The 560,658-nt window shown below is 57.2% G+C and overlaps 7 protein-coding genes and 5 long non-coding RNA genes across 31 annotated transcripts; 8 read left to right on the top strand and 4 right to left on the bottom strand.

The window, feature by feature from the left end:
- The first annotated feature begins 189,621 nt into the window (after positions 1 to 189,621).
- PPP2R2D (protein phosphatase 2 regulatory subunit Bdelta) lies at positions 189,622 to 220,123 on the top strand. Its single transcript, XM_074373365.1, is given in 3 exon segments — positions 189,622 to 189,915; positions 219,508 to 219,627; positions 219,629 to 220,123. Coding segments are annotated over 3 exon segments (429 nt in total). The 5' UTR covers positions 189,622 to 189,760; the 3' UTR covers positions 219,783 to 220,123.
- LOC105067096 (uncharacterized) lies at positions 189,922 to 198,108 on the top strand. 2 transcript variants are annotated; one of them, XR_006724050.2, is made up of 2 exons: positions 189,922 to 190,384; positions 196,776 to 198,108. It is a non-coding gene; the product is annotated as an uncharacterized LOC105067096 (long non-coding RNA). The 2 variants fall into 2 exon arrangements; XR_012510035.1 differs by having other exon boundaries at positions 189,922 to 190,413.
- LOC141579054 (uncharacterized) lies at positions 209,069 to 218,411 on the top strand. Its single transcript, XR_012510037.1, has 2 exons — positions 209,069 to 209,099; positions 209,492 to 218,411. It is a non-coding gene; the product is annotated as an uncharacterized LOC141579054 (long non-coding RNA).
- A 4,918-nt stretch (positions 220,124 to 225,041) lies between the features above and the next one.
- Positions 225,042 to 235,875, bottom strand: BNIP3 (BCL2 interacting protein 3). The gene is made up of 6 exons (XM_074373364.1): positions 235,669 to 235,875; positions 229,043 to 229,193; positions 228,614 to 228,698; positions 227,528 to 227,634; positions 227,306 to 227,455; positions 225,042 to 226,044 (listed from the first exon to the last, which is right to left on the bottom strand). The coding sequence occupies exons 1-6, from the start codon at positions 235,712 to 235,714 to the stop codon at positions 225,999 to 226,001; spliced, it is 585 nt and encodes a 194-aa protein (XP_074229465.1). The 5' UTR covers positions 235,715 to 235,875; the 3' UTR covers positions 225,042 to 225,998.
- Positions 235,876 to 254,296: 18,421 nt separating this feature from the next.
- JAKMIP3 (Janus kinase and microtubule interacting protein 3) lies at positions 254,297 to 362,582 on the top strand. 9 transcript variants are annotated; one of them, XM_074373347.1, is made up of 24 exons: positions 262,007 to 262,142; positions 264,881 to 264,939; positions 301,250 to 301,470; positions 309,814 to 310,311; positions 318,742 to 318,957; positions 320,408 to 320,527; positions 321,027 to 321,173; positions 321,970 to 322,101; positions 323,052 to 323,087; positions 323,889 to 323,948; positions 326,096 to 326,227; positions 327,219 to 327,347; positions 328,206 to 328,289; positions 329,693 to 329,755; positions 331,024 to 331,122; positions 332,072 to 332,170; positions 332,333 to 332,392; positions 335,388 to 335,453; positions 336,280 to 336,348; positions 336,430 to 336,507; positions 340,233 to 340,436; positions 341,687 to 341,752; positions 344,386 to 345,372; positions 360,035 to 362,582. In XM_074373347.1, exons 3-23 carry the CDS (start codon positions 301,336 to 301,338, stop codon positions 344,542 to 344,544), a joined length of 2,652 nt encoding a protein of 883 aa, XP_074229448.1. In that variant the 5' UTR covers positions 262,007 to 262,142; positions 264,881 to 264,939; positions 301,250 to 301,335; the 3' UTR covers positions 344,545 to 345,372; positions 360,035 to 362,582. The 9 variants fall into 9 exon arrangements, with proteins under 9 accessions (XP_074229451.1, XP_074229449.1, XP_074229450.1 ...); XM_074373350.1 differs by lacking the exons at positions 262,007 to 262,142; positions 264,881 to 264,939 and adding an exon at positions 254,297 to 254,426 and having other exon boundaries at positions 326,099 to 326,227; positions 332,333 to 332,386; XM_074373348.1 differs by lacking the exons at positions 262,007 to 262,142; positions 264,881 to 264,939 and adding an exon at positions 254,297 to 254,426 and having other exon boundaries at positions 326,099 to 326,227.
- Positions 254,426 to 258,178, bottom strand: LOC141579052 (uncharacterized). The gene is made up of 3 exons (XR_012510033.1): positions 257,529 to 258,178; positions 255,585 to 255,748; positions 254,426 to 255,048 (listed from the first exon to the last, which is right to left on the bottom strand). It is a non-coding gene; the product is annotated as an uncharacterized LOC141579052 (long non-coding RNA).
- A 2,301-nt stretch (positions 362,583 to 364,883) lies between the features above and the next one.
- DPYSL4 (dihydropyrimidinase like 4) lies at positions 364,884 to 379,842 on the top strand. Its single transcript, XM_074373362.1, has 14 exons — positions 364,884 to 365,110; positions 368,673 to 368,761; positions 369,315 to 369,499; positions 371,325 to 371,489; positions 372,388 to 372,449; positions 372,540 to 372,620; positions 373,860 to 373,928; positions 374,238 to 374,358; positions 374,746 to 374,902; positions 375,157 to 375,298; positions 375,972 to 376,142; positions 376,397 to 376,576; positions 378,143 to 378,308; positions 378,988 to 379,842. Exons 1-14 carry the CDS (start codon positions 365,072 to 365,074, stop codon positions 379,077 to 379,079), a joined length of 1,719 nt encoding a protein of 572 aa, XP_074229463.1. The 5' UTR covers positions 364,884 to 365,071; the 3' UTR covers positions 379,080 to 379,842.
- Positions 379,843 to 381,325: 1,483 nt separating this feature from the next.
- Positions 381,326 to 470,698, bottom strand: STK32C (serine/threonine kinase 32C). Of its 8 annotated transcripts, none has more exons than XM_074373358.1 (13): positions 467,356 to 470,698; positions 467,031 to 467,061; positions 415,583 to 415,638; positions 392,632 to 392,783; positions 390,150 to 390,323; positions 389,139 to 389,176; positions 388,959 to 389,048; positions 388,498 to 388,601; positions 387,915 to 388,031; positions 386,609 to 386,734; positions 386,384 to 386,515; positions 382,958 to 383,025; positions 381,326 to 381,990 (listed from the first exon to the last, which is right to left on the bottom strand). In XM_074373358.1, the coding sequence occupies exons 1-13, from the start codon at positions 467,398 to 467,400 to the stop codon at positions 381,858 to 381,860; spliced, it is 1,266 nt and encodes a 421-aa protein (XP_074229459.1). In that variant the 5' UTR covers positions 467,401 to 470,698; the 3' UTR covers positions 381,326 to 381,857. The 8 variants fall into 8 exon arrangements, 7 of the variants coding, with proteins under 7 accessions (XP_074229459.1, XP_074229457.1, XP_074229456.1 ...); XM_074373356.1 differs by lacking the exons at positions 467,031 to 467,061; positions 467,356 to 470,698 and adding exons at positions 430,879 to 430,971; positions 457,013 to 457,440 and having other exon boundaries at positions 387,915 to 387,983; XM_074373355.1 differs by lacking the exons at positions 467,031 to 467,061; positions 467,356 to 470,698 and adding exons at positions 430,879 to 430,971; positions 457,013 to 457,435.
- On the bottom strand, positions 426,116 to 428,658 carry LOC141579051 (uncharacterized). Its single transcript, XR_012510027.1, has 2 exons — positions 426,712 to 428,658; positions 426,116 to 426,489 (listed from the first exon to the last, which is right to left on the bottom strand). It is a non-coding gene; the product is annotated as an uncharacterized LOC141579051 (long non-coding RNA).
- A 147-nt stretch (positions 470,699 to 470,845) lies between the features above and the next one.
- LRRC27 (leucine rich repeat containing 27) lies at positions 470,846 to 502,251 on the top strand. Its single transcript, XM_074373363.1, is given in 12 exon segments — positions 470,846 to 470,992; positions 471,715 to 471,854; positions 472,179 to 472,448; positions 474,804 to 474,934; positions 478,221 to 478,279; positions 484,418 to 484,570; positions 486,730 to 487,102; positions 488,098 to 488,244; positions 490,829 to 490,925; positions 495,303 to 495,419; positions 501,950 to 502,065; positions 502,067 to 502,251. Coding segments are annotated over 10 exon segments (1,428 nt in total). The 5' UTR covers positions 470,846 to 470,992; positions 471,715 to 471,854; positions 472,179 to 472,241; the 3' UTR covers positions 502,095 to 502,251.
- A 12,025-nt stretch (positions 502,252 to 514,276) lies between these two features.
- Positions 514,277 to 539,934, top strand: PWWP2B (PWWP domain containing 2B). Of its 3 annotated transcripts, none has more exons than XM_074373343.1 (3): positions 514,277 to 514,470; positions 523,752 to 525,409; positions 539,275 to 539,934. In XM_074373343.1, exons 1-2 carry the CDS (start codon positions 514,292 to 514,294, stop codon positions 525,391 to 525,393), a joined length of 1,821 nt encoding a protein of 606 aa, XP_074229444.1. In that variant the 5' UTR covers positions 514,277 to 514,291; the 3' UTR covers positions 525,394 to 525,409; positions 539,275 to 539,934. The 3 variants fall into 3 exon arrangements, with proteins under 3 accessions (XP_074229444.1, XP_074229446.1, XP_074229445.1); XM_074373345.1 differs by having other exon boundaries at positions 523,752 to 525,106; positions 539,275 to 539,932; XM_074373344.1 differs by lacking the exon at positions 514,277 to 514,470 and adding an exon at positions 514,544 to 515,067 and having other exon boundaries at positions 539,275 to 539,931.
- A 6,067-nt stretch (positions 539,935 to 546,001) lies between these two features.
- Positions 546,002 to 550,044, top strand: LOC141579050 (uncharacterized). Of its 2 annotated transcripts, none has more exons than XR_012510024.1 (2): positions 546,002 to 547,179; positions 547,904 to 550,044. It is a non-coding gene; the product is annotated as an uncharacterized LOC141579050 (long non-coding RNA). The 2 variants fall into 2 exon arrangements; XR_012510025.1 differs by having other exon boundaries at positions 547,794 to 550,044.
- The last annotated feature ends 10,614 nt before the right edge of the window (positions 550,045 to 560,658 follow it).

Below are 560,658 nucleotides of genomic sequence, written 5' to 3'. Positions count from 1 at the left end.
AGCACGGGAATGGGGTTTTCCTGTACGTTTTGAAGGAGCTTGTCCTTTAAACCGTCTGGGGTTTGAAGGGGCTAAGCTGCAGACGACGTGTATTAATGACACTATGGAGAGTGTGACGACCTCTCACGTGCACGTCGCACAACGCGGCGGCCGTTTGACGCGCCTGTTCCATTTACCCCTCATCCCCGGAGTCAGCGGGTGTGCACTGTGCACAGGTGCACAGGCTGACGTACTTAAAGCCTCATCACAGACGCCGCGTCATCTCACTCGGTATCGACCAGAGAGGAACGGATGGAGCACTCAAACCAGGTAGGTTAAGAGGAGTGTAATAAAAGGCGTGCAGGATTTAAGGAAGCCACGGGGTCACTGAAGCGGGGGGCTGTCCCTGCCCCAGAGAACCCCAAGGAGGAGTGAGTTGGGAGGGTCACTTGGCAGACTCAGAAGGTCCAGGAGAGGGAAGTAGCCAGACTAACACACCCAGCTGGGAGCAACCTGGGGCTTCCGTACTCACACTCACTCTTGTCCTGTCTTTGCAACTGTCTACAAGGCTCTTCCATTGGCCAGATCCAACGGGCGCCCAGAGTGCGCGGGAGCCCGGGGAGGCGGTCCGCACGGGGCCTCCCGGGGTCCAGGGCTGGGCAGGGGAGGGGGGAGGGGGCAGGGGGCTTGCAGAGGAGCAAAGGAAAGATGAGACGAGATGAGATGAAAGGTGGTGGTCTTAAGGGTTCCAGGAAGCATCCTAAAGGCGGCCGAAGACGGGACACTTGTGTTGACTGTAACCCGCCGATTACATAAAAAGCCGGGTGTGACTAATGACACCCAGAAAAGGGAGGAGGAAGAGACGGAGAGCAAAACTCGTTGGGCACGACTGCCAGGAGCTAAGGTGCCAAATACGACTCTGAAAAATGGAAACGTGAAAAGAAATAGCAAAGCGTTTACCCTGCCTTCCTGACTCGGACTGTGTCTCACAGTCCCGACAGCTCTCGCGGGCGAGGAAATGCTGCCCTCACAGAGGAACCCAGCTGATCAGGGAGGAAGAGGTGATGGAACCAGAAGGTTCCCATTTCACAGCCTCTAATGAGATGCGGTTCCAGGTAACGGCACCATCACTGGAGGGCAAAACCACCAGGAGACACAGCGACGGAGAACGTCACAGAGAGCAGCCCGCTGCGGTGACCTGGCCGCTGGTCAGTCTCCATGTTAGTAAAGGCGAAACAGCCGAGGGTTTGGAAAGAGAGAGGCAGCGACAGCGTTATTCTTAATCTCGTCACATAAAAGCAGTCACGTCGACTAGATGACACCAAAACCCCATGGAAAACGTTTGCAGAAAAGTGAGAAATCCTCTAGAACTCGCACATCCAGGTGGGCGAAGCCAAGCCGCTGACAGCCATGAGGCCGGCAGGCGTGGCACCGGTGTGACAGGACGCAGAGGGCACGAGAGGCACCGGGCACACCTGGGGGCCGGAGACCCAAGACGGCTGGTGAGTCTGCCCTCGGTGGACTCCAGCCGGAGGGAAGACGCTGAGGCACGGGGGGCCGCTCTCCAGTAGCGGGGAGCACCGGGGAGATGAGAGAGGAGGAGAGGGCGCAGGAGGCTGGGGCGGGAAGGGGGCCGGGAAGACCCCAGAAGCAGCCGCCATATCCCCGGACCGCACATGGAAACAAGCGGGGACGGAGCTGCGTGCGGCTAGCACGCCTCCTTCTGAGAACTCGGGAAGACCAGCTCCCCAGAGACGCGAGACACAGTGGTCCCTGGACGGATGGGTGGATGAGCCAAATGTGCCATCCACGCAAAGGAGCATTATCAGCCTTAAGCAGGAAGGAAGTTCTGACACAGGCTACAACGCGGATGAAAGGACATTACGCTGAGCGGATAAGCCAGACCCCAAAAGACAGACACTGTGTGATTCCACTTACACCAGGCCCCCAGAGCCATCAAACTCATAAAGACAGAAGTCGAGCCGGGGGTGTCGGGGGCCACAGGGGAGGGGAATGGGGAGTGTTTGCTGTCTAACGAGCACAGAGCTCCAGTTTTGCACAACGAGGAAGCTCTAGAGGTGGGCTGCGCGGCAACGCGAATGTCCTTCCCACTGCGGAGAGGCACATTTAAAAACGGGTTTGATGGTGAACCTTATATATTTAACCACAATTAAAAATTTAAGGTTTTTAAGTGAGACATCAAATTGCCACTTAAAGTTATTACAAAAATATAGTTAAGGCACAGAATAAAATCTATATGGACAATAAAACATGCCAGAAACTCAGGCTCAAATAATAGATTGAAAGTATTATTTTGTATTGTTTCAAAATGAGGTGCAAGGATGATATGAAATATGAAAGAAAAGCAAAAATCCTAATTCAAAAAATTCAGAAATGAGTGACAGAACTGAGGGGGAAAATCAGAAATGTGAAAGTCATTCCAGAAGCGAAACTTAAGCCAGAAGAAACGCTACTAGAATGAAGACAAGAGCTAGTGCCCTAAGAAAAATAGAAAATAGGGTTGAAGGGCTTTTCATCCAGAAAGGAATTAAGGAAAAAAGGAAGGTGATTCAGGAAAAAACTGAGGAATACTGGAGACAGGCAAAGACAACCCTACGTGTGGACATGAGTCCTGAAAAAGAAAATCAACGCAGGGAACAAAATAAATACCCAAAACTGTATTTCAAGAAAACCTTCCTTATTTACAAAAGCTACTTTTAAAACTACTACTGTATTGAAAGTGCACTGGGTGCCTGCGGATACAGAATAACCAACACCAAGGTACGTGCTTTTACATTAACAAACTTTAAAAAAAAATCTAGGTAAACAGTAAGATATTATAAGAGAAATAAAAATAAGTTATCATTATGCTTTTTTATCACAAAACTTCATGCCAGAAAGAGCGGAATATTAGATTTAATGTGTTTAAGAGGGAAAACATAAATCACGTATTTTATATCCAGCAAAACTGACTTTCAGAGCATAAAAGTATAAAAAGGCCAAGTGTCGTCAACACCCGAGAGCTCAGAGCCGCAGGTCCCAGGAGCCGCCCTGAGGACCGCAGCCAGAGGATGAGCGCTAAACGACGACCACAGAGGCTGTGGCTGCAGGCGGGAGCAGACGCCGCAGATGTCTCCCTGCAGGACAGCCTGAGGGCGGCAGAGGAGCAAACAGTGCACCGCTGTTAGAGCTGGCGGGCGGACACGGTGCCCCCGTCTACACTGAGGACAGAAGCAGGAGACAACCCACATGGCAAAAGAGAGTCCAGTCTGTCTTTGTCACTCACATCGGCGCTGGTGGGTGTAGCAGAGTTGCTGGTGAGTGTAGATGGGTTGCGACGGATCCACACGACATACGGCACTGGTGTTCTGAAACTATGTGTGTAACTTGGGATAAAATAATTGAGTCATTTTGTGAAATCCTCTCATTCCGTCGTCCTGGGTGCCCTTGAGTGCTGGAGCTGAAGGAAGGGGGTCGGGACGTAACGCAGAAGAGGTTCAAGGAGCGCCTGTCATCCAGAGCGAAGTGAAGAAACCGCCTGGGCCCCCAGGCCTCCCCCAGCCGTGCCCCCAGCAGTGAGTGTCCCGCGTGCCCTGAGGACAGTCTCGGGACACTTTTCCACTTAAAGAAATGGGGCTTCCTGGAGAAACCGCTGGTCTGGGTGTGAGGCGGGGAGTGTATACGGCCTGGGGCATCTTGCCACACCAGTGACAAAGCCATCAGTGTCACAGGTGTGTTACAGGGACTCAGGAGCTGACGTGAGGGGTTCCTATCAGCCCAACATGGGGACAATCCGAGTTTCAGAAAGGATGCTGATTTCAATTGATTGAAATCTATTAATTAAATACAAGTCGACAGTAAGAAGAGTCAGAGGACATGATGCTCAGGGAACAGCAGGGCCCAGCTCGGCACCCTGAAGACTGGTGGGGAGGACCCAGCACGCCCACACGTCTCCTCCGGGCACCGCGCCACGGGGCAACCAGATCAGGGTCAAGGGAAGTGTCTCTTTACACGAGCATTTCAATCCAAGAACGGAAACCACGAGATAATGAGACCAACCGATTTGCAACCCAGGATGAATTAATGACTGGCGGCAGCAGCTGCCAGCACCACCGGGAGGAGCGAGCAGATGCCATGTGCCTTCTGATGAAGAAGGAGACTCCAGCTTGAATCTTAACAGAGCGCCCCCCACCCCCCGCCCCAGCTCAGGCGTCTGTGCCCAAGTGCCCGCAAGCAGGGCCGGCGCGCGGGAGAGGGTGTTACCGCATCGTGACCGCACACAGCAGGAGCCACACTGGGAGCCTGTGGGGCCAGAGCCCTGAGTCCGGCAACAGACACGCTGTGCAGGAAGGAAAGGGCGGGAGAGGAACCTGCAGAGTGAGAGAGACGGGAAACTAGAAAGAGAGCGGGCAAGACCAAGCTGTGGCGTCCAGGCCCGCGCTCGAGGGCCGGCCCTGCGGGAAGGCGAGGCCGCGGTGATGACGGGTCAGGATCACGCCTGCCCCTCAGGGGCGGGGCCGGGGCAGGACCACGGAGGGACCTCTGGGCGGGCTGGCAAGGTTCTGCAGGACAGGGTTTGCCTTAGAACCCCGTATTCGGGCCGTGTACGTGTTCTGTGCAGTTTTCTGTCATTTGGGTTTTTTTAATTGAAGTCTAGTTGATTTACAATGTTGTGTGAGTTTCTGGTGCACAGCGAAGTGATTCAGTTCTACATAAAGATCTATTCTTTTTCAGATTCTGTTTCATCAGCGGCTATTACAGGACACTGAGCACAGCCCCCTGTGCTGCACAGTCGGAGCTGGCTGTTGATCTGTTTTACGTGTAGCGCTGTGTGTCTGCTAATCCCAGACCCCGAGCCCATCCCGCCCCTCCCCCCCCCGGCTGAACATAAACGTGTTTCCTGTGTCCGCAAGTCTGTTTCTGCTTTGTAAGTAGGTTCCTTTGTGTCATATTTCTTGACTCCACGTATAATTGATATCACGTATTTCACAGTGAAAAGGGGTGAAGCCCCGTGAACTCAGAGAGGACAAGGACTGCCCCCTGGGTCCCTCCCACCAGCGGAGAAGGGCTGGATTACAGGACACAGAAAACCCAACACAAGTCTGCAGTGGCCCCTAGACTAAAATACATCTTTGCTTTTTGAACCCTTTCCTGCAGAAGACTTACACATACCTATTCACTTAAATATTTAAGGTTAAACCTCTTAATTCTGCACGTAGACGGTTTTTAACACCAGTTAAAACCTAAGAACCGTAGACTGAATTACACAGAGTGCCCAAAACGACCACGGTGTGGGGACAGGCGTCTTCCTAGAACCTCAGGCGCAAGTTCCCCTGTGTGCACGGAGCTGGGAGGCTGGTCCCGCACTGCCACCTGCCCTGCCCAGGACGCTGTGCCCCGTGAGCCCAGCACCCTGGCCCCCACCCAGCTGGTGCCCGGACCTCCCCTTTTCTCAGAAGATGAAGGGAGATGGATGATTCAAGAGGAAGTTTTCTGAAAAGAAAGGTGAGTTTTCCTCCAAATCTGTGCTGTAGGGTTCCTGCAATGTGTTCAGTAACATTCATCAAAACTCCGTCTCTGCACAGTGAGAAGTACTGTCGTGGCTGCAATCGGAGGACGGGCAGGCAGGAGAGGCCAGTTCTGCTGCGTAACAGCAAAGCCCACGGGTTCTGGGAATTCCTCCCAGAAAGGGCCCCTGCCTGCACAGCGTGTGGGACCTGTGAGGGCAGAGTCCGGGGGAGTGGAGGGGGGCAGAGACAGACGGACACCCGCAGCAGGGCGGCTGGAGTCCGCCCAGCCGGGGGTGAAGAAACGCAGCTGGGACAGACGCCTGTTCTCCTCTGGTGCTTGTAACCCGCCCTGCGAAGGATGATGAGGTCTGGGTCCCGCAGTGGCTGGTTCCATGAGGATGTCACGCCAGGACTCTCGGGATTCCCGCGCGGGACTGGGGGTGGATGTCACCAGTGAGGCCGTGGGTGGGGCCACGGAGTGACATCCGAAGCCCCCACACTGGCCGCTGCGTGGTGATCGCCACCTCCCTGAAGGGCAGAGGAGAGAGGAGAAAGATGGCCGGAAAGGAGGCAAAGACAGGACGCGGTCATTTCCGCTCCTCACACAGACAGGGAGATCGGATTCAAACAAACTCTGGTGTTTTGCGCTCACAACAGCATGGGGGGTGGGGCATTTAGGGGTGAGAAAGGCAACTATCCCAACCGGATAGCACGCCGGGGGGCTGAGACCCCCTTAGACGCCAGCGCCTCCCGCGCTCTGCCGGCGAGGAGCCCCGCAGCCCCAGCGACGCCAGAGCTAGAGGGAGGGGCCGGAGGATTTAGTTTTAATTTTAGGACGTGATGAAACGCCCTGTTAGGTCTGTCTTTCGATAAACTGCTAGGCCCACGTTTGAATACCTCCATTCTGATGACATAATGGCCCTCCCTCCGTCGGGAAAATACTTGTGAGTCTGGATTCTGTAAAATTTAATCCACAGGCTTAATGGGGAAAGGTTCAAAAGGAAATTCTGCTTGTTAAAGGAGCTTTAGCTCTCTGCCCTGGAATCTGTCTTCGCACTGTTGTGAGCACCGTGTCGCTAAATCGCTTCTCTGGCTTGCTCGCTGTTCTTTGTTTTTCAAACCCAGCGTGGAGCGCTGTCAGTGCGAGCCTCTCCGAGGCTCAGCAGAGTGCTGCTGCACCTTCTCCCGCTCGTCTTTCTCCCTCCTGCTCAGCTGAACATCAGCCTGCATCGTTGACATTCCGAAGCCTCGAGGTAGCACGGAGTCGAGGACTCGGGGGTCCGTCTGCCCCTCCACTCTGCCCCGTCCTGTCCCGTGACAACACCGGCCCTGAAGGTCTCCCAGCAGGGAGACATCAGCGCAAACAAGCACAAAGGCCAGGAAGGGACCCGCTGTCCCCGAGCGGGGCCCTGGGAGGAAGGGGGCCAGCAGGCCAGAGTCCCCTCCGCAGAACAGCAACATCAGCATGAGGAGCGCGGTCCTCCCACCCCGGCCGCCCCGAAGCCTGTCCTGTGCTTATGCTGAGTCCCAGGGGTCATCTCAAGAGGAGAGTGACCACGGGCGTGCAGTCTGTGGCTCCCATTTAACCAGCGAACAACTTCCCAGTCTGGTTTTTAAATTCCCACCCCCGTGACCTCACACAAATAAGAACAACAGGAAAGCTCCCCGTGTGCCTTCGCTGATGGGAAGGGCGGGGGGGCTCCGGAGAGCGGGGTGGATTGCGGGCCCTGGTGTCTGGGCCCCGCCACAGCCACGCTGCCAGCACCCAGTGGAAGCCGTCCCACTGAGCCCTGAAACTGTGGTGCAGATCTGAAACTGCAGAGGGGGTTGGTGATGAATTAAAAGGGACCAGGGGCCCACAGAGGCCCCCCAAAGGGACGTGTGTCTGCTCTTTTGTCACTATTTTAATCTAATCTCTGAATCCCCCAAAATACGTATATGTAAATATACATATGATCAGAAATGGGAGAAGTTGTTGCCAAAAGCGGCTGCTGATAATAGAAATTAAGCCCCACCCTTGGACACTGAAGGCAGACAAGGGTCCCGTGTCCTTCCTTTCCTCCTGGTTTGCACCCCGGGGTTTCTCTGGAGCTTCCCTGGTGGGGCAGGCCGCCAGCTGAGCTCACAGGGCCACTGAACCCCCGCCCACAGTGTCCCGGGGGCTCACCCAGCCCTGCGTGCCCAAAGCCCCACCAGCACGCTCCCTTTTAGCTCGCGTGTGGCGCCAACCTCTAGCAGCCCCGGCCGGATACACTTGAAGACAAAGACAGTGGAAACCAGTGACGGGAGGTGGGAACTCTGACCGCACGTCCCAGGAGGGACACAGTCGCCACCAAGGGTGCGGATGAAAGATACGGCAGCCGTATCCGCACACAAAGGACGCTGTGGCCATCAGGTCACCAGCCGTCACCACCGCCCCCAACAGTGTGCGGAGGGGACTCAGGATGGAGACCAGCAGGCAGCCCGGCCCCTGCTGCCACCCCCCAGTGGTGCCCCGAGGGGACGCAGGACGGGAAAGCACAGGACACTGGCCCCGGCAGCTCAGGTGCAGATCAGAGGAAGGATTTCATTAGCCCAGACCTTAGCGCCTTCCCATACATACAAAAGAGCTAAATTCCTTAACTTGGGACGTCTGGGTTTCTTTCATTAACAGCCGTCTTTTGATGTTCCGACTGCCTGGTCTTTGTGGTAAAAACCCCCACGTGTCCTGGCTCCTCCCGGCCTCTCCGGAGCCGTCCCTCAGAGAGATCAGAGAGGCTGCCTCCTGGCTTGAATCCTCAGAAAGTCCGAGGAATGAAACATAACTCTCAGCTTGCAGGTTGTGCACATCTTTTTAAGTCGACAAGGGAAATCAGGGCCGTCCATCCGGTCGTCTCACCCCCGCACAAGCCCCCTGGCTGTGAACTTTTGTGACGATGGATGAACCAACAGAGCCCACAATTCGCTGTGAAATGCGCTGGATTAAGACATAATAATGACAACCAGCGATAACGCTCGCTGCTTCAGCGCATGACTGGAGTCTCAAAGAGTAAACAAGCTTGATTAAAAATGAATGAATCGGAAGGTGGTCAAGGTGAGCGGGGGGCCTGCCATCGGGGGGCAGGGTCCTGTGTGTGGTCCCTGCTGATGGGGGTTTGGACAAACGAAGCTGGGCCATCGCCTTAGAGGAAAAAGCAAAAAGAATGGAGAGGTGACTTCTTCAGTGGCCGGAGGCCCAGCGTCCCCCCGGCCACAGCCATGCTGGCTGGCCGGAAACACCACAGGGGACGTGCGCCCCCTCTGACCCACACACGGGGCGAGGACCATCTTCCCAGACACCTAGACTTCAGGCACCGCCCTTCTTCCTGCCAGGAGCGCAGACCAATCCTACGTCCCGTGAGTGCAGTCGGCGTCTGTGCTGGGAACGGGAGCGAGGGGGGCTCAGGGCTCAGAGCCTTGGACAGGGTGGACGAAACAATGTCAGGGTGGAGCTCGAAAGGAAAGGAGGCCTCGTGTCCGAGCCGAGAGTTTGCACGGAGAAGCAAGTGATCCGGGGCAACTTATGGGGAAGACCGGGACCCCACGCACAATCGCAGCTGAGGTGAGGGAGGGTCTGCCAGCCCCCCTGCTCCACACCCCACCACCCGCTCGCCCTCACCCACCCCCAGCTTCAAGGGGAACTGATGGTCCTGCCTGAGACGAACAGATGCACCAGGAGGCCCCCACCCCCAGACTCAGAGGCTGTGTGACCCTGCACGCTGACCAACCCTCTCTAGGCCTCAGTTTCCTGAAATGGAGACGTCACCCCATCTCACCTGAAGGCAGAGTAAGGACCGCGAGCGTGATGGGCTCATCTCAGCACGTGTCCCACAGCAGACTCTCGAAACCGGTCATTCTCCTCCGTCTCTTCAGAAAGGAGGGCCGCAGGTCCCGGCACAGACAGGGTTGGAACAGGGCCCTTGGCTTTCAGAAGACACCGGAGTGCTGGGAACGTGGCTGAGATGCCCAGCGCTGTCTGCACGTCCGTCTGCGCCCGGCCCCGGCACTTCCTCCTGGGGGGACAGCGCCTGGGTGACAGACACACGGACAGTGACACCTGAACGTACAGCTGCTTGATCGGAACGTTCCGGCCCACAGGACACAGCCGTTCCTTCCGCCCAGACTCAGCAACCTTGAGAGGACACGGCCGCAGGCCCTGCAGGGAGGGACGGCCAAGGCCGCAGGGAGACAGGCCCACACAGAGGGGGACAGCCACCAACAGGCGCAGGCCAGCAGGGTCCCCCCCGCGATGGCATTTCCCAAACCACAGATGGGAGCCACAGCCCCTGCACACGACTGTGTCCCCAACCAGGGTCTCCAGCTCGGGGCCATCGGGGGCCAAGGCCACGTTACAGAACCAAAGCTTCCTCAAGCGGCTGTGCTGAGTCAAGACCAAAAGGCGGGCCTTTGAGGAGTGCGGCTTTGGCCGGCTGGGCCGCCCCCGCCTTCACAGAGCGGGTCAGCACCCAGGGGCACCTGCACCCGACAGCAGTGTTCCACATTCAGGCAGGAGGAGCGTGCGTGCGGCCAGAGGACAGCTCCTGAGCCAGCCGCCGCTCACCGAAGCTGCCCCCCGGGCCACTGGCACAGCGGAGGGTCCGCAGGGCAGCGTTCAACCAGAGCCCTGCCCAGGGCAGCCTGGGAGCAGCGGGAACTGGATCAGAGCAGAGCGGCCAGCCCACCGTGTGGGAGACGGGGAGGTCACAGAGGCAACACGCAAAGGAAACGGAAGATGCGCTGAGCGGGTGCGGGACGAGAAGCCAGGGCGTGAGCCTGGTGGGTAAGAGGGCCCAGCCCAGCACCGAACAGAACAGAAAAAGCCCATGACGGGCCAGCGGGCAGCACTTTGCGGCACGGGAGGGGGGCCTCCGTAAGCAGCCCGGGGCCCACAGTCCGCCGGGTCAGCGCGGGACACGCCTTGGAACCTCAGGATGGATGGCCGAGCCGCCCCGTCCCCGGCGCCGTGGTCCAGGCCGGGAGCCCAGGGTGCATGCGTGCGGCCAGAGGGCAGCTCCGCGCGGCCCCAGAAGGACAGCAGTGCCGGGAACGTCACTAGAGCAGGGCCAGGTGTGAGTCCACTAGGAGTCACAAGGGATTGAGAGGCTTCCGGCCGCCCGTAAACACTGGGAGCAGGTTTGCACAAAGAAATAAAGATTCGATTTTCCTGAACCCCCGTTCCTATTCAGAGTCCCAAAGGGAAGAATTCACACCGATCACAGAAGGGATTTATCAACCAGAAAGTTCAATCTTGTTTCCTGCCAAGCCTAGTCATTTATAAAATAGCTGGTTATTAGGTTTTCCAAGACAGAGTCTCACCAGCTACCTGAATTTTCAGAATCCAAAAGCAGAGGGGGACTGGCTAGGACATCGGGGAGTGAAGTCCCAGGTGGCGTTTGCTTATGGACACCCACCCGGCAGAGGCCCGCGGTGAGCTGTGCAGCATTCAAAGCGGCTGAAGAAAGGGCCAGAGGACAGGACGAGGACAGATGGAGGAGGGAGCTGGCTGAGGTCAGGGCGCCCTACACCCCTCAGGAGGCTCGGTGGCCCCGTCACTCCATCTTCCAGCAGAGACACCCAGACCCTGAGCTGACGGGAAAGCAGAGCAGGGACCACACCTGCCTTCCAGGTGTGCACAGCCTGGCAGGGCCGAGAGCAGGAGGGGAGAGGGCCTTGCAGATGTGGGGACGCTGATGGGGGCGGGGCTCGGAGCCTGCTGCAGCCCCGAGGCACTGCCTCCTCGGGGGGCACAGAGGAAGACCGCAGAGCGCCGTGACCCGCACTCCCCGCCCCCCGTGCAAACACCACAGAGACGCCCCTCCTTCAGGTAAAACAGCCTCCACGGCGGGGATTCAGCGCATCAGAGACACCAACCTAGACACAGCCAGGACCACCCGGACGTCATCTCAGCTTCCTCGAACCCTGGACAGATGAGACCGACGGCGCGGGTAAGCAGGGGTAAAGCCCCCGCGGAGCTGCTCCGGTTTGCTGGTCCAGTTCCCTCCACGTCTTGCGTCTGACAGGACGCCGTCACCTTGGTCCCTGTCCTGCTCTGCCCCGCCCACTGCAGGGGGACCAGAGGGGCTGGGGACCTGGGAGCGGACGCCGCAGGCCTGGCGGGACTCTGCTCAGGTTCTGCCCGGAGCCTGCGTGGAGGGTCCGCACTCAATGCGCAGGTGTGGGGTGCACTGCGCTAGGGCCTCTGGGCCTCAGGAGAGAACACCAAGGGAGAAGGACGCCCCAGGGCACTGCCTGCTCGTGGTCTTCTCGGGTGGGGGCTGCGCTCTCTGGGGTTTAAAGGAGAGCCCCCAAGATTCAGGGGGGACAAGGAGAGAAGGGAGGTGCTTCTCCCTCCCCAGATAAGATGGAGGAGCAGCCCCCCCCAGCCCCCCTGGGCAGTGGGGGGGCTGAGCCTCCCCGTGTTTCAGGGGCCCCTCCACCTGCCGTCCTGGGCCCAGTCTCCAGAGACCCCCGGTGAGGACCGGGATCAAGGCCAGGGCCTCCTTGCCTCCAGCACTCGGCCCAAGTCTAGATGGATGCTTCTCAGAACACTAAGAAGAAAGACACAAAAAGTGACCCGAACATTGGGCTGTAGGGACACCTTTGCAGGACTGTGTCCTGCCCCGTGCGTGCGTGGCTCTCTGCCCCATGTTAAACCGTCCCCTCTCTGTCGAAGGGAGTCAGGGGTTGCAGGTGTTTGTAATGTCCTGCAATGAAAAAGAATATAAGAAGGAAAATATACATATATCTGAGTCACTGTGCTGCACACCAGAAACTAGCACAACATTGTAACCCGACTATACTCCAATTAAATTAAAAATTTTAAATAAACCAGAGGAAACTCTAATCTGAAAAGACACCTGCACCCCAATGTTCACAGCAGCACTATTTACAAGAGCCAAGACGTGGAAGCACCTAAACGTCCATAACAGACGACTGGATAAAGAAGCTGTGGTGTATACATACAATGGAATATTACTCAGCCATAAACATAATAAAATAATGTCATTCACAACAACATGGATGGACCTGGAGATCATCATTCTAAGATAAGTAAGCCAGATAGAGAAAAATACTATATGATATCACTCATGCGGATTCTAAAAATAAAACTACAAATGAACTTGTTTACAAAACAGAGACAGACTCACACACATAGACAACAAACTTTCGGTTACCGGGGGGAAGGATGGAGGAGGGTGAACAGGATTTCGGGATTTGCAGATACACACTACTACTGATGAAACAGATAAACAACAGAGTCCTACTGTGCAGCACAGGGAACTGTATCTGATATCCTGTAATAGTTATAATGAAAAAGAACGTGTAAAGGAATATACACGTGTGTGACCGAGTTGCTGTGCTGTGCGCCAGAAACCAACACAATGTTGTAACCCAACCACACTTCAATAAAGAAAAAGGAACTGCAGATGTTTTATGAAGCAGTTTAACTGTTCCTGTGGACACTTCGGCATCAGGTTAGTGTTTGAACCCGTGTTACTGACAGTGGCCGAGCTAACAGGTGCTCGCACTGAATGCCTGTCCAGGAGACACTCGGCCCGCTGACGTCCGCTGCTGCTGCTGCTGGCCACCACTCCTCAAAGCAGTGCTTTGTCCGTGTGTGTGCAAGTAAAGCCCAAATGTAACTTCTAATGTAAACAAGGTGCAATTCCAAAGTATGAACTGGGGAAACAGAGCTGCTTTTAAGGGAAATCCCACGTGGCCATTTACGTCACTCATAAAGACCTAACCACGTAGATGTCGAAGCTCGCTGACAAGCTCAGCTCGCAGCTGCTGGCTATTGAACATGATGCATTCAAAGCGAGATGCACACTCTAAGGCTTAAGCAGACAGCCCGCATGCTGGTCCGTCACCTTTGTGACTGCAGCTGGACGGTGTCAAAGCCCTTTCTCCCTCGCGCTGCCAAGCTGGGTGTGCTGTGCACTGTGCTCACGGGGACTAGCCCTTGGCGTGGCTGTTACGTATCTCCCTGGATGAGATGCAGTCGAGTCTCACCGTAACAGTCCTCTCTGCTCTGCCCTAGATTTCATCGAATGTCTGGTTAATTCAATTTGGCATAAATACAGTTAAGTTCTGTCTCCCCGGCCTTTCGAGACCAGGAAGCCGTTCCCATCTGTGCCCACCGGGAGTGAACGGTTGGGCACGGCCTCAGGGTTGAGCAGGGCCCGTTCGCTCCTCCATCAATGCCCTCAGCCCCGCCCTCTCCACCTGCAGGGCAGGTGCGCCCTGGCCTCCCACTGTCCACACCCGGGTCCGAACCACCGGGTGTCAGGGCCCGAGGCAGGGCAGGACGCGAGTCCATGTGTGGCCGCCCCACAGCTCCGCGCCCCCAGGCCCCAGTGAGGCTGCTCTGCGGGGACTCAACGGGGCAAACGGGCGAGGGGATGGAACACCCCACGGGCGTCTGCTCCAGGGGCCTTTACGGACAGGCCGGGCTCCTGCAGGTGGTGGCCCGTGTGTCCTCGGCCGCAGGCCCTCCGCGGGCAGCTTAGTGCCTCTTCCCTCACTACTGACTTCACTTCCTGAGTCTCCTCTCTTTCTCTTAGTCTAGCAGAAGGTGTCGATCCGTCTACCTTTTCCAGAAGTCAGCTCTTCGTCTTGCTCCCTCCCTGTTCTCCTGACCCCCGTGTCGCTTGCTCCTGCCCCGAGGTGGGTCTCGCTCCTCCGGTAGCTCCGGGCTTGCCTGTTCTGTTTCTCCCGCTTCCTCGAGGTGCAGAGCGAGCTTGCTTGCTTGTGGCCTCTGCTCCTCACGCAGGCGTTAATCCCCATACACCTTCCTCCTGGAGCCGCGCTTGCTTCGCCCTGTGCGTGTTGGTACGTTGTGTTTCTTTTGTTTGTTTGCTTGTTTGTTTTCAAGGTATTTTTTATTTCTCTTTTGACCTCCTTCTCGACCCTCTGGTCGCTCAGGACTGTGCTGTTGACCCACATGCTGGTGACTCTTCCTGTCTCCCCCCGATTGCTGGCAGCTTGTGTCGCAGCACGGTGGCCGGGGAAGGCGTGATGCGGGCCTCCCTACACTTGCTGAGGCCTGTTCTGTGACCTAACGCGCGATCCACGCCGGGGAACGCGCCGAGCGCGCTTGAGAAGCCCGTGTGCCCTGAGCTGCCGCGTGGCGCGCTCCGTCACGTCTGCGGGTCCGTCTGGCCCGCGCCCGCCGCGCCCTGGCGGCCGGTCCGTGCGGAAGGCCCGTCCGTCCCGGGGAGTGGGCGCTGGCGTCCTGCCGCTGCGCCGCTGGCCGTCTCCCCTCAGACCTGCTCGTGTTTGCTTAGTGCGCTGGGGGCCGTGGTACCGAGTGCTGGCACGTTCACAGCCGTCAGGTCTTCCGAGCGCTCCCCATTATCATCACGTGGTGACCATCCCTGTCTCTGGTTACCGGTTTTGACTGAGAGCCCACTCTGTCTGACACAAGCGTCGCCACCGCGGTTCTCCTCTGGTTTCCGTTTTAACAGGACACCTGTCTCCATCCTTCACGCTGAGCCTGTGGGTGTCCTTGCAGCTGAAGTGAGCCTCCCGCAGCGTGGAGCTGGTCTTGTCCACTCAGTCGCTCTACGCCAGAGACTGGAGAACTTAATCCATTCTCACTTCGAGTAACTATCGGCAGGCAAGGCCCGCAGACGCCATCTCGCCTGTCGTTTTCCGGGTGTGCTGCGGTCCCTTCGCCACTCCCCTCCTCTTTCGCTGTGTCTCCCTGTGAACCGGTGTTGTTCTGCGTGCTGTGCTCTGCTTCCTTCCTGCTTATCTTTCGTGTGTCTATTGCAGGTCTTTGCTTTATGGTCACCGTAAAAGTAGCCTTTGTCTTAAATGTTATATTGTCACGACATTTAGGTAACAGGTGTGTGACACTGATTTTTAAAAAGTGATGCCTTTTGGTTTCTTTACTAGATGAGATGTGAGATCAGTGAGCATTGTTCTGAGTGGAAAAACCACAGCACATGACTTTTTAGCTTGCTCATGTTAAACAGCTCTGCTGAGACACGATCGGTACGCCGTGGACCGCCCACGTCACAGTGCACAACTGGTAACACGCGCATACACCCATGAAGCCGTCGCTGCGATCACAATGAACAAGAACCATCGCCCCCAAAGCCCCCTCGTGCCCCTTTGCAGGCCCTCCCTCCCACCCCTCCCCACCGTCTCGGGTTAGTTGATAACAGATAAATGGAGTCAATCATGCAGAGCGTACTGCCTTGGGGCCCGAGGGGGGCTTGCCTTTTTCCAGTCAGCATAATCATTTTGAGATTCAGCCATGACATTGCAACTATCAACAGCTGGCTCCTTTCTGCACTAAGTAAAATTCCACTGTATAAACAGACCGCAACCCACGTCTCCCTGCCCCTGTAGACAGGTGTCTGCATCCTTTCCAGCTTTTGACGGTTTTCAGTAAAGCTACTGAGTATCTGGGTACAAGTCTTTGTAAGGACACACGCCTCCATTTTTCTTGGGTAAATACTGGAGTGGCTGAGCAGTAGGTGTAGCTTACGTTCTTAAGAAGCTGGGGGACGGCTCTCTACAGTGCCTCCGCTGGCTTACACTCCCGCCTACATGGGAGAGAGGTCTAAATGCACCACACCCTCACCAACACTGGGCGCAGTCAGCCTTCTCCGTCTTAGATGTCCCAGTACACACAGAAAGATGCCTCGTTGTCACTTAAACCTGCGTCTCTTCTCCTGCTTGTTTGCCGTCTGCACATCAGCTTTACGAAGAGCAGGGACAAGCACTTTCGTCCTTTTCTAGCTGGACTGTTTGTTTCCTTACTACCTTATTTTGAGTTTTAGGTACTCTGTGTACAAATCCCTTTCAAGCTGTGTGATTTTGGAAACATTTTCTCCAGGTGTGTAGCTTGTCCTTCATTCTCTCAATAGTGCATCTCGAAGAGCACGCGTCAGGTTTGCTGTGGTGCTACGTACCATTTTTTCTTTTATGGATTATCTTTTTGGCATCAAATCTTAGAAATCCTTGGCATAACCCAAAGTTATAAAGGTTTTGTCTCGTTTTGTTTTAGAGGTTTTACAGTTTTAGGTTTTACAGTAAGATTTTTGGTCCATTTTGAATTAATTTTTGTATCTGACGTGAGATATTGATTGAAGTTAATTTTTCTTTTTACGTATGGACATCCAACTTTTCCAGCATCCTTGGTAGGAAAGGCTCTCCTTTCTCTCTGAATTGCCTCTGGGACACCTGTCAACTGACCACATCATGCGTGAGTCTGTGTCTGGACTCTACTCCATTCCGTCAGCCTAAATGCCAGCACCACTCTGTTGTGGTTACCGTGGCTTTGAAATTACTTTTAAAGTCAGTTAGTTCTCCAAATTTATTCTTTTTCAAAGCTGTTTTATGAGTCTAGCTGCTTAGAATTTCCATGTAAATTTTAAATTTAAGTCATCAATTTAAACAGACCAAAAAAAAAAAAAAAAGAGGGCTGGAGTTTTTATTAGGATTACATGAATCAACAGATAAATTTTTAAAAGATTGACATTTTAACATATTGAGTCTTCTGATCCAAGGGCACAATGTATCTTTCAATTTATTTAGTTCTTCTTTAATATTTCTCAGCAAAGTTTTGTGATTACAGTGTATATGTATTACACATCTTTTGTGAGATTTATCTCTAAAAGTTTCATTTTTTGATGTTATTGTAAATGGCAATTTTTAAAATATCAATTTCCTAGTGTTGCTATGTAGAAATACAAGACATACAAAAAATATAGAAACACAGCCGATTTGCATATAGACCTTGTCTCCTATAATAAAGTCATTGATTGGTTTTAGAAAGTTTTACAGATTCCAAAGGGCTTTCTGCGTGGGACGTCATGTCATCAGAGAACGGACACGTTTATTCTGTTCTCTGCAAGCTGGCTGTGTCTTGTTTCCCTCTCCTGCCCTGCGGCAGAGCTTCTGCTTCCAGGTTTAACAGGAGCGATGGGGCGGGCGCGCTGAGGCGGGAGGCCCCCCGGTTTTTGCGTTGAGTGCGATGTCCCTGCGGGTGTCCGCGGACCCCCTTCACCAGGCTGACGGGCTTCCCGTGCCTTCTCTGCTTGCAGAGACTTTTATTAGGAGTAGCTGTCGGGTGTTCTGTGAGTTTGTCTGTCTTCCCCACCGGTACACCGGCTACACGATTTTGCGGTGTCATTGAGGAGATTGATTTCGGGTTCATAGCAGACAGCTTTGAGTGACCCTGGTCTGCTTCCTGTTCCGTCCTGCATGGGGGGCGGGTGCTGGGGCGACCTCACCTCACAGATGAGAAGACCCAGGTAAGCGGTTTCGCGGGCAGTTTCGGAGCCTGAACGCTGTGTGGCTGTCGTGCTGGTCTCCGCTCACTTCTTACTTTGAAGGCACGCCTCGCCCTTCTGCCAGGCACCGCCCTGCTCGGAGGCAAGTGAGACACGTACCTGCAGTGTCCTGTTTCGTGTGTCCTATTTTCACACGTAACGCTGAGCATGGCAGGAGTTTATCTGAGTGAACAGGGTGACATCAAGGTCTAACTTTTTTGATAAAAATTTAGCCATGTTCCCACACCCCATCGTGTGCGTGAGATGGAGTAGTTACAGTCTACACCGCTTTAATTACTGGCGCATGGAGTGTTTTGACCTCTGCTTGGTCACAGTGCTCCTTACTTCTCATCTTCTGAATCAATGTCTCAGCCACATTCACCCTAGATCGATCCCGGAACATGCATTTTGCACAGAATGGCGTATACTCATGTCACTCGCGCATTTTTCTCGGTTTTCCTTCTCAGGAGCCCAGCGTGTCTCCATCTGACTTAATATCTAAGTAAAGAGACGGCAGGTTTATGTCACCCACCCCCCTGGCTTTTCTCAGATACCCGGAACCATGTTTCCCCATTATCTCCATTGCGTTTCTAACTAGCAGGGAAATTATTCACTTTTATACTTTTATTATGCCACAATGTTATAATTTTTTATAACTTCTATGCATTTTTCAGGCAAATTCCCTGGGTTTTCCAGGAAGAAGTTAGAACATCTGCAAATGGTTTGACTTTAGATTTTCCTTCCAACACTTACATCTCTGGTCTTCTGTTTAACCTTGCTGACTGGCCGGAATTCCCAGACCAACAGGAGCAGAAGCCGATGCAACCATCCTTCCCAAAGGCCCCGCCTCTCCCCGCTGAAACACGAGGTGGTCACTTTAGACGATGGTGAGGGACTGTCTCCCACGAGACATAACCAGGGCTTTGGAGTTTGATTTTATCAGGGACTGTTTTAGCATTTCTTATACAAAACCTTCTATTTACACCATTGAGATAGTACGTTATTTTCTGAAGCTAACTTAGATACAAATTTGTACCTTAGGATAAAATGCTTCAAGTTATAATAGGATAGTTACAGGCTGTTTTATTTTGCTTCTGTTTGTTTTGTTTGGGGATTTCATATCAACTCCTTGATGGTTTGCAGTATTTTTCCAATGTTGACTTCATAACTGCTTTCATCTCCTTTAGTGAACCTGTGAGCTTTCCGTCTTTCTCTGTACGTGGGGTGGATTGTACAATGTGAATAATCGGCTCCCTGAGATTTTAAAAGATTTTCTTTGTTTATAACCTGAACCGAGAGCATTTTTAGAGTTGATTATGCAATAAATTTTTTAAATCAATTTTATCAATAGTTAATTTTTCAAGTTCTCTGTTTTTTATTATACTTTTGGGGAAAATTATCTTTCTCAGAAACGCTCCACACTTCTTAAATTTAATATCATTTCCTTCTGCAAAACATTCATGTTTCCTAAAAAAGGAAAATCCACTCAGACTCTGTCATCACATCTTCTCCCTCATTTCCAATTTTACCATCTTTCTTTTTCCTGTAATAAAATGTGTCTTTAAGTCATTTTAAAATATTGGATTTATTTAATTATTTCAAGTTTGAATTCATCTAAATTATTAATTTCTACCTTTATTTTTATTAATCTATTCCTCCCAATTTCTTAGACTCTTGAGTTCAATGCATACATCAAAGTGTACATCAAATATAAAATTATGATTTTTACCAAATTAAAAATATAAGAGCACAACAAGTAAAAACAATGTGATACAATCAAAGCAGTTCTTACAATAACATTTAAACTTGACTTTGAAAATCACAGTTTTATCCGTTTTTGTGCCCCTTCCTGTTGGTGCTTCATCGTCCAGAAATGCGATTCGGCTCCTTTGTGGTGACCCTGCCTCCTTCGTGTTCTACTGTCACTATTTTTTTTTAATTCAGTGAAACTTGGAAGCAAGGTATCCTTTCTGATCATGAGATTGAAAGTTTGGAAAATCTAATGATAATCGCCGCCCTCATTAGCATATTCCGGTAACAAACTTCTAGAATCCCAAGTGCCGTCAAGGTGCTCTGCACGCGCTCCCGTGTTTAACTGCCTTTGCACGTCAGCCCCTGAAGGCGGGCTTCTTCTCGCGCACGTCTTAAGTGAGAGAGGGAGACTCAGACCCCAGGTGACGCGTCTCAGGTCTTACTGTCGGGGCCCAGGGAGCTCAAGTCTGAGTCCAGCGACAGAGCTGTCTGTGGCGTCACGTTACAGGCCGTCTGAATTACGTCCGTTCAAGTTCCAAAGATGTTTATTTTTGTCACCTTCATTTCTCTACAACCCAATAGGGTTGTTTTTTTCTTTCATCTCCAGTTTATCTGAAGCATGTTCCTCTGTGTTTGCACCACACTCTGTGATTTGACGCAGACCACGTTGGCTGCGACGGCAGGTGCAGGTGGCCCGGGGGCACCCCACGCCTCCCTGAGTGCGCACCGCTGAAGGGGGTGGCTTCCTGGGCGTCTGCGGCCCGCGTTGGGAGCTGAAGCCACGAAGGCAGCTCCGCCACCCGCGGGTCCCCCTGGGAGCAGGCTCGGTGGCGTCCATCCACGGGGACGGCCCGCAGCCAGCCGGGCAGAGCTGACCAGCGCTCCGCAGTCACACACGGGGGGGCCCAGCTCCCCCGAGGGCCCCGCCGCCACGGCTCGTCTGTGTCCCCTGCAATGGTGAATTTTATGTGTCAGCCTGACTGGGCCTCCGGTGCCCGAAGACTTGGCTAGTATTCCTGAGAGTCTGCGTGAAGGCGTTTCTGGAAGTGACGAGACCGAATGACACCCGTGACCGTGCCCAGTGTGGGCGGGGCTCAGCCGCCTCCCCACCCCAGCGCGCGTGCGCCCAGGCGGTGCGGGAGGGGGACTCTCCGAGCTGGGACTGGGGCTGCTCCCCCTCCGGCCGACACTCACACCTCAGGCTTTCTGTCCTCAGAGGGGCACCACCAGCTGTCTCGGGGCTCCAGCTTGCAGACAGCTGACTGCGAGGCCTCCAGCCTCCATGATCACGTGAGCCGATGTCTTATAAGTCTCTTTAGACAGATTGATAGAGATAGAGAGCGAGATGGACAGAGAGATGGATAGATAGATGGACAGACGGATGGACAGACGGATAGACAGACAGACAGACAGGCACGCAGACATCCTCTCGGCTCTGCTCCCCTGGAGGTCCCTGACGCACACCCTGCACCCGCCTTGTCACCCCCGTTCTCCTTCTCCCCCAGCCTCACGTCGTTCAGCATCGTATCTCAGACCAGCCACTCACAGCCAAGCCCTTATCTCAGGCTCGGTTCGGGGGAGCACAGACTAAGACAACTCTAAGGGCAGGTAACCATTTACCAAAATGAAACGTGCCCCTTACCCTGCTTCATGTGGTCAGCCCTGACATCTTCTTTGTCTAACACCAGACTGCCCACACTATCCCCCAGAGAACAAAGACCTAAAACGCAAACAATTGCCTTTTAAAATCCTTATTCTCGAATTTTTTTCTCCTGTAACCTCGCTGAGTTGACTCAGTTTTGTAACCTCGCTGAGTTGACTCAGTTTTGTAACCTCGTGGTTGGAAAGGGCCCCCCAGGTTTATCCTGAGTGTTGAGGGGCTCATTCCAGCTCCAGACATCTCATTTGTGCTGCCTGCTCTCTGATGTTCTGTTTTTATTTTTTGATGGTTATACACAGATGTTCATTTTATTATATTCCTTTAAATTCTATGTATCACACATACACTGTTTTTTATATATATATATAGTGTAACTGACTACAGTGAAGACTACGAGTGAGATTTTTTTGGACCTCTTTTTCTCCTCAAAGCAAGACTTAATTTTTTTTACCATTAAAGTGTCATCAGTTGACAATGCCACGTCGAGCTCTGGTGTACAGCACCATGTCTGTCACACCCACACACACGTGTGTATTCCTTTTCACTGACTTTCCATTTTTACTTTGCATTTGCCGTCATCTCTTTTAATGCTTTCATAAGACCGAAGGGACAAGGAATCCCAGGTAGCGTGTGGACCTGCCCTGTCACACAGCAAGAATGGCTACAGAGTTCCCACATTCAGGCAGCGTGTTAGTGGTGACATTACAGCTGAACACGGAGGACCAGAGAGGGCTCCGTCTGTGAAAGGTGGCATATGGGTGCTGAAAGACATGGTGTCCTTCTGATTGTCTGCTTTTCTGGTGACATAAAAACAAATTCTGAGCAGAGTCTAGACACAAAACAGTGATGGAGGAGCATGAAGGCGAGTTTATCTAGGGAGGTTGACGGGGAATTCTGAGAGGAGAGTGGTCCGAACAATTGAATGCTTATTCCTAAGGTGTGGGGAGGGGAGGTCAGTGATGGTTAGTTGTATGTGCTAACTTGGCTAGGCCACAGGGTGCCCAGATATTTGGGCATTACACATTATTAACATCATTCTGGGTGTATCTGTGAGGCTATTTCTGGATGAAGTTAACATTCGACTGAACAGACTGAATGGACCAGACTGCCCTCCCCAGTGTGGTGGGCCTCACCCAATCAGTTGGTGGCCTGAATAGAACAAAAAGCTGACCGGCCAAAAACTGGAGAATACGTCCTCCTGCCTGACCGCCTTCCACCTGGGATGTTGGTCTTTCTCCTGCTTCGACTTGGACTGAAGCACTGGCTCTTCCTGGGTCCCAAGGCTGCTGGAATTCAGGCGGGAGCTCCCTCGCTGGCTCTCCTTCAGACCTTCAGACTGAGACAAAACTAAACCATGGGCCCCCTTGGGTCTTGAGTTTGCAGACTCACCTGGCAGATCTTGGTACTTGTCAGCCTCCCTAATCAGGGGAGCCAATTCATTATAAAATGTATCTGTACACATACACCCTATTGGTCTGCTTCTCTGGAGAACCCTGACTGACAGGGAAGAATCTACCATGGGAGACAGAAGGTTCCAGAAACAAGAGGCCACGGTGTACAGTGCTGATGTCAAGGTTGCTGAGGTGGACGGACTCACAGTGGAAGCAGCAGAGGCAGTGGTCTGGGCGACAGTTGGGGTATCAAGAGATGGAGGTGGTGGAACCATGTGACAGGTGCGTTAGCAGGAGGCAGAGGCGTCAAAGGAGCTAAGGCTCCGGCAGGAGACGGTCTGGAAGGTCCACCGGGAAGCAAGCAGGCCGGGAGCCCCCCTAGGCCTGCGTGATGTGAGCTGGGCCAGGACAACGGCCGCCACGGCCGGCCAGGGCTCAGCGAGAGCAGGCGGATGAAGAGGACCGTCAGAACCAGCCCAGCGGGTCCAAGGGAGTGTCCCCAGGGGAGTGTCCCCAGGAAGGCTTTCGGGGAGGTTGGGAGTCAGATCTGGGAGGGTCTCAGCAGAGCGAGCCAGTGGGCAGGGGCTGCCCCCAGCAGCAGGTGTGGGTGCAGGGACCCAGGCAGCTTCCGGCACAGCCACACACGCCAGGGAAGTTTATGCCCCCCCAAGAGTCGGTTAATGACCCATGCTCTAAGTTTCCAATCCTGTTAAGATTGAATGCCTACTAAACCGAGAGCTTAGCACTTTTCAATAGGATGGTAATAGCAGGTAACTGCGTGTTTATACACATATTTATGTAAGGAGCTTAGCAGCAGCATGTCTGTCAAAATCACAGCTTTGGAAAACAAAATTTATACCCTTAAAGCCGCTTTTACAATTCCGTTATCAACCTGCATACTTCTTTATTTCCTCCAGCCCGTTCTCATGCTGAACTTGAGAAATCACAGGTGTTTTAATAAAATTTAGTTTGAACCCCCTTGTATTTCATTATGTGAAGATAGGTTTCTAGCTGCCTGTCCTAATTAAAGGAATGACACTATTGAGTGGATGTCTTTTGAGCAAATCCAACGGTATTACCTGTGGCTGACCCCACACGGGTACAACCAAAATACGTCGTTCTGTACAAAAGTTGATAGTTCAAAGTCATTCAAATGCCAATTATGCACCTGTTTGGCTCATTTCTCGTAATTTGATGTAGCATTAGTTTTGCTGTTCTTCGTTTAGAACCTATTAAACCTGATAAAATTGAAATATGAGCTCTCTAGGTCGTAAATGAACAGAAGCTGCTCTCAGACAAATGAAACGCTCAGAACAGAAATATTTACTGCGCCTGAGTGAGAGGTTTTCCTAAAAGTGCTCAAGCTGGAGGCACTGCTCTTTGCAGCACAGCTCGCCCAGGGCTGCGAGGCGCTGTGTGTCCTGTGCGATCTGTGAGAGATGGTGGTTCTTTTTTGTTTGTTTGTTTTTAATTTGCATTATTTTTAATTGAATGTAGTCAGTTTACAATGTTGTGTCCATTTCTGGTGCTCAGCATCACGTGTCAGTCATACACGCACACACGTGTGTTCCTGTCCATGTTCTTTTTCATCATAAGTTACTACAAGACATGGAATACAGGTCCCCGTGCTGTGCAGAAGAAACCTGTTGTTCACCTACCTTATACATAGTAGTTAGTGTCTGCAAATCTTGACCTCCCAGTTTATCCCTTCCCACCCCTTTACCCTCTTAGTAACCATAAGTTTCTTCTCTATGAGTCTGTTTCTCTTTTGTAAATAAGTTCATTTACGTCTTTTTTTTAGATTTCACATATAAATGATATCATATGGTATTTTTTTTCTCTTTCTGGCTTACTTCACTTAGAATGATGATCTCCAGGTCCATCCATGTTGCTGCAAATGACATTATTTTATTATTTTTATGGCTGAGTAGTATTCCATTGTGTATATATACCACATCTTCTTTATCCAGTCATCTGCTGATGAACATTTAGGTTGCTTCCATGTCTGGCTATTGTAAATAGTGCTGCTATGAACATTGGGGTGCAGGTGTCTGTTCAAATTAGAGTTTTACCTGGATATATATGCCCAGAGGTGGGACTGCTGGATCATATGGTAAGTCTATTTTCAGTTTTTTAAGGAACCTTCATACCGTCCTCCATAGTGGCTGCGCCAAAATAACTCCCCCCAGCAGTGTGGGAGGGTTCCTTTTTCTCCACAGCCTCTCCAGCATTTATCGTTTGTGGACTTTTGAACGATGGCCATTCTGACTGGTGTGAGGTGACACCTCATTGTAGTTTTGATTTGCATTCTCTGGTAATTAGCGGTGATGAGCATCTTTTCAGGTGCCTAATGGCCATCTGGAGAAAAGTGGTGGTTCTTGACAGCAGGTGATACACAGAGTTTTCACCCCAAACTCTGCGAGGCTGCAATGCCCGGGGACCTCTCAGCATCGTCAGGGTGGAAGTAGAGTTTATCAGCGCCATCTGAGGGGCAGGAGGGAAACTGTTTAGTGAAGCTTCTCCCGCCCGGCGCACCCTGAGGCTTCTGGACCCTGAGCGCTGCCTCCTCTTTGCTCCTTTGGGGAAGTGGTGCATCTTCCTCAGAAAAGCTGCGAGGTGTGCTCCTAGGGGAGACCTTGTCTAAGAGTGGGGGTGGGGACAGGACGAGGAGGGCCTGCTGGAGAGAAGCAGAGAAGCAAGAAGCCGTCTTCATTCGCCAGCGCCCTCTTGTAGCCCCGCTGTGTGCAGAGGGTCCTGAAACCAGGAGCCAGGGGCTGCCCAGCGAGACCTCCAGCGCGGGGAAGGGGGGGACTTTGAGGGCCTGTGGGGAGCGCCAGCCCAGGCCTGGCACGCGGTGGAGAGGAGGTGCCCCCCACACGCCTGGAGCCCAGGGGCTAGTGGAGAGACAAGGTGTGGGGGTTCAGGAATGGGAGAGCCTGGGTTGGTCACATGGACAGCTTTCCCCCCAGGACTGATGCAGGGAGGAGGGGGAGGTGAAAACAGGAGATGGGCACATGGTGGGGCTGCCTGGTGGGCTGGACCCCGGGGACTGCCCTCCCAGAGTGGGGAGGAGGGACAAGGGAGCAATCCCCTCCTCGCCTCAGCCCCAATGACCAAGGCTTCCTAATTTTTCCAGGACTCTCCAGTGCCAGTACAGAAAGTCCTGGGTCCCTGGAACCCCTCAGTCACCAGGGAAGGGGGTCGCCTACCCGACCCCAGCTGGGAGCAGAGGGCAGGGGGCCAGGGAGGTGCTCAGCACCCGGGCCAGGGGGAGGGGGCAGAGGCGAAGTGGAGGCACCCCCTGAATTACTTTATGTTCCGAGGAAACATTCCAAACACACTGCCAAAAACAAAGATCAACATAACACACACACACACCACCCAGATGTACAGACTCAACACTGCGTCACCCTGTGTTCAGTCTGTGCATCACCCAATGACGCACTCTCTGCGTTGCTGAAGCTGCCCGTGTACCCGCCGTCCATTCCCAGAAGTAGCAGCTGCGCTGAAATCAGTGTCAGTCCTGACCTACCTGTTAGAGGCTTATAATAAGGAACATGTATTCAGAAGCCATAGAGTAGTTGTGGATTTTTTTAAACCCTATGTTTTGTAACATGTAGAACATTCAGAAACTTTTTCCTACTCAGGATTGTTTTGGAGAATTCAGCGTGTGGTAGACTTAGATCAGCATCATTCACTTTATCTGCAAGTCCACCGTGGGAAAGTAACGGGATGAACGCATCCTTTCCACGTTGTGGGTCACTTAACCGGCTCTTTGCCACAGCAAAAGTCCAGTACTCATGTCCGTGTGTATCCGCGCCGGAGGTGCTCCAAGAACTGCTACAGCGGGACCGACTGGCCATGCGGGCACCTGCAGCACGGGCCACACCCCCACGGGAATGAGGCCCGGGTACCATCGTGGCTTTCTCCTTTTCCAGAAGATGAATATAAAATGATATCTCAGTGTATTTCAGCCTGCTACCATTTAATTGCATCTTACATTTTATTTTGAAGTAATTTCAGACTTAAAGTTGGCAAATCACTGCAAAGAATTCATGTTCGTTTTCATTCAGATTCCCCAAAATGTTACATTTTATCACATCGGCTTCCTCACTCTGTGTCTCATGAATATTTTTTTCTCAACCATTTGAGAGTAAGTTTTTAAATAATGCTCTTTACCCACAAATGCCTCAGGACGGATTTCCTAAAACCAAAGGGTGTCACCTTACGTAGCCACAGCACAATTTCAAAGACAGGGCACCAATGCGGTCCAGGTGTCGGATCCACAGGTCGCATTCCAAATCTGCCAGGGGTCACACTGATGGCGTTTGTGGAGAAAGAAGACATGCCTGGAACGCGGTCCTGCACGTGCTGTGCGGCCTTCCTCTTAGTCCTTCTTCGTTCTTCGTAACCCTGATCGCTTCTTCCTGAAGTACGGCTGGTTTGCAGCATTGTGTTAGTTTCGGGTGTACAGCAGAGTGACTCGGTTATGCATATATGTATTCCTTTCCAGGCTCCCTTCCGTTGCAGGATGTCACAAGGCGTGACTATGGCTCCCTGCGCTGCGCAGTGGGGCCTCGTCATCTATTTTATACACAGTGGTGTGTGTCTGTTGACCCTAGACTCCTAATTTAAGCATTTGATTGTTTTTCTTGTTCACCAAATTTATTTTTGACCACTCAGAGCACCAGATTGTGACATCAGAAAGAAAGCGCCGGAAGTTTCTGCACATTAACGCCTGAACGAATGACCGCACGCACAGGACGCTCGCGGTCTCTGCTGAAGGCCGCCCGCGTCTCCGTGCGCTCAGAAACTCTTGCGCATTTTTCAGTTTCAGTTTTGAAAGTAACCTTGATGCCTCTGAAAAGCGCAGGCCATTTATCTCGTGAGATGAGCCTCGCTAGGTTTGGTTTGTCTACTGGATCTTCGTGATTCGACTCAGGTGACACATTTTTGTCAGAAACAGCACACGAGCGACGTGAGTCCTCGGCACATCACGTCAGGAGGCACGTGGCGCTGGCTCATCCCCTGGCGGGCGGCGTGACCTCTGCTCCCTTGAGAAGGGTGATGTCCGCCAGTCTCCTCCGCGGCCAAGTGGCTGCTTTCCCTCTGTGACCATGAGTGCTCTGTGGGGGCGCCGAGAGCGCTCTGTTCCTTCGCCCAGCTCTCACCCAGGACTTGTAACATCCGTTGGCTCCCTCTGCCTGAAGCGATCGCTGACGTGACGGATGATACATAACGATTTTCTAGGTCCGACACTTCTGAGTCCGTGGGATCCACGGGAAGGAAGGGAAGGAGCTTCTCTGCTCCCCTCGTGTGCGTGTGTACGTGTGAGTGTGAGAAAGATCTATGTGATTTCACGGATTTTCATCTTTTCTATAGCTTACAACCGATACTGTCATCATTTATTCTGACGCTCATGGTTCTGTATCTGGCCAGCGGGAGTCCCTCTGAGCCGCCTCGTGTGTCCCGCGCTGACCCCTATGTCCTTCTGACACATCAGGTTGCTCTGGGCACCTTCTTGCTTTCTGTCCCAGAACGATCCTCCAGGATCAGTGTGTTCCTGCCCAGCCCAGGTCTAACTGAGACAGTTCTCCAGAATCAGTCTTCCCAGCTGTTCTGGTGGAGAGTCATAGACACACACACACACACACACACACACACACACACACACACACACACACTCTCAATGCAGCTGTGACCACCCCACCTGCAGGCCATCCGACATGAATTCACACTGGCTCCTCCAGCTCATGTCCAGCCCCACAGGGCTCACTCCAGCTCCTTCCTGCTTCTCCAACCGTAAGAAAGCTTGCTTCCGTCATCCACAATGGAGTTATCTGTTTGCTCCGTTCCACAAAACACACTCAGTCCTCCTGGAATGGCCGCAAATACCAGTGGATTTGTTTCTAGGTTTTTTTGTCTTTAGCCTGAGGGTAAGATGTCAAAACACCGCATTCAAGGGTCACTTGGGGTGGGTCCCCCTCTTTGGGGCGGTTGAGTTGGAAAGCTGGGATCCCACTCGGACCACTTGTGGCTGTTTACTGACCCGTTTCAGTGGGTGAGTGGTGGCGTCACTGGTCTGTATTAATTAAGAACACGTGTTCATTCACCCTCGCCTGGTGAGTAAGGGTGACGAGCGGCTTCGTGTGCTTGCTGGCCATTTGTAACATGTGTCTTTTCAAGCTTTTTCCCCCGATTGTCATCAGTTTGTTTCAATTTTAACTCTTGTTGTAAGAATTATCTGAAGGTCCAGACAAGCTCTTTATCAGGCATGTTCCGAAATACTCTCCTGGTTTGTGGCTTCATTGTCCTCACCAGACTATTTTGAATAGAAGGGTTTTAATTTTAATGACGTCCAATGCAGCAGTTTCTCTTGCATTTCGGGTTTATGCTTTTTGTAGCCAGTATCAGAAATCTCTGCCTAACCCCAAAGTCACAGACATTTTTCCTATATTAAACCTGTAACTTCAACTTTATATGAAAATACAAAAACTTCAAGAAGTTTTCATTTACGTCTATGATCCATTTTGAGTTAAACGTTGCACGTGGAGTCAGGTAAGCACTGAGATTCCATTTTTATACGGATATTCAATTTTTCAAAAGTATTTGTTGAAAAGAATATTCTTTCCCAATTGAATTACCTTGACAGCTTTCTTGAAAATTATTTAGCCAGAGAGCGCGGCGCTGCTCCCAGCACTGGCGCTCTCCCCGTCCTGCTTTCTGCAGGTCGGTCCTTATGCTAATACCTCACGACACTGATGACTAAAGCTTGATGGTATGTTTTTATTTCTGCCGCTGTAACTCCTCGCATTTGTTCTTCTCCAGAATCACTTTGGCTCTTCTAGGTCCCTCCCATTCCCGGGTAAGTTTTAGAATCAGCTGAGCGACCCCATGCCAGGATGACAAGGCCTCCCCACCTGGGTGGTGGGGACTGCCTGCAGCCTGTGTTGACTCCAGGAGCTGCCTTCTGGGGGCTCCTTCTCCACCCTGGGGACTTGGTCCGTGAAGGGGCTGATCAGGACTGGGGCCGAGGCTCGGGGGTCCTGCCCCCATCTCCGAAGCTCTCCTTCCCTTGCAGGTCCTCTCTCCCTGCACTCTGACCGCAAGATCCAGCTGCCTCCACCTCCTTCAGCCCCCGCCCCTGTGTCCTCCAGCCACTGAGGCCACTGTGTCTCTCCAGACGCCCCCCCTGCCCTGCAGCTTGGAGGCCCAGCGGTCCCGCCCTGCACCACCTGCCGCCCAGTGTCTGGAGACAGGGGTCTCGCACAGGCTGTCCGGTTTCCCAGCTGCTACATGGGGAAGGTGACCCCCGGAGCCCCGTTCTCCCTGGGTGGAAGCAGGCTCCCGCCCACTGAGGTCTGACCTGGCACTTTCTAACGGCAAGTGGGATGGGATGGCTCTGTTCTCTTTCATCGTCTTTTCAGGTTTCGTCTGCTCTAAATTTTCTGTTTGCATCTTTACTCAATTGTGTATTCAGTTACTTCCATTTTCCTCATTAATTTGTGGAAGTCCATTATCTGTCTTAGTCTCAACCCTCTGTCAGCCACGTGCATCGCACACACCCTCCCCTGTTGTAACTGCGTTGTTGACTATGATTAAGGGCCTTTTTGTTTCTTTTGAAAAGTTTGCCTTTCTTTCCCTTTTGTGGATTTGTTCTGTTTCATTTTGCTCTGTTTTCGGGGAAGGTGGCAGAGAGGAATGCAGTGAGAGGCACTGATCTTGCCCTGGATTGTCTGTCATGATGTCATCAAGACGTGCCACCTTATGGCCACCCGAATTGTAATCATTTGCTGCACATTTAGAGCTTAATGACTTTTTTCATCTGTATTGAGTGAAATAAGATCCACTTTTGTCGGGGTAACCAACTGTCCCAGCCCCACTTATTAAATACCCCTTTCTTTCCTGCCCTGATTTTTTAATACCATGTTCTCATAAAAACATAGACCAGTTTCTTTGCAATAAAATGTGCTTCATCCATTAGTGTATTTGTTCTCATTCTGTTTATTCCTGTGGCTCCAGAATAAAACCTGACCCCCAGGAGGGCAAGAGAATCTATGCGAGTCTTCAGAACCGTCTTGGCCTTCTGCTCTTCCATGTCTTACAGTGCTCAGTGACAGGGAAGCAGTGACGGCCCAAACGAAAAGAAGACAACATTCCAGAGAAGTCTGAGAAAGGCTCAAGCGGAAACTGAGTAATGAAAAACAGCCACTGAAGGAAGCCACACTGAAGGAAGGAGGAACTGAGGCATAAGCCAGATACAGCTGAAGAAGGAGCACTGAGTGGGTCGGATGCAGCTGGGGGATGACGAAGGACGGCACGCAGAGAGAGGGGAGGCAGGAAAGCTGAAGTTAACAGACACCTGTCAGGGTAGGATGGGTGAGCCCCACCCAGCAGGCCTCCCAACAGGTGGACGAGAGACAGAACGCAGGGGGACTCGGCACCCGGCTGCGGGCAGAGCGTCTCATCACGTTCCGGTCATGGATTCTTCTTGTGTGAAGTGCTTCGTAATGAAAGAAACAAAGTCACAGCTTTCAGGAGACAGTCAACTCAAGTTACCTGCACCAGGTGTCGGCACCTCACCCGAGTCCGTGTCCCCTGTGAGTGCGTCCTCTCTCAGAGCCATTGAGGGCCCTGGGGTGGAGGGGGTTCTCAGCTCGCACAGCCCAGGAGGAGGGGAGGAGGTTCCCCGGCTGCCAGTGCCCTTTGAAACCCTTACCTCACTCTTCACCCCATCCTGCTCCTAGGGAGCCTAATCCCCCCTAGACTCTGGACACAAAGGTACGACACTCCCTGGAAGTGTGGGGAATTGCCCAGGGCCTGCACCTGGGGGCTGCACCTGGGGGGCCTGCACAGGTGGCTTGGCACTGGGCCAGGCCAGCTTCCCAATCCCACACCTGATGCCAGCTAGGTACTTAAGCTCTCCAAACATCTCCATCCTCCTTTAAAAATAGGAAAAGACCAGGATGAGTGACTGAAAAGAGGGGGAGGGGTGGGGAGAGGAAAGAAGGAGACGACGAACCCACAGGAGTAGCCGGCAGGGAGTCTAGCCCACAGCAAGCACTGGGCGTCTGCAGAAAGGAGCAAACGTGAAGAGAGTGAAGCCGCCCCCCAGGTCACGGCGGTGCCCTCCTGCTCTGCAGACTACTGGGCTGGGCCTTCTGCACAGACCGAACAGTTTTCCACATCTAAGTGAGCGGACTGTTCTATTTTTAAATCGAAACATAATTTTTAAGTATTGCTACACCCATAATTAAAACTTTAATGTACAGATAAAGTTTAGATTTTTTTCTTCTTTAAAGATGACAAAATCCGCTTTCTAATTGCAGAATCTGTGTGTCATGCCAACTCCACCCAGCCTCCGGGTCTGACTGTACAGTGCATCTCCCTGTGCCAAGCGGAGGCAGGGCCACCAGCGCGAGTACCCCTTTCCCTGCTGAGCACCATCGGTTGCCATGGGAACCGGCAGCGGCAGCCTGCACCAGCGGAGCTAGGCTCTCTCCATGGTGCCCACTGGATCCTAATCCCACCTCTTTCCTCTCCAAAGAGCTCTGCCTTGGGCACGAGGGCCTCCTGGGAGTGTGGGCAGCCCCTTCTTGGTTGCCACAACATGCCTCTGGGTCCCATGAGATGGGGGCAGGGGACAGTCTGGACTGTGGCTCAAGCCTTGGATTTGAGGGCAGCATCTGGGGCCCGAGCCAAGGGTCTGAGGATGGACCACGAGTCCTCCCCACTCCCTGCAGCCTCTGTTCCTCAGCTGTCTGCCCGCCGCACCAGCCATGAACCCTGCTGGAGAGGCCCCCCTTCTCCCAGACTCTGCCCATCCCTATTGGAATAAGATAGAATTTTCTTTTTGATTCTTGTAGTTGAAGGGCCAGATTTTGGAGTGTGACTTAATGACAAGAAGCACCGGTCAGGAGCCTTCAGGTACACAGAGATTTCAAGGAATTTCTTGTTTCACCAACATTTTCCTTTTTCGTGTGTTCTCCCTAAGGGAACCCCGCAGGGGCCAGGGGTCTGGGCGCTGTGAACCACTTGTGTGCGTGGCAAGGCTGCAAGCCTCCCGGGAAGGTGGGCCCTGACCCCACACGGACTGTGTGCTGTTCGTCTGCTCCTTGAGCCCCGGTGACTGGCCCACCTGGTGACAGCTCAGTGTGCACAGACACACACGCACACACAGACCCACTCGGCAGAGGTACAGCTCAAGTCCCCAAAAGGAACAAGAATGCGAACCACCAGCCCCAGGCCTCTGCGGTTCTGTAAATGCACCCAGAGAGCTCCCAGTTCTCCTGATGACGGAGAAGGGAGATCAGTGCGTTTCCCTGGAATGTGCCTGGACTCGTGACGCCAGCGGCACGGTCCCCCAGTTTACAGGGGAGGAGGGTCTGCCACGAGCCCACAGCCGCTCGGCCGGGAGGCAGCAAGGCAGAATCAAACCCACCGGCTCTGTCCCACCGGAGGGCCACGGGGGTCACCGCTCCTCCGCGTGGCCTCCCCCGAGCCCATGATTTGGCACAGGCAAGGGGGGCCCTGCATCTGGGACCCAGGGCCCCAGAACCGCTCAACGCCCAGGCTTCGCCTCACCCTGACTCCGGCCCCGGAAGCTGCGGCTTTTCTCCCACTCAGACTTGCCTTCTCATATCTGCCTTTGCAAAGATATGCTATTTCAGGAGTGTGTTTTTGTAGACTCATCCTGTACAAATAACAATTTCACGAGTCCATCAACAGCTCCCTCGCTCTTGAGAACAGAAAGCAGCACCTTGAGGGGGGCTGACAACCAACAGCGGAGCAGCTGCCCTGCGCCCCCGATCAGCACCAGGGCCTCCAACACCGCTGTGATTAAAGGGACGAGCGAAGGGGAGAAGCTTCCAGCTCCCTGCAGGTCAGGGTGTCAAACACTCCCCAGCAAAGGAGGCCAAAACTGGACTCGACTTGGCACAAGCATGGCGGGCAGCGCTGGGGCGGAGGGTGGGTTTACAGAGCCGCCTGCAGCAGCACCTGCGGGGATCGGTCACTCCCGACAGCGTCCGCTCCGCTGGTTCAAGTACCGGATGTCAGGCCGCTCACGTGTTGCGAGGACGGAGGAAACAGACTCAGGGTCAGAGCCAACTGGGAGCCGTGCCCAAGGCCACACGCAGAGTGGCCTGGGAGGAAACCCCACCGCCCCCACTGGCCCCAAAAGCCAGACTGGCTCTCCTGCCCCAGCATGGCTGCTGGCACCCTCAGTGCCCCTCAGGTCAGCAGCTGGACCTCACTGTCCTCAGGAGTGACCACAGCCGCCGCTGCCACCAGCAAAATCCAGACATCTCGGCGGCTACCTTGGCCACCAAATGATTTCTCCCCAGCAGAGCTCTCTGGTGGGTGCTTCTGGTGGGCAGAGGGATGTGGGTCTTGGCACTGCCTGTGGGGACCACCTTCAGCACAGAGAACCTCTTTGGAGGATGGGAGGCCACGGTCTGACAGATGGGCGCCAGCAACGTGGGAAGCGACCATCCTCTCTGCACAGGTGCGCTGCCCCGCGCCCCTCAGGTGACGGACTCACAAGAAGGCCCGGGCTTCAGCCCTGCCTCCTCTGCTCACCCCAGCCACAGCCAACCCAGCTCCCCAGAGGCTCTCTGTGCCTGTCCACCTGCTCAGTCCATCCAAAGTGCCCCCCGCCCCCATCCCACTGCTTCCCCAAGCCCCGTCCTCCACCTGGAGTCCCCAGATCACAGGAACCACAAAGTTCTCCCACGCAGGTGACTCGGGAGCACTCTGGCATCAGGGGAGGTGGAGCCTTACTCCCCACCCACTCCCACCCCTGCAGGACTCCTGGCTCCTGAGGGTTCCTCTCCACTGCCCACCGCACCTCCCACGGAGACACACCCAGACGAAGCATCGGGAAACACATGGGACAAAGCTGATGTCACACCAGCCAGTGGCGGCTGTGAGACCCTGGCGGGGTCTCCTCCTGTCCACGGTTTAGGACACCTGGGCTTCCCTCATCCAACCAGCACACCATCCAGCACTTGCCAGCCAGGCTCCCAGTGGGCGCACCGGGGTGATGTGGTGTCCTGAGGAGCAGGCACACTGTCACCTAGGCTCCCGGGCAGGGTGCCAGGACAGGGAGGCCCTACCAGCACCACAGCCAGACCCCAGGGACTTGGAAGGGACCATCCAGGAATAAATACCCAACACACTGTCCCCCCGCCTCCACCAGCCCACCTGGGCTCCCCATTGGCCAAACCCCGCTAGAGGCCAGAGGACAAGGAGGCCATGGACGCAGCCCGTGAGGCCCTGCCCCCTGGGCCCCAGCAGGGACAGCACGTGGAGGGGCGGGGAAGGCAGGCAGCTCGCAGGTGTCCCTCCGCGCTTGGGGCACAAGCCCCTGGGCCCCCTCCCCCGGGGGCTGGGACTCACTTCTTTAACTTGCTGTGTTGTTTTGGGTGTTCATACATGCTGTGGCATTCATTCTTTTTAATGGCTGGATAGTATCCAATTGTACGGCAAGACCACATTTCTTACACATTCGTGGTAGACATTCGGGCTGTTTCAACCTTTTACCCACTGCGGATAGTGTTGCCCTGTATATTTGCACACAGTGGTTGCCTGAGGGCCTATTTTGGGGTCTTCTGGATAGTGCCTGGGGTGGAATTGCTGAGTCACATGCTAATGCTCTGTTCAACTGTCTGAGGAAGCACCAATCTGTTTTCCAGGGTTCAAATGCCCACACAGTCTCACTGAGACTTCATTATTTTTCTTCTTTTTAATTGCCATCCGAGTTGCATCTTCCTGCAGCCTCACACTCCACCACCCTGATGACTAGTGATGCTGGGCCCGTGCAAGGGCGTGTCGGCCGTTCGCACATGCTCTCTGGAGAAATGTCTGTGCAAGTCCTTTGCCTGCTTTATAACTGGGCTGGGCGTTCCTGTTGTTGAATAGTAAATGTTCCTTACATGTTCTGGATACTAGACTTATAAAATGTACCAATAATTATTTCAGCTCTGTAGGTCATCTTGTCAGTGTCTTGGTGTGTCCCTTAGGGCACACAGATTGTTAGTGTGATGAAATCCAGCTCATCAATCGGCTCTTTGTTGCTTCTGTATTTGGTGTCATATGAAGAATCCATCGCCAAGTCCCAAGTCAGCATGGTTTACTCCTAGGTTTTCTTCTGAAAGTTTTATAGTTTTAACTTTTAAATTTAGTCTCTGATGCAGTTTGTGTTAGTTTCTGTGTGTGGTGTTAGGGAGCAGTCAAATGTCATTGCCCTGCAGATAGATACCCAGTCGTCCCAACATCGTTTGCTGAGGAAATGACTCCTTCTCCGTTTAGGTCCTGGTATCTCTCAAAACTAGTTTTCTACACATTTATGGGCTCACTTCTGGATTCTCAATTCTATTCCAGTGGTTTGTGTATCTATAATCGTAGTGGTACCACACTGTTTTAATTACTGTAGCTTTATGGTTAAGTTCTGAAATCAGGAAGTGTAAGTCCTCCGATTTTTTCTTCCTTTTTCAAGACATTTTTGGCCCTTTCAACTCCATATGAATTTTAAAATTGGCTCTTCCATTTCTGCCCAAAAAAAGACCATTGGGAGAGCGATGGGAATTGCATTGACTCTGTAGATATCATTGGGTAGTGCTGTCCTCTAAGCAATACTATGTCTCTTGACTCATGAACATGGGACTTCTTCACATTTATTTATATTATCTTTAATTAATTCCATCAATATTTTGTAGTTTACAAAATACAAAATACTGTATTTCCAATTTCAAAATATTGTAAAGGAGAAAGGAGTTTTCTCTTTTTGGTTAAGTTTATTCCCAAGGTTTTATTCTTTTTGATGCTATTGTAAATAGAATTGTATACTTAATTTGATCTTAATATAATTATAATGTCTTTCGTGTGGGTCTCTTGGAGTTTATCCTACTTGGAGATGGTTGAGTCTCTTGGATTTGTACATTCATGTCTTTCATCAAATTTAGAAATTCTGGGCCATAATTTTTTCAAAATAATCTGTCTGCCCTTTTATCTGCCTCTTCTCTTTCTGTAATGTGTGTATTGGTTAGCTTATGGTGCCCCATGAATCCTTAGGATCTGTCCGCTTTTTTTCTTTGTTTATTCTTTCTTCTCCTCAGACTCAGTAATTTCAGCTGTCCTGTCTCCAAGTTATCTGATTGTTTCTTCTGCGTGTGCAATCTGCTGCTGAGCCCCTCTAGTGATTTTTCATTTCAATTACTGTGTTTTTCAGCTCTCGAATTTCATTTCAGCTCTATACGTTCTTTCTATCACTTCTATCTCTATTGATATTTTCTGTTGAGATATAATTCTCCTAGTTTCTTTTAGTTCTTTGAGCATATTGAACACTTTATGCTAAAACTGACTTAAATTCTTTCTCCAGCCTAAGTCTAATGCCTGTGCTTTCCCAGAAACAGCTGTTGTTCATTTTTTTTCCTGAGAATACACCAGACTTTCTTGATTCTTTGCATTTCTTGGAATTTTTTCTTGAAAACTGGACATTTTGAATATTATGATTTGGTAACTCTGGAAATTGGATTATCCCCTCTCTTAACGATTAGTTGTTACTTCCTGTACATTGTGGTCACATGTTCATTTAGTACCTTTTCTAAACTATTGTTTGAAGACTAAATTCTCTGTCGTGTGTGATCCCTGAGTGTCTGTTCTTTTAGCTTGTGATCAGCTATTTTTTGACAGAGATTTCCTTGAATACCTGGAGAACTCCCCTCAAAAGAAAAGAAAAAAGGGAGGACAAAGAAAAATGAAAGGAAAAGAAAGGGAAAGGAATGGAAAAAAAATGAGAATAGAAAGGAAAAGAAGAGCAAAGAAGAGAAGAAAAGAGGGAGGTGAGCCGCCGCCCCCCCCCCCCCCCGCCCCGGCTCTGTGGAGCAGTGCTCCTTCCATCCCCAGCCGGTCCTCTGACAGCGCACTTAGCCGTCACATCCTGCTCGCACTGAGCCTAAAGATCAGCTGGCGGTGAAACTTCAGGGTCTTCTCAGGTCTTTTCTGAGTATACATCCTGCACTGGGCATACATGTGGCATCCTAGACTCTCCATTTCGTGAGGAGCTTTTCAAAACTCCTAATTGCCAAAGTAACTCTCTAGCTTTTCAAAACATCCAGGGTTCTGGCTTATCTGTGGTTTGGCCCAGGTGTTGGAAGTTCTTCATTTGACTCTCAATGTTTCCAAGGAATACTCTCCACTACCCACTCTTCCATGTTGAGATGGTTCCAAGTTAGGCAAAACAAAGACCCAGCCTGGCTCCTTCATGGAGCCCCCAGGCGTGTCAAAACAGCAAACACAATGCCTTGGGAACAAGAGCCACTCTGCTCCCTGCAGAGTCAGGGGCCCACACTGGCAATGTGGCCGCCATCGGCGAGGCTGGCGCTGCGCTGCGGGAGGCAGGTGAGGTGGTGCTGAATTTAAAGACCAACACGACCTCCTACTGTGTTTAATTCACCTTTTTCTTGCTTGAGCCTTCACTTAGTTGCCTAAACCTTGGACTATTTCCCAGAGTTCTGACAAAGTTCTTATTCCAACAGTTTTATCCTCACTTTCTTTTCTTTTTCTTTTTCTTTTCTTTTTTTTTTTTGTTGTTGTTTTTGTGGAGCGACTGCCCTTGGAACTCCCCACTTCACAATTATTTTTCCTGACCCACCTCCCCAGTTTTCTCCTCAACTACAAGCTGCTCTTTAAAACTTCTCTAACTGAGGTCCTAAGAAGAAGGGTCAGGTCATGTTTCCGGCCATGATGGTAAACCCTCACACTCAGTAACCCATTTCTCCCATCTTAGAGACCATGAGTTTGAGGCTTACCAGCGTCACTGTGGCCCAACACTGCAGAGCTACCGAGCAGCGGAGAGAGGGTTTAAAGGCAGATCAACCCTCTGGATCCAGACCCCACCCCTTGGGCACCGAGCTTCGTGATGCTGAAGTCTAGGAGCTGCCCAGGGCCCGCACTCTCCCTCCCTCCTGCTCCTCCCACTCAAGACCCTCCCTTCTGAAAGCTGGGGGCACAGGCACGCCCCAGAGCCAGGGCAGGGGGCCGCTCCACAGTTCTGATCAATCCAGGTGAGATAGGTTTTCTGCTGGTATTTGAAAACCTAAAACCCAGGGAGTTTGCTGTGCTACAGCACCAAGCCTGGACAATTTTTGAAATTTGAAGTGTTAATTCTTTGCAGCTTTTTTTTTTTTTTATTTTACTTGTGAAACATTATGTTTCTCTTAAGGAATCCAACAGTTGGTGTTTATCTTCCATCACTTATCACAAGTGTGATTTGAAAAACAAACCGATTTTTCAGCTGCTCAGTGATTAAAATGTTTGACAATTTATGTGTTCATGTTTGATTTGTGGTCCAGGAGGTGAGAAGTGCAATAAACCACACGTCCTTTCATGTTACCAAGCTGAGCGGACGTCCTCCGTGTCCTTCATAAAAAACACATCTCCTGGGGCGATTCAAGGTGCGGCTGGGACGGCCTCTAACTGAGTTAAGTTACAGCTCCTCTTAAGCCATTTAAACTGTGGTACTGAATTAGGAAGCCTGTGTTCCTAGGATAAAGTGTGTTCCGTTCTACGGTATTTCCTTGTTGTGCTCCCGAGGCCTGATCCGCACATGATGAGCAGGGAGAACTTGCAGTTTAGGCAGGAAGCATTTAGATAGGCCTGGGGGTGGGTGTGCAGAAATTCTCCACGGTTCTGATTCTTTTTCTCCTTGGTATTTGTGTTGTTTAAGAATCACAGGGTATCACGAAGTACAAGAAGAGGTGACTGACGGGGAGAGGTGAGCAGGGGTCCCCAGTCACGCACGTCTGGCCGCGGGTGGGCAGGAGCGGGCTCCGGAGGCGCGCGCTGCGCCCCGCCTCGGCAGGTGAGCCGTCCTGGACCTGAGGAAGCCTAGCTTGTCTGATGGAGCCTTCTGCGTCTCTTGCTCCCCTGCTGCGGCAAAGCCCAATCAGGGCGCAAACATTTCACCCAATCCGTGAAACCCGTGCTCCTAAATGCGCGATTCCTTACGGTGGGGCTCGCCGAGCGGCCTCCTTACCCGAGTGGGCCAGCGGTGCTGATGGCCCGTCCCGGGGGAAGGTCCAGTGTAGCCAAAGGACAGACCCTCAAGCCAAGCAGGGACACAGCTCCCAAGCAGGCGTCAGGAGTAAGAAAAAGGGGGTGGGAGGACACCACGGACCCCCCCCTCCACCACCACCGCGGGAGTGTCCAGGAGCTCAGAAAAGACACAGCAGGTAAACCTGAGGCTGAGTGTGGGAAGTCTGCACTCCTGAGCTGCCTGGGGAGTCCAAAGGCAGCACCGTTACCCAGGCGCCCAGGGGAACCTGCTGGCAGGAGCCCGGCGGCTGGGACTCCAGGGATGCTCGGGGGACTGAGAACTTCCAGCAACCTCCCTGCTCTTCTCGGGGGCTCGGCTGGACACCGTGCGTGCGGAAGCCCAGCCAGGGAAGCAGCACGGGACTGCCCGTGGACCGCCACTCCTGGATGCAGGACCCTTCGGACACGGGCACCCCCAGGCTTCCAGTTGCCATCCCAAGCTGAGGAGCACGGCTCACGGCGCTGGTATCTAGGGCCCCCCTTCTGCAACCAGCCTGCCGGCCCAGAGGGCAGGCTGTCAGGCGAGCCCAGGTCTCGGGGTCCGCCTCCCTGGTGCCACCTGCTCGTTCTCCTGTGGGTCTGCAGCCTAACCACGTGGGGGTGCTTGGCCGCATCTCATTGCAAAGTGGTGGCATCTCCATGGTCGCCAGCTGCAGGCTTTGAAGGACTCACGCATGGCCTCAGGCAGGATGAGTGACTTTCCTCAGGCCTCTGTCCCTGCTTCTAGAACCCACATCTCTGAGCTCGTTTGCAGGGTCGACTCGCGAGTTACTAAATCAGACTTTGACCTAGAGTTGTTCTCGGCAGTTTCTCAGGTCTGAGGAGCAGACAGATGCCGAGGACAACGCAAAGCAGAGGAGTGAGGGAGCGGGACCCGGGGCACCCTCTCTCCACGCCCCCAGGCCCGCGGTGGCATCAGAACCGTCCTCACGCAAAGGCTCACATCCCTGCCTGCGCACCCACCGTGGGAAGCAGCCTCACTAATGTGCGAACCTGGTACCCAACTATATTGCGATGAAGGAAAATAACGTCCCCCGCAGGCAGCTCCCCCATTATAGAGCCTTTATGCCCAAATCAGTTAAAGTTTACTTTCTAGTGATGTACGTTGCTTTCTCATGTGACGCTTCTGACTAGAAATATGTATCTCATTTTATTTTGTGTTATTCAATTGACCCAAACACAAAGGCATTTTTCTTAAATACTGAATGCTCATGTACTTTTTTAATTAAAGCTTAAAAAGCTCTTAATTAAAGTCATAAATCACAGGCAGCAATTTCTACCTTAATCGTCTCGGCGGCCTCGATGTTTCCCCTTCTGTTTGCACGGTGACCTGCGCGGCCATCGAGGGGTGAGCCTGACCGTCACACTGAATTGATTACAGGGAGCAACAGCAGTGGGTGGGTGGGGGCCCCCTCTCCCTGCTGCGCTTCTGCCACGGGCCGGGTGCGGGGTGGCTAACGGGAGGCGCGCAAGCTGTCACACCCGTCCCGCCCACCCTCACGACCTCCCTGGTCCCTCCGCTGCTGGGACAGGACGGCACTCCGGGTTGGCTCACTTCCAGGAAGGCGGGCCAGCTTTAGTGGAAGGTTTGCGTGTCAGAAAGACCTGACCATTGATCAATATTCCAGGCCGTCACAAGCGGCTCTCACTAATGCTCACTCCAAGCGGGTTTACTGGGGCGTAACTGGCATTCGGGATGTTGCCCGTGTTCGAAGTGCACCACTTGATATGTTTTGAAAAATGTGCATGTCCGTGACATCCTCCCCACAGTCAAGATAACGAACGTTCCCAGTCCTGCCTCCAGAGGAGCTCCTCTCTGCCAGCCCCTCCCTCCCACCCCGGGCAACCACGGACCGACAGATAAGCACACGGTGCCTGTCCACTGGCTTCCTTCCCTCAGAATGGCTGTTTGGGGCTCCTCCCTGTGGCTGCACGAGGTCACCTTCTCTGGTTCCTGGGGAGCAGCTCTGAGCAGATGCACCTCAGGGCTCTTCTCGCCTGCATGAGCTCTGAGTTGTTTCCAACCTGCAGACGTTACTAATAAAACTTCTATGAAAATTCACATCCAAGTTTTCATACGGACACATACCTTCTTTTTCAGGTAAATACCCAGGAGCGACTAGATCCTATAGTATGTCGGTGTCTAGCTTTTTAGCTGCCAAGCTGTTTGTCAAGGCAGTTGACCCATCTTCCATCCCCGCCACCTTTGTGTGAGAGTTCCAGTTCCTCCGCATCCTTGCCAACACTCAGGATGGTCAGTCTCTTCATTCTAGACAACTCAGCTGTGTGCAGTGGTACCTCATCATGGGTTTAACTGGCATTTCCCAAGTGACTGACGACACTGAGCATCCTTCTGGTGCGTGTTTACCATCTGTACATCTTCTTTGGTGAAGTGTCCAAATATCTTTGCCATTTTCTTAGCGGACTATTCATTTTCTTCTTTTTAAGTGTTTGGAATTCTTTCTATATCCTGCATACAACTGCTTTGTCAGAAATACAGCTACAAATAGTTTCTTCTAGTCTCTCCTTGTCTTTTTGATACCTTAATGGTATCTTTCAAAAAGTAGAAATTCCTGCTTTTGAGGAAGCTTAGTTTATCATTTTTTCTCTTATGGATCATGCTTTTGACACCATGTGTAAGAAATGTTTGCCTAACCCAAGGACACAAAACTATCTCCTGTATTTTTGTCTTTTGTAGTTTAACACCTAGGTCTGTGATTCACTTCGAGTTAAATTTTGCGTCTGGAAAAGCTTTTCTTTGAAGTTCTATCCTTGTTTGCTCTCTGTGTTTTGGAACACTGTTATTAGGCGCATACACTTTAGGACTGTTATATCTTCTTGATGAATTGGCCCTTTAACACTGTGCAATAAACTCTTTTATCCCTGGAAGTATTTCTCTCAGAAATCTACTTTGACAGCAACACAGTCACTCCAGCTTTACGACAATGAGCATTAGCATGATGTATGTGTTTCCACTGTCTTATTTTTTAACCTATTTGTGTCTTTATACTTGTGTATTTCTTGTAGGCAGTTTATAGTCGGTTCTTGCTTTTTTAAAATTCAATCTAACAACCTCTGCTTTCTGATAGGGACAGTTCAGCAACTTTCATTTAATACAATTATTAGTGTGCTTAAGTTTGAGTCTACATGTTCTGTGTGGTTTCCACCTGTCCCGTCTGTTCTTTGTTCATTTCTCTTCTTTTTTTCTTTCAGATTAAGTATCTGTTATGATTCCATTTTATCTCCTCTTTTAGATAAGTAACTGTAACTCTTCGTTTTGCTGTTTTAGTGATGGCTTTGGGGGTTGTAATATATATCCTTGTTTATGGCACTTTAGTTCAGGTGATACTAAAACAACTCACTTTGTAATATGAAAACCTTACAATCGTTTACTTCCATTTCTCTCCCTGGCCTTTCTTTCTATACATTTTGCTTCTGCATATGTTGCAAACTCCCAATAAATCACTCTTATTTTTGCTTTAAATAGTTGGTTATCTTTTTAAAATATTTAAGCAAAAAAACAAAATGTATTTTATAGGTATCCACATAGTCACCATTTTTGGTACTTTGTGTAAAAGCATATTTCCATCTGGTACCATTTTCTTTCTGCCTAAAGAACTTTCTTCGATGTTTCCTGTGGTGTGGTTCTGTTGGTGATGCTCTTCCAGAGGATTTTTCTCACGGGCATAATTTGATTACAAGCTAAACAGGAGTATATGCTAATATGAGAAAATGTAAGTTAAATTAGTTATAAATGAATAACAAACCAAAATGTGTGTAAACATTCAAATGACTATCTGAACAAATGTAATTTTGTTTTGTTTTTCTTAACTCATGTGACGTCCTTCAAAACATTTAGGGTAAAAATTCACAGGGATTCCAGAATACTTTTTCACTATTAAATTTTATTCATATAATGTTGACATCTCATAATTCATACTATAATTTTGACTCATGGGGTCTTAATTACTGTGTATGTGGTGTGTGTGTGTGTGTGTGAGAGAGAGAGAGAGAGTCAGTCATCAGGTCCTTCTATCACTGGAGTAAAGTTTTTAAATTTATGTTTCTAGAAATTAGAGTTCCCTGTTTATAGTAGTTTGAGCACAGAGAATAATTTGCAAAACATCAGTAAAGTTCTTTTCCTCCCCTCAAAAAATAAAAAAACACTTCTCATGTCTGACAGAGTCTCTGAAAGATATTTTCACTGGTGGATATTCTAGGCTATCACATTTCTCTTTCCTGGTACTTTAGCAGATTTGCTCCACTGCCTTCCAGCTTCTATTGTTTGTGGCGGGAAGTCTGCTGAGATTCTTGCATCGGTTCCTCTGTGCATCCGTATCATTTCCCCTCTGGCCGCCTTTAAGGTTTGCTATTTATCACTGCTTTTAAACAGTTTTATTGTGGCATACCTCGTGTAGTTTTATTCATCTTTCTTGTCCTTGGTGTTTGTTGAGGTCTTTGTATCTGTGAGTTTACAGTTTTCAACAAATCAGAAAATCTGTAATTTCTCTAACTTCTTTTGCCCCTCACATCTTCCCAGGATGCTAATGAGAAGCTTATCACATGTCATTCAAACACCTAGAAAGTGGACCCCACCTCCTCCGAGCCAACGCACAGAGACAGCCCCCCAGGGTGCCCACAGCTCCTCCACCCACCCTACCAGCAACGCTTCCTCCCAGACCACAGGGAGACTTACCCGCAGAAACACAAATCCTAATTTCAATGGATTTACGTGAAATAAATTTGTTCTTATTGGAAAATGCATCAGCGTGTTCAGAAACATGAATTGTTCGGATGATAACCTCCTTTGGTAAAGAGCTATAGAAACAGTTAGCAGCAAACTTGGGCAGCTGTGTTTCAAGACCAGACGGGGAGCTCCCTGCTTGTTCTCTTCAACGTGGAAAAGGGGTTTTGGAGCAAATGCTAGAGGCTGTACCTCTCAAGGTGAAGGGTTTCCCGGAGAACATCTCTCCATCCTTCACACCTGGTGGTGGAGAATCCAAGGCACTGAGAACCCATGAGAATTTCTCACTGGAAGGACTTCCAGACGGCAGGACCCACCCCCCACATGCAGCCACTGGGACCACGTGTGCACTTGCTCTCAGGGGGCTGTGGCCTCACTGCACGTCTGACAGTGATAGCGGAGTCTCCGGGAGGACCCACATGCACATCTCCAGCCCTCACCCCCTGCTCCTGGGACACGTGCTTCAGACAGCACCCCCAGACTGACCGCCCCGACCACCAGGGGCCCAGCCCCTCAGCCCGGGCACAGTGGGTAAGGCCTGAAGGAACCCGGGTCACAGTCTGGCCAGCGACTTACTTGTCGTGTGGCCATGGACCCCTTTCTCACAAATTTTGCAGGATAAACTGTGCATGTCCCACACATCCCACCGGAGGAGCCAATGGTTATGAATGAAGCACATCCACTGTGAAATGTTGTCCAGAGACAAGAGGCCGGCACCTTCCTCTCATGGGCTTTTGAAAGTCTCCCACTTGTGACGTGACGAGCCGTTTCCTGGGCGATGGCTGCGTTTCTGTCTCGTCATTTCTACTCCCTGTGCAGCGATTCCTTGTGTGGGTGGGCTGTGACGTCATCCAACCAGTCCCTGTGGCCGGGTGCTGAGGTGGGCTTTACTTCTTCACTGTTATGAATGAGGCCCAGACGAACAGCCTGTCCATCTCTCTGTTGCTCGAAGGCGGCATTGCTAGGTGTGAGGGCACTTACGGCTCCTGAGACGATTACTGACCTACCCTCCAAAACGTACCAGCCGACACTCCCGTCAGTGGTTCACACGAAGCCCCGTTTTCCGACACTGTCCCGGGTCCTGACTATTAGGACCGTTTGTCTGAGTCCAATAGGCAAACGGTCCTCATTCAGGTTCCTTTAGAGACGAGGGGGCTGGGGACTCCCGTGGGCTGTTCCGTGTGTCGCTTCTGAGCGATACGTAGCCAGACTCTGCCCGCAGCTCCAGCCTCTCCACACCCCCTTTGCTGGCACAGTCCACGGGTCTGTCGCTGCTGCGTTTCACTGAGAATCTGATAAGCGGAGACTCTGTACCAGTGGTCCTGACGCTTGGCAAAGGGGGTTGGATGTCCCCCGGGAGCAGGGGACACCAGGTTCACCTACTGTCTTGCGTGTGGTTTTAAGGGTCCAGGGCCCCTAGCTGGGCCCCCTGCCCAGGCCAGGAAGCAGATCTTCAAGTCCATCCCCTGACCTTGGTTGTTCAACCAGGAGGGGTTCTGCCCATGGCATCGTCTGGGTCAACCTCCAGCCTGGCGTTTTCTCTTTCATTCCCCGAAGACATAACAAGGGACCCCTTCAAAAGCCCAGGTACAACATGATTCCACTGCCCCAGCCCTCCCGGCCGGCAGCTCCAGCAGACAGACCCCATCAGCCCTACCAGGACCCCCGCCCATGTGTCCCGGGCTGTGTGACCTCAGAGCCCAGGGCACCCAGGAAGAAAGGTAGCTCCCAAGCCTGGACCAGAAACCCCAGGGCCAAACCGTGGTCCTTGGCCATGACTGGACCCAAACTGGGCACATCGTGAAGGAGAAACAGCTTTCCTGGAACTTGGATAACAAATCACCAGACGAAGGTCGGTTTCAGTGAGTGCTCGCCTTGATCACATTCCATAAGCTCCAGAAGGAGCTGGGCGGTGACGCACGGCTGGGAGACAGCGGAGAGATGTTCACGGCGCCCGTTTCTAGGGACCTGTCCTTCGTCTTCCACCAGCCTCTCGGGGCCTCCGCACCCAGCAGGGGGAGAGAAGGTCTACGTAAGTGTTAAGCCAGAGCAGACAGACCTTGTTTCCCCCGAGACCGACCCGCTCCCCGGCCCCACTCTACTGCTCAGCATCCACGCGGGTCAAGTCAGAATGGGCTGAAATGTCAGTTTTCAAAGAAGGCTATTAGCAGGTCAAACATAAAACTCCCGTCCGGAGTGCCGTGAGACGCAGACAGTGGAAGCCCTCTGGACGGCTCCCCGAGGAGGCCAACCAGGAAGCTGTGAGCCAGGCCGCCACGGGGACGCAGCCCTGCCTGCATTCGCTGCTGGAATCGTCAAAATCGACACCCACGTCTGCAGAGGGTGAGCCTGCAAATGTGCAGGTTTCCTCCAAAGGCCTAGATCCACCTGTGGAGGCCACGGAGGCTCACATCTTTGTGCAGACGAGAACCGTAAATTTCTAGAAACGCTGTCCTCATGGAGGAAAAACGTGCTCTCCAAAGTCAGGCAGACAAAGCATGAAACTTACACAAAACACCGGAACATACACAACATTCAAGCTTCCCGCCACCATTTTTTTGTTTCTCTCTCTCTCTTTTTTTAATTGAAGTACAGTCAGTTACAGTGTGTCAATTTCTGGTGTGCAGCACAGTGTCCCAGTCGTATAGACATGCATGTATTTGTTTTCAGATTCTTTTTCACTAAAGGTTATTACAAATACTGAATACAGCTCCCCGTGCTGTACAGAAGAAAATTGGTTTTTATCTATTTTTATATATAGTGGTTATCATTTGCAAATCTCAAACTCCCAAATTTATCCCTTCCCACCCTCTTTCCCCCGGTAATCATAAGATTGTTTATTGTGTCTGCAAGTCTGTTTCTGTTTTGTGGGTGAGTTCATTAGTGTCCTATTTTTTCTTTTCCTTTTTTCTTTTAAGATTTCACATATGAGTGATTTCATATGATATTTTTCTTTCTTTCTCTTTCTGGCTTACTTCACTTAAAATGACGATCTCCAAGTCCATCCATGTTGCTGCAAATGGCATTATTTTATTCTTTTTTCCCATCACTATTTATTAATAACAAGAATGAGATTTGCTGTTTTAAATTCAAAAGAACCACCACCACAGACCCACCATGTGGACAGGCACACAGGAGAGCTTTGCGGACATTTGGCCTCGGGCCCCAGGTACCCCACCCACACCCCCAGACGGGTGGGGCGGCTGCACCTGGACGGTGCTGGTCCCACCAGGGCCCTTTGACCTGCTCTCTCTAAGACCAGAGACTAGGTCCCCCATCGCCCAACTTCAGATCAAAAGTCAACGAGAAGATACGAGCAAGAAGGAAGATTTGTCACCATCCGTGGGCAGAAGCAACGTCTGATTCTTGCATTTTAGGGAATCAATGCTTGCTCGTTAAGCTTTGAAGTTGCAAAGGGCTAATAAGATATGCGAATTTTAACTAAAAATCTGTCAACTGGATAATTCCTGAAAATTACACTTGGGGAACAGAGGGCCGGTGACAAATGCACGGATGCCCTTTGGTTCATCTGGTGAACACGCAGCGAACACTTCTGTGTGTGACGTCACGGGGAACAGAACAGACAGGCCTCCGCTCTCTCTCAAGACTGTTCTAGAAAGTTCAGCCCTGATGGAGGCTTTAAATTGTAATCTGACTGCAGAGATATTTACAGCGTTAACAGAGTTGATTTCTCTCCAAAGAACGTGTTCTTTAAAAAGAATGTGTGTACAGATCGCGTGTTTGTAAATACAGGGAAGCACTGAAAAGCAAATAGAAACATTTCCCACTCCTACCACCAGAAAAGAGAAACACCCGCCGTTTACGGCCCCAGAATTACAAGCAGACGTAAGTACAGACGGAATCGCGCTCACACACAAACAGCAGCTTTTCCACAACCACAGGCGCACACGCCGCAAGCTGGCTGGAGATTCCCTGCAGTGGCAGTGAGGGCAGCAGTCGTGTGGCTGGCGACCAGTCGCGAGACACCGCGGGCTTTGTCCCGGGTGTCGGCTGTTGCCCTCCGTCCGGTCAGAGGTCGAAGGCTGAGGCTGAGGAGGGGGTCCGCCGGCACCGCGAGCGGCCCCAAGCGCTCTGGGCCGACCCCGCAACCACGACAGCCCTGCTCGCTCCTGACCTGAGCGGAACGCCCCTCGGCGACCTCAAGGAGGACAGGGCGCGGGGCCGCCTGTCCTGTCTCCTCCACGCGGGTGTCAGTAGGACTACAGGGGTGCATCTGGGGACCGCATTTTGTTCCTCAGGGAAACACATGACGTCAGGAGATGCGTTAAAGCTCAGCGCAGCCATCAGGCCACACGTGGCCCTCGCCCGCTGCAGTGAGGTCGGGTGTGCACTGAGGTTTGCACACTCACCTCTCACCCAAGGTCACAACTGCCTCAAGCTGCCTCTGAACGATGTTTGTAGGCACTCCTGTTCGAGAGAAAAGTCAGGGCCGTGTCCTCCCTGCCCACGGGACACAGGTCCGCCTCGTGATGGCCCCCCACCCCCTGGCTGGGTGCTCAGTCGGGGGAGGACGGGGAGCTGGCAGGCGCTTCGCGCATCCTGATCAGAGAGGTCCAGGGTGGTTGTTTTTCACTTGTTTGTGGTTTCAAAGTTCCAGGCACCAATCTGGACCCTGAGCTGGGGCCTCGGGACTGGTGTGAGCCTCCCATCCAGAGCATGCAGCCCCCGGGGAGGGGACACCAGAGGGTCTGCCAAGGACCAGGCCGCACGGCCCCACCTCTGCCCTTCTCCCGGCGGGAGCCCTTCCCAGGTGAAAACGCCGGGGCCTTTGCCAGAACTCACACTTGCCCCTCTTGGATGTGAGCGGAGGAAGCGGCTACCGCCCAGCGTGCTAAGTGCCCTGCGTCACCCTCACGTGGCAGAGCTGTGGCTCGACTGGCCTCCCGTCGGACGCTTTTCTAAACGCAGTTCCTCCCAGCAGGAGGCTCCCTCCCTTCTCCAGAGCCAGCCTCCAGAGCAGCCTTTTCCGGACCAGCTGAGCTCATTTCCTCCCACACAGCAGGCTCCCTGCGCTGGGCTGCGCTGGGCTGCTTACCCTGCTGGTGGGTCCCACGTCCCTTCCTCCGCCTCTGGGCCGTCCAGTCTCCTGCAGGTCTCATCCTGGGTGCCGCTTCTTCCAGGAAGCCTTCCTAGACAGCCAGTCGGCTCGGTGTCCGTGTTGTGTGCACTCAGAGCCAGCCCTCCCCTGCTGAAGACCCACAACCTCCGGCGGCACCCGCTACTCTCTGCCTGCCCCCTCCCCTCGAGCCCCGGCAGCGAGGTTCCAGCTGTGCGGGGCCACCGCTCTGGGTCCAGGCCCTGCCAGGGCGGACACTGAGGGAGGCTGCACTCACCGACTGTTTGTGAAAAAATTCCTCCACGCTCGCAGTGAAGTCCTCTCCCCTCCAGGCCCTGTCCCCGGGACATCAGCATCCTGTGGCCATCTGCCGCCCTGGCAGGACCCAAGGCAGCTAGGATCACGAGCAGAGGCACTGAGGTTTAGGGGTCCCCGTGAGTGCGCCTTCAGAGCGTCAGATGGGGAGGTCAGCTCTGCCACCGAACCCTAGAGCTCCAGCCTACCTGTGTCCGCCGCCAACACGCCACCTCCCAGACGTGATTTATGGTTCATTTCCATGAACCGCAGCCTGTCTTTTTGGTTTGGTTTGTTTCTGACATGGTGTGAAGGTGAGAAACCTCACTTAGGGTTGAGTAAGGTGGCAGCTGAAAGATGAAGCGTGACCAGAAACCCAACATGGAGTTGGTGTCACTGAGAGAGCCTGTCACATGCGGCCAGGAGGCCACTGAGGGAGGGGGGCCTACAGCCAGGAGGCCACTGAGGGAGGGGGGCCTATGCCCGGCTCAGCCCGGATGGAGTCTGACCTCTGACCACTCGTTGTCCTCATGAAGGCGCCCGAACGTCACCAGAAAATGAAGATACTCCCGGACCCTGCCCCGAAGTCCCTCGTCACCCCTTGAGGAAATGTTTTCTGAGTGTGTCGCGGGAGACCACAGCTCTCAGAGGGCGACTCTTAACAGCCTCGTGGATTTTGTCCTTATCAGCCCAACTCCTTCCCTTCCCTCAGACACTCTCGCTTTTCCTGAACCTGCGTCTTCTGCAGCATCACTCTTAAGACCCCAAACACTCTTTTCTTATGTGCAGCCTCCTGCGTTATTTTTTGTTTGACGGCAGGGCTGTGACTGTCGTTTCTGTGTCTCACGTGTCGCTTTTACAAGTTTAATTTCATAAGCAGGAGATACATACAGATATGTAAGCACAGTTACTCATACATTATAGCACGTGTGCACACATGTGCGCGTGTGTACATGTGCATGTCATGCATGTATGTATAGACATGCATGGGTGAGAGTGCAATTACGTGTGTGTCCACATCTGTGTATGGATACGTGTGTGCATGTGTATACATATGTATATGTGTTCGTGTATATGTCTGTGCAGTTACATGTGTACATGTGTTGTATTGTGCAATTGTATGTGTGTATATGTATGCGTGTGTGTGCACATGTGTGGACTGTGTGGGTACATGAGTGCATGCTTATACACATGTGTGTTGTGCATTTGTGTAAATGTATGTGTGCATCTGTGTAGTAAGATGTGTGTGCACATGAGTGTGTATATTGTATGATGTGTGTACAGGTGCATGTGTGTATGTAAATGTGCATGTGTGTGAAGGAGGGCACATGTGTGTACACACGTGTGTGCGGTTACATGTGTTTGTACACATGCAGGCGTGTGTTGTACATGCATGTGTATGTGCGTGTGTGTATACAGCTGTGTGTGCAGGTACATGCGTATGCACACATATACACATGTCTGAGTGTATACGTGCATGTGTGTGCACATATATACACGTGTGTGCATATGTACGTATGTGTATGTGTGGATACTTGTGTACTGTGAGTCCCCTGCTCTGAGGGACAAGTGCTCAGCCAGACCTGCCTGTGGCCTCGGCTCCCAGGACTCAGGGCTGGGGATCCCCACGCCCCCCCGGGAGCTCCCACTGGAAAGTAACAAGCTGTCTGAGTTAGAACAGTTTCCTGGGTTCACGTCGTGCTGTCCCACCTCTGATGCCCTTTAGAAATCAGATCAAAAGAGAAATTACGGAGCACTGAGCGGGGTGGGGGGGCGCACTCGGGCAGTCTTAGCCTCGCCAGGCAGTGAGGCCCACGGCGGGACCAATGCAGGAGCTGACTTCCGTCCAGCGGGAGAGCACGACGGGAACTCCGGGGGCTGCCACTTGCGGGGCTCTGTCTGATGAGCTGAGTTAAGTGTGGCGCCCTTGACCCTCTGGAATCTTCTCGGTCGATGCTCCAGCCCCAGGGACCAGGGGCCCCCCGTCACCTGCGCTGCTGCTGGTTCAGCCCAGCGTTGCCCGCACGGCCCGCCCCTGCTCGGACGATTTCACGCCTGGCCTCTTGGGTCCGCTAAGTGTGCGGTGCGTGCGTGAACGTCCGCCCGTGCTCCATCACGGAGCCGTGTGCACTGCATTTAGCTCATTACTGAGTCTTTTGGGTCATTTCTCTCTCTCCCCGTTTTGCATAAACTTGTTGGCATTTATATTCAGAATGTTAATATAATGTTAAGTAATGGTAAACCATAAATCAGCAGAATAACGCTCCACTGTGTGTCAAGTAGGCCAGATCTCAAATAATTGCCACTTGATATTACGCTGCAAAGAACACTGAAATATATTGGCAACATCTAAGTGAACGTTAATTATCAGTCGTTTATATGAGAAATCATTGAGGTTCTAATTTCCTCTGGACCACTTGTTAAGACCCAGAATATGGACTCAGATGGATGGGAGCCCCAGGGTTACCAACCGCCTGTGCAATAGTTAGCCAACGACAGCCGCCCCCGGCCACACTGAGAGAGCTCTGCCCCAGGTCTGCTTTCTCACGCTTCCTGGGGGAACGTTTGGCTGTTCTCCACTTTGTAATTGTTTTTCCTTACTGACACCGAGATTAACATGCCTCACAAGTGGAAAACGTCCTACTTTCCAGTGAGTCCCTGTCAATTTCCAGCATCACACGGCGTTCCCTCCACTCGCCGTTTGGGTCTTTCGTTACTCTCCTCTCTCAGAAGTTACCCAGTGTCTTCGTGGTTAATAAGGGCTTCCTGATCGCCCTTAATCACTTTGTTAGCTTCCGTTGCAAATTCGGGGTTGGTATTTACTTATCACTTTATGCAGGATTCATTCACCGGAGGGATCAATAAATCACACTCGTGGCCCCGTGGAGAAGGGAAGCGAGAGGAAAACAGCGAGCGTGGTCCTTCCCTTCAGCTCGGCCATGGGGTCTTCTGGGGGATCCTGCTCCCCACCACGAGGGCGAACAAAGTGAGGAGCCAGTGGGGTCCTGGCCGTCGGTCCACCCAGCGCGCCTTCGGGACTGACCTCACCTCCGCCTGAGTCCTGGTGCAGAAGGAGGTTGAAGCCAAACTGAGCTGCCGTCCCGCAGCCCCGCAGCCCCGCAGCCCCGCATACAGCCTGCCCGCTGGCCTCTCCACCCCGGCACCACTGCCTCGTCCACCCCCCGCACGGAGCCTGGACGAGCCCCACTCCCAGGAACAGCGCTGGTGATGAGCGGAGCAGGGGCTCAGGGCCACAGCTGCCCTGAAGCCATTTCACCCTCACCTTGTGCAGGAGGCACAGTGATGCTCCCGCTCTCAGGCAAGAAGACAGCACGGCTGGGACGTGGAGGAGCAGGGATTCCAGGTCCATCTGCCTCTCGGGCCTGCACAGGTCACCCCCGCAAGCCCCAGTGCCAGCTCCCCTCCGTCAGGGCACCCAGGGGCCACCTCAGCACCTCCCCCTGGCTTCACTGTTCCCCAGAGGCCAAGTGGCTGGTCCCACCGCCCTCCCTTCAAGACCCTCAGTGCCCACCCCACTCCCTGGGCCTCCTTCAGCTTCACAGGCCCCTAGAAACTTCTGCTCCAGCTGAGGCCATCATATGGAGCCTCAGACCTGGGGATACCTGACCAGCTGACCGTACAGGAAGAGGGCGTCCTGTCCAAGAGGAGTGTGCCCCTCTGAGCCAGCGGAGCCCACGGCGGGCAGAGGAAGGCAGCTTGTCCAAGGCACATCAAACTGATGGACTAGCAGATTTGCAGACCCCGATTTGACACAGCAGGGACCCCAATCCCCCTCCCCTATGTGCACACGGGACTCCGACTTCCCCATCGGAGCCCATGTCACATGCAGTGTGTTTTCTGGTTGGCACAACCACTCCCTGGGGACACTCTGAGACCCTTGCGCGCAGAGAACTGTGTACACATTATGTCTATAGTCTCAGCCCTTAGCAGAGAGACTGGCTCCACCAGAGAGGCTGGACCAATACTCACATGAATGAATGAATGAGCGAGGCAGGTGTGAGCGCCTTGGCGCCGCTGTGCGCCTGGTGCCTTCCAGCCCCCAGCAAGCCAGGCTTCTCTGGACCTCCTCAGCCTCAGGGGAGCTGGTGTACCCCCGGGGGTGTCAGGGAAAGAGATGCCGCCATGCCTCGCTCCTGCCCAAAACGACGTTCAGTGTTTGCTTTCACTCCTTGTTCATAGACATTTGCATTTTGATCACTTAAGACATCATGGAGACACAAAAGGAGAGCCCTGCCAGGTCGCCTCTTCTCCCCAAGCACAGGCATCAGCAAACCTGCACAGAAATGCTAACTCCACTGCCAGCAGGTGCTTCCTCCAGGCTTCATCCGCATCTCCTTCCTGACCCCTGACATCGATTTGCACTGGCCTGTTACCAAATTAGCCCCATAACTGTGCTGCCAGCTGGCGGTGGGCACAGGGGTGGGGCCAGCCTCGGCTTCCTTGTCTGAATCCCAGGAGCTGGGACCCCGACACGGAGGGAGAGGGAACGGCGGATGGGGCACCCTCCCAGGGCAGCAGCAAGCCGGGCATCACTCACGCTGGGCCCCCTGCCCGAGCCAGGGGTGCCACTCGCGGCCAGCGGGATGGAGCCGTCTCCCTGGCAACGTGTCCCAAGGCATCAGGGGCTCGTTCCAAACCTGGCTCTGAATCTGCTGCTTAGCAGAAGGCAAGCTCCCCACGGTTTTTATGGGGGGTACTTATCACATGTTCACAGACAACATAAACATAATTTTAAGTATCAAACATCTTTAATGTCTTTATTTCTCAGGAAGTGACAGTAAGCGCTCCTCTATTAACAGGCAGTTTCCTGTAAGGAGCAGATAAAGCGTCTATTCTTCCAGGTTCTCCGAGGAGAACCCTCCCTTCCTCGGCCCCCACCGCAGTCCTGGCCGCCCCTCCTTCCTTCCGAGCCGTTTCAAGTTCGGCCTCTCTCGAGATGCCATTCAAACTGAGCCAAATCCGAATCCTAGCTTTGAAAACAACGCCCACGGTTTCTCACGTTTCCTGATGGTTCCGTGGGCTCTAACTTCTCGGCTTTTTTAGTTCCAATGAAAACTGACTTTGTAAAGCCCTCTGGGAAGGCAGTTTTGCAGTGACCAGACTCCCGGAGGACAGGCCAGCAGAGGGACCGAGGGGAGGCACACCTAAGAGGCAGGCAGTGTCCCTGGAAATCAGCCCATAGCAAGGGGCTCAGCTCACTTTCACAGCTGGAGCCGATTGCCCAGAAGTGACCAGCACGGCAGAGGCCAAGGGCACCAGCTTCCTTGAGGACAGTCTACTCCGGCCACATCTCCGAAGTTCAGACTGGGCCTCTTCCCTCCGCTTGGGCCTTCCCACTGGGCAGACGGGTGCTGCCCACTAGTAACCCGCCCACTCCTCCGCCTCTTCCGCTCTGAGAAATGAACCAAGGCGCTCAGACTGCGACCCGCACTGCAGAGGATGTGCTGAAAGGAGGAACTTCAAACTTCAAACCACCTTCAAACTGGGCTCTCGAATGAAAGGGGAAAGGCTCAGGGATTCTGCGAGCTGCTGCCTGAAGAAACAGGCCACTTCCAGAAGCATAAGTGGGTCCCAGCAGCTCGCAGGGTTCGTGGGCACCCGCTTGCCTCTACTGCCCCCAGGCAAGGCCTGGGGTTCCCTAGATTCCTAGAAAACACTTCCCAGGAACGCAGTTTCCAGACAGAAGTTATGACCTGTGGAAAGGAATCACAGTCCTCCCCCTTTAAAGAGGACTGTGGACCCAAGGAAGCGAAGGGGGCCTCATCGGGCCCTCGGACGGGGTGAGCTGAGAGGTGCCTCCTACCAGCTGGCCAGCGGGACCAGACTTACAGAAACAAGTGCAGTGACGCCTGAGCTGCGGGGGCCCTGGCTGCCTCTGCCCCACCCCCGAGCGGCGCCCCGCGTCCCCGGGAGCGGGGCTGCGGTTGCTCAAGACCCACAGGCGGTGGGTGTTACAGGTGAAAAGTCTCAGATCCTGGAGTCAGACCGACGGAGGCTCCAGCCCCAGCTCAGCCTCTGTCAGCTGTGTCTTCGGGCTAAGGTCCATTACCTTATGCACAGCTGAGGCCAGAATTACCCAGTGCACCTTCTGCCCCCGAGTCAAGAGGGACTCGTGTGAACCCCTGGAGCACAGGAAGTGTCCAGTGAGCACCCACTGCCCACATGAACCCACTAGTCTTTCCACGACCCCCCGGGATCTGTGCAGGGGAGGACTCTGCGTTCCGGGCGGTGCAGGACGAGGTGGTCTGTGTCTGCACGATGGCCAGTGGAGGGCCGGAGACCTGACGGCCCTTCCAGGGACAGCACGGAGTGGGAGCCCCCCAGACAGCTCCTGGATGTGCAGACTGTGCTCAGAAAGCCTTGGGTGAGGGAGCAACCCAAGGGCCTCCAGGGAGGGGAGGAGGGTGGAGGGAGGGTTAGCGGGTGGTGACACATGCGGAGCACGAAGCGGCCCACGAAGACAACTCGCAGCCAGCCTTGCCCAGGAGCTGCTCTCTGCGCACCCGGAGCCCCTGCCCACGGACGCGCCGCGAGGGGAGGCCGGCTCGCCAGGCCCCGCTTCACTGAAGACGAGGGCACCGCCGTGGCGCGGCTTCTCCCTGACGCGGCAGGACGGCCACGCCGGGACCCCCTGCGGACTGACACCCAGTGCAACATCCAAAACCGACCACCTGCAAACAAAGGTGGTGGAAGGTGCTGCCCCGGCTTTGAAGCACTTCCAAAGCGTCTTTGCCGGCGCTTGTTTTCCCCCCGTTCATTTGTGGCCCTTTCTGCTGCCAAGTGGAGAAAACCAGTTCACCTTTTCTTTTAGTTTTAGAACATTTTCTTAACAGTCAACTTTTATCCCGCAAGTTGTGTCTTTTTTTTATGTTTCCTGACTTAAGCATAAGACCCGCCCCCCGTGTGCCCCCTGCGGACGGACGGGCTCCCCGGGGGAGCAGCGGGGCTTGGGCGCCTGTCGGGCCCGCACAGCTGCAGACACGGGCTCTAAAACCTGGGGGCCCCGCGGCCCCTCTGCCAGGCAGACCGCCTTCCTCGGAAGCGACGCCGAAACCTGCCTCTCTCCATCCTTCAGCAGGCGCTCCTGTTGCCAGTAGCCATAGCGGTGTCCAGGCTTTGGTCCCGTCCCAGGAAGACTTCAGAGACAGGAGCGGAGGTCAAGAGAGGGGAGTGGGGACTTACTCAGGGGCGGACAGCGCACCCCCAAGGGCAGCGCCGCCCCAGGTCCTCCGGCAAGCTGGTCACACAGGCTGTAAAAACGAGTGGCAGGGTGTTCCCGGGGAGGGAAGGGGCTGGGGTCGTGTCCCCTGATCTCTGGCCCAGCTCCACCTGCCTGAGGGGAGGAGGGATCTCCGTCCTTACTTGGTCTGGACGGGACGTCACAGTGTGGGTGCGTGGCGGGGCCTTCTAGGCTGCAAGGCTGATTCCATTGAAATGAGGGCAGAATGAGCAAAAGTTACACGTGGACACTGCAGAGTCCTGCCTCTTCCCACCTCTCTTTGTCGGCCTCCAGGCCACTTGTCACCCTAAAATGTGTGACCACTTATCAGCCCAGAGCTTCCTGCTTTTCTTTCTCTTCCCAGGGTACCCCTGGTGCTTGCATGATGCAGGGTTTCCTGTTTTTGGCCCCTGCCCCTTCTCTCTGCCCAGTTCCTGCCGTTTGACCCATGTCCCCCTTTCTCTGCTCATATCTAGCTGTCTGCCTGCTCTCACACTCCCTGCGATCTATTGGATATTTGCAGATATTTTCAATCACATACAAAACAGTGATGGGAAGGAGAAGGTGAAATTGGTAACGCTGTGGACCCCCAAGGGCCACCAGGACCCTGGGGATGCTGGGGACCAGGCCCCACCCTCCTGCCTCCGGGCCCCGGGTACCTGGTGCACATCAGCCACCAGCCCCACCCACAGTAGCCATGGGGGAGCCGGGACAGGCCTGGGAGCAAGCCCTCTGGGAGGCAGAGAGCCCTGGACCTGTGGGCACCAGGGCCAGGGTCACGAATGGAGCCACCGCAGCCCAAGGGCCGCCCCACCAGATGGCCGATGTCCCTTGCAGAAAACAAAGAACAAACAGTTCAAGCCTTTTTGAAAAGTGTGAAAATGCTAATGTCATAAGTGATCACAAATCCCCGACTGTCGCAGTAGTGAGGGCGGATAGAAACACAGCTTTACTCCACTTATAAAGCAGGAAGGAACATGCCGTTCGCAGCAAGAGATAAAGGAAGGCGTCCATGTGCACACCCAGGCCGCGCGGTCGGCTGCACGGCCAGCCCCCGAGGCCGGCGAACCTTCTGGAAGGCCATCTGCAGGAGCGTCCAGTGCTGGGTCCGCGTCCACCGGTTACCAGAGAAAGTCCCCTTGCGTCTTTCAACAACGCCTTTAACCTTCAAAGCTGCGCTGTGCTTGGAGCTCTGCAGCCCTAAGGGGACACGTCCTCTGTGTTTGAAATTGTTCTTTCTCACAGAATCAGATCAGGTTCAAATTTCCTATTTTACCAGAGCAAAGTCTTCTCATTCCCACTCCTAACTCCCGCGGACATGCTCACCTGAGGGCGGGCCAGCCGGGCCGGCAGCCCTCCGCCCAGCCCGGGGCCGGGGCCGGCCTCTTCCTCTTTCTGACCACAGCTTTAGCAACTTGATAACTAAACTTAATTACCACTAAAAATGACCAGAGGCAAGGTCTTATTTATGGCTGACCATAAATAATTGTGCACAGACAATAATTTTAAGGATAAAAAAGTGAAATCTGAAGTTTTTGTAAAAAGGAAGACAGAGTATCATTTCTTCAGCCAATATTTATTGAGAGCCTACTATGTGCTGGCTCGGGGCTGGGACACCCCACTAACAAGCCGGGGGCAGGTGGAGGTGCCATCCTCGTGGGAGACGGCAGGTGAGGGGACAACAGAGGAGTGGGGACAGCTCCCCAGGCAGGAGACACCTCGCAGACTGGTCCCAGGTCACGTTCCCCGTTCCCAGCTCTGACAAACCCCGGTGCGGGAGGAAGGAGACGTGTGGGGGAGGGGGAGGGGGAGGGGGGAAGCACCCCAGGGTCTCCTCCAGTCTTCCTGGGAGTCGGGAACAGGGCATGGGGACCAGACCTCGGCACTCACTGATCAGTCTTGGAAGCTGCCACCCCTACGATGACCCGCCGACTCCTCCAGCTGAGGGCCAGTCCAGAGATGACCTGGCTGGGCGCCTGCAGCCGCCAACACCCAACAGCACGACAGGAGCATGTCGGTCCTGGAGGGAGACGGGGCGGCTCGGATGCGCCAGCACAGACCTGCGTGGGACGAGGAAGCAGATTTGTAGCAGCTCTGTGCTCTGGCGGGGACCACAGCAACACCTAGAGTTTGCTCTTGAGAAAGAGTGGAGGACAAGGTGAACATTGTGGGGGGTGCGGAGGAGGTTTAGAGCTGGGGGAGAGAGGAGCAGGGCTGGGGCGGTGGGGGAGGGGAGCTACAGGGGGACGTCGTGGTCTCTGAGCGCACGGGGCGCATTCCGAGCGCTGCTTCCTTCCTCTCACTGTGCATGCTATCATCACCCCCTTACTACAGGTGAGGAGACAGAGGCTGTCGTCTAAACCAAGGTCACAAAACGAGGAGGTGAACCTGGGGGTCCCCAGGCTGCCGTCTCTGGGACCCAAACGCCCAGCCCCCTCCCCCCTGGGGTGGTGGGTTTGTGGGACGCCCCCCTCCCCCGTGCCTTCCACGTCCAGGAGAAGAGCGTTCCGGACATGGGCTCATTGCTGGCAATCAGAATAGCAGTTCCCTGGAATTAGCTTCTGTGACGGAAAAAAAGAGCATAATTTAAAACCAGACAGATCTACCCATGAATATTCAGCTCCCAGGCAGACAGCGAAGCCAGCCCCCAGATCAGGCTCTCTGCGGTGCGTTCGGAACGTTTCTCAAAACAGAGAGCTTGTGCGCTCGCCGGTCCAGATTTACAGGGATAATTGTGTTTCTGTAGCTTTTGTAGTTTCCTCCTGCAAAAACTTCCCTTTTTATGGGACTGTTCCTAGTGCTCTGAATGCTCTAAATATGCATGCCATCTGGAAGGTGTAATTTGCTGTTCAATTACTTTTCAGTCTCCTAAGAATTCTGCTTTTTTCCCCAATGGTTGTTGCTTCTTATGAAAAGTTGCTTCCCTTTTTTTAATCTATAGTTTTCTTTAAAGTGTCCCTGAAACCCATATTGTGTTTTGCCCTTGATTATTTTATCAAAATGATACTGTAATTTCTGTTGCGAAGGAGAGAAAATGACATATACCTGTAACTGGGGGCTGACGTGGGTCAGTATCTTAAACACACCATGTCAGCTTATGACAGCCCGGTCCTCCCAGTGACTACATCTATTTGTTCCCCACGAGCTGGGGCTATGCTGGGAACCAAACAGTTCACTGGGCAGGGGCCAGGGGTGAGAGTCCAGCGATCCCAGTGTGGCAAGAGCGGGGTCGTGGGCACAGGACGGGCGTCCCTGGCAGCAGGAGAAGTCCCGGGGGCTGTGCCTGACGCCTGGGCTCCACTCGGAGGGTTAAGAAGGAGCTGGCCAGACGTGGGAAACAGAACGGCTTCCTGGGCGAAAGGCATGACCCAGGCATGGGTCCCGGGACAGACGGGAGGAGCAATGCCCAGAAGCGTATGAGGAACACGGACCAAGCGATGGTTAGGTGACCTGTCCAGAGCAAGCGAAGAGGGGAAGAGGGAGGCAGCACAGGCATTAATTTGGGTGAGACTTGGACCGAGAGACAGCTAAGAGGATGCTCAGTGAGCTGGAAAGAGGGGGAACCTTTTTCTAATCACACAAAATCCGGGGGAGGAAGGACTTTCATTAGATCAGAGGGAAAGTGGACTTCAAATCCTTCCTGAATCCCACTTAAATGCATCGCCCTACATCAGCGGATTTTTCAGAGCCGAGTTCCAGGAGGGGCTGGGGGCTGGACCACTCTCCCACCAAAGCTGTGAAGCTGGGATCTGAGCCAGCAACACCTCACGTTCTCCTGAACTGGAAGTTTCTTCACGAAATGGCAAAATATGTTAAAGTTTTTGTTACTTTCTTTTGACTTGTAAGATGACAACGACTTGATGTTGTGCAAAGGCTTGTAATTAAGTCGCACAAGAGCCATGGCCCCGACTCTAATGAGGCGAGACACCGCGGCCACCCTGTTGCCATTACTCCTGAGGTCTCTTCTTCACTGGAGATGAAAAGGCCTCCAAAAATCCCTTTTGATCGAAAGGAACACAAAAGAGGGGAGATTCTTCAGAAATGCGCAGCACTGCTGTTCACTGTGCGAGACACGAAAAGATGGATAAAGAAAAATCGGTCTTCGGAGAAAGATGCCGGGAGACCAGGTGGGTTGGGGGCAGTGCGGCATGGGGTCGGGGCTTGTGTGGGTGGGGCCAGGAGGGAGGTGGGGCTGGCAGGGGTGTGGCTGGTGGGTGGGGTCATGAGGCAGGGTTTGGGGGCGGGTTGGGGTGGGGCCAGAAGGGAGGTGGGCTGAGGAGGGGCGGGGCTGGTGGGTGGGGTCACGCGGCAGGGCTGGGAAGGACGTGGGGCTGAGTGGGTGGGGCCAGAGAGGGAGGCGGGACCCCGGTGGGTAGGGTGGCCCAAGCAGGACACAGAGTGACCAGCACAGAAAAGGAGGCCGTGGGCACTCTGCTGTCCCTGAAGCAAAGCCCAGGATGCCACACTGAACTGTCCAGAGCACTGTAGGTCACTGCCCCGCTTTTGAGAGTCCTGGGAGAAATCAGATGCTGCTTGTCTTTTAATCCTGCTTTTCTCTCCCTCCCGAGCAAACGCCCAGGCCTGGAAGGACGCAGCCCTGCTTGGTCCTTAGTTTGCTGCTCTCTTTCCCTTCCCTTTCCCCTGCTCCTCTTCCTTCTCTCTCTCCTCCTTTCTCCCTCTCCCCCTCCTCCCTTCCCACCCAGCCAGCAGCCCTCTGGTGGACCACTGGCAAGTGCTCAGACAGGGGCACTAGTGGATGGGTGGGAAGTGCCCCCCTGCTGGCACCAGCCCTCCACTGTCTCCAGGGAGACCAAGCAGGAAGGACAGACGGCCCGGAGGAGCTAGGCACGAGGTGCATGTGTCAGGGTCCTGGGGCTGCTCTAACAAAGTGCCCCAAGCTGGGTGCCTCAAAGAACAGAACTGTGTTCTCTCACGTTCTGGACGCCGGGGGCCTGAAATCAAGGTGTGGGCAGGGTCACACCCCCCAGAGCTCTAGGGGAGGACACTTCCTCTAGCAGCTTCTGCAGGCTCCTGGCACTCCTTGGCCTGTGACCACATCACTCTCACCCCTGTCTCCGTCTTCACAGAGCCTCTCCTCTCTGTGTCCCTGTTTTCTCGTCCCCCAAGCCCCACAGGGCTCCGCACCAGCCTCATACAGGGCTCTGCCCTCAGCCTGGTGGTGAACCCCCACCCCCCCTTGCCCCCCACTGTGCCCATAGCTTGTGAAGGAGAGCACCCATCCAGGGCTGCCAGAGGGAAGCTGCGGGGCCTCAGCCGTGGGGAGGCCGCTGAGAGGGCCCTCGTCCCTCTGGGTGAGTTACTAGTTGTAGCTGACTTCACGTACTAGTTACTAGTTGTAGCTGACTAGTTGAGGCTGACTTCACTTCCAGCAAACAGTGGCCAGAGCCCTGCACCCCCACTGCTCAGCCTCACTGGTTATAACAAAATGGATGACAGCCCAAACCACATGAACCGATGGCATTGCAATTAATGTGAAAAAGGCAGCCATCTGCAAGCCAGGAAGAGGCAGAGCCCTCCAGGTCGGGAGTCTGTCCAGCTTCTCAGATAAGGTTCTCCTTCCAAACGGGTTAGAACGAGGGGAGAGAAGGAGAGACAGAGGTGTGCAGTCCAAGCTGCCAGCCCAGGGGCCGGAGTCCAGCTCCCAGGCGGCACCCAGCAGATGCTGGAAGAGAATCCCCGGGAGGCCGCCCAGCCCTCCGAGCTCGCCGCCCACACACTCTCCATTTAAAGGAGCGCAGGCTGGCAAATCCTCTGTGCTTATGTTTTCCTCTGTCACATGTCCCGGAAGTGGGTCCCAACACCTGTAGATACTCAAGGGCTTTCCTCGTTCGTGACATTTCAAAATGGACCCAAAAGCGATTATTTCACGCAGTAAATCCAGGCGCTAGGACAGCGTCAGGAGGGACTGGCCGCTCGCCTCCCTCTCCCTGTTGGGAGGGAGGCGGGGAGGAGGGGACAGGCACACTCGGAGGCCAGGTCCCCACGGAGCCCCGGGCCCTGGAAGGAGCCGGGCGCCCAGCTCACACAAGACAGCCACCAGCCGGGCGTGGGGCTGTCCCCGCTCAGGACTCAGGGACAGTGAACACAGAAGTCGGCCCCGCCACGGGGCGTCGCGGGCTTTTTCAGAGACTCGCTCACCTACCAGCCACGTGGTCCACATCATTTTTATAATTTCGGATAAAAATGACCGCAGTCATTGCAGATTTTTTTAAAACCCTTCTCCTGGAAAAGGTGATTTATACTATTTTTTTCTGTTCTTTCTTAAAGGCAAACGACCGTGCCTGCGGCTGTAGTCACGGAGTAAAGACCAAGAAGGTGGTCTCCCGAGTCCTGACTCTGGAGGCTGTGGGGGAGGCTGGTTCACCTCCTGCGCAGAGCGGGCTGTCACACAGCGGCGACGGGGGGCAAGACGGCAGTGCTTTCACGAGCGTCCCGAGACATGCGGAGTGCTCGACATCACCCTTCTGCCCACCTGTGAAAAGCCAGCTCTCGCTGCCGTTTGACACAGCGTGCTTGTGGATACTTTCCGGAAGCCGTGCCTATGGGGCAATGTGCTCTCTGCGCGACGCACCAGCCGTCCTGGGGGTGGGGGCACTGCAGGGGGCCGTGAGGAGGACAGACTGCTACTTTAAAGGCGGGGCAGGAGGTGGCCCGTGTGCAGGGGGTCCCACTGGATGGCGTTTTATCCTCGGAGGACTTCCACGATCCTGGGATGCGCCTGGGGTCTCTGCATTCGCCGGCTGGGACCCTAGCCCCCCGGGGGCACCTGTGGCCTGGGGCTCCTGAACTCTGTGTGAGGCTCCCCACCCAGCGGCGACTGTCCGCTCTGGTGTGGAGTCCGTTCAGTTCAGCTGAGGCTCCGTCTCTCCGCCAGCTCTGATCTGTAAGACTCTGACGCAAAACACAGATATTAAGTCATTAAAATGCAATAACCAACTTTCAAGAGTCATTTAGCTAATTCTGTGATTCAGGGACACTGGGGCAGCGGCCACGGGCCACTGTGAGCAAAAGCCAGCGCCCCTGTGGTGGCCCCATGTGCGTCCCTGTCCACCCCCAGCCGCGAGGGGCGGGGTGAGGAGGACGTGACTCAACGCAGGAGAATCAGGGCGTTTGTCGGGGACGCCGGCAGGCCCCGGGGCACGTGGGATCACGCCGAAGCACCAGCAGCCTCAGAGAGCAGGGCAGCTAGTGGGCGCTTCCTTCGTGTTCCAGCTGTTGCTCCGAATGTCAGAAAGAAGGCTCGCGGGGCTGCCCCAGGCTGGCCCCGGGCCGGGCGGCGCCGGCCCCTGGGGGGGCTGCTCTCAGGGCCTTCTCTCCAAGTGAAGACAGTGTGGTATTTTCACCTAAAGCGTAAGTGTGAACGTAGATTACTTCACGGAGACCGTTGTGCCAAGTGCGGAGCGGACCGGGGTGGGGGCTCTCTGGCCACCGGGCACGCGCACCTGTTCCTCGGCCCAGCCTGTCCCCGCTCGGCGCTGCCCTCAGCGAGCCGAGGCTCTTAACGACTCGGGCGGTGGCTGAATGTGTTTCCACAGGAAGCGCGACGTCCTGTCTCCTTTTTTGAGTCGGAGTGTGGGGGGAGGGGTCGTGTCTCCTGCGTCTCTGGTCCCCCTGCTCCTCACACGTCACTGGGAAGCTCATCCCAAGGCCTGGGGCGCCCTGGCGCCCCGAATCCCAGTAGGTGCACTCTCATCCTAACACATAAATGCCGTTTCCCCAAAGGGAAGGGTCTAATTCCAGACCCGAGTGAGGAGACTGAAAACACAGAAGGAAAGCGCCTGTGCTCTTCCAGAACACTCGGCCCTCCCGGTGCCCCGAATCGCTGGCTACGTGTCCTTGTCTTATTACGCTCCCCACCCCTGGGACCCGCCTGACCTTCTCCTGTCCCAGGAAAGCCAGGGAATGAGACGAGAGCCAGCAGTCGGGCACCACGGGCTCCGGTCTCTTGTCCTTCCCTGCACTCAGTGTCCCATCAGCACAGGCGACCATGGAGCTAGGTCTCTGACCCTCCCCCCCCCCCGCTCTGAGGGCTCCTGTCCAGTGACGTCAGTGTCCAGGATCACCGTCTCAGGGCACGTGAGTCAGGCATTTGGGTCCAGGCCCCCTATTCATCGCGGTGTGACCTGACATACCCTTGACAACCGAAGTGCTCGCCTGTGAGAAGGGCCACGTGAAAACAGGTGCAGATGACTGATGCGCAAGACCCATGCCGAGGCCGGCCCGCTGGCCGGTGCTGCTGAGTGGGGGTTGGAGGCTGGTGGGGGTTGGAGGCTGATGGGGGCCGAGAAGGGTTCATCCCAGGTCACCCCAGGTCACCCCAGAAGCAGACCCTGAGATAAGGATTTGAGGACAAGTGACTTATCCTGGGGATGGAGAAGCCCCGCCGGGCCCAGGGCCCCACCACGGCTGGGGGAGGCCGTTCTCCCAGTGCCAAACGGTCCTGCCAGCCTCCACCCAGGCTGCTTCTGGGATTGGCTCCCTGTCCTGTTATACCTTCTCACTGATTATTGCAATTATATGGAAATGCTATTTATTCTAAACAATCTGGTCAACTTGCTGAATCAGGGGGAGGAGTGGCTTTAATAAATTTTCGCTGATTTTTCATGAGTTTGTCCAGGAGTTCCATCGTATTGCCTGCAAACTTGCTGGTTTTCTCTGGCCCGACATGACTCATTTTTCTGTTTCCTGCCTTATCACATTGGCCATAACGTACATTTTTAAGATTAGTTTGATGAAAATATTACTGATTTTTGAGCAGCCACAGAGAGGATGGATCTGAGAAGAGAGAGGCTGTGTGACAGTCCAGGAGGGTCAGGCTCAGAGTCGGGTGACGGCCGGGGGTCGGGGGAGGGGCCCCATCTGAGCAGGGATGTAGACGACTCGGGCAGGCAGCAGAGACCCCTGCCGGCTCCAAGCCGGAAGCACAGCATCTCACTGGCTCTGACCCAGGAACGGGACCGCGTCCCAGTCGTGGTTAAACTGTGGTCCGTTCACTCACGTGAAAAATGTGAGAAATGACATTAATTAGAATTCCCATCTCACAGCCAGTTCTCTAGGAAGATGGACGCAAATCAAATTACCAGCTGTTTCCACTTCCTCCTGTAGCTCCACAGTCTGACTCTTAACCACTCTTCATCCACACACCCTTCAGATAATTGAATTACATGATGACTGGCACTGCGGTCGGCATGGCAACCCCACGTGTCCTCTGCATCACTTCTCACCAAAGCCTAGGACCCGCAGAGGCCTCCCCAGGAGAACACTCTCAATGGAGAAGATGCCCCTGCACCGTCCGGCATGGCAGCTCCGGTCAGGGTCGGCTCGTGGCCAGGGGACGAAGTAACCAAGTTGTTACTTTAACTTATTTAAGTATAAATGGCTACAGGTAGCTTGCGGCCCCCTCACTGCAGTGTGCAGACATGGGGGCGCCAGCCAGGCGCTGCTCACGGGTCAGCAGCCATGTGACCAGCTGGTTATCATTAGGAACACAGACTCTCGGGCTCCACCCCAGACCTAGTGAGTCAGAATCAGCATCTCAGTCGTCTCCCTGGGTGTAGACACTGAAGGTTGGGAAGCCCTGCTCTAGGCAAGCACCGGGCCTCCGTGGCCCTTCGGACCCTCAGTCCAGGACGCAGCACCAGCAGCTGTGCCCCTGCCCCGGCGTGTCTTCTGTCTTTATGCAGGTGATTACATTGGTTGTAAATGCCTCCCCTACCTCTCCTGCCTGGAGGACGCTAGAGCATCCTTCTCTCACCTTTACAGGTGTGGACGGGTGTGGACAGGTATGGACAGGTATGGACAGCCGCAGCCCTGCCCCTGGGGGTTGACCCAGCTGAGAACAAACCTGGAGTGGGGAGGGCTCTGCAGGGTCAGCCCCAGGTTGGGGTAAACTCACCAAGCGTGCAAATGTCCCCCTGAGGCTGGGATCTCATCAAAACGCTAACTCAGATCATGAAACGAGGTTCCATCTCCGCCCGTGGAACACGTGAGTTAAGCCATTCTGTTTCAAGTGACACATCGGTAAGGAGCACCTGCTCCAGACAGGAGAGCCCTGCCCTCGGCAGCACTCTGGGCCTCGGCGTCTCGCCAGGGAAGAGGGGACACAGCAGGCTTACGCGGCCTTGAACTTCACATGTGCTCCATGTCCCTTGCTGGAGGGACGTGAACTGTGCTGGGACAGCCCTGCTGTGTGATCACAGCCACACACGTGCTGATACAAGAGTCTGAGGCCCAATGTGCAAGCTTTGGTGCCCTTTCGAGGGGCTCCCTGCACGTCCTGCCTGGCCCGCCCCCCAGCACCAGCCCCAGGGGACATCTCCCCAGAAGTGCAGTGGGGGTCAGCCAGGCTGAGAATCCGCAGCGGCTCCCACACCCACCCACCTCGTGCAGGCCCTCGCCCGGGGGACAACCGGCCACCCCCTCAGCAGCACTCACTCAGGCTCAAAGATTGTCCTCACGCCACTCAGTGCCCATGGCCGAGGCAGGCCCCTCTGCTGTGTCCACCTCTGATTCTCCTCCAGGGACGGTTGCCTACACCACCATACATGTCCTCCAGCTCCACCCAGACCCCCACGCCTCGGCCACCGCGTCCCCCATTCTGCCGGTTTCCTCTTCGCTGGCCTCTTGGGAGCCCCCACAGAGAGTGGGGCTCAGCGGTGAGGAGCTCCGGGTCAGGTCGCGGTTTCACCAGTAAAGTGGCTGACGTGGCCCCTACTCTACAGAGGAGCAGCTGGACCCGCGTGTCCAGCGGGCTCAGCACAGGGACTGAGAGCTAGTCATTCATCCTTCGCCCTGCAGGTCCCACCGGAACTGCGGTCCTGCTGGGGAGTCTACGTCAATGTGGAAAAATAAAATAAAAGGAACAGAAAAATCAATGTGCTTAATGAGCGGTTAACTGAATGAACCCAAGTACACACACACACATTTCCTGAAAATATCCAATAAATAAATACTTCTTGTCAGAACTGTAAGAAATGCTCGGTTCATTGAAAACCAGCTGTGGCGACGTGGCCCAGCCTCCCAAGGAACACGCACTCCCCACCGTCCCCGCGAAGCCCCCGCACGTCCACACAAGCCAGGGGAGGCCGCACCGCCCCGAACAGCACGCCCTTTGAGCGGAGGCCCACGGGAGACGCTCCCAAAGCACACTTAAAGCTTGGTTTTTGGCAAATTGGGAGCGCTCAGTAGGTCTGCTGTGTTGGCGAACGTGTTTTTCAGCACTTTCTCTGTCGTCCTGGGTGTGTCCCCCCTGCTGACATGCTCAGCCACCAGCCCTCCTGTCCTTCCCGACCTTACCTGGTAAGCCCCAACCTCCAGTCCGTCCCCACCACTTCCTCGGGCCCCCAAAGTGCTGCCACCCACGGCCGGAGTCAGGCCCCCGCCGCTGAGCCTCGGCCGGGCCCTCCGGGCACTTCCGCACGCTGCCCAGGGGCCCCTCCGCAGCCCATCCCCGCTCCTGCCCGTCTGTTCACATTCTTCTGCTGTCTCCCCTGTCGCAGGGAGAGCGCCACAGAGGCCACCCTCAGGTCACCTCCATCCCCCGGCTGCTCGGCCGAGCGCCCCCTCAGTACCGACCTTGCCCCTCGTGCTGACTCGGGGACCACGCGCCCTCCCCCGGGGCGTCTCCCCTCGTCTGCGCGCGAGGCTCTCAGCGCTGCTGGGACTGAAGAACTGAAAGGAGCTCTGGTAGCTTCGCCTGCACGGCGGCATTTCCATGCACAGAGGATGTTTTTCCTCCTTCAGAAATAAAAACAGAACTCAAGGTCAGGCTGGTAAGTAATGAGCGTGTTTGGGCTCAAATGATTTTGAGCTGATGAACCTCGGGTGGAGCCAAGGCGTGCTTTCAGACCCGGACGCCTCAGCCCGGTCTGCGGGAGAGGCCCAGGAGAGGTGACCCTCAGACCCGGCGACACACACACCACACACACGTACACACACACACACACATACACACACACACACCACACACACCCCACACCCCACACACACAGCCCTTCCCGCCGTCAGGACTGGGAGCAGAGCCTGGGAGAACCTGGCCAACAAGAGGGCCCCCCGGGTCCGAGGGACGGGGCGCGAGCAGCCACCTCTGTGTCTGATCGTATCTGAGACCCCCTGCTGTCTCCACCCCACGAAGACTCACTTGAACTCCAAGCAGCCCCGTCTCACCTGGGCTGCGTTTCTCAGCCTTGGCCCCACAGTGCGGTCACCTGAGATCTGAAAACACCTGAGCTAAGGTGGGTCCTGCGGGGAGAACCGTGCCACCCTCAGCCGTCCTGATTTAATGGTCTGGAACAGGCCGAGTGTAGGGCTTGTAGGTCCCTTGGGTGGTTCTAATGTGCAGCTGGGGAGAAGCACTACGCTGGGGCTTGGGAGCTGGAGGAAAGCTCCCCTGCTGAGATCAGAAACCCAGCCCCGGCTCCGCCCTGGGCCTGTGCCCTGAGACCCCGACCCCTCCTCCACCACCGCTCCTCCGCCCCTGAGAGTCCAGCCTCCGAACTCCTCCCCACAGCCCACTCCGCCTGCAAGCCCCTTCCTCACTCCTCCTCCTTCTGGGCCCAGGCCCCGACCACCACGCAGTCGTCTTCCTGACCCCGTCGTTCTGCAAACACGGGGCGCTGATGCCCGTGGCCCTGCCCGGACTCAGGGCAGGCCAGGCGCCCGCACCGGCGGGGAGAGAGTCAGCACCCAGGCTGCGCCCCTCACAAGTCCCTGACACATTTTAGCACTCGGAGAAAACGAAGTCAATTTCTGCAAACACGAGTCTACCTACGTGTGATCACAGCCGCTGCCCTCAGGAGCACCCGGGGTCCTGCAGGGAACCCAGGCCTTCGGGCTGAGCTTTGTGTACGAGTCCCGAGTGGGCCGCCGACCTCCCAGCAGGACTTTGGCGCCCCTGAGGGTGTTGGCGCAGCTGTTTCCCAGCTGGGTGTTGGGCGCGGCGGCTGTTCGACTGGCTCTTTTAATCAGTTGTTCTCCTGACCTCCTGGCTGCAGGCGTCACGATTCCCACACCAGCTCTCACCTAGACCTTCTCTGCGTGACAGCTGCCACTTCGTCCTCCCCGAGGCCCAGCTGCAGGGGACCGTGTCGGGCACCTGCGCCCGCTCGGCGTCTCTCGCGACCACACTTCCCAACACAGCTCTGAAAAGTGGCATCCTTGTGCTGGAGATGTCACTTCGCTTGTGCAGGGTGGCGGGCTCTGCTGTAGGGTCTGGAATGACAGCAGGGCTCAGCAGGATCCCCGGAGGCCGGACTGTTGCAGCCGGCTTGGAAAGGCTTCCATCCAGATTCCAAAAATCATCCTAGGGGACAATCAGATCTCACTCGCCAACGACAGAAATTTTCGACCAGCTGTATTTCTGCCTTCAAAGTCATCGTCCGCTGCCCAAAGTCCCGGGGACGGTTAAGTGAGTGTCTGTGCGACAAGGGACTAATTTCCAAAATATACACTCAGCTCATACACCTTAATATCAAAAAAACAAGCAACCCAATCAGAAAATGGGCAGAAGACCTAAATAGACATCTCCCCAAAGAAGACAGACAGACAGATGGCCGACAAGTGCAGGACAAGATGCCTCAGTATCACTAATTATCAGGGAAATGCAAGTCAGAACCACAGTGAGGTGTCACCTCACACCAGCCAGAATGGCCATCATTCGAAAGTTCACAAATGACAAATGCTGGAGAGGGTGTGGGGAAAAGGGAGACTCCTGCACTGCTGGTGGGAATGCAGTTTGGTGCAGCCACTATGAGAACAGCATGGAGGTTCCTTAAGAAAATAAAAATAGACTTACCCCATGATCCAGCCATCCCATTGCAGGGCGTACATGTGGAGAAAAATATAATTCAAAAAGATACATGCCCCCCAGTGTCCACAGCAGCACTATTTACAAGAGCCCAGACATGGAAACAACCCAAACGTCATCGACAAATAACTGGATAAAGAAGCTGTAGTATATTTATACAACGGAATACTATTCAGCCTTAAATAGAATAAAACAATGCCATTTGCAGCAACATGGATGGTCCTGGAGATCATCATTCTAAGTGAAGTGAGCCAAAAACAGAAAGAAAAATACCATATGATGTCCCTTATATGTGGAATCTAAAAAAAAAGGACACAAACGAACTTATTTATGAAAACAGAAGCAGACTCACAGACATAGAAGACAAGCTTACGGCTACCGGGGTAAAGGGGGTGGGAAGGGATAAACTGGGAATTCAGAAACTTGCCCTCTCACGGACTGATGCAAATGCTAGCGAACGTGACGGCGGTGGTGGTTTCGTGGGCGTCTGCGTCTATCAAAACGCATCGCACTGTACGTCTGAAATATGTGCAGTTTGCTGCACAGGAACCACACCACAATAAAGGTGTGAAGAAAGAAGTGGGTGTCGGTGCCAGCCGGCGTGGCTGGACCCCGGGCCCGGGTCGCGGCGTGTTGTTGGCGGAGGGGACGTGGCCAGGCCAGCGTGGCCTTCCTGCGCTCGGGCACAGCCTCCTCAGGTCTGTCCTCCTCAAGGCTGCGAGGTCATCACCGCTCTGATCACAGGCCCTATCAGGCCCAGGCCCCCAGGAGACACTAGCAGGAGATAAAGCCGTTGCACACACCGTCCTGATGTGAATCTTAGCAAAGGCAAGTTTACCCGACGTGGAGAGAGAGCCAATAACGGGGAGAATCATCTGGGCGCGGAGCTGAGCAGGGCCCCCGCCCCCTGCCCCGACCCAGCCGTGCCACCACCGCCTGCCGGCACCCGTGGCTGCTTCTGTGGGGACAGAGTTGGGGATGGTTTCCAAGGAGAGAAGCAAATGCTGGCCGTTCCCCACCTGCTGCCACACACGCCCACCTGGGCGACGCTGAGCTGCATTAACCGGGACAAACCTTCCAGCTGAACTGTCCCGCGCTGGGGTCGAGCCTTGACTGTGGGTCTCCGGGCGGCGTGAGATGCTTGGCGCAGTCTCGGTGCGGCAAGGCTGCTTTCCAGACACAGGCTCACCGAGGCTCCCCGCCAGGACTGCTTCCCTTCCCCCAGGTCCGCCTTCCCGCGGGGGCGCCCGGTCCTGCTCTTCCCTAACCGGGCAAACCTGGGAGCGGCTCCAAACCTCTCCGGGGGACCCGCACGCCCGCCGGCGCCCTGCCCCGAGAAGAGCTTCACCAGCTCTGTGCGGAAGGCCCCCCCTACCGGGCGTGCACCCCTCCCCAGGCACCCAGCGGAGTGTCTGCGGCTTAACCCCCTACCCCCCCAGCCAACGACCAACCGGCAGGTGTGGAAACCCCAGCCCTGGCTGCCTGTGGCTTCCGCGCCCGGAGACGGGACAGGCTCCGAGGGGGATGTGACCTCCAGAGCCGACCGCAGGGTCAGGCCCAGCCCGGGCTGCGCTGAAGGGACACCCTTGCCTGCCTCCCACTACGGTTCCCGGGAGCACATCCTTAAGTAATTACAGGTCCCGGGACCCTGGGCTCAGAAGCCCACCTGAGGTGAGCACCATCCTGTGTCTGTGGGAGCAGGTATCACAGAGGCGTCTCTGGAAGCTGGAGTGGAGATGGCGCTTCCCCCAGGGTGCTTCCCGGGGACCCAGCTCTGCAGAGAGGACAAGGGGGACCACGTGCAGGGCCGCTGAGCTCCCCGCCTCACCCGGAGCTGGAGCGGGGTCAGCCTGTGGGGGCTGCGCTGTGTGGCCCAAAGGGTCAGAACTAAAAAGCCGCAATCCTTGGCCCGGGAGGAAGGGCCCGGGGACACCAGAGCAAGGTCCCACACAAGGGCCCCGGATCCTCCCCATTTGCTCAGACAACTGCTCGCCGGGGAGAAGAGAACACCGCACACAGCGCCTGAGTTCCTGCGGACGCACAGGGAGGAACATGGAGGCATTCGTGGTCCTCAAACTAGAAGGGGGCCTATGGGAGTTAGATGGCAAATGGGGTCCAACTCAGGCTGGATTTCCTTTTGTCCACTGGGCCCGCAAACCCACCCAGTGGTCGTGCCCCTGGCCCCAGACGAACGAAGGGGTTGACACACTTACAACAGGTGCGGAGCCCTCACTGGGCCTTGACTTCTGCACCTGGAGACGGGGTAAGCGTGGCCATGATGGGGAGGCCAAGTGGGAACCTCTGAAACCCCCCTGCCCCCGGACAAGGCAGTAAATTCAAATCCGAATCTCTCCCGGGCACGGTGTAGACGTTACTGTCACCCTAAGCATCTGAGGTGCTGGGTGGCCATCTGAGGAGGGGGCGGGTTGGCACCCACGTCGAGGGGGGGGGGTTCCTGGTGGAAGCTGGCCCGGCACAGAGTGGAGGTGGGAGCGCTCGGGGGGGACGAGGGCCGCCGGGGCCTCGGGTCAGCCCGGCTCTCCAGAAGCCTGCGGGCCCGCAGCCCTCCTTCTCTGCAAACCTGTGGAGACGATTGTTCCAGCCACACCTTCTGTTATGAATGTGGATTAACAGTAATGATAAACACAGTGGCTTTCTTAAATAAACTCGTGTGTTGAAACTCGCTGTGTGCTTTGGGGGTTGCGTACAGTTCACATGCCTCTCTCACCTCCACTGGCGTTTGGCTTTCTCATTAGCTTCTTAAGAAATGAGCATTTTGATTGAAAGCCCAGCACTGAGCTGCTTGTAAACAGTTCTCCTACAACAATCCTAGGGCTCCTCGTGGGGGCCCGACAGGCGCTTCCTCACGTTGCGCTTTCACAGAGAGAGGCGTCCACCCAGCCCGGCCGCGTCCCTGCGTCCCTGCGTCCCTGCCCCTCCCCCGGGACCACGCCCCGCAGCCAGGCCTCCGTGCCCCTCCCCGACTTCTCCCCCCTCCTTCCTCTCGGACCCCATCGTAACTCCTCCTTACAAGAGCCCCGCGATGGCGCTGGGCCGACCTGGAGGCGCCAGGACCACCTCCCCTTTCTAGTCTCCCTGGGGCGGAGGGGAACCCGGTGCTCTCCCCGAGCTAATTGCTTGGCAGCAGTTGCCCTCCCTTCCGTGTCTGCCGTAGAGCTTCTACTTCACAAGCCGCTGTCAGTAAGTTTTGGTTTAAAATGTATCTATTTCCTTGAGCCCTTTTTACCTTTTTTTAAGTTGCCTTCTTTTTTCTTGAGTCACAGTCAGTTTACAGCGTTGTGTCGGTTCCCGGCGCCCGGCACCATGTCTCGGTCGTGCATACTCCTGCCCACGTTCCTTCTCATATTCTTCTTCATTAAAGGTAACTGCAAGACACCGAACAGAGTTCCCTGTGCCATCAGAAGAAATTTGTTGATTATTTATTTTGTATGAAGTAGAAAACGTTTACCTTTCGACACAACGTTGTGAGTAGTGTTTCTCCAGCTTTGCTGAGACGTGACTGCCGCGCAACGCTGTGCAGGGTTAAGGTGTGCAGGGTCACGATGCGCCTGTAGGTTGTGGCCGATCACCACAGTGAGGGGAGCCTCACGTCCATCACCCCACAGGCTTGCTCTGCGCGTGTCTGACAAGAACGTTTAAGACATACTCTCTTAGCAACTTTCAAGTCCACAGCAGCCTTGTCAACGACAGCCACCACGCTGCACACAGATCCCCAGGACGTGTTCACCTGATTGCTGGGGCTTTGGACCCCAGCCCCCTGCCCCCAACCCCGGGTCATCACCATCCTCCTCTCTGCCTCTGTGAGTCTGGCGTTTTTAGATTCCACATGAGAGCTCACGGTATGCCTTTGCCTTTTCTCTGTCAGACTTACTTCACTGAGCGTTAACGCCTTCAGGATTCATCCATGTTGTTGCAAATGGCAAGATTTTCTTCTTTTTCACGGCAAATATCCATTATATGTGTATTTTAATATATTGTGTGTGTGTGTGTCACATCTTCTTGGTCCCTTCACCCATCAGTGGGCAGTTAGGCTGCTTCTGCGTCGTGGCTGCTGCGAGTGACACTGCAGGGAACGCGGGCGTGCAGACGTCTCTTCGTGCTGATTTCATCTCTCTTGGATAATCACCCAGAAGTAGGCTAGAACACATGAGAGTCTATTTTTAGATCTTTGAAGACTCCCCATGCAGGCTTCCATCCTGACAGCGCCGACTTACGCTCCTACCCGCAGAGCACGAGTGTTCCCTCGTCCCCACGTCCTCGCCAGGCCTCGTACCTCCTGTCTTTCTGATGATGGCCGTTCTAACAGGTGTGGGGTCCTGTCTCATCGTGGTTTTGATTCCTTTTCCTTGGTAACCAGTGATGTTGAGCATCTTTCCATGTACCTGTTGGCCATTTGTGCTGTCTTTAAAAAAAAATTCTGTACAAGTCATTTGCTCGTTTCCTAATTTAACTGTGTGGAGGTTTTGCTGCTGAGGGTGAGTATGTGTTCCCTGCACATTTTGAAAGTGACCCCTTACCAGACGTGAGGTCTGCAGCCCTCTGGCCCCCTCCACAGGCTGCCCGGCAGAGCTCTGCTTCCGCTGCAGGTCGCCCCGCTTGCTGGCCTCTGCTTCTGCTGCTGGCACTTTTAGGGTCATGTCCAAAAAGTCATTGCCAAGGCCGACGTCAAGGAGCTACAGTTTCTTCTAGGCATTCTGTGGCGTCAGTCCTTACATGTAAGTCATTAATCCGTTTTGAGCTAATTTTTCTGAGTGGCATAATACAAGGGTCCAGTTTCATCGTTTTGCATATTAATAGCCAGTGTTCCCCAACTCCAAGTGCCATTTATTGAAGAGACTGTCCTTTCTCCACTGTGTGCCCGTGGCTCTCTCGCCAAGTATTAGTCGGCCACGTACGTGCGGACTTACTTCTGGGCCCTTGGCTCTGTTCCGTTAGCCTGGTGTCTGTTTCTATGACAGGACTCCTGACTACTACAGCTCTGTAACACAGTTTGAAATCAGGAAGTGTGGAGCCTCCAGATTTGTTTTTCTTTCTCAGAACTACTCTGACTACACATGACCTTCTGTGGTTTCATGTGACTCTTAGGATTTCTTCCGTATCTGCGAGAAGTGCCGTTGGAATTCTGATGGGTGTTGCATTAACTCTGTTGATTACTCTGGGCAGTGTTGGCATTTTAACAATATTAATTCCTCTAATCCATGGACACAGGATAGCTTTCCATTTGTTTGTATCTTCTTAATTTCCTTCATCAAAGCCTTACAGTTTTAAATATATAAATCCTTCACCTCCTTGGTTAGATTCATTCCTACGTAGTTAGTTGTTTTTGATGATATTGCAAACGGGACTGATGTCTTCATGTGTTTTCAGATAGTTCACTGTTAGTGTGTAGACGTGCAACTGATTTTTGTACACTGATTCTGAATTCATTAGTTTTAACAGGTTTTTGAGTCCTCAGAGTTTCCTGTCCACAAAGCCACGTCACCCGCAGAGACAATTTCGCCTCTCCCTCTCCAGTTTAGACGTCTTCTAGTTCTTTCTCTTGCCCAGTCGCTCTGGCTAGGGGTTCTGCTACCATGCTGAATAGGAGTGGTGAGGGCAGGCACCCCTGCCTTGTCCTGACCTTAGAGGAACAGCCCTCAAGTTCACCCCTGAGTATGTCAGCTGTGAGCTTGTCCTACGTGGCTTATCCTATGTTTAGGTGTGTCCCTTCTAAACTCAGTTTGTTGAGAGTTTTTATCGTGAAAGAATGTTAAATTTTGTCAAATGCTTTTTCTGCATCTATTGAGATGACAATATGATTTTTATTTTTCATTTTGTTAATGTGGTGAGTCACATTAATAGATTTGAAAATATTGAAATATCTTTGCATCCCGGAGATTACTGCCCCTTGATCACGATGTCTGGTCTGTGCCATTGTGTTCAGTTTGCTGGTGTTTTGTTCAGAACCTGTGCGTCTGTATTCATCGGGGACGTTGGCCTGAAGTTTCCCTTTCTTTTAGTGTGTTTACCTGACGTTGGTTTCAGGATCATGCTGGCCTCACAAAATGAGTCTGGAAGTGTTCCCACTTCTTCAATTCTGAGGGAGAAGTTTGAGAAGCATTGGTATTAATCCTTCGTCAAATGTTTAGTCGGACTCAGTGAAACCATCCCGTCCTGGAATTTCCTTTGCTGAGAGTGCTCTGATTGCGAATTCAGTCACCTTCGTCATTGTTGATCTGTTCAGATTTTCTGTTTCTTCCTGACTCAGTCTAGTTAGGGCACATGTTTCAAGGACTTTATCCGTTCCTTCTAGGTTGTTCAGTTTGCCGGCACATAACCATTCACAGTCGTTTAGGATCCTTTGCGTTTCTGTGGCATCAGTTGTAACATCTCTTCTCATTTATAAATTTATTTATTTGAATCTTTATCTTTTTTCCGGGTTAGTCTAGCTAAAAGTTCGTCAATTTTGTTTGCATGTTTTAAAAACTGCTTCGTTTCATTGGTCTGTTCTGTTACATCGCTGCTCTCTATTTCATTCATTTCTGCCCTAGTCTTTATCAGCGCTTACCTTCCGCTAGCTTTGCGCTTAGTTTGGTCTTTTTTTCCTAGTTCCTTGAGGTGTCATTTTAGGTTGCTCATTTCAGATCTTTCTTTCTTCTCAGTGTAGGCATTGATCGCCATAACCTTCCCCTTCGAGCTGCTTGTGCCACGTCCCATAGGTTTCGGTGTGTAGAATTTCCATTTTCATTTGTCTCGAGGTATTTTTTATTCTCTTTTCCTTTCTTTTTTGACTGATCAGTTGTTCAGTTGTATGTTGCTTAATCTCAACTTCTTTGTGAAATTTCCGATTTTCTTCTTGTAATTAATATCTAGTTTCATACCTTTGTGGTCAGGAAAGATGTTTGATATGATTTCAACCTTCCTAAATTTAGAGACATGCTCTGTGCACTGACAAATGCCCTGTCCTGGACAGCGTCCTCTGCACACTTGGTTGCGCGTCTCCTGCCGCTGTCAGCTGGGTTTCCGTGCGCATCTGCTAGGTCTGTTTCGTCTGTGCTGTGATCTGCTGGTTCTTGATGGGTTTTCTGTCTGGAGGATCTACCCGTTGTTGAGCATGGGGCATTAAGAGCCCCCACTATGATTGTATTGCTGTTTATTTCCCCTTTTAGTTCTGTAAGTATTTGCTTTACGTATTAAGTTGCTCCTATGTTGGGCGCATAAATATTTACAACTGTTACATCTTCTTGATGAATTGACCCCTCTATCCTTATATAATGAACTTCTGTGTCTCTCGTGACTGTTTTTCACTTAAAAGTCTATTTTGCCTGACAGAAGTACAGTAAGCCTGCTTTCTTTGTTACCATTTTCTTGAAATATTTTTTCCATCCCTTCATTTTAACCCCATGGGTGTCCTTAAAGCTGACGTGAGTCTCTTGTAGGCAGCACAGCATTGGACCTTGCGTTTTATTTATTCAGCCACTCTGTTGTTTGATTGGAGAATTTAACCCATTTACACTGGAAGTGATAACTGATGGGCGGGGACTTCCTGTAGCCGTTTCCTTCACTGTGTTCTGGCAGCTCTGTAGGTTCTTTGTTCCCTCCTTCCTCTCCTGCTGTCTGTCTTTGTGAGCTGGTGACTCTTTGCGGTAACATGCTTTGATTCCTTTATTTTAATTTTTTTATGTGTGCTGCAAGTTTTCCCTTGTGTGTGTAAGGCCCACAAGACTTACATACAATATCGTACAGTCATAACAGCCTGCCCTCAGCTGAGAGCAACTCAGTTTCGATAGCGTGCAGAGACCCTATGCATTTACGTCTCCTCTCCTCGCACTTTAGGTCATGGATGGTACGGTTTACATCGTTTTTATACTGTGCGGCCAATGAAAATTTATTGCCGTTATAGTTATTTTTAATACTTTTGTTTTTTAACTTTTAAATAGGAATTGAAAACGCTCTATGCATCACCATGACAATATTAGAGAATCTGACCTTGAGTGTACATTCACCTTTACCAGCGAGTTTTGCATATTCATAATTTTTACATTGTCAATTAGCATCCTTTCCTTTCACTCTTTTTCCCGATGGAGAAACCACAGCTCCAGGAGGACCCTCTGGGGGCCCTGGGGGAGGGGTGGTGTGGTCAGAGTGAAGCCCCTCCCCTTGCCCTTCTAACGCATGCCGTCTCGGTTCTCCGGGGTCGAGGGGCTGCTTTAGCCTCACGCTCGGGTTCTGAGTTTCCACCAAGGAGTCTTGCCTGTGGATAGCGGCCAGCGGCCTTCTTGTGAGGGGGCTGATGTTGGGAACAACATTTTCCACCACGTTGCGGACCCCTATTTCAGATCTTAACATAGTCACATCTGCAAAGTCCCTTTTTCCACATAGGGTGACTTACTCACAGGTTTCAGGGGTTGGGCCATGGATATCTTTGGGGGGCCTTATTCAGCTGGCCACAGTCCCCCTTTCTGTCACTTCTTTCCATCAGGATGCCCACGCAGCCCCACATAGCCTGCTCTCAAAATGGTCCCCAGAAACCACTACAGGTACCTTGTTTTTTTAAAAGTACTGTGGCTTAATTTTTATAGTAAAATATTTCAAACACACAGGGAGTCGTGATGGTTAGCTTTAACAGGTCTCACGCCCTGCCTCATCAGCATCAGACTTTAAAGAAAACCTGACATCGGGGACACAGTGGGAACCCCAGCTGAGCCTCCTGCCTCTTCGTGGACTCATTTCTCCCTCCCTCTCTCCCTCTCTCACTCTCTCTCTCTCTGTCTCTCTCTCTGTGTGTCTCTCTCTCTCTCTGTCTCTCTCTCCCTCTTTCTCCCTCTGTCTCCCCTCCCACCCCTGGTGGTGCACCTCCCATGCATTTTGTGGGTAGCTTTCCCACAAACACTTTTGTAGTTTTACTTGTTATGTATGCGCCCCTAAGTAGCAGATAGAAATCTTCCGTGATCTCAAGCTTCAGGCAAATAGCACGGCCATACGACTTCCACTGACCGCGTCCCGTCTCAGCGCCGCTCCTGCAGCGCCCCCGCCGCCCGCACGCGGCCCGCCCTCGTTCGCTTGCCTTGACTCCCGCCGGGAGCGCCGCGTGGGAACGTCCCAGAAACGCCTTGTCCATGTTCTTATTCTGAGGCTTTTCCAGTTTTCCCTTGTCAGGAAAACCCTCCCTCAAACAGTCTTGCTTGTGCCTCCGGATTCACAGGTGAGACCCCCTCCAGGTGCTTCCTGAGGAGAGTGAGGCTGGGGGCGGGCCCCTCCTGCCCAATTCACCTCGGAAACGCGGGCGCCGGGTTGAAGCCCGCACTGCGGTTCTCCCCAGATGCCTTCATCTCCACGGGCTCCGTGGGAGGGAGATGCTATCGCGTTGCGGCTTCACTTTGCAATCCTTCCTCTGTCTCTGGGGGGCCTCGGCATTTGCTGACCGGCTGCTTGACCCTTCCCTGCCATGATTTTCTAGTTGTTCCTGTAGGCTGATTGTTCACAGTGCAGTCAGCACTCATTTATTTTTAGCTACGTGCCTCACGGCACAAGCACATCAACCTCTACGACGTCTTTGTTGAGCAGAAGGGCTGCTTGTAAGAGTGTTCGTTCCACTCGTTATGATCCAGGTTAGAGCCCAGCGATCAGAAGACGTGTCCAGATCCGCGCACCCGGGGAACGTGGCCCTTCCGACTACTCACTCCTCAGACAGACTCTGCCGCCCGCTTTCCACCTCCGCAAAGGGCTGCGGTAGCAGCAGCCCCTGCCGCTGGGGCTGCCGAGGGCAAACCGACTGGCGTTTGCCTGGTGCTTTCAGCAGCGTCCAGCACGACGGAGCCACTGAGTCAGAGCCTCTGGAGTTCATGGCCATTTTCATCAAAGTTTATGCCTTTTCTGCCCTATTTAAGAAACCCTTCCAGATCGCAAAGTCATAAAAACAGCATCCGTTGTTTTTATTTCCTGGAAGCTGTGAAGTCCTGCTCATCACATTTCAGCCTTTAAAGCGTCTCTAGCTTGGGTCCTGTCTCCCGACATCTGTATCTCCACGTGCCTACCCGGCTGCCCAGCCCGTCCTCCCCCAGCAAACCCAGCAGCGCCAGTTCCCCCACGTGACAAGGTCTGTCCCTGAGCTCTGCCCTCTGTCCATGCGTCTACAAGCCCTCATGTGTGCAGACACACACTTGTAATTATCAGGACACTAGAACGCGTCTTAGTACTTTGTACAGCCCATCTCCCACCTCACCCCCATTCTTCTTCAGGTCTGCCTTGGCTGTTGTTAGCTTTTCATCATTCAGATAAACTTTAGCTCTAGTCAGTGGTCAAGTGTCATTAAAAATATCACTTGGTGTTTGGTATTAATCGCATTGATCGTATAAATACAGCCGAGAACTATTGTCTTCATGTTGTGTCAGTAAACAAGACACATCTCTCTGTGTGTGCCTTCTTTTATGTCTTTCAATAGTATTTTAATATTCATGTTTCTTTACAATTTTCTGTTATAAGGGACAATGGTCGCCTTTCATTGGACCGATTCCTGGGAGCTCTGTGGGCTGTGCTGTGGTTGTGGTGGCAGCCTTTCTTCTGTTACTCGTCCTAGTTGCTTATTGTCAGTGGGCAGGAGTCTGTTGAGCTCTGGATGTTGATCCTGTGTCCGGGGACTTCGCTGGCCAATCCTCCCAGCTTTAATGTATGTAGAATCTCTTGACTGTTTCATCATGTCATCTTCTAATAACTGTAACTGAGCTCCTGACGCCCCAGTCTTACGAGTCACCTATTCTTCATGACTTTCTGCAGTGGCTAAGGTCACGAGCATGAGGCCAAACCAAACCAGAACACATTCTCGTTCTACTTCTGACTTTGATGGGAATGCTTCTGGAATTTCAACATCGAATGTGTTTTCCATATTTATCAGGTTAAGAAAATCCCATTTTATTCATAATCTGTTGAAACTTCTTAGCACAGATGAGTAACAATTTCTTCAAATGCCTTTCTGTAGCCATTGAATGGTATTCACTTTTCCCCCATTCTTTAACGTGTGAGTAACGTGGACAGACTCCCTGAGGAGGAGCTAGCTAACAACCCTACCTGGTCAAAGCGCGTCTCCGTCTACGTCCGCCGCTAGACGCGCTCTGCTGGGGCTTTGTGACTTCCAGTGTCTGTGTCTGCAGATGTGGCTGATGCACATCCTCTCCTTTATAATTGTGTTTCTCTACCTGTGTTTTCACCTTTAGGACAGATGAGAATGATGCCGTGAGTGGGGTGGCTTTCTCCCTTGTATTCTATGAAAAGTTTGTATAGGATAAAATTTATGCCTTGTTTTAGATTTTTGTTAAAAAAAAAAAAACTTCTGTAAACTTATGTAGTCTTGTATCATTTGGAGGAAGAGAGGGTTCTTTTAAATTTTAACATGAAAATGAGACCGCAAGTCTTCTAGCAAAGTCTGAAGTTACTAAGCGTTTTCCTTCCAGCCCTGACAAGACAGTGATCACGTCAAGAGCTCCCTACCATTGCTCTCTTCCACACGTAAGTTTTCTACTTATTTTTGTCCACAACTTTTTTCTGCAAAGGAAAACAATTTATTACCATTGTTATTATTATCTACTAGTTAATTAAAGTTCACCTGCATACTCTGCCAGGGTCTTTGTTCCCTATTATTCCTTGCATCTCCAGGCTTCCATGTGGCTTCGCTTTTCTTCCTGCTGAAACACACACTTTGGTAGTTCTTTCAACAAGGATCTGTAGGTAATCAAGTCCTTCAGTCTTTGCGTGGCCGAAAATGTCTTTTTTTTCCCCCTAGTTTTATGTAATTTTTTAATTTGATGCAGCTATCTTTAAAAGTCTCTAACTTTGTCTCTATGCATGAGTGACACATCACAGGGTATAGGATTCCAAGTCACTAGTTACTGACCCTTAGCTCATTGCTGGTAATATCCTCATTGTCGTCTAGCAGATGCTCTGCCCATGAGAGGAGAACCTGCTGCCCATCTGGTTCTGATTCTTACCCTGTTTGTTTCCTATTCCTTTTTAAAGTATTCTCTGTACCTTTGTGGGGGTTTTAATCAAAATTTTACCCAGATGCAACTGAGTATAATTTGGTTTGTCCTGCCCAACATTTAATGCACACTCTCAACATGAGAAATCATGTTTTTCTCAATTCTGGAAAACTGCCTTTTCTCATATCATTTCTCCTCTGTTCACTTCACCCCACTCTTCTGGAACCAGTGGTAACCACATGTTGGAAGCTCCGTGTCCCCGTCTCTACCCGAGCTGCTTTCTGGAGAATTCTACAGCACTGCCTTCCAATGTACTAATATGCCTTTGCCTGTGTCTTGCCTGGTCTTTATTCAGATCTTGAGTATTTTAATGTAAGTTAGTAATTTTTCAAGTTTCCAATTAGAATCAGTTCTAATTGCACTTTTTCTCCAGGGAGCTCATATACATTTGTTCAGTTTGTTCGGTGTCTTTCGTGATGAGTTTTCCTCGTGTGTTTGCCATTTTTATTTGGATTCATTTTCATTTTTGTTTCTATTTTTACTTCAATTTTCTTCCCCTCTCTCTTATTGTTTTTGTGCTCGCTCTCCAGTCTCACAGTGTCCTGAGCTGGAAACGGGTTTCAAGTCACAGTCTTAGGGTCTTAGGGCCTCCCTCTCGCAGGGATGCTGGGGACATTGCAGAATTGAGACAACTCCAGGGTGATTTGGCCCAGGGCCATGCTGCCTCCTTCCACCTCCCCAGACAAGACTCAGGGCAGCTGCAGGCTCGGGCAGCAGCACCCCGGCTCTCCCAGCACTGGTCACTGCCCTGTCCCTGGTGTAGACCTCAAGCCTGATCCTTCTCCTGCCTTTCTTGGGTCACAGGTCCCCTGCTACTCCTCCTCTGTTTGCTCCAGAGCCCAGCCAGGCATCCCCTTGGGTTTCTTCTTTATTTCTCAGTCACTGAAATGCTAATCTTCTTTTAATATGGTCATAAAATTTCATTTTCACTTTTCTCTGTTACCTTTTTCTTGTGACCTCCCCCTTATGTGTCTCAAAAGGGATGTGTCCTCTGAGGGTGGTCCTCCAGGGCCATCTGGCTAGTCACCCACAAGTGTGGGTCTGGGGAAGGGGGGGTGACATCGTGGGGAAGTCCCATGGCCTTCCTCACTCATCCTCAGGCAGCCCTACCTGTGGGAGGAGTCGTTGGGCAGCGCTCCTCCGAGCAGCGCTGTCTCTGTGCACGAGCTGTTCCCTGGGGCCTTCGCCCCCACCGCACGCTCCCTCAGCCCAGGCTGCTCACTTCTGAACGTCTTTCCCTGTGCCCCTGCCCGGGGGGGTGGGGGTGCATCCTGTCATGACGGAGGCCCCTCTGAGGATCTCATGGCCCCTGCCCAGAAAATAACCGTGCTGCAATACTGCTGCACGTACAGCAGAAGACTGACGTGCTTCGAAAACTTCCTCGGATCCCGGGGGAGGAGGCCACCCAAGGCCATCGGCTGCCCCTCGACACGTGCCCTGTTAAGCCAGAGCCACCCTAACCCTAAGCCTCCCCCTCCTCTGACCCAACAAGAGAACATGGAAAAAGGAGAAGCTCTGATGGAAGAGGGGCCACGGCAGGAAGCATTTCCGTCAGGACCAGACTCTTGGAGGGGCTTCCGTGTCGAAGGCGCACTCACCATGTTGAAAGGAGAACTTCCTGCCGAGGGCAGCCTGGCCCTTCCTGTGGCTATTGTGAAAAGTGACCACGGCCTGGTGGTGTAAGATGTCAACCATCGATTAGCTCACTCTTCTATAGGTGGAAGTCCCAAGCTGGACTCCCTGGATGCAGCCCATGGCGTCGGCAGAGCTGCGGTCCCTGCAGAGGCTCCCTCCCGTCCTCCAGCTTCTACAGGTGCCTGTAGCCCGTGGCCAGTGGTGCCATCTCTAAAGGCAGCGAGTCCTCCCGCAGCATCTCTGCAGCCCTTCCTGCCGGTTCCCTCTTCCCCTGTTCAGGACCCTTGTGTCACAGACGTGGGGCCCACCTGCCCCACGGTCCAGGACCAGCCTCCTACCTGCTGCTGGACAGCCTCACCCACCTGCCGTGGAACCGAACACACTCAGAGGCTCCCGCGGCCCAGACGTGGGGGCCTTTGGGGGCCGTGACCCTGCAGCCACAGGCACTGAGTTATTTCACAGTAGAAGGACATCGGGGAGGACGTGACCCCACAGCTACAAACTGTGCTCCACGAGACCCTAGGGACCGTGTGGACAGTCACGTCCCACAAGGAGCAGCACCGTCTTCCTGAGGATGCGGGCTGCACTGTCACCCGAGAAGCCGCGTCACATCTAACCTACGTGGGAGGAGGCACCAGGCAGGGGGCGGTGTCACCCCACCAGGCCCTCGAATGCCCGCCTGCTGGCCCTGCCCCTGACCATCCCCGGCCCCCGCTCGAGCCTGTCCCGGGAGACCACAGTCCCACACCGCACCGTGCTCGCCGCACCAGCGGCACTTGCCTTGTGAACGGACGTTTTTCTTCATTTTCTCCCCCATTTGTCTGTTTTAATGAGTTCCTCCATGAACGCAGGAGTTCACAGCCTCAGAATCTGACGTTGTCTCCAAATGAAATCGTCCTTGGCTGTCAGGTTAATGACACTGGAGAGGACACTGCCTGAGTGGGGCTTTGTGTACCCGAGGGCAACTGTGTCTCCCCCAATCTTTCAGACAAGTCTGCTGAGACCTTAGGGGTGATGGACGGGTGGCTGGGCAGAACAGAGGTCCTTTTTTGTCCCCTGTCACACAAAATGGAAAGCGTAGAGAGCACCACGAGGAGGTTTTTAGATCTTTCATGAATTATTTCCACGAGGAGTCAGAGCATTTTTCACCGTGGTCGTTTCGGGCTCAGTGAGGCGGGACTGGGCTGAGGGCTCCCTGGTTTTATGATTAAGAGGACAAGTTCTGCTGCCCAGCCACCCGGGCTCGGGGGGAGGGTCAGCCGTGTCCTCAGCCCTAAATCAGTCCAGTTAGGAAATAGGAGTGTGAAACCCGAGAAGACCCCGCAGGCCCTGGTGACGGACTGTCTCCCGCCAGACCCGAGGCTGGCGCGGTGCCACCTCCTCCACACGGAAGGGCCGGCGACCTTGCGGAGGGCGGCCCCCAACCCCTGAGACGGCGCTTGGCCCCGCAGTTCTGCCACCAGCCCTGAGGTGGGACTACGGCCGCCTGGGGCATCGCTGGGACCACACAGCCACCTGTCCCCTCTCCCTGACCTGGAGGAGACTCCCTGACCTGGCGCCCGCCTCCACCTGCGAACCTGCCCCACGGAGCTTTCCAGGGGCCAGTCTAACATGAAATGAGCTGGTGTCGGTCAAGTGCCCAGTTCAGGATAAGATCAGACGCTCAATAATTGTCCCATCCAGGCCCTAAGACCCTGGCGCTGCAACCAGCCCTGCCTGGCTGACAGCTGCGCGGGGGAAGCCGGGCAGTTCGACGCCTCCGAGGCCGCGGGAGGCACGTCTCGGGCGGCTCGGGTCCGGCGAAGGCAGGCTCAGCCCCTGCCCGTGCCTTCTGGCATATTTACCCAGTGCGCGCACAGCTTCCTGACCCGTCTGAACAGCCCAGGAGCAGACATCACAAAACGCAGGCCTCCCCCATCCAGCGTCCGGCCCTTCCCAGAGGCGGCCCCGGCCCGGGCGCCCCGTCAGGCAGAGGCGCGCGCACCCCTGGGCGTAAGTCAGAGCGACGGACCCCTGAGCGTGTCACAGTTTTGGGTCTTCATGTTTTTAGTGTTGGTTGTACTAACTGTGGTTTCTCAGTTCCGATGGCCTTGAGGCTCTGGCACTGGGGGTCTTGCAGACCCGGGAACAGCACCCCCAGCGCTAAGGGGATTGGGAGGGGCTCTGAGTGCAGCTCCCCTCCCCCGCTCCGTGTCCCCGTCAGGTCACAGCCACCGCCGCCGCCTCCTTGCCTCAGACGCTCCACACTCCCCCGCCCGTCACCCCAGGACCCGGCTCGGACGACTGGGCCCACCTGCATGTTCCAGAAACAACGCATTTACACTTTTCCTAAGAGTGTGATGCTCGGGGAAGACCACCTACCCCTCCCACCCAGGGACAGGACCGCCGTCCAGAGCCTCCTTCCCGCAGAAGTGACCAGGCTGCTGCCCCCAGGACGACAGGCTCTGAGTGCAGAGTCTCTGTCCTCGGGCCGTGTGCTCCCCGCACTGGGGCGCCACACCTCCTCTGTGTGCAGCCCACCTGTAGCCGCTGCCACCCACTGGGGTGACATGTCCGTCCCCACGTGGGGCACATTCTCCAAAGGAGCCGCCGCCAGCTCAGAGCACAGAGTGTGCACACACGCACCACATGCTACACACACACCAACCACACACACAGACACACACGCACCACAGATAAGTCAGGCAGAGCTGACCCTTAGGACTCGTCTCCTGGAGGACCTGTGCACTGATCACTCCTGTCGGGACTAATTGGAAGCTCTGGGGAGTCAGGGGAGGGGCAGATAGGGAGCCGGAGACCCCAGACAGGAAGACGTGGGGACCACTGACACATGAGGAAACGGGGGGAAATGCGGGGCATGTGTGTGCATGTGTGGTGTGCGTGGTGCACGTGTGTGGTGTGTGTGTGGCATGTGTGTGGCGTGATGTGTGCGTGGTGCATGTGGTGTGTGTGTGGCATGTGTGTGGCGTGTGTGTGGCATGTGCATGGTGTACATGTGCACATGAACACACATGAGGGGCCAGCTTCTCAGCATCCTCGCCGGCACTCGGTGCCGTCACTATTTCAGTTCAGAGCACATCGCACACCACAAACACAGACACACACACCACACTGCACACACTCACATGTGCACAGACTCGTAACATGTATGTAGGCATAGACCCTCACACACAGACTTACACAAATAGTACACACAGGTTCACAACACACACACAGTCACACACACGGTACCCAGGGAGCTCCCCCGTGGACCCGACGTGACACCCCCTTGGTGACGCCGTCACAGCCCCTCACTATCCTGTCCTTTTCAGACAAGTGCAGCAGAAAGTCGGGTTTTCACACGAGAAACAGCAGAACAAGTGGGAGTCCTCAGTCGCCCCAGGCCCGGGAGGTGCAGGCTTGTTGGCCGGCATCTGCCTCCGTCACCACGGCTCCACGGGAGGGTCTGACACGAGCAGGCGCGTTCTCACAGCCACCAACTAGCAAAGAAACCAGTGCATTTCTCTAATTTAATTACCCACCACCTGACGTTTGCGGCGCCCGCTAACAGTCCTTGTTTCTGAGATGAAATGTGCTCTTTGCTAATTGCTCGCAGTTCCAGAGAAGCGTCCAGAGAACGTTTCCCACCATTAAGGAAATGATGCTGTAAATGGTGAATGCGCTGTGTGTTTGTGCTTTAAGAAAACAGACCTTGGTACTGTTTGGGGAAATGAGTGAGAATTTACCGATCCCCAGCAGAAGCATCGTGGCATCTGGCTGTGCCAGGCGGAGTCCACGGGACCTGGGCGACAGGCTGCGTGCGCGGCTCCCAGCGGCTCCAAGCAGCCCGGGGGGCACAGACCCACCAGCCCCTCCCTGCCGGGGGCCCTGGGAGCGGGGCACCCACACTCTGAACCCCAATTCTGCCGAGTCTGCTATTTCAGTCCTGAGAGCACTGTTTGGGGGCTTACCCACCAGAAGCACCCCATCCCCATCATCAAGCTCCCCATGGTGTCTGTGGCTTGAAGGAGCCTTCAGGAGCCTGCCGATCTTCGGGAAAGCTGGGGACCCCAGTCCTGGCCTGAGGAAGAGCCGAGGCTACTGGCCAAGCACAGCGGTGGGCCCCAGGCCGGACCCTGCACTGTCCCTGTGCGACACCGGCAGACGCCCCTGCAGGGGTGTGGGGAGGGAGCCCCTGGCAGGGGGCGCTCTGCACGTGCCTCACTCAGCCCGGTTCTCCAGGCTCCGACTCGGGCCAGGCTCTGCGCGGTGCGGGGGACAGCAGAGCCGGACTGGGGACAGCCCAGAAGGCCGAGGAGCTGGACTGACCCTGGCCGGGACCCCCTCAGGGGGTCACCCAGGATCCCCCCGAGGCAGGAAAGCAGGCACCATGCGGGCAGAGCCCTGGGGGCCAGAGGTGGTTGGAGGCGCCCCATCCCAGGGGGACGGGGTCCCGGACAAGGACAGAGGCATCAGGTCCCGGCCTCACAAGCCCGAAGGGCCACGTGGACGAGAGGGTGACGGGCCGAGGCGGGGAGGAAATCCAGGTCCCCGCGGAGGCCAGACGTTACTGAGACGTGACCCGCGTGGAAGCTGCGGCAGAGGGGGAGCCCTGCCCTGGCCGTGAAGGCTCACCGGCAGAGGCCGGAACCGGGAAAGCTGAACGAGATTCCACCCGCCCAGCCAGCCCGCACGTGCTGGGGCCCTGCCGCGTGCCGCTCCCGGGACGCCTCCCCTGGTCTGCGGCTCAGAGTCCCAGGAGCAGAGGCCACGGGGTGGCCCTCTGTGCAGCCAGCAACGAGCGAACGCGAGCAAGGCCTCACCGATGGGACCCAGGCAGCTGCGAAAGGTCCCTGGGCCCGAACAGATGCCCAGGCCGCCGTGGCCCCGGGCAAGATGCCCAGAAGCAGTGAGAAGCCCAGTGACCCCCTCCCGTCATGGGGACCCGTCTGCTCCAGCAGCATCAACTTGCGTGTTTCTTTTATATGAATCTTGTTTTGAAACAAGTATCTCTTTTTGGACACGTCAGGCGTGGTCTCCCCGACATGGGCGGGATGCCGCAGGGACCACCAGCCAGGGTTGTTGGAACACCTGTGGGTCCTGCCCAGGAGAGGCCTCCGCCAGCTGGGGTTCCAGGAGGCTCTGGGCTCTAAAGCGGGTGCATTTGGTTCCCCACTGTCGGCTGTCACCACACAGTGCCAGTGTCCCCAGAGCAGGGGTGGGGCTCAGCAGGTCTGCTCTCGCAACGTCTCCCACGGTCCCCAGCACAGACCAGGGTTCCCTGGGGCCCACGGCAGCCCAGCTCATGGGCAAACTTCTGCCCCACCCACGGGGCTAGTCTCAGCCCCGGAGCCAGGGGCTTGCTGCTGGGGGCGCCCTGCGTCCTCTGTCCTGGGCGGTGCCCCTCCTGCTCCCCAGCCTTCCCGGCCGGATGCCACTGCAGTCTCAGAGCCTCTCCTTCTCGAGGGACTGACGGCCCCACCGACATCCGGCTACAGGTTCTTCTCACAGAGGTGCCTCTTCCCACAGATGACGTCACCATTTCTCTCTGGGAGCCGGCACATCTGTCTCCATGGTGGATGTTTCCAGCGTCCGTGGCAGGAAGGGCCCGGCGATCGCTGTCCTGAGCCACAGTCATCCTTCCCACACCTTGGCCTCTCTCCTCCCAGTGGTGCCTCCATCCCCATCTCTCAGGGTTTCTACGTCCACGTTGATGCCCATGAGGGCCTGGAGAGCCGGTGCCTGCATGCTGGGCCATCCTGAGAGCGGGCGGGAATGGCCAGGGGTCCCCGCAGGCCAGGCGCGGCCCCTCGGTGTCAGCTTTGTGTCCAGACTCTGCAGAAGCAGAAGCGTCTGTTGTCCAAAGAAAATCTGATTCATTCTACCAAATAAATACGTTTTGCTTTCTTGGGATGCATCCTTTTTCTATGTAAGAGAAAAGCAAATAAATGATATGTTTTCACCCCCAGATGTCCTGACAATGTCTAATTAAACCGCCACGTACGGGAGAAAGTGTTTTAAACATGTGTCCTTGTGACTCGGGGAGTGGTCGGTTGCCTCCGTGTTAGGGGACAAAGCTATGAATCCGGTATTTCAGCTGCTCACACGACGGCAGAGCCAGCCCCCCGGAAAACAGGGCGGACCCCGGGGCAGGGGACCCCGGTGGGTCCGAGAGGGGCCATGGCACGGTGACGGTGGGGCTGTGGCGCCCCCGCCCTGTGGGCACTGCCTCCCCACGGCCGAGGGGCCACCCCCAGCCCCGCAGGGACCAGAGCAGCTTGGGGACCACCAGGGGCTTGCAGAGAAGCCCCTGCTCCCGTCCGCCTAACCCCGAGTCAGAATCAGGGCCTGGGGCCAGTCTTCTGTTTTCCTGGTTTTGAATTTCACTGGTGGATCTGGTGTCCGGCAGCTTCAGAAAACCAGCTGAGGTGAGGTCAGACTTTTCCATAAGGACCAGACACTGACCATTTCAGGCGCAGCCAGCCACGCGGTCTCTGTCCCAAGGTGGCTGCAGCCCAGTGAGACTATTTACAAAACAGGCGGTGGCCTTGGGCTTAGCTCGCTGTCCGCAGCCCGAGGCACGGTCTGCGGAAGCTGCTTTAAAATGCAGGCGGGGGGCGGGGAGCAAAGGACGTGAGGCACAGATGCCCGTCCCCGCTGTCGAGGTAACAGTCTTAGCACAACCCTATAATCCTATTTTCACGGGCAAATATTCAACTACGTGACTTTAAAAACAAAACACATTTAGAAGTCAAACTCAAACAAAATACAACAGCGACAAAACTCAAATGAAAACTATAAACCCACTGTAGCAGAGGCACTGTCCTGCTGGCACTGCACGCGACGCGGGGCTCATCACAGCTCCACCGCGGTCCTCCCGCCACCCGCTCGGGGCAGGCACCTCCGCCAGCTCCCGGCGGCCCCTCGGCCAACACGTCAGGGACACGTCACCTGTGTGCGTGTTCTGGGCACAGGGGCTCGTGGTCATTGGAAGAGAGCAGAGCTCGGGCACCATGCTCACCTGGAGGAGACCAGCGCTTGCATGTGTGCGTGTGTGTGTGCATGTCTCTGTGTACGTGTGTGTGTAGTGTGTGTACGTGTGTGTTGTGTGTGCACCTGTGTGCTGTGCATGCACGTTTACATTAACGTCAGCGATGCTTTAATTTCCAGAGAACAGTGCCCCGCCCTGACTACCGCCCACGGCCCGACTGGGACACGCTAGAAGGCCCCTCCCTCAAGCCCGGACGGGGCAGACTGGCACCACTGGCCTGGGGCGTGGATGCTGGGCGTGGACGTGGAGCTGGTCCATTCCTGGGGGGGCGGGGGCTGGTGGGAAGGGCTGGGTGGGCCCGACAGGCAGGGGCTCTGGTCGGTCGGGGCGAGAGGCCGCAGGCACCAGCTAGGGGCCCACCAGCACGCAGCGGGTGACTCCTCTCAGGCCCGCCAGTCTGCGGTCGTGGGAGCAAAGCCACATTCTACTCTCGAAAAATAAAAACCGTCATAGATCAGAGCAGGCACAAGACCGCGTCACTCACTGTGACCCTGGTTTCCCACGCTAGCGTCATCGGCCGCTAAGCAGACACGCCCCTCCTCCTGGGACTTCAGAGAGAGAAGCGGGGACGGGACAGAGCATCGGGGCCCAGCCCTGAGGTCACAGCGGGGCTGCCCCATCTGCAGCCACCCCTGTGACCTTGTCCCGACACCATGAACCCTCTGCTGCTCACCCTCAAAGTGGGGACAGCACCACGCCACCCGGGCTGGTCACCCCGCCCGCCAGGACCCTCGTGCCCTGAGCACGTGGCACCCCGTGCACGAGGCTGAGATGGGGTCTGGAGCTTCTGATGTCACCTGACCCTTCAACTCCACAACTGTGGGTCCTCAGAGCAAGGGCCACCCCTGTCCTTCTCTCACCCCGAAACCAGCTCACAGCAGACGCTTGGAAAATATTGGGATGAAAGAGGGAAGGGGTTTCCGAGAAGCAGGATTTCCCACTTTGGTTCATGGTGTCTGGGCTGAGCTGCGGCCACACACTCAGGTCCAGCCCAGAGGGAACCCTGGTGGAGGAGCACTTGGGGACAGGGTGGGAGAAGGGGGGTCTGATGGAGGCTCAAACCCTCTGCTGTCGTGATGTGCATAAATCCCCCCTCCGCCCAGCAGAGGACCTGACTTGCGCTCGGCGCCCCCCTGGTCCTGGGGCCGCTAGGACACAGGCAGCTGGGCCATGGCAGAGGGGGCACCACTGCGGGGGGGGGCAGTAGAGGTGGGGGCAGACCTGGGCGGAGGGGGTCCCCAGGGGCCAGGCGGCCTCTCAGAGCAGCGCGCCCTCCTCCGGGCCGCGCAAGGCAGCAGGGAGTGAGGAGCTCCTGGAGCACGAGTGACCAGGGAGGGAGACTCGAGGACGGCGCCTGCGCTCACCCCGCGTGGCCTCCGCAAGGGAGTCCTCTCACGAACAAAAGAGCGGGGCTGGGCTCCAGACTGCTTTTATTGTCGGTTTAATCTGTCCCCCGATATCGATGTAAATATTTTATGTCCGTCGCCTAGAGCCTCAGTTATGACGATGACCACGGAAGCCCTGAGTGATGGGGGGACCCCCGCAGCCGTCGCCCTGGACCACTGGCCGCACAGGACGAGGGACAGTCCAGCAGGGGGGCTGTGAGCTCCGAGGGAGCAGCAGCTCAGCTGTCCTTCAGCAGGGTGGGGTTCAGCCTCCAGGGCGGCCCCCGGGAGGCGGGGCCTGGGGGGACGGGGGTCACACAGAGCGGGGCCTGCCCCTGCCCCTCAGGCACTGCCGCTGCCCCACCGACCTCACCCACCTCAGCACCCAGCACGGACTATTACAGAGAAATCTCAGACCCCAGCAGGTGGTCCCCAGAGACTCCCTCAGACGGCCCGTCACCACTGCAGACGCTCTAGCGACACCAGAAACTGTCCGAGAGGCGCCAGTTACTGCAGGAGAGAAGTTACGTCGACCGTGATTTGTCGGCGCGACGGTGATGCGCCAGGAAGACTCAGGAAAACCTCCGGGAACTCATAAAAGAGCTCTGTCAACTTGTTGAAAGCACGGCCGTGCAGATACCTCGACAGCTTCTCTCCGTGGCAGCCGCCATCCGGTGGGAGGGAAACCCCAGCGCCTCTCATTCTGGCCACAGAAAATGTGCATTTTTGACAGGATTGTTTCTGTCATCGAGAGATTTGTTGGTAAGAAAGTTAGAAACCTTCCCTGAGACGCAGGGAAGAAAAACATCAGAGGCCTGCCGTGCGTGGTGGGCGGACAAATGGCCCCCAAAGCCACCTCCGATCCCCAGCACCGGGGAGCGTGTGACCTTACACAGAAGGGACTTCGCCGGTGTGCTGAAGTGAAGGGTCTTGGGAGGGAAGCTGGTCCTGGGTTACGCGGGTGGGCCAAGGTCATCACAAGGGTCCTTGTGAGAGGGAGGTGGGAGATGAGAGTCAGAAAAGGGAAGTGAGGTGACCGAGAAGGGGTCAGAGAGCAGGAGGGCTGGGGAGACGGACACTGGGGGAGGGGCCACGAGCCCGGGAGCAGGGTCTCCTGGTGCCGGAAAAGGGGAGGAGCCAACGGGGGAGTCAGCCCCGCCCACCACCCCAGGCCTCTCCCTCCTGAGCTGTGCAATAATAAGTAAGTCTGTGTTATTTTGACGCACTAAGTGTGTGGTCATTTATTACAGTAGCAACCGGGGGAGAAAATCCATCATTTTTAAGGAAAAGAAGGAAATGGAAAAACAGATAAAATTGAATTCTTCCAAAAACTATTTCTAGGTCTACCCTATGTGATTCAAAATCCAAGCAGGTTTTTGTTTAATATGACATGATTCTAAAATAATCTTGACTAAATAGAAAAAGTCTGAGCAGATTTTGAAAATTAGAAGAGCACATGGCGGGGCAGGAGGGGCAGGGGTGTCTGGTCCCAGGAGCCTCCTGGGCGGGGCCGTGGGGGCTGGAGGCAGGGGCTGCAGGATGGTCCTTGCAGGCCTCAGAGGAGGACTCGTGAGGCTGCAGGACCCTGGGGTCAGGACTGGGGTCTGATGGAGTGGGGGTAGCAGCCGCCAGGGACGTGCAAGGGTCACGATGATGCTGGCGCCTCCACCTGCAGGTCTGGTGGTTGAGGCATTTGGAGCCCAGCTCAGGGTCAGCCAGGGGCTTGGAGGAGCCTGTGCTCACCCAGCGGGAGACGTCCAGGGGGCACAAGGCTCTGCGAGAGGGGAGGCCCTGGGTCTGCGGGACCTGTGGACACGACACGCCTTGGCCGTGAGTGGGTGGGTCCTGCTCCCCGCAGCCAGGAGAGGGGAGGGGGCCAGCCACCAGCGTGGGGTGTTGAGGGAGGATGATGGAGCCTCTGCGCCTCACCCTTCAGGTCTTTAAGCAGAAATAAAAGATGCCTCATTACTTTTTAAAAATTCAGTTGATGCTTTTATATTTAAACATTAACCAGGAAGGAGGCCGGATCACTGACATTAAGATGAGCTGTGCACCCCAAGCAGCGAAAGGTCAGAGCTCGCCCAGGACCCCTGGCCCCGTGTCTGCGTCCCCAGCGCCCCGCGCCCGCCCCCCTGGCCCCGTGTCTGCGTCCCCAGCGCCCCACGCCCGCCCCCCTGGCCCCGTGTCTGCGTCCCCAGCGCCCCGCGCCCGCCCCCCTGGCCCCGTGTCTGCGTCCCCAGCGCCCCGCGCCCGCCCCCTGCTCCTTCTCAGCTGCTTTCACCGTTTCGGGGCTTCTTGATCAAAACGTGGGACGATGGGTGAGAGGCACGAGGTTCTGGACTGGGCTTTGGCGTAGGTCACAGGCAGGAAGCGGCCAGGGAGGCAGCAGCACCTGGAAAGCAGCGGGCCTGCAGGTGTCCCCGGATGCTGCCGGATGCTCGGGCTTTGGAGGCTGCGCTTCAGGCCAAGCCCTGGCCCAGGAGACAAACGACCTCCCTCCCGGCACCTCCGGGACGCAGGGAGCCCCGGCACCCGCGCTGCATTGAGAGCCACGGAGGTGCAGTCACTGCCTGAGGTCCAGCCTGCAGGCGCCCGCGCAGGCTAGGACACAGCGGCCGGGCCAGCGCCTGCGACCCGGGCCACTGTGCCGCGCGGGAGGACCCCCCGGGCCCGCCTCCCGTGCGCGTCCCCGCTGCGCGCAGCCTGCCCTGAACAGGTACCTGACCTGCCGCACGCCCTCAGGCGTCAGGCTCGGCGACATCCGGCAGGACACGAGGTGTCTGCGGGGCTGGAGTGGGGGCAGCTGCAGCAGGGGGGCCCCCTGGTCCCTGCGTGGGGAGGGGTGCAGGGAAGCCGTCCCCGTTGTGAAGTAAGGTGTGGAGCCCCAGTCAGCCCGCACTCGTGGGCAAGGCCGTGGAGGAAATCTCGGCTCCTCTGTGAGGTGGGCGTGGGTGCCCCGGAGGGAGCAGGAGCAGCAGACAGAGCTGCCCGGGGTGGGGAAGGGGGATGAGCCCTGTGCTGACACGGACCAGGCTACAGCCAGGCTGAGGCCACAGGAGCAAAGAGGCCTCCCTAGCGGCAGGGTCACCCCTTCGACAGTGACCAAGTGGAGCCCTCCTGGTCCAGGGCTAGGAGAGAAAGCGGACCCTGGACCAGGACCTGGCCCCTCCCTACAGGCCTGGGCGGACACTCAGGAGCTCTGACCGCTCGTAGCCATGGCCTCACTGGAGCACGGAGGATGGCCCTTAGCTACCCTGGGGACCCCAGAAAGCGTCTCGAAGGAAGTGATCCTGGGCGTATCCCTGAGGGAGAAGCTTGAACGACCTCCCCTACCCACTGGTCCTCCCACAGCCACCCCATCCCACATCCACACCTCCATGTCCCCCATACACACATCCTAACCCCACACAGACGTCCCCCCACCATGCACACATACCCCCATGCACTGGTCCCCCCATGCACGCATCCCCCCCCATGCACACATCCCCCCCATGCACACATCCCCCCCATGCACTGGTCCCCCGTGCACACATCCCCCCCATGCACGCATCCCCCCCATGCACGCATCCCCCCCATGCACACATCCCCCCCCATGCACACATCCCCCCCCATGCACGCATCCCCCCCCATGCACACATCCCCCCCATGCACACATCCCCCCCATGCACTGGTCCCCCGTGCACACATCCCCCCCATGCACACATCCCCCCCATGCACGCATCCCCCCCATGCACTGGTCCCCCCCATGCACGCATCCCCCCCCATGCACGCATCCCCCCCATGCACACATCCCCCCCCATGCACACATCCCCCCCCATGCACGCATCCCCCCCCATGCACACATCCCCCCCATGCACACATCCCCCCCATGCACTGGTCCCCCCCATGCACGCATCCCCCCCCATGCACGCATCCCCCCCATGCACACATCCCCCCCCATGCACACATCCCCCCCCATGCACGCATCCCCCCCCATGCACACATCCCCCCCATGCACACATCCCCCCCATGCACTGGTCCCCCGTGCACACATCCCCCCCATGCACACATCCCCCCCATGCACGCATCCCCCCCATGCACACATCCCCCCCATGCACACATCCCCCCCCATGCACACATCCCCCCCATGCACGCATCCCCCCCATGCACACATCCCCCCCCATGCACGCATCCCCCACCACGCACTCTCGCTGCGCTGGCCCAGAGGTGGGATTCCCAGGCTGCCCCTCGGCTCCGCCCACCAGAGCCTTGGGCACTGGAGGCCCTCGAGGACCCCTTTCTCCTGCGTCCACACGCTGTCACACAGGCACAAGACTTGGCCAAGTGGCTTATGCCCCTGCCTCAGGATGCTCCCCTTCAATGCCGGAGGGGTGACACAGCCACCCCCAGGTGAGGACTGTTCTCTTCCTTGTGGGCGGGGGACACACACGGGGACCCATCAGGCCGTGACAGCTACTCACCTGAGCACCCGGGGATCAGCATCAAGGGCACTTTAGGAAAAAAAGCGTCTTAGGAATTTTTTCTCCCCTTCTGGTCTCACTTTTCCAAAGACTTAAGCCATCATGACTGCAGGCAGAAGAGTCATCAAAGATCGGGGGGCTTGCCTCCGAGCCCCCTTCCTCCCCGTGTGGCAAACATTGCACCCACCAGGAGCCCAGCCCACGGGGGCCCCACCGCTGCCCTGGCCCCCCCGCTCCAGCCGGCACCCGACAGCTGTGGGGAGCAGCCGAAGTCGCCTTTCCTGCCACTGCCAGTTTGTCTTCCAGTTTCCATGGAAACAGCTCTCTGAATGTGGGGTGGGGGCAAGAGTCTTTAAAATAGTGACAGTTGAAAAACTTTCACGGGCCTGAGTTTCCTGCGACAGGGTTTCCATGGAAACTCAAGCCAAAGACAGGCTAAGACGAGAAGGCGCTGGGTGTCCCCCCCAACAGGTAACTGCTCTCCGGGGGCAGGCAGGCCTCCACAGCCTCCCCCGAGGGGGATGTCCGCCCCTCCCGCACAAGGACGCAGGAGCACCCCTCCCAGATCACCGATGCTGGGGCCGTGTCCCCGGAGCTCACTGGGGGGGGAGGTGCCACGAGGGAGGAGAGGGCGGGCGGGGTGGCCGCTTCCCATCCTGAAGTAGGGCCCGAGACGCCAGCTCCTCCACCCAGGACCACAAGACCTGCACCCCAAGCTGCACACAGACAAGGGAGGGAAAGGAACTCTGGGGTGTGGGAGCCCTCCCCGATCTGCACCACACACACACACACACACACACACAATCACACACGCACACCCTGGCATCCACCCCCTCGCAGGCTGGCTCACTGGCGGACTGCGGTCCACTTCACCATCTCCGGGAGTCGCCGTGGGTAGGCCTGTGGCCTGGGGACGGGGAGGGGCTCTGGTCAAGGGGCAGATAAAGCCAGGCAGCTGAGGATGTAGACGCGGCCATGCCCGTCTCACAGTCCCACTTTGAGATGGACACTTGCTGCTGCCCCAAGACCCCAATCCAGAAGCCCATCCACTGAGGGGGCTGTGGCGTGGCCGGGCACCTGCAGAAACAGCCGGAAGGGAGCAGTCACAGCTCATGGCCTGAGGCTGCAGCCCCTGGGGCGCTTGCAGCTGAAGGTGGTGGTTCCCAGCGGGGAGCGGTCACTCCCGGGCTCCCCACGCCCTCCGGGGGTCCTGCCACGGGATCCGCACCGGGCCCTGCGGACCTGCCCTGGGCCAAAGCAAAACGTCCGAGGTTCTCCCTGCACCCTTCTGGTCTCTCCTCCATTAAACAAAACCCAGACGCCTGCGAAGTCTTTCTCCTTCTAACAGGGTCCCCGGACCTTAAAGTCGCGCCTCGATTTCAAAGCAGTTTAACACGTGGTGGTTTCTCTCCGAGTCCCTCCCTGAAAGTCACAGTCAAAGGAAACGCTACAACCCAGTGGCGGTGAACACGCTGCGGCGCCCAAGGGGTGTTTGGGGCCGTCGCTCCTCTGGGGCCAGGCCCCTGCCCTCCGGACTTGGGATGTGGGGCTTCCGGATGTGTCCCCATCCCCCCGGGACAGAGGAGGAGGCCGGGTCGGCCCTCCGCGCCCGCCCCGCCGGACACACAGGGCAGGAGCCCTTCTGCAGAGAGCATGCCCCGACCTCCCCCTTCCTCTACACTTTGAAGTGAGCACCAGTGCTTCGGCTCATCGATCCTCACTCAGACGCTTCACCTTGGGATTCCACGGAGCCCAGCCTCCGGGCTTCCAGCGCAAGCGCTGCCCGTGGGCGGTGTTATCGCTCCCTGGGCCGGGAACCTCGGGCCTGGCGGCAGGTGCTCGACTCTGAGAGCTGAGGCACAGGAGTGCCACTCTGTGCGGAGACGCCGGCCGGCTCCACTCCAGCTGCTGAGAGCCCCGGAGAAGGCGCCGCAGACCTCCTCATTCCGAGACATGAAATATGATTGTGAACTTAGAAGGAGCCTTCACACTTATCTTAAAGGGCAGGCAAATGTCACTGAGCAGCCGGGTTTGCTACTAACTGCGAGACGGAGACGATGCCCAGCCGGGCGGCTCGGAGACGCTCATCGCTCCCCTTCCACCTGCACACCTGGCACAGGTGCTCCCTGAGGGCAAAGGGGCAGACGGAAGTGGTCCCTGCGGCCTCGGCCAGAGGCGGGGGTGGCAGGGCAGGGCGGCGCGGGCGGTGTGGACACAGCAGGGCCGCGCTCTGAGCTCACTCCGGGTGCTGCTCGAAGGTCCTGGAGGACGTTGGCTGAGCCTCCAGGGACTGTGCTCCACCCAAAGCCCCAGGCGGCTCCGGCAGGCGTTGTCCCCCGTGGACCCCCTCAGCCCTCCCTTCCCCCAGACCTGAGGCTGGACTAGAGACAGGGGGCCAGCCCAACCCGGATCACCTGGGACAGTCCCAGGAACCCCCACCAGGGAGGGAGGGTGGTGGCCTCCAGCAGAGGAGATCACGGAAGTTGGAGCCCTTCCCAAGGAGAGGTGAAGAGGAGGCAGGAAGAGGGGCCCGCCGGGCCGTGCACCCAGCTCCATGGGTGCAGAGCCGGGCATCTCTGCAGCCCTGCCCATCTAAGTCTGAAGCCCCTACTCTTGACCTCTGAACTTAGCCCTGGCGAGAGGGAGGGGGGAGAGGAGGTCCTGGAGCTGTGGTCCAGGAGGAGGAAGGGCCTCCACCCCAGCTCAGGGTCCCCAGCCAGGAGGGAAATGGGGAGGAAGCATTCACCGAGCACCCCACCCCAGGATGAAGAGAAGGGCTGAGGGAGACCCCAGGAGGTGGTTTGGGGCACGGTTAACAGCCAGGGAAACTGAGGCACGAGTTCCCAGGGTGTCCCGGTGCATGGCTCGCCCAGGTCACACAGTCAGGAGCCGGGCCACGTCCCTTCTGTGGGGCTCACCCTCCAGCCCCGAGGGCTGCCAGGACACACAGGCAGACCCCTAAAGGGCCACCCAGCTACAGGCCCCAGCGGGGGGGGGGGGTGTCTCAGGGCTGAGGAATGGAGCCGAGAAGCCGCCCCACGGCCCCGCACAGTTAAACCTTCTCACAGCCGGGCTGCTGGCGGCGTTCAGTCCCTCCGGAGCTGAAGGCACAGCCTTTCTGAAGTTGCCTTACTCAGCGTGGCAAGTGTGTTCCTTCTCATCAGGAGGAAGGCCCACACGGCGGCCCCGAAGGCGCACTGATGTGGGGAGAAGGTCGGCCAGCGGACACAAAGGGCGCTGAAGCCGCGGTTCACCTGAACGCCGGCGCGGCCTGAGGGCCGGCGGGCGGGAGCGCGGCGCCGCCAAAGCCTCTCCTCCAGGCTGACGCCCCCGGAGAGGCCCGGGGGGCGGGGCCCTCGGCCCCTGGCGCGAGCCAGAAAACACGCCCGGAGACCTTCCTGATGCAGACGCGGCGTGTTTGCTGGAACCTTCCCCCACTCCCTCTCGTCTCGCCCTGGGCTTCCAGGGCAGACGGTCGACTTCCAGGACTGCGTGGTGAGCGCCCACACCTCCCTCATCATCCCACACCCAGCTGTCCCCGCCTTGTCAAAGCGCCGGCTGTGGACATCAGGCCTTCAGAAGGGAAGGCGCCCAGATACGGTCACTCCTGAGCACCCTGGGGCCCCACGTGGGATAAACCCCCCCTTCAGAGACCTGAGAGGGTCGTAGGCTTCTGACCAAACTTCCACATTTTCCTTAAGAGACAGGCCACCGTCCATCCTTGCCGCTCTCCAGACGACGGTGGGCGGAGCTGAGTGAGGGGGGCTCCCAGCGCACCTGCCCCCGCAGCCCCCAGCCCCCACAGCGCCAGGTGCGGCCACGCGCCCTCCCGCAGCGCTCCCCATTGTCTGGTCCCCAGCATTTACCACCTGCAAATGCAGCAGAATCGATGGTCGGGGGCTCAGGAGGGAGGAACTCGGCCTGGCGGTTGCGGCAGCTCAAAGACGTGCGCACACACACTCGCACACGCACACACGCACACATGCACACACCACCGTGCACAGACACACACACACGTATTTCCTTACAGACACACGTGGGCACGCACGGCCGTCCCAGGCTGGCTCCAGGCCAGGACCGCCACCCAGCGGGCAGGCCCCCGGCGGGAGGACGACTCTGCCGAGTCACCGCACTTACTCCTGCCGGAGGTTTGAGCACCTTCACCAGAGAGCAGGAGAAGACAGGCGCGCATGGCCCCCAGGGAAGGGGACTCTGTGGGATCAGGAATGAGGCCTTCACTGCCCAGGTGTGCTGGATAAGCCTGCAGGATGCCCATCCTTGGGACAGATGTGCGCTGACCTGCCGCGACGGGTCTGCGGGTCAGCGGGGAGGGAGGGAGGTGGCCCAGGCCTGGGAGTGTGTCAGGGAGGGAGGGAGGTGGCCCAGGCCTGGGAGTGTGTCATGGGAGGACCTGGAGTGTTGTGGGGTGTGCGGGGTGTGCGGGGTGTGCGTGCGGTCAGAGCGGACTGGGGGTGGGGGGTGGGTTGACACACAGGACTGCCTGCCATCGCCTTCTCCAGGTCAAAGGGCCAAGGGCTCGCCGGGGGGCCAGCTCCCCTCCTGCGTCAACAACCCCAGGATGGGGCTCTGCACCTCCGCCCCCTCCTTCCGACCCCTCTTTCGTCCATCTTTCATCAGCGCATCAGTACAAGACGGTAAGGTGTCCTCGTGACGGTTTCAACAGGTTCTCATGGTGACTCCAAGCTGCTGTCTGGGCTTTGACCTCTGCAAGCAGAGACAGAGGGGGGAGTGGGAGAAGGAAAATGGGGGAGGCCAGGGAGGGGGTCCCCTCTGCCTCTGGGGGGCAGGTGACAGCCCAGGAGAAGTGAGGGGGTCTCCTCACCTCACCTGCCTGGCGGCCAAGGCCTCTACCTTTGAGCTATGGGATTCTGGGGAGTCATGGGGGAGAGGGGCCACACGAGGCTGCTGGGTGGGGCCACCCAGAACGCCTGAGGGAACAGGAGTCTCTTCTCTGGGGCTGTCCTCCACGAGGAAGTCCCCTCCGGCCGATGGTAGAGACGGCAGACTCCTGCCTCTGGGTCCTCCCACCCCGCCCACTTCCCAGGCAGCGGCCCTTGGGGTCAGCTCCTGCCGCTGGAGACCACGCAGCAAGGCCCCTCCATTTCCCCCTTCACCTGGTCTCTGCTCTCCCACCCGAAGGACTCTGGCGGTCCGGTGAGCCCACGTCTCGCAGCATCAACAGCTGGAAATGCCCTTCCTGGGAGGGCGAAAGGGACTGCATCCTCCAAAGCTACTGCAGGACGACATAGAAGTAATAAATTTTATTCTCCCCATGTAACAAAGGAAAGAGGGAAAAGGAAGCCAGTCTCACATTAAATCAGGTAAACGTCTGTGTGTCTCACCACGGCACCAGGGACATCTCTGCCGAGACGTTGGAGGCGTGCTCAGCTTCCATGACTTTCCTCCTGTTTTTCATGTTACTCAGGACCTTCCCTTGGGTGTTATGTGTTGAAGATGGCTGTGCTAGTCAGGTTTCCCCAGGGAAACAGGATCTCCAGAGACACACGTAAGAGGGACTAGTTCACAGCACCAGGAGACCCAAGGGAGTCCCAAGTCTGCAAGCTGGAGGCCCAGGAGGGCGGGTGCTGTGATCCAGTCTGAGTCTGAAACCCCGAGAACCAGGAGTCCAACGTCCGAGGGCAGGGAAGACGGAAACACGCCCCACCTACCCCTCGGCCGGCGGACCACCAACCGTGGGCACTGCCCTGCGGACGCCCACGGGGAGCTGGCTCTCCAGCCCTTCGAGGGGGCCATGACCATCCCTTCCTTCTCACTGGCCGTGGCTTTCAGTTCCTTAATCATCCTTGGAAATTCATCCTAGTCCTGGGATGAAGCTGATATGATTTTGTTTTCAAATAGGTTCCATTCAACATGCACGTGATTACTGTGTCTCCCCCCCACTAATGCTGCTTAAAAGGACAGGGCCCAATATTCAGGTCTCTCTGAGAAGGGGGCGAGCAGAAGGTGCTGTGGGCCAAGGATGCCCCCTGCAAGGCAATACTGAGGTGAGTGCCCACCAGTAGCTCCCTCCTGCTAATGCCCCCGGGGCCGAGCTGTGCAGGGGAGCTGTGCACATGTAACCAGGGGCCGTGCAAGTGTAGTGAGCCCTGCACGTGCACTGAGCTTGCATATGCGGTGGGCTCTGCGTATGTGATGAGTTGTGCACGTGTGGTGAGCTCTGTGTACGTCAGGAGCTCTACACTGGTAAACAGACGGCGCAGCATGTGTAAATGAGCCCGGCCCGCGGCCACCTCCCTATGTTGGCGGCCATCACGGGGCCTCCCTCCACCGTCTGTCGGAATAAACATGTATTCAAGTTAAGGCGTTGGACTCTAGAGGCGGCCTCCATGATGCAGACGCGAAGCCTTTTGAGGGCGGTTGGAGACGAGTTTCAGGCTGCTGACGGCCTTCGAACGCGGGGTCCGCGAGGCGCACTCGGTCCTCCGAGCTCGCCACGCCGGGCAGCCCGCCCCGCACGCACTGGACGCGGGATGCCGGCGCCGCACGCCCCGGGAGACAGGCGGGCGGCGGGAGGAGGTGCCGGGCGGTCCAGAGCCTCTGCGGGCAGCTTCATCGTCAGGCTCAGAGAAGACAGGCCGGGGGTGCTTTAATATTAGTAAACCTGCTGCTGCAAGATCTAGAAGGAGGTGCTAGGGTGAGTTTCGTGATTAAAAATTGACTTCACCCAGGGCTGCGCGGGATTCCCACCGGGGTGCTGACCGAGGCGCCCCAGGCGAAGCCTCATGGCCTCCGGCTCCCCAGGAACCCGCTGCGCTGACCGGCAGTCAGCCGGGTCCTACGGGCAGGCTCGGCCACCTTCCTCTGCGAACACATCAACTTGCTGAAATGAATGATCTCTGGCTGTAAAACCCAAATCACTGTTTCACTCAAAGAAGCACTTACAATTTTGCCTTCCTGGTCGTGTTCACATTTAACATCGTCCTTAGCAGCCCCTCGGGGAACGCAACCCGCTGGGAGGCTGGCGCAGCCCAGAGGCCCTGCCGCCTGAGGACTCCAGGGCCGGGCTCCGGAGCCAGGCCAGCGCCAGGCATCTGTGCTAGAGCCCCGTCCTCCTGCTCCTCCCGGTACACGCTGACCGGGACGATTCCCGCCTTCGTGCAGGCCTGGGCTCTGCACGGCTTCGGGTATCAGTGTCTGGTTCACGTAAACACTCTGCTCTTTCCTTCCTTCAGGTGGGATTCATGGGAATCCCCTGTGCTGGGGGCTGGGCTGCGGGATGCAAGGCTCCATCCCACCCCCTGGAGCGCAGGGAGGGGGGGTCATGGTGGGACACACCCGGATCCCTGAGGAGGCTTGATTTGCAGAACTGGGGGAGCCAGGAAGAGGCTTTGGGGAGCAAGAGACCAGGAGCTGCCAGGCCGATGACAGACACAGTGTCCGATGGAAGCAACATAGATGTCCATCGGCAGATGACTGGATAAAGAAAATGGGGGTGGGGGGGAGGCGGGGTGTGTGTGTGTGTGTAATACTACTCAGCCATAAAAAATAAAATAATGCCATTTGCAGCAACCTGGATGGACCCAGAGATCATCACCGTAAGTGAAGTCAGACAGAAAAAGACAAATACCGTGTGCTGTTACTTACATGTGGAATCTAAAATACGACACAAATGAACTTACTTACAAAACGAAGACAGACTCACAGACATAGAAAACAAGCTTACAGTTACCAGGGGGTAAGCAGGTGGGAAGGGATAAACTGGGAGTTCGAGATTTGCAGATACAACTACTATACACAAAATAGATAAACAAGTTCATACCATACAGCACAGGAAACTATATTTGTTACCTTGTCGTCACCCATAATGAAAAAGGACATGACAATGAATGTATGTACGTACATGTATGGCTGAAACATGATGCTGCACAGCAGAAATTGACAACATTGTAAACTGACTACACTTCAATTAAAAAAAAGAAGAAAGTTGGTGAGAAAATACATCTTAAAAGTTCTCATCATAAGAAAAAAACACACCGCCATACAGCGATGCAGATGCTAGACTTCCTGCGGCGATCACCTCCCAACACGTACAAGTGCACAACATTTATACTGTTCACTTGAAACTAGTATGCTATGCGAATTATATTGCAATTAAGTTTTTTTAAAAAACAAAAACAAACAAACAAGAACTGAAGGGGGAGGGCACCTCGAGCCCTTTGCTTTTTTTTTAATTGAAGTAAAGGTGATTTACAACCTTGTGTCAGCCTCAGGTGTGCAGTGCAGTGGTTCAGGTACACGTGTACAGACATGCAATTGCACGGTGGAACAGAATGTGAGAAGGAACATATGTGTTATTGCACATAGATACACACATACTATGTGCGTATATATGTGGTGTATATTCCTTTTCATATTCTTTTCCATTATAGGCCGTTCGGAGGCACTGAGCACTGTTCGCTGGGCTGCACAGCAGGGCCTTGCTGTTTATCTGCTTTATGTGCCGTAGTGTGTACCAGCTAGTCCCGAACTCCTCACTTACCCCTCCCCACCCTCTGCTGTCTGACGTGGGCAGCGCCTCTGCCGCCCGGGCAGGCCCGCGTGTCTCAGAAAGGCTGTTTCTGGGCAGTGACCTTAGTGTGAAATTACAATGTGACCCCAAATCAGCGGTCACGGGCACTGCAGTCCACTGTCCTTCGTTCCTCAGGGCCCTCGGGAGACACAGAACAGACCCCAAGACAGACACCTCTGTCGGGTGTGTTGCTGAAGTATCCCCAAAAGTGATGGCCAGTCTGGACCTTGTGAGGCCCCAGAGCAGGGCCTTCCCCTGGGCCGGAGCACTGGCACCATCCAAGACAGATCCTGGTGACCAGAGGCCAGAGCAGGAGCGTGGGTTCTTGCTGCCTGGGTGGTGGGCATCCCCACAAGCAGGGAAATGGTGCCTGGCAGAAATCCAGGGCTACAGAGACACAGAGAGAAGCTGGTGCTGTGTCTTCCTCACCCCCGGCGCACACGAGGCAGGAGAGCTACTGGTGCAGGGGAGGAAAACGTCCCCCCACCCACTTATGTTCTGTCCCTGAGGCCTGCGAATTAAATGGGCAAAAGCTAGACTAACAGGAGGAACAGTTTCCACATTTTTCCAATGTTAATAGTTTTAATTTTATGTGCACAGAAAAGAAGTGAAAACCCAAAGAAGCAGTTAAACTTGGGCTTATAAACCATTTTAACCTACGGCTATAAATCATGAATTGTGTTGACAACAGAAAGGGGTTTGGGCTCCTGAGGCAGCAAGTGGGGGGCTGGGAACCCGAGAAACGGATGGCAGGGAGGCTACTCAGGAAGGTCTGTGCGCAGGCGCACCTGGGTGCCGTCTCCGTCTCCGGCGACAAGGGCTGTTCTGGCCTGTGGGGCCAGGGAGGACTCCTTTCCAAGGGGAATTTATGCCCTGCTTTGGGGCAGAAAGGGGGAGGGCAGAGGCCCCTCTTTTGACTCCCTTTTCTTAGTAGTTTTCAGCTCAAAGTACTCCTCCTGCCAAAGTGGTCTTAGAGCTGAGGGTGCCCCAGAGCCCCGTGCCATGGGACATCTAGGCTGGCAGGACCCAGTGACCCCCGTGTGGGGCCCCATTCTGCCCACCCGCTAAGCAGGGGGACACTCATCCGCTCGTGGTCCTACTCTAAGTCCTGTCTCCTGCCACCACGCTGCCTCCAGCACCTCCGGGGAGGGTCCCTGCCTCAGGGGCAGGGGCAGGGGGATGCCCACGCTGCATCACGGCCCGGTGGATGGTGCACAGGACGGCCCCCCACAGAATCCTCTGTCCCGAGATGTCCTGCAGGGTTGATGCTGAGAAACACCGCTCTGCCTGGAAGCGCAGATGAATTGCTGCTCCTACTTCCCTTAGAAACACTCATGTGCATTTCTCTCGAAGGCAAAGTGTTTCTTTTAACCCCGAGGAATGTCCACTCACCCACGTGAGTGCACACGCACACACACGCCTGCACACACAGACTTTCACTTCGGTACAGACGTGGCTCTCTCCACACCTAACCCTGCTCCCCGCGTGTTTCGGCCCCTGAACCTGTCGGGCGGGCAGGCTCCTTCCCCCGATCCACCACATCCACCCACTCGGCTTCGTGCCACCCCGGACACGACCTCAGCTCCATCCGGGCAGCACTTTGGGGAAGGCACCAGTGTCACACAGAGCCTCCCCCCAGGAGGACGGGCGAGCTCAACTGTCACATCTGAGATGTAATTCAAAGAAGATTAAAACAGTAGGAAAGACAGCCAGCCACGTTGGGCTCTGGCCGGGAAGCACCGCCCTCCTGGTTTTCTGAGGGAGCTCGCATGTGTGGCCCAGACGTCCAACTCTGTGCGTCGGGGGATTTAAAGTTACAAAGCTTACTGGGGGTTTGAGAGAAGGTCCAGGAGCACCTCCAGAACCAAGGAGCCTAGGCTTCCGGCAGAAGCAGTGAATGGGGCGGGTGCAGGGTGCAGCATAGTTAAACCAGCTTTCTGCCGATGAAACATGAATATTTGAATAACTTCCCTTGAGAAAATGTCGCCATCTCCTCTTTAGGTTCAGGGTCAGAGTGGGTTCTTTCCTGGGGATGGTTGGGCTGGAGGAGCCTGGCTGTAGCTGTTGATTCCCGCCCCGGCCCCGCCCCGCCCGACCCCCCGCCTCCCCGCACCTCTGCCAGGTGCGTTAGAAACAAAGTGAACTGGGGTCAGGCTCAAAGGTGCTCCGAATGCCACATGGAGCTCTGGTTTATATTTTCACTTGAGTGACAAGGAAATGAGGCCACGTTTGCAGTTCAATTTGCTTTGAACTTCCATCACTCAGAGGAGGGAGTACACACATGCCCCCCCCAGGACCACAGTGCCCCCACCTGCCCCAGGGACCCCCACAGCAGCCCCGCACCCACAGCCAGACACTTGCGGGCCGGTGGCCTGGTCAACGGCTGGAGATCGGAGGTGGAGGGGGACCCAAGGAGGGAGCAGCGAGGGTTTCCCCAGGAGGGGACACAGCCACACCCCAGCCTCCCTGCCCCTGCTGCCTCAGTGTGGGGGCTGTGGGAAGGCGGGGCCTGGGAGACAGAAGGCACTTCTCAGGCCCCATGAGTGAGCACACAGGTGCGTGCCAAGCCCCAGTCCAGGCAGAAGGCAGGGCGAGTGCCAACAAACAAACTCGCAGTGGTTGTGCTAATCCTTCAGTTAAAGGCAGGTGCCCCCCAAGCCCTCAATGCTCACCACCCAGGCCCTGGCGGCCTCTCCACCCCCCTCCTCACCAGGGCCCTCTCCAGGGACACGCAGGGCAGGACATGGCACAGAGAGCAATGTTCCCAGGAGCAGCCCTTGACTGTCAGTGGATGGGAAAGGGGGACCAGTCCACAGCCCCTTCCCTCCATGGGCCTTTGGGGATGCCCTCTGCCCTCGACCTCCGCGCCATTGAGCTCAGCCCCCCCAGTACCCGCTCACCTTACTAGCTCCCTGCTGGTCCGCCTCACCTCCGAGCCAGGCGCTCCCGAGATCCCCCTCCCCAGCAAACACACCCCCTGCTCAGGGGGCCGCCTACGGGCGGCAAGGCCACGGCACCCCAGCGGGGGGGGGGGCGCCTGGCGGGAGAGGACCCACCACATCGTTGCTGGCCTGAGGGCAGTGGTGCCCACGGGACAGTGTCCACCCCTGAAGTAGCTGTGGGGCTGGATGCCATATAAACCCCACGCCCGGCCCTCCAGCCCAGAGCCTGCGTGAGCAGAGAGGGGTTCAAACGCCTTTCAAAGGCATTTAAAATCACCACCTTCACAGAACCAAAGAGGGGAGGGCGCACCATACAGCGGGCAGGATGGGTAGGCTCTGCCGGGGCCTGCCAGCGCGGCCAGCACTCAGAAACACGAGGGCGTGGGGCTTGTGTGGCGTCCTTACCACCATGCAGGGAAATTCTTCAAAAGAGAATAAAATGAAGAAATGCAAAGTGTAATACTGCCCTGTTTAAAAATGGGTAAGGAGGAAGGAAGGGGACCCGTGCCATCTCCTGGGTGCATCATCAGGAGGAGGCCAGCACCTGCAGCGGGTGGAGGGCGGCGCTGGAAGAGCATGGCCCCTCAGGGGACAGACGTGGAGCTAGGGTGGTGGCCTGTCTGCAGCACAGAGTTCTGATCCAGGAGTGAGCTGCCTGCTCCTGGCCGTGCGGACGGGGTAAGAGCAAGGGTTCGGGGAAACGAGACGGGGTGGCAGGTAGGAGGAGAGAGAGCACCCCGGAGGGAGGCTGGTGGTCCCTGGGCAGAGCTCGGCCAGGACCCTGTGAGCAAATTGCAGACCCTCCTCCAAGGACCCAGCTGCCCGTCCTCTCGCACACAGTCGGGTCGGCTCCTGGGTGACCGCTGACACGGGGCGCGGGGCCCCGTCCAGGGCAGCCCCTCTGCTCAGCAGTTAAGTGAGCGCCCCCGCAGCATCCTTTTAAGGACGACAGCGCCGGAAAAGGATGTTTTCAGCAGGAAGGCTTTACTGAGACTTCCGCGCTCGGATTTCCTTCAGGACAGTCAGATGCACTATTTTAGAATTATCATTTTGGTGCCATCATTCATATCATTTGGATTGTAACTATAAAGCAAAAAGAAGAAAGAAGGAAATTCATAACAGGACTTGCAGGAGACCAAAAATAACAGGAGAACACACACCCGCTCAGTCTGCGGCAGAGACGAGAGCCGGCTGATAGGATTTCCTCTGCATTTTATTTACTGATTTGTCTCAAAAGCAAAGTCATAAACACAGAAAATAACTGACATTATGCCCTTAGAGAGGGAAGGAGAATTACCACCAGAGCAGAGACCCCCCACCACACACCTGCCCGCAGGAGTGGCGGGGGCGGAGCGAGAGCGCACCTACCTGCTGCTCAGGGGGTTCCGTTCCAGGTGGCAGGTCTCTTCATCTGGGGCACGCGAGGGCGGGACAGCCACAGGCCCCCCAGCCCTGACCCCCTCTGATTCTACGACAGCCGCTCCAGCCGCAAACTCCGCAGGTGGGACCTGAGGGAGGACCGGACGGGGCGGGGGAGGGGCGGGGGTGGGAGAGGGACCAGGCGTGGGGGGCGAACAGGACCCCAGATGAGCGGAGCTTTTACTCAGCATGCTGGAGCGGCGAGCCTCACTGCCACTGGAGTTTGGCAGAGACCCAAAGGCGGACAGAGGAGTGGGGGACCCCCTGCTCCTAGCAGGCCGCCTTTCCTGCATCAGGCACAAGTGGCTTCCAACTGTGGACACGTGGCTGCAGGGGGCACGGGAAGGGCTGCTGTCAGACAGTGGAGAGAAGCTGGCCATCCCCGAGGGGCAGACAGCTGCGCCCGCGGTCCCGTCCCAGCCCCTCTCCTGGAGCTGGGAAGCCAGGCCGGGCGAGAGCGTCCAAGGCACCACGGCCGCCCGGCCCAGCCCTGGGAGCCTGGGCCAGCTGCCGGGTGACCAGCTCCATCCGGGGGAGGGTGAGATCTCCAGGGTCCTCGCTGGCCAGCAAAGCCCCCTACGGGTCTGCTGCAGGCGCCTTGCTTTGAACCTGACATTCCCACTTGTTCTCTTCCCGGGGCCGCTCATCCAGACCAACCCCAGGAGACCGGCCTCTGCCCCTCGGAGAAACGAGCCTGCTGTGCCGTTCTCGTCCGAGGACTCGGGAGGGTCTGCCTGGGGACAAGACAGCACCATTGCTCCCTGTCTCTTGGGTCTGCCAAGCCAGCACACCCTGTGTTTACTTTTCATCCGTCACAGCAGGACGCCAGCACAGCTATTTCTGGAACTGGAAACGGCAGCTGCCCCTTTTCCAAATGGTTGGCGCACCCACCCATTCTCCCTGTGTGGAGAAAACACTACGGTCTTTTCTCAGCGCTCACCCTGCTCAGCCTTTGGACGGAATGGTAATGTTCACATCTTCCTTTCTTCCCAAAACCTCCTGAACTTGGTGTCCCTGTGCCCACCTGGGCCTCCTCCGGACATCAGTTCTTTGTCCTCCTCCCGAGGCCAGAATCAGGCGAACGGCCCTCGGACAGTGACGGTGTGCGTGTACTGGGCGGGGCAGGAGAGGAAGGGAGTGCTCCACGGCGGCAGCTCCTGAGGACTTCAGCTCCTCGCTGTGTGCATCGTTCCCCTGGTGTCTGTTCCAGTCGGGGTTCTCAGAGAAGCCGAGCCGACAGGAGACATGGAGGGATCTGTCATGAGGAATTGGCTCATGCGACTACGGAGGCTGAAGAGCCCCAGGGTCTGTGGTTGGCAAGCTCTGAGGGCAGCTCCAGTCCAAAGCAGGCAGGCTCACGACCCAGGAAGAGCCCCTGCTTCCGCTCCAGTCCTACTGCAGGAGAGAACGGCATCCCAGCACAAGGCCAGCAGGCAGGCAGGAGAAAACTCCATCTTACTCGTGGGAGCGTCAGCCTTTTCGTTCTATTCAGGCCCTCAACTGACTGGACGAGGCCCACCATTGGGGAGGGCCACCTGCTTTACTTCATCTACAGATTCAAAGGTCAGTCTCACCCAGAATCACTCTCACACACACTCCCAGGAAAATGCTTGACCACCTGTCAGGGCTCCGGTGGCCCAGTCACATTGACACAGGAGATTCACCCTCACAGTGTCCCAGCTTAGGGTAATCAGCGCAAGCTTCTAGATTGTCCACAGCCGCCCGCTCTGGCCCGACCTCCTTCAGGCTGTGACAGATTCAAGAAATAAACTTTGTGTCTTGAGCCCCCTAGAGTCTGCCGCTTCATCCATCTGACTGATGAAGTAGCCTGTGTCCCCCACAGGACGCCAGCTGCCTCTGGCCCCAATGTGGCTACCTCCAGACCCCCTCACCTGGGCGGCCCTGCTTCCACAGGCAGGTTGGATGACTCCTGCCTGGTTGTTGGGGGACCTCCTTCAACTGCAGCAGTGAAGAAGCAACCCCCCCCCCCCACTCCCGCCAGCCTCACCAGTGCGGTCCTCTCTGGGTGGGGCCTCGGTCAGGCCATGCCCTCCACCTGGGCAGGGCCTCAGCCTGGGCGAGGCCCGCTGCTCCTCCAGGCTGGACCCTCGCCATCATCCCTGGCTGTCCCGGCCAGCACCCAGTAAACTGCTCCCCTCGGGTTCACTCAGCACCAGTTCCTCCAATTCACTGGGCGAGGATCTGGGCCGGCCCACTCCCCATGTGCTCCACGTGTAAATTGTTCTGTTCTCACAGACACTCAAGGACACAATCTCCACGCGAACCCATTTACAGAAACAGCACCTGAGCCCTGGAGAGACTGGGCCGTGTCACACCCCGCGTGCGTGTGGCCCTGCATCCTGCCCCAGTTTCCTCGTCGCTCTGCTGTCCTGACTCCACCGTGGCCCCGGCTGGACCGGCTTCCTGATGTGTCACTCCCTCCACACTCTGCTCTGCTCCTTTCCTGTGGCACCTCCCGTCCCACAGAATTCAGCAGAGATCACGCCCAAGATCACAGAGAAGGCGGGTGACAACTGAAGTCGCTGGCTCCTGCTGGCCACTGTTCAAAACGAATGTTGGCATAAACAAGGCTACAACCTAATATCTATTGACGACTTATCTTGTTTCGTCCTCTCAACAGCCCACAAGGCAGGCACTCTTACAACTGCCGTTTAACAGAGTAAAGAAAAAACAAGATGCAGAAGTAACTGCCCCGAAGCCACCGGCTGACCAGGGGCAGAAGCAGCTCTAGCGCGGCGGGTGCGCCTCCAGGGCACCACGTGCTGGCTCCCGGGCAGCTGCGTGGGAGGGTCAGCGGGGCGGGCGACCGGCCCCTGCGACCCCCGGGGACACAGCCGCGGTCCCTGCTCCACACCCGCCTTGCCACGTCCACGGCCCGCGCTCGGCGGCTGCAGCTCCTCGGCCTGCTCAGCAGTCGGGCAGGGGGTTTAGCAGCCCCTCTCACGTGGGATCTCCACTTCCCAAAGGTCACTGACTGTGAGCCCCTCCCGCCTCCCCAGGGGGCTCACAGCTAAGGATAAACTCTGATCAAGAGGCGCTGTATTTAGAAGGAGTTGTCCGTCCGCACGGCTCCGCCGGGGCCCGCCGGGGCCCAGCCCGCCCAGCTCCGGGCCGCTCTGCCCGCCGGCCGGCTTCTGTGTTTACTCTGGATTCCAGTCACAAACCTTTATCCAGCTCCTCCTGCCTACGTGGTCCCCGGTGGGAACTAATGGCTACATATGTGCACTTGACGAGGAAGCGTGTCTGTAAGTGGCAGTAAATGTGGCTTTTAAGGCCAAAGTTTCAATGCTTTAAGAACTCAGTGCTTCAATGCATTAAGTGTGTTCTTTCAAAAGAATAAGATTGTTTCCCATCTGAAAACTGGCCGACTTGCATGTATCTGAGTGTCTCAGATAACCAATCACAAAGCAGCTGGTTATCTACAAGGTGACTCTGTAACCTCTGTTCTGAGGGTCTTGGTGGTTCTGGTTGCGCCCTCGTCTGCCGGGAACGTGGTGATCTGGGAGCAGCAACACCCACGCGGTCCTCGGGGACGGGGCTCCGCTTCGTCCTGGGCCCTGCCCAAAAGCTCTGGCCAATTCAGTGGAAAAAACTGGCCAGGCCCACAGCTGACGGAAGTGACATCCATCAGTGGCACTGCACGGGTCACAGTTTACTAACTCCATTCTCTTTTTCTCAAGTTTATTCACCACTCAAGAGACCACATTGGTCATTAAATGTGCTGCCAACAGGGGTCACATGTTCCAAAAAGTGATGTTTACGCCCTTGACGGCTGCTGGCGGAATCAAGGAACACACACTCTTCCCATTTATTTAGAGGAAAATAGTAAAATGTGTGAATTTATTCAACGCTAACTCTTCCAGCAAGAAGTATAATCTAAGGTTGTTGGTCAGGCACACTTTTGAGAATCCAATAAAATCTGGGAGTTTCTCCAAGGGAAACATACACATATGTGCCTTCAAAAACGTTCTCACGTGACTTGGAAGGAGCGTGATGCAGAATGAAAAATACTTGTGTTAAAGAAAATATCTAGACATTGATCTCACCAGAAAACTGCAAATCCTTTCAATTTTGCCCTTTGCCCTGATGACAACAAAAAAAGAACTGGTAGTTTTGATCCCCTGTGAGTTTTCTAAGTCACACCAAATGCATCTTTATTCTATTCTGTTGTTAATAAGTAACAGTATACATTCTGGAGAAACAGATATATATGCAGAGAGTGAGAATAAGTAAACACGTAAGTGTTTGTATGTTGTGTGCATTTATCCATGTAAAAACGTGTTTTATATAGTTACTGAGCACAACAGTTAATTTAATTCCATGCAGTGGTTACTGACCTCATGGTGGACTGGGTCACCAGGCAGGGGCAGGATGCTCAGAGAACTGCAATCCAGTTTCTGTCCACAAGAGACGCACAGCCTGGCGAGGAAAAGGGACATGTATGTGACGACTACAATGTAATGTGATGAGTGTTTATGCAAAAACGGCTGGGGGAGCGGAAGACGGAATCATTCTTTCTGTCTGGTTTGAGGAGGCAGAAATGAGGAAAAGAGAGGAAAGTTTCCACGGAAGCCAGAGAAAGAGGAGGCGGGGACCCCGTCTGGGGTGAGGGGCCGTCGTTCCGAGCAGAGGGACTGCACCAGGGAAACCTCGGTGGCACCTGAGTCCTTTGTGGCCTGAGCAAGTGGCAGGGGTGGGGGAAGGGGCGGGGGCGAACAGGCGAAGGGGGCTGAGCGGTACAGACTACCAGTCATAAACTAAAGCAGTCACAGGGATGCGATGCACAGCACAGAGGGCGCAGTCAACGCTATAGTAACTCTGGTGTGTAATGTATAAAAATTTCAAATCGCTGTGTCGAACACCGAAAACATACACTAACTATGCTTCAATTTAAAAAAATAGTTGATCTAAAAAAAAGACTGAACCGCCTTGCCCGGAGTGTGGCTTGTGTGGGCCACAGTCACCCATCTCGCCACCTGGTATCATTAGATTCCTAGGAGCATCCCAGTTTTTCTACTTTTAAAATGCTGTGATTAATACCATTTTTTACAATTTTCCAAACAAGTCTACGTGGGAAGAGCGTTCACAGGCACAAGCACAGCATTCCTTGTCCTACGACAATTTATCCCAGAAAACGGCCGTCACGCTGGCTGTGGAACTGCTCACAGCCAGTCCTGGAGGGCGGAAAGCCCCTTGAAGTAGCTCGGAAGTGTTCAGATCCAGGTAATTTCACAATCAAATAAAACTTAATTTTTCGTTCATATGATAAAAAGTATTATATCAGATTTCTCATTTCTTGGAAAATCAGACAGAACTTAATAACAAATACCATGATGATCTGCAAAGACCGAGCCGTGATTAGAGTATCAGGAGGCAGTCCCTCCTCACACTGTTTCCTTCATTAGCTAATGCCGCAGCGTATTTGAATGTTTCCGAAGCTATTTGTGTACACTCACAACAGGCTACCCTGACATTAGCTGAAATGTGATTTTTCTAATATTACATTAGAAATACTTTTAAGATTAAATTACATCTTCATATTTTCCCTATGATTATTAGACAGTCTTGATTTATTACCATAAAGTCTCTGGTTTAGAAACTGAGAATGCGTCTCGTTTTCCTTGGAGAGACTTTTCAATTCCAGTCACAAATAGAGGGAGGTTCCCTTGGAAGCCAAGACCTGCTCGGTGGAATGTGGTTCTGGGCAACCTTGGGCCCCAACTGCTCACAGTGATGGGAAGAAAGTCCGCCCAGAGGTGCCGCCGGAGGCCCCTGCTCCTGGGGTGGTCAGAGCAGGAGCAGGGGCGGCCCTGGGGAACCTCAAGGAGGGTGAGGACAGGTGGCGCTGGGCTCCCACCTGGGGAAGAGGACCTGCCAGCCAGGATGGAACCACAGCTGACCAGCCTTCCAAGCCCACCCGGGACGAGCGCACGGACCTGCCCAGAGCAGAGCCCACACTCACACTCGCATTAGGACAACGCACAGGTTTCACGCAGGCACCGGCCACGAGGTGCGGGAGGCCACCCAACTCAGCAGGGCAGGGCCCGCATCACCGCAGGAGGGCGCCACCGAGCTAGGGCCGGTCAGCTCCAGAGGGCCCGGGGGGGAGTCGGGGCATGGATCCCACCCTCGCGGCCCTCCCCCCGCCCCGCCTGGGTCCTCCGGCCAGACGGCGACGGGCCCGCAGGTGCTGCCCGCACGGGTGAGCATCCAGGCCTGAGGGGAGTGACCCGCGGGGACCACGGAGCGCGGGATGCAGCGGTAACTGCATCCCCGCGGGGAGACGAGGAGGCTCCACCTGGGGAGGCCCGCGCGCAGGTACCCGACGCAGCGGGCGCGCTCCCACGGCACCAGCCGCCAGCACACGGGAGGACTTCCATTTACCTTCGGGAGCAAAATAGAAGCTTCCACAGGAGCGGGGCACCGGGGCTGCTGCAGGGAGCGCTTAGAGAGGCAGCCGAGCAGGCACCTCGGGGGGCCGAGCTGGGCCGGGACTGGACGCTGAGCGAGGCCGGGCCCCTCAGGGGGGCTGTGTCAGCGGGTTAGGGACACGCGAGGATGTGCGGAGGGGCAGGCAGCGTGCGAAGGGGCCCAACCTGCTGTGCTGGGTCCTGGGGACCTGGGGGGCGGGGGATGATAGCAGGAAGACGTGCGGGATTTCCTGAAAGCTGCCTCCCACCCCCAGAGGCGGGGATCAGCAAGGCTGTGCGCTGCAGGCCGCGCCGGATGGACGCGGGCTCAGTTCTGTGCCTTTACCTGTTGGACTCCTGCAACCAAGAGGGCAGGCGGTGAAGTCCACCTCGCTGCCCCCGCAGAGGCCTAGTGAGGAAGCACTTATGTTTAACCTCCTCGTCTGACGGTGCCTTCACATGGCTCTCGGATGCCATCTGTGGACCAGCAGCCCCTGACATGGCAGGGTGGCTGTTGGGACCTTCACCCCAGAGCCCAGGAGAAGCCTGCCCCACAGGAAGGACTGGACACCATGTCCCAAGAGGCCTTCTCTGCAGAGGACTCTGAGGACCACTCCCGCCTCCTCTTCCAGACAAACCACACGGCAGCCTTGTGGCCTGCGGCTCCTCGGTGGACAGGAGCAATTTCCGTGGTTTTGCCGACACCTCACAAAGCCTTTGCAGGTGCTCGAGGCCCTGTGGAAGCCCCAGTTGTGGCTCACGTCTGTGTCCAGCTCAGAGCTTTACCGTCCCAGGGCATCCCTTTCCTGTGGGAGGACATGGCTGAGCCCAGAGCCCAGCAGACAGGAGGCAGAGCAGCCTTGCAGGATGCAGGGGCCGGCGGGCCTGCAGGTCCCCCAGCCACGCAGTCCTCTGGAGTCTCTTTGAAGCAGACACGTCCCCAGCAGTCTACCAGCTCAAAGCAAAAATGTGTGCCCAACAAGACGCTTTCCCCTCCCTAAAGACTGAAAAGTATTTTAGGAATTAAAATGCAGTAAATTCAAATTACAGCCTATCCAAATTATGATACTAAAAAGGAAATGTAATATTCATACTCAGCTTGTCATCTTAATTAATTTGTCTGTATTATTTCAGGAGTTCTAAAAAAAAACAGAGTTGTCATCAAACGAAAACAGCAGTGTAAATAAAGCAATTCAATTAATTCACTATTCATCTAGGCAGATTCATGGGAAGAAAAACTTTCCAATGGAAGAAAAAGTGGGTTAGACAAAACACTCCAGGAAGAAGATGTTTGAGAACCATTGCTTAAAAATGTGTGACTTTTTAAAGTTACACACCATATTATCCAATCTGAAATTTTATCAGCATTTTTTTCCTGGGATGATTGTACTGATAAACTTTATTGTTTAGAGCAATTTGTCACAGCGAAATTGAGTGGAAGGGACATAAATTTCCTGTATTGACCCCCTCCCCCACACACATGCACAGCCTCCTCCACCATCAAACCCCCACCAGAATGGTACCTTAGTTACAACTGGTGTATCTACACTGACAGGTCATAACCACCCCAAATCCACAGTTTATGTAAGGTTGACTCTCGGTGTGGTACATTCTGTGGGCAATGACGCATACCCATCGTTACAGATCCCCGCAGAGCATTACCACTGCCAGGAGAGCCCCCTGAGCTCTGTCCGTCTCCTCCGGCACCCTGGCAGCCTCTGATGGCCTTCCTGCCTCCAGAGCTTCGCCTTTTCCAGGATGTCATATAGTGGGAATCGTACCTAAGCAGTCTTTTCAGATTGGTTTCTTTCCCTTAGCAATATGAATTTAGATTTCTCCATATCTTTTTGTGGCTTGGTAGCCATTTATTTGTAACATTGAATGTATTCCATTGAATATTATTAGTATTATTAATCCATTTATCACTGTACCTAAGGTCATTTAGGTTTTCTCTTATGCTGCCTTCTAGGAGTTTCAGAGTTTTGCATTTTGCATTTGTACCTATGATCCATTTTGAGTTAATTTTTGTGACAGGTATACGGTCTGGGTCTACCATATGCCGAAAAGGCTGTCTTGGCACTATTGTCTTGCCTTTTCTCCTTTGTCAAAGATCCGTCCACTCTATTTATGGGGGCCTATTTCTGGACTCACTCTTCTGTTCCACTGATTTATTTGTCCATCCTTTTGCCAACACCACACTGTCTTGATTACTTTAGCTGTGGCTGTATAGTAAGTCTTGAAGAGTTGAGTAGTGTCGGTCCTGCCGCTTTGTTCATCTGCAGGGTTGTGTTGGCTATTCTAATTGTTGTGCTTCTACATATAAACTTCAGAACCAGTTTGTTGATATCTACAAAATGACTTGCTGGAATTGTCAATGAGGTTGCACTCATTCTATAGATCACTTTAGGAAGAATTGACATCATATCAATATTAAGTCTTCCTATTCATGAACATGGAATATCTCTCCATTTATTTGGTTCTTCCATGACACCTTTCATCTCAGTTTTGTAGTTTCCCTCATGTACATCTTGTGCATATTTGGTTAAATTTATACCTAAGTATTTCATTTGAGAGGATGCTAATGTAAATGATTACGTATTTTTAATTTCAAATTCCATTCGGTCATTGACAGTAGACAGAAAAGTGACTGATTTTTGCACATTAACTTTGTATCCTGACACCTTGCTACAACTGCTTATTAGTTTTGAGAGTTGTGCTTTCTTTTGTTTTCAGCTTTTTCAGATTTTCTATCCAGACAATCATCTCATCTACAGACAAAGACAGTTTCATTTCTTGCTTCCCAATCTGTATACGTTTATTTCCTTTTCTTGTCTTATTGCATTAGCCAGGACTTCCAGTACAATGTTGCAAAGCAGTGGTCAGAGGGGACATCCTTGCCTTAGTTCTGATCAGCGTACTTTTGAGCAAGAATTTTCTCTTAATATGTTTCCTTTTTCAAAATTAACTTGTTTTAAGTAGTTCTGTTGAGTGATGGTATAATTTCATAAATGTCTCTACGTGTAACCTGTGCATCACATGGTGAACATCCAAAGCTGGTTTTGTTCTGGAAGAAATGAGCAAATTTTGTTTTAAAGATTTTGGAGCCTCCCATAGGTCCCCCACCAGGACTTCCACTGGGAAACTGGAGCCAGGATTTCAGTTTCACCACAAAGGATCACACCAGCTCTGGAGCCTGAGTGTCCCCAGTCCAGGTCTCAGCCCTCCCTGTGTCCTCACCCCACGTGGAGTCTCAGGGCCGCATGACAAGGCCACGCAGCTCCTCAGGGGGTGCTGACTCCAGTCGGACACATCCCTCCTAGCTGAGGGCACTGTCCCGCCCACACGCCCTCAGCTCAGGCCCCCGGTTGGCTGCAGCAGAGTAATGAGAACGCCTCTCCGAGGGGCCGGCCTCCCTGCGCTGGACCTGGAAGCTCTGTGTGCCCAGCAGCTCTTCAGGCAAACAGCATGAGTGCTTCCGGCCTCACCCATATCCTCACTGGTCTCAAAACACCCAAAGACGGGGTCGTCAGGTCCCCATTTCACAGAGGCACTTCAGAGTCTTGAAATAAGAAGTAAACATGTGCTTAAAGAGCAGCTTCTGCCTAACAAAAACATCCAGGAGATAGAAAGGGAGAGACTGGGCCCTCCTCCCCCATCACTTCTTTCTTCTCCCAGAGACTCCCGAACACAAAAGTGCCAGTCGGATCATGTGCTGCGTACCACGTACCTACCTCGGGTGGGTGGAGATGCTCAGCACTGTTTGCCATGAGGGAAACGCAAACTAAAACCACAGTGAGATACTCTGCGCCCACTAGAATGGCGCCAACGTAAAAGCTGGAGGACACGAAATGCTGGCGAGAACAGGGGGCCACTGGCGCTCTCCCACGCTGCTGGGGAAGTGCAGAATGATGTGGCCACTGCAGAAAATTGCTCGCCAGGTGCGATGTTAAACACACCCTGCAGCCCGGCAACCCCATTCCTGCTATTTACCTAAAAGAAGTGAAACGTGTATCTCCGCGCAGACACGCTCATGGGTCTTCATAAAATCTTTCTTCGTGATGATTCAAAACCAGAATCAACCTGGATTCTCATCAGCTGACGAATGGCCAAATAAACTGCGGTATATCCACACAGGGGAACAGTTCTCAACAATGGAAAAGAATGAGCTCCTGATACAGGAAACAACATGGATTTATCGCAAAAACATTAAGCTAAGAGGGAGAAGCCAGACACAAAAGACCACATACTGTGTGAGTCCGTTTACAAGAAAGTCTAAAAAAGGCAACATTCCAAGAGCTGGAGGAGTTGGCTGCGGAGGAGAACAAGGACCTCTGTGGGGCGATGGAGCTGGTTGACAGCGTGCCTGTGGTCGTGGCTACATGACTGTATGGTCATCAGAACCCACTGAAGTGTACACTTTAATTCAGTGAGTGTTATTCATGTGAATTTTACCATAATAAGGATGATTTAAAGACACTTCTCATACCACTCCCAGCTGAAAACCCCATGGCAGTCCCCCATTGCCCAGGACACAAAGTCAAGGTCCTGCGTGACCTGGTCTATGACTGTCTCCCCAACCTCATCTCAAGATGCTACCTCCCCTCCTTCCTCCCCACATCCCAAACCCTCTACTGTAGCTGTCGTAAACCCTCTCAAGTCCTCACAGCCATGCCGTGTCCCACTTCAGTGTCCCCGTCTACCATCGCCCTTGCCTGGATTCCCACCTCTCGTCTTCCATCCGCCAGTAAAGTGTCCTGTTCTCCAAGACCCAGGCAGAAGCACTTTCAAAGACCACTAAGTCGAGTTTATGCAGGGAGTGAGACTTGGGTGCCTGGTCACTCCCATGCCAGTCAGCACTGTCCCAGAGATCCTGCCAAGGCAGTTATGTTCATTTTTTTAAATTAGGTATACAGATTGCAAAAAGTAAGATAATTATTAGCAGATCTTTGTAACTGCTTACAAAAAAGATAAAAGAAAATGTATAATTAGAACTAATAAGAAGGTCTGGCGAGGCCACTGCTTACAAGCTCAACACACAAAGAGGGAAGCAGCGTTGTGCCTCAGTGACAGCTAATTAGGAAATGCGATTTATAAAAGATCCATTCACAGGAGCAAAAGGGGGGGGGGAGAAAAAAGTAACCGTAACTGCACTTCCCTAAAACCAAATCTAACATAAGATGCCGCAGGTATTTGTGAAGAAAGTGATAACAAACTATTACTCAGGGACAGGTTTTTAAAAACGTGCATGAGTAGCGAGACATACAACTTTGATGAATGGTGATGAGCGGGAAACTAAACTTCATAAAGACGTCGATTCTCTCCAAATTAGTCCGTGAACTCAAAGCAATTCCAATCAAAATCCCAAAGGACTTTTTTTGGTGGAACTAAAATTTATATAAAAGCATAAAGTTCCAAGAGTAGTCAAGACAATTCTAGGCGGAAGAGCACTGAGGAAGGACGGTCGTTACGAGACGATCAAGGCCTGTCACGGAGCAGCAGTAATTCCGGTGTGCGTGGCAGAGGCGCGGCGCGGACCGCGCGGTCAGCAGAGCAGCAGAGACGCAGCTCAGAAAGGGCCCCCAGGCCTGCGCACGCGCAGCGCGCGGACGGACCGCGGAGGGAGCACTGCAGGTCCAGACAGGAAGGAGGACCCCGCAGCGCTCAGCAAGCAGTTCCGGAAGCCTGGACTCTCCGTACTGGGAGGATCGTAAGCGCCTCCCTCTCGACCAGGACGGGTGCGAATCCCAAACGTCTCGGAGGCCTGACAGCGAAAAGCCAGTGAGGAAGAAGGCACAAGACTGTTCTAACGAATCTCAAAGAAAGGAGGAACGCACGAACCAGGAAGGAAAAGACCCCTTAAAGTGAACAAAAGAAAAGGTAACACCTCCGCCCAGCAGGAGACGCCCTCGCGGAGCAACGGCAACGGCGGCGCAGACGAGGCGGAACGCACCTGCAGGTCGCACGCCGCGCGCGCACCCGGTGTCTAGGACGTGCGATGCTTTCCTTCGAAGCAGCGAGCAGAAGGAAGAAGAGCCCACGGGGCCAAGTGCGCAGAGGCTCTGACGCCTCCATTCGTGCGGACGCGACTGAACATAACGGGAAACGCCAACCAAGCCCGCTTCACCCCGCCCCGGGCTGCCCTCCCAGGAGCTCTGACCCCCGGCCACGGAGGCCACCTGCCGAGGCTGCCGAGCTGGGCTTCGCGCCTGTGTCTGGACACGCTCGCGGGGCGCGGGGCCCGCGGCCCGCAGGGCAGGAGCAGAGACGTGGGACAGGCCTGGGGGACAGGAGACCCCGGCGCTGGCGCGGCCGGCCCCGCGCTCTGTCTGGGCGGGTCCCGGGGGACATTCAGGAACCGGGGTTGCCGCCGCCGGGACAGAGCCCGGGGCCGGCCCCCCACGGGGAAGCCCCCGGCCCCCCGCGCCCCCGGGGCCGGCTCACGGGCGGCCCCCACTCCGGCGTCGCCCGGGCTGGGAAGCTCCGAGCCGGCCCCGCACACGCAGACGGGCTCCGAGCAGCGGCAGCGTCGCCCCGAAGAGGAGAAGTGGATGCTTGGAGGGAACAGGGAGGCCGATCTACCATCTAATTTCTCTTATTAGGGAGAAATCAGTTACTTCAATTACATGTTTTAATCACTTTTATCTTCCTCCTGAAAAGAGCAATAATGGGAAAGAGTTGAAGAACACGGCCACTCGTGCGGATTTTAAAACAGACCCAAACTGCACTCCAGCGGTTAAGCATCTGTGCCAGGGAAGGAGGTTCCGCTCACGGCTGCGTGTGCAGCAGTGTCGGGGCGGGGGCCACGTCTCGGGGGGGGGGGGGATGTTTTCACAGAGGGCTTAGATTTTACCTAAAATGCTCTATTGCTTGGGGAAAAGTCACAGTCTGAAAGACAGCACGCCATGTCAACCTTTGGAGCTAAAGGTACATTGACATTTCCTGTTTCATCTGTAATTTTCTGTAAGTTTTTTTATTTTAAAAATGCAAAAAAAAAAAGGTACTGAATTATTTACAGATGAAATGATGTGACATCTCAAATTTGCATTAAAATACTGCAGGGAAAAAATGGAGTAGAAACAGATGAAACACTGTGGGCAAAACACAAGTTCTCTGTTTCAACAAAACAAACCTCCCCAGAACCTAGTGGCCGAGAGACCAGCATTTACTGTCCGGGGGTTTCTGCGAGTCAGGAATTCAGAAGCAGCTCAGTGGGTGTTTCTGGCTCAGGTCCTCCTGGCCGGGCTGCGTCCTCTGCAGGCTGGCGGCCTCAGCTCCTGCCTCGGGGGCCTCCGCACAGGCCAGCAGCCGGGCCCCCAAGTCCCCCGGGACCCGAGAGAGAGGGCGAGGGGGAAGCTGCAGAGGTTCCCTTCCCTCGACCCCAAAAGGAGGAAGACGTAGAGGCCTGGAAAGGAGGCCCCAGTTCCAGCCAGACCCCGGGATTCCAGCCCCAGGGGCTGAGACCCCACTGTTTCTAGCAGACACCTGGCTTCCCGGGCCCTTCGTGAGCCAGGACTTGAACTCTGAATGATCTCTTTATCCTGGAGGGACTTCACTGGTTTATTCTAATCAGCTAGTTTGAGAGAGGGGAAAAAAAAAAAAAAAAAAAACCACGATGCAAAATCACTATTCTTGCAAAATGGGAGCAGGAACAAGCTCTACAAAGTTAGAAATTAAATGACTGTTCTCTTTCTGAGACATATGTTAAGCTAGCAGCTCGTTAATCTTCTTTCTGCTCTAAGCCTGTAACAACCTGGCTACTAAATCTTTAAGTCCCTGAATCATGACTCTTTCATAATCCCCAGCGCCAGGGCCGGGAGAGATGTTCATCTTTCTTCCAAGAGAAGCAGGTGCAGACGAGGCAGAACGGAGCATGGCTGAACACGGCGGCTTTGACGGGGGTCCGGGGACAGGTGCGCCACAGGGGCCGTGGCCTGAGGCCAGAGTGGAACCTCAGACCAGCACCAGCACCGGACCTGGTGAACAGAAATGGTAAAAGAGAAAAAGGCACAGAGGAGGGTTTAATACAATACTGACTCGCTCATTTGAGGGCTACCAGGTGGTAAAAGTCCATTGCAGGAAGCCCTGCGGACTCGGGAACGCCCGCAGAAGAAAACTGAAGCCCTCCCCACCAGAGCTGCCAGAGGAGGCGGGTGGCGGCTCACTGGCCTGTGCTCCCGGTTAAACTCTGGACCGCAGGCCGAAGCCGGGCCCACCTGGTACTGTCTGATCTTCCCTGAAGTATCAGAGCGCACTGCCGCGGCGGAACCCTGCCTCGCCGCTCTCAGCGCCGCCTCTGACACTTAGGAGCCACACACCGTGTCCCCCTCCCCCGGGGACATCCTGACAGGGGCCTCCTGCTGTTTCTGCTTCCTGTTCCCTGCAGCACCGGCTCTGTGCCTTTTCCCGTTATCCCACAGCTGATGAATAAACGCTGAAAAGGAGGACTGCTGCTTCAGGCGTGATCCACGCCTCCACCTGGTCTCTGCGCCCCGCTGTCCCGCGTGGAGTCTCAGCCTGGCTTTCCCACCCCCAGACCGAGGCAGCTGGTCTACCAACAACCACACCACCGCTTACCAGCTCCAGTATTCAGCATTTAAATGGCTTCCACTTTTCAACGCTATCAATAGTCTTTAAATTATCATCCTATGCAAAAATTACGTCTAACGGTTTCTGTGGGGCCCCCTCTGGAGGCGAACCTGCTGGCCTGGAGGGCCTGCCCTTTTCGAAGCTCTCGATACTGAGAGAGGACCCCTGGAGGCTGCGCTGCGCCTGGGCCTTGTCCCGCCCACCCTGGGCTCCAGTCTTTGTCATTGTCACCCTTGCAGGTGAACCTTGCTGTTGCTTTTTTTTCATTTGTTTGCCTGGTTGCTAATGAAGTCGGCGTTTGAGGATTTGGGTTTCTTTGCTTTGGGCGGTTAGTGGCTGGGGGAATGGAACCCACCACCACAGTCAGATTCGCAGTTTCCCCCTCCGTCACCCACTCCCTTCCCCGTTATCTCAGCCCCATCACCTCTGACAATCAAGGAACAGCCATTCCCAAGGCTACCATTTCCCAAACTGTCCACCTCCCAGCCACGTGCGGACGCCCAAGGTGAAGCTTGGAGAAGGGAGGGCGTGGCCCAGCCACGCAGCCCGGGGGAGTGGGGGGTGACAACCCAGCCACCGCGATGCTCCCTGTCACCCTGCACGGCTCAGATGTACTATTATTGTTGCTGTTGTTGTGAATAAAGGGCAAGCTCCTGGAAAATTGGCTGTCTTATCCACTCAGCAGTCAGTAAGGCGAGGACACCAGGTGCCTGTGAGTTGCAGCCAGAATTCCCAGGGTGCTGCTTCCCTAAGTGGTGAGTCCTGAGAGTCTGACTTACCGCCCCCCAAGCCGTCAGAAAGCCCGGGGTGGAGGGCTGTTGACAGAGGCTTGAGTGTTTCAGAGAGAAATGAAAGTCGATACAATTGCCCTGTGATCTTTATTTATATTCTCGGAACCAGCTTCAAATGGAAATGCAGATAATGAGAAGACGCTGATGAAATTGCCCATATGAATATTCATCAAATCACCTGGACTTCCACATAATTTTGTTCTTTCTCCGGCGCTGTCTCTGAATAACAAAGCGTCCTACCTTCTCCAAAGAGGGGAGCTCAGCGCTGATTAGAAGACACAGAGGAAAACTGACTTTGAATTTCTGGTAGAAAAAAACAGTCGTTGGTAAACAGTGCCATCCGTCTCAGGGTCTAATGTGATCCTTGAGTTTGGTTCCACCTTCAAGATCTAACCTGGTGTCATGGCTGCACTGGGTAGGAGTGAGAAACCAGAGCCACCTCAGCCCTCCTCATCCAGGGGTCTGCACCCTCGGGGGTCAATCACCGAGGACCAGATGCAGTGGGAAGAAAATTCCAGGCACTTTCAAAAAGGCAAAACTTGAATTTGCCACTCAGGCCGGCTATTCACATGGCATCTGCATTGTATTTACAGCCATTTACATAGAATTTACACGCATTAGGTATTAGAGTGATGTAGAGAGGGTGTGAGGGGATGCAAGGATGTGTGTAGGTTATATGCAAACACTTCATTTCATGTAGGGGCTTGAGCACCCCGGGGTTCTGGTGTCTGTGGGCCTGGAACCAGTCCCCCCAGATTCCGAGGGACCGTTGTGTTTCACATGAAAGGACATGTATTTAACGAGTGTTGTGAGAATGTTATATTTTAAAGGATTATCATGTTAAACTACAGTGCTGGGGTTTCCTCGGATAAATGTCAAACCAGTGCCCCCGTTGGACCAAACACCTAATGGTGAAAATCCTGAAATTTTTTTAAGCTGAATATTTGAATGCATCTGGATTTTGATGGAATTTCCACGTCCAAGCAAATGTCTGATCTAACCCAGACCTCTGCTGTGGGGGTTTCTCATCGGTCACTGGGGAGAGTGGGGCTCTGACCAGGTACAGCCCCGGTAACCTGCCCGGGCCTCCCTGCCCAGCTCAGCCCGCGTCCTCGGCTCTGGAGCGGGCCCCACCGGTGGTGCCCACAGCTGCACCCCCACGGGCACAGACGCCTGAGTCAGGGCGCTCTGCCCCAGAGTCCGGGGTCTGCACGTGTGTGGTCCACATTTGTGACAACACTGCCCTCGACCAGACTCGAGTCAGCCTACCCTGAGCCCCCTCTCGGCCAGGCCAGTAAAGACGTGAACAAAAGCTCCCATGGTTTCTAACAGTCAAGTTCACCGGCCTGGAGACCTTGGCAGCCAAAACTGCCGCCAAGACAGAGAAATTTGTTATGGAATCCACCCATCTCCTGGACTCCGGGGGACAGGGGAACCCAGCTCTGCTAAGTGCCAGTCAGCAAGCCCAGACGCTGTCCCAGGGACCCACCCTTCACGCTCAGACCCAGGCACTCTGACGCCCGACGTAGTTCAGTCACTGCCACGTCTCTACATTTCTTTGTTTTTATGTTGCTATGTCATTTCCACACAGTAGTGATTATCGCTCTTAATTATGAATAGTTACATCCAACTTAATCAATACCTATAGAAGCAATACATTTAATTTATTAAATTTCTGGATGAAAGGATTGCCTTGAGTTAAATTTTCAGTTAGAACAGGCAACCGACCGTCTTCGACACCATGAGGCTGAAGCCCTGCAGCGGGCATCGTGCTTGCCCCCCACCCCTGTCTCCCGCCCGCTGACCTCTGCCCCCGCTGCCCGGCGAGTCCCCCTCTGTGCACGCACGTGGGGCACGTGTCAGGGCCGACAGCCCCACAACTGTCAGCCCACAGCCATGGCTCCCACCCCTCAGGGAGGAGCTCTGAGATGCACAGTCCACGTCGTCTCAGACCCCCCTTCCCCACGGGCCCTGGGGCCACACCGGTCACCTGGGTCACGCACCCTTGCCCACGATCCTCCCTGCCCACCCCCCACACCCGGCTCCCGTTTCCTGGCATCAGCACCCCCAGAACGCACTTGCCCCCTCCCTGTGGCAGAGCTGCCCCTTTTCCTTCCCCGCAGATGCTGTGAGCTGTGCTGGGTGCACATGCGCTCAGCCTGTGTGTGAAAGCAGAAGAGCCCTTCCGTGGGGCAGCAAGATTGTGACTTTTCTCAAAGTGACCTTGAAACAGAAAATGATGACGAAATCACAAACCGCTCTAAGCATTTCCCCCTCCAGAGGGTCCCACGTCCACCCCGCGGGTGAGGTCACACAGCACGTCAGCCACCCCCAGAGAGCGGGACACGGGACTGTGGTCAGAACAGGGGCACAAGGGGTCCTGGTGTCCTGCCTCTGGAATCGGTTCACAGAGAGATCCGGGAGTCCTGGTGGCAGACAGGCTGGGGGCACCTTCGTGGGGGTGTCCTCTGAGGCCCTGGGTGTGGGCGGGTCCCCAGGGAGAAGGGACGGGGGTGAGGAGGGCGGCATGCCAGTTGGGCAGCCTCGGGGGCGCTCTAGGCAGGAGCGGAGAGGAGGCCCCGGAAGGCGGGAGAGCCACTGACTGGTGTCAAAAGCAGGGTCCTTGGAGTCAGGAGCCTCCTCTCTGCTCCCCCGGCCCGCTGTGCGGCCCAGGTCTGCCCTGAACCCCCACTTCCCATCAAAGCACAGAGACAAAGCACAGAGGAAAGTAGTCTTTCCTCCAGCCACCATGATTCACGGGATGACAGGGTCCCAGCGCGGCGACCAGAGTGTGGCCATAACAGGTCGGTTACCATCTGCTGTGGGTCAGGTTCACCCCAGCAGACTGAGACGGTGTCCGGCGGGCAGGATGGCATTGGGGGCCCCTGGAAAGGGAAGGAAAAATGGGGTTAACAGAGGGAGCTGGAGCCGAGACGCAGCAAACCCCGGGGACCTCTGGAGCCGCAGTGGCTGTCGCACTGGCCGTGCCCCACACCCGTGTGCACCTGGGAAGGACGTGACCTCGGAGGTCCCTGCAAGCAGGCCCCTGCGTACCCCCGACCCTGTTGTCTGTGGGGATCCCCAGGCTCCATGCAGCAGGGGTTGGGGGAGGGAGGCTCAAAATGCACAGCGGAAGGAACACTCCCCCCGCATCCTCCACCCCGAAGGGGGCAGGAAAGCTGGAGCACCTCGGAGCCCAGGGAGGGGCTGCAGGGCGGGAAACACACATGTGCTGGGGGGAACGCGCTGCAAACACAGCAAAGTGCGGGGGTGGGGGGGGAGGCAGAGATGTGAGGACGGTCAGATGGATCGATGGTGCAACCCACCGGGAAGGAGTGGAGACAAAAGGCAGACGCAAGCCTGGCGCCCCGCCCTGCCGCTCCAGGCGCCCCGACGCCCCGGGGACTGCGGTCCCCGGAGGTTGCTCGTGGGTCCTGCCCGAGTGCCTGGAAGTGGCCTGGGTCTCCCTCTCTCTCCCCTCTCTCTCGTCAAGGCATCTTCGCTGAGACTGGTCCCGGCAGGACGCACCAGCGAGGGCCACAACTCATCTGAAGCTTGGCGCCCCTCCCCACCAGCTGGAGCCCCTCCTCTCCTCCCCGTGTCCTGGCTGTGCTAGATGGGCTGCAAGCAGTCTGGTTGGGGCGCAGGGGGGCAGGCGGGGCTCCTCCGCTGAGACCTGCTGGGCCTCCGTAAGCATGGCTCCCAAAGCCCAGCGGCTTGTTAAAAGGGAAGCGTAGAGAGTGCTTGTGAGTGTGGGGGTGTGCGTGTGTGTGCACACGTGTGTGACCGAGGGGGCGGGCAGGGGCAGGAGGCCAGGAGGCCCAGCTCAGGCGAGAGCAAGTTCCCCCTCCTCCGTCCACCTCGTCCTCAGCTGGCCCCCACCTGAGACGGCGACGTTCTCCACTCGTCTGCTGGACCGATGCAGGTTCCCCCGGAAACACCCTCACGAACGGACGCCCCAGAAGTGGCTGACCAGCTGTCTGGCCGACACCTAAAACGAGCCATCTCAGTGAGTGACGTAAGGGCGGGGGTCCTTGCAGGGGTCACAGGAGAATCAGAGCAGGTGGAAACGAGCCTGGAAGACGCCAGGCTGCCAGCTTGGAAGAGGAAGGGCCAGGAGCCAAGGAAGGCAGGGTCCTCCCCAGTGCCTCCAGAAGGAACCGGCCCTGCCCACACCTTCCCTTGGCCCACGGAGACTCAGAGCAGACTTCTGACCCCCAGGCCTCTAAGATAGTAAATTTCTGCTGTTTTAAGCCATTGAGTTCATGATAGTTTGTTACAGAGTAAAAGGCAGTCGCTGCCTCTCCAGCGTCATTTCAAAGCCCCCCTTGCCCGACAGTCATGAGCAGTGCTCGTCCGCTGCCGGGGCGGCGGGGCTCACCATGGCGGGGCATCCCGGTGTGATTTATCAGAGGACATTTTGCTGGCAGTTCACTGGATTTTTTTTCTAGCCAAAATTACGTCCCTGCTTAGCCTAAAGGAGCATTCTCCCACGCTGCCCTAAATTCTACAGAGGTGGGTTCATCCTAGTAAACCTCACGGTAATGGGCAGGTCTCAGGGATAAAAGCCATTTAAATTAAATTATTTATGCAGATACATGAAACCAAACGGAATTTCATGACCACGGCATTAGACCCTGGAGATGTGCTCAGCGTCCCCCGTGCAGGTCCAGCACTGCTGCCCAAGGGAAGGCAGGTCCCCTAGAGGGTCACACGGGCGCCCCAAACCAGCATCGCACACCGCCGGCCAGGCTAACGGGGCCCCCACCTGCAGTGAGTACAGCGACCTCAGGTGCTTCCAAAGTCAAACAAGAATCAGTATTTCTGACCTCTCTTCACTTGGTGAAACGCGACAGGTTTAGGGTAGTTACTTAGATAATCCAAAAACGGACAAAGTCTGAGACAGACCTGTCCTGGTCTCATCTCTAAATGTTTATTTCTCGGTTGAAAGTGGTGATACAAGCCAGACCTCCCAAAACATCCTCCGCGTCATCCTTGTCACCAGATTTAATGGCCCAGTGGGACCTCAGGGCAGCCTGAGACACTCCTCACACAGTGGTGGGGACCAGTAGAGGGTGACAGTGACATCGCAGGACTGTGGACGTCCTGCCACGTACACGCCCAGGCTGCAGTGAGCACCTCCTCTCTGCCAGAGATTTGGGGTGAAGGCACTACAGTCCTCGAGGCCTCCCCTGGAGGGGGAGCCTAGAGTCCTGGGCTGCGCAAACAGGAGACACACAGCCCCTCTCATCTCTCCCCCCTGCCCCCCAGAGGACAAAGTCACACACAAAGCAAGTGACGTCTGGGCTCATATATGAAGGACCAGCAGGCCTCAGTCTGGAGAATGTGGAGGCAGAGGGTCAAGAAGGTCCCTTGGGCCAGGTCTCCAGCATGTGCTGGCTGGGAGGCAATAGGGAAGGGCCGGGCACCCGGGGCAGAGGCACACAGCTGGGTCTGGGGAGCAGGGGCCGGGCTGCAGGGCTCCCATCAGGGCCCAACCACGTCTCCCCGACATGAAGTTGGCTCAACATAAGACAGCGAGTTCAGAGCTACACGGATTCAGACCTTCTCCACCTCTGCATCCAGCTGCACTCAGAGTGTAAACATCTGTTTCCCTTGAGGAGAGGAGAGAGCTCAGACCTCCTCCAAACCCAGCCAAGAGGGAAGTGCAGGTCTTGGACTGACTCAGAGTGAACACAGGCGACAGGCAGTTATCACTGTGCAGGGGCTGGGAAGAGGGGGGCAGGGGTGGCGCCCAGCAGGACAAGCTCTGGCCCGGGCTGGTGACCCCAGAGGAGAGCCCTAGGAGAGGGCCTGCTGGGAGCTCTGCCCCCCAGGTCCATGTGCGGGGAGGGAGCTGGAGAGGGTGGACCCCTCCTCTGACTCCTGCTGAATGCAGCGGGCAGCCAAAGGCCAGGTGCCCTCACCTGCAGCCCAGACCCCTCCCCCTCCCATGCTGAAGAGGGTGCCTGGACAGAATGTTTGCGTCCCCCCAGAATTCACATGTTGAGACTCCAGTGTGATGGTATCAGGAGCTGGGGCCTGTGGGAGTGACAAGGTCCTGGGGGTGGGGGGTGGCGGGCCGTGATGGATTAGTGCCCTTAGGAGAGGGCTCCCCGCCCCCTCGACCACGTGAGGACCCAGACAGAAGACAGCGTCTGTGGACCAGAGAGCAGGCTCTCACCAGACACAGAACCTGCCGGCGTCTTGACCGTGGACCTCCCAGCCCCCGGCACGACACGAAGCAAACAGGCTCGCAGGAGGATGCGATGGGCTTGTGTGAACAAGCCCCCAGGCCGGCAGGGACCCCAGACCCGAGCGTCGGGGGGAAGCAGCCTGGCCTCGATAGCAGGGCTGTTTGGGGCTTTATCTGCAGGTGCGGAGCGGAACGGGGACACGTAGGGAGGCCACGAGGTTTCCTGAATGTGCCCAAACACTGAGTCCTAATTCCACGGCTCGCTCCTCCTTCCCTAGACCGCCTCCCCAGGCAGACCCCACGCAGAGACCAAGTGCAAGTGTCCGTCCCGGCTGGCCCAGCCTCGGGGACCGCCGACCCGCCCTATTTGGCTGACTCAGAGCAAGTCTGGTGTGTGAGCCGTCCCTCAACGGTATAAACCCTTTCTGCACACCTTCTGAGAGGAAGATGATCATGGAACGTTAACGAGAACCAGAAATCAAAAGCAGACACTGGGTGTCGTGATTACTTTAGTTCAATTTTTTGCCAAATACTAGAAGGTATTTACTTGTTAATCCTGCGCTGGACATGGCTTCAAAGGTCAGGTAACGCTGTGCACAGGACCAGGTAGATCGCGTCCATGAAAAACTCCCACTGCCCCTTTCGGGTAAAGCAGCCCCTCTGGCCCAACCACGGATGACCCCCGAGTGTGCAGGGGCTCGCGCCGCGTGGCAGGGGCGTTCCCTTGAGACTCAGGAGGCAGGGACCGTGTGTCCCAGGACCTGGGGGTACTTCTCAGCAAATCCATTGAGCTGTGACTCTCTTGGGATTTTTGACCGTTTGAAGTTCACATCTTTTCAAATGTCCAAAAGTATAAATGTGTTTCCATAAAGAAGTTCTGTTCTCCAAATGGGAGAGGACGGTCACAAGAGCCTTCCCTAACAAAGCCACGGGCTCCGGTGACTCCCCCACTTCCACCTAAAAAGCCGTCGGGGTATTTTCCAAAATCAGCAGAGGCACATGAGTCGCACGGCAGAGCCTGCCGGCTCTCTGGGCAGCTCCTTAAGCCACAGCAGCTCAGCAGTCCGATCCTCTCCCCAGGTGACTGGCCCCTTAAAGAAGTAAAAACGGGCCTGATCCTGAAGCACACAGAAACTCTCGAGCTCCGGGAGCTGGGGCAGCAGCGTGTTCTAAGAGAACTTTCTCTGCTCATCCCCGAAGGGCCGGGTTGTGAGCCCAGCCACTCCAAATAAAAATGTCCACTGACTCACAGTGACCCTGGGGTCGAAGCTGGATGGCCTGGGGCTCGGGGCTCCCCCGACGTCTCTGCAAATGGGTCTCCGGGACCCGGAGCCCTAGCTCGGTGCCGTCCTGCTCCCCCCCGCACTGACCCCCTCGCCCTCCCAGGGCTCCAAGGAGCCCTCGCTCTCGCTAGGCCTGTCCCTGCTCCTGCTCGCTGAGCCCGCTGGGCGGGAAGCCCGTCTCCGAGGAACAAGGCGAAGGTGCGCTCCCCGCCGGCTCATCCCCGTGAGGGAAGGGCACCCCTGCTGTGCTGGCCTGAGACACAAGAGCTCTCAGGCCTCGGCTTCTGAGTGTGGGCTTCTCCCCAGGTCCAGTTTCCCTTCCGCAGACACACGTTGTTCTTCTGATAAGTAAAATTTTCTGTGGGTTCTTATCTGCACAACGTAAAGGATCTCCCACAGCTGTACCTGAATCCTGCCGGCTGTAGGAACGTGTTTTGGGTTTAAGCCATAACCAGGGCCAGAGAGGGGAAACGCATTCGGAGGAGCAACGATGGAGAAGCCAGGGCTGCCTCCGGCCTGGATTTACCTCCAGCACCTACTGCCCCTTGTGAATGTCCTGTGTGGGAACGTCACGGGTTGGTGACGTCCAGTCCCCTCCCACAGTGTGCGGGCAGCAGCTGGAAACTCAGGTGTGCCCCAAATATCACGTGACTGTATTTTCCCCACTTCAGATTTGATCTGACTCAGGACACCCCACTAGGCTGGTGGGGTAGTGGGTCTCGGTCATTATCGGGGACCCCCACCTGTACCCCAAAGGTGCCATAGTCAGAGTGTGAATGGCCAGGAAGCAGTGGCACTGGCCATGTTAGGCCAGCCTGACCCAGGGCCAGAACCCCCTCCTCGCACTCTCCAGGGTCTGAAGTTTCCAGGTGTCTGGGGAACAGGTGAGCAGCTTCAGGCCAGGTGAGCCAGATCCAAATGTAGGGCAACCATGGTGCGTGCGCTCTCTCTGGAGAACAGTTGAGCGGTTTCACTTAAAGTTAAGCAGGGACACACCCACCCCACAGCAATCCCACGCCGGGGTGTCCGCCCTGGAGGTGGGGACCAGCGCTCACACACCTCCACGTGACTGAGCACAGCAGCTGCATCCCTAAAGCGCAAGCCAGAAACAACCCAAGTCCTTCAGCAGGTGCGTGGGTAACAGTTCCATCGTTCTGGAACATGGCTCAGGACAGAAGGAGCGACCCCCCGCCACACACCCCCGCCAGTCAGTCTCAGCGATGGCGGCTGCGTGAGGATGCCAGCCTCCATCCCCCATCCCGCCCGGCAGGGCTCCCTGCAGACGGCCTCGGAAAGACACCGCAGCCCTGGAAACAGCCGTGGCTGCCCCGGGTCAGGCTCGGGGACAGTGCGACCGTGAAGGGACAGTCACCGTTCTGTACCCTGAGTCCCTACCTGTGCCAAGATGCACAGACCTGTCACCCAAGGAAGAAATGTCAACTTGATCGTGTGCTCATTTTAAGTATAAAGCATTTCTTAGGAAGAACAACTCAATGCAGAGGGTTAGTGAAAAGGACGGGAAATGCCCAAGACCCGAGGCTCCGAGGAACACGAGGACTATTATGGGATACGATTCTGTTCCCATAGCCCGTGACACCTGCGGACCCCTCACATCTCACCACCTCCCGCAGCCACACCTGCCGGCCTCCTCTGTGCTGGCACTGTCCCTCCGACCTCGTCCCCCAGTCCCTAGAGTCCCTCGGCCGGGCCCCCGAGGCCCCCTCAGTCTGACAGCCCCACCTCTGGGGGGCAGGCTTTTCTGACCGTGGTGGTGCCCCCCAGGACACGCCACCCACACCGGACACACTCCCGGGAACCTGCTTCCCTGCCAGCAGCCCTCCGCCACCTCCTGCGCCTGACGCGGCATCTCGTCCCGCGGGGCAAAGGCCCTACCGACCCCTACAACACCAGAGTCCCACGCTGGCATCACAGTCAGCTGTGGCCTCACAGTGCCAAGGTGGGGAGGCCTCTGCCGAGACCAGGCCTCTAAGAGAAGCCGCCGCCTCCAGCAGTGCTGGAACTGTTCTTGGAAATGGGAGCCACGAGACTCCTGAGACCCCGGCGGCCGAGTCTGCAGAGCCAATGCAGGCGGGCGGAGCGGCGGGGAGCAGGCGGTGCGCCCCCTGCAGCCTCTGCGCAGCCCTTCCAGCAATGGACAGAGGTGCAGACCCCAGGCCCGAGCCTCAGAGGCAGAAAGCACGCACAGGCGAAAAGAGCAGGCTGCAGGGTGATGGGGGAGACAGGCGTCCCCGGTGGGGAAGCCCCAGAAGTCCACACACTGAGCATGACCACACGCGCTGTTAAGGGTGAGCCCTAACATCAGAGTCAGAGCCTGGGCTCCCCCTGTGGGGAGAGGGCGGGCGGGGGTCCAAGGGAGCATCCAGGCCTGTCACCTTTTCTTTCCTAAGCTGAGTGGTGGGTCGTGGTGTTTGGGGTATTCGCCCCTATTTTTTATGTGCTTTAATATTTCATCAGGAAACAGAGCAGAGCACAGAACAATAAGTAACACTACCATCTAACAAAATGGATGCGCTTGTATCTGCGTGCGTCCAGACGATTCCAGGAAGGTCGTGGGAAGAGCTGCTTATGGCGCCCGGGGCTGGGCCGGGGCGGGAGCGAGGCTGGACCAGAGCACAGGGCTCGTCTCCTGCTGTTTGAACTGTGCAGATCCAGGCTACCATGTGCACATACTGTATTTTCAATTTACAGAAGATTAAACTATTTTAAAAGAACATTTTGAGAGAGAGAATGCCCTCATCCTCCCACCTGGCTCCTTCTCTCCGCAGTTCAGCCCCATCCGCCCCACCCCTCAGACTCCAGCTGGGGGTCCAGCCCCGCCATCCCTCCCCAGGTCACCACCTGGTCACCTGGGCCTGCTTGTTGCTCAGGCCAGTGGACATGTGTCCCACTCTTCTAACCAGACCCCCTGAAACATCGCCACCCGCCAGGGAGCCCTCGTGCCCGGGTTCTGCCGCTGTCCCGGCGTCTCTCCGCCCCCGTGATGGTGTCTCTTCTTTGGTTTTGTCCTGGGGACTCTGCATTAGAGGTTTATCCTTTCACAGCTCTGGAGGCTGTAGATGGTCATCTCCGTGTCCTCACGAGTCTGTCCTCGCCTTATAAGGACACCAGTCTTACTAGCTCAGGGCCACCCTAGTGACCCCATGTAACCATAGCCGCCTCTGTAAGACCTCCTCTCCAGTCACACCCTGAGGTCCTGGGGTCAGGGGTTCAACCTGAATTGGGGGGGAAGAGTTCAGCCATAAAACCACGAAAACTTCATCAATAGCCTTTTCTTTTCTTCCCCCAAAGTGCAGCCCGAGTGGTCCCCCCGCCTCCAGGTCCCCCCAGGGGCAAGCAGCCCCAGACCCAGCCTTCCCAGGACCTCCGCCTGGACGCCCAGCGGCGCCCAGCCACCCTCTCCCCGCGTGTGCAGCGTCTCCTCTGTGACCTGCCTGACCAGCGTCCCCCAGCAACCTGGGGTGACCCCCAACCCTGCACACCCCCCAGTGGCCCCCACTGGCCACTTCTCTCCTGTCACCCTGCGGCGTTATTACCCTCAGACCACGTGGCTTCCACAGGGAGCAGCCAGGAGGGCAGAAGCCACACGAGTTCCTCTAACAGAAAGAATGTAACTCAGAGGAACGGCGTGAGGGGCTCCCGAGGGCTGAGGGCAGAGACAGCATCTCTGTCTCAGGAAGCAGCTTCCATCCCCTCGGCAGGGTGGGGGCTGTTAGGACCCAGAGGCTCTGAGGTGGGTCCTGAGGAGCTGGCACCCAGGTAACTGAGGAAGGTCCCAGCAGGACTGCACTGCTGGGCTGAGGGGCTCCTGGGGCTGTTTCTGAAGGACCCACTGCTCTGCCAGGGAAGAGCCGCCTTCTGGAGTGATGCTGATGAGACAAGAAGCAGAGGGAAGGAAGGAGCGTCTCCCTCCCTCCCCCCACGCCAGCCTCCCCCCGCACCCCCAAGGACAGCGCCCATGTCCCAGCCCCAGCTCCACAGGCAGCGGCAGGTGACTCCACATCCACGGGCACCCTTGTGATCACACCGGGCTCGTAATAAACACCCGCCGAGCCGAAGGGCCAGGAGGGAACGAAGGTGTGGCCCCTCCCCTTCCCGGCCCGAGCTGACCCCCGCACTCACAGAGCACGGGCTCCCTGGGCCCCGCACTCCGGCTGGAGCAGACCCTGTGGGATGGGTCCCAGACACACAGCCACAAGTGCAGCCGAGGACCCCGTACGAGCTGCCCTCGGGCCCCCTTCACCCGCCCACCTGCAGCCACTGGGACCCCAGAGGGCGTGGTCAGGCTGACGACCCCCCCCACCACCTGCACCCCGGCCACTAACCCCAAGAATTTTAGCCAAGGAGAACAGGGGACTCGTTTCCATCCTTACCTTTGGAAAAGTTTGAGTTATGTATGGCTTGGGAATAACCATATTTCCTACATAAAATATTGATTTGTTTCTTTTAAAACAAATAAAATGCAGGCCAGCTGTGGTGCAGACAGCAGCCCCCGGGACACAGCGCCACCCCGGCCAGAATGCCCAGCGACTAACGACAAGTGGCAGACGATTCATTTACAAACACCATGTTTTATTTACTCACATAAGCTTCGTGCCCTGGAAAGCAGCAAAGCCAGCACCTTTCTCCATCCTGAGATGTTCCTGCAGGATAAACACCAGCCGCCAAAGACGCAGTCAGGATGACAGGGAGACGGTCCCTCCCTGAGGGCCCAGCCACCTGCCCCGCGCCCCCTGCGGCCCTAATGCTGCTCACTGCTCCTCTGATGCACCAGGCACGGTCCCCGCTTTGCGCCTGCAGGTCCCACTGCCTGGACCCCCTCCCCCCGCATCCACAGGGCCCCTCCCTCAGTTCCTTTGGACCCTCCTTATGTTGCCAGTTATTAGGTCTTGTCCCGACCCAGGAAGACTTCAGAGACAGGAGCGGAGGTCAAGAGAGGGGAGTGGGGACTTACTCAGGGGCGGACAGCGCACCCCCAAGGGCAGCGCCGCCCCAGCTCCTCCGGCAAGCTGGTCACACGGGCTGTAAGAACGAGTGGCAGGGTGTTCACGGGGAGGGAAGGGGCTGGGGTCGTGTCCCCTGATCTCCGGCCCAGCTCCACCTGCCTGAGGGGAGGCGGGATCTCCGTCCTTACTTGGTCTGGACGGGACGTCGCAGTGTGGGTGCGTGGTGGGGCCTTCTAGGCTGCAAGGCTGATTCCATTGAAATGAGGGCAGAATGAGCAAAAGTTACACGTGGACACTGCAGAGTCCTGCCTCTTCCCACCTCTCTTTGTCGGCCTCCAGGCCACTTGTCACCCTAAAATGTGTGACCACTTGTCAGCCCAGAGCTTCCTGCTTTTCTGTCTCTGCCCAGGGACCCCGGTCCTCACGTGATGTAGGGTTTCCTGTATCTGGCCCCTGCCCCTCCTTTCTGCCCAGTTCCTGCCATTTGGCCTGCTCCCCCTTCTCTGCTCACACCCAGCTGTCTGCCTGCTCTCACACCCACACCCCCGTGCCTCCTTGTCACCTTCACATCTGTCACAGGCCTTTCCAGCGGGTCCCTAGGTTTCCGCTGGATGTCAGTCGTCCCCACCTGTCGGTCAGTCCTCCGCACGGGAATCAACCAGGACGCCAAGCAGGAGCCTTTCAGGGACGGGCCTGTGGGGAAACGGAGACCTGACCCACGCGGGAGGCCTGACTGGGGTGAGGGGTCGCAGGAGGATGCGGGCTGGGGGAGGGGAGAGGCCTGAGTCCCCTGCAGCCTCGCGGGGGGGCCCCCGCCTGCCGCATCCCAGCGCCTAGAACTGCACAGGGTCTGTGCTCCCCACAGAGCGCCCACCGCGAGCTGGTCCCCCTGCTGCGAGGGGGGCGTCCCCTGGGCAGCCTGGGGCACACAGGTGGCAGGTCCCTGGTGAAGGCAGGATGACCAGGCCTCAGCCTTGTGTGCCCTGAGCTCTCTCGTCTCCACACTTCTTTCTCCAATGTCCACGTGATCTGGACGCACCTGCTGGGAAGACACTCCCTCCCTCCTGGCTCTGGGGCGCTGAGGGCTCAGCAGAGTGTGTGTCAGAGCGGCCGTCCATTTCCCATGCGGTTAGGGAGCGAGTGACTTGAACCCCGTTTGCCTGGGAGGCCTCTGGGGGGATGGAAGCTAATTGCCCAGCCAGCACAGGGGGGTCTGGGGAGGGCCTCCCTGGGGAGAGGCGAGCAGACCTCACTCTCTGCACCGCACCCCGTACCTGCTCCCAAATCGGGATTGACATGCTCACACGTCAGCATCCTGCAGACAGGAAGACACTTGAAGTGGACCTGGAGGCCGGCAGCCTTGACGGGAAGGAGGGGCTGTCTCTGCGTGGCTCTGCCTCCGCACCTCACCCCGCACCTGGGCCAGATGGTCAGGAAGGAATTAGGCCCTTTCACTAAACACATTCGTGAAGTATTTCCAAGAATCTCCTGGAGAAAGACAGTGGAACCACCACCTCCCTACGGAAATGCTTGTTTCCCCGGAAGTTACAAAGATGCCTCCTCCCGGGGGACACTGCACTCCCAGCCGGGCAGGGGCGGGTCCGGGAAATAACTTCCCAGAGGCAGCCACTCGCTGGGACTTGCATCTCCCAGCTTAGGGTGGAGCCATTCCGAGACAACTAGGAAGACGTTCAAATAAATGCCGCCAAGCCCCAGTGCCTGGCGGAGGGACACTTGCCTCACACCCTGGGGCTCCGGCCACGCAGCTCAGAAAGACACCAGGAGGGGAGCCGGCCTCACTCTGCGACGTCTCTCTGGACGGTGCCTCAGCCGACCTGGGCCCTGGGCCCTGGGCCTTTGGTCCCCACACTCCTGGATCTGCTCAGCCGCCCAGGACCCTTCTGAGATGAGAACGTGGTCGGGGGCTTTCAGAGAAGAGACGAGCAGGGCCAGGCGGCCCCAAGTGCTGGGCCCACACTTCTCTCAGCTGCAGGAGCTGGGCCCCCAGCCGGGGCTCGGGATGGCATCAAAACACAGGCAGCCAGGACCTTGGGGCCGCCAACCTCCCTGGCGACACTTCTCCCCTCGGCAAGCACGTCAGTGGAACTGTAACCCACGAGCCACCTGTTGTTAACGTGTGAGACGTGTAATTAGCAAGGCCGGCAAGCATCTGTGTCCCCACGGAGACTCAAGTTACTCTCTCCACCCCAGGTACAGGCAGAGCCCGAGCGGCCTAGAGTCGGGCGATGTGCGCCGGGGACACAGCAGGGCTGGCCCGTGCGCTGCCCCTGTCCTCTGAGAGTGCCCTCCTTTGCTGGGGGGACGTTGTGGCTGGGGCAGGGGCGCCACGGGACACCCACGGTCGGAGGCTGCCCCTGGCTGAGGAGCTGACACACAGGTCACGGGGTCCTGTTTTGGGCGCCAGCTTTGTGGACGGTCAAGATGGGAAGACGCTGTCTGTCCGGGGGCCCCACGGCCCGCGGGAGAGGTTAGCGCGGGAGGCCGACAGGCTTGCTCTGGGACCCGGGTTTCTCCTGCGGCTCTGAGAGCACATCTGCCCCCCTCACTCAGCTGCTTCGCCCCAGGACAGAGGAAGACCCCAGCACTCAGTGGGCAGAGCTCCGAGAATCAGGGCCTGGTGGGCCACGGAGCTACAAGAGCTGAAGCAAATCCGATCTGGTGACCCTTTTGGTTATTTGTTATTGTTTAAATTCAGTAAAATGCACTCTATTTGGGGCACGCTTCCGTAGGTTTTGATAAACGCACAATATCGTGCAACCAGCAACACGGCACTCAGAACTGTTCCGTCACCCCTCCACCGCCAGAATCCCCCTACCCTGCCTTTCCGGTCGGCCCCTTCTCCATCCCAGCCCCCGGCAAGCGCTCATCCGTTCTTGTCCCTACATTTCGCCTTTTCTGAACAGGATGTGAGGGAATCACGCACCGCGCAGCCTCGTGGGGCCTGGCTTCCCGCACTTAGAGTGACGCCTCGGAGAGCCCCTCCTGGCGCGTCCCCGCGGCCCACGCCGTCCTCCACGGAGGGGCCTCCGCTGTCCCGGGGCTCCGCCCTTGCCTGTCCCTCACCCGCAGGTGGAGGCCTGTGCTGTGCCCAGTTTGGAGCGGTTACTGGTAAAGTGACTTTTCACATTTGCAGAGAGGCATGTGCGTTAACAAAGTTGTGTTTCCGTTGGGTAAACAGCTGGTCGTGAGACAGCTGGATCATGTGGGAAGCGTGTTTAACTGCAGAGGGAACCTCCACGCTGCTTTCCAAGGGCGTCCGCCTTACCGTCTTGCGTCCCGCCCGCAGCTGCCGAGACTTCCCGGTGCTCCGCATGCTCGCCAGCCCTTGGTGTCGTCTGTTGCAGTGTGTCTGTCTGCTGGCCTCGCCGGCAGGCGTGAAGTGACACTCCAGTGTGGCTTTGATTGGCGTTTCCCTAATGACTGATGACGCCGATCATTTTTCCGTGTCCCCTTTTTGCCGTCTGTGTGTCCGCTTTGCTGTGGTATCTGTTCAAGTGTCTCGCCCATTTTTCAAGCTGGGTTTTTGTTTTCCTATTGTTGAGATTTAGTGCTCCTTGTGTGTTCTGAATACCTTCCCTTTCACAAATATGTGGTTTGCACTTTTCTTTTCATTCTCTGGGCAATTTATTTTGAAGAGCAAAATTCTTAATTTTGATGAAATTTAATTTCTTAATTTGTTACGGGTCATGCTTTTAGCAGCATATCTAAAACCCTTTCCTAACCTAAGTTTACAAACTCTCCCTTTCTTCCTGGGGAAGCCCTGTGCCTTAAACTTCACATTTAGGGTCTGGGATGCATTTGAGTTAATTTTTGTCTGTGGTGCAAAAACTGAGTTGGGATTCTGTTTTGGTTTTTTTTTTTTTTTTTTTTTTTGCATCTGAATAACCAGTTATTCAGCACCATTGACAGAAATACTCTTCTTTCTGTGTTCATACCTTTCGCACTTAGAGGGGCTGTTAGGACCGAATGAGACGTTGTGTGTGAATGTCCAGCACATGGCACACTTGAAGTAAGTGCTGATTGACAATAGCCTAGAAGCCCCTCGTTCTGCGGGTCCCAGAAGTTTGCGTGACCAGCAAACTCATCCCGGAAAAGACATCTCATCCCGGAGAATCTCCAGAAGCATCGCGTGTGGGGTGGGGCGAGGAGTCTGAGACGTGGGGCACGGTCCCTGGTGGGAACTTGGACACAGACAGCAATTCTGAAAACCTTCCCGCGGGGTGATTAAGGGGGGTTACGTGTAGTGCTTGACCCCCAAAATATACATATACACGCATGGCGCTTTGCAAACCTGAAATCTTACCGGTAGTACGCAGATGGCCGTATTTAGAGGCACTTCCCTTAGACAATGTTTATTAATAATTGATGGGGTGGTTACTTTTCACTTTGCCCACTGAGGACATTATTTGCTTTGTGTACAGCACAACTGATCTTGTACACAGAGCGTATTTAAACACAACTTGACAACTATGATGACTTATTTGATGTTATCCTTTGAAATTATATTTATCAAGCCATGTATCTTTGGCATTTGTAATAGCTTCCGCCGAACAAAACCACCGTGAGTCAGGCCCGCCTCCCAATGGGCATTTAATCTTGTCTCCTCCTGGGGGAGAAAGAATCAATTCAGAGGATCCCTCGACCACGGCGGCCCCTCCCCACGTGGCGGCCCCGGATCTCACCTGGGGTCGGGGCTCTTGGCGCCCCTGCCCGCGCTGCCGAGCATCACGCCCCTCTGGGTCTTCCTCCCGGGACCGCTGAGGAGCAGGAGTTAAGAGCGCTGTTCCAAGGAAATGGTGCGTCCAGGAGGACAACCAGCCTTTCTGAGGGCCAGGGAACTTAGACCTCAAACCACGTTTGGCCCCCCGTCCTCACTGGTGACTTCCCGGAAAGAGCCAAGCCCACAGGACAGCGGCTCTCAGCACAGGCTCCACTCAGCGTCGCCCCGGGACACTCTGCCCCAGCGGGGGCCCAGGCCTCCGGTGCTGCCCGAGCCGGGCCAGTCTGATGCACTATGGGGCTGAGAACCCCCCACTCTCAAAGGGACATTCCTACAAAGTCCTGCAGAAAGTTTCCTTCCTCAAACCCGGATCCAAGAAAGCCCGTCTTTGATAGACACACGAGACGCTGGCCCAGGAAAGGGGTTTGTTTAGGGGCACGGGCCCCCTGCAAGGCTCCGGTCCCGGGACGCGTGAGCCCGGGGTGTCCGTGTCCTGGCGGTCAGGTCCTCAGTCTTTCCTACTTTCCCTTGGAGGCGGTCACTCCCCGCTGTGCCAGGAACCCCAGTGTCCCTGCGGTGTCCCCGAGGTTCCCGGTTGGGGGGATCCAGGGCCCTCTCTTTCCAATGCCTCCCTCCCTGGCTGGCGTAGGAAACTGCTCTCACTGCACCCATCCCTGTGTGTCTCCTGGGCTCACCCCATTCCCAGTGAGGGACTCACCCCTTTTCCTGCATCCGCGTCTGCAGAGGGTCTTGGGGGCCCTGCAGGAGCTGCCCCCAGATGCTGGCTCCCGTGGTGGGACTCTCAGTGCAGCTGAATTCCTTTTTTCTCCCAACCCTCGTGGCGCCCTCACACCGCTCCCTCCACGGTCCCTCACAGGCCCCAGGGCTGACTGCAGATGCTCAGTGCCCCTCACTCACCGTGCAGACTAACTTAGCTGTGCTGACTCGGCACCTCCCCACTTTGCAAACCCAACAGTTCACCAGGCTCCAGGCTCAACCAGAGCCCTCCTGCTGCGGTTCTCACCTGCAGGCAGCTCGACGACCATCAGAGACTTGGAACCTCTCATCGTCCTCTCCCTGGAGAGCTGCCCCACCTGCCTCCACGTGTCCTGTGACGGTGCAGAGAAATAACCATCTACGGTCAATGCTGGAATCTATGCCATTGGCCCTTCTCACCAAACTGCCCCCAATGCCCTCAATGCCCCACGTTCCCCGACCCCCACAGAGATGTGGCTCTCCCTGACCCCTCTGCCACAGTCACCTCCAAACTCCACCCAGAACCCACTCACTTCCTCCAGCTCCACGGGCCCGCTGCAGCCCAGACCATCGGCACCACCCACGGCCTCTCCCCAGTCAGTCTGCTCTCAGCCCGGCAGCCAGAGCAATTTTCCAAAACACAGTTCCTATTGGGTCTCCAATAAGCTTCTCCTGCAACCACCACCTGAACCCCAGCTTCATGGTTTCTCTCGGTTCTTGGAGAGCACAACCTCTCCGCTGCCTCAGGGCCTTTGCACAAGTGGTCCTGCTGCCTGGCAGACCTTCCTCCGTCGTCATGCCCCCTGCCCTGCCCGTGGTCTCTCGTCCTTCAAGTCCCAGCTTAAGCATCTCCTTCTCCGAAAGGTCTTCCCTCCTCCCGACCAGAATCGCCTGGCGTTTTGTCTGCTTGTAGACTGTCAGCCCTGTGAGGGCAGGAGCCGGGTGGCAGCAGGCTCCAAACTTATCACCCAGTAGCTCCTGAAAACACACATTAGGTGAGCGCATGGATGGACACCACCACCCCTGTGAGTCAGAGCAGTTACATCGGATTTGTCTGTTTGCTTTTAGCTGAGAAAGCAATTTTCCCTTCCTCTGACTGACTGGTGTCTGTTGCCAGATAACTTATCTGGGTGAGGCTCATTGCAGCAGGAGAGACGTCCTGGGCTCCCGGGGCCTTTGCACGGCCGCCCTGTCGCCGGGGCACCTTCCCAGGTGGCGTCGGGGCCCGCGGCTCTGGGATGCAGCGGGGGCAGCAGCATCTCCGACGACCGCGCCGCGTGCTCGGCAGGACCAGGAAGTGGCAGGTTAGGATCGTGACTGCGGGGCCTTCACTAAACCCTGCGACCTCCTCCCAGAGGGAGCGGCCCGGTTCCTTGCTGTCCGTGAAATGCACGTTAACGCTGAGCCCAGCACCCGGGGCGAACAGCGCGTGAGTAACTCAGCGAGGCCGAGACGCCTGCAGCTTGGATGTGGCTTGAGCTGCACCAGCACAGTGAGAAGCAGTGTGACGGCGCTTTGGAATCAAGTCAGGGCGCGGCACGGCCTCGCCGGGAAAATCGAGGCTCTGAGACCCCTGCAGCTTCCATCAAGCCCCTTCAAAGCACCCACCCCCAGTACCGGCGCAGGGCCCGCGTCCGCGTGCGGGCTGCGGGCTCCGGGGGCTGCGGGGAGACGGCGCTCGGGGTACATGGAGGCCACCCAGCTGCCGGCAGACTAGCACGTCACGTGCACGTGTGTCCACCAGATGAAAACCAAAGCGCCGAAGCCGGCCAGTGACTGTTATGGGAAATCAATTTTAACATGAGCCCAAGCAATCCATCTAATGGTGGCTATTTTGAAGAACTTACCGGAAGAGCTTCCTTATTATTAAGTGGGGTCAAGAAATAATAACAGGCCTCTGCCTTCAGAGGTTCTAATCCAGACTGAGAAAATAGACATATTTCTGCTTTCCTCCAAGGCCTGATTGTTACCTGGCCCTTCCTGGCTAACGCGGACATCAGTCAAACTTTGGGCTTTCGCGGAAGCTACACGCAGCAGTTGCTCGCAAACATAAAACCTGGAGCCCCGCATAGAATCTGCTACGGGGAGACAGCTGCCTACGGCGAGGAGGGGCCCGCCCAGGGAGGGGGGACAGGCCGTGGTCAGGAGGTGAACCACGGGTCCACGCTGGTGCGCTGGCTCTGGGCCTGCTTCCGCACTCTGCTCCAGTGGTGACTAAATTTGCGGTCAACACCCACCAGGCACGGGAGCGTAGGCCTCAGTTTCCCTCACCTGCTTCCCCTCTGCTCTGCCAGGAGCCAGGGTCACCACACCAGTCCTGCAGGGGCCTCCCCTCTGGCTACGTAGCAGGTCTCAAACGCACACCCTTAAAAACGATGGGGGACCCCAGAGAGCTCCTGTGTGTGTAGCTTAGCTCCAGCCACGAACACCGTCGTACAAACTAAAGCTGAAAGGATTTCAAACATTTATCAATGGGCTCATCTAAACATAACAATTATAAACCCCCTGTGTGTTAATATGAATAACATTTTTATGGAAAAAAAAAATACTAGATTTTCCAGATCAAAAAATGTAGTGAGAAGGGCAACGTATGTCGTTGATCTCTTGACTGTGGCTGATGGAAGCAGCCTCTCACACCTGCTTGCCATCCAGTCTTTCACGCTGTGCTATTTTGTCTGTAAGTTTTGAAGAAAATGCAACCTCGCACAAGGAAGGGGGGGAGGGAGTGTGTAAAAGCCTTTCCCAGCGTTTGCAGTGTTCTCCTCTGACGCCGCAGCAGCCCGGACAGGCAGGCTCGCTGGAGCTCAGCCGCGGCGTCCGCGCCCGCGCCAGCAGCCGGCGCTCCGCATACCGGCTCCGCCGGCGCGCCCTGCAGCCCGCCCGGGCCCCCCGCGCTCTTGCTCTTGACGTCTCACGTCACGCACTGTCATTCAGAAGTGCTGGTTCAGTGACTTGTGCAGACCTTCCGAGTGTGGACACATCCCATTGTCCAACACCCGAAGCCACGTTGGCTCAGACCGCCTCTGATCCGCTAGAAGAGTTGTTAAGTACTGGGAAGCCGTCAGACTCACTGTGTCAGCCACCAGGTTCCCAACACTCTACTTTCTGCCCAAAAACCCAAATTTTACCATTAGCAACAAATACTGTCCATTGTTTTTTTCAAAGTGACAAGTTTACTGTGCTCGTTTGGGGAAAACACTTGCCAAGTATCGTCGGTCCTTCCTTCAAGTGTAAGTGATGTTTCATTAAAAAAAAAAAGGCCGCTAGTTCAGCGCGCACCTCGGACCTCAGCATGGCAGCAGACGCCCTGCTCGGGCCAGCAACAAGGTGTGTCCTCGAAGGCTGAGACGGCAAAAGGTGACCTTCCTTCTGCTCCATCGAGGGCGTTCTGAGAAGTCAGCTCTGTGTCGCTGTGCGTGTGACACCAAAGAACATGACCTCCGCCGGCACCCAGGGCCCTGCCCTGACCCCGCCAGGGCTCCGCATTTCCCCATCCGGGCAGCACCAGGACCATGAGGATGGGAAACTGCATCTCAGTGTGATTGTGAATGTAGTTTTACCTCTCAGGCCCCCAGAGGGGTCTTGGGGCCTCCGGCATCTGTGCCCACACGCACCCTGAAAAGAGCTGGTCTGGGGACACCCCCCTCCAGGCTGCCCCAGAGCTGGCCAGTGAGGAGGGCTCCTCGCTGCCACAGGCAGGAGGCCTAAGAGAGGCTGTCTATTCCAGTGACACAAACCGCCAGCTTTATAACTGCAAGTGAGGGTGCCCGGCACTGCCGAGCACCACATATCCCACCAGGGACAGTGGCACCTGCAGAGAGCAGAGGCTGTGGCCCTCGATGGCGGCCAGCACAGCTCTGTCCAGAGGCACTGGCATCAGCTGCTCAGCTCCCAGCATCCAGCTCCCCTCCGGCCCAAAGCTCTGGGTCTTTTTTAGATGGCACTTGATGCCACACAGTCCAACCTGATGGATTTTCTGTCTTCGTATTTCTTTGCCACAGACTTTTAATCTTGCTCCAAAACTTCACCTTCGGGTTGCCTCATAATGCTCCTCCTATCCTCCCGCTGACACCCAGGAGCCGCTGGGCTGCCTGCAGAGGTTTCCCGATGGTCCACAATGACCGCCTGCACTCACGCTGCATCTGAGAGCACCTGAGACCTTACACGGCCCCCAGCCCCCACGCAGGTAAGGAAGCAGAGGTGCAGACTAGAGAGCGCCAGCCCGCCCTCGCCGGCTCGGGGGGCGAGGACTGGGGACCACAACCCACACGTGCAGAAAGAACAGCACTTCCCTTCAGCCACAAGCAGCCTGGAGGGAGGAAAAGCCCTTCAACACGGACAAAACACTGTGCCCGACGTTACTCACACCGACCTTGGCTGCTCGACAGCGTGTCAGTGACGAGAGAGGCAGAAGGACCTAGGGGAGAGACTCCTTCTGTTTAAAGACACCCCACGACCAGTGAGGGGTTTCAGGTCCTTGGGTCCGCCCCCCACTCACCCCCGGGACTGGCTTCAGACTTTGCCCGGCCCAGAGCAGCAGTTAGAGCCAGTCTCCAGTCCCTGGTCCCCTTTCTCTCGCCCAGCCGCTCCCCAAACCTCGTGCATCTGAAGAACGCCCTGTAAAAGCGCAACCTCAGCTGAAGTCGGATAAAAAACGGGAGAGGTGGTGGAGGTGCCATCGCTAATCGGCTCTCACACTGTTATCTTGATAAACGAGCCTCCCTCCACAGCAGGGAAGCCCTGGGGGCCTCAGCCTTGGGCAGTGACTGCTCATTCACTCTTCTGGGCGGAAATGGCATTTGAATCACTGTTAAGACCCATTTTGCAACAGGATTCGCAAGCACCGTTAGATCGTTAGATCACTGCCAGCCAGCCCTCCCTGTCTTCCCCAGGAATCTGCACCGGTGTCTCCTCCTCCAGGGTCCGCTGTGGATAGCAGCAATCCCCTTCAGAAAGCAGAGCCGCTCAGCCCCAGTGAAGTGAGTTTACTGATAGCGGCCAGAAACACCCACAGGTGTGTGAGGCCAGCGGGCCCTCACTGCCCGAGGTGACCCGGGGGCAGGCAGGACCCGGCACATCCCCAGGGCGGGAGCAGGCATCTGCCTGCAACACTACCCATGGCGACATGGTTCTGACACAACAAGCAGTCCAGGCCGTAGGACCTAATGATCAGGACGTCCCTACCGCTCCCTGGTGGGGTTCCTTCAGCCCCTCGAGGGGAGCAGTGCTTCAGTCAGGACAGACTGATGATGGACAGATCTGGAGCGATGGGAGTGCAGGCTCCTCATCAGCATCCCAGAACTGCATGACACTGACCACCCCCAGACCAGCCCGCAGGACACACAGCCGCTGTGGGAACCTCACAGCTGGCCCCGAGCCGCCTCCTCCAAGTCAGAGGGAAGAGAGGAAAGGGGCAGAGCCAGCCTGGGGCTGGGCCACTGAGCCACGTCCCACCTCAGCAGCCACGAGAGGCCCACAGTCCTGATGTCAGCTGGCCCGGGACCAAACTGTGGGCCCCACTCTGTGTCAGCCGGCATCTGGGGGAGCCCCCATCCACAGCTCGGCCTGCAGGGCTCCCAGGCAGCCCACCTGGTGACTCAGATCCCCTAGTGAGGGGATTGCCCTCTGCAAGCAGACAGCACCACTGAGAGAGAATTTACAATGACACTGGGTGGCTGGACCTCCTGGGGCTGATTCCACCCTGGTTAGACGTCAGGAAGCCGCCTCTGTCCTTAACAAGGCCAGGGACCAGCATCTCGAGCCCGCCCATCATGCAGAAGAGGCCATTAGCACGACACTCCAAGTCATTCGGCAGCATTAGAAAAAGGATGTGAACAGGAATGGTGTCAGGGGGCTGAACAAGCCAGAAACCACGGCGCACCAAGAAGTCAGGCCACAGACATGGGCTGAGCATCAAACCTGTCTCAGCCCGCCACAGCATCCCCAGGGCAGGGATCAGCCTGGGCAGGCCCTGCTGACCCCAGGTGGGGCTGGGTGGGGCTGCTCCAGGAAGAAGCCCCCTGCTTCTGGCCACAAGTTCAGGGAAAGCTGGAGGCAAAGAACCCAGGCAATGACACTGGGCAGAGGTGCACGCACTTTGTCCACAGCGTTTGGTTGAAAGCAATTTTTTAAAAGAAATTTGGTCAAGTAAGGTTGGTAAATAAGCGAATTTTAAGAAGTGATGAAAAATGAGAAGCTTCTAACTGGTTAGAATGAAGCTAGCACACCACACCCATCTCTCCTGCTGATTGCAGGTAATAACACCAGGCAGAAAACAGAAGGCAACTCTCTGAGAACCCTAAAAAGTAAACAACAGCAGAAAGCTGGAGCAGGAGATCAGAAGTCAAAGGGTGATGGCACAGCAGCCAATTTCCTGGTTTACTTCCTCTCACCCTCCCCGGGGAGACTTGGGGCAGCCGGGGTCCCAGAAGCCCAGCAGGTGCTGCCAAGAGAACCCCACTGTCTGTGGTCAGAGAACCAGGCCAGCCTTTCTCTACTGGCCATCCCCCAGAGGCAAGCCCCTCCCATAAAGTGGCCCTCTTCCCACAGTGCAGCCTTGGACACCAGATCCTAGCCAAAGCAAAAAGAAAAGAAAAATAAAAAGGCATAGAATAGAAAGGAAGCAAAGAGCTGTCCCTATGCACAGGTAACATGATTGTCTATGTAGAATATGTGAAGGAATCTACGAAAGTTCTGGAACCAACACATGAGTTATGAAGCTCCTCACAGAATATATGGTCAACCTACAAAAATCAACTCTTTTTCTATATACTAGCAATGAATAATTAGAACATCAAAATTTTTAAATAGTGTCATTTACCATGGCTCTAAAAAATGGAATATGTAAGTATAAATCTAACAAAATAGGTGAAAGATCTACAGGCTAAAAACTATCAAATGCTGAAATAAGGCGTCAAAGACGTCATAAAGAAATGGAAAGACATACCATGTTCATGGATTGGAATGCTCAATTTACTTAAGATGTTATTTCTCCCCAAAATCATTTATAACTTTAACACAATCCCAAACAAATTCACAGCAGGAATTTTTACAGACACACAGATGCTTATTTTAACATTTATGTAGAAAGACAAAGGAAGCATGATGGACAAAATATTTTTGAAAAGAACAAAGCTGACAGACAGGTTGCTAGATTTTTACATACTCTAAACCTGCAATGGTTAAGACGGTGTAATACTGGTGACATGACAGACACACAGATCAATGAAACAGAATAGGGAGACCAGAAATAGACTCACACAGATATAGTCAATTGAGCTTTGCCGAATGTGCAAAGACACCTCAGTAGAGAAATTGATATCTTTTCAAGAAATGTTTCTGGAACAATTGGGCATCATATACAAAAAACAAAAATGACCTCAAGCCTATACCTTACACATTTTACAAAAATTAATTCATAATAGAACATCAGCTTGAATGTAATATGAAAAACTATAATATTCTAAAAAGAAAACATAGGAGAAAATCTAACTCTTTGGGCCAGGTGAAAAAGTCTTGAATGGTACAGTAAAAGCATGACCCAGAGGAAAACCTTGATAAATTAGACTTCATCAAAATTAAGAATATCTACTCTTTGAAAGACACCATTAGGCGAACAAAAAGACAAGTCACAGATGATAGGAAATATTTAAAATCCTGTATCTATTCACTTATAATGAAAAAGACTATGAAAAGGAATATATGTGTGTACGTGTATGGCTGAAACATGATGCTGTGCACCAGAAATGGACACAACGTTGTCAGCTGACTAGACGTCAATAAAAAAGAGAGACATCAAAATCAATCAATCAATCACATATCTGATAAAGGGCTTACAGCCAGAATATACAAATGACTGTCTAAACCATACGAAATCTAACAACCCAGCTTTCTCTCATGACAAAATTTGAACATACACTTTGCCTAAAAAGAAGTATGGGCGGAAATAAGCACACGGAGTATGATGGTTTTTCTTGCTCTCTTATTGGAAACTGCTCTCCCGCGGCCTTATGGGCAGCCACCTGGTCTGCAGTTGCCTGTCCCGGTGCAGCGTCCCTGTCACCCGGGTCCCCCAGGTGTGTCCCTGCACAGTGGGTCTGGGCAGAGAGCTCCTGGCAGCGGTCGTTAAGTGGAAGATTTACAGCAAGTCAAGCATGTGGTGCGCGAGCCGAGCCGACAAATGACTGGGATGGCCTTTTCCTCCTTGGCCTTTTCTCTGATGAGCTGGATTTATGAGCTTGGGTAACGCGCATCAGCGAGAAGGCCAAGTTTGTAAAGCACAGCTCCTTCGTCCAAGGACAGCGGCGGTCTGAACTCCTAGCTCTCCAGACGTCACACTCGTGCGTCCTGCCCAGAGCTCACGGTAGTCAGAGGCCCCCCGGTGACAGCCAACATAGATCCCCACGTTCTGTCCTGGTGCAGCTCTCACGACTGTGTGGGTCTCCATCCTGCTGTGGCCTGATGGCACAGGACGGCTTGCAGCAGGCCTGGGGACCTAAGTCATATTTAGCTTTGGCTGCCGGATCCCTGTGAAGCCAGCGGGCACTGGGACGCCAGGTCCCATCTGACCCTCCCTGGTGAATCAGCCACCAAGAGCACTGCTGCCCAGACCCGCAGGCATCAGCACGGGTTCTCAGCATTCAGGCGCACGTGCACACACACACACACACCGACACACACACACATACACCCACCCCCACACACACCCCCACACATACACACAGACACGCACACAAACACACACACACACACACACACAATCTGGACGCCCACAGGTGTGCGGGGCTGTCGCAGGCAGGGGAGGGGACTCGACCTCCACAGTGGGGACAGTCAAGCCATTAACCAGACCCAGACGCCATCTCAGGCTTGCGGGCATCAGCACTTCTCAGCCTGGCCAACCCCAAGGGCAGAACCATCCTTTGTGACACCACAGGTCCCAGCCAGCCAGCGGACAGGATGGGCTGCTGGGGGGTGGGGTGGGGGCAGGTGGGGAGGCAGAGCCCCCGGTGGGGCCAACACACACTCAGCCCCAGCTGCTCCTCAGGACTCTGGTGTTTAATCGTGGTCGTCGCGGTTTTCCTGAGCACCACCTCCCTGGCTGTTCGCAGAGCTGACGTGCAGCCGGTACTCAGCCCCTGCATTTGCTCTGACGTCTGGGCAGCCTGGCTGGGTCAGCGCCCAGTCACTTCGACTCACCTCCAGCTCTGCCGTGTGACTCCCTAGTCTCTCCTCCTGTTCTCCAGGCCAAGCTCCCTCCATCAGGGGACCCAGGTGAAAAGAACCCTGCGGGCTGTTGGGGACCAGCCGGCACGTATTGGCCTTGTTTCCTGTGGTCCATGCTGTGGACGTTCTCATCCTCATACAGGACTCTTGGCCTGCACACCCTGATACCTGGTGTCTGACACCGGGGTCCACAGCTTCTATAAACCCCTCAACAGTGTATCACCTGCGTAAAACCTCTAGGCTCCAGAGGAGAAAATGTTGACGCTGGCAAGAGAGAACTTGAGAACAGCCCCCCCAGTGGGTGGCACCATCTGCAGGGATGGAGCCCCGTTTCCCAGGAGCCCCTCCCTGCGCGCTTCCAGAGTGGAGGTGTGTGAAGTCATGAAAGGCAGAAGTGAAGCAGGTGGCCTCCAAGGCTGGGTCACGAGAGACGCTGCTTCTGCTGGCTCACGGAGCACTCGTGCCTGGCCTTGCACTGCCCCAGGCTGCCCTGCTGCACGGAAGCCAGGCCACCTGGACAGGCCATTTGTAGACACCCCATTCGCTGTCCCAGGTTTCTGGTCATTGAGACACATGAGTGACCAAGCCTCCAGAAGACCCCAGCGCCCAGCTCTGCAATCACCCCCAGCCTCCCAGTCTTCTCAGCTGAAGTCCAGACATTGAGGGTAGAGTCAAACCAGCACGCCCCCCCCAGTCGCTGTCCAAAGTCCTGAACTTCTGAATCCGTAAGCACAATAAAATGACTGCTACCTTCCGGGGTAACTTGTTCCACAGCAGCAGCACCAAAGCACTGCCTGTCTCAGCCACACTTGATTCTTCATTTGTCTCCAGGAAACTCAAAGCTTTAGGCAAGAGGGAGGCGTCCCAGAGACATAATCCCGAAAAACACCTTTTGTTTTCTTGTGCTAATGAGAAAATGCTTTCCTGGTCTAAGCCAGCCATTCCCTGGCCCTCTTCTTCCCTGTTCCAAAAAAGGAGCATTGACAGCACTTACCAGGCTCCGGAAGTCACCCTCTGCCCAGCCTGGCTAAGACCAGCAGGTGCGTGGCCTGGACCACCTGAGAAGGTGAAGGCCGTTAGGACTCTGACCAGTCACAGGCTGCTGGGTGACAGCAAAGCCCCGCTGGTGGTTTTTCTCGGGTCGCTGATCCTTTGCACCCTCCTGTCCTGTGGGCACCTGGGCTGGTTCCGCACTGACACACCCAGCCTGCTCCAGAGGTGACACCTGACTCAGCTCCGGGGCGGGGTGTGGTGTGCAGCACTTAGCAGAGCAGCCGCAGCTGGCATTCAATTCAGAGACCATGTGTTGCGATAAACACACCCAGATATGTTTCTCCAAGGGTGTCTGGCAGAATCTGGAGGCCACCTCCACACATCACTTTTCTAGCAAAAACATGGTCTTTATGTCTTCATTCTGGAAGAAGGAGATTGACTTCCTTAGTAATGGGAGTCCTGACGTCAGTGGTGCGTCACGCTGGCGTGAATGTTCGCTTTGGCTGTGCTGTTCAGTTGTGAGGGGTTTAACTGACAACTTGAGATTGAACACAGCGAAGCCGTGAAGCATCTGGGAAACGCGAGAAACGCATGTTTTTATAGCCTTAAGGCTACCAGCAATTTGACAAACATAAGATGTGGATAATTTAAATTTTTAAGCATTTAATTACTAGTAAATGGGGATGTTTTGTTTTATGTCGTGTAGCTTATTATTTCATAAGTTTTCATTTAAGCATCCGGGGACAGGAGCCAACTTTCTGTCTCCATGTCTCTCTCTTCCTCCCCGTTCTCCTGAGAGCAGTGCCTGCCGCGCCCCGGGGAAGTCTGGACGGGGTCCAGCGCGGGATTCCGCTCCCTGCTGCCTCCCACGTCTGGAAGAAGGCTGGCACACTCAGCGCGGCTCCCTCCCTCCCAAGCTCACAGAGCCGGACACCACGACCCGATGGGACTCCTTGGCCGCTGCCAACAGCCCAGAGAAGCAGCTCGGAGACCCAGAGGGAGAGACGGGGCCAGCCTGTCCTCAGGCCCCGACCTCACCCCAAGTCGATCCAGACATAAAGTCTAACGGCCACGTGAGGTTTTGCGTGTCCTTATACAGGTATCCACAGGCGCAGGCTTTAACAACACTGCCTGTGTGCGCAGGCACTATTCGAACTCTCCTTCAAAGCCCAGTGTCTTCCTTCCCGCCCTGCCCCGTCTCACTCCCTCCCTGCTGACCGCATCATGCACGCCCCGCCCCAGCAGCTCCCCTGCCTGCCCCCAGGTCGCCGTGTGGAAGGCACCATGCAGGTGCGTCTGTGCTTCCTCTTCAATCACAGGCGTAAACACGCAGCTGACAGCTACTTAGGCAAACGTTCACTTGGAAGGGGGTTGCCTTGTTTGCTCTGCAAAAATAAGAACACAATGTGCACCTTTCTCTGAGGCTTGCTCTTCTCTCCCAAGGTCTCCAAGACGCCCTGCTCAGCCTCACTCAGTATTTGGTACTAGTTGGCTGATCCTCTGGTCTGTGCCCCCTCTGCCCAGGCACTCGAGGTGCTCCTGGGGCTTTGACTCTGTGAACAGGCACCAGTCAGAATCCTGGAGCAGGAGCCCTTCTGGATTCACGTGTTTCTGTTGTATGAGGTAGACACTCGGTGACATTACTGAGCCAGAGGATACGTGTATTTTCAATGTTAACAGTAGATGCGAGATGAAGAATGATATGAGCGAGTGTGATGGGAGGGGCCACGTGCAAACGGCCACCATGGTGATGGGAGGGGCCGTGTGCAGTCACTGTGGCGAGGATGGCAGCCAAGGGCAGAGGGGAAGGCAGAGCCACCCCCACGCACTCGATTGCAGCTCCCCCCCACCTCTCCTTCTCTGGCTGTTGACCCTAAATTCTCACGTGCAAAGAGGACCGAGAGCTGAGGTTCTAAACTCAAGGAAATGTTAGTTTCCTGCACACACACACCACCCCGGGTGATTCCAGAGTCTGAATGGGTTTATGAGCCTTGGCCAAGCTACCCGAAGCTCCCAGCTCTGACTCTGGGAACCTGTCATGACTTCGCCACACTGCACACGGGAAGTCAGCCAAGGGGCTTCTCCTGCTGTGTCTGCACTAGACCAGCGCTCCCAGGCCTCGCTGGCCCAAGAGCCCCTGCTGGGCTGGCTCCCGAGGCCTCTGTGTCCTGGGCCCCACCCACGATGGCAGCCTGATGTCTTCAGGGTGGCGCCCAGAGCCGACCAGCTGCACCACCCCCAGAGCAGACACCCCGCTCCACCACCATGTGTCTACTGGGCGATGGATACTCTGGGCCAGACACTGGGCACAGACAGACCCATCCTGCGTCAGGATCTGGGAAGGTGACAATGATGAACACCCTGTGAGGGGGTGGAGGGATGGGCTGCCCAGGCAGGGGCAGGCCTCCCCAGGGAGGGGACAGACCATTTCAGCCAGCACGTGGGTCCACCGAACAGGAGAAGCCCTAGGTGGCTGGAGCTCAGAGGGGTGACTGAGGCCGGGGTCATGCGTGCAGGGTGGGCCTCGGTGGGAGGTGAGTGTGAGCTGGAAGTGGCAACCTCCCCAGCCTGCCAGGGACCCCAGGCCTAGAGCAGGTGGGAAAGCCCAGCACAACTTACCCTCTGTCACCAAGCACTGGGCGGCGGGGAGGCTGCCTGCAGCTCCTCCCAGGGCAGCGGGCACCAGGCCGTGACCACAGCGCCACCGCCCCCCAGACTCTCCCCGGTTCAGACCTGATGTGCATCACCCCAGACATGGACTGGCTGTTCCTTCAGTTTCTTTTTATTGAAGTTCAGTCAGTGTGCACCGTGTGTCAGCGTCTGGCGTGCGGCACGACACTTCAGTCATACACAAGCACGCATGCACTCCTCCTCCTATTCCGCGTCATCATGCGTTACTACACGACAGCTGGTTGCTTGCCGGAAGTGGCGGTAAACAGGGCAAGAGCGCAGATGCTGGGAACAAGGTCACGGTGCTGGTGGGAGGGGCCGCCCTCTTCTCTCGCCCAGGACCGCCTACGACTTCACACTGAAGAGCAGGTTCTGGTTGTTTACAGCAGCACTGCTCCTCCAAAGTCCCCAAGGAGTAGCGACGACAGCGCCTGAGCCCCAGGAAGGGGTCCCCAGGGCCGGGGCGGGGCAGGGGCAGGGCGGGTGGCTGGTGCAGACACTGTGTGGTGCCGGTTCCCAGCACCCGGAGCACGGCTGCTGGAGATGCTCATCAGGGGCCTGAAGAGAAAACGGAAAACCTCAAACACTCTTCAGTTCTGGGGGCGCCCCAGTCTGCACCCCAGCCTGCACCCTGAGCCTGCACCCCCAGCGTGTCTGGGGCCCCGGGCCTCACCCTTGTCTGTCCCAAGGAAACAACCCAGGAGCCAAAGGGAGCAGACAGGGTCTGAGCCCCTGCGCCTTCTCCAATAGCCCACAGCACTCGGGAGCTTTCCTGGGGTGCACGCTCCCCCCTCCCCACAGCCACCCCCAGGGGCTCCCCACCGCCCACAGTCACCTAAAACAAGTCATTGTGATCCTTTCTCAGTCTAGGTTGAACACTTATGCTGTCTGGTTTTTAAGGACTTGGCGTCTGCCAAGTGCGAACCGTTACCTAATCCCCTCAGATGTGCCTCCTGTGCTTCTGCAAATATTTGGCAGCATCCTGAGAACAGAGCAACTCCAAACTGAAACCAGCAGTGTGAAGGCAGGGAAATCGACGTGCAGTATTGACTCCACCCGGGTAACTGTTTCCCCCAAAGCAGACAAACACCAAAGGCGGTCCTTAGTTTGAGTTTTAGCCATCAGACGAAACCAACGGCTTTTCTGCGCTGTATAACTCACTTAGTTCCCACTGTAACAGACCCCACGTGAGGTAAAGCAGTGATGCTAAATAATTAACGCCCGCACTCCATGCAAAGCCACCAATGAAGATGTTGCCTCTTTAGCTGGACTAGAACTCACCAGATCTGAGGACGTCGGGGCAACAGGGCTGCCGGACACGCCCACACCCACCAGTCCAGCAGGAGGGGCAGGGATGGGCCTGTGAGCCCCTGGGTCCAGACAACCCTTCCACTGCAGCACCAGCCCCTCCCCCCAGAGATGCACGCTGCCCCCTTGCAGGGAAGCCGGGTGGAGACAGAGAACGGGAGGGGCGGGAGTGTGCTGGGGGAGACCCCTCCCCAGAACCAGCCACTTGGCTGCAGCAGGAGCAGGACCTGGGCAGCTCCAGAAAGCCAGAGGCAAGAGGCAGAGCCCCCAAGCCTGCCTGACTGCATCAGGCCCCTCCCTCCTCCCTAAAACACCCCTAAAACCAGGGGCCCTAAGATTGACGGTGTGCCTGCACCAGGCCCCTTACCTACCTGCTCCTTGAGATTTTAGAGGCCAGGGCCTCTCCGTCTCCCGGGAACAAAAGGATGCAGTGTCAGCAGTACATTCTCCAGTCCCGGGGGGCTAGCAGGTGGTTCCGGCTGCCCCTCGCCCTCTGTCGGAGTGGGGTGCGCACTGAAAACCAGGCTGTGGAGCTGACCCCCAGCACCTGAGGCCAAGGGACAACCGTCTCGTGACACCAGGGCTGAGCCAGCCTGAGGGGTGGGAGAGACGGAGCCACCCCCCTCAGCCCTGGGGGGCACCGGACGCGTCTCCACGGGTCCTGGCAGGAGCACATGGACCCCTTGCACTGAGCCCCCGCGCCTTCCTTCCCCATCTGTCTCCCAGGGACTCGGCAGTTTCCCAGGACCACTTTGGGAGGCAGGCCTATTTAAAGCACCAGACGCCAGCGCCAGCTTGAAGAAGCACATGCCACACAAATGCGCAAAACGGCAGGGGAGGTGCGACTAGGAGAAGACGGTGTGGGGGGAGGGGGAGGCGGCCACCCCTCCCGTTTCACAGCGAGTAGGGGAGCCGACCCAGGCGGCACCCTCTGTCCGCGGTCCCAGGCAGCAGCAGCAGCAGCGGTGAGCCAGGCAGCCATCCTTACTCCCGGAGCTCAGTGTGCCCAGGCTCACCCCGGGTCCGGCTGCACTGGAGGCCAGCACGACTCGCCTTGACAGAGCGTCTACTGTCCCACCGCTGCCCCACGCTGGCCCCTGTGAGGCTGCGCCCCCGGCAGCACTCGGGCCCCAGAGCATCTTCAGAGCTCACAAGGATGGACTGAGTTCCCAGGGAGGCCCAGAACCGGGGCTGGGGGTGTAGGTGGCCAGGCGGAGCTGACCCCTCTTTAACCTGACTCGGCTGGCTGTGATGGGGTCCACTCAAAGGAAGTCAGGTCGAGCCCTGCTGGAGGGGACCCCAGACGCCAGACCCTGAGCTGGGTGGTTCCAGACCACAGTGCCTCCCGGGCCCCACACCAGGGCCCGGCCACCCCTCACTGACACTCCTCTTCAGAGCAGCCCGTGGTCCCTCCAAGGTTCTGCCTCCCCTGCTATGGGCCCCCAGCCTCATTTCTGCCCCAGAGTCACTGCCCTGAGCAACTAGGACTTTTTGTTTCCTTCAGATCAAGGCCCTGAGCTCCAGACAACCTGATCAGCTAGAGTTTCACACTGAGCCAGAAGCCAGAGGTCACTGACCAGCCCGGTGCCCTTGACCCACATCAGTGCCCAGGGCCTCGGCCCGGCCGCCGTGCCCAGCAGAGGCTGTGGGAAGGACGTTTTCTCCGGGAGTGGGAGCTCGGTCTGCTCTGCATTTTGGTGTGATCGTCTTGCGAGTTCACCACTGAAACTGAGAGGGCCTCCTGTCAATGGGTCTCGGCCGTATCGGACACTGGCTGTGTCTGGCGGGGCCTTGACCCCCACGTGCCACCCTTGAACCGTGCTCCTGAGAACCAGCCACATGCCGCGCTAGGGAGTCACCTGCCCAGGGAGGCAGCCTGGAGCCGCCGCCCACCCCTCCTCTATTCCTCTGCAGCCCTCCCCCACAAGAGAGCAGCCCACCGGAGACCCCCAAGGAGCTCAGCCAGCTCCCGAGAGCCTCACTGCCATCTCCAGGTGCCCTGAGGTCGCCTGGGGGGGCCGGGAAAGAATTTCAGACCCTCCGGGCAGCTCAAAAGCGGTTCCCCGATAAGTGGTCCGAGAGGCTTGTGTGTCTGAGATGGTTCAGAAAGGCCAGACCACAGAGGAAAACAAATGCTTGACTTTAAACACTCGGTTTCTGGGAAAGAGCAGCCATCTTTCTTGGAAGCATTAGTACTGCCTGACCCCGTGAAACAGAAGCAGAGAGAACGCCATTCAGGAAGAGGCAGCTGCAGGACACACGCCCGGCGCACAAGGGCTTTGCTAAAGGAAAACCACGGATTTCATCCCAGTGAAGTGTCCTTGCCCTCAGGGCACCTGCCACAGCACAGCCCCTCAGGTGAGGAGGGGCTGTCCTCGGCAGAGCGCCCCTCGTCCCCTGGCCTGCGGGCTGCTGGCCCAGTCCCGAGGCCCAGGAGCCGCGGTAGCTGTCCCCGCCTGGAGGCAGGGGCCGAGCATCCAGGCCGGGCCCAGCTGGAGCCGCCCTCCTGGCCCAGGAGCCCCTCCATCAGGGGGCTCCCCACCCAGGACAGCGGACTCATGCCCACCCACCGCCCCAGTGAGAAGAGCCGCTCAGCCCAGCTCCACAGGGCCCCCCGGGGGTCCTGCCACGTCCTGCTGTGCCCCCCCTTTCTGCCCAGGGTGCAGCAGCCCTGCCCTCGACCATGGCTAAACGGCCTGTTCCCCGAGCAGCTGCAAAGACAAGGAGTGGCACCTTCAGCGCCGGGACCGAGGAAGACGGCGGGGAAGGGGGGACATGTCAAAAGTCTGGAAAATGTTCCTGACCTTACCCAGAACAACCCTGCTCCAGAGACTTCACCCTGAAGCGCTGATCGGGTGGGGGCTGGGATCCCTCTTCAGACAAGGGCAGGACGGCCGCTCTATCCAACAACCCCGCTGAAACGACAGAAGAGTTTTTCAACCTACACCCACAAGCTCAAAGCCAGCCGACGAGATCTCCAAAGGGAGACGGCGGAGTCCTGTGGGGGCCACGGGTGGCTGGGCAAAGCGGCAGAGCCTTGCCCCTGCTTAAGGTCAGGGGGCTGTCAGGGGCCGAGGTGGGGTGATCACAGACGTAGGAATTGGAGCCCAACCCCTTGAAAGTGGAGGTTTGTTCTGTCCAACTGCAGACCCCGCACTGGCCCACGCAGCAGGGGACGGGGTGCCTTTCCAGGGTGCACCAGCCATGGAGGGTCTGGCCTCCGGGCCCCTGAATGTGGGTGAGGGAGTGACAAGCTGGCCTGACGTGGGCGTCCGGCAGGGTTCTTACCCTGAGCTGTGAGGCGCACAGACCCTGCCCCCAGAACACTGTGTGAGGCTTGCACCCCGAGGCAGGAGGCTGAGGGAGCTGACGGCCCGTGAGAAAGGCCCCAGACCCTGGTACATGGGGGTCCCTCCACGAGCCAGCCCATCACCCCTGCTGTCCAGGGAGCCTGTCCCTCAGCAAGGCCTCCTCAGGGACCCCTCTGGTCCCTTGCTACTTGCCTCACCCTGTAATATGGATGGACCTCCAAAGACCAGCACGTACCTGAGACAATGTCTCTTAAATTAAAAGAAGTGGGGGGTGGGGGCAGAGAAAATGCAGGGCACTGAAGGAGACTTCCCACAAATAGAACTAACCCTGATGCTGATGACAAACAGAAGCCCGCCTGCGAGAAGCCCGAAGGGCCCTCTGGGGAGAAGCGGGGCGCGAGGGGTGGGCGTCTGCTGTCCTGCAGAGTCACCACAACCAAAACACCGGCACCTCGGCGCCCAGAAGTCCCCTCCCGCCGGCATTCCCCACGGCCTCCCCCCTCACCCAGGCCGCGGCACCGCTGGTCCGTCTTGGCTCCTCTGAGTTACCTTCTCCTGAGCGTCGTGTGAACAGAATCACAGCGCCTTTCACCCGGCGCCCCTCACTCGGGCGACTGCTTGGGCTCCATCCACGGCGTTGGTGGCTCTAGCCTGCCCCCTCCCGCCAAGTCACAGTCCACCCTACGGACGGCGCAGGCGGCTCGTCCGCTCGCCAGCTGGAGGGCATCTGGGCTGACCCTTGCTTTGGGCAGCGATGAGTAAGACCACTCTAACCTGGTGCCCCACGATGAGGAAGAACACAAGAAGAATACACCTGTGTGCATGTGCGGCACGGTGCTGAGATGAGAACTTGACACGCTGTAACTGACTGTACTTCAATAAAATTTTTTTTAATTATAAAAGTTAAGAAAAAAAGACCACTCTAGCTGATCACGGACAGGTTAAGTGAGCATGACTCCTTACTTCTCTTGAGTGTTTCTCTAGGAGCAGGATGACTGTGTTTTGTTGTAAATGCGTGTTTGACATCTTACAAGGCAACGCCACACAGTCTTCGGAAGGGTCTGTGCTGTCGCGATCCCCGCCAGCAGTGAAGGAGGGTTCCCGCGGCCCCACGCTCCCGCCCGCACCTGGCGTCGTCAGCGTCTTCTGCGTGCTTGCTTTTAGCCGTTCTGATGGCAGTGTGTCCTTGTGGCTGTAATTTGCATTTCCCTAATTTTGCTCATGAAGTTGAGCATCTTTTCATGTACTTACTTGCCATCTATGTTCATTCTTTAGCGAAGCACCTTCTGCGCATTTTTCAATCACATGGTTTGCTTTCTTGTTGTTGAGTTTGGGGACTTAGTTATGTATTCTGAATGCAAGCCTTTTTCAAATACATGATTTGCAAGGATTTTTCCCCCAGTTTGTGGCTTGCTTTTTCCTTTTCTTAACAGCATCTTTCACAGAGAAGTTTTTTTTATTGGTTTTTCCTTCTGTGGTTTGTAATTTTGACATCCCACCTAAGAAATTTTTACCAAACCCAAGGTTATAAAGATTTTCTCCTGCGTTTTCAACTGGAAAGTTCTTGGTTATTCCTGTAGGTATTTAAAGTTAAACCTGAGAGCTTGCTGGGATGAAGGGAGCAATGAAGGCAATAAAATGGGGAGGGGTAAATCAGCCGTTATCAAGTGGGGAAGAACTGGAAAACCCTGTAAACTTCCTAGATGGTTTAGCTCATGAATGTACTTGCAGGAGCATCAGGGAAAGGCAATTGAAGCCGAACACACGCAATCACTCCTGTGAGGCAAATATAGCCAGAAAATCAGAAAGCAAATGAATGAAGTTAGTAAGTTTCTTTAAGCCGCGGAAAGCCAGGGGGAGATACTGCAGTGTACTAACAAAGCAGCCCCGCCCGGACACCTGCCGTGAAGTGTTGGACACATTCTCAGTCTGCGACACTTCACAGGAAAGGAGCCTGGCGGGGTTTCTAACACAGGGACAGAGCAGAGGTGGGAAGCCTCCTCTTTTGACCACAGGAAACTTTCTCTCACGGGCGTTCGGCCACGACTGATCCACACTGGGGTGAGCAGCGACTTCACTGGTGCTCGTGAAACAAGTTCTGAGTCAGAGGCCAAAAAGTAAATAAATAAGTTTCTTTAAAGTTTAAATCTAAGAGGGAAAAAGGATCTCATTTGAGAAGCGCTGCCTAGAGAAAAGAAACCAGCCTCACGCGGTAATGAACGCAGGGATGTGCGCGCAGGGCAGAGGCACACCAGAGCAACTGATGACGCTTCAATTTAAAAAAAGAAACAGGGAATTACTTAAAAAAAATAGAACAAAAAAAGCGGGGCAGAGGGAGGAGAGAGCAATGAGAAAAGGAAAAACCCGGGGCAGAGAGGACGTGGAGGGAGGGTGAGTCGGGGCAGGAAGAGCAGCAGGAGCCTCGTGGGAACGAGGATGAGGACACGAGGGCCGGAGCCCGCTGCTCCTGCCAGACTTTGGGGAAACGGGTCCCTTCAACAGACTGAAAAGGACACCATTTTCCCGGCAATTTATTATGAATTATCTATGTGTAAAATATTCATTTTCCACGATGTTAACATTTGGGATACATATAAGGGGACGATTTCGGTTTTAGAAATTTATTTTGCAACCGGAACGCTCCCTGCCTTTCTGTACTAGCAGGCCGGGGCGGACTTCCCGGGGAAGCAGCATGCACCCCACGGCTGATGTGATTTCAGGTTCCTCGGTCCATAATGCCTGAAGGTTAGGCAGGAAACCACACCAGCGTCAGATATGAAACGAGTTTCCATGTCACCTCCAGCTCTGATTTAGGTAAGGGAAGTGCAGGGAACCCACGTCACCAGCACCTCTCTGCTCCAGCTTTGATCCAGAGCAGTTAACACCCAGACCAGAGCCCTGCCTGGTCTGCGGGAACCCAGCAGTCCACGTTGGGACACCGCCCCCTGCTGCCCACGGGGTGAACTGCAGGCCATCCCCAAGGCCCAGAAGGGGCTGGACCCCCGCCCCTTTCCACCAGGATGTACCACAGACCCTCAGGGCCCCACAACTACCCCGACGGCACCCTGTCCACCGGGGGTCCCACAGGAGCCCACTCCCACTGCCCAGGACCCCCGTCACCCACACACAGGACAGTGCAAGGCCAGGCCCTGGCTTCACCCTTGCCTCCTGGCCCCCCCTCCTGCTCTGGTCTCCCCAAAAGCAGGAGCCAATGATGGTTCCCTGTAAGGCGGCTGTGAGTGTAGAATGAATGAGTGAATGAATGAATAAATGAGCAAGTCAATAGAATCAAATGTGAAGCGAAGGCCCCACCCGGCGACCCCTCCCCCAGTACCCCTCACTGAAGGAGAGAGGAGCTTTAAATTCAAGCGAGATTTAAGAAACTGGTAACCACATCCATTGACCCATTTCTTGCACTTCTGAGAATGAAACCTAAAGAACCAAAGCTAAATGTTCCCAATGTTTCTGCATGAAAACATCCTTGATTGAAGTGTGAGGACCCGGCGACCACTGGGGGCAGCTCAGTGCACCCCGGGGGAGGGGCAATGTTAGGCTGTCATTAAAAAGGATAATCAAAAAGATTTTTTACATATGGGGAAAGTGTAATTCAAAGTTGTATCTGTAATCTAATGAAAATATATTAAAATTACGTATGAAAATAAACTAAGTGGATGATTTAGGAAGGCAGAGGGTCGAGTTTTTCCTCCTCTCTCCTGACTGCCCAGCTGCTGCACTAACCTATCTGCACGGACGTGTACTTGTGGGGGCTGATAAATAAATGTCTTTAAGATGCGTGGCCCCCAAGAAAGTCCCAGCCTCGACCGAGCCCTTGGCTACCAGGCCAGGGGGGCCTCACCCATTCAGGGAGGGGCAGACGGACAGTCCTAGTGTCCTCGAGACGCATTGAAGGTGGCTGTCACTGATACACACAGGACACCGCTGCGACCCTCGTGTCCAGAGGCTGAAAGGACCAGAGGCCGCATCCTGGCTCTGTGGGTGCAGGTCAGGAAGGCACGTGCTGTCAGGTCTGGGCCCCTGGGAGGACATGTCACCAGAGGGCCCGAAGCCCAGGGCAGCCGTCCACCCACCCGGCTCGGGCGCCCTGACTGGAACCGGGGTCACTACCTTAGTGACCCAGGACACTGCCATTCTGGCTCCTTTGCTCCTCCGCCCACCTGCCAGATGCAGGGCCCCCAGGGGTGGGTCCTCCGGCTGCAGAAGGAGCCTGGCCTTCCATCTCGAGTCTGTAAATGGGGCCAATATGGGGAGAGGAGTCACGCTCTGAACTGGCTTCTCTCTGAATCCATCGAAAAGCACCCACAGGTTTCCATCTTCATGCAAGTGTTAGCAGAAGACACTGATCAGATTCAGTCTTTTCAAAAGTAACTTCCCAACGGAAGTCCCACTGCTCGAAAGGCATTTGTGAAGCCTGGGCTCCCGCCGTCCCTTCCTCCAGAGCCACGCGGGCCACCTGGCCACTGGCTGACCGAGACCCTGAGAGAGAGGGCCTCCATCCTTTCCTCCTGGGAGGCGGGGCGGGGTGTGGCTTCTGGGCTGTGTCTTCCGTGGTGACTCTGTCCAGGGTGTTAGCGACATGGGAGGGGCCCAGGTGGAACCGCAGGGGATGGATGACCTGGGCGGACCAGCAGGATGACAAAGAGGGGTCAACCTCGAGGCCTCCTGGGCCACCCAACCTTAAGGCGGGGCCGGGCTGCCTCCGCCCCCCTGGACCTGCAAGGCCCTTCAAGGCCCCAGAGTCGCCGCCGAAGGCCAGGAGAGAGGGTCTCCCAGCGGAAACCTGCAGCCCAGCAGCTCCTCCGCAGCAGGAAGACCAGCTGGGGACAGAGAGGGAAACCGTGCCGGTGGGGGCTGCAGGGACGCCCCAGGGCCTGTCTACTGGGCAGGGGACCCGCCAGGGCACCTGCGCTACCAGCCTACCTCCCACACCCCAGAGCACACACAGCGCCCCCGAATCTACAGAGGTGGCTGTGAGGGTAAAACAAAGGAGAGGATGTGGAGCTTCTGCAGAGAGAAAGGACGTCCAGTGGTGATGGGGGCCTGCGGGCCGGGCCCTGGGCTGGGCCTGCAGGAGCAGCGGGGCCCCAGACGCCACATCCTCCCCACCGGGGTGGGGGGTCGAGGAAGGAAACGAGATGAGTAAGGGACACAGAGGACGACAGAAGTGCTGGGAGCCTCACAGAAAACCTCATCAAGGGAAAGGGACAGGTGGTGGGGAGGGAACTGGACGTCGCAACCCGACCGAGGTGGTCAGGACGGCCTCGTCAGGAAAATGAGATTTGAGCAAAGACTCTAAGGAGCTGAGGGAACCACCAGCCAGGAGCCTGGAGAACATTCCAGGCAGAGGGGAAAGCGGGTGCAAAGGCCCCGGGGCCCTGGGGCCCTGGGCCGTGTGGGTTTAGGAACAGCTGGGAAGTCAGTACGATGAGGGGAGGCGAGCAGAGGGGGAGGGTCGGGCTGGGCAGGGCCGCGGTGGCCACGGGAGGACTTTGGTCTTAGGCCAAATTTGAGATGGAAGACTTGGGTGGGTCTTGAGTGGAGGAGAGACCCGAACTGCCTGTCGTGACCAGGTGAGACGGCCCCAGGCATGGGGTGCACTTGCACACTGGTCACTTAGTGACCCCTGAAGTTTCCACCAGCCCAGCTGTGGGGCCAGAGCAGGAACACAGCAAAAGGGACAACTCAGGTCCCGGAGCAAAGCTGAGCGGACGTTGGGGAGGCGCCAGAGACCAGAGATGGTCAGAGCTCAGAGACAATGGAGCCCAGGGCAGGCCCGGAGGAGAGGCTGGGGTCCAGATACAGTTTGGGGCCGAGTGAGCTCAGGACCAGGCCCCAGGAGCCAGAGGGAGGGAGAAGCCGGCAAGACGGCTGGAGGAAAGCAGGACGGTGCTCCAGGCCTGACAGAGGGGAGACCGCGGCTCTCAGGGGCCCTCGGGGGCCAGGCAAGGCCCTGGGGCTCGTCTGACTTTCCTAGGGCCACGCTGCCGAGCCACCTCCCGCTCAGTGACTCACCGCAGCACAGACTTACTATCTCACAGCTCTGGGGAGCAGACATGGGTCTTGAGGGGCCAAAATCAAGGTCTCAGCAGGCCTGGTTCCTCCCGGAGGCTCCAGGGGGAATCTGTTCCCTCCCTTTCCCAGCTTCTAGGGGCGCCTGCATCCCGTGGCTCAAGGCCCCTCCTCCATCTTCACAGCCAGCGACGTCCAGTCCAGTCCTCCTCACCCGCCCTCTGTCTTCCTCCCCTTCCCGCTTCGGGCCCCCGCGATGACATGGGGCCCACCTGGGTCAACGAGGAAATACTGGCTGATCACCGGCCTCAGTGCCCCTGCAGTGGAGCCCACACCGTCACAGGTTTGGGGGGTAGTGGCGGCTGTCTCGAAGGCCCTCATTCTACCAGCCCCAGGGACACTCTCTGGCCGGGGCTGGGGCTGGGGGACAGATGAGGGCCCCTCCGGGTGCATCCGTGGGGCGGGGTGCAGACCCAGCACAGCTGGGAGCCACACACCACACAGGAGGGTGTGCAGAGGAGGCCCAGCGGGGCTTCCTGAGCAGTCGGTGCAGGTGGGTGAACCAGACCCCCAACCGGGCGGGCCAGTGGCGTGGGACACGGGTGTCGAGAACAGCTCAGGGGGCGCCTACCACGGAGGCAGCAGGTGGCGCTAACCCAAGACCACTGTTGGGCCAGGAAGAGGACCGGCCCAGAGTCCTGGCAAGGACAGGCAGCCAGGTGAGGGGCTGTGGATGTCGCGGTCCCTGTCGGGTTCTCAGGCAGAGGTCCTGGCCCTGCTGCTCGGTCTGTGCCCCCCTCCCCCTGGCCACTGCCCACTCCCAGAACAGGTGCCACAATCTCCAATGCAGCACAGAAAGGGTGTCGGTCTGGCCGCCACTTTGCCACCTGCAAACAGGAGTGAGGACAAACATTCCCCGCCTTCGATCCCCCGGCAAAGGACGCGCTGTTTACATGGATAGAACAAGCGGACAGTGGAGAAAGTCGTCTCTGCTACAAAACCCATCACCGTGCTCGGAGCCAGTTACAGGGTCTAAGTAGGTACTGGGCCCAGCCCTGCCCCCAGGACTGAACCAAACACCTGGCTGCAGCCGGCAGGGAGCTACCATACTCAGGGGGCTTTGTGATGGCCATCCGAGTCCGAGGAATAATGGCCAATAGCCACACCTGGCAGATTTAAAAGGGAGCTTCAGAAATGTGTCACCTTCGCGCAGCCACCACCAAGGGACAGCAGGAGGGGTGCCAGGAGCGGCGGCCTCAGCAGGGCAGCAAGGCTGCTCCCGGTGGCGTGGACAGAGGGAGGGGGCTGAGCGAGAACTCCAGGCTGCAGACAGAAGACACGGGGTGTCACTGACTCCAGGGCAGGGCAGTGGCCCTGCGGGTGCTACAAAATCAGCAAGTTCCAGCATTAAGAGCGTGGGGCTGGGGTAGGGCTCTCCAGAGAAGCAGGGCCAGCAGCAGAGCCAGCAGGATGCAGACGTATGTATGTAGAGATAAACGAGATGGATGCATGGATAGATGGACAGACGGATGGATGGATGGATGGATGGATAGATAGATAGATAGATAGATAGATAGATAGATAGATAGATAGACAGACAGACAGACAGATAGAGAAATTGCAAGGGACTAGCTCACGTAGCGATGGAGGCCGCCGCGGTCCTGCTCTGGTCCCACCCCTGGGCTGGGCTGCAGCCCTGAGCCCTCCGCAGCCCGGCTGGGCCCCCAGAGCAGACAGGGCAGCCGCGGGAGGCTGGCCACCGGCTCATGTGCATCGTCACAGACCTGAGCAAAGACGAGACTGTGGAAGAAGACGCATGCTCGCCCGGGCTTGTTCACCTCTGGTCACCTGCGAGGTGACCTTTTATTAACAAACTTGCTCTTTAAACTTCGCCAAAGTGAGACAAGCGTGAACTGGAGCCCGACCTGAGGGGCGCCCATCTCAGCCGTGTTCCTGAAGGCGCAGCCCGGGCTGCAGGCGCCACGTCGGGCGTCGTGGGCACGGACGTCCAGGACCGGACCGCCACCTCCATCGCCCAGCTCCTGCGTCCATCAGGCCACCACATCCTCTGCCCCCACCCAGCAGCGACAGGGGAACCTCCCGCCTCTCGGTGCCTCTGCAGGGAAGCCGGGGTCTTCCAGCCCCAGCTTCCCCAGACCAACCGCTCACCCCATCTGGTAGAAGGGCCAGCGGAAGGGCCAAAATTGGTCGCAAAATACAGCCCGAGAAACACTCCTATACGCGCGAGCTCAAGCACAGCACAAAACGAAGATCCCTTAGACACTTTAAGAAAAAAGAGCAGATGCTTTGGTGGAAAAAATAAGGCTCCTTGTGGCCAGGGACAATGACATAACAAACAGCCCCAGCGTTAAGTGTGTTTTCACTGGTTCCAGGCACTATTCTGGGCAAGGCGCAGGGATGAACGCAGCAGACTCTCCTCCCCGGGGCACGGGCTGACCTGTGACCATGATGTGATGGCTACGTATGGAAACACTTGTGGATATGTGTACACGTGTGGGTTAGTATTCACGTATACAGCTCCTCGATCTGCCAACTGAGGACCAGAAGCAACGACACCCCAGCAGCAGTGAGCACATCCAGCACCCAGACCTTGGTTTCCAATATCATCCTCCACTGAGCCAAGGCTGCTTGGAGAAATGGCTGATTCTAGGCTGTGTATTTCTGGACGGAGAGATACAAGGTGAGCTTGGAGGGCTTTGTAGTTCCAGGAAGTAAGAAAGTGTGCAAAATTAAAATTAAACAAATAAATAATACAAAAAAGAAAGAAAGGAAAGAAAGAAGGAAGGAAGGAAAGAAGAAAGAGAGAGAGAGAGAGAGGGAGGGAGGGAGGGAGTGAGGGAGAAGTGATGTAGGTCTGTCAAGGAACACAAGAGGCAACTGGAGAGCCCCCAGTGGCCAAAGCTGGAACAATATAAGCAACAAAATAAACAAACAAACAAAAAAAACCCCGTAGCATTGGATTACAACCCAAAATTCAAAGTAAATATCCAGAGTGCATATGTAATCAGATAAATAAATAAACAGAAGATATATAATCTCCCATGCAGAAAAATTCCAAATAATTCGTGTAGCTGGTCTCCCTCAGGAAAATGGGACGTGACTCCCAAAACTTGTTCTGCGAAGCCCCTGACTAGAACTCCCTAAAACCATCGAGGTCATCGGAAGCAAGGGAGTCCGAGAACCGTGTGTGCTGCAGCCAGCCAGTGCTGCCTGATTGTACACAGCATCCTGAGTAAGGTCCTGGAACAGGAGAAAGACATTATGGGAAAACTGCATCGAAATAAAGTCCTAATGAGTTGACATCAGGTCATGAAGTGTGACGAAAGCTCCTTGTTAGTAACAGAGCGAACGGGGTGTGTAGCGTAGGAGCCTCTGAGCTGTTAGCAGTTTTTCTCTAAACCTGAACTATTCTCCAATAAAAACCTTACTTAGAAATGACTTTAAAATGTTTTCTCCATGGAAGGTGATAAAAGAAATGTTCACATATTGAGATACAGGGAAGTCATTCTGGCTTGAATTTGATGCTAACACAGCCCATCTGTGGACTGTCAAACACACACTGTCCATCTGCTTTAATTATTAAAGAAAGGGCGCACTGACCAGAAGTAAAGAACACCCATGGTAAAAATTAAGATTAAATGCCTCTTCTCCCGGGACGCCGGCGGTGGGCCTCCCTTGATGATAAGACTCCCTTCCCGGGTGCCCAGGCCAAGGCCACGCTGACTCGCCGTGGGCGTGCTGGTTTGGGTCCTTTTTTTTTTTTTTCTGAAACCCTGAAGAAATGTACCCCTGATTTGTTTCACGTTCGTTGCTCTGACAAGACATAAAACTGAGAAACTGCTTCTCCGGAGCAGCTCCTCAGAGTAATTTAGGAAGCTGGCTTCCAGGCTCAGCCTCAGTTTGGCTCAAATAAAACTCTTTTCTGTTCTTATTACTGATTGTTGATTATTTTCGTCCACAAAGGCCACTGAAAATTCATGAAACATTAGCGCTGGAGTGGCCAGAGAGCCAACCAAGTTGGAAGAAATCTGATTATCAAATCCTGCTTTGTATACTTTTTAAAGTTGTGCATACACTAAGATAACTTTATTTGCATACATAACCAAAATTATGCATTATTAAATTGTGCATATATGTATGCACATGTAATAAAAATATTTCAAGACAAAAAACCTCTTGCGACTCTAAGATTATATCAAATGCCTATTTTAAAGTGGGAAGCTGTTTGTTGTTTCATGTTGTGTCATTTATTCCCACTCTGTCTTTCTCTCCTCCACCGCCACCCCTCCCCACCTCGGCTCCCGCCACACCCCAGGTAACCAGTCCCATCTCCGGGGTGAGGGGGCGTAGGCAAGGGGTGACAATATTTATTTTTAAATACTAGAATCGTATATTGGATTCCTGATTTTTCAAACCATCACACCAAAAAGTCCATCGGACTCATTTCCCCAGTAGACTGACGTGTATTTTAAGTGAAATTGACCACAGAGGTGGCATCTTGCAGCCCCAGCCGACTCAGCCCTGATCACCAGCCTGGGCTGCTCTGTGTGGCCAGCAGCCACTGTTCCACAGAGCCCGGTGTGTAAACCCAGCATCAGGAATCAGATTACTGGAAACTGCTTCCCCCTCTGCCGTGCACTGTGTGACATCAAGCAAGTTAATTAACCTCTCTGAGCTTCAGTTTCCTCGTCTGTAAAATAAGAGAGAACATAGGACTTAACTCGTAGGAGAGTCCCAAGGATTAAACAGCATCCCTGTTGAGCACAGTCTCCAATACAGAGCACTCCTCCATAAATGCTAGTTGCTGTGGGGGAGGGTGGCGCTCAGGGGTGGAGCGTGCGCTGAGTGTGCTTCAAGTCCTGGGTCAATCCTCTGTTCCTCCATCCAAAAGAAAAATTTTTTAGTGAATAAATAAATAAACCTAATCACCTCCCCCACCCCTGCAAAAGGAGAATAAATAAACAAGAGCTAGTTGCTGTGATGGTTGGATTCTCTTATCTTTACCTATGCAGATAGAGAGCTCCCTTTGATGATTCATGGAAAAAATTAATTGTTCTAAAAAGGTTTTCTAAATTATTTGTTGGTAGACATATTGTTTCCTACTACAGTGCCGGGTGTTTTCAACTAAGAACAAGGAACACAAACTAGTTAATAAATACGTGAAATAACTGTGAACACGTCTGTTCTTTCTGGAGATTAAGACACTAAGTCACGAGATGGAATAAAGAACAGAAAAGGACACTGAGAAGGCAGAGGCACCTGTGTGACAAAGGCCACCTCCAGGTGCCAAACTCCCAACACCCTGTCCAGCGGGGGTTGTTCTAGGCGAGAGGCGGGAACCCGCAGCCCAGAGAAGAGTCGGAGCCCAGGCAGCTGGACCAAGGCTGCTTCAACAGGGGTCACAGCCATCCGCCCAGTCTCCTGGCTGCCCTGCTTGCCGGCCAAAGACCTTCTGGGGCCGGTGTCTGCCCACAAGCAGGCAGCCTTGACCTTGTTTATGAAAAGCTCCTGTTAGCAGACACTCCCTGGCTGGAGTGTCCACTGGTGCTCAGGACAGGCCTCGAGGCCTAATAGCCAGGTGGTCATCAGAGGCTGAAGGCTCTGAAGGAGAGGCACCACTGCTGTCCCCAGACACCGAGTGGACGGAGCCCACGGGCCGGGCAGCCTGCAGCCAGTCTCCGAATCCTGCCCACACCTGCGAGGGGCCTGGAAACGCTGCCGCTTGATCCAATGTCACTCACGAGCCCCCAAGGAGCGCAGGCGACCGGAGCCTGAGAAGAGGCCACAGCTCTGACTCCCTCCGGGGGTGGCCTGGAGCAAAAGCTGCTCATCACACTGGGCCCGGGCGGGGCCAGGGGGCCTGGTGGGGGCCGCTCTCGGGGGCTGATGAGAGGCCCTCGGGCTCCAGGTCCTGGGCAGGTGTCTCGGCCGTGTCCCCCTCCCCCGGGCATCGGAAGGCTCACACAGAGTGTAGTCAATGCCAAGAGCTAAGTAAACGTTGGGGTTGTAATTATAACGATTCCTTATCAAATTAAACACCCGTGTCCATAACAGCAAAGCCCTGCTGGGCAGAGCAGGTCGGGACGTCCGTGCTCATTAAAAATTCCAAGTGGCTTTGCATCATTTTGCTGAACGTTGCATTAATTCTTGCCTTTTCTCTCCTCATTAAATTCTATTCCTGGAGCTCTTATTAGCTCCCCGGTCTCTCCCTGATTAAACAATGACCCAGGATCACTTGTTCCAGTGTCTCCCATTTTCACCACACCCCCAGCCCAAGGCTCCCCGACTTGGGACGCCTCCGTGTTTGCCGCTGGTGCCGCTGGGTCGGCAGCATCTCGCCATCAGCCCCATTTGTGTGCGTGGACTACACCTCTCACGGCACTTTTTAAAACTTGTGACTTTTGGTGGGGGAGAAAATTCATTTTTACAAATAACTAGGTTGGAATTTGATCTTCCTGAAGTAAGAGGAGACTAATGACACCCATTCCATCAGCGCAGGTCTCATCTTGAAGTTGGGGACATGACAGGGAGCTATTCTCTCTGACAGCAGCGAGGAAGCCCGTCCCCTGGCTTCTTCCTTTGAACTGGGCCGAGGCCACTTCATTACCTGTGGGTGAGCAGCCACACGACCTGTAACAGGGTGTCTGTCTTCCCACAGCCCCCAGCCATGATCCTGGGGTTCTCCCAGCGTGCACAGCAGTGGCTGGACCCTCACTGGAGGTGGAAATGCAGAGGCTCCCTGGCCTTCTGTAAAGAGAGGGATGAACTCTGTCTCCTCCTAGAGTATATCACCCAATACGGCAACCATCAGCCACATAAGCCATTACACTTAAATTTAAATTAATTAAAATTAAATAACACTTAAAATGCAGTTTTTCAGCCGCACTAGCCACATTTCAATAGCACTATGTGGCCAGTGGCCACGTTATTGGACAGTGCAGACCTAGAGCATTCCCTCTTCACACGAAGTTCTCTTCATCCTAGGGGTAAAACTCTGATTCTGACCTCTGGGCCGCACCCTCCCAGTCTGCGTATGAAGGTCACCTCAAGGATCAATTACTTCACATCTGCTCAGAGCCCCCAAGCACTGAGCAATTCCAGAAGCAAGAGGAGAAACTCCAGAGGGCTCCCGCTTCCTGCCTGCATGCTCAGTGGACGTTTCCCAAACATCCCCGTGTGTAAGCAGCAAATGAAGCCACAGCCGTGATGGCGTCCCGGGAAAACAGAGGGCAGCTTGAGAAGGGAGTGACACTGCCGGTCCCACTGCTGGGGCGTAATCTGGGATGACATAAACTCATATTTACTAATTAAAGTTTCAGCATTGTCCATTTAAGTCATGGAGTTGACTTTTCACCTCCTAAAGCCTTCATAATTGCTTCAATAACTATGCTAGAATTTTATCTCAGTTGAAATTGTCTTTTTTTGCATCCTATTAAAAATGTTAATAAGCTATATTGAAGACCTTACCTTGCAATTAAGTTGAACCAACTAAATAAATCAACACTGGTTCTTAGTCCCTGAATTACTGCTAATTTAATAAACATTTTAAAAGTCTGAGCAGATGAGCATTTGATTGCTGTCCAAAATAAGCATATTTGATCTATGGCGATAAACAAGTGGGGCATTACCCGAAAAGCCCTGTGTTGGGGTGGGGAGGTGGGGAGGGTGGGCTGGGCCCTGGGCTAGGCCCAGGGGAAGAGGGGGGTCGCAGGATGGGAAAGACAACAGGAGTGCACCTGACAGGACCAGGCTTCAGGGGTGTGCATCTCAGGTGTCTATTTTTTCTTTCTTATTTACGAGCACAGGAGCTCATCTGAGCGGCATTTTTAAAGAGCTGCCCTCCTGCCCTTTATCAGCAACGTCCCTGAGAGGTCTGTGTGGGTCAGCTCCGCAGGGGCCCCGGGGGGGGGGGGGGGCAGCTTGCCGGGTGCTGTCCATGGTCCTGCTCATTCTCAGCAGTACTGCTTCTCCCTTCCCCAGATAGGATGTGGAGATGGTCTGTAAGAGGTAAACATGAGCCTTAAGGCCAAAGTCCAGGTCAGTTCCCAGACAAAATTTTCAATGCTCTCAGATTGTCACATCTCAAAATAACACTGCCAGTTGGTTTAGACTGGATGAAACAGGGGACTTCCTCCAGGCTGGAGGGACGGGGACCGGCATGAGCAGGCCTGCCCAGCTCGGGGCCCACATCCACCACTTGCATGAGGCCAGGCTCTCAGACACTGAACCACTCACCTAAGGTCGCCCAGGGAAGTGGCAGGACCTGATGCCCACTCCAGGTAGGGCGACACCTCTCAGGCTCCTTGAACTTTCTCTAAATTCAGAGGCGAGTGAACAGCACACCATGGTTCTGGGGTGTGACCTGCCTGCCACAAGCAGAAAATATTGTACAAGTTTTATCCACTATTTTTTAACTTCAGTATTTCACCCTATCTGTGATACACTCATTCATCTCGACAAAGAAGCACCGCTAAGTGAGGTGCCATGGAGTAAGATGGCGCTCCAGGAAGACAACGTGGTTTTCACCCAGTGTGCTGCGTGCTCTGGGACACGGCGATGGAGGGAGCCGCCCAGCCTGAGAAGCTGAGACTGAAACTCTGCCACGCGGTGGAGAACGAGCCAAGGACAGCTTTTCTTCCCCAAACACTTGCCCTATTAAGGATGAGGCGGGGGCAACTCCCACATCAGAGCGTCTGTCCTCACCCGCACGGCCCACTGCTCACGGGCAAACTCCACTGCTGTCACATGCGCTGCTGGTGGGACAGCCCGGGACTCAGCCACCACCTCCGCCGACACTCGTGATGCAGTGTCCAGCCAATGGCAGTGATGGGCACCACTCCCAGCCGGTGTCCAGCCCTCAATACCTTGCAAATGAACCCAAACTCCTCGCATATTGTTATTCATATTATTTATGAAGCCTCGTTTTTCCAAATCAAGTGTTTTTTCCTCAACCCTGACATATTGATCTAAAATGACAAGCGCTGAAATGGGGACTCAAACTGAGATCCCGAGGACAGAGACGTGAGTCCTCGGGTCCAGCAGTAGAAGTTGCTGGAGCCTATTTGAAAACTGAGTGTTTAGAATATCAGATAACTGAGAGAAGTTAAGGAACGGTAGTAACATGTAATGAGCTACCACTGGTGTTTCTTAAAATCATCTTCATCATAGGAGCTCGGGTGAGACTGCAGAGCGCTGGCAGGTGTCACGTGTTCACAAGGTGGGACATCCCTCGCTGGTTCCACTGCAGGTGTTAAAGCCCCTCCCAGACCAAGTCTAACGCAGGGGAGAGCAGGTAGGCTGGTGGGGGCAGTTCCCCGCTCAGCCCCTGGGCCAGGTCCACTCAGGGCCTGCTCCCGTCCCCAGTGTTACATGACCACCTCCCACGCGCCAAGTCCTGGGGAGACTTCGAGGCTCCAGGCCCACAGGCAGGGCCTTACTTAGGGGTCCTCTGTCCCCACCAGGCAGAATTGGAGACGCAAAGGCCCACCTGGCCCTGTAGATGCTCATGGCCTGGAGGAAACCACCAGACTCTGTGCTTGGGCTCAGGGTATAATGGCCACTGCCTCACCTCTGGTTGTCCAAATAACGTCTTCTTGGAACCCCAGCAACTCCGCCTGGTGATCCTGGTGCCCTGCCCTCAAATCCAACCTGGGAGAGAGAACCCAGAAGGCAGGGTTTCTAAATCCACCTGCTATACATGAACATGCATATATTCATTGTCACATTTTTTTTGCTGTGAGCTACCACAAGGTCTTGTATCTATTTCCCTGTGCTATACAGTATAATCTTGTTTATCTATTCTGCATTTTGAAATCCCAGTCTGTCCCTTCCCACCCTCCGCCCCCTTGGCAACCACAAGTTTGTATTCTATGCCTGAGTCTGTTTCTGTTTTGTATTTATGGGTTTTTTTAGATCCCACATACGAGTGATCTCATATGGTATTTTTCTTTCTCTTTCTTTTTGTGCTCTACACTGAAATTTGACACAAAATCGTAGAATGACTATTACTCAATAAAAAAAAGTTTAAAAAAATCCACCTGCTGCTGCCCCATGCTGCCACCAGGTGTCACTGTGGCAACAAGGCCTCACGGTCCACTGTGGCCGGGAGCCCTCTGGGGCCCCTGGATGCCAGGTAGCCCAGGCCCTAGGGTTCCCAGTCCCCTCTGACCATCAGCCACTTTCCCACGGCACGACGTGTCATCACACTGCCTGGGCCAGCCTCTTCCTCTGCTGGCTGGGGCCTTCCCGCCTGGGGATCTAAGTGGGGGCCTCCCAAACACAGAGAAGGCGGCAGGCTGAGCCTCGTGACCTGAGCCCTGAGCTGCCACAGCCCTGCCTGCACATGGTGGTGGCCCTGCACCCAGGTCCAGGGCAGGGGGCTTGGTCAGCCTCGGGGATCCCCTGACCCCCCATTAGTGTGATCAGGAGGGCAGCTCGTGGGCATGACCTGGCCCAGAAAGGGTGGTGCCTCATCTCGCCCGCTGGAAGGGGGGTGCTCGTCCGAGGCCTCCCAGCTCCGGCAGGTGGCAGTGGTCGGCTCCACACAGGACGTTCCAGTGGCTGCTGGGAGCTCCATCCTGAGCAGGGCGAGGTGGGGCCCAGGCCCAGGACACGTGGAGGCTCCGACCCCCTCGCCAGGTGAGAGTGAGGGGCTGGCTCAGGACCTTGGACCCCGACCCAGGGCGCCCCCCCCAAAGGACACGCCTCCCCCGGCTGCTCCTCCCCGGTTCCTCCCAGGCTCCCTCCCTGTCCTAGGAAACAGCTTCAGTCCCCTCGGGTGCGAGCGATCTGAACGAAAAGGGAGCCTAGAACATGGTAGAGAGGGAGTCCCAGCCGGCGGTGCGGCCCAGGGCCAGAGGACAGGCAAGGGCCTCAGTGCCTCGTCCCTGAGACAGGGACGGTTATGCGATGATGAAGACGGACAAGGGGAGGATCCTGGAAAATACAACCAGGAAGTCCTGGCAACGCCAACAACACGCTGTCTTGTTTTGCATGTCCTCCTGTTTTCCACAAATTAGCAAAAGCCCAACAAACCAGACGAGGCGGGCTCCCCAGCCTTTAAATGAGGTGCAAGGGCGCCACCCTGTGGCAGTCCTCTCCCCAGGGGTCCGCGGTCACTTCTCAGGGCGGGCTTGACGTGATGCTTTCTGCCTCTTCCCTCTAACTGCATGCGTTCGATGGAGCTTGTGGTGCTAAGCGAAGGAAGCCGGGAAGAGGAAGAAAAATGCCACATGGTATCACTTATATGTAGGATCTAAAAAAATAAGACAAATGAACTTATTTACAAAACAGAAACAGACACACCAACATAGAGAACAGACTTACGGTTACCAGGGGGGAAACAGGGTGGCAAGGGATAAACTGGGAACTCAGGATTTTAAGATAAGCACGCTGTGTGTAAAACAGATAAACAACCAAGTCCTACTGCGCAGCGCAGGGAACTACATTCAGTCCCTCGAGATGGCCTGTAATGAAAACAGTATGAAAAGGAACGTATACACACGTAAAGCTGAAGCGTCGCGCTGTGCACCAGACAGTAACACAACATTGTAAACCGACTCTCCCGCAGTTAAAAAACAATGTAAAATAACTATTTATTTGGGAGCCCGGGACGTCCACACACCCCACCCAGCACGCACACCCCCACGTCCTGCCGGAAGGGCCTGAGGGAGCCAGGTGGCCAGCGGACAGCCTCCCAGCCGCCCCTGCCCTTCCTGCTGCTCCGGGGCCTGGACCTGCCCCGCCCTGGCCGCGGGCTGTCGTCAGAGGGTGTCTGCGGGTCTCCTCCCCAATGTTGTGCTCAGCACTCCCAGCGCAGATCCTGGAGGCCAGACGGGGAAAGGGGCTCGGCGGTGGGAGGGGCTCTCTTCTCCTGCGGAGGCGGGTGCCAAGACCCTCAGTCAGGCAGAGTGTCACGAATCCAAGTGACTTAGAGTTGGTCACATGCCCCACCCAAAAAGGATGTTTTGTTTCTTTGGGGGACAGGACAGGCCCAGGGACAGATGCCAGGCTTTATCCCCTGTCCCTGCTGTTGGCATGACCCCTGTCCTCTGAACCCCAAGTCACCTTCCCCCCGGTAGTGGTGGGCATCAGCAGGGAGCCTTCAGCAGAGGCTCCACCTGGGACCTTAATTAAGGACATTGTCCCCTTCCTGCCCAGGCCCAGGGTCAGTGAAGAGGACCCTCTCCCAGGGTGGCCTTGAGGACCCAGGAAATGAGGCGGCAAAGCCTGCAGGGAGGGGCTGGCTGGGGGAGCACGTTCCCCTCCTGGCCCCCTGGAGCAGGGGTGCTGGACCCCAGGCCCGAGGGTGGCACCCGAAGGGATTGAATTGGATCCCCTTCCTGTGGTCAGAGGAGATGGCACTCGCTGCTCCCCCCAGGGACCCCCCACCTTGCCCTGTGGCTGGGAGAGGGAGGGCACTGCAGACACCTCCCCCCACCTGGAGGGGGTTCAGCTGGGAGGGGAGACGAAGGAGCACCTTCACCTGCTCCGACTCAAGGTCCCTCGGCCCTGAGACCCCGGGGCAAGTACTTCCCCTCTAGCTGTGCCTCAGTTTCCTCACCTACAAAAGGGGTCAGAGGAGCCCAAATTAAGAAAACTTTGAAAGGAAATCAGACACATTTGTGGCCCCTGGTGTTTGTCTGACTCTAGAATGGTCTAGACTGTGCTCAAATTAACTTTCTATTGAATGTGCTTTGACATCACACGTGGCGCTTGCTGCTCACAGCAGGTTTGACGGCTGAACTTGCATGTGTGTTTGCCTCCTTGGTACACAGCCTGACCATATATGAGTTCATCCTCAACCCACGCCAGGGGCAGGGGTGGTTGGGAGCCTGGGTCAGGACCCCAAGCCACCGGGCTGGCGTCACAGGCCTCTGGCACTGCGCTCCATTTCTGCCGAGACCCTCTGTCAGTTTCTTTATGACAGCGTGCCTCTCCGTATGTCCCTGGAGTGGATGCGTGTGTCCATTCCCCGCCAGATCAGGCCCAGCTCCTTGAGGGTGGAGACCCCTCCCCACCCGTGGGCTCCAGTGCAGAGCTCGGGCTCAGGTCATGGCAGGGCTGAGCTGATGTTTGAAAATTCCCGCCACCGCCACAGAGTCACCCAGGGAGGGACCCGCCTCTGTCCTGCACGGTGGGCTGCTCGGGGGAGAGGAGGAGTCTGGGCTGGGGGGAAGAGCAGAGCTGGCACAGAGGCTGAGTGGCTCTGCAAGAAGGGCCTGGGAGAGGCGGGGTGGGGTGTGCGCAGCCCCAGGCGAGGCTGGCACTTTGCAGGGAGAGCAGACCAGCCAGGAAGCCCATGGTCCTCAGCAATCTGCTGCCTCCGAGGGAGGTGACACCCCACCACAGACACACACACGTACACACACACACACTCCCACTGTCACCCCAGCCCACCCTCTGAGGCTGGAAGGACACCACACAGGGGTGCCACCCCATCCACCCAGGAGCCCGGTCAGCACTCTGGACCCAACCGTCCCTGCCTTGTGAGCTTTGGCCACATGAGGCCATCAGCTCCTCCTTCTCTGGCCCCAGCTGGCCCAGGGGGTGTTGGCCCCCGAAGGTCCTGGTCAGGTCACCCGTGTCCCGACCCTCCCTGCAGCCCAGTCTCGTGATAGGAGCTCACCTGCACCCTCCTTAGTTTTTGTGACTTTTCAAATGGTTTTTCAAATACATCCTCATCTTCAAGGTGTCCAAGTTCCACACTGCATGTAACAGAAATGCAGCAAAGAAAAGGGGCTGACATACAAAAGGAATTTTTTTTTAACTTAAAATCTTCACTGCAGATGCTCAGAAAGCATCACGGAGGCCCATGCTGCACGGGAATCCTCTCTGTCTGCCTCCCCCCTGCCCAGGGCGCCTCTTTCCAAGCTTCACCCAGACTCGCACACTCCGCCGGGGTAGCTACGGTCCACCAGCTTCCTCCTCTGCATCCAGATCCGTCCGTTTCTCTGGGTGTTGATCCTTCCCACAGCTGACTCTGGTCAGTTCACAACAGGTCCCAGAGATACAGGACCAGGTCCTAATCCCTGGAACCTGTGACGTGAGCTTATTTGGAAAAAGGGATTTTGCAGGTGTGTTTAAGCTAAGGCTCTTGAGATGAGTCCATCCTGGCTTATCTGGGTGGGTCTTAAATGCCATTGCAAGTGTCATGTTGGGGAGAGGCCGAGGGAGACAGACGCACAGGGGTGGCTGTGGGGGACAGAGGCAGAGATGGAGGTGGGCAGCCCCTGGAGCTGGGAAAAGAGCAGATTTTCCCCTCCAGCCTCCAGAGGGAGCAGGGCCCTAGCGGCACGTGACTTTGTCCCAGTGGCACTGACTTTGGACTTCTGGCCTCCAGAGCCATGGCAGAACAGACCCCTCCCGCTGTAAGCCCCCAGGCTTGTGGTGGTCTGTTCTGGGGCCACAGGACACTCACACACCAACCTGCCTAATGTCTCTGGGCTCCTTCGTGTATTTTGGATACAAGTCCTTGCAGACATGTTCTCCCAGTCTGCAACTCGCTTTGTCTGTTCTCCTAACAGCGTTTTTTCACAGAGTAGAATTTTTCTTTATTCCAATGAAGCCTGACTTACACACCTTGCTTTCATGGATTGTGTCTCTGGTGCAGAATCTAGAGACTTGTCAGCAAACCAAGGTCTCCTGCCTCCTCTTCTACGTTATTTTCTGGGAGTTTTGCAGTTTCGTGTTTTGCATTAAGATCTGTGATCCACATCGAGTTCATTTTGTGAGAGTGTCAGGTCTGTGCTGAGACTCATCCTTTCGCATGTGGATGTGCAGGTGTCTGAGCAACATCAGGTGAAGACCGTCTCTGCTCCATGGTTTGACTGCTTTTGCTCCTCCGTCAAAGATCAGTCAGCTATGGCTGCGAGTCTAGTTCTGGGCTCTCCGGTCGTTTCCATGGACACATTTGTCTTTTCTCTCACCAGTGCTGCATGGTCCCGACTACTCCAGCTTTATATTCAGTCTTGAAGTCAAGTAGAATCAGTCCTCCAACTTTGTTCTCCTTCAGTGTCGCTCTGGCTGCTCTGGGTCCTTTTCCTCTACATATAAACTTTAGAATCAGTTTGTCGATGTCCACACAACAACTCAATGGGACTTTGAATGAGCTTACGTTGAATCTATAGATTAAGTTGGGAAGAACCGACATCTTGACAATACTGACTCTCCCTATCCATGAACATGGACTATCTCTCCATTTATTTAGGGCTTCTGGGGCTCCAGTCATCAGAGTTTTGTCATTTTCCTCATGTAGCTCTTGGATATATTTTTTAGATTTATACCTAAGTAGTTCCCCACCCCCCTCCGGTGCTAATGTAAGCAGTATTTGCTTGTCATCTCAAATCCCACTTGTCATTAATGGTTTACAAGAAGGCAACTGACTTCTGTATGTTAACTTTGTATCCTGCAACCTGGCTGTAATTGCTTAATACTTTATTTGCTTAATACTACCAGGAGTTTTTTGGTGGATCCTTTCAAGTTCTCTACATAGACAATCGTGCCGTCTGTGAACAAGGAGAGTTTTGTTTCTTCCTTCCCAATCTGTATCCCTTTATGTCCTTTTCTTGGCTTTCTGCGCTAGCTAGGACTTTCACAACAATGTTGAAAGGAGTGATGAGCGGAGCATTCTTGCTTGTTCCTAATCTCAGGGGGATATTTTCTTGTTTCTCACTATTGAATGTGACATTGGCTGTAAGGTCTTTGTAGATGGCCTTTATCAAGTTGGGGAAGTTCCACTGTATTGAATATACACTAAGTTATGATTAGAAGTTCCCACTTTTAGGGGGGAGGGTGTAGCTCAGTGGTAGAGCATGTGCTTAGCATGCATGAGGTCCTGGATTCAAGCCCCAATACCTCCATTTAAAAAAAAATAATAATAAATTTTTAAAAAGAAGTTCCCATCCTTTAAATTGATTTTTAAAGTTATTTTCCAGAATTCCTGGTGGAGGCAAGTTTTAGGAAGCATGTCTCCCCACGTTCCCTTACCTCTGCAGATGCCCCTTCCCTTAGACCTCTGCCTGGGGACCTGTCCTCACTCCAGTCCAACCCCAGCCCCCTCCCACGAGCCCCCTCCCATTCCCCACAGCCCGCCCTCCACCGCTGGCGCCTTTGCTCTCAGGGCCCCTCTCCAGCACCGCCTGCCACTTGAGCACTTTCTTCAGTCTGGAAAAGCTGTCAGGCCCCTGGAGAAGCACAGGTGGATTTAATCAAACCATCTTTTTTTAAAAGGAAAAGAAAACATTTCCTTTCTAAAGTAGATTTTAAAAATTACGCAGCGTGCTGGGCGTTGTAATGCCTCATCAGGCGCCGACACAAAGGGCTCTGAACTTGCTGCCGCCTGGCCGCGGGGCCCCCACCCACCCAACTCGCTGAGCCTCCCGCGTGGCCCCGCCCCGGGGTCCCGAGAGGCCCGTGACACACACGTCTGCACGGGCCACTCGGATGGGCCTCCCACTTGCAAGATGCTTTTGTGGGCACAGTGACCGGCCCCCTGGAGCATCCCTTCTGTCCCTGCGGCACCCTCCCGTGTCCCCTGCGCGGCCAGCAGAGGGCAGCAGCTGACGAGGAAAGGCGGGCAGGGCCGCCAGGGCCCTTCGGCAGGGCCTCCATCGTCTCTTCCACTCAGACAGTAAGGGCTGGGGGCCCAAACACCATCCCCCACCTCTCAAAAGCTCAGTGATAAAAATTGCTCACATTTAGACACAGGTGACAGTTTTCAGAGCCATGTGTCTTTCCTTGTGACCTCATAACCCCTCTCCGCTAAGGATGGGAGACCACCCTAGACAGGCGGGGGCCCCTCCGAGGGCCTGCACTGGAGGAGCAGAGCGAGGTGTGGAGCCCTGTGACCCACAGTCCCAGCGCCCCATCTCCACGTGCCCAGGAGGGACATGCGGTCACCAGCACCGGCTCTGGACCAAGCACACTGGTCACCACGCTCCCCGGTCACCACGCTCCCCAGACAGGGGCTGCCTGGGGCACACATTCACCCCAACCGTGCCTCCAGTTTTAAAGTATTTCCCCAGAATTGCCCTAACGGGGTCTGCACCCCCAAGTTCATGACCAGACACAGGGATGGTTTTTAGAGCTCAGACTGATCTCCTGTGAACGAGCACCACCCGGGCTTGTGGCAGGTGGGGAAGGACATGCCTTGTGCTTTGTGTCTTCAGGTGATTCTGGAACCTATTTGTCTGCACGTGTAGGCGTGGGACCTGGCAGCGTGCCCCTGAGAATGAGCCGCTCCGTGTGATGGGTGTTTTGTAGGTGGTGAGGGCACATGCATCCATGATAAAGGCTCATCAGAACCGTGTCCCGCATGGAAGGGAGATCTGAGCTGAGGACAGAGACAAGAGGAGGTGCCGGTTCTGGGGCACGGTTGGGGTGAGGGGTCCCTTTCTTCCTGGAGGGGCTCCCGCAGCTTCCCAGCGTCACCGGATCAATCAGGCTGACACCTTCTCCCACAGGAGAGAAGGCTCACATTGTCAAGGAGACTTTAAAGAACAAAGATCTCTCTCTCACTCAGTGCGCTGAACTTCTAAGTCACTGGGATAAATGGGGGGATATTTGACATTCATTGCACGTAATTCAAAATTCAAACCAGCTCCCAGGAAAGGAAAATTACAGGATATTCTGAACTGCGTGCCTTCAATCCTTTTGCTGACGTGAGGCTCTAAACCTCTTCAGATCCGCCTTCGTATGTATAATCCAGAGAACAAAACCGCGTCGTGGGACATCATGGAGCTTATGTTTTGATTTTTGAAAGGAAGTTATCCCCATCTGTGAATTATTTCTTAAAAAAAAAAAAACACTTAAAATGAGCAAGTATCTTTCTCACTTTTAAATATCCGGTTCGAAAATAAGAAACATCACATCGCTGGTGTTCCAGAACGCAGGGAACCACCAACGAATGTCAGGTGCCGGCGAGTATCAAATTTAGGGAAAAAGACTTTCCCCAGGGGTGTGTGAAGATTTCTTCCAGATCCTACTGCTCATGGATGTGTCTGGATGCCCACCACCTCGCCCTGTTGCTCCACAAATTCAAATGACAGAGAAGCCCCCGAGTATTTCCGTGCAGGACCACGGGGGTGGGTGGGGTCCCCTGCCGTCTCCGAGCCCGGGGGGCCCCCCGCATGTGGGCTGGATGGACGGGCTGATCCCTAGGGAGCAGGTGCCACGTCTGCCTCCTCCCTCTGCCCCAGGGATGAAAGGGAGAGAGCGGTTCGAGCTCCTGCCGGGGCACTGCCGGGGCTTGGGGGCGCCCCAGGTAGGTCAAGCTAAGGGAAGAGTTTTCTCCTGTGAACCCTTGCTTCAGGGGACCTGGAAGAGCTAAGGAACCTGAGGAAGAGAAGAGAGCCATTAATTCCGGCTGTGAGCAGGATGCTGCGGGGTGAGGCCGAGGGCACAGATGTGAACCCGCTCAGAGGAGAGGCCAGGAGCCCTCACTCGAACAAGTTTCTAAATCTAGTGTATTGCACTCTGACCAGCAGGGTACACCGATGACAATTCTGAGCCAGCTGCTGCAGCTGAACGTGAAAACAATCCACATTTAAATGGTATTCAGTCACTGAGTTCTAAATAAATCCAAGAAATTGTTTCTAAAAACTACAGGTCTGCAGGGAAGAACAACTAACAGGGCCTGTTCCTCTGTGATTTCTTCCAAACTTCCAAGACATAAAGTCCTCTTTGGGCTTGTTTGAAAAATTAGATATATGGTTAAGTCAGGCTTTTAAAGTATCAGTTTTATTGAGCTATAACTCATGGACAATAAAATGGAATTTCAGCGTTCAGTGGTTCGGTGTTGGATGAGTTTTGACAGCAGTATGCACTTGTGTAATCACTTCTCCGACAAGGTACAGAACAGTCCGTCACCCCAGAATGTTCTCTCTTGCTCTCTCCCAGTCAGTCCCCGCCCCGCCCCACAACCACCCCCCACCACCATCACTACAGGGTCCTTTAGCCTGTTTTAGAACTTCAGGGTTCTCCAGAGAAACAGAGCCAATTGAATGTATGTGTATATGTTAAGAGACTTATTTTAAGAAATTGGATCATGTGATTGTGGGAGCTGGCAAGTCTGAAATCCACATGGCAGGCCAGGAATTCGGGCAACAGCTGGAGTTACAGGTTGAGGCAGAATTCCTTCTCCGAGCAACTTCACTACTTGCTCACAAAGCTTTCACCTGATGGGGTGAGGTCCACGCACATGGTCAGGGGTCATCTCCTTCCCTTAAGGTCAACTGATCACAGATGTCAATTGAAACTGCAAAATACCTTCACAGCAACACCTAGATTCATCTGAGCTTTAATAACTGTACTGCACCCTAGTCAAGTTGACAAAGACACAATCTTCATGCACTTGGAATCACACAGTCACTCAAGTTGTTTGTATCAGCAAGTAGCAGTCTCTCGTATAAGGACAGGAGACTAGACCCCAGTACACATCAGGCATTTCACAGTTTTTCCATTAGATCTGAAAATAATAAAACAAGAAAATTGCCTTGCAATACCCAGAGACTTGTAAACACCAGTTCAAATCCAGAGTAACTCACTGAGATATTTCAAGTTCCCTAGCATCCCAAAATGGAATAGTTAAAAAATCTCTGGATACCAGTTGATGCCCAGTGGGACACAAGGAAAACAGCTCACTATTTTTAGGAATATGTTACTTTAGTGCTGTTTTAAAGTTTTAACTTAATGGTAGCTAATTAACCAAAGAACACAGTCTAAACTAAAACTAATTATTTTGCTGTCACTTCAAAAGACTTCTCTTTAACATAAATTAAAGCAATTGCACAGGAAAGTCTGAGGCCAACTCAGGGTTTCAATTGCTCGGGGAAAGACTAGCCAAATCTATCAGTAAAAAAGGGAAATTATAGCCCGACTACTCCGCTCCTCTTCAAAACAAGGGATTGTTGTTACTACCTCCATTCATCTCCTCTTACTCTTTTTTTAATGTAAATTTTATTTTTATCTATTTTTAATTCTATTCTTTTAATGGCAGTACTGAGAGGATTGATCCCAGGACCTTGTGTATGCTAAGCACGTGCTCTACCACTGAGCTATACCCTCCCCGCCCCTCCTACCTTCTCTTAAACTCTCTCAAAGCAGTTTGGCACTGGCCACTCCACGGTGACTGTTTCTGTCCAGGTCAGTAACGGTATCCCAACTGCTACAACCAAGCGGTCCATCCCCAACGCTCCTTGTGCAAAGTTTGAGAGCAGACCCCTCCCGCCTGTCTTCCGGGGCGGGGCTCGGGACTCCCTGTGCTCCTGGTTCTCCAGCCCACCTCCCACGTTGCCCCTCCTATGACTCCTTCCGGGCTGTGTCCAGGCGCTCTTCCCCATCCGTCCCGCCTCCGGTGGTGAGCTCATCCAGTCTCTTCTGGCTTGAAATGCCTCCAGATGCTGGCGCCTCTGAATCTACACTCCGAGGCCCGACTTGCCCATGTGCTCCAGACGTGTATGTGCACCTGCCTTAGCAACTGCTCCACGCTGTCACAACTAACCAATCAATCAGCGCGCACGCCAACCCCGCCCAGCCGTTCCGCCCGCGGCGGGCCCCACCTCGGGCGCAGAAACTCCCCGGTGCCAGGCGCTCAGACCACCAGAGCGCAGGAGTCCCTGAGTCCCTTCTTTTCCCAGGGCATCTCCAACCGTCAGTCCCAGGGCGCTCAGCCTTCCAGATGCGCATCTCTGAAACCCGACCGGTTCTCAAGCTCGCTGCCCAGGACCGCCACATCCATGACCACTCAGTCCTCATCCCTTTGTCTGGATGACCTCAGCTCCTTGCGGTCTATTCTCAGCAGAGCAGCCACAGTGGCCCCGTTAAGGGCCAAGTCAGCTGCGACCCTTCTCTGCTTATGACCCCACTGCTTCCTATCGCGCCTGGAGACCATCCCACTTCCTGGCACAGCTTCCTCCAGACGCCCCACGGCTTGCGCCCTCATCTTCTTGAGGTCTTTTTCAGTCGCCGTGTTCAAACTGCAACCGTCCCAATACACACTGCCTTTCCCTCCTTCCCTGCTTTCCTTCTCTACCCAACTCCATCTGACTTACGACATACTCCGCTTTATGCCTGATTTTTACTGAGATGTAAGCTCTGTGAGGGCAGGCATTTGCTCTGTTTACCCCGCACCTGCTGGGCCGTGAACAGCATGTGACACATAGCAGGAGCTGACGGAAAAATAGCACTCGTGGAGTGGACAAATGTTTCTGGTTTGAACCGATCGTCTTCCAGTGGTGTGATACGGTCACCATCAACTTCGCAATATCACTGAAAGAAGTTATGATTTCGGACACATAAATCCCACAAAGGAATAATCCCCTCGTTGGCCACAGAAACCACACCCTAGTATGAAAGGGTGCTGGGCCACATGTATTTCAACACTATTTCCCTAAGATTGTATACTGGGACTCAAGGAACCCCTGAACTAGCAATCTGGTCGACAACGGGAGTTCTGTGCAGGGATGCCTGAGCTCGGGGCCTGGAGCGGTGTGGGAGGAGAGTGATTTCCAGTGCGGCCACTGGCGGTGGGCGGGACGGAAGCTCTCAGGTGCGGCGCGCTCCAGCTGCGGCCGCGGCCGGGAAGCTCCGCCCTCCGGCCGCCCAGCGCGGTCTCCATTGGCTGCTCCCCCGAAGGACCGCGCTCCCATTGGCCGAAGACGCTGAAGGCGGGCCCGGCTCGGGAATGGGGCGAAGGCCGTCTCCCGCCAGCCAAAACTCCCCAGAAGGGCGGGCGGATGGCCCGCAGCAGCCGCGCTGCTGATCCTCAGGGGAGCACTAGGCTCCAGGCCCACAGCCGCCCTCCGTCCGCACGTCCCCCACCGGGACCATCTTTTCCAGGGGGCGGGGCGCGGCTTGGCTCGCGCAGGCGCAGTAGGCACGCCCCGGCGGCCCCAACCCTCGGCCGTGCGCCCGGCCCCGCCCAGCGGAGAGGAGCCTCCCAGCGGCCCCGCCCCCGCCCGCGGCCCGCGGAGGCGGAGAGAGATGACGTCATCAAGCGGGGCGACGGGCTTTCGGCGCCATTTTGAAAAGGGAAGAAGAGTCTGGTGGTGGCGGCGGCAGTGCGGCGGCTGCGTTCTTGCTCAGCCGCCGCCTCGGCGCCCGCCCGCGCCCGCCTGCCCGCCGGCCGGCCATGGCAGGTGAGGAGCAGAGGTCGGGCGGGGGCGCGGGCCTGACGCGCCCGGGGTGTCCGCGGGAGCCAGAGGCGGCGGCTGCCCCGCGGGCCCAGCGACTTGCAGTGGTGCTTCTCGCAGGTCAAGGCGGCCGTCGACGAGGACGTGGCCGAAGGTGAGGCCGCGCAGCAGGGCGCGGGGCGGGCCCTGGGGACTATGGAAGGAGCCCTGTCCGCGCAGGGAGGCGGCCCCGGGGCTGTGGAAGGAGCCCCGGTCACGCAGCCTGAGGCTCTCGGGGCTTCCGAGTGGAGTCTGGGCTCCCTCCTCCGCAGGCGGCTGCCTCCTGCGTTCAGTGGGACTACGGAGACGGCCGCAGGAACTGGGGACTCGGGAGGCACACAGCTGGGCTGCTGCGGACTGGCGGGAGTGGAGGGGGCTCGCACAGGCGCGCGTCGGGAGGCTCTGGTCACCTGGCGATGGGGGCAGCCTGCTGTGCCTGTTTCTTCTTTGAAAGCAGGGCCGGATCACTCGATCCTCTGAAGTTCTTCAGCTTCACGTCAGTTCTTCCTTCCTTCTCCAGTGATGTTTTTCAAAGTTCCTGCTCCAGATTTTACTCTTGAACTTCACGGCGTTGCTTGAAGTAGGTGGATGCTTCCCTTAGTCACAGTCTCAGGTGAGCCACGGCGCAGGCTTCAAGGGCGTCTCCTGCCCCAGCTTCCCACGGCGCCGCTGTCATCTCAAAGTCGGATCACTTGGAGGCTTTCCCTTACACACACGAAGGTGGACTCGGAAGTTTAATTAGAATCACATGTGGTTTTTGTTACTGTTCTGCCTCTTACTGAACATTGTGAACCTTTCCCCTTCTCTTGAAATTGTCTGTATGTGAAATACACCTTTCTTGCCCCCAATAACTAACAGCCTTTGGTCAGGTGTGTTACACCTTTCCTCCACCTGCCCCCTCCTTCACCCTGCACCTCTCCCTGGCAGTGTGACACCTGGAGATCCTTGGCCCTGAGAGTCGGACAGCGCCCAGGTTGTTAAGCAAGTAAAACTGTGCTTTAAGAAGTTTGTAAAGATGTTCATGATTTGAGGTTGAATTCTGTTTCTTTTATATTCAAGATCCTTTTTTTTTTTTTTTTTTAACTTCGCAGTGCCAAGTCGGTGACCATTCACCTTACTCAAAATTAATGTCAGGACTAAAGCAAAACCTGTTTATTTAGAGGAAGGGAGCTGTGAGAGCTTAATGCCTGTCTTAATTTCTGGTTTCTCTCTTTTTAGAAGAGACGTTTTGTTGACAAGCTGAATGACTTAAAATTTAAGTCCTACTGAAATGTATTTTAAGTGTGATGTTATGTTTTGAAAATGGTGTTCTTTTTTTTAAAAAAATCTTGGCAGAAATAGTCTATTCTCTAAACTGGAACTTTTTGCAATTTTAAACCCCTACTTTAAGTAAAAATATGAATATATCTGAGAGTTGGTATTTTAAGCTTTTTTGTAAGATGGCTTTGTGGTAGTTACCCGCATACTTTTGGATTGTTGTGTGTATTCCAGGCTTGCTGTCTTACCGCACGTAATGCTCTGGCTTTAGTAATCCACCTTACGACATTTGTTATGCCGTCATGTAGTTGTGGATAGTATTTGTTTGAGATGTGTCATTACCATGGACGCCTGCCATAAAGGAGGAGGAAGTAGTTGTTCACAGCTAGTGATTGTTAAGCAAGGATTAGAAAGAAACTGGTCATGAAGCTGGTTGTGCCCCGACTCCACCTTGATGAAGAAACGTGGATGAGAGGGAGCTAGGGGGTGGGTAGCTTGAGGCTGGTTCCCGTACCCGGATACTCGGATGTAGAGCTGAGGTCATGGTCCGAGTGTTTGTTTAGGTTTGTGGCTGGGGAGGTGTTTTGTTCTCGAAGGTTTGTGGTGGCCCAAGCTCTGCCTTGGAAAGCGCCCTGGTGACCCTGAGCTTTGGGCCACCTCTCTGGTTCCCGCCGCGATTGATCAGAAGGGGACTGGGATCGCGTGGGCCTCTCCGCTCCCGAGGAAGGGCAGCACATGGTGAGCGTGAGGGTGCGGGGGTGTGCGTGGGCTCCCCGGCTTTGAAGGGTGAGGCGTGAGTACGGTGGAAAGTGGCTTTTGATTTCCTTTTTGTTTTTAAAACTAATAGTTTTGGGAAACTCCTGAAGAAAGTATAGTAGTGTGTAAAATTTGATGATTCTTTTTTTTTAAACAGCAGGGTTTTGCTTGTGGGTCAGGCCAGCCATAGAGCTGCCGGGGAGTCCCATCTCCCTGCAGGTGGGCAGAGAGGTGGGCTCAGGAGATGACTCATTGTCCTCTGGTGACAAGATGTGTACGTGACAGTCACTGGTGACTTGCCCCTTTCTCCGCCCCTGCAGCAAGCTGTTGTGCTTGCTGTCATCACCCCTGAAGGTGGACTAGGTGAGCTTTTATGCCTAGATGAGCAGAAGTCAAAGTAGCCAAACCAGGCGGAGGCTTCCAGAAGGAAGTGAGAAAGGAGCTGTTAGCGTGTACCTCCAGACACTGAACGCTCTAGCGGCGACTACTCTTTGGAAGTTGCTAACCATTTGTGCAGATTTTTCATGTGTGATGTTTAGCCACCATCACTCAGCCCCTGCTCTCTTTCCGTGGACAGCTTTCACCATGTGAACCTCTTACATGACAGTCCTTTGCTTGTCTGTCTTCGGTGGAGTGTGATCTCTGTTTTAAGCTCGAAAGCTCGGTGTCCCGCCCCCAGCCCCACCACCTTGTAGAAGACCCAGCCTGGAGGTAAAGATGCCGACAGTTGTTGAGTGTTCCGGTGTTCCGGAGATTGCTTCAAGTTGTGCCCATTAATTCAGTCTTCAGATAACCCTCGGAGGGAGGAGCTCTTGTTCTTCCCAGTTTTAGATGCAGAAGCCAAGGTACACAAGGCAGGTAACTTGGCTGGCAGCCACTCTGCGGCAGAGCCAGGGTTTGAAGCGGGGCGGGAGTGCATCAGGGACCCTTTGTGGCCAGGCTGAAGAAGCCCCACCATGGCACGTGGCTGACCAGCCTTGGGCCTGCTCTGTCCTTGCAGAGCTCGGGAGAGGGCTCACCACCAGGAATTGTCGGACATTACCTCTGAAAGCAAGTGAAACTGAGATGTCTTTAAAGTAAGTGCCCGTCAAAACCGTGTAAGATTAGTAACAAGGGAGGAGGGTGTAGCTCAGGGGTAGAGCATGTGCTTAGCACGCACGAGGTCCTGGGTTCAATCCCCAGGACCCCCTCTAAAAATAAACAAGTAAATCTAATTACCTCCTCCAAAATTTTTTTTTAATTAAAAAAATTTTTTAAATTAGTAACAAGATTTAAGAATTGCCATTCTCAACGTATCTGAAGAGTAGATGACACAGAGATGGTAAGCACCTGGAACAGCCACGCGTGCAGACAAGCGATGTGATAGCCGCCTGCCGAGTTACTCTGACGGGAAGAGGCTGCCCTCCTGCAGGGAGGCTTTGGGTCCGCTGCTGCTGTTCACTCGTAGCCTTCCCTGGTTTCCTGGAGGCACGATGGGGAGGGGCCGGCCGGAGAGGGGGGTTGTCATGGACGGTTACCTGGTTTTGCATGCTCCTTTGTACGGGTTGATCAGAGCTGGTCCTTTTAGCTCAGGATATGTAGCTTCAAGTGTCTAGGCTTTTCCTTTGATGATTTTGTTTTCATCAGTTTTTTAGTCCAGGATCTAATCTTTTGCTTTGAATTAGACATTAATCTTTTTCTAACAAAAGAATGTTTAACAAAGCTGAAGGTTGATCTGCTTAACTCAAGCTTGAGTCTGGGGAGTTGTATAAATAATATGGTATCTGGGTAATGGTATGGCCAGCCTTTTTAGAAGAGTTTATGTAGATACCATGAAAGAACGAAACGTTTAAATCGGGACGATAAGAGAAATTCGGAGCACTTGGGCAGCAACAGCAGTCGTGTTTCATTGAAAATGAGACACGTGATTTCAGAGCTGTTAAAATGAGGGAAAATGTGCTCTTTGGAATCATTGAAATACCAAATTTGTGAATGCAAAGCTTTCCAGTCGTAGTCATTATTTTTAGAGTGCTGTGATAGATTTTTCTGTGTGTAGAGAATGGGCACCCTGTGTTCATCACTGACCTTTTCAGTAAGGCGCGGTGGGGCTCTGTGTCAGGCGTTTGGATTATTTCCGGTCTGATGCTTCCCTGCTAGTGTAGCATTCCCGCTTACTTCCTGTTTATCTCCGTGCTGCTGGAGAGAGCCTTCAGGAAGGCATCTTCTGGGGAGGGCTGTCAAACACGAAAACGATCTGGAGACATCCTTGCAGGTTAATTTAGAGGAGAGCTTCATGGGGAGATTCTGCCTTGAGGAAATCAGGTATGTGTGGTTTTCTGAAGATTAATGTGTTCAGTGTGCCTGCTGAGCCCAGATGCACTGTGGTGTCTCTGAAGTCAGACTGTCCACTGGAGAAGCTGGACTGATGTTACTTTATACTCAGATGATTTTTTTATTCCTTGATTTTAAAAAATCTGTTGTTTCATTGGGGAACTTGGGGTTCAGTTCGTGTCTGCTCTTTACCATTTGAAGGCCCTTTCTGAACCTCAGCTTGCTTATCTAGCAGTTACGTCATGAGATTTTCATTGAGATAAAGCAGTGCGGTCGGTGCTTTCGAACCTGTAAGGTGGTGGTGAAGTGTTCACGAATTCTCATGTGTTTTACAGTGTTTGGGCTTGGTTGTAGCTATATTTAAATACGAAAACGGCAGTTGCTTGTTTTTTCCTGACCTCCCCCCCGTCTCTCTGCTCACCCCAGATCCCTCGCGTAGGGCCTGACCTGTTGGTTTTTCCATGACTATTCAGCGATCTTTCCCATCCCCTGATCTTTGCTCACACTTCTTTCCCAACTTAGAACGCAGGTTTCCCCTGCTATCTGGAAGCAGAGCATTCCTACAGAACCTTTCTTTTGTGAGCTGAAAGGGTGGAAAGGGAAGAAGCAGTTACCTCAGGACACGTCATGCTAACAGACGCACAGCTGAGACGAAGCACAGGTGCTCACAGGCGCGGCTGAGAGCTCTGGTGCCTGGATGCTGAGACGGCTGCGTGCTGCCTGTGTAACGGATTCCTGCAAAACACACTGAAGGCTTTTTTCACATTTCGTCTGTTTGCTTGTTTTGGTTTTGGTTTTGGTTTTTGGTTTTTGCAAAGTGAAATCTTTGGATTTCTTCCGGTTAGCAGAAGCAGGTTACTGGTATAGGTCTTTTGTAAAAATGAAGTGGCGCAAAGCAAACTTTCAGAAAGTGGAGAATTCCTGTGTTTTAGTTTCCTGCCCACCTCCACACCTACTCATTGTCTAAATGCATCTCAGACCCCAAATTCCGCTTCCTTTCTGAACCGCTGCCCAGCTGCTCAACGTCCAGCCCGGCTTAGGGCTTGACCTTCCCCCCCCACAAGCACACCGTGGGGCCGGACGCTGCCCGCACCCGCTTGCTCTCCAGCCTCAGCATGTGGCTTAGGTTGTTGCTTCAACTTGTTGAGAATCAAGACATAGTAAGGTTTAGTGCAGATTCCATTTCAGCCCTCTTACTAGCTGTGTGTTGACGTGACAGGTTGCTTACCTTCTGTTCCTCGGCTGTAAAACAGGGTGCTGTTCCCTGTGACCATTACAGGGTTGTTAGGAAGACTCCAGATAACGCCTGGAAGCTTGGCCAGAATGCTCACAGTAACTGAAAACTGTTAAAGTGTTGGTGTCTTTTTTTTTTTTAATTAAAAAAATGTTTACATAATTTTTAAAGGTTACTTTCCATTTCCAGTTATTACAAAATAGTGTCTGGGTTCTCCGTGTTGTACGTACATCCTTGAGCCTGTCTTACACTCAGAGTTGTACCTCCCATTCCTCCACCCCTGTGTTCCCCTCCCCCTGATGGTAACCACTGGTTTGTTCTCTGTATCTGTGAGTCTGCTTTTTCGTTATGTTCACTAATTTGTTGTGTTCTTTAGATTCCACATGTAAGTGATATCTTACAGTATTTGTCTTTCTATGGTTTGCTTCATTTAGCATAATGCCCTTGAAGTCCACCCACGTTGCTGCAAATGGCAAACTTTTCGTTCTTTTTTATGGCTGAGTAGTACTGTGTTGTGTATATACACCATGTCTTCTTTATCCATTCATCTGTTCATAGACACTTAGGTTGTTTCCATGTCTTGGTTATTGTAAATAATGCTGCTGTGAACACTGAGGTACATGTATCTTCTCAAATTAGAGTTTGGGGGTTTCTTTGGATGTAGACCCAGTGGTGGAATTGCTGTGTCATATGTAGCTCTGTTTTCAGTGTTTGAGAACCCTGCATCCTGTCCTCCGCAGTGGCCGCATCAGTTCACATCCCCACCAGCCGTGTGTGAGCGTTTCCTTTTCTTCACATCCTCACCAGCATTTGTTATTTGTGGTCTTTTTGATGATGGCGAAATGCTGATGTCTTAAGAGACCCTCTTGCACATGGGAATCACTTACTCTTCTTCACCGTGTGGGCCCATGACTTGGTTAACAAACTGTAACAGAGCCCAGCCACTTGTTTCCTTTAAGAACAATTGTGCTCAGTAACTGCCCTGCAAGCTGGCGCCAGTGCATCCGCACTCCTGTCTCCTTGCGGCAAAAAGCAGAGACAATGCCTTGCTTGCATAGTTGAGGTTTTATACAGCACTCTGCTCGTGGCGACCCTGGCCCTCAGCCATAAACGCTGGGCATGCCTGCTGTTAGGCAGTCTGTCATCCCCCAGACAAGGAGCTGGCTGGGCTGGTGGTCTGCGCTAACATATCTGTAAGGATGTATCTTGCTCCCCTCTCCCCACGACTTCCCTAAAGATAAACATGTACTCATTGTGGCTTCTACAATCTCGATCCCACCCCCATCTTTCCCTAAATTCCTGCGTACCATCGCACAACTGTTAATGATTTTTTTCCTTTGATTGTACACAATAAACGTGGGGGCATTTGAGAGGCTCGTGGAGTTGACTCCCTCTCGCTTTCTTGACTTTTTCCACAGAGTCTCGAGTAATTCATTCCGTCTCAGTGGGACTTCTGCCGGCCAGAACCCACACATCGCTCCAGGGAGCCAGCTAAGGAAAGGGAAGAGTGTTACAGGGGCTGGCTCTCAGCTTAGTTCGTCTGAGTGTTGACAACAGTGTCCTGAAGGGCTGCTGGCACCGGATGTTGGAACAGAGAAACCCAGCACTGCCTCTCGAGACCCTCAGTTACACAGAGACCAGCAAGCATGTGGGCCATGGCAGCAGCTTGAGAGTGGCGCACGTGGACATGGAGGAGCACCCAGGATGCGGACGGCGGGGGGGAGAGTGTTCCAGATTGAGGGGCTTGGAGTGGAGATTGGAGAGAGCCTGGTGCATCCGGGAAACCAGTCCTGGTGTGCTTGTCTGGCAAAGAAGGGAGTGCCGTGGTGAGGGCAGACTGGCAGGCCAGAGGGAGGAACCAACGCCTTGAATTGTGGTTCGAAGTAAGTGTTCACACGTTTTAGGAGTCTAAGGAGAGGAGTGACATCGGCGCCGCAGTTTTTAGGAAGGTCCCTCTGGCCTTTGGAGAGTGGGGGATGGGGTGAGAGTGGAGGCAGAAGCGCCCGCTCCGAAGTCACTGCAGCAGTAAAGGCTGGGGATGCGAGCTTGCTGCACATCACAGGTTTCCGAACTCTTTGTAAAGGGCCGAGTAGTAATCCTGCAGACTTTTCTGTGCCGCATCTTCTGAAGTGTTGACTCTGCCTTGTATCAGGAAGGCAGCCGCAGACCCCAGGAGCATAAGGGCGAGGCGCTGGGCCAGGTGGTAGTTTGCCTGCCCCGTGCTAAGCCAGGGTCTCAAAGCCTTTTGGTTTTGTACTCTCCATAATTTTTAAGGCCCAGGGAGTTTTTGTTCGTGAGGGCTCTATCAGTACTCACTGTGATTGGAAATTAAAACAGAACAACTAAAAATGTTTGTTATTTCACTTTAATAATAAATCTACTATATGTTAACATAACGTTTTTAACGAAAAACACCTTTCTCCAACAAAAAGACTAAGTGGCATTGTTTTGCACTTTGCAGACCTAAGTGTAGGGCTTGAAGGAGACAGTTGGATTCTCAGACCTGCTTCTGCCTTCAGTCTGTTACGACTGTTTTATCAAAATACACAAAGAAAATTTCACCTCGTACTTACATGTAGTTAGAGAAGGGAGGGGCGATTTAATAGCCTTCTCATGCAATTATGGATGTTCTTCCTACAGCAGAATTGGGCACATGGTGGTTTCTTCAAGTTTCGTTGCACTTTGGAGTCTGAAACCATATTGCTGAATTTTCTACCCCTGTTGACATTAAAATCCGTAGTTCTGTCTTGCGCTCTGAGTGTGTCTCTTGCGTATGCAGGTGACTTGGCGGCATCACGCCTTGGGCACTGGGACGTACGTGTTGGCACACGGACTCACTCAGATCTTCTGAACGCCGATTCATTTCTTCACACGAGGTCAGGGAAGACCAGCGCTGATCTCATCAGAGAAGCCCTGGTGGAAAGCTGCCGAGGTAATAGCGGTAGGAAAGGCTCCCCCAGTCCTGGTCTCTCTTGAAAGCTTGAACTTCATCGTTGGCAGCAAATGCGCTCAGTCAACTGGTTTTCTGTGTAGTAAGGGCTCCGTGTGTTCATTTTTAAGAAAATTTTTGCAAATGTCAACATCTAAACGGCCGTAGTTGGTCAGTTGTTCTTTCAAATAAAAGTGGCATTCGTGAGGGAGGGTGTGCTGGGCTGCAGCGCAGGTGGCTGCGCAAGCCCGTCCTTGAGATGGCGGGGTCCCTGCGGGGGGTGGGGGTGTGCTGCGCCAGCCTCGCCGCGAGCACGTTGGGTGCACACGGAAGGCTTGGGACTGGGTAACAGTAATTCGTGTGGCTGTTCATTGAGGCTATTCCTAAGCAGAACTGGCGTTTTTTCCGTCTTGTCTCCCTGCACACACGTGGTATGAGCAGCAGGGCTGCAGGCGCGGTTTGAGCTACGGGCTTTGTGCTGAGACACCAGCAGTTTCAGCCCCCATTGCCTTTGCTCATCCACGCAGGTGGCAGCGCAGTGACAATGGCAGGTGAGATATTGGCAGGTGAAGTAGCGTTGACCTCGTGGACCTCTGAGTGGTTCTCTAGAGCCCCCAGGGGTCTACAGACCACAGTCAGAGAACTGCTTTAAGGCGCGCTGTTAGCAGCAAGAATGCAGAGCAGGGCAGATCTCAAGATGAACTGTCCCTTCTCATCTTTACTGGATTTCATTGTTTTTGTCTCAAAAAGCAAAAGGAGGGCGTTTATTATTTAAAGTAAGTCAAACGGTGAGACGTGAAGAGAGTGGCAGGGGAGCCCTCGCGCCCCACGGCCCTGGCGGAGCCCTCCCCAGGCAGCTGCTCCTAGCGGCTTGTGTGTGTTTTCTAGACCGTTTCCTATTTATTTATCTGTGTGTTTTTGCTTTAAAATTTAACTTGTGTATAAGCAGCGGTTTCTAAGTTCCTTGCACAGCGTGAGCACACTGAACACTGCTTTGCAGCTCGCTCACCCGCATCACCGTGCGGGATTGGAGGCGTGCGGTGGCCCAGCCTTCCGCTGAGCTGGGCGGCTGCTTGAGCCCAGCTGCCCCTCGCCTCGGGCCCTTGGGGGTACAAGTGCCACTGTTACTTTTGTTTACAAAGGAGAGCTTGAGTCTCAGGGAGAGGGAGTCCCTTGTCCAAGGACGCGGAGCTGGTGGTGCAGGCAGGTCTCCTGGCCGCGGGGCCCCTGCCCAGGCTGCTCTCCGCAGGGCCGCTGGACTCTGGTCTTGGGACTTCCCTCACCGTTGCCGGGATGTCAGATTCCCCCCGCCGTCCTTTCTCTTGGTTTGTTCTCATCTTGCCAAGTTGTATCTGCCAGTGGTTTCTTGCAAAAGGGTTTTTTGTGGTCATTCTTGCTCTTTAAACGTATGAAAACGTCTTTACTCCACCCTCAAGCTTGACTGAAGATTTGGCTGGGTACAGAATTTCAGGTTGAAAATTACTTTTCCTGCGTCTTACATGATGCCGTCTGAGTCCTTCTGCGTGTGTGTGACCTGTTTGTTCTCTCCCTTCTGCCCTCAGCCCCGTGGGTCAGAGCGCTGCGCTGGGGCGGGGCCTCTTCCTTAGGGGACTGGGTAACAGTAATTCGTATGGCCCTTGTGCCCAGACAGCCTGGACGCGCTCGTGTCCGTTCTGGGAGACGTGTCCTACCCTGTGATGGCTTTTCCCTTCCTTTTGTCTGTCGTCTTGCTGGAACCTGTTACCGGGGGATGGGCGGCCTGGGCCTGCCCTCTGATGATCCTGGCCCTCCTGTTGCCCGCCTCTTTGTTGTCTTCTTCTACCCTTTGGGAGAGGTCTTGAGGTTTTAAATTACCACTGTTACCCTGTGAATTTCGAAGAGCACTCCTTGTTTGTGCTTGCTGCTGTCCCTTAAGGGTGCCACGGGCGCCATAGCTTCCTGCCCCCGTGGCCGAGCTGAGTGTGCGCCACGCCCAGCACCCGCTCCGTGGGCTGCGGTGGGGCTCACTGGTCACCACCGCGGCGTGCTTGCTCAGGACAGCAGCTGGCAGCTGCGCAGGCCTCGGCCGACACTGGTGGCACCGTCACTCACTAGGGGTCAGCTCCCTGCAAACAGCAGGCGTCCTGTCTGTGACTTTGCTGGTGCGCTGCCCCCTTCCCTCCAGGTTCCTGCTCAGTGCCGGGTCTTCTCTCCTGGGCCTTTAGATCCTGAGCTGTTGGTTCTTGTTGAAGTTGGAGCCACGTTGGAGCAGAGAGGCAGTTCTGTGGGCAGGGGTCTTTCAGTGGAGGGCTTTCCTGTGGTGGGTCCTTTCCTTGGACCTCAAGTGTTTGACTCCTGAGGCCTTTTCTCCTGGCTCTGGGCATTTTGGAGAGGACCGCTTGTGGAAACATCCACTCCTAGCAGCCAGCGTTCAGGAAGCCATAGTGGAGGGGCAGCGTGTGCCCCGGCCTGACAGGACGGCGCCTGGCTTGGGGGCCCAGCAGTTCTGGGAACAGACTTCCTGCCATCCCCAGGCCCCACAGCTGGCACGGAGCTTGCCCAAGGCCGTCGGTGCGTTGAGATGTTGGCCCCGTGCACACCCAGACTGTCCCCGGTCAGTCCCCACCCTCCAGCCCCTTGCCGTCATCCACAGCGTCCACTGAAGCCTGCTCACACTTGCGGCCTTGTGGACAGATGCCCTTTCAGTCTCCTGACCCCTTAGCGAGCAGGAGGGGAAGGGAAGGAGTGGGCCCTGGGCGCCGTCCCACGCATGGCTGAGAGGCTGGGACGTTCCCGGGAGCTGCTAAGCATTCCTCACGGGCTTTCGAGGAGGATCTGAGTGGGCGGTGGTGAGCTCTGCATCAGCCAGGGACCAGCTTGCAGCAGAGTGCTTCATGGCGGGCGGTTCGCACCAGGAGAAGGCGTCTCGCTCCGGTGACACGGGCACCCGGTGCCAGCAGCACAGCTGGAGGGGTGGTCTGTGCTGTGCGTAGGGCACCAGGCACTTGGGCAGGACAGAGGGCAGAACTGGGTCACTCTCTGTCCTTGGTGCTTGTGAAACCCAGCTCAGTGTCCTCTGTCATCACCACGTTTATGCTCCGGCATCCACAGTACTGCCAGATGAAATTCATGCTGGTCGTTTTAATGCTCTTCGTCTTGTAGTTTTGTTGGTATTTAACTTGTATATTTTGATTTCAGAGCTCTTCTAAACTCTACAGAGGGCTTTCTAATTTTAGTTTCATACATACTTACATAGCTAATGAAAATAATTTCTCACCACTGGCACTCATAGAGTTTCTCTTTTAAAAGATTCACTCCATTTTAATTAAGTGTGAAAATCACTGACAGCTAGAATTCCATTAATTATATAATATTGTGCACCCCTTGGGTATAAATGACATAGATTTTTAGTCCCTTTTAGTCCAATACAGAATAGTTTCATTTAAGCAAATAGGTTATTTCAGGTAATTTAATTTAAAAAGTGACACTTGTAGCAAGAAGCCTAATCGTTTTCCCAAGGCTAACAGAAGACTAAGAGAAAAAGAAATCCCAGGCTGTAGAATTCAGCCCTTTTAAATGTCAATAAACAGTACCAGTGCAATAAGAACTTCATTTGCAGGAGGGATATCATATATTAACCAATAAATGTTTGTGCAGACCTTTGCGAATTGCGTTATATTATGGCCACTTTTCTGGGGAGTCCTTCAGGTGGTTACAACTTTTGGATCCATTTCTTATTAGTAGGTAAGTTGTTTATAGTAGCCATTTAGCAGTATTTGTCTTAACACTTCCGACCTCAATGGCACTGTGGCCTGCGCACCACAGAGAGGTCACTCGTTTGCCAGTAGGACCTGCCCTTTGAGCCGGGGCCCAGTGAGGATGGGTTTGTAATGATCCGTCCCTTCCTTGGAGCAGCGAGAGAGATTTTCTGCGGCAGCTGACAAAGGATGAGAGTCCGGTTGTGGTCAGAAAACCGGCTGCACCAGTCCTTTTGGAGACCAGAGCCGTGCCTTTGTTCGATCAGTGCTCAACGAAGCTGAGCTATTGAGAAAGCAGGTTTCCTCTGAAGTCTGTCGCGGGGTATTTGTCTCTGTCGTAAATCCAGCTCCGGTTCCCCTAACTGAAGTGTTAGCCTTAGGGCGACTGAGGACGTTTCCAGGCTTGGCTTTGTTCTTTGAGCCCTGTGGCCTCTGCCCCCAGCGAGCTGACGTCCGGATCTTTGTGCTGCTGGTGTTGCTGGTGTCAGGGATCTCGAGTGTCTGACCGGCAGTGTCCCACTAGGTAGCAGTGTCATTGTCAGTGACGGTGACGTTATCCGGACAGCGAGGTAGAACTTGTACTGTCTGTGATGTTATTTTGTACAGAAGCCAACCAGGTACCACACTGAATAAAACGTTTCTGCTGATTTTATGTAAGAATCGGGTTTGTTTTTAAAGGTCTTATCAGGCGTGCATTATAAAATGAGGCAGCAGTCTTCTTGAGCCAAGTTCTTTTGTTTTTTTTCCAAGATTAATTTCTGAGTTGCAGCCCCGTTTCCTTATCCCAGGACACCCCAGTCTAGGGGACTCCGAGTGCCGGCAGCTGGGCTTTAGCTTAGTGACCCATAAACCCACGTGGGCTCTCGGCTCCAGAACCAGCAGGCGGCTGCTTCATAATTACAAGTTTTCCATGAAAATTTTGCTCCATCCAGGGAGAAAATTTTATATGTGTTTATCTTTCTTTTGATCCTTTCTATCGATTTTTTTATGTTTATTGTAAATCCTCTCAAAAATCATAACCTGGTAAATTGCTTCTGTGTTTTGACAGCTGATGTCATCTCAGCTGTTGAATTTAATTACCCTGGAGGTCTTCTTGCAACAGGAGACAAGGGGCGGCAGAGTTGTTATCTTCCAGTGGGAACCGGAGGTTGGTGATGTGCAGCCCACAGCCAGGCGGGGCCATTCAGCTGGTCTGTCACTTAGGAGGAAGGAGCCCATTTCTCTCTCAGTCTCTGGTTAGGTTTGGAGTCTGTTATATACATTAACCATGTGGAACCTTCTGGGAGTTATCTCGGGTGAGCGGGAAGACCTGTGTTTCAGCTCACGGACATCCCAACAGCAAGCCTGCTCAGGTCCCCCAGGCCTCCTCTGTGGGGCGGGAGGAGAGTCCTGGCCCCACCCACAGGCGGGCACAGGTGGTGGTAAGGAGCAGGTGAAGGGTGCGGCCTGGTGGGTTCTGAGTTTACCTGCTTTCACCCTGTAGGGAGTGAAAGCGGCTGTGTGGAAGGCCCTGAGCAGCCTGCAGAGGTGCCGGCCTGCCCCGTGGCCCAGGGCTGCCTTGCGCAGCGGGGCGCAGGGGAGTCGGGATGTGTGCGGGGCCAGAAAGCCTCCCGCCCTTGCTCCGTAGTCAGGGGTGAGCGCCACCCACCCCCCAGCCCTGGAGGGAGCCCGCACCGTCGAGGACACTCCCTCACACACGCTGGTGTTCGGGTCCTGCCTGGGACAGGGGGAGGGGATAAACCCTTGTTTCTCAGTTATGCGTGGGAGGAGGGTGGGGACAGGGCCGGCCTTGCTGGTGAGCCTCCGTGTGTTTCAACGGCTGGGGGGGCAGGCCCAGGGCAGGAGTGCAGGTGCCAGGCCTGGCGCTTCTCTGAAGTGTGTGTCTTGCCGTCTCCCCGACGGACTCATAGGCAGGGTCCCTTGCCTTCCGGGCTGCACCCTGGCAGACCAGTGGGCAGCTGCTTTCTCACCTCCCAGTCCAAGTCTGCACTGCTGTGGTGAGGCTGGCGTAGGGCTCGTGGGCCCTGCTCCTCCTGCGGGGACGGGGCAGCAGATGCCGGCCCTGCCGCCGGGGGGCGCTCAGGGCCCCAGCACCTCAGTGTTACAGTAGGCCTGCTGCAGCTCATTGCGATTGTGTCCGTGTAAATTAACCTTTTTCTTCAATCCTGTTTTTTCTGATTTGGGGTGGTAAGAATTCTTCTGTGAATGTTACGTGTATTGTCATTAATCCTTCCAAAGCTCCACACTCTGACTTGTTTATAATTCTGCGGTCTCATCTTGGAGGTGTACTTTTGCACGGAGCTGCTTCATACACTTCGCCCTTTCCGTCAGAAGTGAGCGTGGGTGGTGGTGTTTGAGTGTGACTTTCAGCAGAAGGATTACTTAACAGGTATCTGAGCCAAAGCTGGCTTAATTGAGAGATCATTTTTAGCTCCTTAAAGTTTGCTATTTTAATGATGCCCTTACAGAAAATGAAATTTTTAGGGGGATGAGTATAGCTCAGAGGTGGAGCGCATGCTTGCCAGGTTCAGTCCCCAGTGCCTCCATTTAAAAAAAAAAGAAAGTGAAATTTGTCTTGTTTTTGTGGGTCATTGTTTAAAGCTAAAAAAAAATTGCTAGCCTCAAATATGAACTAGATTATTTTCAAGCCCAAGCATTCTGCCATGAGATGGTTGAGTGCTGTAGTTTTAAGAAGCTGTCATTAAGTGTTCTGTGAAGGTGTATTAAGTCAAGATTGTGACAGACGTGTACAATAGCAGGTCCCTAAAGTTGTTTAGATTTGATAAACCTAACCAACTGCAACTTAATAAACCCTGGGCAGCTTTTTCCTTCATCTTTTCCTTCATATTTTGGTTAATATAAAAAGAGCTTTTGTATTGCATCTGCCTTTAAAGTATGTTAGTGGTTGCTGTGTAATCCTCCTTATGGACTTGAAGTTTCCAGTGTGGACAAGTGTATAAACGTACTATCTTTTCATTCGTAATTGAGAGACAGCTGCTGGTGGCGCAGCAGCGCCAGGGGGGGCCTGGGCCACAGCGGTCTGTCCGCAGTGACGCAGAGGTCTCAGGGGTGTGGAGATTCGTGTTTGGGGCTCGAGGAAGTGGGGAGGGTTGCTGACAGGTGGAGCAGTGCCCTGCTTGGCTGGGGAAGTGCAGGGCATGAGGTGGAGAGGGAGCCATTGGAAGCTTCTGGCCAGGCTGGGGGTAGCGTGGGGGCAGAGTTAGCAGTGTGGTTTTGGGGCTTTTTTCCATGTTAGTGGCAGGGCCCTCTGTCCAGGGACCCCAGTGTGAGTCAGTCTGGGGCGAGCAGAGTCACAGATGTGGCTCTGTGCCCCTCCCTCAGAGCTCAGTTTTGCAGGGCCTATGCATCGGGACCCCCAGGGTCTGCAGCTCCCGCCCCTCTGCAGAATGCCTTCTCTCTGAATGGTGTGTCCAGTCACATCAGAGTGTCACAGAGGCCCGCACACCTGAACACAGCTGGGCTGCCCTGCCCCTTCCTCTGGGCGCTCAGCTCGGGTGGGTGGCCTCCGCAGCTTCGCTCTGCTGTGTCCCAGTGGGCCTTCCTCCTCTCACCTTTTCTGTTCCTACCACTCCCTGGACAGCATGAAGAACCCCACCGCCCACAAGTCCTTGGGAGCCGACTGAGGGCGTGGACAAGGGTGGGGGAGCAGTTGCTTTGGGTTGGGTCTGGGGTGGAGGGGGTTCCCAGGGAGGCTGCAGGGCTGAGGCTGCAACGCACTTCCCCCGTACGTTCGTGTCCTGGGCCTGATTGACGCCACAGAGTGTCCCTTTGCAGCATTTCAGTCTTGTTTTGTTCATCTGTGGGCTAGAAGCATCTGTCGGTATCTCGTGCTTTCTCACAGAGGGTGAGGGTGGTGCAGGGGAGAGTGGTCTGAGCGCTAACCACCGACAGAGCATGCGCACGGGGGGGGGGGGGGGCACGTGACCCTGGGCAGCGAAGTGCAGCAGAGACGTGTGGGTGGTTTGGGGGACTTTTCTCATCATAGGTGATCTTGATTCAGACGCATAAAGAGGTTATGTATCTAGGAATAAATGTGATTTGTCTAGCTCAATTTCTTCAACACACTCTGTAATGTGTTAAAAATGTACAATTTTAGATACTGGTTATAGAGCAAGAGTTAAAATCCTGGTCTTGATTTTTAATTATGGAATATTTCATAGAAAATGTCATTTTGGACATAGAGAAGATTTCAGAGATTAATATAGATACACTTATGAACCCACCACCCAGCTTTTTATTCCTTTATAAAAGAAAACCCTAATTGAAGACGACATAAACATGGAAAGGTATACTGTGCTCTTGGATTGAAAGAATTGATATTGTTAAAATGGCCATATTACCCAAGGCAATGTGCAGATAAATCCCAAACTGTCAGTGACATTTTTCATAGAGCTGGAACAAAACCATTTTTAATTTGTATGGAAACACAAAAGACCCCAAATGGCCAAAACAGTCTTGAGAAAGAAGAACAGAGCTGGAGGAATCATGCTCCCTGACTTCAGACTATACTACAAAGCTACAGTCGTCCACACAGTGTGGTGCTGGCACAGAAGCAGATACACAGGTCAGTGGAGCCCAATGAATAGTCCAGAAACAAACGCACGCACTTATGGTCAGTTAATTAATTAACAACAAAGGAGGCAAGAACACACAGTGGAGAAAAGACAGGCTCTTCAACAAGTCGTGCTGGGAAGCCTGGGCAGCCAACTAGTAAAAGAAGGACATGAAAACGTTCTCTAACACCACGTACAAACATAAACTCAAGATGGATTAAAGACCTAAATGGAAGATCAGATACTACAAAAATCCTACAGGAAAACAGGCAGAACACTCTTCAACATACATTTCAGCAATTTTTTTTTGAGCCAGCTCCTAGAGTAATGGAAATAAAAGCAAAAGTAAACAAATGGGACCTGATTGAACTTAAAAGCTTTTGCACAGCAAAGGAAACCATAAACAAAACGAAAAGACAACATACAGAATGGGAGAAAATATTTGCAAATCACATAACCGACAAGGGACTGTTTTCCAAAATACACAACAGCTTATGCAGCTTAATATCAAGAAAACAAACAACCCAATCAAAAAAAGGACAGAAGACCCAAACAGGCATTTCTCCAAAGAAGACAGTCAGATGGCCAACAGGCACATGAGAAGATGCTCAGTATCGCTAATTTTTAGAGACTGCAAATCAAAACTACAGTGAAGTTATCATCTCACACCAGTCAGAATGGCTGTCATTAAAAAGTCTTCAAACACATGCTGGAGAGGGTGTGGAGAAAAGGGGGCCCTCCTACACTCTGGTGGTGATGAAAATGGACGTAGCCACTGTAGTGAACAGTATAGCGGTTCCTTAAAAAACTAAAGCAGACTCACCATGTGACCAGCAATAACACTCCTGGGTGTGTATCTGGAGGGAACTCTGATTTGAAAAGACACGTGCGGGAGGGTATAGCTCCCTGCTGGAGTGCGTGCTTAACATGCACGGGGTCCTGGGTTCAGTCCCCAGTATCCCTGTTAAAAATAAGTAAATAAGCCTAATTACGCCCCAAAGAAAATTGAAAAGGAAAGACACATGCACCTCAGTGTTCACAGCAGCACTGTTTACAACAGCCAAGGCATGGAAGCAGCCTCAGCAGATGACTGGATAAAGAAGATGTGGTGTATTTATACAACGGAGTGCTGCTCAGCAGTAAATAAAATAATGCCATTTGCAGCAACATGGATGGACTTAAGAGATTATCATACTAAATGAAGTAAGATGGAGAAAGACAGATATATGATATCACTTTTATGTGGAATCTGAAAAAAAGAATGATACAAATTCTATTTGTAAACCCAAAACAGACTCATGGACATAGAAAACAAGCTATAGTTACCAAAGGGGAAGGGGCGGGGAGGCATAAATTAGGGGATGAGGATTAACAGACACACGTTACTATGTGTAAAATAGGTAAACCAGGACCTGCTGCAGAGCACCGGGAACTATATCTGAATATAGTTCTTGTAGTAACATAATGGAAAAGCATCTGGAGAGACTGTACGTATGTGGCTGAATAGCTCTGCTGTGCACCTGAAACTAACCTTGTAAGTCAATTACACTTCAATAAAAAATTTAAAAACAACAACCCTGGGCACACTGATGAAGCCCCCTGTGTGCTCTTCCCCCGTTTTATCTTTCCATGTCACTCCCAAGTCTTAATTCATTATCCCTCTACCTTCCCAGAGTTGGTCATTAGGTGGTTTCTGTTTTCACTACAGTGTAAGGGGGGGGGGGGTGAGTGTGTGTGGGGGTGTGTGTGTGTGCCCTTGAGAGGGCGCTTGCTGTGGGTGGGTATCTTGCTGCTCCTGCACGTGCTGCAGAGTTGCCCCCGCTGTTCAGTTCATCGTCACTGCTGTGTGGTGCTCGTTCGGGACTGCCGGTCAGCCCCCCTTGCTGGTGGTGCGAGCGTGTGTCGGCTGGCTGGCACAGCTGCTGGTGACGTGTGCGTCCCCATGGCTCGCTCCTGGAGAACGCTGGCCGGCCAGCACACTCTCCACAGGGCCGGCTTGCAGCCGTGCCCACCTCTGTGGGCCCTGCAGCCTCCCTCAGAGCCGCCCCACCACGCCCAGGTGGCGCAGAGGCGGCCAGGGCCAGTGCGCCCCCGCGGAGGAGCCCCGCCTGTCCCAGAGAGCAGGCGCCCAGCAGTGGGGGGGCGGGGCTGGGAGTCGGCTTCCTTCTTTGTTTCTTCCCAGTAAAGTAATTCTGAGTGTCCTCTGCTTGATAGTTTTTGGACTGAGGATTTTTGCTAACTTTTAAAATTGTGTGTGGTCATTTGATGCTCAAATTGGTACCAAATGTTTCTCTGCACTGCTTTGTTTATTAAAGCAGTTTCATGTTTCCTTGCAGAATAAAAGCCGCCCTCACTCTATGGGAGAATACAAAGTCTACAGTACCTGTCAAAGTCATAGACCAGAGTTTTACTGTTTGAAAAGTCTAGAAATTGAGGGAAAAATTAATAAAATTGGATGGTTACCGCAACAGAATGCTGCTCACTTTCTGCTCTCTGCAAATGGTAAGAGGTTTTTTTTTTTCCCCAGTGGCTGTTTGGTTTAGCATTTTATTTTTAACTTTCTGTGTGTAGATCCCTTCTTACTTTAACCCTTCCTGGAAGTTACTTCTGCTTTGAGCTTCGGGGTGGGGGAGGGTGAATGACTAGCTGGGTAGCAGGAGGTGGGTTGAAAGCTCAGCGCATGCACACGCACATCCTCGCAGCACTACGTTTCTGTGTTTCTTCGTCTTTACTGACTGCAGAAAACAGTATTTGTAACTGGAAACACTAACGTGCAGATACTCCTGGCCTGTGAACGGACGTGGAACCTCAGAGTTCTTAGCAGAACACTCAGCTGATAGTGGAGCATGATGTGGTTTTTCTTTTACTATGGAGAAGGAGGTTTCTGTTTTCAGATAAAACTATTAAATTATGGAAAATAAGTGAATGGGATAAAAGAGCAGAAGGTTACAGCTTGAAGGATGAAGATGGACGACTTCGAGACCCATTTAGAATTACAGCACTCCGGGTACGCGCCACGTTTTCTTTGCATTGTCGGTGCTTTTCATAAATTCATTAGTAATCACGCTCACGTCAGCTGTTTGTAGAATCTGTTAAGTTCAAATACTGTGAAACCTGCCTTCTGATCTGGGAGGTTATTTACATTTGATGTGTGCTTGTTAATGAAGCCTGAGTCCCCGGATTCTCACAAAAGAGAATGTCAGTCATGTTGCTGTCAGAAGACATGATGATACTAAAAAGACTCAGACTTAATTCCACAACAGGTCTTTCTAAATGTACCAACTGCCTTTATTCTAAAGGTTCAGAGTAGCACGTTGGCAGGGTTGAAGTCCAGACGGGACTCAGATCACTTCTCTGGAGGAAGTAGCATATGTTGGTTGAAAAAAAGGCAAGTTTGGATGTTTCGGGGTTCCTCGCCTGTCAGGCCAAGAGCATCGTCACTGCCTTTTTGAATTGTTAAATTCCTCACTCCCTTCTCGGTGCCCCGACGAATAGATGGGGTGAGCAGGTTTTATCCGTTCTAATACCTAGATTTTTTTCACATTTTAACACCAGTGAAACCCAGTAAAACTTAAAATCTAGTGTCTTGTAATTGGCCTAGTGTTGCTGTGGTGTCTTTAGTAAAATGAAATACGTGAAGGAGGTTGAACAAGCTTGCGCCCTGCCGGATGCGCCGCAGGGACACCAGGAGAGCTGCCCCGCCCGGGCAGGCCAGCCGCAGGTGACCTGCACCAGCGTCACTTCAGAGGTGCTCCCTGAACCAGCCACCTGGTTCACTTGAAAATGGTTGGCTGGTTGGTTGGTTTGTCAGTGCGGTTTAAAGACTTTGTTAAAGTATTGCTTCTCAAGTGAAGGCCGAGTTGGTGAACACATTCTGGGTTGGTAGCTGCGGTATTGCAGAGGGGGCACCACTGCAGAAAGCTCCCCCATCCCTCGCCCCGCTGCGGTGGCCCTCGAGCTCTCCCGTGCTGGGGGCACGCAGGGGCTGTGGTGGTGGGTGCCCAGGACGGGTCGCAGCCCAGCAGTGAAGGCAGTGCTGCCCACAGTTAGGAATTCCTAACAGTGGGATGGGCTGGGGCAGAGTCGCCATCAGACCTCGTGGGCCAGTCGTGTCCCCATATTCCTGGGAAGTTGAGGCCGAGAGAGCTGTGTAATTTGTTCACACCTGAACCCTAACTTGGACCCTGATGTTCTGGTCAGACGGTGGTGGTGTCCGTACGCCACGCTAATGCTTCCGCATCCATGAAGTAGTGGTAGTTTGCAGATAAACCACTGCAGGTGACAGTGACACTAGCTTTACAGTTACAGCATGTAAACTGCTCCATTGAACTGCAGGTGTGATAGAGCCATGGTGCCGGGGCCCGGTGGGCTGGTCTGAGTCCTCTGCCTCCCAGCCCGGCTCACCCTCCGCAGGAGCCCCGAGCTCCCAGCCAGGCCTGCTCCCCACGCCGGGTGCACACAGGCCCAGGCCGGGAGGCCTCTAGGTCTTCTATGCAAGGCCCCTTTCCTGCCTGCAGCCTCAACAGAGCTGGCCTAGAGGATGGCTGGAGCAAAGCCCGTGAGAGGCAGGGTGTCACCGTCGCCACAGGGCCATGGGCACGGCCACAGGCCGGCCTCTCTGCATGGACTCTGCTTTGTGAGTTCACGGACTACTTTGAACTTTAAGAGGAAGACAGTTTTTGAAGGGGAACAGAAACTTTGCTTTCCTCTTAAATTCTTTTAGTGCCAGAAAAGGGATTTAATTGTAAGAAGGGCTCTCTGTTGTCGATGTTACAGACAGAACGTGTTTTAATTAGAGACTCGATAGAGGGTGTGGCAGGCTGATCTAGTCCTGGCGGAACCAGCACTCCCCACTCCAGACGATGCAGTTAACTGCTTCGAAATGAGGGGAGTGTGTCATACATATTTCCCCAAGTTCATTTTTACAGAATTTCGGCCCGAGAAGACTGAAGAGATTTCCTCCCGCCCTTTCTAGATGCTCTTTCTTTTGGCTTTTAATTTAAAAAAATAACACTGTCACTAGTGTTTTGTTACAAGTGTGAATCTTCTGCCTTCCTTGCTGCCAGATGTCAGTGAGGTGGGCCTTTGTCCCTCCTTTCTCACATGTGACACTGCCACCCACGACGGTGTCCCCAGCTTTGGCCCCATGTGTGCGGGGCCAGCCCCCTCCTCTCGCCCTTCGCCGGGCTGGGCTCCTCTCCAGCCCGTACACTTCTGTGCGGATGTCCCATTCCTGACCACAGCGCTCACCACAGATAGGGTTTGGGGGCCTTTTTTAAAAAACCTTTTATTGCAGTGTAATATACAAACCAAAACACCCCACCTCTGCCGTGTAAGTGAAAAACTCCACCCTGTTCACAGGCTGAACAGTGCCCAATCAGCGAGGGCTCCTCGTGGCTCCCTGCCCCACCCTGGCCCCGAGCTCTCCTGCAGTCCCCGCACCCCCACCCCCACCCCGCCCTGCACACCCGGGGTGCTGGGGTGGCACTGAGGTGCAGGCCTCGCCGAGGGGTTGAGGAGCTCCTGCACCCAACTCTCACTCCGAGGCTGCAGGGAGAGAGGGAGGGCCTGAGTCTGTCCCCCAGGAAGGCTGGCCATGGCCACGTCACTAGGCATCAGGGTCCAATGGCCACTTGAGCTTTTCTTCAGCACCAGTGCAGCCCCCTTGGTCCGAGCAGCGGCTCAGGGCGGCCTGCCCCCCCCCCCCGCCCCCTCTGGTCTGCCTCCACAGCCCTGCTGAGCGCATGCTTGGGTGTCGCCTGCACATACTCTTCCTCAGCTGTGAATGTAGACTTGCTCCTTTTTGTTATCTTCTCTAAGTGTTCTTATTTTGTTCTACTGGGGTCTTTGTTTTGAATTCCTATTTCCTTCCGTTTTTAGGTCCCAATATTGAAGCCCATGGACCATATGGCAGAAGCAGTCCATGCCAAATTTTTGCAAATGCTCACATGTATTATACAAATTCCATTTCAGTAGTGATCATGAAACATCTTTCTGCAGATGACCTGAGAATTAATCTGTGGCACTTAGAAGCACAGACAGAAGCTTCAGTACCCTTCGGCCGCGTGTGTCGCAGGCCCTCCCTGGGGCCAGTCTTGGGGAGGCGCCCCCACCTCGCTCTCCCCATAGCCCAGAGTCTCCCCTCTGGGTGTGGCTCGCCGCGTGGTGGCCTAACGCGTCCATTCTTTGTGATTCACAGTGTTTTTCCCTAAAAACAGAAACTTGCACCTTTGGGAGTAGTTCTCTGGTAGTGGGAACAGCCTCAACTCCTGCCTCCCCAGTTGAGTCACAGGCATTTTTAAACCCAACCCAAGAAGTGACTGACTGTGTAAGAACTCAGTTTCAGAAGACAGGCTGTTTAGTCTCTTAGTTGGCCGGATGGTGCTGCTATTCGGAAGATGGAGATGTGACTAGCGCTGGCTCACTGGGCATTTGGGAGTCACTGGTCCCTCCAGGAAACGAGGGAGCCCCACGACAGCCTGCCTCCCGGGCGGCGCCCTCCAGGCCTGCGCTGAGGCTGACGCGGGGCTTTACTCACGTGACTCTCGGGGGTTCCGGTGCTAGCGTTTCACACGTAGCCTGTGTTACTGGTTGTCCTTCCACTGGTTCGGTGACTTACCTGACTTGGTCACTCGCTGTACGGAGAGGTGCGGAGGTCCTGTCCCACGGGCACCCGGAAGCGGCCGGGGTTGTCCCACCCGGGGCCAGATGCTGGAGGTCGCTATGCTCCCCACCCCGTACCCCTTCTCTCTTCAACTTTGCAGAAACCACAGCCCCTGCTTTCTCTTTATTTTCCTTAAACCCTTATATTTTTAATAATTCTTCTGCTAATATATGACAATTTTAAACAAAAATCAAATAATACAGAGGAAGGTTCTCTCCATAGTCCCACCTTCCGGGGACAGACGATGAGTGGTTGGATGCATCTTCCTCCAGGCTGTCTCTGTCTTTACAGACAGTGTATGTTTTTGCAGCCACTAGGATTGTCCTCTACGGGGGACGCAGTATCCCCGCGGTAGGAGGGTCAGGAGGCCCAGGTTCAGCTCGGCGGCCGTACCATCGGGTCGCTGGGCGTCTCCCAGCCTTTCTCTTCCTCTGTGAAGTTGCGGCACTAAAACGTGCCTCCTGGGTTACCGTGAAAGCCGAGGCTGCGGAGGTCTTGGCGGCTACCTGGAGCGTGGCCTGAGCCCCCGCCACCAGCCTCGTTCTTTCTTAAAACATTCTGTGCGTCTTTCTGTCAGCAGGAATGCAGATTCATCATCACTTGCAGGCTTCGTTTTCTTTCCACCCTTGGAGCTGAGGTCACTTCCAGCCCAGGACGTGGACAGGGTGCTGCAGCCGTGACTGTGTTCTCACATCTTCATGCGCTTGGTTAGCTGGGCGCGGCTGGGCGGGGGCTCCCCACAGTCGCTAAGAACTTGTTTTCAGCAGGACATCGGCTCTTTTAAAAAACAGCTTTCCAGTTCTATGAAACCAGGACAGTTCTTAATTTCTTTGCTTCTTGCTGAATTAGGGTATCTCCTATTAATTTGGTGTTCATTTTTGTGAAATCTTTTACCATCTGTTGTCATTTCTTCCTGTCGGAAGCTCACGTTTCTCTCAAGGTCTGTGAGGTCTGTTCGTGCGGTCACGCCTTCCCTGTTCTCCTGAGAGTTCTGCCCCGCCGCCGCGCTGCAGATGTCCTTCCTCGCGGAGGGGACGATAAAGCCCAGAAGCCGTCGCGTGCTCTCTTGCGTCTGTTGGCACTCTTTGAGGTGTCTTGGACCCACTCCCCTGGGCGAGGTGGGGGTCCCACCACCTGCGCCCTGACAGCCACCCCGTGTGTCTGGGGTGTTCTGACTCCTCAGAACGAGCTCTTGTGTCCGATGCTTACAAGAGCAGAATCTTGGAATCTGGCGGTCCTCGTGCGTGTCTCTGTGTATGTTGGTGTGGGGCTGCTGTGCGGCTGGGGACCTGCCTGTTTTTCTTACTTACATCTTTTGAAACGTGTTACCTTGCATTTTTCATTAAACACCAGTCTTTTCATTTAAGTCTTCATTAAATGCCAGCAGCAGCAGGATCGGCACTCGTGTATGTGGACGCAGCCCCGCCAGGCAGGCCAGGCACGTCGCTGAGTCTGGTCACCACACTGACGTAGACCCTCTTCGTGGCTGCGCCTCCTTCCCACCTGATCTGGTAAACCCACCGTGCGCACTGCCCCGTCTGCAAGCCTGAGCCTTAGCCCAGCACCCTAGACGTCATGGACATCACGCCGGCCGACATGGAGGAGCTGGCGGAGGTGGTCACGGTGGCCGTGTTCCACCCGCGCCGCTGCGGCGTGCTGGGCTACAGCAGCAGAGGGGGACTGGCAGGCTGTGCAACCGCTGTTCCGAGTGTAAGTGCCCAGCAGGCTTAAACGCCTCCTTTAGGCCGTGTGGCCTCCAACGCTAGACAGCGGTTCCCTGTGCTCTGCCTGGGCCCGCCAGCGCAGGCCCGGCCCCGGCTCCTGAGGCCCAGCGAGGCTCTGCCCAGTGCTGAACAGAGCGGGGCGCGAGGCCGAGCTGCCGTGACGGCACCTTTGCACCCTGCCACGCTGCACCAGGGCCTCTGCCGGGGCCGCGGGACACCCTTCGCCGTGACGTCTCGGTGGTGGAGTGGGCTCCGCGCACAGAGAGCTTGCGGGATGGAAGCCCCTTCCCTCAGGTGAAAGGCCAGCACTTTAATCTGCTGGGCCGCAAAGTCCCGCCCAGGCGAGGAACGGACTGGTTTGGTTCTTGCTTTCAGCCGCAGCGAGCAGGCCCCACTTTGTGGAAAACCGGTGGTCCGTGTGTCATGGACACGCATGTGCCGTGTGTGCTAGCAGCTTGGCCCCCGCGTCCCAACACTGAGAGGTGGCGCCGTCCTGGTGAGAGCACCGGACTTCGTGTCCCCACAGGAGGCCTGTCCGGTGCCTCCCGGCGCAGCGCGGGCGGCCCCAGCACTGCCGCCGCGAAGCGTGCTTGACGGCTGGCTCTCAGTGACCCCTCTGCCTTATTCTCTCTCTTTGAGGCTGAAGTGCGTTTTAAAGAAGTCTGTACTTCTAGTAGAATTCCTGCAAAGAAAAATGAGTCTTTTACAATGTTTGGCCTGTGTTTTCCAGGTAGCACTCTGGCGTAACCAGGTTTAGATTGCAGCGGTTGTTTTGTCAGCACATTTATTTGAGTAAATGCTCGGTATTGCCACCAGCTCGCTTAGAATTAACTTCAGATGCAGAGCCAGCAAACATAGGTTCCAACATTAAAAAAAAAATCAAAAGCAGCCGAAAATGAAAGGAGGTCCAGACCTCCTGGCCCAGAACTGACCGAGCCAAGAGCGCGGCAGAGCTGGGGCGCTGGTGTCGGTGCGTGGTGGGGGCCTCGGCGCAGGCGGAGGGCTGTCGAGTTACTGCTGCTTGTCCAAGGTATGCCAAGGGAGCATTTGGAATCTTCCCGGAAGTGGTAACTCGATTTTGTTAGCATCTGTCGTGACTGCTGAACAGCGAAGAAAACCCCTTCCCTGGCGGCTGTGACAGACGAGCTGTCCTGGTGGTTCAAACCTGGACCGTGGCGTTCCCAGCTGCGGGTCCCTGAGCAGCTCCTGGCCTCGTCGGCCCCGAGCGCAGCTGCATCCTCACACGATGCCCTTCACGTCCTTCTGGGGCAGGACCTGGCGCGGGTTTGGCAGCGACAGCATCAGGTCAGTGCCGGGGCCTCGCCAGAAAGCGGTCCGACAGTCGCAGGGAGCGGTCTGGTTCTGTCCAGGGCCTCATCCGTGGAGATGCTGGTTCCGAGCCGGGGCGAGACGGGGGCCTGAGCTTCAGAAAGAGTGGGATCGGGAGCAGTGTCAGGGCCAAGCCCTCTGGTGTCTCGGGTTGGGGGGCCTGAGTCCTACCTGGACTTGAAAATGATTTGTTCTCAGGTGTTTAAACAGAAGCTGAAAACGCTGTGTCTTCCAGTTTTTGAAGAGCCGGAAGACCCCAGCAGTAGGTCCTTCTCGGAAATTATCTCCTCCGTCTCCGACGTGAAGTTCAGCCACAGTGGTCGGTACGTGATGACCCAGGACTACCCGTCGGTGAAGGTGTGGGACCTCAGCATGGAGAGCCGGCCCGTGGAGACCCACCAGGGGAGGCCACGACGGGGCTGGCCCGCGCTGCGCCCACGACCGCCCCGACCCTCCTGTGCTCCCCGCCAGGGTGCACCAGCACCTCCTGCGCAGCGGCCGGCCGTGCTGCCTGCACAAGAACCACTGCGTCTTCGACACGTTCGGGGGCTGCCGGAGCGGCTGCGACAGGGGAGGCCGCCGGGGCTGCGGGGGGCTGTGGGCTGACGGTGGGCACATCCAGCGTCCGTCTGCCGTGACGGCTTTGAGGGGACAGGGGGACGTCTGGGCAGGTTTCTCAGCCCACTAGTGACCACCCTGTGTAAACGGCAGGCGCGGTGCGTGGTTCGCAGGGGCCACGTTTAAAATGCTTAGTGGATGATACGGTTTAATTTTTCATTATTTCCAAAATGAGTGACGAGGGAGGGAGTGGGGAAGCAACACGGACTGTGACGTGTGGAATGGCCACGTTCCCGTTTGCCTTTGCTGTCGGGGAGCAGTGGAGGGAGACGCCCTCAGCTGGCTGTCGCTCTTGGACGGAAGCGGAGGCGGCCGGCGGGAGCATGGCCCTGACGCCGGGTATTCCCCGTGCACGTTCCTCAGAGGTGCCACTGAGACCATGGTGCTGAGGGCTCTGTCTTCAGTGTCCCACGGAGAGCTCGTCCCCCGTCGGGGGAGGGGGGCTCTCGCATCGTCAGTTGGGTCCGCACAGCGTCGAGCCTGCCTGTCGTGTGGGCCACAGAGGCCTGGCCCCTGGCCGCGGGGTGGGGGAACGGACGTCCTGGCACAGACACCAGGAACGTCGGATGTGGCGCGTGCACCTCTTCACGCGCACAGCAGAGCTCACGGGCGCGTGAGGCCCGAGTGGGGGCCACAGGAGCCAGGAGGGGCCCTCGGGGCTGTGGGAAAGGCATCCGTCCAACGTCCACACAGAGCCCAAGGGAAGCTTGTCTTCTGGGACTTGGGTTGGGTGGATAAGTCGTCTGGGATAAGACACCAGAGCTTGCCTCCCTCGCCTGGAAGTCTGACTTAGGGCAGGTGTGCCAGGCAGGCAGCTCTGGGCACGCACAGGAGGAACCCTTTCAGGTCCAGGCCTCTCCCGTTCTCAAGCCGGCGTGCCACCCAAGTGTCTCCTGGATGCTGGCTGAGGACACGGAGCCCCTGTTGTAGACAGAGGACTGCACTCCTCGCGGCACAGCACAGCAGCACGTGCGCCACAGACACCCCATGGGGCGGGCACAAGGGCCAGGCAGGGGCCACTCGAGGGGGTTGGTGCCAGGGCCATGCAGGCTGGGCCGGCCGCAGCCACAGCCCTGAGACACGATGTGGCCCGGGTACAGCCAGAAGCTTTCTGGTGATGTTCACTTGTTGATTCACTCTTGCCGACGTCCCCTGCCCCCCTGCCCGGGACGGCACTGCCAAGCAGTTCCACTTTGTCCTGCTCTGGGTTGTATGAGCAGACGTGGACACGGCCACTTCCCTGCAAGTCCACTTCCCCTGTGTTTGGCAGTGTTCCCACCCGGGGAGCAGGGGACACCTGGCCAGGTGCTCAGGAAGCTTCTCACACTGTGTGGAGGAGCGGCCAGTGGGGACACCCCCTCCCTGGCACGTGTTGTCCGTCAGGAACTCTGAACTTGTAAAGTTGGTCGCTTTTATTTCTGTTGTGTATAGCCCTTGTGGTCAATGTTGATAATAAAATACTCCATCCTGGAAAAAAGACCTCTTACCAGTCTCTGTTCTGAATAACTGTTGCAGTTGAGTTTTGAAAGCACAGAGGTGAGCTGCAGGTCAGCACGTTTCTTCCTTGTCCTTTGATGGGCCTTGTGTTCCACGCGGAAGCTGGCTGGGACGCGCGCTGGTGGCAGGCAGCCGTCCAGACCCGGCAGCGGGCCTCGCGGGGTCCCCCGCGCAGTTCCCATTGAGACCGTGACGCCCGGAGCACCGCGAGTCATTTTTCTTTTCTGAGTTATCTTTTTTCCTGGCGTGAAGTTTTAGATGAGATTGGTCAGATCCTGAAGGATCTGCACACAGCCGGGATCAGCCCTGCACCGTGCACGGAGCCCCAGGCCTCTCGGGGTGGCTGCCCAAAGGTCAGCTTGGACGAGGCCCGACGACCGGGTGCCCCTGGGCCGGGGCGGGCGGCTGTGCAGGAGGGGCGCCAACTTCCCCACCTGGCGGCCGCCAAGAGAAAACCAGGCCGGCTGCGAAGCCACGGCTCAGACCCAACAGCGCCTGCCATCGGGTGGCCGTGCTTGGCGTCCTGTCCCGGGGCGTCGCGTGGGGCCGCGGCCAGACTCTGCCGTGGAACGGGCCCCGTTTCTCATGCTCACCCCAGGGTTTCAGGCCTTCTCTAACTTTTTATACACCTGCTACTTCACGTGAAGAAACTTTTATAAGTTAAAATAAGTTTTAAAAGCTGTGGTCAACTCAGAGTGAAGGTGGCGGCAGGTCTCACTGGCGTCTGTTGAACACAGTGCGTGGCGCCCGACTTGGGGTCCCGGACAGAGGGCAGGAGGTAAACAGACCACTGGCCGCGACCAGACAGGTGACCGCGTCCAGGCTTTTACCTTCTTTGAAAACACACTAATGGTAATGAAAAGTATAGATCCATTACTTTTCTGCTTTTTTATTCTGTGGTGTTTATTTTTATGGACATGATTATATACGAAATTCACTAGGAAATTCTCACTGCCTGTCTCTCCTGACCATTGTGGTTTTTCATTTATTTCTAAACCAATGTGCGGTGTGGTGTGCGGAGCTGGGGTAGGCAGGCCGCGGGCCTGGCGGCTGAGGCGTGTCTGCTTGTCCCGCGCAGCGCCATCGTGACCGGCTCCTACAACAGCTTCTTCAGGATGTTCAAGAGGAACATGCAGAGGGGCGTTCCGCTGGAAGCTTCCAGAGAGAACAGCAAGCCTCGGGCCAGCTTGAAACCTCGCAGTGTGTCCCCGTGGAAAGCGGAAGAAGGACAAGGTCAGCGTGTACAGCCTGGACTTCATGAGGAAGGTCCTGTACACAGCCTGGCACCCGGCGGAGAATGTCGCTGTGGCCGCCACCAGTAACCTGTACGTATTCCAGGACAAGGCCAGCTGAGGGCGGAGAGGCCGCGGGCTGTGCGCTCTGCCTCGGCGGGGCCAGCCCAGGTGTCGCTGCTCCAGCCAGGAGCCCCGCGGGCTGGTGGACAGGACTCCGGAAGGGCTGTTCCTCAAAACTGATGTTACTTATGTATTTAAGTCCGAGCTTTCCTTCCAGTTTATAGACCAGAAGTTAACATCCGAGGGAAAGGTTGTCAACTGCGGTATCTCTTAAGCTCTCTCCCCTCTGACTCGTGCGCCAGGCGGGCCCACCCCACATGCTGTGTCTGCTGTCGCACTGTCTGCTGCAGCCACTTCATACAACAACACACTGTAAAAAGTTTTAAAATTCCAAAATAAGTATCGTCTTTTTATTTGATTTAATTGCATATAATGAAATCATGCAGTCACACTTCGGAGATCTCCCGTCCTTCACTGACGAGCGGTGGGACATGCGGTGCTTCAAGCTCTGAACGTCCGCGTCCCCAAACGTCTGCCCCTCTGTTCCGTTTCCATAGAGATGGTCCCTCTGACACAGTAGGTCAGGTCTCGGACAAGCCTTAACTGCACCACCTCTGAGAAAGGAAACTGCAGGGGTTAGGACCAGAATCGCTGCTGGGAAATGATGTGGTTTACGGTTTGCCTCAAATTCACTGCGATTGAAAACATGTGCTTTCTTTTTAAACCTTTTTTAAAAGTCCTTGGGGTGGGAGGATAACACACTTTTTTAAAACTACTTAAGTTACATGCATACTGCGTTTCATGCTGCATCTCAAGCCAAGTTAAGTTCTTATGTGACGCCACCAGTACCTTGGTGGTGTATTTTGAAAGTGCGATCTTTGATATCGGAAGTCAGGAGTTGCCAGGACAGGAGAAGACAGAGGTGGCGACACTAGGTAGCTGACCAGAGCTTGCCGTCGTGGGCCCCTCCAGGGACGGGCCTCGCGGGCTCGCGGGCTGCTCTTGACGTGAAGCCACGCTTTGGTCACTGGTGACACAACACGCGCGACAGCACGTCTCGTCCTCTGCCCTGACTGACATCGGCGGGATGCCGCTTCAGTTCACGCTGAGTTGGAAATTGAGAGTCAAGAAGTAATTTATTTTAATTTCAATGTAATTCTTCTACTGTGTCGTCTGCGACACGAGTGACACCTGAGCCACAGAGCAGTTGCTTCAGCATCAGCCCGGGTCCTAGTGAAATGGGTCTGCATATACTGGTTCAGCCATTTTGACCAACAAGTTTAGTAATTTCAGATGTTTTGCTGGACGTGTGCTGTGTGTCTGGACAGCTTTCTTCACCATTGCTTTAGGGCGTGCTTCCCACCAAGCAGAAGAGCAGCCTCCCGGAGGGCCGGGGTCTCCCGGAGGGCCGGGGTCTCCCGGTGGGCCCCCCCCCCCCCGCAGTGCTGGGCTGACCGCCTCAGAGCTGCTTTGGAGAATCAGTGCTTTGACAAGCATCCCGGGATCTGCCCTGTCCTTTCCCAGGAGGCACTAAGGACTCCGTTCCAGCCTTTTCCTCCCCTGACGAGGTGCAAGTCCTGTGGTCCTCAGACTTAATGTTTATCTTCTTCATGAAAAAAACTCATTTTTCTTGTCCTTTTAAAACTTTACCCTTTTTCTCCCATTTTAAAGTTAGAGGAATGTCATCTGTTCCTGAAGGATCATTCTGTGAATTTTTGTTGCTCAGAATCCTGTGCTCCTGTTTGACTGGAAGCTGCTGTGCTCTCTGGGCCGATGACCTGGGTCACGTGAATAAGCTTCATTCGTGTGTGGATTTGGATGTGCACTTTTTTAAAGAAAAATGGAAGTTTCATAAGCCATTACAAGACAGAGCTCAAAGTCTGATTTTAAACTGGCCACAGGTCGTCCCGGGCATTTAACAGCAGGGTCCTGCCTGCCTTCTCAGGAGAGCTAAGGAGCCAGGAGCCGTCCCCAGGGCTGTCCCCGGGTCAGCCTGGTGTGTTCCAAGTCCCAGCCAGGCGGAGCAGAGGGCTGGCTCTGTGCTGCTACGGGGCTGTCTTAGGAGGAACTGTCTGCAAGTTCTGCTTGCAGGATGAGGAGGACGTCAGAGTCAGCACTTGGACTTCTCTGAACCAACCCCTGGCCCCCAGGCCGGCAGCCTGGGCCTCGCAGGGAGGGACAGCAGGGCCTGCTGGGTGTGAGGTGGGGCTCTGCCCTGGGTCGGACGGGGTTGCTGAGCTGAGCAGGGACGGCTGCTCCCGTCACAGGCTGGAGGGCCCAGGAGGTGGCGGGAGCTTTCACAAGAGCGGGTGTGAGAGGCAGGACTGATAAGGATGCAGCCCGGAGGATGGGGCCGCCTGCCCTCCCTCCCTGCAAAGGCCTGGCCCCCTGGACCGTACTTCCCAGGGTCCCTCCTGCTGGGGACTGGCTCCAGGGGAGCTGCTGGAGGGGGCTGAGCACCTCGCCCCATGGGCTTGTCCGTGCAGGGGGAGGGGAGACCAGTTTGGGGTCACCTACCCCCGCCTGCCCACCCACCCACCAAGGGCTCTCACAGGGACCGACGGGGTCAGACTGGTGTGGATGACAGCCGGTGACAGCCCTCCCCTGCGGGGCGTTTGCCGGACAGGCACTGGCCAGGGGTCCCCCCGACCAGCCGGGATGCTCACAGGGAGGCGCCCCGCCGCTCACCCGCCCCTCACCCCTTGGTGGCGACCCAGTGACACACAGGACGTGGAGGCTGCTTGGAGCTCAACCTTGACCTCAGAAACCACGGCACAGTGGGTGTTGCAGGAAAGGAAGGGCTGGAGACCTGGTGGGGTTCAGTTGTTCCTCCCTTCACACTGTGACCTGGGGTCCGGGCACGCGGCCTTCCTGAGCCCGGGGCAGGGCCAGAGTCACGTGGGCGGAGGGCGGCCTGTGAGTGTGGGCATTTCCAAGGGTTAGGCCCAGCCCGACTCCGCCTCTGCAGCCCTGGCCTGGGGTTCCACCCTGCCCTCCCCATGCCCCCAGGCCCCTCTGTCCTAAGAGCGGTCTTCACCCCCAGCCCCGCTGTCTGAAGACACTGGACTAGGGAAACTGATTCCTCCGAGTCTGTCTGTCCGGTGAGTGAGCGAGTCGAGGTGACTTGTTCGGCTCTCATCTTCCACTGGGCAGTTGGAGGGAAGGTCTGATAGGTTATGATTTTCAGTTTTTAGATCTCACCATCTGAGGTTGAATCCTGAACACCCTCCAGACATCTTTGACCTTCTCACAGGCTCTGCTCCCCGACCAGACCCTGGGGTGGGGACTGCGTCTGCAGGGTCCCAGGCCCCACCTGGCCTGCACACCCAGAGCTGAGTGCGGGCCTTGGGACGGCAGGCCCTCATCAGATTGCACCGTGTTTCTTTGGGGTGTATTCTGTGTCCTGAGACAGTTCCCTTGTTTGCCCCAAAGCTGATTTTCAGTAGTAAATTATCATTGTAAATCTTGGGGTATCTTTAGATTTTTACTTAAGTGTAGTTAATCTACAATGTTAGCTTCAGGCAGGTGTACGGCAAAGTGACTCAGTTACACATACACGTGGGCTTATTTTTTTTCAGATTCTTTTCCATTATGTTATTACAAGAAATTGAACATAGTTCCATAGTAGGTCCCTGTTTATCTATTTTGTATACAGTAACTTAGTGTGTCTAACTTAGAGTGTCTGTTAATCCCCAACCCCTGACTTATCCGTCCCCACCCTTTCCACTTTGGTAACTGTAGTTGTAGTTTGTTTTCCATGTCCGAGTCTTTTTTGGTTTGTAAATACTTTGTGTCATTTTTTTTTTTTAGATTCTGCATATAAATGATACCATGTATTTGTCTCTCTGACTTCACTCAATATGACAATCTCCAGGTCCATCTATGTTGCTGCAAATGGCGATATTTTCATTCTCTTTATGACTGAGTAGTACTCCATTGTATAAACACACCACATCCTCTTTATCCAGTCCTCTGTTGATGGCCCTTTGGGCTGCTTCCATGCCTCGGCCGCTGTACATAGTGCTGCTGTAAGCCTTCCTCCAGATGCACGCCCAGGAGTGGGACTGCTGGATCAGAGGAACCTCCATACTGTCCTCCATAGAGGCTAGAGGGGTATCTTTTAAAGATGTATGTTCCATAAAGGATGGGAAACATTAATTTTTCCAAGAAATAGCTCTCAGGGGAAAACCTGTTTTCCCACGTCTAAGTATCTGAATGCAGTGTAGCTCTGCAGCTCTTACTAGAAAGTTCTGAAATGTGCAGTATGGCCGACGTCACTGTGAGTGTAGGGTGGACAGCGTGACTTGGCGTCTGTCCCGAGGCGATCACAGCAAGTCTAGTTAGCATCCACCACCACACACGACGAGTTTTCTCTTGTGATGAGAACTTTTAAGATCTCTCTTAGCAGCTTTGGAACACGCAGCACAGTATCACCACCTCTCACCACCACGCCGTACGTTCCATCCCAGGACTCACGCGTTCCATGACCAGAAGTCTGTGCCTTTTTACCCCCTCACCTGCCCCAGACGACCACCGGTCTGTCCTCTGTGAGCTTGGTTGGGTCTGTGTTTTCAGATCCCACGTATAAGTGACATCATATTGTGTTTGTCTTTGACTGACTTCACAGCGTAACACCTGCAAGGCCCCCCCACCTTATCTAAAACGGCAAGACCGGTGTTCTTCACGGCTGAGTAATGCCGCGCTGCACACACGTCTTGATCCGCTCGCTCACCCGTGGACCTTAGGCTGCTTCCGTATCCTGGCTACTGTAAACAGTGCTGCTGTGAACACTGGGGTGCGTGTACGTTTTCAAATTTGTGTTTTCATTCTTTGGATAAATACTCAGAATTCAGAATAATTGGTTTTCCAGGGGAGAATGGGGCAGATTGACAGAAGAAACAGCTGAGAATTTCCCAAACGTGAGGAAGGACCTGTACGTCACTGTCCGTGACCCTGACAGAACACTGTCACCTCAGTGCAGAATGGCCTCCAAGACACGTTCTAATGAAGGCCAGAGACTCAGGCCATGGCCTCTGTCTTGGCCGCAGTCGCCGAGCAGTGGGGGACTCGCTGGCTCTCCAAGGGGATCTCACTGAGGACATCTGACCTTGCTGGGAGGTGCCAGGTGCAGCGGGGCCCGTGACAGCGGGCGGCACGCACACCTGCTGTGACGCAGACGGACCCTGGCGGCCTGCGTCGGGGGCTCCGGCTTCCTTCTCGTGGGTAAGTTACGTCAAGGATCTGGACGCCTTTAGTCAGCTGCCTCCAAACACAAGTGCCTATACTTCTAAAGGAATTGTTTAAATAGAAACCAAGATTTTAAAAATTAGAACGTTACGTTTATTTTAACAACCAAATTTAGTGTGGAAAAGTGAGACACACACACACAGTAGCATTTATACAGCATATCAAAGGGCAGCCTTTACAAACCATGCAATGGTGATGTGCCTGGTGTAACCAAAAAGCTTATATGATGTTTGGTTTTAAAACATATGTAAGTACAGTAACCAAATATTTGGCAAAGATTTATTTTTTTCCATTTCCAGCCTTTCAAAGTAGACACAGAGCAGCTTAGAATGAAGCCGATTCCATGAGCACACAAAAACTGACCACAAACAGGAAGACTGAACTCAGCAATCCAGAGACGAGGGGAAGGGGCGCTGGCCGTCCGGGCGGTTAGGTAACAGTCTCAGCTGAGGGCCCCGTGCTGCAGGGCCCAGCCGCCAGGGCGCTGCCCGGGCAGGCGTGTGTGCAGCCTGCGCTCCGCGCGTCTCTGGCAAAGAGCCACCAGCACAGCCAGAGCTGAGGGGCATCTGTGGCCGACAGCGCGTCCACGTGAGGGTTGTCTGCGGGAGCGAGTGAGGCCGCAGCGTTACTCGGGATGAACCTTCCTGGCAGCGGTGTTCCTTCCAAATAGTGTTTGACTTGATTAAGGTTGCAGATAATTTGTTAAAATACTACATACATTGTGACCGGGTATGTTAAGTTACCTACACGTAGATACTTGTAATACCCCAAGAAAGGTTCCCACCAGACGGTGACAGTAGACGGTAATCACTGACATGCTTAGTACTTGATCCCATAAGTGTGATTATGGGCGAGCAGGGACTTAGTGTCTTTATTTACTGAACGAGCAACGCAGCATTTACAGAAGAAATGACACAGTGGTGCAGCCACCCAGCGACAAAGACAGCGGCTTCTGGAAGCTATGCTGCGAACTCCAGCGTCTGACCCCCACCACACGAAGCAGCTGGATCCCGCGCCCAGCTCTTCCTCAGAAGGTGCTGGTGGACGTTGTCAGGCGCCTTCCGATGTAGATCCTTAACAGAAAAGGGCAGGGCGTTACTGCGGTCTGGCGGCTCGGGCGGGTGTGCACAGCCGGGACGGGGCAGCAGCCTGGGTCTTGCTTGTTGATGGCAGGAAGGGGACTGATTCGTACCTGTCAAAACTTTTGTGATGAATCCATCTGCAGGCCCTCATCAGTGTGTATTTAGTAACGTAATTTAGGAAATCCCAGCTGTGCGCTAACTGGGGTGCAAGGAGTGCCGGGACGCCAGCACCAAGGAGCTGCTAACCAAGCTGCGAAGCCTCTGCTCCCTGTGCTGCTCCCTCAACTGATCACGCTGCCCGAGAAAGTCACCCCGGGGCGGGTTTATCAGCACCAGCCTCACAAAGACCACAGCTGAATGGTGAAGCCCCTGCCCTGCTGCCCCCCAGGAGCCCACGTGGGGCTGGGGCGTCCCTCAGGGTGGGCGAGCGGGAGAGGGCGGGGGGGGGTTCCTCAGAGGAACGCAGGACAGTGGACTTTATCCTGACGGGGGTGAGGCAAGAAGGGCAGAGACTGGGTGGGAGCTGGCTGCAGAAATCCACGCTGAAATGAAGGCCTATAAACCAGGCAGGCCCACGGCACCCGACTGCCAGCTCTGCAGAAAGCTCCAGAAGTCAGCACCTCCACCTCCCGGGGTGAGGCCAGCAGAGTCTGACTCTGCAAGGGCTGAGCAGAACTGACTCGGCGGGCCGTGCCCCAAGAGGGAGACGGGACCCAGCGGGCGAGGGGCCGGGCTTCAGGACGGGGCATCACCTGAGACCCACATGCCTCCTTCTGCCCCTAGACTGAGCAGACGTCCCTGTGCCACGCTCATGGGGCCTGGGGGGTGACCGTGCGGGGACGCCAGCCCCAGCCGGCGGCACCAGCCTAAGTCGGAAGCCCGTCCTGACGATCTCACCGCCCGCCCAGTGGATGGGCTGCACCACAGAAGCCCACCCAGAGCGGGACCAGGGGCGCAGCCTCCCCCCGGGCGCTGGCCCCCAGCTGCACCTGTGTGTTCCGCACGGTTTCTCCTGCTGCTGAGTGAGCTCAGCCAAGGAGCTGCGGCGAGTGCCTGGGACCAGCCTCCTGCAGCCGAAAGGCGTGGTTCCCACCCGCACCTGCACACAAGCGTCCAGGCGCAGCAGCCAGCCAGGCCCCCGGGTCAAGAGACGGAAAACCAGTCTCCGCCGGCAGACGGCGTCCAGGCCCCGGGGTGTGTCTCCGAGACCCAGCTGGGCCCCAGATGCGCCGGCCGGCCGGGGGTCACTCACCCCAACCCGATGGCCAGCAGGTGGGACAGCAGGAGAGACGGAAGAAAGACTTTAAGAAACTCTGCGGAGAAGATGCCTCCTTTCTTCATGACGCTCGTGTTCCTCATGCTGAGCGTGGCCGAGCGCTTCGGGTGCTTGAAGAGGAACTCCCTGCGGGCGGAGAGACGCTCGTCAGCGGAGGGTCCGCGCCCCGGGGGCCCCGCCCCAGAGGAACAGACTCACTTGGGGGGGATGTTTTCTGGCCGACTTGACCAGTCCCAAATCCAGTCTGAGTTCTTCTTCAGGATGCTTTCGACTTCTCTCCTCCTCTCCATGTAATCCTCCTCGGACTGTGGCGCAGTGAATGGTGAGAGCAGGTTACCCTGTGGCATCCACACCAGAAAGTGCCTTCCCGCCCGGGCAGCAAGCTAAGCTCGGAGCTGGCCAGGTGGGGAGGGGGCTCAGCTCCCCAGCTTCCTGCCTCGACTCCACACACACCCCCGGGGAGAGAGTCCCCACTCGGACTCCGGGAGTCCCAGGAGCTGTGGTCACTGCCCCCAGGAAGCAACGCCGAGTAATTACAACACAGATGTCCAGAGATGCCGGCCACAGTGCCAGGCAGGACCATTTAAAATGGCCCAAAAAGGGATGTGGCTAAGTAAACAGAAGACTGCATTGCCAGCAGTTTGAAGGGGAAAAGAACCAAAACCTTATGTCAGCCTGTGATTAAACCTGTTACACACTCACTACAGGAACTGGAGAACTTGAACACTGGATCACGGGTGGTGGTCTCCCGCTCTGCCTTCTAAAGGTTCTGTACCTGGTCATCTAACTCTTCTCTAAAATCGGGGGAAAACCTGTTTGAAATGTTGCAAATACTCTAGACCATGGACCAAAACCAGCCAAACGCTGGGTGCACCAAAGCTGGACGTGGACCCTGGACATCTGGGTGCAGGCCAGCCACTCCGGGGCCTTCCCGTCGGGGGCCCCTGGGGTTCTGGAAGCGCTCCCTGGGAAAGCCTGAGCACCAAGCCTCCAGGTCACGTCAGGCTCTCCCGTGCACTGCCCACTGACAGGCCCGCCGCCCCGCTCCCAGCTCCCCCCCACCCCTGCTCCAGCCTGCCCTCCCTGTGTCCCTGGGGGGCGGGAGGCAGGAGGCCTGGCTACACATCCTAAACCAACCCGAGCCGGTGCCACGTCAGAGTCCCCTCAGTGCTGGGGGTGCCCCACCCCATACTCTACAAAAAGGTAGCAATCTCCACACTTGGACTCGATTACACTGAAAACTTCGTACAAACAGATCACAAACATGACACCTACACATCTTACCTGAGAGCTGTTTTTTTCTCCAAGACTGTGCGTGTCTGTTTCAGAAGCTCTGTTAATATCTTGTGGAGTCTGTGAGCGAGGTGGGCTTGGGAACGAATAAGAACAGAAAAAGAACATGTTAACCTTCTCTCCATCATGAGAAGCCACCCACCACCCCGGCAGGGAGCATCTTCGCGGTGAGACACACTCTCCCCTTCTGCCAGGGCCGGGCCGCACTGCCGCCCCAGCAGCCCCGTCTCAGCTGAGACGAGGCAGAAGCGGGGGGGCCAGGGCTCTTCCTCCCACCGGAGGGCAAAGGGCCCGCTGTGTAAGGGGGGCTGGTAACCCACTGGGGACCGTGGCCCGACCTGAGGTTGGCAGGCAGGCATTTCCAGCAGGGGCTGACCGCCCCGCCGTGTGTGGCCGTCAGCCCCTGTAGTCCACACCCACCTGTCACAGTGAGAGCTCTTGGAGCTGCTCCGTCCAGACTCATGCTGCGCGTCCAGCAGTATTTTTTCCATGTCGCCGTTATAAATAGAAACAGAGTCTGGAACGCTGCTCCCGTTCCCGTTCCCACCGAAGTGTAATTCCACCCAGGAGCCTGATGGTGACAAAAACAGCACAGAGCTGCAGCTTCCTACCCTCGCTGGAGTCTGGTCCTCACAAGAGCCATCTCCGGGGATCATGCCCTAGCAGCCTTCAGGCCCACCCGTGGCGCCTGCTGCCCGGGAGCCTCGACCGGACGCGGACCAGGGCAAGCCTGCGGGAGCCTGCGGCTCCTAGGTTCCGGCAAGATGCTCGGCCAGGAGGCCAAGTGGCCAGGGTGCCCTGCACTCAACTTTGACAAGAAAAGGGGCCTCGGCAAAGGGATTTAAAAATGAAAGAAAGGTTTCAACTCTCTTATCAACCTGTTTCCACATTCCAGCATCACATCTTGACCCTGAGGCCCCACAGAATTCAATTAAGACTCCCTCTCTGTATGTATTTACATCAGGAGCCAGATGAATGTACTCAGAACACGACAAAGGTGACTTCTGACTAAGTGCGATTAACCAGAGCAAACCATCCCTCAGGTGTTCCCCTGACCGAGGCTTCACCGCAAGTAGCCCCAGACCTCAGCTCTCCTCCTCGAGCTGAAAACTGGCAGTTTCATCTCCGAGACAGTCAGACTCCGCGCAGACATCGTAACTCCCGACAATGGTCTCAGCTCCACGGGCATCCGCTTCCCCAAACGCAGCCAGCGCCCAGAACCCTACAAGCCAGCATTTTAGGCCGAGCTTTGTCTCTTGCCAGCCCCACCACTTGGACCCGACAAACTCACCAAGTCAACAACAGCTGCCCGGGCGGGCTCTCCGCCCGGGGCTCTGGGAGCAGGAGTGACGGCGGGGCCCCCCATCCAGGGGACGCCTGAGGGCGGGTGCCCGGCAGAGTGCGGCAGTGTAGGGCCAGAGCTGGGGCAGCCCTGGGCACCTGCCAGCAGGGGAGGGGGCGCTGCTGCTTTTGCCTTTTGTCTGTTTTGGGGGCTGATAGGTCCTCTCAAAAGAGCTGGAAGATGAGAAGGATGTTGGCAGGTTCCTCCACTGTGATCTTTTACCAGACAGATGCACTGGAGGGACAGAGGGACAGATGTGAACCCTAACAGAGGTCCTGAAGTGCTGAAGATAGAAGGTTCTGTGAGGCTGGGGCGGAGCACCCACAGGCGTGGGAGCAGTGGAGGCCAGGCGGGGGGCCAGGAGCAACTCCTGGGGGGTTGGACTGGAGGGGCCACCATCCTTGTGGCCAAACAGTGCATCCTGTTGCCGCTGTACAGACTCCACTGGGTGGCTCTGCCGGGTTCTACCACTCAGGTGTGTGATGGCGTCCAGACCAGGCTGCTGTGTTTGTATAAACACCTTCAGCATCTCATGGTGTCCGTGGGCTCTCATTTCTGAGCACGCCCCTAGGAGTGGGACTCCCGGGCGAAGAAGTCCCAGGTGTACTTTCAGTGTCATTAAAACATCACTGCTTTCCGACGCAGCAGGACCAGGGAGTTTCTGTTGCCTCCCGCTTGGTTTCAGCCTTTAAATTTAGCCAGCCTGTGGGGTGTGGTGGCAGCTTACACGGTTTACTCTGCGTTTCTCATTTCTGATGAGGCTTAACATTTTTCCACACGCTTCCTGGCCATCTGGAGAGCATCCTTTCTGAATCTACTCCTTTTCTGCTGAGCAGTCCATCTTCTCCATGGAGCCCAACATTCAAGACACAAGCCTTTCTTCATCGGAGTATGTTGCAGGTAACTTCACTGGGGACTGCCTTTCCACTTGGTGTTTTCTGGGAACCCAGAAGGTCTTGATTTTAATTCAAATTCTCCAGCTCTTCCTTACCAGACGCCATGAGGACACCCTGCTGTACTGTTTCACTCATTCAGACACAGGTTTAGTGAACTGAATTTATTTAATCTGCACGTGTGATCTGAACCAGGGCAAGGGCAGGTCACCCCCTGCTAGGCATCGCTCTTTGGCAAGGCTGCCTCTGCTCCCCACTCTGCCCTATCCTGGCGGACATCGAGCTGGCCACGAGCACAGGTCTCTCTCTGGGCCTAGGACAGTTTTGCTACTTTGTGTCAGAGATCCACGCCTCTCCAGCGCACCTGTCTGGTAAAAGATCACGGTGGTGGAACCGCAGACGAGGGGCCCAGAGGCAGACCACACGCAGCCGACTAGAAACGCGTGCCCGAGGCGGGTGGCCCCCTCCTGCTGCTGCCGTCAGGTTGGCCGCAGGGCAGCAAGGGCCCCACCGCAGCTCCCCGCGGCTCCGGGCCGTGTCGGCTGGAGGAGCTGTGCCCGCTGGCACGCGGCAGCTGCCTGCAGCAGAACCAGCCCGAGTGGCAGGGAGAGCAGCAAAGCAAAGGTCCGGGAGTGAGACGTGAGCTGGGGTTTACCCGTTGCCAGGCTGCACTCAGCTGCTGCTCACAGAATGATCACACGTTTTCAAATGAATGCACTTTTCAGCCTCAAGTTCATGTTGGCCGGGCCCACACGAGGAAGGCAGGGTCTGTCTTGGAGCCCAGGACTCAGTGGACAAAGCCCAGGCCGCTCAGCCTCTGCCTGTCAGCAGACTCCGTTCCTGAGACGCTCATCTTCCCCAGCTGCACCAAGGCTGGGGCCACTCCAGCGGGGACGCGGGCCAGGCGAGCCCTGGAGCGCCGCCACAAAAGAGGCTCAAGTGTGCAAGTCCTTCACTAGCCCGCCTTCCTTCCCAGGTGGGGCCAGGTGACACTCAGCCAGCCAGCTCCGGCCCCGCGGCATGGACAGAACCGCAGGCCCTGCTCTGGGCCCGGCTCCCTCCTTCTAGGCTCTGGCCCGGCTGCCCAGGTCACTTTCACCTACGGGTCTGACACACGTGGTGTCTGAAGGCCAGTATCTTTCCTGACACCACTTCTGACATGAAATGGGGGCCAGGGGAGGTGGGGCGACACCAGTAACCAATTTTCCAACACCAACTGGCTGTCCAGCTGTTCAGTTTTGACACTACATGGGGCTAGTGTCAGATCCCAGGAGACTGGCCCTGATCAGATGAACTCAAACACCACGCCCAGGCTACTCTCGCCTCTGCCCGCAGCTTAGGAAATCAGAGGCCCCAGCAGCCCCGGCTCGCATCAGTAATTCACTGGAACAACTCACAGGAGATACTCTGCTTACGCGCACCCACTCTCAGAAAGAACTCAACTCAGCAACAGCCCGCTACAAGAGCTCACGGGCACGCTGGGGGGACGGGCACCATGCCCTCCCCCAGGGCTTCGGTGGGTTCAGCAACCGCGTTCAAACCCATCTCCAGCCTCCTCCCCCTCCAGGGGGTGGGTGAGGGGAGTGGGTGCAGACTGCCCACCCTCGTAACTGTCTCCTGTGTCTTTCCCGCTCCCAGCCCGCGGCTAACCAGGCCCCCCAGCCCGAGCCACCTCCTTAGCACAGACTCGAGTGTTTTCCAAGGGGGCTTCTTACAAAAGGGGCTCTTAATGAGTAACAAGCTGCCCCCTTCACTCAGGACATTCCAAGGGTTTTAGAGCTGAGCTCTGGGTCAGGAGCCAGGGACAAAGGTTAAATCAATATGTTGTGTTTATTTGGACATAGCGGACATGTAACATTACGTTCCAGCGTGTACGTTTAGTATACCACAAGGGCCAAGTGAGGAGTCTAGGGAGACAAACACACGAGCTCACAGAAAGTCCCAAGCATCCTTGAGGGAAACCCCATTCTGGTTGTCACGGCAGAAGCTGAGTCCAAAAGCTGTATTCCAAGAATGATTTACTAAAGGACAGGTTTTATTATTAACCTACAGCAGCTGGTCAGGGAGGCAGCTTCCTGGAAAATGAAGCCCAGGGGGGCTGTTGATCTGCTTCCCCCTGCACTGAAGACCCTCACCTTCTGAGCAGGAAGGACGGGGGTCAGGACGCCTCACACCCTTACAGCACCTCCCCAGGATCGCAAATAACCCAAATAACTGGTATAATTAGGCCTCAGAAAACAAAAACCAGGTGGTGAGTTGCCGACCCAGGCCAGCCTCACCCTGATGCAGGTCCCTGCCCACACCGCCCGGTAATTTACGCTAACAAGACACAGGGCCCGGGAGCAAGGCAGACAGACGGGTGGAAAGCCTGGGCCCCACCAATGTTGTTGTTTTACAGGAAAACTGACAAGCTTTAAACTTGAGTTAACCCATTTCTTACTCTCCATTTATTTTGTTCTAAAAAAAAATCTCCTGTGCTCGCCAGCTTTTCTAAGTCCCCACCTCCACTGTGAGACTCCAGGGACCAGCCCCAGCCCCAGCCCCAAGGCCCGCTCTGTCCCAGGGCAAATACTGCTCTCTCCAGCCTCAGCTGACAGAGCACCACCCTGTCTGGGGTAGCAGGCCTCAGCCCTGGCCATGTCACCTGTGGTGCCTGCCCCTGGTCTCCACCAGTCTCACTCACGGGTCTGAAAATCCAGACTGGGAATGTTGCGGTGGGACCCTGGGGCGTTCATTCGGAAAAGCTCTAAGGTGCTGCTGGCAGCTAGGGTTGGACCCTGCTAGGGGAGGGACAGGCTTCCCAACCAACGACCTATTAGTCACAGGACATCTCCGGAAAGCCTGGAGGAACTCCCACCCAAGCCAGAGGGCTTCCTCCCTGGGAGAGGGGGGCTGAAGACAACTGTTTTTAAAAGCTCCTCAAGTCAGGTGGGACAGGAGGTGTGACTGACAAGGGATTTTGAACAGAAAGTCAATCCGGTAGCGTTCAGGTTCCTGGAGCCTGACAGGAGCTTGGTAACCCTCTGCCACCTGTCTGATGCACCCGTCACTCAGGCTCCAAGAAGCCCACCAGCTCTCACCAGAAGCCCCAATTTCTCCTTAACTGCTGCTGCCTGCCTGCCTCATTTTCCCCTCACCCCTGAGCCTCACTGACCAGCTGTGACGCTTTGGGGCTCGCTGGGATCTAGTTGTCCGAAACCCCTTCTCAAGCTGCAGGATACAAGACCTGCCAGCTATCTTCCTCCTCGTGCACCTTGGGCCACGGTGGGCTGTCTGTGACAACCGCCATCTGACCGCTGCACGCGGCGTAAGCGCAGGCGGGGCTGCCTCAGGGTCACGGGCGGCGGCGCACTGCCCTGTCCCTCCCCAGAAGAGCGGGGAGGGCTTCTCCTGGAAGGCAGCCTCCCACCCGCCCCATGATGCTGACACAGTGGCACAGAACCATCTCCCCCCGCACACTAGCCCGGGCTGTTTATCTGCGGGAAGGAAGTCAACAGCTTTAACTAGAAGGGACGAGGGAGGTGGGGCGGAGCAAACAACAGCCGTGAACGCGAGAAAACTCTTGCTCCGAGGACCGCGCAGCGGAGCTCAGCTCCCAGGGTTCCGGTCCCCGGTTCCCCGGAGGTAAACAAGGGGTAATCAAATCAAAACAGAGGGGAGCACAAGGGCCACCTCAGCCACCAATCGGCAGGACTCACGTTTCTGGGGCAGACCGAGGCCCACGTGACTCGGGCGACTCCGCCCACCTGGGCCGGGGCCGATTGGTGCCCCGCAGCACGTACCCTGGAGAGAAGGGCCCCAAGCCTTGACAACTCAGCGTGTAACTGTCTTTTTATAGAGTAAACAAAACAGAAAAACAAATCTTTTAACTCATGAGCTGGCATTCCGCATTGCCAGTGACTCAGCAGTCTGGCTTGTCAATCAAGGAACGGAGGCGCAGGTCACTCAGCGCTCGCCCAGACGCAGACCTGAGCCACCAGATAAAACACTAAGCAGTCGGGTAACAGGAGTGACCGTCAGGCCGTTCACAAAGCAGCCCCTGTTAGAAAAGACGGACACTCAATCCTTTTATTTCAAAGAGTCGTCAATGTCGAGACCTAAAGAGAATTACAGGATTTTTAAAATTTTTTTTGCCTAGGAAAATCTTGTTTTAAGAAATAAGAAAAATTAGCAGCTCAAATTCAGATATTAGGGGGTTTTTTTATATTTATGAAACTTAAAAATTCACTCCCGCAGGCTTCACGGGTCCTCTCCAAAACTTACTTACGAGCTCCTGTTGCCCGCTGAGCTCTCGCTTCGGGGAAGACAAAGGTCGGCGCCGCCGGGCCGGAGGAGAGGTCCCGGGAGGCGGCCCCGCGGCGGGGCTCCAGGCCGCCCGCCGAGCCCCGGCTTCCGCGAGGGGCCGGGGGTCCGCACGCGGACGGCGGCGGCCGCGGGGTCCTGGGATTCCAGCCCGCACGTCAACCCGGAGCGCGGCTCTGGGACGAGGCTCCCGGACGAGAGACCGTGAACGTTCAAAGACGTTACCCGGCACAGACACGGAGTAACCCCCCAGAGCCCCTGTCCTCCCGACAGTCACCCGAACACGGCGCGGGCGCCTTAGCACCCAGCCCGCGAACCCGGCCCGCGCTCCAGCGTATGCCCGCCGGCACCCGCACCGGGCTGCACTGCTCAGACCAGACCCCGCACGGGCTCGGGTCGGGGTCCCGCAGCCGACCCGCCGACCACCCCGCGAGGTGGCTGCAGCCGCCAAGCCCTCGCCCCGCTCCGCGGCCTCCGGGGTTCCGCGCACCGCCCCCTCCCCCGCTCACCGTGCAGGCTCTCCTCCTGCAGCCCGGGGGTCTCGCTGCGGGACATGGTGTCGAGGTGGGGCCGGGGCGGCGGTCGGGGTCGGCGGGGGCTCCGAGGCGATCGGGACCCGGAGCCGCAGGAGACAAGGAGCGCGAGCGCCGGGCCAGCAGCTCCAGCCGTCAGCCCGCGGCCCGCACTGACTGACGCCGGCGGCCGACGCACGGCGGATAAGCGGCGGATAAGCGGCGGCGCCGCCCATTGGCCGCGGGGCGGGGCCTGCGAGGGCGCGGGGCGCGTGCGACGCGTGCGACGCGTGCGCGGGGCAGGGGACTGGTGGAGGCGATGCCTGCCAAGCGGAGCGCGCGTGCGCGGGGAGGGACATGGGGGGGGTGCGTGCGCAGGCGGGGCCAGGGCGGGGGCGGGGCGAGAGCCTGGGGAGGGGCGGAGGAGACGTGCAGGTGAGCTCGCGACGTGCGGGCATTGCCCAGAAAGTGCGCGGGCGGAAGGCGGGCCTGGCGGGTGACTCTTTGTCACTGTGATTCTACCTGGGGACTGACTGCTCTGCCTTGAACACAGTGAGGCTGCGGGCAGTCAGGCCAGGGCCAGGCCGCCGGGGACGTGACCAGCATCCTGCGGCCACCAGCCGGGCCACCCCTCCCCTGCAGGACCCGCCTGCTGGAAGGCAGGCTTGCGGGAGTCAGACCAGTGTCCAGAAAGTCTCTCAACAGCCTTGTAACATTTGGCCCCAAATGGCCAAGACCTGATCAATAACAGACAGCTGCCCCGATTTCTGTCCCTGCCTCCAACTCAGGACCACCCAGAGAAAGCCAAACATAACCAATGTCTGCGTCCCCTGACCGGTCCCCTGAGCAGCCCGTCACAAGGACGCTGCCCTTCTAGTTTCCGCCTCCATCCTCCTGGCCCGGCCTCCACGCGGCACACCTGAGCCCCCTTCCACTGGGAAGTCCCCCACTCCTCTGCCTGACTTTGGGTCTCCACCAAACGGCAGTGACGGTGGGGCTCCCACTTCAGCACGCCCTAAGAGCCACTGCTGTTCTCATTTGGGGTCCTTGCTTCCTTTCCGGATAAGGATGCTCCCAAGGAGGGCATTCATCTTAGCTTTCTCTCTGGATGCAGAAGTGCTGGCCTTTCTTTCCGTTTGACCGTCAGTCCTCATTCTTACTTATTCAACAGGCATTCATCCAACACCACACTTGTCCCAGCAGTGTTCTAGTTGGGAGACACAAATTGCAAAGCCCCCCAGGGAATATTCTCACCCCACACCTCCCAGGCCCCCTTACTGGGACAGCTGCCTTCCCTGAAGAAGCTGTCGGTGTGGAGTCTTCGGTCCATGAACGCCATGTGTCTATCCATCATCTTGGTGTTCTTTGATCTTTCTCAGCAGTGTCTTGTAGTTGTCAGGGTGCAGGGCTTGTACATCTTTTGTCAGATATATCCCTAAATAATTGTATTTTAATACCATTACAATTACTATCATTAAATATCACTTGATTGCTTATTAGTAATGTGTGGAAATATAATGGGGTTTTGTGTATTGACCATCCTGCAATTTGCTAAGCTCACCAAAACGAATAAATGTTATAAGTCCCGGGAAGTCTCTGTAGGCAATAACCTGAAATTGTTCACATGGAAATGTTTCTTTCTTTCTTTTTTTTTTTTTTTTTTTTTTGGATGTATTAGAAACACCTTTTATTTCAAGTAATTCACAAAGAAAAGTCTAGGTCCAAACATAAAGCAGAACATATTTCACAGAATAAAAAACTGAAATGAAAGTCTGTATAGCTAAGCTTTTCTTTCCTTTTATAAATATATTTTTATTGAAGTTTAGTCAGTTTACAGTGCTGTGTCAGTTTTTGGTGCACGGCACAGTGCTTATCATACATGAACATATACATAATCATTTTCATATTCTTTTTAACCACACGTTGCTGCTAGATATTGACTATAGTTCCCTGTGCCATGCAGTGTAAACTTGTTTATCTATTTTATATACATTACTTAATATCTGCAAATCTTGAACTCCCAATTTATTCCTTCCCACCCCTTTTCCCCCCTGGTAACCATACGTTTGTTTTCTATGTCTGTGAGTCTGTTTATGTCTTGTAAATAAGTTCATTTGTCTTTTTTTAGATTGTACATATGAGTGACATCATATGGTATTTTCTTTCTCTTTCTGGCTCACTGCACTGCACTTAGAATGACAACCTCCAGGGCCATCCACATTGCTGCTGTAGAAATGTTCTTGACTGCACCTGTTTTCCCTTCCCACGTGGAACCCCTACGACTCCCACCAGGTTCCATTACTCAGAAGACCCCATTCAAGGGAGAGACCTGAGGCCTAACCTTTTGACAGCATCACTATAAAGGAACTTGCCTTTGTGAAGGTTCCGGGGGTGGGGGTGCAGTCTGCCCAGGGGAAGTCCAAGGAGTCCCAAGTCAGGGTTGGGGGTCCAAGGAAAACAGAAGTGGGAAATGGGAAAGAAACCTGGGCGACTTGCAGGTCTGCTCCACTGCCCTGCCCCACTCTCAGCTTCCACGCCCTGAAAAAGCAGTCCAGGTTTTAAAGCAATAATCATGAAACTTTTTCGTTCCTGTTCCCTGAACACATTTTGAAAAACTCTTCCTTCCACATGTCAAGCAGACATCTAAGTTTTGCATCACCAATGCAAACAGTTGTAAAGGATGTTATTTCTGGCAAACTGTATTATCTTTTCAGCCAAACATTGTAACACTTTGAAATGCACACAGCGCGACTAAGCACCAAAGCGATCTGATACACTCATCGTCCAGTTAAAATGCGCGTTAATAGTTACCCTTCTTTAACAGGAAATTTTGTATCTTCATTTTTCTTCTTGAACCTGTATTTCAATCTCACTTTCTCCTTATAAATACACCATAACGTCACATCTTTTTGGTTTTGTAAGTCTGTTATTGACCATCCTATCACTTTTCTCTGGCAGAGGATGTGGATGCACGTTTAAATGTAATGACAGCATTTCCTCAGACCCAAGGCTCTTGCAACATTTTTTTCTGATGGGCTTGCCGTTCTGATGATCAGCATTTCCCAACTCAGCAAAATTACAAATCTCAAGTGTTGGTAATTAGTCACTGAGAGTGAGACAAGGCACAACCTCATTCAGTTTATAGCTTTCCTTCCTGCAGCTGCAGATCCTGGGGAGCCTTGGTCACAGAAGTAAACAGGCGAGAACAGAAAGCCCCGTGGGCCTGTGTGGCTGTTAGGAGCCCTTGCCGCTCAGTTCTCTGAAGCTGGGAGTTACAAGCCAAAAATTACATGGTGATCTTTCACCAAAACTTTAGAACGCCAAACCAGCTGACAGTTGACTAGGTGTCTCTTCAAGTTAAACTTGAAGAGTTAGAATTTCTCTGACTTAAGGAAGGATTTATCAGTTCCCAAAACATTCTCATTCTCAGCAAAACCCACCACATTCCAAATGGTGCCTTGGGCAAGCTTCCGGAGGTCTGCAGAGCCCAGAGCAAAGCCCCGCGGCATCCTGTGGGGAAGGGTGGGGGGAGGAGGTGGTGGGAGGGGCGTGAGAGAAACCACCCCTGGCAAGTCAGTCTTAGGGAGAAATCAACTTCCTTCCGACAACCCTGCCTCTCCCCTCCTGGAGAAGTCTTCCTGGGGTGCAGCTGGGGACCACTGTGCTGAGGTTGTTAACAGAAGTCCTCCTCGCCCTGGCACCGGGGGAGCAGGGAGGAGGCGGGCAGGGCAGGCCTCCCCCTCGGGCACCCTGATGAGGGTGGAAGACGAGGGAGCCGGGAGAGGAGAGCGCAGGACTGCTGAGGCTGCTTCCTCAGCTAGGAGAGCAGGCCCGCGAGGCGCTGTCTGGAATGTATAGAACCAGAAATAGATATTTCCCACGGTGTGGGGAGTCTAGCTCAGGGATAGAGCGCGTGCTTGGCATGCACGAGGTCCTGTGTTCAATCCCCAGTGCCTCCATTAAAAAAGCAAATAAATAAATAAACCTAATCACCTCCCCCCAAAAAAAACTTTTTTCAAGGTTAAAAATGGCTGCCTTTCAGGAGAGCTCCACGTCTCATTTTGTCACCTGAATTATTTTTATTTCAAAACATCCACCAAAGCCATAGGGATGAGGGGACATTGAGAGGACACAGAGCCAACTGGGGACGCCCCCGCCCCCTGCCAAGCTGCAGCCCTGGGAGCTGCCAGGACACGGTAGGGGTTCTCTTCAAGAATCAGATTCCCACGGGTCCATGTTAACATAAATACATGACTGAGTGAGTAATTCACCAAGGGAGAAGAGACAAATCTCCCACACAGAAAAATTCCAAGGACACCATGGGGGTGCTGTGCCCTCAGCAGGTGGGAGCGCAGCCCCCGAAGTGCGGGCCGTGCGGGCGGCTCCCCCCGAGAGCCCGGCGTGAACGGGGGAGAGGCATTGGCAGTGGAGACCCCTGGGCGACGCCCCCTCGGCCAGGGGCTCAAGTCCACACCAGCAGCGACAAGTTGCACTGAGAGCTCGCACCCTGTGGGAGTGACCTGAAGGGCCCTTCCTCCGCGGTCCTCCTGCTAAAGACACACAACCCAGTCCCACCACGAGAGACACCGGCCAAGGCCCAGCAGGGGGGCCTGCCACAGGACACCGTCCCACACCCTCCCCTCATCAAGTCACCAGAGTCACAGCAGGACTGAGAAACCGCTACAGCTGGGGGCCAAGGGAGCCCAGAGGCGGAGCGGAATGTGTGTCTGGGCCACCTCCTGGGACAGAAAGGGGACTCCAGGTGAAAACGAAGAAGACATTGTGGGTGAAAGATATTGCAGCCGTATGAGTAGACAAAGGATGCTGCGGCCCTCAGGTCATCAGCCGCAAGCCCGACCCTGGACAGAGAGCGGAGGGGACTCAGGACGGAGACAGGCAGGTAGCCCGGCCTCTGCAGCCACCCCAGCGGTGCCCCCGAGGGGACTCAGGACGGGAAAGCACAGGACACTGGCCCTGGACAGCTCAGGGGCATCTCAAAGAATAATTTCAGTGAGCCCAGACCTTTGCACTAGATTCCTTAACTTGAGATATGTTTTTATTTTTAATTAACAATCATCTTTTCATGTTCCAACTACCTGGTCTTTGTTGCCGAAACTCATGTATATCCTGGCTCCTCCCCGACCCTTCCAGAACAGTCTCTTGGAGCAATCTGAGAGGCCGCCTCCCTGGCTCGAGTCCTTAGAATGTCCCCCAGTAAAACACAACTCTCAACTTTTAGGCTGAGCTTTTTGCTTCAGTTGACAACAGGAGTAAAACACAGACTTTAATTAATCACAATACATCAGTTACACAGATCAGGGCACAGTAATGACCTGAAGGCCAGGGGAGGACATCCTATGAGTTCTCAAGTGATCAGAAGTCTCAGGTGTGGTTTCGCCGGGGGCAGGGCAGGGGGCGGGTGTCTGGGGGTGGGGGGGCCAGGGGTCGTTCCCCTTGTGCCCTGGGTGCCGCCTGTGGGGAGACAGTCAGATGAACGCCCAACACTGACTGCCGGGGCCAGGACCTTCGGGGAGGATCACCCTTCACCTTCTGGGACTCTAGACTTCTAGGACTTGGGCGACCTCGTGGAAATGCCACCTGGAACACTGTCTGTTTGCTGTCCTCTTCCAGGAAAACACCAGCTTTTCCGCGAGTTCCGGGCGATGTCTGCGCGCCAGGCTGCTTTTCGGAGCCGGCATGACGTAATCCTCGGAGCCGTAAACAGAGTGTGTCCGGCCAGTTCCAGCTCACATCCCCGGTGGTGGAGGAGCGGGACCCTTTCCAAGGAAAGGGTGCACTTTGATACGAGCCTCGCCCGCACTCGCCTGAACTGTTCAGAACTGGAAGGGGCTCCAAGAGTGGAGGCACGTTCCTGCCAGAGTCTGGGCGGCGGTGCCAGGAGGCTGGGCAGGGCTGTTTATTTGCCCTTTTTCCGTGACGCAATCTCTCAGCTGCTCCCCAGCTTGCTGTGTGCAATCACAGGCAAGGTGGCAAGGGACCCACGGGCAGAGCACACGGGGCCACGTGGTCCCACCCTGCTGCCGGCAGGGAGGCCGGCTGGCGGCCCAGACGGCAAGCTTGGGTCCAGGAGCTCAGCCCCAGGCCCCGACCCTGGGCCCACAGCACGTCTGGGACCCTGGGAAAGAGGCTGCCAGGGCTGGGCTGCCCTGTGGGAGCTGAGCTGCTGGCTCCAAATGCCCTGAGCAGCTGGGCTGTGAGCAGCCACAGGGCGGGGCCTCTGTGCGCATCACTAGCTAAGCCCCACCATCAAGGAGAGGACTTTGGGCAGTGCTCTGTCCTTAGGCAGCGGTGGGGGGAAAGGGCCCTTGGCTTGAGGGTCCTCATTTTACAAGGAGGAGCCTGAGGCTCTGGGAGGTCCAGTGATGAGCTGGGATTTGAAAACAGACCTTCCTGGCTCCAAGGCCTGGTGTCACCACATCTTGTTAACCTACAAAGACAGTGGGGGTCAGTGGGGGCGATGATGGGTCTGAAAAGCCAGGGAACCGCTTGCTGGGGAAGTTGAGGCTGCATCAGGGGCCAAAGGGCCAGAGCGGGATGGGCCTCAGAGCAGCGGGTGGGTCCGGCCACCAGGCAGTGGGAGCCCCTGGCTGCACCCAGGGCGGCAGAGCTCTCACCCAAAGCACTGAGTGCCCCAGGGCCTTGCCCTGCTGAGCCACACCCAGGCCCTACCTCCCGGGGAACTGTGGGGCTCTTTCTGGGACATGCCAGTGCTGGCAGGGGGTGGCCAGGTGGGGCTGTGCAGAGAAGGCTGTGATGACATTGCTCAGTGGAGGATGTGGAGCCCAGGTGGCAGTGCAAGGGTTGGCTCGGGTGACGGGGGCAGGGGCTGGGGTGCGGGGTGCTACTTGCCGGGTATGGAACACAGAGACGGAGCCCACTGAGCTGGGAGGGCCTGGGCGGGAGGCTTCCCTTGGGGCTGTGGGCGACGCGATGGCTGAAGCACACATCCAAGCGCAGGCTGGACGGAGACTTGGCTGGACAGGAAGACAGCGGCACGATGCTACTGGTGTAGGTTTGCCCAAAACACGTGGGGGACCAGAGACGGGACAGGGAAGGGTGCTGTGCCCAGGCACGCGCAGGCGGAGGGGGGAGGCTGGAGCCCCCCAGCCGCCCCCACCGCTGGCCAGAACTCAGCTTGAGGTAGGGCACTGAGGGCACTCTCACCCCCAGCCACAAACCAGCACCGGGCTTGGACCACCCACCCAACCACCGCAGCACTGCCGCCCGCCATCGGCCCTCGGGCTTTCCCATCTCACCCCGAGTGCCGTTTGCCCACAGGGAATGGAGTCAACCCTGGAGGCTGCTCCACCCACCTGCCCAGGGCTCCAGAAGCCTTTGCTCTGGGGGCCTGGCCCCTCCCTGCTGGCCTCTGGGACCAGCCACCAGCTTTGCCCCAAGGACTCACTCGGCTTTAAGCCACTTGCTGCCTTGCCCAGAGCCTCAGGTCTTTGGGGAGATCGTGGGCTGGTTTGGTTGCCCTTCCCTCAAGATACACTCTTCCCGTGGGCACAGCTCAGAGGGTTTTGGGAATTTCAAACCTGCCTGCACGGGACAAAGGAAGGGGAAATGCAGAGAGAGAGTGGAGTCTTTAGCCCCCGACCCCATTCTCACCTGTAATATGAAGACAATTGTAAGAATGCTGGCTTCACAGAGCCCTGGTGAGGATCAGAGACAGTGACACAGGTCCTTGCTGGGGACACGGTACCAGGTGGTGATGGCAACACAAGGGGGACTGAGGACCGCCTGCGACCAGCCCACCCTGGGCTATTAGATCTGACTCAGAGGGTCTGGACGCTGATGGTTTTAGAAAGACACGTACGAGCTGGACAGGCCCCCGCCCCTGCTGGACGCTCCTCCCGGCGCAGGATTACCCCGCATTGTGGCAGCTGGCCTTAGGTGTCCAGTAAGGTATCTGGTCACATATCTGAGCAGGTGTCTGGTAAGGAGTTAAGTACGCAGCTTCCTCTGTGTTTCAGATCTATAAGCTCACAGACCTTGGGGGAAGCCTGGCGCTGGGGACGTTGTCGTCACAGCTCCCAGGTGCTTCTCTGTGTCACTGCGCTAGGGCAGGCTTCACTGGTCCCGGTGTCCGAGTGCCTCACACACTGCGTGTTCCAAGAGGACAGCCCCCTTCCCAGGCCACAGCCTTCACCCCAGCAGCACGTGGGGACTCCCAGGCCCTCCCCTGCCGGCAAACCCGTCCCCACCTGGAGGCCCAGGAAGCACCTTGCTCTCTCGGATCACCAGTCACCGAGACTTTCAGGAGAAGCTGCCCTTTCCCACGCACGGCACCTGTAAAGTTCCACCTGGGCCGCAGGGAGGGAGGCGGCTCGGAAACTGAAGGTGGAGGAAAACCTTTCCCCCTTCTGACATTTCTCCCCTGGAGGAGTTCCTCCTGTAGCGTCCTGCCTCACGCCCTTTTCTGGGGGCGGGCATTGGGTTGTTGGCAGGTGCAGGGGCTTGTGGAAGCAGACACACCCTGCACGGCAGCCCTGCTCCGCCCGCGTCCACAAGACACAGGCTCTGGGCCCCAACAGCGGTGCGGGTGTGGGAGCCCCAGTCAGCGCGGCCCCGCCCCGGCAGGGTGGTCAGTCCTACCCACCTGCCTCTCAGCTTAGCAATCGCCAGTAACAAGTGCAACATTTTAGGGTCCCTCTGCCTTTGTTGTCTTTTTCTGTCCAATACCCTGGCAGGGACAAGGCGTTCTGTTTACGGGGACGCCTGAGATCCCAGACGCTCGCAGTTGCAATGAATGTGGAGGAACTACCTAAAGAGACACGGGTGGAGAGAAAGGAGCCCTCCTACACTGCTGGTGGGGGTCCCACTCCTGGGCATGTATCCAGAGGGGACTCTGATTTGAAAAGACACCTGCACCCCAGTGTTCACAGCAGCACTATTTACAACAGCCAAGACATGGAAGCAACGTAAGTGTCCATCAATAGATGACTGAATAAGGAAGTTGTGGTATATTTATGCAATGGAATACTACTCAGCCATTAAAAAGAATAAAATAATACCATTGGCAGCAACTGGGATGGACCCAGAGATGATTATATTAAGTGAAGTATGTCAGATGGAGAAAGACAAATATCATATGATGTCACTTATGTGTGGAATCTTAAAAAAAGACACATTTTATTTACAAACAAGAAATAGACTCACAGACATAGAAAACAAACTGGTTACCTGAGGTAAAGGGGTGGGGGAGGGATAGATTAGGAGTTTGGGATTAACAGATAAACATTATTATATATAAAATAGATATACAACAAAGACCTACCATATAGAACAAGGAACTATATTCAATTTCTTGTAATGAGTTGTTATGGAAAAGAAATCGAAATATATATGTATGTTTGTATATATGTAACTGAACCGCTTTGCTGTACATCTGAAACTAACATTGTAAATTGACTACACTTCAATTAAAAAAATAAGAATTAAAAAAAAAAACATAGAGACACTAAATGCAGATAAAGCCAGGTTTCCAGCAGGAGGTCCTGCCCCAGAGGTGGGGTCTTGCCCACAGGTGTGATCAGGCCTCACCGTCTCTTCTCACTCAACCCTCTCCTCCTGCCCGGCTCTCTGCTGCCCGGGCTCTGCCATCTCCCGCCGTGTCCCCCGGCTCTGTCTCCAGGCACTGTCCCTGGGCTATCCGGCCTTACAGCACTCAGCCTTGGCGCTCATTTGGCTCCTGTCCTCACCTGCATTTCAGGTGGGAGCCCGCATGTGCTCTCAGGTGGACTGTGGTCCACAAGGGACAGATTCCTTTCTTCCCTGTAAGGCTGGCTAATAAAACACGACTGATTCCTTTTTTAAAGGAGGTACTGGGGATTGGGACCAGGACCTCACGCGCCCTACCCCTGAGCTAGACCCATGCCCCCTTTTTTAAACTGAAGTGTGGTCGACTTACTATGCGCTAGTTTCTGGTGTACAGCATAGGGATTCAGTTATACACACATATATTCATTTTTAGACATGTTTATTATCTGATCCCATTTTTATTTTTAGTTCTTCTCATTCAAGAATACAAAGACTTAATTTTGAGGGGGTTAATTAGGTTTTTATTTACTTAATTAATTTTTAGAGGCAGTGCTGGGGACTGAACCCAGGACCTCGTACATGCTAAGCATGTGTTCTACCACTTGAGCTACATGCTCCCCGCCCCATATATATTCTTTTTCGGATTCTTTTTCATCGCCATTTACTACAAGCCATTGAATATAGTTCCCTGTGCTGCACAGTAGGACCTTGCTGTTTATCTGTTCTGCACATAGCAGTGTGCGTCTGTTAATCCCAAACTCCTAATCTTTCCCTCGCCTCTCCCACAATGGATGCTTTCTGACGATCCTTTAAAAAACACTTGTGTTTATGTATTTACACTGCGTGGAGTTGACGCACAGCGCTAGGTAAGTTGCAGGGGTGCCATGGTGACCCCCCACCGTGAAAGTTAGATGATCTTGACGCTCGAGTCTGCCCAGCACTGTGTGCTTAGTTGGCACTTTTGGATGCTGCTCCTGCTCATGAAATTTGGTGTCCCCCCCACCCTCGTGCTGCCCATTCAGTTGGATGCCCAGGAGGCTGTCGCACTGTTGTCCCGTGGTGGCCACCGTGGCTGCCTTTGCATGAGGACCGGGGTGAGGACTGCAGGGGAGCCCGCAGGGCAGTGCCGAGGAGCAACCACCACCCCCTCACTGAGCACCACCTTCCTGCTGCCCAGGGGGAGGAGGGGTGTGAGGGGAAGGAGCTGGGGGGAGGACAGCCAGTGCCCCCACTGCTGGGATAGCTTCTGGACGTCTTCTCAGGTCAGACCTGTGTGATTGGCCAAGCCCTGGCCAGGGCCTTTCCTGCTTGGTCACCATGGAAACGGGGATCCCAGTGCCCAGGGGTGGGCACTCCTTGCTCACTCTCGTGCCCTTGGAGATCATAAGGACCTTATAAGGTCGAAGCGTTGCTCAGGACCCGACACTGTCCCCCAGCCCGCTCCCGCCAGCTCCCCAGACCAGCGGTCTCCAAACCCGGCAGCCCAACCACATCGCCTGTGAGCCGTCCAAGGGTTCCGTTCCTGGTCCAGCCCAGGCCCACTGAGTCCTGGGACAGCATAAGGAAACAGCCTCTGAGATGAGATTCCTGGTGATTCTGAAAGACGCACTGACTTTCGGTCAAAATCAGCCTTCCTGTGTCACGCTCCTTCAAGCCTCACCCTGCTCTCCCGGCTGCATCTGCCTCCAGGGGCTTCCAGCATGTGACGCATCTCGGGGGTGATGGGGTGGGGGACAGAGGCACACCCAGGACACGCTGTGCGTGAAGTGCGGAGGTCACAGGAACACCACGTGGTCGCACTGGTGGCCCAAACAGTGACTCTGAGGGCTTCCAACCCAGAGTGAGCCAGGAAGGATGCACATCCTAGGGCCTCAGATGACACAGGAGGGCATGCCCACTCCAGCTCCTGGGGGAAGATGCCCACAGGTGAGCGAGGGGCGAGGGGCCTCCGACCCTCTCTCCTCCCCGGACAGTGAGGAACCCGCCTCGCTTGGCGCACTGGTGATAGCCACTGCAAGGGTAACTAAAGTTTGTCTTTCTGACAAATTCATTGATGTGCAGTATAGTAACTTCCTCCCTGACATCGCCCTTGAGGTGGGAGTGAGGAACGGTTCCTCCTTCTGAGAAGCTGGTCTGCATCCCTCAGCTCAAAGATGCCCCCTGCTGTCCAAGATGCAGAAACCTGCACCTGCCCAAGGTAGGCATCAGGCGCAAGAGTGTGGACAGCGTTTTATCCACGAGACCCACGGTGGAGAGAGCCGGGGTGGTCCTCAGCAGGAGGCTGCAGAAGCTACCCGCAGTCGGTTCACATCCCCGGAGGCTGTCCAGCAGCACAGGGACCAAATGCTGATGTGCGCAGTCGTTTGGGAGCCTCACGCTGAACGATCTCATTTGTGCGAAGTTCCGGGCTGAGCTGATCCACGGTGAACCGTGCCCGAAGGGCGGTGGCCTCTGGGAGTGTGGGCAGTGCCGGCCGGGAAGGGGCCCTGGGTGCTCTGGGGAGGCGATCGCATTCTGCCCCCTGAGAGGGGTTTGGGTCGCACAGGAGCAGCCCAGCGGCTAAAGGCTCCCCAGGGGATGGGTGTGATCCGTGTGCATCTTTAGAAGAGGCCTGGAGTGCGAAATGACCAACAGTCCAGAGCGGAAGTGGAAGAACAGGGGGGCAGGTGTTTGTTGTGGTCCTTGCGGGCGTTTGTCCTGCTCCGTGACAGGCACTGTTCTGGGCCCTGGGGAGACAGCACGCGCAGGAACAAACTACCTGTGCCCGCGTGAATTTTACAACCCGGTGGAGAGACACGTGGAAAAAGGCTCAGATGGACACATCTCAGGGGTGAGACTGTGCAATGGAGAGGACACAGCACTGTGAGGACAGGTGGGGATGGGCAGGGTCTCACCTGGGCTATCTCACCTGGCTGCGGGGGGAAGGCCGTCTGTGGGGGTGGCACATTCACAAGATTTGAAGGGGGAGCCAGGCAGCTGCCTTGGGGAGAAGTGTCCTCCAAAAGGGAACAGCCAATGCAGAGGCCCCGAGGGAGCCAGCTGGGTGTGACAGGTGGCCGGCAGGACCCAATGTGTCTGGAAGAGGGAAGAGGCGAGGAGACAGGCAGAGCAGGGGCAGGAGGTCCGACCAGGGTTGGGGGTGCTCTGGAGGCCAGAGGGATGCCAGCCGGTGGGGCCTGGGCAGAGGCATGGGGTGACCAGCTCACACTTTAGGGCTGACAGTGGGAGTGGGGCGCTCCTTAGGGAACGGCGAGAATCTGAGGTGGTGGCCTTGTCGCGGGGGGGAGAAGGAGGTAGAAAAGACACAGACTGCCAGATCTGAAGGTACAGTCGTTTTAAGATGAAGCCACCAGCATTCGCTGATGGATTAGACACAGCAGGTGAGAAGGGAAAGGAATTCAGCGGGATGGCAAGCTTGTGGTCTGCACGACAGACAGTCAGAATTCAGTAAGACTGCCGGAGAGCCAGGCCGGGGAGGCAGGGAGTCAGCCAGGGCCGGAGCTGGGGGTTCACGTGGCGCAGGCCCTGGGCGTTCGGGCCTGGGTGGAGGGACTGGTGAGGTGGCAAAGGCTGAGGAGACCCGGTGGTGACAGAGGTAAAGACTGAGGGACGCTGGGCGGGCAGGTGGCCGGGAGGGAAGCGGCCGTGCACAGCGCACCGGGTACTGAGGGGCTCAGACCGTGGGCGCAGGCAGCTTGGACCCAGGCGGGGAAGGGGAGGAGCCCAAAGTGCCCCGTCCTCCTGCAGCAGGACGCAGACGCCCGGAACTGCTCCAGGGCCCCACAGCAAGCTGCCGCTGCCCGAGAGCTGGGGCCCAGATCCAGGGGTGCCTGCAGCTCACACCTGTAATGGCTGTCACACACCTTCTCCAGGCCTGCGGGTGGTCCCGGGACGTGCAGTCCTGGGCCCCGACCTCTGCGCCGTTCCGCCCTGGGCCTCGGCTGTGCTCGCACGCGCTGGCCTTCCTGGGTGGCGCTGGCTGCCACAGCAGCTCACACTCAGCTCTCTGCGCTGTGCCCGGGGTGGGCATGCTCTGCTCCCAGACACCTGTGCGGCTCCCTCTTCCTTCCTGCTCTCTCAGATGTGACCATATCGGGTCAGCTGACCCCCCTGTAAGAAAGAGAAAGCCCCGCTCCCTGATGTGAACCCCAGGGGTTTCCTGACTGGCTCCGCCCTGCAGCAGTTCTTCTCCAGCGTGACTGCCCAGCTGACATCTTCAGCTGGTCTCCCTGTCTGTCTCTCCCTGTCGGACAAGCACTTGCCAGAGGTCTGAAAGACCAGACACCCAAGTGTTTTCGCTTAGAAAGGGGGCCTCGTGCGTGGGGCCACCAGGACCTCCAAAGCGGCTGATTCAATTTTTACTCAACCATGTTGATTACGGCAAATTACACTGAAAAGCAGACCCTCCAGAGCCACTGAAACCTGGTTCTGGGACAGACGCAGAACTTGCGCACAGCTTTCCACGCTGGCCCTGGTGGACGCCTTTGGTCCTGGCCCCTCCTCTTGGAGGCCCCTCCCGGATTTCTCCTGGAAACGCTCCCTGCTCTGGACCCAAGTGGTTCAGCTGCGTTCAGGTGTCCAGGACCAGTGGGGAGAGGGGTGGGCTTCGTGCTGCGTCCTTGAGCGGTGGGCATCCAGAGTTGTCGTTCCTGCCCCTGGGAGACCCCACTTGGACAGGAGCCGGGGGGACAGCAGAGCCGAGGGGGTGGGAGAGGGACAGCGTCCTGAGAGCTTGGATTTGGCCACAGTCCATCCTGCTCATTAGCCTGCTGCCAGCCTGTTTGCTTTTTAATCAGAACACGACTGAAAGCATCCAACCACACGGCTGCTTTTTCCAGCTGTTTGTGTCCCCAGGTCCAGGAGTCCAGGGCCCGTGGGAAATGGTGAGACCGGTGACCTCACATCATGAAAGCACAGCACCGCCTCCACATCCTGGTCAGCTCTGTCGCAGGTTCTCCTTGTCCCAGACGCTTCTCCCAGATGGCATTGTTCTCATTTTAAAAAGGCTGTGCTATATATTTATACAACGGAACACTACTCAGCCACAAAGAGGAACAAACCGATGCCATCTGCAGCAACATGGATGGACCTGGGGATCGTCATTCTAAGTGAACTGAGCCAGACAGAGAAAGAAAAATGCCATATGATGTTACTCATATGTGGAATCTAAAAAAAGAACAAAAGGAGACACTAATGAACTCATCTACAAAAGAGAAACAGACTCTCAGACTAGTAAACAATCCTATAGTTACCAGGGGAAAGCAGGTGGGAAGGGATAAATCTGGGAGTTTAAGATTTGCAAATGTTAAGCACTATATAGAGAAATAGATTAAAAATTTCTTCTGTATAACACAGGGACCTATATTCAATATCTCGTAATGACCTTTAATAAAAAGGAATATGAAAATGAATATATGTGTGTATATGCATGACTGGGACATTGCGCTGCACACCAGAAATTGACACATTGTAATTGACTGTACTTCAATTAAAAAATAAATAAAATAAAAAATTAAAGACACTGGCATTTAGGCTAACAGATTTCAGCAAGTTAATTCTTCACGACAAGAAATCAGTCCTTCCTACATTTAAGCCCTGGCCTGGGACTCAGGAGCGCCATGATGTACTCCATGCTGGAGGTCAGTCAGGGCTCCACATCTGGGAAATGAGGTGATGGGGCTACTTCTAAACTTCCCTCCATTCTGGCAATTCTCTGCTAATGTGGAAGGTTCTGGTTTTCCACTGGCATTCCAAATAACTGGCCTATTTAATGTAATATGGAAAAGACTATAGATCATCTAAGTACGGCTTAAATAATTATCGGTTAAATACCCACGTGGCCACCACCCAAGTCCGAAGAGAACGCGGGGGACCCAGAAGCCCTCTACAGGCTCCCCCCCGCTCCCCACGACCCCCCCAAAGGCAACCACTGTCCTGATTCTGAAAGTGCGCACTTCCCTGCTCTCCTCTACACTGTCATTCCCCTAGGTACCTGGACAACGCTTACTTTGGCTTAGTTTTGAATTTTGTGTGATGTATTATAAAAGGGGAAGGATTTATATGATCTGTGGAGAAACCAGAGTCTACGTAAGGTATCACATGAGTGAAGTAACATGATATGTATTGATTTGAGTCTTGATTTTAAAATTTTTGCTGCAGTACATTTCACAAGCAGGGAATGCGTGCATCCGTGTGCAGTGGGTCAGCTTTGACAAAGGCCGTCTCGCGTGTAACCCACGGTCCCAACGAGTTACAGGATGCCTCCATCATCTTGGGGATTCCCTCTTGGCCTTTCTTAGGTGCCGGGCCTGGTCCCCATCGCAGTGCGGGGATGCTCTGGGCTCCGTGCGGCTAAGCCCAGCACTCTCCGTCTCCGGAGTCTCCTCCTTGCCCAGCGGACGGTATCTGCCCATGTGCGAGCTCCTACCTTGCACTGCAGAGGCGGGCCCCACCGTGGGAGCACAGCGAGCTGGGCTTCTGTCCTGTGCGCGGACCAGGGCTGAGCGTCGCCGTTCACTGTTGTGACTAAAGCTGACATGAACATGCTTTGGAGAACAGACATTTTAAATGCTCTTGAGTAAATACTTAAAAATTGGGTCATGAGGTAGATACACATTTAACTTTTTAAGAAACTGGTGGAAACCTTTCCACTCTTGCCAACAATTGTGGCAAGTCCGGCATCCCCGCAGTCCTCTCCAAGCCATCGTCAGTGCTGTGGGATATGCTGCTGTCTGATGATATTTTTATTAACTTGTTTGCTCTTTTATTAGTATTGTTGTTATTGTTTTGTGTTTTTTGTTTCGGCTCATTAGATTTACTTCTTCCTTTACTTTTAGAGGAGGTACTGAGAACTGAACCCAGGACCTCATGATCGCTAAGCGTGGGCGCTGCCGTTTGAGCTATCCCCTCCCCTGCGCTGTTATTACTGGGTTGCACAATCCTTTGTCTTATCTACACGCCAGCTCCCTGTTAAACATGTGCACTGCAAACATTTTCTAATTGCTCTATCTTACCTATTTATTTTCTAACCAGTGTCTTTTGATGAGCAGAACTTTTTATTTTTTCTAAGATTTAAAAAAATTTTTTTGGATGGGGGAGGTAATCAGGTTTATTCCGTTATTTACTTTTGGAGGAGGTAGTGGGGATTGAACCCAGGACCTGGTGCATGCTAAGCACCGGCTCTGCCACTGAGCTGTACCCTCCTCCCTCCTCCACAAGTTTTTTGTTTTTTTTTTTTTTAACTTTCTTCCTAGCCGTTCTGAAAAGGGCCTGCAGCCACACTCCCCATACAGAGCCCCGGGGAGAGGAATATGTTCGACCTCAGGGCATCACTAACGCTGCCGCTGAGCCGACACTAGTCCTCAGGAGCGAGGACACGGAAACCAGCCCTGCCAGCGTCTGACCTCGGACCTCCAGCCTCCAGAACCGGGAGAAACTCAGTTTCAGTTGTTAAACAGCCCCGCCCCCACCTTTGGGATTTTTTTGTTACGGTGGCCGCCGCAGACCAATCCGAAGTTGCTCTCCTGCACACGCTAAACCTCCAAAGCTGCAGGAGCAGGTGGCTTCCCCGGGAGCACCCGCTCCCGGGCCCCAGCTCGCACCTTTGGTCTTACGGGAGGGGGAGGGGTCCCTAAAACAAGCTGATGGACAAATAAAACGTAGAGCCTGCTGTAACCATGCTAAGCTGGCACTGGCTGGAAAAAGACTGACGGCACCACAGCCCTACTCGACTGGCCCCGGTGGACGGTGGGGAAGGGACGTGTACCCAGTGTGCCATTTTCAAGCAATGGGCTTGGTTATCTGCTTTACTGGGAAGGAGAGTCGGCTGAGATATTTGTCTATACAGATAATCAGGGACGTAGAAGGCATGGGTTTGCAGGATTCGGGTTAAGGAGGTCTGGGGAAGATGTGCAGGGATGAAGAGGCCTTTTGGAATGGGGCCAGATGTGCAAATGTTTGCATTCCACATGCATCTCACCAAACGCTCCCGCTCCGTGCGACTCGCCTGACAGTCAGGTGGAAAAGACCACCCAGAGACTTACTGAGGGCCCTCTTCACTTTGACACTAACCCATCCACCATCGCCTCTGACCCAGAAACCAAGGCAGGGCGGCCGGGCCTGACATCCGTGGGGCCTCCGAGTCCTTCTCGCGCCCGTCAGGGCAGAGATGGGCGGAGAGGTAAAACCGCCTCACAAGGTGCCCAGGGTACCACTGGGAGAGCAAACCTGTGCTCTTAGGTACCTCCTTAGCCAGCTGGCTTTCCTGAGGCCAGAAAGCATGGGCCCAGGACAAGCTGCGAAAGTCCCCTCTCACTGTCACACTGAAGGGTCCACATTAGCTCTCTGGGCTCAGGACCCTGAGGTCTGCTGGTTTGCAAGTCCAGGTACCCCGGGAAGGCAAAAAGCCCACGGGGGAACGTTGTGCCCTGCACACGGGTTTCCATGGAGCAGTATTTGCTCCTCCTGCGCCGCATTCATGAGCCGGACCTCCTCTAGCGACTCTAAGGGGTGGGTGTGGGTATTCGTCCCACTTTGCGGATTAGCACTGAGACCTGGAGCCGGCAGCGGCGCTGGGCTGGGATCCTGGCGCCCCGCAGGCCCCGGAGGCGCGGCTTAACCGCGGATTTGTGGGTCTGAATCCGGAGCAAGGACATGATTTGCTCCACGCAAGGCTCCAAAAAGCACTTCTCTCTCCGCAGGGCGGAGAAAGGCAGCATTTGGAGATGGGAAGCCAGGAGTTAATGGTTAAAACACACACGTGCAGCACCTGCGTGCGTCTTCACGGCCGAAGTGCGGTGAGTCGTTCTCCCCAGGAACGTCCCTGGTGAACCCGCGCCCGCGCGCCGAGCAGCGCTGGCGGCCCCGAGGCGGCCCCTCTCCCCTCCCCCCTCCCCCGCACCCTCCCCGCCGCAGCCGGGTTATTTTCGGCAGCGCGGTTTCCTGGTTTTAATAGACCGCAAACCTGCTCCTTAAAAGCATAGGCGGGGCGGAGAAGGAAAAGACGAGGCGGGGAGGGGGTGTCGCGGAGCCGCGCGGCGGGGCGGGGAGTGCCGGGGGAGGGCCCGGGTTTGGGGCACCCGCGCGCCGTGACGCGCGCCCCCCGCCAGCCGCAGCGCCACTGCAATGGCTGAGCCGGGCCGTCGGACGCCGCCGCCCGGAGCCCCGGAGCCGCCCGCCCGCGGGGAGCCTCGGTGAGCAGCCCCGGCCGCCCCGGTCCCCGCGCGCCGCCGCAGCGCGGCCGGGCCTCTGCGCTGCGCCCGCGCCTGGCACCGTGCGTCCGGGGCCCGGGCGCCCTGCGCTGCGGGGCCGCGGGGTGGCCGGGTGGTGGCGGGGTGGCAGGGGCCGTTCGTTCCCACCCGCGGCCCGGGGGTGGCCCGTTAGGTTGCCTTGAGGTGGCCCCGCGGGTGGCCCGGAGGTGGCGGGGCGGCGGGGCGACGTCCCTCAGGCCGGGGTCTGTCAGCCGCGTCTCCCCTGCCGGCGGGCGGCGGGGGTCCTCTCTGCCTCCCCAGGCGTCCCCGGTGGTTCATCGGCCACCCCTCCGGACGGCGCTGGTTTCCCGGGAAGCGGTGGGCTTGGCGGCAGGCGCACAGGCCTGGGCGCGCGCGGGGACGCCGGCGCTGGGTGGGCGCGCAGGTGCTCGCGCCCGGGGACCGCGACTTGGCGTTTCCGCGTCGCCGACCGAGCTGCCCTCAGAAAGGCGCGGCCCTTGCGGTTTTTTGTTTTTTTTTTTTTGGTGTCCAGTTTTTTTTAATCTCCCGTGTTCCTGTTTCCGGGGGTGGTGGCGTAGCTGTCGGATGCTCAGAATAGGGGGACCTACAGAATGAAGGGTTTCATTGGGTGCCAAGAGGAGGCTCCGGCCTCCAGTTTTCCTAGAAAATCCCTTTGACCTCGTATCTCCGGAAAAGCGGAGGAGCGGTTGGGATTCTCAGCAGTTCTTCCCGCTCCGCATCTTGGGTTTGGATTCCTTATCCTTCCTGCAGTAAAAGCTTCCCTGTGGCCTGCTGTCTGCACATGTAAGGAACAGATACGGCAGGTGGAGGCTCTGACTTGCAGGAAAACAGCGCGAAATCGTAGGTGCCTTGGCTGCCACCGAGGGAGCAGGGAGCTGTTAGGTGCAGGGAGGACCCGCTGCGGGCCTGGGGTGGGGGGCCGCCCTGCCTTGAGTTGGGTGGAGGGAAAAGATTCCGGCAGTGTGTCTGGAGGGCCCAGGAGTAAAAGCGGGGCCAGGACCCTCCTAGCCCCTTCATGCTGTTTTGAGATTTTTTGATTGGGCCGGTGAATTAAGACTCACTTTGGCAACTACCCGCAATGATTTCCCCCACATTAATGGCAGACAGGGCCCTGCTTACCTCCTTGTAGGCTTCAGCATTAAGGAGCAACATTTTTCTGTTAAAGTGTTTCCAGGACCCATTAACAGAACGTTGACTGGCTTTCAGGAGGCAGGGGGTGGCATCACTGTCACCAAGTCTCAGGGTCTGGGGTTTTCAGTGCCACAAGTTTGCATTCACAATACCTGCAAGATTTAGGTTGTGAGCGATGGCATAACACTGAAAACCTGCTATGAAGAGGAGGAGAAAGGAAAGTGCTGATAAAAATGTCAGCCATGACACAGCGCCTGCTCTGTGCCGGCACCGTCCTGTTGCCCTGCCTGTGTTGAGGTGTGTAGCTGTCACCCTGAGAGCAGGCACAGGCTGCAGGAGGCCCAGAAGAGGCCTGAGGATAGAGGGGGTACCTCGGGAACCTGGCTTGGAACATGCCCTCGGCGTGCTGGCTGGAAGTGCAGCCTCACAGCCAGTCACCAGCAGTGAGAAGCCTGAGCCCAGGGGAGGGGACCGCCCTTGACTCAAGTCACGGAGGAGCGCTACCCCGTGTCTCTTAGGCATAGTCTAGGGACTGAGGGGACCTCACTGGGGCCTGCGCCCCGCACCAGGCTGCGTCTCCAGCTCTGCTGGCCCCACCCTGGAGTCTGCCTGCTCCTGGGCAAGGCGAAGTGCCTGGGCCCTTCCTCACCGGGGCTGGTCTGCCGTGAACTGGTCCCCAGTAGCTGTGCTGCGTCACAGTCCAGTGCGGAGTTGGGAGGCTGTGTCCTCGCACCCAGCAGGATTTCCTGCTGAAGGTGACTGGCCTGTGGCTGACCTCCGGGGAAGGGTCATGCCTCCCTGCTGATTTGCCCGTGGAAGAGGCTGCTTAAGTCAGTCACATCTGTGCACTCTGGGCAAGCGAGCTCGAGACCCCCACTCCCTCCCTGGCTCTGGGCTGCCAGGCTGTGGGTCCCCTAGAGCGATACCCAGCAGAGATCCTGCAGGCGAGGGTCCTTCCTTGCTGCCCTCCTCTGAGCCTCGGCCTCTGGCCCATGACTCACCCGAGCACTGGCCAACTCCAGCAGGATCTTGGGGGGGCCTCTGTGCAAGTCTCCCCAGTACACTGAGCCCTTGGGCTCCTTTGCGTCTGACTTTTGCTCCTCCCCTCCCTGATTATAAAATAAATTCTAAAATTATGGAAAAGTGATATCAAGACAGTCAGTACTACCCGAATGAATACCGGCACAGGTGACTCCTGTGCATGGACAGGTGCTGCTGGGGACTGGCTTCTGTCCCCCAAGTTCGTATGTTGAAGCCTTGGCCCCCAGTGTGTAGGTATTTGGAGGCGAGGTCTTTGGGAAGTCACTGGGGTTAGATGAGGTCGTGGGGTGGGGCCCCCAGCTGGGGTTAGTGCCCTTTGGAGAGACACCAGCCCGCTTACTCTGCCTGTGTCTCCTCCTGCCAGGCAGTGGGTTCTGAGATGCGTCCACGTGAACACTTCCCTCTTCTCTGCGGAGCCTTCCTGGTGGACGCGAGCCCATTTGTTGAGCCTTCTTCTACTGAAGCACACCTGGGCTTTCCTAACTTAGGCGCTTATAAACAAAGCTGTTAGGGATTTTTTTTTTAAGATTTATATTTAACTAATTTTAGACTTACAGAAAAGTTGCAAAAGTAGTACCAAGTTCTGTAGGCTCCCCTGATACCAACATCTTCCGTGATACCTTCACGTAGCGGTCACAGTCAGAACCAGGACCTTACTTAGCGCTGCTGCAGCGCTGTTCACACGACAACGGACCTTCCTCACACCCACAGGTTCCCCCGACAGGCCTGTCCTGCTCCAGGGCCCCACCCGGGACCCACGCCGCGGGGCCTCTTTGGTCTCCTCCAACCTGGGACCCTTCTTTGGTCTTCTTTGTCTTTTAAAACATTGATATTTCTTGAAACTACGTACTGATCAGTTATTTTGCAAAATGCCCCCCAGTTTGTGTTTACCTGCTCTTTTCTCCCAGTGGGAATGGGGTTATTCGTTTTTTGCCTGGCCTCGGCAGTCCTGTCTTCACGGGCCACGTCAGGAGGTGGCTGCGTCCACACGTCCCTTTGACAGCGATGTTGGGCCGTGTCGCTGGGTTTCTCCACGGTGAAGTGGCTGTCTTTCCATTCGCGGTCAGCAGGCACCTCGGGGAGACACTCTGAGCCCAGGCAAAGCCTGTTCCCCAAGCCCTCACCACCACAGGGTGTCCGGCACGTCTGGCGTCTCCGGTTATGACCGTGGTGTTTGCTGTCGGGACCCCCGTTTCCTTCTTTCCTTTCTGGTTGTGGGTTGGGAAGGAAAGCTGTGTCCCCGCCCAGCCATCTACTTGATGACTTGTTCATATCCGCAGGGACACACGGCCCCATTCTAGGTTGAAGGCCAGTGTCAACGGTGTTTTGTCCAGCAGACAGTTCCCAGTGCTGGCTGCAGGATCAACCTCAGGCTGGCTCCTGGGCTTTTTCAATAAGCCCATCTTATCTTTTTTCGTTCTTTTTTTTTTAAAGTTAAAATTGTTTTTTTTTTTTTTTTTTTTTACTTTCTGGAACGGCAAGATGTTCCAGACTTGCCTGGTTCCACTATCATTGGTTCACGGTTTCTGTCATTGAGGGGTTTTGTTCTGTTTTGTTTTGTGTTTTTAATGGTCTTCACTGTTTGCTTGCTTCTGTGTTGGTTTTAAACGTCTGATTCTTTTGACTGGAAGGTGACTTACCTTTTTGCCTGGGGGCCTTGAGGCTGTTTTGTTTCGCTCTGGCATCTTACGGTTCTGCTCGGAATGTTTCCTAGTTGTTGGCTCTGGGTTGGTCTGCCTGGGTGCACCTGTGGAAATGGGTAGATTCGGGTCCTTTCCTGTAGATGGGGAGCTCCGTGCATCAGCGCTGCAGGTGTCAGCTCCGTGCCGCTGCCCTGCTCTCCTGCAGGGATCTGGGGAGAGGAATGCTGTCTCGCCCTCTCTCCCTCTGAGCCCTTTCCTGTCTGTGCCACTCCCTTCTCCTGGCCCTCAGCCTGCGATGCCCCATGGTAGATACGCATTTGACTTTGTTCTTTCCCGAGCACCTTATACTCTGTTTTCTCATTTTGGGGATAATTTTGGTTTTCTTTTCTTTCTTTTTTTTTTTTTTGGAGTTGGAGCAAAAGAGTTTGCCTTTTCTCTTCTCCCCATTTTTGGTCCATTGTAGTGCTTGAATTTCCAGTTCAGGGTGGTCTTCCACACCCTCAGCTGACGGTCTGAGGGCGCTTAATCCCGTGCGGGTTTAGTTTTCCTCTGTTTCACAGGTGCTTTGCCCCCACCCTGCCACCACCCAGCACGGGGAGGACTTGGCGGGACATTGTTGTTTCTTTTGTGTGAAGTTTTGTTTCCAGATTTTCTCCAGTTGTCTCCTGTGGGCTTTTTTCCTGTTCGTATCGATGAGATTGGGGTCTTTCACGAGACTTCCAGTTTAACAGCCCCTTTCCTGTCGGCCTGGGGCGTCCAGACGTGTTAGTGAGGTGAGCATGTGCTCCGATGACGGTGTCCTGGTCTCGAAGACCCAGCGTGTCGCCTTCTTTTCTCTTCTTTCTCTGGTTGCCAGTGAGAGGTTCCCTCTCTTTTTTGCCTTTTTTCTCCCCAGAAGCTCTGTCTGGGAGACTGAACTTCCAAATCATGCTGTCTGTTCACACCCTCTGGCCTCTTGGTTCACCCAGCCCTTCATCCGTCTTCACGTCACACGCCCGCCACTCCCCCACCGCCGCGGCCCCCAGCTCTGCTGAGATGTAATCGACACCTAAAATCGCGTACGCATAACGTGTGCGATGTGCTGATTTGACGCATTTGTAAGCTGAAAATGACTCCCACCATAGGGTTAGCTGCTACCGCCATCCCATCACGTGTCCCCCGTATCTAAGTGTCTGTGGTTGGGACACTTAGACCCACACTCGTAGCAGCGCCTTGCCCGTGGCGGGGTCTGGGCCTCTAGTTCCGTGAGCCCCCTGCCCGCGGTCGGTGCGATGGCCCTTCCTGTGCTCGTGCACTGAGAGCGGCCTTCCGTCCGTGGCGGCCCACTGGCCCCGCCGCCCGTCCTCCCGTCCTCCCCATGCTGGGCCGGGGCTTGGGGGGCAGGAGGGACAGTGGTGCTGGGCATAGCTGATTTTTCTCCTCTTACTCACGGTCACCTCGAGGTTTTGGTTGCCACGCCTTCAAGTAGCGCCAGGGGTGTAGTCTGGTGAAGAATGTCTGATGTTGTGAAATTCTTTTGTATTATTTAAGGAGATTTGTGGGGGGACTCGATTCTTATAAAACAGCCTACGTTATCTTCCATGAGGAGCGTTCTTGTCCAGTCTTTCTGTGGGTGTGCGCCTCATTTCTGCAGGGAAGTCCCTAGGGGTGGGACTCCTGGGTCACAGGGCAGGTGTGTGTTTTATAAGAACCTGCCGACACCTCTCCCCAAACGGCCGCTCCATCTGGAGCGAAATTCCAGCTGCTCCACGTGCTTGCCATTCGGCGTTTGACCTTCTTCGGTCACCGGCGGCGGGGGACATCTCCCCGTGTACTGGTATGAGAGGCCCCCTCATGCGCGTGCTGCGCAGGCTGCAGCCTGCCCTTCCCCGGGCGCTCCAGGCCTCCCGGCGCGGAACGTGGTCTAAAGCCCCGCGCAGCTGAGTCCGAGGGGAGCCCTTGGCTACGGGGTAGGTTGTGGCCTCCTGGACGGTCGGGGGCAAAACTAGCAACAGTGTTGAGAGAAGATGTTTCATGACTTTATCTTGAACTTTTTAATTCGAATTTGAGACCATAGATAGTTATTTTTTAGCTTTGTTTTTCCGCCTCCTTTCTCTTAGGCTGAGATTCTCGGCTCCTAATGCCATGCAGGATTACTTCTTTGCTTTATTCTATCGCGTGCATGCTAGTTTCAAAATAACCATCTCCACGCGTGAGCCAGCGCGGCCCGAGGGGGAGCTCACGATGGCTTTGCGCTTCTTTCCGTCGGTCACTCACTAGGTGCGCTTGCATCGCTCGCTCTCACTCTTCAGGGTTTGCTTTGCTTTCATGTTCATTTAATTTTGCTTTGGCCCTGTGCTCAAACACGGAGGTCCATAAACCAAGGAGCCTTCGCGGCAGACAGCTTCACCCTTGCCTTTCTCACACTTTCCTCTCTCCTCTGTGGTAAGACTTCTTTCTTTCTTCTTTCTTTTTGAAGCCTGCGCTCTACCACTGAGCTGCCCCCGCCCCCCGGTAATATTTCTTACAGTAGTTTTTGGTTCATGTTTCCACTTGACAGTAATACAAGCAAGCACGTGTGTATTCCCACGTGTCCCCTCCCGTCTCAGGGAAGGGGTGGCCCGCGGTGACGCTGCTGTTCCCCTGGCCGCGTCCGCTGGGTACCAGGCCTCAGCACGCCTCCACACCCCCGCGCGGAGGGTGCCCACCGTCCTTTCCACGCTGCACACTGCTCCCTGCAGGGCGGCGTCTTCACTGAGTCAGCTAGCTCTCTGTCTACGAACATTTGGGTTGTTTCCAGCCTTTTGCTCCTAGAAATAGTTCCACTGTGACAACCCTTGTGCGTTCACGGTTTTCATAGACTTCCAAGCGTATCTTTGGCTAGATTCTTAGAAGTGGGATTTCTAGGCCAAAAGGAGAATGACTGTGTCGTTCTGCTCCGTGTTGCCAAAATCCCCGCCCCAGGAGCTGCACTCTTGTGTGCGCCCCACCAGCGACGTGGAGAGCCTGGCTCTCCAGCCTCCCCTCAGGCGATGCTGTCAAACTCCTGGGGCTTTGCCAGGGAGGGCTGAGGGCTGGAAATTTCAGTCTGGTTTTATATGCATTTCTCTCACCGTGAGTGAAGCTGAGCGTCTTTCCTTGCCTTTAAGGGCTGCTTTCGTTTCACTTCATGTGAACAGTTTGTTTGTATCTCTTCCCAGCTTTTCCCATTTTTCTCTGAGGTTGTTTGGCTACCTTTTCCTTAATTTTCAGAAGTTTCTTATATGTTGGCCCGTGACCGAGGGTGCAAGTTGTGCACATTTCCCCATTTTGTTGTCTGTTCGCTTATGGTGAGGTCTCCTTTCCTTGTTTCCCGGGCAAAATCACGTGTTCGTTCATCCTTTGACCAAGGTTGGCTTGTCCCGCCCCGCCCCACCCGGTGGGGGCGCCGCTGCACTCCGCGGCACCCACTTGCTGGTGGCTTCTGAGTGCCCTAGTTCTCAGCGCCCTCCCAAGCCCCTTCTCCCACCCTCACCGGCCCACACAGTCTCTTCAGGGCTCCTGGGCGTGGTTTGGGGATGGCACCCGTAGACTGCGGATGGCGCAAAGCCTGTGCTCTCCACCCTGCTTCGCGGGGTGCGGTGGCGATGCTGGGTGTCTGGAAGCCTGGCAGCCTCTGCAGGGACCTCTCGGAAGCCTTGCCCTCAGGATGTGCACCCTGATGACGCCGCCACCCCGTGGGAGCACGCTGCGTGAGCGACACCTGAGCTCCCAGCCCCCTGCTGAACCAGAGCCAGGCTCGGTGCAGGAGCCTGGCCGCAGCCCCTCCGGACACCACCTCGGGCGGGAAGGAGCCTCCCCGCTGAGCCTCGTGCAGGCTCCTGACCGCACAGCCCGGAGCCAAGTAAGTGGTGGTTCTAAGCCAGCAAGTGCCGGGGCGGTTTGCTGATGCAGCAGAGGCGACGGGAGAGAGGCAGCGCTTCACCGTCTTTCGGTGGAAGACGTTTCCGTTGGGCTTGTTTGCTTGTTTTTGCTTCTCTGCTCGCTCCGTTTGTGCTGAGAGGAAGTTTGGGGAGGTTCACGAATTATGACAGCGTCACGGCCGACTTGCCTGCAGCTCGGAAGTGCCTTCCTTAATTTCCGCTTCACATCTCCACTGATGTATTTGGGTTGAAATCTCTTTTATTTTGTGCTTTCTGTTTGTTCCACCTGTTTTTCTTCTTTCCTGCGTTGACTGAGGTGTTTTTCCCACTCTCTTCTATTTCAACGTTGTATATTCTGTTTTCTATTATTTGCATGATCGGTGTGAAAAAACAGCAGCAGAATTAACTTATCGCCGGCCGCAGTGCACGCTTGCCCCTCCCAGGTGACGCAGAGACTTGGGACTGGTCACCTCAGCTCGGCCCTCTCCTCACTGTTACCGTCTGGCATTTGTAACACCAATAGAAACTGTTGTTAGTTTCTTACCGTCTTTTTTATTTCCTCATATATTTAGCAGTTTCCGTCCTCTGGCCTCTCAGACCTCCGTTTGGAACCACTTTCCTCCTGCCCGAGGCAAGTCCTCCGGTTTCCTCTGTTCGCTGCTGGCATCCACTCTCTTGTCCCTGTTTGCTTGCTTGCTTGCTTTCTTTTGTCTGAAAAATTCTTTCAAGAATGAGGTGGGGGGAGGGTGTAGCTCAGTGATAGAGCAGGTGCTTAGCGTGCTGGAGGTCCTGGATTCAATCCCCAGTGCCTCCTGTAAAAAAAAAAAAACCTCATTTTCTCCCCCTGCCCTTCCTTGCTGAAATACAAATTAAATTATACAATAAATAAATAAAATATTTTTAAAAGAATGTAGGAGAAATGTATTTTTACTGGGGATGGAATTCCGGCGTGGCAGGTATTTTGAAGCACATTGAACACTTTATTCCATCATTTTATGGCTTCTGTCGTTCTGATGAGAAGTTGGTCATGGGTCTAACTGCCCTTCCTTTGACCACAAGCTTTTTTCCTCTGGCAGATTTTATTATTGTTTGTCTCCATTTCTTTTTTCCTCTCGTTTCATTGTGACGTGTCTGGCTTTTCACTGACTTCGACTCTTTGGATTGATGGCTGTCGTCCGTGCCGGAGAGTTCGCAGGCACGCCTGCAAATCTCGCGTCAGAGGTTTTCGTTTTCCCTCCACGGGGACGCCTCGCCCGGCCTCTGTGTCGCCCACCTCTCTGTGGCACGTTCTGCCGTTGCTGTGCCCCTCTGGGCCACGTCTGCTGAAGCACGCGCTGCCCAGCCCGCCGCCAGGCGCCCCCTGAGCGCTGACCCCGGTTACTGGGTCTGTTTCTCTGAAGCGCTGTCTGATTCAGGTTTGCGATCTCACGTCCCAGTATCTTCTACCCTGTGATACCATTTTCAAGCTTGTGACTTACTTCTTTAAAAAAAAAATAGAACGAGATCGTGCGTGGGGGGCAGAGGGGGAGGGGACTCTGCGCGCTCTGCTCAGCTGTGCTGTGAACCTGAAACTGCTCCAAAGAGGAGAGTCTGTTTAAGAAACAGGGAGGGCTGCCTGTGGCTGGTGTTTGCTGATTCTGTGTCTGAAGGTTGCTTTCCTGTTTTTGAACTTGCTCGCTTGCCTGGTTTCCTGGTTCCCCGGGTGTCATTAGCTGTACGTTAGTCACTGTCCTTGAACGTTTGTTCGTGGGCCTAAGGCCTTGGGTGAACGTACCCGTCTCGGGGGGGGTCGCGAGGGCTCCTGCCTGGCAGCGGGGCGCCCGGGGGGAGCACTCCAAGCACCCCCCCCCCACAGCCTGGAGGCCCTGGGGCTAGGCCGGTCACCTGCGTGCAGGGACCGTCTGTCGTCCCCGCTCCTCGGGGCTGGGCTTCCCTGCTGCTGCTGCCCCCACGCTGCCTTCCCTGCCGTCTGGGGAGCGAGGCGGGGGTGTGGGTGTGCGAGCACAGTTCTGAGTAGCCCCCGAGCTTAGCCTGGGGAGGGGAGGTGGCCCGTGGAACTCCCCACTCCAGCAAGTGCACTTCCTCCGCCTCCTCCGGGTGAGGTGCTGCCTCAGGGGAAAGCTGCCTTGGTCTTTCCACGATGCGCTGTCTCTCCACCCAGGTGGCCCCCAATCTGGCCTCTCAGGATCTCTGTTGCTTTTCGGTGGGCAGAGAGTTAGTTCTGATCTGACCAGCCCACCATTACCTGAGAAAGAGCTCTGAAGTCCTCCCTGCTTCCGTGGAGCACCGACAAGGGTTTGAGATGCTGGTTTCTGTCCTGCGTGGAGCAGTGAGAGCAGAAACTGGCTATTTCAAGTAGGACTGCGAGCTCGAGGCCACACTGCTGTGGCTCCAAGTCTGTTGTGTCGTGACCACAGGTGGACCAGGGGCTTTTTCTCTGTGAACTTGGAAGATGATGTGTACTGAGGTATCCGCCTCCTAAGACAGTGTCCAATCCAGGGCTAGCGCCGGCGTCAGGCACGGCTTGGAGAAGCTGGCAGACCAAGTGGGGTTCAGTTCACGTCAGGGACAGGCCTGGATGCCATGCTCCCTCTCCTGATGACTGCCCACCGAGACGTTTAGAAATGTGTGTGTGTGTGAAAGACACCAAGTGGCTTCTGCTGTGGACAAGCTCAGGGAGTAACTTCTGGGTTAACGTTTCTCGTACCTCCCATGACAGGGCGCAGACCGACACAGGAGGCCATTCAGAAGTTATGGAGCTGGGGGACAGAGCGGACGGTGAGCTGTGGGGCTTACGGGGGTGGGTGGGCCTGGAAGAGTCCAGACAGAGCCGCCCTGCGGGGCTGACACCCGAAGCTGGGCGAGAGTGAGGTAGAGGCAGGGCCTGATTCAAGGCGGTGTCACCTCAGCGCTGGGTGTGGTCAAAAGAGAGTTGAGAAGGGGCAGCACCATGGACAGCACTGCAGGCTACGACGAGGTCAGGTCTGGAAGGAAGGCTGAGGGAAAGCCGAGGGTAGGGCGCCTGCGTCAGCTGGCTGGTGCACCGCCGGCGGGTCTGAGCCGCACGAGCTGCCTGCCTCTGCTTTAATTAACGCCTTTTCTTGCCTCACTGTGTTTTTTTTCCCTCTAATTCCATCTGAACTTGGGACCCTGGTCAGCAGAAGACTAAGGAGCCACTCCTTTCTTCTCTCCCACCAGGGTCTGAGCCCACCGTGGTCCATTGGTGCCATCCAACACCAGGGCGTTGAGGGACTCAGCACCTGGCCTTCCCCCCTTGCGGTTCCCGGTCCTCAGGCGCCTCCCTCCTCAAGTCTTGTTTGAACACCCTCTGGTGGCATTGCACCTGCCTCAGTCCCTGAACTCTCCACAGCACGTGCACATAGCCCCACCTGAATTTTCGCTGGGCGCCGTCAGCTGCACTGGGACGGGTGGTACCCTGGCCTGTCGGTCCTCGGCCAGCATCACCTGCTGGTTTGCAGTCAGTCAGTACCTGTCTTTTCAAAAGCCTGGCTCAAGAGTCTGTGCCCAGTGTGGCCTCGTTCCTGGTGGGCGGCCCCGAGCCCAGGTTTGTGCTCTGAAGAGCAGGGTGCTAGAAGCAGGGCTCGCAGCGGGAGGGGTGACATGCCTGGCGGGGCCTGGTCTGTAGGAGCAGATCTGTACTCATCCCCAGCGTCCCTGCTCCTTGCTCACTGGTGTTCACGTCGAATTCATTTAATCACAACTGTGGATGGTCCTCCTGCCCTGTTCTGCAACCAGAGAAACCCTCTGAAATTTGAACGCCCCCCAAGAGGAGACCTCACAATCTGGAAAGGGGCCCATCTCCGGTGTCGGTGGTTCCTGGGGAGAGGGTGAGGGGTACGGTGGGGTCTCCCTGATGCTGGTGCCACTGTCTGGGTTCAGGGGACTCCTAGCACATCGCCAGGCTGAGCCCAAGGCGCGTGTGGAGATCGGCCGCACCGTGCCATGCGGGCACGCTCCCTGTAGCAAGGGAGAGGAGATCGTCTAAAAGACCTTGAGGGAACAGGACTCTTCTTTTAAGAGCAGCAGCGAGAGCCAAAACTGAGATTCTGCTGACTGCCCTTCCCCGTTAGCTGTTCCGGACGTGCCCTGCTTCCTTTGCCGTGTGTGGCTTTCGGAGGACTGACCTTGTGGTCGATACACGGCTGAGGCCAGCACCCGTGTTCATGCCCCAGGCTGGCCACCACCACTTGGCCACCTGAGAGCGGGTGTTCCACGTGGCTGTCCTAGAAGCAGCCAGCTCTCAGGGCTGGGCAGCGCCTCATGACAGTGCCCGTAGCTAAGCTCTGAATCGGGGGGGCAGCGTGTGTCTGACCTGGGTCTCAGCGCCTGTGGCCTTGTGGGGGTCCCCAGCCAGGGTGCAGTTGGGGGCCGGATGAGGGGACACCCCAGGGCACAAGGGCATCATGGAGCAGGTGGACGCAGGCTCGAGGCTCTCGGAGGCTCCTGTCGTGGAAGGAGAGGCTCTGGTTGAGCCTGGAAGGGTGCGGCGGGCGGGGGCTGCTGGGGGCTGCTGTCCCCTTTGGGGACACTTCCTCCAGTTTTCCACCTAATTTTGCATGAGAGCACTGGGCTGAGGACTCCACCTCCTAAGACAACGTCTTAGGCAGATGAGGCTTCAGGTGGCTGCCGTGTTCCCTGGTGGGTGGGATGGTGGCCCTTCCATGCCGAGGACCCCAGCCTCTCTGCGGCGAGAGCACGAGTCCTGGTGTTGAGCGGTCAGGACAGCTTCCCGCAGCGAGCCCTGGGCATCTAGGGCGAGGTCTCGCACGTGTTACTCTGTCCTGTGTGTTCTCGTGCTAAGTTTTGGCCTGTTGATGGTGTTTCAGGGTCCCTTGATGTCAGATAAATGTCCCTGGGTGCCCCCCTTCTGTGGCGCGCTCTGCCAAGTTGGGGACATAACTCCGTAGCGCGAGGAGATGGAGCCGTTAGTGCCAGCGGGACTCAGGCCCTGCAGGGGAGCAGCCCTCTGCAGGCCCTGCAGGGTTCCCGCCCTCCTGCGCCTCCGGGACGCACCTCGCTGGGCCGTGCTGGGGCTGAGCGGACAGACTGCGTGGACACAGCGAGCTGGCGGTCACTCCTCCCAGCCATCGCCTGTGTGTCCTTCTCGCCTCTTGTGGCCTCACACACGGCCATCTCTTCCTCTTCCCCGCACGGCAGGCGTGTGGGGCCCGGGGCTGGGCCCTTGTGGCGGGGACAAGGGCAGCTGTGTCCTGTGTTTTCAGCCCCGTGAGAGGGGCGTTCGCTCCAGTTCCAGCCTAGGACAAGTGTCCGCCTCATTCAGCCGGCCTGAATGTGCCTTTTGTTCGTGGAGGCTTGGGGTGAAGCACGCCGGTTAGCGTGGAGCACAGTGGTGCCGTGTTTGCACTGTGTCCAGGGCCGCAGTGCAGGGAGGGGGGTGTGGCCTCCCGGCAGGAGGGAGGACCACACTCGGGCGCTCCGGGCTGGGTCGGCTCTGCCAGTTCTCCCGTTCCGAGCCCCTTGTGTAGTTACACGCCGCCCCATGCTCTTCTCACAGTGACTGTCCCAGGGTGCCTCGGGGCTGCTCCATGGTGAGTGTGCTTCGTCCTCCCGTGAGGATGCGATTTGTACCAGCAACAGACAGGTGGGCGTGGGCTGAGGTCAGACCTGAGCCTGCGCTGGTGCTGTGGGCTGGGAAGGTGTTCAGGTGCAGGGCTGTTTCCACCTGATGAAGGATTTGTTTAGCACTTAGGGGTGGACGTGCAGACTGGGGGCCAGGGAGTTCATTTCTGATGTTGCGGTGGACGGGGCTCTGGAACCAGTTAACGTGTGCGGTCGTGTTACCTGCAGAGCAGGGACTGGCGTGCCCTGAGAGCAGTCTCGGGAGAGCGGGGGGCTGTGCCTTCCAGGGGAGCTCCTCGCACAGCTCGGGGTGACGCTCGGAGCCACAGACTCACCGGGTGGAGCTGCCGAGGTCCCCACTACATTCTCCGTCTGTGTTCCTTCTGCCACACAGGCTTTTACGCAGACGCACGTGTGGAAAGATTCATGAAATCAGCCACCTAAAGCCCCAGGGCGGTGATGCACAGGCTGTGGGAAAGGCACCCTGGTCCTGATGCAAGGCACGCTGGGAAACGGAGCTTCGGCTCCGGATTCCGCAGGTGAGCCCCCAAGCCAGCCCCAGAGGCGCCGTGGGGCCTCGCTGCTCTGGCTCACAGGGCGGCGTCCTGGTCCTCCCCGTGCTCGTCCCCCGTCCCCGGGCTCTTTGTGTACCAGCCGAACAGGGATGTCACTGGACCGGCTCGCGCTACGTGGGGGCTGCTTGCTGTCCACGCTTCTGGATGATGAGTGTCTCCATCCAAGCCCAAACAGCTGTCCACACTGCCGACAGGAGGGACCTGGCTTCTGTCTCAGGTGCCTTTCAGCTGCACTGCTGGTGCCAGAACATTCTTAGGTTTTGCTGAACTCCCCAGCAGGTGGGAGGAGATCCCATCTTCCCTAGTGAGCTTTCCTCTCGAAGCGTCTGGTGCTGCCAGAGCCCGCGGGGTAGAGGTCAGCTTCCCCGCCGGGAGCAAGTGTGTGGGTCCTTTGCCGGCTGGCCCAGGGCCTACCAGGAGCATCAACCCCCAGCCGCGGGAGTGCGTGTCCCCAGTCTTTGATGTGAGCCAAGACTGGCCATGAGTCTTATTCCTTCCTGGAGTGAGGCCGTTTTAGTGAGGGTGATGGTGTGAATGATCAGCTTGTCCAAGTCAGGAGGGACCCTGAAAACACCAATGTCCACGTGAACGTAAGTAGAGACAGTGCCATACGTGACAACCACGGCCACAGGCGACAGGCAAGCTGTCCTGGGAAGGAGGGCCGGGGGCTGCGGCCCTCTGTGTCTGGCCCCACCCCGGGCCAGGAGGGCAGCCCCTCAGGGTGTCTGACCTGCAGGATTGAACCAAAGCTGCCTGGTCTTCATTAAGCTGGAAGAGTGGCCTTAGGACGGACATGGCAGCCACAAGTTTGCTGCAGGACGGAGGCAGGTGGACAGTGGGATCGGGCCGCGGCCAGGTTCCCAGGCTTCACCGCGGCCCATCCGCTCTCACTGCCGTGCAGACCCACGGGCTCAGATTTCTGGGACAAAGCTGACTTTACACTGAGGAGAGTCAGAGGGGACTGAAATAGAGCAGCTACTAAAAAGGAAATGGAATTGCTGGCAAGATGGCCAAGGAAGATAGCCACACTGTCCTCCACCCTCTCCCTGGAACGCTGGATGGAAGGCACCGGAATTCTGCCTCCCTCATTTTACAGGGGAGGGTGGGCGAGAGAGAGAGAAAGGAAGGAGAAATTGATCTGGGAATTAGGGGAGAAAGCTGCCCCCGGAGCTATGCACTGGGGCTGCTGCTGCTGGGTGGGGCTGCTGTCCCGGGCAGAGCCCTGCATCTTCACGCCCGCGCTGGGACGGAGGAGGAGGCACACCTCTGCTGCGGGAACTGTGCCTCCGCCCCGGCGCAGCGCTCAGCCCCATCCCGAGTGGCCCCACTAGCCCTGAGAGGTGACCGGGGACTTGGTGTGTCTCTGCTCCCTCTGGGTGGGGAGAGCATTTTAGGGAGATTCTTAAGAGCCAAGTCTGTGCCTCTCCCAAGTTTGAGGCAAACTCCCCACCCGGAGGGGTGGAAAGACGGGTCCCAGTCCGTGACCCTGGGGTGGGGGTGGGGCAGAAGCAGACACTGCCCGCTCGGAAGGACAGGGAGAAAACGGGGCGATTGTTCTAACAGATACAGTAAAAGCGTTTGATAAGTGGCAACACCCACTCACATTTTTTTTTAAAGTGCACTTAGCAAGTTGGGACCACAGATCGATGCTTTACCCCAATAGAGGGAATGTACCAGTCAGTGTAATGCTGGACCATTAGAAGGGTTTCTCTCTGAGAAAGAAAACAAGAGAGAGATGCTAATATCATTGCTTCTCCTCAGCAGCATGTGGGCGCACCAGAAATTAACACAACGCTGTAAACCGACTATACTTCAACACAAAAAAAATTTGTAAGGAAAAAAAAAGTGTGTGAAAGTCCTGCTCTGCACAGGAACGTGGGAGAAGTCACGTGCAAATGCAGACTGGGAAGGAAAGGGCAAAACCGCCCTTCTCCAGAGAGGGTAGAGATGAACTATTAGAATGTATGAAATTTACGAAGACTCAGTTAAAAAAAAAAGAAAAGAAGCCAAATCTGAAGAATAACAAGGTGGAGGAGATGGCCTGTGGGACCAAGATTGACAAGAGACCAGCGTGAGGAGCAGACGGCCTGGAGCCCCATGGAAACGGGAGGCGGTGCGGCCAGGCTGGCACTGTCAGAGCAGCGGGAGGGGGCGTGCGTGCTCAGGGTCCCCACGGGAAGCCCCGCCCCTGTTGAAAAGACAATCTGTGAAATCTTTAGAACGAAACTTGGGGTGATGTCTTTTTTTTTTTTTAACTTAGTCTTTGTAAATTTTTTTTTTAATCGGAGCGCAGCCAGTTACAACGTGTAGGATGGGGTCTTAGTGCACTAGGGAAACATTTAAGATTCCATAGAGCAGAGGAAAAGATGGCTAGGATGATTGCATCTAAAGTTTCTGCAGGACGGAAGACAGCCTGGAACTGGGAAAGACCAGCCAGGACATCACCAGCAAAGGATTAATACCCAGAACACACAATGGGCTCCTTCAAAGCAACCAAGTGTTAGTGAACATGAGTCATGTGCCCGGCGCACAGTGAGGCCAAAAAATATCAAAACGTCGGAGTTTGGAGCAGAGCAAGGGGAACGGGTGGCTCGTGCCCCCAAAACCCTGAGCTTCCCAGAAGGCTTCAGCAGAGCCCAGGGTCTGCGGTCAGCTGTGCACAATTCTCTGGCTGATGGTGCTCAGTCCTAGGTGCCAGAAGGTCTGGGGGCCGCGTGCTCATGGCCACCAAGTAGCTAATTTCTTCCACTTGGTGGTGGTTTTTAGCATCTGAGAAACTCAGGAAACATGTGTGAAACACTGTTATCGGGGTCTTTCAGAGAGGGGCTACCGCAGAGGATCTGGGGAGGGTCTGTCCCGGGAAGGACCCATAGGGTCCTGCTCAGTTACAACCCCCCCCCTTTCCTCTGATACTGCTCAGTCTGGCGGAGAGCAGGTGATGGACAAGGAGGGGATAGTATTTTGGACAGAGAGGGTCATCATCATCTTGGCAGAGGAGCTCGCCTTCACTCCCCAATCCCGTTTCATCCTTTCCCAAATCTTTCAAGGGTTGGGGTGACAACCACTCTGGCTACTTCCTGCTGAAATAAGGCACAGTCCTGCCTTGGTTTGGGGGCTGGACACGGAGTTGGAAGTGCTCCCAAGTTCCAAGTTCTGGATCCAAGTCTTGTAGGATTACGATCTCGTCCCCTGAGGAGTTCAGGAGAATAAGCCGGAAAACCAGCCTAGACCTGGCACTTGGGGGTACCTGTAGCCAGGCGGCCAGTTGTCTGGTTTTACCTGAGGAGGTTTTAACTTTTGATGGGTTAACATACACATAACAGGAGCTATTGGCCACTTCACGTCTCCTTTTTTCTGCTAACGTCTGACCTAAAGCGATTGTATTGTCTGAAAATTCAGTAGTTACAAGAGGAGACCTTGAGGTCATAGGGTTGCAGCTGCCACCTGCCGGCAGACGCTGCTTTGAGAAGGGCTGGTGGCGTCCTGCGTATGACACAGCTCAGAAAATGCGCGCTCTCGATAGCACAGGAACGCGTGTGAAACCACGCCCACCGTGGCCGCCTGGTTTCCCTTGGGTGTCGAACCGCAGCCACCCCACTTCCACTTTCACGGGCACCCCTCCTCACGGCCAGAGCACATGCACAGTGCGCGTCCCAAAGGCCGCAGAACAGGCCGCTTTGGTCAGTAGAGTTCAAGTCAAACTATGCGTAAGCCAGAAGGGCTTCCCCACGCCTCAGTATGCCCAGATTTCCCCATCATTTCCCCTTCTGATTATAAAAACATTCAATAGGAAGCACTGATGCTCAAAATACCCGCCCCTCAGTGCTGCGGCGGCGGCGGCTGTGTCCCGGGGTTGGGGCCCGTCCCTCGGGGCCAGGCCTCCGTGGTGTTTGCCTCATCATCCGCCCGGGGGGAGCTAATCCGACGTCGTGAGCAGGCTGTGTGTCAGCGGGGGCGCCCCGCAGGCGGCGCGGTCCATCCCTTGCACCCGGGTGTCACACGGGCCTCGCTCGGGCGCATTCAGCAGCAGGCTTGGAGCAAGGCCGCCGCACACCGTGGCGGCCATCCTGTGGCAGCCCCACCGGGGAGCTCTCTTCCTGTGCTGCGCGTCGGGGGCAGTGTTGATGGGGAGACGAACACTTGGTCAACAGTTCAGTTAGAAAACCGATTAAAAGCCAGTCCTGCTGCAGAGAACTGAAAAATGATAGCCGCATCCATCAGGTCACTCAGTTCCGTCAGTCAGTCCCCCTCACCCACAGGTTCACGAAGGCGGAGTTTTCACTGGACTTCTTGACTCCCTTACCCAGCTAAACAGGATGATTTAAAAGAAACAAATTACGAATCTCCCCGAAGACGAAGCATCTGGGCCACACGCGAGCCCAGCTGTCCGCGGCTGACAGAGACCCAAGCGGGCAGGACAGAGGCCCTGTGACAGTGTTTCTGACAAAGAAGCTTAACCAAGGTGCTGTGCACTCAGCGTTCTCAGATGACAACCAGGGCTACAACTGATCGCATGATGCCAGGAGATACCTAAACCTCAGAAGCTCCGTGTCATTTCCAGGGTGTCCATACCAACAGTTACCCACGCTGCGCAAGCCGGGAGGCGTCCCTCGTCTGCCCACGCTTCCCCCCAGTGCAACACACCCACCGGCCCTAGTTCAGTATCTCCCCTGAGATGTCTCGGGGGCCCTCTGCAGCATCCCAAAGGTAGCTGACGTCAAAAGAACTCTAATTAGAATTTGATACGAAGTTTGTCAAAAATATCAGAAGTCACACAGTCTGTTACCAGAAGCCTCCTCAGAGAGGAGCCAGACCTAGTCCTGCACCCGCCTACTTTTAATAACAGACCCACTTCCCCGACCTCAGCCCTGCCACGCACAGAACCCCTTTTCAGGGCCCCCCTTCTACAAACGTTCTGTTTCCACATTACTTTGTCCCTTATTTTTTCCCGTCTAGAAACAGCCAGCTCTAGGACCCAAATCACTTTTCTCTTCACAAAGTGCAATTCCGTTCCTCATACTTTTTTTTTTTTAACTCAAAACACGTCTCCTACTTTCCTACTGTATACTGAAACGTTCCCCCATTATTTTTAATGGCTTCAATTACGTATTTTTTCTTTTTGTAATTACATATTTAAATAAGAATCCTCAATTCTTTTTAAAAAATGTTTCATTAATTACTGTATTATTTTATTTTGGTGGGAGATGGGAGGCAATTAGGTTTATTTATTTTTAGAGGAGGTGCTGGGGATTGAACCCAGGACCTCAGGCATGCTAAGCATGTGCTCTACTGCTTGAGCTACACCCTCCCCACCAGAGTCCTCAATTCTTAAAAACCTTAATTCCTAGTGAATGGTTCAGCATCTTATTTAGTTTGGGAACGCCCCGGCTATTCAGCTATTCAGTAGACTTCCGTCATTTAACTTAATTTAGCGCAACTGTAAAAATTCAAGTCACCAAACATCTGGAAAGACCATTTCCAAGTAGACATCCCTGAAACACGGGCCTCTCTAGAGCAGTCACCCAGAAGCTCCCGTCCTGCCTGCATTTGATGCACTCACAGGAATCTCATCACACCAAGCTGACTTCCTCCTTTCTGCTGACAAACCGCAACAGAAACAGCATGAACTTACCGACCAGTAAACCGGCGTGCAATAAAAGACACGTCTGTTTTGATTGCGCCAACAAGCTTCAGCTGGCTTTACTATCAGGTATTATTTCAATATTGAATGCTTCCCAGGTCACGTGAACCTGAAGTTTGTTCTAACTTCTTTTATACTAGGAAGTATTTAATTTGTAATCACTTCCTTTTAGGTCAGTTAAATAGAGCTCATTTACACGTCAATTTTTTACATAAAGACAGACAAAACCAGAGATCTCAGTTTTTCCACTTGAGTTTAAAAAGCCTCCTTTTTCCCCTTGAGAGCTCGGGCAGATCATCTGTATCTCAAAGGCCAATTTCTCCTCTAACTGCGTTTATGAACCCAACTTTCTTGGCTATTGGCAGGGATTTTTTTTTCCAGTTCCCAAATATCCATTTCAGTTTAAAGAAATAACAGTAATGGTTCTACTGGACAGCACAGGGAACTATATTCAATACCTTGTAATAGCTTATAATGAAAAAGAACATGGAAAGGAATGTATGTGTGTAACTGAACCACTATGGCGTACAGCAGAAACAGCGTTATAAACTGAGTGTATTTGAATAAAAAAAAACAGTAATGGGCAATAATATATGTATCATTCGCTTACATCGCATGCCTCACTTGCAGCAGAACCAGGGAGACAAAGCAGGATTTGGACTCAGATACTGAGACACACACACACACTCACACACATACACTCTCACACGCTTAGACACACATTCTCTTTCACACACTCTCACACAGACACCTTCACACACAGACACGCTCACACACACAGCCAAGGTAAAAGCCAGAGCGCCTGCAGGAGGCCCTCTGTGATGTAGCAGCAGAGCCGCCAGGGGCCACTGTTCTCCGGATCCCAGGGAGCAATGAGCCCACACACTGTTACAATAAATATCATTTTCTTTCATTTGTGGGAACACAGCTGAAGTTCTCCCAGTTCTGCAAAATATACCCTCTGGGAATTATGAGATAGAACAGAGCTCTGATCGTCCAACCAGTGTCATCAAATAGCAAGCAAACAACAATTCAAAACGGTCTCTCAGGGTCACAGTTCTCTAGCCCCAAAGGGAGGACTTCCGGCCAAGGCCCTGTCGGTGCACAAGGCCAGAACCCGACCCGATGCCCCATCAGAGCTGGAGCTGAACGAATGGCCAAGGCTAGGAAGGGAGAACTCCAGCCAGCGCCCCTGGAAGCGGTGCAGCAGGGGGGGTGCCCTGTGCCGCAGTGCACAAGCCCCGTCACTCACCCAAGGCGCCTCAGCCGGCCGACGCAAATCCTGAAGCACACATACATATGTTCCTTTTCACCAAAGGTTACTGGAAGATACTGAATATAGTCCCCTGTGCTCTACATAAGAAATTCTTAAAATTTATTTTTATATATAGTAGTTGATATTTGCAAATCTTGAACCCTCAAATTTATCGCTTCCCACCACCTTTCCCCTGGTAACCATAAGGTTGTTTACTGTGTCTTTGAGTCTGTTTCTGTTTTGTAGATGAGTTCATTAGTGTCGTCTGTTTTCTTTTTTTAGATTCCACATATGAGTGACATCATGTGGTATTTTTCTTTCTCCTTCTGGCTCACTTCACTTAGAATGACGATCTCCAGGTCCATCCATGTTGCTGCAAATGGCGTTATGTTGTTGGTTTTTATGGCTGAGTAGTATTCCATTGTATAAATATACCACGTCTTGTTTATCCAGTCATCTGTTGGTGGACATTTGGGCTGTTTCCATGTCTTGGCTATTGTATATAGTGCTGCTGTGAACATTGGGGTGCAGGTGTCTTTTTGAATTTGAGTTCCCTCTGGATACATGCCCAGGAGTGGGATTTGCTGGATCACATGGTGAGTAATAGGTGCTGTTTAAATAAACCAGCTTCTCTTGAAGTTTTGTGAATTGACTGGTTCTCAGTAATGCCGTCTGCCATCTTCAGTCACTGTGGGGTCTTTGGAGGGGACACGGTCCCCGTCTGAGTTCCGGGTGAGGACAGCGTGCAAGGGATATATTTGTTGCAGAGACAAAAAGCATACATAGGTTTGCGCATAGTTTGCAAGTGAAAGTAGATTTTTTTCTGATTCTAAAAATACTTACTCATCGTTAAAAAATATGCACAATTCCGAAAGCTAGAAAGTGGGAAGTCGGGTCACCCGAGAGTGCACCCCCGAGAGAGACAGCCACTTACACTTTGGTGCGTACACTTCCAGCCTCTTCTTTTCCTGTGGATGCAACACACACGTATATGTGCACACTTATTTTTTTCACATTTGTATTGTGTTAAAATACACATGACATTAAACTTACCATCTTACCCACTTTAAAGTGGACGGTTCAGTGGTATTAAGTACATTCACGCTGTTGTAGACCCGTCGCCACCGCCATCTGCACAGCTCTTTTCATCCCCCAGAACTAAAACTCCACACCTTTAAACAGTAACTCCCCACGCCCCTCCTCCCAGCCCTTGGAAACCCATCGCACTTCGTTTCTGTCTCTGTGATTTTGCCTGCTTGAGGGTCCTCGTGTGGGTGGAATTGTGTGATGACTGTCTTTTTGTGTTTGGATTATCTCACTGAGAACAGTGTCCATCGGGCTCACCCAGGCTGGGGTGTGATGCAGAACTTCCTTCCTCTTTAAGGTGGACTAGTATTTAAGGTGGACTAGTATTTGACGGTGGGTATAGATCACATTTCTTATCCTCCTGTCCGTCTGTGGGCACTTGGGTTGCTTCCTTCCTTTAGTTGTTGTGAATCACGCTGCTGCGAACACAGATACACGAATATCTCTTTGAGACCCTGCTTTCAATTCTGTTGGTTGTATACCCAGAAGTTGAACTGCTGGATCACATGGTAATTCTAGTTTTAATTTTTTGAGGAGCCGCCATGCTGTTTTCCAGTGGCTGGACCGTTTTACATTCCTGCCGAGAGTGGAGAAGGGTCCAGTTTCTCCACATCCTTGCCAACACTTGTTTTCTGATTTGCTTTTTTTATAGTAGTTATCCTAATGGATGTGGGCTGTATCTTATTGGTTTTGATTTGCATCTCCTAGGTAATTAGTGATGTTGAGCATCTTTTCATGTTCTTATTGGCTGTTTGTCCTCTTTGGAGAAATGTCTATGCAACTCCTTTGCCCATTTTAAAATTTGGTTTTTCTTGTTGAGTTTTAGGAGCTCTCTACATATTATAGATAATAATCAGATGTATGATTTGCAAATATGTTCTCCCATTCTGTGAGGTGCCTTTTTACTCTGTGAATAGTGTCTTTGATGCACAAAATTTTAAAAATTTTCCTGAAGTCCAGTTTGCCTATTTTTTCTTTTGTTACCTGTGCCTTTGGTGTCAAATCCAAGAAACCATTTCAAGTCAAATGTCGTGAAGCTTTTGTCCTGAGTTTTCTTCTAAAAGTTTCTGTTGTTTTAAGTCTTACATTTAGGTCCTTGATCCGTTTCGGGTGAATTTTTGTATGTGGTGTTCGGCCAGGGTCCAGCTTCATTCTTTGGCATGTGGATGTCCGGTTTTCCCAGCGCTGTTTATCGAAAGGACTATCCTTTCTCTATTGAATGGTCTTGGCGCCCTTGTCAAAAGTGATGTCACATGTATGTGAGGGTTTATTTCTGGGCTCTCTGTTCTATTCCATTGGTCTATGTGTCTGTCTTTAATGCACTTTTTATTTTTAAAAATAGAAGTGTGATCCTACTATGCCCACATTTTGCAGCTGGCTTTTAAGACACTTCACAGCACGTAGTTTGCACGTCTCCGTGTCAGTGAGGGAAGGCTCGCCGCGTGCCATGGCGCGGTGGTGCTCTGGTGTGTGTGCACCCCTCCTTTATGCAGATCATTTGTGGTTGGACATTTAGGATGCTTCCCACATTCACTGGTGTGTTCTGGGCGACAGTGACCTGATCGTCCTTGAATGAGTTAAAGTCCTGAGAGCTGTGCTGGGCACAGGGAACGCGGTGTAAACGTATCTGTTATAGAACATCTGTACAAACACCACGACGTGTCGTTTCCCCAGGACGCAGGCTTGGCATTCACATTTCTGGGTTCAGAAGGTCACCCCCTGCCGTCTGCCTCTCACCTGGACAGGAGCCACCCTGACATGGTGCCAGGCCTGCAGCTGGAACAGGCCCCAAAGAGTGGGAGCCCCGAGTCGCGCCCCTCGGCATGGTGGGGCGGTTTGGATCTCGGTCTCCAGAGCCACACCTCCTTCCCCCGACCCCGGGGTGGGTCTGGGCGCCGCCCTGCCAGCTGGTGACCGTGGGCAGACTCCCCGGCCTCCTGCCCCACAGTTTCCTCGCCTGGACGCCGTGCAGCCGCGGTACGTCCTGGGCAGGCGGGGCCCCGAGGGCCGGGCCATCTGTACCCCGGGCTGGTTTCCTTGATGCAGTCAGAGGCTGGGCTCTGAGTGCCTCCAGCGTGGACACCACGGGCCTGCCTTTGCCAAGGAGCCAGCCCTGAGCTCCCCGGAGGTCCGCTCCGGACCGGCTGGATGTGCGGAGGGCTCTCCTGTGCCGGCCGGCTGCACGGGCGGCGCTGCCTCACTTGGCTCGTTTCTGCTTCCACTCCTCAGAGTTTAGTGGATGCTAATCACTGCTGTCCCCTCTCCACTGAAATAAAGATGCCCTTGGAGTGGAAGCCCATTCACATCGTGGCCTCACAGCTGCACGGAGTCCAGAGCGGATCCTCTGAGGGAAAGAGGACTGGGATGCTGTCCTGCGGCACGGGACACCGGGGAGAGCCTTGTGGCCGGAGTCCTCCAACATCGCTGTCCTCCACTTGCCTCTTCACGGGAGGATGTGGCCAGACCAACCCAAGTCCAGGATCCCTCCTCCTGTGACAGAGGAGAGCGGCTTTCCCGACCCAGCTGCACGGCTGTGCCTCCGCCAGCAGGCAGAGCACCTGCATCCTTCCCCCCGCAGTCATCCATCCGTGCAGCCTCCGGGCTGAGCGCAGCGCCTGGTGCTCCAGAGAACGCCTGCCCATCTGGGTGTAGCCCTTACACGCTGGCTCCGAGAGCTTAGCAATCAGGCCACCGGCATCTGCTTAGAAACGGCCGGGGAGATGGTCCCTCCCCCTGGATGCAGTCACCGCGTGGTAAATTCCATCTGAAAGAGAACTGAGCGCTTTGCTGAGTCACAGAGCTCTGGGAGCCGACTGCACAAGCCGGGCCGGGTCTTGGGTGAGCGGAGACAGCTTGGCCGGGCCAGAGGAACGCGGGTGAGAGGAGCAGGGCTGGGCGACCCTGTGGGCCTAGATGCGTCTGTTCTGACTGCGGCAGAGGCTTGGCCGCCCTCGGGCTGGGCGGAGGGCTCCCCGCACAGGTTTATCCCGTGTGAACTGGCGTCTGTGTTTCGTGTGCACACGTATGGAGCTGGAAGGCTCACGGTGGGGGAAACATGTCCTCTCCAGTGTGCAAAGGATCTCGCACAGGAAGGAGCTCCATCTGCCCCTTTTGCGTCCATGCTCCTGTGTGCGTTTGCAGGCGGGTGGGGCCTGCTTGGCTCAGGGCTCCTCTGCTGACACCCGGTGTTTATCTGATTCGTATTCAGAGCCAAGCCTGCTCTCAAGGCAGCCGAGGGGTGGGGGGAGCCCGGCTGTGACCGCCCTCAGGGCGGGGTGTGGCGAGCCCCCTGCACATGGCCCAGAGGCGCCCAGATCCCTCTTTCTGGCTGAAGTGGGATGGGGCGGGGTGGGGCCCTGCGTTTTTCTAATGACAGGAGTGTTTATGGCTTCCTGCCCTTTGCTGGGATGGTGTCTTCTCTTTAAAACTTCTTCAAGAATCCCCGTGTGCTCCTTGACATCACTTCTCATGCAAGGAACTCAAGTGTTTGGGGGTCACACAGCTTTTGAGCTGATTTCCAACATTTTTCCTTGAAAGAAATGGGTGCTGAGACATCATGCCTCACTGTCTCCAGTTCAGAGGAAGTTGGAGGTTGACTGGGGCTGGCAGGGTTTGGTGGAGGCAACATCACAGGTAATTTGGCAAGGTGTAAATTATTCCGACACATATTAAGATGTAAATTGAGATGTAAGTGGCTGCAGATCTAAAGCTGTGGCCTTTGACTCTGTGCATTAAGTGTGGGAGAGAGAGCACAGAGCACAGCGCAGAGGAGGGCTGTTCATTCAACACCAGGATCCGCGTTGTAGCTTTGAGGGCGTTCCCCGTGGATCCAAGCCTTTGAACAGACCAGTAGTAAACGCTACCTGGTTCCTGAGGGAGCAGCGCAGCAGAAAAGCAGACGAGGCCGCGGCACGGCCTTGGTCTTTCTCCCCGGCATTGCCAGCGGAAGCTCAGCTGCGTCCAGGCTGCTCTGGGGGTCCAGGTGGGTAACCACCATCGCGCAGAGGGTGGCACTTTCATTCTTGAGGCTGAAGGGAGCGTGGCCACGTGTGTCTGTGTCTAAGCTTGCTTTCCCGATCCTGTGCTGATCTGGGCGCATACCTGATAAATCCAAGCGACGCACCGGATTGGTTCCTGTCACCCTGCAGACCCCCCGGGAAGACCCATCACTCTGAGACCCTGACTGACACCTTGGGGACAGCTGGGCGGCAGTCCAGCCCGGGAGCTGCGGGGAGGAGGAAGGGCCCCCGTCAGCCCCGGGATCTTGAGATAAGTGCGGGGGTCCTGCAGACCTTCTTGGAGGGCCGCTCTCGCCTGGGGGCTTCTGTGAACTGGGAATTGCGCTCAGGACAGACGCTACATCTTTGGTTTTCCTTGTTCTTCCGTTTCCAGACAGTCAAGCCAGAGGCGAAGTGGGTGGTGATGTTAATTTTCCATTCGGACCCGGAAACAGCCCTCTTTAGTACAGGGATTGAAGGAGTCCAGGACACGCGCCACAGCGAGTGTGCCTTTTTGAGAACGTCACCCCCAGTCTCCCTCCCCGGGCCCCGGGCGCGCACTTCCCGGCTCAGAGGCGCTGGCTGTGGGTCCCGCACCCCAAGGTGCTCCAGAGCCGCGGCCCCAGATGCTTCGCACTGCCCGCCCCCTCCCCTCGCAGGACGGCGCGTCCTTCCCGAAGGCCCCCGGTGCTGGGTTAGCGCCTGCTGTGCCCTGTGACACCTCGGGAAGTCACCTCAGAACATGTCCGTGGCTGTCACTTCCCAAGCGGCTCAGCTGACGAGGGGGCCACGGGAAAGCACCTCTGAGGCCTGGGGGACTGGGCTCAAAGCGAGGTGGCTCCCCGCCTGGTGCAGGGAAGGCCTTGTGCCGGGGGTCTGTCCCTCCCGGACGGAGGCTTGGACTCCAGGGCACAGCCCTGTGTCCCAGACCAAGAGACCTCGCACAGCCGTTAGCCTGTGTGCTTTGAGGCTGGGGTGTTTGACTGCACCCGTCAAAGGTCCACTCGTGGGTGGCAATGGCCCCAGGCCGTGTGGCGTCCTCCCTGCACTGTGACTGGCATTGTCTCTGAGCCGCTGCCTTTCTCGGGCTCCGCCTGCCTGCTGGCTGCTTGACCCAGTGTTACTCTGGGCCTGCAGGGTCTCTGGGTGGGCGCCCGCTGGTGGGGGCGGGCGGAGCAGCGGGGTGGGGGCCGACGGTCTTGGGGGCACGTCTTGTTGTCAAGCCCCAGGAACACTCTCCCCCAAGTCCACGGTGAAGCTGAGATCGAACGTCCTCCACGACGAGGGCGCTCAGAACAGGAGACGGTCGCACCCATCACGTCTAACTTAGGCCCCCAGACGAGTCTTCCAGGAGCTCGTCTTTCAGAAGCGGACGCTCATCAGGAAGAGCTGGGCTCTCCCTGAAGCTCCAGGGGCACTTGCCACGGTTTTGCACGTTGAGTCCAAGGTTCATCTGGGTGCAGGCCCCCTGGAGTGACCACTGGCGCCTGCATGTCAGCGTTTTATTAGAAAGTGAACTTGGCTTGTAGCCTGATTGGGGCGGGAAGAAGACAAAACCCAAGGCCAGAAGGACCTCTTGGCAGGGAGGGGTGGTGATGGTGGGGTGGCAGCGGGGAGCTCTGGGGGCTCCACCAAGCTCGTCGCTACCGCTTACCCACAGGGCAGGTGTTCACTGAGCCGCATGTGCAGGCGTCCCGGGGTCAGGCCCCACGGGGTGCACAGCGGTCCCAGCCCCAGGGGCTCTGACCACCCAAGTCTGCTGCCCGCCTCGTGCCGGAGAGGGCCCTGGGGGCCGGCAGCAGCGGTGGGCGCACTGGCAAGGCTCACTCCGCGCCCCGTGCGCGTGTCCCCCAGGACCGCCGGCCCTCTGAGAGTGCTTCTTCCCTCCTCGGCTGCTTTTCTGTTCTTCGAAATTGCTAATCACCAGGCGTCAGCTCTGCTCTGCGAGCTGGGTGCTCCTCTGGGCCTTTCGTTGTCACTCATCCATTCACTCATCCATTCTTGTTTTCCGTTCACCCAGAGGAGAGGGAGTCCAGCTCTGAAGCCTGCCTTAGTGCTCGCCTCTCCACATTGTCAGGGATGTCCGTTTAGTTTAAGAAGAGCTTAGTCTCCAGGGCTTTAGAAGGAGCCCCAGGGCCCCATGCAGACACCCGCCCGGGGCCACAGCAGCAATGCGGGAGAAAACTCAGAGAAGACGGAGGGACAGGCACAGCTCGGAGGCACGGGCGGGGCTTCCTCCTGGTCCGGCGTCCCCAGGTCCCCCACAGCCACCCCAGATCCAGCCCCGCAGCCGCTCAGGGACCCTTCCTGGGCACCGTGGGACAGGGATGGTCTTCAGATGTGCTCTCCTTATGGTAGTTTTTTTTAATTACATAAAACAAATACATTCTCATTATGGAAACTTGAAAAGTATCTAGAAAAGAAGAAGAGATGAAAATAATCACATTCTTCCAAGATAAATTACTGCCCACAAGATAAAACACTAAAATTTTGGAATATCTTCCTTTTCTTTTTTTTCAGTTTTTTTGCGCTGTTAGGATCATTCTGTCCAGTAAGTGTTGCTTCTCTCTCCTCCCCTGGTGTGAGACACTCATTCTCCTTTTTAGAATAAATTCTTCTTAAGCACATTTCATTGTGCAGAAACTCACTTAATTCATGAGCAGGTTGTTCCCAGGGTTGCACTATTATAGATAATATTGTATCGAACATTTCTGAGCATCAGGTTTTCTCTGTATTTACAATGACTTCTTTGGGGTAGAATCTGAGGTTTGAAATTCCTGGGGTAAAAGTTAGTGGCACTTTGAAGACTTGAAAATTCATATTATCACGCTGCTTTCAGAAGAGCCACGCCAGCCCGCCTGCCTCGTCGGTGGTCCCCAGACAGTCCCTTTAGCATGCTGCTTATGGCTTTGAAACCTCCTTTTCTGATGATTCAGTGCAGGAAGCGGCGACACATGCGCACTCCCGCCGAGCCGTCTCTGCGCTCAGGACAGTGCAGACGCCTCTCCTCTCTGCGGTCCTCCCCTCCTGCTCCTGCCTGACAGCCCACCGCGTCCCCGGCAGCCTTCCAGGACTGCGTGTAAATGGAACCCTGTGGTGCTTTTTGTATTTTGTTTAGGTCTTGCTTCCACCCAGCGTACTTGTTTTAAGGCTTATTGTCGCCTGCATCAGTCGTGAATCATTGAGATTATTCTTGCTGAGCAGTGTTCCGTTGCGTGGACGTACCCCAGGTTGGCCCGTGGACTTGGGGCTGCTTCCAGCTTTTCCCGGGACAGAGGAAGATGCTGTGAACTTTGCTCTGCAGCCCTCTGCCCAGACTCGTACTCTCACTTCCCTCGGGCGGATGCCTGGGCGGGGTCACAGGGTGGGTGTGTGTGAACCAACAAGGTGTTTTCCAAAGCGGCTGAGCCAGGCCGTGTCCCCAGCAGCCCCGCGAGGGAGGCCCTGTCCTCCCTGCCCCTCGCGGCGCTGGGTGCGGCCAGGCCCGCCTTTGGGCGGCTGTCCGGGGTGTGGAGGCAGCCCGGTGGCTTTATCGCGTCTCCCTGAAGACGGTGATGCTGACGGCCCTTCGTGTGCCTGTTTGCTGTCTGTGCACCCGCTTTGGTGACAGCCCTTTCAAGTCTTTGCTCGTCTTTAAATCGGGTTGTTTATCTTCTTCTTACTGAATTTTGAGACCTCTGAAGAACACGTGTATTCTGGATACAAGTCCTTTATCAGACGTGTGTCTCCGAGTGTTTCCTCCCGGTCTGTGGCTTGTCTTTTCATTTTCGTAACTGTGTCTTTCAAAGACAGATGTAACAGTTTTCTGGAGTCCAATTTGTCAGTGATTTTTATACGGGGCCTGTGCCTTTTCCCTCCTCTCCGATCACTTTTTTCTAATCCAAGGTCATGAAGGTGTGTGTCTGTGTTTGGATCTGGAAGCTCTGCAGTTTTGTTTCACATTAGCTCCCTGATTCATTTCTCCTAGGTTTCTAAATGCGGGTTGAGCTGTGGGTTGTTTTTTTTTCCTCTCTTTTGTTTGTTTGTTTTCTCATAGAGACGTGTAATTATTCTAGAACGATTTGTTCAAGACTATCTTTCCTCCATTGAATTTTCTTGGGCCCTTTGCCAAAAGTTAATTGGCCAGATGACATGAGGGTCTCTTTTTCTGTTTTGCTCCATTGATCTGTATGTATTTGTATCAATGCCACATTGTCTTGATGAGTGTAGCTTTGTTGGAAGCTGAGTCTGGGTAGTGATTTCCCATTCCAAATCTGTCATTTTCCAAAATTTCCTATTAGATCTTCCGAAACTGCAAATATAGGTCATTTGCTTTTTCCATATTCAATTTAGAAACAGCTTCTCAGTTGCTACAAAACAAAATCTACTGGGACTTTGAGGCTGCGTTTAATCTATGTTTCCGTTTGGGGAAAATTAGCCTCATGACAGTATTGAGTTTTGTGATCTGTGAACACGTTACGTCTCTCCATTGATTTAGATCTTTAATTTTCTCTCATGAATGTCTTGTGGCTTTAAGTGTATAAATATTGTAAGTATTTTGTAGGCTGTATTCCTGAGTATTTTGTATTACTTCGGTGCTGTGGTAGAATGGTGCTGTTCTGAAGTGAGATCGTTTGTTGCTAGTTTATAGGAATGTAATCGATGGATGTAATTGATTTTTCTCTTTTGAGTAACTTGATAAACTCACGTGTTCTCAGTAGATTCTTTGGGATTTTCTACATCATATGTGAATAACGATGTATTTTTAGTTTGCATTTGGCATGGCTTTTGGTTCTCTTTCTTGTTCGGTGTTGAACAGAAGTGGTGAGATGTTCAGCATTGTTTCCTATTTTAGGGGAAAAGAAGTCAGTCTTTCTCTGTCGTTAGCTGTAGATTTTTTTGTGGACTTCTTTGATCAGGTTGAGTAAGCAGCCCTTGCTTGGCTCACAGTTGGTTGAAAGTTTTTATTTTTTAACAGCTTTATTGCGGTATGATTCCTGTACAGTAACTACACGTATCTCAGAGGTACAGTTTGATGAATCATCTCAAAGGTTTTATAGTGAATGGATTTTGAATTTTGTCAAAAGCCATTTCGCACTCCCTGTGCATGTCCCAGCTGCCCACACTGTCACCCTCCCTGTGTGGGCTGGATCTGAGAGGCTGGTTTTGTTAAGGATTTTTGCGTCCGTCTTAAGGAGGGGTGTTCCTTTCGTGTACCACCTTTGTCTGGTTCCCGTGTCAGAGGAACGCTGGCCTCGGAAATGAGATGGGAAGTGTTCACGTCTATGCTTCTGGAATAGTTAACACAGAACCGTTCTCTCTCTTCCCTAAATGTTTTTAGAGTTCACCAGCACAGGCCCTGTGCCTTGGGTTTTCCTTTTCGGAGGTTTTTTTTTTTTTTTTTTTTTTTAACCACAATTTCAATTTTTTAATGGACAAAAGGCTACTCAAGTTCTGAGCGACTTTCGTTAGTTTGTGTCTTTCGAGGAGTCAGCTGCTCCGTTGCCGCTGTTCTTTCCGTGTCTGTGGGCTGCGTAGTGACGTCCCCTCTTTCATGCTTTTCGTTGTTTTTGTTTTTTGTGGCGGGGGGTAATTAGGTTTATTTGTTCGTTTGTTCATTAGCAGAGATGCTGGGGATCGAGCCCAGGGCCTCGTGCATGCTAAGCACGTGCCCCACCCCTGAGCTACGCCCCCCCCTCACTCTTCATCGTGGTGGCTTGCGGCTTCCCTCTCCCTCTGTCTCTCGCTCCTTCATCAGTCTTTCCAGAGGTTTGTCAGTACTACTGTTTTCACAAACTCTCCCATCGACTTCTGCTCTTGTTCGTCTGTCTTCAGTGCATTGCCTTCTACTCACATCCTTATTGCTCCTGTTCTGCTTACTTTGCATTTATTTTTATTTTTCTATGTGTTAAAAATGGAGAGTTAGACTAGGATTAGACTGCGATTGGAGCTGTTTCGTATTTTCTAACACAAGCGTTCGTTGTCATCATGCCCCCTCCCATTCCACTTCAGTTGTGTTCAACAAATTTTGATGTATAGTGCCTTTATGTACATACAGTTCAAAATATTTTTCTGATTTCCCTATAATTTCTTCTGGAGTGAATGGGTTATTTGAAAGTGTGTTTTTTACATTTCCAAATATTTAAATTTTTTCTTTTTCTCTTTTTATTATGTATTTCTAGTTCACTTTCTTTCTGGCTGGAGGACATTCTTTGCATCGTTTCAGTCATTCTAACTCTGCTGAGATTTGTTTTGCCGCCCAGTACAGAGTCTCCCTGGGTGGATGTTTTATGTGTGCGTGAAAGTCCGTGCGTTCTGCGGCTGTTGGGGGGTGGCCTGCGGACGGCAGGGCGGCCTACCTGGCCGAGGGCTTCCCTATCTTTACCTAGTGTTTTGTGCACTTATTTCATCTCTGAGAGGTGAGTGCTGAAGGCTCCACGTGTGAATATTCCTGTTTCTACTTTCATTTCTGACAGTTTCTGTTTGATGCGTGTTTGAAGCCCTGTTGTTTGATGCACGAACATTGAGGATTGCTACGTCTGCTTGGTTTACAGACTCCTTTATCGTCATACGGTGTCCCTCATCATCCCTTACAACGTTCCTTGCTCTGAAATTTATGTGATTGAACATTAATACAATCACGTCAGCTTTCTTTACATTAGAATTTGTATCATAGAGCTTTTCCATCCTTTTACTTTTGGCTGATCTGTCCCTTTATATTTAAGTGAGTTTCCTGTAGATTGCATAGAGTTGGTGCTTGCCTTTTAAACAAATCTCGTCTGGGAATGTCTGCCTTTCAACTGTGTTGTTTGGACCGTCCACAGTTAGTATTTAGGGAGATGGTCGGACGCAGCTGTAACTTTCTGCTCTTTGTTTCCCACTTGCGTTGTCTCCTCTTTGCTCCTCTCTTCTTGCCTTCTTTGGGGTTGAGTATTTTTTATGATCCTCTGTTACCTCTGCTATTGGCTTCTTTGTTATGCTTCTCTCTTAATTTTTGGCACTTTCTGTGGGGTTTTCAGCATCATCTTTAGCTTATCACAGTCCTTGATGTTTTGCCAACTCACATATATTTAATGACTCTGATTTTCTCCCTCCCATTTTTTGCTATTGTTTTCAGATATTTTACTTCTGTGTATATTACAAACCCTATGACACATTGTTACTCGTTTTGCTTCGAATAATCTGTTGTCTCTTAAAAGGATTAAAACTAGGAAAAGAGCCTTTTATGTGTACGTCCTTCTTACCATTTTGAACATCCTTCACTCCTTTGTGTGGATTCAGTTTTCCGACTGATGACTTTCTTCTGTCTGAACATCCTTTTAACGTGTTTTATGGTGCAGGTCTGCTGGCAACAAATACTTCCAACTTTTGTTTGTCTGAAAAATATGTATGTACCAATGGTAATAACTTTAGTAATATATAACACTATTCACAGAGTTCGGCAACTAACCACAAATTTAGAACCTTCCCAGCACCCCAAAAGAAACTGTATCTTTAGCAGGCACTTCCCACCCCCTTGTCCCCAGCCCCTGGCAATCACTAACCTCCTTCCTTTCTCTGTATGTTTGCCTCTTCTGGACATTTCATATAAATGGAATCATACATATGTGACCTTTGGTGTCTGAGCTCTTTGACTTAGCATTACGTTTTCAAGGCTCAACCACATGGTAACGTCTATCAGCACTTCATTCCTTTTTATTGCAGGGTGATATTCCATGGGCGGGCTGCACCACATTTGGTTTATCTGTTTGTCATTGATGGACATTTATCAGTAGCTTTTTGGCTGTTGTGCATAACGCTGCTGTGAACTTTGTGTGGACGTTTTCTTTTCATTTCTCTTGGGTGGATCTCTAGGAGCAGAGTTGCTGGATCGTGTAGTAACTCTGTCTAAAACTGTGTGAGCAGCTGCCAGACTGGTTCCCGAAGCAGCTGCTCTATTTGCCATCCCCACCAGCAGCAACAAGGGCTCAGATTTATCCGCATCCTCACCAGCACTGCTATTTCCTGTCCTGCTTTGTTTGCTTTTGTTTGGACAGTAGCCATCCTAATGGGTGTGAGGGGGTCAACTCCTTCATTTTTGAAAAATATTTTTGCTGAGTGTAGAATCCTGGCTTGACAGGTGTTTTGTGCTTGTATTGTCTTGTTTTCCAGCACTTTAAAGGTACCTTTCCCTCGTCTGCTAGCTTGCCTGGTTTCTGACGAGGCTTCCATAATTCCTATCTTTGTTCCTCTGAGTGTTATGCGTCCCCTCCTCAGCTTTCATTTCTTTCAAGGTTGTTTCATTAGTTTGACTGGGATTTGTCTGGATTTTATTTTTCTTGGTCGAGGATCTGTGAGCTCCCTGAGTCTCTGGTTTTCTTCTGTTTTATTAGTTTTGACCAATCCTCTGTCATTTTGTTTCGTTGCGTATCTCTCCTCCCTGTGTGCTCTGTGGCCCCAGCTGCTCGTGTGTTGGGCTGCTTGATGTTGCCTGGCAGTTTTAGAGTCTCTGTTTGGTTTTGTTTTTTCTTTTTATATTTCGTATTTGGTACTTTCCATTGGCCTGTCTTCAGGTTCCCTGAGTCTGTCCTCAGCGTTGTCAGTTCCCCTGATCAGCTGGTCAATAATGCTTCACCTCTGATACCGTGTTTATTATTCCTAATGTTTCCACTGAGCCTTTTCTATCGTTTCCGTTTCTCTGCTCTAATTCTCCATCTTTTCATCCATGTCATCCACCTTTTCCATTAAATGCTTAGATATGTTAGTCAGTTACTTGAACTTCCTGTCTGGTAGTTGCAACAACTTAGCATCTGTGACCTAGTGCTGTCGGCTGCTTTATTTGTTGACAGTGGGTTGTTCTCCTTGCTTTTTTCTGAGTCTCATGAGTTTTAACTGAACGTCAGACATTGTCTGTGGAAGAACAGTGGAGACTGGGGGAAAAACATCACGCCCAGAGAAGGGCACACCTCTCCCTGTGTTAGTGGGTGGGTTTGGGCCCGCCAGGCAGTGGTTGACGTGGGCCAGGCCTGCTGCTTCCGCCTTTACCCTCCACTGGGGGTGGCCTTATGCTGTGTGCAGAGTGGTGCCCAGGGGGCTGCGGGGGTTATTCTGTGTTCCTGCTCCAGCCTTAGCTTTTGACACTCTGCACACCTGCACCACAGAAGGGTTGTCCAGCACTAGACAGCTGTCGCTTGTTACCCAGTGCAGGGCGATCTTTCCCCTTTGGGGAAAGGGCGATCTCCATTCTTCTGATCCAGCCTAAGGGCTGTCAAGGCTTAGGTGCCTGAACTTGAGGAGGGTCTTCTGAGCATCCCCGAGCCTCGCCCGCAGCCAAGCCCTGCTTTGTGTCGGTGCAGGATCTTGAGCCCGAGGGGCCTCCTCTTGCTCCCCGGGGCAGGTGTTTTTGGCCTCCACACTTACCCTGGAGGCTGGGGTCTCTTCCTAGCTCCTGGGCAGGAGGGAAGGAGAGATTTTACTTTCACTCCTCTCCCCGTGGCCCTGGGGCCAGAGGGCCTGCTGCTCTTCTCCCAGTGGCCGAAGGCTTCTGCTTTGTGTGAAAGAGGGGCCCGGGAAGTGGGGTGTGCCTCGTGCCCGCCCGCCCCAGTGGCAGCCGGCTGCCTCCTGCCTCCTGCGCCACGGGGGTGTGGAGCCCCTCAGCTCCTGTCCAGTCCTCGGCTTTCTCATGTCTGGGCTCCAGGAGTCCACACGGCTGTGCGAGCCCACAGGCAGCCCTTAGACACACGTGGAAACTGGAGCTGATTTCTTCTCCCCACTTGCTCCTGGGCTCTGCCAGAGGTGAGCCAGCCCAGGTGCCCGTGTCCCTCTGGAGGGGCTTGTCACCGCTCGGTTCCCTTGGGACCTGACCCTTTAATGGGCCCAAGGAAAGACGTGATTCGGGTGATTATGTGGCCCTTTCTCACCTGCGGGGTGGTTTTTCTCCATCTCAAGCGGAGACTGTTTTCTTGTGTATTTTTTAAATCATTTTTTTTCCTTTTTTGTAAATGATCTCTTTTGATAGTTACCTATTTATCTTGGAGATCTTGGTGTTGTTATTGAGTTTCACAACCTCCTAATACAGTAAAGATGCTAACGTTTTTGTTGTATTTACTGCAGATGTTGTTTCAGCTTGTTTTTAGCTTCTTGATCGCATCGCGCTGGTAGTGAGGGGGTGCGAAGCTGCCGCGCCATGCGGCCCCCCGGTCCTTCCTCGTGCGAGCTCCTCTCATCTTCTTCAAGCCCAGAAAGTCGTCTCTCTCCAGAGATTTGAGCCGTGCTTGTTTCTGCTTCTCCCCAAGGGTTTTAATGCTTCGGTTTTCACCCTTAATTCTCTCTAATCCATTTAGGATTCTGTAAGGCAGTATCCTGTAGATTCATTTTTCTTTCACAATCAGCCAACTGATCACCCCAGGACTTAGGACTTAGGGATCACGCGCCCCTTGCTGTCGAAGACCGTGTGTTAGATTCTTACGTGTATCAGGGCCTATTTTTGAGTCGTGTAATCTAGTCGTGTGGCCGTCCATGAGATTTTTTTTCTGCTTAGTAAAATTACACGATTTAGACCAAAGAGATGACTTTGCTGTTAGAAAGCCACCTGCTATGTCTCTCCCAGGCGCGTTTCCCGCAGCTCTCCGGACGCCTGCTCGGAAGTGCCTGGTGGGATCGACGGGCTCGCCTCTCGCTGCTGGGCCTGAGCGGGACGTGACGTTTAACCGGAGCCACCACGCCACCGTGTGACCTGAGCTGCCTGTATTGACGTGCGCGTTGTCGGACCGTCCAGGCCATCGGGTCGGGCGTGCGAGGTGGCGTTTGGTCATCAGGAGGACGGGGAGCCCACGTGACCTCGGCACAGGGAAGTCACGGGAGGGAGTGGCCCGAATGCCGAGGGTCTCACCCAGCGACACCGCCTTCTCCTCCCCACTCACACGGCGGCCTCGGGGGCACGTCCCTGTGACCAGGTGGCCGAGGAAGAGCGGACTCAGGCCTGGTGTACAGGTGGTTGTGCACCGCGCGTGAAACGGACACCCCAGGCCTTCAGCCTTCGGGGAGTAGGGTCTGTGTTAATTGCCACCAAACAGAGGCCACAAACCTAGCAGCTGGCAGCAGCACAGACTTACCTTACAGCTGTTGGTGAAGTCAGAGTGTGGGCAGGTGCGGTCCTCTGGGGACCTGGGGGCCCGTTTCCTTGCCCACCTGGGTTGATGGTGGAGCTCAGCCCCTTGTGGTCAGAGGACCCGGGTCCCTGTCTTCTTGTGCTGTGACCTGAGGCCATCTGAGCTCTGAGAGGCCGTGTCGGTCCTTGGCTTAGGGCGGCCTTCTCCATCCTCAGGGCCAGCACTGGGGTCCGGTCTTCCTCAGGTCATGTCTCTCGATCTCAGCTGGGAAAGGGTGTCTGCCTTTAGGACTCACGGGATTAGACTGAGCCCCGGGGACAATCCGGGATAATCTCCTCTGAGAGTCTTTAGCCTTAATCACATTTGCAAAACCCCTGTTGTCATGTGAGGTGATGTGTTCACTGGTTCCGGGATGTGACCCACGTGTGGACCCCTGCCGCCTCCCACACGGTGTGTCCGCAGCTTAGCCTCGGACCCTCTGCCCCAGGTTGATACCGTTTGTGCTGCGGGGATGGAATAGTCATGTTTCTAGGAAATCTCACATTTAAAAAATAAATAGTCTTCGTGGATAAAAAGGAAGGTGGAACTTTCAAGTTTACAGGAACAGTGTCCGTTTTCTACAAAAATCTCACTCATGACAGCACTTCACCACTGTAGGTATTTTTTTAATTGGTAGATGCACAGTACACACTGGTAAACCGAGACAGACAGAAGCAACCTGAAGTTTATGGAGCAGGTTCTGAGCAGGTGAGCCCGTAGCAACGGCAAGAGGCTCCAGGACCTTCCAGGCAAACTGCAGGTCATGTGACAGCAGCCGGCGCGTGCGGACCAGCAGCAGCTCCTGAGCACTGGCCACGCACGCAACTGAAGCCACCGGTCCCCTGGGCCGTGCCCTGAACGCCCGTCTGTGTCGGAACGCTAGGGCCCCGGCAGCCCGCCCGCTGCGCACGGAGCATCACAGCTTTTGCACCTGAACTTCATATTTTCAAAACTCCTGCTGCGGGAGGGAACACCGTGAACTGGCTGTTGTTAGACGCTACCCTGAGCAAGTGTCCTTTTCCCCTAAAGGGACCTCTTAGGAGTAAGTTGCATCTGAGTCAGGGCAGAGTGGTCCCGTCTCTGCCGGCACTGGCAGGGCCAGTGCCCTCTGGGCTGCTGTCGGGACCGCTTTGTCCCATTGCTCAACGTCTTTTAGCTTTTTCATTTCTAAACTTCAGTCAGACACACCCCCACGCGTAAATGGACACACATGTACATTTTTCTCTTGCTGCCTCTGACAGAGGACACTCATCACCAGCCACTATAGCATCTCCCCTACGTTATGTTGCCAAACGCTAGTTCTGAGACGTGTTCCATGAACAGAGGGTCTTCTGAATTCCTCTTCCGGCTGTGATGGAGTAACTGGCACTGAGCTTGCTCTCCTACCATAAAAAAACCTCTAAACTGACAGGAGAGAGAGAGAGAGGGCAGTAGCTGTCTTCAGGCACTAACCGCCGGCTGGAGCAGAACTTGGGGGCCTGGAGACGGCAAGACACAGAGGGCGCCCGGCTGGCTCCCTGGCCTCTGGCTGGTTGCTTTTCCACTACAGCCGCGGGGCTGCAGGCCGGAGCCCGGGATCGGGCAGGGCCGTGTTGAGGGCCACGCAGGGGGCGCCGGAGGCTGGGTGAGGATGCGCCAGGGCCTGGCTGAGAGCGAGGCTGTGCTTCCGCAGGGAGGCTGGCAGGCCTGGCCCGGCTGCAGGATGACGTCGCCCGGATGGATCGGGGTGGCTCAGCAGCCCTGGTCCACAGGCGGAGGGTGGAGAGACTGCTCCGCGTCTCCATCTCACTGGGACCAACGCCAAGCCCGTCGCCCTGCCCACGACCCCTGGGCGGCCTCTGGTGGGGGTGCTCTCCACCCCCTCCCCGTTTCCCGTCGCACTGTCGGCCTTCTCCGCGCTGGCTTGCCAGACTCCTCGCCGTGCTCTGGACCCCATGCTCTGGAGGTGTGTTTAGACGTCTCTTCTGACCAGGGTTTGCCTTCCACCCCCTTTGTCTGATTCGTGCACGTTCTTACTAAAGCCCCATCCATCGGTTTCCTTTATGGGAAGTGTTTTTTGTGTCCTGTTAAGAAATCTTTGCATCTTCAGGGCCAGGAAGACCTACGAGGTTTTCCTCTATAGGGTTATCATTTCACCTGTCATGTCTGTATCTGCAGCCCGCTGGAAAGCGGCTGTTGGTCTGTGGTGGGAGGTAGGCGCCCAGGCAGACCCTGGACCTGTGAACATGCAGCGAGGCCAGCACCAGCCAGCCCCTTCCCCTGCCCTCGCGTGTCTCTCCGTCACAGACAGGTGGTGACACCTGTGTCGATCTGTCTAGCCTGTTCCTTTGACTACGGTCTGTCCACGTCTCAGTCCATGGCCCCTGCCCCTGCATCTTTATTTGAACCCTCAGAGGGAGCCTCCAGCTCCGTCTCCATCTCCAGCCGCCTCAGTTGTCCTTGGCCCGGCCCTGCCACGAGCTTAGGACCAGCTGTTGAGATCAGCAAGGCCTTCTGTTGGGGCTCAGAGTCCTGGGGAGCTGCGGCGGTGGTGGCGAGACCCTCCTTCATGGCGCGTCAGGCTGACAGGCGGGGGCCCCGCACACGGCGGGCGGACACGCGGGGGCTGCATCGCAGTCACGCGTGGGACGACACAGCCGGTGTCGGGCCGTCGGTAACCGCAGGCCTCCCCGCCCCCGCCCGCCCCAGGTGGGCAGTTCTGGGGCTCCAAACACAGGGAGCAGGGAAGGCTTTAACCCCCGCACTCTGACCCCCAGCCCCGCCAGCTCGTTCAGAGCTGTGTTCCTAATACGTTTAATCATTTGTCCGAACGTGTAATGTGTTTGGCTTTTGGAGCCGGTTATGGAGCCATAATAATTGCAGTGATGACTCAGCCTGGAAGACATGTTCATAACCTCAGCGCTGAAGGTCGCAGTAAAAAAGTTTAAATTTCCGTTTGTGTACGTTCTCTTGTGCTGTGAGGATGTGACACAGTGATCAGTTAAAGGCCTTCGAGCAAAAAAAAAAACACAAAGTATTCCATTAGGGGCCATATATCTACATTTTTCTCTTCTTTTTGAAAAGCTACCAAAATGTAAAGATTCTACTAAAGAAGAGGCTGTGGACATGTTTTAAAGTCGCTGTTCTATTTTAGGTCATCTTTGTTGCCGTGTTGCAGGTTCACTGACCTTTCCTTTTGCAGTGCACCACCCTGCTGTCCACACCGCCCGCTGCATTTCTTACCTCAGACGCTGTGTTTTCAGCTCCGTGTTACTGATTTGGACTTTAAATTTACTCCACATCTCTTCTTAACCTGCTGCTGTTTCCTTTACCTTCTTTTTCATTCTTTTTTTCCCCATCTTTTAAAATAAGTGTAGTTGACAATGTTGTGTCAGTTTCTGGTGCACAGTGTCATGTTCCAGCCATTCACACACATGCATGTGTTCCTTTTCATGTTCTTTTTCATGCTAGGTTACTACTGTGCTGGACAGTAGAAACTTTATCTATTTTATATACAGTACTCAGTATCTGCAAATCTTAAACTCCCAATTTATCCCTTCCCACCCCCTTTCCCCCTGGGTAACCAAAAGTTTGTTTTCTATATCTGTGAGTTTCTTTGTGTTTTGTAAATAAGTTCATATGTGTCTTTTTTTAAGATTCCATATATAAGCGCTATCATATGATATTTTTCTTTCTCTTTCTGGATTACTTCACTTAGAATGATGATCTCCAGGTCCATTCATGTTACTGCAAATAGCATGATTTCATTCTTTTTTATGGCTGAGTAGTATTCCGTTGTATAAATATACCACATCGTCTTTATCCAGTCATCTGTTGACGGACACTTAGGTTGCTTCCGTGTCTTTGCTGTTGTAAATAGTGCTGTTGTGAACATTGGGGTGCATGTATCTTTTTGAATTAGAGTTTCCTCTGGATACATGCCCAGGAGTGGGATTGCTGGATCATAGGGTAAGTCTATTTTTAGTTTTCTGAGGAATCTCCGTACTCCTGTACCTTTTTGATCACGTGGGTTTTCTCAGTCCTGGCTGTCTTAACGTCCTGGTCTACGAATTCTCGCATCTGCTTCACATCTGCATGTCTTTCTGCTGTTTCTCCCTCTCGTCAGGAGTCCTGTTCCCCCACTTCTCTATGTGCCTAGTGCCTAGTGATTTTTGATTGGACGCCAGACACAATGACTTTACATCATTGGAGCTGGGTGTTCTGTAGCCCTTTAGGTATTTTTGAGTGTCGTTCTGGGCACAGTTGAGTCTTTTGGGAAGAGTTTGATCCTTACGAGGCTTTCTTTTCAGCTTTCCGAGTCAGAAACAGGGCAGCTTTGGTCCAGGCTCATTAGGCTCACTCCTGGGTGGCGGGGGCGCCCTCTGGGGTCTCTCCCGGCTGCCTCGGATCACAGCCACGTTGTCCTGTCTGCGGTGGGGGGAGCAGGCCTGGAGCACATGCTCTTAGGAGGCAGCATTGTGTCCTTGGGGGACATGCTCCCGCTGGACCCCAGTCTCCTCATCGGAAGAACCCAGGTTTGGCTGGCGGTGCTGAGTCTCCTGCGCTGGAAATCTGGTGGTGACACGTCTCTGTTTGTAAGTGGCGGTTGGCTGGGTGCCTGGTTTGGTAGAAGCAGACCTGTGTCTAAACCCAGTCCTGTTATTTTCAAAACTTGCACTGCCGCCTGGAAAACATCTTCAGCACTCAGTGGTTCACGTGATGAAGTCATTGCCGCTGCCCCTTCCCGTGGCTCAGAAGACATGTCCAGGTGTTCGTGCGGCGTTAAGCCCCCTCCCTGGACTGAATCAGACAAACTCAGAGCCGCACAGAAAGTGGCTTCTGCAGAACATGTTTTCCCTGAGAGAGTCATTCACTCAAGGACGGGAGGTGGGGACCCTTTCCTCAAGCAGGTGGGCGGTTTTTACACTCATTTAATAGAATCTCTGTCTTTTATCCCGAGACGTGAGCTGGCAGATGTTAAATCCTGCTTGTGATTTAAATTATAACTGAAATAATAATGAAGACAAGTCTAAGGTTTTTCTTTCCTTTGATCAAAAAGGTGGGGCAGGACTTCTGCCTCCAGGAAGACAGAGTAGATGGACTTGTGCCCCCTCTTGCCAGGAGTGCAGTAAAAACTCTGGACATTGGGTCTAAAGCAAACAGAAGATGACTGGAAGGTGAGGTGAAGAAGGCAGCCCCGGGGGCCTCAGACCCAAGAAGACACAGCAGTGAGTTCTTTGAGTTTTCTTCTGGCCTCGTGCATCCCGGAGTCAGAGCTGAAGAAGCCAGCAAGTCAGGAACACCAACGGACACAGACAGAAACAGCCCCGAGAAAGCTGTTCTCTCTGGCCAAAGGGCAGGACGGCTGAGAACAGCCCAGCGGTGCGCGTTTTGCTGAAGAGGATGCACCCACGGCACACGAGCACGTGAGAAGACGTTACCGTTAGCGTTTGGGAAATGCAGATTAAACCCCAGTGAGGTACCGCCCATCAGAGAGGCCAAAATAAAAAGCAGCAGCCACACCAAGTGCTGGCAAGGATGCAAAGACACCAGCGCCCTCTTACGTCGGTGGCAGGAATGGAAAACGGGGCGGCCCCTCTGGAGAGCAGTTTGAAGTTTCTTAATTAACTAAACATTTGACTGTGTGTGACCCAGAAACTGCACTTCTAGGCATTTGTATCAGAGAAATGAAACCTTACGTTCACACAAAAACCTGTACGTGGGTGTTTGTAGCAGCATTATTTGTAATAACCCAAACCTGGAAACAACCCAGGTGTCCTTCCGTGGTCGGGCGGGGGTAAACAGCTGTGATGCACCGGTGCTGGGGAGCATTCCGCAGCGGTGAACGGGATCGAATGTGAGCTGGTCACGCGCCCCTCGGATGGACCTCCAGAATTACACTGAGTGAAAAGCTGATTCCAAAAGGGCACATCCTATACGATCTCATTTGTCTAACAGTCTTGAAGTGACAAAATTATACAAACAGAGCAGATTTGTGGTTGCCAGGAGTTGAGGAGGGTATAAAGGTGATGAGGGGGGCGGTTAAAAGGCAGCGGGGAACCCTCCTGGAGAGGGGGCTGTTCTGTCCCCCAACAGTTCCCAAGTCAGCGTCCTGGTTGGGATTCCACACTGGAGCTTCTCAAGATGCTTCCAGGGTGGGAAACTGCATTGGAGGAACCTGGGATCTCTTATTATTATTATTTCATCCGGTTGCACGTGAAGCTACAGTGCTCTCAGACTAAAAAGTTTATTTAAAAGTAAGTCATGGCACCTCCTGGAAAGCTGAGCGTTTTAACTCATTCGCCGGTGAGTCGGGACTGCAGCTGGAGTCACACGCCTCTCCTTTCAACGAAAGGAGAAACGCGTTGGTTTCGGTTGGGCAGACTCGCAGTGATAACGCACCGTGTCGTTTAGAGATAAAAAGCACGTGTGTGTTGGCATCGAGGCCGAGTTCTTGAGGACGACACCGAATCACTTTTTAAATTTTTAAAAAATACTTTGGGGGGGGTAATTAGGTTTATTTTATTTTTATTTTTATTGGGTTGGTTATTTAATGGAGGTACTGGGTATTGAACCCAGGACCTTGTGCCTGCTAAGCACGCACTCCACCCCGAGCTCTGTGCACCCCCGTCACTTTCTGAGGACCGCGGGTGTCGCTGTGAGAATGACAGTGTCCCCATCGGGACTTCTGTATTGCCCTTGGCCACGGTAGCCCGTCTCCAGTGGTTTCTAGACAGTGTCGGAGCGCGCCCGCCGCTCCCAGCAGGGAGTGCTTCTGAAGCCAGTGAGGTGCTCCTTTCTGTGAATTTGCCAAAAGGCAGCGTTTCAAAACCGAGATGTTCCTGAAGTCGGGTGCCGTCCAACTGGGAGACAGGAATAGGGGGTACGTATCTTAGCGCAACACTGGGCCCAGGCCGTGACTTCAAGGTCGGGGAGGAGCCCCCGGCCCGGCCCTCAGCCCGGCCCCCGGGCCCAGGCCCACTGCAGGGGCTCTGGCCGTTTCTCTTCTTCCCTGTGGGTCCAGACGATGCGTCGGCCCAAGGAATCTGGAACAAGGCTGCCTGAGTTGAAGGCTTGCCGAAGAGCCTCACTTTGGAGGGGGCGCTGTGTGTGGCCGCCTCTCTGGGCCTTTTGCTGACCCGAGCTGCTGTGCCCCCGTGGGGTCCGAGCGGGGACAGCAGAGGCCGCTCAGGGGTTTTCTCAGGGGCAGTGGCTCTGGGTGGGGGAGGAGGGGCTGCTGCTGCGTCTGCTCGGAGCTGGGGCTCTGCCTCCTGTTCTGACATCAGGACGAGAGACAGCGCCTGGGCGCTCGGGGCGCGGAACCGAGGGTGCCCGTGACGTTGCTCAGCTGCCGGGGTCCCATCCTGCAGGCACGGCGCTCTGTGGCCAGCGTGGCTGCCCTGAGGCTGCTCCTGTCCCCGGTCCCCACAAAGCTTCCACACGGCAGCCCAGTGTGCACCCCTCAGACTCTTCATCTCTGCCGCTGGCTTCTAGAAGACACGTCCTTCTCCTCGGCCCCACCTCAGCCCCGTCAGGCCTGCCCCCAGCCCCCGGCTCAGTGCAGCTCTCCTCCAGCGAGGGCGCCGCAGCCCAGGACGTGATCCAGGTTTGCCGCTCGGGGTCCAGAGTCCTGGGCACAAGCCAGTTGAAGCCCCTGGCACTGCCGAGGTGGGTGCTCTGCGGCCCTGGATGAGACCTCGCCACTCCCAATGCCTCTGTCTCTCCTGGGGCTGGCCTCTTCTGTCTCCAGGGTGACAGGAAGGATGGGGGCGCGTGTGAGAGACTGGACGTGATCCCTGCAGCTGGCGCTTTACCAGATGTGGGGGTGTGTGCGGCAAAGCCCGGGGTGCAGAGAAGCACATAAAGCAGACCGGGAGACCCCGGAGCATCCCTGACGGTCACTTACTTGATGCCTGACTCCCTCTAACGTTGGCAGTGGCGTCGGGGGCAGTGTGGTGGCTCCACCTACTGAAGCGCATCGTCCAAAGGCTCCAAGCTGCTGTGTTTACTCCAGTTGGGGTGGGGTGAGAAGTGGGGGTCCCCTGTGCCTCTCCCCATGTGGCAACCCGTCCAGCACCCCTGGAGGACGAGCACGGCCTGGGCAGGAGGAGGGGCCCCTGGACCCCCTGCCCAGGGTCTGGGCGCGCGGGACCCACCCTGGGCTCTCACTGGGCTCTGGGGAGAGTTACTCTGTTCACACTCATTTCCATGAATAACACACTTACCATGTTTGTCCCCAAACTGATGTTGGAGAAAACAATTCACTCTGCCTTCAGGGAGACGCCGGGCTAGTCTGAAGACTGTTGCTGCCTCGGAAGCTCTCAGAGCAGGGAGGCCAGTGCCAGGGTGGAGGCGGCTCAGCCCCCGGGGTCAGTGGTGGCAGGCAGGGTTCAGAACCAGCCAGAGCTGGCGCCATCCTTGTTCAGCCTGTGGGAGGGAGTCAGTGTGGACTGTGTTTGGACCGAGGCAGAAGCCGGTGGGCGGTGCAGAGGCCAGGCTGGGGGCGTGGTGGGGGCGGGGAAGGCCCACTCTGCTGCCGTGCAGTGTGGGACACCCCCCGGTGCCTCCCTCTACCTGACCCTGCCCTCAGTCACCTCTTAGACGGCTGGTGATGCCACCTGTCTATCCAGGAAAGGCCTGCAGAGTTTCATTTTAAAATAAGCAAAAAGTAACAAGGAAACATCGAGTAAATAATAGTTCTGGTGAAGCACAGCTGGCGAGTCGTGCAGGTGCTCAGGAGTTCACTGCCATCCATAGCGGGACCCTTGAGCAGGAGGGTGGGGCCAGGTGGCATCTTGGAAATGGTGGCTTGGGAGGCAGCTCTGGAGAACAGACTGGAGAGGATCACAAGGGGATGTAGGGAGGACCGTCAGGAGGCTGGGGCCCCACGTGGTCCAGGAGAGACGCCGTGAGACCGAGCCTGGGGACACTGCGGGGCAGGGGTGGGGCCAGGTCCCTGCTCACAGAGGCCAAGGGCTGGCATGGCCAAGCCCCTGACCCAGAGCTCCTGGCCAGGGGGTCCCAGTGGTCCTGCAGGGCCTCTCAGACCAGGCCATGAAGAGCCTCACTAGGTGGACAGGACCCGCCATCCAACTTGGGCACAGGATGTCTAAAGCCAGCAGGGAGGCCTTGGTGGATGGGACAGTCTTGAATCTCTTTGTGCAGGTGAGGAAATGGAGGCACGGGGCTTCCTAGGTAGTCAGTGGGGAGCAGGACTCAGCCCAGCCTCCGCCTTGTCATCCAGGCAAAGTCAGTGGACATGCCCACTTCCCACACTTGGTGCCGGGCACTGGGGCCTGTGAGGAACACAGGGCAGCCCCAGGCCTGGAGGCACGGGATTCAGGCATCACGGCGCTGGGTGGTAGATGAGCTTGGCCAGGGGGCCGGGGGCCGGCCCGTGGGGTGGTCTAGAGGGTGTGCTCGCCGCTGAGCCAGCTCAGGCACGCGGGCCAAGGGTGAAGCTCCTGGGCCCCATGGAGGCGTCCAGGGCCCCGCCTCAGCGTCTCCTGTGTCCAGGAAGCTTGAGTTTCATGCCCACCGCTGCAGTCAGGCTGCGTGGGATTCAAGCCTCAGAGTGGGGTCCCCGTGTTTTAGTCCAAAGGGGCAAAGAACAGACACTGAGTGCTGGTCACCTGGAGGTGGGGACATGGTCTTGTGCGGGGGTCCCCATCGGGGTGCTGTGTGGAGGGCGGACGGCCCTGCGGTCCGGAGCTGTGAGCTGCCGGCAGTGGGGCCAGTGGGCAGTGGGGCCGGCACCCTCACGCCCCTGCCCGCCCCACATGCGGCCTGAGCTCAGGCTGAGGCCAGCCGGGCGTTGCCTGCTCACCAGGTGTGTTTCCCTCCAGGTGAGTGAGGAAATGTGAGGTGGCACCGCCCCAGCTCAGCGTGCACAGCCCAGCCCAGACGAGCGGTCCCCCGGGCGCCCCTCACCATGTCCAAGAAGGGCGCGGGCGGCCGAAGCAAGGGGGACAAGGCGGAGGTCCTGGCCGCGCTGCAGGCTGCGAACGAAGAGCTACGGGCCAAGCTCACCGACATCCAGATCGAGCTGCAGCAGGAGAAGAGCAAGGTGGGCGCCTCTCCCCGACCCTGCCCCCTCCCCCTCCCCCACCCTGCCCCCAGGTCCCCTGCCCCTGCCTTCCCTATGCATCTCCCCGCCCTTCCCCCACCCTCCCCTCCCCAGCCCCCTGCCCTTCCCCCTCCTGCTCCCCAGCCCCCTCCCCCTCCCCCACCCCTCCCCTGCTCTCCTGCGGTGGGGGGGCCCTACACTCCCTCTCCCTCTCCCACCCCTGCCACTATGTCCTCTCCTCCCCCTCCAGTCCCCCCAACCCCCGCACAGCCACTAGGAGGTGCATGGGCTCTTGGGAAGAGGATGCAAGGAAGAGAGGATTTGGGGAGAGGGTGGCAGAGGGAGACGTGAAAGTGCAGGGCAGGCGTCTCCCCCAGAGGGTCCGAGAGGTCCTGGGCCGTGGACTGCGACTGTGACCCACCCCCAGCCTTGCGCTCCTGGGAGGCCTGGCGGGGGAGGGAAGCAGGGCACATGGGGCCACCTTCTTCCTCAGAGTTCCGCCTCCTCCTGGCTGAATCACAGGAAAAGTGATGTTTTGTGACGCACTATGCTTACGTGGAACTCAGGTTTCAGTGTCGGTGAAGACGTTGTTGGGACCCAGCCCCGTCCGTCCATTTGCACGTTGTCTGCGGCTCTCGCAGCACAGAATACTGACCACCTGGCCCTTCACAGAAAAAGCGGGCGGGCCCGTCCTGGTCACTTCCCTCCCGCCTTAGGTCCCCTGTTCTGTAAAAGGGACAGAAGCAGGGCCTCCAGCATGGATACTAGAAAGCGGCCATCATAGTGACCACGTGGCTGCTCCCGTGGCCGGGACGCCTCCGTGGGCCTGCTGGGGGCCCACGGGGAGGACCCGGGGAGTCGATGCCAGCGCCTGCTCTGTGCCAGGTGGTCAGAGTCAGCAAAGAAGCCCAAGGGGCCCGGACGCGCTGTGTGGCTGGAGCACAGGGTGAAGGCACAGCCTTCAGTGGCCTGGGATGGAGATCTGTCCCCAGACGAGATCGTCCGTCTGGCACACGCAGGGTGGCATCCGGCACTCCGAGCGTCTTGTGTGGACCGGACTGTAGATGCTTCATGGCCAGGCCTCCGACATCACCCAGCCCTCCCTCTCCCCCGTTCGCGGATGGAAGAGAAGACCTGGCTTGTTAAGAACTCAATGATAACGAAGCGTTTTGTTTTATTGGGCAAAAATATAACAGCAATTTATTTTTCAACACAGAGAAATACCATGAGGTGGAAACCACTAAGCAATAGTGCTTTGCCTAAATCTCCAGAATCTGCCCACTGACCGCAGATTCGCGTGCAGCCTCGTCCCAGCCCTTCCAGTCTGCGGCCGCCCAGGGGCGTGTGCCGGCCCCTCGCTGCTCAGCCGGCCACGCCTGGCCAGGTCGCAGCTCCTGGCCCTCCTGGTGCCAAGCAGGAGCCCTGGGGCTGGCTCTGCGGCCCTGGTATTTATGCAAGGTGTACCCACTATTTTTAGAAAAGATGATGTAACCTCTTGATACAGAATTCCGAAGGAAGAGAAGGAAAGGCCTGGCGCTGACCTCCTTTCTCCGAGTCCACGCCCCAGGCGCCTCCCAGAGGGGTTCGAGTCACAGTTCCGTGAACGCACCTGTGCAAGTCTCTTCTTAAAGCATCAGTGACACATGTGGTTCTGCCAGTCCCCTTTCCTTGTCACCTTCACCGAGCGCCGTGGGGACCGAGCTCCTGTGGACGCCTTCGTCCCCTCACACGGCAGCCCCGCGGAGAACATGCCTGTCTGCGTGTCCTGGACCTCACGTGCAAGCGCGTGTGACTGCGGGGTGTTGGCGATCACACCGGGGCCTGCTGAGAGTGCGGGCTGGGCTGGGGGTGTTTTAGCTGCTGCACGGCTGCCCGGAAGGTGGCTGCTTGGGGCATTGCTGCTCAGAGCCCCCTCCTCCCCGGCTGAGCCGCCAGGTTCCTCGGTCCCCATCACCACATCCCCCGGGGCGCGCGGGGAGCTGGGAGCAGCCCTCTGGTTTCCTTCGTGGTGCAGGGTGTACATGGTGTGGAAACGGCCCCGCCATGTTTCTTTTTTCTATTCTTCCTGCGTTTTCCTTTTTTCCCCTACAGTCAGTTCAGTAAATAAGAGGTGCCCGCATTAACCTAGGTGTCTTCCTGAGACGGTGTCTCCTGGCCGAGGCCGCGAGCAGGCTACATGCAGGACTCAGGAGATGTCCGGGGCTCTGCCCGCTCAGCCCAGAGGTGGACACTTCACCCCAAACGCATGGTCTGCCGCAACTCCAACTGACCCAGTGGCTCTGTGGGGGGCAGGCAGGAGTGTCCATCAGAAACACACCGGAACGTTCGGTGATGCCCCAGGGTCAGGCTGGCGTCTGTTTTGACCTGGCAGAGAGGCACGCTGGGCCCCACGGGACGCGACCCAGTTCTGGGCACATGTGAGTGGCGCAGGGCACCCTCGACCTTCTTAGAGCTTTACTGGATGTTCCGGAAACAACCTGGCCGTAACTGTCCCACTCACGTGTGTCAGAGCCCTGTGGGGGCACACAGCAGCCGGGCTCCACAGCCCACCGTGTGCGTGTGAATGTGCAAGGCACGCGTGTGAGGACAGGTGCACGTGTGTGTGTGTGGGGGGGGTGGGGGGCGTGGGGGTGTCTGGGTGATCACAGGACTAACGGGCCTGGCCCCGCATTCCTGGGGCCCCTGCAGTGCCTCCCAGCTCTCCAGAACCTCGTGTCAGACCCCAGGGGTGAGGCCACGGCGCTCTCCTCCTTGGCCTCACCTCAGACTCACCCGGAAAGCAAGAGGTTTAGAAAGAGTCCCAAGGCCCAGGCTGCCCCCCCCACCCCCGCCCGTGGCAACGCGTCAGCATGTTGAGGTGTGTGGGACGCGGGCACCCGTGTTTCTCAAAGCTTCCCCGGGTGCCGACGTGCAGCCAGGGTGAGAACCACTGGCCCGAAGGGTCTTTGCCCAGAAAAGTCACTCCCTTCATCAGAGATTGTGGGTCAGTTGCCGTAAGCAGTGTTTGGTGACAGCCTCGGGGTTTGGAGGAGAGGCTGTTGATACACATGCAGGATTGTGAGCAGACAGGGTTCCACGGGGAGGGTGTGCTGAGTGACAAGTCCCTCCTCCCTCCCTCCTCCCCTCCCCCACCCTCCCCCTCCCCCACCCTCGCCACTTTCCAAAGTGAATCGGCCTCAGTCCCCACCTCACCTGAAAGGGAAACAGACGCGTCGGTCTGCGCTCAGGGTGAGGGCGCGGGGTGCTGAGAGATAAGGGTGAAGACTGGTGGTGGTTTGCAGGGGTTTACCGTCTGAAGAGCAGGTTCCTGTGTTTCTTCTCACTTCCAGCCTCTGAGGAGGGCACGGTGGGCCCAAGGTCCAAGGCAGCGCTGGACTGAGGGTCCCTGAGTTCTGGGGAAGCCAGGCCTGCTGCTGGCTGGCTGGGAAGTGGGTGCTGGGGCCGGGCCGCCTTCAGAGGCCACCACCGGGTGGTGCGGACGGCCCCCGGGGCCTGTGGACGTGGTGGTGCGTCTTCCTGGCTCCTGGGCGGGGTCTCCAGGGCGGGGAACCCGCTGCTTTTCTTCCTCCCCTCCAGCTTTCAAGCCCAAAACCATCTGGCCCAGGGAGAGCTGCTCAGCTCCTGCAGCGGACAAGACAAAGGGTCAGCGGACGACCTCCTTCAGCCCTGGGGCGGCTCGGAGCATGCGGGGCACCTGGCAGGGCCCGGCTGGGTCCCAAAGGAGGTCAGACCTCCGTGCTCCGGCTCCTGGGACCTTCGAGCTGCTCCCTCCTCCTTCAGACGTGATCTCAGGAAGCCAGGTCACAGACACCAGCCTCCAACGTCCAGGCTGTCCAGGGTCTTGTAGGAACGGGACATGAGGCCACTGCTGTTCCTGTAGGGCTGGAAATGGGGCACTCTCAGTCCCCGGGGACTCACGTCCAAGACACCCACCTGCCCAGAGGGCATCCTGGCCACACCCCGAATCCAGAGTGGTCCATGCCCACCTCCAGGCACAGACGGCCCTCCTGCAGACCTGCTGTGCTGGGCCCTGAAGGAGAACCGCCTGTTTCTAAGTGTCTCAGTTCATGGAAGCTCACGTGTGACGAGCACACGGGCTTGAGGGATTTGAAGGTGATAAGTATACCCTGCCCCCCGTCAAGGACAGACCTTTCACTTCAGTAATGAATTGAAATGCAGGGGCTCGGATGGGGCTCCAAAGGCCTGGAGACCCATCCACTTGGCCTTGATGGATGTCCGGAGTCAGTTCCCGCGGTGTTGAACGGAAGCGAGTACAAGGCTCCGCGGTGGACAGCGCGTGGCCTCCCCAGCACACAGCCCGTTCCCAGGTGTGGGCCCCGCCAGCCAGCCACAGGCAGGCTCAGAGAAGAGGCTCCGGGTCTGCAGACCCACGGGGCAGGAGGAGGGGGGCCCTCTGGGGTGCCTGCTGCCATGCATCGTGGGTTCAGGCCTGGAGCGAGCCCGGCCCAGGCACAGAGGGAGCCGGGACGGGGTCCTGCCTGCGCCTCTCTCCCCGGCCGGCTGAGGGCCACGTGGAGGAGCCCTGCCCAGGGCAGGGCTGGGTGATCGTGCCCAGGTGGACAGGCCTGGAGCGGGAGGGGCCGCGCAGGGTGGGGAGGGTTCTCCAGGCAGAGATGAATCCGAAGCTGCAAAAAAGTGGCAAGTGTAAACTCGGGCCTTGTGCTGGGTCATGTGGGCTCTTCCGACCGGGCCCTTTTGCCCCCCACGCTAAAGGATGCTGAGGAAACGGCTGCCTGCCCACCTGCAGAGACTGGGAGGTGTACAGGAACAAACACCAGAACCAGGTATGGGATCAGCCAGGGGCTTCATGGTCCAGGACCTAATTAGGACCCTTCGGGACAGGTTCGTGGAAAACTAAAGTACCAGAATGAATGACAGGGAGACATCACGGTCAGATGTCACCAAGTTACTACAAGACAAGAGCCAGAAGCAGAAAAGGTCCTTACAGACAATGACAGACCTGCCCTAATGACGGAAATACACGGGGCTGGTTCAGGGGGAACCAAAGACATTCGTGAAACGACACGAGACAATAAGAAAGCCTAAATCAGAATTAGGACAACACAGACAAGGACTGCCAGGACACGTGGACAACGGAAATGAAGATATCTTAGGAACAAAAGCTGAACTAGAGAAACATAAGAGTGTATAGACCACAAGTAGCACATTGAGAAAATGGAAAGTGAAAATGAGGAAATAACTGAACACAAAAAAGGAAGAGAAAAGGGCCTGGGAGAAAATGAGAAATACTGAAAACAGGCAAGGATTACCCAATATATGGATGATAGAAGTCCCCGAGGAGGAAAACCACACAAGGAAACAGAACAAACACCAAAAACGGTAATTCAAGAAAACTATACTAAAACATTTTTGTTGTTGTTTAAAAAAGGAAAGAAACAGCGTATGGAAGGAGCTCAGCACGTGCCTGACATCAGGACCTAGGACAGCTCGCAGCAAACCGTATTTGGGTCACATCAAAGACACAGGAAATTCAGTCATCAGGGCAAAAGGAGCACATGGCCTCTCGGGGGAGGAAGGTCAGGTCGCCGTCAGGTAGCTGACAGCAGTGGCTTGATGCCAGAGGAAGTGGCCAATGTGAAGACGCTCAAGGGAAAAACGTAAGGGAGGGTTTTATATCCAGTAAAAACGAACTTTGAGCGTAAGAGGTGTGGACAGACTGGGGCTGACCTGCAGGAATGCAAGTCACAGGAGCACTTCCTAAGGGTCTCCTGAGGGTGGGCTTCAGATAGCCGGACGGCCGTTGGTCACCAGCGTGAGGGTGGCCGTGAGCCCTGAGCCTGCAGTGAATGAAACCTGAGTGATGGTGCGGCCCAGGGCCACCTACAGTCTGTGCTCAGAGGTGGCCTTGCAGGCACCTTCTGAGCAAGTCCAGGCGGGGAATTAAGAAATACTTTGGAGCTCCTTAGGAGAAAATTAAATGAGAGTACATAGGGAAGGAATGTAACGTGCAACGATCACGTGGGCCCACGCTGCAGACAGTGCAGCCAGGACAACCCAGACGCAAAACGCCAACCTTCTCCACATCACGATGATGGTGACGGTGTTAATGTCGCCCTGCTGTCAGCAAAGCCACTGTCTGTCCAGTGTGGACAGAATGGGCCTCATCGAAGTCCAGTGTGGATAACTGAGTGATTACGGGCTGGTCTAATTCGGGCGTCTCCTGTCTCCTGGGAACGAGGCTTCTCAGTGTGAATGGATGGAGAGACGGCGGAGGGCATACAGGAGAAGTGAGACTGGCTTCTAACTGGACATTGTAAATGTCAGTAGGAACTCAAAGTGACTTTATCAGATACAGGTTTTGTTCTATATATAAGACTTACCAGTATATCTAGCTCTGCCTTACAACCCTGACCAGCCCGGTGCATGAGTCCTGGGGCCCTGTGACCTTGAAGTTCTGTTTCCCTTTAACAGAGGTCAGGGCCACCGGAGAACCGTTTGGGGCAGGAAGTGAGCAAATGAGGCTGGAAGAGCCTGACAGAAGAGAGAGGCTCCTCGGGTCGAGTCGTGCTGAAGGATTCAGGGGCCACCTCCAAGAGGCTCCCACCTGCCACAGACGGGACCCTCTCGGCTTCAATAAGGATATGATTGGCAACGAACAGGAATCCACCAACTGGGTTTAAATCCACATATTCTTTTTTGGGGGGGGGTAGGAGGTAATTAGGGAGATTCACTTAAATGGAAGATGAATAAATATCTGTCTGCCCCGGGATCTCAACAAAAGTCCAGTTCTCCAAACAGCTGGACTGGTGCTCACTCTGCCACCTGGGCAGTGGGGATCGTCAGGGGCCCCGGCTATTAAAATTTCTCCAGTCATTGCCAGGTCCAAGACAGGAGAGGGTATAGCTCAGTGGTGGAGTGTGTGCTTAGCATGCACGAATTCTGGGTTCAATCCCCAGGGCCTCCATCATCAATCAACCAACCAACCAACCTAATTACTCTCCCCAAAAGCAAAACAAACAAAAAAGTAATAAAATAAAAATTGCAGGGTCTGAGCCGAGCCAAGGGAAGTCTCAGCACTGAATCCTACAGGACAATAGGACTGCTGGTCGGCAAGCACCATCTGTCCTAGTGGGGAAACAAAAGAGGATAAGGCTGCCACGGCCCCCTGCTCCCGGGGAAGCTTGCTCAGGCGGGGTGGGGGAAGACAGCACAGTCACAGAGAGAGAGGGAGACATGAGGCACTCTGGGGAGTGAGAATTGCTGAGAAGAAAGGGACATAAAGTAATGGCGTTGGTGCAGTGGGCACAGGAGGGCTGCTGGCCAGGACCATGGGAGGGCACACCTGGCAGAAGCTGGGCCTGGCTGGGCAGAGTGAGCAAGGGAGGAGGCAGCTGCAGGTCCAGGGGCCGTGGGGTCAGGGCTCACACAGCTCTGTGGGGAAAGGATGCACACCCGCAGGGCGTGGGGCCCCACGGAGCGGGGCTGGGACCTGTGCCTCGTGCTCCCATGAGGGTGTGCCCTGGGGGTGGCTTGAGGTCGTGGAGATGGTGCCCTCTTCCAGGGCCCGGGAGACAGTGATGCTTTTACTCTAAATGCACCAGGAGCCGGAGAAGCGGGTCACACAGGGACCGGGGAGATGAGCTCTGTGCTTCCGGAGCCCTCTGGGTGGAGAGTGGGTGGTGGGGAGGGAAGGCAGGAGGCGGAGCAGGCCTGGGGGGCCGGGGAGGTGGACAGACTCGGGGTGCACTCTGCAGGTGGGGCGGTGAGCTTGGGTGTGCTTGCCGTGGGGCGCCTCCTGATTGTCTGCCCCCACCCTCCATGTAGACCCAGGGCCAACCTGGATCCCAGCCATTCTTTCATTCCAGAAATAGATTTTGAGCAGGATTTCCTGCCACATGGAGGGGTGCGTGGTCATCCTGCTGAGGTCAAAGCTTTTGGATGAAAATAAACCATGCAGTAAAAGAAACCCTGAGTTTCCCCTGAGATCTAGATACCAGACATGTAGTCAGACAGCCCAGCTGCCTAGTAGACTGGTTTCTCCATTTGCCGAGCGTGTCACCGAAGGTAAGCCCGTCACCCGGCTCAAGGGGGCGGGGCCCAAGCCGGCTGCAGGGCAGAGCCCCCCACTCCCTGCTCCCCACGGGGCCGCGCCCTCTCCGTGGAGGGTGCACTTGGGAGGGAGGGTCTCCCCCTCCCACGCGCTGCAGATGCCCGGGGACAGTGTGTCTGCGGTCTTACTTCCCCGGCCAGCTGTGCTTCCAGGCGAAAAACACAAAACCCAGAAACCTTTCCAGAACTTGTAGGCGGGTTTCAGCAACGGCAGAGGGCGGCTCACAGACAACAGCTGTCGCTCGCCCGCAGGTCAGCCGCGTGGAGCGGGAGAAGAACCAGGAGCTGCGGCAGGTGCGGGAGCACGAGCAGCACAAGAACGCCGTCCTGCTCACGGAGCTCAAGAGCAAGCTGCACGAGGAGAAGATGAAGGAGCTGCAGGCCGTGCGGGAGACGCTGCTGCGGCAGCACGAGGCCGAGCTGCTGCGCGTCATCAAGATGAAGGACCACGAGAACCAGCGGCTGCAGGCGCTGCTGCACGCGCTGCGCGACGGCGCCCCCGAACGGCTGCGCACGGTGCTGCTGACCGAGGCCAAGGAGGAGGCCAAGAAGGGCTTCGAGGTGGAGAAGGTGAAGATGCAGCAGGAGATCTCCGAGCTGAAGGGGGCCAAGAGGCAGGTGGAGGAGGCGCTGACCATGGTCATCCAGGCGGACAAGATCAAGGCGGCGGAGATCCGGAGCGTGTACCACCTGCACCGGGAGGAGCTCTCCCGCATCAAGAAGGAGTGCGAGCGCGAGATCCGTCGGCTGGTACGTGCGCGGGGCGCGGGGCTGGGGGGAGGGCGGAGGCGCGGTGGGGGGGGTTGGGAGCGCTGGCGGCGGGGGCGGGGCGTCCCTTCGGCTTTGCTCCTCCTCAAGTTCGTCTGCAGAGCGCGCCTCACACCCCTACTGTTGCTTTGAGGACTCCAGAGAGGCCAGGCTGCTAAAAACAGCGGGATGTGGTTCAGAACTCCCCGCAGTCAGCGCCCCCAGGGCCGGCCAGGCCGCAGCGCCCCCCGTCCTCCCACCACGCTTCCCAGGTCCTTCCCATTTCCAGCTTGCCCAGATCCAGATACCTACAAGGGAGCCTGCTGCCCTAAAAGGGCCACCTTCTTCCAGCCCCAGGTCAAGCCCAAGCCAAGCAGGGGCCAGTGTCTGATGGTGGGAGGGGCCTCACTAGCAGGTCCTGGACCCAGAGAGGGGAGACCGGAGGCCCAGGGGCGACGGTCGCAGGGTCAGGCCGCCCTGACGGCCCGTGCTGTGCACTGTCTGGGAAAGCATCGCTCTTGCAGGTCAGGAAGTTCACCGGGTGCATCGACACGGCTCTAGAGGCTGGGTGCCCAGTGGCGGCGCGGGCAGACCCGATGCTCTCAGAGCCCCATCGCCGAGAGGGTGGAGGGAGTACTCAGGGGCTGTGAGGGACACACCCGATTCTCCTTGTTCCCTGCAGCCTAGACCTCCTCCGCCATTTGCGGAAATGGAGCCCCACGCCCCCGTCAGGTGCTTTGTCAGGACCCAGCTGACTTTGCTGCTGGCCACACCTGGGCCCCGGGGTGCCCCTCAGTGGGGAGCAGCCAGCTTTCCAACCAGCACGGCCACGCACCTGGCCCCCTCTCCCTGCGTCCTAGGCCTCTGGTTTCCAGAGACCACTGTGTTGACTTCCTAGAAGGGTCGCCGCCCTTCTGGACACCTGGCCCAGAGGGGAACTAGGAACAAATTTGTGAACAGATTCAGCTTTGCCACGGTGTGCACATGGGGACCCCCAAACATCCCCACCCTGAATGGTCCCCTCTCCCTTTCCAGGGTGCCCCTTGTTCCATTCTCCCCCATTCGCCTGGCCATCCATCCCTCAGCCACGTGCTGGTTCAGGTCAGTACCCGCTGCCCAGATCCACACAGCACTTCAGTGGTCCCGACTGGACTCAGTGTTCGTCATGGGGGCAGTGGCCTGAGTGCCTTAACCAGAGACTTACAACAGAACCAGCCGTCCCCTGCGGTTCCCCCTCAGCCCTGCCGTGGACTCCCCAGAGGCACCAGCTTGCAGCTCTTCTAGCTGATTCTTCTGGGTTTTATTCCAAATTCTCAAACACAGGCTCAGTCTTCTCCTGCTTGGTTTCTGTTGTAGTGCCTCCTCTGCTCCCCCCTCCGCCCCCTGCCCCCCTAGATCACCTTGGCCAGGTTTCTGCAGGAACACACAGCACACCCCACACGGGGAGCTGAGGAGGCTTCAGCGAAGGAGCAATTCACAAAGGTGTGAGCGGCTCTGTGGAGACCTCTAGGGAGTGGAGACCAAAGCGGGGGCCTAGCTGTGGCCCAAAGGTCGGGGACGGAGCAAGTGCTGCCCTGTGGGCAAGGGCCTCGGGCCAGGAGGGTGGCCGTGGGGGCAGCTCAGCCCAGCCAAGAAGCGGAGGGAGCGGACACCAAGACCTCCCCCGCCCCCCAGCTCTGGCTGTCCTGCTCCAGGGCCGGGAGGTGGGAGCACGAGGACCGGCCTCCTGGGCACAGAGCGGGGAGCATCTCAGGAGATCCCCGTGACTCCTTCTGGGTTAAACCACAGTTACTCTTTGCGTTACAATCGCTATGTAAACGTTCACGGTGACCCACCGTTACATTATCTTTCTCGTACACACTTTTACTTTCCTTAGAAGTAATTTTTCATTTGCTCAATGTTCTAAGTGCCTATCACTGACTCACTCCTGAATTTCCAAGGGAAGGAATCTCTTCTGGACACAGTCAGAACGTTAGGAATTCTGTCCGTTGAGGTTTTCTGAGACATCCTTCCGGAGCACTCTCTCCTCCTGTCTGCACCTGGACCGTTTTCTCCCAAAAGCTGCATCACCCTGATTTCTCCTCCATCCTCATCTGGGAAACACCTCTGCTCGCTCCTGTGTCAAAGCCCTTCCTCCCTCAGCTTCCTCTTTTTTTTAGGAATGTTTCCCATGTTGGTGAAACTCATTCTCTAACAGATTCCTGGAAACACAGAGATTGGGCAGTACATTTTGCGAGACCTTGTGTGGATGAAATCTGTATTCCGACCTCGCAATGGAAGTTTAACTGGGTATGGAATTAGAGGCTGGAGACATTTTTTGTCAAGAATTTGAGGGTATTTCTGAGTTCTCTTCCGACTCACAGCGCTGCTCTTACGAAGCTGGGTAACATTCCAGCTCCTGGTCCTTCATGTGGCGCTGTCTCCCTTCCCCGTCCTCCCCGGAAGTTGTGAGATATCCTCCTTGAGCGCAGAGCACCCCTGACGTTTCAGGGTGATGTGCCTGTCATCTGAGTGTTTGCTCAGCCAGCGCACCTACGGTCAGGAGCCCTTTCTGACCGGAAACTCGTGTCTCCCAGCTCTGGGACGCCTCATCCCACTGCTCCAGGCATTCTCTCCCCCTTTCCTTCTAGAACCTGTTAGTCAGATGCTGGGCTGTGGAACTGACACTCTGATTTTCTTATTTTTCTCTCCGACCCTGGTTTTTCATTCTTCTTTTTAGGAAAAGGCCTCAACTTTCTCTGCTAACTTTTCCGTTTAATTTTTTTATTTCCTCCTTTGTACATTTAATTCTCCAAGTGTTTGTTCCCTGAAATAAATTTTTTTGTCTTTTCCTTCTTGCTCATAGATGTAGTACCATCTCATTTCTCTGAGGATAATAATCATAATTAGTGTTTTTCCTTCTGTTTCTTTCATTGTCCATGTTACTTCAGAGTCCTTTTTTGCATTTTTTTTTCATTCTGGTTCCTGTCTCTCATGTTGGAGGATTTCCTTGAGCGACAGGGATTCCCCCCGCCCAACCGTATCCCGGCAGGGACACCGACCCGACGCCCTGGGTCTGTGTGTTTGGAGTGGGGGCTTTAAGGTGAACTGGAAGAAACTCTGCCATTTTTGGGTGGACGTTTTTCCTCTCACCATTTTTTTGGTCTTTGCCCACTGCGGAATTCAAACCAGGGTGCTGAGGCTAAAGAAAGACATTAAAGACATCAATTTGGAAAGGAAGAATTAGCACTGTCTTTTCGCAGGTGACATGACTTTGTATGTAGAAAGCCCTAAGGAGGTCCCCAAAATGAGCTATGGGATGAGTTCAGCAGGCTTTCAGGATATAGGATCACTATGCAAAACTCAGCTGTATTTTTATATACTAGCAGCAAACAATCCAACAGGAAATTTTTAAAATTCCACCCATAGTGGCATGAAAAAATAGAAACCTTAGGAGTGAATTTAACAAAAGACATGCAAAACATGCACACTGAAAACCAGCAAACATGGCTGAGGGAGACTGCAGGTGAGCTCGGTGGAGGGCTGGTCCGTGTTCGCGGATGAGAACTCAGCATGGTCGGGATGTCCGTTCTCCCCAGGGCACCCCAAAGAGCAGACACAGCCCCGGTCAAACCCCAGCAGCTCCTCTGCAGGCCTGGACAGGCTGATTCTAAAACTCACATAAAAATGCCACATCTTCCCCTGCCCTGTGGTACCTTTCTGTATTCTCAGCGATACCATTTTTTAGCCTAAAGCTTTCAGTTCTTGAGGAGTCCAACTTGTCCGTCTCTTCCTTTAGGGACGGTGCTTGTTGTGTCTTGTTTAAGAAGTCCTTTTACTCTGAAGCATGAAACTTTGTCATTTTGTCTTTCATGCACAGGTCTCTGCTCCACTGCCTCATGTGTGTGTGTGTGTGACGTACGGTAGAGGCCCAATTATATATACACGTGTATGTTTTAATTGAAGCATAGTCAGTTGCAACGTGTCAGTTTCTGGTGTGCAGCACCACGTCCCACTCATGCATATATACACATACGTCCTTTTTCATATTCTTTTTCATTAAAGGTAATTACAAGATACTCAATATAGTTCCCAGTTGTATTTTTTCCATATGGATACACAGTTGTTCAAGCAGCTCTTACTAAAAAGACCATCTCCCCCAACCCCAGTCGACGCTGCCTCCTCTGACTTCCATTAAGTATTCTTTTATGAGAGCCTTCTAATTTGTTCTGCCATCTGCCCCTCTTCAAGCCCATTCTGTATGAATTCCTCCAGCTTTATTTTAAGCCTGGATTCCTGGCGTAGTGAGTCCTCCCACTCCGTTCTTCTTCAAGGCTAACTTGACTCTTCTCAGCCCTTGAGGCTTCCACAGAAACCTCAGAATCATTTTTCCTAAATAAAAAAACAGTTGGGATTTTTGTTGGGATCATAACTAAACTGTTAAAGGATAGGTTTTAACAGAGGATATAATCACGGTTCTCATACACTGAATATGTGTCCACATTTTTATTTAAATCATTAGCGCATGAGAAACAAGTGAAATGTGACACCAATTCAAACCAGAATTGGATCTGAATAGATTCATGTGCCCTGTCTGGCAGAGGGCATTTGCAAGGCCGGGAGCAGAATTGTTTGTACGTCTGTGGACGGGAAGTGTCTGCACGGCTGGCAGTTTTCCCAGGTAAACATCAGAGGCGCAGGACAGTCTGGTCGAGGATGGAGGCACACAGCTCTGGGCAGCCAGACAGCCCTCAGGAACTAGGAGAGGGGCCAGACTCCTTTTTTTGCTTATTTCGGAGCCTTCCACAGTTTTTCCCTTTAGAATCCATGATCATTTGGGGAAATCTCCTTTAGTTACCATTCCATGTATATGTGTGTACATATACGCATATACTTCACGTGTATGTATGTGCGTATCACTGAAGATACACACACCTGAGAACAAGAAGACCAGTTTACTTGCCTTTCAAGACCGCCCTCCTCCAAGAGCCCCACTGCTCCCCGGCCCAGGGGGCGGGAATGGGCTCTGGGGTCCCATTCCACTCCCGCACCTCCCGCCCCTTCCACCAGGTGTCGCTGTGGAGGCGGGCCCGCAGGGGGCCGCCGCTCCGCCCTCCGTCCACTGTTGCCAGAGCCCAGCCGTAATTCAGAATCTATAAAGTTTTACTGGGATGTGATTGACACTCATCACTGTGTAAGTCTGAAGTGCACAGCGCTGCGGTTTGACTTCCACACGTGTGGAATCATTGCCTCCCTGAGCATCACTAGCTTCTGCCACCTCATGTAGATACAGCAGAAAGAAAACCCTAAAAAAGAATAAAAATTTTCCTTGCGGTAAGAAGTCTTAGGATCTACTCTCGTAACAGCTTCCACATGCGTCAGCATATATCCATGTTCCGCTTTTGCGCCATTTAAAGCGAGTAGTGAAAAACACACCAGAAGCCTCAGCCCGATGGCCGCACGCAGTGGGTGCCCTGGGAGCGCTGGGCAGTGAGAGCCAGCTCCCGCAGCCCGCCCACAGGCCCAGCAGCCCGGGCCTTTCTCCGCGGGGCGCCGCCCCCGTGGGGTGCCCTTGCTTAGCCCAGAGCCTCCTAAATCTTCTCATGATGCAGGGCTCTGGCCCCAAGCCCGACTGTGGATTCAGGGACGACACCCGGCCCAGTTGTGCCGGCAGGTCTGACGTGAACGCTGCTGTGGCTGACCCGGGAGAGGGCAGCCTTGGCCCAAGGTGGGAGCTCTGAGGCATCTTTGGATTAGGCGGGGGTGGCAAGAGGGAAGTGAAGGGTGGAGGAGAAGGTCGAGGCAGCCCCACGCAGCGGCCTGGGGGCAGGTCTGAGAAGGGGCCTGGCTCCGAGGGGAGGGGCCTGGGGAAGCAAAGTGCTCTGGTCACATGGGACCGCCCTGTGCCGGCCTGACTGTGTGTGGGCCGGGGGCCTCCCTGGTGAGGCCAGGCCCATTGTTGGGGCCCCGTGATTCTGCTGCACAGCGGGGGTGGGGGTGGGGGAGTGTGTCGGAGGGTGGAGGGTGGGGTGAGGGCGGGGCCGCTCCCGTGGAAGCAGGCAGACTCGGGTGAGGATTCTGACTCATGCTCCTGGTACTCAGGGAAGCCGTGGGAGGGATGAGCCCTGATTCTTGCTCTCTAAGGTGATTCTGTGGCTGCGAGGGACAGGTTGTAGCAGGCACAGGTGGACACAGGAGGCCAGTGGAAGCCACTGCAGCGGTCCCGGTGAGGGAAGGTGACCAGCAGTGACCAGCTCGTCCCAATTTACTCTGTGTCAGCTTTGAAAACCCCTGTCCTGGGCTCCGGGGGGGTAGGGGGTGTCACCTGGGTGTGGGTGTCGGGGTCGTGTGGGTGTGGGCACGGGTGGTGACGTAAGGCGGGGACGGAGTGCACCCCTGCTGTCTGCCGCGCTGCCCTCCAGGACCCCAAGCCCGCGGAGGGGATGGGGAGCCAGGACCCAGGGGCAGGAGCGCAGCTCTTCACAGCCTTGTGTTAACCCACCTTGCAGGGAGGGAGCCACGGGTGCAGGGTGCAGCCCCCAATTCCACGCTGCCCTCCAGGGTTTCGCTGGCCATCCTGTTACCCGTGTTTAAGTATGTGCCCCCTGTGAGGTGGGGGCTCACGCGCAGAGCATATTTCCATCTCATTCGGGGGTCCCTGTCCTGCACACGCACTTCCTTCACAAACGGGCCTTCTGAGCCGAAAGCAAGGGACTGGGAGGCGCAGGGACATGCCCTTGGCTGAGAACTTGCGACATCTTGGGGAAAGGGAGACGCTGTGCGCGGGACCTGGGGCTTCAGGAGGCCCCCCCGGGGCACCGCGCTGATCTTAGAGGGGGTTTCCTGTCTTCAGAAGTCAGAGCCTGCCCCCCGTGGGAGCGGCTGTCCGCGGATTTCCTCTGCGGGCGGGTCGCGGAGCCCCGCATCTGGGTGCCTCGGCTGGCTTGGCCACGAGACGTGACGCGCACGGTGGCTTCTCGGGGAGTCTGCTCTCTGGCCCAGACCATCTGCCTAAGCAGCAGGGTTAAGCGGGACTGTGTGGAAGCTCTTGTTTTCACATTTCCTGATGAAAGAAAAAGGATGTTTCTAGAGTGTCTGTGTGTAAACGTTAGACCGGAGAACGCAGCTGCTCGCTAACATGGCTGCATTTTCACCGGCCTTGGTTTCCGCTGACTGACTGGGTTGCCTCTTTCTGCCCCGGGCAACGGGGATGTAGCAGTGAAGGGTTTTATTCTGTTCAGTTCATTGCCAGCCTGGGAATTCTGTGATCTGGGCTAATTAGACATTAGACTCTGTTCCACACCGACTTCAGCAGATGGCTGATTTGTTAACTTCTTTGAACCTTCCACAGCAAGTGAAGCAGCAAGATGTCCTAGCCTGCTCTGCTGTTTGAAAATAGGTTTTAAACCAAGTCTTCTTGTAAATCTAGCGCCATCTGTAATGATGCCCACAGCGCCTGAGTCCGTCTGTCTGTCTGAAGGATGAGTGGCAGCGTGGGGTCCGTTCCGCCTCCCTCTCCGCCAAGGGCAGCGGGTGGCCTGCATCTTGGCCAAGGACGCACCTGGGGCAGCTGGATGCGGGGCCCAGGGGCAGGGGCAGTGGTCAGAGGGGTGAGCACTTTAGGGAGAGTGGGGCGGGCTGCGGACCCCTCAGGGCCACCAGCCCGGGCGGGTCAGATGCACTGGGCACTCCTGTCCTCCCGTCTGGAGCCCGCTTGTCCAGGGACCCTCCCCCCCCCCAACCCAAGTCTTAGCTCAAAGGGGGAGTAATGAGAACTGTGGCTTTGGCTGCAAACAGCTGGGCAGCAGCCCTGCTTTTTGTGCACACCTCGGAGCCAGAAGAGGTGCGTGCGGGGTGAGGGTGTTGGCCCCACGCGCTGTCCAGCCTTCCCAGGCCCGGCACCCGCCGAGCGGATGGAAAGGGCTTTCGGCCCCAGGGCTACCTCACACGCTGACACCTGCCTGTTCTAACACGAACCTCGAACCTCGCTCATCATACCCTCCCGTTGACGGGGCACAGGAAGCCTGGGGAGTCCCTGCTCTGCCTAATGTGCAGCACAAGGCGAGGGGTGGAGGTGGCCTCTCTGGACCCCGCCGGACACCGCCAGTCCTGGGGAGCCCCCGCAGGCCAGCGCAGGGGAGGGTGGTCCGGCCGGGTGTCCGGGGAGGCTGGGGTGGGGTGCAGTGTCCCGGAGGGAGTCCTCAGCTGGCCGGCTTGATCTGAGCCGCCTGAGCCAGAGGCCGGCCGCGACCGGACAGTCTCAGGGCGATGGGCTCGCAGCCCTCCGTCCGGGGGACTTGCTTTGCTTCCAGTCTCAGAGCCCGAGTCGTGGCAGGGCCGCCGCCCTTGGGTGCCCCCGGAGGCTGGTGCACAAGTGTCGCTGTGCCTGTTTCTATGGTAACCGCAGATCTGTGCCCTGCCTGCCTGTGTGACTGTGTTCTGTTCTCCTTGTAGATGGAGGAGATAAAATTTAAAGACAGAGCAGTCTTCGTGCTGGAGAGAGAGTTAGGGCTCCAAGCCGGGCATGCTCAGAGACTGCAGCTCCAAAAAGAGGCTCTAGATGAGCAGCTGTCCCAGGGCAGAGAGACGGGTCGGCACCCGGGCAGCCCCAGACGGGAGCTTCCTCAGGCCAGCGGTGCAGGAGACGCCTCCGACCACTCGGGAAGCCCTGTAAGCACCCCCGCCTTCTCCCAGCCAGCTGCCCGCGGCTCGCGGCCCTGCGGGCGGCTCCCCGGGGGGTCCAGAGCCCGGGCCCCCTGCCCTGGGGGTGCTGGCCACGTCTGCAGCCCGCCAGACAGACAGACCCTCGGCTTCCCTGGCTCGGCTGAGGAGGCCCAGAGACTCCTGTCTCCTTCCTGCCTTGCTAAGCTAGCACAGCACTGGCCTTCAGTCCGCCGCCTTCCTCGGGCCCCCGCGGCTTCAGGCTTCCTGCTGTGACACCTGCCGCTGCCGCCCGCAGGTGGCTGAGGGCCCCGTACGTGGCTGTGGGAGATGAACCTGTGCTGCCCATCGCCACCCGCACACGCGTGGGCATTGCCTCCAGACCAAGGAGGCCCCCTGCGCGCCCCTCTCCGGCTCTGGCCCTCCCGCAGTGATTTCTGCCGCTCACCCCACCAGTGGCCCGCCCACGGGCTTTTCCTGTGACCATGCCATTTCCTGCAGCGCCTCCAGCTGCCGTGACAGCGGGGGGGGCGTGACACTGCCCGTTTCCTCTTGGCTGCTCCTCATTCAGAGCCCTCTGCGGGGTTCTGGGAATCCGGGAGGGGATCTAAATTCCAGGGACCCTCCATGCGGTCCTGCCGGGGCTGCTCCCTCGCCTCTCCTGCACCTGCTGAATGAGGAACCGCTCCTCAGTCCCTCCCGGACACACCTCTGTTTGCTTTGAGGACAGAGCCATGTTTGAGCTGAGCCAGCCCTAGGACAGTGACATTTCAATAAAACACGACATTTGATAATCTTCTTATAAATGGCCTAACTGAATTAAAACCAGCCCCTGCTCTGGTGGTGCTCGATAGATTCCATTAACTCCAGAGAGATTCTGAAACAGGATCAAAATGTTTTCATTGGTTTCTTTTTGAATGGAGTTTCAGTGGCTCCCAAAGTGACCTCTTAGAAACTCAATTTAAGGGACCACTCTTCTTGGGAAACCAAGTTTCGAAAATCTTAAGTTGGACATCTTTTCCTGTGCTCAGATTGTAATGCTGGGAAAGCCACGCCCACACCTGCAGTGCAGGGCAGGCCCCTTCCTGGGAGCTGCAGCCGGCAGTGGCCCGCTGGCAGCCGCGTGCTGGTTTCCAGTGTTTTCTCGGCATCACTTGCACCTGGGGCACCTGCCACTGCGTGTCTCCACCCTCCACATCTGCACGTCCTCTCCCTTCACATCTGTACGCTTCTGGACATTTCTGCTCCTCTGTTCTGTCCCCGTCACGCAGTTTGCAGTGTCCCCAGTCCTTACGGCAGGAGTCGCTTGTCCCCAGGAGGGTCCACACCCACCCTCAGCCACTCGGAACCACTGGTGATCGTGACGCACAAGTGCTTTGGTTTCTGTGGTGTGTGGGGATTGGCAAAAGTCTTATGTCTGTGTCTCCGCACAGTTATTTGCAGTTGATTTTTGTTTTAGGAACAGCAGTTGGATGAAAAGGATGCTCGGCGCTTCCAGCTTAAGATCGCAGAGCTTAGCGCCATCATTCGGAAGCTGGAGGACCGCAATGCCTTGCTGTCAGAGGAGAGAAATGAGCTGGTGAGGGCGGAGGGGCTTCTGGGGCCTGGGGGCCACAGCTGCAGTGCAGGGGGAGCTGGGCGTCCCCTTCCAACATGCCCCGTGGAGAGGAGGAGTGATGGTGTCAAAGGTGTGCCTCTTGGCTGCTTCCAATAAAACTTTATGAACAAAATCAGCTTGGGGGCCAGCTGTGGGCCTCGGGCGCTGGTTGGCTGATCCCTGCTTTGTGTTACTGGGGCAAAATGTCCTCAGTTCTGCATGTCATCTGGGACGTGTGAAGACCTTGCTTCTCAGTGGCGCCATCACCATTAGTCATTACGGCCACGGAGGTTCCCCAGCGACCCTGTGCTGCCCCGGGTGTGAGCTTCCCTAGGTGCCCCCAAGGGTTGCCGGCCGGGCTAAGAGTGCCCGCCCCAGGCCGCTGCCCCTCGCGGCCCCTGAGGCTCTGCCTCCCTTGGGAGACTGCTGGATCTGTCACACTTTAACCCAATCACCCTGTGTCCTTAACTTTGTCTTTCAGTTAAAGCGTGTAAGAGAAGCTGAAAGTCAGTACAAGCCATTGCTGGATAAAAACAAACGCCTCAGTCGCAAAAATGAAGATCTGTCCCACACGCTACGTCGAATGGAAAACAAGTTAAAGTTTGTCACGCAGGAGAACATGGAGATGGTAGGGGCCACCGGCAGGTGCTCACGCGCTCCTGTAACCAGCTTCTCCCCGAGGTTTGCTAACCAGATCCGGCCTCTGGGCAGGGCCTTGCTCCAGCCTTTGGTCTCACGGGCAGGCAGGCGTTGTCAGCTGGAGCTCGCTGGGAGGGAAGGCCTGGGGTGAGGGTCTGGCGCTGGAGGGAAGGGGGTCGCCGGCACCTGCCCTGGGAGTGACCCTGTGGGTGCAGAACCCGCCAGGAGGTCCCAGAGCAAGTCAGCCCTGGACTGGTTGCCTGTCCAACACCCAGGGCTTGGATGCGCGGCCTTCCAACTCTGAAAACCTTCTGCAGTGAAGGGGAAGGAGTGAGCAGGTGGGCATGGGCGCAGGCCAGACCCCACCCGGGCTGGGAGGTTCCGCTCCAGCCGCAGCCACAAGGTGGGAGCGGGTGATTAGCTGGTTCCTCGTGCGTTCCTTCTGGCCCTGAGAGTTTAGCCAAAATCATTCAGCAGCGTGTGGGGAGGCGGGAAGCCCTTCCCTGCAGAAATCCTCTTCCTGTCCTGCTCGGCGTCTGGACGGGGCAGCTCACACAGGCTCGTCGAGGGGCTGCAGGCTTTGCGCTGTGTGCGCCCAGGCCGGGCTGCACAGCCGTGCCCCGAAGGGCCGGTCAGGGCACAGGCCTTGGTTTTGCCGGTGCCCAGCCTGTGCAGAGAGGCCCCTGGCCCACAGCCCAGGGGCGACCGGCACGAAGACCCCCAGCTGCCCCCTGCAGGTCGGACCACTTCACTCCTCTTGTCCTGTGGTCTGGTTGGTTTTTCAGAGACAAAGAGCTGGAATCATAAGGAGACCCAGTTCCTTAAACGATCTGGATCAAAGTCAGGACGAAAGAGAAGTTGACTTCTTGAAACTCCAGATCGTGGAGCAGCAGAACCTCATAGATGAACTCTCTAAGGTGACCCGGGCGGCGACTCTCGCCCGCCGGCCGCGCTTCCCCGCTCCCCGCCTGCTGCCCAGGGGTCCACCCTCAGCTCTGGCACCCACCTGGGGTCCGAGGGAGGTGGAGGGCCGGCAGCTGTCCCCCTGGGCCCTCCCCTGTGGTCGGGCTCCAGGTGGCCCTCTGGGAAACCCGCTTCTTCACTGCTCTGGCCCAGGGCCCCCGAGTCAGCCCGAACCGAGCAGCTGGCCACTCCCAGCCCTGGAGGCGGGATCCAAAGTCAAGGCGCTCCCGGGCTGCACTTTGCCCCAGGGAAGCTTCCAGTGGTCACGCGGCCGCCCTCGGATCTCCCCCTGTCCTTGCAGGGGCCCCCCCTTCCCTGGACGCTCGCCCACCTGGTCCAGCACCTGCAAAGGTCCTATTTCCAATCAGGACACAGTGCCAGGTTCTGGGCGTCGGGATAGGGGTCTACATCGCCCTCTCCTCCCCATGGCCCCCACACCACCCCCAGCACAGCTTTCCCAATGGTCCTTCCTCAGGCCCTCCTCCAATTACCTCATAAGGGCGCTTTCTGCTTCTTTTGGGGACCCCGACTGATTCCACCGTCAGATCAGTTCAGAACGAGCTGCCTTGGCCATCCTGTGCCCCTGGGGGTGGGGGCAGCAGGCAGGACAGCAGGGGCACTCTTGTCACCTGTGTGGCATGTGGAATGCATGAGGCACTAGGGAAAGGAAACACCCCACACTCACCCCAGGCTCCTGCAGGTTCGCGGGGCCCTCGGGGGGGGGGGATCAGCGGAGGGAGGGAGGAAGGACCGCCAGGGCCAAGTAAGACCCTCCCTCTCAGGGCAGGGGGCAGGGAAGCGAGGAGGTTCTGCTTTGGGAAGCGGGGAGGCCGCAGGCGGGCTCTGGGGCTCCCTGGACGAGGCCTGTGCTGTCTACTCGCCAACCTGCCTTCTCTGTTCCCAGACCCTGGAGACGGCCGGCTACGTGAAGAGCGTGTTAGTAAGTACCACTCAGCACCCTGCCCCACATCCGCACCCACTTTCCGGGGCCCTCCTGCCGGCCCTCCTGCGCCCCGGGTTCCTTCCAGTCCAGACAGAAGCGGCCAGCTGCACTCCGGGTGGATTTTGGGATCACAGTGCTGCCGCCCAGAGGCTTCGCTGTGGTGCCCGAGAATGCTCACCGGTTAGTTAGGGTCACGCAGATGCAAGGGGAGCGGTGAACGTGCCAGCTGGCCTTCGGTGGTGCCTGCAGGAGCCCGAGCCCGCTCTGCGGGTTGTTCCGAGCTGGCCCCACCCCCGCCCTGGGGCACTCACCCCGGGGGTTTCTCCGACCCCAGCGTGGACCCCGGCGGGGCCTGGCTGGTCCCCTCATGGTCCCACTGTGCAGCCCAGCTCCCTGGAGAGAACCGGCTCAGCGGTCTCCTCACACACTCGCGGGTCCATCTTTATCGTGTGGACGCCATTCTGCAGACGTCTGCTCCGACCTTCTCGAATTTCCATTTGTGTGTGCCACTCGACCCCTGCCCCCGCGGGACCCCGACCCCAGACTGCAGGACCCCTGGGCGTGGTGAGCTCAGGGCCACCCAGATGTGCCAGTGCTGCTTCCAGCCCAAACAGGAAGGAGGCGCCGCCCAGACCCCCAGAGCAAAGCGCCCTGAGCAGGCCCGATGACACAGGCGACAGGCCAGTCCCACGGTCACCCTCAGGCATTCAGATAACGGCGCGGGAGCAGTAACCTGTGTGTGTGAAGCTGACGGAGCTGTTCAACTACTCAGAAAATCTCTTCAACTGGTTCTTGCAGGAGCGTGACAAGCTTTTAAGATTCCGGAAACAAAGAAAGAAAATGGCGAAACTCCCCAAGGTACGTGAGAAAGCACTGATGTGCGGGAAACGTGTGTTTTTAAAGCCTGTCAACAGCAACGAACCTCTTCCTTCAGAAGGAAGAGAAAATGATTTCATTCTTTCTAAAAATTGTTATTGGAAAATAACCAAAACAGGACCCAAAGTTAGTATTCTTTGTGTCGTTTAATCTAAAAACCCGCCTTTGTTTCCTTTCGATTTCTAAGGGCAGTTAGGGATTCATGACAGGAGTGGGGCGTGGGGGAGGCACAGCTCACGCTTGGTGCGCATGAGATCCTGGGTTCAACCCCCAGGACCTCCACTCAAAAAAAAAGCTAATAATGAATAAATAAATAGACCTCATGGCCTCCCCCTCCAAAAAGAATTAAATTAAAAAATATGAGGCGTTAGCTGCAGACCCCTGGCCTCCCCAGCGTCCTGGCTGCTCCTGCGGGGCAGCGCCTCCCTGGCGCCCCCCGGGAATGTGAAGTCCTGGGGTGGTCTCTTTGCGACACAGCCCTTTTTGGTAAAGCGGTGTTTCTGTTCAAGGAGACCGGGGACCTAACTCGTGCCCTGCTTTGTGGGAAGCGTGTGGGGTTTCTGTCTGGTTTTGGTGGTCTTCACACAGGCTGGTCAGTATTCCTTAAGCACAGATACGGGCTTTTCTGGCCCCTGAGGCGGCCGTGGGAGGAGTGAGGCTGTCGGGCCTTGTTCTTCAGGATTACTGAGGTTATTAGAGATTGTCTGAGGCCCGACAGCCCCGTACTAAGAATGGGCCAGCGGATGGAGGAGCCCCAATGTCCGGGCGCTTCCCTGAGATGGGGGGAGGCAGAAGCCGGGAGAGTGGGGACAAGAGGCAGGAGCCGCCAGTGAGCAGGACGGGCTCGGGGTCCCAGGACCGGATGTTGGCCCAGGAGGCCTGGAGCCTCGGCCACGGTGCACTTCGGCCGGCCGCGGTGGCCGGTGAGCGTGGACAAGCTGGAACGCCAAGGGGCCCGACAGGGCTGCGGCAGGAGGAGGGCCAGGAGGCAGCCTGACCTCTGGGCCTGAAGCTCGGGGGGGAGTCGAGGAGACAGACGGGGGGGATGTGGAGAGAGCAGTGGTCAGGCACGGGTGACGGGGGAGGCTGGCCGGCTGGTGTGGCCGCGGCTGGGCAGTCCCTGACCAGAGGTGACAGGAGGGCTGGGTCTGCACTTGTTAAGTTTGCCCATTTTGTGGACGTTTCAGTGGAGAAGGCTGGAGAGGGGTTGGAGGTTCAGGGCAGCACGGTGGGGAGAGGCCAGGGCTCTGCTCGGCAGGCGGTCGGCACAAGTGCCCTCTGCGCTCCGGCAGGCTGTCACGGGGAGCAGGGGAAGCTGGGGGTGTGGGATGTCTGGGGAGGGGTCAGACAACCCTGGGTCCCCTCTGCTGTGCAGCCGGGCACTGGGATGGGGAACACCAGCTGCGGTCTGTGGGGCAGCAGGGGTTCCTGGGAAGCCCAGGGAGGAGTTTCGCTGGAAGGTTCTGGCTCAGGAACCAGCAGGGAGACCTGGAGGCAGACTCACGGAGTTGCCAGGGGAAGGGAGGGGCCCTGAGCATGACTGAGAGGAGGTGGCGGCCTGCGTCCTGTGCTATCGCTAAAACTAGGTGAGGAAACCTAAGGCTTTGGAAGGCAGCGGAGTGAGGGGAGACGGGGAGAGCGGCGGAGGGGGGCCAGGGGAGGAGCTGAGGAGGGGCCTGGGGTCGCCGGAGAAAGAGGGGAGCCTTGGAGGTGCCCCCCGGGCTGGCGGTGCCCCCAGGCAGGGCCTCTCAGACTAGCTGGTGAAGGACTTGCTTTTGCTTGTTTTTATTTTTATTCCAATCTGTCAAGGACTGACCCTTTCCTAAACACAACAAAATGAATTACTAGAAAAGAGTGAAGCGCTGCAGGCCGGGCCTGTGCTGCGCGTCCACCCCGAGCCTTCCCATCCCGTGCTGGACGGACCCTTGGGGCCTGCCCCAGGGAACGCAGGAAGTGCCCTCCCCCGCTCCGCCTCGCCCTCCCTCCGCAGACCTCCCGGCCAGCGCAGCGCCCGGGGGCGGCGAGGGTCCAGGGCCGGGACTGCAGGGAGCAGGGAGGCCCCTAGGGAGCCCGCAGGCCCGGCTGCAGGGCTGGGTGGGGCCCGGACTGACTCAGCCCCTCCTGCCCAGAAGCCGGTGCTCGTGGAGACCGCCTTTGGCTACGATGAAGAGGCCTCCCTGGAGTCTGACGGCTCGTCCATCTCTTACCAAACGGACAGGACGGACCAGACCCCGTGCACCCCCGACGACGACCTGGAGGAGGTGACTGCCCCAGCGGCCTCCGGGCCGGCATGGGGGCGGCGGGGTCATGCTCAGAGGTCTGCTCCCTGGGGGGGCACCTCGCCAGCTGTGACCCCGAGTCATCCACAGTTCTGCACTCTGAGAAACGCGCCCCCTGCTGGCTGCCTGTCTGTTGGTGCCCCCTTCCTCCTCACTCACCCTATCTACTTCACCCCCGCTGCGTGCCCTGTCCCCTCTGTAGAGCAGGACAGAGAGCTCTTGCCCCATCGAAGGGGAGTCCGAACCACCCAGTAGGGGGGCCGGCACCAATGCCAAGGGTGCAGCCAAGTGGTGCGTCTGGTTGGAGAGGTGGGTGTCCCACCCCTAGTCCCTGCTTCCAGAAGGACACTCGCCCAGCCTCTGTGGGTGGAGGATAAGGAGGGGCCGATGGTCCATGGCCCTGACCAGGCCCAGGGGCACGCAGAGGCTCTGGCAGGGCCTGTCTGGTGACCCAAGATGTGATAGCACCCCTGCTGCCAGGAAGGACAGGGCCGGGGAGCTGGGGCCAGGGCAGGGCTACTCCTTGGTCACTCCTGGACATGGCTTGCTCTCCTCTGAGCAGCAGCCCCCTCAGCTTCTCTGACAGCCAGCAGCCCCCCGCCTTCTCCCTGGGCAGCTGGTGTCGTCACAGCCAGGGGGAGGCCTTGGGGGTCCCTATGGGGGAAGGGGGCCTGACAAGTGAGGTGGGGTGGGGAGGAAGTGTGTCCACCCCCAGCTTTAAGCCTTTCACAGGGACCAGCTCACCTTCCCGACCCACGTGAGCAGAGTGCAGCCTCCAGAGAGCCTGGTCAGGGATGGAGGGTCCCCAGGTCAGGGCAGCCTGGCTGGCAGGTGGTCCCCAACAGAGACGCTGGCTTTGGCCACTGGCTTGTGAGACGCAGCCAGCTCGGCCTTTGACCCCGGGCTCAGGGCTCACCTCCGCGGCTCCCCAGGCCGGGGCCTGGCTCACGCTGTGTCTCGGCGCACCTTCCAGGGCATGGCCAAGGAGGAGACGGAGCTGAGGTTCCGGCAGCTGACCATGGAGTACCAGGCCCTGCAGCGGGCCTACGCCTTGCTGCAGGAGCAGGTCGGAGGGACGCTGGACGCAGAGCGAGAAGTTAAGGTCTAACTGACTTCCACGCCACGACGTTCCGGCTCCCGCTGGGCTCCCCCCGCTTGACCCCGGCCTTGGCAGGGACACGCGAGCCATGCGCCCTCGGCCCAGCCCTACTCTCCTGCCCTCAGCCGGCCGGGGATGCTCACCGGGGTGGCGGACGGGCACTGTTTGGGAAGGGGCTGCAGGTGGGCCGAGGGCCAGTGGGGGGAGCCCTGCCCTCCCCGAATTGGGGCACCCCCACACCCAGAGCCCTGCTGGCCCAAACACTCTCTTCCGTTTGCCCTGGGAGCTGTTACTGGGGGAGCAGGAGCACCTGCGGCTTCGACCCTGTGAGAGCAAATCAACTCCGGGAGGGCGGCTGGGACCCCCTAGAAGCCAGGTGGTGCTGGGTGGGGGGCTTCCATGCAGCAGGGTGCCAAGGCTGGTCTTCGAAACAAGGGACAGGCTCTGGGGACACGGTGAACGCAAAAGCGGGAAAGGAGATGCAGAGACGCCGTGCAGGGAGGGAAGGTGCCCACAGGCTGTGTGGCCAGGCCGCTCAGGGGCCTGGCTGCGAGCTGCGGTCACTGTCGGGAGACCAAAGCAAGCCCCTCTGGCGAGCACCCAGCAGCTCAGTCATCCTCGTTCATCCTGTGGACGACGGTTGTCCCTAATAATCTCTCCAAATGAACCTATAGGTTGTCCCTGTAGTCTAAGGAGGTCACATGTTTCAGCATTTTGGCTTTATCACAGAGCACTCCCTGCAGAGCAGCCACTTCTCCGCGGGCTGAACCAAAAGGCAGACAGCCCTCCGAAAGCCGCCATCAGAGCGGTGTGTCCCGGCTTTTAGAGAAAATTTGATGTATGTCTCCTCCCATCCTACAGACCCGTGAGCAGCTACAGGCAGACGTGCAGAGGGCGCAGACGCGGATAGAGGACCTGGAGAAGACGCTGGCAGAGCAGGGGCAGGTGAGCAGGCGGGGCCGCGCCCCCGGGAAGCTGGAGTTGGGGCCTGGCCCCGGGGTGGCCCAGTGCCCCAGGTGGGAGTGAATGCAGGTCAAACTATTCTCTGCACACTGAAGCCTACATCCTGGCTCCCTTCACTGTACAAACAGCACACCTCAGCAAAAGAATTAAAACCTGAAGGAATGTGTATTTAAAGGAATTCCTCAGCAAGCCTCCAACGGGGCAGGAACGCACCTGACTGTTCCTGTTCCCGGCCTCTCTGGGCTTGATCCAAGGTCCTGTCAGTCCTCCTAGCGCAAGGACAAGATTTCAGGTCTCAGGAGTTTGTCGGTCACTCTCCTCACATCCCCCTCCACCTCTGGGTTCCTCAAATCCTGGGGGAGGGCGTCCATCCATGGGGCCTGAGTACCCCCCCAACCTGCTGGACAGCACAGCTCCAGGTGAGCCCAGGACGCAGCTGGAGGACATCCGGGGTGTTGAGAGGGCCGGGTCGGAAAGTGCAGAGCAGAGCCACAGAGGTCCTGGTGTGCAGACTGCTAGGTGGACGGCTGGACAGACAGACAGGAGAAGCCCCGGATTCAGTGCTGAGGCACCTGCAGCCCGTTCACCTGGAACACACAGGACTGGCCTGCACCCCGCCCCCTCCGCCAAACCGCGGGGTCTGGCGCGGTGTGCACACGGCCTCCGCAGACCCGGACTCGGAGGGGAAATTCCGGGCCCGTCTGATGTTGCCACTGCGCTGTTCGTCCCGAGGAAGAAGAGCAGCCCAGGCGGCGGGGAAGCAGGACGAGGAAGAGGGAGCTGGTTCCTTTCATTGCAAAAACCAGTCTTTCAAACTGGGAAAGAACTTCCCAGATGACTTGCCTGAGAAGACACTTGGGACCAGTTTCAGTGTCTGAGACACCTTACTTTGTGACAGAATGCCAGTGGTGGAGGGACAACCAGGGCTTCGATCTGGAAGGGGGTGCCTGGGGACACTGGACTTCCACCAAGGCCTGACCCGGAGGCAGGCTCAGCGGGGCACCCACACACTTCCCACCAGAGCTCGAAGCCTGCCGCCATCCACGCATCCTGAGTGGGAAGTGGTCACCTGCCCCCTCCCCACCCGCCTGAGCCCCTGGCTGCGTGTTGGGGTCCCTGGACCTGTGACGTCCACACAGGCACCTGGCCTGGGCTGGCACGAGCCTGGGGGGCCGTCCACCTCTATCTGGGACCCTCCGAAAAAACGAGTGAAATCCTAGGTTTTCACTGCTGCGAGACGGAAGCCGCGACTCAGTGGTCCCTCTGGAAGCAGGGTGTGGAGTTCTTCCATCAAGTCCTCTGTTGCGCCGAATGGTGATTTGAATGTTGGCGTCGCATTTTACCCCGCAGTGCATTTATGTCTCCAATTCTGTCCCCTTTTCAAGGATATGAAGTGGATTGAAGAGAAGCAGGCGTTGTACCGGAGAAACCAAGAGCTCATCGAGAAGGTGCGCCCACCCTAGGCCGTCCCAGAGTCCGGCTGCTTCCTGAGAAAAGCAGGGGTTCCTCTGCACTCAGGGATGTGCGGGGCCCCTCGACGCGGGGTGTTGGGGCTTGGGCAGAGGCCCCCCACTGCCCCCAGCTGGGCCGTCTGTGCTTCTCATTCCTGGGGGATGGCTCAGGGGCACAGCCTTTCCAAAGAGGGGCCAGGCTGGCTGCAGCCCCCGCGCCTGCACAGACCAGCAGCTCCACTCCAGGCCCGGGGGCCAAGGGCTGGACCTGCCCCATCTGGAGCCGTCAGGCCCATACAGGGCCATGCTGGGGTGCTGTTCACTTCAGTGGTGAGCAACACCTGCACGCTTCCCTTGGGCCGCCACACAAATCTTAAATCAGCACAGCTGTCTCCGTGGTGCACACAAACACCCTTGCACACAAATGCTCATGTGCACACAAAACACTCCCTCCCACACTTAAATGCACACGCACACATGCCAATACTTGGGTGCACATATAAACGTTCACATGCACGATTAAACACTCACATGTGCACATAAACACATGTGCAGACTTAAATCCTCATGCACACATGCAAACTCTTGCATATGCCCTTGAACACATGCACACTTAAACCTTCCCAAGCACACACGAACACTTACACACTCACATGCCACTTAAATGCTCATCTGTACACATAACACAGGCACACATAAACTTATGGGCATGCTAAAATGCTCGTGTGTGCACATAAGCCCTTGTTCGCACACTTAAACACTCAAGTGCACACTTAAAGCCTGTGCATTTCTCTGGCACGGTGGCCACAGGGTCACATTCATGGCCTGTGGGTGCTTCCTAGGGGCCCAGCTATGCAGAGTGACACACAGCGCCGCAGGCAGACCCAGCCCCCAGCTGCATCAGACACAGTGTTCTCAGGCCCTGGACCAGCCTGGGTTCTAAGGAGCACTGTCCTGGCCGCTGCAAGGTCAGGGCAGCACGGTGACATGGTACTGCCTCTGCCCACCGTGGGCCCCTTGGCTTCCCCATCTTTGCTCAGACAGCTGGGCGGGCTCAGGGCTGCTTCCTCAGCTTCAGGGCTCCCTTCCCATAGCGCCTGCATCCCCCACCCGACCCAGTCTCACTAGGACGGCCCCATGCAGCTCAGACTGGAGTGAGGACTCTGAGCCAAGGACCTGGGCCAGGGAGTGGTCCGCATGGATGGCCAGCGGAAGCTGGGGAATTCACCTCGTGTGAGCTCCAGCGTCTTGCCCGTCTTTTACAGATTAAACAAGTGGAGACAGAAGAGGCTCGGTTAAAACACGAGGTCCAGGATGCAAAAGACCAAAACGAGCTGCTGGAGTTCCGGATCTTGGAGCTGGAGGTGGGCTGCGGGCGTGGACACAGGCATGGGCGCTGGTGCGGGTGTGAGTGGAGGGGGCAGAGTGCTGTTGCCCCAGAGCTGGTGCCGTCCTGGGCTGTGAGTCCAGCCCTGTCACTTGCCGGCATGGAAGAAAACAAATGCAAAACCGAAACGAAATGAACGAAACAGGAGTGCCTGCAAACAGCTCCCGGGCCTCCCTCTCCGTCCTGGTCCCTCAGGGCACCTGGTCACGAGGTGGTCATGACCCTCGATGGCAATAATGAACACCCTCTCCTATGACACTGCGACCCAGCTTGGCTTGGTGTGTTCTGGCACCAGCATTGCCACCTGTCTGGTTTCCTGGCGTCCTCGCATACCTAAAGTGTGTGAACTGGGGGCCCCCACTTGCCCGTGGAGGAAGCAGGTTGAGTCCAGATGGAGCTGCCCCTGGGGGCCCTCCTGTCCACCTCCCTGGGGTGGCAGAAAAGCTGCATGGCCACTCCACATACACGGAATGGCCACCCCCGGGGCTCCTGCATATGGTCCTGGATGAGGACGGTGCAGCCGCAGCCACTGTCCTCTGTCCTCAGGGCTCACTGAGGTCAGACACATGGGGGACACTGTTTCCTGAGCCTCCAGCCTCCTGGGACCCATGATGGAGGAGCACCTCGGCACTGGGGTGGGGGCTACTCAGCCTCTTGGCAGGCACGGGGCACGGAGCGGGGTCCCCAGGGCCCATCTGGGCTGGAAGCTCACTGCTCACGTCAGCATCAGCATAGGACCATCCACTGGGCAGGTCCAAGGAGGGTTCAGTCGCTGCTGGGGCAGCCGGGGCTCCGTTTTCACAAACACCATGTTGACCATGTTCCGTGTCCTCTGTGTGTTCACCGCGCTCCCCGGACGGCCCCAGCACGGCCCTCCCAGGGGGGAGGGGGCGCCCGCGTGCCCAGCCTTCCTCTCTCTGTCCTAGGAGAGGGAGAGGAAGTCGCCTGCCATCAACTTCCACCACACCCCCTTCGTGGAGGGGAAGAGCCCCCTCCAAGCGTACTGCGAGGCCGAAGGCGTGACAGTAAGCCCCTGCCCCGCCCCTCCGCCCGTGGCCCCGCCCCCCGTCCGGGGCCCCGCCTCTCCAACCGCGGACCCGCCCCCTCCACGCATGGTCCCGCCCCTCTGCCCGCGGCTCCGCCCGGCTGGCGCACCCTCCCAGCACGCCCTGTCTCCTTGCCTCTAGGACATCCTGGTCACGGAGCTGATGAAGAAGCTGGACATTCTGGGGGATAACGCCGTAAGTGTAGGTTGCTCTCCTGACTTGTGCATGCCTCCTCATGCCGACCACCCTCCGCGGTCCAGGGGCCCCTGTGAGTCCCACTGTGGTCTGGCCACCAGCCACCCTGCCCTACCTGCACCCTCCCGCTGCCACAGCTGCTAGGGGTGGGCCCCCTGGCGTTTGGGAGGAGTTCTGCTCTTTCTCACATTGCTCCTGTGCCGTCCTGGAGGCACAGGAGTTTGGAGCTTCTGTTCCCACACCCGATTCTTCAGCAGAGATGCTTCTGGCCCTGTGTTCTCAGTTTCTGGAATCCCTGCCAGTCTTTAAGCTCTTCCATACCTTTGGGAGGGGTGGGGCTGTGGGTCCTTAGAGGGTCTTAGACACCCCAGACTCAGCGGTTCCCACTTAGTTTTGGAGGAAGGACAGACTATAAATAATCCCCAAATCTCATTTATGGCAGTGTTCCAATTTCTACTGCAAACTCTTCAAAAGAATAGTAGTTACTGAGTGGCTGCACCCCTTCATGCCACCCTCCTTCTGTCTTGTCTATCTTTCCATCCGTCTATCCATCCATCCATTCACCCACCCGTCCTCTATCTGCATCCCCCATGCCCCATTCTCTCTCTGTCCGCCTCTGTCCATGCTCCGTTCACCCTCCATCCATCATCCTGTGTTTGTTGAGCCCCTGCCCGTTGAGGGGGGATCAACTATGCTGGAAGGTGGCCCCAGTCCACACCCCAGAACTTTTCCCCTCCAGTTATACTACCAAGTACATGGTCTGCGGGATGAGCTCCCCCTCCTGGTCACTGCTCTCAAGAGAGATCAAGGCACTAAGTCAGATCAGTGCGCTTTATGCAGTAGGTGGAGAATATAATGCATGCAGACACTCACACACTCACTCACTCACCACCCAGGTGCTCGTGCACGTCCTTGGGGCCAGCTGTTCTCCCAGCAGCCTCGAGGTGACAGGAATCCCTCCTCTCCTCGCCCGCCCTTTCCTTGGGAAGCAGTGAGGAGGGAGCACGAGGGGAGAGCGCCCTGCAGGGAGGCTCTCCTGGCTAGATCCCCGCGGTCAGACCCCTTGCTCCAGTTCAGTGGCCCTTAGCAGCTGCGCTGGTCCACAGCAGAGGAGGCTGTCGTCACGACACCCTGGGGTCTCCTGAGTATTGGCTTCCTTCATGAGCTCTTGGGCACCACATTAGTTAACTTTCAGTTCACAGCTGGAAAGACTGAGGCTCCGGAGGGCACCCGCCCAGGGCCCCAGAGTTGCCATCGTGGCTGGCTAGGAGGAGCCCAGGTCTGCCTCGTCCCGTTCAGGACCCCTCCCCAGCCCCATCACTGCCCACCCCAGAGCGCCGGTGGGAGGGCCCGCCCCGGAGCCATCACGCGGCCTCAGAGCCCCGGGACAGAGGCGGGTGGGGACCGGAGGGCACACTGCCAGTTTTATGCACAGGTGCCCTGTGGAGACCCTTGGCGGCTCCTGGAGGGTTGTTGGGGTGACCCTTCAGGTGTGATCACATGATCACTGCTGAACACACAGACACACGTCTAGCAGGTGACAGGGACAATCTGGCCGCATCACCTTCTCAGCCAGGACACACCGATGCTGTGGCCACTCTCTCCAGAGAAGGCTCTAGAGAAGGCTGCAGCTGCCCAGCTGGCCATGGGGCACCTGAACCCCAGACCTCATCTTCCTCAGGGGTCAGGGCCCTTGGAGTGGAGTACAGAGGCTGGTGGGGGGCAGGATGGACCCCCGTCCTTTCTGGTGAGCAGCGTGCTCACCACTGCTATCCTGGCCTGCAGAGGGTCACCCAGGGAAGGAGGAGGCAGCAGGGACTGCGAGGGTGGAGTAGGCAGCACGTGGCCAAGGCCACCGTCCCCTCTGGGAGGGAGTAGCGAGGGCCCAGCCGGCTGCTCACCAGGCGGGGCCGCGCAGGCCCTTCTGCCCGGTCCAACCACGTCCAGGTCTTCACTTCGCCACCCTGGAGCCCCTTGCTCAGCCTCCCCCACTCCCCACCCGACCCATCAGACCCAGCCCTGCCCTGGGAGGAGGGAGCCGATGGCCTGGCTAGTTCCCCCAGGAGGAAGAGGTGTGAGGGGCAGCCGCCCCATCACCGGACCAAGGCGGGGTGCAGCGTGCCTGAGGGCAGAGCTGGCCTCTGTGCCTGCAGGGCCGCCAGCCCCCACCCTGTGCTGACTGCTGCCGGAGTAGGGGACGATGAGAGACCCCTGCCCTTGGGGAGCTCAGACATCAGAGGGAGAGAGGCAGGCAGGGCTTTCTGAGCAGGTGACCTTGAATCGGAGAAGTTCTGGGGTGTGGGGGCCGCTCTCAGCTCAGAATTCCCAGCGGGCTCCTCACTGCCCCAATCTCTGCTGCCCCCACCCCCCTCCTGGCTGTCCCACAAGTTGGGACCCAACAGTGGGGACAGCCCAGCCCCCACCCTGGTGCTGACGCAGGTGGCACATCCTCTGAGGCTGCCCCCTGGCCCCAAAGCCAGAGTCATTCTGCCTAGAAGGACTGCCCAGGTGGGCTCTCTGGCAGGAGGCATGAATAAAACATGCAGAAAAAGGCGGAACAGCAGGGAAGGCAGTCATTTCATACTGTGAGCATTTGATCTTCGCTCCACATTCATAAGCTGTGTTTCAGTAGTTCAGGCTGCATGCAGAGCTGGCTTTAAATAAAGATCCTGACAGAGACAGAGAGGGGAAGCATGCCTGCTCCTTCTGCCACCCCACGGCCCTGCTCTGCGTCAGCAGACTTGGACCCTGGTCACCAGCAGCGAGGGGACAGGAGGGGGCAGATGGAGAGTTCACACCTCCCCCCACCCCGCCCCAGCCAGCAGGGCGAGAGCACAGAGGATCAAGGACTCCTGGGAGGGCCTTTAGTGAAAGCCACACTTAGCTGTGACCCTGCCCTCCTGCACCTGTCCCGTCAGCCCCACTTTTCACCCATCGTTCGGCCCCACCGCCCCCGAAGGCACTTCCCCTGACCGTACGTGTACTCTGCTTTTGGGTGCAGAATCTGACCAATGAGGAGCAAGTGGTCGTCATACAAGCCAGGACGGTCCTGACCTTGGCCGAAAAGGTAACAGGGACTGGATGCTCTCAGGGAAGGGAGGGCTGGGCTCCCTGCAGGTGTCCCTTTGTGGGAGGGGCCGCCGGGTCAGGGTGTCCCCCGATCCTGCCCGCCTTGGGAGGTCTGGCACACGCACAGGGCAGACAGCGCCCCACCCACCATACATGTTTGCAAGTGTCAGATTCAGCCAGACCTCTCCCCAAGGCCAGCTCTGCCTCGGTTCCCCCCGGAGGCTGGGAGCTGTGGTAGGTCTGTGAAACTTCAGCATTCTCTTTGACCTGCCAGGACCCTCCTCTGGGGGCTGCCAGGCCCACCTGGGCTCCCACCCTCCTCTGCTCCCAGTGCCGCCCGTCTGCTCCTGGTCCCTCCTTGGTAGCCAGAGCCTGCTTGGTAGGCCAGCTGTCAGCGCCTCCTCCCATGGGCCTCCACAGGACGTGGAGGGGGTGTTCCAGCGGAGTTCAGGGGTCGGGACTTCGGGAGAACAGGCCACCCTCCCTGCGTGGGGCAGAGGTCTCAGTGCATCTGCTCCCGCTGCACCGCACCTAGCATCCCTCCTCTCCCTGGGGAAGGGCGGGGACAGACTCCTTGGACACCAGGCGGGGGTGTGGGGTGGGGCCTGGACCTGGCCTGCATGCTGGCCCACGGGCCCATGACGCCGGCCCAGACCCACTCCCCGCGAGGGCTGCGCCCTCCCCTCCCGGAGGAAGGATGGGAAGGACCAGGAGGGCCAGACCTCCCTCAGGCTGTCCCCAGAGCTGGGAGAGGTGAGGTGGCTTTGGTGCCTGCATGGCGACCTGAGGGCTCACTGTCACCGGTATTTTCTGTTTGTGCCTAGTGGCTCCAGCAGATTGAAGAGACGGAGTCGGCCCTGCAGCGGAAGATGGTTGACCTGGAGAGCGAGAAGGTTGGTGCGCATCTGGCCACGCGGCCCTGCGTCACCAGGTCGGCTATGTGAGGCCCAGACGCAGGTCCTCTTGTGTTTCAGGAGCTGTTCAGTAAACAGAAGGGCTACCTGGATGAGGAGCTGGACTACAGGAAACAGTCCTTGGACCATGCTCACAAGGTAAGAGAAATAGGGCTGCCAGAACCCCCGCGGTGGGGGATTTGGGGTAGAAAAGGGAAAAGCTGTTCACACATCCAGGGTTGTGTCTCAGACCTCGCCTGGGAAGAGCCTGTGCCCAGTGCGACCAGCGGGGGTCACTCTCTGCATTTCTCCCTTTGGGGACCCCTCGCTTGGTGAGTTCCGAGGACACCTTGCTGCCCCGTCAGCAACCCTCGGCCCAGGAATGCAGGCACGTGCGCAGAACTCAAATGGGTGTTTGAAATGAGCTGAGAAAACAGGATTCATTGAAACGTTGCATTTACAAATGAAACAAACACAGCTGTGTCGGTCAGAACGCTGTCCCGCCAGGGACTCCTGCTTCTGCCCGTCTACACCGAGCCCAGCAAGTTGCACGAGTCCTTTGTACATCTGCTTGCCCCGTGGGAAACTGCTTCCCCACCTCCAACCTGGAGGGATGTCGGGCTTGGGGTGAACCCTGAGAGCTGAGAGTACCTAATCTCCATCCCTGGAAGTCAGTCCTCACTGAAGTTCGTTTGAGCCTCAAGCAGCCTTCCTGTTTCAAGGCGGTGACGCCAGATCCAGGATGCCTTTAAGCCCCCTGCCCCCCAGGTGAGCACGGGAGAGGCTCCCGGCTGGAGGGGTTCCTGCAGGGGCACAGCCCACACTTCCCTCCCAGCAGTGGGTCACATCTGGGAACCCGTGTCACCCAGCTGGACAGCCCTTCCTGGCTATGTGTGTCTCTGCCCCCGACTGTGGAGCGCGACGTGGCGCTGGGTCAGGGGAAGCTGTCCTGTGGCCCAGGCGGGCAGCCTGAGGTCAGTGACTGGGCCACCCGGTAAATAGAGTTAATCCCCACCCCCCAGAGATGTGGGGAGGATAAGCCTGTGTGCACTGCGGGCTTGTGCCGTGGCAGCTGGGACTGCCCAGCAGGGAGGTGGCAGCTTGATGTTTGCTGTCCCATCAGGGCCCCGCAAGGCCAGTAGGGGGCTCTGCTGGAGTTTATGGTGGGCTTCCTGGGGCTGGGGTGCTCCCTCTGCCAGGTGGCAGTGCTGGCTGCCTGACACCTGCAGGAACAACCACACAGGAGGTGGCCTTGGAAAGAGAGCTGAGTCAGCTCTGATGGGCCTTCCCAGAAATCTGTGCCCAGATCTATGTTTCCAGTCCTCTCAGGTGCCGGGTGGGGTGTCTGCTCGCAGTGCGCAGGGGCAGCTGCGCGGCTCCGAGCCCCCCATGCCTATGTCCTCTGTGCTCTGCTCCTGCATCCTCGCCTGGAGCAGGGCGGGGACAGCATCACCGCAGGACCCAGGCATTGCTCGGCTGACAGCCTCAGGAACGGGCATTTACGGTAGGACACCCATGCAGAAAAGATGGGTCCCTGCAGATGAGCTCAGAGAGATGGCTTTATGACACACACGGACACCCGAGCACACACACGCACCTGCACCACAGGACACATTGCCCTGCGAGGCAGCGGGGCTCCTGCGCACAGTGCCCTGGGATGCTGTCGGGGGCCCCCAGGTGGTGCTGGGTCCCCTCCCTGTGCAATGATGGTGATGACTGCCCCCCTCCGTGAGAGATGCCGTCGGGGGCCCCCTTCCCCCAATTCCGACAGGAAAGCTGCATGTTTGCTGTCCCACCGTGGTTTTCTTAACTCCATATTTAAACCTGCACTTCCTGCTGGACAATTAGCCATTTTTTCTGCCATTCACAAAACCTGGTGCAGGAGCAGGGCACCTACCGGCCTTGGGATGCCCTGGGAGTGGGGGGCAGGCCTGTGGGAACCTGCCGGGCTTCACACAGTCCCTGTCTGTGAGCACAAGAAGGACAGCTGGGTTTTGAAGGGGGGGGGGTCCCTGTGTGGCTGAGGGGCTGTCCAGGGCAGCTGTGAGCACAGGGACGAGGATGAAGGCTGGGGGGAGGCCGTGCGCACAGAGATGTCCTCCAGGTGGCCTGACGCTCACGCTCACGCGTAGGGAAGGTCCTGTCACCTCCATGTCCTGCTACCAGGCTTGGGGTGAAGCCACTGTGGTGTTAGCTCTAAGCCCCGCGCTTCGCTGCCTTTATTTTAAAGCTGAAGCTTATCTTTGCTCTAAGAAGCAGCAGCTGATGTGGCTGGCTCTGACAGCTGGGGACAGTTCATTCTGTGGTTGTCAAGAACAATAAAACACAAGTGAGTTCCGCAGCCCTCCTCCGCCTTTCCCTAAAAGATCTGCTCAGCCGGAGGGAGTCTCCATAGTCATTTTGCCTGAAGAGGAGGAAGCATTAGTTTCTGAAGAGGTTACATTTTTGATGGGAAGATGTGAAGAATTTGAATTTTTCAGATGGTGTCTATGAAATTTCCTGAGGAACAGCTTTAGACATACCCCAGGTCAAACGGCTCGGTTCTCAGGGGTGGAAAATGAGGTCTGTGCCGCGGCTGCTGGGTCACAGCACGGGGGCCGCGTTGCTTGTGTGGCTGGGGCCCGCGGTGCAGGGGCTTGGCACGCTGGAGCCCACGCAGTGCAGGGTGAGGACTACGGGCCGGAGCCCCCGCGGTGTCGGAGCCCCGCTCCCCCACCCTGCAGGGCCCTGTGCGCATTGTTCGGCCCAGCTGCCTCCTCAGAGACCCTCAGTTGGCTCACCCGCGGACCAGCTGACAAGAGCTCTGGCCTCGTGGAAGGGGTGGGGACTGGAGGGCTTCATGGCGGTGAAGCCCTTACTGGCACGGGCACCCACCGGGCGCCCCGGGCGTGGGCATCCTTAGGGTTATCACCTGGGAGGGTGAGGTGAAGAAGCTGGGAGGAGGGCAGAGGCCGGGCACATGGGGCCTCGAAGGGCAGGTGAGGCCTTATATGCAGGCATCAGGGAGAGAGACAGACAGACAGACAGAGGGAGAGAGATGAGGAGGGAGAAGCAGGGCAGGTGTGTGTCTCAGTCTGGAGGCCGGAAGTCTGGCATCAAGATGCTGGCAGGGTCCGCTCCCTGTGAGGCTCTCGGGGAGGGTCCTCCTGCCTCGTCCAGCTCCTCAGGGCCCAGGTGTCCCTGGGCCTATGGCCACATCCCCCCACCTCTGCCTCTGTTGTCATGTGGTCTCCCCCGTCTTCTTCTAAAGAGGAGAGTCAGTGGATCAGGGCCCTCTAATCCAGTCTGACCCCATATGCACCGGATGACATCTGCAGAGACCCTGTTCCCAAATAATCCACATTCACAGGCTTCAGGGCTTAGGACTTGAATGCACCTCTGGGGACACAAGTCACCCCTGCACAGGCGGCACTGGGGACCACAGAGCTGGCAGCCTGGCCCCTCTGTGGTTACTGCAGACATGCCCTGTGGGCACCACGCTTCCTCCTTTGCGACTCATAAGCCCAGGGTTTGATGAAGGTTGTGAGCAAAGGAAGCCGCCTTTGTTCTTTCCTCAAAGGACACCCACCTAGCCCGCCACCCATCTGGCCATCGTCCGCCTCTGGTCTCAAATTCTGCTGAGCGCGACATCCCCAATGCTAACGTGAAGCGAGAGTTCTGTCACTGCGGTGTCACTGCCCATTAAACATCGCGGGGGAGGGAGCGCTGTTGAAATAATTACCCTGGACCGTTTCACTCTTCAGAACATCATTTAGGCTGTACAGGAGGAAACAGTCCCCTCTGTGGGCTGCTTGGAGATGTTGGGACCCCGGGGCAGGGTGCCCCAGCCCCCCAGGCAGTCCTTGGGGAGAAGGTGAGGGCTAACGTGTCCCCTCCTGCTCCAGCACATCCTGGAGCTGGAAGCCATGCTGTACGACGCCCTGCAGCAGGAGGCCGGGGCCAAGGTGGCCGAGCTGCTGTCGGAGGAGGAGCGCGAGAAGCTCAGGGTGGCCGTGGAGCAGTGGAAGCGCCAGGTCATGAGTGAGCTGCGTGAGCGCGATGCCCAGATCCTGCGGGAGCGCATGGAGCTGCTGCAACTGGCGCAGCAGGTGCGGGGCCAGGGAGCGCAGGGGTGGGGCCAGGGAGCGCAGGGGCGGGGCCTAGAGGCGTCCCGCGGCCACGCCCTCTGGCGGCCACGCCCATGATGACCACACCTGAGGCCACGCCCCTAATTACCATACAGTCACGGTCACGCCCTCCAGTGGCTGTGCCTTCCAGTGACCATGCCCACGGTGGGCCCCCTGCCAGACTGCCTGTCCCTCCATACTGCCCAGGTCTCTGGGTGGCACATCCCCTCTCTTGGGACCCCTGACTGCCGGTCTCTTCCATGACCCCTCCCTCAATGGTAAGATGGCAGTGAAAGTGTCACCTGGGGAGCAGCAGCTCATGGGCCAGGGCACAGCCCCTGCCCTTCTCTTGGCCTATGGGCTCTTGGGGACCTCGGGCCAGTCTGGGCCATCCATTTCTAACTTGAGGGTCCTGGCAGACTGGACAGCCTCGGCGTGTAAGACATGCCTCTGCTCCACTGCGTGTGCTGGCATGGCCTGGAAGGAGCCCTTATGGCTGTGTCCCGTGTCCAGATAAACCAGTAAACCCAGGTTTACTGTGAACATCAGTGGGCTTGTGTCTGACCAGAGGACTGGTCAGCGACTAGGACCCTCGCTGCTGGATCCAGCGTGATTGGTGCGAGGACGGCCACCTGCGGCCCCCTCATTTCCCATCAGACAGGCTGTGATCAGAGCTCATCCACTCCCACGGTCCAGGCACAGGCATCCAAGTCCAGCGTGGACACGCCAGTGTGCGTCTGACTGGCTTGTAGACCGAAGTCGGACTAGGGTTTCCCAGCACAATGTGAGCCTTGCCGGGAAGGTCCTCCCGTGACCCGCCTCTTGTCGCGCTGCAGCAGTGCACCTGGGAAGGGTGGTGGCTCTAGTCCTTAGTGTTTCCCGGGGCTCCCAGCATCGTGGTTTATGATCTGAAGAGGCAGGAGAGGGGAGGGTATCGTTCCTGCTGCGGGAAGTGTGTCCCGTGCTCTTTTGTTGGAGAAAAGCTGTGACCCGGGGAAGCCTATGTCCACAGGGGGCGGAGGCAAGCTCACCGGCCTCTCTTCTGGGGCCCAGGCTCCCGGACGCCCCCGGGGGAGGGCAGCCCAAGGCCCCAGCCCCCTCGTGGTGCCCAGCGTGGCAGCTGCCCTGTGACTGTCCACCGAGTGCACGAGTGAAAATCGTGAAAGCCCTTTTACCGCTTGGTTTCCCAAATATTCTGATGATTGAAGATTTTCCTTCTTTGAACATTGCAGAGAATTAAAGAATTAGAAGAAAGAATAGAAGCTCAGAAGAGACAGATAAAGGAACTGGAGGAAAAGGTAAAACGCTTGCAGATTTCTGGGCTTTGTTCAGGGAGCTTACAGAGACAGAACAGGCAGCTCTCGGTGTCACAGCGCTAGGTCTGAGGTTGGGCTGTTGCTGGACAGAAGGAGGTTTCAGGGTGGTGTCTGCTCGGGACCAGGAGTGGGAGCCAGGGGTCTGGGAACAGCCCCTCCTGATGACCCAGCCGTGTGGCCCTGGGGGCCGTGCGTCTCCCAGCCCGTTTGCCCAGCTGTCGTGCCATGTGAGGACCCACAGCCCCGGCCCCTTCGGTGGGACGCTGGCTGTGCTGATGCGCACGATTCCTCCTTGCTCCCCGGAACATTGTCTAAGAATCAAGCTGCTGAGAGGCTGTATCCTCCTCTTGAGAACGGGTGTCACCCCGTGTGAGTCTCTCACTTCCTAGTCCGTAACGCAGCGGCTCCCAGGGTCAGGAAGCTGGGGTGCTGGGGTGCAGCTGGTTTGGGGCCATGCAGCTCGGGACCAGGGAGGACTGTCCGGCTCTTCCCCCGACCCCTGGCTCTGTGACTCCCAAATCGAGGTGCGCAGAACACGCGCAGTGGGAAGCCTGGCTCTTTCTGCGGCTGTGCTTAGCTGTGGAGCGGTTTTTCCCCCTGTGGTTTAGGGTGTTTCGGTGACGTCTAGCAGTCAGACTGCTTGTTCTCATCGTGGGATCTCCCTTGCCTGTGGGGCAGATCTCACAAAGGCCGGCTCCTCGCCGAGCCTCCCTGGCCTACCCCTCTCGGAGATGGCAGGAGGCTGGGGTCTGCACAGGACCCCCATGGGCTGCACATCCTCGGCCCTGCCTGGGAGGAGCCAGCAGAGGGCCACAGCCACAGGGGCTCTGTGCTTGCAGGACAGAGGGGCCGTCCCCACCGCAGCTCCTCCAGCCGGTCCTCCCCTGCCCTGCCCAGCCCACTCCTGGTGACAACACTGGCCCCTTCCCTGGGAACCTCACCACCATGTGCTGAGCAGTCTTGGCAGTGACTTGCAAATCCAGTGCTGGTGCCGGTGACAGGCCCCTAACCGTGCAAAGCAGGGAGGTGCCCGTGAACAAGGCCGTGGCTGCCCGGTGGACGCCAGGCCGTGGGCAGGAGCTGGGAAGGCCGGGGGCTCCAGCCCCGCCACGGTGCCGTCTCCCCCTGAATGAATGTCTGTTTCCTTTCGCATCTTGAAGCAGGAGCATTTGTTTGTATTAAATGCTGGGGTTGTTTTAATTGGGTGTTTACTGTCCGTCTCGCTGGAGGAGCTCTGTTTTTCCAGGCAGTTGTGCCACAGCCAGATTTTCTCTTGTGTCTAAATCGGCCGGGCCCCTCCCGACCCCCAGATGGGGCTCCAGGTGTGCAGTCTGTTCAGCGTGTTGGTTGTCCTTGGTCATTTATAAGGGGAATGGGACCAAGGCGTTGTCAGGCAGTCCTGGTGTTTGCCTGGCACTTGGCACGTCTTTCTGTGAGACTCTCACCCTCATTATAGCCAGTTAGCACCCTCACCAGCTGCTCTGGCCACGGGTCCAGATGCCGGTCCCCCTCCCACCCACCACCCCACCCAGAGGAGGAAACTGAGCCCCTGAAAGGCGAGATGACCAGCAGAGGCTCCCTCCCGACTGCTGGGCTCTGGGTGGTGTGAGGTCCCCCGAGCGAGGTCCCCTGGGAGGTGGCAGCACCGTCACTCTAGACCCAGGCGTCCTCACGGCGCCCGCGGGCAGCACGACCCTTAAGCCGCTGGACACCAGCACACAGGCTTTGCTCCCCACCCTGGCGGGCACCCCGCGTCGCCCTGTCTGCGATCACACGTTACTTCTTGCCAGAAGCGCTACAAACTCTTTTTTCTCTTTCTTTCCTTCTATGTTTCTGCCCTCCCTTTTCCTTTTCAGTTTCTATTTTTGTTCTTATTTTTCTCCTTAGCTTTCATTCTCTGGTCATAGCTCGCCTGGGTGCCCTGACGTGGTGAGTATCTTCTCTGTGTCCTGGGGACCAGCACGGCCCCGCATGGGCCCCGCACAGCCCGGGGAGCTGCCGCCTGCGGTTCCGTAAGCAGGAGGCACGTCCGGATAGCAACAGCCAGGGCTGCCAAAGGTCCTCACAAAGCCACTGCAGTGCCTGCCCTGGGGTCAGGGCCCAGAGGGGTCTGCCATCGTCAGAGGGGAAGGGGCGCTGGCCTTCCAGGAGAAGGGAGGAGGGCACAGGACCCCCTCCCACGGGACCTACCTGGGGAGAGATGTGCTTGCACAAAGCCAGCTCGTTTCTCTGCCCTGGGCACCTCGCAGGAGGCAGAGCTGCCGGTTTCGCGTCTCTCTGTCCTTTCCGTGGTAGCACGTGCAAGCTCGGGTCGCCCTGAGGTTCAGCAGAGATGCCCGCTTTCCCAATGAGCTGGGCTCGTTCACGATGTCACAATTGTGCTAAGCTGTGGCCTCATCCCCGTGGCTCTCAGAGCGAGGCCACAGGGGTAAGCTTGAGCACTGCGCCCTTCCCAGACAAGATGAGAGGACAGGTGGGGTGTGACCTCATCCTGCCATCTCCAGGGGCCTCCCCTCGGGAGCAGAGCCGTCCTTTCCCTGCGGCCTTGTCCCTCCAGCCTGTCCCTCTGGCCCAGTGGCCTCTCTGATGAGTGTCCCATGTCTCTGCTCTTCCAGCCCCCAGAGGAGCTGGACCCCTTTCCTCCAGCTGGACCGGAGAGCAGCGGGCGCCTGGGAGGCAGAACGAGACACTGTGTCTCATCCCTGAAGACCCAAGAGGATCTGGTCTCTGCGGACCCCCTCCCGTCGAGGAAGCGGGAGAAGGGGTGTCTTTGAGCCCCTCTGAGGGGGACTGTCCACTTTAATGAGCCAGGATTAGAGCTCGTTCTCTGACTGGGGCTCCTGTGGAGAGGCCTGGTCTGGCTGCCGGACCCTGGGGTCCTTCCTCGGGACGCAGCCTCCACCCCCAGCTGCAGGGACACACGCGTCCCCGGCTGAGCACGTGCAGCGAGCCCAGCAGGAGCCCGGCTCTGCCGCCTCCCTCGGTTCCCTTAACAACCGAAACGCATGTCTCAGAGGAAGTTTCTCAGAAACAGCGCAGGCACCTTACAAGATGACAGGATGAATCTGCCACTACCGTGGTGACCTCTGTTCAGGGAAGCACGGTTTCCATGTGTTGCTTCAGGTGGGCTATGGAGAGGTTTCGACTGGCTCACTGGGGCCCTGGGCCCTCACTGACCGAACCCCCTGCAGGCCTCCCTCGTCTATGCTGCCGCCACTTGTGGGAACAGAACCATGGCTGCCACAGTGCCATCACCCTCGGCCTCCCTTGCTGCCCAAGACATGAAGGCCAGAGACCTGCCCTGAGCCGGCTGAGGAGCAGAGGGACTGACCAAGCCTGGTAGGGGGAGGTGGGACAAGAGAGGGACAGACCCAGTGGAAAGGGACCTGACCTTGTTGGAGATCGCAGAGGCCAGAGGCCACCGCCGGCAGGGCAGCCCCAGGCACCACGGAGGCCCTGGGGCTGCGGGTGAGCCCAGCGTGACCGAAGCTGCCAGGTCCAGAGCTCCAGCCTTTGTTCTCAGGGGGCAGTGCCCGGCGAGACGTCTGTGCTTCGTGGTTCTGCGCGTGTGAGAAGGGGCCTGAAGCCCAGGCGGCGAGCAGGTGAGGCACGGCCACTGTTCCCGGGACAGGGCAGCTTCCGTCCCGCGCTGTCCGGGGCCCCGCGGGCACTGACACACCTCCCTCTGGTCCGTGGGATCCCACCTCCTCTGACTCTGGTCCAGGTCGGCCCCGTTTGAGACGTGGATTTAATTTGCTGGGACACTGGTCCCGCAGCGGGAGCCCGGAGTGTCTATCCAGGTGGGTGGGAGTGGGTGGGGCAGCTCACCTCCCACCACCACCTCTGGACCCAGGTCTGCTCCCTGGGGGAGGTCCGTGCTGGGCTCCTCACCATCCCTCGGGCTGACCCCGCGGTGGGTCTTCTCCACCCAGACCCAGGACACCCCGCCAAGGCCAGCCGAGGCCTCCAGAGGCGCCCATGAAAGGGTCACAGGTGCGCCCCTGAACTACGAGGGCAGCTGGGCAGGGAAGAACTTGTCGAAGGCGTCTGGCCGTTTCTGCCACCTTGGGCCCCAGCCCCCACATCCCCAGGTCTGCTGGCCTGCCCCCCTGTCCCCCGTCTTGCTGCTCCCAGAAACTCCAAAATAACGCGTCCCACTGTGTCTCTCGGACCCTGACTCCCAGCTCCGCGGGCCTCCCTGCCCCCCCAGGTGCATCACCTCTTCTCCCTGACCCCAGGGCCCGGAGGCCTCCCTGGGGCGGCCGGGCAGGGCAGGTCCCACGGCCAGGACGGAGGCCGGGGATCGGGCGCTCCGTCGCGAGCTGCTCTTTCTAAGCGGAATTTGCTCGGTGAGGGCGCTCACGTGGGACGCGGTCGGGCTCTGAGGGGTGAGCGGTGGTGTTTTCCGAGTCTGTAGGGTGTGAAGTTGGCCACGTCCACAAGGACTGTCTCGTGGGGGCTGCAGGGGGCTCCCCGGGAGATGCGCTGCCATGGAGAGAAGGGAGCGGAGCGGAGGCCAGAGCCTGGGAGGGGGACCACACCACTGTTCACAGGGGCCTCGCGCACTTTCCCCTTCCACGTGGCGGGTCTGGGCGCCTGTTCCTTGAAGGGGCTCTTCTTGAGGAATGGCATGTGGTTAACCCAGCGCGGGGCTCAGACGCGGCAGAGTCTGCTCCTGTGTGTGCGGGGGTGCGTGAGCACGGCCTTGGGCGAGAAAGATCTCCACAGGCTGGACCTGGAGGGAGCCAGTCCCCGCCCTGGTCCATATGTGGGCCCTCCAACCCCAACACACTCTTCGAGGCCTGGTGCCTGGACTCAGGGGCGCCTCCTGGAACCTGCATGGAGGTCCTTGGGCTGCACTGTGTTGTGTTGAGGAAAGTGCAGAAGACACCCCGCTGCCTCTCTGATGGGCAGGGACGGTCCACAGGCATGGCCTGGCCTCAAAGGGCACCTGCGGCCGGTGAGGGACAGTGAATGCTGTATGTCACCGTGGCAATGCTGGTATCAAAATGCACTGCCCAGAGTCCCTGAAGGGCCCCCAGGAGTTGGCACTGTCCCCGCAGCCTTCCCCCGATGAGCCAGCTCGTGGCTCCGTGTTCTGCCTGGCGTGCGCAGGGAGCAGCGGCCTGCCCGGGCTTGGCAGGCCGCTCCGTGCCCCAGAGCCGCAGGCAAGTCACACCTGTGGAGGGCAGCCAGGGCCAGGTAAGGGGCTGGGAGCAGGAGAGCGGGGCGGGAGGCACGCCCCCCCCCCCACACCACCTGGGCCACCTGCAGGGCCTGGATGCTGATGGACGCCCCCTTGAACAGAGCCATTTTGTGGGTCTGGAGCCCCAGAGATGACTCGGACCAGCTTCTGCTCCCGGGGTGCTCACGCTGGGGAGGCCGGGCTGGGGCTAGTGGGCATCACCATGCGGCGGGGACAGACCTGTGCTGCCCGGCCCAGCTCAGGGCTGACGGGGGCGGCGGCTGGCTCCCAGACCAAGCACCACAGCCTGGGTGCCGAGTCAGACACTCTCACAGAGCCCCACGGAGAAGCACATTTTCCCTCCACCGAGCGCGACCTCCAGGCATCGGGGAGAGAGCTCTCAAACACTGCCCAAAGTGGGACAGCATTGAGTGAGGCAGTTGGTGCCCGGCCGCCCTCACCCCAGGCAGAAGTAACAGCCCCGAAGGTCAGGGAGGGCGGCCCTGCGGCCCCCGCTCCCCGCCGGGGAGCTGCGGCCTCACTGGGCCACAGGACGCTTTGCGCTCGTTTGCTCAGTCAGGTGAGGAGAGGCGGAAAGCCGCTGCGGCCGCTTTGTGGGGACGCGGTGCTGGGGGCTGTCGGGCTGCGGCCAGAGGGCAGCTCATAGGAGACGGGCTGCTTTTGCCCCTTTCAGGGGCGTGTCCACTGCGCCCTGGTTTGTCAGTCTCCAGGGTGGGTGTGAGGCTGTCAGGAAAGAGCTGCCGTCTGGGGTCTTTTGTGTACCCTCCCTCCTCCCAGCCCAGGAGCACCGGCCGCATCCCCGTGGAGCACAGGGGCCCCCGCAGCCTGGGCAGCCGCACCGGGGCTGGGGCTTTCTCCTCCCCGGAGACGAGGGTGGGAGCGGCTGGTCCCCTCCACGTCTGGTGGCACAGGAAGTCACCAGCTTCCTAAGCAAGCACCTCCCCTCTCCCCATGAGCTTTTAAAGAGTTTTTGTTCTAAAATGGTTTCAGACTTAAAGAAAATCGCAGAGACAGCGTGAAGCTCCTGCGCACCTTGCGCCCGGCTTCGCCCGACGCCGTGTCTCGCACGGTCACAGTGCACTTTCATAGCTCTGCTTGTCACCCGCTCCACTCAGGCGGGCGTTTCTGCTCCGGGGCCCCACACGACGTTGAGTCCTTCTCCTGGTCCTTCCCCGTCGGCCACGTGTTCTCAGCTTTCCTCGCCACCCTGGCACTTGGCACCCTGGCAGGTGCTGGCCGGCTGTTTTGTGGGGCGCCCTTCAGTGTGGTTTGGCCGCTGCGCTGGCGCGGTGGTGCTGGGGTCGCGGGGTCTCGGGAGGCGCATGGGGCGGCGCGCCGTCTGAGTGTGTCCGATGGGCGCGGCCAGGCGTGCGCTGGCTTTCTGCCTCTGATGTGGACCTCGATCAGGGTTCTGCCGGGTTCTCCACGGGAAAGGTGCTGCTTGTCGCCAAGCAGTGGACTGGGAAGGGACACTTGGAGACCACGCAGACCCCTGAACCTCCTTAAGCTTTTGCCCGACGACGTCACCGGGCGTCGGTGGGTCTTCCCTGCGACGGTGGTCACTGCCCGCTCTCGTAGTGACTTCCCGCCTCACGTCCCTCCTGTGCTGTTAGGGGCTTTCTCTGGAGAAGGCCTGCCCCCCTTCTCTCGTTTCTTTTTTTCTCTCTCCAGCTATTTGTATCAGCGTGGACTCATGGATATTTAATTTAATCTGTGGGTTATAATCCAACACCATCTGTATTTTCCTGCCCGGATTTTTCCAGCTTAAGTCATCGAGCTTTCCGTGGGGTCGGCACCGCGTTCTCTGAGCCCCTTCTGTTCCTCTGGCCCTTCCTTGCCGTCCGTTCCTGCGGGGTGCTCAGGTGTCCTGCTTTCCCCGCCCCGAGCCTGAGAGCAGCCGCTTCTCCAGGGCTCTCTGGTTCCCTCTGCTGGAGAGTGGTGTCCAGGAACCAGCGTCTCTGGGCGCGGGGTGTGCTCACTGCTGCGGGGTGGAAGGTTTCCAGCCCCAGGGGCAGAGCCTGGAAGTGTTCCCCTGGGCGCTAATGCACTCACACCACTCTTCCTGGTGTGTTTCTGTGTCTAACCGTGTCCTCTGCCACCTCTCACCTGTCTGTCTGTCACCTGTCTACATATCACCCATCTGTCGTCTACCTTTGTTCTTATCTGTCATCTGTCATCCATCGTCTATCCACCCATCCATCCATCTATCCATCTGTCTGTTATCTGTGTGTCTATTATGAAAGCATGAGTTCATAAAGATGCGTCCAGTTTCAGGCTAACAATTCGAGACTCATTCCATTTCCTCGTCTGTGACTCCGTTCACGGGGACGTGGCTCTCGCCATGTAAATGGTGTTATTATTTGCGCAGTCCTGGTGTCCACACACAGGAGTTTCAGAAGAGCTAACCCGTACACCCTGAGGAGCCAGCTGCCCAGCTAGGGGACCATGGAGTGCAGTCCTTTGTCCTCAGCCTGATGGTCTCCGAGTGTAGTTCTCGGGGATGACCTAGGTCACGTTGTCCACCTGCGGTCACTCAGGTTTGTTCATTACAGCTGGGGTTCCATTCGGGCCTCCCCTACAGAGTGAATTTTTTAAATTTTTCACAGTAAAGTTCCTGTTTGTGGTGTGCAGTCTGTGGGTTTTGACACACGTGTCCACCACAGTCGTGGTCCAGGGCAGTGCCATCGCCCCCAACCCCCTCTGCCTTGCTCCACAGTCCCCTGTCCCCAGCCCCACCCTCCCCAACACTGGTTTGTTCCCTCCTTTAAGTTTTGCCATTTCCAAGTCTTGTAAGTGGAAAATACGGTAAGTGCGTTCAGTATGTAGCTTTGAGGTCTGGCTTTGTTCACGTTGTAGCAAAACGCGTGGAGGGCCCCCGGGGTCTTGTAGTTCGTCCGTTTGTGCCCAGTTGTTTCCGTTGTGTGGATGTACCACGCTATCCACGTGTGTCTGCTGCCTTCTCACTTGGGGCCACTGTGAGTCAAACTGCTGTAAACATTCATGCACAGGTGTTTGTGTCAATACAGGTTTCCATTTTTCAGATGAATACCTAGGATTGGTTAGCGTGTTTTATACAAAACTGTTGTCCTCGGTGGCTGTGTGTTTTGCATGCCCACCAGCAAAGTATGAGCGTTCTTGTTGCTCCGCGTCTTCACCCACACTCGACATCACCGGTCTTTTCTGCTTGGGGAGGGCGTCCAGTCTAATAGGGGCGCAGAGGCATAGTGTTTTGGTTTTAATCTGTATTCCTCTCATGCCTCATGACGTTGGGCGTCTGTTAATGTGCTGATTTTCAGCCCACATATCTTCCTTGGTGAAGTGTCTGTTCAAATTTTAAATTAGATTTTTGCTTTCTTGTTATTGAGTATTAAGACTTCTTCACGCATTCCAGGTACGTGCCTTGGTTAGATATATGATACCAAAGTATTGTCTCTAAGTCTTTCTTTATTTTGTCGTTTTATTCCTTCTCTGTCTCTCTCTCTCTTTTTATTTTTCAGTAAGATCTTTTTTGTTTAAAGGCTGCTTTTGTTGTGGGGGTAGGTAATTAGGTTTATTTGTTTGTTTCTAGAGAAGGTACTGAGGAATGAACCCAGGACCTCATGCATGCTAATCACGTGCTCTACCCCTGAGCTGTAGCCTCCCCTCTGTCTTTCTGTTCTCTTAAGAGTATCCTTTGAAGAGAATTTCTTAAGTTTTGATAAAGTCTAGTTCGTTAGAGACTTGAGAAAACTGCCTGACCGAAAGTCAGAAACATTTTCCCCACGTCTCCTCGGGTTGTGTGACTTCCCGTCTCACGTCCTTCTCCACGACCCATCAGGAGTTCATTTTGCAATCGCTGCACGTTTCACATTTTGGTCAAAGCACATTTTTTTTTTGACATGTAGTTGCCCCTCCCCGCCCCCCCACGGTAAAGAACTCTGTCTTTTTTATTTAAATGCCTTCTGTTTGGCTGGACCAAGTGCCCCCTCCTCAGCCAGGCCCACCCTGGCTGGGGTGCCCTCACTGTTTCCAAGTCACCTCACCCTGGGAGGCGGCGGAGATGCTGCTGTTCGCTGGTGTCCTCTGAGCTGGCTCCCGGCTGCCTGGTCCCCACTGGATCCCGGGGCTGGGGCTGGTCTCCAGGGACCCCGCCCGCCCCGCTTGGGGTCTGGAAGCTGAAGAGGTGGAAGATTAACTGTCAGCAGATCCAGATTTACAGCTCCTGGTGGAGCAGGCGCTGAGTGCGGATGAGCACCCCCAGTCCTCAGGAGCCTGGGCTGCGATGGCTTCCGCCGCGCCGAGACCCGGCGGCCAGAAGTGACGGCGGTGCGGTCGGTCGTCAGGCATGCGCTGCTCCCGCCCAGCATCCGTCTGAGTTAAGGGGCATCGTGCATATGTGGAGGAGGGACCTTCCTGTAAAAATGGTTGTCACCTTCTCCATCATAACCCAAGGAGATTTGCTTTATAATTTCTGTATGTTTTATGTTTAAGAAAGAGAACAAAAGGTGAGCCGTTATTATGTTCCTTGTAGAAGGTTCACCCGAGCGTGAAAACCAGCTGCTTGAGGCCCTTCTTCCCGGCTCGGGGACAGCTCTCCTGTCCATCCTGGGAGCGGGGACAGGTGGTGGCATCCCCCTCCCTCCGACGCGGGGCACCAAGGGGCCCTGTCAGGGCGGCGGCGTCAGCCTGGGCTCCAGCCCCAAGTGGGAGGAGGAGGGGCTCATGATGGGGTCAGATGGGTGCTTGGCTGATGGCAGGTGACAAGCCCAAGCCAGGGAGCCAGGATGGCCACACGGGCGTGGAGCCCCGCGGCCCCTGTTGCCCCCTCACGGCTCCTCATTCTTCATCTTTGTTCCCTGGGGGCACAGAATTGCGTTCATCTTGACACTGGCTCAGGCCACCCTCTTGCCACTGGGCTGGGAGCCGCCCACTTGGTTAATCTGCTTTTTGCAATGTCTCTGGACACGCTGGCTGCTAGCTGCTCAGCCCGTCCCACCGCCGCCCCTCCCCCAGGAGCCCGCTGCCTCTGGCCCGGGTGGCGGCCCTGCAGAGCTGTGTGGCGGACTCATGTGTCTAAAAGGGCTAATTGTCCCTGCTTTTAAGTCCCCATAAGAGGCGACGCGCCATGGGCCTTCTGCACGCACCCCCCGCACGTGGCGGCGCCGAGCCGAGCGCCGTCCTGCGACCTGCGCGTCTGCGCCTCCGTGCCCATGCCTGCTGCTCCGCGCCTCTGGTGGACGTGGGGCGTTTGCTTTTGTGACCGGCGCTTCGCGAACGTTCTCGTGACGTCCGTCAGTGCGCCGGGGCGGGGGTTTCTCCCTGGTTTCCGCATGGAGTCGGCTGAGGGCCGACGCTCAGCCTCCGGCGATGGGGTCAGCTCTTCCAGTTCTCGGCAGCTTTGGGACAATTTTTGCTCTATGTTTAGGATTCTGTCTTTACCTTATGGCAAAACTTTTTGTCTAATATGACTCTAGGAGGCTTGCACACAACCTCAGACAGAAGTGGGCTCACCGTCCCAGGCCCCGCTGTCTAGTCTGTCCTGTCCAGCCAGTAGCTCCTGAGCTGCAGCCAGCTGTCTATTGCCTATAATGTCACCATCTTGATGAAAGCAATAAAGGGTCCTTTTACTGGCATGGTCACGAGGCCACTGACACCAATGCCACTGTTGGAGAAGTCAGTGTCAGCAGACATGCTGGACACCCGCTTCCAGGGCTGTGTGAGCAGCTCCTGGCAGCCAAGTGAGGAGACAAGCAACCAATGGAAGGCAGGCAGGAAGTGTGAGCCCAGGTGTGCTCCCGTGCGCACGTCCGTGCGCTGGGCCATGGGTGTGCGGGTCTGGGCTGTGTGTGTGTGGCTGTGCATCTGGGTGCGTGTGTGCGGGTCTGGGCCGTGTGTGTGTGGCTGTGCATCTGGGTGCGTGTGTGCGGGTCTGGGCCATGTGTGTGTGGCTGTGCATCTGGGTGCGTGTGTGAGTGTGCATCTGGGTGCGTGCGTGCGGGTCTGGGCCGTGTATGTGTGGCTGTGCATCTGGGTGTGTGTGTGCGGGTCTGGGCCGTGTGTGTGTGGCTGTGCATCTGGGTGCGTGTGTGCGGGTCTGGGCCCTGTGTGTGTGGCTGTGCATCTGGGTGCGTGTGTGCGGGTCTGGGCCGTGTGTGTGTGGCTGTGCATCTGGGTGCGTGTGTGCGGGTCTGGGCCGTGTGTGTGTGGCTGTGCATCTGGGTGCGTGTGTGCGGGTCTGGGCCCTGTGTGTGTGGCTGTGCATCTGGGTGCGTGTGTGAGTGTGCATCTGGGTGCGTGCGTGCGGGTCTGGGCCATGTGTGTGTGGCTGTGCATCTGGGTGCGTGTGTGCGGGTCTGGGCCGTGTGTGTGTGGCTGTGCATCTGGGTGCGTGTGTGCGGATCTAGGCCGTGTGGTTGGGCACTTGTGACCAGGGGAAGTCCTGGGAGCCCGGGCAGTGGGCTCTGCGCCCACACCAGCCAGGGGACTTAGAGCACACGGACGAGGACAAGCCGCCCTCCTTTCTGGGAGGGACAGGGCTTAGCTGGCTTCTCCATGCCCTTCTGGCCGTGACTCTGATGGCATGGCCCTGACCGTGCTGACTTCTGGGATGAGGAGGATGTGGTGAGGCCCTGTATGCTCAGACAGCTGGAGGCAGGAAGCCCACTCCGTGCCGGCCGCAGCCGGTCCTCACACTGGTAACACAGGACAGAAGTTTCCCACCCTGCCCCCTCCTCTGGAATTGCCCCCGCCCTGGGCCCTGACCTCCAGGCATGGCCCCTCCCTGGCCTGGTCCTCCTGGTACCCAGGGCAGAAACACGTGGGGGCCGTGGGGGTGAAGACACGGCCCCACCCCAGCAGCGGCGTCTTCATCACCCTGTGCTGGCGCCCTGCGCCCTTCGGAGCCTCAGGGGCGCCAGTCCCCTCGTGTCCTGCCGAGAGCCCGGAGGCGAGCCCGTGGCCGGGTCAGCGAGGGCTCGGCCTTTGGTGGCCCTGGCCACGTGCCCTGTCTGTGCCTGCTATGTTAGTTTCAGGGGTACAGCGTAGTGCTTCAGCTGTACATGTGTTTCATGTATGTGTCAGTTTATATATGTCTATACTTTTTCAGATTCTTTTTTATTATAGGTTATTACAAGATATTGAATATAGTTCCCTGTGCTGTACAGTAGGTCCTTGTTGTTTATGTATTTTATATATAGTAGTTTGTATCTGCTAATCCCAGACTCCTAATTTATCCCTCCCCTAACTTACCCTTTGGTAACCATAGTTTGTTTTCTATGTCTGTGAGTCTGCTTCTGTTTTGTAAATAAGTTCATTTGTATCACTTTTTTTTTACTTCACATGAGTGATACCATATGATATCATTCTCTGGCTGACTTACTTCATTTTGTGTGATGATCTCCAGGTCCATCCATGTTGTTACAAATGGCATTATTTTATTCTTTTTCATGGCGTAGTAGTATTTATTCTTTTTCATGGAGTAGTATTCCATTGTATACATATACCACTTCTTCTTTATCCAATGTCTGAATTTTCTTTTTTTCTAACACTTTTTATTGATTTATAATCATTTTACAATGTTGTGTCAAATTCCAGTGTAGAGCACAATTTTTCAATTATACATGAACATATATATACTCATTGTTACATTTTTTTCTCTGTCAGCTACCACAAGATCTTGTATATATTTCCCTGTGCTATACAGTATAATCTTGTTTATCTATTCTGCATATGCCGGTCAGTATCTACAAGTTTCAAATGCCCAGTCTGTCCCTTCCCACCCCCTGCCCCCTTGGCAACCACACGTTTGTATTCTATGTCTATGAGTCTGTTTCTGTTTTGTATTCATATTCTTTTTTTTTTTTTTTTTAGATTCCACATATGAGTGATCTCATATGGTATTTTTTTCTTTCTCTTTCTGGCTTACTTCACTTAGAATGACATTCTCCAGGAGCATACATGTTGCTGCAAATGGCGTTATGTTGTCAGTTTTTATGGCTGAGTAGTATTCCATTGTATAAATATACCACCTCTTCTTTATCCAGTCATCTATTGATGGACATTTAGGCTGTTTCCATGTCTTGGCTATTGTAAATAGTGCAGCTATGAACATTGTGGTGCAGGTGTCATCCTGAAGTAGGGTTCCTTCTGGGTATATGGCCAGGAGCGGGATTCCTGGGTCATATGGTAAGTCTATTCCTAGTCTTTTTAGGAATCTCCATACTGTTTTCCACAGTGGCTGCACCAAACTGCATTCCCACCAACAGTGTAGGAGGATTCCCCTTTCTCCACAGCCTCTCCAGCATTTGTCATTTGTGGATTTTTGAATGATGGCCATTCTGACTGGTGTGAGGTGATACCTCATTGTAGTTTTGATTTGCATTTCTCTGATAATTAGTGATACTGAGCATTTTTTCATATGCCTTTTGATCATTTGTATGTCTTCCTTGGAGAATTGCTTGTTTAGGTCTTCTGCCCATTTTTGGATTGGGTTGTTTATTTTTTTCTTATTGAGTTGTATGAGCTGCTTATATATTCTGGAGATCAAGCCTTTGTCAGTTTCATTTGCAAAATTTTTTTCCCATTCCGTAGGTTTGTTTTACTTATGGTTTCCTTTGCTGTGCAGAAGCTTGTAAGTTTAATTAGGTCCCATTTGTTTATTCTTGCTTTTATTTCTTCCAGGAGAAACTTTTTGAGATGTATGTCAGATAATGTTTTGCCTATGTTTTCCTGTAGGAAGTTTATTGTATCCTGTCTTATGTTTAAGTCTTTGATCCATTTTGAGTTGATTTTTGTGTATGGTGTAAGGGAGTGTTCTAGCTTCACTGTTTTACATGCTGCTGTCCAGTTTTCCCAACACCATTTGCTGAAGAGACTGTCTTTATTCCATTGTATATTCTTGCCTCCTTTGTCGAAGATTAGTTGACCAAAAGTTTGTGGGTTCATTTCTGGGCTCTCTATTCTGTTCCATTGGTCTATATGTCTTGTTTTTGTACCAATACCATGCTGTCTTGATGACTGTAGCTCTGTAGTATTGTCTGAAGTCTGGGAGAGTTATTCCTCCAACCTCTTTCTTTCTCTTCAGTAATGCTTTGGCAATTCTAGGTCTTTGATGGTTCCATATGAATTTTATTATGATTTGTTCTAGTTCTGTGAAATATGTCCTGGGTAATTGGATAGGGATTGCATTAAATCTGTAGATTGCCTTGGGCAGTGTGACCATTTTAACAATATTGATTCTTCCAATCCAAGAGCATAGGATATCTTTCCATTTTTTAAAGTCTCCTTTAATTTCCTTCATCAATGGTTTATAGTTTTCTGTGTATAATTCTTTCACCTCCTTGGTTAGATTTATTCCCAGATATTTTATTACTTTGGGTGCTATTTTAAAGGGGATTGTTTCTTTACTTTCTTTTTCTGTTGATTTATCATTAGTGTAAAGGAATGCCACTGATTTTTGAACGTTAATTTTGTAACCTGCTACCTTGCTGAATTCTTCAATCAGCTCTAGTAGCTTTTGTGTGGACCTTTTAGGGTTTTCTATATATAATACCATGTCATCTGCATATAGTGACACTTTTACCTCTTCTTTTCCAATTTGGATCCCTTTTATTTCTCTCTCTTGTCTGATTGCTGTGGCCAGGACTTCCAGGACTATGTTGAATAGGAGTGGTGATGGTGGGCAGCCTTGTCTTGTCCCAGATTTTAGTGGGAAGCTTTTGAGTTTTTCACCGTTGAGTACTATGCTGGCTGTAGGTTTGTCATACATAGCTTTTATTATGTTGAGATGTGTTCCCTCTATACCCACTTTGGTGAGAGTTTTTATCATAAATGGGTGTTGAATTTTATCAAATGCTTTTTCTGCATCTATTGAGATGATCATGTGGTTTTTGTCCTTTCTCTTGTTGATGTGATGTATTACATTGATTGATTTGCATATGTTGAACCACCCTTGTGTCCCTGGGATGAACCCCGCTTGGTCATGATGTATAATCTTTTTTATGCACTGTTGGATTCTATTTGCTAATATTTTGGTGAGGATTTTGGTGTCTATGTTCATCAGTGATATTGGCCTATAATTCTCTTTTTTTGTAGTGTCTTTGCCTGATTTTGGTATCAGGGTGATGGTGGCTTCATAGAATGAGTTTGGGAGTGTTCCCTCCTTTTCAATCTTCTGGAAGAGTTTGAGAAGGACTGATATGAGTTCTTCTTTGTATGTTTGGCAGAATTCCCTGGTGAAGCCGTCCAGTCCTGGACTTTTATTTGTAGGGAGGTTTTTTTTATTGCTATTTCGATTTCATTTCTAGTGATCGGTTTGTTCAAGTGGTCAGTTTCTTCTTGATTCAGTCTTGGTGGACAGTATGTTTCCAGAAACTTGTCCATCTCCTCTAGGTTATCCAGTTTGGTTCCATATAGTTTTTCATAATATTCTTGTATGATATTCTGTATTTCTATTTTATTTGTTGTAATTTCTCCATTTTCCTTTCTTATTTTGCTAATTTGTGCTCTCTCTGTTTTCTTCTTTGTGGCATTATTATTTTTTTATTCTTTTTTTGTGGCATTATTTTATTCTTTTTCATGGCTGAGTAGTATTCCATTGTATACATATGCCACATCTTCTTTATCCAATGTCTGAATTTTCTTAAAGTGACCCCTGATCCACTCTGGGATTTTCAGGCCCTCCAAGCCCCCTCCCAGCAGTGTCCACAGCCTCTGTCAGGTTGGTTACTTGTGTTAGAGGTAGCTCAGGGGACTTGTCAGCCACAAGGTGGAAAAGACAGCTGTGCAGTCAGACAAGTCTAGGTTGGTCCTCCCTCTGCCTTCTCTTAGCCGTGTGGCACCAACAGGTGAATTGACATATGCCCACCTCGGCCCCCTCCTCTACAGGGGGTTGCCTCCTTCATGTGGGAGAGGTTAATCAGGTAATACATTTGTGGCAGGGTTCTGCAGAGAAACAGAACCAACGGGCTGGTGTGTGTCTGTCTGTCTGTCCCTCTGTCTTTCCATGTCTGTCCATGTAAAGATAGGGAGTGATGATAACAAATTGGCTTACACGTTTGTGGAAACAGCAATATCACAATCTGTGGTCTGCAGGCTGGAGACCCAGACCCAGCAGAGCCCATGTTTCTGTCCAAGTCTGAGAGCAGAAGGTTTCCCCTCTTACTCAGCCTTTTTGTTCTGTTCTGGCCTTCAACTAATTGGACAAGGCCCACCTGCACTGGGGAGGGCCATGTGCTTTACTCACCTGTCAACTCAAATGCTAATCTTATCTGGAAGTACCCTCACAGGCACACACAGGACAAGTCTGGGCAAACATGTCCCGGTCAAGTTGACCCATAAAATTAACCATCGCAGCATTCAGGGGCTCTGAGGGAACGTCCTCACGCACAACCAGCTCCACAGACACGGCTGCTGCCTTTATTACGTGCTCACCGGGCGGCCGCAGAGTCAAAGTCAGGAGGAGGAGGCCCTGGGCAGGCCCCCGTGCAAGCGTGGACAGCCTGGACTGAGTGGGCCATCCCCGCATCTGTGCGAGGGGCTAGGAGAAGTGCCTAGGAGGCGGCCCAGAGTCGGGGGCCTGGCGGAAGCCCTGTCACCATCTGTAGGGGTGATGGAAATACCCTGGGAGAGCTGAAAGGCGGGGGAAGCTGGGCTGCGCCTGGGCAAGACCATCTATTTCCTGATATATCCCCCCAAATTGGAGGTTTGGGGAAAAATGACCTTGGCCCCAGGCTAGTGTATCGTTGCCATTTGTTTCTGTTGGGTTTGAAAATGTTTGGCTGCACTGTCCCAGAATAATAGCCTGTATGTGGAAAGGTTCTGTTCTAGCCCGTTCTCTGTTGTCCTGTAAGCTGATCATGTGTGTGTTTGTGGGCATTATGTTGAGAGTCTGGGGCCAGGACGTAGGGGTGGTGTTTGGGGGCAGAGAGCAAAGATCTGGGCTGCAAGGCCTCACCCCGGCCCAGTGTCTGTGGGAGTGGGCTCTCGCCCACCTGGACCTCTGGCCAGCCCACCCTGCGTGACGACCCGGCTTTCCTTGTCTCGTGTGCGTTTCTGGAGACCCTGTGAGGCCCTGTGGGCTCCCCATGGCGCCCACCGTTTGCAGCTTCCGACCCCAGGAAGGAGCCAGTCTCCCTTGCCGGAGGCCTTCTGTTTCCCAACAGTGGGGTCCCCGTGGGAATTCCCAGCCCAAACACAGCCGGCGGGGGCTGTTCCTCGGGCTCTGTGTTGATGCCAGTCAGAACGCCGTTTCCTGATCCATATGCACGGGCGCATTTGCATGTGTTACCGTCGGGCGTCACCCAGGCGAGTTCTGCCTCTGCAGCGTTTCACGAGCGTCTGACGTCTTCATGCCTGTTGGGCTGGGCGCCAGCCTAAAAACACCCCTGCTGCCAGCTGGGCCGTGGTCCAGCCAGATGCCCTCTTGGCCTCTCATCCCTCCTCTGTCCGTCTGGGACTGTGGAACGAACCCACTTCATGACTTTCATTAACAACTTCTTCCTCCATTTACACTTTCTCACCAGCCTCAGCGAGGCCCAGTCTGTGGTTCTTGGTGTCCACCCCCATCAAAACATCACCCCATCACAGGGCGGTCATCCACCAGACTGCGCCCCGCTGGGCTTGGAGCGGGTCGGGGCCCTCCAGCTGCACCACCACCGGCCGTGAGCTCCCTCCCTGTCCTGCGTCCCTCCTCCCACACGATGTCCATCCTTGTCTCCATCAGCTCACCGCCCTCTCCCCTCTCAGACTGCGGGCTCCGGATGAGCTGAGCGTGATTATGTGTCCGGCTTGCTCACCGTGGAATCCCCAGTGAGGGCCTCCATACACACTCAGGTAGTGTCTGGCCCCTGACACACATTCAAATAAATATTTGCCACGTGAATGACCCAGCAAGTGGACAGATGTGCTCAGGGAGCACGGCTTGAGCCACTGTAACCCGGCTGTCCCCCTGCAGAGTCAGCACCCGCTCAGCACTCTGCCCCTGGGTGCTTCTCCAGACAGTGAGAACTGCCCACTGGCAGTCCTCACAAGCCTCGGACGGCTCACACTAACAGGAAGCGTCCGTCTTCACTCTTTTTCAGAGAGGAAGCAGCACATCGATGAAGCCCGTCTTGAGCGTGATTTCCGTCCCCGCCGAGCGCTGGTCCACAGCCCAGGAACGTCTCCCCGCGCTGGGACACAGCCTGGCTCAGGGGTGGAGGTGGTTCTTCTGTTGACCTTGCACCCTTGGTGATCTAAGGTTGTGCTCTCCGGGCTGAATTTGCAAGGGGTGTGTGTGCGTGTGAGTGTGTGCGTGCAGGCGTGAGTCTGGGTGTGTGCCTGCACGCGTGTGTACTCAATCGGAAGATGACGCAGAGCATTTAGCTCTTTTGAGGCACTTGGAACTTGGCCTGCTGGGTGGTGAGACGTGCAACCAGGTGAGAACGCAGCAGACAACACTGTCTAAAAGAAACGCAGGCTGCATGACCCAGTGGCCGGAGGGAGGCAGGACTGTGGTGTCTGGACGCGTTAGGTTCATTTTATACTCATGTCGGAAGAAATGTTCTGCTCTGGTGCAGATGACAGTGGCGGCCAGACCAGGCTTCACTCCCGAGGGTGAGTTGGGAGAAAGCTTATAGGATTAGGCAGATACGCTTTTCTCTGGTGGGTACGGGTTTTCTGCTGGGCAGTGCACTGTTAGTCAACACTTGCCCAACAAGGACGCATGCTTTCTGCTGTCATGAAAGCCACAGCTACCTACTCACTTGGACTAGATCGGGGCCAGTTCCCCACTTCTCCAGCTGAGCTTGATGTCAGGGTTTGGAGCTCGAGTTCGAAATCTTGTTTACTCCTTCCTGCACACTTTTGTCTTGTTCTAATGACTGCATCCTCTTGACACACTTGTGCTCACAACGAACGGCAAACAACGGTCTTGCATTAATAAAAGCCGCCACAGAGCTGTGGGTGAACTCCCAGGTCGGAGTCTGATGGACTGAATGATGCAGGCATCCAGAAACACTGTGTAGCTCCAAGCACTCATGGGGGCCTGCCCTCCTCTGCTGGAGCTCCCAGGCCCCGTGTGTACCTGCACAGGAGCAGCAGCTGGGCAGGCTGGCCGATTTGGATAAAAAAAATGTGCATTTGAAGCCCAGATTCACATCCCTCATGTTTACTTGGGTCATCATGGTTGTGCATGTTGTACATACGTCTGGAGTACTTCATACGCCTCCCCACACCCCCTAGGCACTCTTAACCACAGCTTTGCAATTTTTTAAAAAAGGAAAACTCTCCGGGAAAGAGAAGCATGTAAATATGTACCAAATGCTTATGAAGCTGCTGTTTATATGTAAAGAGGATGTGCACTGGAAGGGGAAATGGCTCCATGAGTGTTTTAAGCAGCAGTCCACGCACCACTCTGCACTGGGCCCTGCGCTCCCCCGAGCGTGCACTGGCTGCAACGCCACTGCTTCCCGGTAGACGTTACTGCTCTTGCCCACATTTCACGGGCCCCTTGTTTTCACCTGATTATAAAATCCAGCATTTCAGGACTCGGCTTTTACAAAGAAAGAAGAAACAGAGGCAAATAAGAGCATCGGTCACTGATTCCTGCTGGTCCAGTGAGCATCTGAGGAATTCAGCTGTTTTGGAATAACGTGCATTTTCTAAATCCTCGAGTGTACCTTTTATTCAAAACCAGTGGGCTGGATCGAGTTTGCCGCAAGCATTTGGGCACCTCTTACTCTGGCTCTTCAAACAGGGGAAGCGTGTGTGAATGCATCACTCCCTAATGGAGCAAGGGGAGGGACCCTGAAAGGTGGAAAGGCAGAACCAGACGTGGACATGTGCACAGCATTACCGTTACCACCATCATCACTGTGTGCACCGCACCCACACCACCACCAATGCTTTCATTTGTCTAAGCTAGAAATCCATGTAAACTGCAGCTTCCTTGCTGACATGGATGTGTGTGTACCTCGTTTCCATGGCTTAGAGCTCCAGTTGCTGAAGGACTGTGGCTCTTCCTTCAAGTGCTCTGCCCTCAAGGAACCTGTAGCCTTCAGGACACCCGAGTGCCTTACACGGCTCGTGAACACCAACGTTGGCAGCCGGAGGGAGGGTGCGCTGGGAGTGGAGGCATTGTGACATTAATCTACACTGACCATCGCTATGTCACTGAAACCTTCAGATGGCTTGTGTGTCTTAACACAGTGATGGATTTATGTTTAGGCTCAGGAAAATCAAGCTGTAAATAGGTGTATCAAATTATATATTTGTTTACTGTATATTTTTTAAAAGCTTTATTGTAAATTTATGCAAAACATACAAGGACTTGTTTTCTCACGGCACTGTGCCAGACAGTCTTTGTGTTCTCTGAGGCAGTTTCTTAATAACCACACTCTAAACATGTGACACTCTGTTCAGTGCTAAACAGTATTCAGAGGCCTGAAACAGGTTTGTATGGTGACCAGTTACAAACTTTTACACATATTTTTGTATTGTGATTCCTATGATATATACCAGAGAATTTTTACTCATTTGTAAATTATTGTACAGTTTTTAATAAAAAGTTGTTTTAAATCTTAGAATATTAAAAATGATTCTCCCCCTCACAAAATATTAAAGTTTGGACTTACAGGCTGTGTTAGCCACTTCTGTGTTCTGTGTCCACTCGCTGAATGACAGTTTCTTTTTTCACACCAGCAAGGGAACCTGGGCCTTCTGCACGCTGGGGAGGGGGAGCCAGGTGCCTCACATACAGCCTCATCAGGCTGGTGAGTCAGGGAAGGTCACCTGGGGAGCAGGCTCTGCAGTCAGAGGCACTGGCAGCACCTGGCTGAGGTCAGCCGCCAGGGAGGCCCATGCCCGTAGCTGTGTAGCAGGTGAGAATCAGGAAAGAAAAGTTTGGTGGCTGAGGACAGTGAGAGAACTTCTGCGAATGAATAACACTTGGCAACAGATTTCACTCGCAGTGACCCCACACAGGTGAGTAAAGGCTGTTTGATGGATCTCTTCAGGAAAGTGGAAACTGGAGGTAGGACTGGGACCAGGGGAGGAGAAGGTTGCTGACTTAGCTCTTGTGCCCAGCCAGGACCCCCACTGACTCCCATTGTCCCCACTTATGCTTTGAAATTCAGGCTGTACTAACAACGCAAAGGCTGGTTTTCCTTAAAATCTAATCTCTTCAGAGCAGGACAGAGTGATGGCATCGCCCTGTGACTCTGGGCGGGCTGAGGATCCTACCGTGTCTCGAGGGCCAAACCTTGAACTTGTTTTTGAGGGTGGTCAGGAGCAGCTCGCGCATTCCGCCTACCCCCTACCCCGCGCCCCTCTCTTTCAACTCTCAAACGTTTCAGACTCAGAACCTCCTTGCCTGATGTAGAATTGCCCACGGGCCTGGAAATGTGGCTTGAGTTCAGATAGACTGGTTCCTTCAACGCTTGCTCCCTGCCAGCACTTCAAGTTGAACAGGAGGTCGGAGCCCCCATCCGCCCCGAGGGCAAGCCGCGGCGCTGGGACAGGGAGCGCTGCCTCCGCCCAGACCCCGCGCGTTCAGCACTCGCTGCGTGGACAGCGCCGGCTCCGCGCGGATGCCCGGCGGGCCTGGGGTGGGGGGTGCGGGCGGTGGGGGGGGGATGCAGCCGGGTAGGGGAGGGAGTGCGAGGTCCAGGTCCGCCCGGCCACGCGCACCGCGCAGACCGCGCCACAGGAGGCTGCAGGACCGGCCGCGCCTCGTTTGCTCCCGCCATGGCAACACGGCAGCCCACGGAGGTTCTGCCCTCGTGCCTGCGGACGCGGGGCGCAGGCAGCCCCCGGGCCCGGCCCAAGCTCGGCGGAATCTTCCGCTGCGTGGAGGACGCTTTTGAGAACAAGACACTGCAGCTGGACGCGCTGGGAAGCGGCCGCAGGGGTCCGCGAGCAGGAGAGCCCTACAGCTGGCCACGCGGCGACCCGGAGGGACCCGGAGAGACAGACAGACACGGCCCAGAGGCTGCGGCAAGTCTCCCAGAGAGGTCCCGCGCGGCCCAGGCCCGCGGCCAACCGCAGGTAGTGGTCGCAGTGCAGAGGGGCCGGCATGGGGGCCAGTGAGAGGGGGATGCCGGCCTGGACTCCTCGAGACGCTGAATACCCACGACGGGAGGCCACTGGAGGCACGGACCAGGGGCTCGTACTCTTGCACAACCACCTAGCTCCTCCAAGGGGACGCAAGGGCCCGTGGCAGGGCCTTCCTCTCCCTGACTGGCCGAGTCTGGGCCTGAACTTCTCTATCCTGCACCGCCTTCCTCAGGCCCCGCCCTAAGGTCCTGCCTCTCTTGCCCCGGTTCTGCTTCTCTGGTCCGTCCCAGGCTTTGAGGAGCTGTCTCTTTCTCTGTGTCTCTCTGGGTCTCTTTCTGTCCCTTCTGTGTCTCTCCAACCTCCCTCTGTCCCTCACGTTTCCCGAAGCTGGCCCTGGAGCAGCCTCGCAATGAGGTGTCTCCACTGCTGGTCCCCGGCCAGCCTGGCGTTCCAATCCCTGCCCTGGGGAAGCCTCGAAGGAGCTAGACTTTGACCTGACACATCTTTCCAGACAGAGTCCAGCTTCCGGAGCGCATAAGCCTGGACTTGAGATTGGATTCAATCCCCGTGGCCTTTGGTGCCTCGGGTCACCAAGGGGCTGGTGGTGGATCCGCGGCTGGCCAGGGGCGAAGAGGGGCCTGGCAGGACGTTGCTGGACCTCTCCCACCCTCTTTCCTGGTTGCAAACTCCGCACATATACTGGTCATGACCTTTTGCAACCCTCTCCCCCTTCCCGTCCAGCAAGCGGTCGCGTCGCGGTCCTCGTGGGGCCAGGCCCTTGGCCGCTGGTCACACGTAGGGCTGGGGTAAGGGTACCATTGCAGAGCCCGGACGGGGCGGGGCTTGAAAACAGGAGCAGCTGCGGGTCGGGGGCGGGGCTGGGCCGGGGGCGGGGCCGGTAACGGAGCCGCGCGTCCCAGCGCGCTCCCACTCAGACGCCCGGCGCCCCCACGTACACGCCTGGGCTCTGCGCGTCCCCTGCGCGGCCCAGCTCCTGCACCCCCTACCGAGGACCCCCAGGCCCGCCCCGCCTGAGCCAGGCCGTGCGGGCCGACCGAGGCGGCGGCGCCGGCCGGAGGAGCAAGATGTCTTTTCAGGGCAAGAAGAGCATCCCCCGGATCACGGTGAGCTCCGCTCCCGGCAGCCGCTCCGCACCCCCTGCCCACTGCCTCCGGCCAGACCTGGCCTCCAGGCTGCGGGGAGGTCCCTCCCGGCCTCGCGCCTGCCCCCTGCCCACGAGGTCCAGCCCCCATGCTTGGCCCTGTCCCAGGGCTGTCCCTTTCCCCCGGCTCCTTCCCGCGCGCCCGCGAGCGCCGCGCTGCACCGCCTTACGGATCCCGCGCACAGGCCCAGGCCCAGGCCCTGCCGGCGTGGCCGGACCTCCTCTGCGCCAGGGGAGGGCGCGGAGCCCGGGGGTTGAGGGCGGGTGCGGGGAAGACCTGCTTGCTAAAGCACAGACGTGCCTCCCTCCCCGCGCTGGCCGGCCTCTCTGGGAGCTCTTCTTAAGGGTTGGCGGGCGCTGCGGCCCTTTGTTGGCACCGCCAGCCCAGCCTCCTCTGGCCTCGAGGCGCAGAGATGCCTTTCCCCGCGCAGCCCGCCGGCCATCCGCCCCCCAGACCGCGCCGCCGCCGCGCCGGGAGTTCTTTGTCCGAGACAAAGCAGCTCGGCCCCGAGCCCCTGGCGGCCCGAATCCCTCCGTGGAGCCGGGGTTCGGAGTTCCCCGGGGAGATGAGCGCTCATTAGCCGCTGAGCAGGCGCCTTGGCAGCCCTGCTCTCGGGCGGACCCCCTCCAACACCCACACGCACGGCTGGGGGAGGTCGACCGTCCGCCCTGCGCGGCCAGGAAACAAAGCTGGCCCCTCCAGGCAGCCCGGAGCCCGGCCGAGGGAGGGAAGCAAGAGCCTGGCGCTAACTGGACCGTGCCTGGGAGCCCGCGGATTCAAACCTAACTCTGCGCTTTGCCTCAGGGGGAGGGCGATGGGGTCCGTGGGATTTCTGGCCCACTTCCCTACACACGTAGGAAGAAAGGAGCCCCCTCCTCTGCGTACTGCAGGGGGTCATGCCTCAAGGCTGGCCCAGGGTCCACCCTCATAAAGGAAGCCCTCCAGGTGCGGGGGTTGGGGGGGAATGAATCCATCTCAGGTGGGTCAGACACAAGTTGGCTGGTTTAGAGGAACTTCCACCCCATCTCCACTGTATTTCCTTCTTAGTTCCAACACTCCCCTCCACCAGGCTCCCAGATTATGAATCCAGGTGTCTGAAAACTGGGGGTGGGGGGTGGGGCTTGAACAGGGGACCACAGTCTCTTCCTGCCCAAAGCCTTCTTATTCCTCTTTTTGGACTTTGAGCATGAGTTGGTCCACTGAGGGGGGGGGGTGGGGGGTGTCAAAGTGGGGACACTGTGGGGTGGAGGGGAGGAGGCAGGCAGGGTCTGGCTCAGAAGATGGGCAAGATGGATCACTGTGAGTGCCAGTCAGGGCTGGGCCTAGGGCCCAGCCAGCCCCAGGGGACTGGGGCTGTGGGGCTGTGCGGGATCCAGCGGGGAGGGGCCCAGGCCGCTGGGTCAGGCCTCCTTGTAGACCAGGAGTCAGCAGACTTGCACAGTGGCTCACACAGCGCGTATTTTCAGCTTTGTGGGCCGTACTGTTTCTGGTGCAACTGTTCAGCTCTGAGGGAGAGCAGTCCTAGGTGGCACGGAAGTGAAGGGGTGTGACTGCTCCAGTAGAATTTTAGCTATGGACATTGAAATGTGAACTTCATATAATTTTTATGAGTCTTGAAATATCCTTCTTTTGATATCTTTCAGCCAACATGATATGCAAGCTATTCTTGACTCCAGGCTGTACAGGGACTGGTCGAGGGCTGTGTTTGGCCTGTGGCACAGTTGGCCACCCTTTGGTAGACTGTGGGGTGATGGTTTTACCTTTAATCAATAGAAATCTGAGAATTCAGTCCAAAACGTTAGATGTTGATAAGAACAGAGAATGATGTCATAAGACTCATAAGCAGTGAATTATTTATCATCTCGTCAGCCTCTTCGAGTTCTGCTAAGTGCACTGCACAGTTTGATTTTCTTGGCATCAGGCTGATAGTGTGTGGCATGCCAGAGCCCCTGGCTAGATCCCTGGCCTGGCCTCAGGGTGGGCACCTGGGGGCCAGCCCCCCTGTGAAGTCAGCGGTCACTCCTGTCTGGTCGAGTCCCAGGGAGCGGTGAGGCTCAGGCAAGGTCACAGAAGGAGATGTCTGCAAGGCTGGGTTCTTGCCCACGTCCCTCTGCGTGTGGCTGTTCTGCTCCCTTTCCTGTTTCTCTCCATCTTTCTCCACTGGGGACAGACCATCGCCCCTGACGACCAGGCAGGTTTCTGCTACTGGCACCCACTCTGCCTCACTCCTCCCCTCCCAGACCATTAGAAGTGGGTTTATGGCTGCAGAGTGCAGGTCAGCAGCTGCCCGGGGCCGCAGCTCCCTGTGTGGAGGTGCCCCGCAGAGCTGGCCTCACTTGCTGATGCTTTGCTCACCCACTCAGTCTGCCTCCAGGCAGCACCAGAATCTGCAGTCACCCCAGTGTCTTCCTGGCCCTGCACCCCATGGCCTGTCCATCAGCCTGAACTGCCTGATGCCCAGCCTCTCTGGAGTCTGTCACATTGGCCCCATGGCCCTGGCCCCGGGCCCTCATCTCACCAGAGCTCCATCAGAAACCACTCTAGCGATGGCCCTGTTTCCATCCTAGAACAGTCTACTTGTTACACAGGCCAGTGTGATCTCTTTAACATCACACTATGCTTAAACCCCAGCTTAAGGCCCCCCCAGTGGCAGCCCATCATCTCCCCAAACCCAGCAAGTCCCAGCCCACATGCCTCCCCTCAGAAGTTTCGGGTCCCCAGTTTCCTCTCATGCCCTAAATCCGCCAGGCTCTTTCCTGCCTCAGGGCCTTTGCACGAACTGCTCCCTGGCCTGGAGTGCTGCATCAGCCCAGCATTAGCCCCTCAAACAGGCCCTTCTCTGCCTGTTAGGCATTTGTTCCTCATCTCCCATCACCCTGTCCGGTCACCCCATTTGTGCTCTTGTGTTTGTCACAGTCTCTGACAGCTAGTGTGTGCTTTCTCCTCACAGTCTGTCACCCTCCACTGGGATGTGGCCTCCCCGGGGTAGGACCCTGCCTCCCAGCACCATTTTAGGCCACAGAGATTCTGGTACAAACCCAGCCTAGCTGTCAGCCGGAGCTGCCTCAGTGTGGGCGGACAAGGAGGGCAGAGCCTCCAGGCCAGCAGGACGTGTAAGACGCTGTCCATCTTCCCCCTCGGCCTGAGCTTTGTGAATTGGGTGACACGCGTGAAGATGTGAACATGATCCATTTCACTGCTGCTCACACGGATGTGGGCTTGGCCTTGGCGAAGCGGGAAGCTTGCTGGTTCGTTGATCCCTGTGCCTTTGGCAAGCCCAGACTGCCTGACCCTTAGGTGCAGGGCGTGTGCAGGGCCTGTGGGCAGCCACCCCCGAGAGCCACTGCCCCAGGGCACCCTCTGCCCCTCTAGGGGTGGCAAACTGTGCAGGCCCTGTGCTGGATTTCACACACACAGTTGTGCCCGAATGTTTCAGTCCTGATTCCAGAATAAAGGTTGTACCAACAGTGCTGTTGGGTCACTCGGTGTGGAGGAAACTTACCCATCTCTCTGTTTCTGACAGAGTGACCGCCTTCTGATCCGAGGCGGGAGGATCGTCAATGATGACCAGTCCTTTCACGCAGATCTCTATGTGGAGGACGGTTTGATAAAGTAAGTTTCTGCCTCAGCTGTCTTCACAGGTCACATGCGTGCACACTGACCCCACACTCACCCAAGTTCACTTCCAGGTGAGATCCACGTGGGTGCTTGTTTTCTTTTCCAAAACCTCATTCCCTGGAAACAGCTCCCCCCAGCCGAGCCTGCAGTGAGGGCTGAGAGCGGGACAGTGGCTTCCTCGTTCGTTGTCACAGCCTCAGTACGACTGGGGCCACAGTAGGTGCTTAATACACACTGATGAACCACACCTGTTGGCTTCTCTACTTGTATCTGTCTAGCAGCTGCAGCCTCTGGTCAGTAAAGCAGCAAGTGGACACGTAAGTGGACACACAGGGCCAGGTCCCCGTGTTGACCGTCCCAAGCCGCTGAGAGGCTGTCTCGCTCGCCGACAGTCTCCAGGGGCCGGGCCACTCACGTCTTGGCCGTACATCCCTTTCCCTCAAGGACAGGAGCCCGAGTGCGAGCTGCCCAGTGCCGCAGCGTGGCCAGGGGGCCGTTCACGCTCGATCCGGGCTCCTCCTAACAGGGAACTCTCTGTTGCTTTCAGACAAATTGGAGAAAACCTCATCGTCCCTGGGGGCATCAAAACCATCGATGCCCACGGCCTGATGGTCCTGCCAGGTGGAGTCGATGTCCACACGAGGTTGCAGATGCCAGTCATGGGCATGACCCCAGCCGACGACTTCTGCCAGGGGACAAAGGCAGCCCTAGCAGGAGGGACCACCATGATACGTGAGTGTCTTCTGTGGGCGAGCATCCTCCCACACCCCGGTCCTCCGGCCCAGGTGTCGCAGGGAGAACCTTGCCCAATGGTGTCCGCGCAGATCTGTTTCCCTTTGCCACGCCTCGCTCCAGGGCTCCTTGAGTGTCTGCTCATTAGCCCTGTTCCTCATTCTGAGTCATGCTGCCTTGGCCAGCTCTGGAATGCTCCTGGGATTTCCACGGGAGAAGATGGATGTGTGCCCAGGAATTTATTATTTCCTGGGGAGCTAGCAGCTGGCCAAGGACTAGGTTTGGACAACCCAGGTGCCTCGGAGAAGTGCAGGGGTGTGTTGCCTGAAATGTCAGACACCTTTACCCCCGAACCTCATACATCTGAGGCTGATTTGCAGAAACTTCCTCCCCTGTCAAGAAGAGCTAAAGACAGAGCCTGTGTTTTGGGGAAAAGGATGACAAAAATACTGTTATCCTATCAACAACCCCAGAGGTACGGTTTTTTTGGTGCCGGCTCTGTGCCAGGCTCAAGCACGCCCTAACCTGCTTCTGCTCGAAAAACGCTGTGAACTCAGCAGAGAAGCCCCAGGGAACAGCCTACAAGGTGAATTCACTTGCCCACCAGGAACTTGCTCGTGGTCAGCTTGGGCCAGAACGAGCCACCAGCACGCAGCCCCTTCTCCCGCAGGCTTGAGTGCCATCAGCCCAGCAGTGCCAAGTACAGACACCTGGTCTGACGGACCAGTAGAGCCCTGGCTGCACCACAGCCCTGCTGCGTGACTTCAGACAACTCCACACACTCTCCGGAAGTGGCTGCCCTCCTTGGAGGCAGTGCACGTAGTTGCTTTGCTGTGCTCAGCACGTGGTGAATGCTGTCACTGCTGCCGCCGGGAAGGGCTGCTCTGGGGGCTCTGTGCTACTTCACAAGTGACATTTAGGCATTGCAAAATCACGGCCCAGTGTGGCTTACTGAACTATGAAGCGGGGGTGGGGGGCACAATAATGGTCCAGCTTTTAGTTTGACTAAGGAGATGCGTCATTTCAGGCCCTTGGTCCTGCCTATCACTGGTGGCCCAGGCCGAGCAGGACATATTTGTGGTTATGTCACCCACTCCTGCCAGTGCTGAGGCAAGTTGGGAGGTGTCATGTGAGGACAGACAGAGATGCTGCAGCCCCAGGCTGGAGCTGTGACCCCCCACAGGGCGGGGCCCTGGGTTAGCCATCTAAGCTGTGGGACGCAGGGGGGCCTGTGTGAGGGTATGCTGGAGGAAGGCATGGCATTTACCAGTAACCTCAGGATGGGTGTGCCTTCCCATCGGCCGCCCCACTCTGAATTCTTTCCCTGCACCTGGCAGAAGCCGCAGGTGGTGTTTGGACATTGGATGTGAGGTTGCCAGCAGAGTGGCAGGACAGTGCAGTGGCCACGTGCACCCCCAGTTTCCCCGGGGATTGGGTAGCACTGTTCAAGGGGTGTGCAGTCAGTGAGGCACGAGGGAAATCAGTCCGGAGCATCCTTTGGGCAGGGTCACAGGTCCAGCACCACGGTCAGCGGTGCCTCCCTTCCCCATCCAGCCAGGCCTGTGTTGGAGGTTAAGGCCCTTAACTGGCACTGTCTCTTTGGGGTGTTTCCATCAGGAAGTAAGGACCTCCTCTTTCCGCCCTTTGGCCACAAGTAAGGCAGGTCCACAGCAGCCCCAGCCCCACTCAAGGTGCGAAGCCTCTCCTCTGCTTTCCTCAAACACATTCCCTGGTCTCCTGGAATAGGAAACTGCTCTCCCCCGGAGGCCCAGGTGGTTCCCCGTGGCCGGGGTGGGGGTTCCGCTGACCATGCCGTCCCCCACAGTGGACCACGTGTTCCCCGACGCGGGCGTGAGCCTGCTGGCCGCCTACGAGCAGTGGCGGGAGCGCGCAGACAGCGGGGCCTGCTGCGACTACTCCCTGCATGTGGACCTTCCGCGCTGGCACGAGAGCATCAGGGAGGAGCTGGAGGCGCTGGTCAAGGACAAGGGTGAGCGGGGCTGCGGCGGAGTTGGGGCGGCTGCGGGGCCTGGGCCCCTCCGGCCTCGGGTGGGCTCTTGTCCATCTGACCCAGGGCAGGTGGCCGGGAACCGGGGGCAGTCGGGCAAGAGCAATTTGAGGGCCTAGTCTACCCCCAAGGGTCTAGACTGAGAGGTCACCTGTGTCCCGCGTCTGGGGTGTGTCCCGTGGCCGTTCTCCTTACAAGAGGACAGCGCAGTCACAGCCGCCACCGGGGCCCACTTGTTCCTCAGCCCTGGGTGAGGGAAAGGTGCTCTACGTCTCCCTAGCATCCGAAGACCCCTTAGAGGAGAATGGCTTAGCCTTGCTGACCCCATTGCTGCCTCTGCTGAAATAGGACTGTTTATAAACACGGCTTAATTTTTTTTCTAAATCAAAAGTTCTGAAGCTAAAACCACACCAGAGTTTATAGTGGACTTGATAGAAGTTAGATGGGTGTCATAACTGATCCCTGGTGATCAACTTCGAATGTGGTCGTAGCTTCCAGCCAGGAGGCGGAGGGAGGGTCAGGGCCTGCGTGGGCTGGGAGGCCAGGACGGGCACGTGCTGGCCGCGGGGTGTGGGGAGGGGCCTGAGGAGAGTCTGTTGGGGGTGTGAGGGGCTAATGATGGTGCGGGAGTCAGGGGCTGGGGGGGCGTTAGTGAGGGGCTGTGAGGGGTCTGACCTGCACTTCCCGCAGGGGAACAATTGGTTCTTGACCCCAGAGCACAGGAGCAAGGGGGCTGGGCCGATTCCATCCCCTGTTCCTGCTGGTCAGGAGTACGTGCGGCCGAGGCCCGAGGGCTGCCTACTGGCTGGTGAGAACCTCCCTGGTCCCAGGGAGGGCCACCACCCACCGCCCCTCTGAGACCCTCCTGCCTCCTCTCCAGGCGTGAACTCCTTCCTGGTCTTCATGGCGTACAAGGACAGGTACCAGTGCACAGACGGCCAGGTAAGGCTGGGTGCCTGGAGGGGGACAAGCAGGCATCTCGGGCTGCTGCCAGGAGACGTGGCCCCACGTGCCGGGCGCTTCTCTCCCCAGATGTACGAGATCTTCAGCGTCATCCGGGACCTGGGAGCTGTGGCCCAAGTGCATGCGGAGAATGGGGACATCGTGGAGGAGGTGCGGGCGATCATTCAGGCGTGAGCGCTGATCCCGAGAACCTGAGGGAGGGAGCCTTGAACCTGAGCCAGTAGATAGCTTCCCAGGTCAAAGGGCGTTAGGGAGCCCAGGGGCTTTGGCCGTAGTAGATTTTTCCGTGATTATCACACTTCTTATCATAAATGTCCCCAAACCAAAGTGCTGCTGCGTGGAGGATTCTGAGGCCAGGGTTCCCATGTCCTCCGCCCCCTGGGCTGAGGCCCCTCCACAGCTGTTCCTTCCGCCCATGCGCGCATGGGCTGGGTTGGTGGTCCTGTCCTCGGTCACAGCCCGCCCAACTCCCACCTTCCCTGCGGCCCAGAGCTGTGGGAGGGGCGCTCTCGGCCTCTGCCCTCACTCTTTGTTTTCCTGTCAGCTGCAGCGCCCACGGGTGCAGGCGAGGCGGGGCCCCGGGGAGGTTCCGGGGTTCCTGGGGGGTCACACACACACAGCACACCTCCCTGACATTCGAGACACACAGAGAGGCTTCCTGGAACAGGTCAGGCTCTGCCCCAACCCGCGATCAACAGGAAGGTGGAGACAGCCAGGGAGGGGCGCCTGGGGTTCCGGACACGGGCGCTGCCTGTGACTCCAGGGCCTGAGGCCGCGGAACGTCGAGGTCAAGCTCAGCGTACGGGACGGTGGGCAGAGTGCCGGGGGGGACACCCCACAGTGCTGGGGTGGTTCTGCTCCCACACTCTCCACACCGAAGCTCATTTCCACTAGAGGGGCTGAGGCTCAGGCCCTTGGGATGAGGGAGCCAGCGGAGGAAGCAGCCCCACCCCTAACTGCAGACCCCTGCGTCTCCCCAGACATGCAGCCACTGGGGAAACACAGGGCAGCGAGGCTGGGGGGTCTCGTCCCCTCCCTCAGGGACCTGCGGCCTTGGGCCAGGCCTTCCCTTCTGCAAGCCCCGTCCCCTCACCCATAATTTAGGGAGCTGGGGTCACTCCCCTTCCAGGTCACCCCTCTGCTCCATTCTGAGTTCTCTGTGGTTGGTGACTCTGGGGGCCTGGAAGTCAGGGCTTATCTTGGGGAACAGGACTCGTCACCTGAGAGGTCAGGGCCCAGGGCTCATCTTGGAGTTCAGGCCTCATGGAAGAGGTCAGGGGTCAGGACCCCTCTGGGGGAGCCGTGGTCCTGGGCCATGGACTTCGTGCCCAGGTGAGGCCCTCGGGCCCTGCTCCCCGGCTGGAACGAGGTACCCCGGTGTGTGTTTAGGAGCAGAAGCGGCTGCTGGAGCTCGGCGTCACCGGCCCCGAGGGCCACGTGCTCAGCCACCCCGAGGAGGTAGGCGTGACCTGCTCGGGGCGCTCCCCACGCCAGGGCTGGGAGCTGGCCCCTTGGCCCGGGCAGGGCTGTCATCCCGCTGCCCTCACCCGGGAGGCGTGAGTCAGAGCCCCCACCCCCGCCGTCACCCCGAGGCCTTTCTGCGAGGCTGGTCGACCCTGGGTCTGGTGCGGCAGCCGAATTCTGGGCACCGAGCCCCGGCTGAGGGCCTCTCCCGCCCCGGGTGCCCCCTCTGGGCACCCAGGGCCACACCCACCCCCTGTCAGGGGCCCCAGGGCCCTTGCGGAGCCTGAGCACCCTGGTCCCCAGGTGGAGGCTGAGGCCGTGTACCGCGCCGTCACCGTCGCCAAGCAGGCCAACTGTCCCCTGTACGTCACCAAGGTCATGAGCAAGAGCGCGGCCGACGTGGTGGCCCGAGCCAAGCGCAGAGGTGAGCATGGCAGGTGGGGTGCTGGGGTCAGCCCAGTCCTCAGCCTCCCAGGGCCCGGCTGGCTGGACCAAGGCCGTGTGCCCTCTGCCCCGGCGGCCCAGTAGGAGGCGGTGGTCAGTGAGAGAGTCCGCGCATGCAGGCATGTCCAGGCATGGTGGGCAGTCAGCTGGCGGTGTCTCCCTGCAGGCCCCTGCAGGGGTGTGAGGGCGCGGGTACAGGGGACCCACTGTGGGAGCCCCGGGCCGGGTATCCCGGAAGCAGGGGATGAGCCATCCAGGGCCGGGAAGCAGAGGGGCAGTTGGGGCGTGAGCAGCACCGTGCTGAGGCCTGGCCCTGCTGGGGTCCGGGCGCACATGGGCCGCGGTGCCTCTCACGGCCTCGCTGCAGGGGTGGTCGTGTTTGGGGAGCCCATCACCGCCAGCCTGGGCGCCGACGGTTCGCACTACTGGAGCAAGAACTGGGCCAAGGCCGCGGCCTTCGTCACATCGCCCCCTGTCAACCCGGACCCCACCACGGCAGAACACCTCACCTCCCTGCTGTCCAGGTAGGGAGCTGCCCCTGCGGCCCCGGTGCCCTGACCCCTGCCGCTGGCAGCTCCAGGCCTCTCCCATTCAGAGAATCCACACCGATGTCCTTGCCCTCCAGTGCCCTGCACTCAGGCCCCAGCGCTGCCCTCTCTGACAGCCTCTGGCCCCCATGGGCCGTGTGGCCCAGGTTGGGGGTAGAGTGGAGCCAACAGGGCCTTTGCCAGTCAGGAAGGACAGGCCCCTGGGCTCCTCTGACCCTGGCTCTCCTCAGCGGGGACCTGCAGGTGACGGGCAGTGCCCACTGCACCTTCACCACTGCCCAGAAGGCCGTCGGCAAGGACAACTTCACACTCATCCCCGAGGGCACCAACGGCATTGAAGAGCGCATGTCCATGGTCTGGGAGAAATGCGTGGTGGGTGCAGAAGTAGGGGCATGGGGTCCCCTCCACACTGGAATTCTGCCCGTTCATCAGAAAGGGAGGTCACTTGACCAGTGAATTCACTAACTAGAGCAGAGTTTGGAGTGGGTGGGCCCCAGGGTGTCGCCCCCTGCCCTCCATCCAGGGCTCCCCAGACATTGGGTTCTGGTCCCCCTGGAAAAGACCCCACAACGATGGGGTCCTAACATGGCCCTGGGGGAGCAGGGTCCCTGCCCCAGTAGAATTACACTCTGGGATGTCATGGTTTCCCCAGAAGGCCTGCCATTTCCTCAGATGTCCATCTCACTTGGAGGGCCCTACCTGGGGGCCTCTGTCTGCATACCCCCATCCTTGGCCCTGAGTCCTTCCCAAGGCCCTGACCCTGGTTCCTGGCCACCCCAGGGGGACTGTCATGTCCCTCAGGAACATGGACATCTTTGTGGAAATGTCCGCATTGACTTGCCTGCTTAGTGAGCAGCCTCGTGCCCAGGAAGGACCAGACCCGCAGGCGTCACTGAGATGGACCCGTCGACTCGCAGGCAGCGGGTTCTGATGCTGCCCGAGGCCTGGGGGACAGGGACCGCCTCCGCACCAGAGCCCCAAGACCAGCCCCACATGGGGTCACCCAGGCCCTCCCTCCCCTCACCCAGGCCTTCTTGCTTCCCAGGCCTCGGGTAAGATGGACGAGAATGAGTTCGTCGCCGTGACCAGTACTAATGCTGCCAAAATCTTTAACTTCTACCCACGGAAGGGGCGGGTGGCTGTGGGCTCCGATGCTGACCTGGTTATATGGAACCCCAGGGCCACGAAAATCATCTCTGCCAAGAACCACAACCTGGTGAGAGACGCAGGTTCCGTGCGGGGTCAGGCTGGGGTCTGGCTGGGAGCCACAGCGCTCCTGGGCAGGGGCAGCGGGGCGGGGAGGACGCCGGGCGAGGCCTACCCCGGCCAAGGGAAGGCTCCTCAGGAACCCGCGGGGCTCCCGAGAACACGGCTTCCTCCTGAATCCCGCCCAGCCTGCGGGGTCCGAGAACAGGAGGACGCGGGCCAGCCCCGGGGCGAGCTGAGGGCTGAGGGCTACTGTCTCCCCAGAACGTGGAGTACAACGTCTTTGAAGGTGTTGAGTGCCGGGGAGTCCCCACGGCGGTCATCAGCCAGGGCCGGGTGGTGATGGAGGACGGGGCCCTATTCGTCACCCCTGGGGCTGGCCGCTTCATCCCCCGGAAGACCTTCCCGGACTTTGTCTACAAGAGGATAAAGGCTCGCAACAGGGTAAGGCCTGAGCTGGGCAGGCGGGCGGGCGTGGAGCTCTCGGGTCTCCTCTGGGTCTGCCGACAGCCTCGGGCAGGAAAGCACAGTGGCCCCACTGCTCCCGGCCGCGTTACCAGGCAGCCCATGTGGCCGTAGACAGCATGGGAGCGAGGCACATAAAGACCCCTAGTAGCCCCTGCGCAGGCCGACGTCCACTAAACCTGGCGGAGGCCCCCCGGGAGAGCCCGCGAGCAGGCGCGCACCTTGATACAGTCAGCACTGAGGACATGCGCTTTGCACGTGACCTTGGAAGTGGGGAGCCCTTCTTCCCACGAGGGTTTGGCCAGCTGCCCGATGCCTCTGACAGGTGCCTGGGTGTCGCCCGGACCCCGTGCGGCACGGGTGGTGAGTCAGGCACGAGCACACTTGTGCTCACACGCAGTTACTGTGCACACCGGTTTGCTTTTCCCAGCCCTGTTTCCAGTTTTCTAGTGTATCTGAACTGGAGGTGACGAGGGGTGGCTTTCGGGACAGGCTGTGAGCGGGTCCTGGGGGCCAGGCATGCGTGGGTTTCTCCCTGGGAGAGTGGAGTCTGTTCTAACCAGCAGACCCCGCTGCTCCGGCTGGCAGGGCCCTCGTGGCTGCTTCCCCAGGTCTGACCTGGGAGTGCTCCAGGGTTTGAGCAGGGCGAGAGGCAGGGGCCAGGGCCGAGGGCTGGGCACCCCGACCGAGGGGAGAGGTCCAGGGCCCCCGTGGGCACTGGCCACAGGCAGCTCTGTGAGGTGGCCGACCAGCCCATGCGCAGCCACGGCACAGAGCAGGCAGAGGGGACCTGCTCCTCTTCACACACCCGGGGTGGTGGGGCCGGGTGCAGACCCAGGTCTTCAGACTCCACACCCCACACTCGCTCCTGCCTGTGCCCCCGCCCCGCTGTGACTCCCGGCCGAGGGCAGGATCAGGTCAGGACCCCAGGGCGGGCTCAGGCCTGAGGTCGTGAGTGTAAACCACGAATCCCCAGGGAGTGCCACATGGAAACAAGAATTTCTGAAGGTTTTACTTCAACCCTCGGACTGCTCATCTGTCATGGGGGGCAAACTCCCAGGAAACGGTGTCTGACTTTGGGGGCCATTCATGGAGAACAGGACCCGGGGCTTCCTGGGGACAGAGCGGGCCTGCGTGGGGGCCGTGTGGAGACCACAGAGCAGTGGGTGCTGAGGAGGCAGTGACTGTTGGGCCTGTTTTTGATTCCAGAATGAGGCCTCCTCTGCTGGGCCTCCCGTCTGAGCTGCTCCTCCTGCTCAGGGCTCTGCTGCCCAGCTTGGGGAGGGGGGGCGTGTGCGGGAAGATGTGCCCACACTCGCGCAGGGGGAGGGGTGTGTCCATGTGTGTAGGAGGGAGCGGGGAGGTCCGTGTCCACACGTGTAGGAGGGAGGCGGAGGGAGGTGTGTGTCTGTGCACTTGGGGGACGCCCACACTAGGCATCCAGCTGCGAGGGAAGCAGGCCAGGCCCTCTTCTTCCTGGGAGCCCCCATCCTCCGCTGACGGCCAACCCAGCACCCCCTCACGCCCAGCCCTCTCGGCCCACAGCTGGCAGAGATCCACGGAGTGCCCCGAGGCCTCTATGACGGGCCGGTCCACGAGGTGATGGTGCCCACGAAGCCGGGGGGCGGCGCCCAGGCCCGTGCAACCTGCCCCGGGAAGATCTCAGTCCCACCTGTTCGCAACCTGCACCAGTCGGGGTTCAGCCTGTCTGGTGAGTTGAACCTGGGGGTGCCCAGCCTCTGTGGGACTCAAGGACCCCACGGGAGTCCAGCCTCCCAGCCCTCACGGCCCCAGCCCCAGGACTGCGTGTGAGGCGCGTAAGGAAGGGGTCTGGGTCCTTGGGGGCTCTGGTGGGTGGGCTTTGTGTGCAGCCGCCAGGCTCGGGCCTCTGGTCAGTCTTGGCTGTGCTCCCAGCATGCTGAGGGGCACAGATTCTAAGGGAAGCACTGAGCCCCAGGGTCTCCCTGCAAACCAGAGCCAGACCCTCCTCCATCTCCCCAGCCCCTGGGTGGAGGCCAACCCACCCCCGATGTCCTGTCTCCTCCCTCTCAGGGATGTGACGGCGGTCCCTGCTCCCCTCCTGGGGACGTAGGGCCAGGGCCAGATCCTCTTTGAAATGCAGTGTTGTCTTAAAGGCTAGGGTAGCCCTGTGCCATCAGGGGGCCCATGCAGGGCAAGACCCCCAGGAGGGACGGACAGGACGCACCTGGCCTGTGCTCCTCTGGACAGGCTTCTTGGAGTTTCCACCTTGACCTCCAGTCTCTGGCCTCAGCCATGGCCGTCAGGGAGCGTGTGGGGAGTGGGGGCTCTGCAGTCCTGGGCTCAGGATGCGGCCAGCCTGTCTTTGTCCCCTCCCCGACCCGCCGCTTCCACCCCCGCCATTTCCCCAGGATCTCAGGCCGATGACCACATCGCCCGACGCACGGCTCAGAAGATCATGGCGCCGCCTGGCGGGCGTTCCAACATCACCTCGCTGTCCTAGGTGCCGCGGGCCGGCGCGTGGGTGCTGCCCTGGGGGCCAGGCCCCCTCCCCACCCCCGTCACTGTCCCTTCGTTGAACCTACTTTCAAAGGTGCTTGGCCTTGCCTTCCCCTCCCCAGAAACAGTCCTCCTGGGGTCCCAGTCCTGTTACAAGGAACCCCCACAGGAGAGGCTGAGTTGGGGGGTTTCACTGCCAGGGCGAGGGGACAGCTCAGGTGGCCCTGAGCCCAGGTGCTGGGGCTTCGGGATTTCCGGGGCGGCTGGGCCAGGCCGAAAGGCTGGGGGTGCAGTGCCCTCGTCCCCGACACGGGTCACTGCTCCTCAAAGCCCCCAGCTCTTCCTCCTGCTCCCAGACGGAGGAGCAGCCTGTCCCCGCCGTCCGCCCCGCGCAGGGAGGCGTGCCCCCCTCCCCGCCCCCACTGGAGCTGCCGTGACTTCAGGGACCCGCCAGGAACAGTGTAGGGCAGCTTCCGGCGGGACTTCCGCAGACTCGTCTGCACACTTCCCAGGACCAAACCTCTGCTTCCATAGGGCCCGTCTCCAGGGAACCTTAGGACCCTTTGGCTAAGATGCATTTCTTCACTATTAAGTATGCATTCCAGTAGTTTATTAGAGCAACAGTTTTGTGTGGTGAGGACACCTGGAGCCAGGAACCCGCATGCCACCCGCAGCCCAGCGGCCTCACCGGCGCTGTGCCTGAGTCCCACGTGAATCAGGTCGATTAAAGGCATCTGGGCTGGAAACCGCTGGCGTGTGGAGAGCCCTGACTTCTCTGCCCCTACGCCATCCCCCGGGGGTTCAAGCATGGGACCCTGGGGAACACCCTGCAGCCCCCAGACCTGTCTTCGTGCACCTTCGAAGCTGGACTTACAACCACAGGCAGGGCTGTGCTTGGCCTCCGGGCTGGGGCCGGGGCTGGGCTGGGTCTGAGCTGTGGGGAAGGGCCTTGCCTCTCAGTGAAGGGGGCCCAGGCCTGCAGATCAGAGACAGCCAGACATTCAGAGGGAGCGGACCAGCAGGGAGGCCCCCCACCCACATTCTGACCCAGCAGGCCGGGGGCAGCACAGGGCCTGGGGCGCTCCCACAGCCAGCGGGTGGCAGGGGAGGAGGTGGGGCCTGGGTCCTGCCCCCTTAAGGCAGAGTGGCCCAAGTTCTGATCCAGACCCCTGGACTGCGCTGCCCCAGAACCTTCCAGAAGATGGAGCTGCTGGCCTCAGCCCCGTTCTCAAAAGTGTGCCTGTTCTGTGCCCCAGGTGTGGGGCACTCCCAGGGTGCGGTCTTTGCCCCAAGAGCATGGGGAAGGGTCGAGGTCAGCACCCCCACCAGGTGTCCATTCCCAGTGGTGACTGGGGGGCGGTCCAAGCCGTGTCCTCTGGGGGAGCACAGACAGCCCCGCCTTTGCATCCAGGCCTCTCACGTGCTACGCTGGACCAGGGCAGCCCCCTGGAGAAGGTCTGTCCTGGGGCTCTGCCGCGTTCCTGGGGGCTCCCTCTGGCTCAGATGTGCTGGTCAGTGTCACCTCAGAGCCGGCTTCCTGGGGCTCCACTGAGGCCACTGCCCACTGCACCCACGTGCACCCCACTGGAAGACAGGACGGCTGGGAGCCACACCCACATCCCTGCCACTGACTCGGAGACAGCCATGCTGTCCCCAGGGTCTCAAAAACACACACTGGGATGTACATGTTTACACAGAGCCCCACGCCTCCCCCCACCCAGTTCCTGCCTCTGACGTCACCAGAGACCCAGAACATTCTCTGGGGGTCGTGCACCCACAGGGTGTCGTGCAGCTCTGGCTTCCCCGGTGCTACCTGGGCCCTGTGTCCCCCGAGTGGGCTTGCTGGGCGTGCTTCCGACTTTAACTCCCTGCGCCCAGGTGGGGGGCAGTGGACTGTTCAGCTCCGCCAGCTCTTCCTCCCTCAACACAACCCGGGCGTTTTACCAACACCTTGGCCCTGCCACCACCACCGCCACCGCCACTGCAGGTCCTGCCCCAGGTTCCCTGCCCAGCTCCGCCTCAACCCTTCAGTGGCCTTAGGGCTCCGGGGGCAGGAGACAGACAACCCCGCCAAGGCCAACAACCAGGCTCCAAGGCGCTGCCCTGGAAGGAGCCGCCCCGGCGCCCGCACAGACGTCCTCTGCGAAGCCGCAGGCACAGAGTGCACAAGCCCCCGACACCAAGCGGCCCTTGTGTGGGGACCCTTAGAGGCGGGAAGTGTAGAGAGCGCGGCAGAAATCACCAGAACAGTCTGGGTCTCTAGAAAACATTCTTCACACCCACGACCCTCCCCACTTCGAAGTACAAGAAGCCGGTGGACCCTGGGCCGCCCCACGGCTCCGGGCAGCAGGCTCACGACGGCGGGCAGCTGACAGCGGGGACGCGGGCCATGGACAGCTGACAGGTGGCCGGAGACCAGAGCGCCTGTCCCACCACGCGGCCCATGCAGGGGCCACCAGGAGAGTCCACGCAGGTGGCCACGTGCCCCCTCCACCGTGACAGGTGACTGGAGCGGCCTGTGGCGCCCACCCTCCTTGCCCACCGCTCTCAGCCGCACCAACAGCCGCTTGTCACCATGTGCCACTGAGAGCCAGGGGCAGGCTCAGCGGTCAGACTGCGCCAGTGAAAATTCGGCCAGGGCCTGTGTTTGGACGTGCCAGGCTCCTCGGCTGGGAAAGTCCACGCTGGGCCTCGCCCACTGCCCGCCGCCCGCCGTCCAGTCCCTCTGGAGGCCTTGAGTCTCCAACGTGACCTGAGTTACCTCCACGGGCTGGGGGGCTGCCTAGCCGCTCCCAGCTGAGGGGCAGATGGAGCCGCACACGGGCAGGGCGGGGCGCATCCCCTCGCCGCCTGCTGCCTCGCTGGGCTCGGGCGCAGGCCGGGTCTCACTCACGGGGTCCTGGCTCCTCTTCAGCCTGGTGGGGGGACACAGGGAGGGACTTCATGCAGCCTCACCGGCAGCCCCAGACACTGCTCTCTGGCCCAGGACCTGTCCCTTAGGACCACACGCCGGGCATCTCTGACTGAGCAGAAGCCCCTCCGGCCACACTGGCACGGCAGGGAGCTGAGAGCGAAAGGGGCCAGCCGAGGGTGTGCAGGCACATGGGCCGTTCAGCCCAGCACCCTCTGTCTGGCTATCTGTGGCCCTTGGGCTGGGAGCTGCGGGGCTGGTGAGTCTCAGTCCCTTTCCAGCCAGAAGCTACAAGGAGACCTAGTTTAAGTGCAGGTTCTATGGGTTGGCAATTCTGGAACAAAACTTTCCAAAGAGCTTGGCCAAGTCTTGTTATGACCCAGGCCTCTGACCTCTAGGATGGTGTCCAGTGTCCGCACATCTTGGTCACCAAGGCAAAACAGAGCACCTGCTCTCCTCCCAGGCCAGAGCTCAGAGTCACCTCCTCAGAGTCCCTCTGCGCCTCCCCCTGCCTCCCCTCCCCCGGGGCCCTACAGCACTGGGACTCCTCCCTCCACCATGGCATGTGTCTTAGCTATCTATGGCCTGTCACCTCCCTGCCGGCCAGCTGTGCGCTTTCTGCCCCACGATCCCTGGCACTCATAAAGGTTTGCTGAATGACTGAGTGAGGGATGAGAGTTGATGTGACTGCAGGGGCCGCCCAGGAGGTCAAGTGCCTCAGCGGGGCAGGCCACCAAGTGTCGCCCAGGAGACTCCAGCCATTGGCTGAAAGTGCCCAAGTTCAGAACAGAACGCTCCCAAGGAGCCCCTCCCCACAAGCCTGAACAGGGACCTCCCATGGCCGCCACTCCCCGGGGAGGGCAGGGGTCAGGGTCCCCGGCTCCGCCAATGCCACGTGGCTGCTGAGAAAATGCCAGCCCAACCCCCGAAATCCCCTGTGCCCTCGTTGCCGCCCCCACGCACACACTCACTTTTCTCTGTTAAAAATCACAAAGTCTTGCTGGATTGCATCAAGGCAGTCCTGAAGGTAGTCATTCTCCTGTTAGCCAGAAAGACACAGAAATGAGTGTAGTGGATGCCACCAGGTTCCCTCGCGTCCCTCAGGTGGGCTCCTGGGCATCCCTGGTCTGCTTCTCCGTGGCCTTCTGAGAAGCTTGCCTTTGGGCTCTTGGGGAACTCTGCCCTCAGGCAGCTGGAGCCCAAGGGAGTCTGCAGCTCCCGGTGACCTTAGCCTCCGACAGAAGAATGCCCTGGCTCAGAAGCCCGACCCCTGCCTCAGGGTGGATGCTGTCTGGGCCTCAATGTCTGCAGAACCAGGCTGGTCTGGAAGTCATACCTCCCACGGCTCCATCCCCTCCCCCCACCCCCTACTGGGTCCTCCCGGTCACTTGTCCTTGGTGCACAAATCCCATCTCAGGGTCTGCTTCCGGGAAGCTAAGGAGGTCGGTGGTGCCCTGGGTTCACGCTCCTGTTCTCTGTCATGACACGGTCAGAAAGAGACTTGCTCGCCCAGACATCCAGGTCACCCACCACGCTGACAGCAGGAAGTTAATTCGATCAATGAGCAGGAGGTGGCAAGTCCTCAGAGGCCCTGGTCAGACACTCCCCAGGGTGGGGAGAGAAATCCTACAAGGAGCCAAGAGCCTGCTCTACTGGAGCGTTGTCTAGGGGTCTGGCGATACGGGTCGTGCTGGGACCCCCCCCCCCCCCCGCCAATGCAAAGAGGAGCCATGTGACCCAGCACCTCCTTCCACAGAAGCAGCACAGGCTGCGGCAGGCTTATGTGGGTCTTTCCCCCTCTGATGACTGCCTGGCGCACCGGACATCACGAGGGCTTCCACTCGGGCTGGTGGGTCATGACTGTTCCCAGCCGTGGGTGGCTCTGAGGATGGGTCTGCCTGCCCCGTCTGTGGTTCCCTCCCGTCTCCTCGCACGGGTGCACAGCCTGTGCCAGGTGGCACCCCCGTGGAGACTTGAGGGGACCTCTCTGCAGATCTCCGGAGCCGTCTCTCCTCTCTGCTACCTGCCTGGCACCTTGTCCCCACCGCCGCGGAGTCCCCGTCAGGGCAGGGGTAACGGACCTGACTCATCAAGAAGGGGCGGGGCTTCTGCACCAAAACCGCCAGGTAGTCACGTGGCCGCCACCTTCCCTGGCTCAGTGTGGATGCTAGGTGCACACGTGCACAAGCTCCAGCCTGCAAAGGTCCCGCGACCAGAGGCTCAGGCCACTCAGGGGCAAGGGGCAAGGTCATGCTAGGAGGTGAGCCCCTGAGACATGGAGTCCAAAGGGGGTGCAGGACGAGGGTGAGGAGGCATGAGAGTGGGAACGGCCCTGGGGGGCTGCCAAGGGCAGGGCTGCGGCTCACCCCACTACCCTTTCTCACCAGGTTCTCCCAGGACGAGAGGGGGTCTGAGTGGACCATGTGAACCCTGAGACGCGCCCCACGGCCCCTCCTCTTTCTGAGCCCCATGGTGTGCTATTGGCAGGGGGCCCTAAACTGTGCCTGTGCGCCCCATGCAGCCCTGGGGCGCTTCCCTCTGACGGCACACCCCCGTGGCCCAGGGGAAAACGCCGTCCCTCTGGGCCCCTCGCTGACACCCGCTGGGTGCCGCGGCAGGAAGGCCCCGCTCCCTGAGGACGGAGCCCACACGCAGAGTGCCTGTTCTGGGTGCACCTCTGAGTAAACCCTCGCACATAACCCTCAGGGCAGACATTCCCGAGCCCCTGTCAGTGCTGACGCCCACAGCATCTGGCCGCAGATGTCACCCCAAGTGGGAAGTGACAAAGGACTTGGGCATGGAGACCAGGCTCCAGTCCCTAACTTTGTTGCAAACAACCTGCTGAGCAGTGATTCCCAAACCTGTCAAATTCCCTGGAAATGCACGGGGCCTGGAGAGTGGACCAATCACAAAATTACAGGCTGGAGGACTCACACTTCCTGACCCGGAAACTCACGAGCGCTCCCTAGTCACCAGGGCGGCGTGGACCAGCGGGTCAGGCGTTCACGTTCAGATCAGTGGGACAGTAAATAAACCCCTACGTTCATGGTCAATTAATTTCTGAAAATGACGCCGAGCAATTCAGTGGAGGAAATAAGAGTCCTTTCAACAAACAGCACCTGGACAACTGCATGTCCACGTGCAAAAGGATCAGGTTGGACCCCCACCTGACACCACCCACAAAACTAACTCACAGCAGGTCCTAGACCGAAACGTGGGAGAAAAACTGTCACTTAGAAGAACGCACAGGAGAGCACCTTTGTGATTTTAGGTTCGGCGGCGGTTTCTTAGAATTGACACCAAAAGCACGAATGAAGAGAGAAGGACAGACACATGGGACTCCATCGAAGCCAAGAACTTCTGCTGCAGGTGATGCCTTCTGGGAAGGAACAAGGGGCCACCAGAACAGAAGGAAACCTCTGCACATCGCCGAAGGCATTTATTTACACGCAGAACATGTAAACGAATAGCGCCTATCAGTCAACAATGAAAAAGACAAGCAGGGAACGTGCTTTCGGCTCTTCCACGTCAAGAACCGGGAAGCCGTCCCTCCCGGGAAAAAGCTGGACCAGCGGGAAACAGCTCCGCACCTGCAATGCCGCTGCTGGACACCAGGGGCCGCCAGCAGCAAACCGGCGGGAGGTGGGGAGGCTGAGCCAACACACCTGCTCCCTGAGAAGTCGAGGTTTCCAGGGGGAGACCCCAACCCCGGCCCCTCAGCGCAGTGAGGAGGGGCTGACGCACGTCTCTGCCTAGGACCGGTGCCTGGAGCGGCACAGGGCCCACCAGGTGTAGGAGACTGCAGCCCAGGGCGACCCCGAGGGCTCCGCCAGGTCCAGGGGCAGGGAGGCTGCCAAGCGTGCACAGCGTGACCCCCACCATCCACACCTGCATCCCCGGCAGCGTTGTGAGCACCAGCCGTACCCCGGGAACAGGTTCAGGCTGGATCCCCTGCTCCGTGGGCACCGACCCGCTCCAGAGAAGAAGGCGACACGGGGCAGGTCGGGGGTTGTGACAGGTTAAACTGTACCCCCCAAGGGGGTCCTAACCCTGCACCCTGGAACGGGGGTTGAAGTCCCTGCAGCTGCCACCAGTCCAATGAAGGGCAGATCATCCTGACTAGCGGTCCTGCCCGGTGTGACTGCGGTGCTTGTGGGAGGACCAGGCAGACACGTAACGCACGTGCCACGCACACGCACGCACACGCACGCATGCGCGCACACACGCACGCAGGAAGACGGCCCGTGACCACGGAGGCAGAGCCTGGCCCGACGGCCACACCAGAGCTGGGCGAGGCAGGAGGACCCTCCCCAGGCTGCCCTGGCCACGTCCCCCCACACGGAGGAGGGAGCGTGGGGCAGGGGGCCGGCAGGCGCGCGCAGCCGGCCCGCACTCACCGACTGGGAGCTGTCTCTGCTGCTGTCTCGCGACCTGTTCTTGGCCAGGCGCTTCTTCTTCTTATGCAGCGGCCTCGACTCCAGGATCATCTCCTCCAGCTCGAAGGTGGGGTCGCAGTGCAGGCGGCCTTTCTGTGGAGGACGGGGCGCTGAGCCCGGCCTGGGCCTGCCCGCCTGCCCTGTCCGCCCCGTCCGCCCCACCCGCCCACCCGGCTGCAGGCTTACGTTGGGCACGAAGCCAGGTTCCACCTTCTTTTCGCTGAGCTCGGCCCACAGCACGCTGGCCAGCGCCGGGGCCGCCTGCACGTCCCGCAGGCTGGACACGCGGTGCTTGGGGTCCACAGTGAGCAGCTGGAACAAAGCTCCTGTCAGCCGGTGCCCAGGCCCAGTCCTGCCCGGCACTCGGCCCAGAGAGGCTCCCCCCGGATCCACCAGCAGCCGGCAGCTGCAGCCTGGCTAACTGCTCTCCTGAACTGGCTCAGAGCAGAGACAGGACAGGACCAACGTCACAGCCCCAGGACCTGCACGCCTGGCCAGCATCACAGCAGCTGGGTCTCCCCACCCAGACTAGGGACGCCGTCCGAGGGTTCCTGGCTTGGCAGGCATGCAGCTCGTCCCCCTGCCCCACCTGGGTCTCTGGGGGCCGAGGTCCCACCTTATGAGCCACCAGGGCAGCTGTGGGCGCAGCTGCGTGGAGTGAAAGCTGTGTTAAGGCCCATCTCAGGGGTGGGGGGGCCGTACCGGCTTGGCTACGGCTCCAGGGCCAGAGGTCTGCAGCCAGCGGCCAGGAGACGGGAGCTGGGAGTGGGCCGGCCACGTGCGCCCAGCCCACCCTCCCACAGTGATCCTGACCCGGCTTCAATGCACCGGTGTGTCCGAGGTGCGGCTCTGCGAGTGGAGAGCTTCGCAGGCCAGCCAAGGAGCAGCCTCCAGCCCAGCCTGGGACACCAGCGGGAGGCACTCAGACCACGACACCACAGCCCCAGGTCCCTGCCAGGCTGGGGTCCCCTGGGCTGCTGCAGATGCGTGTTCAGGACCTGGGGTGTGCAGGGGGTTCTGGGATCCTCTCTGCTTGCTCCCAGTGGGTGGGCTGGCCAGGCCGCTGGCAACGGGCAGTGGCTTCCCACTTCCAACGACAGGAGAGGGGCAGAGGACACTACAGCAGAGCGGGCCCAGCCCCCGCCCCACACCCCCCTCCAGCACACACGATGTGGCCACCTGCCCCAGGGTTACCTCTCCGCACCTGAGTTTGGGCAACTTGAAATGGAACCAGGCTGTGAGGATTAAATTAGATCACGACACACCTGATTCCACTCACGCCAGCGCGCATGCAGGCCGAGCTACCATGAGGACAGAGCCAGGCTAGGCCGGGAGCCTGGCCGGAGAGGGATGCGAGACACAGAATGCAGGAACCAGGGGCCCTCCCCAGACCAGGGTCTCCACGCGGCCCACCCTCAGGACAGGATGCGCGGTCCAGCCCCCGTGACCGGCCAGCACGGCACTCCGGGCGGGGAGGCGGGAGGGAGCTCACCTTCCGCAGCAGGGCCACCATCTCCTTGGACCAGGTGGGGACATACTGGACACTCACAGTGCTGAACAGCTGCACCAGGGAGTCCACGGCGTTGCTCGAGTGGATGTCGTAGGGCCTCTGGGGCAGGGCAGGCAGTGCTGCCCTGGGTGCCTCCCCAGGGCCCCAGCCCTACACTCCCCACACCCAGGCAGGCACAGGGAAGAGCCGCGAAGGCAAAGCCTGCGCCGCAGCCAGAAAAACGGCCAGAAATGACCAGAGAGGCCGCCAGTCAGCTGGGAAGGGAGCCCAGCACCCCGGAGGTCTGGGCCCAGTGGGTCGTCTAGAGGGCAGAGGGGCCGCCTTCCTCAGGGCAGTGGCCAGGGCCTCAGAGGCCCCCACAAGGGGTGGGACAGCAGCTGGAGCCCAGGCAAGGCCACTCCAGGGACCCGCTCGCACAGGAACCTCCCAGGAAGCCTGAGGGGGCAGCCCTGCTGGACAGTCCTCTGCCCGGCCCCGCTCCGGCACATCCTCACTGACTGCGCAGACACCCCTGAGCACCCGGGGGCGGGAGCTGCCTCATCCCCCCGGCACAAGGGCCGCATACCCATCCACGCAGCAGCTCGTAGGCCATCACGCCCACCGACCACCAGTCCACCTCGAAGGAGTAGCCGGTACCACCGTTGACGAAAGACTGGAAGATCTCCGGAGCTTTCCAAAGGGGGAGAGAGCAGCTGAGCACCCCGACGGCAGGTCCAGGACCACAGGCCCGGCTGCCGCGGGCCCAGGGCTGCCCCCCCCAGGCCACGCCCGAGACCAGGCTGCCCCAGAGCCAGACTGGGAAGCCGCCCACTGCAGTCGGCCCGCCCCTCCCCCCAGCCGCCTGGTTCAGACCCAGGTCCCACAGCCCGCCGGGGGCGAGGGCTCTCTCGCTGTCCCACAAGTCACAGCCACCACTGGACTCTTCCGTACAGCTCAAGCACGGCTGCTCTTAACGGCCCGACCCGGTACCTTTAGGGAAGCAGCCCGACCCCTCCAGCCACAGGGCAGCGCGGGCGGTGGGCTCACCCATATAGGGCTTGGTCCCGGCCAGCGCGGTAGCCCTCTCGCCATCCTTTATGATGGTGGCAATGTTGAAGTCGGTCAGGTGCGCGTGTCCTGTGAGGAAGGAGGACGGTGTGTCTGTCCCACGGCTTGGGGACACGTCCTGCGGGCAGGGCCTCGCGGCACGGGAGTCTGTGGCCCCACCTTGCTCGTCCAGGAGAATGTTGTCGGGCTTCACGTCCCTGTAGGAAGAGCAGGAAGCGGGGGGATGAGTCCAGACATTCTGCAGGGATGCGGGGTCCCTCGAGGGCCCCCCAGCAGAGGCCGGGGAGGGGGCTGGGGCCTAACACCCCCGCCCCACCCCACCACCCCCGGCAGAGCTGGGCAACACCAGCCACTGTTACTGTTGGGGAGCTGCCTCCAGCCCACCTCCTGAGGCCAGACAGTGGGGAGAACACCCAGCACTGGACGCTGAAGGGTGCCAGAGGCCCCAGAGGACAACAGTCCCCCGCCCAGGTCCCCCAGGCCGGCCCCTCTCCCAGAGCCCCGGCTGCACAGAGCTGTTGCTTTGGGGTCTGAGGCTTCATCAGCCGGCCTCCAGCCGCGCCTTACTGCCTCGTGCTCCGTAAAGTCCGGTGCCTGAATCAGGACCAGAGAGCGGAGTCCCCGAGGCAGAGGCAGAAATTACGTCTATTTCGCTTTATAATATTCCACGTGAGTTTTTTTTTTTTGTTCTGTGAAGGCAGCCTTATCTTCCTAATTTCATCTGCCTTCGGGTAATGTTACAATCAGTTTGAATTCACCAGGGACGTGGCAGTGGGCAAAAGGGCACCTGCCCAGCGGTGGCCAGGACCCTGCAGTGGACCTGACCAGGTGAAGGCCACCCCGATGAAGGCCAACCGTCTCCGTGCCGGCCTCAGCTGGGGCTGCTCAGACACGACCCAACCTCAGGTGGACGTCACCTGTGCAGCTGGGGGGCTGGCCTGGGAACCAGGCACCGATGGCCCAGGTGCCACACCTGGGGGCAGGTCCGCAGTCAGGCGTGTGCAGGGAGCCCCCCATCAGGCGTGCGCAGGGAGGCCCCTCGTCAGGTGTGTGCAGGCAGGGCCCCCCCGTCAGGTGTGCGCAGGGAGGCCCCCCCCACTGTCAGGCATGTGCAGGGAGGCCCCCCCATCAGGCGTGCGCAGGGAGGCCCCCCGTCAGGTGTGTGCACACCTGTGGATGATGTGCTGACTGCGCAGGTAGTCAAGGGCCAGCGCCATCTCACAGATGTACAGCCTCACGGTGTCCTCGGAGAACTGGACGTTCTGCTGCAGGTGGTAACGCAGGTCTCCACCCAGGAGCAGGTCCACCACCATGAACATGTCCTCCTCGTCCTGGAAGGAGTACCTGTGGGCGCCGGGGGAGGGCCTGGCACGCGCACGGCAGGGGCCGGACGCACAGCTGCTGCCATGCCTGATAAGCGTCCTCCTCAAGGGCCCTAGCCCCAGTGCCACCCCTCAATGAGCACCCCAGAGCGGGGTCCTGCCCAAGATGCTGACTCCACCTCTGCTCAGGGGCTGCCCGGAGCCAGGACCCTTGGGAAGGACAGAGGGGCCGGTCCCGGCGGGAGGCACTCGGCTGAGGCAGAGACACCGGTGAGGGGCCAATGGAGAGTGGAACACAGCACCGTCTCTGGGCCATTTCCCTGCTGCTCTGGTTTCCTATTCTCTAAAAAAGGGGTTAAAATATCTAACTTCAAGGGTCATTAAAGAAGAAATTGAGACAGTGAGGCAAAATGCTCAGGCAGTGCTGGGCAAGGGGCCAGCTTCTAACAGCCAGCGGCTGTGGTGATGCTGATGGTGGTGATGGTGATAATGGTGGTAGTGGTGATGATGGTGGTGGTGATGGTGGTGATGGTGGTGATGATGGTGATAATAGTGGTGATGATGGTGGTGATGGTGGTGACAGTGGTGATGAGGTGATGGTGATGGTGATGGTGATGATAGTGGTGATGATGGTGGTGATGGTGGTGACGGTGGTGATGAGTTGATGGTGATGGTGGTGATGGTGATAATAGTGGTGATGATGGTGGTGATGGTGGTGACGGTGGTGATGAGTTGATGGTGATGGTGGTGATGGTGATAATAGTGGTGATGATGGTGGTGATGGTGGTGACGGTGGTGATGAGGTGATGGTGATGGTGGTGATGGTGGTGATGGTGATAATAGTGGTGATGATGGTGATGAGGTGATGGTGGTGGTGGTGGTGGTGATGTTGAGGACGGTGACGGGATGAACATGATAAAGAAGAAGATAGTAATGAAGATGACGATGAAGATGGTGGCAGTAACAAAGCAATGCTTTAAGGGTCCCCTTCCACTTTGTCATTTATTCTGTGAGCTCTCAGAGGTAGCTCTTACTGTTAATCAGCAGGCTCTTCTGAGAATAAAGCTACAAATAACTCATTTTTCATGTGCTGTTCCTCTCCCTGACCACCAAAAGCCACCCTGTCGTCATTCTCAGGGGCCAGTGGCCTGGGGAGGGCGGTACAAGCTGGGGCCCGCAGAGAGGCATGAAGATAGGACCACAGAGCAGAGAAACTTGGATGCCAGGCTCCAGGACAGGCCAGAGTCCTCGAGAGAAGTGGGCAAGAGCAGGTGTCCTCCCACCCCTGGAAGCAAGACGGCAGCGGCCCCACTGCCCAGCCCTGGGACGGCGGGAGACGCACCCCGGCGGGCCGGCCTGTGGGGGTGGGGATGCTGGCTGTGGCGGGAAGGGGAGGGGAGGAGAACTAACTATGACGGCGGCCCACAGCCCTGAGTCGGCCCCACGGGGACGCCCCGCCTGCGCAGCCACGTCGGAGCCTCTGCGGAGCCCACCCGGACTTCAGAGGAGGGGACTGAGGGAGGGAGGTTGGGGCACCGCCTGCAGCAGGGCAGGGAGATCCAGTCAGGAGCCTGTGCTCCTGATGACTAGGCCGCACAGCGGCCCAGGGAGAGGCCAGGAGGGCCAAGGCCCCCACGGAGGGGAACCCTGGGTCTTCCTCCTTCGTGAGATGCCCCAGCACCAGCACTGCGGCCGAGTGTCGACCACAGATGGCAGCCCGCTCCCCCGAGGCCGCAAGCTGGCCCTGCCGCACCGAGGTCACTCCATCCCACTGACCCACCTAGGGGCAGTCTCTGCCTTCCGGGGTCAAGAGGCTGCCCCACCCTGGCCGCCGGGTGGAGGGCCACGTTTAAAGGCTGCTTGGCGTGTGGACACCCCTATCTTTACAGCCATTGTCCCAGGCCACTGGGTGCAACCACGGGGTCCCGCCCCGCCCCCAGCCCCTCTGCCTGCCTGAGACCCAACGGCCATTAGGGCAGCGGGGACACCCCAGGATGCAAGGTGCACCCTGTGTGCAGAGGGCGGGCAGCGAGGAGCCCCAGGATAAGTGCCCTTTCCCCGTGCCCCTTCCTCCCGGCCTGGGCAGCACCGGGCTCCACCATGCCCCAGGGCCCTGGAGGCCTTGGTCAGCGACTTCTGCCTCCACCCAGGCTCCTGGGCAAGGCCACACCCCAGGGCACTGGATGGTGAGCGGCTGGAGAGCCGAGGGGACCAGCTCAGGGGACCAGCCCAGGGGCAGGAGAGGAGGGAGCAGGGGGCGCCCTGCAGCAGGAGGGGCCAGCCTATCCTACTCCAGTCCCGCAGCTCCGTGCCGCCCCGCACCAGCGCACCAGAGGTTCACCAGGAAGATGTGCTCGATCTCCTGCAGGATCTCCAGCTCCCGGAACACGTTGCGGACCTCGTCCCGCTCGATGCACTGCTGCTTGTTCATGTACTTCATGGCAAACATCTTCTCCGTGTCCCGCTTCTGCACGATGCACACCTAGGGGCAGCGGCGCGTCAGCACCGCCAATGGGATGGCACGGGGCTGGTGCAACACTCAAACGGCCGGTTTCACATCTGGGGCAGGACAAATCTCCTGCACACAGGCATCTTCCAAAGGAGATGGGACCAGCCTGAGAGCCGGGGTGGGGGAGTTCCTACGCCCCTCACCAGCCCAGACCTGGACGCCCCCTTCCCAGGGCTCCGGGCAGCTGGCTTGGAGGGTCGCTGGGGAGGGAACGAGAGGACCCCTGCAAGCACATGAATGAGAGCAGCTATTGTCACCAAGCATGGGCCATCGTCCCCACTGCAACGGGGCCACTCCCAGTGACAGCCTCTCTGCACAGCTCAAATCCCAACCCTCTGAGAGCAAACTGCAGTGTCGATTAGCAATGCTGACACTGTGAACACAGTGCTAATTGCTTGACAGAAGGATCAGGGCGAGGAGAGCAGTGAGGAAAACAGAGCAAGGCTGAGGCTCAGGCTGGGGTCCCTCCTGGCCAAGGAGCAGCTGTCAAAACCGGGACAGTGGTCTCCAAAGGGAACAGGGTTAATGCACAAAATACTGGGCTGCAGACCCAGGGCCGTGCCCTTCATCCCAGTGGGGAGACCCCTCCAGAATAGGTAACCCTGAGCTCTGAGTCCCCACCGTCTTCAGTCTCCAGATCTTCAAGGAGTGGGAGCTGGGGACCCAGAAGAAGTGGAAGATTCTGGAACTGGAAGTGGGCAGAAGACTGTCCCAGGTCCTCACCCAAAGGCAGGTGGCCTGGAACTGACCAGACATCTCAGCAGGCGCCAGAATCTTGGGCCAAACCTGCTGGAGCCAACCCTTTGGTGAAACCCGGTCCGTCGTGCAGTAATGTACCTTACAGACGAAGGTGGCTTTTGCAAAGTTGAAAAAACTATAGCAAACCTTCAGCCAACCTTAACACCCAACTCTCACAGACACGGGCAAGCAGGTGCAACAAAACATCACACAGACATTGGAGCGATGTCTGTGAAGGCTGTTAGTGGCGTATGGCAATTTGTGAAACGCCAGGCGGAAAGGCCAGGCTGCATTATTTAGCACAAACAGTGTGGAGATGAAAACCAACAGGGGCAGAAGCCAGACTCGGCCTCCGACAAACAGAGCAGCTAAGCCAGGGTGGGGGGGTGGCACATCGAGCCCCCTCCCTCACCTGTTCCTGCAGCGTCATCGTGAGGGCGTCTGGCAGCAGAGGCTGGAGGGTCACTCCAGCTCCAGACCCACCCGCGGACTTTTGCACACCCCACGTTCCCCAGGATGGTGATCTTCGCAGCACAGCTGTGGTTTCCAGGTAACTCCTGCTCAGCCCCGTGCTGCCCACGGGCCGCATCCAGACCCCAAGGGGAAAAGCTCGCAGGGGACGCCCCTAGGCACAGGGAGGGCATCTCCCACACCTGAGCTGTACCCCTCTGAGCCACCCGGCCCACCCCTGGAAACTACCTGGGGAACAAATGCCACCCGGGGCCACACAGGCCACCAAGACGCCCGTGGGGCCCTGTGTAAAACTGCCCCGGCCTGGGCTGCCGTCCGGGAAGACCCCAGCCCCCCAGGGACACGGTGGGGTGGGAGCTGAGACCTGCATCGCTCAAGCCTCCAACGACACCCTCCTCGTCTCAACGCTGTGAGTCGCGGCCCCTCCTCCTTCCCTGCGAGCACCAGCTGGCCGCAGCGCGCGTGCAGAGGGGAGCCCTCGGGACAGCACGGGCTTCACTCAGCTGTGCCTTCCTGAGTCTCCAGTCGCCCAGCCCGGCCTGAGCACATCGCCCAGAAGAGCAGCCCGATGGGGCGAAGACAGAGGCCTCAGTGCTGGTGGCCAGCAACCGCATCTGATGACGCAGTTACGCCAGCCAAAGCCAAGTCACCTGCTTGCCACGCAGCCCTCCACGTGCCTTCTTGGGTCTCGGAGCCGGTGTCAGGGTTGGGTGGGGGCACCAGAGTTCCCCTTCCCGCCAGCCAGAGCTCCAAAAGGCCAGGAAGCTGCTGGCAGGGCCCCAGAGGGACAGGGGGTCACCCACTGGGGCTCCTGGCCAAGGTCACGGGAGAAGAACCCATTTCTGCCCACAGAGGCACACACTCAGCCTGGCTGAGTCCCCTGGGAGCTCTGAAGGCCAGGGCCTGCCCCGGAGCTGGCCACCCAAACTCCCTGGTGATTCCGTCACGCGGCAGGCGAGAGCCACCCCAATCCCAGCTTCATGGAAAGGCCCCGGGGCCCTTTTAAGAGCAAGACTCCAGCCTCCCCTCCCACCCTTGGCCCGGAGCTGGGAGGCCTGGCTGACAGGTGCTGCCTTCGCAGGCTGCCAACCTGGGCATGCAAATGGCCTATCAGACAGACATCAGTCAGAAACACAAGCAAAATTCCGCCGCTGTTGAGATGAAGGTCCCCAAGTCCTTGCCAGAGAGCCCTGATGCAGAAACCTGAAGTCCCAGAGGAATATCAGAGCCTGTTCTGACTGATGGCCAGCCCCAGATCACAGAGACCCGGCCCCAATCACAGGGACCCAGCCCCCGGCCACAGGGACCCTCCCCCGATCACAGGGACCCGGCCCCGGATCACAGGGACCCTCCCCCGATCACAGGGACCCGGCCCCGGATCACAGGGACCCTCCTCCAACCACAGGGACCCGACCCCGATCACAGGCACCTGACCCCTGGATCACAGGGACACTCCCCCAATCACAGGGACCCTCCCCCGATCACAGGGACCCTCACCCAATCACAGGGACCTGGCCTCGAATCACAGGGACCCTCCCCCAATCACAGGGACCCGACCCCGATCACAGGCACCTGACCCCCGGATCACAGGGACACTTCCCCAATCACAGGGACCCTCCCCCGATCACAGGGACCCTCACCCAATCACAGGGACCTGGCCTCGAATCACAGGGACCCTCCCCCAATCACAGGGACCTGACCCCGATCACAGGGACCTGGCCCCGGATCACAGGGACCCTCCCCCGATCACAGGGACCCTCACCCAATCACAAGGACCCTCACCCAATCACAGGGACCCTCCCCCGATCACAGGGACCCTCACCCAATCACAGGGACCCGGCCCCGGATCACAGGGACCCAGCGCCGGCCAGAGCAACGCCACCCACTCTAGTAGACACTGCCCTTGGGGCGGATGGCCTAGAAAACAAAGATTCTGCGTTTTCTCCAAGTAACTTCCTGTGCTCCATGCTGTCTTATCAGTCTTTGATTACTTAGAAAAGCTGTGCCTTCTCAATATTAAAAGAACTAAGCTTTTTCCCCTAAAGTATGTGATTTCCTGTATTTGCCTTTAAAGTCTTTGTCACTTTGGTTCAATGGCTAAATACTGTTTCACGATGACCTGCAATCTTCCTTAACTGTGTTTCAACCTTTTGACATTTTTACAAATGTCCGAAAATCAAATTTGAAATAAAGTATTTTTTGACCCCGAACTAACTTTAGGATTTTCAAGAGGGCCCCTGGAGAATCTCAAAAGATTTGCAATTGTGCCTTTATATAAAAATAGAGAGATTAAACCAGTGAGGCTTATCTAACATGCTAAGTTACACAGAAAGCATTGCCAAATAAAAGCTGGTGATAAGCCTGCTCTAGCTTATACTGGTGTGGACACAGGCTACTTACAGGCCAGTGTTTCCAGAATTAGACAGAATGTCCAGAGATTCTTCAACGCCTCACTGTTCGTGCAATGTCACAACTCCAGTGATTATCATAAACGTTACGCGGCACAGAACCCAGCACCTTCGGTGTCAGCTGCGTCACTTCTGCAATGAACTCGTCAGATCTCTGACTGTGGCTGTTTTCAGCCATCGGTCATTTACAGACAGTTACTGTTCTGCGCTGACACCTTCCTGGACGCTTTTACAATCCACCATAGACAGCAGGGCCTCCTCTTCAAAAAGTTCACAGAAAGGACTCTGACGAGGACCCTAGAGCACAGGCGTCTGGACGATTTATAATCAGACCGCTGGCCTCGGTGAGACCTCCTACAGCCCTGACGGGACAAAGGATGGGTTCATCAAGCTACTAACCCAAGATCGAGCAAGAGAAGGACTACATAAGCTCAGGAAGGTGGTTACCATCTTCATGACTTCTGTTTGGAGCACTGCTGCTTCCTTAATGTTTTGTTTTTCAGGCTTAAGAATCTCTTTTGGTCTCTTTCTTAGGCTGTTGACGGCTTACAGCAACCTGGCAAATCACACCTTCGTAAACAGAATCAAGACGTTTATCTTTCCTCCCAACCTGATCCCTCCAAAACTTAGAAACCTTTATTAAATACTCTATTTTCATAAGTACAGGTTTTACACAAGGTCGGTAAGAATACGTTCTCCTTGTAACAGGGCATGATTTATAACAGGGGTCATGTTACCAAGACCCGACTGGAAGCTCACACTTCAAAATAACGAGATCAAGTGGCTCTCGGCATTTTCACCGTGAGAATCTTCGCTTCAACTGGCCTCGTCGCACAGCTAATCGGCCGTAAGACAATTCTGCCGTGCAAGATAAACTAGTGAAGATGAAGTAAAAGAGAGGCATGCAGAAGGACTTACTGAAACATGAGGATCAGTAACAAACATTTGTAAGGATTTCATTGTAAAAAATAAAAACACAAAAACACTCGAATGTGTTTAAAACGTGTGCAGACTCATGGTTACAGCTGCGCTGGGGCACATCTCAGAGAGAACACTGCTGCTTCCTCTCAGAGTCAGCCATCAAGGACTCAACGTCGGACATAAATTCCTCCTATATAAAAAAATCTGCTCTGAGTCTCTCTGGATTTTCCTGGAAGTGAAACACATGCTGGACGCTGCTGCTTCCTGTCGCTGTACGGGACGTACGTGCCTGGTAGTAGGCGCCTGGACGTCCCCGAAACGCTCCGTCCTGTGCCCGGTCCCTGTCCTTCTGCAAAGCGTCTAAGCGGGATCCCGGGCCAAGCACCAGAATCCTGTCTGCATCACGTTCTCCACCATCAAACAGCAAAAAGGTCTCACCGCTTCCAAGGAAGTTACACTCATCAGGAGTCACGGAACCACTTCCCTCAGGGGAGCGGGAGGAGCCGAGTCTTCCGTTGCCCCCAGCCTCTAAAACTGCACCAAACATTTGGGAAAGACGGTGTGAGGCACTGTATCTGACTTAGCTAAATAATCGATAATTAGTGCCGAGATGGCTGTGAGTTCGTTGCTGCCTCCTTTCCATTTGCTGTAGGTTGGGAAACTTCTGGTTTTGTTGGGTGGGAGGGGCGTCTGTGCTCAGAAAGGACCCGCCCACCGACATCACTGTCTAGTGTAGTTTGCAGTCTGGCTTCTGTGGCTTTGAAACTCAACTGTCAAACCGAACTGCCACACAGTTAGTTTATCTTTTATGGCCAATTAGATGTGCAGGGAAACTGTTCGGGACAAAGATGTTTACAGGTGAAAATACCAGATGCTCAAATCAGATTTGAGCAGAAACTAAGGTGGACTTTAGGGAGCAATGCTTGCAAGGCCCCATGAAGCTCAGCCTGGTGCCTGGCTTACGGGGTTAGTGACCTTAAAGGTGAGTAACGGGCACTTCTCAGCAGGCCCAGGGAGCTCAGGATTATCTTAGGGACCTTGAGAGGAGAGGAATTCACCCAAATTCATGGGTACTGGAGGCACAGTCTGGTGACAAGCTGCTGGCTTGGCTTCTGAGCTTTGAAAGGCTTTTAAAAGTCGAACGTGGAATTCCTGGTAAGAGTTCCAGCAAAGCAGACTTAGAAGAGCCTTCGCGGCCAACCTGCTGCCGCTGCACTTACGTCCGTGATCAGGGCAAGTCTAACAAGACGAGACTTACTTTGCAAACAAAGCAGCCGTCAGTTACCTTCAGTAGGAACGGGGGTGATTGCAGAGAGAGTCCCGTTTCAGCAAAAGCACAGCACACCCTGTGGGGGGTCGAGCTGCCACGGTTCGGCCAGTGATTAACACTCCCAGTGTCTCCCCCACCCTTTGGACTTGGCATCACCGAAAATGAAAACTGCTCTACAAGCCGAGGCTGGACTTCTCAGCATAAACATCAGAGAAACCACAGCACATCAGGAGTGGCCGCCTCTGCTGCGGGGCTGGCGGGCGCCGCGGACATTCCAGCCGCAGGCCTGGGGCCCGTCAGAACGGCCACGGCCCTCTTCCAGCATCACAGGGCGCACAGGCCCCCTGCCTGGAAGTGTCCCCAGCTGCCCACTCTCAGGGTGCAGGCCCTGCAGGGAGAGACCCCTCATTAATCACTGACCGCCCAGGCCACACAGAAGACTCCCTCACTCTGGTGGGGAGACCCCCCCCCCAAACGAGACTCGGCTGCTGAACTAAACTGACCTATTCTGACGACTAAGAACTTGGTTGGCAGCGACGTGAAGCAGCTCACAGCTCTGCTCTGGACAGGGAGGCAGCTGCGAAGGTGCCCGGGAGGGTGGGGAGAAGACGGCTCCACCCCGAAACCTGCCCTCGGGCCCACGACTGCTTCCAGCTAAAGAGACTCACGCAACAGCAGGGCCACAGGCACCCGGAACTCCGTTTTCTCCCGGAAGTAAGGAGTTGCCCCGTAGAGAAAATGTCTCCCCGCCACCAGGAGGAAACAGCACTCTCATCCTCACGGATGGGACGCTGAGGCCGAGAGACCTGTGCACAGCGACCTCGTTAAAGGAACTGTCGCCCTCGGCCTCACACAGCCCTGCCCCCAGCGCTGCCGCGTCGTCGGGTCTGGCCCCTCCCCTGGGTCTTCGTCTCCCACCAGGGCTCCCATTTCCCGGGAACACGTCAGACAGATGTGCAGGCCTTTCTCCTGCTCACCTGTCTTTCGTCGCTTTAATTGTCTGGAAACCCTGGGAGAGGAAAGGTGAAGTCCCGCCTCCCCCCAGCCTCCAGGAGGACCAGCCCTGGGGGCCTTCCAGGTAGGGCCGCAGCCTCTGGACTGGGGGTGGACACGCTTCTGCTGTTCCACGTCCCCCGGGCGTAGTGCTGGGGTATCTCGGCCGCCCCAGGACACGGATACCCTCCCCAGGCCTTTGCGCTGGCCTGGCTGTGAGACACCCTGTGTCCCCGCAGGGCCCGTGACAAGTCTGCTGGCATCTGCTGGCACCTGCCCCTCCTCCCTTCCCTAGTGTCCCCGCCAGGCCCGTGCCCTCTGAAAGCTCCTTCAGCAACGACAGACCCAGGCCAGGGGGCTGGCCGCACAGCCGCAGGCCAGCCTGAGAGCAGCCCTCAGAGGTGCGGCCGGTGGGCACACTCAGTGAGGAGTGGAGATGGTGCGGGGCTCCCCTCAGAGACAACGCAGCGGCTGCTCTCTGGTGGGGGCGGCCGACAAGGGCTGGCCCCCCAGCGGCCCAGCTGGAGATGCCCCCATCAGCAGGGGGAAAAGCTCTGGGGCTTGGGGCCTCCCTGTGCAGACGGACCTCGCGCCGCAGCTCCCGCGGGGCAGCAGGGACCGGGAAGCGGAAGCCCCCGGCCTCCACGAGGCAGCTGCGGGCTGACACAGGGCCCGTGAAACCATCAAACCATTTCCTCCGTTGGAATCCGGCTTCTGAGCCGCTTCCTCCCACAATCTTAAGATAAACGAAGAGGAAATGGAATTAGATCTCAGACACAACCCCTGCAGCCCCGGGGCCTCCGTGCGACACACCCCAGGCCGCAGGGGGACTGATGGGGGTGAGGGCCATTTTAGCTGAATGTTGTTCACATGTTTTGCAGATTTACTGATTCACCCCAAGCTCCTGTTCTTTCCAAGTAATTTTTGTTTCCCAGAAAGCAAATGCCAGCCTGCAGGCCCGAAAGCCTCTGACATCACAGTGGAACCACCTCCTGGTCCTGCCTGGGCTGCCCCTGGGCCCTCCAGGCACGGCTGATCTCCCAGCACAGCGGACGCCCTCCCTTCCACACAAAGGACACCCCTGAGCACTGCAGGCCCCCCCAGGGCACAGCGGACACCAGGGGAGCAGCCACACGGTGACCCCGCAGGCCCAGCACAAGGAAGCCCACACACCTGAGAGGCACGGCGTTGGCTACAGGCTGCGTTTAGCCCCCCTGAGGGGTTCTCACGCAGCCCTCCACCCACGACAGCCCAGCGCCCTCGCCTGGGGTGCACACACCGTGGGAGCACATGGCGCCCCCAGGACATTCGAGGGTGTTAATCACCACCATCTTCCTGGGCTGTCAGTTGTACTCAGATTTAGGGACACAGTGGGGATGCATCACTTTAATATTATAAAAACATAAGACGTTTACAGCACAGAACACAACATTCCCATAAGTCAGAGAAGACATGAGCCGCAAAGGAACCCTGGTCTGAAATAGGCCATTTCAGGCTGTCCTGACTGCAGCCCCAGGGCACCATCTGCAAACCTCCGGCAGGGACCTTCACTCCCTTGGCCCGGCTGGAGAGGAGCGTCCTGGCCCGCGTCACCCTGGCCGCTAAGGGACCAGGGTGAGTCCCCCGCTCCAGGTTTCAGACCCCAGCTCCGAGGCCTGGCCGTGCAGCCAGAATGCCAGGAAGGGTGGGGGGCAGGTGGACAGAGGATGGAAAGACCCTGAACACCTGTCACAGCCCAGGACTTGCCGCCCAGAAGGGAGGTGCTCAGGAGAGCCCAGTTCCTGGACAGCCCGGAGCTGGAAGGGCAGCCCCAGGCCATAGCAGTCTCAGCAGGGGTGCAGCAGCCACTCTGAGGCCATGAGGGGGCAGAAGGAGCCCCGCCCGCACCGCCATCGGGACCCACGTCTAGACCCCATGGGGCAGGGAGGGCAGGGGTCAGTCTCCCCAGGACGGGCGGGCAGCCCAAGGATCAGACTAGTGCAGGAAGACAGAGGCAGCCGACCTCTGCTTGCCTGAGGCCGCTCCCCGCCTGGCGGAGGACAAGCCCTCAGTCCTGGCCGCCCCCCGCATGCCTGCCTCCTCCCTCACCAGCTGTGTTTTAAGTCCAGTGTCCTCACCTCGAGTGTCACAGTCATTTGGTGACCTGCTCGTGTCTCCAACGGATCAGCCCCAGAGCTGGGAGTCTGTCTTGTTCCCAGATGTCTCCCCAGCGCCCAGGGCAGGCCTGGTACAGGGTAACGCATATTTCAGTAAATACGGGACGCAGAAGGCCTCATGCCATCCAGAGGAACCTCCCCTCCAGGCCAGGGGAAATGGTTTGGCCAGACCCCTGCCTCCAGAAGCTCAGGCGGCCCCTGGGCCAGGAACCCTGCGTGCAGGCACCGGCCTGGGGGGGTCAACACGCGTTTCCTCACCTAACCCTACAGCACCCCTGGGGGCAGGCCTTCTACTGCCCCCACCTTGCAAATGAGGGGTAGAACCAGAGTGCAGTGGGTCCCCCCGCAGCTTCCACCCCAGATTCGTGGCCAAAACTGGGAAGAAAGATGTAAAACCAGCTCCGCTTGCAGATGATTTGGGTTTGTTTCCGGATTCGACGGAATCAAAACAGGCAACGGAGAAACTGCTATAATCAGAGAAAAGTCAGTCAAACGGCAGGTTGTGAAATCAGCCTAGAAACGCCGACAGCCTCCAGACGCGCCCACAAAACCCAGTCTGAAGGTTTAATGGGAGAGAATGCTTCCATAAAAGCAAAACAGATAAAACACGTCAGCAAAAGCCACGTCAGGGAAACCTCCGGGAGGACAGGAGCAGACGTGAGCAGCCGGGCAGCCGGGCGTGGCCGGCGGGGGCTCAGCTCTGTCACCTGCGGACCCTCCGAAGTCGCCTCACCACCTCAACACGGCGCCAGCGAAAACCCCACCAGGGTTCTGTTCTGCTTTTACCTGGAGCTGACAAGTCAGCGGTACGAGTCATAGGAGAAGACAATAAGGCAAAAATAGCCACGAAAAAATCTAAAAGGAGAGCAGGCAGGACGCGAGCCCCAGCGGGCACACGGGTGTGTGACATAAGCCCCCGACAGAGCGCGGTCCTAGGGCAGGACAGACGCCGGGCCGACGGCCTGCAGACGAAACCCAGAAACAGACCCGACTGCGTGAGGAGACTCAGTACATGATAAAGGCGGCCCCTCAAATTTATGGGGAAAATAGACGTTTTATATAATAAGCGGGTTGGCATGACTGAATAGCTACATAAAAAATTAAACATATGATTCATTCGTGACACTACAAGCCCGGATAGATTCCAAATGCATCGTCGTTTTAACACGGACGCGGAAACACAAACGTGATGAAGCAAGCAGGATGGGGTCCTCCGCACCGGGGAGGGGGAGACATTCCTGGGGCCCCAAATCTAAAAGCAACAAGGAAAGAGACGGACAAACACGACTGGGTAAAAGCAAAAATGCTTTACAGGAGGAAACAAAAACACAAATAATAAACAGCAAAAAACATTTACAACTTAGAAATAAAAGGTCAATATCACTAATACATAATGAGGCATTAAAAATTAAAAAGACCATCAGCCCAACAGAAAAACGGGCAAAGGACGTGCAAACAGCCTTCTAACATGTAAAAAACATGCTCAGCCTCGCTTACCATAAAGGAAATGCGAAGGAAGGCTACCGGAGATGCCGTTTCTCGCCTGTGGGGCTGTCAGGGACCCAGTCCGGGCAGGTGCCCAGGGGGCGTGCGAGCCTGCAGGCGGCATCACACACGTGTCCGTCCTCCAACCGCGCAGCCCGTCCTAGGAGCCGACCCAAGGATACGCTGGCCCCCGCGTGAGGCAGGACAATCGCGGTCGGCCCACGACGGCCGAGCTGGGAAGCGGCCTCACGCTCACCAGGGACGCGTGTGGTCTCAGAACCATGGTCCCCTGACGTGTCCGCGTCCCAGCCCCTGGAACGTGCCACCTCATGGGGCAAAAGGGGCCCTGCAGCCGGGGCTGTGTGGAGGATGCTGGGATTATTCTGAGCGGCCCAGCGGGGACGGGGAAGTCGCAGGGTCTTTGGAGGAAACAGGAGGCAGGAGGGTCAGAGTCAGGGAGGAGGGGACAAAGGAGCAGAGGTCGGAGGGAGGCGTGGCCAGAAGCCAGGACATGGCGCCCATGGAAGCCAGAAAAGGCGGGTTCTCCCGAGGCTCCAGAAGGACCCGCCCTGCCGCACCGCGCCTCCGGCCCAGGGCTGACCTATCTTAGGACCTCTGACTCCACGACTGACACACCTGCTGCCGCTGCCACGGGGCTCAGTCACGCCTGCCCCGCGGCTGCACAGGCAGAGGCTGGGACTGGCTTCTGTGGGTAGAGCGTGCTCCCCAGAAACCCATCAAGTCTACAGCACAGCACGAGGCAGCGTGCGGGGCAGGCCGGCCGCCGCGCACTCAAGCAGCAGGTCGCATGAACACATCGGAAAGAAGGTGACGGACACATAGACCGACCTCTGTCACAGGGACGCTCTCAGGAGGGCGGCGGGGACGGGGCAGAAGGAACAGCAGTCGAGGGCGGACTCCCGAACGTGCCTCGCCTGACCGACCCTAGTGCGGCACCACGCGAGGGCCTGACGTGATCATTACATTCAACGTAGAAGGCAGTCTCTAAAAATTGGGAGCAAGGTAAAACGCGCAGTGGACCGCAGGAGGCCACGCCCAGAGGAACTACTTCAAGTGCCTTCAGACACCTTCAGAGGATGTTCCACGGGCGTCTCGGAGCCCCGCCCACCGGAGCCCCGCCCACCGGAGCCCCGCAGGGCGGCCAGTCCAGGAGCAGCCCCGCTGTGCTAGCTCTGTGTCGGCCCCCTGTCACCGGAAGGACCAGGGTGCCACGGAGAGACTGAGGCTTCATTTCCTGGAGGACAGAGCACTGTTGCCCCGGCAGGCGAGGAGGCCGTCCAGGACCGCAGGCCCGTGGGAGGGACTCAGGAGCCAGCAGTGGGGCCCGTCGAGTGCCAGTAGAGCACCGTGACTGCAGGGGACCCGACCCCAGCGGAGGGGTCACAGCGAAACCGCTCTGCAGTCTTCAGAGGACCTGGAGCCAACCCCGTCCTGTGAAAACTGGACAGAAGAGGGGAAGAGGCACCTCCTGTCTAGATGAGCTCCACCCCCAATGGGTTCTGTCGTAATCGGCAGAGAAAGTTTTTTTTTTTTTTTAATTATTTCAGCTGATTAGGGATGAAAAAGTGTCGGGGTGAGGACCCCCCCGGCACACCAGCTCTGTGGAAGTGAGGGCGGCGACAGTCACCAGTGGCCGCCAGCCTCGGAAGGGTGACCCAGACACAGGAGCCCCCAGGACGGAGCTCCTGCCGCCAAGCCCAACGGGGTGGGAGCTGGCCGGGCGAGATCACGGCCAGCTCACACAGCAGCCCGGGTGGGGGTCAAAGCTGCGGGGGGAGCTCAGGACCCAGAGGACCTGGACCCTCAGCAAAGCAGCTATGAGGAAACAGAGGCGGGGGGCCTAGGAGGGGCTCCGGCCAACACTGTCCGCCGTTCAATCGAATAATGATGATAAATGATCACAAAACGTCCACGGGGCCATCGGGAGGTGTCACATCAGGGACTGTTAAGCATTTGGGTGTGAAAGGTACTGTGGTTATGTGCGAGGAAAGAGCCCTTGTCTCTCGGGGGTGCGCACTGAAACGTTTAGGGGGAAAAATCGCCCAGCGCGTGGGCGGGAGGGTGACCAGAGCAGCTCCGACCCAGGACGGGTGACTCTGGGAGATGGTGTGTGGGTCAGTATTCTCCTTCCATTTGTGTGTATGTTTGATCAAAATTAAAAGTTAAAAAAAAAAGATGTGAAGCCTGGGGATGGGGTGTGGAACGGGCTTGGGGGGCTCAGTCGGTGGTACAGGGCGGACCCCGGGCCAGCTCCACGTGGCGGCAGAGCCCGTGGGGCAGCGTGGTCAGGGAAGGGATGCGGTGCACGGCCCAGCACTGTGGACGGCGCGGCCTGGAACACGGGCCCCTGTGATCCTGGGGAGGCGTGCAAAGTCACCAGGCTCCCCCAAGGGCGAATATAATGGGCAGCCAGACCCCCCGGTGGGGACGGGCCATTGGGGCTCTGTTACAAATGGAGCTGAGGCCCAGGTGAGCGGCCTGGAGCAATGGTACCACCACTCCCACCTTCTAGGGAGCCGCCTCCCCCGGGCGTGGTCTGGCCAAGGAGCTTCCTCCACACTTGGGACACACCAGGGGGCCGTCGGCTCACCCTCGTCCATCCACCCACTCGGTCTACCCAAGCCGTTCGGCTCAAGACCAGGTACCTTCTGGCCTTGGCTCCCGGGCAGCCGGGTCAAGGTGCCGACCCTCATCCGCCATCTGGACGAGAATGGGAAGTGGACGTGGACGTCCTCCTCCTGGGATCAGTCACGTGGGAAACGGCCAATTTAAGGCACAGAAGCAAAGCTCGGGTGACCGGAGGGGCCGGGAAGTGCACCCAGCGCTGGGCCACCTGGAAGCGGGCGACAAGTGGTCTCGGATGCTGCCCCGAGGGGAGGCTGCCAAACACAGATGCAGGTGGTGATGACCAGGAGAGGAGAGTGCTGGACACCTGCGGGTCCCGTCCCAGCTTCAGCCTCAGTGAGGGGGCCCGGAGCAGACCACCCCCGACGTGGTGTCAGCTCCCGTGGTGGCGAGAGGGAGGAGGCGGTACCACCCACCCTGTGGCCCCTGCCTCCCCGGCCACCCCCTCCAGCTGGGCCCTGACCTCCTGATTGTGACTCTGCTGCAGGCAGGGCCCCTCTGCTTCTCTGACCAGCACCTTGTCCGCTCCCCACCCGGCCTCCCTGGGGGCTCCGTCTGTTTCATCCTCAGCATTCATCCCTCCAGGCCACTGAGCCTGGCACAGCCGGGAGCCCTGGAGACCCCCGTCCCCGACCCAGACCCTCCTGGAGAACACAGAACTTCACAGCTGTCTCCCACAGGTGGACAAGGGCCCCTGCCCACCAATGTCCCACTGAAATGCTACGGGCTGACTTTCAAGACTGGTCCCGTGAAGACGGCAGGAGCCCGAAGCTTCTGTGGGTCGCAGACAGAGCCCTGGACCATCCTGGGGGCGAGAGCCACTCCCTGAGGTCCGGCAGCTCACTGACCAGTCAGCCAGGACAGAGGGGCCGCCACGATGCTCACACTCAGGGCTGAGTGGTCCCCTACCTGCCCCTGGGCCGTCCAGAGCAGGATGGCATACCGAGGCACCACCTCACTCCAGAGGGCGTGGCAAGAGCCAGGGCCATCTTCACCAGTCACTCCCGGAGACCCCGACCTACCAAGAAGGCCATCTGGCCACCTACTTAATGTGCGTGATGTCCGCACACAGTGGAGGGTCCCTAAGGAAAACCAGGGCTCTTGTCAGGTGTCCCTTCTGTTCATTCCTGCATGGCCCAAGGACACACCAGTCACAGAACGCAGCAAGCCACTCCCTCCAAGTGTCGACAGCACGTGAAAGTAAAATAATTCTTAAATTATTTTAAAACATCCCAAAGGCTGAGCCACTAAAATATCACCAGGCACTATATGACCCAGAGACTCCGCTGCGGGGTGTGCGCCCAGGAGGACTGAGCGCGGGCACTCGAGCAAGTCTGTGCACCGGGCTCACGCGGCGTGGCTCATACTCACCTAAAGGAGAACCAAGCCGGGTGAGCGGAGACGCAAATTGTGGTCCATCCACACAGTAAACTATTTATTCAGCCTCTAAAGGAAGGAAATGCTGACACAGGCTCCTGCACGGACAAACCTGGGTGGCACCGTGCTGAGTGAGGGAAGCCAGTCCCGAAGCAGCAAATATCGTGATTCCACTTTTATGAGATACGCAGATGAGTCAAATTTGTAGAGACAGAAGGTAGATCAGCGGTTACCAGGGACTGGGGGGTGGGGGTGGGGAGTTAGCGCTTCACGGGGACAGTGTCAGTTTGGGAAGATGAAAAAGTTCCGGAGACGGACGGAGGTGATGGTACACAGCAGCGTGAATGTAACTACTGCCACTGAACTGTAGGCTTAAAAGTGGTAAAGCTGGTAAATTTCGTGTTGTGTCTATTTTACTACAATTTTTTAAAAACGTTAACGTCAAGCCAACTTCTGTCCCAGCTAATGGAGTCAAGAAATGCCGCTGCTCAAGGGTCTGGAGGAGGGGGCCTGCGGGAGGGGGTCTTTGACAAATGGGGATAGCTCCACAACATCTAGGGGTCAGAGCGGGCAGGCGGCAGGCAGTCTGCTGGCCGTGGGAGGAGACGAGACTAGAGCAGAAGCCAGAGGCCGTGTGGCTGCGAGGGTGGCGTCTCAGGAAACTCAGACTGGTGCGCGCAGTGACCACAAGCAGCTGGGCCCGGGCCGCTGGGCTTCTGCAGATGCCGTCAAGTCTCATGGCCGCCGCCAGCGTGCCTTCAGCGATGCTTCCCGTGTCTCCCCGATGCCACCCGCACAGTCACAATCAAGGGTGTGCCAGGAATGCAGAGCCTGGGCCTGGCACCCAGGGCACAGCATGCCGTAGGTGCAGGTTTCTAAGATCCAGAGTCCAGACCTGGCGCCTGGACGTCTCAGGAGAAGGGGCTGTGAGCCGGTCAAGGAGCTGGTCGGTGATGGAAGGGCCAGAACGCAGCACTCACCACCAGTGGAAAACCAAAGATCACACGGAGCAGCGCACAGGCTGCAGGCAAGGCTGTCTCCAGCAGCCCCAGTGGAGGCTATTGGGGGCCAGACTCACATCCCAGAGCCCGACACCTCTGAGCTCTCAGCCACAGCCACTCTCCCTGCGGCGTTTCCGCCATAACGGATACACGGACCCCAGAACGGCTCCTCCTGTGCTAACTCAGCGAGATGGCACAGCAACGCTCTGGAGGGCTGATCACTTGCCATCCTTTGAGGCGTTGCCGTGGCAACCACAGCGCAGGCTCCTCACAGATGGGGGGGAGGGGAAGGGGAGGCCGGGAAGGAGGCGTCGCTCGGAAACAGGGTCCACGGGAAAGCGGCGAGGCCGAGAGCCCCCGGCACTGCACTCCTGCCGCTGCCACCACTCTCATCCCCTCCCACCGCACCTGCCCACCTGCCCCCCATCCAGGTCCACCTGAAGATCTGGGTCAGGAGGTTCCTGGGGGGCTCCTCCCCCAGTAACTGGAGAAACGCAGGCATGTGCCCGGGCTTGGGATGCTTCATCCCCTGAGGCTGGCCCGGGCCTTCCTCCCTCCCCAGGTAACCGCTCAGCTGGCCCTTCTGCAGGAGCAAGAGGCTGGGCGTAGGCACCTCACCCCGGGTGGGGCCAGAAAAGGGTCCCTGGGCCCCACAGCTGGGGAACAGCCCCACCCCACCCGTGCCCTGCCTCATAGCAAGTGTCCTGACTCGGACCCTGATGGGTGTCCTGATGGGCCTAGGTTAAGGGAGGGTGGCCAGGCCCACCCACCCGAACATGGACAGCAGGCACCACAGGGGCCCAGGGTGAGCTCCAGTGGCGTCTCCAGCCCAGCTCTTGTGCCAGCGAGGAGAAAGGAAGAAAGAGTGCTGCGGGGCAGGGGGCACGCCGGGCGTGGGGTGGAGCAGTCCCGGCTGGCGAGGGCAGAAACCCACCCAGCGGTTAAGACAGGCCAGGGGCCAGAGGGCTGGGGTGCAGGACGGGCCTGGATCCTGCCTGCTGTGCAGAGCACCGCGTCCAGGTCCCGGGCCTCTGGGACTCCACCCCGCCCCCAGAGACACACCTTTCCTGCTGCAGGGCTGTGGCCGGCACGTATCTCGACCTTGCCTCCCGATGCTCCCCTGGTCCGGCTGGCTGCCCACTGTGAGGGGCTCTCTAGACCCCGGTCAAGAGTGGAGACCTAGCCTCCGCCCCACAGCGGCGTCACAGGAGCCCGTTACCCTCAGCTCGGGGCACGCTGAACCCCAGACAGCTCTGGTGAACCCCAGAGTGGGTGCTGCACAGGCTGACAGAGCCAGGCCCCAGCCTCGGCTGCCTGCACCTGCTTCAGCCCTGCCTAGGCCCAGGCCGGCTATGTGAGCCGCAGCACGGTGCCTGCAGTGGAGGGGAGTGCGGTGGGCGGGGTGGGGGCAGAAGCCACCAAAGTCCAATAAACTGGGGAAAAAGTCGGAAAATAAAATCTCCTATTCACAGTTACAAAACAAGATAATACACAACAGCGTCACATAAAACAAACACAAGAACAATACGTAATAAACACGACAGAACGTGAACGCTCCTGGGTGGTAAGATACCAACTTCCCCCCCTTTCATCTTAAAATGTAATTCCTACCCAAATTTCAATGAGTTTCTTTTTGATCTTGACAAAATTTATTTGAAAGTTCAACTAGAGGAAAAAATTACGTGGGAGCAGCTGGTGCTTTGGAAGAGCAAAGCCGGGCGGCTGAGAAGGCCCGCGGGTCAGAGCGAAACAGAGTCCCTGAGACAGACGGCGGACGGACAGCCAAGCTTGCCCAACGAAAAATGTCAAATTCCAGACGGAGTGAAGTTTCTTCCCCAAAACAGAATCTTCTCTTTGTTCTGGTGTAAAAGTAGTGACACTCCCTGTAAACGAGTCCCAGGTGGACACTGACAGACGTGGGGCCTCCAGGGAGCTCAGGCAGGGCGCTCGGGGCCCGGGGACCAGAGGCCGAGCGAGGCCAGGCTGGCCGGAAACAGGGGTGGGCAGTGCTGGGGCACGGGCTGCACCGGAGCAGCTCCTGCGGGTTCTGCCCGACTTCGGCCCGCCCACCACCAGGTGGGGGTGGGGGAAGGAGCCGCAGAAGCTCTGACGGTGAAAACACGCCTTCCCCTGCCCCAGGAAACCAGAGCCCTGGAGAGAAGCCCACTCCTAGGAGGAGGGGTGCGGCCAGAAAGGGGTCAAGGGACACCACCCACCTGCACAGCCAACCAGGGCCCCGCCCCCGGTGTCACTGGGGCCCAGGAAGGTGCCACGGGCGCCCCTCAACTGGGCCTGCCTCGGAGAGGCCCTGGGAGCTGAGACCCCACACGGGGCCCAGACACCACTGATCCACAGGGCTGGGGGCTCCGAGCAAATGCCCGTCTACAGCGCCTGCTATGATCCTGCAGTATGTGCAGCCTGGAGCTGGAATTCAGCTTCCTGGACGCAAAACAGCCTGGTTGGCGGCTGGGGGGAGGCCCGCTGCACAGACACACCCAGCCTGGGTGCGGGCGGGCATCTGAGGGCTGCACCCTCCTCACTGCCCACGGGAAACAGACTGGCTTTCTCCAAATCCTGATTATTCCACCTAAACGACCTGCCTCGGAGTAAACTGTGGCCATATCGTCCAGCGAGACACAACTGGGGAGACCCAAGCTGGGGGCAGGGGGAGCTCACGCCTGCCACACCTGAAAAGCACCCCGATTCCCAGGAGCCCCTGAGTACCGGCCCCGTGCTGGGCGGCTGGAGCCCGGACGCAGCCTGAAGGGCCAGCCAGGCCCTTCCAGGTCCCTCCGCCAGCCCCAGGCAAGGGGGTAGGGCCTGGCCCAGAAGGCCTGGGTGTCAGGGGCTCGTGGCCATGCACGTGGACGGCCTGGAGGGCGGTTGGGTGCCCAGGAGGGGGACACATACCCCAGGGTGGCCCCAAGTAAGGGCCAAAGCAAGGTGGGCACAGCTCACACGTTGGGCCCCAGAGCGGGTGGCGAGGCCAGGAGCTGGATGAGTCAAAGGAGGGGGCAAGGTGGCCCTGTCCTCCTCCCAGGGCAGAAGGAGCCACTGTGGGGCCAGCATTCCCTGCCCACGGCCCCCATGTGGCCCCGGGGGTCAGCACAGACACCCAGTGTGGCCAGTGCCCGGTGTCCCGGAAAACCTGAGGTCTCCCCTCCAGCCCTGCCGGGACCACTGAGTTCTCTGAGAGCTGCGTCCACTCCAGCTCCGGGCTCAGGGCCGGGGGGCGGGGGGCTTAGAGCCAAGGACTGAAAGGCAGCAGGGGCCGTGGACGGGTGGGGTAGGGTGCCAACCCCAGGGGACCCCGGCTGGAAGGAGGGAGGAGGGGCGACTTGGAAGAAACTCCAAGGCGGCCTTTGTGGATGCAACAATGCAGGGCGGCACCCTGAGAGCAGGGTCCTTTCAAGGAAGTTTCTGCCTCTGGGGGCACAGGACGCTCACGGGGGGGCCCCTCATCCCTCACTCATGGGACCCTGCAGTCCCGTGGCTGGAACTGCCCTGGTGCTCATGAACCAAGCAGGGACTGAACCACCTACAGTTACAGAGGAACAGGCCTCTGGGAGCTTGGTTTTTAATGAGCCCAACCTGAACCTGGGGCAGAGGTGGGCAGGGCTCCACCCCAGCCCCGGTGGGTGTGGGGTGGGCAGGCTGTGTGCTGGAGCTGGCAGGGGGTGGTATGGGGCCTGCAACCTAGTCCACAAGGCTGGTGTCCCCAGTACGGACCCAGGGGCTGGTCTGAGGTTCCCCAGGGCAGCTTCAGGCCTGGCGCAGGGGGAGAGCTCCAGGCTTTCTGGGAAGCAGGCCAGGCCAGGCTGGGAGGCAGAGGAGGGGGAGGAGGGAGGAGGGGGAGCCGGGGAGGGAGGTGGGGGAGGAGAGGTAGGGCCAGGGGCCTCCACGCAGGCCAGCCCTGCTGACATCTCTGCTGGTTTCTTGCCAGGTGGCGATCACCTGCAGATGAAAAACCCATGTGCTCATAGGTTTCCATTCTCAGTAACCACTTCTTCACAATGGTGGTTTTCCAAAGCCCTGTTCGAGGCGGCAGCTAGCTAAGGTCAGCCATGCTCAGACCAGCTGTGCAGGGGCCCCAAAGGCAGAGGTCTGAGCCCAGCGCCCCCTCACCAGGGCCCTACCGCACGCACCCCCGCAAAAGAACGCTGCCTTCGAACCCCCTCCAGCTGCCGCCTCTGCTGGGAAAGACGCAGCTGCTCCAGCGACGCTCGGGGCAGGCAGGGACCATGGGGGCTGCCCCGCACACGGGGACCAGCACCGCGCCCCAGGGCCCCTGCCCGCCTTCTGCTGTGACAGGTCACTGCCAACCACTGCAGCCCCATTTACGGTGACTGGGGCAGGGCAGGAGCCAACCGGAGGGCTGCCCTGAGCCATCTCAGCCCAGGGCAGGAGGACCTGTCTCCCTGGCCAGGGAGGTCGGGGTCATCCGGAGCTGAGCTGGGAGAGAGAGCCCAGTGGGCAGAGACCACCAGTGCTGGCACGACACCAGCCCAGCTCAGCCACCCTGGGGACCAGCCACACTGCCCTTTCCCACCCTGGTGACATTAGCTCGTATCAGTCACCTCTTCCCAGCTCTCTTGAATTAACCGTCTGTCATTTGCAATCTGAGATTCCAGGACATACAACCCCTGGCGGAGGGCTGCCACACAGCACCACGGAGGCCCACAGTCCAACTACACCTGTGGGGCTCACTGACCTCCCCTGCATGGAGGCCCACAGCCAGGGGCTCACATCCGCACAGGCACGGCCGTGGGAAGCCTCCCAGCTCCCAGTGCTGCGTGGACACAGGCAGGGGGTGGGCGGGAACTGTCCCCCCAGCTTCACGGCCACCTGGTTTCTCTGCCCTGAGGACGGTCCCAGCCTCCTCCTGTGGTCAGGAGGCCATGACGTTCCCGAATGCCCAGGAACAAAGCCCAGTCCACACCCTATGCCAGTGGGGTCTGCACTCTCACTATCACGGGGGGTGGGCTGGACCTCCGCCACCAGCCCCCCTCTGCTGAAAAGGTCTGGAGATGACGCTGGTGACGGCTCCACGACACTGTGAACAAACTCAGTGCCACGGAGCCACGAGCCTAAAATGGTTAAGATGTTGACTTCGAAGTTATGTGTAATTCACCACCATAAAAAACTGGTTAAAAAATAAAACCTAAAACAAAACACTATCCAGTTTTGTACCCAAGGCCCAGACACAGCAAGTCTGCACAGTCCATTTCCAGGAGCAGCTGGGGACAGACCAGTCAAGTCAGACACACTGACTCCTGCGCCTCTGTCCACGGCGGGGGTGGGGGGACGTCGGGGGTGGGGGGCTGCTGAATGCTCACACCCGCTCGGCCCAGAGGAGTTTCACAGCAGTTCACAAAGCCAGCCTTCACCAGTGCCCCCGGCACGGCTGCGCCCGCGCACACCCTCTCAAGTGAGGCCACGTGCAAACAGCCGCCCACGCTGGGGCCGGCTCCAAACCCCCAGTCCCTCTCCTCGTGGGGTCAGTGCCCCAGCCCCCGGGAGCGGCTGGAGGACACGGGCCTGGCCTGTGGCGGGCTGCATCCTGCCCACATTCCAGACACACAGCGGGCAACCGTGGCCCAGAGACCCCTGGAGGCCTAATTAGGCGGCCTAATTAGGGAGCAGGAAGTAGCCCTCCAATTACACCACAACTTGCATCTTAAGACACAATCCTGGCAGGACGCCATGCCTCCTCCTGTCACCACTCTGCAGAGCCCCACTTCTGGGACCCTGCGGCCGGCTGGCTGTTGAAAACCAAGGGCTGGTCAGAGAAGCCAGAGTCCTGGGGCTGTGCAGACACCGTGGGGGAGGGGGGACCACCTGGCTGTGCAGAGGGGGCATGAGGGCTGTCCCCAGGAAGGGTGCGCGAGGCCCAGCCTGGGGGGCGGGGGGTGGGGACAGGGAACGGCCTCACGGCCCCATGCCCACCAGCCTCCTCCGCCCCGACGGTCTTTGCCCCGAGGGTCCCCAAGCTCCCTCCTCCTCCTGTTTTCAGCTATCTGGAGGACCCTGTGTCTCCCTGTACAAGCCATCCTCCCAAACCTGGTCTGGGCTGGTGTCTTCCACTGGGGGAGGAGGGGGCAGGTCCCCCTAAGCTCCACCTGCCCACCTCTCTCACCTCCCCACACCCTGGGGCTCGCCTGGGAGAAGCCAGGCGGCAGAGGCCATCCCAGCCCGCCTTCCGTGTCTGACGAACTTGCCAGCTAAGGACCTCGGCTTCTGGATCAACCACCTTTGCACAGCCGACAAAAGGCCCGGGCCCACTGGGTAGCTCCTGACTCAGAGGGATGTTAAAAACACTCTCTTCCTCATGCATAAGGCATTCCGATGGATGTGAGAAAAGGGGCTTATAATTACCCCAGGCTTGGTAACCTAAGGCAGCCGGCACTGAGATACAACGAACTGGAGGTGATTAATAGCATTCAGACTCCCGCGGAGCCTGCCCTGGCGGCGCAGCGATCCCTTTAAAAGGCTTACAGAGCTTAACAGTCACGGCGTCCAGCCGGCTGTGTGGGGCTGGGGAGGGTGCAAAGGCCTCACTCATCCGCCAAGGCCTCTGAGCTGAACAGACACTGTCCATTGAGGGCGACCCATTTACACCAGGCCCGTGCGGCAGGGTCCCGAGAGCTGATCTGACCCCTTGCAGAGCTCCCTAAGCCTCTGGGTTGTAATTGCCCCCCGTCTCTAGGCAGGACAAGGGGGCGATCAGCAAGTGGGATCCGGCCGAGAGAAACCAAAGCGAAGGCACAGTGCGCTCCGGGCAGGCCTGTTTGGAGGCCAAGGGTAGCATGGCCACCCCCTCCCTCCACCCTGCTCCCACATGGCCTGGAGGGACGGGCGCAGGTGAAGCCTGGCCTCTGGGCTTTAGCTGCAACTGTGGCATCCGAGTGTCCCTGTGGCTCCGGACACAGGGTGTCAGCCACACCACGGAGCGGCTTCTAAGACGCTCCACTTTCAGGTCTCGAGTTGGCTCCCGTCTCTAAGGAAAGAGACAGGGAAACGCTGCAAAAGGGCCTTCTGTATGGAGAGTGAGTGGGTGTCAGGGTCTCAGCCCCTGTAGAGCCCAGAGGCCGTGCCATCTGCACCCTCAGCTGAGCTCCGAGACCCCCAAGGCCCTGGACTGAGCCCCTGGCGGTGGTGAGCTCAGCTGACACCCGCCCTGATGCCCCCAGTAACCCCAGCCTGCTCAGCGGGAAGGACACCCACATCCTCCACCAACAGACCCGAGGTGGGGGGCGGGCTTTCCCTCACCGTGGTCCGGCTGGTCTGGTCCTGCCGGGGGCCTTACCTTGCCGAAGCTGCCCTTCCCAATGGCACGCAGGATCTGGAAGTGGTCCAAGTTCACTGCAGAGAAAACAGAGGGATGCCAGGTGAGGTGGTAGAAAGGCCCTGTGCCTGCCACAGCCCCCTGGCTGGAGCAGCCCCCGAGCACCCCCACGCTGCAGGGGCCCCCAATGCTGCAGGGAGCCCCCACTGCTGCAGGGAGCCCCCCACACTGCAGGGGCCCCCCACGCTGCAGGGCCCCCCACTGCTGCAGGGAGCCCCCCACGCTGCAGGGCCCCCCACTGCTGCAGGGAGCCCCCCACACTGCAGGGGCCCCCCACGCTGCAGGGCCCCCCACTGCTGCAGGGAGCTCCCACGCTGCAGGGAGCCTCCAATGCTATAAGGAGCCCCCCAACACTATGCAGAGCCCCCAGTGCTGCAGCCCTCTGCAACCCACCTCACCCCGGAGGAGGGCCGGCCGTGGTGCTGCTGCAGGCTGAGCTCCAGCCCGGGTACCAGAAGGGCCTGAGCCAAGGCAGAGGTGGGCCCCGCGCTCACGGCGGGGTGAGGCCAGGCCGCACAGCCCACAGGCGGGACGATGGAAGCAGAAGGGACGGGAGCAGCTCAGCTCAGCCCCAGACACCCAGCAGCCCTCAGTGAAAGTAGCCAGAACCCAGGGAGACCCGCAGATCAGCAGCCCAGAGCCTCCGAAGCAGCCACCCGTCCTGCACAGTCTGGGGACTGTGCCTGGGGGAGTCTCTGGACCGACTTGAGGGGAGCCTGCAACGGCCCAGGACTAACAATGGGGGAGGTCCGCAGCCCGTGGGAGCCCTCGAGGCCTTGTTTCTATCAACTTTCTCCACAGAATCAGACAGTGAGCGCCCCCCACGCTCCCGCGAGGAAAGAGACGCTGAAGATGGCAGCTTTTCTAATCGCTAACCCCTGACAGCCCGGCAGCAGGAGCCCCTGCGGAGCGCAGAGCGGTGTGGACGGCTTTCCAGGGCTCCGCCTACTCTCAAACCAACGCTTTCTCCTTACGCGAGACGGGGTTCACTGCGTCCACGTAGGCTTCTCCCCCACACACAGCTCAGCACCCCAGGTGGGGAGCCCGTTTCTGCCCAGGGCCCAGGCCAGTCTGGCCGAAGCCCCCCAGGTCTATGTGCCTCCAGGTCTGTGCCTCCCAAGTTTATGTGCCCCCCAGGTTCATGTGCCCCCCAAGTCTCTACTCCCAGGTCTGTACCCCCAGGTCTGTGTGCCCCCAAGTCTGTGCCCCCCAGGTCTATGTGCCCCCCAGGTCTATGCGCCCCAAGTCTATGCACGTCCCAGGTCTATGCGCCCCCCGGGTCTATGCGCCCCAGGTCTATGCCCCCCAGGTCTATGCGCCCCGGGTCTATGTGCCCCCCAGGTCTATGCGCCCCCCAGGTCTATGTGCCCCAGGTCTATGTGCCCCCCCGGGTCTATGTGCCCCAGGTCTATGTGCCCTACAGGTCTATGCCCCCCAGGTCTGTACCCCCAGGTCTACGCGCACCCAGGTCTATGCCCCCCAGGTCTATGCCCCCTAGGTCTATGCCCCCCAGGTCTCTACCCCCAGGTCTTGTGCCCCATAGGTTTATGTGCCCCCAGGTCTATGCGCCCCCCAGGTCTGTGTGCCCCCCAGGTCTATGCGCCCCCCAGGTGTATGTCCCCAAGGTCTATGTGCCCCTCAGGTCTATGCGCCCCAGGTCTATGTGCCCCAGGTCTATGCGCCCCCCAGGTCTATGTGACCCCCAGGTCTATGCGCCCCAGGTCTATGTGCCCCCCAGGTCTATGTGACCCCTAGGTCTATGCGCCCCAGGTCTATGTACCCCCCAGGTCTATGTGACCCCCAGGTCTATGCGCCCCAGGTCTATGTGACCCCCAGGTCTATGTGCCCCCCAGGTCTATGCGCCCCCCAGGTCTATGTGACCCCCAGGTCTATGCGCCCCAGGTCTATGCGCCCCAGGTCTATGTGACCCCCAGGTCTATGCGCCCCAGGTCTATGTGCCCCCCAGGTCTATGTGACCCCCAGGTCTATGCGCCCCAGGTCTATGTGCCCCCCAGGTCTATGTGACCCCCAGGTCTATGCGACCCCCGGGTCTATGCGCCCCAGGTCTATGCGCCCCCCAGGTCTATGTGCCCCAGGTCTATGTGCCCCAGGTCTATGTGCCCTACAGGTCTATGCCCCCCAGGTCTGTACCCCCAGGTCTATGCGCACCCAGGTCTATGCCCCCCAGGTCTCTACCCCCAGGTTTTGTGCCCCATAGGTTTATGTGCCTCCAGGTCTATGCGCCCCTTAGGTCTGTGCCCCCCAGGTCTATGTGCCCCCCAAGTCTATGCGCCCCCCAGGTGTATGTCCCCAAGGTCTATGTGCCCCTCAGGTCTATGCCCCCCAGGTCTGTACCCCCAGGTCTATGTGCCCCCCAGGTCTGTACCCCCAGGTCTATGTGCCCCCAAGGTCTATGCAACACCCAGGTCTATGTGCCCTACAGGTCTATGCCCCCCAGGTCTGTACCCCCAGGTCTGTGTGCCTCCAAGCCTGTGACCCTATCTCAGGGATGGAGCATGAGACACCCAGAGGTGACAAAGGTGCCCAGATTGGCATGGCAGGAAGACACTGCCCGGTGTGGGCGGAGGATGGGCCGTGTGCTGGCGACTCTGCGGGGTCCTTCTAAACCAGGTACTTTTCTACCTGCGCTAGTAGAGGTGGGCTGACCAGGTAACCAAGCACAAACTTTCACAACCAGAAAGGTGGATGGTGGCCCCAGTCCTTCTAGGGACAGTGTCCCTGGGAGCAGGCCAGCTTGGGGCAGGCCTCCTTCACAGGCACTGGTGTGACTTTGGGGTCAGAGGAGGCCCTTGGTGGCGGCGGGGAAAGGTGAGGCATCGGGGACACAGGGCTGGGGCTGCAGCGTGGCCTGGAGAGACAGGCTCTGCTGGGCGGCTCAGGGCCTGGGGACACCTGCCCGTCTGCTCAGTCTCCTCCTGGGTCTGGCCTGTTGCTGCCTGGAGGCCCAGGGCTCCTTCCTCACTCGGGTTCAGCGCAGCCCCGGCCACTCCCACACGTTGCCAAGGACGAGGGCTGAGCTCGCCCCACCTCAAGAGTGGCCCCTATGGGCCTGCAGAGGGCGTCCTGCTGTGCGTGGCCGGCTCAGTGCCTCGCTGCCAAACGCCCAGTCCAGTGGGCCCAGCGGGAGAAGTTAGCGCCTCCTGTCCCAGAGACAGCTTGCTGTGTTGCCCCTGCCCCACGGCTCCAGCGGCCAGCAGAATGTGGAGCCCCGAGCATGGGCACCGAGGCCATGAGTTAGCAAGACATTTAGCAAGAAAATCACCATGTTTTAGAGAAAAGCACAAATTTCAGACTTCAGTCTTTCCGGGAGAGGAAAGATGGCAATGACACTGCATTAAGTAAGAGGTCAGAAACACAAGGCGCCCACGTCCCTCCCCATGGAGGGAGCTTCTCACGGAGCGCTGACTGGATGGGGCCAAGGGAGCGACGCTGCAGGCCTGCAGGCTCCGGCAAGGGCAGCAGGTGAAGGGAGCCATGCGGAGAGCCCGGGCCTGGCCGCCCTTGTGGGCTCCCTGGCCTGCGGTCCACGCTGGGCAGCTCACAGAGCCGGGCCTGTGGTTTTGAGCACAACCCTCCCCACTTCCTGAGACACCAGCAGGGGCGGCTGCAAGATGGGACCCCAGACAGCAGATGGCGCACCGGGCAGTCAGGGACACCGCTTGGCGTAGACGCAGAGGGCATGGGGACCCCAGGTGTGGCTGCAGCATCTCGAGAGCAGTGGGGTGAGCCGCCAGGCCAGGGCTGGGCAGGTGGACATGGCTCCAGACCTGGGAAGCCACCACGGGCGAGAACCACCCCTGAGGGCAGTGGCCCCAGCCACGTGCCCCTGCTCAGAGTCCTGGCCAGCCCCAACCCCCTGGAGAGCCTCAAGTCCACCCAGCTAATTCTGCCCTCCGGCGACTGGGGGCTCCTCAAGGGACCCAGGACCACTGCCCAACCCGGACACCCAGGTCCAGTCTACCCCGCCCACCCGCTGGGGCTGGAAGCACATGGCTGTGCCAGAGACCCGCATACACCTTCCCCTGCATTCTGTGCCCCCAGGATTACAAAGCGCGTAGAAGGAGCAGATCAATCAGCCCGAGCAGTCCCGAGCTTCACGGCTCTGCCAGGAGCCTAAGTCCTCCACGAAGGAAACATGTCTGCACCGGGCCCTCGCCGCACAGCCACACAGGCACGGCCACAGACTCCTCCTGGTGGGTGTGGATAAATATTTTTTAAAAAGGGCTTTAAGACTATGCTTCCTGAATGCCTTTATTTTGCAGAGCTGACCATCAGAAGCTAGACCAGGTCATCTTAATTCCACCGCCGGACCATGACGGGAGGAAGGCTTAATTCTATTCCCCAAGGGTCGTGGCGCCAGTACCAACCCCCTGCACTACCCACGGCCTCAGGGGAGCCCGCCCAGGTCCCCTCTGCAGACGTGGGCTCGGCTCAGGGTCAGTGGCCTGAGCCCGGTGGTCACGGGCCAGTTTCCTTGACCATCTCAGCACTAAGCCCAAAGCCCAGGCGAAGCTCTGCTCCCCTCCAAGGAGGCTGCAGCCATGACCCCAGAGGGTTTCTCACCCAAACTCAGGGCTTCCCCTAAGCTGACCACCCAGGGAAAAGGCCAGGGGCACAGGCAGCACTCTGACGGCCTTGTTTCCAGGGGAACTAACAAATGGTCCCTGGCGTCCCGGTCCCTGTCTCTGTGCCGCCCGGACACAGAGGCCCCGGCACCAGCACACCCGGCCTGCACGGGTGGCTGCACAAGATGGGACGGGCCACAGGCTCACGGGGAAAGGGGGTGGAGGAGAAAGGGGCCGGTGTTCCCCACGCATCCGGGCGAAGGCAGGAGAGAAACCAAACGCTGGCTCTTGTGCCATGACCCCAAGATCCCAAGCAAAGAGGCTGGGTAACATTTGAACGCTCTTCCCCCAAAATAAAACGACAGTCTGCCCTTCGCATGCCTGCCCAGCCTCCTTTCCGAGGCGAGGACCGGGACACCCCCCACCCCGACCGTCGCCAGAGTCCAGCACTGGGGCAGCGCCCCGCGGGAGGGCCCGACCCAGCAAGCTCCCGGGAAAGCGCTGCTGGGATCTCAGGGCAGAAGGCGGTCCTCTCATCGGCCAGGGCTTCTCTCAAAACGGACAAAAATCTGCTCCGACGAGAAAAGCAAGCGAGAAGATGGGCCCTGGGGAGTAAAAATAGACGGTCTGCAGTCATGAGTCACCGGTCTCATGACCCATGAGGCGCGGGCGCCACAGGCCTGGAGGGGCAGCTGGGCTCCTGACGTCTCGGGGTCGGCGGGCAGAGAAGCCGCGTGGCCAGAGAGCAAGCCCTGGGCCAGGCTGGACCCAGAGCCCAGGCCGGGCCTGCCTCGGCCAGCGTCCCCATTTCGGGAGAGCCCCGTTCCCAAAGCTGTTGTGATTAACAAACGTCGCAAGTTGTGGAAATTCACTCAGAAGGTGCTTAAATTTCCTCATACATCCTATGACCCAGAAAACTCTCCAGGAAAATCGTTCAGTCTGACCAAGGCCCCCCAGAGCAGGGCGGCCCCAGAGCAGCTCCCATGCGCCCCGCAGGCCAGCACAGGACCGGCCTGTGGACACGGACACCTGCACGCGGGGAGCGGCCAGCAGACAGTCACCTCAGACGCAGCGGGGCCCTGACCGGGTGCCCCTGCTCGTCTGCAGGACCGAGACCCCACAGGCCAAGGGCCCCGCAGTCGTTATCGCCTTTAGTTCTCAGAACAGCTGGGTGATGAGGGCAGGTGTTCTGTCCGCAGGCGGGAAACAGCTGGGGAGGGGGTTCTGGGCACCCCCTCCCTCAAAGGGGCCTGCCCTTCCCTCCACCTGAGACACTCCCGCACCCACTCCCGCACTCACTCCCGCCTGGCCACCTGCACACCTTCGTGTCCTTCTCTGGGAAGCCTTCACAGGCCCCTCTGAGAGCTCACCACCCACCAGGGCCCCCCAGCCCGTCCGAGGGGCGCCCAGAGCAGCCCTGTGCCTCCCACCACTGCAGCCCTTCCCAGCTGTCCTTTCTGAGAAACAGACACTGCCAGGATGTGGCAGCAGCCAAGAGACAGAGCTGAAGCCTCTGGGGTCCCTGAGTTTGGAGCGATCTGGCCCCTGGTGCCTAGAGTACACCCGGAGCCCTGGCTGCGACCAGAGACCAGAAGCCAGCAGGTGCCGCGCCGGCCCACCCAGGCTGGACTCGGGGTGGGGCTGGGGGGCTCCGGGAGACCTCCCCACAGCCACGTCCAGAAAAAGCTTCCGCCCATAACTCACCCTCGGTGCTAGCACTGTTTATCCTGGCCCCTCTCCGGTCTAAAATAGTCTGGAATCGTGTTCCAGTGCTTCATATCCACATCCCCAGACGGCACCGGAACTTTCATAAATTAGTGATTAAGGCAACAGCCAGATCAATAAAGCATCTCTGGCCGGCTGGGCCCAGCTCCTCCAGGCCTGCAGGGAGGTTGCCAGGACGGAACAGGGAGCAGGGCGTTGCTCCGAGGCAGCGGCCCCTGCCACCTGCCAGGGTTGGGGCAGGGGCGCCTCCCCCGGGGCCACCCAGAGGGTCCTGCTGCCCAAGGCCCACGGCTGGCTGCCTCCCACCACCGGGGTGCTCAGCCCTGCCAGTACCACCAGCAGGACAGACCCCCACGCCATCTATGCCACAGCACATGTCAAAATTGAGTCCCTTCTCAAGGATGAACAATATTCCACGGTGCAGACAGACCACAGGTCGCGCATCCGTCCATCCACGGCTGACACTGCATTGTGTTCATGTCTCAGCTGCTGTGAGCACAGTGTGCCCATATTTTCTCAGGACCCTGCTTTCAGCTCCTTTGGATAAACACCCAGAAGCGGGTCTGTGGGATCAAATGACAGTTCAGTTTCTGAGGAACCGTCACACCGCTCCTCCGCGCCCTCACCAGCACATGTGGTTTTCTGGGTTTATCTGAGGCCGGCTCTGGGGGACCTGGGTGTCAGCAGGACCCGGGTGGCAGGGTGGGGGGCCACACACAGCCTGACTGGAAGGGGTGTGTGTGCACATTTGTGTGTGCGCACCTGTGTGTTTGCACGTTGACACACACACGCATGCACGGGCGTGTGCGGAAACAGACCGCTGGCCCAGGCCTGGCGGCCCCTCACCCACCTGAGGTCCAGGCTCCCAGAGACCCCCACACCCTGAGAGCCCAGAGAAGCCAGCAGTGGGGCCTGGGGCTGGGCCGCCTGCAGCTCTGCTTGGACCAGATGCCACTTTTACCCCCTTTTCCCCAAGCAGGGCCCAGACCACGGGCTGGGAGACCATCCTTACCCCATGTGGGCACCTCCTCTGCAGCCTCCCCAGACGCCCCGGCCAGGCGGGAGCACGACCCCATGCGTCCTGTCCTCTGCCGGGGGGGGGGGATGTGACTGACCATGGGGGCACGCACACAGGACAGCAGGGCTCCCCCTGCAGTTTGCCCGCAGAATGCCCACTGCAGACCTCCGGGACGGGGCTGCGGAGCAGGTGGCGTCAGTGGGGGAGGGAGATCCCCCTGGCCTTATGGGATCCATCAGCCTTCACGCAGCGACTGGTTAACTATTAACCCCGCCCCACCGCAGTCTTGGCCGTTGCCATGGTTTCCTGTTTCTGGACAAGGGTAGAGCCCAGGTCACCGAGGCCCAGAGCCACACACGTCACATCACAAATGGCATTAAGTTTAATTTAATAGAGAAAAAGTACAGGCAGAGATCGGCTCTCAGGAAAGAGAAGGTCACAAGGCTGGGGCTCCTGCGTCAGAGCTGCCCCCAGAGGGGTCTCCACAGAGGGCAGGTCCCCATGCTCCGCATCACTGATCCGGCCCCCAGCAGCTGACGGGACCTGGCCTGCTGAGCCGGACAGAGACACAGCAAAGGCCCACTGGAAAGGCCGGCCGGGGTCGGGGTGACAGCAGCTTCCGAACAGGCAGCCGGCTCAGTAGACAGATGTGTGTCAGCGAGATGGACCCCCTCTCTGCTCACGGCCCAGCCAGGGCCCCTCAGCCCGGCCCACTCCCATGCACCGCAGAACCAAGCCCCAGCCCCGCAGCACACGCACAGGCTCCCACACCACGACCCACGGGGGCCGAGCCTTCCCAGAGCAAGAGGTCCCACTTGCTGTCTGTGAGCACAGGGCACAACATGAGGGCCAGCGCGGACCCCTCTCAGGAAGCTGGGCCCCCAGCTGGCTGGTGCTGCTCCCCAGCCCTCCCCTGAGGGACCGTATCACTCCAGGCCCAGGTCCACTGAGGCTCAGGCTGACAGGCGCCATCAGGAGGAAGCTCTGCTCCGCACGCGGGCACCCAGCTGGGCAGTCTGCACACAGCTCTCCTGGCCAGGGTGGCCACAGGGCACCATTCATCCAGGGCCATTTTAGTCCGAGGACAGGACATGCGGGATCTGTCAACACGTGGGGAAGGAGGGAAGGGGAATGGGAGGAACAAGGCCTGTCAAAGTGCTCTGCACGCCACGGCAGCCCTCGTGGGCCCCCTGCGTGGCCAAGACCCAGAACCAGGGTGCTTAGAGGACAGGCTGAGCCCCTTCCCCTTCCAGACCCCCAGCTGCAGGGCCTTCCCTCTGGACCCCACCAGAAGGCTCAGGCTGGGCCCCTGTGCCCTCTGCCTGTAGGGGTGGGGACAGCGGTCAGGCTGGCTTCCGCCCCTCAGGGGACTCGTGCCCATACCCTGAGCCACGGTCACTGCATCCCCTGGGAGCCAGCAGCCAGCCCAGCATCCCCACGTCACTCCGAAAGCCCCGATGTGCGGCTAGCTTGCCCTGGACAACCCCCGGGGAAGTAACCTGCCCCCTCTCTGCCCTCCGCAGCCCGCACTGGCCCCACATCCGAGGCTGGAGCCGGGCTGCACAAAGTGGTTGCTGGTATTTCCTGCAGGTCCAGGCTTCGTCAAAAGGAAGTAGAAACAGGAGGGGCCCAGGGCTTCTGCAGGGGAATCGCACACAAGCTCCCTGCCTGGGTTCCCCAGCTGGTCCGATCCACACGGAGGTGCAGGCCGGTCCACACCACGCCTGCAGCACCCGGAGCCTCTGACATGGGAAAAAGGAAGCACGTACAGGGTCCCGGTGCCCAGTTCTGTTCCAGCAAATCAACCCCACGCAGGTGCAACCGACACCCCCACCCTGAGGCTGGAACACAGTGAGGCCCAGGAACACCCACCGTTCGGGCATGCATTTGTGGGAAAGGCTTTTAAAACTTAAGGGAATCGTGGCCCCCAGACCCGGCTGGTGGCTGCCTGGAGCAGAGCACAGCAGCGGGGTGGCTGGTCAAGTCCCAGCTCGGGCTGCACGAGTCCACGCCGAGATGAGACCGTTAACAGAGGGAGACATCACGGGCACACGGGGCCGAGGTGGTGCTGGACTCAGAGCCGGGTGTGGCTGCAGACGTGGGCGCGGGGGCCAGAGGAAGCAGGCGGGGTGAGGGAGGGAGGAGAGGGAGCAGGTACCCGGTTCGGGTAACTGGAAGTGCTCCTGTGACACTCGGACCCGAAGGGGTGACGTGAACTAGCCCGGAGGTGGAAAGGACTCCAGTGCCCATCAGCTCGGGATGGAGGCACGCGAGGTGGTCTGTCCACACCCGGGATATCACTCAGCCATCAAAGGGGTGCAGCGCCGACCCTCGTCGGGGGGCGGATGGACCTGGAGGGCGTCACACTGAGCGAGAGCAGCAGAACACCGACACCGCGGTGCTCAGGTCACGTGCTGGGCAGTCCAGCTCAGGAAGCAGAGACGGCGGCTGCCCGGGAGGGCGTGGCTGCTGCCCGTGTGGGATCCTCTGGGGCAGTGACAATGCCTTGGAACCAGACACCACACTGGAATGCACTTTAAAGTGGCGAATTTTACGTGAATCTCACCTCGATAAAAAAATTCATTTTATTTAACAAGTGACTCCCGAGCGAATCAGGTCTGTGCGGGACACACGCGGGTTTCCTACTCAAGGTGATCGCGCGGGGTGGAGGCGAGGGCAGGACAGTCATTAACCTTGTTCCTTCTGGATGGAAAAGGTAAGATTCACGTGTGCAGCCAAGGCAGCTTTGCTCTGACATTCACCGATGCTAAATTCACAAAAACCCAGCCTCATCCATCAAATCTCTATTTTATTTATATTCAGCCTAGTTTCAAAAAAGGACTGGAGGCAGCAACCCATTTCCTGGACCCATCTCTGCAGCAGAGCAGCGGGTTCTGTCTGGAAAGACGGGGGGTGTGTGGAGGGGGCCAACAGGACAGCCGACCTCCCCCCAGAAGGAGCCCGGCCCACGAAGCTGGCCCCCAGCCCTGCCTCCCACCGCGGCCCCAGCTCTCCGCGGCCCGCACACCCGGTCACGCCTTCCAGGCCCGTTTTGCTTCGTCAAGATGTAAAACATGTGCTCTCTAAAAGTCACTATTAAGGACGTGAAAAATAAACCTGGGTTGTGACCAGATTATGTAAGTAATAAAATGACAGAACACCCAGTTTAAAAACAGGCAGAGACATCGACAGACCGTTTACAGAGGAGGACATACACCAAGGCCAAGGGGCACCGGAAACCACGCGCGACGTCCTCAGACACCAGGCGAGGCACCACGGCCCCCACCTGGTGGCCGGTGAGGGGCGGACAGCACTGTGCCCGCTGGACGGGGAACAGTCCACCCAACACGTGCTGGTGGGAACAGAACATGTCGCTTTGGAAAACTCGTTGGCAGCCTCTTACAAAGCCACACACACCCCGACGGTGCCACCAGGCAGTCAGTCCCTACTCACCCCAGAGAAACCAGACGTCTACACAGGAATGTTCTTTGCAACCTTGTACCTAATAGCCACATCCTGCAACCAACCCAAACGTCCATCTGCAGGAGAGTGGACGAAGAGGCTGAGCTGTGCCCGTACAGAACAGGGCTCGGCGATTTTCTTCTAAGAAAGAACAAACTACTGATACGTAACAAGACGGATGGGTCCCCGAAACACTGCACTGAAGCCAGACTGAAAGGCGCACATAGTGTGGCTCTGATTACGGACGCTCAGGGCAGGCACGACTACTCCCTAGTGACAGGAACAGCGTCAGGGCTCACCTCTGGGCGCGGGGAGGGGCCCGCCTGGAACAGCGGGGGGCCTCCAGGCGGGTGGAGATGTTCCGTTTCTGGGCGGGGTCTTGGTTACATGGGTGGACACGTTTGTCAAAACTCATCAGCAATACGCACTTTAGCACAATTTTCGCTCAGTGAAAATACACAGAACACGTATTATGAGCATTTCGTGGAGGGGGACTTTGAGGCATCCAATCTGCTCTGTTGCAGGAGAGAGTTGTTCACCGCCTGAGAGCAGGAGTCTAAGGACCAGAGAGGTTCAGTGATCTGCCCTTGTCACAGGGCCAACAAGCGGGGCGTCCGGGTCAGAACCCAAGTCTCAGGGTGGGGGATGGTGCTGCAAAGGGGGGCGAGTTCACAGTGGGGCTGGGGAGCTGGCTAGAAGTGCTTCTGGGGGACAAGGGTGCCTGCAGTGGGCTCGGCTGACGGGAAGGGGCTCCAAGGAGCACAGGACATCGCCTGAGCTCACGGCACGTGAGCAGCCTGGGGGCCTGGGCTTCACGGGGAGAGAGGCTGTGGGCACAGGCCGGGGGCACCCGCTGTCTGCCAGGCACCAGTGAGCCCCGGGAGCGGGCGGCCGGGCAGGAGGCCCTATCCAGCCCCGCCACCGGGGAGCAGGCACAGCTGCCGTCCCGCCCTCACAGGAGCAGGCTGACTCTGAGACCGCTCGGCCAGCAGCATCCTGGGTGACCCCACGCAGCCCAGGGCTCAGCTCAGGACCAGCCTGGGCCCCGCGGGATCCCACAGGCTGTGCCCACCGAATGTCGCACACTTGGGGCTTCCCAGCCCAGCCCCAGGCCTCCCTGGTCCCCTTATCCCCAACGTGGCGTCTCTGGCCAGTGACTCACGCGCCCCGGGCTCAGTCTGGTCAGGGCAGACTAGGCGAACCAGGGGACCACGCCCCTCCAGAAGCGGAGCGCTCGGTGAGGGCGCTGGGCTCCTGTTGGGTCCCTTGTAACCTGGCCCAAATGGGAGGCGTTTGGCCAGGACAGAAGTCACTCTTCCTCTGGAGCTCAGTGACACACCTCAGACCACACCTGTGTGCGCGTGTGTCTGTGGTGTGCCTGCATAGCTGGGGGCACAGAGGTCCGGCACAAGGCCTCTTCGAGTGGCTGTGCTGAGCGCCAGCCCCAGGTCTGACAGACACATCCTGCCCGGAGCCTGCATGCTGCCCCGGGGTCCGGGCAACTTCCAGGCTGTGGGAAAAAGACGCAGCCGAGCCGCGTCCTCCCCTGGGGACCTCGGGCGTCCTCGGAGGCGCTGCGGGAGGGGCGGTGGTGCGGGGAAAAGCGTATTGAGGCGAGTATGGGGCCTCGAGGCCGTGTACCAGCCCCCTGCCCTGCCGGGAGCCGCCTCCTCCCGCGCCTCCTCCGGCCCCGGCTGCTGGGCCTCAGGCTGGCTGACGGGTGGGTTTACCCACTAAGGTGCAAAGGCCACTGGCTGAGCTGACAAGAGCGGACAGTCTCACTCCTGCCTGTCCGCTCACAAAGCAGCGGGACCGCAGGCGGCCGCCGTGCCCCCAGCACCTGGGAGCGCCCTGGCCCCCCACGCAGAGCCCCGCACCTTTACCTAAGCCTCACCGAGTCAGTCAGGCCCTCTAACGGCTTTCGAGCAAACAGGTGGGATTTTCGAAGGAGCATCTATGTTGGCTAAATGGCCTCACCCTGAGGGTGGCCTCCAATCAAAAGAGGAAGCTCTTTGCCCCAAAAGGTGCTCTGAGTCCCTGGCAGATCCAGGTTGGGGTGACTGCGGTGCTGCCGGGGGACTCAGACAAGTACCCCTGCAGCACCAAGCCCAGTCCTCAGCACCTAACAGGGGCTTGTTGGAAGACTGAATGAGTGAGTAAGCGAATGAATGAATGAGCAAATGGCTGAGCGAACGAGTGACTGAGCGAAAGAAGAATCGCAGAGCCGCCCCCCCCGCACTGGCCTCGGCCCCCTCCCAGGGCCCCCTCCGAGGGCCCTCCTCCCAGGGCCCCCCTCCCAGGTCTCCCCTCCAGGGCCCCCTCCCAGAGCCCTCCCCTCCCAGGGCCCCCTCCGAGGGCTCCCCTCCCAGAGCCCCCTTCCCAGGGCCCCCCTCCCAGAGCCCCTCCCCTCCCAGGGCCCCCTCCGAGGGCTCCCCTCCCAGGGCCCCCCTCCCAGGGCCCTCCTCCCAGGGCCCCCTCCCAGGGCTCCCCTCCCAGAGCCCCCTTCCCAGGGCCCCCCTCCCAGAGCCCCTCCCCTCCCAGAGCCCCCTTCCCAGGGCCCCCCTCCCAGAGCCCCTCCCCTCCCAGAGCCCCCTTCCCAGGGCCCCCCTCCCAGAGCCCCTCCCCTCCCAGGGCCCCCTCCGAGGGCTCCCCTCCCAGAGCCCCCCTCCCAGGTCTCCCCTCCAGGGCCCCCTCCCAGAGCCCCTCCCCTCCCAGGGCCCCCTCCGAGGGCTCCCCTCCCAGAGCCCCCTTCCCAGGGTCCCCCTCCCAGAGCCCCTCCCCTCCCAGGGCCCCCTCCGAGGGCTCCCCTCCCAGGGCCCCCCTCCCAGGGCCCTCCTCCCAGGGCCCCCTCCCAGGGCTCCCCTCCCAGAGCCCCCTTCCCAGGGCCCCCCTCCCAGAGCCCCTCCCCTCCCAGAGCCCCCTTCCCAGGGCCCCCCTCCCAGAGCCCCTCCCCTCCCAGGGCCCCCTCCGAGGGCTCCCCTCCCAGAGCCCCCTTCCCAGGGCCCCCCTCCCAGGTCTCCCCTCCAGGGCCCCCTCCCAGAGCCCCTCCCCTCCCAGGGCCCCCTCCGAGGGCTCCCCTCCCAGGGCCCCCCTCCTAGGGCCCTCCTCCCAGGGCCCCCTCCCAGGGCTCCCCTCCCAGAGCCCCCTTCCCAGGGCCCCCCTCCCAGAGCCCCTCCCCTCCCAGGGCCCCCTCCGAGGGCTCCCCTCCCAGAGCCCCCTTCCCAGGGCCCCCCTCCCAGGGCCCCCCTCCCAGGGCCCCCTCCCAGGGCTCCCCTCCCAGAGCCCCCTTCCCAGGGCCCCCCTCCCAGAGCCCCTCCCCTCCCAGAGCCCCCTTCCCAGGGCCCCCCTCCCAGAGCCCCTCCCCTCCCAGGGCCCCCTCCGAGGGCTCCCCTCCCAGAGCCCCCTTCCCAGGGCCCCCCTCCCAGGTCTCCCCTCCAGGGCCCCCTCCCAGAGCCCCTCCCCTCCCAGGGCCCCCTCCGAGGGCTCCCCTCCCAGGGCCCCCCTCCTAGGGCCCTCCTCCCAGGGCCCCCTCCCAGGGCTCCCCTCCCAGAGCCCCCTTCCCAGGGCCCCCCTCCCAGAGCCCCTCCCCTCCCAGGGCCCCCTCCGAGGGCTCCCCTCCCAGAGCCCCCTTCCCAGGGCCCCCCTCCCAGGGCCCCCCTCCCAGGGCCCCCTCCCAGGGCTCCTCTCCCAGGTGGCCCCTGCTGACCTGACAGTGTGCTTGGGCGACTTATTTTTTAAGATCCGTGGAATTTTGAAAATACGTAGGGAACCCAACCATCTGCAAGATGAATGGAGTGTTCAGGCTGGAGTTGAGGAGAGAGTTGCCCTGGGTCGGCCACCCTGGGGGCCTCCGTACAGGACAGGACAGGACGGGATGGGGCAGGACCAGACCTCGCCAGGGCGGCCAGAGGAGGGCAAAAGCGGGAGGCAGGTTTCTGCCCGGTGAGCTAAGACCTCACAGTTCCAGTGCCGGCTTCCCTAGAACTGCCTGGCCGCCCCCGCGAGCTGCCCATCCCAGGTGTGGCCACCTGAGACCACGACGCCGACCAGGCTGGAGCTCAGCGGAGGGGACGCCTCCCCTGGTGCGAGGGGCCAGAGCAGAGGGACTGGCGCACGTGGTGGGGGCCCTCCCTGCCTGGGGAGCAGCTGACAGCCAGCCCCAGTGCAGTGTGCCCTCATGCAAGGGCAGCTGGCGTCTTAGTCCCACGCTGGTCCCACGCTGCGTTTGGATAAACAGAAGAAATGCAGGGATTGTTAAGGAAAAGTTGCTATTTTAAATTCCACCTCACAGTAAGTGCGTGGTTTTATTTCAGACCTTCTCTTTAAAAAGAAATTTGCATATGTTTTTGATGGAAAGTGGATATTTAAGTTTCAATAAACCACATGGTTGCTTGTCTTGCAGGAGAGGGGTGGTGACAAAGCCTTTTAGCAGCCTGCGGCGGCCACACCACCTAGAGGACGCTTACCCGAGGCTGCAGACTTCATGGAGCCTGGCCACTGCCCTGGTCCAGATGAGGCCACCCCAAGCCCACAGGCACTGGCCCGCCTGCAGGATGAACCTGGGCAAACACAGAGCAGAGCGTCACGGCCAGAGCAGGAGCACGCCGGTCAGCACATGCGTTCTCCCCACCTCTGTGCCGTCGCTGGCCAGGACCAGCTGCCCTCCCACTCCCCAGAGGACCTCCCAGCCAGCGGGGGGCAGCTGCACCTCAGAGGAGGGCCATTTGAGGTGACAGCCACGGCAGGGGCCCTAAGAAATCAGCCCTGGGCCCCCAATTCCCGAGGACCCACCTCCACACAACAGGGCCCGGCTGATGCACAAACCACGCCGGCTTCCTAGAGGCGCGAGGGGAGCCCAGGCGCCAAGGGCGCTGTCCCGGGTGCTGTCCCAGCGCTGCCCAGCCGCGCCACCCTCCAGGGCCCACGGGGAAGAGTGCGGGGAGCAACCGTAACGGTGCGGTGGGTGTGGCAGGCGCGAGGGGCCTGCGGTCCACCCTTCGGGAGAGCACGGCCTGGCCTGGCTTTGGAGAAGTGGTCAATTTATCGGCATCCGAGCACGGGGAGGGGGGCCGACAGTTTACTCCAAAAGCCCATCAGAGTCTCAGATCCATCTATTCCGCCTCATTTCCTCCAACGACGTGATCTCACAGTGCCGGCAAACCGCCGAGTGGCCAGCGTCCAACACGGCCCCGAGCTGCTCACCCACACCCGGGACTCCAAGTCGGACGGGCTTCCTGTGCCTCCTCTGGGCTCAGTCTCCCCAGGAGACCCTCAGAGACCCCCCCATAAGAGATGCATCAGGCTCCAACCAAAGTCCCCCCAGGCCCGTCCGTCCCTCCCTGCTCCTCCCTCCTGCTTCCCTGCGAGGAGGCAGAGGTGCCCCCACTTGGGTGGGGAGAGGGGAGGTTACGGGGACGTCTGTGTGGGAAACGCAGGCTCCCCGGCCCTCTCTGGGCTGTGGCGTCTCTGTGGGTGGGAAGGAGCTTGTGTGCAGCCGAGAACACCCAGAACACCCGCGTCTGCTGCCCCCGCGCCTCGTCCTGTCTCACACAGACCCGCACCCCAAGTCTGGACGCCATTTTCTGATGGCTAATTTTTCCAATCCCCAAAAATATCAGAAGGTGGATGTATAGCTAGAAAACAGTACAGAGACTGCTGGGAAAACAACGCGCAAGGAAAGATGCAAGAAGCTGATTTTTAAAGAGAGTCACGAAACGCCGAAAAGCTGAGGTGTCTGAGGCCAGCAGGTGGCGTCGCCCACGGCCCGCAGACGGAGCCCTGCCCCAGGCCTTGGCACAGGACAGGGGTCCGGGCCTCTACCCTGAGCTGGTTGCGAGGCATTTAAATGGGGTCCCGGGTGCCGGTTAGATGCAGTCGGAGCCTTCCCCACACACACGCACACGACGTCTCTGACCCGGGCACAGCTGCCCGAGTGACCAGGCTGGTCCACAGCCCGATGGCTCACAGCAGACACCCCCAGGGATCGAGGACACAGCCGGCCCCCCCTCTCTAACCACCCTCTTCCGGATCAAGAGGCTGGATTACCATCCTGGCAAAGGGGTGTGTCTATTTCTGGCCAAACTTGAATAGAATTGAGCAAAGATATGATTTTCAGACAGAGCACGAGGCTTCTGTTCTCTTGGGGGCTTCCAAAAATAAAGAGTCGAAGAACCGAGCAGAGCCAGGAGTCTGCATCCTCGGGGACGTTCTAGTTTGTTGTTTCCAGGACAAAAACCCACATGGCGCGCAGAGGGGGTGGCCGGACTGCAAGACGGTCCCGGAGAGCTGCACGGAGAGGACCGGGCCCACCCTGCTTGCGCAGGCCTGGGCACAAAGCAGGCCGCAGCCCGCGCCCTTTCCCGCACAGGGAGGCGGCAGGCTGGGGCTCGCTAGGACCCAGACCCTCAGTAGTGTCGGCGTCCTGCCTCACCTGCGGCCCCAGCGGGCTTCTTCTCGTGAGGATACCCTGGGCCTGGAGAGCCGGCCCGACCCCCGCTGGCCTCCACTGGACGGAGGGCTGAGACCCTGAATCGCCTGCTGGCCCACATCCCCTCAGGACATCCCCCAAACACACACAGTGAATTCATAGGAGCTCTAGGGACGAGTGAGCGCATGTATCTGTAATTCTGGAGCAAGAGGTGCCCTTCTAAGGAGGAAGCAAAGCCCAGAAGCACAAAGGGAGACTACTTGTCAGATGGGTTGACCTTAATCCTATAAACATCAGAAGCTTCTGTGTAGAGAAAAAGTAGCCCAATTAAAAAAATCAGAACAGTGCAAACTGGGAGAAGGTATCTGCAATAAATACGACCAAACCAAGGGCAAATCTCCTTGAATCCCAGCAAACCCACACACAGCGAGGAAGCCAAGCCAACAGAAAAAGGCCGAGGCCCTGACGGGCCGGTCACTGTGACACTCGGGGGTCAGACCCAGGACGGTGTCCCCCTCACTCCACCAACGCAGCACGGAGACGCGCCCGGCCTCCGCCTGTGCTGGAGGCGGCGGGGAGGCTGGCTCACCCCAAGCCACTGCGGCGGCGAGTGGGGGCCCTGCCGAAGCGACAGCGACCAGCGTGGGGGCACTCGCTCTTTAAGGCCACAGTGCAGCTGCTGTGAATTCCATGTCAGTGACGCACGACGTTCATCGAGACCAACATGCAGTGACATTCACAACTTACACCTGCAGACCAGACAGCCCCAAGACAGCCCAGGGGCCCGTGACCGGGGTGGGAACACCCTCCAGTGAGCGGTAAACAGACTGCTGTGCAGACGCCACGTGGCGTGTTGTTCACTGTGTAGACTGCAGACAATGGGTGTTGTCAAGTGGAATACTGTGTAGACCTTAAAATCCAGGGGGACAAAAAGACGCCATGAAGCTTTTGTAAAAGCCCAGAATTCCCCGGACACGACAGTCTGTTCCTGTAAACCAGGACCTCCACGCTGGCGGCACACGCGTGTAGAGACGCACGCACACGCGTGTGACACAGCTTCACTGTCCATCCCCTAGTCCTCTGGGCGTTTGAGTATCTGAACCTGGAACGTGAATTACTTTTTTATCCCAGTAGAGATGATCTGCGTGTGAGATTATGGGCTATTTTTGGTTTTCTTCTTTATACTTCTCTATTTTATTTTTTTTAAAGCCTTTTAAATGAGATACAGAAACAGCCCCAGCTGTCCCTTACTTCACCAGACCACCCCTACTGGGCGAAAGAATCCACCTGCCAACTCGCGTCTTCGGGGACGCAGACCCGTGTTTCTCATGCTCGTATGAGTGACTTTTTTTTAAAAAGTTAAAAAAAAATTTTTTCCTTACATTTTTTTTTTGTTTGTGGGGTTTTTTTTTGGGGGGGGTGTGGTAATTAGGTTTATTTATTTATTTATTTGTTTATTTAATGGAGGTACTGCGGATTGAACCCAGGACCTCGAGCATGCTGAGCACGCTCTGCCACTGAGCTATACCTTGCCCTTACAAGAATGGCTTTTTTTAAATAAAAGAACAAAATATTCTCATACAGCCCCAAGGATATCCTCCTGGAACCTGACCTGGAAAGCACTGGAAACACTGTCTAAAGAAATTAAAATCTTACCCCAAGAAGAGGGCTTCTGGGGCAAAATGAGCAGATGGGAGGTTCTCGCCCTGCAGCAGCTGGTCAGGCGGCTTTCAAGGCCACCGTCCAGGGAAGCCCCTTCTCCCGGTGCTCGGGCCCTTAGGGTTGGCTCAGGGACCACGCAAGCCTCAGTCCCCAGCGGGAGAAGCTGGGCGGCTATCTCAGCCCGAGCAGGGACGGAGGGAGGGGGCCAGACATCCCCGTGAGGCCGGAGCCGCGGCCAGGCCATCGTCTGACCGCATCCTGCGGACCCAGCCGAGGCGAAGCCCCGGCCACACACGCGCAGCCGCACGCACTGGGCCGGCGGGGGAGGGGTGCTGGGCTGCACCCGCAGCCACGCTGTGCTCAGAGAGACACGTGGAGCCCAGCTCAGCGGGGCCTGTGGCCGCAGCAGCCGTGAGGGCCTCGCAGAACCACCCACCACTGCTCCCAAAAAAAAAGCAGATTCACGCCACCCCCTCCCCAGGCCACGTGTCCCTGGGACAGCCAACGCGCCAGCTGGGACCGAAAAGGCTCCCGTGTCACCTTCCCCAGGTGTCGGGCGCTGCCGCCCTCACGTGGGGAGCAACACCCCGAGACAGCCGCGCGACGAGGGGCCCACGGGCAGCAGTGCCCAGCCTGCCCTTGTGCCCGAGAGCCTTTGCTGCTTATTTAACTGACGGCCTCAGGCTGGGGGTGGGGGTGGTAATGTGCACGGAAGCCCCCACCTGAGGGAAAAAGAGTAAAGCCGATGACTGTTAGGAAGAGGCAGCAAAGGGCATTCTGATGGCGCAGCTGCCCTGTGACGAGACGAGGGGCCATCGGTTACATGTCCTGACCACCAACTGCCTCTCCTCGCTGGAACTCAGCCATGGAGGTGACTCTGCTGCTCCTGTTTTGTCACCAGAGGGAAGGGAGACAAGCCAGCGGGACCATATCCAGCCCCGAGCCCACCCCTCGGAGGCAGGCCCTGCCCCGAGCTCGCAGGGTCAAGGGAGCCCAGGCCCTTCGCTCCCCCACAAAGGGCCACCACCAGCACAGACCCCCACACAGGCGGCAGACCAGGCATGGCATCCAGGGGAGCGAATGGTGAGGCCTGGGCAGAGCGGGTGGGCGCCCTGCGGTGGGGGGCAGGGCCGGACTGGGCACCCGGGAGTCAGCCAAGGCCGTGGACCCAGAGTGACGCCCGCCCATGTCAGCATCTGCAGACCCTGCGAGGCAGCCCTGGGAAGGCCCTCCCCACCCCGCGCCGCACGGCTCAGGGATAAGCGCAGAGACGCGCAAAGGCTGGAGGCACTCGGAGGGGCCTGCAGGACATGGGCAGAGCAGACTGGCGCAAAGGGGCTACTAGAAAATAAGAAGTGTCACTGAGGCACAGAGGTTTTGAGGATCGAAGGCTGAGCAGCGTCCCAGGCAGGCTTTCCCAGCTGTGCCACCCAGCAGCCTGGACACCCCTCCCCTGGGGCTGAAATGGGCCAGAGACCCCCGGAAGGGAGGGCACTCATGGTGATGGGAGCTCCTGGCCCATGCTGAGGGAGGGTCTGGCCTCGGGAAGGGGCCACCCCTACCCCCCTGGGCACAGAGGAAGCAGGTGAGGAGCAGTTTGCTCCCTGGAAAAGCTGGGAGGGTCCGGCTGGCTTTCCGCATCGTGGCGTCTGCTGCAGAGCCGAGGCAGCTGGAGGAGTGGAGGGTGCAGACGGAGGCTGTCATGGAGATGACCCCGCGCGACAGCGAGGGGCTTGTGCAGTGACAGCACACGGTCTGGCTCCGCGGTGGTGGTGACAGTGTGGAAGCAACCAGCTGTCGCCTCCCACCTCTCCTCCCCAGGGCCCCAGATGGCGCCCACTTCTCCCAGACTGGTGCCCAGCAGGCCCTGCCCAGCCCCCACCACAGCCAGTGGCCAGGTGCCCAAAGGAGCAGAGGGTGCAGCACCCCGCAACCGTCAGCCGTGATGAGGGAGCCCACAGCGCCGACCAGTACCTGTCTGGCTACAGAAAACGCTCCTCTTTGTCACAGATTCTCCAAATCTGGGACTTGCCGTTGAGGACTTTTCGGGCATCTGCAGCCTCCAGCCCCACTGGCCAAACGAAGCGCAGCATCTCATGGGCCCAGGGGCATGGCGTTAAAGGGGCGACTTCACCAACCAGGCCCGAGACCACCCAGACCCGACACCTGTTGCCAGGAGGGTCTGCCAGGGGTGCCGGGCCGAAAGAGGAGGCTCAGATGTCAGCCTCAAGCCCAGGAGGTGGTGGCTGGAGGTGGGGCACACAGGACGGTGCAGGTGCTGGGCAGCGCAGCCACCCACGCAGACACCGCTGACCATGCGGGCCTTTCCATCCAGATAAACCACTCAGGGGCTGCAGCTCTGGGACCCCCCACCCCAAAGGCCCAGGGGAAACTCAGCGTAGATCCCCAGATTTAAGGGCTGGGTGCTCAGTGAACAGCTCCCCCCACAAGGGGCTTATGTTCTAACATGGGGACACTGACGATAAACAGTTAATAGGTGGGATAACAAATGGAAAAACAGAAAAACAGCACGACTGTAGACTTCAACATACAGTTACACTAAAGCAAATGGATTAACATTCCAATTACAAAGCAGTCATTTTCAGACTGGAGTTTAAAAAGCAAGCATCAGCCATGTGTTATTTATAAAGGAACCACATTCCACGGAAGGTACCGGCGAGAGGTGAAGGGTGGAGACCAACCAAAGAAAGTGGGGCAGCAGCCACGTTACTATCAAAGCAGGCCTGAGGCCAAGGAACATTACCAGGCGTTTCCTAAGGATAAAAGATTCAGATCGTCCCGGACACAGCAGCACCAAGCGTACATGCAGCCAAATACACGAGGCAAAGCCAACCGGACAAAAGGAAGAAACGGACTAACCAACAGGGCTGGAGATTTCACCATCCCTCTCTGTTACTGACAGACAGAAAAAAAAAGCAGAGAGAGAAAACACAACACTGGCAGGAGTGAAGCGAGGCATCACTACAGACATTAAAAGAAAAGTAACCTCCTTGTGCCAACAAACACAGCAACCTGGACGAAACGGACAAGCTCCATCCTCCAAGGACGGGTCACCAACACTAACACGAGAAGACACGGAAAATCTAAACACCCCATATCTATCAACAAAATCAAGTTTGTCACTAAAATCTCCCCACAGAGAAAACTCCAGGCTTAGACGGCGTCACTGGTGAAAGCCAGCAGCTGTGTAGTGGAGAAACAGCACCAACCCACATAAACTTCTTCAGAAAACGGAGGAGAGGGGACACTGCCAGTCCGTTTCACGGGGCTGGCCTACACCTGACGCCAAAACCAGACAAGGCCACTACAAGAAAAGAAAACCTAGACCAATATCCCTAACGAGCATCAATGCAGGAATCATGAAGTATTAGCACGCTGAGTCCAGCAGTATCTAAAGATGAACCGAAGGATGCAAGACTGGTGGACCGTCCAGAAGTCAGTCAGGGCGACTTACCACGCTGGCTAAATGAGGGCGGTCATCTTCCCAGGTACGGATAAAAGCATCTGACGAAATTCAACAACCATTAATGACTCAAAAACAAAAAAAAAACTCCGCACAGGAGGAAGAGGAGACGTCCTCAATCTGATAAGGCAATCTTTGAAAAAGCTCAGCTGACATTACACTTAATGGTGGAATATTGAACGCTTTCCCCCTAAGAGCAGGAAAAAGGCAAGGCTGTCTGCCCCCACGGCCTCTATTCAACATTGGGCTGGAGGTCCTAGACAGCATAAAAAAGCATAAAGTTGTAAAAAGGAAGAAGTAAACCTGTCTTTGCCCACAAATGACACAACAGTGGCGTAGAAAACCCTAGGAAGTCTACAATCAGAGACCAGAATAGGGTGATCAGCATGGTTTCAGGATACAGTCAATACACAGCAACTTATTTTTTAGACCCATAAACACGTAGGGATAAATGAAGTGTGTGCAGCCCCTGCGCACTGAAAATCATGAAGCCGTGCTGATAGAAATTAAAGACCAGAACGGCATGCCACTCCACGCTCCTGGACTGGAAAACTCAGAAGGTTAAGAGATCCGTTCTTTTTGAATTGATCAGTAGTCTCGTGTGACCCCAATCAGTGTCTCAGCCAGCTCATTCTAGGAACTGACAAACTGATTTTAAAATATATACAGGAAGGCAAAGAATCTAGAAGAGTCAAAACAATTCTGAAAAAGAAGAACAAAGTTGGAGGGCAAACACGTTTGCTTCCAAGACCGGCTATAAAACCAGGACAATCAATACAGTGTGGTTTTGGTGTAAAGTCAGACAGACAGGCCAACGGGACAGAAGAGAGTCCAGAAATAGACCCATGATCATAAGTTCAACTGACTTTCAGGAAAGATGCTAAAGGACTTCAGTGGGGGAAGGATGGTCATTTCAACAAGTGGTGCCGGATCAGACAGACATCATGTTGCGGAAGGAGGAGGAGGGATGGGGAGAGAACCTTGGCCCTTTCTATTTGTCAATACAAAAGTCAACGTGAAATGGAACATAAACAAAAATTAACAGCTGAAGCTATAAAAATTCTAGAAGAAAATAAAGAAAAAAAACCTTTGTGATCAAGAGTTAGGCAGATTTTCTAGAAAGTACACAAAACGAACAAGCCATAAAGGAAGGACTGAGTCACCAAAATTAAAAACTTCTCCTTTTCCAGAATCACCATTGAGAACTGAAAGGAATGACGAGACGTGGGGCACTGCCCCTCCTCCCGCGCGGCAGCTCTGGCACGTGATCAGATTGGCCAGAAAGGGGTACGGGAAAGGTCCTGGGGTGACAGAGATATTCCACACTTGAGTGCAGTGGTGGTGATCTGACTGTATACATTTGTCAAATCTCACTGAAACACATCTTTAGAATTGATTAATTTTATTTTATGTAAGTTATGCTTCAATAAAACTAATTTGAAAAATTAACTGTATTTCTATGTACCAGCAGTAAGAAAATCTAAGAACAAAACTGTAAAAATAATGCCACTTACCATAGCACCAAATAAACATAAAATACTGGGGGAGTAAATTTAATAAAAATGTACAAGACCTGCATACTGAAAATTGCAATCCACTGCAGAGAGAAACTAAAGCAGACTTAAGTAGTGGAGAGATATACCATGTTCATGGATTGGAAGACTCAATATCATTAAGCTGTCCATCCTCCCTAAAATTGACTTATGGATTTAATAGAACCTCAACCAAAATCTTAGACTATGTTTTTGTAGACATTGGCAGGCTGATTCAAAATTTGTAAGGGAATACAAAAGACCTAGAATTGACAAAGCAAATTTGGAAAATGAGCAAGGTTGGATGATGTTCACTACCTCACTTCAAGATTTACTATAAAAGCTACAAAAATAAAGATGGGGTGTCATCGGTATAAGGAAAGACAAAAAGAGCTCCCCGAAACAAACTTACACATACAGATCAACTAACTCCTGACAAAGATGCCAAAGTAACCCAGCAGAGACAGGGAGGTCTTCCCAGCGAATGGTGCTGAAGTAGCTGCTACCCCACACTCTGCACAGAAATTAATCTGAAGTTCATCCTAGACTTCAACTTGACTTTAGGGTAGATGAAAATTTCCTAGACAAGACCCAGAAATCACTAAACAGAACAGGTCACTGCGGGGATGAAGGGGAAAACCAGAGACTGGGGGAAAGCGTTCACAGCACACACCCATCCAAGGACGGGGGTCCGGGGGTTTAGAGCTCTCCTGCAGCTCAGCATGAATGCCACACACAGCACAAACGGGTGAGAGATGTGAGCTGTCACGTCACACAGTAACTGTGCAAATGGCCAGTCAGCAACTGGAAGCCATCCAAGGCCTCATCACCAGGGAAACGCAGGTGCCCCTGACACCAAGACTCCCCTTCGTTTATTTTGTTCATCACTTTCGGAGATGCCCGTTGTCTGCTAACACAGGAGGCAAACGTTTTGGAGAATGGTATAGTCCTCCACAGCCACCAGACATGGCCACGCCTGCTGGACGGAGCCTGCAGAGCCTCTGGAAAACCAGCCGGCCGCCCTGCGGCCAGAGGCGCCTACACCCCGGGCCCCACGAGCACCCCCAGAACCCAGCAGAAAGAGCAGGGCTGGGCCACGTCTGTGCCCTGCACACTCCAGAACAGCCCCTAAAGGGGACCAGCCAGTGTGACACTGGTCGGTCACAAAGCCCCCAGCTGGGGCTGGTCTCAGCACGTCCGCATCAACTCCTCCATTTTCCCTCCTGTCCAATTTAGTCAAACTCAACAAGCATTTACTGAGAGCCGCTTACGTGCACGGCCCAGAGTGAGCACAGAGTGGAGTCCAGAGTGAGCACAGCACGGCCCCGCCCTCGTGGCTTTCCTGGTGCTGGAGAGAGACCACATTTCAGCACAGGAGACCCCCTAGAGAAGGTGTCAGTGTATCGGCCTGGATCCCACACCAGGGTTCTCACCCAGAGCCACCCACCCAGGACCAGCATACCCAGGACCACCCACCCTGGGCCACCCACCCAGGGCCGCCCCCCCCAGGACCAGCACACCCAGGGCCACCCCCAGGGCCCCCAACACCCAGAAGGCCCAGGGGCAGAGGTACCATCAGTCACAGACCTGCTCCCACCCCACTCTCTTCTGAGAAGGACCTACTCCTCTGCGGGAGCACATCGCTGGTGCGTTGGCAAGATGGAAAGAGATGTGCTTAGAAGAGAGGGCACTGCTGATGGAAGTGTAATTAACAAGCCGTCTGCACCTTTCAATTAACACAGGCAGCACACGAGCAACCCTGTGGTCTCTGGAGTGTCGCTTTTTTTTTCTTTTTAATTAAAAGCAATTTGAGTTCCTTCTATAAAGGTTTCTGGAGATTCCACTGGACACATCCACTGGGTCCAAGGCGAGGACCACCCCGCCTGGCTCCAGGTGACCACTGTCCCCTCTGCTTTCTCAGCCCATGATGCTCTCCCTCCTCGGCTGCACCCGTGGGGCCCGAGGACCTGTGTCACCTCTGGGAGAGGCTGGTCGGGCAAGTCCCCACCCTCAGGAGTAATAAGCCCCAAGTCAAGCTGTACTGAACAAAGCTTACCCCCCAGCCTGCGGCACAGCTCCGGACCCACCCCGGGGCTCTGACCTCACCTGCAGCTTGGCACGGAGACTCCGGCCTGCACAGCTGGTGGGTGCAGCCGGCACGGGCCCCAGGCTGTGTGTGTGCACAAGGCGGCCATTCCTAACCCCCCGCCCCAGTGAGCTGAACGCCGGCAGCAGGAGGCACTCGGGACTCCACGGCCCTCCCACCCTAGCAGAGAAGGGCACAGGAGGCAGAGCCCACGCACGGGGTCGACCGCTGGCCTTGCCTCCCCAGCCATATCCTGGGCCTCTCCCAAGATCCAAGGCTTCCCCTGCAGGGGCCCACGGGGGCCTGCAGAGACGGAACTGCTGCGGGGCCTCAGCGGCTCCAGCTGCTGCTTCAAGATGCAGGAGTGAGAACAGGCGGGGACAGCAGCCCGGGGGGCAGCCCCACCCTGCCCGGGGCTCCCCGCACCTCCTCGGGGGGCAGCACGTGTAAGCCCAGCCACGGCGGGCGCAGCCCAGACACACACACACACGCCTGTGTCACCTGCACACGCAGGTCAGCCCCAGACCCCTAGGCGAGCCCAGGTGCCCTGAGAGCACTCAGCCAGGCCCTGGAGTTGGTGAAACCAGCCCAGAGAGGACAGGCTGTGGCTCCCGGAGCAGGGGAGCTGGGGGACCGGGGTCCCAGGCCGGACGCTGACAGCCACGGGGGCCGGTGCTTCCCTGAGCCTCATTTGGTCCCAGTAGCATCTTTCTGGCCGAGAAACCTCGGCCCGACTGTCCAAGGGCCCGGGGCTTCTGCTGCCCAGGGAGGGGGGGTCGCCCTCTGCGTGGTCTCCCAGCGCCAGCCAGGGCCCTTCCCACCGACACAGAAAGCACTGCTGAAGGAACGGTGAGCCCCGAGGCCTTGATTCTGCCGGACAGCCTCGCTGTCCGGGAGTCAGGGCCCTCGGAGCCTCTCCCTGAGGCATGCTCCTGCTCTCCCTGCACAGGCCCTTCAGAAGGTCCTCGCACACAGCCCTGCATGTCCCCTCACCCCTGTTCTCTGGCCCCTGCCCTGACCAGGCGGGGCCGAGTCACTTGGGCCACGAGATGGACCTAGGAGATAAAACCCTGCCCCGTGGGACATTCCATCTGGGGCCAGGGGCTGAGACGTGACAGATACCACAAGTGACACAGAACGCAGTCACGGGGTAAGTGCCCGGAGAAGCAAAGCAGGCGGGGGCTGGCGGGCCTGCAGGCCCCGTTTTAAAGCAGGCCTCCCAGGAAAAGGCAGCACAAAGGCTTGAGGGAGACGTGGTGGTCGGTGCTCGGGCCACATCACTGTACCACCCTGCTGCCCAGGCCCGGGGGTGGCCCTGCTGGCCTCTGGGGGGCGGGCCGTGCGATGCCCCGGGCAGGGACTGTGGGCAGATGCTCCTGGGTCTCCAGGCCAGAGTGCCGCTCAAACACTGAGGCCTCCAGTCTGGCTCCACCCTGGGGCCACACTTCACGTGGGCCAGTGGGTCGCGGATGAGCCCCTGCTGCCCCAGGATGGAAGGAGCCAGAGAGGGAGTGAGGCCTTGCCCTCCTGAACCTGGGAGAGGATGCCGCTGCAGCGAGCAGGGCCCAAGGTCACACAGACAGATGCCAGTGGCGGAGCTGGGTAGCTCAGGGCCGAGGGAGGAGACTGTGCATGCCTTGTGGAGGGCCACCCAGGTGCTGGGAGGTGGGCACAGCCAGACGCTTAGGTAGAAAGCATCACTCTAGCCTCCTGGCAGAGAATATGAGGAAGCCCCTTGAGGATGCGCTGCTCAGAGCCCATGGAGGGGAGGGGGCACAGGGAGCTCAGGGGCCGTGGAGGGTAAGGGACATGGAGAGGCCAGGGCATGTGGAGGGGAGGGGACAATAAGTAGAAGAGCGTGCCATAGAGGGGTCAAAGGGCAGCTGGAAGGGTGAGGGCATGAGGCAGCCAACAGTAGGATGCAGATGGAGGGGCTGGAACTTGATTTTGAATGTCCTAAATGTGACATGTCTGAGAGACACTGGAGTCAGAGACTGTACAGAAAAGTCTGGGATGGCGGAGGCAGGTCCGGGCTGGAGATATCAACTTGGGAGTCTTCGGCATGCGGACAGCGTCTGAAACCCTACGACTGTCTGCATGACTGAAGCAGAAAGGATAGGAGAGGGCAGGAGCCCCCGGTGCTCCAGCGTCACCGCAAGGGGAGAGCAGGAGGGTCCGCAGAGGGGCCGAGAAGTGCACATCCTGGAAGCCCTGCGAGAGGGAAACTGGAGGGGTCCAGAGTCACGTTCTGCCGAGGGTCCGGGCCAAGCAGGCTAAGAACTCGGCTTGGCCACGTGAAGAGACCTGCACAAGACCTCTGGGGCCGAGCTCTGGTGAGGCTGGAGGGCAGGACTGGGGACAGCGAGGACAAGGTGCTGTCAAGGAGTTCTGCTGAAAACGGGGAGAAAGGAACAGGGACGCAGAGTCAGGTAAAGCTTCCTCAGCGCGGGGAGCACGAGCAGGCTGCTTATTCTCTCCCCAGGTCCACGCCGAGTGCCTCCTGAACACCTGGCGCCGCGCTTCACCTGGGGACTCAGAAACGCACGGTCCACTCCTGTCCACCCTCGGGAGCCCGCGATGTGACGATTCCACAGGTACGAAATGTGAATTTTGTACCGTGCACAGTTCAGGCTCAGCCCTGGAGCCCAGGAGCCTGGACCCGCAGGCTGCGGTCCTCCCGTCCAGAGCCGGGACCTTGGACAGCTCCTCCCCAGCCCCCTGCCCGCACCCCCCACCACCACCAGAGGCCTCCTGCAGGGCCTGAGGCCTGGACGGAAACAGTCCTGGCCCTAGTCCTGTGGAGGGGCCTGGGGCAGGCTGGGACACGGGGCAGGGAGGGCCATGTGGCAGGCGCCTGGCCTGGCCTGGCCTGGGGAGACTTCCTGGAGGTCAAGATTCCAGGCCTGAGGAGGAAATGGGCATGGGGGACACATGGCAGACACACTGGGGAGACACAGTGGGGCACAGGAGACAGGAGAAATGGCTCGGATGTGCAGTTACGTGCAGTCTGGGGCCACCAGAGAAGAGCCTGCAGCCCAGGAACCCGGGTTCCCAGATCCGGTGCTGCACGGTTCTCCCTTCAGAGCACAGGCCCTGTGGCACCCACGTCCCCTGAAGCATAACTTCCAGGTGGGGGTGGGGGGCTGGGCACTGGTGGGGCTTTTTAATATGCTTGTAAACTTCTGATTAGAGTAGAGCACGCATGCAGGAAAAGTGCAACAGGACGAGTGTCCGGCTTGAGTAACTTTTACAGAGTGGACACACCAGGCAGTCGGCAGAGTCAGGAGACAGCGTTCCCAAGGCCCTCGAGGCCTCGCGCCCCAGCCCAGGTGACACAGGCTTGACACCTGGTGGCACAGATCAGCACCTTGTGCTCCTCATACAGAATCAGCACCTGGACCTCTCACTCCCTCAGCCGTGTGCTAGGAGGCGCACCGGGCTGGGTGAAGCCACGGGGCGTTCACCCGCCGCACAGAGCAATGCGCTCCAGGAAGACGTGCGAATTCGCTTGTCCCAGGGACGCTGTGAACGCTTGGTCTGGTTCCAGCTGCTGGCAGTTACACACAGTGCCGTGTGGACTCCCAGCTGCGTCTCTGAGTGCACGTTTGGTGGGGGCTACACCTAGAAATGCAACCCTGGGCTCTAGGTGTCAATGTCCCGAGCCAAGACCACCGGAAACAGCATGAGGCTGAGCACACTGTGTACACTCGTCGCAACGAGGGAGAACAGGGGGTCTCAGGGAGTCGGGGTTTGGGCGCCTGTCCTGGCATCACAAGGGCTTAGGCCGCAGGACCCCACGCAGTCAGGAGGCTGGGGCAACTGTACGATGGGCACATTCCGCCAACCCCCACCGCCAGGGAGGCTGGAAGGGTGAAGAGTCTAGAGCTGCGACTGCAAGCCCAGCAGGCAGGACGGGGGTCTGGTCACTTGGGCCTGGACAGTGGTGGTGTCTGTCCGTGCTCAGGCGGGATGATGGAGGGTCTTGAGTTTGTCCTGACCCATCACGGTCAGAGGGGCTCGGCCTCTGTAAAATCGCTTATGTGCGACGGGAGACTGCCAGGGCCGGAAGCGAGGGCCAGGCCAGCTCCTGGATGCCAGGGGCTGCTGCGCCCTCTCCCAGGGCTCGGCTGTGCACCGGGCCTCTTCCCCACGGTGGTGTGCGCACACTCCCCCTGCCGGCTGGGAACAGGGCAGGTGCGCGGAAGTACGTGCAGCTAAGGGAAGAGACGAGGAGCAGTGGAGCCTTAAGCCAGGAGTGGTGCGGTCAGCCTGTGCTTTAAAGGGCCATCCTCCCCAGCAGCGGTGAGCACACCCACACCCAGATCTTGGTGTCTAACACCTTCCCCGATTGAAAGACCAATGGACCAATGGGCTCCTTGGAGAATTGGCCGACTCTAGGTTGGGAGCGGGTGGTTCACACGATGAGCCTGAAGCATCCTCTAGCCCCAGAAATAAGGAAGTGCCCAGAAGAAGGCAAAAACAGAGAATAGTGCGGGCAGCACGCCACAGGACACAGGGGCCCGCGGAAGAGCTCCTGAAGGCCAAAGCTGGGCCATCTGAGCACAAAACAAACTAATACCATGCAGTAGGACTGGACTGTAATGCAAAGTATAAAACAAACATCCATGAGCCACGTAGGTTTAAACAAACGCCTGAATAACAAAATAAATGGGAAGAACACACAAGTCTTCTGTGCAGAAGAATCCCAAGTAATTTTATGTAGACACCTCCCCCCAAGGGGGGCGGCCCTTGGGCCCCACCCCACAAAGTGTGGGCCCTACAGCCACTTCCTTCCGAAGAGCACAGTGTGGATGGGGGCAAAGAGTCACTTGACGGTGGAGACACCTGACACAAGCCGAGCCATGTGGCCACGGTCAGCCCCAGCGTGACGGGTCATGTTGAGAGGATGTGCCCCCAAAATGGCATGATGATTAGGACACTTTCCTGTGGTCTTCCCCTCAAAGACCCGTGACCCCGTCTAACCACTAGGAAAATGTCACACAAATCCCAGCTGAAGGATATTCTACAAAATACCTGAGCAGTTATCCTGGTCATCAGAACAAGGAAAGACTGAGAAACCGTCACAGTTCACGGGAGCCTAAGGACAGACGACTGAGTGCCCCTGGGGCCCTGGATGGGGCCTGGAACATGGAGAGGACACTGAGCAGAAACAAAGGAGATCGGAACAAACTGTGGACCTCAGTTACCAAGAGTCGTGACGACTGATCTCACGTGTCATGCTGCCTGGCCACGGGCGCCCAGATTGAGCAGCGATCCGGGTGCCTCTCCCTGTGGGGGTGTTTGCAGACGGGATCGGCCGTGGAAGCAGTGGACTCAGTAGAGTAGACGGCCCTCCCTGATGTGGGTGCCCTGCTGTCTGAGCAAAACGGCCGCTGGAGGAAGGAGGAGGGCCCCTTTCCCACTGCCGGTGGAGCCAGGACCCTCACCCCAACCTCTCCTGCCTTCAGGCTGGGAACCACTCTACAGGCTCCCCTGGGCCTCCAGCTTGCACATGGCAGGTTGTGGGACTTCTTGGCTTTGTAACAGCCTGATGCAACTCCTCAATAAATCTCCTCATATACATAAATGTAAGCATGTGTGTAAGCACATGCACACACACATACACACACACACAAACACACACAATTATTCTACTGGTCCGTTTGTCTGGAGAAGCCCGCCCAGGACAGTAACATGGCACCACTGGGCCACTGGTTACGACAAACGTACCTGCTGCTGCACCTACTGCATTGTCAGACGTGCGACGTCAATGTTCGGGGACACCAGGTGTGGGGTACGTGCCCACCTTCGCAACTTTTCTGTAAATCTAAAATATTCCAAATAAAGTTCACTTTTAAAAAGGCTTTTCAAGTAGTATATACTTTGTATTCCAGCACGGACTGGAAGGCGATACGGAGGACTGCGGTTACATTAGTGCTGAGGCTACACAAGACTTTTTTTTTTTTTTTTTCGATTTTGATAATTTTTCTTTTTTTTTCTGTTTGCAATATCTTTTATTTATTTAATTTTTAAACATTTTTCATTGAGTTATAGTCAACTTACAATGTTGTGTCAGATTCCAGTGTAGAGCACAATTTTTCAGTTGTACGTGAACATACATATATTCATTGTCACATTTTTCGCTGTGAGCTGCCACAAGATCTTGTATATACAGTATAATCTTGTTTATCTATTCTGCATATGCCTTCAGTACCTACAAATTTTGAACTCCCAGTCTGTCCCTTCCCACCCCCTGCCCCCTTGGCAACCACAAGTTTGTATTCTATGTAAGACTGATTTTATTAATATTTTCCTTGTCCCTTCTCATTCTGTAATAAAGAGCTACAAAGGGAAAAAGATCATCCAGCCCCACTGTCCGGAGCTAGACGGGCAGCCGTGTAATTTATCACCCTAACTGGGACACGTCTAGGACTGGTGGGGACACTTAATCTTGCCAGTCACCAGAGGAGAGCGAGGAGTCTGGCGCCAGGAGGTGCAGCATCGTGGACACAGGGGCTGCGGGCTCTGCCCGCTCTGATTCCCGGAGCAGCAGTGACCCCGGGAAGGAGCCCCAGGGCAGCAGGGAGGCTGGAGTTGACCCCGCATTCCCCTCCCCCCACCAGTTACTCCTCTGACGGTTCTCTCCCCAGGAGAAGGCACAGGGTCTGCCCCAGGCCCAGGTCCGGGGGGTCAGCTGAGCCCCTTCGTGTCTGCACACCCTAAGTGCCGTGGGCTCTGGGGAAGGGGCCTTGGGACCCACCCTCCACCAGAGCCACCCTGGGGGCCCCAGCCGCCTCCCCACTTTTCTCCGCCCTGGCTCCCGCTGTCCCAGCGCCCAGCAGGCCCTCCACGGGCAGAGCCAGCCAGCCCAGGCACAGGAGGGCCACGCCAGGGCACCGGGCCGACCCCCTTTCTTCAGCATGGTTTTCACCCCCTCCCTTTTCTTCAAATCTTCCCTCCTTCCTTCCCTCTGTCTTATCTTTCTCCTTCCCCTTCTCGGTCTCAGGCAACTCTGCCAATTATCCTTTCTGCTCCAGGAGCTAAAATACAATTTCAGGAACATAAGATGATCCTGACACGAAGAATAAAAGAAACAAGAAAAGAATTGGTGACAATGCAAAGGAATGTGACCCCAGGACAGCTCCAGGCAGCTTCCAGGGTGCAGCTCGGGCCCTGGGGCTGAGCCCCTCCCGAGTCACCAACCCTGAAACCAGGAGATGATCAGACTGCTTAAGGCCACTGCGTTTTTTGTTTTTTAATTGAAGTAGATTGGATTCACAATGTTGTGCTAGTTTCTGGTGTACACATAGTGATTCAGTTATACACGTGTATGTATCCTTTTCATATTCTTTTTCATTATAGGTTATTGCAAGGTACTGAACACAGTTCCCTGTGCAGTAGGACCTTGTTGTACACCTATTTCATATGCATTAGTTAGCATCTAATAAGTCCATACTCCCTATTTATCCCCTCCCCCCTTTCCTCTTTGGTAACCATAAGTTTGTTTTCTATGTCTGTGAGTCTCTTTCTGTTTTTGTAAATAGGTTCATTTGTGTCATCTTTTTAGGTTACACATATAAGTGATATTATATGGTATTTTCCTTTCTCTGTCTGACTTACTTCCCTTAGTATAATAACCTCCAGGTCCATCCATGTTGCTGCAAATGGCTTTATTTCATTCTTTTTTGTGGCTGAGTAATAGTCCGTTGTATAAATATACCACAACTTCTTTATCCAGTCCTCTGTTGATGGACATTTAAGCTGCTTCCGTGTCTTGCAAGCTGCTGTGTTTTGAGGTCTTAAGCAGTGTTAGAACTAAGACAGCAGCCGACAGCAGGAATGGAGACCCCCAAGGACAGGACTCCCGGTGAACCTCCACCAGCCGCCAGGCCTCCAAACCGTCACAAGGCACCGTGAACCAGGAAGCCATCACACATGTTCCACCTGGAGCAGGGGACCCATCCCCACTGAGACCTGTCCAAATTCCCAGCCCATAGAATCAGGAGAAATAATAAAAATGCTTGTCGTGGAGACATCAAGTTTGAGGCAGTCTATTTCCAGCAATAAATACGAACAAACGGTGCCCAGTTTGAGCGTCACGGAATCAGGACCCTGCTCCCTGCCTCCAGACCCAGGTGCCCCAGGGAATGCGGCTCCCGGGCAGACATGGCGACTGACAGAGGACATAGGCAGCCAGGACAGAGAAGTGAGCACCAGACTTGGGCAGATCCTGCCTTGCCGCGCAGTGTTGTGGACAAGGAAAAGCAAATGGCATCTTTGGAGAGGCCCAAACGTCCATACCAGGTCTGCGGAACTCAGTCATCACAAACACGGAGCTGCTTTATCTCCCGATTTTGTAACAAGCCTGCCAGCGCCCAGGACGTGAGAGCAGAGACCTTTCTAAGTCAACGCTTAATCACTGTGAGAAACTGAATGTGCTCAGCTCCTATTTTTAATAAATTGGGGGCGACACTGACTCCCACCACACCATCTCCTTGGCTTCAGAACTTAAATAACTCCAAGCCGGGTTTGCATGGCACCAGCTGGGGTCGGGCCGGCTCTGGCCACGTGCTGGAGACCACCATGGGCCCGAGTCCCATCTGGGGAAACGGAGGGCGGGCAGCAGTGACCGTCTCGGGGCTGGACGGTGCCACACTGATCTCACCTTGATTTTTAATAAGAGATTTCAGGTCGATGAGCAGAGCACTGTTTGATGAAGCCAGCATCCCGGGTTTTTTAATGACAATTATTGTATTAAGTACAGCTTCTCGCAAATTGTCTCATGTTCTGATTATTAAAATCATTCAGGATGCTGGACCCAGCCAGGGTCTGGGGAAGAGAAGAGCCCAGTGTGTCCCTGGGCGGGAAGGAGGCCCCCAGGGAGGAGGAGGGCTGACCACCCCGCAGACAGGGCCCGGGGCTGGAGAAGGCGCACACAGCTGGCGGGAACGGCTAGAAAAGCAAAGTCCAGGATTTGTTGGAAAATCATCAGCCAGTAAGAATGGTTACCAAAGCCTCGCTTCTGTCTCCCGTCATGCAGAGACAGCAGAGGGAGGTAGATGCCGAGAAGCACACAGTTCAACATGTTTTTCTAACGAGGAGGGAAAATCTGACTGGGAGGGAACAGCGACACTGGGCCCTGCACACAGAACCCCTGGGTCCGGGGAGGCCGCAGGGCTGGCCGGGGTTCCGCCCGGCGAGGCCTGGAGCACCCGTGGCCTGTCCCCCGGGGCGGGGCTGCACGCTCAGGGAGGGGGCTCTGGGACAGGAGGACACAAGAGACCCGGAGGGGGCGTCTGCGCAGCCCTCAGCAACCTGCCCCCGCCACGCAGGGAGTCAGACTCATGGCGGAGGAAGTCCAGGCTGCAGCGCCAGGTGAAAACGCAGGACACAAGACGCTACCTGTACTTCTGGTGCCCGTGTCACCTGTCACACGGCCGAGAAAAAGGACACGGAAAGAAAAACACAGTGAGAGAGAAGCCTCTGCAGGAGGGGCTGGCCTGTCTCCTGATGACACACAAGGTAAGTGTGGAACCTCCCGCCCACCCCCATCGCCCAGCGGAGCACGGGGCAGGTGCGGCCCTTCTGCTCCGCATCCACTGGGGCCCGGGCACAGGGTCCAAGCCCCGTGGGCTCCTGCCTCACTCAGCGATTCCACCTGCTGGGTCCTCACGAAGCCCTCCCCACCTACAGTGGTCCTCCCTGCACCCAGCAGGTCCGGGGACCAGAGGTAACTACAGACCCTCACAACCGCCCCAACCCCTGCACCGAGACCCACTGAATCAGAATCTGCATTTTCACAAGGTCCCTAGGGGGCATGGGGGGGGGGACCCTGACAGTTTGGGAAGCTTCTCTGAGCTGCCCTGACGCTGTTCCGAATAAATGCTCGTCTGTGGCTTTGCCGCCCTCAGACCGTCTTGGGGCCTCAGGGGGCTCCATCCTCAGAGAAGCCCTGAACAAAAGTTACCTCCAATGCATTCTCCTGTGACTTCTCAACTGGAAAGATGGGTGGTTAAATTCTTAAAATAAAATCAACTTATTTTTAGCAATTTAAAACACACAACCAGATGGCTAGACTTGCAGAGCTGACATTTGTTACATAAAAAAGAACGACAGTGGGTCCCAAGTCCACTCCAGACCAGCCTCACCAGCCACGGGAAGAGACTCGCACCAAGCCCTGTGCTGCCCAACGCCCCTCGCCCCGCAGTGGGACAGCCGGAGCTGCAGCTGGGAACCCAGGGGGCCCGGGAGCGGAGGAGCAAGGCCCCTAGGACCACGTGCCTCCTCCTCAGCTTGGACCCAAATGCCCACCCCTCACCAGGGCCTCTGCACCATTTACCACCGGTAAAGGACCCCAGGGTCTGCAGCCACCAGGCTGCTGGCCACCAAGGGCCCTGCAGTGTGGGGGAGGGGTATAAACGGCCATCAGCCCGGGTCTGGACCACAGAGAGCCACTGCCCTAGCCCTGGCGGCCCTTCTCCCCAGGAGGAAAGGGAAAGGCCCCTGAAAAGTCAAGTCCATGCTGGACAAAGACTCATCAACGGGGTAGACCGACTCTTTGGAACCACGGCCCTGTCAGCACTAACAGGTCAGCCCCCCAACTTCCCGCGCGCTCTCCTCTGCCCGCAAGCTCGCGAGCACCAGCACATGAAGTCGCCAGTAGGTCATTCTCCACAGGTGACACACCAGACCATCCAGAAAGTCTGGGAAAATCAACCCCAAACCATGAGGACTAACAAGAGCCTCAGCAGAGTGGCCAGACAGGTGTTTGTGGGTTTTTTTCTTCTTCTTCTTATATTTTTTTATTGAAGTATAGTCAGCTACAATGTGTCAGTTACAATGTGTACAGCACAGTGTCCCAGTCATGCTTATACAGACAGACAGACAGACAGAAGTGGCTGTATACAATGTATATACAGTGGAATACTACTCAGCCATAAAAAGAATAAAATAATGCCATTTGCAGCAACATGGATGGACCTGCAGATGATCATTCTAAGTGAAGTAAGCCAGAAAAAGAAAGAAAAATACCATATGATATCACTCATATGTGGATATTGAAAAAAAAGAAAAAAAGAAGATAGATGTTTTTTAAAGTTATTTTCCTTCACACCAGCCCTAACCAGTGTGGAACTGGATGGGTACAGAGAGATCTCGTTCACAATTTGACCAAAACAGGCGGCGCACATGCTTGGCCTAAGCAAGCGCAGGGCTCCCATGAGAAAGCCCGTCTCACTCTGTGTCCAGCGTGAGTCCAAACTGAACGAAATCTGCAACATAAGAAGTAAAAGCACAGAAGTACTAGAAGAAAGCACGCACGGAGGTGTGTAAACTGGATGAGTACAGCCCGTGCTCAGTGCAACACGACACCAAGGCAAGAAACTGCCAGAACGGAAGACAGTGATGAATCTGACCACACAAAATTAAGCACATCCACACAGGAAAACACTAGCCAATGGAAAGATAAATGACGCTCCGGGGTGTGCCTTCGTACAGCGGGAGCCGTGAAAAGAAATGGGGCAGCGAACATCCCCACGGGAGGCTCAGCTCGACTCAGCGGTGGGAGCGGGCACTTCAGGAAGGAAGAGCGCAAACACCCAGATGTGGAGAGAAAGAGATCGCCAACCTCTTGGGATAGCAAAGAACCTCGAAGCGCTAATACCATCTTTTCACCTTCCAGACTGTCAAAACCAGACGTCACCAGCACCCAGAGGCGGCGAGGATGGAGGAAGGAGACTTCCGTGCGCTCTGAGAGCCGGCTACGGCGGCCTCCCTCTTCCTCCGGCCCCTCCTGCTGCTCACATTTATTCCTGTTTCCGTGTCTGCTGCCTGTCTCCTCGCCTCCCTCTCTGCCTTGGCACCCACACGGCAGGCAGCAGCCACACCTGTTAGGTCACCGCCATGTAACAAGCACCCAGGACAGTGCCGGCTCGTGCAGGGACCGGTCATCTCCAAGGGAGCGGCCAGACACAGCACGCTACTCAACACGCACCCTCTCGTGACTCGGCAACGCCACTCCCAGGAATTTATCCCAAGGCACCAACGTCAAGGGTGTTCACTGCTGAACTGTAGACGTCCTGGTGCCTGAGCTCCAGCGCCCCCCGGCCCCACCCCAATAAATTCAACCTGAATTTCTGGGAGCACCCAGGCATTTACAGTTCTTAAGGGCATCCACAGAGTCTTGTTCACAGCCAGGGCTGAGGACCGCTCTTGTAAACTTGGCTAACACACGATGCCTGAGATCATAACACGGTCACTACGCACTGCTAAGTAAATAAGCAGGTTAACACAAAACCATACAAAGAGCTCGATCCCATTTCCGTATCAAAGACACAAAGTGTGTCTCCATCTGGCTGACGTGTGAGAGCGCTCCCAGGACAAGGCTCGGGAAGACGGAGACCGAAGAGGCCTCTCGGGGCTCAAGTTAGAGGGGCCTTGGTTTTCCTGTGTAGGACGATTTCAGGGAAGTATAAACTGATTACAAATTTATATACTACAATGCTTCTATAATTAGAAAAAACAAAGGTTTTATAAATTTTGAACAAGGTTACAAGAATCTGGTAGCCTCATGCCCCACCTTACGGCCCACCCCACCCAGCACACGGCCAGCCCAGGTGCTCCGCAGCTGGCGAGGGCGCGCTGCCTTCCAGAAGGGGAACCTTCTCGGCAATCAGGCGCTGCCCGCTAGTAAACTAATGTCACGTTAGGTCTGAGACCTACCAGACCGCCGAGGAGGGCAGGTGCGCCCCCACTCCCGTTAGCGGTCACCAAGCTGCACTGTGGAAGGAGCTGGACCCCCGCTCAGCACCACTCAGCCTCCTCGTTTCTCACAGGGACCCCGAGAGGAGAGGAGTAGGGGCCTGCCCAACCCCCGCAGGGCTGGGGCGGGGCAGTGGAGGGCGAGCAGGCCCCCAGCAAGCCAGTCCTCCCACCACCTGCTCCCAGAGTCCGAGAGGGGTGGGGCGGGAGGAGGTGTAAGGTCCAGGGGAGAGGGAAAGGAGCCCATGGCTCTGGTGTGAGGAGGGGCACAGGGACTTTCAAACTTGCCCCCAACACCCGCCAAATAAGGACAGCGGCTCAGACACCACAGGGTTAACAGGGACAGGGTCCTTCGAGATCCCACATGTCACGACTCTGCTTCGTAACTGGCAGCTACCTGGCACTCGGTTAAACTGCACTCTTGTTCTCCTTCTTCCTTTTCTCTGCATACCAAATCTGATAGATAAATTGGGTGTTCTAATCTAAAAAATTCATCAGAAGGTCTCACATCGCCATGGCAACCATGTAGTCCCAGCAAATGTGAGTCCTCAGCAGAGCACTCGCCTCTTTCAGCCCACGCGGCATGGGGCTGAGGAAGTCCTGGGACCCTGCCTCGGGTTCTTTCACACCCTGAAAGAAAGGTGAGGTGCAGTCCTTCCCCTCCCGAAAGATGGGCCTTCCTCCCTCCCAAACCTCACTCTTTCCGTCTAAATAAACCCACGGCTTTCAGGCTGAGAGCCGCACACCGTTCCCTCTGCAGGCACGCATTCCTGAGCCATGTGTGCCCTGACGATGACCTGGGAACACGGAATCAAAGTGGAACCAAGTGGTCGCCCACCTGATAGCACTCACGGCCATCGGGCCCAGGGCCTGGCTCCGCCTCCCACTCTCGTCAAACAAAGCCAGTAAGTTCCATCCTGTGCTGGGTGTGGAGCCGTGGCCACCACGCCCAGGGATGACCAAGTGACTGATGGTCACCTGCCCTAAAGAGCATGCACCTGTAGCTAAAGCCAGTTCCCCACTGCTCCCAAGCCCAGGACAGCTGGGACCTCTGCCGTCCTGCTACAGGCAAATAGGGAGGGGCAGGTATTCGGCAGTTCTCAAGCTGGACTGGGCACAGCAAACGGGTTCTGTGTTCGTTGTTCCTCTTTAATGGTCCTTGAATTCTGAGACATAACACTGTGAACAAGTAGGAAAATTCTGCCTAAAAAAGCTGAAGGCAGCCATGTGCTGCATCAGTGTCCCCGTCTCTACGTTACCTGCCTCGGCGAGCACTATGCTAAGGCAGGAAAGACAGGCCAGCTCTCGGCCGACAGCGGCCAGCACTGAAACCAGTTGTGTCTCTCAGGTTTTCTCATCCTGCAGCCAAAGGCAGGATGCAAACCTGCTTCCTGATAGGTTCCTAATTCACTCTGGGCTTTCTTCACTTTGCATATCCACATTGAAAAGAGAAACACACGTATGAAACACTCACAGCAGTGCCCTGTGTCCCAAAGTTCAGAACACAATGACAGGTTGCCCCAGAACAGTGTGCAGGTGTGTCTGGTCCTGAACGCCCCTCCGCCGAGTCCAGGCATCCACCCCCTTCATCGGAGCCCAGGCTCCCTGGGCAGCACGGAGCCCAGGTTCCAAGTGCTCTCCGAGATGACTGCCTGCACAGCCTGCACATTCTCTGACACTGGCCTTAAATCATATTATTGTAATTTCCCATAATGCTTAAATTATTTATCAGAAATAAATAGCTTGGGCTCTTTTGCTGAGCTGTGCTCTAAAATTATAAAAAGAACCATCAGACCTCTGCAGACTGCCTACAAATGAAAAAAAAATGGATATTTCAACTATTTTAAGAAAATGTCAAAAAACATCAAAGGTGTCATCTCGTAGCATTTAAATTCTCTGCATGACATCTGTAGAGAAGAGCTGTCTGCCCGGGACGTATCCCAGTGCCCAGCGGCGGACACTGGGTGGCCACCGGCCCAAAGGGTGCTAAGCCATAAGTCCCGGGGCCGCAGGGCTCCGGGAGGTGTGCCTGCAGGCCTGCAACCTGCCGCCTGCTTTCCACCGGCGCCCAACTCCAGGTCACGGGCTTTCCCTGCAGGAGGACCTGAGGGCAAACGAGTTTCCCAAAGGGCAGGTCTTTGCACAAAGGGAAGCGTCCACCGCACATCTGGGTGCAAAGGCTGGGCACGCAGGCAGCTGTGCAGCACCGTCACCCTCAACGCGCACTGAGAGCTCCAAGGGCCGGGCCCCGCGCCACCTGTGGGGCAGGCATCTCCCTCCGAGGCACATCACAGGTCAGAGTAACAGCCGACCCTCACACTGCGCATAAAAGCAAACTGCAAACACATCGACAAGCCTGAGCCACCCCGACCACAAATCCTCACCCCTCAGGGCCAGCCGGCCTGCTCCGCCCCCAGCGCCCCACTGGACACGGAGGATGCAGGCTGGCGCCCCGCGAGCGCGTGGGCACAGCAGGCACCGTCCGCGAGTTTCCTGGGAAACCGAGACACCCGGGGACGCCGTCCCACCGGGGGGGCCGTGGTTTCCAGACCAGCGGAAACCCTGCGGCGGCGGCCCCGCAGCGAGAGCGCGCGGGGTTCCCAGGCCGCGCGCCGGTCCCCACGTTGACCTCGCGAGCAGCCGTTCTCACCGTCCTCCTTGTCGTCAAACACCGGCCTCCGCGCGGTGGCCGCCGACATGGACGAGCCCATCCTTTTCTTCCACTTGCTCCACTGAAACAGGGGGCGCGGCTGCGCGCGGACATCGCCTGAGTCCCGGGTCCGGGGCTGGCCGGCGGCGGGCGGCGGCGGGGCCAGGGGCGCGTCGGGGCCGGCAGGGCGCGCGCGGCCGGGGGGCGGCGAGCCGGGGGGCGCCGCGGCGCTGCTGCCCCTGCGCTCGGCGCCGCTCCTCATGGCCAGGTCGGGGTGTGTGCCGCGGCTGGTGTCCCGGGCATGGCCTGCCCGCCGAGCGGGGAGCGGGAACTCCGGGAGAGACCCGCAGCGCTCGCCTTGCGCCCCTGGCTCTGCGCTCGCGGGTCCTGCCCGCCCGGCCGGCTCCGCCGACTGCGAGCGCGCGGGGGCGGGGCCGGGGCGGGGCCGGCGGGAAAGAGCCGGGGCGGAGCTAGCGCTGGAGGCGGAGACGGGGCGGGCCAGAGCGGGGTGCGGCCAGCGGTACCCGGTACCCGCCGGCCACCTCCCATGCAGCGCACACCGACGCGGCGGCAGAGACATGAGCGAAGAAGCGGGGTCCTTTGGCCACTGTGAACTAAGCTGGCCCAAGGAGCCCTGCCGCCCAGCCTGGGGGACCTTAAACTTCATCCTGCGGCTCTGCGCTTCCCGAGGCCGCGCGCAGGACCCGGGATGCGGTGGCGGGAAACGGCCGCGCGAGGGCCTAGGCCGGTCGGCGTCAGGACGCGCAGCCCGCGGCCCAGGGTCCGGCGCCAATCCCTCCCAGCTGCCGCGCCGGGGGCAGGGAGAGAGGAGGCGGGGAGGGGGCGAGCCGGGTGCGAGAGCCCCTCCCGCGCGGCCGGCTCAGACCCTGGCTGCAAGCGCGCGCACGGGCGCGCACGGGGTCGCGGCGACGCGGAGCACACGTGCCTGCGCTCTCGGAGTCCCCTTCGCTGGGTCCCGTGTCCAGCTCTCAGAGCTGCCGGCCAGGCACCGGTCCCGAGCGGAAGTCCCTGGCGCAGGTCCGTGACTCAAGCCCGCCCGGGGATGGTGTACTGCGTCTGCGCGGGAGGGGAGGGAGCGAGGCGCGGTTTGACCTCGATGCGTCCCCTCCCTACCTGGTCCGCTTGGCCAGGAGAGACCTCGCCAATAAGGCCCTCTGCACAGCCCACGCCCCAGCAGACGACTCTCCTGTCACCTACTCCCCGCGCCTAGGACTGAAGCGTCGTTTTTGTTATGGGTTGCTTTACTCTGACTCTTTGGAGGCCTTTGCCTCCTTGGTGGCCAGGCCGTAGAGATGGCGGTTCCTTCCTGCCCTAGGAAGCCCTGGAAGGGCCTCCTACTGCCCCAGTGAGGACGTACCACCCACCTGGCTTACAGGCTGAGTCTCAGACCCTGCGGGTCTCTCCCCGCCGCTACCCTTCAGACCCCTGGGCCCTGTACTTCCCTCACCATCCCTCACTGACTCAGCTTCCAACCCAGCTGTGGTGCTCTGTCTTGGCTCCTCCCACTTCAGTCTCCTGCCATAGTAGGACTACACTTGTCCTCGGCCCCACCTTTGAAACTCTGTGGCCCACCTGACCAAGGAAATGTGAGCAGAGGTGATCTGTGTCGTTTCTGGGCCACACTTTAGGGGCCAGGGTCCCAACCAGCCATACATGCCTCTGGCTAAGAGTCCTGATCACTTGGGGCCCACCTGTGATCAGCTGCGGACACACAAAACCAGGGAGAGGTCAGGCACTGTGCTAAGTCATTGAGATTTGGGGGTCGCATTCCCCACAGCATGACCTGGCCGTCCAGCGCAGGTCTCCCTGCCTGGCTGACACCTGCATCCAGTCTTGACTTAAGCTCCACGAGGCAAGTTCCCTGGGCTCCAGGCTCCCAGACTGGCCTCAGCCTCCTTCAGTAGAGCTGCCGCAGCTCTCTATACGTGGCTCCCTCGCACTTTCCCAGTCAGCATATTGCCGGCACGCAGCTCAGCGCCTGCACAGAGAAGATGCTCTGTAGACTTCTGTCCGGTGCAGCAGTGAGGGCAAGAATGTTTCTGAGCGGGGGAGCTCTGAGTGGGGCACAGGCCCAGGCAGGCTGAAGCAGGGGCGCAGAGTGTGGACAGGAGTCAGCAGGTCGGCAGCCCCCTCACCTGGGGGCTGACCAGGCTGCCACACCCCACTGGGGGCCGCTGTGACGTTCTAGAGGCCTGGAAGGGACTTAGCCTGTGAACAGAGAGGGGGAATGAAGCCAACAGAGCATCCCTGGGCCCGGGGTGCCCACCTTGACCAGGAACATACCGGGGTGAGGACAGGGACCTCTCCGTCCTGTTCCAGTGATGGGAGATAAACTTGTCCACAACACCCCGCGTGCAGGAGCACCTACACAGGATGGTGGCAGTGTGTGATCACAGGACCACCGCAGCTGGGGTGGTCAGCAGGGGTCCGAGCAGGTGACCTTGTGAAGGCCTGGGGCCCAGGAGCTGCTAGGACACTGTCACCGACCAAAATGAGCTAATGTGCGAGGACAGAAAATGGCTCGTGTCTCTGGGGGACAGCAAGTGCCCACTGAGGGCTGTGCAGAACAGCCGGGGTCTGACTTCTGGTCAAGGCTCAGCCCCTGAAACCCAAGCACAAATATGCACCAGCCTCTAATTCGTTCCCAAAGCTGTGCTTCCGGAGAGGGTGTGATTGTCAGGTAACAGCACACAGCAGAGTCTCCAGCTCTCGTGTGTACTTTGTGTGAAACCGTCATTCTGAAATTAACACTGTGGGCTTCCCACGCTGCCTGCACCTTTGTAAATAGTCCTTTTATGAAACTCCACTCAGATTTCCAATTTTAATGTGCTGCTTCCTGCTGGGAAACAGCAGAACCGGCCCCAGGAAGCAAGCTCAAGTGGGATTCCAGCCCTGGGTGGCTCACCTGTATGGGGAATCCCTGAGCCCGTTTCCTGGCAGGAAATGGGAAACCAGGGCATCCCCGGCTGTGGTGCCATCAGATGTAGCCCTGGTGGGATGTAGGACAAAGTACGTGTGGAAGGAAGGACACAGGAAAGCAACTGCTGGGTTGCCAGGTGACAGGACTGATTCTCCAGGTCATAGGGCCGCCTGGCTCCCTCTGATGAGTCCAGAGAGCACAGACAGGCAGAGGGAAACGCGCAGTGGGGAACGGGAGCCCATGGCTGCTTGACCTCTGCGGTGACAGCTCTGGGGCTGAAGCCCAAACACCCCGCTGAGCTCCGTCAGACTCCTAGTGCGTCAGTGCCCAGGGCTGCTGCGCCCGAGAGCCAGGACGTGTGGGCGAAAACAGCAGACCCTATTCTGGAGGCCAGAAGTCTGCAGTCGCGGTGTCAGCGGGGGCAGTTCCTTCTGGAGGTCCTGAGACCTCTCCCCCATCTCCTGGCGGCCCCTGGCGGCTCCTGGGAACCCTTGGCATTGCTGGCTCTAAGCTCTGCCTCTGTCATCACGTTGCCTTTTCCTCTCTGTGTGTGGTTTCCCCCTGTTCTTCCCTTGTAAGGACATTTGTCAGAGGATGTAGGGCTCACCTTAATGAGGATGACATCTTCCTAAGAGCCTTAACTTACTTCCATCTGCAAAGACCCTCTTTCCAAATGAGGTCACGTTCACAGATTCTGAGTGGACGTATCTTTCGGGGGGCCACCACTAAGCCCACTACAGTCCACCCTTTGGTCCCCCAAAATCTAACCCCAGCTCATGCACAGAATACATTCACCCCATCCCAGCATCCCCCAAAAGCCTCACAATTGGAGCATCAACTCTAAGTCCAAAATCTCATCTAAATATTATCAGCTCAAATGTTCCAAGTCTTCTCATCTAAATCAGGTATGGGTGAGACTCGGTATGACCCACCCTGAGGCAAAACTCGTCTCCATCTGTGGACCTGTGGAACTAGAAAACAAGTTACCAGCCTCCAGAGCACAATGGCGGGACAAACGTAGCACAGTCATTTCCATTCCAAAAGGGAGCCGCTGGAAGGAACACAGGAGTTACCAGTTCCCAGTAAGTTCAAATCCAGCCAGGAAAACTCCATGCAGTTTCCAGGCTGAGAAGGATTCTCTGTGGTCTGATGCTCTGCCTTCTGGGCCCACAGGGGTCCCTCCGGCCTCTGCTCTACCCTCAGGGTCAGCCTTCCTTCTTCCTCGAAGGGGAGCGCGGATTTCCAGCTGAGTCGCTCCATCAGCTCACTTCCTGCTTCTAGAATGGTGGACGTCTAACAGCCCTCCTTCACTTAGACCTGGATCTGTTCCTCTCAGTCCAAGCGAGCACTGTTTCTGCTGATACAACATTCTCAAAAGCCTTGTGAGTCCCCACGTATGTCACAGGGGTCACTGAACAAGAGGGCCTCTGCAGATCTTTCTTGGGTAACCTGGGCTCCGTTCCTGGCTTCTGCTCAGACAGCTGAGAGCATTGATGAGTCACACATCTAGTCTCTTCAGCAAAAGGTGGTCCAGCCACACCCTTGACCCGCGACTTGGAACGTGCTCTTCCCACAGCAAATTTCCTAATTTTAATATCCTTTGCAATCTGGATAGGCCAAGAATCTCCCAAATCTTTAAATGCTACTTCATCTCCACTTCACAGATCCTTCTTAATTTATCTCTTTCCTCTGACATTTTACTGTAAGCAGCGAGAAGAAACCAGCCCACACCTTTAACACTTAGCTTGTAAGTCTCCTCAGCCAGATATCCAAGCTCATCGCTGACAAATTTTGCACTCCACCCGACACTGGAGCACAATTTAGTCAAGTTTTCTGCCACTTCATAGCACGATTCACTTTTCCTCCAGTGTCCAACAGCTCCTTCCTCATTTCATCTGAGATCTGACCAGAAGCAGCTCTAACGCTCACATTTCTAGGAACATTGTGTTCATGATGGCATGTATGTTCTCTAAGACGACAGCTTTTTCTGCCCTGCTTTTTATTTCCCTCTGAGCGTTCACCAGAATAACCTTTATGGTCCAACTTTTTACCAATCGTCTCTTCAAGGCATTCCAATTGATTAGGTGAGACCAACCCAGATTGCAGAGGGTAATCTCCTTCATGTAAACTCAACCGATTGCAGATGTTAACACATCTACAAAACACATGCAAAGCAACACCTAGATTAGTATTTGATTAAATAACTCCTGGCTAAGTTGACACATAAAACTAACCATTACCCCTGTGTTAGAGTCAAACATGTGTAGGGCAGAAGGGGCACCTTGAGCGTCAGATGGAGACCTCTGGGCAGACACGATGAGGTAGAAAACCTTGATGCCGGGTCTCCCTGAGCCTCCTTTGCTGGCAGAAGCAGCCCTTCTCCCCTTGGAGGAATAAGCTTTCCTGTGCACAGAGAAGCCTCTGAGTGACTGTACCTGGAGCAGGTGCCTCCCGAGCTGATGCCAGTTCTTTTCAAGACCCACCCTTAACACCCCCGTGCCTGCAGGCCCATCAGACGTTGAGATGACAACAGAGCCAGGATGCACAAGTGCAGAGACTGCTCTGGGAGGAGACGGCCTTTATGCAAAAGGAGCTACAAAACCTCACTTGTCTGTACCCAAGAGCAAGCAAGGAAGTGGAGTTGAGACTTGTTGGTCCAGGAAAGAGGAAATAAGGCTTGACAGGGCCAAATCCACTGACCCGGCTGCATGCACCAGGATTTCATAGGTTGGTCCGAGCACCTGGAGGTGGCATTAATCACCACCCAGGTTGGTAAGGGAGGGCTGACTCAGTGGTAGGTGGCACTTAAGAGATTGAAACGCCAGAATTTCCCTGGCATACTGCAGCTTTGCTCCTCGACACGCAGCACACAGGCCGCTGCAGCGGCCCCTTGGAACGGTTAGAGACGCAGAATCTTGGGCCTACCCCAGACCTGCTGAGTCAGGTAAGTATTTTTAACACAGAATTCTGTACCAAGGGAGAATATTCTTCAAAAATAAAGGCATGGGGAGCGTATAGCTCAGTAGGCCTGGCACGCACGAGGCCCTGGGTTCAATCCCAGGACCTCCATTAAAACAAACAAGCGAGGAAGTAACCCTAATTACCTCTCCCCCAAAAAACAAACAAAGATAAAGGTAAAGAAGCACATTTTTAGGTAAACAAAAATACTGAGAATTTGTCACCAGCAGACTAGCACCATAAGAAATGGAAAAAGAAGTTCTTTGAGAAAAATAAAAATCACACTATTTGGAAACTTGCATCTACACAGAGGGACAAAGAGTACCCAAAAATGTCAAGCAGGTAACTAGAAAATGCTTTTACTTTCCATACATTTTAAATCTTTAAAAGATAATTGACTGCTCAAAGTAAAAGTCATCACACCGTAGACCAAGTCTACAACACGTACAGAAGTGAATATATGACAATAGCACAAACAAAGGCCAAGAAGTTACAAAGCTCCTTCTGCTGTGTTGGAAATGGTGTCATGTCAGGCCAAGGATGGCTGCTAAGTCAAGGATGCATATTATAATCCAGAGCAATCACTTTAAAAAGTGATGAGCTAAAAACCCAATGGAAAAGGTAAACAGAGTAAGAGAAATACTCATTTTATCCAAAAGAATAACAGGAGACTTTAAAAAATAAAAAACAGATGGGACAAATAAACAGCAGGGCGAGGGTGGCAGACGTAACACAGCCACGTCAATAGTTAGTCAGTGTCACTGGACTAATAACTTCAATTAAAAGGTAGAAACGCCCAGACTGTTCTTGTCCTTATTTGGAGATGACCTGCGGATTAAGATGCATACAGGTGACAAGCTGACAAGAGGTGGACTTGTGGTGGTTAACTTCATGTCCGCTTGATTGGGCTAAGGGATGCCCAGCTCGCCAGTCAAGCCTGGTTTCTGGGTGTGCCTGTGAGGTGTTCCTGGCGGAGATTAGCGCACGAGTCAGTAGACTCAGTAAAGGAGGCGGCCCTCCCCGACGGGGTGGGTCCCAGCCAACCCACGCAGGGCCTGAAGAGAACGAATCAGCACAGGAAGAGAGAGCTCTCTCTCTTCTCGGGCTGGGACGTCCATCTTTCCCTGCTCACGGACATCAACGCTCCTGGTTCCTGGTCCTTCAGACTCTGCACTCGCCCCAGCACCCTCCCCACCCACACACCCCTCTCCCCGGTTATCAGGCCTTAGGCCTCGGGCTGAGAGTTACACCGCCAGCCCCCACCCCAGCTCCCCAATTGCAGACAGCGGCTCCTGGGACTTCTCAGCTGCCAGGACCGTGTATCCTCTCATACGTCTACATCTACGCCTGCATCTGTATCTACATCTGTGTCTACATCTGCATCTACACCTACAACTGCATCCACATCTAAGTCCACGTCTACATCTACGTGTGAATCTATGCCTACATCTCCATCTACGTCATCTACATCTATATCAACGCTTATGTCTACCTCTACATCTACATCATGTACATCCGTATCTACATCTACACCCACATCAACATCCACATCTACGTCTACATCTGCATCTGTATCTACATCTACGTCTATGTGTACATCTACATCATTTACATCCACATCCTTGTCTATGTCTATGTCTACATCTATGTCCACATCTGTATCTAGATCTGCATCTACATCTACATCTGTATCTACATCTATGTCATCTACATCTGCATCTGATCTACATCTATGTCTATGTCTGTATCTATATCATTTACATCCACATCCATGTCTATGTCTATGTCTACATCTATGTCCACATCTGTATCTAGATCTGCATCTACATCTATGTCTATATCTACATCTACATTATTTACATCTACATCTATGTCATCTACATCTATATCAACATCTACATCTACATCTATATCTGTATCTACATCTACATCATTTACATCTACATCCACATCTATGTCTACATCTATATATCTGTTTATCTATCTGTCTATCCATCTATGTCCTATTGATTCTGTTTCTCTGGAGAACCCTGACTAATACAACAGCCCAAGGAATGAGCAGACTATCCCCCATCGCAGGAGATTTCCATTCTTCTCTCACAGTAGTCCACAGAACAAGCACACACATGCAGGATTACTGACACAGAAGTCTGGGGAACACTACTACACAACTTGACCGGGCTGACATCTATAGGACGTTGTAACTAACGACTGCATATCACACATTATTTTCAAGTGTGCAAGGAATATTCACAGAGATAAGTTATATCCTGGGAGAAAAAAAACCCAAGTTTCAGTAAATTTCAAGGGTTTGAAATCATACAGAATATGTTGTCTGAACACAGAGAAATTAAATAAGGCATCAGCAATAAAGATACTCTAAAAGTCTACACACATTTGGAAATTTAGCAGCTAACTTCTATATAATCCATGGACCAAGTAATAAATCCTAAGGGAAATTATGAAATATTTAAAACTGAATGATTATGAAAACCAACATAATAAAATTGGTGGGATGCAGCTAATTTTAAATGCTTATATGAGAAAAATAAGAGAAGTTTAAGATCAGTGATCTAAACTCTATCTTAAGGAGCTGAAAAAACGGAGAGTAATTTAAATTCAAGAAAGAAGGAAGGAAAAGACATCAGAGCAGAAATCCATGAAAGCAATTAATGCTGGGGAAAAAATCAACAAAGCAAATTATTGTTCCCTTGGAAAAAATCAATAAAATCGACAGACTTCTGGCATTACAGAATAAGAAAAAGGAGCAAGAAAATTGCCATTTCAGAAATGAAAAAGGGGTATCACCACAGAGCCTAGAGACACTAGAAGAGTAATAAAAAGGAGTATTGTGAAAATTTTGTGCCATAAATTCACAACTCAGATGAAATGGAGAAGTTCTTTGAAGAATACAATTTATCAAAACTGACAGAACAGGAAACGTGAGGGGCCCATGTATGTAAACAAAATGGAATTTATAATTAAGAACATTCCCCCAAAGCAAACAGCAGGCGCTGAGACATCCATATGAGAACAGTAAGCCTGGACTGTACATAAACATTAACTCATAATGGGTCAGAGGCCTAAGTGTAGAAGCCTAAGCACTGGGAGAAAACCGAGGGGACTACCTGCACGGCTTTATTTTAGGCAAAGAGCTATTATTGGCTGTGACACCGAACACACGAGCCTGGAAAAACCCTAAACTGGTCTCCACTAACCTCAAAAACTTTTGTGCTTCAAAAGACAGCATTAAGAAAACAAAAAAAACAAGGCACAGACTGGGAAGAAATACTGCAAATCATATTTCTGGAGGCCTGTACACAGAATATATAAAGGACTTTTACAACTCAATTATAAGAAAACAAGCCACCCAATTAAAAGGTAGACAAAAGCCTTGAATAGACATCTGACTACTTCATACCAATGGCACATACACACATAAAACTGTGCTTCCCACCATGAATCATTAGGCAGATGAAAATTTAAACCACAGTGAGTTACTACTATATACTTACTTGAAAGGCCACAATAAAAAAGACAGACAATACTGTAGCAAACGAAAAAAAGCTTTTCCTCTATCCTCTTGTACTCAGTTCCTGGGGTATGTAAATTAAACTGACAAAAGACAGAAAGACAGGAGAAAATGCTTATTTTGTATACACAGCAGGTGGCGGGGGTCACAGAAAAGAAGTGAAAACTCAAAAAGTGATCATATCCGAGAGTTTATATACCATTTTAAAAAAGGGAAATAAATTATGGGGAAGTGACAAGACAAAGGAAAAACAGTGTGGGTTTCTAGTGAGGTGAATTGTGGGAAGATAAATACATGGAGAGAACTAATGGAAGGTAACGGTTGTTTGGTAAAGTCTGTTACACGACTCAGCTTGACCATCTCCATGGTCAGAGTGGTCGACTCTTCCTGGTGTGGGGTGAGGGAAACACCTTCAAAGAAGGAAATGGATGCCCTGCTGCTCGGCAAACGAGGGCCGGAGAGCTCCTCCCACGGGTTTTCCAGGAATTGGCAGAACTGGGATCCTTGTGTTTTGCTGATCGGAATGTAAAATGGTACAGCCACTTAGGAAAACAGGTAATTCTTTAAAAATTCAAGCATAAACTTACCAGATGAGCCAGCAATTCCACTCCTAGGAATCTGTCCAAAAAAAGAAAAGATGTGGCAACTCAAATACTCGTGCAAGAAAAGTCGTAACAATGCTCTTCTTAATATCCCCCAAGTGTAAATAGTCCAACTGTCCATCAGGGGTGAATGAATAAACCAACAGGACCTCCATGCCGTGGAATACTACTCAGCAATAAAGAGTGAAATACTGATAACTGCTACCGCACAGATGGACCTCAGAATTATCATAGGATGAAAAAAGCCTGATTCCATTGATGTGAAATACCCTGAAGATGCCACAGGGACAGAAAGCAAATCAATGCTTACCTGGGGCTGGAGGTGAGAATGAGGAAGGTCAACACTCAGATCCATGGGGATCTGGGGGGCGAGGGGGATGTGCTACAGCTGGAGCACGGTGATGGCTGCACAACTCGGTCAATTCACTAAAAGCCTTGCCTTGTGACTTTACCAACAGGCTGTGGTCTTTCGTTTCAGTTTGTCGTAGCCCCACGCTCTTCAGCGTATAATCCACATGCTCTGCATTCACCTGCTGTACCTCAGAAGAGGAGACTGCAGACAAGACGGGGTGAAGAGGCTCCGCTGGAGGGAGGAGATGCCTGCTCGCTGGGGACCCCAGAGGGAGCAGCCTTGGGTCACCTTGGCCATTGTCCCAGAGAGTCTGTAGGAGACAAAGCAGCCTCACAGCCAGCTCTTCCCACAATAACTCTGCATAGTGACCACCCCAAACTTGGCAGCCACAGTGTCCAGCATCGGCCGTTGACTCGAGGTCTGCAGGGCGGCCGTGGTTGGCTCATCTCAGGGATGTGGATTCAGTGCGGTGGGTACCGTGGGCTCTCATTCTTCTGGGACCACAGGCCACTCATGAGCTTCCCACGTGAACACAAAGCTCCAAGAGCACTCAGGCCTCTGCTCCTGTCTGTCTGCTGCATCACAGAGGACGTGGACCCAGAGCTCCTGGGGGCTGGGGGCCTGCGGACCAAGGCGAGGCGCTGGGGTGGGATGGACTGGGCGCGCTGGCTGCCTGGAGGAGCGGGCCTGGGGAGGAGGCCTCACCTGTTGCGGGTCCCCGGCCCCCAGGGAGCAGGTGGGTGGCGGCCACTCAGCCGTGTGCATGACGCCTCAGTCTGCAGGCTCTCCCTGGCCACCGGCTCTCAGAGCTCGTGCCCCACCCACATTGGGGCAGACGGCGCTGCCCAAGACAGGCCCCTGAAAGGACGCGCTGGCCACTGTGAGCTGAGCAGGGCGTCTGAGGGCCCAGCCGCTGGTCAAGGACTAAGGCAGGGCCAGGAGCTGCAGTCTGCTCGCCCTGGGTTAGAACTCTTATTTCTTTTGCAGTTGAAGTTTTCATTCTTATCCTCTGTGACTGGTGAGGTTTTGAATCCTTTTCTTTTTCTTCACATTTGAAAAATAGCCGGCACTGGAACCTCAGTCCTCCAGCGACTGATGATCGGGCCCCCAGCCCCACTCTCTCGCTATGTGGCCCCAGCAAGTCCTTAGCCTCTCTGAGCTTGAGTTTCCTCATCCATAGCAATCAGGGTGTGCACCAGGAAAGCACCTCCAAAGGGCAGAAAAACAAGGTTCCAAAGTGTCTTGCTATTAGGCAGCTGGGTCTCAGTCTACTGGGCACTTCCTAGGCCTGCTTTTTAAAAATCTCCTCTTTAGAGACATTCCTTTACCCTGAACGAGGCTTGTCTAGTGGAGTCACGCTTAACCTGAACAATTCAGCCTCCATGAACAACAAGAAGGGAGCACAAGTGCAGCGGGTGCCTTCTGCGTGCAGGCTATCGCCCACGTCCTGTCCTACCCGCCTCACAGTGACACGAATTACAGGCTGGGAGACTCGGGGCCGACGTCTCCAGTGCAGGCTCACGCGAGCGCATCGGGACGCCCGCCCGGCTCCCAGAGCGCAGAGCCCACGTATGGTGAACCGGGAGGGGCCGGCCGTGTCCACGTGTGACGTCTGCGGGCTGGTGGTGTGGCACCGCCCCATCCCGTCACCCACCATTGTCGCCCGCCCCAAACAGACGCAGATTGAAACTCATTGGCCCACACCTTTTCCCTCGGGCGCACACTGGATTCAGAGCTCTTTACATTAGACACTTTTACCTTTTCTTGGGAGAACGTCACTCTGGAGCAGGCAGGGAGGTGGCTGCCACCAGCCTGAGCTCCCCTCCAGGCCTGGGGCTGGCTGCGTCTCCACCCCCACCCCCCAGTTCTGACACACAGGAGCCACCAAGCCACCCTCCACAGTGACTGTCCTCTCATGATACCCGGTACACTTTTAAATTGAAAGTGAACCTCAGATCTGCCCTGGGGGCTTGTCAAGGGTGAGGGCCACGCGGGGAGAAAGGGTTGGGGGAGAACCCTTGTTTCTGAGGCAGTTCTACACAAACTCTCCTGAAGTCTTTGGAAGAAAGGTCCAAGTCAATTTCCTGTATCGTCCTGGTTCCTGTGGCTCCAAGCGAGCTGTCATCGCCTCGCTCTCTGACTCCGTCGTGGGGCTGTGATGCTGAGACAAGACTTGCAGCACCTCGTGTGCTTTTCAGGCCCTGGGTAAGTGCCGTCTGGCTGGGGGAGGCCACCCGCCCGGGAGAGCGTCCAGCAGCAGCTTGTAAGTGTTGGGTGGGGTATCCATACTGGGCAGCTGGGATATTTGCCCTCCAAGGTCACGGCTGTGGGTCAGTCTCTTCAGGGACCAGTCAGCTGTGTCCCCCCGATGGACTTCGCCCCGACTCGGCTGGGCAGCCAACACCGGGTGGGGGACAGGTGCTGGAGCCTGGAGCAGAGAGGCTGGGTCAGTGCAGATGCTCCACCCAGGACAGGGAAGCCTGCCCAGCATGGAGACGAGAACTTGGTGATGTTGTGGGGCCCACTCTGCCCAGCACAGAGCTTCTTCAACTCCTGGGCTAGGTGTGTGTGTAGTTCTGTGACCAACAGTGCCAGCTTCTGCAGGACAGCCACGTGCTCCATGCATCCCCGTGGGGTCCAGCTTAGGCTCCCGGTGTCCAGTTTGCTGCAGGTTCATCTGTCCTCACTGCTGCACCTTCCCTTCCAGACTACCTGCTCCGCACACTTCCAGCTGTGGCGTCAGGCACAGGGTAGCAGCCTTCAGAGACTGCCCAACCAGCCCCGCAACCGCAGGCCAAACCCCTTAACCATGTCATCCGCCAGTGGCTCCGCGCCTGACTGATACAGACTCGAGGAGGGGACCCAGACCCAGAGAGAAATACTGATTGGTTCGAGCCCTGGTGGTGGTCTCCTTTCCCTTCGGGCCACAGACTGGTCTAGGTAACATAACCGAAGCAATTCTGGCCAGATGACAGAGGCAATTATTGGGAGTGGGAGCGGGGGCGGGGGGTGCTTCTGGGAAGGATGCGTCCTTCTCCCTCTGGGCGATGGGTGTCCGTGTGAGGACGGCAACTGGGACAGCCGTCCCTGACCCCAAGAGGAAGTAGGGCTGCTGCTGCATACGGGAAGATAAAAAAACGGGAAGAGCTTTCAAGTTCTTGACGCCGGCGGATAACCTGAAATTCGAGCTTTCTCGTGTGAAAGCCGCGGTCCCCCGAAGGGCCCACCGGCCCCCGCCGCGCCCTCCTCGCGCATCCTGACTCTCCGGGCTTCAGCACACATGACCCCTTTGTCCCGGACTCTCCAACCGCTGTGTGTGTCCCCGACTGCCTGGCGGAGGAGGTCGCGGGCAGCGGGCCAGCGCTGGGGACTGGGCGGGGCTCCGCAGCCGGACAAGTGGACAAGGGCCGCGTGCGCAGGCGCGCCACACGCCCCGCGCGCCCCGCGGCTGCGCGCCTCCCGCGCGGCTTGGCGCCTGCGGGCCCCCGTAGGCTGGGCGTTTCCATGGCGACCGCGTGGGCCTGCCGGCCTCCATTGTTGCGCCGCGGCTCTCGGCTCGCGGGGCTTGCCGCCGGGCTGGTGGGCAGGCGCGCAGGTGAGGCGGGGCCGGGGCGCGCGTCGGGAGCGGAGAGGCTGGGGGCGCCGGGGGGTGGAGGACGGGGGCGCCGCAGGTGAGGCTGGGGAGTCGCGGGGGGATGGGGGGTCCCCGGAAAGCAGCCTGAGACGCGGGGGGAGCCGGACCTGGGGGCAGGGGCGCCGCGGGTTTGCCCCAGGCCGGCCCCTGCGGTGGGGAAGCGAGGCCGGGCGCCCGGGGCCTGAGCAGCCTGCGCCACTCGCCCTGCCCGTCTTTAGGTCTTGCCGTTTGGCTCGCGGTTCTAAGACATTCTCCTTGTTCAGAGGTTTGCGGGAGGCTGAAGCCTCCCTCCCACATGATTCACAGAAAAGGACCCACCTGGGAAAGGCTCGGGGCCTCCAGGGGGGTGCAGGCTGCCTGGGGTGGGACCCGTGGGCTCGCCCCCTCTCGTTAATTGCTTGACATCTGGGCAGTTCCTTGACTGACCCACACCTCCTAGTCCCCGTCCCTAAAATGGAAGGAAATGCATGCAGCCTGTGTACCAGTTGTTGGCTGTGTCAGTGAGCGGACTGTGTGGACGGGTGGAGGCCTCTGAGCCCTTAACCGTCATTGCTGGATGAATTGTTTGGAATGAAACGTGGAAGTGTGCCTCACCAAACGAGGAGAACCAGCTTCGGTTCTCCAGCTTTGTGTTGAGCAACAGTATTGCCAAACAACTAAAATTCAAGGTTCTAATTTGACAGATTTTCTCCAGTGCCTAATTGGAGCCGGACCCAGAGCCGATCACTGAGCCAAAACTGTAAACTGAACTGCAGGACCGGGCCCGGAGCGTAGCGCTGCCGGGAATGGCACGGAACCACAGCACAGATGAGACAGTGCAAACGTAGGTGCCCCCACTGCACTTCGTGGAGAGGACATGTTGGCTCGTGGACTTTGAAAGGTTCTGATCTGCTTTCGCCCCTAACATAGCGATTCCAATTTTGCATTTGCCAGGAATTTAAAATTAAATCTTGAAGCTCCATGGAACAAAGGGAAGAGCAGAACCTTAACATGAAACTCCTTGCGGTCCAGTTTGTTTTACAAAAGTCGAATTTGTGATACTGTTTATTAAAAGCAATGGTTTTGTAAGCAAGCAAGATCATTGCCGCCTGTGTGACTGTGCAGTGTCCCTAGCTGTCGCTGCGTCTCCCCTCCCCTCTGTCTGCAGGTGACTCCAGACCCAGGAGGATGAGCAGTGGTCCCCTGAGGACTGCTTCCTCCTGGCTGACAGATGGAAGGAGGCAGCCCCTGCGAGCCTCCCTGTGGGGCTGCTGACCCGGAAAGCAGCGCTGGTCACACCAGGCGTGAGCCCACGTCCCCTGCCAGAGACGGTCACAGCCGCGTCCAGGGGGTCATCTTTTCTTCCTCACCGATTTTAGACTTGAGTCAAAGAGGTCTTCACCACTTAGGAGAGATCTTTAACGTCCCCATCCTCAAAGTAAGTGGGGCATTCCTCCAGGCCTGTGCACACTGCCATGTGGATGTGAGCGAAGGCTTGTTTCACTTGTGGGGTGTTTTTTTAGGTAGAGAAATTCTAGAATGGGGCAGAGGGTCATCTTGGGGTTTTGTGCGCTGCTCACAACAAAATGAGAAATTCAGGCACAGAAAATGCCTTGTGAGGTCAGATTCTAGTGTCCTGTCTCGGAAACTTCTGAAGACCAGAAAGCCCACGGTGGAAACTTGCTGGAAACACCCTTGGTCTCTTATTCAAAACACAAGACCCCTAAAAAAAATGCAGCATTAAGATAGTTAAAGGCCACTTCTCACCACGTCTTTGCATATGTCACCTGCTCAGTTCTCCCGTGTGCCCTCGCCGGGTCGGGCCCTCGCCTGCTTGAGACCTAGTGGGTACCGTCTCGCCTGTGATTTCTAGAACGAAGTTCCGTCGGGACGCGGCTTTGACGGAGACAGTCGGGCTCCCTCCCTGTGCGAGAGTCACGCAGTTCCCTCAAACCTCGTTTGTCTTCATCTGGAAGATAGGGATGAGGGTATTTCCATGGTTATTGTAGGAACTAATGCGTATAAAGCAGTGGCCACAGCACGGGACACACCCCACACGTTGCACTGCTGCCCTGTCGAGTGACAGCTTTGAGTGGTTTTGCAAAAGCCATGTACTTAGATTTTAAGTGGGTACCTAGTTTACTAAGCCCGGTCCTGTGTTCCCGCCCCGTCTCGCTGTCCTTTCCTGAGCGCTCCCCTGCACAGGTGGTTACCGGTCACCCTGTAACGCGCCACTTGTCATGAGGCAGATGCTCAGCTCCAAATGAGGAACCCAGCGGGGCTGGGAGGCTCACAGTACCTCAGCCGTAAGGGAAGAACGGGGAAGCTCCAGAGCCTTCTTCAGGCTTAATGAAGAAACTTCATAACTGCCTCTCAGAAAACGCATAAATCTTGTTACCGTGGCGACAAGTCACTGAGGGAGGCGACCACTCAGCCACGGACTTCCAGGGCTTCCGGGTGCATCTGCAGCCAGAGCAGCAGTCTCCTTTAGAATCGCGGAGCGCAGGCCCCCACCTTGACGTGGCCTCACGGGGCCGAGGAGGAAGGCTGGGCTGCCAGATGCAGTCAGACCAGCTCCTTCGTGAGGACCAGTGCCATCTCACTGTTCTGAGATCCCTTTTCTGGGATTTTGGGGGACCTGTGGCTTCACTGCTGAGCCTGGAGAGAGAGAGAACAGCCTCGAGGCTGCGCCGCATCCGGAACTGCCACGTCACTTCCCGGTGGCTGCACCGGCCACGAGCAGGGAGCGACGGTGCCCTGGTCCTAGCTGATTCAAGACTGTGTTGTCAGTGGACTTAGGGAGGGTGGCTTCTAGCCAGTGTTCCTCAAGTTTCTGCTTCAAACTTGGAGGGACTTGGAAGGTGGTGTGGGCAGCAGAGCTGGGAGCCGAGAAGCTGTGACAGCAGAGTGGCAGCCCGGCGGGGCTCTGCCTGCTCCGTGGTCTTTGCCAGAGCAGCGCTGCTTGCCTGGCACACCCTGCCACGTGGGTCCCATGACCCATTTTTCCAGCGAGGATGCCAGAAAACAGAGAGGTTCAGGAACTTCCTCGAGGTCACACAGCCCATAGTTTTCAGACACTGGATTTGAACCCAGGCAGCTTGGCTCCCAGGCCAGGGCTCTTCACGTCTGCGCTCTGCTGCCTGGGTAAAGACAGACATACAGATATGTACACATTTACAGTATACATGGTGATGCAGATACATGCAAACTACCACAGCAGCATCAGAGGACAGTTTTGTGTCCCCGCAGCCCTGCCGCACTGATGTGAAATCCCAGCTGTGCATCCTCAGACAGCATCCTGTCCTCTGCCCTTCCTTCCTGTTCTGCCTTCTTATGACGGGGACCTGGGCCTGATGCGTCGGCTCCCCGAAGTGATGGCTCCTGGCCATTTATCACAGGTGGTGCGTTTCCCAGATGGGCAGCAGGGCCGCGGACACGAGTGTGGGGCCAGGAAGGGAAACAGGATTCAAACAGACTCTGGGACTAAGTTTGCTGCTAAAGGATGTTCAGTAGAAAAGGTTGACGTGCTCAGCGGGGGCGTCTGAACCGCCAGCCAGAGAGAAACAGCGTGTCCAGCCTGGGGTCCCTCCAGACACCACACCGTGGGGCCTGGCCTCGTCTCCCTGACTCTCCTGTTTCCTGTTTAAACGATTCAAGGGTAAATGTTGTGGGTTTTCTTTTAACTTCATAGTATGATTGCAGTCACTAGTAGTTTTTTTGGAAATGCCTTGAGGATACATCATGTTTTTAATTTGTTGGTTGACAAAAACATTCTCTTTTTTTCCCCCGGAAGCAATTGCATCTTCAAGGAAATGCCCTCAGCACGATTCCTAGGGATTTCTTCCAGCTGCTGCCAAACCTCACTTGGCTAGACCTCCGCCACAATCGAGTCACAGCGCTTCCGCCTGGGATTGGCCGTCACCGGTGAGTTGTGCGCTTGTTTTTCTAGGGGAAGAAGCCATCCTCACTCCCTCGGGAGGCGGCCCTTCAGTGCCCCGTCCTTGTATGCCTGTTTCTTAACCTTTAGGAAACCTGGTACGAATTTCAGAGCCTCCTTCAATGACACCGTGTTCTGGGCAGAGGCAGGGCACAGGAGAGGCCCTCCGGTGGGCCTGTGCTTGGCAAGGCAGGGCTAGCGAGGAGGAGACGGGGGATGGAGCGGGGGTGGGGGGGGTTGGAGGTGCGATGAGGGAGGGGTCGCCGGAGCTCGCAGGCTGCTCTTGTCAGCACGGCTGCCATTTTGGATTTTATCCTGAAAGAGGCAGGAAGTCGCAGAGGGTTTGGATGGAGGGGGTGGAATTTGACCCGGCTTTGAGGTGACTCTGAACGGAGGGGTCAGAGTGGCCGCAGGGAGGCCAGTTTGGAGGCCACCTCAGCCTCCGAGCAGGAGAGCTGGTGGGGTTCAGGGTGGGTGTAGGCTTGGGAGGGAGGAGGTTGTCCAAGGTGACCCCCGTGGAGCAGCAGAGTCGGGGCTGTGGAAGGCCCTTCACTTGGCTGGACTGAAGCTCACTGTTTTTAAAAGTATTTTTTAAGAAGTGAGTATTTCATCGTATGTAACAGTAAGAAAAAAATCTCTGTGAACCATTTGTGCATTTTCTGGCCCTACAAGGAAGCGGCTGATTTCTGTAGGCGAGTGGGCACCCTGGCAGGGCGGGAGCAGAGCCAGGAGCTGTCTTCCTGGGGCCCCTGGGCGCCTCGGGGTCCACAGAGCAGGCCTCCTGTGGTGGGAGGGGTGGTCCCAGCCAGGCGGGGCGCGTCTGCTGAGCCCCACCCGCCAGCAGCTGTGTGACGGTGGCTGTGCCTCTCTGGGCCTGCCTCCGCCGAGTGCCCAGCGCTCCCGTGTGCAGGGCAGGTGGCTGGGGAGGCTCTGCTCTGCACAGGGTCGTCGTCTGCTGCCTTGGGAGCAGTTCAGTGCGTTTGGTCCGTGCTGTTTTAGCTCTGGCACTCCGGCCCGGACAGTGGTTGCTACTTAGGGGTAAACATAAAGTAGTGTATGTTCTCGTGGGCACTGTTCTTCCTCCTAAAATAAATACATGGTCTCAGATTTTGGAATTCTTTGATTTTGCCCATCAAAGCCAGCTGCTTAATGTTGTCTAAGATGTAATTTCACATGTGGTTTATAAGCTGTTATATCATTAAAACCAGATTTGTTTGCTGAAGAGCTGAAACGTACTCATTAGAAATTTTAAGTAATTCTGGGCTTATTAAAAACCTTAAACTTTCCAAAAAGCCTAATGAAAACAATGCTCCCCCTTCTCAGTGTCTTGGATGTGCAAGCTTGCTAGCGGGGAGGGAGGATTAAGGAAAGACTGCCAGTATCTCTGCCTCCTTAGGGAGTCAACTCGAATTCAGTGTGTAGGGGTGTGTGTTCAGTGGGGAGTCAGTGAAATGGAATGATCGACGGCTTACTGATAGTATTTAAGGGACCGGCATTTATGGGTTTATCACTTCAAATGTACATAGTAATATTTTAATCTATTAACTATATAAGGTGGGAAAATGTCCTGTACACTTTCAGGTTAATGGTTGGCCAACATGCCCCCTCCCCCGCCAGCAGACAGACGGGTGGGCTGGAACGTCCTTGGCTTGGAGAAAGGGGGGGGCACTTGGCTGCCTGCAGACCCTGGAGAAGGCCCTTAGAGGAGCAGACGCCGACCCCTCCGCTGTCTCCGTTAGCACAGTTAAAAGGGGGCTAAACCAGGGACAGTGGACGTAACACTGTGTAAATAATTTGCCTTTGTGTTTATCAAGGACAGCTTAATTCAGAAAGTTTACTTTTTGAAAACTTCAAGTAATAAGAATCCAAGAAAGTAAAGGGAAGGAAATTCTTGCCCTCAGGGGACCTGGTTTTCCTCAGGCCGCCGATCCGTAAATTAAGCGTAGTTTGAATGCTTACTGGAGCGCTCGATCCTGTGTCTGTGAAATTGTATTTTCTCCTTTCAAATCTCGGGGACGCTGGTGGGCTGTGCTGTTGAATTTTCATTCCTTCCCCTTCCAAGGCATAATGAGCCTGGACGGCCTCTCCCCCAGCCAGAACGTCCCGCGTGGGGGCACTTGTAGGAGGCTGGCTGTGTGCAGCTCTTCCTGAGCCGTGCTTTTTGGGGAAGGAAAGCTGAGGGTGTGGGCCCGAGATACATTCCAGCCCCTTTTGTTCCTGGTGGTTTCGGGGCCCAGAGGGCCCAGGAGAAAGGAAAAGGCAGGTGGGGGCTTCTCTCTCCAGAGCAGGGGTGAGAGAGGAGGCCACCGTGTCTGGCGGGGCGGGTGTGGGGTATTGTGGGGAGGCTGTCCCTGGAGATTAAGGGGTGCGGCATTTGAGGATTCTCCAGTCTGTCAGCAAAGCCTGGGGTGGAGCAGGGATGGAGAGGGGCCAGGGGCCGGGGTCCTGCCTCTGCCTGGGCGCCTCGTGGGAGGGGCCGTCGCACCCCAGGCTGAACACCAGGAAGCCAGGTGTCTTTTCACACCTGGTTTTAGCTGATGATCCCTGAAAGGGAGGGAGAAAGAGAAACATCATCAACATGATGGCGTCTCGAGAAATGGGAAAAACGGAAGCAGCAGAGTGAGAGGTGCAAGAGGGGCTTTCATGCGAAAGGTTTACCTTCCGTCCTCAGTGGAGGGTTGTTACTGGGTGCCTTCCACCTCGCGGGTGCAGCCCTGGCACGCTGTTTGCTGGAGTTTGTGGTGGATATAGTAGATACAAGTGAAAGAAGAGATCCTCCGTCACGTACTTGGAGAGGCACACCGTGGACCGCGTTTCCTCTGTGACGTCGGGGGGCGCCCGGCGCACACCTCACCTCTCGGCAGGGCGGACACTCTGCGCAGCAGCAGGTCCCCCAGACGTCCTCACGTCCCTGTTCCCGGACAGGGAGACGGCGCCCCGCGGAAGAGCAGCAGCATCTGGAGACCCTGTGGTGCTCACCACTTGGGGAGGGAGCCTCTGGTGCGGTGAGGCCAGGAAGCTGCCAGACGCCCCACAGGGCGTGCCCCCCCAGCAATGAAGTGCCGGTCCCGCGTGTCAGCAGTGCCGAGGCCCAGCCCGGCCTGGAGCTGAGACGAGGCCCCGCCGCGGGCCGCGGAGGCTGGGTGGACGGCTGTGCGCGCGGTGGGGCTGCCCCCAGAGAGACGGCGGATGGAGGAGCCTGGCAGCGTGTTTTAGGGATGGCCGTTTGATTTTCTGCTTTTTCAATTACTTGTCTTTTGTTTTGTTTTAAAGGCATCTGGAAACTTTGCTTTTAGAAAGAAATCCTATCAAAATGTTACCTGTGGAGCTGGGTAAGTGTTAAAACAATAAAATAAAAGGTGGTATTAAACGTGGCCTTCTGAAGTTACCCGAACCTGTAATGGGTCTTCGGGCGTGTTGCAGCGGGGGAGGCCAGCTGACGCCTGAACTCCCTGCACGCCTGTCCTCCCCAGGCCCTGAGATGACGCGGCTCTCCAGGGCCGTTACTGTCACAACGCACATCCTGCGTGCGAGGCGTGGTGTGTACGGGGAACAGGACAGGCGGAGCCCCTGTGCCTGGTGCTCAGGGAAGGTCAGCATCACCTGTACCTCCGTGGGCCCGGGGGTTCCCCTCCCTGCCTCCCTGCCTCCCTGCCTCAGCCAGGTGACTTCTGTTCGTCCTTCTCTGCTTTGAGAGCTTTACCACTTACTGCCCCAAATAAAACGTTTAAAGGTCCTTTGTTTTGACCTTTGTCTGAGTTGTGTTGCTCCATTACTCCTGGTGACCTGGCGTTTGGGGCTCAGCACCGAGTTTCTGAGGTTCATCCATGTGGACGTGGGTGCCTGTGGTGTCTTCACTTCTGTTCCTTTCAGGGAGGAGGAGGAAGACGATTCGCTCTGTCCTGCATCAGTTTTGTCTCACCGACTTCAGCTGTCTGTTGTCTCTGTGTTCTCGAGGCTTGATTTGCTGTTCTTCTTTCTAACTTAGATTATTGATTTTAAATTTTCTTTTTTTTTCAGTGGGGATCCTAGGGGTTGAACCCAGAACCTCGTGTGTGCTAAGCACGTGCTCTACCCCTGAGCTAGACCCTCCCCCTAGATCGCTGGTTTTCAATCTTTCTTTTCTAATCTGTCAGTTCCAACTCTGGCTTCCCTCGGTGCTGCCTGGGCTTCATCCCGAAGTTCCGATGTTTCCATCATTCAGCTCAGGTGTTTTCTCATGTCCACTGACCTGTGGGCTCTGTAGAAGTTTTGCTTAATTTACTGACGGCGAGCGATGTTCTAGTCTCTCTGCTACTGAGTTCTAACTCGGTACCACGCAGGCTGTGTGGTTCCGGGCATTTGACACTTGCTGGGACTTGCCTCCTGGCCCAGGATGTGTTCTGTCTGGTAAACGGGCCTGCACTTGAGAAGAATGTGCGTTCTCAAGTTAACTGCTGTAAAGGTCTGCACGTTCGGCTAGGCCAGCTGGCTAAAACGGTGTTCACATGATCTCGCTTGAGTTTTGTCTGCTTATTTGGTCGTTTACCCGGAGAGGGTGCGCAAGTCCTCCACTGTGGTTGTGCTCTGTCCGCCGTTCCTTTTACATCCATCAACTTCGCTTGATATATTTTGATACTGTGTTACTGGTTGAATAAAACGTTACGGCTTTACGTTTTCCTGTTATTTTTGCTGTTCTGGCGCGTGCGGTGGTACTGCGTGTAGCTTCCGCATGCGTTCTCTGACGGCCGGTGGCGTGGCCCCTCCCCGCGCGCGCTGACCCCAGGCATGTCTGAGCGCCGTGCACGGTTCAGTCTCTCACTGTCGCCCTCTGTGACCGACTTGTCTCCTGCAGAGCTTTGCTAGTGGGCGGGGTACGGTCAGGGCTCGCGCTTCTGTTTCCTGACGGTCTCTGCCTTTTAATTGAAGTGTGTAGTCCTTCAGCTTTACTGTAATTATTGGTAGGGATGGGTTCAGGGCCACCGTTCCGCTCTTTGTCTTGCTTTTCTGTGTTTCTCCGCTGCTTCTAACTACCTTCGTGTTGGTTGCACGTTCTTTAGATTTCTCTTTTAATTTTTTATTGGCTTTTAGCTTCTATGTTCTGTTAATGGTTTAATGGCGGCTCTCAGGGTTACAGCGCTCACCCGTAGCGTTAGGCTGCGCCGCCTCACAGGAGGCGTACCCACCTGTGACCAGCGGGCCACGTCCCTCCCTCCCCGTGCGGCGGCCGTCCTGTGCGCTGCCGCTGCCTGTCTTGTGAACCCACGGGGCAGCACGGCTGTCTTTGTCTCCAGCAGTCACGTATGTCTTTTAAAAACTAAGAGGGCAAGAAGCCGTTTCCTTTTACTCAGCACTCGGCACTCCTGGTGCTCCTCGTTCTTGCCTGGAGACCCCGGGTTCCGTCTGGCATCATCTTCCTTCAGCCTGAAGAACTTGCCTTGGGATTTCTTAAATCACTCTGCTGGAAAAGAAGTCGTTTAAATTTTCTGAAGATGTCTTCATTTTGTCTTAAGTTTTAAAGGATGTTTCTCATGTAGAAGTATGAGTTGAATTTTTCTGTCCAGGACTTTAAAGACGTCCTCCTGCTACTGGGCCTCCAATGTCCTTCTCTGTGTGACAGGTGTTGATTATCGCAATGACAGTTGACCCTTGAATGACGTGGGGGGTTGGGGCCCCGACCCACCCGAGTGTGCAGTTGGAAGTCTGAGCACAGCTTTGCAGTCAGCCCTCCGAGTCCACAGTTCTGAACCCATGGATTCAACCAGTCACCGACCGTGTCGTACCACAGTGCATGTTTACTGGAAAAAATCCACGTGTGTGAGGACTCACGCGGCTCAAGCCCGTGTTGTTTGAAGGTCAGCGTAGTCTTAAGGCTTCCCTGTGTCTTTGCTTTACAGCAGTGTGACTGATGTACCCAGGCGCCGTCTTCTTTGTCTCTATCTTGCTGGGAGTTTGTTGAGTTTATTCAGTTTTTGAACTCATATCTTTTGCCAAATTTGGGAGATATGTTGGTCATTATTTCTTCAAGTATTTCTCTGCTGCTTCTCTCCCTTTTCACCTGCACGCTAGACCTTTGGTTACTGTCCTGCAGGTCCCTGAGGCTCTGCACACTTTGAAAGGTCCTTTTTACGTTCTTCAGAGAAGATAGAAGCGTGCCATTGCTGTCACGAGTCTGCCTCGTCACCTCTAGCTGCCCCGGGCGAGCGTTTGGGTAACGCGTCTTCAGGCGCAGTGCTTTCAGGCCTGGGACTTTCACACTGGAAACAGTAGCTCCCGTGTTTCTGCTGAGAGCTCTCAGTTTCCCACTCGGTACAAACAGGTTTCCTTGGGCGTGACTCTGAGAGCTGTCTGGGCCAGAGCTGCCACAGACGGGCAGCTCAGACAACAGAACCGACTTCCTCACGGTCGTGGAGGCTGCGGGCCCAGGATCGAGGTGCCCGGGGGTTCGGCTTCTCTGGAGGCCTCGCTCCTTGGCTTGCAGGCGGCTCCTTCTCGCTGTGTCCTCGCATGTCTGTCCTCTGTGCACATGTGTCCCCGGTGTGTCTTCCTCTTCCCTGAGGGACACCGGTTGGGCTGGATCAGGGCCCGCCCCGCAGGCTCATTCTAACTTGGTCTGTAAGGGCTCACCGCAGATACAGAGGTGTCTTGAGGTTCTGGGTGTCAGGACTTCGGGGGGTTTGATTAAGCCCGTAATGGCTGTGCCGCTCTGGCCTGCTGACTTGGGTTACCGCAGGGTGTTCTGCGCTGTTTGCTCTTCTCTCAAACATGGGTCGTGTTTTCCTGTTTCTCCATGCGCCCAGTGATTTGGGGCCGTGTCCTGGATGTTGTGATGGATGCGCGCAGAGATGCTGGCTTCTGTTCTGTTCCTCTCTAGAGTGTGGAGTTTTTAAAAACGAGTAGCTAGACTGAGGGGACTGACCCCAGGCTCTGCCTCCCTGCGGTGAGTGGCAGGTGGCGTCCCGCTGGGCTCTCACAGCCGAGGCCGCGCTGCTTGGCGGTCTGTCCCTGCTCCTGCACCTCAGACCCTGCACAACTGCGTGCATAAGGCAGGGCTCCCCCGTCATCCTCTTCCTCTGGCCTGCACCCCTTCCTGCTTTCGCTCTGAAGGCCGTCCTGGGCTCTGCAAGTCGTCACGACTGTGCAGGTTTCTCTCTGTGTTGTGGCCGCCCTGCAGGCGGCAGTCGGGGCCTTCGCTCACAGGAAGCCCCCCAGACCCGGCCTCGTCTCTGCCATCCCCGCCCGGCGCTGTGGCCCCGCTGGCTCCACCTGCTGTCGTAGCCCTCCTGCCCGCAGGTGCTCGTGTTCGCTCTGGCCCCTCGTTGTCTGCAGGGAGCCGGTCTGGCTGGCGCACCGGAGCGCCCAGCACTGTGGGGGCGCAGCCCCGCGCACCGTCTGTGCTGGTGCTTCCGTGCTTCTCTGGGGCGGCGTGTGCGCCCTTGGCTCTCTCCCACCCGCCTGAGCTGAAGGCTGCTCTTACCGCTTCTCAGACAGAGACCTGTGCAGGCTCTTCGCCCCGCCGCCGCCTCCCTGCCTTCTGTGCTGCTGTTCTCGTGGATTTTGCTTTTACGTGAGTTTGTGAATCCAGGAGACGCTTTATAAAGTGTCTGTTTCCTCGCGTGTTCACCATTCCGGGTTCCTCATTTCTTCTTGAAGTTTCGTGCTTCCATCTGGGACGACTGCTCGGCCTGAAGGCCTGTCCTTTGTGCTGTTGTCGAGTCTGCTGGCAGTGAGTCATGGCAGGTCTTCCCTTCGTTTTTGAAGGGCGTTTTGGCTAAGTGTGCAGGAATCTAGATTTTGGGGCATCATTCACTACTTTAAAAATGTCTTTATTGTCTCTTGAATTCCGTTGTCTGTTGAGAAGTCAGCTGCAGTCTCACTGTGTCTCGTTTACCAGTAACGCGTCTTCTTCCTCCAGCTGCTTTAAGATGTTTCCTTTTGTTTAATTTTCAGCAGTTTGTCTGCGAGGTGCCTGGGTGTGGTTTTCCTCGTGTCCACTTCGCTGGATTTCACTGAGCTCCTTGACTCTGTTTATTCATGTCTTTCACCAGACTTGGGAAACTCCTGCAGACTGGCTTTTTTCCTGTGAATTGGGTCTTCCTCGCAGTCTTTTCCTCACATTCTGAGACTGTAGCTCCCTGTGTGCTAAGACTTGGATCCTGCCTCCGACGCCTCGGATCCTCCCTTGTCCCCCGATCCTCTCTGCTGTGCTCCCGTTTGTGCTCCTCTCTGCTGCCTGCCTTTACGCGCACAGCTCCTGTCTTCTGCTGTGTCCAGGCTTACTGCTGAGCGCACCTGCTCGGTTCAGTGGCCCTCAGCTGGGCTTGAGACTGTGAGTGTGTTGGGGGTGGGGGACTGGGAGATAATCACCAGTTCATTTTTCATCGTTAGGGTTGGTTCGCATTCTCTGAGTTGGCTCTGGAATGTCTTCATTTCACCTGTAACTTTAAGGTCGGTTTTGCTGGGTCCAGAGGCTTGATGAGCAGGGTTCCCAGCACTTTGAGCCGCTGTTGCACTGTCTTCCGGCCGCCATTGTTTTGGACAGAAAGTCAGCTGTTGATCTTGCTGTCGGTCCTTTTATTTGACGACTTGTTTTCAAAATCCTTTCTTTTCTTTGTCTTTCAGTAATTCGACTGTGATTTTTCTAAGTGTGAACCCCTTTAAGCTTCTTAAATGTATACATTAGTGCTTATCATCGAACCTGGGTGTTTTGGCCATGGTTTCCACAGGCGTCCTGTCTGCTCCTTCCGCCCCTTCCACCTGGCTACCTGTGGGTTCCTTCACCTGCTCGCGCTTGTCCCTCAGGTCTCGGAGCCGCTGCGCCTGCTTTAATCTCTTCTTCTCTCTGGTCTTCAGATCAGGTGATGCTTCTTCCTGCAGCTCACATCTGTGCTGAGTCCCACGAGTGAGTGTCCATCTCAGTCTTTGTGAGTTTCACGTCAGAACTGCTTTTGGTTGGTTTTGTTTGCTTGCTTTTAGTTTGTGTGTCTACTGGCATTCTGTGGTCGTCGAGTTATCGTAACTGTGCTTCCCTTTAACTGTTTAAGCAGGTTGGTTTTTTTTAATTTCTTTGAACATACTTGTAACGACTGCTTTGAGCTCTTCATTGGCTAAATTCAGCCTCTGGGCTGCTTGTCCCTGAGTGTAGGTCCAACCCCCTTCCCTCTGGCCTGTAGGGATTCCTGTTGTTGTTGGAAAGAGGCCTTTAGAAAGTGTATTATGGTAGCTTTGTGTTTTTTCGCCTGAGGGCTGTTGTTGCTTGTTCTGTTTATTTATTGCTTTTCTTTTATTGATTTAACTTTGTAACTGCCCTGGTCTTCATCTACAGAATCTATTCAATCTACAGAGTTGGTTTTTTTTAAGCAAATTTCAGACGTTTGTCATTAACATTTCATCCCAGATTCTCAACAGGCTTTTTTCTTAGCATAAGGATGTGTACTCTCCTCGCTCCTTGTTTCCGCTGCGTGTAAGTGCTGGCATGTCTTCTCTGGCAGGAAGCGTGGCCACCCTGAGAGCACTGAACCTGAGACACTGCCCTCTGGAGTTCCCCCCGCCCCTGATTGTGCAGAAGGGGCTGGGGGCCATCCTGACCTTCCTGCGGATCTGCGCGGCCGAGCACGCATCCCCTCAGGGTTCGGCTCCTCGAGGTTGGTGGGACAGCTGTTACAGCAAACTGCGGTAAAGTTGAAGTTAGAGCTTTCTAGAACCAGGGCTCCGAGGAGCCTGTCTTCTCTCCATTAACGACCGAGCGTTTCCAGGTTTTCAACATGGTGGCCAACTAGCCAGACACTTTCAAATACTCATAACATAATTGACCTTGAAAGGCACTGTGGCTATACTTACAGCAACTAGAGGTAAAGGAGAGCCGCAGTTGAACGTGCACCGGAAAGGTAGGCATTCTGAACGTCGACTTCGAACGTCGGACCCGGCACTCCTAAGACGTGCTCCTGCAGTGGCGGCAGCGCGTACACCCGACCCAGCCAGCCAGGCGGGTCCTGTGTGCGACGCCGCGCAAGGGTGTGACCAGTGGCTGTCTCAGTAAGACGAGCAGCAGCAGCCAGCGTGATCAGGAAGCGATGATACATTCACTTCGGCTGGTCCTGAACCCGAGCGGGTGGCTCAGGAGGGCGTCATGGGAAGAGCCGACTGTGTTGTAAAGGGTCTCAGCCTGTGCCCCCGAGAAACGGCTCCTGACTCAAGGGCCAGTGGTTGATGTGGGGGGAAGTGCCATGGAGGCACAAGCGATGGGGGAGGAGAGGGGCAGCACAGGGGAGCGTCTGGGCTGGTTCGCCCCCGACACCGGCACTTCCTCCTGCGGGGGCCCCGAGACGCAGGCGCGGCCCCGCTGGGCCTCACCTGGTCACATCCAGCCTCTCGGCGTGGCCCAGATCTGCTGGGTCAGCCCATGCGTTTCATGAGGTCCCCGTGGATTCTGTGCACAGTGACATCTGAGAAGGGCTGGTGCTGGAATAGGCCCGGGGTTGCCCCACTTGGGTGAGGGTTCGGACCAACACCTGCTCCAGCACCAGCAATGCTTTGTTGGTGGGGCTTCTCCTGGTGGTGAGCACGTGGTTCTCCAGCCCTGCGGACCTGCCTCCTTGTGCCAGAGAAAGTGCTCAGGGACAGAGACATGGGCACCCGCTCACTGGGGACAGCGGAGGCCAAGGGCACGGGCCGGGTGCCAGCAGTCTGCTCCGTGCACTCGATGCACTGTTGTGAATCATGAGTTTCCTTGGTTACTAAGGAAATCTCCTAGGCTTATGTTTATCTCTTAATTGTAGATCAGAGTTTAACGTCATTACTCAGAAAGGGTGTCCAGGGACAAAGTTTCTCTTTTTCCAGTTTGAGCCCAAAGCCAGAAAGGAGGTGTCGCCATGTGACCTGTCTGGGGTGCAGGAGGTGGGCACAGGGGAGGCACTTTCGGTCACTCCCTCAGGGTAGATCCATGGATGGGATATTTGAGTCTAGTCCTAAAGGAAAGGACATTCCTGGCAGAGGAGCCAGCAGGTTGAGAGACTGTCCGCCGGGAACGAGCTGCCATGTTTGAGGAGGAGGCCGTGGGCCTGGGGCAGAGCCGCCCGGGGGGCCTGGCCATGAGGTCAGGTTGCTGTTGGCAGAGGACCCTGGCCCTGGGCCGTGGCCAGGACTCGGGCATCCCCAGGAGGGATGGGGGCTTGGGGAGGGGGCCATGCAGGGCAGGGCGGACCGGTTCACGTTTAGGTCACGCCGGCTGCTTGTTTGAAGGCATCGCCAGAGGCAGGGGCGGCAGCCGGGCTGGCAAGGAGAGGAGGTGGAGGGAGAGGACAGGCAGACGGAGCGCGTGCCCTTTGGAGGTGGAGCCGACAGCCTTGCCGGCAGACAGGGTGTAGGCACGGGGATGAAGACAGCCTAGGGGGACTCGGGGCTCTGACCTCAGCAGTTGAGTGGATGCTTGAATGGAGGCGGACAGGTCCGGTACAGAACCAGGTGGCTGATCCAGGTGGTGGATGCTGGCTGTGCGTGCACCCGTGCTGGCTGCCTGCCCGGAGCCCGGTGGCCCTGGAGGGCTGGGCTTGCGGTACAGACGAGGCACTGTCAGCGGTGCACGTGCCTGAAGGCGGGGCAGCAGGGGTCACCCGGAGAGCGATGTGGGCGCTCGGCTGGAGCCCGGGGCACTCGGACACTTGGACACTCGGAGGTGGACGGAGGAAAGAGAGCCGGCAGAGGGACGGCTGAGAGATGGGAGGCGAGGCCATGCGCAGAGGTGGGAGCAGTGGGGGCTGCGTTGAAGTGCAGTTTATGGAGCAGGCGTTTTTTTCCCTGTCAGCATCCCCAGTGACAGAAACGACCAGAGGTGAACTGTCGCCTTCCCTGGCGGATGTGTCCCAAAAGCGTGTGCCTAACAGAGGACCCGCCGCTTCCCGGGCACTGGTGGGAAGCGGGCGCACAGCAGAGGCAGACTTGCTCCCCCCTGTTGAAAAGCTGGGCCTGAGTGAGCTGGGACGGTCCACCGACTCGTTGGAAGACTGGCCGAGCAAGGAGGAAATCCAGCGCTTCTGGAAGCTGCGGCAGGAGATCGTGGAGAACGAGCAGGCGGGGGTTCGGGAGAACCAGCTGCTGCCCGTGGAGCTGCCCCCAAACCTCAAGGCTGCGCTGAGCGCCGAGGAGAAGCCACGCCCTGCCCCGAGACCCGTGTTCAGGTAAAGTCTGAGCACAAAGGTGTGTCTTCTCCATCCAGGCAAAGTTATGCTGTTATTGTGATGATCTTGTGAAGCATTAGGTAGACATGCGTCCACACTGCAGTGTCTGTCACGCAGCAGGTGCCGGCCCTGGTGTAGGGTCCACGTTAGCTGAACACGGGGGCCAGGAAACAGGCTCAGAGGAAGAGATTGCACGAGAGAAAACCTCAAATCCTGTGTGTGTGTGTGTGTGTGTGTGTGTGTGGTGCACACGTGCGTGGATGTATGTCAAGAAAGAACACACGTTGGTGGAGAGCGATGTCATGTCCAGGGGCACAGAACTTGGCTGTTGGGGTCTGGCAGAATCTTAACGGTCACTCTGGCCTGTGGCCCTGCGGATGGCATGAACACCCGTCCCACGTGTCTGCGGTAGAACCTGCGGAGGGGCTGTGGGGAGGGGCCCGTCGGAAGGCCGGGGTTGGCAGCATCGACAGCCAGAGGTAGGAGCTGTGACCTGCACGAGAGATGTTCAGGTGTTTTTTGCGCTATTGTTTCACCTGCTCCCTAGATTTGAAACATTTTCAAAGTAAAATGCTATTCAGGTGTTATTAACTGGCCGTGGCCCTGGGGGTCCTGGAGGCACACGGAGCAGGTCTCTGGCTGCCCTGGCCTGTGACGTCCCGGTGCAGGGTCCTGCCGCCTCTGTTGTGAATGGAGGTGGTAACTCATCCAAGTCAGGGCGAGCCTCCCCCCAGCTCGCAGGTTTCACCCATCCCAGGCGTAGGTCTGCCTGTGGCCTGGCCTGGGGGTGGGACGGAGGCCCTCAGATCTGACCCAGCCCTGCTCGGTGGCCCTGGACGGGGGCACTGTGAATTTCCATGGGCGGCTACCATCCTGACTGGCGGGCGGTCCCCGGGCAGCTGGCCCAAAGCCCCGCCCCACTCGGTGTCTGCTCTCTGCCACCTGCCGTCACCGGCCTGCTTAGAGGTCCGGCTGAAGGCCTGGTGTCACTGCAGGGGGAAGAGGCCCTCCTTCAAGAGCATCCTGCCCGACCTCGCTGCCTCGCGCCAGGCCCTAGTGCACGTCTATCAGCTGGAGCAGAGCCGGGACGCGGCCCTCCGGGAGCTGTGGGAGAAGCAGGTGCAGACGGAGCAGCGCAGGAGGTGAGTTGGGGCCGGGGGTCTGCTCACAGCAGTCTCTGCGCCTCCTGTGGCCTCACGTCCGCCTGCAGCTGCCCCGGGTCTTCCTGACGCACCCTCCTCTCCGTCAGCCACTTGCTTACAGATCTTTTCTATCGAAAGTTACTTAAAAATAACACTCATCAGTGGAGTTCGCCCCGGCCCCGCCCCCTGGGGTCTGCTGGGGCTTTGCTGTCCTCACCATGTGCCCCGCCCTCCAGCTCCGCCGACCACGTGCCTCCACCGAGCTCTGGGCCCCAGGAGGCAAGCCGACCTGGACGGCGCCCACAGCTCCTGGGGGCCCCTCATCTCCTGGTGGGGTTTGGCCAGCGTGGGGTCCTGCAGGCAGTCAGAGAAGGGGGAGAGGGAGGGCCGGGTCTTCACTCCCCCGCCCCACCTGTGAGTGCCCCCTGGGGCCGGCTGAGTCTCTGACGGTGGCCGTTGGCCGTCCCGACACTCCTGTCTCCTGGGTGCCAGCAGCCACTCCTTCCCTTGTCCCAGAAGCCTGGGGTGGCCACTGCCCGCTATCCCAGCAGGGTCCTGCTCGGCCTCTGGGCTTCGCCCCATGTGAATAAACCTCCTGAAACCTTCCCACCTGAGTGTTCTCCTTCTGGACCCTGCAGCTCCAGGCTGTTCATGGAGCACATGTTCTGACGTCCACCGGGGCTGTTCCGACACTGGACGTGCTTTTCTAGTCCGGTTCCCTTCCCTTAGAGGAAGGGTCCCTGCCCCACGAGCAGCAGGGGTGTGGCCGGCTGACAGTGAGGCTGAGATCTGAAGGTGTGGCCTGGCTGCCCCAGGTCACTCTGGTCATTGGCGGCAGGTCAACCCCCACAGTCTCCCCAGAGTGTCCCTCAACTCAGGTCCTGGCTGCAGGGCGAGGAGGTGACCTGCCACTCCCCTGCGGGCCCTGGTGGATGAGTCTGCAGGGCAGGGCAGGTGCACGTGCCGTGTGGTCGTGGCCCGGACCCGAGGTGCGACAGCCCCGCCTCTCCCTGCGCCCCCAGGTCCCACTCCCTCCTCACTTCTGCCTGTTTGCTGAGGCCATTTTCTGAAACACTGCTGTGGCGCCTGCCCGCCTCCCCCCCATCTCCATCCCCCGCTGCCCGGATGAGCGCATGAGCCCCACTCGCCCCCATAGCCACCTTCCCAAGCCTAGGCCAGACCCAACCCGGTGACTTGCAGGGAGGCGCACGACGGTGCCCGGCGGGGTGGGCATGCAGCGGGGGTGGGGGGCTGCAGGGCTGCGGGAGGCAGAGCAGGAAGTGTGCATCCTCTCACGGTCTGAGGCCTTTGCGGAGGACAGCTCTGAAACACCGAGGGCTGGCAAGGGCCCTCTTCCTGGTGTCTCTGATGGGGACCTGAGGTAACGTTTGTGGCCTCCTTGGTGGCAGTGTGGGGGGCCCTGTCCTGTGGCCTCCCCTCTACACAACTCCGTGGACCCTCCATGCTCCCCAGTTACCTGTGCGCCGGTGGCTCCCGAGACCATCCTGTGCCCCTGAAGGACCCCACCCATGCTGCTCACTGGGAGGCAGCAGAGACGCAGGACCCAATGTCCGGGAGCACTGCCCACAAAGTCACGAAGTCTCAGCTCCAAGCGGGAGCACCCAGGGCTCAGGAAGCAGCCTCACGGGGTGCAGAGGGGGTGCCTGGCTGTCCTGGGCCTCTGCCAGAAATGCCAAAACCCGTGCCTCAGCCTGGACCTGCCTCAGCACCGAGCACAGGACGGAGGCCCTCGGCTGGGAGGCATCAGAAGGAAGGAGCCCAGGAGGATTAGCGACTGTGACCCTGAGGACGGGCGGCCTGGACGCAGGCAGCTGGAGAGGCCAGGGCCTGTCTGGGGTGGTGGCCAGGGTCCGGGATGTGACAGAGGGCTCGGCTGAGTGCTGGAATCTTGTGGAAGACGCAGGAGTTGGTTCAAATGGGCAGATGGAAGCCTGGTGGCCTCCAGCACCCAGAGCACAAGGCGGGAGGGGGTGGAGCCCTGGGCCCCATGAGGATTCCCAGGACCCCTCCCATCCCAGAGCCGTAAGCACAGCCAGAGCAGGCGTGGGCTTTCTGTTCAGTCTAGAAACTTCCTGGTCTTGTGGGGGGTGAGTCCCTCGGGGGTTGCTGCCGGAGCCCAGCGGTGCGGCTGCAGGTGCCCGGGCAGGAGAGACGAGGCTCACGCTCTCGGTGAAGCTCGGGCGCCTGAGAGGAAGTGGACAGTCAGCCTCCTTCTCAGGCCGCGTGCAGACCAGTGACCACCTATGGCCTTTGATGCTGAGCGCATGGCTGAGACCTGGCCGGGCCTTCCTGGAAAGGGCCCTGGTGCCTCACCAGGCAGGGGGCTGGGGGGGGCCTGGCTTGGCTTCGGCCTCCCTCGGGGAGCGCGGGACGGGCTTAGGTGTGCCTCACTCTGCCCGGGCGTGCACTTCAGAGCCCACAGAATCCCCGAGTCTGCCCTCGGGGCGAGGGGCCAGGAGTTGGGGCTTTTGTGTGAAGCTCTCAAAACAATGATAGAAATCCTTGAAAGCTTCGCGTGCAGCTGCCCTTAACCCGAACGCTAACATCACGCGTGTTCCCGCAGGGACCGGAGAGCGCTGCAGGAGTGGAGGGAGCAGACCCGGGTGATGAGGAGTAGGAGGAGGGAGCTCAGCAGGTTCCCGCCCCTGCAGAGGAACCTGGTACGTCAGGGGCCCTGCCCTGAGTGCCCTGTGTGTCCCGAGGGCCGGGGTGAGGGGTGCCAGGATCCAGGTTCATGGATGCAGGAGGCACCCTGCCTCGCAAAGCCTGACTGCCCACCGGCCTCTGTCACGTAGCCAGCAGGTGACCTCGGGCAGAAAACAGGCCTCCAGGGGGCCCTCCCCCAGCACCTTGATCTCGCCCTGGCTCTGGCCACCCCACTGCAGTCTCGGTGCCCTCCCCTGGCCTCCTGGGAGCTCCCCCAGGGGGTTCAGGCCAGGCCAGGGCATCACTGTGAAGTGAGCGTCGCTGCCCCATGCCCTCCTGGGGCCCCCCTGACCACCTTGTTCCCCCAGGAAGCTGTCCGTGTCCTGCCTTGGCCTGCTCCTCCCGCCCTCCCCCAGACATTCCCGAGGCCTTGTCTGTCCTCTCTCTGCCCCCGCTCTCCCCAAGGCGTCTCTGTCCTGGCGTCCAGGCCTCGTCTCTCCAGTGGATAGTCGCCACCATGCCTATCCTGGCGTGCACCCCTGCTCTCTCACGGGCAGCCTCTGTGTCTGCAGCCCTGGCCCAGCAAGGCTGTCATAATGAAGTCTCCCCTCTGGGGCCCCGGGTCCTACCTGCTGCCCGCCTTCTCCCTGCCACAGTGCCTGAGGCCTCGCCTGCCGCGCCCCCGTCCGTGTCTTCAGAGCAGGTGTGGGAGCTCCGGACCTCGACCTGCACGGGCTCCTCGGCTACGTGCGCCCGCCAGCCAGGACTCTGCAGGCAGCCCCTTGACCCCACCAGACCCCTGCCCCGCCCACCTCAGGCCCCTGGGCTGGCCACGTGGGGCCTGCGGTTGCCAGCTGTCACTGTGCCCGACTCCCCAGCCCCCTGCTCTGGGCGCTGACCACGGGTGGACAGGCGAGGGGCTTGGGGTGGTGGGCTCAGGGCCTCCGGGGAGGGTGCCCGTGTGAGGCCTGGGTCTGGGCCTCAGTCCAGGCCTTGCCGCACGACCTGAGCAGACCTCCTCCGCCTTCCCCCGAGGCCCAGTCCGGGAGTCCCCTCAGCCTCTTCGCGGCGGCAAGGCTGCCCCTCAGCCCGGGCACAGAGGGTCTGTTCAGGGGACCCCAAGAGACCACGGCCTCAAGGCTGCTGGGGCTCCAGAGAGGGCGTCTCCTCCTGGCCCCGCCCACTCGGGGGGCGTATGTGAACGTCACGGCGATTGTGGCAGCTGCTGGGTGATGGCTGTTAAATACATGCAGCATGGAACTCACCGTCTTACCTGTCCCCGTGTGACCACTGCCACACCCGTCTCCCACCCTGTCCCCGTGAAGCACTGACTGCTTGTCCCCCTCCCCAGCCCCAGCCCCCACTCTACCTTCCGTCCCCGGATTTGACTCCTCTAGGACCTCGTGTAAATGAGGGCACACAGCATTTGTTCCTCTGTGACCGGCCCATTTCACCGCGCATAGTGGCCTCAGGTTTGTCTGTAGTGCAGCGTGTGTCACAGTTTCCTTCCTTTTTAAGGCTAAGTGACACTCCCTCGTATGAATGGGCCACATTTGCATTTGCTTGCATCCGTCCGTCTGCGAAACCCTGGCCGTGGTGAGCCAGGCTGCCGTGCACGGGGAGGGGGCGCGGTGTTTGGTCTTACCTGGGGCGGCGTGTGGAGCTGCTTCCTTTCACGTGAGGTTTGTTCTGCTTAGAATACGCCTGCGGTGCGTGCGCAGGAGGCAGCTCTTTCCATCCTGTGTGTTTTGTGGAAATGCTGCATGGAACCAGTTACCACGTTTTGTGGCGTGGAAATTGAAGGACATTTATATAACTTGGCGCAGCACAGAGCCTCCTAAGTTAAATAGGAAACTTAGAAACTCTGAAATGAAAAATGGAAAATTTTTACTTCATGAAACTGAAGTATTTCATGTGGCCTAAAAATACTATCATCAAAGTCAAAAGATACGGGAGAATATTTGTGATGTGTGTTTGTGACAGAAGGTTAACATCTAAAATATGAAGAAAAACTACAGACAGAGTTTTTACAGTAAAGAGTCCAGTGCAGAGACGGGTGGAGGGTCGGACGGGCAGTGCCCAAACAGGAAGCCCCCGAGGCGGTCAAGTCAGAAAAGAGGTTTCGAGGAGTTGCCACTGGCACCTGCCCGGGGGAGGCGGCCGGCCAGTTGGGCGTGGGAGGCGGCTCCCGTCTCTGCTGCGGGGCCTCCGCTTCCGGGAGAATGCCGATCAAAGTGAAAACGCGTGTTCTTGGCACACCTCCGGTGGCCCGTCTCGTGGGAGTGAAGCGGCCAGGTCACGGGCGCGTGCACGTTCACGACTCACCTCGGTGGGTTTCGGCATTGCCTGCAGAGCCGGGGGCAGTAGCTGTGTCCTGAGCCCCTCGACACCTGCTTTCTGCAAAGCATTGCATTTTCCTTCTTCACGAGGCCCTGAGCCCAGTAGCTTTGCCAGTGACCTCTGAGTCCGTCTCACTGGCCTGAAGAGCATGACCGTGCGCTCGGCACTCAGCACATGGAGCTCGGGGCGGCACTGTCCTCCTCCCTCCTCCGCCTCGTGACAGTAAAATAAGATTCAATGTCTGGCTTTAAAAGGACACCTGCCAAATTTAGCGTCTGTCTTTCTCCTGTTGGAATCTGTTTAGTAGGAGAACCCTGGTCAGTGGACGTGGGCCTGCCCCCAGACAGTCTGCAGACAGCTTTACTTCTGCTGCATCTGCCGCCTGGCAGCGTCCTGGGGCGGGGGGAGAGGTCGGCCGGTGGTTTCTGCTCCCCCTCCTCCTCCCGCCACCCGGTGTTAAGCACCTTCTAAGACTCAGGGCTGATGACGCAGACAGACGGTCCTGCCCTGCTGATCCACTTAGCGGTGACCTGGTAGGCGGTCCAGTACCCCGGCCCCCAGCCTGCTCCCCACACCCACACTTGCCCCAGCCGCCTCCATCCTGCTCTCAGGTGCCCCAGGGGTGCGCCCCTCCCTTCACATGAGCAGACACACAGGCACAGGCCCCAGGCTCCCTGAGGTGGGGAGGGGTCAGCCTGGTTCCCAGACTGGTCCAGGGTCTGGTCTCGGCAGCAGTGGCGGTGCCGTTCGAGGGCCCTGCCATGTTTCCAGTCATGTCCCAGGTGCCTGGGGTGGGAGGGGACAGATGGCCGGGGCCACACAGGTCCCGAGGAGCCCAGGTGAGCGGACTGAGCCCCGGCCTCATAAGAGCGCCCCAGCAGAGCATGAGAGCAGTGGGCCGGCCTCCGCCCTCAGCAGCAGGGCCAGTCTGGAGGGAAGCGCACGGAGGTGGGAGTCTGCATAGGGGAGCCTGGAGCTCCTGCTGGACATCCAGGTGCAGCCCAGGCCCAAGGAGGGAGGAGGGGAGACGAAGGTTACAGAGACAACCCCGGTAGGAAGGGAGCTGGGGAGAGGGGGGATCTGCAGGAGACGGAGGACGGACATTGAGGCAGCAGATGAAGAAATCCGGTGAGACCCGCTCAGTCTGGGCAGGCCAGAAATAGTGAATTTTCCAGCATTTGTAGGGCAACTTAAACATATTTTATGTAATGCTATAGAAGTTTTAAGGAATTTGTCACTTTCTAAATAAGTGGTCTATGAATTCTTACAGAGAGCATCCCAAAACATGTCAGCCTCCACCCTGTCTCCTGCTGCCCCCTCCGTCCACAGTCAGCTTCCCCGGCCACCTCCTCCGCCGGTAATGCCTGTCGCAGCTGCTGGGAAGGGTGGAGAAAATGTTCTGTAGTTGACACTGGGCAGTCACAGGGCGGCAGGCGTGTCTGGGACCTGCCATCCGGCACTCGTGGGGTCCCTGAGGCCTGCCCTCACCTTTGAGGCGGGCTGGGGGGCTAGTGAGCAGACGCAGCTGAGCTCTGGCTGTGTCCACGCACATGCGGGAGGCACCTGTCTTCCCTTGGCATCACAGACGCCTTGAAAAGCCAGCACTGAACTCTCTGTTGCAAACTTTCAGTTTATTTGTGCTGCTTCGCCGTGTCACTGACCGAAGCCCCGTGAGTCTCTGTTACAGGTTTTCTGACTGCGAGGCCTTCTCTCCTGCCAGGTGTTAGCGCTGACGTGTTGGCATGACTTAGTGAGGAGGTACAGTCAGGTCTGAGTGAGAGGCTCGGGCCCTGGATGGTGTGTTCTGTCTGTTGTGCTGGTACCTGGGCTGCGGCAGGAACCATCCACTCTGCCCCGTGTCCCAAGCTCTGGCCTCGTCCCCCATCAGCTGGCCAGCCCAGGGCCCGGAGCAGGTGACAGTGAGCCCAGGCCGAGGGCTGGTGACCACAGTGTCTGGGGCACGGGGATCTGCCTGTGCTGCACCCAGAGGTCAACGGGGTGTCAACAGCTGTGTGTTCTTGGATACTTGAGCATCTTGTTGCATTTTCCAGGTGACATCAAAAATTCCCTTTGCCACGGATCTGATGGATAATGAGAAAACCGGTGAATTCACCTGGAAAAGTGAGACAAAGCAGAGAGAGATCACTGCTCGCAAACCAAGGAAAGCGGTCGGTAACGAGTTCTGATTCAGTTCTGCTGGGCCCAGCCACCCCCGCCCCCGCCCCCGCTGGTCTGAGCGGGAGGCAGCTGAGAGAGGGGGCCGGACCGAGAGTGGGAAGGTCCTGTTCCCTGCCCTCAGAGCTGCGACTGCAGCCCCTGTGCAGTGACCCCGTCCCGCTGTGCGCACCTGGTCCCGAGAAGCTCCCCCCGCCCCACGGCTCGGGGTCCTGGCAGGCCCTGCTTTCCCCGTGCTGACAATTCCCACCGTGCTGATCCGGTGTCCGCACTCCAGTGGGGTGACCTCTGAGCTCCCGCGCCTGAGAGGGCCCCGCACCCCTCCCCACACCTCCCTTCCTGCCCCACCGCAGCGAAGTGCCCCCTGCTCCTGCCGGGGGCTGAGCCTGAGCATGGGCGGAGGGCCTGGAGCTGCCCTCGTGCTGTGACAGGTGGGTGGCAGAGCCAGCCATCCCTCTTAGGCCCGGAACTCGGGAAGTGCCACAGGTCTGCAGGCTGGGTTAGCCCCAGCCACGTGGGTGATTTAAACTGAGGTCCAGGGCGTTCAGATGTTCTCACCTGTCCCCAGGGAGCCCACGTCGCCCTCGCGGGCCCTCAGAAAGCCCACGGCAGAGCATGTCTGTCCACGGACACCCCTGGACCGTGGCCTGGACTTTCCTAAGGGCCAGGGTCTGAGCTGTGTGGAGGACACTTGTGGTCTGTCTTTCAGTCTTTATTCTCAGAGCAGAAACCCAGACAGATGTGCGGCTGGTGGGGCTGCGGTCAGGAGCCCAGCCAGGGGACACACCAGGCTCCACACGTCCCTGACGCTGGAGGCCTGGCCGCCCTTCCCGCCACACTCCCGGCTCTGAGCGAGGGCTTCCGGGGCCACTTGGAGCTCCTATTTAAAATCAAAGAATAGGGGCCCAGAGCCCGGGGGCCTGGTGCCAGCAGAGCGGGTGTGTTTGAAGCCCTGCTCAGTGCAGTGCCTGCTTTCCGTCTGAGGATTCATTAAAACTGTGTGTTTCACACGCAAAGACTCCCCTTCTCCTCGTGCGGCACAGCGTCCTCAACGTGTAACACGGTACCTGGGCTTGGAGCGTTTAAAACAGCGTCCGCAGGTGGGGTGGGGAGAGGCCTCCCGCCCGCTGGTGACGCCCTGGGACTGCGGTTTGGCCCAAAGGAGGGAGAGGAAGCTCCTCCCCCATCTTGGGATAGGAAAGGCCCCACGACTAACCCTTCGCCCTTGGCTTTGCCAGCGCCCCCCGGGAGGAGACCCGGGAAGAAGAGCCGCAGCGGCACCCGCAGCAAGCGCGCGGCCAGAGGCGGGTCCCGCGGGCTGGCGCCCGTCGGGGGAGCAAGGGGGGCCGTGAGGGCCTGGAGACTGCAGGTGCCCATCCGCTCGGCTTGAAGGTGCACGGTTTTATTCAAAATTGAAGGGAACCGCACCGCCTGCAGCTGCTGTGTGTGGGAAATGTGCGGGGGTACATAGCAGTGCAGAGACCGAGGAGACACCATCCAGTCCTGAGTGACGCAGTCGGCCCCCCCGCCCCCCCGAGAGTGCCCAGGCCTCCATGGGCCCTTCTGGCCGAGCCCGACGCCCCTGTGCCCTGGCTCTCACAGCTGCAGGAAGACTTGCCTGTTCTCCCCGACCACCCAGGCCCCCCGCTCACTGTCTCACCCTGATGGTGGTGGCTCAGGGCCCTGGGTCTGCTGTGCTGGGCTGCACCGAGGCAGCCCCGGAGGCGGCAGCCTCACCCCCACAGCTCGTCAAGGGCCCCGGCACAATGTCCCCTCCCCTGGGGCCAGAGGGTTGGTGGGGGAAGCGCAGGCAGGGGCTGCTCACTTCACGGAGGCCCCACCCTGGTCAGACTCCGCCCCCTTCTCAGACGCTTTCCTTCCGGCCCAGAGTGTCTCACCTGCTTCAGATGAACCTTTACTCTCTCCAGATCTGTTCATGGGAGTGAGCTCATTCTTAGACACCCAAAACCCTATCTCCTGGGGCTTCTAGACATCCACGTCTCAGCCCACTGCTCAGAGTGTAGACTGAGAAGTTTCTCCGGCATCATGAACAACTCTGTGCTCACAGACCTGATACCCTACATGAAATGGACCAATTCCTTGAAAGAAGCTACCTGCCAAAGCTCACACGAGGAGAAACGGACAATCTGAATAGACGGATATGTATTAAAGAAATTGAGTCAATAACTAATAACTTCCCAGCAGGTTCGCTGGTGAAGTCAACCAGATAATTAAGGGAGTAATCATATGAACTCTCCTCAGTCTCTTCCGAAAATAGAAGCAGAGGGAACACTTGGTGGCTCATCCTATGAGGCCAGCATCACCGTGATACCATAACCCAGGCGTTACACGAGAGGAAGACTCCAGACCAGTCTCTCTCACGAACACAGATGCGAAAGTCCTCAACAAAATACGAGCAGATCAAATCCAACAACGTATGGAAAGAATTATGCACAATAAGCAAGTGGAATTTATCCCAGGCAAGCAAGGCTGGCTCGCACTTAAAAGCCAGTTTAATAAAGCATTACATCAACAGGCTGAAGAAGAGCGACCGTGCGGTTGTATCAGTAGAGGAAGAAAGAGCAGTTATCAAAGCCTGTGACAAAAGCTCTCAGCAAACCAGGGACAGCGAGGTGCCTCCTCAGCCTGAAGAGCGTCCACAGAGACTCACACTAACATCGCACTGAGTGGTGAGAGGCCAGAAGCTTTCCTGTAAGGTCAGGTGCAAGAGGAGGAGTCCACTCCCACTGCTGCTCCTCAGCATCGTGCTGGACATCTTGGCCTACGCAACAAGAAAGGGAAATTAAATACAAATCAAGAAGATGGAGATACAGCTTTGTTTTAAATGACACAATTGTCTGTGTAGAAAGTCCCAACAAATCGACCAAAAAAAAATCCTGGAACTGATAAGCAGTTGCAGCAAGGCAGCAAGACACAGGGTTCACCTGGAGAGGTCCATCACCTCCCACGTGCCAGCGATGGGCAGGTGGCATGTCAGCACCGAAAAAACGGTGCAAGGCGTCGATCTAACAGAACGGGCACAGAGTCTACGTGAGGAAAACTACAAAACTGAACGAACGAAACCAAAGAAGAATAAATAAATGGAGAGACAGTCCATGTTCACGGGTAGGAAGAGTGCCAAGGTGTCAGTTCTTCCCAGACTGATCTATAGATTCAACGTAGGTTCACAGCACGTGGCTTTGTGGATATTGGCAAACGGATGTTCCAGCTTATGCACAGATGCAGAAGACTCGGGACAGCCAGAGCAGCCCTGGAGGGGAGGAGCAGAGGCGGAGGGCGGGCCCCGCCCGACTTCAAGACTTTCCATTTAGCTCGCGAGTCATGTTAGTGAAAGTCTGGGCGAATATAGATCAATAGAACAGAACGGAGAGCCCAGAATCGGACCCACACAAATATAGTCAGCTGACCTTTGACAAAGGAGCAAAGATAACAAAATGGAGCAAAGACAGTGTTCTCAACGCATGGCGCTGGGGCACCTGCACAGCCACACACACAAAGTGAGTCCAGACACCGACCTGACAGCGTCACAAAAATTAACTCAAAGTGCGTCATCCTTTTAGACTGTATACGCTGGGTATGCATAGTTTTCTTGTGTATCAGTTACACCCCAGTGAAGCTATGAGAAGGTGGGTCACAGACTTACGTGTAAAATGCAAAACCATGAAGCTTCTAGAAGACGACGGAGGGAGAACCTAGATGACCCTGAGTGGGTGATGACTTTTTACACAGAACATGAAGGCATGAAAGAAAAAATTGGCAGGTTGAACTTCATTAAAATGTACAAATTCTGCTTCGTGAAAGACACTGTCAAGAATAAGACAGCCACAGATGGGGAGAAAATATTTACAGAAGACACATCTGGTTAAGCACTATTGTCCAAAATATGCGAAGAATTCTTAAAACTCAACAGAAAGAAAACAACCCAATTAAATACCAGGCCACAGATCTGAGCAGACATCTTCCCAGAGGAGACACACAGATACTAAGTAGGCACGCCCGCCTTAGGAGCTGCGGATTAGCACAAGGAGGTGGCACCACCCACACCTGGCTGCAGCCGGGGCCCTGTCAGTAACGAGCGCTGGGAGGGCGGGGACGCGAAACAGTGCGGCCGCCATGGAAGACAGTGTGATGGTTTCTTACAAAACTAAACATACTCTTATCGAGTGATCCGTCCAGCCATCGCATCCCTTGGTATTTACGCAAAGGAGTTGAAAACTCACGTCCACACAAAAACCTGCACACAGACGTTTACAGCAGCTTTATCCGTAACTAACAGAATGTGGAAGCAACCAGGCTGTTTTCAGCAGGTGGGTGGATGAATAAACCTTGGTCCGTCCAGACAATGGGATATTATTCAGAGACACAAAGAAACGAGCTGCCAAGCCATGAAAGACACGGAAGAACTTTAAATGCTTATTACTGAGCAGAAGAAACCCATCTGAATAGGCTGCCTGCTGCCCGGCCCCAGCTCTGGGACGTTCTCGGGAGGGTCAGCCTACGGAGACAGTAAAATGAGCAGGGGTTGCCAGGGCTGAGGGGAGGGGCGAGGCGGCGGACACGGAGGAGTCTGGGGGCCATGAGAGCACTGCGTATGGTGCTGTCCTGATGGGTAGTGTCACTACATTTGTCCAGACCCACAGAATGTACAGCACCAGGAGTGAGCCCCCAGGCCGACTGTGTGTGGGCTCCCAGCTGTAACGACGTCCGCTCTGCTGGGTGTGAGTACTGCTAACCCTAACCCTGACATTGGTTTTGAAATGGAACCTGGGTGCTGGCTCTTGTGTTCCCTTCCCAAGGAAGGAGCTGGGACGCCGTTACCCAGACGAGGGGCCTGTGGCCCAAAGGAGACTGACCTCCGTGGGAGGCGCGCTGGCCCGTCCGCAGCGCCTGCTCCCGCGCCGGCCCCGCACCGTCACCACTGCCCGCGCGGAGGGCAGCGGCTCCTCACCTCGCGGTCAGAAGCCCGAGACCGCAGGTGATGCGGCGACGGCCCAGGGTCACCGAGCGGTCTGCAGCCGGGGCCTGCGCTCCAGCCCCTCGCCGCCGCCTCGGACGCGCGAGCAGCTGCGTTGGCCCGCGCTCCCCTCCCGTCTGCGCTCTTCCGAGGTGCAAACCCGCGTCGGGTTTCTCCAGAAGCACCGGGGGGCAGCAGCACACCCACAGCCCCCGCTCTGGCCGAGAGGAGGGCTCGTTCCTTGGGACCCACAGACACAGGCCCGGAGAGTCTGCAGGAAGTCACGTCACGCCCTGGGCTCTGGCTCCCGCTTCCCGGCTCCCGTTCCCCGACCGGGCCCAGCTCCGGCTCCGGAGAAGTCAGCTGGCCGAGACGGGAGCCCGGAACCCTGAGTGAGCGGCCGGCCCAGCAACTAGTCCTGTCTCAGTGCCTCTTCCCCGGGCAATGGAGCTGGAGACCCCGGCTTTGCTGGGAGCCCCTACGTGAAGGAGAGACCAAACAGACCAACCAGAAAAGGGGAGACGTTGTCTGAAACAAAATGAAAACTAGAATGAAAGTCCTCTGGGCAGTGATAGAAATAAACCTTTACAAACACAGACAGTGGGCCGAGAACTCCCAGGGTCAAGTGGAAACACAGCCAAACTCCTTTAAAGTTAAAAAAAAATTTAAATCAGTGGATGAAGTTGAGCAAAATCCCAGGAAGTAGAACAAAAATGAGAAGAAGGATGGAAAACAGACAGGACAGGTGGCACGGACAGTCTGAGAGGCCTGGCCTCTGAGACACCGGGGAGATGCACAAGGAAACACGGCAGTGTCAGGGAGCATCCCCGAGCCCACACAGCGGCTCAGCATCCTGGTGGGCTTTGGGTCCAGGGCGGGAGCGGGGCGCACACAGAGGCCGGACCGAGGGCGGAGGAGCCTCACCAGGGCGGGCACGGCAGGGACTCGGAGAGCAGCTGGCGGAGTGCATCCTCCCAGGACGGGGGGATCAGGGGGCAGACGTGAGCGCCAGCAGGCCCAGGGGTCTCCAGGGGAGATGGGGTCTGAGGGTATGATCCTTGGATGGAGGGGGCATTCCACGACGGCCCAGGCACGGGGAACAGTCGGTGTTTTTAAAGGAGCGGTCAGTGCGTGAAGAACACAGGTTTCCACAGGAAGGAAACGGGCCAGCAGGTGCTTCCAGCATGAGTGGCACACATCCCCCTGGTCCTAGTGACACACACCCTGAGTTAGTTTGGCCCACACCATTGGGGAGGAGCTGGGGAGGAGCCTCGGCAGTGCCTGGGCTGGAGGTGGGGATCCCCCGAGACAGAACTGAGGAGGGGGAGGGGAGGAGAGGATGGAGGACTGGTCCTCCCTGGGGGTGGGGAGGTCCCTGCACCGAGGCACGCCTCCCCACCGAGGCCCACCACATTCTCATTTTACTGTTTTCTGGCCCAGCCAATGGGGTGAGCAGAGTTGGGGAGGCGTGCTCAGGGGCCCACCTCCAGGAGGGCAGCTCCGGGCTGTCCCAGTCCTGGGCTCACCCATCCCCTCCCTTCCCCCAAGGCCAGAAAGCTGCAGGATGAAGTAATGAAACTAAAGTTGAGGTCGACCTTCAACAGAAGCCATCGGTGCCCGGCTCTCTGGGGAAGACTTTCACTCAGCCCGGCTGCATCCCAGCCTCAATATATTTTTTAACACGAAATATTAAGGATCTGAAAAGGTTTACAGATACTAATGACAGAGTGTCACGTGTATGGATGGAAAATCTCCCCACCTGGAAAATGGGCCAGCGGCTCCTGCCTTCACAGTGTCGCCTCCTGGGGCTGTGGAAGGTGTGACCTACATTAAAAGGACAAAACCGTGAACAGCTGCATGGCTCTTTTTCCCTCCTGTCCGGGTGACAGCGTGTGTTGGGTGTCTGCACCTGAGTGTCCCTTCCCCACCTGCCACCCTGCTCACAGGCAGCCTCCGGCCTCCACCACCGACTCGACTCTCTGCAGCGGGAGGTCCCCTCCGTCCCTCTCTGCCCAGGGACCCTTCCCAGGTGCCGCCCCACCCCGCCCCGCCCCCGCAGCCCCTGTCGCAGACCTGTGCCCTCCCCCAGGGCACCCGGAGTCCATGCGACTTGGTGTCTTGCACTGAGTGGCTGGCTGGATGTGAAGGGTGCGCTTGGTCTTGAAAACATCTTTGATTCTGTTTCTTTAACGGACGTAGGACGCTTCAGACTTCGTTTCTTTTTGCATCAGCTTTGGTAAATGTGTCTTCCAGTGAGTGTTTCCACTCCATCCAAGGTGTCAGGTCCATCAGCATGAAGCTCTTGTGCTGTCTTCATGCTCCCTTCCTCGCTTACGACCTGTAACAGTGTCTCCTTTCTCATTACTGGTGTTGGAGCTTTTGCTCTGTTTTCCTTCCTCTTGCTGGAGACTCAGCGCTTTCTGTTAACCTTTTCCAACAGCCACTGTTCAAACAACTCACTTGGCCAAGTTCCTTTTGTGTGTTTCTGTGTTGCTGATTCCTGCTCTCCGCCTTCCCTGCCTTCAACTTTCTTTGCGTTTAATTGATGCCCAGAGGGGACTTTACCAGTTTCAATGCATGCCTCAGAAAAGAAGAAATGTGTGAAATCAGTAACCTGGGCTTCCAACTCAAGAAGCTAGAGAATGTGTCAGTTATCTGTTGCTGTGTAACAAGTTACTCCAGCAGCTGGAAAATGAGCAAGAAATAAATAATTATAAGTAATTATAACATATATTATCATATATAATGTATTGATATATGATAATAAATGAACATTTGTTGTCTCTCACAGCTTCTAGGGGTCAGGAGTGGGAGCAGCTTGGCTGGTATTTCTGTTCAGGGTCTCATGAGATTGCAGGGGCAGTGTTGTCTGAAGACTCATCTGGGCTGGCAGGTCTGGGCGTCCATCAGAGAACACATTGTGAGTCCAGTCCTTTTCAATCTGTGAAGACGTGCTCTCTGAACACCACGCGACTTATGCTGGGCAGCGTTCTGTGTGCACTGGATGGAGTCTCCCTGACAGCTGTTGGATCCAGTGTTTTGTGTACATGGAGTCAGATGGCTCGATCCCATCACTCACATCTCCTGTGCTGTTACCGGTTTGTTACCATTTCCAGCCATGGTTCCTGTGGGCTTATCTCTCCCTTTATTTCTGTCGTTTTTGCTGTATGTATTTTAGAACTATGTTATTTGATGCCTACACATTTAGGATTCTTTTGCCTTCCTGTTGGATTAACTTTTCATCAGTATGAACTATTTCTCTTTATCTCTCCTTGTATCTTCTTGCCTGAAGGTCTGTCTTGTTGGATGTTAACCCAGGTGTACCACCGCCGCTTTGCTTAGGGTCACGTGACACCTCTTCCATCCTTTCACTTTTAGTCTCCGTGTGTCTTTACACTTAAAGCACATCTTATGTAACCGTCATGCAGTGGAGTCTTGTGTCTCCAGCCAGCCGACCCTTGTCTTTTGATTAGGGTGTTCAGTCTGCTTACATTCAAGGTGGTTGTGCATGGGGTTGGTTTTAATTTTAAGTCTCCCATCCTGCTGACTGTCTGTGTGTCTCATATGTTTCTGTACCTTTATTCTTCCTTTGCTGCTCCCTGACAGATTAAGCAATTTTTAAAATTACTCTGTTTCATCTCTTCTGTTAGTGTTTTAGTAGCAGCTTTCTGTATGATTCTTTCAGGTGTCACCCCAGAGATCATAATATGTGCTCTGGATTTAATCCTGCCCGTTGGTACCTTTACCACTCCCAGACCGCCAGCCCCCACAGCAGTCCGCCCCACCTGCCACCTCCCTGCCCCAGCCTGCGTGTAAAGAAGACACCGGCGCTGCTGAGGGCAGCCCACCCCTCTGCAGGCCCCCCGCCCTTCGCCCTCCGTGTGCAGCGCTGCTTAGCGTTTCTTCATGCTGTCGTGTCTTTGTGGTTATGGCTCTGCTGACAGTGAGTTCCCTCAGCTTTTGCTGGTTTGAAAGTGAACTTCGTTTGCCTTTATTTCGGTTTGGGGAATCCCAAGTGGGCAGTTTGTACAGCCCTCCCCCCAGCACTGAAAAGATGGTATTCCACTGTCTTCTGGCTCCTAGGAGTTTTGTTAAAAAGCCAACTTTCATCCTTATTTTTGCTCCTTTGAAGGTGACATCTTTTTTTCTCTGCCTGTCACAAAGACTTTCTTTGGTTTGCAGCAGTTTGCGCCCAGCTGCAATTAATGTTTTTTACCCTAACCTTCTGGGCGTGTATGGAACTCCTGTCTGTGGGCTTGAATCTTTCACCAGGTTTAGAAAGTTCTCAGCCGTTACTTTTTTGAGTATTGTTTTTCTCCTGTCCTCTCTCCTCCCTTTCAGGGACTCCAAATTGATCCGTTTTAGACCCTATGACTGCGTCCTCTTCCTTCTCTTTGTTCTTTTCACCTTTCACTCCTTGTGGACTTGAGGCCGGATGCTCCGCCCGCGTGGTTTTGGGTTCATGAGGCCTGTCTTCCTGCTTTCTCGGCCCCAAAGCCAGTGGGTGTTTCACATGGAAACGTCAGGCAGCGTCAGGAGAGCCGCGCGCTGGGACTTGGGCGGGGCAGAGCGCGGGCAGGAGCGCCCTCCGCCGGGCTCCCTGGCCGCCCACGCGTGCCGCCCCCCTCCGTGGGGTCCTGTAATGTGTTATCAGGATTTTTTAAAACGGAGTTTTTGCTTGCAGGCAGTTTTGTGTTCCAGGTGTGCATTTCCCTTCCAGGGTGCCTGGTGGTCCTGTTTCAGGGACAGATGCCGAGTCTCGGTCACAGTCTCCCATCTCACACATATCGCTCTTCTTTCCCTCTTCTTTTCTGTCACGTGTTACGCTGCCTCATAACTTTTTGTTGTGTGCCAAACACAGTATGAACCTTTTAAGAAACCGTGGAGACTGAAGACAACATTGTTTTCCTCTAGGAGGGTCCCTTGGTCCCCGCCCCACCCCCGTTAGGCAAGCGAGGTGGAGATTTCACCTCCTCCTCCAGGCAGGTTCGGAGCTTCAGCTGGGCCCGGCTCCCTCTGCTCCCGGTGTCTCTGTCTCAAGGGGGAGGGTGATGGCAGGAGATTTCACTCCCGCCAGGGCAGCCCCTCACCCCAGGCTGCTCAGCACGTGAACAGCAGCTGGAGCAGCTCCAGCCTCTCCCTCTGGGCCCGGCGACCCCCACCTCAGGCTGCGCCCCGGGAGGGAAGCACATGGACCTCCGCTCCCACTCCAGGGACCTTCGGCGCAGCGGCCTCTGTGATTTCCATGGTGGGCGCCTCCCAGCTGCTGTAGGAGCCGGGGCTGCTGCTGGTCCCACCCAGAACTCAAAGTCCACTCGTTTCAACCTTTTAAAAAGATCACTCTGCTCCAAGAATGAGTCTTAGAAACAGCCCATGGGTGAAAGTCAAAGATGAAACACAGCTAAAGAAACGACTTGGCACCGGCAGGCGGTGTGGCGGCGGATCGACGTGACTCCCCTCCCACGTGGTGCGTGCGTGTTGTGCGGGTCGCTGTCTGCTCTGCTTTTTGGCCTGTTAATCTGTTGTTCCAAGTGCTCGCCACTCTGTTGGGCACTGCAGTCGCTCTACCGGCTGTCTTTACTTTTTGAAAATCAGATGTGCGTTTTCCTCCCCGCCTCCTCCACATCTTCCTCGCTGCCCCAGGGAGGCCTCGCGCGTGTTCTCCCCCGACCCCGACGGCTGTCTGGCTGTGTGACAGACTTGGGGGCTTAAGCAGCAAGTTTACATGTTGTGGTCTCCTGTGGCCCTGGGTTGGTGGGGCTTAGCGGGCTGGTTCCGTCTCGCCGTGCTCTGGGGAGGCGCCCTTGCTGGCCCTGAGCCCCGCAGCTCGCTGGAGGGTGTCTCTTCCCGCTGCTGGTGGCCCCGCCACACAGTGTCCAGGGCAGGTGCCTCACTCTCTCCCATGGCCGCCCAGGGCTCCAGACATGCGTTGTGGAGGCTCCCGCCGTAAACTCACACAGCCCCTCCCTCCATGTCCTCTGAGTGGACTCGAGTCACGGGGCAGCCCAGACTCACTCGGCTGTGCTGAGACCCCCAGGAGGAGCCAGTGCGAGGGCCTTCACGTGGCGTGTCAGGGCCACATCCCCAGCTGGGCTGCCATCTGCGTGGACACACAGCAGTCCAGGTTGATCCTGTTGCCCCATCTCGAGGTGGAGTGTCATCTGTCCCACTTCCCTTGTCTCTGGGGCTCCTCCCCACCTCGAACGTGCTCTCCTTATGTGAGCGCCTGCCCTGTGGACCAGGCCTCTGCCCTGGACAGGCGAGGGCCACGTGGGGCTGCCTCTGGAGTGGCTGCGGCTGGTCCTCTGGCCTCTGGATGGACAGCAGGGCGCTGACTTCCGGCCCCTGCTCTCCAGAGGCAAAGCTTGTGTTGACGGGGTCTTCACGGGGGGGCCCTGTCACCAGCCCTGCCTGGAAGTCAGGGAGCCCCCTGGCTGCGGGCATGGTCCCCCCAGGTCAGGAACGGCCTTTCCTGCTCTTCCCAGGAGCAGCACCCCCTCCTCATGTCCCTCTCTGTCTCCTGGACCCTGCGCTGCTCGTTTGCAGCCCTCCTGGCTCTGCTCCCAAGCCATCACCCTTCATTTCCTTCTCCTTGCTCACGACTCTGAGACAGTTTTTCCAGAAACATCTTGTCCGGCATTTCTAACTCCCATCTCAGCATGACTCTCCTCCCCACAATTTCATTTACCGAAATTCTGCTGGAAGACCCTCCGCTTTTTACATATATTTTAAATTTTTAGTGAAGTATGGTTAATGTACAATGCTGTGTTAGTTTCTGGACCCTTCACTTTCTAGCTCTGAGAGTCTGGTGGGTGCGCACAGGGCTTGGGTCTCCTCCCGCGCCCCACCCCCACCCCGGCACGGGCTCCTTGAGTCAGTTGGTCTCCCAGGATGTTGGCCCTTAGCTGGGGTCAGGTCTGGCCGCCAGCGGTGGACAGTGAGTCAGCCCCCATGCCACTGGGGCCAGTGCTGTGGACACAGGCTTTTCTCCACCCTCCCACCCCCAGGCTCCTGCAGAAAGTGCTGTCTCCCATCCTGCTTCCTGGCGTTTCCGGGCCTCGGGCTTGGGGCTCAGGCGGCCTCCTCGGCTGCTCCTGGGCCTCTTGGTGGGAGGGAGGCAGGGCTGGCCCGGCCCAGCCGCGACCCGGCCGCCCCAGATCCGTCCTGGGTCCCCAGTGCAGTTGGCCTTGAGGAAGGAAGTGCCATGTAATTTCTCTTGAGGAGGTTAGGGGGCAGAGAACCCAAAGCCCACCGTCCCTGGAGGTGCCCCCATCTGACTCGGGGAGGCAGGCAGGTAGGTGTGGAGGGTGGGAGCCCCGCAGCGGCTGTATTCCCGGGACGCACCCGACTTCAGGCGGCTCATCTGTTAGTTCATTGCTTCTCCCGAGGACAGGCTGCGGGACAACCGCCTGATTCTGCCAGCACAGGATCCTCTGCTTCCACGCTTGCTCTGGGCTTGCACGGGGGACCCACCTGGACCCTTGCTCAGAGAGTGCGCGCTGTGGGGGCCTGTCCTAGAGCAGCCCTGCTCCCCTGGTAGATTGGGAGTGTCTGGGGGGTGGTGCTCTGTCCCTGATGGAATTGGGGCACCCGGTTCGGGGGGAACACCCTTCGTCTCTGTCACCTGACCGTCCCCCCTCCTGCTCCCTCTCCAGCTCTGTCCCCTCTCCGTCCTTAACTGCTGAGGGAGTGCCTCCCACACCTGGCTGCCCAGATAGTGCTCCTGCCCAGCAGCCTTGGGCAGCGGGGAGGGAAGAAGAGCCAAAAAGCCAGAGCCCCTGGGGGGCAGGACTGTGCTGGGGGTGTCTGGTCTGGAGGTATGTCCACCACGCACGTCACAGTGGGCGTCCCTCGGGCAGGACGCCACTGGGTACACAGCCCTGCGGGGCCACATGCCAGCCTTGGCCCTCCACATCCACGGCCCAGCAGCTGCCCGGCCACAGGCAGGAGCAGGGCCTCAGCAGCGGGCATCTTCCCACCTCGACCAGACACCGCATCCTGTGTCCTGAGCGGAAGCCCTGGTGCAGAGTCCACTAGCTTGGGTTCCTGAGTCCTGGGCCCGAAATGAATACCAGGGCAGAAGGGTCAGGCCCAGCCAGTGGCCAAGGACCCTTCTCTCCCCACAGGCTGCCTGTGGACATTCCAGCTCGTGGCTGGGCCATCGACCGCCACACACGGCCACCGTCCAGTCCATAGGAGTCCCCGCTGTGGCCCCTTCCCATCTCAGGACACACAGCTCAGGGGCATGGTTTGGACATGGGCCCTGGGCCTTGTGGGTGGAGGTGGAGTCCCAGGTGACCGCAGGTGATCCTGAGGTGAGGTGTGGCCCCCCTGTAGCATAAAACCATCAGCCTCCATTCCTTCCCAGGGTGGGGAGCCAAAAGGTTGGAAGCAACTTTAGGCCTTTAATGCTGGGGGTGGAGGACTGCCCTGCTTGCCCCATCCCTGTGCCCCATCCTTGTCCCCCATCCCAGTTCCCATCCTATCCGGGGGCCCCCAGTCTTGTGCTGGGTTAGGGTTCTGGGGACCTGGGGTCCTCCGGGTCTCAGCCAGCACTGGGTGAGGGCTGCCCCAGCCTGTGCTCAGCGGGGCACGCTCCAGGGGGTGTGATGAGAAGGAACCCCGGGGGCTGCTCCCCGGACTCAGGTCCCCTGAGCTACCACATGCCTACCCGATCCTCTGGACATGGCCAGCATGCCTGCCCCTGAGGTGGGCTTGGGGCCCAGGGGCCAGAGGGGGAGAAAACATCCTCTGAGGCTTGGAGAGGTTTTCCTCAAGTATCCGCAGGTGGGGGTAACTCAGACCCGGTTTACCTGTGAGCTGTCACGATGCTCTAACAGAAGCCCCACCTTTAGTACAACTTGGGCAAGGTTGTCGGGTAACGTGACCTTGCACAGGAGCTGTGTGAGGTCAGGGAGGTGCCGTTGTGGGGGTGGGGAGCCCAGCAGGCCCCTGGGTGGAGGGGGAGCCCAGCAGGCCTCTGGGAGCTGTGTGAGGTCAGGGAGGTGCCGGGGGTAGGGGAGCCCAGCAGGCCCCTGGGCACAAGGTGGCGCTGGACATGTCCGGGTTTCCCCTGCTCGTCTCTTGGTGAGAAGATAGGGGTCTGTCTGGGGGGTTGGGGGCGGGGGGCTAGGAAAGGAGGCCCCACCTGGGAGGATGGCCCCAGAGACGCCCTGTGCGACTCCACCTGCCACTGTCCTCCCCTGCCGTCCTATGCCCAAAGCCAGCAGAGAAGAGCTGTCCCCCCCAGAACTTCCATGTCACAAATGTAAAGATGTCAAGTGCCTGCTGCTTCCAGTGGCAGAGCCAGGCCCCAGGCTGCAGGCTTTCGAGAGTCCCAGGCACTGGGCTCCAGCCCCTCACCCTGGCACGGGCCAGCGGGCGAGGGGGCATTGGTGACGGAGGGGGGGCACACCTGCTTCTAGGTGCTTCACAGCCGCAAGGCTCAGCTTCTCAGGCATGTGTCCATGGGGAGCCGCCACCTTGAGACAAGAACGGACCTCAGGCCACTGCACATGCTGCCCTTCACACGGGGCTTCCTAGGACACTGCCCATTCCCCCATCTTAGACTCTTAACGAGATGAATCAACATGGGTAGATTTCCCCTCTTCCCAACACTAGGATGTCAAGGGCCAGCTGCAGACCAGGTCAAGTGGGGGATGGGACCATGCCTTAGAGTCCTGAGAAGCCTCGCAGGGCCTCATCACAAATGCTCACGGTTTCTCAGGGACCCAGCACTGACTTGCGATGCTCTGGTTTCCATCAAGGAGACGAGGCTTAATCTTAAGGAAGAGACAGCCAGCTGAGTCAGAAAAAGAAGGGCCACCCATCACTGTTTTTAAATTAAAGCAATCCTTTGGGGAAGAGATTCCCATCCTAAAAATGTTGCAGCTCAGATGCCTGTAACTGCAGGGCCTCCTGGTTCTGGGTCTGGTGGGGATTCACGGCCACTGCCGAGAGCCTCCCTGCTCGTGGGGCTGCCTCGCTCCTCTGCCAAGGACATAGAAGGGCACGGGTTACAGGGCAGGTGGGGTTGTGGGAGGGCTTTCTGGGAGGCACCAGACCCCCTCCCAGGGCCCTTCAGCATCTGCATGGGCCCAGGCTCAACACCACTTTGGGGGGATGCTGCACAGAAAATGGCCCAGGTATAGGGGAGGATTGTGATGGTGGTGCTGGTGATGGTGGTGGTGGTGGTGATGGTGGTGCTGGTGGTGGTGGTAGTGGTGATGGTGGTGATGATGGTGGTGGTGGTGGTGGTGGTGGTGATGGTGATGATGGTGATGATGGTGATGGATGATGACAGTGGCGATGGTGAGGAGGATGATAGTAGGTAATTAATTCTTATGGCGTCATTACTGGGGACAGTGCTGTGCTAAGTACATCATATGTAATCTCCCCTGCAAGCCTATGTTGTAGATGCTCTCATTGTTCCCACTTTTCAGATGAGGACACTGGGGCACAAGGCACTCAGGCAGTCTCCCCAAGGTCACACAGCAGGAGTCCAGCAGTCTGGCCAAGTCCATGCTCTTAGCCGACTCTCTGCAGTACCTCCAATGGAGTCCTGTCAGGTTCTGTTCCCAGCCAGGTCTGTGAGATGTGGTAGGCATCCGTTATAATTCCCCAGTCACTCCCACCGTCACCCTCATAGTCCACAGGGCAGGGTGAAGGGTCCAGACCTTCCCCTGCAGGGTGGTCAGACAGAACAAAATCAGTCTTGCAGACCCAGGGCTTCCAGGCTGGAGCCCAAGAGAACAAATATTTCCAACAGGATCTGTGACCGGCAGGGGAGGATCCAGCTTCCCTGGGCTCTGTGTTTGCCACGCAAAGACCTCCCAGAGGCCTGGGGGGCGGGGATGATGACAAGACTGACCACCTCAGGGAGGCCTGGTCGGCAGGCGCTCCCACTTGTCCCTGGACCTAGGGCGGGCGCTAGCACGTGGCAGAGGGTGCTCAGTGACACCGGCGGCCTCGCCCAGGCTCTCATCTTTTCCCTCCCAGCAACTGCCTGGGCTCGAGAGGTGCCACAAGGCGGCCTGGGCCAAGCCTCGGGGCCCATTCCAGCTCTCACACCTTTGTGCTCTGGGCACTGGCTCTGAAGAAACCACGGTTCCCTCCCCATGGCTCTGGCCTGAGGCCCCCTTCAATCAGACACCTCGGTCCCATCTCAGGCGCACCTGGCTTTGGGAGCGTGGGGCTGCGCTGCAAGACAGCCACCTGCCAGGCCGCTCAGGTGAGTGCCAGGACGGGAAGCAGGGGTGGGCCAGGGTGGGGGCGACTGCCAGGCAGCCTGGAACAGGCCAGCAGCCGTGGCCGCGCTCCTTCTGGTCCTGGGGAGGCCCCAGGGAGTCTCCCATCTCATGGGAGGGACAGAGAGGATGACAAAGGCATAATTATGTGCTGGGTGCTGGGAGGGGCTCAGCAGGCTCTCCTACGGATGACGGCCAGGAGGGACACTGAGCTGGGACTTGGAGGAGTTACCCTAAAAGACTGGAGGAGCAGGGCTGGTGACGTGATGGGGGCCAGCAGGCGGTCAGAGAGTGTGGGGAGCAGGCTGCCATGGGGTGAGTCCTGGGGCTCCTCCAGGCCCCAGCCGAGGACCTCGGTCAGAGGTGGGCACGGTCGGTCACTTCCCAGAGCACCTCTGCTGCCCTCCTGCCAGCTCGCGGTAACCCGCTCAGCCCTAGTGAGGTGCTGAACAGTCAGTCTCCTGTCCCCCTCTGTGCCGCCACGCTGCCCACCTGCCCATCTGTCAGTCTGCTGGCACCCTGGGCAGAGCAGGCCAAGGGCTGGGTGCTGGGCAGGCCTGCCAGTGGCGGTCGCGCCAGCGGCCAGGAAGTGAGGGCTTCAGGGCCCAAGTCCGGGATCGAGAGAAAGGCTCCTGGCCCGGCTTTCCCTCAGTCGGGGCCACTTGGAAGCCCCTGCCCAGCCCCTCGAGCTGCCCGCTCAGGGCCCTGCCTGTCAGGGACTGCTCTCTCTGGGCTCGGCACTCCTCACCGACCGGCCTGCACAGGGATGGCCCTGGAGGGGCCACAGAGCTGGGGACACCGCGTCAGGAGGAAGGAGGAGCATGTGGGGTTCAGCACCCAGGAGCCCGGGCTGATGAAGCCCCTCTGAAGGACATCCCAGGGCCTTCTAGAAACAAGAACGGAGGTGGGAGTGGGGCAGGTTTGCTGGCTGAAGTCCTAAACAGCCACCCCTTAAAGTGCAAACCAATATCCTAGTCTGCTGGGGTTTTGAAAAAGTACTAGGCGCACAGCAGGGTGGTGCCTCTCTGCACTGACACCCAGCCCAGCTGGGGGAGCTGCAAGGTGGTCCTTCAGCCCTCCTTGCCCCTTATGCCCCCGCAACACACACCACTGCCCACCGCCCCCACCCCCCGCCGCAGCCCGTCCCGAAGCCCAGCACACGCTTGGGAGTGTCTGTCTTCCTGCCCCAAACTGCTCCTCCCGCTCACACCTGGGAGCTACCCCGGCAGCCCCCCTTCCTCACCTCAACCCCAGGGAACTTTCACAGGCTCCCCATCTCCAGCCTTGCCAGCTAACAGACTTGAGCAGCCCAAGTGGCCTCGTGGGGCCCCTTCTCCCTCTGTGGCACATGCTTGCTCAAGCATCGCCCTCCTGGGCACTCTTTCTGGACACCCCCTTCCACACAAAGTCCCCTGTGCCCATACTGACACGCCCCCACCCGAGGCACCCCACCAGCTCGGAGCTAACGCAAACCCCCAGATCCCTGTGTCCCCAGTGCCCAGCAGGCATTTTGAGCACGCTGGCACCTGTGCTGAGCGGGTGGGCAGCCTCTGGCCAGTCCCCATTCCAGTGCCAGCAGGGGTCCCTGTTGCCTGGCCATTCTGCTCCAAAGTCAGCCCCACTCAGCTCTGGAGGGAGGAAGCTGCAAAGGCCTTGGGGTGCAGGCAGCTGTCAGGCCCCTCTGGGTGCAGCAGTCACAGGGAGGGGCCGGCTGACCCCGGAGAGGTGGTCGTGTCAGGTGCCTGAGGCCTCCTGGGGGGATCCCCCACTTTGCGGGGGAGGGCTGGTGTCTGCTGGAACCCAGGCCTTGCAGAGGACAGGCGCTCGCTCCGCTCTCAGGCCTCCCCTTGGGCTGCTTGTGGCCGGACTTGCTCAGGGCCTCCATCCTCAGCCCTGTACAGTGGGGGGCAGTGGGACGCCGCGAGGTTCCCGCGGGCCCCCTGGCTCCGCCCGGGCTGCTCTCGGCCGGCTCCCCGCGCCGCGCGGCCGCCGGAGGGCCAGGCCGAGCGGCGCCGCGGCGGCCCCACTGTCCGCGGCGGCGCCAGGGCTGGCTTCCCAGGCGCATGTCCGAGCCTGGCAGGCCCTTGCGGGCTCAGAGGGGCGGGGCCCGCAAGCGGCGGCGTCCGGGTCGTCAGGACAACCGGCCGCCCGCGGGTCTCCGGTGTCCAGTCAAGCACAGCGAGCCCCGCTAAAGGGGCCAAGGGGGCCGAGCCGGGCCGGGCCGCGCCCGGGGCAAGGTCACTGAAACAGGCTGGGCCCTGGGGGCTTCCCGGGACGGGGTCCCGAGTCGCGTGCGGGACGCACAAGCGCTCGGGAAAGTCTAGAGCTTGTGGTGGGCGGGGGTCCCTAGTCCGCTTGGCGCCTCCACCTCCCACTCCTAACAGCGGCCAGGCTGCGCGCGCCAGGGAGCCCCGCTCTCTCTCGGGGAAGTCAGTCCTTTCCATAGTGAACTGGTTGCGTGGCGCCCTGGCCCCTCCGGTCGCGGCGGGGTCGCACAGGACTCGCTGTTACCCTGGCGCCCCAGGGGCACGAGACCGACACTTGAGGAAGGGGATCACCCTCCCTAAGCTTGCTGCGGGCAGCCCAGAACCAGGCGCGCGCCCTGTCGTCACCCAGGAAGGTGCCAGCACAGGGGGGTCGCCAAATGCCCCCCACGCAGCGAGGGCGACACTGGGCCGCTGCAGCGTGGCCGCCGGTGTCTCCTCGGCGCCCTGCGTCTCCTCGGCCCGGCCTGCCCGCTTCCTGCTCGCGCCGCCGGGACTTCCTCCCCGCAGAGCCCGGGTGGCTACCCGGGCGCCAGACCTGGAGGCGGGGAACCCGGGGGTACGGGGAGTGAGGGAGGACCCGGGCCAGGGCCAGGACCAGGAGGGGAGCAAGGAAGACACCCTGGGGCCGGGAGGGGCAGGCGCCCCAGCTGGGCCCGGGACCGGGAGCGAAGGGTCCCTAGAGCAGGGGCTGGGGCAGGTCTCCCGCCGCCCTCCGGCGCCGGCTCTCCAGTCCTTTCCGCGGGCGCTCGCGGCCCGCGTCGCCGGGGGTGGAGCGCAGCCCTGCCCCATCCTGCCCCATCCTGCCCCATCTCGGCGGGGCTCCGCAGTGCGTCTCCACGCCGAGTGTGGAGGCCGCACGGCCCGGCGCGCGTCTGTGGGCGCGGGTGCCCCGCGCGCCCCTCCCCGCGCCCCCGGCCCGCTCGCGGAGGCCGCCCCGAGCGGAGCTTTGTGACGTCAGGCGGCCGGCGGGCGGCGTCACGCGCGGGGCTGACCCGGCGCGGGGCGGGGGCCGGGCCGGGACGCGGAGCATGGAGCCGCGGGCCGGCTGCCGGCTACCCGTGCGGGTGGAGCAGGTCGTCAACGGTGCGCTGCTGGTCACCGTGAACTGTGGCGAGCGCAGCTTCGCCGGGATCCTGCTGGACTGCACGAAAAAGTGAGCGGGGGCGGGGGCGCGGGCCCCGGGACACCCCTGGAATCGCCTCGGGACCCCCCCCCCAAGCTGGCCCAGCGCCGGGACCGGCTCCAGGGCGGGGCAGCTCGGCGCCAGCGCCCGCTTTCGGTTTCCCCGGCCACGGTTTCGGGGTGCGCGATCGCGGCCGCCACTCGGGGGGCGAAAGTGGTTCTCAAAGTCGTCGCGACTTTTCGGGAGGGGGACTGGGCGGCCGGGCGGGGAGCGGCGGTGGGCGCCAAGCGGGAGCCTGGGCGCTGCGCGTGGAGCCCTAGAGCCCGTGCCCACCGCCGCGCAGCCCCGCTCCCCGAACTCCGCACGTCTGCCATAATTAACGCACTTTTCTTTGTTCAGACGCACTGTTGAATTCGGCTGTCTTCCGAATTGTCATCCGTTGGGAGTTGGGGGGCGGGGAGTGGGTTCAGATGTGCGGCCGCACTTGCCCTGTCAGTTACTCACAAATGGGGGTGCCGTGCCTAATGTAATGGGGCCCCCAGGCTCCCAGGAGCCAGTCAGGGCTGAGGTTTGGGTTGGTGGCAAGCAGTTGTGTCCAGCGGCTGGGTTTGAAAACACTCTTTCGGGTCGAGGAGTCCCTGGCCGAGCAGGAATGAAAAGAGGCAAGTTGCAGAGCAGCGCCCTGAGCCCTGCCGGAACTCAGCTTCTCTGGTGGAGGGGTCCCCGGGCCGGCCTGGGGCAAATCCACCCCGAGAGCACCTGTGCGCCGCTGCAGGGAGTCCTGCAGCGGGAAAGAGTCTCCTGGATACAGTGTCACATGGTAGTGAGCTGTCGCCCAGATAAATGATGAGGCATTAATCAGGCACTAATATTCTGGGCTCTGGCTGGGCCTTATTTCACACCCGGAGCAGTAAGCAGCTCCCTTTGCAAAGGCCCAACTTTTCCCCTCAGTGGAGCCCAGATTCTGTGCTGATGGCACGGACGTGCGAAGAGGACCATCACCTTTTGACAGTCACCCCTCTGGCATTATCTCTTCATTAACTGTGCGAGAGCCATTTACGTACAAGTCATGTGACTTAACATATGGCCTCCCAGGTGACTGTCGCCCTGCTCCGTGCTGGCTACTGCAGAGAGTGCTTGGTGGGACTGAGTGATCCTCGGGGGCTGCCGCATAGCCACCTGGAAGCTGCCCAGCCTGTGCCCTGGGGTGGCTGAGGTCCCCTGTCACTGAGGGCACCACTTCCTCCCTCAGGCAGGGCTGCCGCCCTGGGCCTGTTCCTGCTCCTGCCTCTGTGCTGGGCTGCACTCCAGCTTTGCCTGCTTGGCCCTGCCTGGCTCTTCCTCCCTAGAGAGGGACACTTGCAAGAGAGGGTCCCCACTCCGTTTTTTGGACTCCCTGACTCAGGACAGGGGAGGCTCCGGGGCCGACTTGTGGTTAGGGATGTCTGCAGAGGCTGCAGACTCCCCTCCCTTTCTCTCTGCCTCCAGCCGGGGCTCTGGCTCCTGAGGCCTGTGGATAACCTGGTTTGGCCTTGTGGAGGGAAGCAGGCTCTGCTGGGATCCCAGCAGGGGAACTGGCAGCTGTGGGGCGCGTGGGCGTCAACCCCGCCACGGCCACATTCGGCTGTAACCGGAGCCGCCCACGGAACCAGGAGCTGGGCCACGGTGGGCACAGCTCTGCTCAGCAGCGCCTCTCTCTGACTTGTGTTGCTCCCCCACCCCCATCCCTGCAGAGAATCTGAGGATCAGCCTGGCCCCTCCCAGCTCCTCCAGTTGTCCGAGGCTGGCCCTGAAGCTGCCTCCTCTCCCGCCCCTCCTCGCCTCTCCCCTGCTGGTCACCATCAGCTTCACCGTGATCCCAGTTCTCTACTGTAAATAGTAGGAGCTGCAGTGCTCGAGTTGACAGCTGGCTGGCCGGGCAGGGTTTAGAGGCAGCCTACATCCAGCCTGGGCGTTTCTGGCAGAGAGGATCCGGCCTCCAGCCTCGGGGTCCCGGAGCCCACTGCCTTCCTTGGGGCCAGTTTCTCCTCAGGGCGCCCCCTCCCCTACGTGTCTATGGAGGGTGTGGGCAGTGACAGGCAGGCCAGAGCAGCTGGGAGCTCCGGTCCCACATGCCCGCACACCCCCGGGAGCCTACGGGCCCCAGAGCAGTGGGCTGGTGCCAGGTCTGTTCCGGGCAGCAGGCCGCAGCCGCCCTGTGCCCGCGATGCAGCAGCCGGGCGTGTGCCAGTGACTCCTGCATCAGCGCTCCTTGAGTGCCTGCATAGACCTGGGGCCTGGGAGAGCGGACTGGTCCCCGGGGGGCATTCATGCAGGTTCCCGGTTTCTCTCCTGGAGCGGGGCCCAGCAGCCACCCTGCACTGGAGAGGCAGTGCCCCCTCCAGCCCCCACCCCCCATCCCACCGGCTCTCTGGAAGCTCTGTGCTGAGTGCCCATCCTTCCGCAGAGGGAAGAGGAGCTCCTAGAGGCCAGCTTGAGGTCTCAGCAGGTGCATGGAGCTGCTGGGCGGGTGCCCAGGGCCTCCTCCCATCTGAGTGTCCAACCTGCATGAGTGCTGCCTGGCTCCCTCATTCACATACATTCACTGAGCTCCTACTGTGTGTTGTGTGCGGGGAAGTGGCCTAAGTCCTCGGCATTCTTCTGTGGTGAAGGGTCCTCCTGGCGTCTCCGCAAGGCAGTGATTCCTTCTGACATATAAGGGTGCAGAAGGCCCGTGCCTGCCCTAACCCCGGAGCTCCAGCTCTCCAGGCGAGGGGGCGGGGTGGGTGTGGGCGTGGTTCTCTGGGTGATTTAGGGGTGTGCCTCTGGTTGAGGACCTCTGGTGGGATGACCCTGGCTAGGGCCGGGGGCCTGAAGACAGCAAAGGCTCAGAGTGGTGAAGGGCTGGTCTCACGGACAGTGGGCATGAGGGCCAGCTGCCTGTCAGATCTGGCCAACCTGCAGCCTCTGGCCTTGACCTCTAAGCTGGTGTTTCTCAAACTTCCCCAGTGTGAGTCACCCAGGGCGCCATGACCACGCAAGACTCCTGGGTCCTGCTGCTGGAAGGCTGGGTGCTGCTGGCCTTTGTGGCCCCACCCCCACCCCCCGGACTTCTGGAGACTCAGCCAGCCAAGACTCCCAGCCACAGCCTGGCCCTGGGCGGGAGGGCACCCCTGTACCATCCTGGGTGCACCCTTATCCCAGGAGGCTTGGTGCCTGGCAGCCGCTCCTGGGACAATTCACAGGGCCAATGAGGACGGGACCCGCTGGGCTGCCTCCCCTGCCCTCTGGGAACTGGAGGGACTGAGAGCAAGGTGCTTGGTGCACCATCGGGTGGCTGTGGGCAGGTGCCCCACAGAGGGACCTGGCCGGCGTGGCTTGGTTCTAGGTCTGCTCCAGGGGGTGTGGGGTGTGGGCTGGGAGCCCGGCCTTGTGCTCTGGGGCTGCCTTCAGAGGGCTTGGCGGGGAACGCAGGCATCTGGGTTTTCCTGGGATGATGCCGATGGGTTTTAACCCTTTGTTCCAGGACTCTGGGGGCCACGACGCCAGCGCTCCCCGGAGACCCTCGGCTGATACCTGTGGGGCAGGGGCAGGGCCCCTGTGCAGCCCTGGATGAGGGGCCGCTCTGGTGTCCGGGCTGCAGCTCTCCCTGTGTCCTTGAGCACAGGGGCCTCCAGGCCTGCTGAGGTCCTGCGTGCCTGCCCCGCCTCCCTGGGGCTCCGGCCCTGTGGCTGGCTGGTTGCGGGGCTGTGGGAGAGAGAAACTGCTGTGTATTTTCTAAACCAGCACTGGGGCGTACAGCCCGGCTGCAGGGTGTGCCTTGCCATTGGGACTCAGGCCTGTCTTGGGGCTGCAGGCTCCTGCCCACATGGGTGCTTCCATGGGCCCCTGGCCCCTGGGACATTTCTGTTCCAGGAGCCACATCTCGCCTCTTTACAGGACACCAGCGTGATCTCTCCCCCGGGGAGGGTGAGGAAGGTCCAGGGCAGACGTGGACCTGGCTAGGGTCAGAGCTGCCATTGGGCACCAAAGGTGCCCTGGCCAGAGCCTGCAGAGCAGGAAGGCTAAGGGGCAGCTGTGAGCTGGCGGCTGGGCTGTGCTGCTGCTGGCCGTGGGCCCACTCAGGCCCGGCTGCTTGGGGATTTGCTAGGCTGGACGCACAATCGAACCCCAGAGATGTTGGTGAGCGGAGGCTTGGCCACCGGTGTCCCACGGACTGCAGGCCAGGCCGCTCCTCTCTGGGCCCCTGGGGCCGAGCCCCCCCAGCAGAGTGGTAGGTGACCCTGGACGCTCTGTCTTCTGTCCCTGTGGGGAAATAACTCTGCTTTTGGGCTTGACCCATGTTCAAACCTCCTGGCTGAAGCTCCCTGTGAGAACCTGGCATCCCAGGCCCTGCCTTCCCGGCCTCTCCTTAGAGCTCAGGCCGTTTACCCCTCCCCCAGCTCCCCAAGGACGCAATGCAGAGTCAGCCTCAGGGCCCTGGGGTTTTCTGTGAGGAGGTGCTGGCCAGCTGGCTCCCCCTGGGAGTCACCCAGTCCCCGGGGCCCTGCTCCTTTTCCCCACCCTCAGGTAGAGCCCACCTGGGTGGGCCCAGTGCATCCAGACCCTCAGCACAGCAGAGGGCGGGACGGCGGGGGCACCTGGGCCCCTCGCTCTGGGCCTGCAGGTCATCTCTCTGGCTGCAGGGCCACCCCAGCCCTCTGCCTGCCGAGGCCCTGCAGTGTCCCCTGCAAGGCTCTGCTAGGCTGACTGGCCTCCATCCCTGGATGCTGGCCAGTGTGGGCACAGCCTGGCCTCATCTGGACGGGCCACAGGGCCTCAGCAGTGCTACGCCTTGTGCCCAGGGGTCCACGTACTGCCCCACTGGATTGGGTTGCTGAGGTCCTTCCCAGAGAGACTGGCCTGTGCTGCTGTCCCCGTGCCTGGGGCAGCGGCGCCGGGACACAGTCATGGACCCCGCCTGTCACCTGCCTGGCTGGGCTCCCTGGTCTCCCCCCACCTCACTATGCCATCAGAAAAGTGGCAGTGGCGGTGATGGGGGACTCGTGGGGCTATTGACGGGGTGCCTGCTGCGTGACCTACAGCCTGGGAGCCATTGTTTACCTGCCCGGCAGCCATGGGTGGGGCCGGGGCCCTGCAGCCACTCTGGGAAGGAAGTCAGGCTGCCTGCAATGTTGCAGCAGCAGTGCCCCTCCGTGGGGCCACAGCTGCCGTCTGGAAGGACCCCCGCCCAGGCCACAGCCATGGCCCCGTGGGCGGAGGGAGTGTGCACCCCCGGCAGGGACAGGCCTGCTCTCCCGCCCCGGGCACTGCTCACGGCCAGGGCTGCTTCCCAGTTAGACCTACCAGGGCAGGGAGGGGTCGACTGCCAGACCCGGCCTATGTCTGGTGGGCTCAGGCCCGGCCCCCCCAGGGGCCCACAGGTTAGGGCCCTGGCTTAAGTCAGAGCCTGGATCTCCGGCCAAGAGACCCCCTGATGGGTGTATGCAACAAACAGGGGGCAAACACCTCCCTGGCTGGAGCCGAGCTGTGGGGTCTTTGGGGACTGGTGACTTACCCCACCACCCCACCCACCCTGGCTGTGCATGGAGGCCTGCCGGGGAGGGCTCCTAGAGGGAAGATGGGGTTGCGGGGGGCTGCGGAGGCCTGCCCAGGGATCCTGCTCCTGGGGTTCCCGAGGTCCTGGAGCCCCAGCTGGCAGGAGGGGCTCTGCAAAGCACAGGCAGGCTGATCTCAGGGCACAGGCCAGGGCATGGTGGGCGGGAGGGAGCCCGAGAACGGGATATGGGCAGGGTCCTAGGGGGATGACAGTACAGGGGCCTGGGAAGGTGGGGCAGTGGGCGTGCAGATGAAGAGGGAGGATCTCAGAGTGACAGTTCATGGCCTGGTGTGTGGGACGCTCTGGTGTGTGTGTATGTACGATAGTGTGTATGTATATGTGTGTGCGTGCGTGTGCATGCGCACGCACATGCCTGGGTGTGAGTACAAGTTTAGTGTGCAGAATTCTCCGTCTGTTCTGAATGCCCACAGGGGGCTTGCTGAAGGGAAGAACCAGGTGCTGATTTCAGTATGGGGTCCAGGCCTGGGACTCAGGTGAGGTTTGGTGACACACCAGCCTGTCATGACCCTGGGTTGGGGCAGGCAGCTATGGGCAGGGCCTTACCTCCCACACCTGGACTCAGGCGGACTTTTCCTGTAAAGAGCTGGACAATGACTATGTTCGGCCTGGTGGCTGCACAGCACCCGTCCCAGGCTCAGCAGTGCCGCGGGGCGGCCCTTAGCCCGCACGCCTGGCTGGGTGCTGGTCGGACCTGACTTCAGTGTGGCTGCCTTGGCCGGCGGGCCGTGAGGCGTGGGGTTTGTGCGCCTGTCTCTGCCTGGTGCCCGGCCTAGGGCTGGTGCGGCAGCAGCTGATAGTTGAGGGTGTGACCTTGGAGCCCCCTTTCCCACCCCTCTTCCGCTGAAAGTCTCTGCCCATCCTGGTGTGGAGGTCACACGGGCCCACTTCCCAAGCCCGGGCCCAGCGTGCGGCTACCACTTGCAGGGGTGACTGTGGCTGTTGCCATTTGCCAGCTGGGACACGGAGGCCTGTGGCTGCAGGGGCCCTAGTGGGTGCCAGCCCAGTGGGGATGGCTTGATCCTCCCAGGGAAGGGGCCCATGAAGAGTCACACGCCCAGCAGGTGATGGTGAGGGGATGTGGGGGGAGAACCACCATGACGGGCCCAGGCCCGGAGCAGAATCCCACCTCAGAGGGAGCCAGGTCCCCTGCTGCGGCCCGCGGCTGGGCGCTTCCCCCAGGCCGGTTCTGCTGCCCTCCGTTTCTGTACCCCCCCCCCCCCCGTCTCAGTCATGGGTCACAGGTTGCAGGTCAGCTGTCTGAATGAGCGGCATCCCTGTGGCCAAGGCCCTGGCTTGCTGGAGCCTCTGGGCGTTGATGAGAACATGACCTCCTCCACCCCCTGCAGCTCTACCTACCGAGACATTCGACCCTACCGAGACATTCGACTCGGGGGCGGGGTGGGCCTCAAAGAAAAGGAATCACACTTGACAGGAAAAAGGAGAAATTAAAGTTTGATGTGACTTGGGGCTTTTACCAGGGATAGTGAGTTAAACGGAAGTTGGGTGGTGTTCCCCTGGCGGGTGTCCCCTCCCACGTCGGGCTGCCGGGGACTCGACAACCCTGCGGCCGCTCGCCTGTCCCCCCAACATGTGGGCCTCCTGCCTGGCTCTGGATCCCCGCTTCTCACGCCACCTGCACCCGCTCCCCCCGGCCGCATCCCTGGGCCTGGTCTGGAGGGCCGGGGAGCCCTCCCGCCGTGGGTGCCTAGGGGCACCTGCTGGGGACAGGGCTGTTGCGGGTGGTCGGCCCGTCTTAGCGGCCGAGAGCCCTCCGGGGAACAGCACGTGCCGGGGCCCTCTGGAAACTGAGATGCAGCAAAGCCCACTGCTGGTTCCACTCTGATTAAATACAAAAGGGAGAGAAAGACTGAGGCGCGGCGTTCTACACCTCATCTCGCTCAGCGTGGCTGGAAGTCTGGTTTATGCTTAAAAATGAAAACTGGCAGTTTTTAGCTAAAGCAGTCTTACGAATTAAGTCGCACGTGTGTTGCCGTGGGAAGAGCTGCGGACTCTGGCTTGGTTTCGGTTGTTTGGAACAGCCCCGCCTCCTGCGGCTCCGTGACCAGCTCCGTGACCAGACGCGGCTTCCCAGCAGACACGGCATGTGGTTCTGGGGGCACCGGTGGCCCTGGACAGGCACTGCCCACCGACTTTCAGCCGCAAACCCCAGATCTGAGTGGAGGCCGCTGGCCCTGCACTTCCCGGGGAGACGGTCCCGGCTGGGGAGCCCTGGGGGTGCTGGCCGCGCTCAGCCTCGGTTGTGGGCCTCGTGGGAGGCGGGCCCCCTGCCCTCTCTGGCCCCTTCCCCTGGGTCACGTGGCCTTATTGGTGCCACCTGGCCCCCTCTGACCTGGGGCTGGGGATCCTGAGGGAAGGGGCTGAGGGTGCCAGGCAGGAGGGGCGGTCCTCGCAGGTCGTGATTGGCAGGGGCGGCCTGGGTGACACCCTTACCTGAGGGCAGTAGAAACAGTTGGGGCCAACTTAGCACTCAGGAGGGAGCAGGTTGTCTCCCGGACCCAGGGCTTTGGTTTGGTGGGCGAGGCTGTCCTCACTGGGCTGTGGCTGTGGCTCTGGGCCTGGCCGTGTGTGGTCCCCACCCCCAGACACATGTCTGGTGCCTGGGACCCCGGTCCTGTGGGCTGTCCTGGGCCCTGGGGCTGGGGGTTCTCCCGGGGGCACACTCCTGGGAGTACTTCCCCCAGGGAGGGGGTAGTGAGCAGACCAGGCCTGTGAGCCGAGACCACTGGCTACAGAGCAGCTGGCCCCCAGTGGGCCGGGTCAGGCCCATCCCAGAACCCCAGCCCCCGTCCCCAGGCTTCCTGGGCCCCCAGGCCAGCGCGGGGCCTCCAGCTTCGAGCCCCTGTTCTCCTTGTCGCCCGGAACTGAGGGTTGGACGCTCAGTGCCAGTGGGAATGGAGAGGTGGCCTTGATGCTAGTTGCGTGACCTCGCCGTGTGGGTGCCCCTGTGGTGGATGCTTGGGGCATCTGCCTCTCTCTGAAGCCTCCAGGTGCTCCACGACAGGACAGACCCCAGGTCCTGCTGGGCCCTCGGGGTGGGGGCTGTATGCGGGGACCCCACTGCTCTGACTCTGCCTTTCTGTCTCCCCACTGCCAGGTCTGGCCTCTTCGGCCTGCCCCCGGCGGCTGCACTGCCCCAGGCCCAGGACCCCCCCGTCAACGGCTGCCACAGCCTGGCCCCCACGGAGAGGGACGTGGAGGCAATGCAGCTGGGGACAGGCCCCCCTCCACCACCCTGTGGGGACCGGCCCCCTGAGACCACCTGCCCTGAGCCGCCCCCGCCCCTCGTGCCACCGCTGCCCGCCGGAAGCCTGCCCCCATTCCCGCCCTACTTCGAAGGCGCCCCCTTCCCTCCTCCGCTCTGGCTGAGAAACACGTACCGCCAGTGGGTGCCACAGCCGCCCCCCCGGGGCATCAAGAGGACGCGAAGGCGCCTGTCCCGCAACCGTGACCCGGGCCACCTGGCCCTGAGCCCCATCCGCCTGCGGCCACGCCAAATCCTCTGTGAGAAGTGCAAGAGCACCCTGAGCCCCCCAGAGGCCAGCACCGGCCCCCCGGCCGCCCCCCGGCCGCGCCGGAGGCTGGGCGGTGGCCCGGGCCCCGACAGGGAGTCCCGCAAGTCCGAGGACCCCGACGGCGGGGGTGATGCCGCGGCTGCTGTGAAGAGAAGCAGGCGGGAGAGGCAGGAGGAGGCCAGGGCCCGGGTCCCGCGAAGCCCCGTCATCAAGATCTCCTACAGCACGCCCCAGGGCACCGGCGAGGTGGTGGAGATCCCCTCCCGTGTGCATGGCTCCCTGGAGCCCTTCTGCCCCCCACAGGCCCCGCATGGCGGCGGCCAGGACCCTGAGGTGCCAAGGGACAGGCCACCCAGTGGGCCCCTCGCCTCCATCCCCAAGCTGAAGCTGACTCGGCCTGTGCCCCCCGGCATGGAACCGCTGCCCCCCAGGATCCGCCTGAAGCCTCGCCGCGTGGGGGCCGGTGAGCAGGAGCCCGTCTACAGGGCCGAGCTGGTGGACGAGCTGAAGGGCCCCGGGCGTGGCCCCCGGGCCGGCTCCGCTGCCCCCCTGGCCACCGGCCCTGCCCACCAGGGGCTGGTGGACTTGTCTTCTGGAAGTTCCGGCGAGGACGACGGCTGCAAGGGGTGCCCCCGGGGCAAGCACGGGCGCCATGGCCTGGCTTTGCTGGCCGCCGGCCCCCCACGAACGGGCTGTGCTGGTGAGTCCGCGTGGAGCGGCGACAGCCTGGACGAGTCCAAATCGTCTGGCTCCGAAGTGGCGTCACCAGACCCGTGTGACCTCTCGTCCGGCGACGGTGTGTCCCTGCCATCCTCGTCCTCGTCCCAGGATGCACGGCCGACGGTCCCGCCCCTCACGGTCAGGCTGCACACGCAGAGCGTCTCCAAGTGTGTGACCGAGGATGGAAGGACCGTGGCTGTAGGGGACGTCGTGTGGGGTAAGGTTCATGGCTTTCCTTGGTGGCCAGCGCGTGTCCTGGACATCAGTCTTAGCCAGAAGGAGGACGGGGAGCCCTCCTGGCAAGAAGCGAAGGTTTCGTGGTTTGGTTCTCCGACTACATCGTTCTTGTCTATTTCAAAACTCTCCCCTTTCTCTGAATTTTTCAAACTGAGATTTAACCGTAAGAAGAAGGGGATGTATCGGAAAGCTATAACAGAGGCTGCCAAGGCCGCGCAGCACGTGGCCCCGGAAATCAGGGAGCTCTTAACCCAGTTTGAAACATAGCTCGGGTCCTGCCCAGGTGAGTGTGTGCACGGAGGGTGGCCTCTGTCCGGCTGCCCCCGCCGTGTCTGCGTCTGGGCTGACCCTCTGCCCTGGGCGTCAGGGAGCCAGGGGCAGGCGAGTGCCCCTGGCCGTCTGGCTCTGAAGGGGGTCATCTGGAAGGCCATCCTGCTTGCTGGCTGTGTGGCGCTCTGAAGGCAGGCCAGCCGTCGGTCACTTGTCCAGATAGTGGAGCGCATGTGTGTTTTGCGGCCATTTTTCAAAGGGCCGTCAAAGGTCTCCTTACTCTTTCTCTAGCCTTGTGGAGGAAGGGGTGCATTTTAAAGATGGACGTTTTGGTGGGGGGCTGGGAGTGAGCACAGGGAGGGGCTTCCTCTGGTGCTCTCTTCCCAGGCAGGAGCTTGCCCTCCCCCCACACCCGTCCAGGGGTTTGACTTTGCAGGAAGGGGAGGGTCACGGCGCTGCCTGCCCTCAGATGTAGCTCCTACAGCCCAGCCCCGACCTCCTGGTGCCAGAGTGGGCTCCCCTCGTCAGTGACACGTGGCTCCTGGACCTCGGTGCCAGGTGCTCCGGACTCCTGGAGGGGCCCTTGGGTCTGTCCCCGGGCCAGTGCCTCGTCCTCCGTCTCTCCCCCAGGAGACCTTTGTGGGCTCCCCGGCACAGGCCTTAGACGGAGCCTCTGTGGGGTTGGAAGCATCACCGTGTGCAGTTGCCGTGTCACCAGGTGGGTTTGGGGCGTCACCACATGGCATGTCTGGTCACCTTGGTGGGTATCAGGAAGCAGCCGAGGGGCTGAGGCCGCCTGCCGTGAGCCCCCCGGGCCCCAAGACGCAGGGAGATGCGGGGCGTGTTCTCCTCTGACACGGCCCCGGCTCTGGACCTTGGGCAGCAGGGTGTGTGCGGCGGGTGTCTGGCCCTGGCGGCGACTTTTCCCAGGGCTAGCTCCCCCTGCCCCTCCCTGGTTGGTTCTGTGCAGGCCGTGGGCTGGGAGGCGCCAGCTGCCGGGGTGGGGTCCCTTGTGGGTGGGGGCTACCCACAGCCTCTCCTGGCTCCGTGCCCACAGACGCAGAGATGGGGGTGCTGTGCACCGAGGACGAGAGCGGTCGTCCACCCCAGCTGCGCCTCTGCCTTCATCTCCCGACCTTCAGGTGACCTTGTCTGGCCTGGCCCGCCTGCCCTCCCACCTGTCCGGTGCCAACTTCCCAGGTGACAAGCCGTCAGGCCCGGGCAGGGCTGGCCTGCGTGTGGCTGGGGAGGGGGTTTGTGGGGTGCCTGGAGCCCCCTCACTCCTGTGCCAGGTGCAGCTGTCCAGAATTGAGGAAGCAGTGATGAGAGGTGTGGTGGCCCCCACCTGTCTGCTCCTCCCAGGCAGTGTCCAGGGGTCCAGGACCACCACCAGGCCCCCACCAGCAGCTCACACTCTGCTGAGTGTCTGGGTGGGGGTCACTGGCGGGGTCACCACCAGGGCTCTTGAGGCCTTGTCCCCTCCCCTTCCTGTGTCACCACCTGAATTGCTCCCAGGTGGTGGGCACAAACTTCTCTCACAGACGAGGCACATCCCTTGTCAGTGTGGACTCTGTACTGGGGCATGGGCTGCCACCGACCTGGTAGAGTTGAGCCAGCGAGGGTCTCAATCAAGGGCACTCCGTGGGGGGGGTGGCCAGCTCACCTGAGCAGGGTGGGGGGACCAGAGGACGTCTGTATGCCTTCCCAAGGCATCTCTGTGCTTGGCCTGGCTAAGGGACACGCCCTGGCTGCGGCCACACCTTGCTGGCCTGGGGACCACCTTGGGGCCCTGCCTCCCTGCGCCCTTTGCTGCTCCCTGCCCAGCCCCTCTGCTTATGGGGCCCAGCCCACCTTTAGCCTGGCCTGGGGGCTGGCGTGAGGGGTGGGCGGCCCTCCTCGCCCTGTTGTGTGGGGCCTGGGGCAGGCAGGCAGGTAACCCGGAGGCTCAGTCAGGGCTGGCTCTGTTTATCAGGAAGCAGAGGAGGAATCTCACCGGACAGGTTTGCCTGCTGCAGGGCCTGGGCCTCGGACAGGCCCCTTCTGGCTCCTGGGACTGAGCCCAGGCCGCCCCCAGCAGCGCGTGGGGCTTGGAGTGCGGGGGCGGGGTCTCCTCGGTGCCAGGACTCGGGGTGGCTCTGCCTGGTGGGCTTTTCGGTTTTGTTTTTGAGGATTAAAGACTGCGCTGAGGTTTGAGACTGTCAGGCCATTGATCCGCTGGCGTCAGGGAGCTGGGGTCGCCCACTCTGGGTGGGGTCGCTGGTCCCCCAAAGCCAGCCATGCTGTTGGGGGCCGCCCCTCCTGTCTGCTCCTTGAAGAGAAAGCTGGGAGCCGCCTTCACTGGGGAAGGTGGGCTTCCCCAGGCGAGCTGAGGGCTGTGGGGCTGGTGTGGAGGAGGGTCTCGGCAGAGTGTGAGTGGCTGGTGGGGGCCTGGTGGTGGTCCTGGGCCCCTGGGCACTTCCTGGGAGGAGCAGGCAGGTGTGGGGCCACCAGACCCCCAAAGGGAGAGCTGGGGGGCGGACACGGGGCCTGGAGCTTGGGCTGGGAGGCCTACTGGGGAGGGTGGTCCTCCAGGCCCTGCTCACAGGCGGCCCCGGCCTGGCCCGGCTGGCCCTGCAGCCACCTGAGACGGCTGAGGAACTGCCAGGGGGCACCTCAGGATTTGGGGGTGTCTGTGCCCCCCACAGGTTGTGTTGGGAGAGTCCTAGCAGAGCTGTGGGACCAGGCCCCTTCCAGGGATGTGTGCCTAGCACTCTGTCCCCGAGAGACCCCTCGCCCCCTTTGCAGGGCAGTTGGAGGCTCAGCGGAGAGGTGGGTGCCCACGTGGATGTTCTGAGACTCGGGGTGCTGAGAGGGGCCAGTAGGGCCTGGCTGGCTCACCATGGGGGACCTGGGCACCCTCATGGGGAAGGAGCAGACACGGGCACCCACCCCGCCCTGGCCCCAGGGGCTGGCGTCTCTGATCCTGTTTCCCCACCTGCCTCGTGGTGCCAGCGGCACCCGCCTCGGGGTGGGTGGTGAGTGGGCTGTTGGCAGCCACCGTCCTGGCTCTGTTTCCTGGAGCCCCTCCCCTGCCTCCTGCCGCGGGTCGGTAGGCCCCCACGGGCGCCGGCTGTCGGGGTCATAGGTGGGCCCTGTGGGTGGGTGGGGGTCGTGCCCCTGGCTGGCGGGGCCAGGTTCCAGAGGCCTGCCGGTCAGGGGTGAGGGCCCTGCAGGAGCCGACTGAGCTGGCCTCGTCCTGCAGGTGGGACAGGGACACCCCAAGAGTGCAGGGCCGGCCCCCCCGCCTAACAGTTGATGGTGACTCCTCCTGGGGGTGACGTGAGCCTCAGGGCCTCTTCCTGTCAGACCTGAGGTCACGTCCTTCTCTCCCCAGTCCGCCCACTGAGGGCTGAATGCTCTGCTGCCTGCGGGACAAAGGGTACACAGAATCACTGAGGCCCTCGCCTGGGGGGTTGGGGAGAGAGGGCTGGGAGAGGGCTGTGACTCACGGCCCCCAGATCTGTGCGTAGTCACGCACAGGAATGTGCTGAGGGGTCAAGGCCTCCTAGCTGAGTGCCTGGTGAGGAAGCTGATTTGGATTGGGGATCCGGAAAGGCTTCCTGGAGGAGGTGACTCGTAGCCGAGATTAGAACCGTGAGCTATCATGAGCTAATCGGGTGGGGTGAGCATCCAGGAAAAGGAGCGCTGTGGGCCAGGGCCTGTGGCAGAAAGAGGGCCGGCATCTTCTGAGGGGCCAGGGGCGGAGCCCAGCGTGGGCCTGCTGGGCTGAGGCCTGACTCTGGCCTGACCCAGACAGTAGGTGTGCACTGGAGACGGGTGGATGGTCCTGAGGAGGAAAGACCCTGGGCTGCGGGACAGCAGTGTGATGGGGCCTGGAGGCCGGAGGAATTCACAGAGGACGGAGCTTAAACCCAGACAAGGAGTCAGTCGAGGGCGAGGAGTGAAGACGGAGCAGTGGGCCAGAGGCCAGTGGGGGTGGGCGGGGGTGCTGAGAGCTCTGGGACTTGGGGACCACCATCCCCTTGCCGTGGCAGGGGTGCTCCAGGTGCTGGCGTCTGAGGTCTGGGTCTCAGCTGAGAGGCGTCTCAGGGTCCAGCCTCACTGGAGAGGTGGGCTGAGCTGTGGGTTTGTGGGACCGTCTAGGAGGACGATGCCGTGTGGGGGTGGGGGGAAGTGCGGGAGGGGGCCCCTTGGAATGGCTGTTCGAGTAGGGAGGCTCAGAGCAGTGGAGAGGCACATGGAGGTGGCCAGAGGCCTGAGGCCCAGCGGGAGCCCAGGAAGGAGGGCTGGGCGGAGGGTGGGCAGCGCTGGCGGGTCCTGTGGAGAGGCGGGCGGACCAAGGACCCCAGGGGAGGTGGTGCGCACACACGGATGGGGCAGGGGGATCACCCAGCCTGCAGGCACCACACCAGAGAGGGCAGGAGGTGACAGAGCCATTACGGGATGGATGGTCATCGGGAGCTCACCCAGAGCACGCCCTGCAGGTGCAGGGACAGGGGTCCTGGGAGCCCCGACAGCTCCTTCTGTGCCACCTCTGGAACCTGGGGTGCCTCCCAGCAGGGAGAGGCCAGAATGCTGCCCGGTGTCCCAGCCTCTCAGCCCCGGGGATCCACAGGCTCTCTGTGAGCGGGAAGGGCCCAGGGCTGAGGTCCAGCCTCCCGTGGAAGCAAGGCGGCCCCAGCCCCTTCCCTCCCCGCCCCAGTGGCCCGGCTGCTGGCAGGCAGGAGACTTTCAGGGCTCACACAGCAGAGCCACCCTCGCCGTGGGCAGCTCCGAGCTCCAGGCTTTCTGCTTCACTGAGTGAGGGGCAACCTTGGGCTGAGCCTCCCGTGGCCACTGGCACAGATGACCTCACACTAGGCAGCTGGAAGCAACGGAAATGTATTCTCACGGCTCCTGAGACCAAAGCCCCAGATCAGAGTGCCAGCAGGGCTGTGCACCCCGGAGGCTCCAGGCGAGGGTCCTTCCTCCCTCTTCCAGCTCCCGGGGGCTTTGGCGTTCCTGGGCTTGGGGCTGCGTCCCCCACCTCTGCCCCTGCTGTCCCGTGGCCACCTCTCCAGTGTTGACTCTCTTCTGCCTCCCTCTGACAGCATTTGTGGGCCACCTGCTTAATCCTGCATAATCTGCACATCCCAAAGCTCTTAACTGAATCGCACCTGCCACACCTTTCCCACAGAAGGTATCTTCCTGGTCCCAAGGTCGGGCCATTTGCCCCCTGCCGCCTCCGTTCCCTCAGCAACTCCATTCGGGCGCCGTGCCCGCCTCAGGCCCCCAGCGCCTCCTGGAGAGAGGGCCACGTGGGCTCAGGGAGGGGCGCTGGTGGTGAAGTGGGCTGGAGCCTGACCCCTGTCCCAGGAGGGCGCGTGCACAGGCTGGGGTCCCGGTGGCGCCAGGACCACGTCCGACTTTCAGCTTCACGGTGTGACTGCTCCTGGGGGGTGAAGGCATCAACCCGGAGACCAGCCCGGAAACCGAGCAGCGTTGCCCGGACGGCGCTGTGCCTGGCGGCAGGCCCGCGCCCAGGCGGCTGTGTACGTGGGGCTTGCTGGCCACGGAGGTGGAGGCAGCCGGATCCGGGCTCCAGGCTCTGACTTTCCTGGTGTGTTTCTTCCCTTTAGAACAGGATCCTTGAGCTGATGCCCCAAACCAGCTTTGTCTCTTTCAACTCTAAATAAAAACGTGCTTCTGCTTCTAAAGACGGGCTTTTCAGCTGGCTTCCCGCTTTGCTCTCAGGGAATTCAGGTCCTCTGGGAAGGTGCTAATTATTTTGTTCCAGAGGAAACTAAGGCCTGTAATTCCGAGCCTGCTGCGGGGGCTCAGGCCCTACCTCTCGCTCCCGGGGCTGTCCCTGCGGCCGCCCCAGGTGGGTGTGGGCGGCGAGGTGGCAGCAGGACACAGCACAGGGACACAGGGCTGGGCGTCCCCAGTGGCTCTCCTGGGGTCCATGCCAGGGTGCAGGACTTCTCCCGGCCTGGGGGAGGGCTGCGGGCGTCCGTGCCTGTCCGTGCCTTCGCAGCCAAGTGCAGCCCCTCCTGCTGGCGAGACGCCTTAAAGTCAGGGAAGAGCCTGCTTAGACAGAGAGCCCCCCAAGCCCTCCGCCAGCTCCGAATCCCCATCCCTGACCCCATCCTGCTTCTGCGCCCTCGGACAGGGCATCCGCCCAGGGTCAGGGTCCCAGGGCGCACGGGAGGGCCCCCAGCTCTGCAGTCCTGTGTTCTCGGACGTGGGGGGGACCCCTCCACAGAGACAGTGGTCCCTCAGCTGCCCTTGGGGGGCCCTTCTCTCCCAGCGACCTACACTGCTCCTTAGAAATCCTGCATCAACTCTGGCCGCTTGTAGATGTGGCCTTACAGGAAGGAGGGACAGGTGTCCGAGTGGGTTCCCAACACCCGGAGTGACCAGGGCGTGCCTCGTTAAGCATAGCTGACACCATTCATCTGTGCGAATGTCCTTTGTGATGCTCAGATTGCCCCTCCTTTGGCCGGCAGGCTCACGGTGCCTCAGTGCTCAGGCCGCGCAAGTCCCTGGCCGCCGCCTTCCTTTCCGCCAGGACTGGGGTTCCGGCTGCCATGGGCACTTCTGCCCAGGCCCGGGGCCGGCCATTTCCCAGGCGTGCTGGGCCCCACAAGGGGGCCGCCTGCTACTCTTGGGCTCACTGTTTGCAGGTCGGCTCTTCTCACTCTGGAATTTCCGTTTTAAGAGAAAAGAGCTCAGGGCTTCACACTGATTTTTCTGATTCAAATTTTCTTACCTCAACTTTCATGTTTGCGTTTCTATTCTCTGATGCTGAAAATCTGGGTTCTTAGTGACGTTAACACAATTACTAACTTCACACGTAAGAGCTGATAAATATCAGGCATTTTATATACAGCATGTACCACATGCGTCATCATTTCAGGTAGTGAGGCCGCCGGCGCGCCGTGGGCAGTTGGTGGGGAGACCCCTGCTCTCCGTGCAGCCTTTCCAGCCTGGGCCCGCCCTTGCGGTCCACAGCCAGCGCCTCTCTCGGCGCTGCCGCGACCTCACGCACCACTGGGGTCATTGATTTCATTTCCTTTCCAATCTAGAGATTCCTTTACATTGTGATTTGTGTTGTGTGATTCTGCGCACGTTTCTGAGGGTCCCAGGTCGATTGTGTGCGGCGTCCGGCTCCTCCACGCCGACCTCCCGGCACAGGCTGCCTTCCCACTGTGTTTGCAACACAGGCAGACACACGAGCGCCCGCCCCCAGGTTCAGGGCCAGCTCTCGCCCGGCCCGGCCTTGGCTCTGTGTGCCAGAGGGGCAGTGCCCACCCGCTTTGTGCCCGCCAGCCGCGCCACCTCGGGGTGGTCTCCCGGAGCACCCTGTGCACGGGCGCGTCCGCGTGTTCTCCATCCCGGCTCCTTCACAACCCGCTCCTTTGTTCTCTGTTGCTCTGTTTGGGGTCCTCTTTGAGGAAGTAAGTCCCTGTGCACTCAGACCCACGTGCTGCCCGGCCTGCGGTAACGCAGGTGGAGGCCTGGCCTACGGGGGCCCGGGCCAGGTCAGGGTGCTGGGCGCCGCCCCTCCCCGGCAGGAGCACACACCCTGCCTGGTTTGGGTTCATGGTGCTCCACACACCGGGCCACGTTGCCAGGAGGGGACTGTGGCGCAGGGTTTCCTCCCAGGCCAGGCTGTCCCCTGTGCAGCCAGCAGCCCCTGGCCTTGGAGAAGCCGAGCTGGATGCCTGGCACCTGTCCACCCGCTTCCCAGCTGTGGAGGACAGGACCTGTGAGGACAGTCAGGCCCCGGGCAAGTTGGCATCTGCCCTGTAGTGTCTCTGGGTTAAGAGTCCTGAGCTGGATGGAGGCTTCCACCCCTGGGTCTACACAGCAGATCTGGTTGGAGTGGGTAGTGCCATCTGGAAGACGGCGCTGCCTCGGCCTCTGGACCAGGAGGTTGGGCACGTGTCAACCCTCCACGTGTCCTGGGAAACCACACCAACAGCCTTCCAAGGCTCCATCCTGGAGGAGCTGGCATTCCTGGGACTTGTCCCCTCCCCTGTGACTGGGCCGGAGTCTCACCAGACCTGGTGCAGTCTGGGTGTGGCTCAAGGCACCACAGGACCAAGCAGGTGACTGGGGAGGCGGGTGCTTGGGGGCCCCGGCAGTCGCCTGGCTGGGTCGAGGCTGTGCTCTGGCTTGCCCCGAGAGCCATGCTGGAGCTGCAGAGCCAGGTGGCTGGGCCCTGCGTGCTGGCTCGTGGACGGCCGTGTGCCTGCAGGGCTCTGGGGCTGGACATGGAGTCCCCACCCAGGCCACGGGTGGCCTTTGCATGGCGGGGCTGTTGGTGGACGCCCGTGGAAGGCTGGGTCGTAGGGGGGTCTCCTTGGCTGCCTGGGGGCCTCGCGCCAGCTCTCTGCCTGAGGATGTGACATCAGTGATGCCAGGCCACGGCCACCTTCCTCTGCTTCCTTTTTTGTGACGCTTGATGGTTCTCACTGCCAACTGTGGCCGCTTCATCTATGCTCGTGAACCGCACTGACGTCACCAGTTTCGGGGGGGCTGTGGTTGGGGGAAACAGGCCTCGTGGGTCTGGTCTTGTGCTGAGAGCAGCAGGCCTCCCTGTCTCGCGGGGCCCAGGCACTGGAGGCACCACCGTCCTTCCTGCCCGGAGGCGCCTATGGCCCAGCCCCGTTGTGGGGGAGGGGCCCCCCCAATGCCCCGTCTCCTCGACCAGCCCCCACCTCCCCCTGCTCGTCAACCGGCCCCCACCCTCCCCCATGAGAAAGTGAGCCCAGGGTGCCTGGTCAGTCCGACTCTGTCAGGCATGGCCTGGGGGTCGCTTCCCAAGCCCACAGCACCTTCGTGGGGAGATCCAGCTCTGATTTTGCGGACGAGCTGCATCAGCGTGGCACCCGTGCCAGAGGCCCCTCCTGTGGTCCCTGGAAGCTTCCCGTTACGCTGCGGCAGGGGCAGTGGGGACCGCAGCCAGCGGGGAGTCTCATTCAGTGCAGGTGTGTTTGCTTCCAGTTCTAGGAGGCCTGTGGCTCCAGCATCATGGCTCCGTCCCCAGACCTCTGTGTTCCACGGCAGCTATGGGGCCACATGGCCCTGTCCCTTCCAGTCAGGGCTGGGGGTGGCCCTGGCCACTGGGGTGCCAGCGACTTGGGCCGGGCAGGGCGACCTTGGCTGACCCTTACTGCAGGGCTCCTGGTGGTGGTCTCGGGGCCCAACAGGGGACACTGCTGGAGAGGGACGCAGCTCCCCTGAGATCAGCCTGGGTCAGCGAATGGCAGACAGGGAGGAGAGCCATCAGCGCACTGCAGGGGGAGGGTGGTATGGCCTGGCGGGGTCTTGGGCGCTGGGCATGGGAGGCAGGGCCCTGCCGGGGGACTCTCAGAGGTCTGTCCCCTCTAGAGGACCAGGGGAATTGAGGGAGGTCGGGGCCTGTGTTGGGTGGAGGCTGGATGTGGTGTCCACCTCCGGGGACATGACGGGGCGGTGGGGCCCCCGGCCAGGACTGGGCTGAACAGCACCGGGTGACTCCCTGGGAGGGACATGGCTGAGGAGGGGCGGGGAGCCTTGCTGGGCAGTGGAGTTGGTCCCCGGCCAGGGGGGTGTCTTCCTGCCCGGGAACCCCCGGGAAAGACGTGCTCTTCTCTAGACGACTGCCAGCCACATCTCTGTGGTGATCTTGTGTCCTTTCTGTCGTTTCTAATTGGGGCTTGGGGGGGCAGCAGGGCTGGGGCGCTCTGTGGGGCTGCCCAGGTGGTTGTGATGAGGGACTGGGACCACGGCCTGAGGGAGGGTCCCCTGGAACATCCCATAATTAAAGAGGGGCGGGGGTGGGAGGAGAGAAGTGAGGCGGGCAGAGGTCCCATCTCATCCTCGGGGACTTTTCCCTGAGCTGCTCCGTTAAGAGGAAAGTACAGGGAAGTTCTGCATTTGTCTCCAGGTTTGTGAGAACACCTGCTGTCCCCATGGAGGCCTAGGCTGGCCGGAGGGCAGGCAGGGCGGACAGACGTGTCCCCTGTGGGCGGGAGAGGCCTGTGCGGGTGTTTTCTTAACGAGGACTGAGGCCCACGGGCGAGGCACATCTCCAAAGGAGGGTCTTGGACAGCTCACTCATCCGCACACCCTGTGTGCCTGCAGCAATACATGGTTGGCTGTGATTCGAGCCCCTTCAGACCCCGAGACAATTGATACGAGGAGGTGTTTGAGTCTCCGGGTGCGGCTGAGCCCAGCCCACGCTGGCGGCTCTGCTGGTGGTCTCCGCAGACCCCCTCGGCCCTCCTCCCCGGGCCGCGCACGGGCTCCTGGTGGTTGCGGAGGTTTGAGAGGGACCCCCAGCAGGGCCGAGACCCCTGCCCGGCGTGGCGGTGTGGGCGCCCCTGGGTGTCGGTCACCTGGCTGGGGTCTGTGTTCTCGCAGCTGCCTCCCCCTCAGGGAGAAGGAACGGGCAGATGTGTGGACAGGCTGCGAGCCTGGCGACCGCAGCTCATCTTGCTGTTCAGGGTCTGTGGCGCTGGACCGAGGAGGTGGAGCCTTGTGATTTGGAGACATGGCCACATGGCTCTGGTGTGGGACTCCCATGGGTGCCCCTGGCAGTCTGGGCCGGGCGGGTACCCCGCCGGGCTCCGTGGGGGGATATGTGGGTGCTGCAGGGGTGGAGCCCCCAGGGCTTCCCGAGGAAGATGCTCCTCCCCTGTGGGACCCTGTGTTCTCTCGGCCTCTCACCTGCACCGCCTCCTCCGAGCTCCCTGACCCTGAGTCTTGGGGAGTCATGGTCCTGTGCCCGACTCTGGGCACCCAAAGGAGGACACATGCGCACCCCCCCCCCCACGTGTGTGCGTGCACTCGGCCCCGGCCCCCACGGCTGCGGTCACCGCTGCCTTCCCGCGGTCCGCGCCCTCCACCACCCGTCCCTCTCCTGTGGCCTCTGGCTGGGGGACTTGGGGGTGGGAGGGTCCAGCAGCCAGCACAGGCATCGAGGCTGTGGCCTGGTGTCTGGCCTGTTCTGAGGCATCTGCTGGGAGGGACACTTAGGGTCTGGAAGGGCCCGTCCCCAGGGCTGGCATTTGGGGGTGACATTTGGCGGCTCAAACAATCAGTTTGGGAGGAGGCAGTAGGGAATTCCAGAGCAAGGTCCAGGGTTATGTTTATGGTTTTGATCTTTCTTTGCCAAGGGCCCAGGGAAATCTGCTGCTGGCAGACACGGCAGAGCCCCTCCCAGGGCCGAGCGTGTGCCCGGCCCACGCAGTGGCCAGATGGGCTGTGGGCCACCCCATCCCGGGCACTGACCAGCAAGACAGACTCGGGCAGCTGTCTGTGCTAGACCCCGAGTTGGGGGTCTGATCCTCAAGTCAGGGTTCTGGGCCCCAATTTGGAGTTCTGGGTCCCAAGTCAGGGATCTGGGTCCTGGGTGAAGGTTCTGGGCCCCAGGTCAGGGTGTGGCTTTGTGGACGTCACACCCAGGTGTGCCCTGAGCCTGGAAGCCGGCCCCCTCGGTGGACGGGTCTCCTTAGCAGGACCTTGGTGCTACACTCAGGACTCGGAGGTTTTTCCCATGTTGGCTCGAGAGTCCTGCCCTGGCCATGTACCTGGCATCCCTCTGGAGGCAGCTTCGGAGCCCCCAGCCCTCTCCATCCAATGCCAGGAGGCTTCACTGGACGGGCCTGGGGGCCAGGACCAAGACCAGGGCAGTGGGGAGGCACGGGGGGCTGGAGCGGGGTCCCTCCTGCACACCCCGGGTCAGGCTCCTGTTCGTGGCCGGCAGCTTTCCCCGCAGCCTTGGGGCGACAGCAGAGGACACAGGTGGAGCCCGACGGTGGGCTGTGGCCGGACAAGTGTCCGGTGCTCCTTTCCTGCTCATTGGACCCCCGGCCACTCTGGAGGAGGAGCACGGTTGCAGGTCCCCTTTCACACCTCCCAGCCAGGCGTGCGGCCGGCAGGGTCATTGCCCTCTGACCGCGAAAGTTGCCGTGCAGAGCTGGGAGCAATGATGGTGGCAGGAGGTGACAGAGGCCTGGACAGCAGCAGAGGTTTGGGTTTCTCAGTGCAGAAACCTCCTGGATTTTATATTTTAAACAAAAGTGGAAGAAGGCTTTGATTCCTGTCCCACGTCACAGTAAGATGTCCTGAGCGCGACTTCTTTCCACTGGATTTTTATTTGCAGCGACGTGTCCCGTGCTGGGGCTTTGCAGGTCCACGCGTGAGGCGACGTGTGTATGAAGGCGTTTGTCTGTTTCCTGCACTTATCCTGCGGTTTCTTGTTTCATGATTTCTCAGTGTAAACGTTCTTTATAGACTTTTTCCTGTGGAAAATGAAGATTTTGCCACCTCATAATCCCCTGTGCCCCTGCCGCACGTGCCCCCAGGTGTAATTTTTGGCTAAATCAAGATTCAGCGTTGATATTTAAAATTGCAGCTTGTCCATGTAAATAACTATGAATATACTTTATCTGTGTTCAACTCTGTTCTCTGCAGACTCGAATTTGCCTCATTTGGGGTAGTTTTTATATTATCACCGATCTGTCCCCAGGCTTCTGAGAGGAATCGGAACCTCTCAGTGCCTTCAGACACATTAGAGGTTTGTTTCAGTTGCGGTCACTCTGTGAACGAGCTCCCCAAAGCACAGTGGCTACAAACCCCGCTGGGTGGGCATTCTTGTGATTCTGTGCCCCTGGGCAGCAGTGTCCACGGGCTGAGCGTCCTGAGAGGCTCACCTGGGTGGCCAGCCCCCCCCCCCCACATGTGCACACACCCTCAGACACACACACATGCACAGACTCACACAGACACACATACAGACATACACACACCCCCCGGGGCCCCTCCGTGGGGCTGGCTGGGCTCCCTCCCAGCATGGTGGTCTCAGGCCATCCGGGGTTTTGTCACGGTGGCTCACGGCTTCCGAGTGGATGCTGCCACTGTCCCCTGGTCTGGGCCAGGACCCGCCTGCATCACTTCCACCTCCTGAGATGGAGCAGGTCACAGAGGGCCACCCCTTCCAGGATCTGTGGCTGGCAGCCCTCTGTGGGCGCCCCCTGTTCTTGGGGCCACTCTGCCCAGCAGGACTTTAAGCCCCTGGACACCTGGCCTCTCCCTTCTGCCTTCCGGGCTCCCTCCTCCAAGAGCCTTCCACGACCAGCAGAGAGGAGGGTGCGGGGTTCCGGTGGAGAACGCTCCCCCTGGCTGGGTGGACTTGGGTAGCCTCCCCTCCCTGGAAGCCCCTGCCTCCTTTAGGGAGGGGCTGGCCCTGAGACGCTGGGCTGAGGCGTCCACTGTCCCTGCGGCCAGCTCTCCCCGCTCAGGGACAGCCGTCGGAGACTTGGTAGTCTCATGGGAAGTAGGGACATCTCAGGAAGCAGGGCTGAAGCCACGGCTCCCCACCAACCTGGGGAAGGATCTGTCCCCCTGACCCTCAGAGGTTCTCCTAAACCAGGAGGGCACCTCTGGTGAGTGGGGGCTCCCTGCTGGGGGCATGTGTCTTTCGGGTGTCGATCACACTCTGACGGCCCCGCATTTGGTTCTTCTGAGCCTTGAGCCTGGGGCCCGTGCACGGCCATTAGCTCCCCAAGGCCCCGTTGTTAGTGGCTGGGAGGGCTCAGAACTTCCGGCCTCCCTCCGGCTTCTATGTGCCCGGCCCTGGGGCTGCAGGGCCAGCCTTCCCTGGGCAGGTCAGGGCCCTGGGTAGGTGGGGTATGGGCACGGGGTAGCAGATGCAGGGGTCAGGGGAGACCGAGGGAGGTGGAACTCCCAAGATGGCGAGAGCTGGCAGGAGTTTGAAGAGTTGGGGGTCTCTGGACCTGAGGGAGAGGGCGCAGGTGGGGGCTCTGGCCTGATGCTGGGACCCGAGGGGCCTGCCGCCCTGCACTCGACCCTGAGGTAACCTCTGCCCCTTTCTGCTTCCCCCAGGTCACCGACGATGAGGGCACGGCTCTTCTTCTGCAGCTTCTGAGTTGGGGGGCGCCCTCCGCACCCCCGTGCTGTCCAAGGACCCTGCGCACCTCCTGGCCGGCTGCGAGCAGGAACGCAGGCCGTGGGGTCAGCCTGCTCCTGGCCTCCCGGGGAGGAGCAGGCTGTCTGGCCACGAGGACAGACCCCGCAGCACAGAGGCTCCTCTCCGCCGAATGTATTTATTCCTGAGACTCAGACTTTAGCTTTATCTGGTTGGTGAAGGACCAGGGGCCCAGCAGTGAGGGTGGCCCGCCGGGTCGGGGTGCTGTCTGGGAGCGCTCCCCTCCCTGCGGACTTCAGGGTCCTTCCTCCCAAGCCCCCGGGCGGGCGCGGTCTGTGCTCCTGAGAACCAGGACCCGCCTGCGCCGCCCCCTCCTCGGCCGCCCAGAGCGCGGCCCTGGCGGGCGCCCGGCGCTGGCCTCGGCCTCCGGGCCCAGACGCCGTGGGCGCTGCCTGTCCTGTGCGGAGGTGACGAGGGCTGTCACTTTGAAATCAGACTTCAGCGTTAAGAGGACAGACCCTTGCCTGTTGTTTGTAAGAGTGCGTCTGCTACCCTTTTTGTCACTTTAAAGACCAAAAAGAAGAAAGAAAGAAAAAGAAAAGGAGCCTGCTTTTTCTGTGTTTAAACGTGAGCCCAGAGGCGGGCGCTGACGCTGCCCCACCCGGCTCGGCGCCCTGAGGGCCCGACGACGGCCTGGGCGGCGGGGGGCCCTGAGCAGCGGGCTGCTGCGGCCTCCTTCCCGGCGAGGCGGCGCTGTTCTCGGCACTCCTCCCGGGAGGACACTGGGCCCAGCCCCGTCCCGCCTCCCTCACGACTTTGCCGTGCAGGGCAGCCGCTCAGGGGCCCGGAGAGTTCTCTTCTTGTTTCTCCCTGTGACCCCTCGGGACCCAGGCCCCTGGTCTGCTCATTTGGAGCCGAGGGGCATCCTAGACCGTTCAGCGGGGCCTTGGCCTGTCCCGGCTTTGCTAGGATGTTCCTGCTGTGAGAGCTTTGCCACCCTGGCTGGGAATGCTCCCGGCCAGGCCGGTGGGGCCTCCCCAGGACAGAAGGGGCTGGGGCCCTCCCTCGCGGTGCCTGTGGTTCCGGGCCTGACCCTCCAGTGGTGTGGGCAGTGGGAGGACGTGGTTTTCAGACATTTGTAGCGGCAGAGACTTTTTCTCAGACAAAACCTTTGGGGTTCTCACTGCGGACCTGCAAGTCACCACAGCGCCCAGCCTCACAGCCGGGGCGACGGGAGGCGCGTCCCAGCTGGTGGCCCCTGAGCCGGGCCTGCGGGGTTTAAAGGGCAGTGTGGCCCCCCTGCTACGCCAGGGGCTGGTTGGGGCCTTCTTTTTTCTGGAAGGTTTTTTTTTCCCCTCTGGTTATAAAACAACCCCTGTTGGTGGTAGAAAATTAGTAACGTAAAGCTGAAAAGAAAAGAGAAACGTCCTGGCCCCGACCCCGGGGACTCCTCGGTCCTTAGCCCGTGCGTGCCCTGCCTTCCTGGCCTCAGGCCGCCTGGGCAGCTCTGCCCAATTCCCCTTCCCAGGCTGCGTGTCCTGGGACCCCACCCTGCCCCCTTCCCACCCTGGGCCTGGGGCATCTCCGGGAGGATCTGTCAGTGGTCTGGGACTGGGGCTGAAGGCAGCCTCTGTTGGGCTCTGTCCCCCCACCCCGTCCCCCGTCCCACATCCATAGGCTCCCACAGAGAAGGGAGCTGGCTTCTGCCTGGCCATCATCCCTGGCCATCATCGGCCGAGTTAAGAAATGACCGTGGAGGAGGCAGGGAGGAGGGGAAACCAGGTAGGGCCTGGGCGCCCTGCTGGCCGGGAGGGAGCCCCATCCCTGGCCTGAGAGTGGCCCTGGTCTGCTGGGGCGAGCTCAGTGTCTCGTGGCTCTCCAGGACGCTCAGAACCCCAGGGAAGCTTCTGGCCCAGCTTCTCAGGTTGGAGGCACAGCCCCCCTGGGGCGGCCTTGTGGGGCCTTGGGTCCAGCCAGCCACGCAGTGACCAGGGCCGGCCTCCCTTCCTGCCCCGCCCTCGGAGGCATCCTGGCAGTGCCGGCCGATTTATTTTTAGCTCCGCCTGCCGCTAGCGTTGCCTTTCACCTCCAGATCAGAGGCCTGGGGCAGGCGGCCAGCGCCACTGACCCTGAGATTTACAGACTGGCGGGGCGTGGAGAGAGGCAGAGCAAGAGGGCTCCCTTCCTTCCCACTGCGGCTGGGGGCGGGGGGCCAGGCCTGGGGGTGGGGCTAAAGGAGCCGGAAGCAGGAGTCAGGGTTCAGAGTCCTCATTTTTCAGAGGAGGAAACTGAGGCTGAGGCCTAAGCCAGTGGGCAGGCCCCTCCTGGGGGTGTGGGTGGGGACAGGGTGGGGATGGGATGGGGTGGGGTTGGGGGGTGGGGTGCAGGGGTCTGGGGTGGGGGTGGGGTGGGGGTGGGGAGCCTCGATCAGCTCAGGCGGTAGTACAGAGTACCAGGACACGTTTTCCTCACTGTGTGGAGGCTGGAAGTCCAAGGCCAGGTGCCGGCTGGCCCAGTGCTCGGCGAGGCCCCTCCTGGCTCTTTCTCTCTGTGCGGCTGAGGGGGAGAGCCTGGTCTCCTCTGGGAGGACACCGATCCCATCCTGGGGTCTCACCCTCATGACCTCATCTAAACCGAGCCTCCCCGAGGGCTCATGTCCAGCACCGTTGTGCTGGGGGTGTGCTGCGCCCTGTGGATTTTGTGGGTTTCTCAGCCGCGTGGTTGGAGGTTGTGGTGAGGGTGGACGCACCGTCTTCCTGGTGGAGGCAGAATCCAGGGCCACAGACGCTCCAGCTCAGTTAGAACTCAGTGAGAGTAAAACGTCATTTCCCCGTCGGAGTTCACGGACCTGCTCGAGGGAAGAAACACCCGAAGCTGGTGCATCAGGAGAACATACGCCAACAGGAGTAGAAAACGTGTTTTCAAAACCTAATTTACGTGGTTTTTGGAATCTCCGTCCTCACAAGTAGCCCGGCCAGCTCAGGGCGGACTCGGTTACCTCACACAGACAGAAAATGGGTTAATTAGGAGAAGTTGCTGAGGCTTCACGCGGGAGCGTAATTAGCGCCCATTCTCACAGCAGGCACATGGCTGCATTTTAATGACCTTAGAGACCGGAGGGCTGCTGCCCCAGCGCTGGGAGAGGCCTCAGGGCAGCCCCCCTGCCGCTCCCAGGGCGTGGCCAGGGCACCGCCGTCACCTCCGTCCCCACCGTGTCCTCACGGCTCCTCCTGCGCCCTTGTGTGCAGGGCGCCTGGGATGAACCGGGCTGTGCCGACTCTTGAGTGCCGTGCACGGATGAGCCCTGCAGAGCAGGAGCTCGGGGTCTCCACCCGGGCCCCCAACCCCAGCCCTCTCTGGCTCAGCGCAGCGTCCAACTGGCCTCTTGCTCGCCTGCCCCGCCCCCACCCCATTTTCTCCCCGACTTGTTTTGACCCCCTTCCTCCCCCGAGTCCCTAAGCTCAGACAGGCACCCTGTCCCCCAGCCACCATGGCCTGTCGAGCCCTCCTTCCCTGGAGGCCCAGGCAGGATTGGCTGGTGGGCCAAGGCAGGAGTCTTTCCCGAGCCGCTCCTCCGAGCGGGTGCTGGCGTGGGAGTGGGGAGGCCGGGCAGCCTGTCCGGAGCCCAAGGAGCAGCTGGGTCAGTCGGGCTGTGACTTGCATGTTGACCTGCGCCCCAGGGGCTCAGCCGCCGAGCAACCCCGTCCCTTCGGGGGTGGCTGCCACCCCTCCCCGTGGGGTCAGACTCTGGGCCTGTGGGGCAGGGTGTGCTGGCGACTCCCCAGTGGGAAGGCCAGGGGGCTGCTGCCCCTGCCCCTGCCCCGGCCTCTCACAGGCGGCCCTTCTGACGCCTGCCTGCCCCTCCCTGACGCTCCTGCCCTCCTCCTGCCCCAAAGGCAGGCCCTGGCACACACACTCCCACTCGCCACTTGTCCTGAGCCAGCCAGGCTCCCAGGGGAGGGGCCATCTGAGTCTGGGCGGAGTGGGGGGTCCTACAGAGCCTCTGTGTCTGTGGGACCTTCCAGGGTGGTGTCTGCCTCGCTGGGCATTGTTCTCCCAGAGGGATGGGCTCCAGGGCGATTTGTCCTGGGCTATGTGGTCACAGCACAGGGTGAAGCTGCTCAGAGCCAGGCAGCCCACCTTTGACCAACCATGTGCCTTCCCGTCTGCCACCCCTGGGACCCCCCCCTCCAGGAAGCCTTCTGGCCTGTCCACCCTCGCTCTCTCTACAGAGCTCAGGGGCCGGATCATGACCGGACCAGACATTCCCTCAGACTGATTCTGCCCCAGGTCCACGGAGAGGGGACAGGTGGAGGGGGCTGGGGCAAAGGGTCTGGGTGAGGGCAGGCAGCCAGTGCAGTAACCGAAGCAGTCCTGACGGGAACTGGCACCTGCTGTGCCCTCGTAGGCCTCCAGCCGGCGCCCACTTGTAGCTTGGGCTCTAGGCAGGCTCAGGGTGGGGCTTGTCTGGCACATGCTGGAGGCCCCTGAGACTCTGCAATGCCTTGCTGGTGACGGCGTTTCCTAGGAAACTGCAGCCAGCTGCTGGGCCGCCTGCCTGTGGGGGTGGGGGTGGCGGTGGGGGTGGGGCTGCGGCCGGTGCAGGCAGGGGACACCCAGCAGGAAGGAGTGTCCCTGTACGTGTGTGAGCGTGGGGGTGTGTTGTGTGTGTTGATGTGGGGATCTGTTTGGGAGTGTCTGTGTGAGCCTGTGTGATTGTGGGTCTTTGTGGGGCGTGTGTCTGAGTCCTGGGTCTGTGTCTGGGTGTCACGGAGGTGTCTATGTGGTGTGTGTACCTTGGGGTCTGGGTTTCAGGATGGCAGCCACTCCCATCAGTGCCAAGATGCCGTGTCAGCCAGCCGGGCTGCTCACCCCTCCCGCCTGCCTGGCGGAGGCCAGAGGCGCTGGGCCTTGGGACACTCCCATCGACAAAGAGCAGGGGGGCCTGCAGCGGTCACTGGGGCTGAGCCCAGGCCTGGCTCAGAGGAGGTGTGACCGGCTGATGGGGCAGGCGAGGCCAGGCCTGCTCTCAGCAGGAAGTGGCTGGTGCCTCCCGTTGCCCGGAGGGTCCTCAAAGCCCCCTGCCCGCAGCTTCCTGCTGGCCCCTCACTGTCCCTGCCCAGCCTCCCACTTGTCCTCCACTCACGTGCCCGTGGGCCCTGGTTGTGTGTGGCTGGACGTCTCTCAGGCTCTTGGCTCCTGCAGACCTTAAGACTCCATGTGCTCTGGGCCACCGTTGGGGGTCAAAGGCTGAGTTGTGGGCAGCATAGGGGTGCAGGTCATGGGGGCCTCAGAACACAGTGGGGACCAGGGTGTGCTCATGCCAGGCTCCTGGGGACCCCCTCCACCTGCATGTAAATTTCTGGGCCACACACAGTGCAGAAGGTCCTGGAGCCTGGGAGCCAGAGAGGAGGAAAGACAGTTGTGATTGTCCCCTGGGGACCGCAGGCCTGCTTCAGAGGTGGGGCACCCTGCTTTGTGTCTGTGGGTGGATGGGGACTGGCTGGGAGACCCAGGGACTTTGGTGGCCCCTGTTTCTGCCTAGGTGCAGGCCCTGGGGTGGGGGGCCCAGGAGGGGCAGGGCCAGGGTGGGGGCCGGTTCCTGGGTGGCACCAAGGACAGTCATCCTCAGGGCCTGCCAGCTGGGGCACAGCTGTCCCCGGTGGCCCTTTCCAGCCGCAGGACCATCCACAGAGGCTCAGTGACCCGCCCAGCCTGCCTACCTCCTTGTGGGGAGCCCGTTGTCCCTCCCTGGGGGACTGTGTGGCCCAAGGCAGGGCACAGTCTCACCTTGCCAGGAAACCTGGATGCTCCAGGCACCCTCAGAGCCTGCACCGTGTTCATTCACTCCTTCGTTTGTTCATTGTTCCTCCAGCCCCTGTGGGGCTCCAGGCTCCAGAGGACCAAAGTAGACCCCGAGCATCTGTGCCTCCTGCGCTCTCAGCTTCAGTTCTCGGCCTGACGGATGCTGCACCACAGACGCGTTGCTTTGCCCCCATGACCTGTGAGGGGAAGTGTGCCACGAAGAAGGAACCAGCCACCCAGGGGGAATCAGAGGGGCTTCCTGGAGGAGGCCATCTCCAGGCTGACTCTGAAGCAAGAGTAGGAGTTGGCTTGGGAGGCTAGAGTGAGACTTTCTGGATAGTTTGCACAGCCTGGTGCAGAGCGTGGTCCTCTTGGTCCTGCCCAGACATGGGGTCCTGTAGAAGGAAGTATGTGCAGGGGTGCTAGTGGAGGACACAGCAGAGCCATGGAGGTGAGCCGAGGAGAGGCACTCGGAAATACGGGGCCTGGTGCAGGCCCCAGAGATGTGCCAGTCTGGGCCTGGGGGGCTGGGGACCTGAGGATCTGAGGGGCTGGGGGGACTGTGGATATAGGGGGCTGAGGGGGCTGGGGACTAGGATCCTAGGGACCTGAGGATCTGGGGGCTGGGTTATTGGAGGCTTGGGGGGCTGGGGACTGAGAACCTGGGGGGCTAGAGACCTGGGGGTTGGGGGACTGGGGGGCTGGGGGACTGGAGGACTGGAGGACTGGGGGCCTGGGGATCTGGGGGACTGGAGGACTGGTGGCTGGGGATCTGGGGCCTGGGGGACTCAGGGGGCTGGGGACCTGGAGGACTGGGGGGCTGGGGGACTGTGGATCTGGGGGCTAGGGGACTGGGGACTGTCCCAGGCAGGTCTGCAGTGTGGGCTATTTAGAACCTTGGGGGGCTCCTTGGGGGATAATAGTGTAGGGACAGGCTGTCAGGCTGCTACTGGCAGGGGAAGGGGGCACAGGCTGAATAGGGCAGGTGAGGGCGGCTCACCCCCAGCCCAGGAGTGGAGCTGTCCAGAAAGCAGATGATCCCAGTGCCGCACGTTTGCCCTGAAGTTGGCCCGGGTGTGTGTCGGGGGGAGGGGCGGGGCTGGGCCCCAGAGGTTGCTGAAGCCCCGCAAGCACGTGGGGGCTTGGGGCCACTCTGTGACTGAGGCGTCTGCTCTCCCCTCCCTGGCCGGGCTCCGTGAGGAGCAGCCCGGCCAGGCGCCTGTCCTGCAGGCGCGTGGATGGACACAGAGCAGGGGCCAGGCCTGGGGGTGCACAGGCCCGGCCCCAGCCCACAGAGGCCCCCAGTGGGCCCTGACCCCCAGGGACAGGGAGCAGCGCCCTGAGGCCAGGCTGGGGCGCTCTGAGGGGCCCGCTGTGCTGTGAGCGCAGAGACGGGGGCCCCAGGGAGGCCCTTTGTAGAGCAGGGAGGTGGCCACCTCCCTGTGCCCAGCTCCCGGGGAGAAGGGGGCTGCGAGGTGGAGCGTGACGGGGAGGGGCTGGCAAAGAAGAGGCACCCTGTGACAGGTCGCTCAGGCAGCCCCTCTTCCCACTAGGCTGCCTGCCTCTGTTGGGCGGGCTCCCCCCACCCACGACCACCTCTCCCCCACCACTCTGCTCCCCATGGCGTGGTCCATCCCTGAGGGAGCTGCACACTGGTCCCAATAGATAGATTTTCCTCTTTGCTAATTGGAATCTCTCTACCTTAGAGGCAAATGAAAGAATTAAATATGCAGGATTTACAGTTAACGTTTTAAACAGGCACGCTTCCCCCCTTGAGCTAATGTTGATGAAGGACAAACAGGATGTCAGTGCACAGCCGACAGGGATGAATGATCACTGAGGCCTCCGTCCCTCCCAGAGCCTCCATCCGGGGGGCACGGCCGGGCCCTGGGCGCAGTGCCAGAGCGCCGGAGGGCGGCGGCGCCCCCACCCTGGCCGCCGGCCCCGCCCACCCGAGCCCCAGGCGCAGGAACCTAACCCCCAGCAGCAGCAGCGGAAATCAGTTCTCCCGCGGCGAGCCTTTCTGCAGGAAGGGAGACTGTCAGCCCTCGTCCAACGTGAGCATCGACCGGCTGGGGGAGAGGGAAGTGGTTCCGTTATGTAATTGTTCTTGAGTCTAATTTAGCACGGAGTCCTCTTGGGCTCCGAAGTGACAGCACCACCCTGGCTTTGATGGGGGAGACCGGGATGTGTTTGAGCTAACCCAGCCACCTTGGACACCGGGCCGGGCGCAGCAGCGCCAGCAAGCCGGGGGCGTTCAGGCCCCGCAACTCCGGTGCCAGAGAGGCCAGGAGAGCGGAGGGGTCCCCTCCAGGGTCAGGGTGCTGGGCGGTGCCCAGGGGCAGGGCGGGGGGTGGAGGGCCCAGTCCTGGTTTGCTTGGCATTCCAGCGTGGGTTCTGTGAGCAAGCTGGGAGGAGGCCCAGGTCCTTGCCCGCTCAGACGCAGGCCCCGGTTGCGTGCAGTTGGGGCGCTGGAGTAGGGAAGGGCCCAGTTGCTGTGACGGTGAACTTCACGTGTCAGCTGGGCTTTTCAGTCAAACGTGGGTCCAGATGTTGCTGTGAAGGTGTTGTTTCAGATGAGACGTAACTTCGGCAGTCAGCAGACTTTGAGGAAGAGGAATGCCCCCACACGGAAATGCACCCTTCCCATCTCTCCTCTCCTCACACACAGAGCACTTCTGACAGCAGACGTGCGGCCCCCCTCCTCCCCCAGCAATCCTCCGACAGCAGCTGGGTGTCCTACGGTGCAATTTAACTCTGACACCAACTCCGACCCCACAGGGTGAGGGCTCGGGCCGACGAGACTGCCCCTACTCCGGACGCCAGTCACCTGCAGCTTCTGCCTGACTTGGCTGCACATAGGGGGACCCCTAAGCCATCGGCTGGAAGAGCTGCCAGAGCTCAGGGAAGCGCTCACCTCCATCGACCCTGTGTTATATGGAAAAGGACACAGATGAACAGCCAGATGCGGCACACAGGGTGAGGTCCGGGGGTCCCGCGTGCAGGAGCTCCTGTCCCTGGGGAGCTGGGGTGCGTCACCTTCCCAGTACGTGGATGTGCTCACCAACCTGCAGCCTCTCTAGAGCCTGACCTTTAGAGACTTTTACGGCGGCTTCATCACGTAGGCATGACTCGCCCCTAAGTCAGTCTCCAGCCCCTCTCGCCTTCCCAGAGCATGCTGGGGTGAGGCTGAAAGTTTCAGGTCCTAATCACAACTCGGTCTTTCTGGTGACCAACCCCACCCAGGAGCCCACCCGGAGTCACCTCATTAGAACAAAAGACACTCCTGTCACCCAGGAAGTTCCAAGGGATTGAGGAGCGCTGTGTCAGGGACTGGGGGTAGAGGCTGGTATACATTTTTTCCTGTTATTTCACACCCTCCAACCTGTGGTGGGCCTCATCCAATCAGTTGCAGGACGTAGGAGAAAAAATCTGAAATTCCCCAAGGACGAAGGGATTCTGCCTTCACACATAAACTCTTCCCTGGGTCTGCCGACCGCCGGCCTGCCCTGCAGACTTCAGACTTGCCGAGCCCCCACAAAGTGTGAGCCAAGTCCTTAAAATAAATGTCTTCCTCCCTCTCCCCTACTCCCCCCGACTCCACGCACACACGTCCCAGCGGTTCTGTTTCTCTGGAGAATCCTGACCAGCAGGTGGCCCAGCAGTGATGCTAGAGGTGGGGGATTCTGCTGTGAGAAGGGGCAGAGCCCACAGACACCCCAGCCCACCCCTCGGGGCTGCCACCTCCCTGGGCCCGCTGGTCCTCCATCCTGGATCTGGTTCACAGGAGCTGCAGCTTGGGGTCAAGAGACTGCCAGCCCCAGTGCTGGGTGGGGACCAAGGGCAGGCAGAGGGGCACGGGGGCAATTAACAGGCTACTCAGTTAGACTTGAATTTCAGATAAACAATGAATGAAACAGGCTTATACTACAATTATTCATTTTATACTACAGTTATTCATTGTCGATCAGAAATTCAAATTTTACTTTGCTTTAACTTTGATTTTTTAATTTGCTAGCCCCGCCCACCCTAGGTGGGAGGCTCAGGTGGGCACAGGGCAGCCCCTATGCCACGTGAGGGTCCAGCTGGCCTGGTCCACACTGCACTGCCCCCAGGCCCCCTGCTCTGGCCCGTCTCCCAGGAAGGGACTCCCAGCACTGAGGCCTCTCTGTAGAGGGGCTAGAACCCGTCCCCCCGAGGGTCTTCTCAGCACGAGGGGCCGTGCTGCAGGCGGGAGCTGGACTGAGGGTGCAGCTGGGACCTTTTAGAAGCCACCGACACAGTCACACACAGTGACCACCAAGCCCCTGCCAACAGGACAGACGAGGGGAGACCCCGCCTGCCCAGCGGCCGCGTCACAGCCCGCTGCTGCACCCAAGGACAGTCAGCCGGGCCGGGAAGACTCCACCGACTCCAGCCGCCAGGACCCGGCAGGGACGCCTTTCCATGTACCTCTGGGTGGCCCGCTCAGTTCCGACTGTAACCCACCCCGGTCGTTTCCTAGTCCTGGGCTCACCGAGTACAGAGAGCGGCAGAGCATGACCCCGATCAGCCTCCTGACCCCTTGGGCCCACCCTGGAAGCAGGCATGTGGCCTCGGCGTTCAGAGCCTGGGGCCCCATCAGCGTCCCATCCTCCCAGGTTCAGGGGGCCGGAGGAGGGGGCGTCCCTCATCAGCTGCCTCTTTTCTGAGGCTGGGGCCGTGGGTCACAAGTGCAGGCAAACAACAGCGTCCGTTCCTGGAGATGCAGGTGCCCAGCCCTGCTCAGACCTGGCCCGCCGGCTGGGTTTTCACACCCCTTCCTTGCTCTGCTCTGACTATAAAAATTACAGCCATTCATCCTACATTATTAAGAAAATGTGGAAAAAATGTTAGAGAACAAAATTAAAATTACCCATAATCACACCCAACAGAGATGATCACAGCTGCCTCTTTGGTGTCTTTCTTTAAGAGGGATGTGCATGTGTGTGCACTCCTAGACACACACATGCACACACACACGGATACACATGCACACGTGTGCACACAGAGGTACAGACACACCCACAGACACACCCACCCAGAGCCGCTGAGGGAATTCTGTGCACAGCATCATTTCGTTCACATTTTTCATGCATTAAAATTTGTTCAGAAACAACAGGGTTTGAACGGCCTGTGGAGGGCTCGTGTAATGAACTCCCTGCGCCTGAGTTCGGCTGTGCCATTCATCTCCGTGCTCTTGTGGCTGCGAACCACCCCTGACAGGCACGTCTGCCTTTGTCTGAAGAGGCCCCGCTCCCTGGAGGGTCTCCTGAGGGCGTTAGTGGATCCACACCTGAGGACACCTTTAAGGTTCTTGGCGTGAAAAACCATGCAGCCCTTTTCAAAAAAACAGATGGTTTGGAGACGGTCTGGAAGGAAACATTTTAAGGGGAAATTTGACACAAAATTTTAAATAAATGGTGGATGTGCGGTGTTGGGATTAAAACCACGGCCTTTCCTTGCCTTTTTGCAACACTGAGGGTGGCGCGTGCCCACTGCTGCCACAGGCTTTGGCCAGGACCAGGCCTCTGAGCCCCCGTCCTGCTGCGGAGGACGGACGACCTGGAGGCTTGGGGGCTGGGCTGGCCGAGCCGCTAGGGGTGCCCGCCGTCCCCACCACCCACCACCTCACACCCGCTCCTACATCTGCACGGAGACGTGTGCCTCCAGGCCCTGGGCGACACTGAACCCCACTGCGGGGCCTTGCGAGCTGTTTACCAGGCCGCCTGCGGCTGGACGCTTGGCTTCTCCTCAGGTGTGGGCTGCGCGCGCGGGTCCGGCCGCAGCTGGGTGGGGAGGGGCCCTGCGGGCGGGGCTCTGCCAGACGCTGCTCGGGATGGTGGTAGCACTTGACCCTGACGGCCCCCATTCCCCGCGCTGGGAGGGGTGCGCGCCGCCTGCAGGGTGTGCGCCTGAGTGTGTGCTTCCCAGGAAGCAACACTGGCAAAGTCGGGGTGCCAGGGGCTTTGGGGGGACGTGCCTGTGGGAGAGGGACTGGGACCTCGGACCCGGCAGTCTCCGCCAAACCAGCCAGGCCACGGCCCCTGGCGGGCGGGGCCGTGCGCATCCGCGTGCATGGGGACCCTCCTCTGAGGCTCACCTCTACCTGCTTGATTATCTTGTTTCCTGGAAGCTGCTGTCTCGTCCTTGGTGGAGGCCAAGTCTGAGGAGGAACAGGGAGGCCCTGGACTGCAGCGTGGGGACAGCATGGGGACAAGGCAGGGATGAGGGTAGGGCCCGGGGGCCACGTGGGCCGCCTGTGAGCTGGCCCAGGGGCCCAGGCACCTCAGGCCTGACCCTTGGCGATGCTCAGGCCAGGAGTTGATTTTCTAAACTGTGTCAGCGAGACCTTTTGTACTAAGCCCCCCAAACCAGCAGCAGTGAGGCCCCCAGGAGCAGGGCGGAGCCAGAACGGGGAGGGCCCTGAGGCGGAGACCTGCGTGGACTGGGCCGCTGGGACGGAGATGCGGGTCAGCGGCAGGAAGCCGCCCCGCAGCGGGGGCTCTGGGCACAGCAAGGTGAGCTTCATGTACCTTCAAGGCCTCCGTCCTGTTCTCAGAATCCTGGGGATGCCGTAGTCTTATTTTTAACTCTTACGAGTGGGCTTAGTTGCGCTGTAAGTCACACACCGTGCAGTTCACCCATCTGAAGCGTACAGCTTGGTGGTAAAGCCACTGCAACCGTCACCGCAGTCCACGCCGGAGCAGGGTCGTCACGTCAAGCAGGGACTCCGTGTCCCTGACTGTGTCCCCTGCCTCCCCCAGCCCAAGTGCCCAGCAGCTGCTAATCTGCTTTCTGTCTCTATAGATTCACTTTTTCTGGACTTTTCCTGTGAATGGAATCGTGTAATTTGTGGACTTCTGCATCTGGCTTCTTTCACTCGGCGTAACGTTTTCAAGGTTCACCTGTGCAGCAGCGTGTAGCGCAATCCATTCCTCTGATGGCTGAGTAAGACCCACTGTGCGGACGGGCCGCATTTTGTTTATCTTCACCCACTGGTGGGCCTGTAACTGGTTTTCCACCCTTTGGCTCCTGTGACTAACCCAGCCCTGATCATTTGTGCTCAATTTCAGTGTGAGACGTAGTAAAAAAACCACGGTGGGAAGGGATAAATTGGGAGTGCGAGATTGCAGATACTAACTACTACTATATATAAAGCAGATAAGAAGACAAAATTCTTCTGTATAGCACAAGGCGCTATATTCAGTACCTTATAGTAACCTATGAAGACAAAGAACACAAAGATGAATCTACGTGTGTGTGCACAACTGACGCCTGATACGGAACACCAGAAACTGACACGTTTCCGTAGGTTTCCCTCCTCTCGGGCATGTACCCAGGAGTGGACTCACAGGGTCACAGGCTGACTCTGCCAGGCTCTGCTCCAAAGTGGCGGCACCATCTTGCACTCCCAGCAGCCGTGGGGAGGGTTCCGAGGACCGCACCTCTGCTAGCACCCACTACCCCTGTCTTTTCAGTTCTAGCCAGCCCAGTGTGTGTCAGGTGGTCCCCACGGCTCTTGGGGCTTACTGCGCGAAAAGGTGAAGCAGGTAAGTGTCCAACAATGCTGTGCACAACAATGTGCACAGCACATACCACACGCGTGAACTCTGGGAAACGTGAGCAATTAAGATCATGAAACTATTGCAAAACTTGGAGGCAGAAACAGTTAAAAACGAAACTGGCGAAAACCTCTAGTTCTCTTGATCCTGTATTTTTAAAGCTTCTTTTTCTTTTTTTTTTTAAGACATTTAATTTTAGGTTAACATGAATTAATACACAAGGAAGGCTCAGAACGGTTCCTCTGCATCGATACTGGTGTTGCTTTTGTGATTTTTCGTGTGTGTGATTATTTTCTCAGTCAGAAAAGGAAGTACAGTTCTCGTCTTCTGAAGTACAGTCAGTTACACTGTGTCCATTTCTGGTACACAGCCTCATGTTTCAGTCATACGTACACATACATATATTCCTTTTCATATTCTTTCTCATTATAAGTTACTACAATATATTGAATAAAGTTCCCTGTGCTGTTCAGAAGAAACTTGTTTATCTATTTTATATATAGTAGTTAATATTTACAAATATTGAATTTCCAATTTATTCCTTCCCACCCCCTTTCCCCCCTGGTAACCATATGTTTGTTTTCTATGTCTGTGAGTCTGTTTCTGTTTTGTAGATAAGTTCATTAGTATCTTCTTTTTCCTTCCTTTTCCTTTCTTTCTTTTTTTTTTTTTTTAAGATTCCACATATGAGTGATGTCATATGGTACTTGTCTTTCTCTTTATGGCTCACTTCACTTAGAATGACAATCTCCAGGTCTATCCATGTTGCTGCAAATGGCATTGTTTCATTCTTTTTTATGGCTGAGTAATATTCCATTGTATAAATATACCACAGCGTCTTTCTCCAGTCATCCCTCCATGGACACCATGATTGCTTCCATGTCTTGGCTGTCGTAAATAGTGCTGCTCTGAACCCGGGGGTGCATGTATCTTTTTGAGCGAAGTGTTTTTGTTTGCTTTGGATAAATACCCACGAGTGGCGTTGCTGGATCGTATGGTAAGTCTATTTTCAATTTTTTGAGGAACCTCCATACTGCTCCCCATAGTGGCTGCACCAGTTTACACCCCCACCAACAGTGCCCAATGGTTGGCTTCCCTTTTCTCCGCATCCTCGCCAACACTTGTTATTTCTTGTTTGTTTGGCTAATAGCCACTCTGGCAGGTGTGAGGTGATCTGTTGTTGTGGTTTTGATTTGCATTTCCCTGATGATTAGTGAGGCTCGTATGTGCCTGTTGGCCATCTGGATGTCGTCTTTGGAGAAATGTCTGTTTAGATCTTCTGCCCACTTTTTAATCAACTGGTTTTTTTTGCTTTTGAATTGTATTTGAGTTCTTCACGCATTTTGGGTATTAACCACTTACCAGATACATGATTTGCAAAAGTTTTCTCTCCTTCAGTAGCTGCCTGTCCGTTTTGTTCACGGTTTCCTTTGCTGTGCAGCAGCTTCTTAGTTTGATGTAGGCCCATTTATTTATTCTCACTTTTGTTGCCTTTGCATTTGGTCTCAGATCCAAAAAATCATCACCAAAACCGATGGCAGGAACTATACTGCCTAAGTTTTCTTCCAGGAGATCTATGGCTTCGGGCCTTACATTCGGGTCTTTAATCCATTTTGAGTTAGTTTTCGTGTGTGCTGTAAGACAGGGTCTGGTCTCAGTCTTTGGCACATGGCAGTCCAGTTTTCCCAACACTGTTTATTGAAGAGACCGTCCCTTCCCCACTGCGTTCTTGGCTCCTTCATCGTGCATTAGTAGACCGTATGTGTGTGGGCTTATTTCTGGGCTCCCTTCTCATCCCTGGATCTGTGTGTCTGGCTTTGTGCTAGCACCACACCATTTTGATTCCTGTAGCCACGCCACATCATGGCACTACGTTAATACAGACTGAAGTCGGGAGATGCGATGATGCCTCCGGCTTTGTTCTCTTTTTCCTCAAGGTTCCTTTTGCTATTTGGGTTTTTGGTGGTTCCATACAGTCTTAGGGTTATTTGTCCTACTTCTGTGAAAAATGCCATTGGAATTTTGGCGGGGACTGCCCTGAACCTGTGGCTTGCTTTGGGTCGGGTGGGCATTTCAGTAATATTGATTCTTCCAATCCATGAGCACGGAATATCTTTCTATTTATTTGTGTCTGCTTCAATTTCTTTCACTAATGTTTTGTAGTTGTCAGTATTAATGTCTCTCACCTCGTTGGTTAAACTTATTCCTAGATATTTTATTCTTTCTGGTGCCGCTGTAAGTAGGCCTGTTCTCTTTGTTTCTCTCTCTGATAGTTGCTAGTGTGCAGAAGGCAGCAGACTGCTGTGCATTGATTTTGTTTCCTGCAACTGCACCGAGTTTGCCTGTTCTGATGACTGTTTGATGGAATCTGTAGAGTTTCATGTCATCTGCAAATAGGGACAGTTTACTTCTTTTTTTTTCTAATCTGGATCCGTTTTACTTCTTGTTCTCGCCTAATGTCTCCGACTGGAATTTCCAATACCGTTTTGAATAAAGGTGGTGAGAGTGGGCATGCTCGTCTGGGTCCATATATTCTAAGTTCGTTTTCATATTATTACAGAACAAATCTACGACTTTTGAAGAAAACTCACAAAACATCACGTCCTAAACCACTTCCAGGCCGTCACACGCCCTGAGGCAATTCCGTTAACCTGGACTCATCTTCTCAGAAACGTCTGGAGGTGCCGGTGCACGCCCGTGTGTATAGGTGGGCGTGTGTTTTTAACCAGAGCGAGCTCTTGGGACATGTTACAGAGTGTGTTCCAGCCACGTGCTGAACCAGCCCCCAAAGGTTGAGTTTTATCTGCTTTCCAGATGTCTCCCTTACCAACAGCAGGAGGGGCTGGTAAAAGAGGAGAGGAAAAGAGAGCAAAAAGTGGGGAACTCAGGGTCTTTTAGAGACACTGAAGGATGTGTTTACAAAACAAGTGACCTGGCACCAGAAAATGGGGTGGGGGAGTGGACGTTATGGCCCTGTGTGTGGTTGGATACGTCCATAATAAAATGCTTCGAAAGTATGGAAGGACACCGGAAAAATCAGAAAAAAATGGAATAAAATGCGCGGGGGTGTCAGAGGTGGCTCTGGGAGCCTGAGCCAGGTGGGGCCGGAGGGCCCCTTTGCAGCAGCGCTCTCCCAGGCCCACTTGTGCCCCTGGGCGGGCAGGAGAGGGGACCTCCCTCAGGCCCTGGTGGGGGGTGGCGCTGTTGTTTTGTGCTAATGCAAAAATCATTCGCAAGGATCAGCAATGAGTTAGCGCTCTCACGGGACTTTGATTTTTAAATGAATATTTATGAGCTGTTGCCAAGCTCAGCTGGGCAAGTGTGGGTGTCTCGGAGTCTGGGGGTTCCTGATTCTGAGCTGAATGATGAAGGCTGGTTACCCTCCCTGAGCTCCAGGAGGGGCTGGCCACGTCGGGCCCTTCCGTCCTGTCCTGCTGCTGCAGGGCCGCCCCCACCCCTGCCCCTCTGTCTCCCGCCTCCGTGCCTCAGCCCTCCGTTCTTTTGAAGAATTAACTGCTCCCTCCTTTGTGCTTGGCTCCCCACTGCCTGGGATTCTCCAGGGGAGGCACGAATTCTCCATCCCCCACTTCCTCTCCCAGAACACCAGGCCCTCCCCAGTGTCATCGGCGGCCCCTCCCCATTATCAGTTGTGGCCCCTCCCCAGTGTCATCTGTGGCACAGCACAGAAGACCCTGCCCAGTGTTTAAAGGGAGGCCCAGCAGGCGAGAAGGAGACTTCGGTATGAAAGGGAAGGTTCAGAACTGGCCGTAGCGGGTCTCCTCCGAGTGATAAAGTGGCTGAGGTTTGGAGTCTGTTCCCACAGAGACGTGCCCAAGGCCCCCCAGAATCCCAGAAGCAGTGGGCGGGCCCGGGGGACATAGGGAAAGAATCCTGGCTCCAGGGGCCCCAGGCGGAGGCGGGTGCCCTGCTTTCAGTTTGTGTCAGGGGTTCTCTGCTGTGCATCAGTCCTGCTGACAGAGGCTGGCTGTGAGCGGGGTCGGGGCTGTGCCCACAGTGAGGGGCTGTGTGGCAGGAGGTCCAGCAGTTTCCCTGGAGAGGCCCGAGGCTGAGGTCCCTAGTTGGTGAGCTGCTGTGATGGGTGGTCCCTCCTGGGCAAGGCCGGCCTTGAGGGGACAGACAGCCGAGACACCACAGCACCAGGCCGGCCGCGCTGCCCCCTGCAGGCTGGCGGTCCATGGACACAAGGCCCAACACTGCCCAGCAGCTCCCAGCTCCTCCTGCCTCCATCCCCTCCGCTCTGGACCCCTCCGGCTGCCAGCTTGGTGGGCTCACAGGGGGTGGAGCCTCAGGAAGGTACTTTCTGGTCAGGAGGACAGGGTCCAGGTTCTAGTCGGTCCGGGAGTCCAGGCAGCAAAGCGAGGGTGGGCAGAAGGTGGGATCCCGAGGGCCAGCTCTGGGCCACTCCATCCTGCCCCTCTGCCCCCAGGAAGAAGCCTGGTTGGGTTGGGGGTGGAGGTGGGGGTGGGCAGGGCCCCACACTTAATCAGACGCTGAGGAAGCCTCAGGTGCAGAGTGTTCAGGAAGCAAGGAGGCCGTGGGAGGGCTCCCAGACTGACGGACTTGCTGACTCACAGCGGGAGAGACCAGAGGAAGTGCCTTGGAGGAGCTGGGGGAGGGGGAGGGGAGGGGCGGGGGGGGTGGGGGAGGGCTAAGGCTGGGTGCCCAGGACCACCCTGACTAGGCCCTCAGTGGTCACTGCAGGTCACAGCCACGTGTCAGGACAGGGGGCCCAGAAGAGCTGCTGGGGGAGGGGGTCAAATGGATGGGGACCCCTCAGGGCTGGGACTTCCTGGGAGGTCTTCCTGCCTCCGGCTTTGAACCTGCTGGTCAGCAGTCAGGTCAGCAGTCAGCGGGAAGGGTCCGGAGGGTCTGTGGCCCTGGGCGGTCTCTCAGGGGCGGTGCTGTCAGGCGGGCCCTCAGAGTGACCCAGTGGCCCAGAGGTCTACCCGCCTCCCCCAGGGCTCCTGGGTGGAGGCCACCTGGCTGGCTCCTCAGGCCTTGGGCAGATCTAGGTGGGCCTGGCACAGGTGGGGGTGTGTGCGGTAAGTAGTGAGTGTGAGCATGAAGGCGGGTGTGAGTCATGGTGAGTGTGTGGGAGCTCGGGATCCAGCAGAGCCCAGGTCTGGGGTGTCCCCCGCCCCCCTGCCCCTCCTCTGTCCTGACCATCCCAGGACCCACCTCCTGTTCTAACACTGACCTCAGACGAGAAGCCCGCCCCTGACCTTCCTTCTCCTTGGCGGCCCTGCCCCCTCCCTGTGGGCCCCCCCCGCAGCCCCCCCCGCACCCCGCCATGACTACACACCCAGCACACCCTGCGGCCAGGGCCTGGGTGAGGTCATCTTAGCAGGGTGGCTGGAAAAGCCGGTTCTATGGGGCCACCTGACCCCAGCTGGCCTGTGCTATCAGGTGGATCCTAGGGTCCAGAAACGTGGAGCTGGGGCTGAGCCGTGAGCCTGAGAGGCTGGGCTGGGCGGGGCTGCCCGAGGAGGCAGAGGAGGCCTCCTCCAGCCCCCGAGGGACTAAGAGTGACTGCTCTGTGCTGAGCCCCATTGGCCCCGGGCAGGACAGGCTCCCAGAGACTCCTCAGACCCTGGAGAAGGGGAGGGCAGTGCAGGGCGGGGGAGGTCTGGGGTCCTGGGTCCCCGGGAAGGGCCCCCTTGTCTTTGGGAGAAGGCTAATGGCTACTCTGGCAGAGGCAGGAAAAAAAATCACCGGTCAAATTCCTAATTAAAATGCAGCTTAAGCGATGGCTCTGTGCTGGGAGAACCAGTGAAAACCGGGGGCACAACCTGGGTAACAAGGCTGTCCCCCACCCCACCCCGCTTCCCACACAGCAGAGCACCCCCAGGAGCCGGAGCCTGGTGTTGTGCTGGGACAGGCACCACTAACTGCCCTCCTCGGAGGCGCCCCTCCCTCCGAGGTCCCCCAGCCCCCCAGCCCTGCCCAGCAGGGAGGCCCCCCCAGCTGTCTGGGCCCAAAGCTCCCCTGGGAACTCAGGGCCTTGTCTTATGCTTTCTGTGTTTTAACTAAATTACAATTTTTAATGAAATAAAGTATTGTAAAAGCTGCTGGTTATAGAAAGCGTGAAAGCACAAAAAGGCATCTCCATCTGGGGGAGAAATGGGGACGGGAGCGTGTTGGGGGGGCGGGAGGAGGGGGAGGCCGTGGGAGGCTCGTCTCTCCCCAGAGTCCAGCCCCCATGTGCTCAGACCAACCTGCAGGAGGCTCCGACAGGCCTGTGACCCTCGTGACAGTGAAGGCCCGTCTCCATGCAGGGCCAGTCAGCGGCTGAAAGGGGGGCCCACCTGGGCCTCCATGAGGACAGGTGAGGACTGGTGGGGTCAGGTGGGGTCAGGTGGGTTGGGGTGGCCGCACCGTGGGTGGGGATGCTGGGCTGCAGCCCCAGGGGGGCATGGCCTGCATGGTGGGTGTCCCCCGCCCCAGCCTCTGTGTGACACGTGTATGGGGCAGCATCCTGCCGTGTGGACCCCCTCTTTAAGCTGTCTATAATCAGCCATCTTTGAAACGTTCCCGTTCGGAGCTATGCTGACCCAGCCGACGTGCCCAAGGCAGGTGAGTGCATGTCCCAGGTGCCCCGGGATGCTGGGGCACGCACAGGTGTGCTCAGGGGGTTGGGGAGGCAAGTCCTACCCCGGCGCTGGGCTCCTCGCAGTAGGCGGCCCCTCTGCTGGGGAGCTCCTGAGTGGGTGGGCCAGATGGCAGCCCCAGTGTCCACCCAGCGTCCACATGCAGGCTGTGACCTTGAGCAGGAGACTGCCGCCCAGCTCACGACCTGGCTGGGGCCTGGCAGGGAGCTCAGCCAGCTCCTTCCGTAGGCCTCTCCCTGTACCCAGTTGCTCCCCAAACCCCAGCCCAGTTTTCCTGGCCCATTCAGCCTCCCCTATGTGCCCTGGACCACTGGAAGTTCTGAAAGTTAGGGGCGGTGCGAGGGGAGCCCCCAGCCCTCCCTTGGGTCCGAAGTGGGTATGTGAGGTTTCCAGGGAGGCCTTCGGTGAAGGGAGAGTGGGGGCCAGGACGGGTCCCCTGGGAGCCACTGAGAGGGTTCATGCCCTCACACCACCCCAGACCTGGAGTCCCTGCCAGCTCCTCTCCCCTCCCCAAGCCCCCTTCTCCCTGCATCTCCTCGGCCTCTCCCCAGATAGCGGCTGTGAAGCAGCCTGGGCCCTCCTGTCCCAAGAGGCAGAGCTGGGTGGGCAGGAATGTGCCCCGCTGAGCCCTGACTTTGGCCCATTGGTTGCTGTGCCTGGACCTGGGGGAGGACCAGCCCCTGGCCAGGACAGTCACCTCACCACCACCACCTGAGGTCTCGGCGCTGTCTCTGCAGGCGAGTAAGCCTTTCTGTGGGGAAGAATGTGCACCTGGCTCCTTGGAGACAGCCACGGAGGGGCCGCTGGAGGGTCCAGCCCCGGCCGGGCGGGAGCGTGGCCATCCTCCGTCCCTGGGCCTCAGTTTCCTCTCCTTTACACGGTGAGTGAGGATGAGGGGAGTGCCTTCAGGGAGCTGACAGCAAGGACACCCCCAGCTTTCCTGGGAACCCCCCGTCTCAGGGCCGCGGTGCCCCCACACAGGCCGCTGCCCCACCTCCCCTCTCCCAGCGGCCCCTGCCCACCAGAGCCCCCAGGCCTCTGCCCTCACCAGTTCCGACGGGGTCCATTCCAGCGCCCTGTCCTGGGGCAGCACAGAGGTCTGTTCTTCACGTTTACGGTCTCCAGTTCTGTGACTGGACTTCTCAGAAGCCACAGGATGGCATGTTGACAGATGTGAGTGAGCGCACGTGCATGTGTGTGTGTGCGCGGGGGGCGTGTGCACGGAGTATGCATGTGCGTGCGTGTGGGAACGCGGGAGTTAAGACCAGAAAGCCCTGTTTGGGCTCCTGCTGGAGGAGCAGCGGGGCTCCGCCCCACGGAGGCC

This window comes from Camelus bactrianus, chromosome 11, assembly GCF_048773025.1.
Source record: "Camelus bactrianus isolate YW-2024 breed Bactrian camel chromosome 11, ASM4877302v1, whole genome shotgun sequence".
NCBI classification, from domain to species: Eukaryota; Metazoa; Chordata; class Mammalia; order Artiodactyla; family Camelidae; genus Camelus; species Camelus bactrianus.
This window is presented reverse-complemented; position numbering and strand designations above follow the sequence as displayed.

What these genes read in the sequence shown, in the direction of transcription:
- DPYSL4 (XM_074373362.1), top strand. Translation starts at nt 365,072, where the DNA reads ATGTCTTTTCAGGGCAAGAAGAGCATCCCCCGGATCACG. An exon ending in GTGGAGGACGGTTTGATAAA is followed by an intron (nt 368,762 to 369,314) that starts GTAAGTTTCTGC and finishes TGTTGCTTTCAG; the next exon opens with ACAAATTGGAGAAAACCTCA. An exon ending in GTCGGGGTTCAGCCTGTCTG is followed by an intron (nt 378,309 to 378,987) that starts GTGAGTTGAACC and finishes CCATTTCCCCAG; the next exon opens with GATCTCAGGCCGATGACCAC.
- BNIP3 (XM_074373364.1), bottom strand. Translation starts at nt 235,714, where the DNA reads ATGTCCCGCAGCGAGACCCCCGGGCTGCAGGAGGAGAGCCTGCACG. An exon ending in GCAGGAGGAGAGCCTGCACG is followed by an intron (nt 229,194 to 235,668) that starts GTGAGCGGGGGA and finishes TGTCACCATCAG; the next exon opens with GCTCCTGGGTGGAATTACAC. An exon ending in CTGCTGGCCATCGGGTTGGG is followed by an intron (nt 226,045 to 227,305) that starts GTGAGTGACCCC and finishes TTTTCTGTTAAG; the next exon opens with GATCTACATCGGAAGGCGCC.
- PWWP2B (XM_074373343.1), top strand. Translation starts at nt 514,292, where the DNA reads ATGCCCCCCACGCAGCGAGGGCGACACTGGGCCGCTGCAGCGTGGCCG. An exon ending in TGGAGGCGGGGAACCCGGGG is followed by an intron (nt 514,471 to 523,751) that starts GTACGGGGAGTG and finishes CCCCACTGCCAG; the next exon opens with GTCTGGCCTCTTCGGCCTGC.
- JAKMIP3 (XM_074373346.1), top strand. Translation starts at nt 301,336, where the DNA reads ATGTCCAAGAAGGGCGCGGGCGGCCGAAGCAAGGGGGACAAGGCGGAG. An exon ending in TCATAGATGAACTCTCTAAG is followed by an intron (nt 322,102 to 323,051) that starts GTGACCCGGGCG and finishes CTCTGTTCCCAG; the next exon opens with ACCCTGGAGACGGCCGGCTA. An exon ending in ACGCAGAGCGAGAAGTTAAG is followed by an intron (nt 327,348 to 328,205) that starts GTCTAACTGACT and finishes CCCATCCTACAG; the next exon opens with ACCCGTGAGCAGCTACAGGC.
- STK32C (XM_074373355.1), bottom strand. Translation starts at nt 457,274, where the DNA reads ATGAGGAGCGGCGCCGAGCGCAGGGGCAGCAGCGCCGCGGCGCCCCCC. An exon ending in CATGAAGTCTGCAGCCTCGG is followed by an intron (nt 415,639 to 430,878) that starts GTAAGCGTCCTC and finishes TTTTCTCTGCAG; the next exon opens with TGAACTTGGACCACTTCCAG. An exon ending in GCAGAGACAGCTCCCAGTCG is followed by an intron (nt 383,026 to 386,383) that starts GTGAGTGCGGGC and finishes TCTGGCTAACAG; the next exon opens with GAGAATGACTACCTTCAGGA.